General features: G+C 35.3%; 3 protein-coding genes, 1 long non-coding RNA gene, 1 other non-coding gene and 6 pseudogenes across 8 annotated transcripts; 8 read left to right on the top strand and 3 right to left on the bottom strand.

The window, feature by feature from the left end:
* The first annotated feature begins 188,292 nt into the window (after window positions 1-188,292).
* LOC118606672 lies at window positions 188,293-188,409 on the top strand (annotated as a pseudogene).
* Window positions 188,410-191,601: 3,192 nt separating this feature from the next.
* On the top strand, window positions 191,602-191,720 carry LOC118606791 (annotated as a pseudogene).
* A 3,209-nt stretch (window positions 191,721-194,929) lies between these two features.
* Window positions 194,930-195,048, bottom strand: LOC118604878 (annotated as a pseudogene).
* A 19,766-nt stretch (window positions 195,049-214,814) lies between these two features.
* LOC107516522 lies at window positions 214,815-450,276 on the bottom strand. Its single transcript, XR_001598315.2, has 3 exons — window positions 449,958-450,276; window positions 318,918-319,016; window positions 214,815-215,241 (listed from the first exon to the last, which is right to left on the bottom strand). It is a non-coding gene; the product is annotated as an uncharacterized LOC107516522 (long non-coding RNA).
* On the bottom strand, window positions 290,087-290,205 carry LOC118605085 (annotated as a pseudogene).
* LOC118606589 lies at window positions 426,232-426,350 on the top strand (annotated as a pseudogene).
* A 9,064-nt stretch (window positions 450,277-459,340) lies between the features above and the next one.
* On the top strand, window positions 459,341-540,623 carry RGS17 (regulator of G protein signaling 17). Of its 2 annotated transcripts, none has more exons than XM_016156341.2 (6): window positions 459,341-459,408; window positions 459,919-460,062; window positions 514,611-514,754; window positions 529,533-529,610; window positions 531,104-531,338; window positions 539,570-540,623. In XM_016156341.2, the coding sequence occupies exons 3-6, from the start codon at window positions 514,636-514,638 to the stop codon at window positions 539,756-539,758; spliced, it is 621 nt and encodes a 206-aa protein (XP_016011827.1). In that variant the 5' UTR covers window positions 459,341-459,408; window positions 459,919-460,062; window positions 514,611-514,635; the 3' UTR covers window positions 539,759-540,623. The 2 variants fall into 2 exon arrangements, with proteins under 2 accessions (XP_016011827.1, XP_016011826.1); XM_016156340.2 differs by having other exon boundaries at window positions 459,348-459,408; window positions 529,521-529,610.
* Window positions 540,624-546,253: 5,630 nt separating this feature from the next.
* LOC118606751 lies at window positions 546,254-546,372 on the top strand. Its single transcript, XR_004952599.1, has one exon. It is a non-coding gene; the product is annotated as a 5S ribosomal RNA (ribosomal RNA).
* A 1,655-nt stretch (window positions 546,373-548,027) lies between these two features.
* Window positions 548,028-558,822, top strand: MTRF1L (mitochondrial translational release factor 1 like). Of its 3 annotated transcripts, XM_036222874.1 has the most exons (9): window positions 548,184-548,308; window positions 551,213-551,261; window positions 551,843-551,922; window positions 553,763-553,946; window positions 554,411-554,574; window positions 556,028-556,145; window positions 557,524-557,660; window positions 558,401-558,669; window positions 558,703-558,822. In XM_036222874.1, the coding sequence occupies exons 2-8, from the start codon at window positions 551,240-551,242 to the stop codon at window positions 558,599-558,601; spliced, it is 906 nt and encodes a 301-aa protein (XP_036078767.1). In that variant the 5' UTR covers window positions 548,184-548,308; window positions 551,213-551,239; the 3' UTR covers window positions 558,602-558,669; window positions 558,703-558,822. The 3 variants fall into 3 exon arrangements, with proteins under 3 accessions (XP_036078761.1, XP_036078772.1, XP_036078767.1); XM_036222868.1 differs by lacking the exon at window positions 551,213-551,261 and having other exon boundaries at window positions 548,028-548,308; XM_036222879.1 differs by lacking the exon at window positions 551,213-551,261 and having other exon boundaries at window positions 548,056-548,308; window positions 553,788-553,946.
* Window positions 556,436-556,554, top strand: LOC118605304 (annotated as a pseudogene).
* Window positions 558,823-565,462: 6,640 nt separating the features above from the next.
* Window positions 565,463-575,892, top strand: FBXO5 (F-box protein 5). Its single transcript, XM_016156333.2, has 5 exons — window positions 565,463-565,592; window positions 571,018-571,729; window positions 572,769-572,859; window positions 573,742-573,924; window positions 574,980-575,892. Exons 1-5 carry the CDS (start codon window positions 565,490-565,492, stop codon window positions 575,229-575,231), a joined length of 1,341 nt encoding a protein of 446 aa, XP_016011819.2. The 5' UTR covers window positions 565,463-565,489; the 3' UTR covers window positions 575,232-575,892.
* The last annotated feature ends 824 nt before the right edge of the window (window positions 575,893-576,716 follow it).

The raw sequence follows: 576,716 nt of genomic DNA, 5'->3' as shown, positions 1-576,716 counted from the left end.
ACCAAAAATTTTTAAAAATTTATATGTAATGTGTTCATAACAGCCCCAAACTGGAAGCAAGCCAAATGTTCAGTAGAATGGATAGATACATGTGATAATATTTATTCAATGAAGAACCACACAGATACAAAATAAAACTACTTTTACCTGCAGCAACAGGGATGAATCTCGCTGTCACAATGATGAGTGCATAAAAGTAAATAAAAGAGTACATAATGTATGATTCCATTGACATGAATTTGAAGAACAAACAAAACTAATGTCTGGTTGTAGAAGATTGCTATCTGGGTGTGGGTGGTTGGGACGGGGAGTAGATTTTGGCTGGGAAAAAACACAAGGGAAGTTTTTGGGATAAGAGAAACATTCTCATATCTTGATCTGAGTTGTCATTATAAGGATTTACACATATATTCATAAACATTCATCAAACTGTACACTAAAAATTTGTACGCTTTATCCGGGTTTGACCTCAACAGAACATTAAAAAATAAAATGTGCAAAAAAGTACAAAACATAAGGCAAAATCTGAGGAGTTCGAATACAACAAAAACAAATATTTTTGTTATACAAATAGTATTACAGACAAAATTAACAAACAGGCCATAGACTTAAAAATGATTCTGGCATAATATACAGCTAAAACGGATTAAAATCCACAAATACCTAAAAAGTTTTAAAATTTTTCACTCTCAATGAGGAAAAATTTTAAATTAAAAAAAAAACAATGAAATGCCAGTTTTACCATCACAATTAAGGTCAGATATCAGCATGAAATATATATATTTCAATATATATATTGAACAAATTAAACAAATATATATATAAAACAAATTATATATATATACAAATTAAACAAATATATATATATGTTTAATTATTCTGCAGAACAATTTGTAGTGAAGTTGTGTGTGTGTGTGTGTTTGGTGGCACATCAGCTCAATACCTTGAGGTGTATTCTTGAAAAAAAAAAACATTCTACATATACACAAAGAAATTGTCCAGCATTACTAGAAAAATCAAAGTGTCAGACACAATCCAAATGCCCATCAACAGGGACTAGATAGGTAAAACATGGTGTTGCCAGTGATGGACTACTATGCTGCAGTGAAAAGGAAACTGCTATATCTGCAGGGGACAGGATGGACGACTCAAAACAGTATTTTGAATGAAAACTGGGAAGTTAACATACAGAGATGAATAGCCCTAAGCTATTTTGTAAATTGTATTCACATAATTTACGGTGACATGATGAGTTGGAATGAAGATAAAGTGATTAGAGATGATACAAAGGAATAAAATGAAGGGAAATAAAAGCAGATAAATATAAATTTATTGTTGAAGCTCAATCTATGTTTAGTTTATGTAATGTTTTTAGTTTGGGGCCATTTGCTAGACGTTAAAATGTCTTTAAATATAAATCAGTTTGAAAGATAATGCCATGCTGATTTTCTTATTTCTAAAGATGTTAGAAAAATTGACCAGATTTATTTTTACTAATCTAAATCTACTAGTGTAGCTTCTATAATGTAACTATATGCTTTATGGAAACATACAGTAATACTCCTTTATAGAGTTTAAGTAATCAGATTAGTCAAATCTTTTATAAGATAATAAACTGAGAGTATGCTTGAATAATAATCTTCAAAATGGCATTATTTGAAGTGATTTATGATTTCCTTACTGGATATGTGACTTTTTCATTGTTATGAGAGAACAGAGAAGCTGTTACTAAAATAATGTACCTACTCCAGCTCTAATTTAATAAATGATCAATTCTGACAACTAAAATTCTACTTGTTTCACCCTGAAAAAAAACTGTCCAACACAATTTATTAGTTAAATTAATCCCACATTAAAACACTGAAAAAATTTTAAAGTTTATACAAGCTACAACTTATAATCATCACAAGTTTTATCATTTCATTCTAACATATCAAACTTGCAGGCAAACTAGTTCTCCTTAGTTCATTTTGTTATGTAAGGTAGAGCCAGAGTCATGAATAGTTGCTAAAGGCCCATATTTTCTTTTAGTGCAAATCTGCAGATGTTTATGATCTGTACATCAATAGCTCGCACCCTGGAGATAATTAATATCAAGGCAACATATCTATTCTTTTTAACTGTGTCATTTTTGTTTCATTTTGAGAAAATCAATGACTGCCTCTAGAATGTGGAGCTCCAACTATGAAGCCAGATTCCCTGGTTTCAAATCCTAGCTCCCCACTTAGCAGTTTGTGTCACTGTGCATAAGACATTTGATCTTTCTATGCCCCAGTTTCCTCATGTGTTACATTGAGCAAATGTCATTATGACCTCCTACTTTCGGATCTAGTTATTCAGTGCCAAGAATACTCTGAAAAGAGAGTCCAGCAATATGGAGTTTAGCCAAACACATCTTACTTCCAATTGCCTCTGCTTTAGCACTAAACTCCCCCAAGTTCTCTGCAGCTAGTGAGCAAGATAAGTAATGCCTGGCACTGATTACTCCATTGCCACGCACTGGTTAGCACTAACCACCTTGACTTCCGCCCATCAGGATCACGGGGTCTGCGTGTTGCTAGGAAGAGCGGTTTCTCAGGTGCCCAAGGGGTAATGCACGTCGTCCTAGGAGTGATGTATTGAGATAGGCAGGGGCTCTTGATAGGTGCAATAACCCCAGTCTTGGAATTTCTGTTTATCACATACATCACGTACTATTATTCCCTGTGGCTGCCGTTTCCCTTCGATGATATTTACCCTCGCTCTAGAGGATTGCTCTATTAATGCACTCATGTTCCGTAAATTAAAACTTCATCAATAATTCGAAATAATTGTGTTGGTAATGTTGAAATGGATTTCAAAATTCATCCTCATTTGCATAAGTAATTTCAGCATTAGTATGTCAATGGAGAAAAAAGAAAAGCTGTTGGAATCTTCAAATATAATTCCTATTGTAGAAATTTTATTTTCTTTTGCAAACTTATTGTAAACAGTTTTCTTGACTGATGATCACATCAGGAACTTGAAAATATCATCATTTAAAAGCCTCGTCCAGGAGCTGTGCCTTATCATTTCAAGTGCAAGATCTGATATTAAAAAAACATGTTTACAAAAACAAGTTCAAATTTCTCATTTAAATTTTGAAAAGGCTGTAATTTGAATATTTTATTGAAATTCATCATGGAATATATAACTGAACACATGATTTTTGTAATAATTAAGTAATATAAAAATGTCATCAATTTCTTTTCACCAAACACCATATGAATGCCAGTAACATGATTTAATACCCCAGTGTTTATGTCATTTTTCCATAGAAATATTATTTTTCTTACATATTATGGTATAAATAATTTTGGGAAGTACTTGACTAAAGTATGGTGTAAGGCAAAACTAGAATACACTGCAAACATTAGAAATAGAAAGTATATTTATATTATTTGGTAAGGAAAAATATCCAGGTGTTGTAGACATTACTAGTTCTCAACAATACTGCATTCTTTTTTCCTTCCTGGGAATTGAGACTGTACCTCTCATCTTGTTATGTTTAGGTATGGATAAGTGATGTGTTCTAGATAATGTCATCTGAGCAGAAATAACATGTGTCACTGCTAGCACGAGATTTTCTAGTTTTCTTTCTTTTCCTCTACCATGCCTACTAACAACATTCTAAATGGCGGAACAGAACACTGGTCACCCCGAACTCTTGAGGGACTATGTGAAGCAAAGTACCTGTCCCCAAACCCAGTGACCTGAAGCGAACCTTGACATTTATGTGTGAATCCACTGGCCATTGGAGGTTATCTGTTCCCTCAAGCATAAACCTAGCTCATCCAGACAAACTCACCAAAATATTACATCAAAAAATCATTTGAAAAATAGAATGGGGCTCCTGCATACTATCTTAAGAATTATAAGAAGAAAATAAAAATTATAGAAGAAGTAGCAAAATTATGAGCAAGTGTTTTGAACAGAAAAGAGGAGACACAAATGTTCAAAAAATTTTTTAAAGGTGATTAGAGAAGTGTAAATTACAACCTAATGGCGTACCACACATATACCAGAATTGTTAAATTTAACGAACTGACAATACCAAATGTTAGCAAGGTGACGAAGCAATGAGAATTCTGGCAAAAACATAAAGTAGAATAACTACTTCGCAAAACTGTGGCATTATCTACTAACTTTGAATGTACTTAGTCCCAATGACTCAGCTATTCCATCAGTGTGAAAGAGCCAAAACATGAAATTAAAAATATAATAGATAATTAAATAGTGGTATATTAATATAGCGGTACACTATTCATCAATAAAGGTAAACAAATTATAGGAAGAAATAATAACATCGATAAATGTCATAGATGTAATATTGACTAAAAAGAACCACACATGCTGAAGAAGACATGCTGTATTTTTTTTTCATAAATTTCAAAAACTTGCAAAAATAAGCATTATGTTACAAATCAAGATCGTGTAATATGTGAGGAAAGGGTAGTGATTGTCAGATGGTTCAGGGTCCTTTCGGGGTGTTTACAATACTACTATCTTCCAGTGAGTGGTGGTTACCAGGATGTTCATTTTGTGATAATTCACTAAGATGAATATTGGTTCTGTAAGTGTTTTCTGTGAGTTTGTTATACTTAAAAAGAGTTAAAAGGAATATTATTAAGGCAAAATCTCTTTCCGATAAATATGTGTGTAGACAAACAAATCAGTCTGGGGGTATGTATTTCAAACAAATTATACTGTATGGTAAAATTACAGATGATTTTACATTCTTCAATGTTTTTTATTTTATACATTTTGTTACACACTTTTTGTAATTTGAAGGAAAATGAAACTATTTTAGTAAGTACCTCTACCTAATGGCAGACAACAAAAGTTCATAATTTTATTAAAATTTTATACCTCCTTTTATTTATTTTCCTTTTCCAGGGTAAATAAATTTAATATACTATTTTTAAATTATTTATTTAGATTAGTTTCAAGTATACAGTACAGTGGTTAAACATCTATATAGTCCATAAAACGATCCCCACTACTGCTCCCTCCCTCCCCTGGCCCTCCACCTAGCCATCATACTAAGGCTAACTGCATTCCCCATGCCATGCTCCCCTGCCCCATGACCAGCTAGCAACTACTAATTTGTAGTTCTTTAAACCTTCACTCTATTTAAAAAATGGAAGTCTGCATTTTTTAAAATTTAAATATGATTTTAACAATAGCGCATTTTTTAAGGTTGTATTGCATCACCAGTGATTTTATTTCAACTTACACGGATGTGGCTGGGAGCTTAGCCACCATTTTTATTAGTTTTTATTAGAAAGTACATTCTGAGTCATTACGAGTAACATGAACATTTGGAATATGAAATCCCTTTGGTAATTTGAAGGCTTTGCTTTTAGAAAGTGTTTATGTAAATGTCTACCACAATTTCAGCCCCAGGAAGTCAATTCTGTTAAATGCATATGAGCACACACAAATGCATATTTTAAATTGTGTTCCTCTCTCTACATTAATTTGTTTGTGTGTGCCTGGTGATTTTTATTGTTTTAGAACAAATTTTGTCATAGAAGATCGCAACTAAAGGAGTTTTTCCAAAATATGTTTTGTGGAGATGAATCATGAGAGGTTTTACACACATACACACACACACCAGCTCCCTTTGAAAGTTAATAAATCATGCGAAAATATGCAGGACTTTAAATAGTCCTGCAAAATATGAACTTCTTGCATTAACCTTAACACATTCTTTCTCAAATTTGTTTGAAAGTAACTATTTTTCCCACTTACTGAAGTTCTCATCATTCCTGCTCCATGAAATGCTGGTTGTCCTCCAAGGCATCCTCTACTGCCCCATAACACGCAATGCCCTGTCTTGTCCTCTGACTAAAAAACATCTAAGTAAATTCCTTGCCAGAAATCTGAATAAAAATGTTAATGATTCTTGCCTTTCTCCTTTCCTTCCTTCAAATGCCGTTGTTTTACTCAGGTTTAATCTTAGTGGTAAAATCAAGATGGCCAGAGGTAAACTATGAAATACATTTGTTTCATCTCGTTCGCTTCTCTGCCCTGGTGTCCACACTCCCTCCCTGGCCCTGTGTCCCACTCATTGTCTCTCCCCGTGTGCTCAGCACCCCACCCTCACAGCCCACTGTCTGCTCAGTACCCCACCCTCACAGCCCTTGCAGCCTTTCCTAGTAGTGCCCTATTATCTACAAGGGAACTTGCCTTCTCTCTTCTACTGCAATACAACTTCCATTTTCTGAGTATAGTTGTTAGGAGATATCATTTTCACAATTTTCCACAGTGAGAGATAGCGCAGCCTAATGCATTTTTCCCCCTTAGAATTTTAGTATTTTTTGGTAAACAATGAGACTTCTAAGTATAGAATTGGAGCTGATAAAGTCATCAAGTACGTTTCACCCAGAGGGAACATGGGGAGATATTTTTCAGAATTCATGTATCATATCATGTAGGAGTGATAACCTCGTATCCAGGTAAGTTCTGTACCAGGCTTGGACTATGGGATTTGATTCCAGCAGGTGTCTTTCCACTTCCACTGTACTCCCTAGGACAAGAGCTGGGAACTATGATCCAAAGCCTGTTTGGGAGCAGTCCATGAGCTAAGGATTGTTTCTACATTTTAAAATAGTTGAAAAAATATTGAAAGAAGAATAACAGTTGGTGGCACATGAAAATTATATAAAATTTAGATTTCAGTGCCCACGAATAAAGTTTATTCGGACCCAGCCATTGTATACCTGTTCCCTGTGGCTGATTTGTACAGTAGAGTTGAGTAGAGTCGTGATATTCCATGTAGCCTGCCAAGCCTCGGATATTTACAATCTAGCCCTTCACAAAGTTTGCCTGCCCTGACCTAGAACACAGAAAACACTCACGTGGACTATAGAAGTGAATCTGGTTTCTGATCTAAAATAACACTATGTGCTTCTACGTTCACACCAACTAATACTTAGGTCCTTCGGAAAATAGTGGGGTTTTTTAATTTGTTTTTTGAGGTCTGAAATATTTTATACATTGCCAAGGTAATACTTGCTTTTTATAACAGATCAAAGAGTTAAGGGATGCTTAAAAAAAAATTAAAATCTTTTTACCAAACTTGTAAAATCCCTCTACCAGAAATAAACAATATTAAGTTTGATGTATACATTCCACGAGTTGCTCTGATTAATAACTAAACAGAAACAGGCATGCAGAGAATGTGGGTTTTGTGTTGTGTGTGTAAGAACTAGACTTTACACATATCAGGTAGAATTTACATAACCCACTGTTTTTAGTAGTTCCTGGCAGCTTCTAGTTTGGATAAACTGTAATTTATGCAGCCATCGACTGTTGGACACACATGCATTTTGCATTTAGTTGTCTGACCCAGCAGAGGTAAATAATTTTATGTATAAATTCTTATGTAATGGAGATATTATTTTTGTGAGAGTTCCCAGTGAAAGATAGTTATCAAAAGATTTATATAATTTAAAGACATCTGGAGTTCCTTTTACTAATACAAAGAAAGTAAAGACTCTTCTATGAATACTAAAAGAAATTTAAATACCTTTTATAACAGCTTACTTTTTTAAAAGAAAAACTCAATATTGTGGGGCTGCCAAATCTTCCTCTGTATATTAATTCATAAATTTTGTGCCTCTCTTTGATTTACTTAACATTGTCTGCTATAAATTTAACCTTAGTCGACATTATTATTGCAATTTCAATATTCTGTTTGTTATTACTTGCTTGATTTAACATTTTCACTTTTATTTGTAATCTATCTGAGACATTTACATTCAGTTCTGTCATTTGTATGAAATATATAGCTTGTTTAAGTTTATCCAACCAGGTACGACTCTGTACGTTTTAATAAGTGAATTTACCCTCCATTTGAAATTCCTGATAAAACTTATATAATTAGTATAATTTTTAATCCCATTTTATTTTCTGTTTAGAATGTTTGCCATATTTTATTTTTGCTAGTCAGATTTCCTTTTCTCTGTTTTGTTTTATGTACAATAGAGTGTAAATTTCTATGCATCTTTAAGGTTCATAGTCTATTTTTACTTCTATCTTCAAACACAGAACCCTTTATGTAGGCACATCTATTAATGTCCTATTTCGAAAGCCGAGAAAGTCAACAAAATCCTAGCACTTCTGCCTGCTTCCTTTTATAGATATTATTTCTTCTGTCTTAATTTATCTAATTGGTTTACACCGTTCATCCTCAATTTATCTTGTATAAGAAGTAAGTGTTGATTTCCCTTTAAAAAATATGAGGGAATTATGTATATTTTAAAATTTATTTTCTGTCACTATCTCACAGTTTTTACTTGTTAAAATGTTATTTTAGATTCTCCCAGTCTATAGTTTTTGTCTTCTGTGGTCATATATCCTATGGAATCATAAGCCAACAGACTTTTTTTTACTATGACAGGTCCTCCTATGGCTTGGTCACATGGTTCTATTGTTGGTTTCCATTTTTAAGAATGATTCAATACATTCAAAAATGACTCCCTAAGTTTCTTCCATTTTTTTGGATTGTATGTCATCCCTGATATAATGCTCTTATATCGTACCTTCCCGCTGCACTTTATTGTTCTAGCTCCGTGGTTCTGAACCAGGGGGCAATTTGAACCCCACCCTCTACTATGGGGATTGTCTTACTCTGATAGAGTCGTTATAATACAATAAATGGGGTACCTTCGTACCAACCAATATTTCTTACATTTCTGGAGGCTGAGACGTCTAAGACCAAGACATCGACACATTCGATATCTGATGAGGGCCCATTTTCTGGTTCATAGGTGGCACGTTCCCCGCGTGTCTTCACTTATAAGAGCACTAAACCCAATCATGGGGCTCCATCCTCATGACCTGGTCACCTCCCGAAGTCCTCACCTCCTACTACCATCACCTTGGGGGGGTTAGTGTTTCACATCCGGATTTGGGGAGGACATGAACACTCAAGCCATAGTGGGGACATCAGACGCCTGGAGTCACGGAGGACAGGGTGCCTCTGCCATCCCCTGGGTAGAAGCATGAGACAACTCCTTACAAAAAAAATAATTATCTGACCCAAAATAGCAGCACTGCTCAGTTGAGAAATCTTTGCTTCATTATTCCTAGAATTAAATGCAGCCGTGCAGAAATATAAAGCCAGACTCATTTTAATAATCTCTTCGTAATAGTTTTTGAGTTTTTGGAACAGATACCCAAATAATTCATTTTTCAGCATATGGATTCATTACCTTAAGGAGTTTCTATTTTAGTGTTAAATGATCTGCATCAAGTTTTTCTCAAGATTTTTTTTTTTTCCTCTCCACATTAGCCCTACTTCAAGAAGTGACTTTTTTGAAGTCTGAGCTGAAAGTCAGGTATTCGGAGTTTTCCCTCCACCTTGGATGGTCAGGGCTAAAATCTCTGACAGCACTACGTGACCTCTTGAATCTCATTTGGCCTGTAACACCCAGGACCTGTCCTTTTCCTGTCTTGTGGCACTGTCGCCTTTGATATAAGCAGCTTAGTATTCGGCCAGAACTGCAATATAGATAATTCATAACCGAATCCTCTGAGAAGCTCCTACCCCACTAATTCCAGTCACCCCAGCCTTCTTGGAACCTGATTTCTTCTTCCACTACGTGAGGCTGATTTTCCCTGTTTGCCCTGTTTGGACTCTACTTCCCTGGGCCACCCTTTGATAATTGCCACCAAGCAGGAAGCCAAGATGAGCACTGAGATCATTTCATGTGTTTCTCTTCTCTCAAGCATTACAACCCTTTAACGGCTGCTATTCAATGGCTGAGAATAGGTGCTTTATATATTTTGTTTTTCAAGGGTGCTGAGTGAGTTCGATATCAGTTACCCCACCGTGGCTCGAACTGGAAGTAGGTTTCACACTTAAAACTTTGTTCTCCACGTCAGTCCCAGAAATGCATTCTCTTATATTTTATTAATCATTTAGCAGTTTTGAATTTTATATTATTCTTTAATCTTTATCAATAGTATTTTTAATATGGTGTGAAAATGATCTATTTTTAATTTAATTTTTTTTATTTATTAAACTCGTTTTCCAACCCAGTTTAGTAAATCGTCTATCTCCTTTTCACTCATTCGTGGGAAAGACACCATGACAAAATGGTTAAGTCTTCCTGGTTTTGAGTTTTGGCTCTGCAATTTCTTAGTCCTATGACCGTGGGCAAATTAGATCATTTCTCTATTATCTGTTTCCTAATCTGTAAAATGCAGATAAAAATACTACATACATCATAGGTACTTTTTGTCATAATTTACGTAAAAAAAAATCATAATTGTGTCTGTCATATTGAGAGCACTCATATAAATTCCCATAAATATATGTAGAGTTTCTGGTCTTTCTATTTGTTCTACTGGTACCATTTACCTTATTTAGTCAAATGTTATTTTTTTAAATTGCTATAGTTTCTGTTGTTGTTATTTCATATGAAAACAATTCAGCTTTGTATAGACAGATGGTATATTTTTTCAACTACCATATGAAGAATAAAAAATAGCGTGGTTTGCGGGTCAGTTTTAAAGAAAGTCAATTTTTATAGCTTTCTAATATGTCTTAATATCTGTTAATCTGCAAAACCCATTGCTTTCACTTTTTATACAATTTCAACTATTATTGTATCTTTATTATTTGATATATATTTGGAATAAGTTCAAGTTTTCCCTAAGTACTGTTGAAATTGATTATGTAATTAATTTTTTATTCATCTAATGATATTTTAGCTTTTAGTATACATAACAAAAAGACAGAGTCTTTGACTTTATGGAGCATGAGCTCCAAACACAGGGAAAAATAGTTAAATCTCAAAAAGTAGCAGATATGAATAATTTAAATATAATTTATAAAATTGATCTAAAAAATACAGAGAGAAACTGCATCTATGAAAGATAATGTAAATTTATCTTTATCACATACAAAACCCTCACAAGAAAATCAATCGAGGACTAGATCTCAAAAGAAGCCTTAGTAAATTCTAAAGAACTTACACAATACATAGCATTTTCTTTTAGAATGCAGTAAATTTAGAAATCAATAATATCAATTCAGTGTAAGAAATTCCAATTGTCTGAAAACTGGATAGAATTAGTTCTCTATAATATATTCATTTCTTTCTGTTATTTTTGCTCTATATATGAAAATGTTACCTCCTTAGGTTATTATTTAAAGGTTACCTTTTTAATTAAATTTACCTTTGGCATTGGTAAAACAACATCTTTTTCATTAGTTATGATACATGACTTTCAGTTCTGTAAAAGAAATCTTAATAATATAAATTTGCTTCAACCAGTTTTCAAATGTTTTATAATAGCAGTAGGATACAGAGCGACTCTTCATCTGTCCTTTCAGTTAAGTTCAGGAGGAAAAACTATCCTAGGGAATGCATGTGACAAGAGACATGCATGAACACGTATTTTCTAAAGTGCAAAATTTTGTATGTTTACAAAAATAATTAAAAGAAAAGGCATTCATTGCTTTCTACATAAGTAAAAAAATTGATTATTCCAGTGATTAACTTATCCACAATTACTGATCATTTAAACGTATTTTTTATGTGCTGTGAAAACCAGATAATTTATATTGGAAATATGTTTGCTATATAAAAATTGTCATTCAATATCTGTTGACCTTCATCTTTAAAAAGATGAAGATTTGGCAATTACTTTTGTCAACATGTAGTCTTTCCCAATGCTTTAATAGAGTAGCTCGTGATGTCTTTCAACATAGAGATATTTACATATGTTCATTTGTGGGCATATACATCTTAATAGTTAAATCTTTCTGTTTCCTGCATTTGGTTAATAAGACTCAATAGTAATCTCAGATATAAAGGCATGTGTTGATATCCAAGTCTGTTTGGGTCTTGGATTTCAGAGAACAAGTAAGGAGATTTTGAATAGTAAAACATTCATGAAATATTTGTCCAAAATTATTTAGTGTGAAAGTTCGCAAAGCAAGATTTCCAACTGCTAGAGATAACTGCACGCGGCTGTTTTATACAGCGCTGAGCAACATCAGAGGCTGAATATAGTTATGACAAAGGCGGACATGCAGGGAATTAAATTTCAGGGAAATGTCGGTGATTTATTTCATGTACCATTTTCTGCAGTAGGAAAACTCACACCATTTTAGGATTTACAGTGAAATTAAGTTGACAAGGCATTTAAAGAAAGCCAGATCTCAAGGGTAAAGGAGGCACAGTTCTCAAGAATACATGAAATTCTAATTCACAGGTTTTTTTTTTAGTGTTACCAACTTCAAAATGAATAAAAATCTCTGACTGAGAAAACATCTCTACCAGTGTTCAATCACTATTTTTACCCATTTTATGAATTAAGTTAGAGCCTTAAAGTAGTTCAGTCTATTTACCTTCCTATCTATTTATTTTTCTGTCTGTCTGTCTGTCTGTCTGTCTGACTGTCTATTTATCTATCTGTCTATCTATCTATCTATCTATCTATCTATCTATCTATCTATCTATCATCCATTTATCTATCTATCTGTCATCATAATCTATCATCATCTATCTATTTATCTATCAAAGTAATGGACAGTTTGGAATTCATTCCTAGTAGATGCTAAAGGACAGCACAAACTCTTCTGTTGTTCACTCTTAGGTTGTAAATTATTTTAAAGGCCCTCTCCAGTTCTTCTGAAGAACATATATAATATGACAATTTCTAAAGATAGATATTTTTATAGGAATTTGTGGTATAAGATTATTTTGACCCATTTGCCACCCTTAATTTGAGGAGTAATTTATCACTTGCTTATAAAAATGGTAATCCATAAGCTCTTTATATCAGTAAAGCTTCCGAGATGACAGTCAGAAAATCATCTGATATAAATGTAAAGCATTTCTGTATTTGTGGAAATAAGTAAAACTTCTTTAAAAGTAATTAAAATTGGAGAATTATAGAACTCTGGATTACACAAAAATAACCATAATTATATGTAGTTATTTATATATAGTATTAGAACTAGTACCTAATTTGTTTCTGTTAGGTAATGATCTCTTAGAGATAAAGTTAATGAATTTAAAAATCAAAAAACAAATTGAAATGAGTATAGAAAAAATGTATTTATAATATTTGTATCTGTAAGCTTAATGGTTAATGTAGATTTAAGTGCTTTCAAAGAGTTTACCTTTTTAAATTGGTTTGTATTCTTTCCCTCTGCTCATAATCTATTTTATTTTATATTTGGCTTATGGTTTGTTTTTTTCATGGCATAATGCAAAGTGCTCAATAATAGATTCTAAAGTACTACAGTTAAAATTGAGGATGTTTTAAGCTTTAGATATGAAATGGCTTTGAACAAATTGAGGAAATATTGTAAATAGATGCTGGTACTGCTATATTTTGTAGTTTATCTGAGGGAAGCAATATTGTATATTATTAGTATTATAATGTTAACATAAACATATTCATTGATCTACATTAGGTTGATCTAAATATTCTTTGATCTGAATGTTCTTTAAACCTGACCCAGTAATATGCTCAGAAAGAATATTACATAACACAATATAGAACATAATTACGGCTGCCAGATAAAATATAAGAAGTCAAATATTGCATGGGATACACATATACAAAAAATATTATTTGTTCATCTGAAATTCAGGTTTGACTAATTACTTGCATTTTTATTTGCCACATCTTGCAACCCTGTATATAATAGCCACATAGAAGTGGCTTTTCTCAGAACACACTAATTGCTAAACCTGGTTCTAGGGTCACAGTACATATTTAATACATGTTATCAACTATTAATAACAATAATAATGACAAAAGTTAAAGTGATACATTGTAATATGTTGACAAATATGAAAATAACACTCCAATATGCACCACATGTATGAAGTAGAGAACGTTAAAAAAGAAATTCTCAGACATTGTTAAGAATAATATTGACTCTTAAGGACTAATTTCAAGCTTTAGATGTATACTATATTGCTCAGGTATTTGCAAACAAAGGTTATTCAAAAATTGACGGAAGATAAGGATATCTGTAAACAGATGAACATGGCAATAACTAAGGAACCCAGCCAAGCCAATACGTGCAGCCGGGTAACCAAGGTGCTTTAAATTGTGTTATTTCTTCAGGACCATTAGGAGAATGTTCAGGAGTGCTTAAAAAATGTGATTTAAGGATTTTTTGCAGACAAGTTTTGCTCATATACATCTTATAATTTTTAAAGTAATATTTAAATATTGCAAGTGAACTTACTATTATGCTTCCAAGTTGCCCTTTAAAAGTATAAGCACATAAACTTGAAAGAACAAAATACTCCTTTATACAAACATGTTCTCACTTAAAATTATCTCTCATAAATATTACATAACTCAAGCAGTCATACGTCTAGTTAACAAATTAACAGAATTGCTGGGACCCAGACTCAGGATACCTAATCCCAAACCCTGAGCTTTTTCCATTATAGGTGATAAATGGGAGACAGAAGAGGTTGTAATTTCAGGAATAAGTTAGTGTTCAAGAATTTGTTAAAGATTATTCGATGTTTCAGATCCTCCGTCATCACTGCCCACTCTCACCCATGTGAGAAGTCCAACTAAAAGTTGTATTAAGGAACTAGCTTCAGGCAAGTTGGTGCCAATGAGTTTTTCCAGTACATTCTTGAGAGACAGATGGAAAATAGTATTTATTAGGAGTCAGAAAAAACGAGATAGTTGTGTTATTTACAAGTAGCTCGCAGGGGACTACTGAGAAATTAATTTTTATTTAGATTGGTACCTTTCTTTGCTCATTTATTTCATGATCAAATCGATTTTCACTCGCCCCTGGTTTTTAGGACTCAACTTTGATAGGTTCCTCGTTCTTGTGATTGAATAATAACATTTTGGTGTTGTGTTCTGTTGTGGTTTTTTGGACTTTTTGTATGGCATATCTAATTCTTAAGTCTGTTTCTGGCAGCCTGACTCTTACTTCTTGAGGTTTCAATCAACTAAAAATTATTGATAGTTTTCCATTTGCTAGAGATGGCAAAGAAAATCTTATAATATTTCTAAGTAGTAGCTCTCCTGAGTGGGCAAGAGAATTCAAAAGAGAAAGATCTCTAACTTTGGAGAGATCTAATATAGGAGAATGGTGGAGATGGAGCTTTCTTAGTAGCTGTAAGACCTTTAAATAAGAATTTCAGCTTTTGCAAGGAGAGCTGCTTTAAGATTTCCTATTGAAATCATTCATATGATACTCCTGTTCCTGAAGCGTGCACCATGCAGTCCTTCATCAGAATGTGAGCACCTTCACTGACAGAAACCCTAACGCCACCAGGATCAGCCGAGTCAGCTCTGACCATTTACATGCCTGCTTTAATTTAGGCCTTAACCTATCATCCTGTGACTTTCACTCTTTCATGATAATTCACCACACTACGTTTTATGACAGCTCTTCTAATAATTGAAGATAATGAGTCATCATGTCCTCTAACTCTGTTCCCCAGGTTAAATACTCTGAGCTCATCCAAGATTCTGTGTGTCGTGGTTTCCAGGCCTATCACCCACCTGCTTGCTCTCCAGGTTACTGTACCTATTCTACGTGTGGTCCAAGGACTGAACATAATTATTCAGGATATTCTCATCAGTCCCCAGTGAATACGATATCGTCTTCCTGTTCTAGAAATTATACCTTTATTATAGGATTACATCTGATTTTTGGTCCTTCATAGCATATTTCTGGCATATATTCATTTTAATGTAGGCAAAAATCAGCTAAACCTGTTTTATGTAAGCAATACTAAGTTAAAATCAATAAGAACTAGAATTTATATAGTTGTCCTATCTGGATATGAATGTAGTCCTATAAAATTATATCAGTTAAGTTCTAGAATGTTAGATTTTTACCAACTATTACAGCCTAGAAGAAGTTCCTCTTTTGATGTGGATCCTGTTAACCAACTTATTCACATTCCCATCAAGTTTCTCTTTATCCACATCTTTGGTAATATTTTATTTTTACTTCTAAATCACCTGTGACAATGTAGACTAAGATTTTTGGACAAAACTCCAGAAACATACTAGTTATATTTAAAATTTATTTTCAACTTCGATTGACATTGTGTATTAGCTTTTGGTCTATTTTCCTTAGAACTACTTTTTTTTCCCCCTCTGCAGGGATATTTCTTAAGTAAAATTATGGAATAAAACAGTAATCACTCATAGCCTCTCCATTTATAGCCATTCAAAGGGGAGGACTCTACCTAAGAAACAAATTAATAATTTCAGACAGTGTGTTTTAAGTAGACTATGAAAAATACCAACACAATGATATAGATATTTAGAGGCAGGCAAAAATACTTTGGCCCTTTGGCCAGAGGTAAAAGCCATATGGAATTAGCATTTCAAATATTCTTTTATTCATCAAATATATTTTGACCCTTACCATATACCAGGCTTGTTTCATGCACCGGGGAAAAAACAGCAGTGAAGAAAATGGGCTTGAACTTCAAGAAACAGAAAGATTATCTATAGGTGAAATTTGGAGAAGAGTTATTCCTGGAAAAACAAAAAGCAAGAACAAAAGACCTAATACAAGAAACCCTGCTCTATAGTTTGGGAGTGGAGATTTCTGTCATTCTCAAATGAAATAGAAGGTGTTTTATAAAGGGTTCTTATGGAGCACTTTTAAAGACAAATCATCAACAGAAATGGAATTCTGATATTTAACTAGATATTCATTTCTATAACTAAGATAATGTCCTTGTAAAAATACACACACACACACATACACACACACACACACCCCTTGACTTCCATGTATGGTTTATTTTCAAACACACGTTTGGTTAAGGACATAGTATTTCTTTACTCCCACCTTTGGGGAAGATGTACGGGTAGAGAAGCAGGAACTTGCACAGAAGAAAGTCTGCATCTGAAGAGCAACATGAAACAGAAAGCAATGTTGTTCACTCTAAAGTTACGTAAAGAAACCAGTATCATGTTTGTATTCTCCAAACAAGAGTTCATTCCTGAGTCCATCCAAATACTCTTTGCAAAGATTTCTGTCTCTGCCTATCTATGCTCTCCCAATTTCTCCCAGTTATTGCCAAGCCCTCAGTCCATTTAGCACTTGGCAGGGATCATTGAACAATATAAAAGGTGTCTGGTGACAGCTCTACTGCTTCTCTCTATTTCTTCAGGACCTTCTGTCAGTGGTCCAAGAGAAGTTATTGATCCTGCTGATTTTTAAAAGCGCCCGAATAGAGGCAATAGAAAGTAAGATCTGTAGTGATAATTTTAGATCCAGTGGGGTAATCTTAAGAGTCCTCCATACAGCCAGGGAAATTGTGGTGACACTTCACACCAAGAACTGAAGACCTTTGGGAAGCTCAGGGACACTTCCAAAGGGTCATCCCTAACTGATGTGGGGAATTTGGGATTATGCCCAAAATGGACTGGCTCAGCCTCATGTGGACGATAGTGTCTGTTATTCTTGTAACATATTCTTGGTTCCATATTGAATATTTTTTAATTTAAAAAAAAAGAAGAAAAAAAGAGTCAGTTTGCACTTAGTTGTTTTCTCCTATTAATTGCTCTTTCTGAAAAGTGCATTGGCAGAAAATGTTTCTGATGCTAATTAACTTGGCATGGTGTTAATCCCTGGGTCATAGGAATTTCTGCAGTCTAAATGGTTTAGGAAAAGAATGCAGATCTTAAAGGGAAAAAAAAGTTAATATTGTACTGTACTGTTCTCTACATACATGGATGTTAAATGCAGGATGTATTCACTTCAAATAATTTCGTTATAATTAAAGACTTAGATACTGATTTACATATGGACAAGGGATAAGGGTAGCAAGGAAGAAGAGGGATTCTAGATGCATCTGAAGAGTTCATCTATTGCTATGGAAACAGATACATCCTAGCAACAGCTGCTTGGTATGTAGTTGGCATGCAGAGCTTAAGGCCTTAAACACAAGGAAAATAAACCACAAAGAAATCTTTAGTATATGTAGAAACTATATTTTTAAAGGTTTGAAATGAATAGTAGAAAATTCATACATATGTATGTTAAAATAATGGAAAGTTTCAGAGGTCAAACTTTATTTTCTCTTCATCACAGAACCCAGAATATTAATTGATGTACTGTAATAGTTACTATTGTCCTAATTGGAAGACAAAATGCCACTTATCAGATGGCTGATATTACTTGAATATTTTTGCTGAGTATAGAAGATAGATTTCAATCATACATTAATATATATTCATTATTCTCAGCAATTCTTAGACTCTTACCACTAGAAAATATTCTAAAACCCCTCTATAAAAGGAGAAAATCCAGACAATGACTTAGGGTTTTTATTAAAGTTTGAAAGATATTGTAATTGTACCTTCTTTATTTTAGTGACTAGAATAGTTTTCTTATCCTTTAAATTTTCTAGGTATGTACTGTTAAAAAACATACTCAAATAGATATTTATTTATGTAAAATAAAAATAAATATATATTTGTCATAATTTCACATCACTTTGTGTGAGTGGTGTGCGTGCATGTGTGTTCACAGCAAATAGTTTCCAGGAAACAGAGGATAATTTTCTGTAACTTTTGATCACAACATAAAAGATAATAAAATTAACATTAATTAAGGGCCTTTTAAAGCCATTACATCAAATTTTCTGGATCATAGAATGTTACATCTGGAGTGGATCAAACCGTTATTCTGAAGGAAATTAATATTCAGGAGAGGAGAGCTGTAGCAGAGCTAACACTTTTTGTTGTTTCGTTGTTTTGTTCTTTTCCAGGGAAACGTATTTCCTCCCTTCCTAGATGTAGGACTCTGTGTACAAGATCTCTTATGCCTATATCTTATCAAATGTAATTATAAAGCATGAATCCCACTAGGATTATTCATTTGTTAGAGTCAACACCATTGAAAAGAGTGAGAGGATAATAATCTACACATAATAAACTGTAAGAAAACAGAAGCTTTGAAGGCTTTCTCTTAAGACAGCTTTATAGCTTTTAAAACATCTTAATTAAGGGTGAAATAATTGGGAGCATGAGCCACTTTGGGTATCTTGTCTTGAGTCCCAGAGGTTAACGCCTGATTTGTATTGTGTGGTTTATTTAACCAAATTACATTGTCTGCTCTTTGTAGTGTCTATAACAGGGAACCAGTGAAGGCATCAAATATTATTTACTGTGTTCAAAATTCTCCTTTATGTAATAGACACTTATGAAGAGAAGAAAAGTGGAGCTGATTGTAATATACATATGCTTGTAAATTAGTTCATGAAACTAACTTTAAAAATCCAGGTTAACCCAGAACTCCGAATAGCACTGACTCCCCCAAGAAATGGATACAGCTTATTCCTTGGTGAGGTAGGTTCACCTCCCAGAGGCTTGTCGTTACTTCTATTGTAGTGATACACAAACTGTAACATATTAGTTGAAAACGACTTAATGAGAGTGTCAGCTCCCTGCCCTCTCAGACTCAATGAATTGAGGCAAACAGCCTTTTCGAACTTGAAGACCTTTCCTGGTGACCAATAATAGACCCAAACTTCAACTCGGGCTTTAGTTTCCCACAGTTTCCCATCAGCATTTTGTACCGCCACAAATAAACGTCTGTTCAAATGGAAACACTACACGTTATATCTGAAGGTAGGTCCAGAATCCATGCTCTGGAAGCTTCCTTCTCCTATTTCTGGAGACTTTGCTGTAAGCGACCCAGCAGTGGAACTCACATTGCTATAGACCCTTTTAAGAACTCATTCTGCTTTACTGTTTTACCTATTTAACTTTCAGAATCATAATTTTAATATTTAAAACATACTTTTATACTCAACCCAAAGGCACAGACAGGAAGACAGTAATTGAAAACATGACCTTAAATATAGAGTAAGATAGAAAATTGTAGTAAGTTGATGAAGTTCACTTTGCATTTAAATGACAACTATGGAGCATCCATCAGTTGGAAATGTCATTTTTTTTTTAATCCAGAAGAAGTTAAAATTTTTGTATGTCTTTACTAAATGACTGTAAAGCAAATATTCTTATCTGTACTTTCAAGATTGCAAGGCTGTGGCTCAGAACACTTAAATGTCTATTTACCATCACGTAGAGAATCATTTGCATGATCCAAAGAACTGTGTTCTGTGACTGTTGATTTTCACAAAAGTGGGCACTGGTGTCGGAATTACCTCTCCGCTGTGATTTGTAGCCCTTGTTTTATGATACCCAAGCATCTCATTAGCTCAGGATACATCGAGAGTCTCCGAATCCCTGAAAAAAAATTATTATAGTTTAATTTAATTATATCTCTGTCCATACGGAGAATGAAACCAAATATCTGGGGGTCAACCTAGACCTTTCCTTTATTTCTGATCTCTTATATCCAGTCACTAAACCTTGTCAATTTTATTTCCATTAAAAGCTCTTTTTCCCCTTGAATTACTATAACAGCCTGCTCTGCGGCTGTCTGTCCTCGCTTTAATCCATTCTCCTCACAGTCACTATCTGGCTCTCAAATCCGATTCCAGTGACGTTTTTCTCCCACTTAAAAAATGTTGATGGTTTTCTCACACCCCTCACGAGAAAGTACAGCTTTTCTTCATAGGGTACAAAATCCTCCAAGATCTGACCTCTGCCTGACATTCTGGCCCTGTGTCCCTCTGCCCTTTAAACTCTAAGCAGCAACGGTACAAATGAATTCTGTTTCCTGACGTGTGTCTGCTTACAGCTCCACACCTCCACTACTCCCTGAAACCTTTCCCTCAACCTCTAATTTAAGTTCTGTTTGTCCTTCAAGATCACCAGACATCTTGTTCTAACTTTTTTTTTTTAATGGAGAATTGCAAACATATATAAAAGTAGACCAAACAGTATAATGACGTCCCCTATAACCATTTCTCATCTCTCAATATTAACCCAATGGTTAATATTTCTCAGATATTCCCATTCCCTCCTGTATAATTTCGAACCAATCCCATTCATCATACTATTTCTTCTGTAAATATTCCAGTATGCAGCCCTTTAAGATAACTCTTTTTAACCAAATCACAATAACAGTCTCTAAAATAATTACCAATTCCTTAATTCTCTAAAATAATGAGCAATTCCTCACTACCAGTTCTTTGCCATAATATCCAGTAAATGCTTGATTTCCAACTGTCTCACTGTTACCATTTTTAGAAATTTTCTAATTTTTAAAAGTTTGCTATTTGAATCTGAATGAAATAAGGTCCAATTAATGCAGATGGTTTCTGTCTATTATCAATGGTTTTCTCTCCTTGAAACTTGTTTGTGGAAAAAGTTAGGTTATTTATCCAGGGGGATTTCTAACTATCAAAACGTTTCTGATTACATCCCTGTCCTGTGCTATACTTCAATGTTCCTCTGGTCTCTCTCTCTCTCTTTTTTTTTTTTTTTTTGTCTGTATGGATAGTTGGATCTAGAAACTGTATTATTTTCAGGTTTCATTTCTTTGACAAGACTACTTCGGGGTTTTGTTTTTCTGTCAGGAGCACATACTGACTGCTTACTTTTGTTTTCATTGTGCAAGGAACCATTTACAATCTTGATTCATAATTTTATTTGGGGTCCCAAATGGTGGTATTACAACTTTATACCATTCCTTCTTCATTTAACATCTAGATTACTTTGATAAATAAAAACATCTCTTCACCTACTACTCGGCTATCAGTGATAGAGCTTATTTACCTTTATATACCAGTTTTTATTTGTTTACCAGTTTTCAAAATAGCAATTGACACACAATTTAAGAAATTTTATTTAGAATTTTTAGGAACCAATGACTGACACATATGTCATGGTTTTCTATCCATATTAGTTCTTTTTCTTGTTAATTTTCAAATCGTCTCCTTTTTGGTCAATGGGAGATTCTTTATGTGGAGTGCTGTGTCCTTTTGATGACTCTCAAAGTCTTTTCTTTTCTTTACTATCTACCATAACAAAATGTTTCAGGCTCAGCTTTATTTCCTGAAATCAGCCATTTTTCCAAGGAGCTATTTTATTGTTTTTTTTTTTTTAATGAAAGACAGGAAATAGCATGTTTTATATTTATATTTCCAATTAAAATTCATGACTGTGGGGATTTTACTTAGATTTTCCACCTTATTTATGTTTCTTTTTACTTCTATAATGAGAATAACCTGGTTCTAAAGGATACTGGCTATAACAGAATAACACAGTTATTTAATTTTCCACATAATAGATACAATGGTTTCAGAATTACAATGTCACACTACCACCAACAATATGATTTCCAAACATAGCTCAATTTAGTTTTTTAATGATTGTTTCTTCTTGCCCTAAAGGTATTCATATTGATAATAAATCTCTAATGTGCTTTAAAGTCAATTAGCATAGCTCTCTGTGTAGATATATCATCACCAAATACATATATAATTCATTTGTTTCTTTTTCTTAAGATTTCTTAAGATACATTGACAATTTTAAAAACTAAATAATTTATTTTTTAATTACACAAAATACTTTCACAATTTCAAGAAGTCTAGAGTCCATCTCTATTTCCTTGCTTCTCATTCCTCCTCTACTCATACAGGTATCTTTTTTAATGCTTATTTCTTCTTATTTTTTTAATATTAAGTATATATAGCCACATAATAATTGCATTAGTTCTTTTAAAAGAAGAAAAATTGTCAGCATACCGTAGTGACTCTTTTTCATTTTGTTTTTTTCCCCTGAAAAATATTTCTGTGAGATCAATCTCTAATAGTGTATAGAGATATTTCTCATTTGTTTTTACAGCTGCCTAGTAATTTACTGTGTGGCTGTATCATGTAATTCAACTAGCCCCTCCACTGATATACATTTAAATTGCTCCAATAAATATTTCTGCAATACATAGTTTCATACAGAAGCCTTTTATTTTTGCTAGTATGTCTGTGAGTTAGATTCAAGCAAGTGAGATCGCTGGGTCAAAAGATGAAGTCTATGTAATTTTGCTAGATATTTTCAAATTATTTTTCACAGCAATTGCTCCATGCTACCTACTCTCTAAAGATATATGAAAGTGCTTCTTTTCCCACAGTTTTGCTAACACAGTATGCATTCTAATTTTGTACCAAAGTAATAAGTGGAAAACACTCCTTTGGTGTAGTTTTAATTTACATATTCTCTCATTATGAGCAAGGGTTGGATAGCTATTCACATGGTCAAAACCATTTTCATTTTTTATTTCTGTAGTTGGCTAATAATTTCTATAACCTATCTTTATAGGGCCATTGGCTGATTTCTCCTTCAGAAGTACTTGGCATACTAGAAATGTTAAATTATCTCTGTGGTTTAAGTTGAAAATAAGTTATGTATCTTATTACTTGCTTATAGTGTTTTTAAGCATTCAAAACAATTTTTATGTAATCAGATTTTTAAATTTCATTTCTTTTCTCCTTTTGCCTGTGAATTTTGAGTATCAGTTGGGTAAGCTCTTCTTATTTCAGGTTATAGAGTAATTCATCCAATTTATTTTTTCAGTATTTGAGTGATTTCACTTTTGGTTTAAATCTCTGATCCACTTGAAGCTTATCCTATTGCATGGTTTAAGTAATGGGTCCAATTTTGCTATTTAAACAAATGGCTATCCAGTTATCCCAACATCGCTAATTAAAAACAAACAAATTAACAAACGAAAAAACAACCAGTATCTACAAATTTACAGTGGTTCTTTTATTATACATTACTTGTGTAAGTCTTTCAGAGTATTTATCTTTTTCCATTGTTCTGTCTGAACAATGAACCCAGGCCTATGTTGTTTTGAACAGAGGCTTTATAGATTGAAGTATTTTAATATCTGGTGGGGCTAGCCTTCTCTCTCCCTCTTCTTGTTCTTCAGTATTCTCTTGGGTTTTGTAGCTCAGTAGTGGTATTTTCAACCTGACTTACTCACTAGACAGGTATCAGGCATTTACCTCCTGCCAAATTCTAAGAGTGGAGCTATAGAGACGTAGGTCACTCCACAGGTTCTAAGTTTTTTTTTTTTTAATTTAATACCAAAAGATAAATTTGTAAATCAAGACGTCTGATAATTTTTTGTTTTATCCATTGATTATTGAAGTAGAGAGAATGCTCTTTCAAATGTCTTATTTCCTGGAAACATAGCCTGGTATCAAGAAATAGATCTTCTATCATCATCATCATCATCATCATCATCATCATCATCTGCTATGAAAACATATCGACAACTTCTTTTTGTTTTTAATACATTTTTATAGTGACCTCGTATGTTTTAATTTCAAATCTATGCCATCGATTTAATTATTTTCTAGCTCAAGTTATCAATGCACATTTAGGTGCCAGAACTTTGACCTCATAAGCTCAAATACAGTTATATCATAGGAGTAATAAACAAACTCTCGAAATGATGACAGACTACATTCCTGATAGATTATCTGGATAATCAGTCGTTCTCTAGATAAAAATTATTTTCTGAAAAAAAACCATGAAAATTAAGAAAGTATAAAAATTAAACTCTTAAGCTTTTCAAAAGTGTTGATGTAGACATTATCTCTATCCCCTGCATTATGGTAATTTAGAAATTACTTATTTTCTATTAACTATTTGGAATATTTATATATCAATTGATGTTAACATAGATCTTACTTTGCATTTTATACCTATAAAAATTAAATCCCATAGCTATGACAAATTAACTAACTTCTTTTTGCAGTCAAAATAATAACATGAAAAGATAAACTGTGTTGCAGTACGGATTGAGAGATTTTACAATGTCTGTTAATCCAAAAACATCTTCTTTTACTACCTGAAACGAGGGTAAAATTTTTCAGAAGACATATTTCTTTACATGAAGCCCTAAAGTACTCAGTTAAAATTCATTTTTTAATAGAAAAAAATCAAAATTCATTACACTGAATAATAATATTTCAGCTTGGAAATCAAGATATTCTATGCAGTAGGACCCTGAAGGTATAGATCTCAAGAAAAGCGATTTATAATCACAGAATCGGAAAAAGGAGCTATTATGTGTTACATCTTTGTGACTCTCTGACAAATATCCCACTGTGCTTACATGAGGCCACATAAAATCATTAGAAACTTGAGAAAGCAGGTTCTTGCATGAGTCAACTATAAGATGTCAGTGTATAATATATCAAGGTGTAGTGGGTGTTTCCTCTGAACAGTATGATTTCAAAATTTGCATAATAATTTTCAGATACCATTTTGTTATATGGTAACATATATTTGTAAGCATACACATTTTACATGCATGTCTGTATACATGTAATGTTGGAGCATTTATAGTCCTGTGTGATCTTCTGCAGGAGCCCCTTGCATGTCGAAATTTATCTGTCAGTGTGCAGCACAGTGCCTGGAGAAAAATAAGTGCTTAAAAGTTTGTCACATGAATCAAACGTTGCCTGCTGTTTGTGCCTAGGTCTGTTTTTACAAAGGGGTCACCTGTGCTTGGAGACAGGTTGCAAACAGAGCCTATGTTTTAAATTCAAAGAATTCATATATGGCGGCATTTCTCTTCATAGAAGAGATTCAGTATGAGGAAAAAATATTATTGTTGTCTCACCTTTCGCATTCCTGAAATGGTACGTTGGCTTTTACATGGAAAGTTTTACTATATAGGAAGAACTACTGTTACCAGACTTCAGAGTAGAAGCTTAAACTATTACACCTAAATAAAGACAGTCCTATGGCTAATAAGCAGGTCACCATCAAGAGTGCATCTTGAATAATAATACAGTGTGCTCTCTGCTGGAATGACAGGATGTGAAAATGGTCCTTGAGTGACTTGGACTGAAGTGGACATGGCTTCGCTCTAGAGTCATAAAGGTAAATCAGATTCAGAGTCAACAAAACTCTAGAGACAGATTTAATTTTTGCATGTTTCCACTGTGGCACACTCATTTTAAAGGCATTCTTTTTACACAACTACACAGCAGTTGTCAGTCATTTAATGTATTTAATCATTTTTAAATTCTAAATACTCTCCTAGTCTCTTTGTCATATTATGAAAAGAAGTATATTATGCTTCTTTATTTTTGCAGCACCTTGCGGTAACTTCCTTTTTGAGCAAAATAAGAGAGTAATACTTCACTTTTTTATAATCATAGAGTTTATTCTTTCCTTCTAGAGGATACAGAACCATGAAAGAAATAATTATAACAAAAAGAACAGGTGGAATTCTTTATAACTTAAACACAAAATGTCCTAGTTTTCCAGAAATATTTTGATAAAATGAAAAAAGATAACATTTTATTCACATATAAACTATTATTTACAAGTGCAATTTGATTTGCGCTTGATCTAACTACAGTGAAATGCAGTGCCTATATTTTAAATGTTTAGCCATGGTTTTCATCTAAGAAGACAAAAAAGAAAAAGAAAAGAGTAGGGAAAGAAAAAATAGAAAGATGGGGAAAAGCAGTGGATAAAAGACTGAACATGATGTCAGATAAAATTAAAATGCACAAATACAGAAAATGAGTCTGAAACACAAAATTAAAGAAAAACCTGAGGCAAATAGCCCCCCAAAATGAATGTGTCTAAACCATCCGAATAATTGAAGATGTTTAAAAAAAACAAATATATTTCATTCTACACCTTGTGCTTTATGCAGAGCTCCCCTAAACACATTAAGCAGTTGTCATTTAAAACTTTCCAATTTTTTTAGCAGGAGGGTGGTGGTATGGGAAGGTTATAAACGCATGCGTTTGGCACTGGCTAGTCAGAGATTAGAGAGTGTGGCAGCAAACCACTGTCAGATTCTTCAGCAGATTCAGAGGTAAAAATACAGGCCAGACCACATTGGAATTTCTGACTTGCAGTTCCAGCTCGCGACCAGAGATGGCGCTGAGTGTACAGGGAACCTAGGGCCAACCTGAATCAGAACTTGGTAAGAAATAGGGCTAAAGTCTGTAAGCATGAATCCTTATTTAACCTCAGCAGCACATTTAAGATAGCAGATCTGGAGGAAGGAAAAGGAAAGCATAAAGAACAAATAAAAAAGACTTGCGTTAAGGAATTGCACATTAGAAAGGAGGAGGAATGAACATCCTGCTAGATTAATGTAGGGAGAAGCACAAAGACTATGAGGCATCAGGAATACAGATTAAAACGCTCAGAGAAGAGCTGGGGCATTGTTGTAATTTTCTAGGTTAAATATCCCAGTAGGGAAGTTTTTCTAATATTTAATGTCTTTATTTGGCAGAGGAACCAAGGGAGTTTTCATGTTTTGATGTAATATTCTAAAGGCATGTGGGCTGACTGTACTTTTTCTGTCTTTAACAAATAGGAATCCAAAAGTAGTTTGATGTGGTCATAGGGTACTACTACCCCCAAAGTCTCACGAATGCATTTTATGTATTCTGTTGTTTAACAGATATTCATTAAAAGAGAGAGAGAGAGAGTGAGAGCTCTATCTTAAGTGAGAAAGGCACGAACTTCTCAGCACGCAGCAGAAGGCTGTCTCTTCACTTGTATTAAAAAAAAAAAAAAATTGAAGACTCCACATTAAAGGAAAGAGCAAAAGATTTCTCAAAGTTCCTTCAGTAAGTACAGTAGTTCTTTTAACACATTTTCTATTCAGAATAAAGAAGTGCGGCTCACTGCCCAAATTAATTTAAGTTTACAGAAACGGGCTCTTTGAGGCTTAAGAAAATCCAACTGGTTTTCGATATGAAAATAAAATATAAAAACTCTTCTTGGCGTTATTTCTAAACAGGACTTGTCTCTAATGCTAATGTAACAGAAACATGTACATAAATCGGATTCATCAAATGAGTCTTCGGCTAACGACTGTTCGAGAACGATGTTAACATCGCGTGTAGGAATGGTCCATTTTCTAGGATTTGATATTTTCAGCGATCAAGAATTACTATATTTTATAAATGGAAATACCACTACTAAAACCAGAACTCTGTAAACAGAGTGATGTCATTTGTTTCTAAAGACTATCCTTGTACTAGAGTGATGAAAAAATAATAATAAAAGTGAGATATTTTGTGGCCAACCTTGGGGCAAGGTTAGGACTGTAATCCGCGCGTTATCTCGGGGTAAACTGCAGCCACAAGTGCCACTGGTGAGTGTTCTCGGAGCAAAAGGGAAATGGATTAAAAGCATTTTTATGCTTTTGTATTGCGTAAACTTTAAAAAAAAATTAATAAAAGTAAAAGCAAACACTTCCCAATCATACCAAAGGATTTCGAATAGATACAGAAGTGCCCTATCCTTCCTTGCTTATCCACCTCCCTCTTCCTTATTTTCTTGGAATTCATAACTAGAGCACACACAGCTGTGGTCAAAAAGGACTACATATCCTTGCTTTTCAAAGCATGATCTGTGAATCGATAGCATCAGCAACACCTGGGAGCTTGTTAGAGATGCAGACTCTGAGGCTTCAGCCCAGATTTAATTGATAAGGTCTGTATTTTAACAACATTCCCAAGTGATATGTATGCCCATCATAAATTGAGAAGCTCTGCTCTAGATTCCAAAGAGACAAATATTGAGGACAAACCTTCTCCTCCAGCTTAGCCAGAGGCTGTGGAGATGGTCTAAATATAATCAATGTCCCCACCCTTAGACTCTACAGAGAGGGCGCCAGGGAGGGATGTCTACATCAGTCATTATTAGAAACATTGAGAAATAGTATTTACAATGACTTTCTCCTTTCCAAGGAAGTGAGAGGAGTTCCAAGGAAATCAGTAATAGACATAAGAGGTGCTGACAATAAAGGAAGCCGAGCATCTCAATCCAAGGCTGGATATGTGTTGATTCACAGAATCTACACAACCACCTCGGTATTTCTCTCGGATATAAAGGAGTATGAAAGTTCTTGGATGAGCCGGTCAGTGTTTCCCCGGAGTTTAGGGACATAGGCAAACACAGAGACTGTGCCCATTTAAGGCCTTGAAGTTTTTCATGTGGATGGCTTCTTCCAGTGGCCTGTAAACACAGTGTGAGAAGGGACTGCATTGTACTATGGGAAGAAGATGAGGACAACCGGTTCCCCACACAGTCTGTCTCAATTCTCCGTGATCTTGGGAGGGGTACAGAACAGGATCTGTGCAGTTCCTGTACCTCCGCGAGGACGAGACATAGAGATTCCATCACTCCAAGCAACTAAGGTTACAACCTAAGTCTATTCTCAAAAATAGACGTGGAGTAGGAAAGGGAGAGCTGAGATTTAAACTGAGTTTTGGATTGGAGCTTTAAATTAGAATGAACTTTAATAATTAAAGTGGTCAGAGTTCTAGAATCTTCTCAAAATGTAGCGAAGGGACGAGACAGAAGAATTCAACGTAGCAGTGTTGGGAGCAATGATGAGAGAAATGTAAAACTACTGTCCGCCCATTCATCCATTTCTTTTTTTTTTCAAAAAAGAAAGAGTAAATGTAAGAAAAACATATACATGTTGTTTTCATAAATCATCCTTTCCTTACACCATGGTAAACGAGTTGAGGAAAGTGCAATTTTACTGCCTCCCACCTCTCCTAACTTTATATCTCTTGATTAATTAGGGGGAATTATGTTACAGCTGTTTTTACTTCATGACGTGCTTCATAACTTTACTGAAAGTAATGCAATATTTACCCATCGTTTAGGAGGAGGAAGTATAACTGACTCCCTAAAAACAAATTGGAAAAAAAAAATTGTGACTGCCTTTACCCTCTCTCCACAGTTTCTCTTCGCATCGACATATTGGGGTCAATTATTTAGCAGATGCTCGCTCTCCCTGGTCCTAATCTCCTACGCACTCACTTTCCAGTCGCTGTAGGTGGGGTTCTGCTACAAGCACCCTACTCTGCTTGCAGGGAGGGCTGGAATGGCTGGGAGACGATGCTCCAAGCAGCACTCACACAACGGTTGACAAGAACTGGAGGACGAACATCCAACCTCCTTTTCCTTGTCTCTCAAGAAAGAGACAAATCTGATGTATGTTTTCTACCATTTCCCAGAAGTTTCCAGTGAAAAAACTGGTTAAAAATGAAGCTACCGTGACAGAATGTGTTGAATGCGTTTATTACCACACGAAGCTTGATGAACTATGAGTCTAAGAGGCATAATAGTTAATTTACATAATGGACAGAGGGCCTTTTCTCTGTTGTGCAAGATGAGATAAGCAAAACAGAAAATAATTCAGGGAAGTTTACAATGATCATAAAATTGTGTTACAAAATACAGTGCAATAGAATTATTCCAAATCCAGTCAATTTTTAGAGTCTATTTAGGGACATTTGTAGAGATTGTTTTCCCAGTATATGTTTTTAGCATCTTTTATTTTCTTTTTCTCTTCCTTCCTGCCACCTGGCTTTTAAGATATATTATTATGTTTTTTTTTTTTTAAGTTTGAAAGAAGTTGTGACAGGAGATATGAGAGGTAAAACTCAACGCTGTTTTTATTAAAACAATTTTACTGAAAAGGCAAGAAGAAAGGACTTAGAAATGTTTATCTGAAATATCTCTCAGACTACCAATGGATTTCAATTTTTAAGATAGGTTAGTGCTTTAGGTGTGCTGCATGTTGGCTAGGAGAGATCACCCACACATATACAAACATTCACATTTCCCCATCCATCATAAGATTAGATAATGTTTATGATTTAACTCCCCAGGGCTAAAAATGTTCTGAAAGCAATGTGACCATGCAGAAAAGGAACACATGCATCATATCATAATATACCTTTCTTTGGCCGAGGGATCCCAAATGTATGCAGCTGCTCGTGAAACTGCCAGCAATTTCTTCAGAAGGTCAATTCTTTGCGCAACACATTGATTGTGGGGCACACATTGCTAGTCAGCTAGAATTTATACAAATAATCTGTGTGCTTCCACTTAAGGCAGGATTTCTCAACTTCAGAACTACTGGCTTTGGAGTGGATAATTCTCTGATGTAGGGGGCTATCCTGTGGCTTGCAGGATGTATTTAGCAGCATGCCCGGTCTTTTGCCTCCAGACATTGCCAAATATACCCCAGGGAATAAATAGCATGTAGTCGAAAACCACTGAATTCAGGTAATGTTTACAAATAGTTGGCCCTCTAGGTTCTTACTCTATATTCAGCATCGCCAAGGCAACATCATCACGCTGGGGGACGAATGCAGCCAAGGCCCAGGAGCTCCTGAGCTGCAGCTGCCTACGGCTCCCCCATTCCATTCTGCAACCCTCTCCCCTCACCACCAGGACTCGCCAGCCTTTAGTGCTTTGCATCATAAATTGTACAAAATCAAATATTTAAGTACCTGTCAACGATATTTTTAAACCATACATTATAATCCTCTTTACCTCCTCTCTACTTTCCTCTTTTGTATTATTATTTTTCTTCTTTCCATATGTTTCTTATTTCCCACTTTCCTGTTTATCGTCTATGGTGGTGTTTGTAAGTAGAAGGTAGTCACGTCTGAAATGTTGCTATTATAAACGTGAGTTTAATCCGTAGACCGACAACCCAACGAAATCGTTTACGTGTTTACAGTGTTGTTCTGCATTATACTATGGAGTCTTTTGATCGTTTATCTAAACGTGGTGTATGCTTCTCACTGTCGTCCACCTTGCCATCACTCCTGCGTGAATTTCACTCACTCCACTTTTGTTACAGCCTCTCTTAGTAAATACAGGCAATTTTGCTGAGAAATAACATTATACTTACCAACAGAAAGAGAAATGAATGCGACAGTCATCCGAAGAGCCATAACAATACATTTGGTATTCTTCAGGATAATTGAAAATAACGGGTCAAGGATATGATACAAACACACAGTTGCCTCTCTGGTCAAGGATGCGAAAGTTTCAGATGAGAACGATAAGCCTAGCAAGATCTTTCCTCTAGGGAGAGGCAGGGGCAAAGTTCCTCGTACTGAACTAGTTATATTCTTGGATACACACCTTAGTAATACTAGCCCTTTACCATTACAGATGTGACTATTTAAAAATAAATAAATAAGTCACTTCTTATTCACTAAAATGACTGTAATAAAAAAAGGCAGACAATAACAAATGCTGGCAAGAATGTGTGGAAACTGGAACCCTCATACTTGGTTGGAGGGACTGTAAAATGATACCACCATTTTGGAAAACAGCTTACTAGTTTCTTAAAAAGTTAAATATTACCATAAAAGTTGGCACCTAGATACACCTAGATATCTACCCAAGAAAAATGTAAACATATCCACATACAGACTTGTTCATAATTGCAAGAACAGAAAACAATCCAAAGGGCCATCAACTAATGAATGAATAAAAAAATAGTGGTATATCCATACAATGGAATACAATGCAGCAATAAAAAAGAATAAATCAATGATTCGTGCTGCTGCATGAGGGAATCTCAAATATTATGCTAAGAAGTTTAATGCAAAAGACTACATATTATATAATTCTATTTATAACCCCCTGTAAAGTCAAATTTGTGAAGACGGAAAGCAAATCAGGGATTTCCTGGAATTGAGAGTAAGAATAAATGTTGATTACAAATTGGCACAGGGAATCTTCCTGGGTAATAGAAATATCCTAAAATTGGATCGCAGTCATGGTTTCACAGCTTTGAAAGTTTAATAAAGATTATTGAGTTGTACAATTAAAAAGGGTGAATTTTAAGTTATGTAAATAATACCTCAATAAAACTATCTAAACAAAAAAATTGGAACACAAGCTGCAAACAGAAAGACCTCCCTTGTCTGGCTTTCTTAGGTTATCTTGGGTCGTATTTGTACAACTCTGTGTACCTCATAACAATCCTATGTGATTCTGCCCTAGCCACCATTGGTTCTTAACCTCCATGAGGGTCATCTTGTTAGAACTCTGATTGAGTTAAATCCCACTTACTGCACTTGGTTACTTTGTAGTGAAGAATTAATTTTACCCAAGGAGAGACCTGGCTTCGGCCCTCCCCCTGATATTGAAAGGCAGCCTCTATGTCCTTACAATTTCCTGCCTGATATGGATGTCTTTGTTCGCCCAGTGGCTTTGACCACTGGCCGCCCAGTGATGCAGTTTTTGATAGGGGAATTGGGTAACATGGTATTAGTTTTGCCTCTAGAAGTAACTTGAGACTAAAGGTATCTGCCTGCTCTCTGGGAGAGCTTGGAAACTAGAGATCAACCACATAGACAGTATGTGGTCAAACCCTAGTAAAAATCTCTGAACACCAAAGTCCTAGGTGAGCTTCTCTGGCTGGTAATAGTTCATGCAAATTGTCACGCATTGATGCTGAGAAAGTACTGTGTCTAGGACTCATGGAGAGGACAACAAAGCTCTAGGGTTGATACCTACCAAACTCTGCTGTATGTCCTTCTTTCCTTAGATGATTTTAATTTTCATCCTTTCTCTGTGATGTCATAACCATGAGTATAAGCTTTCAGTGAGTTCTGTGAATGCTTCCAGAAAATTATCAAACATGAGGGTGACTTTGAGAATCCCTTAAATTTGCAACTGGTGTCAGAAGTGAAGGCAGTCTTATGTGGGGACTGTACCCTTGGCTGAACTCTAACAAAAAAGAATAGTTTTTTCTTACATTCTAAAGCATTCTAAACTGCATTTTTCCACCTTACAAAGTGGTCAAATCTTGAGGCTAGGGCCTTATTTCATGTCTTCCTGGAAAAGAATAGTTAATAAATGATTATTAAACCCATGGAAAATATTTTCAAGACAAGATTTTAATCCTTTCATGCAAAGGCATTATGTGGTATTCTACTCCTACATACCAGACCAGACTGGGCCGCTAAATGTGGTTCAATCTGTACTGAAGACAACCACAGAAATTTTTGTCTCAACTGATTTAAATTAAGACATTCTAACTCAGACTCTTGATGTGTTTGAGAGAATCTTTACAAGTGCTTTATTCTTGAAAATTGACCATAAGTTATTCAGAGTAATACACAGAACTAAATGACTTAAAAATTAAGTGTATGCATATTTATATCACATATATTACTTTGGAGATTTCAAAGTTCATTCGCATAAATTATCTCATCAAATGATCGCAAAAATCTTGTGCAGTCAGCATGGAGACCTTAAAGATATTGAGTGAGCATGAAAGTTGAAGATGAGAGAAAGAAGGCCATGAGATATGGCAGAGCCTTGTGGGCTACTGGCAATTTGAAATCGTGGGGAAGACAAAGTTATGGGTCAAACAGAAGTCAGGACGTGAAAAGGAGAAAATCATTAGAAGACACTTGGTGACAGGTTAGAAAGAAGCAGATACATGGAGGTAATTGAACCACTCCAATGGTAGACATGGCGTGAAAATCTACATCTTTGTGCCCAAAAGGCCTAGACTGCCCTGGATTCTTCATGAAATATGCTCTGGTTTTCGTGACACATGGATGTTGGACCAAACCTGGGCACTTGAGTCATTTGTATCTTTACAATAACCTCACTATATTATCACCACCATCGTTGATATAAGATCTAGCTTTATTTTCTTAATTACACATATTTTACATTTGAATGTAGAGCTGGATTATTCATAATTTACTTCAGATGTTCTCAATTCTTCTCAGAAAAAAATTAACAAGTTAAGATAAAATATTTCCCATGAATATGTATCTAACCTATTATTCAGATTGGTTCTGAATAAAGTAATAGCATTTTAGCTGCCTGTTGCTTTATTTTGAAAGTTTACTTTACTTGTGCTATCTCTGGGCTCTACTATCGAACCTAATCTCAAAAACGGACATACTAGTTACCTGAGCCTCCAGGAATGCCCACTGGAAACTTTCTGTGCTAAGAGGCGTGTGATCCTATGAACACACCACCTCGACATGTTTATATCCGCATTTCCTGGTCGCTTAGGCTGAGCAATATCTCAACCACACTTTTATTATTATTATTATTACTTCTCTCTGAATATATGGTGACAAAATATCTTGACCCATTTCGATGTCTTTGAAAAATGTCTTTGGTGTAGATAAATTTCTAAAGTTGCTTTTATAGCTTGTCTAGATGTGAGGCTTCTTTTTTTGTGCTGAGCAAAATTCTCGTGTGTATTTAAAACACTTTTTTTTTTTTTTTTAAGAATCTGCGGCAGCCACTGCTATTCTTTTTGAATAGTTTATACCCACCTGTTAAATTTTCTCAGCTCCTTCTGCATTTGAGACTGCCTTATCTTCTTTTTACTTTTGATTGTCTCTTCCCCTTTTGGGGGGTATGTCAGAGATTTAATTATGGCATTGGTAGAGAGCATTATTCTTATTTTTTAAGAGAGGAAACTGAGTCTTAAAGAGAAAGTATCTGCCTAATAAAAAATATTATGAGGAGGCAGAGTCTATACTTGAACCTCTGTCTGTTTGACTATAACTCCATGCTAATAATTTCTATACTATTTATTGCTAGTTCTTGCAACCAAGACTACCAAAATAAATAAGTGGCTATTAAGTACAGAATCTTAGATTGGACCAGGGTCTCCTAACTGTAATGTCTGTGCTATTTGCACTACATCAGGCTGCTTTGCAGAACTAATTGCATTTAACTCTACCTTATCATTACATAGTATTTTCACATTCATTATTTCAGCTTGACCTCTGAGATGGGTAAGCCAGGTACTTATAAGTAAATCCAGGCTAAGATACAGTTAAATAATATACCAAAGGTCAAGAGCTAGTAAAAGCACGCTCTCCAAAATACTCAGTTTTAAGATGTTTTATTCACCTTTCATCATCATACAGTTTTCAAATCAGACCAGGTTCAAACTCCAGATAGAATTTTCATTCATGCTAATTACATTTCAAATCCTCTGCTTACTTAAGTCACATTTTTTTTCAATTCATCGTTTCTGTCTTCACTGCAAACAATAGCAAAAAAAACAAAACAAAACAAACAAACAAACAAAAAAAACAAGAATTCTATTGGGGGGGGTGAACCTCCCTGTGCTTGGTAGTTCTTTCATAGTGATCTCTAGTACAGCTTTTTCTGAGGCTAGACTTCTTGTTTCTTGAGTGTTCAGTGAAAAGGAATTCTTCAAAGGAAACATCAAGTACAATATGCACAAAGGGCAGGTGTAGGATGGATGCTTCAATGGGCGGCATCCCCAGTGGGGTCAGGCAGGTGCATGGTTTACCAGTGGGTAAGATCGTGAAACATCTACTGAAACATTCTGAATCCCGTACTACATCTGGGTCCCATTTTTAAAAAGTAATCAAAATTACATAGGAATGAGATCCTCGAGAAACCATGGGAATAAAACAAACCTGGTTTGTTACATGCAGCCATTCTTATAGTCAAATTTCCACTTACTAAAGCAAAGTAGTTATTTGAGTGTAGATACGTTTGGGCACAGTTTGCACAATTGTCTTTTGCAGCCTCTAAATCTTTTCTCATTGAATTGGCAGAATAGCTCTGCATCCTTCAAGGCATATTGCTTGCCAGCAGAACAGATCCTTAATTCCAGAAAAGGATTCTGTCACAAGAAAGCAGAGCTACTTCCATGATGGATTTCCTACTTAGCGGGACTGTGATAACTTTTTTTCTTTTGAAATAAATTTCTGCTTCATTCTATTGTGCATGTCCTATTCTAACCATGTGAAACTGTGGATAAAAAATTACCAACACTGAGATTGCCTGGGGAAAATGCATGCCTTTTAAACATATTACAATTTCTTAGAGACATTTGTTAAGTGATGTATATATTCATAGATTCTTTGGTTGAAGACAGACAAATAAAGATATAGGGGGTGTAAAAAGAATCAACTGTTTCTACCAAGTCCAAACAACTAAACTACCATTTCGGATAAAGACCTGCAGAACAGCCATAATTCCTACTGTTTTCGTTAGGTCTGACAGCAAGAAGCTGCCAATGTGAGCAAAGGCTCAGACCGTGAAAGTCCCTATTATCAGAAATTTCTCTAGATTTTTTTGAAGATGTGCAGTTTTTGCTTACCCGTCATGCATTTCCTTTTTGTCTGGTTCTGTGTCCTGTTTCCCTTTGGGAAAGGACCTCCCTCTTTAATTGTGACTGGCCTTGTCCAGCATTACAGTCAAGATGCCATGATCTTTCCTGGCCAAGAGCTGGTGAGCATGTGACCCAGGCAGGCCAATTAAGCTCTCTTTCCAGGAGGAGAGAAATGAGGAGAGGATGTAGTTGGTGCAGAATTATCCATTTGTGATGTGGAGACATTCCCTTTTTCTCTGTCTTCTGACTGTCCCAAGTTATGCTTTGGTTACTAGCCTTTAAAAAGCTTCATTTCCCAGGTCTTTCATCAAGTCTATGGCCCGATCACATTTGCTTCTAATTAATTTCTTTTGATTTTGTAGCTTAATTTAGGCAGTTTATTTTTTCTGTTGTATACAATCAAATGACCCTAAGAGATACAGAAATTTTCCTACTGTGTTAGGCTAGGATCAGCTATTGCTGTAGAAAGAGGACATGATTAACCTTGTATTGCAGTTTGAGAGTCCATAAGGCCAACTCCCAAGTATCATCCACTTTGACCTCCCATGACTAATCATTCTCACATTGGATTCATCAATAATTGGAGAATCATAGTTTTTAGAACTATGAGGGCCTAGCAAGCTCATCCCCTCTCCAATTTTTCTAAGGTCAAAAGGCTGCTCGGTGGGAGAGATGGATCTGGTCCCTGAGTCTGATGATTCTTTTATACTAACACACGATTGCCTCTCTGGACTGGTGAGCATTTCCCAAGTAGACACCTGTGTTGGCACAGATTAATTGTGAAATCAGATCTAAGAAGATTTAGGAAATCGTGGAGTGACTTTAAGACCAAATATGTGAGCTCTACCTCCATACCTAGACCTCGTCCCGACACGGGGAGAGGAACTTTTCTTCGGTTCCATTTGCCATTGCTGAATACCTAAGGGGACGATCAGTGCCTTCATCTCCCACAGTCCCCTACCCTTGAGAAAACTCAAACCTGCGCAGAGCATGTGCTTTCTTTACATTGTCGTATCTTACTGCTCTTCTTACCGTTCAGGGAAAATTTTTTGTTGAATTTTATAGAATCAAAATTAGTGGCCAATGCATCATTAGGAAAAAAGCTCATTAGGGCATGTTGTGGGTAATGTTTTTATATAGAATTTTTTTAAACAGTTGCATATACTACCGAGAGAGAGAGAGAGAGAGAGAGAGAGAGAGAGAGAGAGAGAGAGAACAGTTCTGATCATAGAAGTGGGCTTTCCAGATGAGGTTCATGTTCACTGTGTGTCTTTAAACAATTCCATGATCAGATCTTGCAGACGAATTAAATATTTTACACAAAGGTGGGATGCTAAAATGTGAAGGGCATATTCAGAGAAGGGTGAGAAGACCAAACATAATTACTGTGTTACCTAGAGAGGCACAGGTCATGGAAGGTCTTATTGATCTTTAGGTAGTTCTGGGAAGTCGTTAGATATTTGTTCAGTCAAGTTTTCAATTTGTTGAAGTTAGATTTAATCTATCCTTTTTTGGTAGTTAAGTATGTAGCAATGGTGTTAAAATTTGTCGTCTTTAATCAAGTGTTTCTTTGGCTTCCTAAGCCATTTTTTTTTAAGTCTCCCAAATCAACCTCCCATGTTCTCTTTTAAAAACAAATCCTGTCACAACAATAATAGGCAAAAAATCAAATATAAAGATTATTTTTTATTTATAGATAATGTTATCATTAATAATTGGTTATTCGTGTCTCTGATTCATTACCATCCCTTAACAGAGCCAAATAGTTCTGAAGTGTTTTGAAAATGGTCCCATTTCTTAACTCATCCATGGTCTTCTTCAGTTCCCCGTGTCCAGTAATTAATTATCTTGGGGAACTTGATGGCTAACTCTGCTCAAGGGGGGAAAGCTTTTGTTAAAAAACAGGTGCTCTTAGAGATTCTGAAGCATTGATTTCTATGCACAAATATTTTCTGAAGATGCAAAAAGGAGATCTCAGTTTGAAACAATAAATAGATGAAAAACAACCAAAAGTGAGGCCAATTCTAGAAGGTTTTGGTGAGAAGTTTTAACATTTTTAATAGGGAACTGTTGTGTATTATGAACATATTCTTGAATCTCCTTTGTATTCACATATGTTACTTGGTAACACAAGTAAAAATGTCATAAAAATGAAATTTTAAAATATTATTAGTTTATTCATTTACTTTTGTTTTTTGCTCAATAGATGAATTTGATACATATCAATTATGCATATAAAGATAACCAAATATAATTATTAAATAATCATGTAACTTAATAACAACAAGAATAATGGTAATGATAATAATATTAATAAAATTTTTCTTACCAGTATAGCAAATTGGATATTTAAAAAACAAAACAGAAATTCCAATCCTACAAGTTCACAGCTAAAAGCTAGTGAGATTTAGAATGCTCATTATACATTCAGCACATAAAATGGACATGCGATGATTTAAAGAGTACTTATCCTCTTAAGAAAATTTGAATCTGCTGTTGTATCTCTGCATGAGGAAAAAAATAAAGGCATTTGGTTTTGGTTTCTATGGAAACCTGTAGTTTGATTACTGATGGATTTCAAGTGTATCATTTCTAGTCCCACTGGTATAATGTTTGAAGAAAAAAAATGTAAGACAGAGTGAAAGAAGAAAGACTGCAAAATTATCAAGAATATTTCTTCAAACACTAATATCTTCAGAATCATAGATATGAGAGCTACTGGAAGACACTCCAAATTAATTTTTAGCTTTAATCAATAAACAGTTATTGAGTTTCTACTAGGCGCCAAGCACCGTCCCAGTGGCTATAGCAGTGAATAAAAAAGATGAACTTTAATAAAAAGTTTTAGGCATAACTAAAAAACTTTCTTAATAATGTTTGAGTTTTGAGTTACCTGAATGTTTTTTTCTTACCTATATACATGGAATGTCTTAATAAATGGATCCTTGATATAATTTGTTAAAAAATGTGTCCTTTTCTTGAAGAATAATTTTTAAAATGTCATTAACCTTTACTTAAGCAAGCAGAGAATTTCTGTCTGATTTCTTTGCTTTCGTTTTTTGTTATTTTTCATTGATTTCCAGACAAAGGCTTTAAGACAGCAGTGAATCTACAGTGTTTTCAATGGCATATTTACAGTGTGACATGCAAGCCAGTGATTCTACCGCGGCATGATACTTAGTTCAATTGACACTTTCTTGGGAAGTATTCCATAACTTCAATGACTAGGCTAAATGTCCTTTCCTCTGAACAATGCAACTATCTTTGGTAGCAATTTTACTTTTATTTTTAAGCTTTACCTGTTTTCTGCATCATATTAAATGAATGCATGAATGAATGAATGACCAGCCTCTTAGCCGAAAGCAGTCATCTCTCCCTTCCCTCAGCCCTGCTTATTACACAGGGTTATGATGATACCACAGTGTTTATCCTACTTCATGCTGCTCACTTACCCATTCTGTGGTTGAAAAACTTCACTCACGAGATTTCAGAGATCAAGACAATGGCAGCCAAGAGCCTTAAGTGCATATTGGAAAGAGGTCTTAACTAAAAGACAGAATCTATTGCAATGAATTGTTTAAATATATCCTTTTCTCTAGTGCTTCTGAGCTTTTTAAGTACAAACTTACTGCACAAACGTGTGTGCTCTGACTGCTCAACGTACCAGGCCTTCACTAGTCTCCCTCCTTCTCCTTGGGCCTCCTGTTAGGCCAATTACTAACCCTGCCATGGCCTCTGAGAGTTGAAGTGAAAGGAAGAATTGAATGTCTACCCCTGGTGAAGATACTGTGAAGCTTTTTGAAATTGTAACGGAGAATTTAGACTATTACACCAACTTAGTTGATAAAGCAGTCAGTAAGCTTGAAAGGATTGACTTCAATTTTGAAAGTTCTACTGTGAGTAAAATGCTATCAGACAGCATCAGAGAAATAGAGAAAGGAAAAGTCAATTGTACTGAATTTTTGTCTTATTTTAGGAGATTGCCACAGCTACCCCAACCTTTAGCCACTACCACCCTGATCAGTCAGAAGCCATCGGCCTCCAGGCAAGACCCTTCATCAGCAAAGATTATGACTTGCTGTAGGCTCAGATAATGGTTAGCAATTTTTAGCATTAAATTATCTTTGAGTTAAGATACATACATTGTTTTTCAGACAATGCTATTGCACACTTTATAATAGACTATAGCATAGTATAAACATAACTTTAATATGCATTTGAGAAACCAAAATATTTGTATTACTTGCTTTATTGTAATATTTATTTTATTGCAAGAAAATAAATATTGCAACAATAAAATTATTTTATTTTATTGTTTGGTCTGGAACCAAACCTGCAGTAGTTACATGTTTTCATTCTCATGGATATTTGTGGATATTGCTAGGTTGAATACAATTCCTATTTTCTTGCATGTTTCTTGCAAGATTATACACTCATAGGGACTTTAGAAATTCTAGCTCCATTGACTATTATTCTATGAGTAAGTGGAAGTAAATACTACTTTAAGTGATTGTAAGTTATGAAAAGAAACTGAGCTGAAACTATGTATTCCTGCAAAAATTTAGGCAGTGAGTTTAAAGATATGTTTAACAAGTTATGCTTCAATAAGGTGTCATAAATTATTCTATAAAATGATATTTTTAGAAAATAATAATCTTTTCCACATACGTGTTAAGAAGAGTGCTCATAATTATGAGCTCAGAAAAAAAATACACATTTGGGTAATTCGACAAGAGATAAAGGAAACATAACATCCAGGAGTAGGTCAGCAGGAAGTATTTTGTGGAGTCTGAAGTTGGAGAAGGCATATGAGTTTCTGGAAGTGAAAAACTAGAAAAGGCAGGAAGATAAAGAGTCAAAAAAGATTGGAGAAGCTAAAGTTAAAAAGACAAAATTACGCAAATAGTCAGGTCGAACCTGGTCCAGCAATAGTGGAAAATTAGAAGCAGGAAAATAATACAAATTTCTAAGGGAGACCTATAAAAGGAGCCTGAGTTGGAAATAGGGTGATACCACGTGGTTAGACAAAAGGATTCAAATGATGAGGCAAAAAATCTATTCTTCTGTGATCAGTGAGTTCCAAATTGCTTTATAATCTATGCACCTGCACCAGCCAATTGTATGTATTGTGTATTCTCATTTATCCTCATCATCTTTAGTAAAGTGGCTTTGGTTTCAAGAATTGTGCAACTGCTGCTCTAAATGTGGAGATTTATATGGGGAAAAAAAGAAAAGAGGGATGATCTGTTCCTAAAACCTCCGGGCTAAGCCATAACCCCTACAAGTTTGGCAACAAACTTGACTTTACACTAGGAGAGTTAAAAAAGGAAACAATAATTTTTACCTTTAAATTCAATCGCATCTTAAAGGAGACCACCACCAAGTACAAAAGCACAGTGCCAAATGAAATTCTGATAAAGCGTATTCACATGTAGTGGCGTGGACAACAAGGGTCAGAGGCTGCAGTGTGAGCTATGGGAAAACTGGATTCACATCTAAAACACGTTAGGCAGGGTTTGACACCCCCATGCCTCACTTCCTTCAACTGTAATCTTTGGGAAACCAAAATATTTGAGGATAAGGATGCCCCTTGTGAGGGCAGTCCTGAGCTTTAGGTTCAAGTTCACAGTGTCCCTGGCACAAGAGCAAGGGCTTAAACTTTAAGATTACTTTTTTAGTAGTACGAAAGTGGAGACTTAAAAACTCATGAGTTTGGGAAGTCGTGAATTGAGTGGATGGTATTAAAAGAGTTCTATCATTTACTGCAGATTTCAATGGGGAAAAAAATCTTTTCTGTATTTTTATTTTTATTTTTACTTTTTGAGACTTTTAATAAGAGTTTAGTTGAGCCAAACAGATGGCATATGCCAGGGAGCATGCTCTGAAATGTCCCCTAAATCTTTCCTTTTTTTTCATTCTTTATAGTTGTAGTCATTTACTCTTCCTTTCCATAATTAGTTTTCATTATGCAGTTTTAAATATTAATTCCTGAACATAGTTCTGGTGCTACCATTGATTTACTGTATGAAGGAGAGACTTAAAATTTATGCATTTTCCCCTCACTTACAGAATGATGGGTCAGACTAATGATCGCTAAAATCCCTTCCAGCTGAAACATTCTGTTTATCTGTTATTTTTTTCCCGTTACTTTTTCTGATTTCTAAAGAAAGAAAAATAACATAGATATCTAAGGCAAACATATACTATTTTCTCTCTGATAGGTTCCCATTTAAACCAACCTGATGGACTGATTAAAAATTGTTGGCCTGCATTTTATTTCTCTTTAGATCTCAGCTACTACCTCAGGCCTTTGAGCAATCGATTGGAGATTATTTTCATGGCTGACTGAGTGGTTGTAAAGTTACCAGTGATTCCCAGGGTAAATAATTTCCATTCCTATGATTTTAAGATATGTGTCTATGTAAGAAATGGCAAACTCTGTGGTGTCTGTGAATGTCAATGAAATGAATAAATTGTTGTGTGGAAATTTTAGTAAAAATATTTCAGAAAGCCCATGACTTTAGAATGTGGACATCTTGGAGGAGTTGTAAATTATTCTATCTGACACACCTATGTTTTAATCTCACATCAAGAATATGGAGTTGAGATTATTTTCTGTTTTATAATCAATAAAATGGACTCAAAAAGAATGAATAATGAAGTGTAGTAAGTGGCAGCCTTCACACTCAGGTCTGTCCACAAAGCCTGTGCTTTTCCCTACACAGTAATTTCTAAATCTTGTGTGTTTAGGGATTCTCTTTCAGATGACAATATCATCTGCTTTAAGCAAGAAGAAAAGTTTCTCAATGAAACAAGTTTGGGAAAAATGCTTCATGCCATAACCCTATTAGGGGTTTATAATGTTTACGATAATTTTGTAAGCTCTAGAATCTTACTAAACACCCCTGTTAAACCTTGCTTAACTCAGCATTTCCCAAATTATCTGTACAAGAACAATTGTTACATTGCTCACTCTTTCTTTTCTTTTCTTTTCTTTTCTTTTCTTTTCTTTTCTTTTCTTTTCTTTTCTTTTCTTTTCTTTTCTTTTCTTTTCTTTTCTTTCTCTCTCTCTCTCTCTCTCTCTCTCTCTCTCTCTCTCTCTCTCTTTCTTTCTTTCTTTCTTTCTTTCTTTTTTTGAGAGGAGGGGAGTGAGGATGTACTTGGGATGACAACTAAAACCCCTCCCGAAACAGAAACAGTTTATAGTTTTAGAAGTAACATTACATAACTAAGTTCTCTGTTACTAAGTGGCGAGTCAGAACCCCCAAACGAGTTCTTCTGACCTTCAATAAAATATTTGTTCCACTATGTTACTGTTGGAGAGACCCACAAACGTTTAATAAACCACACACATGAAACATTTATTCTAATAAAATGCAGATCGAAAGTTTTTTTCTTTATCCATGAGGCAATAGTTAATGACAGCTTTGGCGTCCCAAAACAAAAGGTGACTTGAAACAACATGAAGGTTTTAGGTTAATTGTGCCAACCTTGCCAAAATACACTGCTTTTTAGGGTGAAGAAAATTTGAGCACAGGAATTATTAGGTAAGAAGCATGTCAAATTACCTTACCACATTCTTCCTCTTTGATAGTAGGGCTGCAAAAGAGTCTTACATTGCAAAGTATTGTTTTAGTTAGTCCAAAGTATCTAATTTATTGTCTATTTCTATGGTAAGTTGTAATTGCAGAGATATTAACCAGTCAGAAAAATACTAAAACATTTGAACATGACAGCAAAGGGATATTTTGCAAAATTAAATAATCTTATAAATTGCCTGAGATCTCAGAGCTCTTCAGCGGCACAAACGACAGTAGAACCGGGCTGGTTGGCATGGGGTGTGTGGCTTGCCCCTGTGTAAAATGACTTTAGAACAGGCCATTAGTGTTCACTGTTACATTTTTCAACTTGAATCTCTGCAGCTCCGTAACAACAACCCTATGAGATTGTCATTATTTCACATAAAGGAAATCTCAGACTCACAGAAGGTGATGACCTAAAGGAAAAGAAACATGTTTGGTGAGAGGGTGTTGAATTTCCTTATTGTGTGGAAGTTATGTGTGTGTGTGTGTGTGTGTGTGTGTGTGTGTGTGTGTGTGTGTGTGTTTTAAGTATTCATTGCAACAAATACTTTTGACTCTCAGAGTAGTTGAACTCTAAACAGCAGCTAGAGTTGATGCCAAAGAATTTCGCATTTTTGCTTAGCGAGGAAAAAACTAGGGGCAATGTTTTCTGCTTTGCAAGCTTACAAGCACTTATAAAAAATAATAAAACTGACCACTCATGTATGTACTCACCATCCAAGCTTGTCAAATATTATTTTTGATTGTTTGCTTTAGATTTTCTGTTTCTTTTCTTATTTTTTTTTATTTTTGAGAAAAATATAAAGTTGAAACTTGTAATTTTTGAATCTGAGGGTTTATGTTTTAATCAATACATGAGAAATTTCATACTGAAGTTTTAATTTCAATGTTCCAGTTAATTCAGAGAAATTGATAGTTTGTGGAGATTTTAATCCTTATTCCCACCTACCTGAGGTAGCCACATCTGTTTTTCTAGAACAGGCATTAAAACTTCTACATTTTAAGGGTGGAAAATTTTCAAATGGTCAACTTCTGCTTCCATTGTTTACTGTTAAACAGGTTGTAGTTCTAGGAGATATTCTGTGCAAAGATATGCTAATGTTAAGGGTGTAGTTATCCTGTGTAAAGTTATGTTAATGGCCAGCCTCTGCTTCTGTAAACCTGCTTGCTTGCTAGAGGGGGTTTGGGGGCTTTTTAAGCTATCCCTTCTAGAGGTTCGGAGCTGATCTCTTTTAACCCTGCATGGTAGAGAGTTAGTTGCTGACCCACTAATAAAGGCTTACAGTTCATCTCAATTGGCTCGGTGGGTCTTAGATTTGATCGCACCACGACACTATCCTTGCTTACTTCCACAGACCAGCGACAGCATGAGCTCCTTGGTTTGCTACTGAGGCTTCTAACTCTATTTATACTTTTGATTCCTGGAAATATTCCTAATTTTTTTGTACTTTAATTTGAATTAAATTTTTTTTGGTTAAATGGGTTTTTTTTTTTTTAGAACTTTCAACTTTTTTTCTCTAATAGCACGAATATTTTCAGATATTTGAGATTTTCAAATTCTCATATGTGTTTTCCAGCAAACTAGTACATGTTTATGTGGATGCGTTTGATGACGAAAACTTTTGTGGCTGTGAATATCTATCCTTACACTAACATTAATGCACTCTGAAAATATAAAAATATTTAGGCATACTGGAAAGCTTCAGATTAAAAAGTGTGAATGTGGATTTTTATGTACTTTTATCTGCGTTTAACTGCAGAATGTTTAATGCAGCCATTCCATCAAAATAAATTACATTCTTGGTTTCTCATCTGAAAGTCATAGTATCTGTTCTAGCCTAAATTCTTTCTTAGCACAGACTCTTGCATTTTACAGGCTGTATGGAAATGCAGAACCACTTGTAGAAAAAGAAAGGCTGATGGATGGTAGGAAGACCAAATAAAAATTGCATGTCATATTCCATCCTATATTCTTCAAGTATAGTATGGATTTGGAGGGAAGTGGCTGGCTTTGTCGGTCCACGTGAACAGGCTTATCAAAAAGTCCCTTCTCTGACCACAAACCATTTTTCCACAAAAATTTCGCAAAATTGCCATTCATCGAATGTCTTTTAAACTTCTGAATTAATTGCTGTAGGTGGAGCAATAGTTAATGAATGAAAGTTTTGTTGTGGGGCCATGCATATTATTTCAACTCAGATTTCTTTCATCTGTAATTTTCTTCCATAATTCTTTTTTTCCTCCTAATTTTATTATATGTGAAGGCTTCCCTGTTACTAAGTCTTTTTGTGTTCTGATCACCAACTTCAGCATGTGGAGGGAGCAGGGGAGGGGCCTTCCCACGCAACACAAAACCATAAGGAGACACCACCTGCATGTCTACAGTTCGACTCAGTTCTGACACTGTTTACCAGGGCATAGCATCAGAGCCCACAGGTTAAGGGCTCAGTCCTACAAGACTGCCTTCCCGCACTTCAGATGCCAATCACAAGCCCAGGTTATCTATATTTCTGACCGAGAGGCTATAATCAAAGATTCCCCCTCCCTAGTTTGATTAAATTTCTGGAGCAGCTCACAGAACTCAGAGAAATATTTTATTTACTAGAGTACTGGTTTATTATAAAGGGGTATAACCCAGGAACAGCCAGATGTAAATGATGCTTGGGACAAGGTTGGGGGCAAGGGGCACAGAGCTTCCATGGCCTCTGGGAGAGCCACTCCCCCAGCTCTTCCACAAGCTGACCAACCTAGAAGCTCTCTGAAACCGTCCCCTTGGGTTTCCGTGCAGGCTTCACTACTTAAGCATGATTGTTTAAATCATTGGCCTTTGGCAATCAATTCAACCCCTCTCTCCTCTCCAGAGGTGGGGAGTGGGCAGAAGATTCCAACCCTCTAGTCACGTTCTCCTGGCAACCAGCCACCGAATGAGGAGTCCAAGAAGCCACCTCTTTCACAGAAGAGCATACACCTCTGTCACTCTCAACACTTAGGAAACTCTAAGAGTTTGGGAAGCTGTGAGTCAGGAACTGGGACTGAGACCTCTCAAGGGTTCAAAAGGTCATGCGCCCAAAGCTTCAAAAGGCCGAAACTCAAAACGCTGGAATGGGGAGTAAGAAACATTTTATTGACGGGGCACTAGCAGTTCCTCAAACCCATCTGAAGAAAGTACAGAGTTCGGGCTTCTTTTAAGTCTAGGGAGGAAAAATGGAGGGGACAACTCGTTATGGACAACTGCAGAGGTCAGCGCATGGGCAGGGACCAGTGAAGACCCTGTGAAATCGCAAAATCTTTTTGTTCCTAGTGCATTACCCAATCATTATTTTTGTACACATTTCCTCAACATCCTCAGGAGAGGCCACTTCCTGCCAGGGTTTGTTCTTTTAAAACACTCAAGCCTCAAGCAGAATTTCATTGATGATTAGCATGTCTATAGCAGGAGCTATTAGCTTGAAGGCCATGGGAACAATGCAGGCTGGAGTAAGATTAGCTCAGAGAGCGGGCTTTCACTTTGTTACAACCCAAATGTGTATTTTCCTTATAAATTACAATATTGCACTAAGAAACATAGAATCCAGTCTAATGGATTCTCCTATTATCATTTTACTTTAACTCAACTAATAAATCTCACATATGTGTGAATATTTGAAAGTGTTTTTGAACAATTAAAATGTTTTCAAAACACAAGAACTATTAAAATATTAATATATGACAGAATATTTTCTCAGACCTTTTTAAAAATTATTTTAATGGTTACATATACTTACTGAAAATAATATAACAAAACAGATAGGTATATTAAAGAAATCATCCCAAATCACATTGTCCAAGGGTAACATTTTAAGTACTTTTTAGTATACTTTCTATTTTTTTGAGAGTGTGTATACACATCCTATTTTACACCCTACATACACAAATTTTAATCGTTTTAATGAAATATTTTTTAAAAGAGATTAAATATTTTCTGGTTGGTTTTATTAATTTTCTGGTATTATGTGCTCCTACTTTGAATCTTGTATTAACTAGGTGTTTACTGAGGACACGTAATGTATCTAGAAAAATGTTAGATGCAAATTGTTGGATTGGGTTAAATGAGATATAATTTCTTACCAAGACCAAGTTTTTTCACATCATTCACTTATGTTGTATCTTTTCTTTTATATATCATATTTTTATAAATTTTTATTTTTCTAATACATTATGATCTTTAATCTATTTCTACTGCATTTGGAATAAAGTATAAGATAAACACTAGAGTTATTTCTGCATAATTATATCTGGTCATCTTAGTGATATTTATTTTTAAATTACTTTTCTATTCATATAAATGCAATTACTATATTCTTAAATTTGTCATTGGACTATTTTATCAAATAAATTTATCAATCTGTTCTTCCACCAGCATCAAATTAAATTCATTACGTAGAAACATAGTAGCTTTTATATCCTATAGAGCAAATAACTCCTTACTCATTTATTTTAGAATTATCCGAGCTGTTTATATCATATGCTTATTATTCTAGATTAATTTTAGAATCATTTTCAAGTTAGAAAATCCATGGGACTTCAGTGGCTTTGTGTTTCATTTACAGATTAGTCTGTGGGTAATTTATAAGATTTAGTCTTTTGGTGCATTATAGTTTTCATTTGCCTCCCCAGATCTAATCTACCTCCTTCTGCATTCTGTTATATGCCCTGGGAGGCTGACTTTTATGAACCGCATCAATTGGTAGACCCCAATCTTTCAAAAGTGTATAGCCAATGAAAAATGCTGGCAGGACATCAAGAGCAAGGAAAAACTGAAGTTTGGTTATCTGTCTGGTTTTTTCTTACTCATATATTAAAGACTACCTCCCATTTCCCTCTCCTGCTACTTAATCCAACTTCCGATAACCGCTTCCTCCTCTTGGTCCTTCAGGCCCGTGAGAAGTGATGACTGCCATCCTTGCTAAACCCATTCGCCTCCCTAATGTGTCCCGCTTAAGGCGACCCTCGTCCTTTCAATCACCTCTTTGAATGTGCCTTCTGCTTCCTGTCAGGACCCTGCCTGATACATTATTCGAACACAGATGTTTTCCTATTTTCATTTCATTGTCTTTTTTTGTTTGTTTGTTTCTCAGTAGTTTTACATGGATTATAAAGTTTCTGCATATTTTTTGTCAAGTTTATTTTCAGATTTTTTTTTTTATATGGGAGCTGCTGCATAAAAGCTGCTGGAACTTATATGTGTCCTATGTGCTTTCAAACTTTATTTCTTATTTTGAAATGTGGTCAGCTACATAAATTCAGGTTCTTAAAGCTATGATGCTCTGGAGCATACATACACAGTCAATAGATAAATAGAGAGATAGACAGATATTCTAGTAATGGAAAGAAGGAAAAATCTATCACTTTTGGTTGTGTGGCTTAAATATTATGTTTTACATTACTTCATCTAAGCAAATAACTAATTGAACACTCTTCTTTTTCTGAGTGTTAGAATAATGATAATCAAATGCCAAACGTTCTGAATTTAAAAATGAGCACAAAGCATGAAGCTATTAAAGCAGAACATAGACCATGCTTGTTATTGTAAGTATCAATTAGTATGTGAATTGACGATAAGACATTTGTTAAAGCATTCCCAATTAAATCAGAAATGCTCTTTGGTACAACATGTTAATCACATCCACCTCTGCTCAAGTAGACATAAGAATTCTGTTTTCAAACATGAGAGTTCTTTTGACCATTTTCAAAAATCTTCATTAACCTGGCCTGGCACAGAGTTTGAAATAATATTTCCCTCTACGACTTTGGCTGATCCTCTGTCTCCTTTCCTATGAACAGAGGCTACTTAAGAGAAGTGACTTTGTTTTATTCACTTCTGCCACCATTGATCAAACCTCCTCTGCCTTGGTAAAAACTTGGTGGGCATCAGATTTCTAATAAATATTTGTTCATGTCACTAACACTCTCGAGAGCTGACTCTGACTTTATAGTTACCAACTTATCAGTATCAATATAAAACTCATAATGGCAGTTATAATAGTATAGTTAAAGTAAGGCATTGTTTATATCTTAGTATGTAGTTGGGACTGTCACAAAGGAAGTGTTGCATTACTCTAAATAAATGAATGAATGAATGAATGAATGAATGGCTAATTAACACACGTTATAGGACTTTGGAGGGTGTAATGAAGGTGTAATAAAACTTAGGTCATAGCCAGAGTGGTTCTTTCCTACAAAAATATTGTACTACAATAATTCTAAGAAAATTTAACTCAGGTGGAGTGTATCAATAATATCTATAGTATCATAGAACAGTCATTTGGTCTCCTCTTTATGTATGTATTTGAATGAATATAAAACATTTTTTATAATGCAGTTAAATTTTTTTATTGTGTAAGAATATCTAAAACTATATTGTGTTAAAATTTCACTATTAGGAGTTCTTCGTCTAATTTAGAAATGCAGATACCTCCATGAGAAACAATAATAAAAATTTAAAACCATGGCTACTTCCCATTTTATAAATTATCAGTCTACTGATTTTGATGTTCCCAAACACTAACTGTGTATGCTTTTACACACACGCAGACTCGCACAATAACAAATATGATTTTATCTTTCCTGTGTTAGAAGCAATGAGGGGAACTTCCCCTTTGGAGTTAATTTTTGCCAGTAATGATGAACTTTTTAGTGAAGTGAAAGTAATGGAAAATGTAGGAAAAGTCATGCTGCCGTGATAGAATTTTTGAAATAAAATATAAGATTTCACATAATTAGATACCCTTGTTTTACATAAGAATTTTTCACAGAATTCAGAAAAAAGATTTTAAAGACTTAAAAGGAATATGGCTTAAGAAGTAAGGAAGGTTTAAAAAACACATTTGATAATACTTAAAAAATATATTTTAATAAGAGTAATAAAGGAAGAATTATAAATGTGTATGTTCCAATGGCCGTTCGAAAAGGACTTGTACCACAATGAACGTATCTGAAAACGTCCTAAAATAACACGTATGAACACGGAAGACGTGAAACTTGCGAAAATCCCTAGGAAAATAAAATACCTGAAAATATATATGTGCTTGGAGTGGGTGACAGTAATAACAGTATTAGACAATTTCATTTAACTTAGATTTTCTTTAATAAACAGTTATCTTCAAAATAGAAAACCATGATTAAAAGAGAATGGTTAAAAAAAAGAGAGAGAGAGAGACAGAGAGAGAATAGAAACCCAAGTTGCTTTCAGTGAGTCCAAGTCGGCAATAAATTCACCAGAGGGAACTAAACAATTTCCTGACTGAATTCTTTAACAGATGAGACATCTGGTTGGCGGGCGTTGTGGCACAGAAAGGCAAGCTGCACCTGACATTCGTCACAGAACCTTGAGCTCTGGGACGATGTAAGAAGAACCTCTTACTCTCGGGACCAGGGCTAATTTTAGTGGTCTAATGAGGCTCCTTTGACCAAACAAAATGTTTGTCTCAGCGTCATGATCACTGTCTCATTGAGCTGAGGGAAAACAGGGACATGTCTGGGAAGCCGATGTGATAGCCCCTGACCGTGTACTCAAGAACTTCTGACGGCTACCCCTGTTCTCTGTAGATCTGTACCTGAGGATAACCCCAGTTTCTCCAGAGCAGAGCAGCCTGGGCTACTTCCTGTTATGGAGAATGATAAGGGCACCCCAGCCGCCAGACTCTAACACTCTAACAACTGGTTTCACATCTGAAAAGTCTTCTTTGCAGTTATCTTTCCCATTTTCGCTTATGTTACTTTCTTATCCTTCCTTTCCTTCCTTCCTTCCTTCCTTCCTTCCTTCCTTCCTTCCTTCCTTCCTTCCTTCCTTCCTTCCTTCCTTCCTTCCTTCCTTCCTTTTCTCCCTCCCTTCCTCCCATTTCTTTGAAATACTTTCAGTTTCAGAGTGACAGAAAATGACATCAATTTCCCCCTTTTTACTGCTGGCTACTTTCTTTTGAGTAAATACATCTCTTTAAGTAAAAGCCTGTTCTATCCTGACCAGGGAAAATATTTGTTCTGCTCAGAAAAAAAAAAAAAAAAAAAGAGTCTAAAAGTGTCTTCTATCTTAGCAGCAGAGTCTTTTTTTTTTTTAATTTAACTTTCTTTTTTTAAATTTCAGCAACAGTGGTTAATAATGTTAAAGTTTGTATATGTGACATTTTTATAAGTGAACACAAAATATAGATGTGATTCAATATTTAAGATTATGTTGTTTGAATTTTACTGGATTCAAAATAATCCTTTTAATAGCTGGGTCATCTGTTAACTTTACATCAATATAGAGGATTCCTTTATACACTAATATCTTCAATGAAGTTGGGCAGAGGAAAAAAATCAAGTCTATTTTTTTAAAAAGGTTTCAAGCACAGGAGAAAGATTGAATTGTCAGGTAGAGAACAAATATTTTGGACTTTGTTTAGGTTTTTGATCTCTCCTCAATACAGATACTTAAATTAATTATATTGCCAAGTTATGGCATATAAATGATATATTTTAGTCTGGAAAGCTAATCATAATTATCCCCTGTGGTATTTTAGTCATGTAACATTTAATTTTTTAATAATCTAATTTTCTTTGCTCAATGACAGTGTTTTGATGTGTTCTATGGAACTATGCTGAGGGCACTATTGCATATAATAAAATTAAAATGGAAATTCGTTACTTTCTCAACATCGTACAGCTGTTCAGTCCTGCTCTGTCTTGGGGATTCAATGTGATACAGGCATTGATTGACGTATTTCAGGGAATGAGCCTTGTGTGTACAAATAAACGCTGGGATGAGACTATTCAAGATACCCTCCCTTTCTGATGACTCATCTTTGGAAGAAATTGTCTTCAAAAGGGAAGATATGGCTTTTTAAAGGGTTTCTAAATGTTGAGGAGTGTAAAATAAATCTGTATGTGATTTTCTCCGGTGCCTCAGTTATACATGTGTGATGGACAATCAAAAGGCTCTGGAATAGGAAGGGATTTCCCATGGATGTGGTCACATTATGTAGTGTTCTGGTTTTAGTTAAGTTTTACTTAAATGACTGGTATAGCTGGGCAGTTGTTTTTGATTATGAAAGGGCTCTGATAATTGGTTGAATTGTTTATATTCATTGCGAACTGTTCCTTTGGCAATTTAGCTCAATTCAATTTACATTATATTTACTGAATACTACTTTATTTCTGACAATATTCTACTCGCTTCACTTCACATATGTATGCATGTGTTGAAAGTCTATTTCCTTTGTCTTGGAATCCATGAAGTTTTATTTTAAGTTTTTCAAGGGTAAGTTTTAAAAGCTTTTATATAAAAGCAGTGTTGCCAATGCTATAGTCCAACCCAGGAGTATTTACAATAAGATTAGATGGTCTTACTATTTTCTGTCTGCCTTTAGTATTTACTATTCTTTGGACTAATCCCGTGACTGTATAAAAATATATGTGTTTTTTTAAGTGTTTAGAAAGAATGTAGCCCAGGACATATTCCTAAAAAGGGCAATTAACATCCTTTACTACTAATGCCATCAAATAATCTGTGATAGTTTGGTTGAGCATTGAACTTCAGGTGTAAAATTAGTTAATCTCAGAATTTTGGAGATATTTTACTGTATTCTACTTCTCATTGTGGTTAATGAACTTTTGATGACTTCTGATTCCGTTGTAGAAATCCATTTTCCCTGGGAATTTTAGACTTTTCTATTATTCCCAGAATTTGTGTCTTCTTTTAGCTGCAGGAAATATCTTTCTATCTTGTCTTTGATGATAATATCCTCTTAAGTCTAAACCGAGGTTTAAGAAGGTCTAAGACCATTTCTTGAGTGTTCTACGTCAAAGCATTGTACTTAGATACTTCTCTCTCTTTTGTTTTTCATTGTTTTTAAACTTGTTGTACACTTATGTACAATTTTCTGTAGTCCCAACGTTCTCTCTAGTAATGCCTTCGAAGCATCTTTTCAAAGATATTAACCTCAGGGCAAAGGTTTCTTCTGCCTGCTGAGAATTCAATTGACCCATTCTAAATTGATTCTTCAATTAATAACCTTTGATCACTGCAAAACTGACTCTGCATCTTTATGGTTGTTTTACTCTGAGTTTCGATTATTTCTGGAATTGCTTATGATTCTACAATGGTCTATGATTTCCTTTACTCTTTTTCTTCTATCGATTCAATCTCATCTATTTTTTTCTTGTCTAGGATTCCTCAAAATTTTAGGTTTCTGGGTGGCACCATTTCTCATATTCTAAGTTGTAATATATTTATCCTTCAAAAATATCTTTTCTTTGTTTAGGAATAACTTCTGCTGAATCTTTGTAAGAGAAGACCTAGTGGGTGTGCTCTATTTGTTATTTTGAACCAATCTCAATTTGATCATATATTACACTGTAATTTAGGTGACATTCTACAAAAGAACTAGTGATAAAGTTTAGACCTAGAACCTTTGCACATTTCATTATAATTTTATCTAAGCAGTCTTTTGGTAGACATTACATCATAAGGGTTTTTGCTTGTGTACAACAGAATAATCTAACTAATTATATGGGGGGAAGGATAAAGAACCAACGTCAGAAAGGAAAAATGGGGAAAGTATGGTCTCTGTGTGTAGAAGCTAATTTATAGTCTTTTTAGGGCATTTTAACTGGGAAGAACACACATCTGGTCTCAGGTTCTATATTATTTTGCCAAAGATGCAAATTCCAAGAATAAAGCTTCTGATTCACTTAGCTTGGTGTAAGAGTACAAAATCCCCACTTACAGGGGATGATTGGGTATTTTTGCCAAGACAGTTCAAACTGTGAGCAAAGCGGAGCACTGAAGCAAAATCAGGATTTTATTAGCAGAGAAAAAGGGAATTGATGCTGGGCAAGCAAAAACAAACAAACAAGCAAACAAACAAACAAAACAAAAAGACCTAAAATACCAAATGTTCACTTCACACACAAACCTGTTGGAGTCATAGGCTTACTTTATTACTTAACATGCATTCTCAGAATTAGAGCTGTGCTTGATGTATACTATGCAAATCAACTGTCACTAAATGAGGCAGCCCTAATTTGTAGAGCGATGCACTATCATTACTAAACTCTGGCATATTCCTGTTTCCTTCTGTTATTGTACTCCTTTATAGAACAGGTCAAAGATTGCTTTCTTGGACTATTAAGTGGAATTGACTATGACTTTATGTTTCCCATTTATCTTTAAAACAGTGACAGAATAAATGATGTAGTAAAATAGCTCATAAAGAAAAATTTTAGTAATTGAAACTATTTTTGGAAAGGCTAATCTAAATTAGAGATGTCTGTCTTATGGACTATTTTTATTCTAAATATCTATTGTAATTAGAAGGACTATTGTTAAGAAACTCTTGCAAAGTAGAATCTTTTAAGGTCAGTTTTAATTAGAGATGCTTTTGTAATTGACACATTCCAAAGAGAGATGTTGCAGTCCCCAAAGCCAGTTAGCCACTTTATTCTTTTAAAGAGTACCAAATACTTTATGATAACACTTTTCATTTGCATTTAGAATGCTTTTTTTTTCAGCTCTCATGCATAAATTTTAGTCTACATTAGTTTGAATAATCATGAATTTTAGTTTATATGTGCTAAATACATGAATTTTTACTATCTTTGAACAGGAATGGTTCACAATATAAACAAATAAAATAATGTAACAAATAAACAATGAACACCTACTATGTGCTAAGCACTCTTTTATGTGCTGGGCATGTAGTGGTTAATATGGTATCATAACCTGACTTCATGAAGCTTTGAGTCCAGGAGGAAACAGTTTCTGTACCTAATCAATTTTCTGCTTGCATGCAGAGTTTGATTATGTTACTGAACAAAATCTTTTCTATACTTTTAGAGACTACTTTATTACATAAAAGAAAATTTACATACTTGCAACAAAACAGTGAAACATGTAGCAATGTTATCCACTAGAACTTATTGTATTGATGCAAATGTTCTTTAAATTTGTTGTTCAATAATTTAGCCACTAACCAAATGTGGTCTTGAACACATGAAACGTACAAGAGTTGAGTAGAAAAGGAGCTGAGTTTTTAATTTTATTTGATTTTAATTTGTTTAAGTTTAAATAGCCACACGTGATTGTGTGCTGCCATATTGGACAAAACAGCTTCATGTATTTACTCGAAACCTGGTCCTTGTCAATGCAGTCCCAAAATCAACTTTATTCACAACTTTGTCATATATGCTTTTAAAGCAACAAATGATATGTACAGTTTTTTTTTTTAAATTTTATAGAGATTTATACTGATGAAAGTTGTCAAGTAAGTATTTTACCTTAAACCCTTTGATTCAAGTTGCTTACTTTGCAAGAGCCAGTGCTGTGATGATGAAAACATATATTTTTAAGTATTAATTCATCCTTCAGATCCTGGAAATTTCATAGTGAATACAATGTTTCATGTGCTAGCTTTGCACTATGAAGAGTTGAACTTCAGTGGGGTCAACATTCACACGTGATTCAGACTGAGATATGTGTGATTATTTTTATTTTAAATTTCTTCTTTAGATGGACAGTATGTTAAGGTGTGTCTTGTGGCTAGAATGAGAATGATAAAGATAACATCTTCCTCATCTGTAACAGTACAACTCATATACATACTCTTTATGATGTGGTGTTTTTTGGATTACTATTTCTTTGAAAAAAAAATATTGAATGGGTTTGAAAGAAAACATCAGCACAATCCAATTTAAATAGAATAATATCTTTAAATGCACTTGGGCTCCATGCTGGATTTCCTAAAAATTCTGGGTCATGCTTGATTGGGTTTGGGAAAATAATATTTTTCTTTTGGAATTCTCCATACCTATGACCTAGGTATGGAATAGTGAAAACTAAATTTTGTTAACTGAAAATAATGACCTTTTAATTTTCTCATCGTTTATGTGTAATCAAAGATAATTCGAGGATTCTCTGTATGTGTTCAAATATATTCATTATTCTACTGCTCTCAATCCTTTTCTTGTATTACAAATATCTTTATCTTCTTTTAGATTAATTTAATGTATTCTTCTACAAATGTTCCCATTTAATTACTTAAAGCTTTTTTCTGTTGAGTTATTTGAAATTTTTAGAATAACACATTGTTACATGCTGTCAAAGCCGCTATATAGTTTTACAATCTGTATCACCTAAATTAATTTGTTTTTGTTTTTTTGTTTTTATCTCTACCTGGAACTTACATTTTAGGATACATACAACACACACACACACACACACACACACACACACACACACACACACTGGTATGATATTTTAACCCTGAAGAATAAGACCTGTCTAAGAATACAGAAATGTTTAGCAATGGTTAACCACTTATTAGCAAACAATTCTAATCTTAGTATTTAAAGTACTAAGTCTAATTCTGTTACTTAAAGTTTAGTAGTATCACATCAGTTGGTTTCCACTGATGTTTCAAAAAAATATGAATCATAATATACAGATGTTACTTGAACTCTATATTGTTTTCCATTTATTATTTCTCCTTTTCTTGGTTAATATATATGTTATAAATATTTATTACAGGATAGGAGATGAAAATTATTTAGTCATACTTTTCTCTCTCCCTGTCTGTCTCTATCTTTCTGTCTCTGCCTCTCTGTCTTGCTTACCCAGGCTTGTACACACGTCCTTGGTGTAAGGCTTTATAGTTCTAAATTTTAGTGAAAGAAAAATGAATTCATGTTCTCTACAACAAAGGGATTTAGGTTCATATAATGAATGTCATAAAATAAATGAAATAATGCAACATAATTTGAGACGTTTAGAATTGTTATGAGATTAAGTGTAAGTAATGTGTAATGCAAATTAATCTTGGTTCTTCAATTTTTAATTTATTTTCAATAAAAAATGTTCTGAAATATAATTTATTTTTATAAGGCCTACTTCTATTCAATGTTTTCAGCTTTATCATTCAATAAAACATGAAACGATGAAATTTCTTGAAATCATGAGCTATAGAGCTGACAAAGCTCTAAACATCATCTCATTATACATGGAAATACTGAGGTATAGGGAGATTAGGTAACTCGCTTGAAATTTTATATCAAGTACAAGACAAGCTTCTAGGTGGTAGGAAAATAGTCTCACTTTTTGTCTCCTTGATAGAAGTAGAGGTTGTAAAGTTTAGTTCCTGATTCTCCACACTAATTTTTTTGCTCCCAATTTAAAAATTGTTTTTATAATTTCCTTTGAATTGATAAGCTAAATATATTTTTTTAGAAATATGCCAGTTGAAGAATTTCTAAAATTATTTTCTAAGTCTGTTGTCACCAATAACCTTGTTTATTTTCTCCCTCACCCAAGAAAATATTAATCTAACCCCTCTATAAACAAATATTGATTAGCAAGCAATAATTATGACTAAGAGAAAAAAAATTTTGATTTTACAAACTTTTTGGATTTTTAAGTCTTAATGGTTTTAGTCGAGATATTTATGGAGTTGAAAAAAAAGTAATACCTGCCGATAATTTTAGACTCCCAAGAGTCACAGATTTTCAACAGCCATTATACTATGTAATTGAAAATTCAGGTAAACCAATCAATTGTCCAGTATAAGAAGACAGATTAAAGAGAGATGCAAAAATAATTTAATTTTGTCGTCAAATACTAAGAATGTTTAGGAGATGTAAATTGCTCACTTATTAATAGATCAGAAAAAAATTTAAAATACTATTATGATATAATTTTTCATTTTCTCTTTAAAAGGTATCACGTAGGTTATTTATAGGACAATACTTGTCCCGTTATGACCATCTGAAAAACCTATGCAACTGGACGAACTGATTCTTAGTTAGTTTTTAGGTTTGTTGCTGCATTTGGCAATTTTACACATTAATAATAATGACATAATTGAAGATTGAGATATTTGGCATTTCCATTGGCTAAATTCTCCTGCTTTGTATACAATCAAATATAACAGAATATTATGTCTTAGAGGCACAATATTTATGCAATCGAAAATATGGGATATTTAGATGGGAATGTGACAGTCACTTGCCCAAAGTCTTGCCTTATTGGTCAGTAGGCGAATAGCTGGGGACAGTCATCTCATTTGGGATGAGAGGATAAACTGCAAGATTTCTAATTTCTTTAAGAACCGTGAATTTTCTTTTTTCTCATTTGCACTTAGTAGCAGGGAATTTGTGCTTTAATTTTATGCTTTGACACTCATCATTTCTAGTGATCAATACATGTAATTGTAGCCACATGGAGAAGGGAGGTTATGGCCTTCTGAACTTTGTTTAGGTTAAATCTCGATTCTTTCACTTTCTGTGTGGCATTGGCAGTTACCTTTCTAAGATTTAGCTTACTTATTGATCAATTGCAATAATAACATACATGCTGGGATTATAGTGAAACATACATATGCAAATATGCGTAAAGCATTCAGAATAGTGCAAGGCATTCCAGAATTGCGGAAATCCTTAGCTGAGTGTGATGCGAAGGACACTATTTCAGATTCTTCTTTACTATCCTGTAAACCTCCCAATATCCAAGTGGAAGTTAATGCCAGACTTTAATGTTTATTAGTTATAGTTTGTGCTATACGATTATATTTTAATTAAATGTTAAATAGATTGAAAAGTTTGTGTCGTTAATCTTCTTAATTATCTCATTTTTCTTATAAAATGCTGAGTTAGAAAATCCTTCTGAATATGTTTAAAGGTAGATATTTGGACTTATTAAACTACTTTACCATTTCAATAAATAAATCATAGTGCCCAGACTATATGGATCATGTAGACAGTGTTCCTTTCACAAAGTCACATAAAAGTAGCTTATTGCTTTTGAGGATTGCCACACGTTGGCAAAATTTTACATTTGCTTTGAAAGCCATCCTGATTTGCTGAATACTCTCACGACTGCTTCCTTATCTAAGGTAGCATTGTGTTGGCCATATTATATAGCTTAGTAATCATGGAGTCAGATAGACTTATTCCACTCCTTCCTGGTTGTGTAAGTCACTTAACATCTCTAAGTTTTGATTTAGTTCAGAGAATTAAATAAGTGTTGTAGAAAAACTTCCTAACATAATATTTGATGCATAGTAAGCACTCAATAAATGATACCCATTTTAATATGTTTGTTGAGATGGAAATGACATACCATAAAATTCACCCATTTGAGCCATAGGCTTTTTAAAAAATATATTTTAACATAGTTTTGCAAATATCACCACAATTAATTTTAGATCATTTTCAGCACCTCATAAAAGAAACTCTCCATAACCATTGGCAGTCAATTCCCACTTTTTCTATTAGGGAATTACTCTCTTCTTCCTTCCTAAACTCTAAGCAACCACCAATCTGTTTTCTGTCACTATGGAGTCCCATATTCTGAACATTGAGTATAAATGGGATCGAACAACATGTGCTATTTCTTTGTGAATGATTTCTTTTACTTAGCAAAATGTCTTCAAGGTTCATCCATGTCGTACCATGTATCAGTACGTCACTTCTTTTTATTCTCAAATAATATTCTATTGTATGGATATGTCCCATTTTATTCATCTGTTCATCGGTTTATGGGCATTTGGGTTGTTTCATTTTATGGCTGTATAAATAGTACTGGGTCATACAGTAACTCTATGCTCGATATTTTGAGGAGCGGCCAAACTACTGTCCAAAATGCTGTCCCGTTGACACCTATTTTTGATATCTTGATGGTTATAATCAATTCTCAGGTGAGAGTGAATCGGGATTTCCCCAGACATGAGGTGCTTTGATGGCTGGAGTGAGAAATGTATCCTCAGACATCACCTGAGAGACCCCAGTCTTCCTAACACACGTGTGTGTGTGTGTGTGTGTGTGTGTGTGTGTGTGTGTGTGTCGGAGGGGACTTGGTGGATTCGATGTGTTACTAAGTTCCTTTACTCTTTTATCTTGAACTTCTAGAAAAAGAAGAACATTTAGCCCTTAGTGAGCCAGTTTTAGAGTCAACAGAAAATTACTGCCTTTTAAGAAAATTAGGTCATTTGTGTCTAATAATAATAATAATTATTATTATTATTAAATTTGTGATATCAGGGAGATATCAGAAAGCTAAAATATATAATTTCCTTTTATTAAAATAAGTACCAATAAGGTGGCAAAGTAATATTTTAGAAATGACTACTTTATTGCCCTAGTACCAAATGAAAGAAAAACAAATTCTGAAAGTTTTTAACAAAACCAGCAGGATGATAGCAGTCCATAGAGACTTAAACACAAAATGATTCTGTGAACAGACAATGCAATGGGGACATGTAATAACCTGCTTACTCTTACTGAAATAATTTAAATAATAATTTAATGACCAGAGCAATCTATACTCAATGTCGTGATTATCAGGTGAAGTACAATACATGTCTTAACACCCTCAGTTCACTCAGATGGGGGTATTCATTGTCAAATCAGTCATTTCCTTGTCAAGGGTCAAGGTTCGTTAATTAAGTGAAAGTAACTCAGACTTAAATGTATGTAGTTAGAGACGTTACTACAGTGGATAATCAGTGCTTTCTAAAACGTGGTGGAGAAATCAGTCACCTTTATTTTTCAGTATGCTGCGTTATTTAAACTCAAAAACAAACACTTTAATCTTGTTCATGGTCTCATATTGACTCTTATAAAACAACTCGGTGAGTGGAATTGCTGTGGAAAAAGATGAAGTTCAAGTCAGAAATTAGACAGGGTAATTGGCTGAAAATCTTCCACTCTGCCTCTGCTCTCTCCATTAGTCTGTATGTAGTGAGTTAAGTGCTCACTATAATCTAAGAGTCATTGGATCGCTTCACTACGGTTTTGCTTTTTATAAAGAAAAATGTACCTGCAAAGTTTCATGCGTTCTACAAAGAACTGCTAATAGAGCCTGAAGCAGAAGAAAGCATGCCGTCTGTTTTTATTTTGGAGTAAACAAGTGGAGCACTGTAAAGTGCAAGTTACTAGGAATAAATGAGTGCACGCTCTCATGCAAGCTTCAGTAAAATCCGCTAGTCCTCTTGGTGTGTCATCCGCCAAAGTAGGGTAGATTCGATTGAAATGGGTATTTGTATTAGATAAGGAAAACGGTTTATAGACCAAGCAATCCACTACTGTCACGGAACAGAAGAAAAGTATGTGCTCTGCACAGAATATTTTTGCCATCTCGTGTTATGGTCGTGACCGTGGCTGCACATCATTCGCAGGTATAGGAGAAACGTTAGTGATACCAAGTACAGAGCTGGAAACATTTTAATATACAAATTCATACCTCAGAAAGGTTACTTATTTAGAAATGTACGAATTTACCACTTATGAGGTCGATGCTGTAATTTAAACTCAACGAGGTGCAGTAATATCTGAGATACAATTATTGGTGAAGGAACAATAATGCAGTATTCAAGACTTTAATAATCAGAACACCAATTCGAAAGTGGGAAAGCAAAAATCATCAAGTTCTTTGGGTGGCAGGGAAAATGAAAAAAACTCGATAATCGATCACATACAGATGGCTAGTGACTCTGCTTTTATTCTGGATTGCCCTATGACATAGAACCTGTGCTTCCAATTTCAGTATCCCAAACCCATCTATTAAATATGTTATTGTCTGTAAAACATGTAGAACAGTGAATAACACAGCTGTACTTAAGTAAAAAAAAAAAAATTGCTTTCAGTTTCATAATTCCCAGCAAATACTAAAAACCTCGTGTTATAACGGTGATCCAAGGGGCAGGACAGTACATGGCCTATAGCTCATTGTTTATCAGACCCTCATGTAAATACAGAGAGGTGTCCACTTGGCAATTCATCATGGATCACAATTTGGAGCACGAGAAGACATGTTACTACAGAGCACTCGGCTGGTCCAGGTAACAACCCCTTTCTTTTAACAATTTGCTTTGGGACAGCCTTAGTATTCTGCACCCATCCTGAAACAGAACCATTTAACTCAAGATAAAAAAGCATGATGCCGGCAGCTCGGATCAATGTTCTATCCACAAATCCCTTATCTGAGATAAACACAGAGACCTTGCTGGAAGCAAAAGTCTCTGGAAATTTATTCTTGCCAAAGAATAGATGCCAAGCCATGTCTCCAGTGGCACAGGTTTAAAATCAAAGTAGGAGCCTTAGGAGGCAAACTGAGTTTAAATCTTTCTCAATTTTGAAGTTCCTCCTCTAAAATGTCTTTAAGGAATAAAGTAGGATTTATAACAAAGCTTCCTGTTTGTATCTCCCGGCAATTCATGGAATATCATTCCAAACAACCTGGAGAGAACAGTCTAGAACAGTGCTGGCATGGTGGGCACATACATGGAGTAGCCCTGGTGGCAGAGATGGTGTCTAAAACCAAATAGGATGAGCTTTGGCACAACAGGGATGATTTTGCTATGGCTGCTGCCAAAAGTCTGTCTTGCAAGTGTCATAAACCAGCATTTAGCCCTTGATCTGACCCATCTGCCCGAGGAATGCCAACTTACTAGAAAGTTGAATGCAGTGATCACTTTCACTCTTGAAGAGGCAGTGATTAACGGTGAATGAGATTGACACGTAGTTTGGGGCTCGGTTTTCTTTTTCGTAACAGGACCTTGTCCAGCATTTCTATCTAAAGTCTTCTAGAGGCTGATCTTGCAAACACAGAATATTGCCTAATTTCTCCTGAGACTGAATGAATCAAATTATAACAAAGAAGGTGCATTCAACACTATGTATATGCAACTGGGAGTCCCACTTGTTTTATACCTCATGCCGTAGACTGAATAGTTCTGTCATCCCCGTCCTCCACCTCCAAATTTATATTTTGAAACATAATCCGCAGTGGTATTAGGAGGTGAGGCCTTTGGGAGGTGATTAGGTCATGGGGTTAGAGCCTTTATGAATGGCAATAGAGACTTACAAAAAAACCCCAAAAAGCTCCCTTGTCCCTTCCACCAGGGGAGGACTTAAAAGAAATAGCAGTTATTTATGTGCCAGGAAACAGCTCTCACCAGACACCGAATCTGCTGACCCCTTGATTTTGGAATTTTCATCCTCCAGAACCGTGAGGAATCATTTTTTTATTGTTTATAAGCCGCTCAGCCTATGGTATTCTAGTATAGTAGCCTGAACGAACTAAGCTATGATTCTGACAGATGAAAAACTGTCAGTCTGATACACTGGTGAAATGGTGTTTTAAACATGCAACTGAGGTGCATCTTTAAGGACATAGTACACACTGAAAACCAGCATCTACTTTATTGCCTTATATCTTCTGTAAGCTAGAGTACATTGGGTCTGAGAATCAAAGAATGGAATTAGAGGTGGTGTCACTTATCGTAACCTCCAGTTTTTTTTTAGGGCATTTGTGATTTTTGTCACAGTCATTTTAGGGTCTGTGGGTCTAAAGATCCCGATACTCAGATAGTTAATGCTTTTACCAGAAGAGACAGTAAAGACCTACTGCATTTTCAGCAATGTCTTCCATCCAGATACTTTGGTCTTCTCATGGCAAAGAACTAGCAGCAAAGGGAAGGAGAGACCGCCAATAGGGGCAATTGGCTCAGATCAGCAGGAGGAAGAAGGGCCGTTGCTGCATGATGGAGACAGGGTGGGATGTGCTTTGAGTTCAGGTGATCTGCTAAAGCATCTTTTGTGCTCTGTTGTCCAATTTAAACACTAAATGAATACATGCAGTCACCATTACCTGAGAGGGACATAGTAACCACTTGGACTCAGACTTCTCAAGAATGAAGGCCTTGGTCACCTCACCACACAAACAGCCACCTAGACCCACAGAGGAGCCAGCTAAGGGTGACAGGACTCTAGAATGAGTAGTGGAGAACAGGATAATAAGTATCATTACAGCCTTGAGAGCAACTGCAACAACGCAGATTGTGTTTCTTTCCATTTACTTTCAAACTCCCCAGGAAGTAAGACCACCAGCACCTGGGATAGCTCTTTTGGCGTGGGCAAACCTGCAAACCACAGGTGAATCTGAGGTGCAAGGGACATTGTGGAACTTCACTCACAATCCTCCTTCAGGACTGATGCACCCAGCTGGTGGAAAAGTCAATTGCTGACATTGCTTTGTCCTTCACTGGGCATTATCCTTGAACATAGCAAGCTGCAGTGATCGTTCCTGCCCTTTGTAGGGGGTAGCTTGTGTCTAGTGACCGGCTGTTCCAAAGACACAAACAACTGGCCCGTTTCTACCACTTGGGGCTCTTCTGAAGGACAATTCTAGATCCAGAGTTACCCTTGGGTGGGCAGACACCGCAGGTGAACCCACATTGCTGGGCAGCTTCTTTGCCCAGCCCCAGCTTCTAAACTTCCTTATAGATGTAACCCCAAGAACACACTTCCTTAAACCTCCAGTAACTGTCCATCTATTATGAACTGTACGCTTGTGTCTCCCTAAAATTTATATGTTGAAGCTATAACCCCCAGTGTGGCTGACGGGGCCTCTGAGGAAGTAATTAAGGATAATGAGGTCATAAGGGCGGGGCTCTGATCAGATAGGATTAGTGTCCATATAAGAAGTGATATCAGAAACCACACGCTCATGCATTGACGAAAAGCCATGTGAGGACATAGCTAGAAGGTAGCTGTCTACAAGCCAGGAAGAGAGCCCTCACGAGAAACTGACTCTTTGGCTGGCATATTGATCATAGACTTTTAACTTCCAAAACTGTGTGAACATAAATTTCTGTTGCTTAAGTGACCCAGTCGGTGGCATTTTGCTATGGCAGCACAAACAGACAAATTTAATACACCATCTCAGTCTGTTTGCAGATGACTCAACCTAAACACGCACTAAACTGTGCCAGATGCTCTTGGCTGTATGAGCCCAGTGTCCAGAAAAGGAGTTTGGGCTGTAGAGGTTTGGAAATGGCTCTGGACTGAAGAGTTCTGGTAATAAGGAGCAGATTTTTAAAGGTGTATTTTTTGACTATTTGAACAAGAAAAAAAGGCCTACAAATTATTTTTAAAATAAACATTTTTTTTCAGCAAAGTTTTTATTTCAATAGCTTTAAAACACCCACAGTATAATGTCCAATGAATGATTTTGACAACACAGCATAGGTGGATTATTATTACCTTTTTAAGCCTGCACAGATACCGGTGACAGGTAAATATAAATATACTTATGTCATTGCATCTATCTTTAGCAATTTGCTTGACATGTGTTTACTTCAATATAATAAATAAAACAAATGTTAAGACATTAACAGGAATTATGCGAAAGGATCACGTTCCCTTTCATGTGACCACGTGTAAACTCTTCCCCCGCCCCCGCCCCAGAACCAACCATCATTAGGGTCTCAAATGCAGAGGAAGAGAAGGAAGTAGGGGAAAAAGGTGAAGAGTATTAAACCTAAAAAAAAGAAAGAAAGAAAAAGAGAGATGATGAATAAAACGAAGATAAGACTTAAAGAGAGATCATGATGAAGATGAAAGAAATATTCTGTTCTGGAGCGTGTGTTCACAGATGAGGGAGAGAAGGTAAGGTGGCAGTGTGCACACGTGCATGCACCTGCACCTCAGATCGTCACTCTTTCCCCTTCTATTTCGACCACTTTGTCCCTTGAGATATTTTAACATCTTCTCTGTTCGAAGCAGAAACAAAGAGAACTACTCTACTTTATTTCCATGATTCGGAACATAGAATCCAATATAATGTGGGGTTTGATGGATGCATATAAACACAGCAAGCCTCTAAGGAAACAGTTCCCCTGACAAAAGTGGTCACCAGCGTCTCTTTCTGCAGTAGGAAATGGCTTGAAGTCCATCCTTCCATCTTACCTTAGTTCATTTTATAATTCAATATTGAGAAGACCATGTAAACATTGATGAAAAAATGAAAATTTTAACCAAGTAAAAAAATGGCCCTTTATGTTTCTTTTTCCCATAATGGAATTCTAATTACGCTGAGTAGGAAACCGATAAAAAGCAAATCCAAGTTTTAAACAATGTTCCACTATGTGCAAAACCTTTCCTCTTCATCTGAAAAACTTTTAAATTCATTCTTCACAGACAAGGTAGTTTAACTCTCCTTTTGGCTACTGCCAAGGACTGGATATTGGGTTTAATCATTTTCTACTTGCTTTGAGATTTAAGAGAGTTATTATATTTAAGAGTTATTATATTTTCTTGTTCTAGGAGTCTTGTTTCACATTACAGGGTGAAGAATGTGTTACATCTACATCTAGTGTTTAAGAGACACTGTGTTGATGAAAATCTGGTTTCAGAGGTACCTGGCTGGGGTTTCTGAAAAGGCACCTCCTTTCAACACCTCTGAGTTTTCTGTATGTTAAGTTGCACCTTACCTAGAGCAATATGCTTTGGCGTAAGATCTTTATTGCACCCTAGAACATAATGCACTTGGCAAGCACACAGTAGCTACTTTTGCAATTAGGACCGATTGCTTTGGTTTCCCTCTAAAATTATTTATTTTCCAATGTCTGATCTAACATGTGACTAGAAAATATTCTGCTCTTGCCATCCTTCTGTTTCTTCTACCTGCTGTGAGCATTGCCCATGCCCCTAACCTTCCCCTCCCTCACCCCAATCTTGAGTTCTGGAATGCTTCCAAAGTTCAACTTCACTCAGCCTCAAGCCATTCTCAACTTTTAAAGTATATTTCATAATTTTTTCTTACTTTCGCAATATTAGTTTGACCTCACTCTATTGCATGCCGATGAATATTAAATATTTATTGAGCAGTGTCTAAATGGATAGCAGCACCCTAGATGACATATTTAAAATGAAACTTTGCTCCATTTTAAGATTGTTGTGCAGGCAGAGATTATATGTAAAATGTGCCGCTTTTTTCTATGGCTGTGTTCTCATCCTGAGTATGGACATGCATTAGTTCCCAAGGCTAGCAGTACTTCAAATCAATTACTTCTCCACTAGGTAATCACAACTTGAGACATTTTTACAGGAAAATGAGTAAATGTATTGAGTTTGTCCTGAAAACCTCACTTCTGAAAGAAAAACTCACATGCATTCAAAATTGTCTTCTCCATTTTACAGATAAAATCCTTCTGAAAACATTTTGTAGATTAAAAATAGAAAAAGTTTTGTTTCTCTGAAGGGTCTTCTGATGCATTGTGGTTGAGGCTGCTGGTAATTTCCTTCGAATTGTCTTTATCTCTAAGCCACCTTCTAATTCACGTGCTGGAAACTTCCACTGGGCATTTAGGTCAACTTCTTTATACAGGGATACAATTTCACTTTTGAAAAAGTAATACATTTTTTTTTATGTTCCCCTCCTGGTAATGAATTTTCCAGGAAACTCAAAATGGGGAGTAAATATAAACACACCCTAGTATAGAGGACTGTGTTGCTCTTGGTGAGCCTGGCACTTAGGAAGAAAGGTTAGCTACTACGTGACACACGGATGTCCCTGATTCCATGGCTGCCACACTAATGTCACCCTTTGCTTATTGGTAAAAATAAATCAAAGCACATTCTTAGCCTTAGAGGAAGAAGGAATAACAATTGGTGAAGGAAATATCGATAACTTAAGGTTTGCAGGAGACCTCATCTTACTGGCAGAAAGAACTTCTGACGAAAGTGAAAGAAAAAAGTACCAAAGCGGGGCTATATTTGAATACTGAGAAGAAAAAATCATGACTGTAGAAGAAATACACAACTTTAACATAGACAATGAAGACATCGAAATCGTTAAAGATGGTGCTTACCTTGGTTCTGTCATCAATTCAGAAAGAAATCAAGAGAAGGCTGAGACTCAGGAGGACAGTAATGGAAGAATTAGGAAAGATCACCAAGAGCAGAGACGTGTCATTAGGGGCCGAGGCTAAGGTCATCCATATTCCCTATTCCCAATTACTGTGTACAGATGCGCAAGTTGGACAGTGAAGAGCCTGATAGGGAAAAAAATCGATTTATTTGAAATATGGTATTTGAGGAGAGCTCTGCAAGATACCCCGGACCACCAGAAACACAAACAAGTGGATCCTTGAGCAAATTAAGTCTTAAACATCATGGAGGCAAAAATGACGAAACTGAAGCTGTCCTACTGCGGGCAGATTATGGGAAGATGAGGTTCCTTGGAAAAGACAATAATGCTGGGAAAAATAAAAGGCAGCAGGAAATGAGGAGTACTAAATATGTGATGGAGTGACTCCATCGAAGCAGCCAGAGGCAAGAGTCCATAGGAGCTGAGCAGGGCTGATGAGGACAGGACATTATGGACATTGCCCATTCATAGGGTCACTCAGAGTTGGAGTCACCTCAATGGCACGGAACACGCACACATATTACATAATGGTCTTGAGTCAATAAGTTATTTTCATAGACATTTGATGTGAAATAATAATAAAATGAGCCATGGAACTGACAGTTCCCAGCTTGGAAAACCTCATCAATACCTCCTCTAGGCAGAGCAATAAGGAGGCCAAAAGAGATGGAATACTGAAATTACAAACACCGAAGTAATTATCCCTGAGTCTCTGCTGTTTCCTACCACACTGACATTACTGGGCAGCACAGCACCCACAGTCAAGCCATATTCTTATCCTAAGGTATGAAGAAATGAGAAAGCAATGCTAAGACCTGCCATGGTTCCCTTAGTGTCTCAGATATCTAAGTTCACTCGGCTAGCGTTTCTTGGTCTCCTGGAAAATTGTTTGCTTTACCTTTATTTTCTCCAAACACACTTTCTCTGTCAAGTGCAATAAAAGTTTTCAGCAGAATTATGAGCAAACTCTCACATAGAAACTTCTTTTAACGCAGCATCCAATCCTTAGTCTCATATTTGAAGTGGATCAAAAGAGGTACTTTATGACTGACAAGATCATGTGTGTAGACTTTCCGAATAACTTATAGTATGCTTAAATTTATTCATTGAAAATTCCTTAAAATATTCTGTTCTGGTGTTAGGAAAAGAATATTCAATAATGTCAATATGCAGTGAAATCTCCTAGGCTGACACCCTTTTGAATTGAAATGGAACAGGAAAACATCAAAGATATTTTGGGGTTACTGAGCCTTAGAGCAGGAGGAATGTATTTGTAGGGAGAATAATAAAGAAGAATTTATACTTTTGGGCAGCATACTTAAAAGATCATATTGGGCGAGACAGCGTAGCCAAAATTTGAATAAATCCTCTGGCCTCTTTTTTAGGCTGCTTTGCCCATCTTTTTGCTCTGTGTGTCCCCAGATTGTGGAACACGTGGATTTAATGGAAGAGAAGCAACAGATAACATCCTGCTCCAAGCAAATTCCATTGCATTCTTGTCAGAGATTTATGCAGAGACACTATACAAATTCAATATATTTTGGGCACCAGCCATGTGCCAATTTCTATGTTAGTCAGTCACATCTATGTTATTTTGTTTAATTTTTCAAAATAACCCTATGAAGAAGGCATCATTAGACAACAACCCTATAAAAAGTATACTTGCAAAAACTAAGCCTCAGAGAGCTTAGGCAACTCATTCAAAGCTATATAACCATTAGGTGGCTGAGCCAGCATTCGAATCTAGGTCTTTCTAAGAAATTCTGTGATATCTCTATTATTATTTGTTATTATTTTCTCAAGTAATTGATAAATCCGCAGACTCCCATTTAGTATTCTTACCTTGGTCTCCATTCATCTTAGGGCCTGTTGCATGCTTACCGGCTGGTATAGCCTTACCAGCGTTGTCCTGTGAGGGCATGCTGAAAAAAATAGATGTCAGATCTTAGCAGAAGGAAATTCCCTTCCAGTATGGCACTTTTGTGACCCCGTCTTTCATGCAGCCACTTTGCCACAGGTTTGTGTGTCCTTGGTCGCAACCCTACTTGTAAAGATCCATTGAAAAAGAATCCAGAATCCTCTGCCACAGAGGCGATCGGTCATGGAGTAGGGCTTTGAAAGGGATTGCTCTGGTGACAAGATGATGCTATAAAAGGAAAAAATGTTGAGTATGAACCAGGCTCTGTTCCTCATAGAGAGAGACCCATATTTCGAGTGGTGAGTGGTGACCTTGTGAAAGAGTATTATTAAAAATTCTGCACAGTGTCTGCCACATATATCTGTTTATAGGTCTGTTTCTACCATTAGTTTTCAAGTTCTTTGAAAAGCAAAAACTGCCTTTTATTAACCTAATGTGGATCTATTTGTTGAAAAATAAGGAAAATGTAGGGAAAATAAGCCTTGGGCAGGAATATGTGGGTGGGGTGGGGCGTGTATATTAGCGCATATCCAAGAGGAAGGGAGGAATCTAGCTTCTTGGAAAGGGGACCAGGATTTCAGATGATTTCTGGAGAACTGAGTAGCAGTTCTCCAGAGAAAGGGAAACTGAGCAAGAAAACGTATACTAACTATGACAGTTATGGAGACTTCGTGCTGGATGTTTCTGTAGTTCCTTCCTGCTCTAAGATTTTATGACTTATCTGCCTTGTTCACTTTGCAGAATCATGAAAATAAAATGAAATATTTTACGGGAAATGCATTGAAACCTATGAAGTATGATGCAATTGTCAGAAACTGTTAGCATTTGTTTTATGATAAAACTAAAATATAACCCATGGCTTCTTGGCTGATAAATCTTTATGGATTTTTGAAAAAAAAAAAACAAAAACAAATGTCTATAGTAATAAAACAACACAGGTACACCCAATGTACAAGATGGGTTGAAATCGCAAAGTTATATTAGGAAAAGCTATTCTTTGACACTAATGAGATAAAATCTTTAATGAGAAGGAAGAGAAATTTCAAGGGAAAAATTCCGTGGAGGATATGACCCTGTAACTAAAAGAATGATGTAGGTGCTCTCAATGGGAAAGGGTTAAAATGAAATAGGGAGATTTAAAGAGTGTGCCAATAAAGGCACCAGAAATTCCATCACCGATGACAAGAAAAAAAGAGAAACTAAACCAAAATATCTTGCACCAAGTACACAGCTGAGCTTTTCCTCTAAGATTATTCTGTCTCGATAGCACCAATTTTTTTTCCTCACAAGTTCAAGTGAACTCTAGAATGATTCTTAGCTATTCATGCCTGGAAAACAAAACCATCTGATGTTTTTAGGTGCCAGGTCAGCCAACATCTCTTGATTTTGCCATCTTCTTGTATTTTCCTTTCTGGTGCAGTAAACACATTTTTTCCTCCCACACTTTCTGGTCTGGAAGTTCACTTCCTCTGACTGCATTTAGTTACCTTACACTTTGCTCACAGTTGTTCCCAGACAGAAAGAGTAATTCGATTTCTATCTTACTCGGTTTTAAAAATTGAAAGAAGTACAGTCACACTTAAAATATTATGTTGACAAGATGCAAAGATGGTTAATAAATGCAAACATACAAATAGTCTGAAATACAGAATGATGAAATGGCAGGGTATTTATTCCCTCACTCTGAGTTGTTAGGCATGGTATTTCAACAATTTGTGATTTAAAAAAAAAAAACCCGTCAACATTGAGTACTTTTCAAGAGTATTTTGTGAAGCTTTACAGATTGAGAATGTACTTTAGAGTCGAATGCTTTATGTGGCCAAACATAGAGTTCATTATGCAGAAAGCACACTTTAGTTACAGTTTGGGGGGAAAAAACCCTATAATGTACTCTGCTGAAGGTCCAGCAGCAACTAACATTTATAGATACCTCTGATTCCAGATGCAGAGTGAGGTACTAATATGTACCGGTTAGCCTCCAGTGGTAGACAGAAACCACACCAAGTATTTTAAGGAATAATTTTATATAAACTATTGTAAAGTAGATATTAAAGAATTAAAAGTAAAAAAATGAAACACTTAGATATCATGGAGGCAGTAGCTGTAGGAAGCAGCTACTCCCAGGACTGAGAGAACAAATGGAAAATGCTTGAAATGATCAAAACATAGACGTTTGGAGCTAGGATGCTGAAGATGACACTTGGACCTCTGAGGTGGGGGTCTTGTTCTGTGGGTAGCATCTGTAATAGGAAGCACTAAGAATTTTGTTCTGTAGGGCTTAGAAAAATTTCAATCTGAAATTGATTGCCATTAATGAAATAAATTGCCATTATCTAGTTGAAAAGAATTTGCTAGGGTAATTCTAAAAGGCCCAGCCAATAATAAAGAGATAGGAAAGAACCAAGAAGGAGTTTGTCCCTTCTCTCCCTTAAGCCTCTCTGTCTCCCTCTGATACTCTCTCTGACCAAAAGCCAAATTGCGAGCCAAGGGTAAAAATGCGTGGTGTGCAGGGGCCCAGCTCCAGCACCACAAGGCAGAGGGGCAAGTGTGGGTTTGAAACTAGGAGGCCACATCTTAGTAACTGATACCTGGAGAAATAAGGAGTAATAAGACATTCACCTTGTCCTCAAGGATCTCTCATTTTAGTAGAAAAGAGAAATACGTAATCTAATACTTGTAATAAGAAGTACTAAAAAATCTACAGAGGAGATATCCATACACGTGCATTTTGCATAATAAATTTGAAAGTATACGCAATTTCGTTAATACTAATATTGATATATTTCCTAATGGGAAAATACATATATCTATTATATAATTATGAGGTCGAAATCTGGGATAGACCTTAACAAATAATTTGACCCTGTTCCAAACGATCATTCAGATGAGATACCTTTGAAATGACTTCACCTCAGATGACCAGCTCAGCTACGATCACTTAGCAGTTACACTGAGACAGGTGAGCTCACCTTTTCCACCTCACAGAAGAATGTTTTAGCTGCCATTCTATGCTATGCCTCTCAAACCATATAGAAAATAACAACCTTATTTCAAATTTTAATTTGAATGTCACTGGTGCCACCAAATATTTCTAATATAGTGCTGTCTCTCACATGAATGACAGTGTTGTGAGCTGGACAGTCAGGGTCGTTTATTTTTAATTCTTCATATCTCTTTGACAAGATAGTTCTGTAAGTGCTAATCTGCCTGGCACTAGATCACCCTGATTATCCATCTTCTCTTTAGTTTAAATTGTCTGTGAAGAAAGAGTATATAGCTAAGACACATTAATGTATTTAATTTTGCCTAAAAGTAAACCTTAGAATATTTTATCATACAACAATTACTGATGAATGTATACATATATATTTATCTCTGTTTATGTACATATATGTACATATATACAGATATGTAGATTAGATATAGATATCTAATTAAATGCTAGTATTCTGTTTTTTCCCTTTCAGAAAGCCTATCACAGCCCCTTAATATCGTATTATGCATTTGAGAGGTGGTGTGACCCATGCTTGAGAGCAAAGATATTGGTTGCACCAGAAATCCAGCAGGCTTATCAGAACTCACCTGCTCTCATAAGATATGTCAACTGCTCAAAGCTGTAAATATCATATAAAGATATTGCTTCATTTATTCAAAACTTTCTTCTATTTAGCTCTCTGTTTAGTTCACTTATACCTGCATATTTACCTAATTTTAATGACAATACAGATTTTTGCTAGTTCTCAAAATCTTTCAGATGAATGAATCTATTTTGTAATAACAATAAAGTTGGTTTCTTACTTTTCCATTACTTCTTTTCTGGGTTTCGAACATGTATTTCGAATTAGAATTCAAACTCCTCATAAAAATAACTGAATGGTAACACACTACGATTTGGAGTTCACCAAATGCCCTATACAAGGAAACAGATTAATCCTCTTAATGACTGGATTCTAATGTCCTCATCTTCAGTTCTATCTATGAAAGCTGGGCAGTGGGAACATTATGGAAACCTGCCTCTGACCTCTAATTTGCAGTTGTTTTCTGGGACTCAAGAAAAGATAGCATGTGTCAGTTATGACACATCAGGGGCTGTACATATTTCTTAGCTGAGAAGAAAAATATTGAGGACTAAAACTGGGAAAATATTCCACGGGAAAGTATTAATCACGCCAAAAGAACGGGAATACAAAAGCCATTGTAGCACTTACCGTGTGCCAGGTGCTATTCTAAGAACTTTATGCTTATTAACTTATTTAATCCTCATAACAATCCTGTGAGGTTCGTATTATTATTACCACCTTCATTTTACACCTGAGGATCTCAGCTCAGAGGTTAACATACACAGCTAGCAACAGCAGAGCCAAAATCAAACCCAAGAAGCTTGGCTCCAGCATTTGTGTGCTTAACCATATTCACTATTACTTTTCAAAGACTAGAAAAAAATATGTAAGCATTTCCTACTTTTCAGCCCCTGTGCCAATTTGCCTAGCGCACTAACTTATTCATTTCCTGACGTTAAAGCTAATATAATCGGACAACATAAGTAACATCATGGTCTTCATTTTAAACGCAGAGGAAGCAAAGTTATATTTCCAAGGTTTATAGGGCTAGTAGATGTGGAGCATCATGACAGACCCCTGTGCCCAAAAATCAATCAGAATCTCTAGTGGTAGATCTTAGGAACTGACATTTTTGTAGACCTTAAAGTTTGAAAATTGCTGCTCTAGTGCCAAGATTCTTCTAATTTAGAATTGGTGCCAATCTTTTTATCTTATGTTCCAATAGCATTATTTACATATGTAGAGCACTTTTAATCAATTTGTTAATTAACTCAACAAACTTTTAATGAGCACCTGCCATCTTTCAAGGACTCACCTAAACTGAGATAGGAAGTCGAATAAGAAATTGTCCTTGCTCCTAAGCTGTTAGAAAATACTAGGAGAGGAAGAAAGAAAGGTATATATTTTTAATATAAAATGAGACACATTATAAAGAAATTTAACTAAAATGCCAGGTATCGCAGAGAGGGGAATACCTAATTCTGCTGGGAGAGTCCAGGAAAATTTTAAAAAGGATCACATTTCAGCTGAATCTTTAAAAATTTGTAAGAGATTAACAAGAAAAGAAGGAGGTTTTCCAGGAAGAGTGTAAATCATATGCAAACGTATGGAAATATGAAAGGAGGTAGTGTGTTTAAGTTGCTTTGGGATAGTCAACAAGAAGAGATAAACAAGTATGTGTTTATGTAGCAGACGGCAAAAGCGAAAGATAGAGAGAAAAAGGTATTGTTGTATGTGTGTGAGACCATTTTTATGCTGTGTACCAGCAAATTTTTGCTGAAAATAATAATTTAAAAAAAGCACACACGCACAACTCAAAATGGCCTAATGACTTGAAGGTAAAGATATTTATTGTTTCACAAATCTGGAAATTCCATATTAAGTGTTGACTGATTCCATGCCATCATGATTCCAGTTTCTCTCTCCTCACTCTCTCATCCAATGCTTGCTTTGGTCTACATCTGGTTTTTTCCTCTCAGGGCTATACCCAACCACAATCAGTGATATATCTCTTATATAATGAAGAAGTAAGTACTTTGATCTTGGCAGACCAGGAAAACAACTACACTTTATATTTCTTAGATTGACGATCAGATACCATATTCATTATCTATTACTGTGCAACAAATAACCTCAAACCTTAGCATCTTAGAACCATAAATATTTATTATGTTGCACAGGTTCTATGAGTCAGGAATAAATGTGTGGCTAAGGCCAGAGATTCTGGCTTGAGGTCTCTCATGAATTCGCACGCAAGATGGCAGCTAGAGGTGCAGACATCTGAAGATCTGACTGGGGCTGGAGGATCAGATTCCAAGATGGCTCACTTCCATGTATGACAAGTTGATGAGGGCCGTTGACAAGAGGCTTCATCTTCTGTTGGGCTGATTGAGTGTCCTCACAACTTGGCAGCTGTCTTCACTAAGAGTGGATGATGCAAAGAGAGCAAGGGAGGAGCTGGAATATCTTTTTATTACATAGCCTTTGAAGTCACTCTGTCATTTCTGCAAATGTCTTATTGGTTGTACAGGTCATGTCTATTCATTGAGGAGGGGACCACGCAGAAACATGGCTACTCAGGGGCATGAATCACTGTGAACCTCCTTAGGAGGCATCGTTTTTTTCTGAATCTTCCTACGTATTTAATTAGGGACCTGGGAGGAGCTGAGTCATGAATTCCAACACAGATGCTTTTCCTAAATGGCAGTTTCAGCCACTTTGAGACAACCAGAAAGCAGTCCTTTTCTTACCCGATGACCAATTTTTCTGCTTACATTCAAAGACTACCACTAACTAAAACTAAGAAAAAAATAAACAGTAAAGAATCACATCCTAGAACATCTAATCTCAAGTGTTAAAAGGTCTTTGTAAAGAGAGATGCAAGAACGGTATTGGTCTAATGTTTGCTAGATTCGACAGATGTAATTTAGTTTATAGATTCATCCTTTTAGAGGAAAGTCAACAGGTAAGAGCAAAGGTAGGAGCAGATTACAGATTGGCTAACACAACTGCTTTAGAAAAATGCCTACAACAAACTGTACACAATGGCCTGTCTCTTTACTATGGAAATATGACAGTTCTTCTCCAACCAAAGAATAAACTTGCCAGGTTTGATCCTGAATACATCCGTTCAAGAAACACAGGCCTTTCTGAAATGGCATTAGCAAGAGTTCCCCGCAACACCTCACTCTCTAGGCCTGAACTATTTATGCTGTGTCAATATGCTTCTTAGCTCTTTGAGCGGGAATCTTAAACTTTGGCTTGATTTTTCGAAATAAAAGACCAGAAGCCTTTTAAATGATAAGAGCGATACAGACTTTTGATAAAAGTTAAGAAAGCAAAAGAAAGTAAAAACCATGGCTAATATGTTGGTTTGTAACACGGCAGTCTGCTTTGCCACATGTGCGTGTGAATGTGTGACTGAAGAGTGTGTCTCTGCTTTCACTTAACTTGCTGTAAATACTTTCCTGTGTCTTAAAACTTATTTTATAAATTATATTAATGATAACATTGTATTAATATCACATAGATATACCACTATTAATTTTATTAAATTTTCTATTATTGGGCATTAAACTTATTGTCATAAATGAGAAATCTGTATAACGCCTTAATTTTTTCCTTATGTAAATTTCTAAGGTTTTTTTTTTTTAAAAAAACAAACTTTGATACATAAGCTTAATTGTCTTTTAAGATGACTTTTTTAAACATCAGTCTTTGATTTGCACATGGCCCTAGGTATTATCATTTACAAATAACACCAATCTTATCAAAGCTAACTTTGTTTTCATTTTAATCTATTTTTTCATTATTGGTGAAGATAAATATTTTTCTTATTGTCAGAGTATAATTGCCTATTCATGTTTACATCCTCAATTCTTTTTCTAGTGGCGTGTTAATTATGTTCTTAGTGCTTATTTATCTGGAAGAGCACTTTTTATTAAAATGCAAGATACTTTTACTATTCATTGGGCAAGTATTTAAAAAAATATATTTAATTTTCCTTGTATTTGTATTTGTGAAATTTTTATTAAAAGAATATTTAATCCTATTTTTTCATTGCATAGATTTAATACTTTCCATTTTGACATTTTTTCCCTTTGTCACATGCATATTTGGCTAGATTTTCAACTACATTTATCTACTTTTTTACATTAAAAAAATACAATTGTAATTTGTTTTGGTGTACAATGTGAGTTAAGGATTTATATATTTTTTAGAAATAGATTGATAATATCTAAAAATAAGTTTGTGTAAATTTTTTTGTATTAGAAGCATTCTGAGTCAGTAATCCTACTTGACTCCTTACTCTTGGGCCTTGTAATCATATCTACATAGTTTTATTTTTAAAAATGTAACAGATGCAACCATGATATACATACCAAAATATTCTGCATAATATAATTTATTAATAGCAAGATTTAGAAAAAACATAAATGTACAGTGATGTCAAATAATTTGTGAATAAAAATATGTAAATACTGAACTTAATTATTTAAATAACATTTAATTATTTTGGAAAACTACTCAAGGTATCTTAAATAGAATTAGACTACAGTATAATCTACCTTCCATTGATTTCATTCAAATTATAATTTACTTGAAATACATTCTGTGATTTTGCTTTTCATCAAAAGTATGTATTGCTATATTAAATTTAAACACAATAATAATTTTTGAAAGATAAATAAGTGATTCTAAAATCAAAGGGAAATAAATTTTTTCCCGTGGACATAATTGTATAATGATTACTTATGAACTTGTTTCTGATATTGGATAGACTCAAGTTACACACTTAGGTTGAATCACCACAATTAGCAAGCAAGCATGAGTGTCTCATAATTGTAATGACAGAAACATTTATTGAGTTATTAATATTTATGATAAAACATAGTCAGTGGTAATTTAGAAAATGATCATGAAGCTCCTTTGAGCCACAAAACAACAGGGATTTTTACATTGGGAACCTCCAAAAAATGGTCAAATTCAGTAGTATGAGAAAGCTAGAGGATTACCTCATGTTCAATACACTCTACAATTGAATTACATTTCAGTTCTGATTTGCTTTTCAATGAAAATTTTTTTTCCTGAAGTTACTTTTAAATATTACTTCAATTGTTTCCTCGTATACTCAACATCTTCTATACTATGTAAAATCACTTATGTGATTACATCAAAAAAAATTTTAATTCTCATATCTATGTGGCACAAAGACCTACATACATTTGATAGAAATTAAATATTACTGTTATATTTTTAACATATATTACTGTATTCAGAGCCAGCTTCAGAGGCTAGTGAGCTGTACAGTTAAAGGGGCCACACCCTTGGTTTCATGTTATGCTGCTGGGGTTTTAAATTTTTTAATAACTTTTAAAAAAGGAGTCTTGCATTTCAATTTTGTATCCGGCAATACCAGATATGTAGCCGATCCTGACAATGTTGGTTGAGAATTTCTTGGAGTGAGCAATGATATCAAAACTGTGGCTACTACTGGCCTGGAATAAAAAAAAAAGAAATTCGAGGAGGGAAATACATACAAGGTTTTCAGTGAATGGATGGCTTTAAGTGAGACTTAATCTCAGGTTCGTACTGTGGGATCAGGTTGTGCTGCTCTGTGCTAGCTTTGTTCTTAGGCCACCGGGGCTCATGGTTTAGAACACAGGTTGCTGCCAGCAGCTTTTTGGGACTGTATGATCTATTATCATTTCCAGGAAGACTACCTTCCTTTTCCAGATATTTAACTGAAGTTCTGGATTTCATTCTGGTTGGCTTCACTGACTCCACCTCTAAAAAAAAAAAATGAGAAATCACTAAGTCAGGGAAAGAGAATGTGATGGTCCGGGCCTGGGCCCCAAGAAGACCTCAAAAACCAGTGTGAGGGTTGTTTGTTTCTAAAGCTGCCTAAGGCAGGAATGAAGGAAGTCGGGGACTTCTACCAAGAAAAGAGGAAATGGGTGCAAGGGGTGGGTAAAATGAGTTTTGATGACTTTACTGAGAAATTAAAACTTTATTAAAAGAAACAAAAACAATGTCAGTAATTTAATTTTTTTTAGAAAAAACTGTTCGAGAGAGTGGGAAAAGGTATATGAATCATTTCTGCTTATGTTTCCCTTATGTTGTCTACTATGTAGTTGACACTCAAATATTTGAAGATTGACCAACGTGGATGTAATAAGCTAGAAAGGAATAATTTTATATATCAAAATATGGTAAGACCAACATGCCTCCATCACCATACTGAGGAAGAAAAAAGCACTCCATTGAGAGAAGTTAGAATAAATAGAAGCATTTGCCAGCAGTAGGGCAAGGTATTTGGGGATTTGGGGTATCTGTAACTTACCATAATTGAAAGCATGTCAGATACTCTATTATTTTGTACAAAGCCATGAGAGGCTACAATGCTGAAGCATTCTTCCTCTTGCAAACTAAAATTAGAGGCAAATTTTCTTCTTTCATGAAACTGAAAGCTATGTAATTTGTAAGTGAGGCTTGTAGCATTCTTCTTACTCTTCCAGGCTTATTAACCTTCTTTTCCAGTGACATTATTTTAGTTAACTATAAGGACACAGTTAGTTAAATGCAGAATGGAAGAAACGTTGTGTGAAGTCACGATTATTTCCAAAACAGAGTCTGACTGTTCTCAATGTAGATTTTTATTGCTATTACATATCCAGTCAATATGTATTATTGAGCAGAAAATGTACCAATACAAACTTACAAGACAATGTTCCAAAGTAGAAAATGGTCACCTCTTTCAGAAAAATGTAAATTTGATATTTCAAAGAGAGGAAGCTCATGTTTTATTTTACTGCCAATTTGGTAATATTACATCAACTTAAGAATGCAAATTTAACCATATGACTGGATGGATACTAGAGAAATGTATTCTTTTTCTAACTGAATGGTCAAAGTGGAGAAAAAGAAACTGATAAGAGGGTGAATGAGAGATGTCAATCATTTATACAAATTCATGTTGGAGAAAAGTTGGGAGCTCTGGCAGCATAAGTCTGTGTCTTAAATGGTGAACAGACTTTAAAAGAGAAAAAACTATCCCTCTCCAAGTACACAATGATGATAAGCTCAAACACTTAATTTTCTCCTTTCAATGCCATGGGATGAACAAATATACCCAGATCTTTCTTTTGCACTCTGCTTTCTTCATTTGAAGTGCACTCAGTTCATGAAAATATTTTCTCTCTGCAGAAGACAGAAGTCCCAAACTTTAGTTCTTATAATCATCTCAAAATTGAACACCTACGTTAACCAGCAGGTGTTTTGCTGTTTGGGATTCACAGCAGAGAACCAAAGCGTGTTCAGCAAATGAGAAAGACCGATGTGAAAGAAATTGTACAGGACGGGAAAGCTTAGTTCATGTGCTCCTTGCCTGTTTGTTCCACAGGCACTTATAGGATGCGTGCTGCATGCTACTTGCCGGGCGTTGCGAGAAGACATAGTAGTGTTCTCATTCCTCAGGAACTTTCAGTCACGCAAACAAGTGCAGGTATAAAGGCGAAAATAATATTGATTTTAGTAGAAAACCAAAGCAGAACTGGTAATTTACATTTGGGGAAAAAAAAAGTTTTTGAAAGAGGTTGCCATGACTTCATTTCAGGGGGCTTGTGTGAGATGATTAGGAGTTTGAAGGAAAGACAAATGCTCTCTGGCCCCTCTCGTTACTATTACACAACTACTATGTTAGGGTCAACCACGGGGAAAAAGATCTCAGCAAAAGGGAATCAGATACCTCCTAAAAATGTATTTTCACCACCTAGCACAACACACAGCACATAGGTGACACTCATGAAATGCTGGATGCACGAAGGAATGAAGGAATAAATGAATACTTTTGAAGAACTTGAAGTCTCTAAACAAAATATCACTCAGGTCACGTAAGACTTTTGAGGAAGTAGAGTTAACTGGAGCAGGTGAGGGGAAGGCTTCCCAGAGGGACGTAGGTCTTGAAGGATGAGTGGGAGTTTATCAGGTGGAGGAGTAAAGGACTTTTTCAGCCAGAGGTGATCCTTGTATAGAGTCTTGGAGGGGAAAGAGAACTTGGTGTAGTGGGGGTCAGAGTGGCAAGGTTCCAAAGTTCAGGAGGGGAGGAGTTTGGTGATATGGTTTGTTAAGTTGAAATAGAGAAGAGGTCTATTAGTATGCAGTACCAAGAATGAAAAGAAGACCAAAGAGGAGTTTTAAAAGAGAGACCTGTTCTTTGAAATTTTTATGGTTCTCACTTGTGAGGCTCCAATTCTGTTCCCCAAACACTCTGCTTTTTGTTTACATGCGTTGTCTCATTGGATTCACTCACAGTGAGCTGATGAAGTAATTCAATTGTCCTCATTTACTAATGGGTAAACCAAAGCTTGAGGAATATAATAGCTACCCACAGGTAACACAAGCAGTAAGAACAGTGGAATGCAAAGCAGGAAAAAGTGACATTTGTCTCTGCAAGCCCTGGCACGTGACTGTGGAGGCTGGGAGTAGGCCAGTGCAAGAGGCTGGTTACTAATTGAACTTATATTCTCTTTCCCTGCACACTTTATTCACCTGTTTCTGCACAGACTTTTCTTTTGACAGTTTATAGTGTACATCTAAAGTGAAACAACTCCTTGCTGTCTCAGGCCGCAGCTCAAATTAGTTTATCAAATTTTAAGCAGCTAGGTGTAAGGCTGCTCTGCTCAGAGAGCAGACATCTTCATCTACACTTTTAATTTTATTTTGTAGGGTCTTACTTGAGTACTGCCTTTTACTTAGCCAACTTATTATTCATTTGTCAGTGTGGAAAAGTGTATCCAATGCTGTCCAATCTCTCTTTTTTCTTATTACTTAAAGACATGAGACAGCTCCAGCTGTCCATGAGGAGATAAGAGTGGTGACGGTTCAATAATTTTTAAATTAATGTGTCTTAGCAATGGCGACCTGGTTGGAGGTCTTAGAGGACAAGAGGATGGTCTTGAAAACTCATCTGCATAGTGTGATGAGTGTGTGTGTATGTGTGTGTAAGATAAGCATGCTTTCAAAACTTCTATCATTATAAAACCTGAATGAATGATACGTTTGTTAAATCTCCTCCCGCCATTTTGAGAGAATGCCTGCTTTCTTGAAATAAATGTTTTATGACTCTTTCCCAAGCGTTAGCAGCAAAGAGCTCTGCAAAGGATATCTTCAGGTGAGAGAGTTGTTCGATTAAGCATCTGACAGACCTCTGTTTCTCCCAGGATCTATCTCCTAAACAGTCAGGCCCGATGCAGGGACACGGAGGATGAAGGACTTGCAGATTCTTACTGAAATGTTGTTTTCTTCTAAAGCTTTGTCTTTATCATTTTCAAAGACATATCACTTACAATGCCTACTTTGTACCAAAAGTAAAATGCCATTTATTCCAGCTCCATTAGTCTGTCAAACCAGACAGCTTCTGGGCTATAGTTAACCTTTGAAATCAATGATGATAAGAAAATGATAGAATGAGCAAGCACATTTCCAAAGCGTTTATTCCACCTTCTTTAGAAGGTTATGTTTTTAAGCACTTCGAAAATTTATCGTCGGCAAAAGGTATGTTGTTTGGAAATCATTATAATATCTGAATGTCACATTATCTGAGATAATCTTTAAAAATATCAAACAAGGAGTTGGAAATCTGAGCTGTGCTATCTATTTGTTGTGTAGCTTTGGATGAATCAATAAATATTCTTAATGTATATTCTTTATTTAAAAAAGATATAGTATTTACCTTCCAGCATTGTGGTAAGAATTAAATAAAATACTATCTTGTGAAGACATTTGAGACTAGATAATACTAATTAAAGTCAGGATAGATATTTTGGAGCTAAGATACAAATATATGACTTTCCAAGAGTCTTCTCAATACTAAGAAGAATTATTAACGAATTTTTGGTCAGAACTTTGAAAACATTGATAAATATTGCTTATTGCCACATTACGGTTCTAGCTTTGTATTCTTCTGGTTCTCCAATTTCACCAGTTGCTTCAGGGCAGGGATTATTATCTTTTTTGTTTTCATTCTCAAAAGCTAATTCGCTTACTAGGTGCTGTTATAATAGGGCCTATTACAACAAATGGAGTTAGGCGTATTTAGGTATTGTGTCAGTCTCTAACTCCTCTTCCCATTTCTCTCTCCTTCTATCTACCTTTGAATAGTCAATCTCTAAAGCAGGTACTGACTCATTCCTAATAAATTGGTATAAAATTTAGGGGATATTTTCATAGCTGCAAACGTTTGAAAGAAGAAAACTATGAAGTCTCCAAAATTAACAAAAGCATAAGTTCAGTCAGCATTTGGGGTAACGTGAAGATGGGTATTTTGGAGCGTAGGAGGCCTGAAAATTATACCGAAAACATGGCTGCCTTCTTCTAAGAGTCCCCCTGATTTTTCAGGCATTCCAGCCATATATTCAAAGCATCAACTCTGTATTTAAATATGTTTTGGTAAATTTGATTATGATAATGTAATTAAAATGACAAAAAAATTAAAGAAAAGATATGAAGCACATGATTCTAATTTTAGGACAAAAGAAAGGAAAAAAGAAGTATACTGTTATTGAGAAATATATGCAGGTGAAAAGTACAGAAAGCAGATTTTAAAAATATAAACTTTATAAAAATATTTCCTAAATACTCTTCTATAATTTTAAACTTTTACCACCGATTAAAATAAGTTTTTGGACCACAGTTTGCAAAAAAGTTTCAGTACGTTTCACAAATTTGTGATATACACTTCACATTTTCATTCTGCTTAACAGACATAATTATTAAGGTGTGTAGATATCAAATTTATGAAATTTTAAATATTTTGTTATTGAGGAAAGCAGACATTTCACTTATATAGATGTGTTTATGCTATGCTTTTCTTGTAAACTGAAGGTTTATAACATTTTAAAATGCCAAGGAACACATGTTAGTCCATTTCAAATATTAGAAAAAGTGTGTGAATGCTTTAGAAAAGTACTCAGTATTTTGACAGACAAGAGATAACTTACACAAAGTACAGAAAATGAAAGCAAAAAAAATCTCTTTAAAAAATAAAGTTAGTAAGTTATTAAGAGTAAAATACAGCTGCTGCAAAATTTTCACTGTGCTTTATTTTGAAAGCCCATACATCCACTTAATAATTTTAATTTGTTTCTCATCATTGTGAACTCAGTAAAAATGAGTCCTGAGGAGTCAGGCTGGTCTATCTGTAATTTGACACATAATCATTGTATTTACAGAATGTCAATCTATGTGGTGATCAGTGTTTCAACATGGCTATTGTCCTAGGTGCCTATTCTCAAAACCAAAATAATTGAATAGAAATCACACCAGCAAAATTGAGACAGAATTACATTTTAAAGATTTGGACATAAAGTTGTTCATAAAGATTTAAATCTTTTAATAACAACATAAATCTCAAAGATTTGTTCTTAAAACTAGAGCAAACACAGCACTCGGAATCATAAAATAATAAAAATTCTAAAGTACCTAATCTTATTCCTTTATTTCATAGAAGTAAGTAAAGTTTCGAGGAGTAAAAAACTTGCTCAAGTTTCCAAAGTTTGTTTGTTTGTATATTTAGAGTAGGGTAAGAACTCTAATATTTATACCAATCTAAAAATCATTCATGTGATGAAACCTTAAAAATAATGCAAAGTACTTCTGGAATATGTATATGATACTTTAGAATTACAATAGGAAAAATGAAGTTAAAATATATCAGTGAAATTCTATAATTTAGAATTTATAAATTCTAAAATAGAATAGTATCAATCAGAAAGAAAAAGAGTGGTAAATCCCAGGTAAGACCTGGCATTTTTGTCTCAAAGATAAGGACAAGATAGGAACAAATGTAAAGGCTAAATTTTTAGCTTTGTCAAAATAATTGTGGATTTACTTAAAGATATTGATTAAGTTGAAGACTGGGAACCACTACTATTACCATTAAAAAAACTTGATATTTTCACTTTGGAAGGTGCAGTAACATGACACTAGATTTACTTTCTCACAAGAAATAATTAAAATTCTGGACAAAATATATGAAGCATATTGTTTACTGTTCGATACATATTTGTTGTTTACTGTTCGATAGCTCTAAAGCTATCGAACAGTAAACAACAAAGAACAGTTATCTTTGACAATGACAAACAAATGAGGTGAGCCCTATTACTGCCCAGATTACTGCCTGGAGAAAGTTACAGGTGATAGCTCTGGGATAGAAATCCAAGGCAGAACCTCAGAGTCCTTTCGATTCGAAAATAGGGAGAAGTCAAGGTGGCTAGCATTTTCAGAGCAGAGAGGAGAGAGCTACACAAAGAGAGAACCTGAGACCAACAGGGCATCCCCTCGAGAGTTCAGCTGAGTACTGATCAGTGTGTAAATATGGGAAATTTGATGCTGAAAAGGATCCATTTGAAAGAATTTGAGAAAATCATCATTAAACAGGCCCGAGGACAGCACCTTTTCCCAACAGTCAAAGTGAAAAACTATAGTTCTCAAAACATTAGTTAGGACACTCAGAAGAGTTTTGTCTTACCAGTGGGACAAAATGATCCTGGACTAAATGCTGCTCTGGTCCCCTGTCTACCAGCATAAAGAAAAGGAGGCCTACCCCTACTCCACCCCACCCCACCAAAATGTTTCCAAGTAACTTAACTGAATCACAAAACAAAGCTCAGGAATTTTTTTAGAAATTCAAAATTATCCAACAAGATAAAATCCAAGATGTTGAGCATCAAATTAGAAATTACCAGGCATGCAAAGACACATTAATATATAATTTATTACAAGGAAATAAATTATTCATTCAAAATCTATTCAGAAATAACATGGATAATTGAAGTAGTAGAGATGGACCAACTGTTACTATAAAATTACTAATTTCATTCAATTAATATGTAATGAGTGATTACTCCAAAGGATTGTGCTCGAAACCATACAGGAGGCAAATCTAATTAGTAGTAGTATTAGTTATGGATAAAACAGTACTTTGTAGTTGAAGAATATATTTTTAAAAATATTTAGAGACATTTGCTATCTCATTTAATCACTACACAACAACCCTGTGAAAAATTCATTGTTATCCTCATTTTCTAAATGAGTCAATGGAGAACTAGGGTAAATGGCTTTTCCAGTGTCACTCAGCACTCAGCTAAAAAAGGCAAAGCCAAGAAATGCACCTCAGTGAGACACATAGAACTCTGATGCTACCTTCATTTCTGTTCTCAAGTAACTTTCATTTGAAATGGGAACAAATGATCAATGTTATGGACCATGTGGAAACAACAGTCCAGCATTCTCAGAAGGGACTAGCTCTGCGGAGAGGTAAAAGAGGAGTTTCAAGTAAGTAATAGTTAAACTTTTAGTTGAATCTTGAATTACTTCAGGTAGAGCTAAAAGAAAGAGACAGTGTAGTTGAAAGGGAATTATAAAAAAGGGTGCATAGAAGTGATAAAATGCAGGACAGGCCTTGCAGAAATTACATCTCACTCATTGATTTTACAGCATAGATCTATATAGAGAAAAGGTTATAACCCCACCTCTGAGATTCTTAAATGCAAATGAGAGTTCTTTGCCTATTTTATTATGTTGAATGGAAAAAAAAGATGTGAGCTCGGAGTTTTGTGCAAATCCAATAGCTGTATTTTATTTAAGAAGCTTACTATGGCAATTGAATACAGGCTGGATTAAAGCATAAATCAGTAAGAGATATGGGGAGGCAGAGTGAGCTATGATGATAACTTTAAAAATAGAGCCATTCTTTGAAAAGATAATGCAGAGTAGTGTGTTTGTATCAGTAGTAAGTGTTCTACTGTACATATGTATTTTGTCCTTTTGAAAGAGAGAGAAAGAGAGAGACATTCTTTTTGGTAACTATTATTCTTTAAGAGTTTCTAAAGTTAAATTCTAATGAGGAACAACTGATTTTCTCTTGCACACAGGTAAAGATATTCTTTCAAAGCAGAGTAATCTAGTGTTTAAAAAAGTATGCCCTTGTAAAAAGATAATGAAATTATTCCTTGATTATCTGTCTATCATCTATCTATCTATCTATCTATCTATCTATCTATCTATTATCTATCATCATCATCTTCATCATCTATCAATAATCTATCATCTTTCATCTATCAATCATCTATCCATCATCCTCATTTATTTGCCTATCAAGCCTGTTTATCATCTGCCTTTAGGTTATTGGTTAAGGGCTGAACTTAGTGTTAGACAGATCTTGTTTTCATGAACAAAATTTCTTCACTGTATTAAATCTAAATTTTCTCATATGTAAGAAGAGACATTAATGATAGCTCCCAAATAAGGTTATTATAATTAAATAAAAGAACATGTATAATATTTTTTATTTATAGGAATTCTTTATTATTCTGGATACAAGACTCTTGTTATTACAGTATTTATCATAATCTTTTGCCATAGCACTAAAATTATATGAGCATACCTATATGTACATATTTAAAAATGTATACGTACATTCGCAGATAGGTTATTGGTTCTGCTAACTGTTTATTTATTTGAGGGACTAATCATAGTACTGATGATGACAGCTTTTTGGAAATATTCTCCTATGGAATGAGTTAATGTTCCATGCTTTGTTAATCCTTTTCTGTTTCCTCTGGGGGTTACTTATACCCCAAAGTCCCTAGGTCCTCCCCAGGATTCTCACTCTGGCACTATCTATTAACTTGCAATTGATACCTGTATTTCTTTTCATTGTACCAGAGTCAGGTCTTATTCTTGGACACCATTCTCAAGTACTTAATATAACTTTATGTATGTATAAGTGAATTGTGAATGAATTATTTAATGAATTACTATTTCTGGATAATGGATTTACATTTAACTTCAGTCACTATTTTAAGCTAATGGTTCCCCCTTACCCTAAACTCATCCCAAAGTCCATAGTTGAGTGTCTGAATATTCTCTCAGCAGTACTTTGGATTCCTTACCATCCTCATCTTTCTGTTGGACACATTCAGCAAAATTCCAGTTATAGACCAATGATGTAATCTAACTTCTCTCTTTTATCTGGACTTCACAATTCTGAGAAAAGAAGCTCACAGCATTAAAAATTTGTACCACACAAAAGCATGGTCATTAACTTTAACTAAGCCCTTAGAACAGACTGTCAACATTTTTTTTTTCAGATGTCTGCCACTCTCTGCAAGCTTTTACTCAAGCCCAAGTCCCATCCTCTTAGCAGACAATTTTGTTTCCTACTTCACTGAGAAAATTATGAGTATCAGAGACGAATTCTCTTGATTTCCCAACCACTCCATTACAAACACATCTGCATCCATACCAACATCTCCTTTTTGTATTTGTTAAATTCAGTATGTAGATATTGTCTTCTACTCAGACAACTTGTTTACTTGAGCTGTTAATACTATTCTCTCCTGTTTCTTCAATGAATTCATCTCATAATATAGTTCCTCTCCTCATCTTCATCCCTTTTCTCTCTAAGTTACTTGTGACTTGGCAAATAATAATCATCTCCTGCCAATATTTATCCCCAAACACTTCTCAAATCACCCTTATCCCTATTTAAGTGACCATTACTTCATCAGTTCTTATATGGATTGTGAAAAGCCTCCTAGCCGATGTCTTTGCCTCCTGGTGAGTTTGTCACACCCCTGCCAGATCTGCTACAGTGAGTGTTTATGCTTTATTCATTTTTATGTAATGAACACACAGAATAATGCCTGGGAGATGCCTGGCACTCAGTATGCCGCTTAAATGGATGCTTGCTACACTGAAGTATGAGAAGCAGACCTGAGAATACAGTCTCTACTGTTACCACTGTTTTGAAAGTTTTGGCACTCTCTTATTGGACTTCCTGGCTTATGATCTCTTCTGATCCTTTGTCTATTCTTCTAAATAGATGGAGCTTCTTGAAATAATTTCTCACACTGATTAGCATTTCCTCAACTTTTAAGGCTTCCCAATACTGCCAGAAAATAAATCTTTAGTAAAGTCGACCTGAACTTTCAAGTTATAACTTGTATCATTCCCAACTACATAATCCATTCACACATTCTTTTTCCAAAAAGCTCTTATACTCTTAGTCTGGTAGTTTTCCCATTGTTTTCTACACTTTGCCATCTCATTAGCTTATCCCACTTGAAAGCGTATCATTTATATTTTTCACTTATTTTCTAAACACTTTAAGGTACAGCTTAACTTCAGGGTCTTTTTTAAACTCTTCCTAGTCATCTCAACTCAACTTGACCACATTTCTTGTAACATCTAAAATCCTTATTGTTTCTATTACTCTTTGGAAATTATTTTATGCCATGAGTGGTCATTTTGTGTGAGTATTTATATTCTATCTCAAAAAAATTAAGTATTTATGGAAGGAATTTACAAAAAAAGGTGTACTACCTTAGGAACTTACAGAAGGTTTTTCATAGTAAATATATAATGTTTGCAATGATGAAGGCAGTAGATACTAAAATAATGGTACCTCTTGAAGAAAGAAGTTAAAACTGGTTTGCTCTCTTAGTGAGCGTTTCTAATCAGTGTTAGTAGAATACCTACTTGAAATCATTGAATTATATACTCTGTTGACAACCAGCCAAAATGATAAGCTTAGTGGACTTTGGAAATAATGATACTCTAAAAGCTCACTAAATTAGTTATTCAATTGATAAAAATTTATTTCAAGTTAAAATATTCATGTTTAAATGTCTGGTGATTTAGAGTAATCTCTCAGTTTATCTTTATTTAAAATAATTTGAAGATGCTTTTTTTTTTTTTACTATAAATAGATATTGTTTCCTGACATATACTAACACACACTGATAGTGATCTGACAGCTTGAAGACTAAATAGACAAAAAAGTGACATGTTTCATTTATTAGAGATAAATAATCGTAAAAAAGAAAAAAACAAAAACAAAAAGAATAAACAAAGTTAGGCTGGCATATCAAAAAGCAAACTTCATGAAAGGATAAGGTTTTACTTAATGTCACACAATCTTTCATTTTTCTGCTAGAAGATAGTTATGACATATTAATATATTTTTATCTACCTTGCTCCTGTACAAAAACTTGCTTGAGATGGCTTCTGATAAAAACACATTGTGCATTTGAGTAGGAAGTAAATGTTAGTTGCATGGACTCTGGAACCAGACTACCTGTATTCAAGTCCCAGTTGACTAATGAATTTGTGGGCGATCATTTAACATCTCTTTAGCTCGGTTCACTCATGTGAAAATTGGGATTCTAAGAGTACCTGCTCATAGAATTTTATGAGGATTACATAATGATTTAACATTTACAAAGTTCTTAGAACAATGCCTAGGACACAATATAACTACTTGTTAAATAACATCACTAAAACTACAAGAAAGGAGACTTATTTACAAAGCGACAACAATTAGATTAAACTGACTGCAAAAGTTGCTAGAAGATAATTATGCAGTACATTCAAGGGTCTAAAAGAAAATGTGGTCAAACTAGAGGTCTCTATATAGCTAAATTATTATTCAGAAGTGTGGTCTGTGGTATAATTTGGAATATTTCTATTCTTTGTCCTCAGTTTTTGTTACAGAGCCTCAATAACCCATGGAATATTCTAATGATAGGAATGTCTTCTGTTACTCTTAGGAGCCCCCTTTCAGTGTAAAATAAGTTTATGTTAATCAGGTGACTCATGATGAGCCCTTAGAAAGTTTCAAGAAAGGGCTTGACCACTCCAGAAAGACTAAGCACTTGATTAGAGAATTGTCACTTTCAGCTCCACACCTTGGTTTATTATTTCAAGTCAGTTGTTTTCTGCTTTCAGAAAATATTGAAAACAAAACCAAAAAGATTGTACATGAAGTGTTAGAAAAATATACATAAGACAAATACATACAGAAATTGAACTTGTATAGCAATGTTAATTTTAGATAAAATTCCACTTGAGGAATTTAATGCAAAAAAAAATGATTAAGAATATCACAGCTTATGGTTAAGAGAAACAATCCAATGAAAATTCTGTCATAAACTTTGCACCAAAACATAAAATTTGTAAAACATGTATGATCCAAATGTGTAAAGCAATTAATGGCTGATTTATAAAGAAGGACAGTCAAATCTACAATCACAGAGCAGGATTATATCTTTTCTCAAGACCTAATAGATAAAGACAGAAAGAAAAATATCAGTAGAGCTGTAAGAGATTTGAAGAAAACCATTTCCAAGTTTCACCTACAGGAGAAGGAGCAAAAGTGAGTGAGTGAGAGAGATCTAATAATAGTTCCAAAACATAGATGTAATAATGTAGAATTCGTAGAATAACACACACACACACACACGCACACACGCACGCACACACATTTACACAACAATGACCATGGACAGAATTACAGAGGAAACCCCAACAAGTTACATAGAATCAAATGATAGATGTGAAAGTCTCTGACTACAATATCATTGAAATTGGAGAATGATATTTGACAGGAGAACAAAAGCACTCATTTACATATGGACAGTTACAAAACAACCAGCCACTCCAAACCGTGGCAGAGTGTTTCAGACTTTCTTCCTTCTCTTTCCATTTCCTCTACATAGTCATGTGCGACAATAATAAACAAGCATCAAGTTATAGGTAAGAAATTCATCCCACAGATATCTTGGATTATGTTTAAAACTCAGTATATAATATCATAAAGTAATATTTTAATGACCACCAGCTCATCATTTTATAAACGTTCTAGAACATAATACATATATACATAAAAAATAAGAAATAATTTCAAAGGATTAAAATTATACTGAAAGCATTAAAGAAAAAAGGATATAACAATTTTATGTTTTCTAATTTTCTCCATCAACGTGTATCAGGCATTGTCATGACGAAGTATAAGGTATATTAATATTTAGCCAATAATGACTATAAAGGTGTGACATATAACTTCAATTTGTCAACAAATTGATGTTCAGTAGTGTTTTCAAGTAAAAGAGAGGCCTTGCACAATATATTTATATTACTGTAAAAATATCTTCTATCATAGTAATAATTATTTCAGACTGAAGGAGAGATTCTCAGCCATAAGAAGAAAAGGAAATTACCTCTGTTTTCTGCTCAGGATTCTTTACTTGTGCTTACACAAGCAACACAGCAGAGATGAGAGCATTTTAGCTCTCACAGTAAAGTAATATTTTTTTCTGAAAATGTTTTCAACAAGCTCCTTTTCAACCCTAGTGTATAGTACATTTTGCCAATGTGTTTGGAGACTAATGAATGCTGCTATAATCAACTCAGAATGCTACTAATACTGGGACTGCGGTTGTTCCTATAACTACAATAGAATATCAAAATAAATTATCTCTAACATTTTTATTTTTAAGAAAAAGGTTTTTCTCAGAGTTTGAAGGCAACAATGATAAGCTTGTTCTGCTAACAGTAGATTGAATTGGGAGGTGAGAATCCATGCAGAGCAATGTTCTCTGGGATTCCAAGTTGGAAAACTGTCGCACTAGCAGGAGCTTTCAGTCACATGTGCTAGTTTGTGGATTGTTTTATTGTACATTTATACAATAGAGTATTTAGGAGAAGAAATTAAGTTGGGTCTCTCTACTCCTGCAAAAGATAGGTATTGCTTCGTATTTATCTGTGTATACCTGGTACATACTGAATGAATACACTTCAAGCTTGATTCTGTGCTTTAGGTTCCATAATTGAAAAAGAGTGTCTTTCCAGTCTGGTGAAGTCCAAACAGCTTACTCCCAGTACCTCTTTAGGTTGTCTGCTGAAGCTAAATATTTGTTAAAAAGCAAATTGAAGAACCAAAATAGGCAGCTTTACACTGTGTCAGCCCCCAGTTCTACAGTAACTTAGGTTTTGTCTTTGTATCTGCAGTGGTAGGTTTAAGCTCTTTATTAATTTAATTTTTGTTTATCAAAGCACTATATGCAAACAGTTTCAAAAGTCCAGTGTTACTATAATGCCACTATGTATATCTGAGATCATGCCATTTTATTCTTTCTATTTCTGGCTTGTCTTAGCTTAATGTCATCCATGTTGTTGCAAATGGCAGAATCTCTTTCTTCAAGACTGAATAGTAGTCCATTGTGTATATAGTATATGTACATAATATTATATATATATATGTACACACATGTATATAATCTCACAGTTTCTTTATCCATTCATTCATGTCAACACTTAGGTTGTTTCCATATCTGAGCTACTGTGACTAATATTGCATCAAATGTAGGAGTACAGATATCTCTTTGAGGTACTGATTTCATTTACTTTTTGATATATATGCAAAAGAAGGATTGCTGAATGATATGTTAGTTCTACTTTTAGTTTTTTGTTTGTTTGTTTGTTTTTAGGTGAGGCAACCCTTGGTTGAGCTCACAGAGTGCAAGGATCTTATCAGCTTACAGTTCCTTATTTTTTAATTTTTTATGCCCACAGAACCTTGTTTCCCTAGATAGTCTCCCATCCAAGTACTGACCAAGCCTGACCCTGCTTGGCTTCCCCGAGATCAGACAGGATCAGGCTTGTTCAGGGTGGCATGGCCATAGACTACTTTCAGTTTTTTGAGGTACCTCTATATTGTTTTCTATAACTGCCGTGTAAATTTTACATTCCCATTGATAGTGTACAAGGCTTTCAATTTCTCCACATCGTGCTAACACTCTATGTGTGAGGTGGTATCCCACTGTGGTTTTAATTCGCATTTCCCTCATTATCATGTTGAGCACCATTTCATATAACTGTTGGCCATTTATTCATCCACTTTGGGAAAATATTCAGGTCCTTTGCTCTTTAGGCAATAAACACCTGTCTTTGGAGATTACTTGCTTCTAAACTTATTTTAATGATGCATGAACCCTCTTGATTATCTCTGCACTTTCTGGATGAAAGTTTATGTTCTTTCTTCTTGTTAGTTAAGAAAAAAAAACACACTATTTTACCTTTGATGGTACATGTTTAGAATATCTAGTTTATGTAGAAATATATATACAATTTAAATAGTACTCAAATGTTATAATATAGAAGTTTTAGAGGAAGTCAGACTAGAAGCAAATATCTCAGAAATATTATTAAATATTTTCTTATAAAGCAAGAGGGTGGCAAAATTAAAAACCCAGAAATATTTTATAGCAAGATCTTTCCTTGAACTGCTCCTTAGGAATAATATTTTTTATTGAATAATTTGGGAGAAAATATTAGGAAGAAAATTACGATCTATATAATGTGCTATGTCATATTAATGTAGAATTACTATATAAACCTAGAACATTATTAAAATTGCCATCAGTCCACAAAACATGTTTAGTAAAACTAAGGTAGTTTTTTTAAATTGTGGAATAACTACAGCTCTAACCAAAATATAATTGATACAGTTTGCAAGAATCTGTTAAGTAGGTTTATAGTATCAAACAGAAACAACCAAAATAGTAGAATCCATAATATAGATTAACTCTAATATTTAATGCAAATACATGATTAGGAAAATTACTTTGTTAGCAATCTTTATTATCATCGTAACGTTTCCCCACCAAAATTAAAAGACAGAAATTTCAAATATAAATAACTGAGAAGTGATATGAAACACAAAAACCCACTTCAAAAATAAAAATCTGTTTTTATCTTCTCGGTTTTAATTCCAGGATTGAATGTTTTCATGTTTTTTTTATTCTAGAGAGTTTAAATACATTTTTAAGTGACCCTACTTATCACTGTATTGACAATGCCTTTAGATTGTTTATCTTCAGAAAAGTGCTTTTTTTTTTTTGAAAGAGATACACATTAGGTGAAATGTCTGCTATTTATTCGTTTAGAAATGAAAGGACTTAAACCTAAGAGCTAGACAGCAATGACAGCTCCCATTAATAGTAACAATTTAGACATCAGGAGTTTCATTAGGTTCACTTTGTTTCACAACTTTTATTTCTGTTACTAATGCTAGACCAAATGTATTATAACACAAAACACATAGGTATGTCTTTTACATAAACCAGCACTTTAAAGAAGCCTGCTGATCTGCAGTTTCTCTCTTTCAAACAAGAGCCAGGGAAGCAGAACATAAGAATTTGAAAAATCCTTTCATCCATTTAGTCATAATTCATATAAGCTATCCTAACTCGGGCTTCACAAACTAGAATTCAGCAGACTGGATTTAGATCTCAAAATCTTAACTCGCAGACTTAAAGGAAACATTAATGTGCTTTGTTTATAAATATCTTGGGACACTTTCAAATTTAAGTGAAAACAAATAATTCATTGTAGTTGCCTTTTCAACAAAATCAGGGCAATTTTCTCTCTAGGGGTTAGTGGTATTTAGCACTGTTACTAATTTGTGTTTATACACACAAAGAAGGAGAATATTTTTGGTGGATTTAGCATGTTCCAACAATACAGATGTCAGACACTTGGCTTTGTTTCTCTATGATTGCCTTTTAATTTTAAAAATCAGAAGTCTTTTTTTGGAAAAACAAAGTCTCCTTTGTGTTCCATTTTTCTACTTATAATAAAACAAAGATTGACATGATTTTCATCAGATTTACACACACAATTAAAGTCAAGAAAGATGTCTATAATTATATTTCTATAGTAGGGTTAGGTTATCTTGATATTTTTGGAAAACCTTTAAATTCAAATGTACATTTTTCTTAAGAGGCATGATAAGTGTGAGGCAAATGTTATGGACTGTTATATTGATTAATTTGGATTTGCTATTAAATATGTAACCCTATTTATATCCGCAATCCTGTAAGATCTTTAAAAGACTCTTTAGCTAAATTTATAATTTTATTATTCCCATGTATAACATTTGCAGAATAGTAGAAGCATTTGTCTGACTCATCAAAACAGTTGTGCTTATGTGGTATTAGTTTAAAATATATCCTATAAACAGAATCTCCCAGTATATCTGGCTTTAACCTATAGGATTTATTTTTAATGTAATTTTTTAAATAATAATCTGCATGTAACCAGTAAAATCTTACTTTTCATTGCAAGAGTTTTTAAAACCATCTCAAATGTACAAAAAAAGTTTCGAGTAAAGAAAGTATGCTGCCGCACAAAAACATAAATTAAGTTTATTAGGTCCTTTGAGAAGCATCACTATTGAAATTCTAAGGAATTTTGTGATATTCTTTTAAAATTAGCAAAACCAACTTAAAATTTTTTTCTCTAGTTTTCTTTTAAGTAATAGTAATCTCTCTTTTTTTCCTTAGCCTTCCTTAAAAGGTCCTTAAGAGACACTAATTTGGAAACGTTTTGCCATTGAAGGTGTTTGCAAAGCAATAAACAAAAGTTGAACATTGGATGCTAGAAATTTGATTTCTTCTTTTTAAAAGCCGTTTTTGATAGAGGAATTAATATCTGTACAAACAAAAGTCATGTAACTAGAGAAGTTCCTACCAATGGTTAGAAAAACAGCAAAAACATTTTAATCCTTGGTTCTCATATGTCAGAAAATATCAGCATTTTAAGACAAACAGATACACAGATTAAATAAAGACTAATAGAGAAACAGACTCCAGATTTCTTGTCAGCTGCCACCTGACAGACACCCAATTTCTGACATCTACCACATGCCAACTGTATAATTCAAATTCATCTTTCATCATTATTGTCACCAGAAACAGACTTGATTATAAAACAGAGATACTGAGCAGAGCCAAAAGCTCAGTTACCATATATGAGATTTGCCAAAGGAGTCAAGTAAAACTGAGCCAAGAGCGTGGCTGGTCCAGGCCCACACGAGGTAAGCCATCGTGTGGCCGACAGCAGAATACAGGGGGACTGTGACTTAATGGAACCTATAAGAACAGACTGTTAAAGAAGACTCAGAGACAAATCCATTTGGAAAAGGATGTACTTGCAGAGTATGCAAAGGAGTCAGATATCAGAAGAAAAGATTTGTCGAATATAAAATACAACAGAGAAAAAAATGTAAAATTAATAAAGTTACTGAGTGTACATCTATCTGCTCATGTTGGAAAACAGTATTTTTTTCAAATTATCATATTTGTAAACAATGTGACATATCTTCAAATATCAAAATATTGAGAATTAACAATAAATTTGTTTTTGTTAGGAAGACTAGTTTAAGCAAAATATTCAAAATTTTATTACTGTGAGGACAAGAATCAATCAGAATGACTCCCTAATTTATAGTTTGTTGTAGAGTAATTTTTTTTTTCTCTGACTATGTTATCTGAAGTGTATTGTTCTGGAAGCATGACAAAGTGTTGGATTTCTCTTCTATAGCATCTATTATCTCTGCTTCTTAGGCAAATTTGTTTACCTTCTTTGTGCTCCAGGTTTCTCATCTGGAAAAATGAATGGCAATAAAGTTATCTTTCTCAGTCAGTTGTTAGAAGTATTAAGTTAGTGTACAGCAGTGTATAGCAATACGGTAAGCAGTATGAAAATGCTCACGATTATTGTTATTATGTCGACTGAAACGATTCAATGGAAAAAAGAAAGAGACGAAGCGGGAGAGAATGTCCACAGTGATGTCCTTAATTCAAAGAAGGTCGGCAGGTGGGATACAGTGCCGCAGTGAAAACTTTGGGCGTGTCCACACAAGCAGGAAGCATAGCAAAAGACATGGTTGCAACATGGGGGCCAAGCATGTGGGAGATGTGATGGAGGCAGCATGGGCGAGCCTTCAGCCTGCTTGTGTTCCCAAGAACTAGGAAAGGATGTCATCACCTGGAAGTGAGGATAAGGGAGAAAATATTGGAGGAGAAAAGAGGAAAAGGCGTGATATCATCATCTTTGAGAGCAATAGAACAAATTAACAAAAGCCATGTGGTTGATTCAGAAGCTGGAATCTGAAATACCGAAGGTCATGACAGAGAATATTACTAACATAGACTGAATATATTCTTTTTATGTTTTTATAGGATTTTAGATTTAGGACTAAATTTCCCTTTACGTTGGATTTAAATCCCGTATACAGCGTTGTAAAGTGGCTATTACAGTTTTATTCTTTTGATGTAGCATTCATTAAAAATTATGTTATTTTTCCACCAGAATATTGTAGTTACATATTTAAAAATTCAAAAAAATTCTTAGTGAATATAAGCACATTATTTTACTTGTATACCTGCTTTATGGATATCTGTGAATTTGCATTTAATGGTAAAACAAAACAGAGAAATTTAGCAACAACTGAGCCCACCTGAGCTTACAGGTTATGAATAATAAACAGAACCAGTCACACAGGTTCTGTAAATACAGAGAAGTTAGAGATTTGAACATAACTAAGATTACTAAGACAGGGAAGGTAAAAGAGAGTTAAGGGATATTTAAGCAGTTTACATAGAGAAAAATTATGTAATTCAGCCGGATAAAGGGGCAGGCAAGAAATGAAGTGGGTAAAGTTCAGGGAAAATATGTTAGAATTAATAAAATATGGAAAAGACTAAGTTATTAGAAATGACATGTTCTGTGAGTAAGTGGCTGAGCTAAGTTAGGGGACAATATTATGGAGTAAAGTAGATCTGGGAGGTTTGTATGTTGGATGGGTTATTCATACATATGCAAAAATAAATCTTTATTTCAAGGTAATAATATTCAGGTGTAGGTGGAATTGCATTTGTATGTATCCTTAAATCTTAGAAAATGTGGTGCATCATCTTTTTTTTTTTTTTTTACCATAAGCTCCAGCATTCTATCTTTTTAAAAGGAAGATTCATAGTGAGGTAGCCTTTACACACTTAAGATCATTGTATGATGTAGAGATATAATTTTTGATGTAATAAAGGTTATAGGTGCCATCAAGACCTGGATATTTTCCTCTTCACACTCAAGTGGCTTATTCTCAATGCATTCCGTTATGTGTGAAAGAAAAATCGGGCATCGTTTTGCCTCTGAGAATAGTAATTTATTAAATTTTCTCTTCTGAAGAATGTATTTTGAAGAGTTTGATATTTTTAGAAATAGAAATTTGAAATTTCCATTCACAGTAGAGTGGTGCTAAAAATAAAATGAGTATATTATAAAAACTAGTAAATCTCATTTGACTTTAAAGTATTAAAATTATACAAAAGATTCCTTTCATCTATGAAAGATGCATAAAGTTCTCCTTTTCTTATATGAAAGAGTATTTAGTAGATCACCGATTATCTAGTTTACAAAATAAAAAGAATGCAAAGCACCTCTAAAATTAACTGATGAAAAGAAATATTGTAGTCTCTTACAAGAAAAACATCAGTGTGAGCAAGGTCATTTGTCATGGTATTTTTAACTACTTCGTAAAAGAATGACAGGTGAGCAACCTGCACTGTTATTAGAGTCTGTATTTTCTTCGAGAGCTTATCCTTTGAAACAGAGTCCAAAATATAAACCACTATTATCCAGAGCATTATTGGCATAGCATAGACATTTTGTTAGTTTTCACATTGGATTAGATTCATACCCAGCCTCCATTGGTGTTGGAAATAAGTCTTGCCAACAGCCTTGAAAAAGTGACTATAGTGGCTTATTATTCTGTGTTTTCTTGTTTGTAGTTAATTAAAAATAAAAGTTACTTATATACTGAGATGTTTATCCAGTGATATTCTACTACAAATTTAAACTCTTTAAAAGTAACCTTTCCTCGAAACACACACACCACTTTTCATATGTGTCTGCCTGATTGATAGGCTTAAATTTTGTGTCATTGTTGAAATAAAGGGTAGAGGCTAAGTATTAGTTGGCTTAACTATGAGAGTTCACTTAGGTCTTTGTAAAAAGTGGCAGTTTAATAGAAGACTGTAACTTCACTATGGATAAACCTATAATGTAATCAAATTTTTATTTTAATTTGAGCTATTTGTAAGCTATCAAGCTCCTCATATAAAATTATAATGTTCCAGGTGTTGAAGCTATTTTATTTTAATAATCATAAAGCCAATCGAGTCATGATTTCAGATCTAACTAATTGGTTTTATTAAGGCAGTATTTTCTGCATCTTCATTTGAGTTTAAAATTGAGTCCATTATTTTAACAAAGAGGCAAAATTAATTCTTGTCTGCATCCTGACATCTCGATGGGCTTGATCTTTTGGATAAGAATTATTCTTGCTTTATTAAGAACTAGCAAATATGTTTTAAGTGTTAAATGGAATTAATTCTCTTAAATAAGTGAAGTAGTTAATAAAATTTCCAAAAAGAATGATGAAACAATCACTTTCATTATTAACATTCACTCTTTCTTTTATCTATAATCAGTCTGCATATACAGAGTGAAAGTGGATGCTACTCTTCTTACCCAAACAGTGAGTCCTTTACAGAGCTGTATAATTTGCAGAAGTTTGCTCTTTTCCTGAAGAAATGTGGCATTTTGCTTCTTGCATCACCTATGAAATATATGCAATTTAACGGATCAGATTTGGCTGGAACTAGAACAAAAGCTAAGAATTTATTTCACCAAATTGTCCTATCTAGACAATAACTTCCTTTTCTGTGCCCATTGTAAGTAAGGAGCCTCTCTCTCTCTTTGTCTCTCTGTCTCTGTCTGTTTCTATCTCTGTCTCTGTCTCTGTGTGTGTCTCTCTCTCTTTGTATTTTATACCTGCTTTTAGCTTCAGCTTTCTTTTTCCATATGAAGCCAGAATTAGCTAGCATGTGTTCACTTTTTTAGACAATGGGACAAACTTCTCAGTAGGTCCTTGAGCTATATCTGGCACTCCCCTTCAGTTTCTTATGGTCCACTCTGAACTGTAAATGGAAAACCATATTTTATAAAGGTATCCAAGGAATCTTAACATAATTTTGAAAGGTAAGTCCCTGTCTTCTGGTAAAAACTTAGACAAAATTCCTCTTTCATCTCTTTCAAAAATGAATATCCACTCTTTTGCCCAAGACAGAAAAACATTCAGGTATCCCTAAGCACAATCAAAATTTGTGAACTCAAATATGCTTAGTTATTTTCTTAATAAAGTTGATAAAATTATTTAATTATTATGTTGGTAATCACTATTTACAACAGGTTGATAAATGGTAGTACTGGAAAGAAAATGTGACTTGTTTCTTAATTTCTTGTGTTAATCATCATTAAAAGATATCCAATTCACAGTGCAATTTTAAATGGTGGCAGATACAGAAATTCAGCATACAACATAGACTTTAAGAAGTTCTTGCATTTTGATATTGCATGTTTATACAAGAGAAATAAATTGTATGTGACTAAATAAATTCCTAGGTTTACTAATTCCTTTTTTTTTTTGTACACCTGTTTCTTACCTACACAAAACAATACTGGTTTAATGGTTCAATTCAACTTATAATTACCTTTTCCATCATTATGTACTTCTATAGGTAGAAGAATAAAGGCGAGAAACAAAAAATACATTTTTACTGTTTTTATTTTTACCTATGTAGTTAGCTCTATTGGTACTCTTTATTTCTGCATGTGCATTTGAGTTACTGTATTGTATAATTTTATTCAACCTAAATGTGAATAACATTGGTGTCATGGGCTGGATCTTATCCCTCCAAAATTCATATGTTGAAGTCCTAACCCTTAGTCCCTCAGAATGTAACTATATTTGGAGATAAAGTCTTTAAAGTGGTAAAAATTTAAAATGACACATTTAATCTGGGCCATAATTTGATATAACTGGTGTCCTTCAAAGAGGAGGATATTTAGACACAGACACTTGGAAGGACCATGTAAAGGCAAAGGCAGAATATAGCCACCTAAGCCAAGGAGAAAGGACTCAAGAAATCATCTCTACTGCCACGTTGATTTCAGACTTCTAGCCTTTGTAACTATGGGAAAATATACTTGTGTCGTTTAAGCTACCCAGTCTGTGGTACTTCGTTGTGGAAGCCCCAGCAAACTAATTCAACTAGCAATGAGGACAACAGTTAGGTGTCTGTAAGAGAAATATAGATGAGGAGTGTTGAATACCAGATCTTAGAAAATACTGTGGGAAACAAAAGAGATAAAAGAACAGATGTGAATGATATTTACAAGTAGAATCTACAGAACAAAGAAGTCATCCACTATCCAGGGGTCCAGTGAGTGCATCAAATTCACAGGGAACATAGATATTAGAATAAGTGAAGAGAGAATAATGCGGAGATTCTGAGTTTGATTTTGAACATGTTGAGTTTAAGATACTTAGAAGACAAATAGAGATATCAGGACTCAGTTATAAACATGTGCACAAAGCTGAGGTCATATCAAAAAAGAAAAGGAGAGTCAAATATTTCATTTTTTAAATGTGATAAATACGAATATATTTATATGCTGGGGGGAAAAAAACAGTAGAAAAGGAGGTGAAAATAAAGGACAGGCTTGGTAAATTTGGTCTCTAAAGAAGTGGGCAGATATGAATTTTAGAGCATGGATAAAGGGATTGGTCTTAGTCATAAAGAAGAATATCTAATCATTTAAGGTTAAGTGACAAACTGTTAAGGCTTAGAGAAAATGCAGCCACCTATGTTCATAGAGAATCAGTAACAAGCTTTGGGAATTTCTGCTGTGCAGTTACCCTTTTCTGGTAGAAATAGAAAATAAGTTTATTTTCCAAGGAGGAAAACTGGAGAGTACTGGACCGAGTTAGAAGCCTTGAAGAGACTAATAAAGATTTGCTGGATATAGAATTCTTGGTTGAAGGGCTTGTTCTCTCAGCACTTTGAGTATGTCATCTCATGGTCTTCTAGCCTCCATGGTTTCTGATGAGAAGTCAGCTGTTAATCTTATGAAGGATACTTTCATGTGGTGAGTCACTTCTCTCTTGCTGCTTTCGAATTTCTACCTTTCTCTTTGTCTTTTGAAAATTTGATACCATATGTCTAGATGTGTGTTTCTTGAATTTATTCTATTTGGAGTTATTCAGCTTCTTGTATGTGTAGATTACTTTTTTTCATCAAATTTGAGAAATTCCTGACCATTATCTACAAATATTCTACCTACTTTTTTCTGTTTTTCCTCTCCATCTGGGACTCCCATTATGAGTATGCTGGCACATTTGATGGTCTCCCACATGTGTCTGAGGCTCTGGTGTTCATTTTTCTTCATTCTTTTTTTTCTCTTTTCCTCAAAATAGATAATCCCATTTGACCTATCTTTAAGGCCACCGATTATTTCTTCTGCCAGATCATACCTACTATTTTTATTTCAGTAGAGTTTTTCATTTAAGTTATTGTATTTTTAACTCCATAAATTGTTTTTGACTCTCTTATTCTTTTGTAATTTGTTCCTTTTATTGATATTTGGTGATAGCAACAAAATATCAGTTTTATATTGATATAGTTCTTATAACTTAAATTCTTTAGACATAATTTCCTTTTTTCTTTGAACATATTTATAATAGCAGACTGAAATTTTTTTCTAGTAGATTCATAGTCTGGCTTTCTCAGGGACAATTTTTATTTCCTTTTTTTTTTTTTAAATCCCTTTGTCCGGGCCCTATCCTGTTTTTTTATGTTCTTTATAAGTTTTTGTTGAAAATTGGACATTTTGAATAATATAATGTGCCAACTCTGGAAATTAAAACACTCTCCTGCCACTCCTCACCCGCCCTAACAGGGTTTGATGTTCTTGATGTTTGGTGCTCTTCAGGGTAATGTTGTCTCATAGTTTGTTGACTTTTCCGGACAAAGTCTTTAAAATCTGTATTCTTTGCTGTGTGCAGCAACTGAAGATTCTGCTAAGTTAGTTTAGTGGTCTGAAATTCAGTCATTTTTCTTAAATAAATTCTTGAATTTTTTTGAAAACTTTGAATTAATTTTCAGGGTTCAAAAAGTTGATTTTGACAATTTTACTCTAATGTTCAGAATATTTTCATAGAGGAGATTTTTATTTGAATGACAGCCTGTGATTTAAATTGTGCCATAAAAGATTTTATTTTGCTTTCTACTCAGCACCAAAGCCAGGAGAGAGAGAGTGTGTGTGTGTGTGTGTGTGTGTGTGCGCGCGCGCGCGTGTAGCTTTTACTTATTCTTTACATTTACTTTTTTAAAAAAGCTGTAACTCTCATGAGGTCCAAATTCATTCAGGTGTATTTTTTTATCTGCATTTCCATGAGGGAACACTAGGTTTTATCATGTATTCTTTTTGTTCTTCAGATCAGAAAAATGGAAGCTCGATGTCATAATAACTTAGAGCCTCAGAGAAAGTTGTCCTTAACTCTTCATTTCTCCCTGGGATTTCTGTCTATTAGATTTTTGCCTTTGTAGATCCTTCAAATTCTTGCCATTTATGCATCTATCTAAAATTCCCTTTATCCCGTTTGAGCTGACATATTGAGAGTTATTCAAATTTTCCCATGCATTAAACTATCGGAAATAGAAATCGGATGTTTGTTTTTAATGAATAATTACCCTAATACTTCTCTTTTCTTGTTTCACCTCCTAGTAGTAATTAAACTTTAAATCGAAGTTCCTAAATTAATTTGGAGTGGGATTTATTTTTTACTCTGGGTCGTATTTACGCCAATACTACCATTTCGGAAATATCAGAAGGGTTTTCCATTACATTTAGTTATTTACTTTAATCTTGTTAAGTAAATAGGTTAAGTAAGAAAGGGAGCTGTCCATGACTTGATCTGTAGGAGAGTGGAATGACTAATGCACCACTTAGCAATCTTGCTCACAGATTAAAATGTTACCACTATTACTTACATATATATTACTATTATTAGACTATCTGAATGTATATTATATTTTTTGCTCACGAGACACAGATAAACTGATAATGTAATATAATACGCATTTAGATATTAGTTTAGTCCAGAGGTATAAAATTTATTTACACATATCTTGCAATATTTGCCTTTTATATACATTGAATTTATGGCTAATCAATCATGACAATTTAACATGGGCAGTCCCTGCTAATTGATCATAATTGGCATAATTTGGGAAACATCTCTATCTATGATTAATGAGTACTATATTAGTATTTAGAGCACAAAACCCAAAAGAGAAATAACCAACTATGCAAAGGTGCCTTAAAAAAAGGCATCTCAAATTGTTAAAACTAGAACTGTTTTATAAATGTATTTATATTCTTATTTATTATAAACATTTAAGCAATTATTTGATATAATCTAGTTTTCTCTTACTTTTAATCAAATATAATGAAAAATGCTCAGTTCAAGTTTTTAAAGAATACATCATGGATTACAGGTGTGAAATGCTTTGGTGGTCAAGGTCAAATGCATATTGTTGCAGTGTCCTGGAAAGCCACACGTTGGCGTGGAGCTGAGTTTAAGAAGAGAAAATCAGTGTTGTAGGAGGCACCTAAGATATATTACCAATAGGTAATGTGAAGAGCCTGTAATTTTGCAAAGAAGGTACTAAATATAGAGTTGTAAAGGTAAAGATGGGTCTGAATTTCACAAAATAGCCAAGGTAAAAAACAAGGAGGTTTTCTTGAGCTGTTTCTCTAGGATAGTTGGACTTCCATAAATTTATGATATAATCTCATATATACTGTGCTCAAACTCCTTGACCATAAAAAATATTATTGTTTTTATTTTACAAATTAATCCAAATAGTTTTGCTACATGAGAAACAAGCACCTCATCATGATGCATATGCTTAAAAGAAACATTTTTGAGAGCTTAATTGCTATTTCTCTCATATATAATAAACCCAAAATCATTTTAAATTTTAGTGCTAGAAGTATTTTTTAATATGTAGCTTTGATTTATCAAAGTTCTATATTATAATACCATTTAATGCATAATCTGTTTTTTCTGATGTTTTAAAATAAATTATTCTTTCTCAAGCCGATTGCTATTCCAAATTGTTATCCTGTATTTCAGAATCAAAAGAGATAACATTAAATTAAAGTATTAGATCTTTGAGGTCAAAGCCAGATAATGTTCAATAATAGATAAATCATTGAGTATTTCCTGTGATGCAGTATTGTGATAGATTCTCATTAAGCAATTGTGAATAAAAGAGACATTGTCCCTGCGCTCACAGAGTTCATAATCTCATAGAGGATACAGACAATAAAACAGATAATTATAATAAATGATGATGTCAAAGAAAAGCAAGTCTGAACTCGTGTAGGAAGAGCCTTTATTTAAAAGGGTTATTGCAATAAAGGGAGGAGATTACTGTTAGAGGGAGAAGGACTATGGGATAGGGAAGGGTTTCTGACCTTGAGCTGAGATCATCTCAAAGGGCAGGCGGAAAAGGGTTTTTCTTGAATTGAGAGGAGTAAACGAAGAGAGAAAGAACCAGATGGCGGGGGGGGGGAGATAAAATGAGGTGGTATGATTGTAAAGTAGAGGTTTTGCCCTAGGGCCAGTGATTCTCTCCAGAGGGGCCCTTCAGGAAAGGAGATTCTGTTGTGATGTTCCAAAAGGACCAGACCTCGGCGGCTTGGGGGAAGGGGAGAAACCCGGTTATAGTTTGGTCAAATCAAGTTAGTGGACATTTTGTTCGGATTAATCAGTGGAGACAAACAGTTGAGTTCATCATTTATGAGACAAAAAAAAAAAAAAATGTAAGCCTGGAAGGTCTGTGTCTGGCTGCGTCCTACGCAGACAAGTGAGTCTACCCATAAATCTTAACTAAGTCCTATGAAGGGTAAGTTTTTTTGCACTAAGTCATTTTCCAGAACACAAAGAGGTATTTCTTTAGTTATGTCCATTTTCCAGGAATGTGGGGCTCAGAAAATTGTAAGTATCATTCTACATTATGTATAATAAAAGTTATGAAGGAAATTTGCAGAATTCTATGAGAACATAAAGGTGTATCAGGGAAGAAGTAAGTCTCAAGCTCTACTTTCAAGAAGGAATTAAAAAGGCAGAGATCACTGAATTAAAAGTCAAGGTATATATCATTTGCAGGCAGAGGAAATAACTTCAGACTTAAAAAAGCCAAAAATATGTCATTCACGGATTCATGGAGTTATACAACTAGATTTTTGGGGGTGTCCTCACAGTGGTAGCTTCACTAAGCAGAAGCGCTTGGGAACCAGGGAGTGGCTGATGTTTATTCAGAAGGTCTAGTCCCTGGCAGGACTCCAGCCCCTAATAATGAGTTTCGACAGGAATTATGTGAGGACCAAGGCCGTAATTCAGAGCACAGCTCAGTGTTAGGCAGAATGACAAGGATAAACATATGGCCAAGACACATGCAGGGAGGAGAGAAAGCAAAGGGATTCAGGTTCTCCGGCATGTTAGAATCTGGGCAGAAAGAGTGTTGGGGGGTGAGAATGGGGGGCGGAAGCAAACAGTTTGGATCAGCAGATTTCAGGCCCAGGGAAAAAGGATTTATTCCAAGACCTCTGTCCTGCGGTTAGTAGTATATCTGCTAAGCTGTTTCCTGCGTCACTCAGATTTAACTCAGCACCTGAGGCAGCACTTCGCCATCAATAATGATTACGCATTGTGCTGAATAATTTGTATATATTAACTCATTTAATCCCCCAACAACCTTTTGAGTTAGGTACTGTCATTATCTTCATGCATTTAGAGGTAAAGAAACAAGACAGAGACATTTAATCACTCGCCCAGGATCAATGGGTAAGTAATGATGGAGCTGGGCTTACAAACTCAGGCCGTCTTGCTCCAGAACCGAAGGTCTTCAGCATCACACGATGCTGCCACTTAACATTGTGGCACCATGGCAACCAACATCACGGGCAGAAGAATTTACCTTGAGGCCTGAAGGGATGTGATCTAGTCTGAAGATTAAATGCAGAGTACACCTTGACTCGGGTCTTTTTGGGTCAAGTTACACAGGGCTCCTTCCAGAGATCTGAGACTCATACCGTTATCAGAGCAGAGGAGAGAAGACATCAAGCCCTTTCTAAATGCAAATGGCTGTGGATGAGTAAATGCATCCTCAAGTCTTCAACACTTGTTTTTCAGCTCTTTTCTGTCACTTAGAAGAAGATAGAAAACATCGAAGATCCCTAAGGAGAGGACAGAGAGCATTGAAATGAGAGGAATGTATCAAGAAAAACCCCCACCTCCCCACATGCCTACCAATGAAGTTGATGTTGGGCTCAAAGGAGGCCTGAATTTAAAGCCTTTTTGCTGTGTGCTACAGCTGCTACTGATAACGTGGACAAGATGGATGATGGTCCTATCTCTGATTACCAGTGTGTCCTGGGTAGTAAATCTGCATTGATATATACGGTTTCAGTAAATCATCATCTTTTTAACAATCCAAAACAGTATTTTGTGTCTGAAGATAAAATGTGCAGGAGACTCGTTCTTGAATTTTCATGGCAGTTGTTAAATTTTAAACAGCTGATTCCTCCAGAATTACAATGAAATGTGTTAATGTTGGTCAATTAACTGAGCTACCGACTCATCAATCTCTCTGTTTTTCTCTTTTCACGAGACTTTTTATTTGAGAATGCCTCAATGTAATCCACAGAGTACTGGCGTATTTACTGTTATTTCATAGTAATTTTGATTTGGAGTAAGAGGAAGAGGATTTCTGTCCCAAACTTTAAGAATTTCATCTAATAACCACTGGATCCCTCTTTCCCACCAAGATTGTTTTAATATTTTTTTCTACTGCACCTATTATTTATTTAGATCTTAGCAGAATTAGATGTTTAATGGCAAAATCGATACAAAAATACAATTTCGCTCGTAAAGTGGTCACAGGATGCTTGATCACAGGAATGCTGTTTGTGCTAGATGACTTTCTTTCATAGTTTGACCATATTTCCTGACCCTCATTCATATACCAAAAATTGTTTACTGTTTCTTTTATGAGCCTTCCTCACTCGGATGGAGCTTGCTGAATGCCTCTGCCGTCAGCGGCCGCTGCTTCTGCTGGTTATCAAAGGGTGCAATTGAGTCTGACAAGGTACACTGTCACTGCCCGAGGAACTCCCCTCAACTATTAGCACCTCAACCGTTTTTTAAAAAAATTAGCATTTATCTGACATCGTAAAAATATAGAAAAATATAAGACAGGCTGTAATACACAATTACCAACCATGTCATAATTAACAATCATTAATATATTTGCTTCATATTTTTAAATAAGACTTTAAATTTACATATACATTATCTTAACATGAAGTGAAAATTTTATTTAGTGTCTATTTCCAGAATTTTTCTTCATTTCCACTTCCGTAATCCCCTGACAACCACTGTCAAAAATATAGCGAGCTTCTTTCAGTTTTCATACTTTCATATATCTGCAGGTGACCATAAATAAGGTAATCCAACGATACATAAATTGCATATATCATTCTATAATGTTCTTTTTCATTCAAGATCTAGATAATACCCCAACCTTTTTATGACTAGTAATATTTCTTATTGGCTCTGCAATTTTATTGTTAAAAATGGGATTAAGCAGGCTGATTTGCTATAGGCAAAAAGTATAAAAGCAATGTAACCAAAAGCATGACCACCAGGAACTCAAGAAGGAGAGTCAGGCACGGTGTTCCATAATAATGCTAATTGTTACTAAAAAGTCTGACTTGTATATTTCAGAGGCCAGCTGCTAAGGAAAACATCTGAATGTTTCCTTTTGGAATGGAGGGAGTGTCCTGGGGCGATGACCCCAGATTGCTATACCCTCAGGCAGGCTCCGCCCAGGTCTATAAATGAAAAAGAGCAAGTCTGCCTGTGAATGGCAGTCCGTGTGCACCACCTATAACTGGGAGTGCTGTGCGCCACCTTCCTGAGACCGCCGACTGGGCACAGAGATAGAAAAGGGCCAGCCTCTGTTTCTTTTCAAAATAATACAATTCCCTAAAAAACCTGTATTGTCCCCTCCCTATTGTTTCTATAAGCCCTATATGCTAGTAAACATCTCCGAAGTTCTTTCCTAGGTACAATTCTCAAGTCTAGAGTATTTCTTGGTTTCCTAGCTCCCATGGAATTTTTCTTTAAACTTGGTGGTGGCCACATCGAGCCCATCTGAGACAGCAGTGTCATTGTTGGGGTTGATCGGAGTCCGCATCGTCACACCGGTAGGGGTCAGAGAGATGGATAATGACGACACAGAAGTGTAATTAGCATTATCCCTTGGTTCTTCCTCAAGTGATGGCACTGAAGAATCACAGGTCATTGAGATTTAATGGTTTTGGTAAAAGCATATTTTAGAAAGACTAAGAATGCCCCAAGGAGGCACACGGTCCCAGAGCTGTAACCAACATAAAAAGGCCCCAAAAAAGAGAACATAGAAGAAGGTCAAAAAGGGCCCAGAGTAGGAATGTCTGTCTTACATTTGGGCCAGGATAGGGTGGTTCCAAAGGCATTCCTAGGTGATGGGCAAGTGAGGTCATTCTGATTGACACCTGGCTGCTATATAGCTTTGCCTGGTGTGCATGTGTGTACCCAGAATACAGTCTGTTATAACTAGGCTCGTGAACTTTCAGGCATAAACATAGTATTATAATGACCTGCACAGGTGCCTGTAGCCAGATTAGGCCAGCTAAGACTATGTCCCCCCTGTCCTTTGTCTCTGGGGATGCAGGAGGGATTCTCTAACTACCAATTGGGTATTTTTTGCACGGTCTCTGGGCCCCTATTCCTTTGTTCCTCCTGTCGCTCATGTCTGACTAGCTACCCAACAGCAGGTGCAAAGTCCTTAAATCTGATTTTTTGCTACACAGTTTTGCCACTTGTTTGATTGAGAAGTTTTTTGTTTGTATGTTTGTTTTTTGTTTTTGTTTTGGAGGGGGGTGGATTTTCTACCTAAAGACCTTTCTGAGTTTTACCTTTTACAATTTGTGGTCCAAAACCAGTTGGCTTTTCTAATCCCATAAAACTCCTAATCTTTGGACATTCTTCGTTTGATTTCATCTTTGCTTAAAAAAATGTGACTTCTTGCCTACACTTGTGAATATTATTTTTTCTTTATATTATTTTATTTTTAATTAATTTATTTTGGGGGAAAGTGACATCGATTAACAAAATCCAATACGTTTCAAGTATACAATTTAACAGTAAGTCATATGGATTGCATTGTGTGTCCACTGCCCACAGGTAGATTTCTTTCCGTTACCATGTATTTATTTGAACCCTCCTGATGCCTTGCTAAGGCAGCCAAGAGCAGCCCACACATACTTACTCTCTACCTTCAGAGTTCAGGCTCAGTGTCTTTCAAGTAGCTGTGAGCATCTGTTTGACCGATTGCATGACTGTCTGGGTAATATGATTATTCAGTGTTCCTGCCTGTGCTATGCTACATTTTGGATCACCGTAATCTTTCACCCCACCCTGGTCCTCAAGACTGGGAATTTCTTAATTAGAAAGGCTTGATCTTGCTCATCTTTGTATCACTATGCCTAGGCAGTGTTTTCATGGTATTTAAGTACTTAATTAATATTTTTTGGCTAAATACATCACCTCGGGTTAAAGAACTAGTCGTTGTACAGCTCATTGAACCATTAAGAGAAATCTTGTTTACACTTACCCATTTTGTGATTTCTTTTTAACTGTAAAATTAAGGGGCTGGTTGAACTGCCTTTCAGATCAGGTGTTCTATATATTCCTAATGATCTAGCTTGTTCTCTTTTCATAGACAACTTCCCCACAGAATAGGAAACAAAAGGTAGAAGTGAAAACAAAGAAGAAAATAATATATATATTTCTCTCTCCTTTTCTTCCTTTCTTCGTTCATTCATTTGAAAGTATGCATTGCTTTCTCTTGCTAAATTCTTCAAAGAACTTTCAGAGAAGGCTAAAACATCATCCATGTCTTCAGTGAGCTCTCGTGAAAGTTGTGAACATAGTCTCATTACCAAATTACTATGTTTTAACATTTTATGTCCTATAATAGTAATGAGTACAAAGTGCTAGGAGAAGAACAATTTTACCTTCCTAATAGAGATCAGATAAAGAAATAAACAGAAACAGAACATCTGAGCTGAAAACACATGAGAATGTATAATATAAAAATGAGTCTACAGAAGGACATTCCAGGCCAAGGGAGAGCTTGCACGAAAAACATGAAGTTATACAAATAATAGACTTGTTTGGTTCAGGAATTGAAAATCCATCTGGAGTACAGAATGACTTTTTCCCTAAGAGTGGTAAGAGATAAGATGGAGAAGAGATAGCATTCGATTTGTTTTAATCCTTGTTGGTCAAGAAAAAATATATATTTGTGACTTTATAATTTCTTCCTCCTAAGTAGTTTTATTGACTTGCTTTTATCCATTTCTATATCTCTTTTTTTAAATTCTTAGTTTAAAAAAAAATGGGGCTTATGGATTTCCTATAGGCAGGTACTTGTTTTTATATAATTCCATTATAGTCTTTGATTAATTTATTTTTATAAAAGGCTCAAGAAATTTTTGCAGGTTGATTCCAAAATTAACATCTTAAGGTACTAATGCATAATATTGCATTTTCAAGGCGGAATTTATAAATTCAACCTTATCGTTTTCACCCAAATGAATATACTAAGCCAGCACTTCTGTAAGAAGGGAAGAAAAAGTGAATGTTACCTGTTCAGCATTTCTGAAGAAAAACAAAGGAATTATTTCCTCCCAGAAGGCTCATCGAATAAGTAGCATGAATATCAGAGAGGTGATTCTAGAACTGAGGAATGATGTTTGGAGATAAGTATTCAGAATAACTGCCACAAAAAGCATTTGCTAGAGGACCAAGGTTCTCAGCTCAGATGTCGACAACCAAGAGTTAAAAGACTGGTGTAATAAATACCTCACAGTACTGATTACACTTTTTTTCCCTATGCTATTTTTAGTGTGTTAGAATCATCTATATTGCAGACCTGCCTCTGACTTCTAATTAATTCCAGACTCTCATCTCAAGAGTCCATTTCTTTCCCACCTACAAGAAGACTGATAAGTATCAGAAAGTGTTTGGCCATCTCAGCCTGTGCCCATTAGAAGGAGAATCTTCTGGGGTGCATTAGTGCTGCTGCCTGGCAGAAACCAGATGGGAAATGAACTGGTTCAGAGGCTCAGGAACAAGCAGTAAAACTATATTCACAGAGGAGAGAGCAAAGAAGGAGGCTAAAATCCAGGCTTTGGCATTTGCTTTGCACTTTTAAGCCATGACATGATGGGAGTTGCTGTAGGGTAGGATGATAAGTGTCTGAAAAGATTAAAAACAAAACAAAACTGAGCTCAATTTTCTCTGCACCAGTAGTCTTCGTTAGACCTCAGGCATTCCCTACACTAATCTGCATTGTTTCTAATTCAATATTCTTACTGGCTTGACATTCAAAGATTTGGGAATTACTTGGTATGAATCTACCTTACATTCCTTATTTCCAAACTAAGGACACTGGGATAGTTGAGCTCTAAGATCGTGTTCACTCTGATGTCTTACAGTTCCATTGGTTGGTGGGATGTGATTATGGATGCTTCTCTAGCTTCTCTAGCAGCCATGTGTTTTGAGCAATCTAATGGGAGAAGGTGATTCTCATCTCTCTCAAAAGTTTTGGTAAATTTGATGTTCAATTTCTTATTTAGTCAATACTGGATGCTATGGTCTAAATATTTGTGTCCCCCAACCAAATTCACATATTGAAAACCTAATGCCCAATGTGATATTATTAAGAGGTAGGGACTTTGGAAGATGATGAGGTCATGAAGGCAGAACCCTCATGAATGGATTTAGTGCTCTTATAAAAGATGTCTAAGAAAGCTCTCTTGTTCCTTCTGCATTGGGAGGACATAGCAAAAAGATGGTCATCTAGGAAGGAGGTCTTTATCAGACATCAAATCTGTCTGCACTTTTATTTTGGGCTCTCCAGTCTCCAGACTGTGCTATATAAACTTCTATTATTTATAAGCCACCCATTCTCTGGCATTTTGTTATAGCAGCCAGAATACACTAAAACATGAGATTAATTTTTCGTAAGTAGTTTGTTGATATTTTACAAATTAGCCTGGAATGCCTAAATCCCATTTTTCCTTTAGTCCTCCTCATCACGGGTTCCCCACAAACTATTTAGAAGAGAAACAATAGCCAAGTGGGAAAGAAAATATCTGGGCGAGTTTCAGGTAACTCCCAATGAATATATTTGGTGAAGAAAATATTAGAAATTGGGAATCAAGTCCATGTGAGACATTCTGCTTATAGCACATTGTTAAATTACTTGGTTTAATACTTGATGTTAACAGAGTAACACTCCAGTTGCAGGCGGAGAAGTGGTGTCAAAGGGGGAGAGGCCGTGACTCTTGTCTTTTATGAAGATAGGTTCTACCTCACTTTCTACTTACAGGCATAGAAAAAAAAAATAGAAGGAATTTTTCATGACTGTTGACCTTTAAAAGCCAGTCATCTAACACACAAGTAAAATGCCACCCTCTCAATTTTTCTAAACTCATAGGGAGTATAAGTGTTTTTTCTCTATGAACTGAGGTTAAGGCACAGGAAGAAGACATTTAGTATTCTTTTACTTACAGTAGATTAGAGAAGAAAGACTGAGCATTTTAAATGAGGAGAAGTAGCATGAACTGAGGCATGAGAACCATCCTCGATCAAAGTCTCCAGAACCATTCTTGATTAAACTTTCTGAAGGGTCTTACCTGAAGACGTAGCAGATGGCCAGCCTTATAGGTAAATACACATTACGTGTGATGAATGCATCTAATCCTTTATTCTCACAATTAGAACTATGATTTCCCTTTCACATATCAGTGGAGAAGTTATTACATTAACCTAAATATAATTTAAAGTCCAAGTTAGCCTTTCTCAAACATTTCGATTTAATGGTCAGGATAAAAATCAGTGACAAAAATATTGGAAGGTAATGACCTAAGTGGTTACCTACATTTTATTTTTCAAAGTAAGTACATGAAAACAAAGAAAAATTTATTTATAAAAATAATATTATTATGGAATGGTTATTTTCTTACAGATAGAATTGGTCCATGAATTCATATTTGAACCAATTGCCAAAGTTCTCCCTAACAGACTTCACATTTTGCTCTGCATACATGATATAAATGTTCATTTTTAAAACCTGAGAAGTAAAATATGATGAACAGGAAATCATAAATACAGTAAGTGTCAACTACAATGAAAATATCTTGGTCAATGCAGGAAAATTTTTTTTAGAAGTTTTAGCCAGATACTTTCCAGACTCTTTAGGACATGAAACAAAATTTCAAAGATTGGTGTTTAAATGCTAATGAGAGATCAAGAAATGGTATCTTGATGGTAGATATCTTGATGGAAGATAATATGGCAGAATGTCTTCTCAAAAATCATAAATGAAATAATACTTGAGAATTAGAAAACAGTTGGTCAATTTTCATGCTTCTGGAACCCAATTTGAGAGCATCTGGAACACCAAATGTTAGTAGCTGTGAACACAGATTTGTTAGAAACGATTCCTCTCAAGCAACTCTAATTTTTGTCTCTAAGTAATTTTCTTTGTGAACAGGGGGGAGTTGGCATAGGTAAATAGCATCCATTTTTATTTTAATAAGATAATTAAAATATATCAAAATAAGTATAGAAAAAACATGGTCACATTGAACAGAATGACACTTATTGCACATTTTCAATCATACTTTACATATATAGAAATAACTAAAAATATGCAAAATACATACAAGAAGTGATTCAGTATCTTTTCTATCCAAATGTAAAATACTACCATAGGGAGAAAGATTATAGGAGGTAAAATTTGGATTGGTTTTAAGATAAGTGGTTATGGAAATAAGTATAATATATACAAGAACTTTGGGGACTGATATAACCAAATAAAGCACTAAATAAAAAATAAATAAAAATTATAATTTGTGGTATTACCCATTTATCTCTTAGTTTTCTATACCTAAGAATAATATCAACATTCTACAACCCAAATCAACCAATACTATTTAGCAATTGATACTAAAATAATAGATATGTGATGTTAAAAGCATTTTGTAAATATGCTATGATTTAAAATTTTTTCCTGAAAAAATGAATCATAAGTGTAAAAAATATTATTTAAAAATTCTTCACACAATTATCAATATTTCTACTAATCTAGCGAAATGAAGTTTTAAAGAAATCTGTAATCTTTGTGCAATATCGTGCACCATTAAATCTAACATTAAAAAGTGCTAAAACCATCACCGTATGTAATCTTCCCAACCTCTCTGCCACTCTCTCTATTTTACAAATTTTAAATAAATGAGACTCAAAGAAGTTGAATTGGCTTGGCCAAATCACACAGTAATAATGAAATAATGGCATTATTCCGGGTCTTCTTACTAGAACCTTGTTGCTCTTCAATTCTATTGCATTGAGCTTTAAGCTCTGGACTTGGAGGTGGAAGATGTCAGAGGAATAGGGTTCCTTCACACTGAAACTTGGGGGTCTGGAGGAAATGACTCAGTCCACAGTTTGTCAGTTCACAGGTGCCATCTAGAGGTAAGGAGACTTTAAAAAATATATTGTTTTCTACTTTTGTCTTTAGAGAAATGCTTGTTTTGGACATAAAAGAAATAACTATACTCCTAATTCTTACTTTCAAAATAAAAGATATCACAACTAACATGAGTATTAATAGAAAGAAAAAATGATTAAATGGATTATTATTAACTGTTAAATTCTCTTTACTAAATGTTTACTTTTGACTTTTCTTTCACTTAAGCATATGCTTCCCTGGTACATTTTTAAAGATCTCTGATCTGTAAGTTTTAATGAATTAATTTTCTCTGAAATTAAAGCTTCTTTCTCTAACTGTCGAAGTGTCTATACTTTACGTCTTTTAACTCTGTTCTCTCTCTCGAAATTTGTTCTGGTGTGACTTTTACCATATACCATTTCTTTACATATGTACCTTGAATTGACTCTTCATAACTCACGACTCCTTTAAACATGTGGCTTCCTCTTGGTGTGAAACTCATATTTTTAACATTCTAAAAGCATGAGTATTATAGAATAAAGAATATAAATTCTAAAAGAAAGTTTTATTACCTGACTTGTATTAGCTGCTCAATGTCAGCCATTTTCATTTTTCACGTGAGTCCTTAGAATATTTATATACCGCCATGAAAATGAAAAACTCTCAATTTTGAAATAAAATCAAAAGTTTAAACTTAAATGAAAATTCTGCATTAAAGTACAGGGATTTGAGCTAAGGACTTTTAAAAATGGTAATCCAACATTTCTTTCTTTTGTTTTTTAAATACAGGTAGAACTTGTGTACAATAAAGAATGTAAAGTACACTAATCATAGTAGAGTTGGGTGAATTTTTTGTTCGTCATGTATCAGCAATACAGATTAAGATGTAGATCACTTCCAGCACCCCAAAAGGCTTCCTATATGCTCTTTCCCGTTTAACATCTTCCACCAGTGGTAACTAATGTTTTGACTTCTGTAGCCATAGATTAGTTTGCCTGTTACTGAACTTCATTAACAGTTAGATCCCGATGGGTGTACTCTGCTGTGTCTGACTCTTTTGGCTTAATATTTTACATGTTAGATTCATCCATATTGTTGCATATGGTTGTGGTCAGTGCATTCTTATAGTGGATGACATTTTGAAAGCAGAAGTAATGATTCAACATTTACATTATTTTTACAAAAACATGAGAAAGATAATATTTGCTAATATTTCCAAAGTTTATGGAATAGAATCTTGCTAATGTTTTTATGAAAGTGTTTTTACTACAATATATTTGTGTTCTATTTTCTCTTTTTTATAATTTTTTGTATTTATTATAATAAAGTACTTTCTGCTTTGTTTACTTTCTCCTGATGACTAAAGTTATTTCCGTTTTATTTTTTCCTCAAGAGTACGCTTAAAAAATTTTTTTTTCTATTTATTTATTTATTTGTTTAATTATTTATTTGTATTTATTTATTTATTTTTATGGTGACATTGATTAATGAAATCCGGTGAGTTTCAACTGTACACTTTACCAGTAAGGCATGTATATATTTACACTGTGTGTTCACCTCCCTTAGTTAGATTTCTTTCTGTCACCACATATTTGACCCCCTTTACCCCATCTACCCCACCCCCCCGCCCTGGTAACCACTAGTCTATTGTCCGTGTCCATGAGTCTCTGTTTTTTCTGTTCATTTATTGCTTTTAGGTTTGTATCCCACACATAAGTTATTTTAATTTTTAGAGGAAAAACTATAAAATAATTTTTATTCCTGCGAGTTCTATTTAAGAAGTACATTCATTTGTAAAATGAGATGTGTCCTTCATTTATAATGTTCATGTATTTACTATACATGAAATGGTCAGAAATTGATTAAAGAATGAAAGAAAATAATTACATTTAGTTTTCATAATTGAATTATGACTGAATTAAAAATAATCAATCTGATATAAAATAATAATGGCCAACTCTGCAAACAATATAACTGATAAAACATCTTTATTGTCAAAAATAAAAACTATAATAATGAACCTAAGAAAATTTAGACTTGTTCTAAATAAAGTAAAAATAGAACATATGCTTAAAACTGCATGCAGTTCAAACTTTAACCTAGGAGAATTAAACTATGCAGAAAATATTCATAACTCACAATGAGACGTTATATATGGTAAAATTAGATGTCATTAAATAAATTGATAAATGTTTTATTGCAAAACATATTTGGAAAAGAATTTTTCCAGAAGAATATAATTTTATAACCTTCAAATGAAAATGAAAAAAGTTTTAAGCTAGCAATCAGAAACTAATTCCATAACAAACAACTAAAAACATGCTTAAAATTAGCGTAACTGATGAAATATTTATTTGTTTTATGCAATGAAAGTCTAAGTTTAGACTAACTTGAGGTTTTTATAGCAGTACTGAAAGGATTCAGTCTCCTTTTTTACTTCCTTTTTCAAGATATCCAATAGTCAGAATATTTCTTCCAGGTGATAAAAAAGCTGCTGCTTCTTCAGTAATCCTCTCCTCAGAAAAAAGAGAAAAAGGAAAAAAATAAATAAAAAAGGCATGAAGGACAAAACCAAAGGAGCATTCCAGCTAAATCTATTTCATGAAAAGAGGTCTTTAGCACTCAGCTGAAGGTCTATAAAAATGCCATTACATATATAAAGAATTATGCTTCTTCCTAAGGTCAATGGATCCAGAACCTAGAGACTATGAATTAACTTGAAAGATTTAACAAAGGCTATTGATGTATACCTTGCCACTTCCAGGATATGTGTATGAGCAGCATTAAATACCAGATGGACTCAATAGATTCAGTAAGAGTGTGACAATGAACAAAAGAAGAGAGAGAGAAAAAAAAAAGAAGCAAAAACTGGAGTTTAGTGTTACAACTTGAACTATGCATTGAATAAAAAATTCCCAAACTTCATGCACATGTGAAGAGTTCTTAGAATGTAAATCAGGAGTGTGTCTATGTTCCTATATGTGTTCGTGCCCACACAGGTGTGTGTTTGCACTTGTATTTGCAAACATGAAGATAGTAGAGACAGAAATTCTATATTCATAAGAGACTTGGGATTCTCAAGAAAAAAAGTATTTGGCTATACTGGGGAAGATGTTCACCTTTTAGTGCCAAGCTATCAAGATGTGTAAATCACCTGTTAAACCCCCAAACAATATCTTGTTGGTTAAGAACCACACTTTAGAATTCACACTGGGAAGAAAGATAATTAGGATACACAGGGGTTCATTTATTCATTTACTAAACAAATAGCTGCAAGGATACAACAAGAAAAAAGCTGACAAAATGCATTCCATCTTGGAGCTTATATTCTAGCAGCGGTACAACTATTAAGACAAAACAATGCAAATATATTGTGTATTAGGTGATGATTAAATCCTATGGAAGAAAACATAGTTAAGAAGCATAGAAAGAGGAAAGTAGGTGTAGTTTCAGTTAGGTTGGTTATAGACGTCTGTAATGAAAAGATGGCATCTGAGTAAAGGCCTAAAAGAGATGAGGGTGCAATAAAATGAAATGGTAAGAGCATATGTTGAATGACAGCTAAGAGGCCACTGTGATAAGGGAGGAAATATGAAAGGCATTGGGTGGTTTTGAGAAAAGGAGCAAAATGATCTGATATAGCAGGTTATCGTAGCTCTTTTGTTGAGCGTATTCTGAAGGGAGGGCGAGGCCATAATCGGGGAGATGGACTGGAGGGGTGATCATTGAAACAATCTCAGCTGGAGATGATGATGGCTCAGGCCAACATGATAGCAGTGAAATGGTGAGAAGTCATTAGTACTCTGAAAACAGAAAGAACAGGATTGCCTAACTGAACAAGTGTGGTATCCAGGAGGACACCAAAGTTTTTGGCCTGAGCAAATGGCAGGATTTTGTCATTTGCCGACATGGATAAAGCTGTAGGAGTCACAGATTGGGGGACAAAGACCAGAGGTTCAATTTTGGATGTATGTTTGAAATGACATTAGACGTTAAAGTACAAATGCCAAATATCAGTCGGTTATGTGGATCTAGAGTTAAGGAACAATAGGGAGGTGTTTACTAGAAATATTTATTTGGACCCAATATAGCAATTATATAGATACTATAGAAAGTCTTGAGGTGGGAGCAGTCATGAAAATAGCTAAAAGTCGAAAGAGAGGAAAATTTGAACACTGAATGATGCTTAGCATTTCTTCAGCCCAGTCCCCAGAGTCTCAGGTTAGAGAGTAATATATAAATAATAAATCAAGTGAAAGATCTCCTTACCACAATGCACTGAATGTTCTTATCACAGTGCTTGGCAAATAGGGATCATTCGGTGGTTATTTTTATTTTTAAAATTATTTTTAGGAGGCAAAATATGTTTTAAGGAGGTTTCTCAAAAAAAATAAAAACAAAAATAAAACTACCATATGATTCACTAACCCCACTTCTGGGTCTACCACCAAAGGAGATGACACAGATGGACCTTGAGAGTATCATACTAAGTAAAATAAGCCAGACAGGGAAACAGGGAAACAGATAAGTGCTTCATGGTGTCACTTATATGTGGAATCTAAAAAAAAAAAATAAATAAGTCAACAAATAGAAACTGTAGAAGAACGTAGTTGCTATGGACTGAGGGGGTGGGAGAAGTTGGGGGAGGCTGGTAAATAGATACAAACTTTCACCTCTAAGGTGAAGAAGGTCTAAGGATCTCATGTTAAAACCTGGTTATTGTGGTTGATAACACCATATTATATAATTCTAATTTTGTGAGAACTAAACTGTTCTCACCAAAAGAGAGAGAGAGAGAGAGAGAGAGAGAGAGAGAGAGAGAGAGAAAGACAGACAGACAGACAGACAGAAAGAAAGAAAGAAAGAAAGAAAGAAAGAAAGAAAGAAAGAAAAAGAAAGAAAGAGAGGGAAGAAAGAAAAAAGAACAGAAGAGAAAAGAAAAGAAAAAAGAAAAGAAAAAAAGAAGAGAAAAGAAAAAAAAAATAGGGTGATGTATGTTGGCTATGTTAATTAACCAAATGGGATGAATCCTGGGTATATCAAATAACCAGAGTGCACACTTTAAATGTCTTACTATTTTGTTTATAAACTATACCTTGGAAAAGTTGAAAAGAAATTTTAAAGCGTAAACAATTCAAATGCCTATTAATTGTGAATAGGCAAATGGAAGTGGTACATCTACACAATGGGATTATACACAGCAATGAAATGAGTGAAGTACTCACACACACTACAACATAGCTGAAAACAAACACGCCGTGTTAAGTAAAGAAGCCAGACACGACAGACCAGATTTTATATCATTCCATTTACATGAAATCTACAGAAAAGGCAAATCTATAGAGACAAAAGGTGATGGGGGTGGAATGAGAAGTGAGTAAGAATGAGCAAGAAGTTTTTATTGGTGGGGAAGATGGAAATGTTCCGAAAACAGTGATGATTTTTACCACTCTACAAATTTCGTAAGTTTTATTAAATTGTGCTTTTAAAACATGGGAATTTTATGGCATGTAAGTTCTACATCAATAAACACATTTTGCAAAAACAAAAAGAAAAAATATTTTAAAATGCTGCTACGTATCATTAAATTCCAGGATTAAGGAAATTATCTAAATGATGTTGTGTTTTCATATAAATGGACTTATCGACATAAAAAGCCTTCTCCAAAGAAAGTAAATTTTGTATTAGATCAATAAGAGGTATGGAGAAAATAGATATCAACAAGGATATTCTAGTCCCCCAAGAAGAGGACACATTTAAATGCCAAATAAACACAGATACATATCACCACTCTATCACTAGGAATCAATCTGAAACAGAAAGCAGAATTAAAAAAAAAAAAGTATCTGAACAAAAAAGATTAACTGATACAAAACTTGCTTTCTTGATTGATATGATTTTAGTTTGTTGCTTTCTCGTATTCTTATCACAACCTTCAGTGCTCGCTGGAAAGAATAAGTTATCAGTTTAATTTCACAGATAAGTATTTTCTTGGCACAATAGCTATAAAATGAGAGAGGTGCGTGTAAGCAGTGGAGTTGGAAATAGAGGAAAATTCTCTCAACTCTCTATTCATTAAGTTCCCAATTAAAATTGCCTACAGGCACGTTTTCCTGTGGAAACTTTAATGAAAGACTTCATTTTTCAATTTAGGCTCAGTAGAGACTAAGATTGTCCAGATTGGTCCATATGGCAAGGTTGTGTGATTGTTTTAAAACTTATCCTTATTTCCAAGATTTGGGCAAGATGAAAATCCTCTGGGAATCTGCTCTCAGAACATGTCCCACAGAGCAATGCTAGCAAATTCCGATGTTAATAGTTAACTCAGATGTAATGATTCCTAAAGATAAAGAAAAATGACCTTTTGAAAAATGGAGAAACATTGGGATAAAAAAAAACTGAAACATTTTTTTTTTTACACTATGACTTCTTCGAGCCTTTGATGTGTAATAGTACATGGTAAATCCTTATGGCAAAAAGTAGTCTGCAGTATTCTCAAAACTCATGACCATGAAAAGTTTTACTTCTAAGGGGATCTCTGTGCTCCTTTCCACATAATTTGCCCGATTCACTTTTCCATCTGACTGTTCCTAAGTTGCATCCTTTTATAATAAAGTGGTGATTTAGTAAGTAAAATGCTTCCCTGAGTTCTGTGAGCCACTCTATCAAATTAATGGGACACAAAGAGGGGATCTTGGGAACCTCTAATTTAAAGCCAGAAGCACAGGTAACAGCCTGGACTTGCTGTTGGCATCTGAATGGGGTCAGAGGGCAGACTTATGGACGTGAACTTTATCCTGTGGGATCTGACTGTCTCCAGGTAGATAGTATCAGAATCAAGTTAAATTGTGTTACAACTGTTGGTGACACACACTCCCAAATTTCTTCCTCTTTAATAACCCTCATTTGGGTGACTAGAATCCCCTTTCACAGAGCAACACAAACATGAAAACTAAAAATTATTGAGAAATCTATTATACGTATTTTTATAACTCCTGCATCTTCTTAATGACACCTGCTTAAACTTGCAACTTCTGCGCTCAGTCTTTATTTCACTGTTCTATGTATTTGTTTTCCAATGCACTGTTATTTTTGTTATTTGTTATTTATAAACTGTAAGCTCCTTAATGATAGGAAAGTTTTGTCTATTTTGGTCACTGAAGTAGCCTAAGCATGTAGAATAGTACCTGGTACATTTTGGTTACTCAATATTTGTAGACTACAGAGTGAATTTGTAGAGTGAATAAATATTTGTAGAGTGTAGCATTTGTGAATAAGTCATTTTCTCAATTTTTCTCACAGTCTACACTATTGTTGGAGAGCATGGACACTTATTATTTGTTGAATGAATTGAACAAATAAATAGCTCAATTTCCAGAAACAAGAAATTGTTCATAAAATCCTCAGTGCCATGAATTTTAAATAAAATAAGCAGAAATAATAGTATTCATGAACTACAGAAACCATACCACAAATTACAGATTTTGTCATTTCCAACTTGAATTTTGTTTTTCTAATTAATAAGCAACAAACAGATACTCTCTTATCAATAACTATCTCATTCATAAGTGATGGTGATAAATATCCCAAATACTTTAATAAAAGATTTAGATATGCAATTCCACTCTAGTTTTTGACTTGGACTATAAAAGAAGTCTCATTTTGTAAAATACACACCGAAACATGGCTTCACAAACTTCATCCGCAAATTAGCCAGATATGTTATACTCTGTGTACTTGGTCAGAGTTTTCGACACAAGAAATTACTTTTATTTGACACATTCTTCATCGTGTTTGGAACAATGGATTTTATCTAAATTATACCATTCATGACCCTTCTAAATCCTGTAAATAATTTTTCACAAGTATTTGTTAACTAGGGAGGCTATATATTCTATCATCCAATTAGAGACATGTTTAAGAACAAAAGGAGGTATAAATAGTTATTCTGGAGTTATGGATTTATTCAGACTGTCTTGAAGAAAGAGGAGTGGTTGATAACCTATTATTAACTCGTAACATTTGGGTTTTGGTTCACGATAAAAATGATACACAGTTCAATTACACAATGGTTTTCATGTAAACCATTATTAGCAAGAAGAGTAATGATGATTTCTATATTTTATTTGAACTAAATGTTGTCAAGCTAGAAAATACTCTTCTCTGAATGTTCTATTCTGTTATTTCAAATTATTAAAATATACTTAAGAATTTTCTTTGCCAACAATTCAATCCAATTTATAAGAGCCAATTTATCCAGTGACCATTATATTCAAGTTGTGATAAATATTTTAGAACTCAGAAACATTAAGAAACCACTAAGGCAGAAGGTTTTGTGAGGTTGGTAACATTTTATTGCCATTATTTAGGTCAGATGGCAGAAATAAAACTCCGATGAAATGAGTGTTTTTAAAGGATAGATACGTTTGAACAGAAATGAGTCCATTCACAACATATGAGCAAGGAACAGTGTGGCAGTGCAGTGTAGGAGAGTAAAGGAGCTTCAGCCACGTGAGGTCCAAAAGGAAGAAGTGACAACTCTGGTTGATTGATTTTCTAGCTAATTTCTAGTTCTTAGCTCTGTCTGCGGGTAATACACTCCTAATCTTTAAGAAAGACATTTGTTATCATTCACTTCTATTTACTTAGACAAACCTTGCTTTTAAGAGCAAAAAGTACTTTTATATATTCTTTAAATTTTAACAATACTAATTTGTATTTTAACAGGCTTCACCGTATTTATCTTCACTTGTCAGTTCTGCAGATAGTCACAGAAACATAAGTGCTATATAACTGAAATATAATGGAATGGCTTCATCGGATCAGTTCATACTTACTGGAATTATATTCGAGGAGCCTTTGAGTAGCTGTCTTTCAAGAACATGTTTGATGGATGATTGAAAAGATGATGAAAATGCGTATTCTTGCCTTTACTTATTATACTTTCTGTGTTAAAAATGGATTTTTCCCCCAAAGAATTTCTGATTTCTGATTTTTTTTTTAATATTACGATGTGCAATAAAAACCTAAAAGGAATTAATTTTCTAGGTTAAAGCTGTAACATATTTTATGTTAAGTTGAAAAAAAAATTACTTTTAGAACAATGTAATTAAAATAGAATATCAATTTGAGCTAAAAGCCTTTAAGTTACAAGTATGTTCAAGACTGATGAAGATCTACTGATTAATTTAAACAGGAAAAAAACATACATAATTTAAAATGTAAATTTCCCATGGCATGTTAATACTAAAATAGCAACCTACAAAGAATAGTATCCAAATGCTCATAAAAAGGGAAAGAAGAAAGAAAATTTGATCATCAGTTGAAGTCAGGAAAGAAGGAAAATTATAATAGAAAAATTGGGATGAATAGAAAGCCATAAAGAGAGTAGAAATGAACTCATTTACATCAATAATAAAATAAATTTAAATAAACCTAAATAATAACAATTGTGATCAGACTTTCTAAATCAAGTGATATGATCTTAAAAATACAAAATTACCAATAGCTTGGAAATAAAATTATAGAAGATATGCCAGGCAAATAATCATCAACAGAAAGCTGATAATGCCACATTAATAACAAATTAGATTTTAAAAGAAAATAAAATTTTTGGCCTAAAGATATTTAGTACATAATAGAAGAAAAGAACAATTTATCAGAAAGATATAATAAAATTATAATATCATTGCCTAAATTATTAAGTGAAAAAGTCTCAATATTATGAGTTATTGACAAGTCATAATCAGGGACTTTTATATTAAAACTTTCTGATGTATCAAGTAAACAAATTTAATCAAAGTATAGAAATTTTGCAAAACATGATAAACTTTATCTCATGACTATATGAAATCTTACATACATACATTAAACACATTCTCCTGAAATACTCAGGAAATATTTACAAAATTGTCTGCTGAGCCAAAAGATGTACTTGGTAACTGGGTATTGTAATCATTCAGAGCTTATTCTTAAAATCAGTTAAGGTAGAAATGAATTACAAAATAACAGAACTTTGGAATTTCTAAAATGTTTATAAATAAGCATTGTTATAAAAAACCAACTGGTCAAGGAGGATATCAAAATGTAAAAAAGAAATGTAGAGCTGCAGGTAAGACTGTGTTTGACTTAAATGCTTACACTTTTTTTAAAATGAAAATTAATGAGCTACATATCTGAATTAAGTAGTTAGAATAAAAATTGAATAAAATTTCATAAGATGAAGAAAATTATAATGTTAATGTGCATGGATTTGAAATAGAAAACCGAGATATATTGGAAAGTATTAATAAGCCTCAAAGCTGATTCTTTTAAAAGACTAATGAAATAAACAAAACTGGAAAATTGATCAAAAACTGTAAATTTAATACTGGCAAGATAATTGATTATAGACATAGTATAGAATTCTATAGAATCCTATAAAATCCTAAAAACATCGTAAGAGAGTCATATGAAAAATGGTATGCCAATACAATTAGAAATGTATATAAAATGGACTTTAGAAACATATAACATATCAAAATTAAATCAGAAAGAAATAAAAAACAAAAATGCACCATTTATCACTAAAAAATTCCATCAGTATTTTAGAAAATTTCCACAAACGCCTAAAAAATTATGCTAGGCTATTACCATAAATAAAAAGAAGAAATCATCTCAGTCTTAAATGAAGTAAGTGTTTCATAGTGAAAATGAAAATTCTCCATAGTTTATTTTCTGAGATTGGTATAAACTCCATACTCAAATCAGTTAGGTACAAAATGAGAAAAATAGTGACTAGCTCATTTTAAACACGGCACACAATTCTACTTAAAGTTTTGTCAAATTAAATAAAATTATATATAAATATACATAATATACCACATACACATATGTATGCAGCATAATTAAGTTGAATTTATCCAAGTAATGAAAGCTAGTCAGTTATCATTATATAATTCACCTCAATAATACAATTATAAAAAGAAATAATATGTGGTCAACCTCGAAAGACTCATAAAACATAAAATGAAATTTATAATTCATTAATGATATAAGAATCAATATCTTAGCAGACTAGCAGTAAAATGGAATTTCCTCAATTTGGGAAAAAAATATTTTTCCAAAATTTTGCTAAAATATCACCACAAATTGTGAAACTGAAAAACATTCCCTTTAAATTTAAAAATAATAAAAACAAAACTGTTTTATGTCTTTTATCTGTTAGAATATTTAGGGGACAAATTAATATCAAATAATTTAAAAGTTAAAAATAGAATAAAAAATAGAATAAATAAAACACTCATTATTTAAAAGTTATATGGTTATTCATAATTTAAGAACTCAAAATAATTAACAGATAAATTATTGGAATCAATGAGAGCTCAGGAAGCTTGCTATATAAACAAAATCAATCTCATACGTGAGTACCAGCAACAGGAATGTGATAGATGCCATTACCAATTGCAATAACAACTCTAAGACACCTAAGAAGAAATTTCACAAAAGATATACATGGGCTTAGTGGGCAAATTTCTAAAACTTTAAAGATTTTGAAGAAGACCGAAGTGATGGAAAGACATGCTATGGTAATGATAGAAAGATTTAAAGGTATAAAGATACAAATCTCTCTCTCTGTTCCTCAATCCTTTCTTTCTCCTTCCCTCTCTCTCTCCTTTCCTTCCTTCCTTCCTTCCTTCCTTCCTTCCTTCCTTCCTTCCTTCCTTCCTTCCTTCCTTCCTTCCTTCCTTCCTCTTTCCTCCCTCCCTTCCTCCCTCTCTCCTTTGTCCCTTTCTTTCTCTTTCTCTCTCTTCTTTTTTCTTTCTCTTTCTTCTACTGGTATTCCAATTACCTGTTGTAAACTGTCCTATAGTTTTTGTTTGTTTGTTTGTTTGTTTTTCCTTTCTTTCCATTTCAATGTAAGAAGTTTCTATTGACATATCTTAAGTTCATTGATTTTTTTTTCTTGGCCATGTCCAGTCTACTGACGAGCCTATAAAAGACATATGCCATTTGTGTTACAATGATTTTGACTTTTACTATTTCCTTCAATTCTCTCTTAGCGAGTTCCTCCTCCCTCTACTTACATTTCCAATCTATTCTTGCATGTTGTCTTTGGTTCCATTAGAGCCCTTAACATATTCATCATAGTTATTTTAGATTTCTAGTCTGCTAAGGAGGGAACACTAGCTGTTTCCAAGGAAATGGGACATTTCTTCGGGCACTCACGGTAAAGCAGAGTTTGAAGGTTTGCTATTTTTAAGTTTATCTACCCTTCTAATCACAAGTCAGACTCTCACTTCTTCCCTATCAAGGGTAGACTTTTCTGTAAGAGATTTATTGAAGCTATAAATTTACCTTTCTCTCAAATTTTGCTGCTCTTACAATTAGGTCCCAAACCTGTTGGCCCTTCACCGCAGCAGATGAGAGTTTTTAAAACCCTGCCAAGGAAGGCATTCTGATTTTCACACTGGATTTCAAGTTGGAAATTAATTGATCTGAGCTTCCCATTTTCCTTTTCATTGCATAAATCACACGTCGCAACAACCAAATAATTCCGCAATCCTGATATCTTTTCCCCCAGTACTTCTCAAGTGCCAGAGAAGTTGCAATGCAAAAGCCAATGAAGCCCCACCCCCCTGTGTCACATCTAATTCATTACAGGAGAAAGTCATTATGTGAGGGATTATCATCTTACCTGCTGCGAGTAATGGGGCTCCTTATTGCTATCTGTATGGTGAGTAATCCGAAGTTACACTGCTATTCATAGAGTGTGTTTCCTATATCACTTGTTACTAATTCTCTTAGGTCCCAGAAATAGACTTTAAGATGAGGATCTTAATACATGTTGACCTATGGAAGGAACACAGAAGCTAGGTGATCTGTATTTGCATATATTCTGTCAGTCTTTTCTGAAATAGCTGATATACTATTTAATATAACAAAAAATATATTAAAATAATGGCATCTTTATATACTGTACTATCGTTTTTGGATGCCTACTGAGCCACATTCTCTTTTTGGTAATACTATACCCATTCCTTTGCAGAACCACCTTCCCAAACACGGATATTAAACAAACATGTAATCCAGGCCTGTCCACATGTATTATTACTCTCATCGCCCTGCTCATAATGGCTGGGTCATGGGTGGCCATGAAACACAGAGTTAATACAACTCTTTCAAGGCATTTACAAAAGAAGAGAGTCTTTACCCGTTACTGACTCCACAGAGCTATAATCTGGGACATCTATGAGCATACTTCCCTTTCATGGCATATTAAGAAAAAAATGTGGCAAAACATGGAATGAATAAAAGCTGAGAGATGGAAAGAAGGCAAGTCTGTATATCAATTGTACCCTGAATTAAGACCTATGTCACTGACTCATAAACAAGTGAAGCAGAACATTCTATTTTTTTAAAGCTCATTTGCATTGGTTTGCATTATTTAAAGGTGCAAGCATGAGATTATTACTCTTAATAAGATGAAAATGTAATGTAACAAATGATAAATGAAAAAATGTAACAAAATTTAGAAGAAAATTGAATGATATACTTAAAATGATTAAAGAAAATGGCTATTAACCTTGTATTATAAAGCTAGCAAAAATGTCCTCGGAAAATAAGGATGAAACTGAAATGTTTTCAGAAAAACAAAAATTGAGAAAATTAGCAATGAGCAGACTTGTATTAAAAGAAATTCTTAAAGGAGTTGTTGAGAAAAAGGAAAATGATCCAGGACATAAAGAGAGGAATACAGAAATGAATGAAGAACAGAATAAAAGGTGAATATGTAGATAAATCTCAATGATTATTGACTGTGCAGAATAATAATAAAAAATCTTTGATGATTTAAAATTAGATTAAAGTATACATCAAAAATAGTGCAAACATGGGAGTTTTTAAAATGTTTAAAAATATTTGAATGTCCGAGAGGAAATAAAAGTACTAATTTATATTAGGAGCAAATAAGTCAAGATTTCATGTTGCAATCTTGGAAAACCACTAAAGAATAATTTAAAATTTACAAATGACAAGCTAACAGAGAAGATTCAGTAATAAAATTTCATTTGATTAGTATTCCAAAAGAAATCTAGACAAGAGAGAAAAAGAAACATAGACTAGATTGGAAAAATAGGAAGACAATCTTGTGTTGGGTCCCAAACTTCTTGGAGGCTTCCCAGGTATAATCTGAAACCTAATCTCATGCAGGTAGGGCAGATCGTTCCAGACTGGCAGGCGGCGGGTATAATAAGCAAAGGAACCTACTTACGAGGCTTGCTTGGGGCTCCCTCAAGACAAAGTTTTCTGCACCCACCCACCAAATCTTAAAAGTGATAGAGAGACCTTAGCTGGGGTGCGCCACATGCCAGCGTAGACAGGGTAAACACATTTCTATCTCAAGGCTGTATCCTTGGAGTAGCTTCGGGGAGCAGGAAGGCAAGTGAGGGCACGCTCCAGGTCCAAAGCTGGGGCGCGTGGGTAAGAGCCTCCTGTAGCCAAGGTCCACATCCAGGGTCAAACTGGCTGTGCTGTCCTCTTAAAGACCTTCCCCAACATATAATATATTTAATTTTAAATGTATCAGTAATATTATTAAATATAATGAACTAAATGCTCCAAGTAAAGGTAAAAAGTTCACATACCTATTGAGAAATACAAAGGCAATTATATGTATAGCCTACAAGAATCACGCCTTAAAATAATGAAAGATAAGAATTTGAGGAAAAAAATTATATTAAACATCAAGTAAACACTATAGCACATAAACCCCCACCATCTGCCCAGGCCCCATACAAGATGTGGTTATATAATATCAGATAAAATTGACTTTACCTCCAAAAGTGTTATTAAAAGTGTATTTTCTAATAATATATAACTTGCAGTCTGTAAATTATGGGCTGTCTCCTGTATTTTTAAATAAAGTTTTATTGAAACACAGATATATCGACTTATTTTAATGTATTGCCTATGGCAGTTTTTATGCTAGATGACCAATTTGAGTAGTTGCAATACAGACCGTATGTTCTACAAACTATAAATATTTACTCTCTTACCCAATCAGAAAAAAGTTTGCAACCTTTACTACAGACTCAAAATAAATAAATTATAAATGTTAAGATTTAAACAGAAAAATAGATAAATCCAGCAATGCTTTGTGTAATTCGAATGTATCATAATTATTTTTAAAATCACTAAGTATAAACAAATTTCATACAAATTATAAAATAGAATATTACATATGTAAATATATAACTAGAACACAACACTCAAAACATATAGAATTTTTAAGTGGACATGTAATACTTACTAAATTTTATTATATTTTTGCTTATAGATTGTCTTAACTAATATTGAAGGATTGAAGCAATTTGGCATAAGTCCTAATCACAATTAAATTAAACTAACAAGGATAAAGTAATTATAAAATCTTTAAGTGTTTGGAAATTAAACAATATACTATAGACCAAAGAAGTTACAAAGAAAATTATAAAATATTATGTATTAAATAATAATGTAAATATTATATATCAAAAGTTGTTGGATTGAGCTCAATCTGAGCACTTCCTGGACATCCCTCAGGACAAGAAATAGTTTATGTTCCCATCAACCTGAACAGAAAGTCCTCATTAATGTAAGAATTTGGGAAACAAATTAAAAGGGTAGTGAGTCTCATTTAGCCTTAGACTAAATTCTGCTATAGGTCTATCATAAAGAAGTTTGAAGGCAAGTCACAAAAAGATCAAACTAATTCCAAGTAACTTAGCTGCATGCCAAGATAAATTCAAAAGAAAACAACAAAACTTAACATTTAACAATGTAAAAATCAGAATGAATGGGATCTCATTTAAAAATCACCAGAGTTGTAAAGAAATTATAAATAACATCAATAACAAGGAAACCATTAATCAGCACAGAGTGACTCATAAAAAAATAGAGATCATATGTACATAGGGCCAAAATTAAAAATAATGATGACAACACCAAATGATGGTGAAAATGTGGAGAAATTGGATCATCGATATATTGCTGGTGGAAGTATAAAATGGTACAGCCAATCTAGAAGAGATTTCGAATTAAAAATGCAATTACCATTCAACCCATCAATTGCATTCTTGGACCTTTATCCCTGAGAAATTAAAATGTATGTACACAAATGTTCATAGCAATTACATAAATAATAATAGCAGTAAAATAATGCCAAAAGTCTACATAAGGTAAAAAAAATAATTAAGATTTGTTATTATATCTAAGTTAAATGTACTTGAGTTATTATCCAAATCAAATTTAGAATAAATTTTATGGTATAAATATCCAAATGCTCCAAGCTTTCTGAAATATATTCATTAATACCGTTGAATAAAAAAAAATTAATAATTAGTTTAAACTTCACCTCTTTTAATGATTTAGTTCGAAATTGATATTTTTCATAGAACACCAATATCAGTAGTTCGTCTTTATACTCTTATGTGATACTCAACATAGTTAATCACCCAAGAGCATGACACCAAACAATCAGAATGATGCAAGGTCCTGGAGGCATCTGGCACTTGGTCAGGGGTAAGCCTCAGATAGGAAGTCCTAGTGCAATTAAAGCGAGGCATATGGTCATTAGGATGTGGACAGCAGTGATGAATAGGATGCTTAGGTTGTGGAAGAGGTCATGTCCTGGTTAACAGCTACTAACCATCATGAAAAATTTTTTAATATTAGTCCAGCGGGTATGGCCATACGCGTTTTTTAATATTAGCCACACAGTAAACTCAAACCCTCTACCCTGATTATAGAAAAGCTAGTTATGTAAATGTTGCACTGAATACATTTTAGTTATGCAGAAAAGTCTAAAAGATAAGAAAAGAAAGCTTTTATTTATATCAATGTCACATAAAGCCGGAATTAGAACTCTAGAAAACTTTATCTAGCACCATATTTTTATAGTTGAGAAAATGCTGACCTTGAAAGCATTTCCCCAAGACATTTAGTTTGGCAGCAGAACTACTAGACTCCATATCTTCAGACATATTGATTAACCTTATTTCTCTGATAACAAATTATAATGAATATTATTCCTCTTATCAATGACTGATGCCTTATGAAAACAGTATTAGTTGTGGAGAACACTACTCTCCTATTATTTGTGTTTGTAACTTCTATAGAAATATTTGTTTTGGAATGCTATATATTCTTTTACAAAAACAAAAGGGGAGGCTTAATAGCTTTCTTCAGGCTTTAGATGCTGAAAAATTATTTATTACTAGATACATGCCAAGTCTCCTACCACAGAAGCCAATAAAAACTAGAGGAAAATATTCATGATTAAAATAAAAAATTCTCATTCCTCCCTTTCCACATTTTGCCAAAAACACATAATTTTTCTTTTTTATTGACGTGGAATTTTGTATAACCCTTGACAAAACACATTTTCTTCAATTGTAATCATTAAAGATTAAAATGTACAAATAGTATTCTTACATAGTATGTATTTTCATTTGAGATGGTGGTCAATAGCCCCTTGAAATTATAATATTATACATAATCAACATCTTCCAATTTTAAAATGTTGTCATCATATGAGTCCAAATTACGAGAATTTTCTTCTTTATTGTTTGTCCCTCTTGCATTCTGGCAAAGGATGTAAACAAAAGGATATTAAGTAATCTTATAATTTAAATGTAATTTAATGAATATTATGACTAACTCTTTTACAAATGACATTTATTGATGCTAGCTGCCTCATCAATAAATTATCTGCTCTGTAACCAAAGCAGTGAACTATAGTGCAGGAAACATTCATAAGTGTCAAGGGATCCACTTTCTTTAGACACAAGGAAAAACATCAAAGTAATAATGTCTTTTCATTATAGCTTCCTCTATCATTAAATCATTTGATTCTCATTTTTTATAATTTAAAGATACTGATTATTCAAAATGTGCTCCAAGTTTCCCAAACATTTAATGACTGAAATAAGAGTAGCCATGAGTATGATTTGGGAGAAATACATTCTACTGGGACATTTCTGAAATTTGTCATGATTTAATACACATTTTTATAGAGAATTATCTTTTTTCTCTTTGAAACAAGACCAGCCTTGAGCATAGGCAGAATCATTCATTATTTCAACTGTACAGGTTGAAGAATTTAAAGGAATAGATTGAAACTTCAGTTTCTATTATCTACTTACAATTTGTCCTTTTAAAATTGTCATTTGTCAAGAGTATTTATACCAACTTTTTTTCCATTTAAGGAATTAGTAATGAAGTAGAGTCAGTGTATGTCTGTGAATTTAAGCCATGAAGAGGATAGGAATAGAATAGTGAGCTTCTATGCAGAATCATTTTTAGAAACAATGATTTAGAATATATGCCTTAGACACGGTGAAGAGAGCCCGCTAAAAAGAGGAGATGAAAATGCAGATTGAACACAGCTGAGTGACCAAAGTGTTAATACTGTGAAGAAGGACAAGTTATGGCAGCAGAGATCGTTGGTGCCACATCCAGATCGTGGCGCACCAGTTCTGTTCACTGTCCCTTAGATTCTGCATTTTTTGCCACTAATGCTTCCCACCTGTGACTTTCGTAAGATGACCTTAGGTTACTGGAACTGAAAACGGACTACTGAAAAAGAAACGTGTTGTTTGGCTCTAGAAGAGCCACATTTTGAGGTATAATTTCGTTCTCTCCCAGAAGACCACATGAGGCTGTGACTGCATCTGCCTTCGTCCTTTTGCTTAGCATCTTTCTTTCTTCTGCCCTGCTTTCTCCAGACCCTTTCTGATTTCTCCTGAGAGCACTTTAAGTCCCACGCACACATTCTTTACCTCAGGGTCTAATTCCGAAAAGTCCAAATTAAGGCAAGTACATTTTATCTTTTGATGCCAAACTGAAACAAATGAGAGACAGTGAAGATGCAGAGTGCTTTGTGTTTGAAGGGACAAAAACTCCATCATGTATACTAAGTGATCTCAATTTTATTAAGACATATAGGAAAAAAATCCATTAAGTTATAGTGAAAGATGGTTTGTAGACAGCCCCTTTCAAGCTTAGTAAAAGATTTCAGGACCACTGTTAGAACCCAGCGGGGAGTTTTGGATTCTTAATAAGGGTCGGGAGGTTTGAGGCAAGAAGGCGAAGTGGTATGAAAAAAAGGAGGAATTCAGAGGATGGGAGGAGCAGAGGGTAGACCGTCGTGCTATGTGGGGTGGCGTGGGGACTATAGAACTTACCATAAGTCAGATAGAACCAGCTGGAAGGTAGAATACGCAGTAATGGTGCATGGGAATGCAGAAACGGAGTGTGGAAGTGCCCAATACATGTTTATCCTACAGTTTGTTTTCTTAAAACTAGATTCGACTTTCCCCCCAAAGTATACAGTAATTTTTTTACCTCACAGCAAAAGAATTAAGTTTAATTCACAAGATATCTTATACCTTATGCATACATGGCCAACAACAAATCAAAATGCATTTCTCCTTTTATTCAACCCTCAACAATACCCATAATTTTGTAAATTTGCTTATTCTGTTTTTGCAATCTGCATTCATGAAAAGATGCTCATCCCTATATGAAAGCACTGCTTTCCTGAGGGAGATAGCCCTGATGATGGATCCAGATGATGAATTCTAAATACATCCAGCAGGATTGGCACTTAATGGAGTATTCTTTAGTACTTCCAATCAGAAAGCGTCTATAATTTTAAAACTATTTTCCAGCAGTATTCTAAGCACCTAGCGGCCCTCTCAGAAAACGTGCACATGAAAAGGCACAAAATGACGCTGAAGTAAAATGGAGAGAAATAGAATTAGGGAGAATAAACCTCAACCACCACATCCTCTCTGTCTCTCTCTTCTCCCTATGCCAAACATCCGTGAACAGACTGTACTTTACTTTGTGAATAATAGTCCCTGATCCCTTAGTCCTAAAGTATTTCTCAGCTAGTACAGTCACTGATTTTGAACAGGTCGTACCAAATACTTTCCCTTTCCTTTTCCATAAAGCTATCAAGCTTGTATTCACAGGATTTTGGCTAATTCATTTATAAAGCAGATTACAAAAGAAACGTGTGATCAAAAATTATCCGTTTTTCTTCGACTCCTTTATAATCAGAATCTGGCATTTGAACACTCAATGCAAGATATTACTGAGAGTGGCAGGTTTTCCATCTTTTATCACAGAAAAGCCCTTTATTTGAGCTATATGGCACAGAGCAAGAGTCCCCAAGTGATCGAAAGTGTCACTATATCCTATATCTGTACCACTAGCTTTATAAAATTTAGATAATATACTAGAGTGAAAAAAGCATTCAACTTAAATGAATAAACTCAGAATGAGAGGCTAAATGCTGCCATTCTTTGGTCCTGGACAAAATACTTAAATACTTAAGCTTCTATTCTTACCAGTAAAATGTGTTTTTTCTTTATGTGAAAAAAAGATGGACTATTTTACTTAACTTGAAGATTTTTCATAAAAATAAATTGCAATAAAATAAAACTATAAACAACATCATCCACAAATAAATGATTGTTACTATACTCCAATAAGATCAGAGGCTTTTATATTTTTTAATCCAAGAGAAGTAATAATAATTATTTGTATCATTTATCTGTTACCATATGTCATCTTCATCTTCATGCTGAGATTGGTAACCACACTTTCGCTTCATATCTCTCATTAATCAAAAACATAGAGAAATATGATCACCTACCCAGGGTCGCTAGACTACAAATTTAATTACTCCGGGAATTCCGTTTAAGAGTAAGTAGCCATACTTTGGGAGAAAAAGCCAGGCCTCGTTTTAAAAAGAAACCCTGGGAAAAGCTCTTACTGGAAATTTCTATTTTATCTTTCTGCAAGGCTCTGAGAGAGACTGAATATTCTCTGTCCAAAACGCCAACGCATTTTCTTTTTTGTTGTTTCACAAGAAAGAGAGCTAGAAATTTACAGTGGTTCCTGGCGCGCACACACACACACAAATACTGTGAACTCATTACTTCAGTAACACAGAAAATTGTTCTTATTTTATACATGGAATTAGTGGACTAATTTAAAAATATTAGCATCTGAAAATTATTTCTGCTGTCTTTTGCCCAGAAATAAATGTCATATCACCTTTTTACAGGAGGTACCTATTTAAATATATCACCAGGATTTCATGTAGGGTACAAAACACACTACAGTCCTTTCTGTTTAAAGAACAATTTTCCTTAATATTTACTAAAAAAAAAAAAAATCCTCTGAGGACTTTGCAACTCAAAAGATAAAGTAATCAACTTAGAGACCAACTGTCTTACTTGGAAACATTTAATGCAATCCATATTTCTAGACTTTTTTATTTTTTATTTTATCATTCTCAGTCTCACAAAGTGCTAAAATATTAAGTATCATCATGGAAATGTGATGTCAATAATAATGTGAAGCTTGATTAGCATGAGTATCTAAAAATATTTCATTTCTCTAGTGCTGATGGTAACTTAGAAATTGTAATGCCTAGAAAACTCTTATTTTCCATATATTAACTAAACACTCTAGTTGGAAGAAAGCAGCTAATGAGAAGATAAATCTTAAAGGACTCAATTTAAAGAATAGCCTCATTATCTACATACTTCATGCTAGTCGATAGTCTAGGGCTGCCTTCAATAGTTTTTGATAATAAAATTGGAAAGAGAATACATTTGAGGTTGAATATGAAATATAAGAAATTAGCATTAGAAAAATTAGTTCTGTCACAATTATTAGGAAGATATTTTTGCATAATTTAATCAGAGCTATTTGATTTATGACATACTAAATGCAGTGAATTTTTCTTTGAAATGGTTTATAAATAAGGTTAGCACACTGTTTCAAAATTACAGTCACATTTATGCTTTTTCCCTTGCAATCTGAAAAGAATTTGAGATCTCTTACAAAATGAAAGATCAGCAGAAAGATCACCATGATCAGAAACTGTGTTGTTCTTTTTTAGCACAGTATCTTGTAGATAATAGGTATTCAATAAATGTTGGCTTTTAATGACTGGACGAAGAAATGAATGAACCAATGAATTCATCAACTCCTGGTTTTTTAAATACTTCTTATGCATTGGGTCATATATTTCTTACATCCATACTAAATTTGGCACGTTAAGTATTAAATTCCTTTAAGAACTAAGAAAACTAAGAATTTGAAAAGAGTAATGACACCAAGTATTGCTGAAAGGACTTCCAAATTTGAAGCAAAAGTGTTTATCAGACCTGGAAGCTATAGAATGCTAGTAATAAAAAAGAGAAAGAAACAAAAGTAACCCAAGCGAAGACATAGGGCCGCTATCTGGATTACAATATTTTACTCTTCACTGAGTCTATCTTTTATAGACTTCATTGGAGAGTCACATTTCCTCCAATCACTATTAAACTCATTTCCATCAAATGGAACTATGTATTACCAATGAATTAATGTTGCTTTGGGAAAGTTTACTTCCCATGTCAATTTTTATTAAGGAATTGTAGTATTTTTATTAGATTAACATAGATTTTTCATTAATTAGATCAGTAGCCTCATGTCACTAGATACCTACATGTCCTGCAGAATAGATGAAACCTTATATATCTAAAGAACTAATTTCAAGCAGTTAAAAATTAATGATGTATTATGTATAGTTACTAGGCCTCTTACTTTTAAGGTAAGGAAACTACATCCCCTGAGAGATTAAATAATTTGTTTAAAGTGATTGACTAGGTTGTGATACATCTGGGAATTGGTCTCCTGACCTGAATACAGGCTCTTGTTTTGTAGCTTGTCCACACATTGTTTTTATGCAAATTGATCAACACAATTTGCATCAATTTTTTTTTCTCATACATCCACAATTATCTCTACTATGAAAAATTCCTAAATTTTTATCCCATTTTAGTCATGTTATCACGGTAAAAGGGTCCACATATTTTTTCCTATCTTCTTTTCACCAAATAGCATGGAAGAATCATCACATATGACTATGGGTGGAGATAGTATTGTTATAAACAAGTGTAAGCTAAAAACAAGTGTGTGTTTTAAAAACATTTTGCAACCTCAACTTGCAAAACATTGTCTTGGTTCTTGAAAAGCTGCTTTCAGCAAATGACAGTTTAAATTTAGTTGTCTAGCCTTGTGATTCCTGTCAAGTTACTTTCCTTGCATTGGCCGTATTGTGGTTTTAGTTCTGGATACTGGTATTTCCTCCATGTTCTGTTGGCCTCGAAGGTTAGATTTCATTTTCTTTCTAATTCAATAGTAGTTATAAACATAGATTTTGGAGATGCATGCGTAGGTTAAAATCTCGTCTCTGATAAGAACTAGCTGTGAAAAATTAGGGAAAAAAAAATCACTGAACTTTTTCATTTTCCATCTAATAAATGTAAATAATATTAGTACTTACCTCATGAGGTGGTTGTCAGCATTATATGATTTATTATATTTTTTAAAATAACAGATTTTATAGTATTTAATAACTCTTTAATAAATGTTAACTATTAATGTGATTATTATCCAAACATCTATGAATATAAAAAATATCAAATGTGACTTCTTCCTAACAAAATCACATCATAAGTGACAATATAATATAGCCATTTTTCTTACATCCCTTGTAAATATACATGTGAAAGTAAATAACACTGAAAACAATCTTCAATCAAAATCACCGTTAAATACTGCCTCTAAAAAATGATTATAAGAAGTCTTCTGAAAGTAAAATTATTTAAAATGTCTCCCTAAATTAGATTCAAAATAAAAATGCAGTGATTGATAATATTCATAAAGGTGACAGTTTCATTTCAACTAGAAAATTTGATACTTCATTATTCTACAGTAATGCAGTCAAATTATTTTCCTTAATAGAAGAAATATACAGGCTAGAAGAGTGATAAATGAATGCTTTTTTAATGCAAGCAGTTCAGAAACTTTAATTTGCACAGTGAAATAAAAACTAAGTATGATTCAGAGTAGTAACTCAGAAGAACTTGAAGATAATTTTTATATGTTTTACCAAATAAAAAAAGTGCTATTTTTTGCAAGGATCACTACTGATTTATTATACCTGCAACTCAAATGCATAATCAAACTATTCCCTATTTACTTATTCAAAACACTATTCCTATTTGAATGTTTTAGTACAACACCTTCTAATTTGTACATAAAAACCCTCTGTTCAGGACTGGGAAGAAGCTTGGCAATGAGTTCAGAGGTGAGAGATCACTGTGAGTCCTTGTCAACTTGGTGTCTTGGCACTCTAACACCAATGCAGAGAAGGTGAACTGCCTCTTCTACTAAGGGAGGGACTTAGGTTGGAACCTGAGAGGTGGGAAGGCTGGCTGTCTCTGGAGCATTTCCCTTGAAATCTTGACTGCCGCTATGGATATCTGCAGCTTGCTTCTCTCCCTGCAAGCAAATCAATTTTCTTCTGCCCTGAATTCTCTCCACACTAGGTCCATGAGACAAGAAGGAATATGAGTTATTTCAAGCTTGGCATTCAGATGCTATTTTTTTCTAACACTCAGATGCTTTTTAAAAATTTTTCATTAATGTTTCCTGCAAGTAGCTTGGAACATTATCATTTAATTATTCAATATTGTGGAATAGCTCAGGTTAAGATGCAATTGAAGAAATATATCTTCGATACATTCAGTACAACAAATGTCTATTAAATCAACTTGAAAATTGAGATAGCCTTATACCTTATAAAGGGAAAACTTGCTAAATTTCAATCTAAAATATCATATACATTACTTAAGTGTTTTGCTATCCAGAAAAATAATGGTGATATTAGAGTGGAGATATCATTCACTGTTATATTCTATTGATGTCACACTGTTATGATACTAGAGCAAAGAGAATTTGATTTTTAACAACCTTTTCTGGGACTATTTTCTTTTAGTCATTAGACAACTCATCAGACTAAGAAGCAGTCAAGCTATAACCAACAATAATAAACAATCGATCAGACATGATATTTTCTGGACTAAGCCAGGTTATTTGCTATAAACATATTGTTGATACGATGTTGATTTTTGGAGAAATGGGCAAACATAAGCCAGAGGCTTATTGGAGGACTAGGAGAGTCATCATTGAGCTGGCCAAATAAATACTCTGCTAATCAAAGAAACACTGTGGTGATGGACATAATTTGCAAGGGTTAGAGAAATTTATAAAAGATGAAGTGATTTTTAATGGAGGAATTTAAGTGGTTGGATGTCACGTAGAACCTTCTGTAAAACTCCTTGCAGAAGAATTTCAGTGTAGAAATTTTATTTCATTTACTCTCTTGGCTCTCAGCTTCAGTCCTACCCTCATATAAAGAAAGTATAATTAATTTTAGGATTTCATAATTTTGCCTCTTTAATTATGATTCTATTTCTGCTTTCCGATATTTTAACTATTCAGTAAATGACAGAGAGATTTTTGTAACTCTAGGATATGATGCCAAGTAGGTTTAAGAGGGCACTGGGGACAACTGCAAGGGAAAAGAAATGCAATATCTATGTTATTTTTCTCATTTTGTGTGTTAATCACAGTCTGTATTAGTGAGTTAAAAAGTACTAGATGTCTGAATACAGCTCAAATGGAAGGGCACTGAAGAAGGTGTAAATAAATTAGTCGATTAGCAATATTTCCACATCCATCTGAAAAGAAAAATGAAACTGATACTGTTTATTCCAGTGTCAAGACAAGAAAGCATTTGTCTATACAAGTTCAGGTTTAAATATTAACAAATGCTTCCCTGTCAAAAAATATATCTGATTACCATCTGCTATGCTTAAATGAACCTCCCATCATAGAGTCAGCATCTGAGATTAAAATACTACTTACAGAAAGCTTAATTTAATACACAAAGAGTGTGTTTAGTAGAGCAGAAATGCTCTCTGACTTGTCATCTCCCAATCTTTGTGTTGCAATGCATTTCTATGCCATGATCAGTTTATATTAAGTTTATTGGTATAACATTGGTTAATACAATTATATAATTTTCAGGTGTACATTATCATTTGACATCTATATATTCTATTGTGTGTTTACCACCCAAAGTCCAGTTTCCTTCAGCTGCCATATTTGATCCCCTTTACCCATTTCACCCTCCCCCTATCACTCTATATTTGACCCCCTTTACCCTGTCCAAATCTCCCTTCTCCCCCACCCCACTACTAACCACTGCTCTATAGTCCTCTGGTAACCACTAGTCTATAGTCCATGTCCATGAATCTCTGTTTGTTTGTCCTGCTCATTTGTTGCTTTGAGGTTTCTATCCCACATATAAGTAATATATGATTTTCAACTTTTTCTGCGTGATCAGTTTTTAGACACAGTAGAAGTCCTAAAATTTAGAAATGATTTCCAGGTTTTATTTTTAGGAGGAGATTTCTGCTTCCTGCCATGATGAAATAACAAAAATTAGATTACTTTCTTGCTATTAAAAAAACAAACAAACAAAGAAACAAAAACATATGAAATGGTATTTGTTGATATCGGGAGATAGGCATTGCAGAACTGTGATCCTTGAAAGAGTGAAAAGAAAGTAGGCAAACTTTATTATAGCCCCTGGTTTTATTCCTGGAAGCACACTGTGCAAAATGGGGCAGGGAAGTGGGGTCCCAGGCAGAGTAGGACAGCCTCATTGAGTCCAGGAGACAGAAGTTGGGGTTAATAACAAGGTCTGCACAGGGTTCTTTGATGAGTTTCCAATCTTTACTAAACACAGAAGTGTGCATATATAGGTTCACACTCAGGGAATTTAAGTAAAGAGTGAGTCTTGAATTTTGCTGAATATAAAATTACTTATGCATAGATCGAATAGCAGCAAGGTCTGGGAAGAAGAGCTACTAGGAAGCTGTGAGTTGACTAGATCTCAGAGCCACTTGATGTTGAGTTCTAACTAGCCTCTATGGAGAGTCTCATCAGACACATGGTGAATTCAGTAAAGATGCCAAAATGACAGGCTGTAATCATGGGGCTACATCATCCCTAGAGTAGGACTGTCTTAACACCTACTCTGACAAAGATGATCACAGCTCCTGACAGAATTAAGCTGAACCACATCATTAACTGACTACCAAAATAAAGCTTCCTTCCACTCATTTAAAAAGAAAGCAAAATCCATATGTTCAATAATAAAATAAAATACAAAAATAAAAATATTTAGTATTTATCAAAATTGACTACATATAAAAATCACAAAGGAAAATTTATAGCCCATAATCATGAGAAAAATCAGTCAAGGGAAAAAAATTGCTTTACATGGGAATCAAACTGACAAATCCCAAGAAGGAAAACCAGAATCTTTTCTAATTAAGCAAATGTCCAGTTCCTTTCACCTGGAGACACCTGTCTTTCTCTAGATTTCAGATTGGTTGTTTGCCCTACAACTGTAGCTTTCTGATGGGGTTAAGAAAAGTTGTGAATTGGCATTTTTTCCAGACTTTTGTAAGTATGCAAGCAATGCTTTCTAGTGCTCCACAGCTCCAAGTTAAATGAAATCTATATATCTTTTTAATAATTAAACTTTATAACATACTTTTATATTTTACAATTTTCTTCCTTTTTTAACAAAGTTGTCTAACCATTTCTTGATTTACTGTTTAACTTAGGGTGAAATGATATCTTTAAATTATTAAACATATCCATCAATGAATATAACTTTTTAGTTATTCAGTCTTTTATTTTTGTTCTTCAGTAAGGTTTTTCAGTTCCGTTTTTATATTACACATATTTCCTGTTAGATACGTACTTTATACCAAGGAGCACCTTTTTTTGCTATTTCAAATATGAATTTCATTTTATTGCATTTTATAATTGGTCATTACTCTCTATAAAATATTTAATCTTTATTTATAATTTGATCCTTCTCTGTTTTGATGAACTCTATTAATCTGGCAATTGATTCTCTTAAATTTTCTAGGTTCACAATCATATTTCTGAAGTACAGTATACCATTGTACTTCCAATGTTAAAATTTACTTTCTTTTTTCCGTGTATTTTTACATTGATTAACATCTCTAACACAATCACTAATGTTTGTGTTGGTTTAGGAATAATTGCATTATTTCTACTTTAATGCAAAGGCTTCTATTTTAATATCAAGTATAATATTTATCATAGGTGTCTGATACCCAAACTTTATTATTTAAGCAAATTTCTTTGTTTCTAGTTTTTAAAATCATGAACAAATGTTACCTTTTATAAAATACCTCTCACCTTCCTTTGAGAAAAACTTATGACATTGGCTTTTACATTTAAATTTTACGCTGCAAAAATTTCTCGTGTTGAACAATTTTTGCAAGCAAGAAAATCTTGGTTGGTCATGAGCTTTTAATGCATAGTGGTCCATGCTATCTGTGTTCTGTTTGGTAGTTGAGTAAACAAAAGTCATAAATGAAGTTGTATTCTGTACTCTACAATGGTTTCCTAGGATGAGAGCTTTCTGTACTCTATTCTCTATAAGCATGCCCCTTCTGCAGCCATCACAACTAAATCAGTTAGAATGAAGACAGAGCTCTAGATTCTGCAGATTCTTGACAAGACTCTCATGCCGTCCATCATATACCCATCCTCTCCCACCTCAACTTAAACAGCCTCACTACCACGATCCTCCTCCATGATCATTAGCATCGACCCGCCATTCTGTTTATTGCTTTGTATATTGGTAATCAAGACGCCTATATCTTCCTGGTCTTCACATACACTTCATTCTCAAATGAGTGTGTATGTCTCACGCGATTCGTCTCCTCGCAGCTCACCAAACCATGCATTTCACCATCTGAAACTCATCATTAACAATAGAATTCCCTCTGCCTTCATATTCCTTTCTGGATTTTTTTTTTAAAACATCTTATTCTAAATAAAACCTAACCTATTCCCTCTAGTAACAAGGCTTCTCCTATAGTTTTCTCAACTGATGACTGATTTGTCTTTTACTAATGTCATGGCATTGGGCCTTGAAAAGATCATTTAAGAACCAAGAATAGTCCTTCTTGTTCCTTATTATCACTACCAGATCATTCTCTCTAAAAAATATCCCACTGCTTTGAAGCCCATTCCCATAGTACAACTATAGACCTTTTTATTCTTCCTCCTCACTTTGTGAAGATCTTAGCTTCTGTATCCAAGTCCATCCAATATTAGCTCATCGTTCTTGATGATTTCAATATCAATTAGATAATACATTTACTGCCATAACAACTCTCCATTTCTTAACAATTTCTGCAGTAACAATTTTATCCTTCATGCACTGTATGTTTGCCACTCCCAAGTTCAAATCGACATCTGTGTTATAACCAATAATTGAACTTGATCTATATTAAGCATCCTAGTCTTTTCTGGTTCTAGTTTGCTCGTTCTAGGATTCTGACTCAAATAAGTTTTTTTAACTTGATTGAGATCGATGCCATCTTTTTACTGAGCTTCACATCCTTTAAGTCTTCACTTTTCATCCTTCTGTTATTTAGACTCCATAGTCTGTAGTTCTAACTATTTTTTTTACCTATTTTTTTAAAGTCCTTTGGCCCTGCCTTTCTTGGTTGACTACACCTAGCATATTACTATTTCTGATTGAATTACAACTTGCCGTTTATTGCAGGGAGAAACACAGTTGAAAAAATGCAAGTATAATGATTGATTCACTTTAAAATGATGACTCTTAACTTCAACTGAGTTCATTAGGCTCTTCAGAAACCAATGCCATTTTAATCTCTCCGTTCATTCACCCTCTCATCTAGATAACTAGCTCACAGGCATGTCGAATAACAACCTCACCTACCTTACCCAATCATACCCTCCATATACTTTTTATCCCCCTTACCCTGCTTTATTTTCCCCCATAACACTTATTTCCATCTGATATTCTAGTATTTACATTTTCTTCCCTGTTTCCCAGCCTGCAAACTACAATATAAGCTTTGCGATAGCAGGCAGCTTGTCTCTTTTGTTCACTATTGAATCCCTACTGTCTGAGATAGTATGTGGCATAAAGCATTGGCATCCAACTATATTTGTGATGGATTTGGAGAATAAATTCTTCCACTGATGGCTTATGAAAATATGCCTGTTTATTTAGGACAGGTGTCTTTGGGAGAGATAGATTTTTTAAATCACAACTGGCAGGATCTAGTAAAGCTGTGTACACAAGGACAAGGATTGTATGTCATAACATTCTCTGTGTGTATGAGTTCACATTTAATGTTTATTTTTTAATATTGACTCAAATTATTAATTTACTGATAGTGTACTCTTGAAAATATTGAGGTATTAATTTCTGGGGTTTGTTTTTCCCTTTAAGGATGCAAAAGGACTGACTATGTCAAAGACAATAATATATATCCATTTCTAAACTGTCTTCTATAAAACCTTCTTGAGAAAATAGAAGGTTCCCACATCAATCCCATTATCTTTCCTTCTTTCTCACCTGCATGAACAATACAATGTACCCACATGCTTGGTTATGGTCCCAGAGAAGGAAGTAATCTTAGAAGTAAGTCGGCTTCTGGTACTTTTTTACTTTGGTGGTGAATAACTGTTTGGTCTGGCACAGGCCTGATCAATGAGAGTCATCCAAAAAATGGTTTAGCCAGTGGATGGCTCCTCCAAGCCTTTTATGAGATTGAATCATTATCTGGGATCAGTTCTGAGGAAATTATCTTACCATCGTAATAACTGTGGCTGGATAATCACCAACTTTTGGACTAGAGGAAGGATGGAGATAAACAGAAGCTGGGAATCATTTCTTTTATGATCCCTTAAAACAACAGGTGCAATTTAACTGTACCACGAACATCAATGGGCAAATTCAAAACCAGCATGCTGCAATACTAAGAATTATAGAAACAGCTCTCTTTGGCCAATTATGCTAGGCTCCCTATTTACACAAGATTTTTTCTGTTTTGAATTGCCTTCTACAGTGAAATTATCTTCTAACCTAACTATTTGCCTTTGTCTAAGTGAGATTTTGAGAAGCTCTTAGAATAATTCCTCCCCTTGAAAATCATTCATTTTCTAATGTCCAGCACAATAGATTAGAGTTTTGTCTATAAATCAGAAAAAAATTAATTTAGTTTTCATCATGTATTGACAAATTAATTTTGTTAACATTAATTTTAGATAAATACATTAATGAGGGTTATGATTTCAATTTAACTGGATTTTGATGCTGCTTTCACTACTTATGAACTAAGATCCTGAGTAACATATTAATCTCCCTGTGCTTTTTTTATTTTTAAAATTTTTTAGCTGTTTTTATTTTTTTTAATTTTTAGCTGTTTGTTTTTGTTTTAAAGTTTATTAGGGGTAACATTGGTTAATACAATTATATAATTTTCAGGCGTACATTATCCTTTGGCATCTGTATATTCGATTCTGTGTTTACCACCCAAAGTCCAGTTTTCTTCAGCTACCATATATTTAATCCCCTTTATCCACTTCACTCTCCCCCTATTCCCCTATATTTGACCCTCTTTACCCTGTCTACCTCTCTCCTCCTCCTCGACCCCACTACTAACCTTTACTCTATAGACTTCTGGTAACCACTAGTCTATAGTCCATGTCCATGAGTCTCTGTTTGTTTGTCCTGCTCATTGGTTGCTTTGAGGTTCCTATCCCACATATAAGTGAAATCATGTGATTTTTGACTTTTTCTGTCTGGCTTATTTCACTTTGCATGATTATCTCGAGGTCCATCCACGTTCTAACAGACGTGAGATGATAGAATTCTCCCTGTGCTTTTGTTTTTCTCACGTATAAAACAGATTTACAGGAAGGGTGTTTTTAAGATTAACCTTGGTTTGCTTCTTTTTTGTCTCAAGCAAATTACCTTATTTTTCTTGATCCCCACTCAACCGAATTTGTTTGTATGATAATTAGATCATTTAATTGACAAGCACAACGATTTCTTCTCAGTCTTCACTCTCTTGAGATCTCTTTACCACTTGGCATTTCGATCTTTCTTTAATGAAGAAATTATTTCTCCTTGTCTTCTTTGGTAATATTATCTTCTATTTCTCTTCTGACTTCGTGATAACTATTTTCCCTCTTAAAATGCAATTATTCTCAAAATTTCTTTCTAGGTCACTTAAAAAATCTTGTATGACACTTATTTTGAGTAATAACTCTAGACATTACCTATTCAATGGTGACCCTAAATTTTTATCTTCAGACTTAATCTCCCCCTGAATTGATCAAGATGCCTTACAGACTTTAAAGTAATTATATCTCCAAAATTCCAGACAACTTTAGTAGCTGTCTGTCACAAAGTACTTTAAGCTGCAAGATTTGATATTTTCTAATCACCATCACTACCACCACCATTATCATCATCATTGTCATCATCGTCATCATCATCACTGTCATAAATGTAATATAAACCTTTTATTGAACACTCACTATGATCCAGGGATCATTAAATGCTTTGGGAACATTATCTCATTTAATAGTCACAAACCACTTTTTTCACAAAACAAGAGAAAGAGTAAAAGTGAGGTTAAACCAATTGTCTATGGTCTAATGGTTGTTAAGTGACAGAGCTGGAATTGTAACCTGACTTTATTTGATACCCAAAGTCTATAATTTTAATTGCCACACTCTACTGTTTTCTGTCACTGGACTTCATTTCCAATAATTTCTTTAGAACAACTATTTCATGTCTAAAATGTGCATCCAACCTGCCTCATCCAGTTGTTATTGCTCTACTTCTGACTTGACAAGATAATTTGAAGCTAATCTTACTTCATATGAAACAAATTTTAAAAAATTAAATTATTTTATCTTCCTTAGTTTTCAGGAAGATAACGTATGTATTAAAATCAATTTTATTTTATGCATGCGATATTACCTTAGGAAAACAAAGAAGTGATAATACGTTTTGTGAAAAATGGCAAATAAACTCAATCCTTATTTGCTACTCTCATGCCAATGGTAAAAATACAGCATAACTATTTTTTAAAAATTAATTTGATCCTATTAGATTAGTAAATCAGGTGAAAATATTTAAATCCAATTGGAATTCAGACATTTATACATAGGGTGAAGAAAAATATGGAGAGTATAATCCAGAATAAACTCTCTTTTACTCTTTATATTATTACATTACAATTATATTTTAAAAATGTAAGAAGAAAGAATGGTTTATTTGGAGTCTTCCAGAAGTTGTATCATCTTACTGTTTCCTGACTCATGTACTTATGAAATCTTTGCTCTTCAAATGTTCTGAGCCTGAAAGATGCTCTTTCTCTTTTCTATTAATTTCTTTCAATAATAGATGCTATTTAAATGTAGAGTTGAGTAGAGAGATGGATAAACATACTTCGCAATATACAGCTAACATTTTTATGTTTTACATACTTTTTATCTTGAGCAGCTTTTGTTTACTTTGTTTAAATTGTTTCAAATTCCTATTTTTGTATTCAGATTTCTACTTCTGGCCATGATAGAGTTACTATCACTGAACATAACCTGCTGATATAAGCAGAAAACTGGAAAACATATATTAAATAACTGCTGTCAGACATTGGACAACCAGAGTACATGCCTGAGATCCTTGAGAAAAGTGAAATACATGGAGTTAGTCAAATGATTGTCCCAGCTTTATACCTGGAAGCAATTTCTGGACCATGGATGCAAGGAGATGGAAGCCAAACAGAGCCTAAGTCTTCTCTGAATAGGATCATAAGAAGAACATTTCAATTTAAAATGAGATTTTATTTTTCATCATCAAAGTGTCCTTGTTCCTTATGTAACTTTTAGAAATTCTGTCTATACTTCACCAGGGTTATTGATATAAAATGAAACTAATTACCTTTTCAATGTTCAAATCTATCTTTACTATAAAAATCCAATGTGAGCTTATTCATTTCGATTTTAATTGTTCTTCAAATGCTATTGCATAAGAGCTACCTCTTTCTCTACATATAAAGCTGGCCTAGATTAGCGAGGCAGCTTTGAGTGACGCAGGCATGCATGAACACTCCAGCAGCTCCAGCCTCTGCTACTCAACTTGAGCCAAGCTGCAGAATTCTTCCCTGTCCTATGTCAAAGACCAAATGCAAAAACAGAGATCACCTACATGGATGCTGCTAGAGGAAAGATTTTTTCCCATCCAGTTAATTTCTAGTACCTTGAATTGGTGCATATAAGTTTTGAAATGCCTATTTCTGTTCAGGCTATAGATATAGCCATACCTTTTATGGAAATAGTGCTGATATCGTCCACATTAAAAATTTCAAAATTGTCCATCAGAATGCAATCTAGTACTTTTAAAAACTACTTTATTATGTATTACTGATATTTAGCGACACTGGCAATCAAAAAGAGAAATCCTCTTACTCTTGGTGGTATATCATTTTTATACTTGTGATGTCAATTAATCATATATTAAAACAAGAACAATGACAATCACCTGTACGGGGTTCACATGTTGTTCATAGACAGCATATCTTTCCCATTCAGAGTAATGCTTTTTAAAGCTATCTTATAAATCATATTTAGAATAACAAGTATTCGTTGAGGGCTGTATTAGTGTCAAACATTGTTCTAAATACTTTATATAAATCAACTTTTAATCCTCACGCCAACTCCAGTTTGCTGATAAGAAAACTTAGGCACAGAATTATTAGCTGATATGCTCACAAAGCCATCATTTAACACCTGGAAGTCTGGCTCCAAAGTCCCACTGCTTTTATCTAGTCCATAAGCACATTTTATAATACAGAAATAATCAAGAAACACAAATGTATCTTTAATGTTCCTAATGTTGATTACTAATGCACATTTTTTTGTATTTACCATTATTGCTCACAGAGTTTAAAGGAAAAAGCGTGTGGCATGCAATTTAACCAGGCCTGTGATGATACCTAATTATGAACTAGCCGTGTTAGTAACAGAGCCTTTGTATGCCGTCAATGTAATGACAATGAAAAAAATGTGTGCCAATTTATGTGCATGTTGAATTCAAAATCCTATAGCATCGATGCAGAGATGCTTTTGACCCTTATTCTAGCAAAAACAGTGAAAGGTCAAGAAACTGCATTTACAATTGTATTTATTTAAAATCGACACTTTTGCAATATCATGATCACTGTACCATACAATAATTTCTCCTTATTTGTGTGAAGATTGTTAATTTTTCACAAGGGGAAAATTGTTCATGAAATGCTCATATTACCAGAAAATATATGAGTTGAAACCGAAGCATTAGTTCTTTTGAAAGTACTAAGCAGGGAGCTTTCAAAAATGATTTCAACTTCCTAGTTCATTGATCAATTTTGTTGTAAAATATGACTTGGAAATGCTAATTACTGTGGTTGGCTTTTTCAGACAAAGACAGGCAAACCAGGAAAAGGGACTAGGAATTCAAACAGGTTATTTCAGTTCGACATTAATTTATTCCATTTAAATAATTTTGTCAAATTTTTTTGCACCTTTTTCCATTTTTCAGTTTCTTTCTTTCTACTTCATAAGAAAAATTAATTTTTTTGAAACCTTCTTACTCTTTCTTGAAATTTGATGAGTATAATTGCTTAGACTTCCCCTCATATCTCTAGTTCTTGATTAAAATTTACTGTTAAAAAGAAGATAGTTTTCGGATGGTCTATATATCTGATTCCTTGAGTGCCTTCTTTATTCTTCACTTTCCTAAAACTTAGTTGTATTATATTATCTCGTGTGTAGTGTATAGTCTTGTTCGCATTCTTTATAATCATCTGCATAAATCACCAAAATAAATCATCCCTAATTTTTTAGCTTGCTTCATAAAATTTCTGCTTCCTTCATAGTGTTTTTAAAGAATACAGAGTTGTAGAAAGATTATTTTTCTTTTTTGAAATCTCATTATATCTGAAGTACTGTGAACTTAAAATTTATCAGGAGGTTTTGGGTTTCAAAATACACGAGAAATGCCTTTTGCTCACATAATTTACTATAGGCTGTCTCATGGCACATCATCCTTAGGTCATCTGAATGACTTCAAAGTGATAGGGAACATTTTGGACATCAAATACCAGATGAAGGAATAAAAAAAGTGATTGTTGAAAGATGAACCACATATGAACATTTTTCTCAGGGAAAATACTGATATGATCATTGTAGAACTGAGGTGGTTTTCTTGATTCACTTGATGTTTTACTAATGAAAATTTTGTAACATAACTTATTAAGACTCTCAAAAAGGATTTGGGAGTGTATTTAACATAATGCAATGAACTTTTCTTTCAAATGTAGTATCAAGATGATCAGACACTAGACTAAGTTTAAAATGGATATGAATTAGAACTTAGATTTTTTTATATACAATCCAGTTAGCATACATGTCTCAAGCTTCAGAACTCAAATCGAGAGTTTTTAAATATTTTAAATAGAATTAAAATAAATTCAGTGTGAGAATATACAATATTAATTATGATGAAACTATAACTAGTAAGGAGAATATGGTCAACAAGATTATACAATATAGCAATTATGAAATTAAAACTGAATTTTATAATTAACATCTTCAAAATGGTGGTATCAATCATTACAAACATTATAATAGAAATTTATGCAATTTAATGCAATATATTATCTGATCATGATGTTTCTGTCACTGCCCTTATGAAAATATCACCTTAAATGGTGTTCCATTGGCATTCCTTGGTTCTTATCTAAATGCCGTAAGTGTTAGCCTTATCTTTCTACCCAGTTGAATCGATAGCCAATGGAGACAGAGTGCAATAGCAGAGCTGTGATCATGGGACGCTGGCAGAGAATCGGTGAATTCAAACAGTGATTAGGGAAAACTGTACATCATGGATAACTATCAGCTTTATATATTTTAGCTGTTTTAATTGTTTTAATTTTTAAGGAAGATAATATAAAGAAAAATGAACTAAGAAACCAAAATTAAGGTTAGAAAAATTCCAAAAAATTAATCATGTAAATCAACTCAAAGTGATCACTAGTAACATTTTCAAATACTTGTTTTCAGTCTTCAGTTTTCCTAATCTTCTTTTTTAAAAATATATTAATCTCGGATTATTTATTATTTTTTATGATGATGATGATGACATACTTTTACTAGTGTTGATCTGTAACACTTCATTCTTGCAATATTTATATAACAGTGTCATTTTTAGATATATTTTATCTTCAGTGTGTGATACGGAAATGAAATCATCTTACGGTTAGCTTTCCATTCCCTATATTAGTAAAGATGCACATCCATCTCATTCAAAGGCAGTGTATAATCTGCTTGGAGATGTTTCTTGCCTACGCTGATCCTCAGTGCTATTATGATTCTGTATCAGATTCAAATGTGAGAAAAGGAACCAATTACTGGAACTGCATATGAAGCGAAATCATGTATTCAGGAACAAGGCAAGATGATCAAGGCCAGAGAAATATTGGTCACAAAAGTGCTTTATTGTTGAGCCCAGATCTGTTAGAGCACTAAAGCTTAAATAAAATTTAGAAATATCAAAATTGCTCTTTTGTTGTAGAATGAGTCATACAAGGGAGCAAAAGGAGGAAATGAGAAAAAAGATGAGGATTTTCATCACAAGCTTTCAAATCTTGTGATTGATTCCAAAGTCCAAATAGAAAGGTTCTACATTCAGTTTTTCCTTAATTCCGGCTTTGAAAACACAAATTGGTCTAAATGTAACAGATATATTATGGAACAATTGGAGCATAACATGAAATTTATATTTGTTTATGCAGGATATCATCTGTGAGAAAAACAATAAGTAACCTAGAAAACATACCTGGCTGAATCCCATAGCACTGAAACACATAAAACACACGTATGCACATACTTCAACATCTACCAGTTACCTCAGTTCATTGTGAATATAAGCCACGCCCATCCACATCTGGTGTTAAAAATGCCATCCTATTTCAGGTAACCCTTGAGTATCACTTCACAAAAGCTTATAAACTGTCACCCTTCTGACACCCACTTCCAGTATTTTTTTTTACAGTGAAAGTCATATTATTATAATATTTATATATTTTTTAAACAATTTAATATGTAAAATTTTGCTGTTTTTATTAGTTCCCTATCTATTTTTTAAATATTTTACAAAGTTTTTGAGCATTGCGCACTTAACTCCATTTTCCTTATACTTCCCCAAGTTTAATTACTGATTTGCATAAGGCAGAAATTTTTATGAATGCATGCTATGTTTTAGCAGAACCGATTGGATTTTATCATGAGGAAATTAATTGATATATAATTTTTTTATTTATTAAATTTTAAGATATTAAAATAAATAAAAATAAAGATATAGATTATTACATGAAAACTTTTCTGTTAAATTTAGAAAGGTATTAAAACAAACTTTAGGCTAAAATAATTGAAAAAATATCACTAGATAGTTCATCCCAATTTTACTTTGGAATGCTTAGGAAAAACAACATTTAGAGTGAACTATTATAAAAACACAATAATGTCTAGAATAAGCATACCTACATTACTGTCCTGAGAATTTACCATTAAAACTAAGTTCTGTAGATGTCATCTAACATGGACTTTTGCTTTAAATTTCAAAAGAAAAGATAAATTTGTCTATTTAAACAGGGACACATGCCAGGAAATTTTATTCTGCTAGTAAAACACTTGATGAGTCACAAAATATGTTGAAGAAAAGACAATAGAAGGCGAATTGAACCTGCAAGCTTCCAGGCACTCCCCAAAATAGTTGACTTGAACTTAATTATGACTGATACCTCTAAAATATTTTTTGCAGTTTTCAAAATGGCAATGTTTTCACATTAGGCCACGAAACCAGTTAATGTTGATAAAATTACCAAGTTCTAAAGCATATTTTAGCATCTCATCAATATTTTTCTTTATGCAAAGACTTTAGATTTAATAGGTAACTTTTTATCAGGAAGTTCAGCTGTCTTAATTCCTATTCATTCTAATTTGCAGTTTCCCTACATTTAATTGTATCCTTCTCTCCAAACTTGCTTATTGTGTTAAACTGCTTAAAAAGATGCAATGGATATGGTCGGCCTTAACTGTTACATTTTGAAAGATATTGTTGATATCCATGACCTAAAACCAGCAGAAGAACACCTAGAGTCAAGTAATGTTGGACTTATTGGCTCATTTCGATAAGAGAGCAAACACACAATTTCTTCATACTGTGTAGGCTCAGTATGAAGGGGATCTGAACTTGTTTTAAGTGATTTGTAGAAGAATTGACGACTCATGATTTTACTCTGGATTGCATGATATAAAGAGTGGGAGGCAGTTCTATGACTGGATTTCTTCTTCTTCTTCTTCTTCTTATTATTTTTATCTAGAAGGCAAGGAGAACGGATTTAAACTAGATACTAATTGGTAAACAAAACAACATTCATCCACATAGCCAGAAGAGTATTTTTCATGAATTTTATGGTTGGTGCATTGTTGTGTTTTGTGCTCAGACATGATTATAAAGTGTTCTAAGCAGAACAAAATCAAAACTGACTACAAAGAATAAGTCAACATCGTCTGACCTATTGCTAACCAAGAGGATATGCCTCAATAGCAGTGAAATGCTAAAATGATTTTTTTTTTTTGTGGTCAGAAATATCTGTTGCAAATCAGAGAGGTAAAAATGATTATCTTTTTGTTTCTCCTGGATAAACAATTATTCCCTATTCATATTCATTTATTGAAAAGTTTCCAACTTTTAAGTTATAAAATCATTGCTAGGCACACATAATTTTTCGCTGATAAAATCAAATGATTTTCATTTTATTTGAGCTTCCTTTAATTTAGAACTGGTCATATAATTATGAAAAGTAATCTTACTTGATATGGAACTGTCAGTTTATAAAGGTTTTTTCACTTTTCAGAAATATAGTCAGATATTATCTTAATTGATTCATTCAATAGCCTTTTGAAGTGAGGTAGCTATTATATTTAAACCTCAGGCATTCCTGTGAAATTAAGTTAAAATGGATTATGTGTTTTGAAGAACAGTAGTTCAAATTCCACTGAGTAAAGTTTTTTTTAATTAAAAAAATCATTTTAAACCAATAACCTTTATTTTTCTATCATCTCTGAAGAGGTCTTTATTAGCATACAAAATCATTTCTCTGCAAAGTTTCTACCTATGTCTAGACTCCTCAGTGATGAAGCCAGCAATGATTTTTCACATTTTCTAATAACATAGGTTTATGACCAAAATCCTTTTGGAGGGTGAAGGCAATGAGAGTAACAATATTTCATAGACCTAAATTTAAAATGCAAAGCTATAAAACAGCATCCTCCAAGATAATATAAAAGAAAACATAGATGACTTTTGCTACAAAGATGACTTTTTAAATAGAACACCAAAAAGCACAATCATGAATGAAATAATTGATAATATGGACTTCATTAAAAATAACAAGTTCTGTATGTAAAAGACAATGCAAAAGAATTTGAAGATAATTCACAGGCTAGGAGGGGAGGGGATTTTTAGGACATTGAATCAACCCACGTGATGCTATACTTGTGGGTACAAGTCATTATACATTTGTTCAAACCCATAGAATATTTGACATCAAGAGTAAGCCATAATGTATACTATAAACAAAGTGACTATGATGTGTAATGTAGATTCATTGATTGTAACAAATACATCACTCTGGTGTGGGGTAGTGATAAGGGGGGAGGCTATGAATCTGTGGGGAAAGAGAGGATATAGGATATAGCTGTGCATTCTTCTCAACTTTGTTGTGAAACTAAAATTAGTCTAAATTAAAAAGCCACAGAAATGTTTTAAATTGATAAGACTAAATGTGTACGGAACACTAACATTATTTTTAATTCAGTTATTTTTTTTTTTTGAATGATTATATTTAAGGAGCCAGCAAGTTGTTGGAACAGGAAGTACTGGAGCTTGTTCTCCCATGGAGATCATCTATTTATCAACATGATCCAATCAGCTTTTATGAGAACTCCAGAAAACAGTTAAGAAAGTGCAATACTATAAACAAGCACAAAGGCAAGAACATTCACACTGAAATGAATATGGAAGTTGTTGCTTTTTTTATGCAATTGAATTTAAGTTGTCATTAGGTTTAAATGGGTTGTTATAAGTATGAGCTGTTTTATTTAATCCCCATAGTAAACATAAATAAAACATCTATAGAAGAAACACAAAAGAAAATAAGATAGGAATCAAAGCAAATATTTATAAAAAATAAATAAAATACGAAGGAAGGTAGCAAGAAAGCAAAAGGACAAAATGGCTACAAGATATACAGAAGAATTAACAATGGCAATAGTAATTTCTTCCCTATTAATAATTACTTTAAATGTAAATGGATTGATATCCTCTATCAAAAGACATAAAGTGGCTGAATGAATAAAAAATAAAAAACAATATCCAACCACATGCTGAATACAGGAGACTCGCTTTATACATAAGGACACATGCAGGCTGAAAGTGAAAGGAAGGAGGACATGTCACGTAAATTGTAATCAAAAGAGATCATGAGTGCCCATACTTAAATTAGACAAAATAGACTTTAAGTCAAAAACTGTCACAAGAGACAAAGATGGACATTATATCACAAAAGGGTCAATTGACCAGGATGATATAATAATTATGGATAGATATATGATTAACATAAAAACATTCAAATATATGAATAAAATATGGACAGAATTGAAGGGAGAAATGGACAGTGACATCATTATAGTAGTAGATTTCACTTCCTCACTTTTAATAATGAATAGAGCAGCCATTCAGAAGTCCACAAGGGAGTAAATGACTAGAACAGCGCTATCGAACAATTTGACCTAAAAGATATATAGAACACTCCAACCAACAACAGCAGAATGCATATTCTTCTCTATCATACACAGGGTTTCCACCAGGATAAATCAATTGTTAGGTTAAAAAAAAGTTTTAGTTTTTTTTTTTCTCTCTAAAAGATCAATAAAATTGACAAATCCTTAGCTAGGCTAAGAACAAAAGAGAGAAACCTCAAATAACAAAAAGCAAAATAAAAGAGAAGATATTTTAACTGAGGCCAAGAAGTAAGAAGAATTATAAAAGTTTACTATGAACTTTGTACCCTAATTTATATGCCAACAAATTGGTAAAATAGAAGACATGGACAGATTCCTGGAAATAAACTTCCAGGACAAAATCATAAAGATATAAACAAATCCGAACAGACATATAACTTATAAGGAGATTGAATCAGTGATAAAGAACTTCACAGTAACAAAAAAGCTAATCCAGGTGGCTTCGCTGGAGAATTCTACCAAACATTTAAAGAAGAATTAATACCAATCCCTCTCAAAGTTTTTCATAAACTGAAGAGAAGATAACATTTTCGAACTTATTTTATAAGGCCAGCATCATCCTAATACCAAAGCCAGACAAAGATACTAAAAGAAAACTACAGACCAATATTTCTGATGGATATTCATGGAAAAATTCTCGACAAAAAACTAGCAAACCAATAAAAAAATAAATAACCAAATTCAATGGCACATTAAAAGGATTATACAACCATGACCAAGTGGAATTTATTCCTTGGATACAAGGATAATTCAACATGAAAATATGAAATATGAAATAAATCAGTATGATATACCACATTAACAAAATGCAGAACAAAAACTACATGATTATTTGATGCAGAAAAATAAAGTTTAACATTCTTTCATAGTAAAAACACTAAACAAGCTAGAAGGAAATTACATAACGTAATAAAAGCCATGTATGAAAAGCCTATAGTTAACATCATACTCAACAGTAAAAAGCTGAAACTTTCCTCTATGAACAGAAACAAGGAAAGGATAACTATTCTCATCACTTCTATTTAACACAGTCCTGAATATCCTGACCAGACAACTGTGCAAGAAAAAGAAATAAAAGACAACAAACTGAGAAAGAAGAAAGAAAAATTGTTTGCAAATGATGTGATTTTTTTAGGTAGAAAACCTTAAATATTTCACAAAAATACCTGTTAGAATTTATAAACAAATCTAGCAAAGTTGCAGGATACAAAATTAAGACAAAAATTAGTTGCATTTCTACACACTAACAATGAACAATTCAAAAAAAAAAATAAAACAATCCCATTTGCAACAGCATCAAAAAGAATAAAATACATAGGAGTGTACTTGACCAAGGAGGTTAAAGACTTGTACATGGAACAGTACAAAACATTGTTGAAAGAAATTAAAGACACAAGTAAATAGAAAGAGCCTATGTTGAGATTGAAAGATTTATTGTTAAAATGTCCATAGTACCCAAAGTGATCTACAGATTCAATACAATCCCTATTGAAATTTCAATGACACTTCTGCAGAAAGAAAAAAAAATTCTAAAATTTATATGCAATCTCAAAGGACTCTAAAGAGCAAAAACAATCTGGAGGAAAAAAAATCCTTAAAGCTTCACATTTCTGATAGTAAAACATGTTACAATGGTACAGTAGCCAAAACATTATGGAACTAGCATGAAAACAGACATATAGACCAATGGAAGAGATTAGAGAGCCCAGAAATAAACTCTCATGTATATGGGCAAATAATCTTTGAAAGGTTGTCAAGACTACACAATGAGGAAAGGATAGTCTTTTTAACAAGTGACATTGGAAAAACTAAATATTCACATGTGAAGGAATGAATTTGAACTGTTACCTATATCATACACACAAAAAAAATAACTCAAAATAGACCAAAAATCTAAAAGTAAGACCTAATACTATAAAAATCCTATAGTAAATTATAGAGGAAAATCTTTTTGACAGTGATCTTGGCAATGATTTCATGAATATGACACCCAAATCATAGGCAACAAAAGCTAATAAAGACAAATAGAGCTGTGAAACATAAATTGTGCACATCAAAAGAAACAATCAACAGAATGAAAAATAACCTACAAAATAAAAGATTTACAAATTATATCTGAGAAAGGGTTAATATTCAGAATATATTAAAAACTCCTATAATTCAACAACAACAAAAAAAAAACAAATAGCCTGATGAAAATGGGCAAAGATTTGAATAGACATCTCTCAAAAAAAAAATACAAATACAAATGACCAACAAGCATATTAAAAGATACTTAAAATCACTAATCATCCGGGAAATGAAAACCACAACAAGATATAAATCCCCCAAAGTGGGATTGCTTCTATCAAAAACAAAACAAAACAAAACAAAGCAACAATAACAACAACAACAAAACCCAGAAAGCTGTTAACAAAGATGTGGAAAATTGGAATCCTTTTGCAGTGTTTGTGGGGCTACAAAATAGTACAGTCACAATGAAAAACAATATGAAGTTTCCTTAAAAAAGTAAAAATTGAATTACTATACAATTCAGCAATCCCACTTCTAACTATATACCCAAAATAATTGCCATCAGGATCTGGAAGAGATATCTATACTCCTAAATTCATTGCAGAATGACTCATAGTCAAGACATGGAAACAATCTAAATGTCCATCAATGATTGACCTGATCAAGAAAATGTAGTACATATACACAGTGAAATTTTATTCAGCCCTAAGAAAGAAGGAAATCCTGTCATAGGCTACAATACAGTCAAAACTTGAGGACATTATGCTATGTATAATAAGTCAGACACAAAAAAGACAAATGCTGCATGATCCTATGTAAATGAGGCATCAAATGTAGCCAAATTCTTAGAGACAGAAAGTAGAATGATGGTTGCCAGAGCCTGGCAGGAGGGAGAAAAGGGGATTTGATTTTTAATGGATAAAGAGTTCAAGTTTTGCAACATGAGAAAGTTCTTAAGATCTGTTTGCACAACAGCTTGCATATTGTTGACACAACTGTACTGTACATGTGAAATGGTAAAATTTATGTCATGTGTTTTACCACAATTGGAAAAAAACCATACTGGACTGTTTCCCAGTATTGAGCCACTTCTAGATTAAGGTACTCAATAAGTAATTTGGTGAGGAGGAGAATTGGGTACCATAATATTTGCCCTTTCTATTATTTTACGGTTTCTATAAGTGTCTTTATAAAGTATAGGATAGATAACACATCCGCAGAGGATCACACGCAATCAGTTTCCTATAGCTGTAAGTAAAAAGGGTAAATTCTCTCTTACTCTATAGAGATTAGTGTTTGGATCTGTTATTTATTTTGTGTGTGGGTTCTTTGTAAAGTATCAAACTATAGTTACTCTGATCCCCAGAGGCACTTTCAAAAATAATTATCATTAACAATGTTTCATATTGGGACCCATTGAATAAATTTAAATATTTATCTGAGCCCGTATCGAATTTTATGTATCATTTGGCTATTTCTATATAACTACCCCAAATCTCAGTGATTAAAACACCATGAATTTTTCATTGGCTCTGAGTGTAGACATCAGTTGAGCAAATATGCTTATATGAAAAAAATCTAGCTAATCTTCTCTGGACTCATCGATGTGTCTATTAATCAGCTGACAGAGTTGGCTAGTAGCTAGCTGGCCTGCTAGGATTGTCACTCTAATATGTCTAGCTGTCACCTTGGGAGATGGAGAGGATTGGGCCACAAGTCTCTTAATATCCACATGTCTTTCTAAGATGTTACCAGTTGAGTTCCAAGAGCAACAGAGGGTGAAAGTCAAAATTTGGAAGCACTTTTTCAAGTTTCTGTTGAGGTCACATTTAGTATCATCCTATTTACCAGAGCAAATTACAAGGATAGTCCAGAATCAAGGAGCTGAAAAGTCATATTGCAAAGAACAGATATATAAGAGAATTGAATCACTGAAGGCATTTGTTTTTGCAATTAATCTGTCATTGACATTAATCAATTTTCATATATTTCAGGCAATCGGTGGCTTTAGGGTCAATCTATAAACATGCTAGAGCTAACAAGTTATTGAAAACTTTTTAAACAATTGCCCAATAAGTCAGGGATTTTGTGCTTAAAAATTGCTCCATCATTTGAAGATTGCTTTTTCCATGCAGATTCGGTACATCAGCTTCTAAATATATATTTGTGGATTAAGCACTGATTGAAATTTGAAAACTCTACTTCTAAAGTGGTTTTAGATACAGAATCGTGTGCTTTCAAATTATATGTAAAGAGAATTTTGATGCCTAGTTATCTATGAAGTGTTTCTAAAAAAGAAATGTATGCTCTCATCAATTATGCTTAAAGTTTTAAGATTTAATGCACTTGGAACGGTAGGGAAGAAAAGAATAATGGATACATCTTGAAAGAAAATTGCTTGAAAACATATATTTTGTGGAGTTTAGAGGAATATGATAGTCAATTTTATGCATCAATTTGGCTAGGCCATGGTGTCCAGATATTCTGTCAAAAATCAGTCTAAATATTGCTGTAAAGGTATTTTTTTAGATGGGATTAACTTTTAAATCAGTAGGTTTTAAGTAAAGCAGATTATCCTCATAATGTGGGTGAGCCTCATCCATCAGTTGAAGGCTTTAAGAAAAAAAACTGAGGTTCCCCTGAGTAAGATGGAATTTGGCCTCCAGACCATCTTCAGACTTGAGACTGCAATATCAACTTTTCTCAGTCTCATTTTGAATTCGGCAGCCCCACAAGTACGGGGGCCAATTCTTCAAAAAGAAATATATATATAAGATTTATATATATATATATAAATCTTATTGGTATGTTTCTCTGAAGAACTTTGGCGAATATAGGGAATTTAGAAGGGATAAGTTTATCTTCCCATTGACATAATTTGTCCAGATTCTAAGAGTTAACGTTTCACAGAAACGATGTTAATTTACATAAGGATTTAAGTACATATTATCATTTAATTAATACAGGTAATCCTAATTTGCATAACCATTTAGTATGTATTGTTTTTCATTCAGTTTTTAAATTAATATTTATTATTTATTCTGACAGCAGAACCATCATGTTCGATTGTACATTTTGCCATATTGTTTTTCGCCATATAAGAAGAGTATCCAGCTGAACAAGACAATGGGAACCAAAATAAAATCTTTGCTCTATAATTTAAATCCTGTACTCTGGCAATAGGATTTAATGGGTGGCATCCACCTAAAAAGAGATTTATCCCATTCGTACAAAATAACTTTCACTTGTTATGATTCCATGGCATTTTGTCAGCTAGAGTAGATAGATGCCTTTTCTGAACTTTACAAAAATGTTGTTTGTGCTAACAGTCTTATATTTAATTAGAGAATTGGATTCCATTTATATACTTACATTCTACGATGACAAGGCTATCTTAAATGTTTCAGTGTAAAAACAATAGACGTGTTTTACACTAAACTTAAAAGCTAACCCTGCATTTTTTGTTGCCCAAATGAATATAGATCCAAATACAACAACTCACCTTCAGTTAAAAAATTAATTTGCATATTTGCACAAAGGCATATGAGATAAAGGCATATGGGATATAACAAAGTTCGAACTAAAACTTAATTTTTTGAACAAAATTTTATGTAGAATTAATAGAAAATTATTTTCTTTTCAGTAAAACAAAATCACATAGTTTTGTAGCCACCAGCCCCCGAAAGACACACGGAGCACCAGAACTCAGTGAGTTATAGGAAACACACTCTTTATTCGGCCAGCTGGGTCTGCCAGGGGTATGCAGACCCCAAATTAAGCAGCCCCGAAATATAGAGGTACAGGGTTTTTAAGCCCCACATCCCATTCTTCATTCTGTCTAAACACAAAGGTCTATTTTTCTTCTATACATTATCTGTCGACCCACAGGTTGGGTGTGTAAGCAGGGGTACAGAAGTGAAAGCTTATTGTTAGAATGTCATGTTCCTATGGGTGACAGCCTATGTTCCCACGGACATAGCCAAGCAGTAATTTTCCAGCCAGCACAATAGTTGTTAAAAGTCAGGTTATTATTTTTCCTCCATTTATTAATAGTAATATTTTTAACTCCAAGTTAAAAAATAAAAGTAGTATATTGTGTTCTAAGACCTAAGCTTTCCTTTAGTTGAAGCGGTCATATTTTTTTAATGATCTGGATACATTATATGTGTCTTATGTCAAGAAAAGTGAAATAATTTGTCAAATCAAATCAAGCCAAGTGTATGGTCAATTGAACATATAATCATTATTTATAAATTATAGGACTTAAGCATTTTTCTTTAATATTTAAATATCTTTTTAATTTATTTTCTTATGATTTTGTAATCATTATTCTAGCATCTCCTATAAGCATATTCAAAAAGGAATAGTCACATTTTCTTATGAACTATGCTCATCTTTTATTACTAATGTTAGAAATATTAATGGCATTGACCCTGTCACAAACTTCCCCACCTCTCTGCGTCCCACACTCATTTGCTCATTATTCCTCCCAATTCTACCTTCTACAGGCCTAATCTTCCCAGAACTGCTCAGTCTATTTCATCAGTTTATCTCAGTTAATTTTCATGAGACTGTTGGAATACTTTCTTCTTTCCAGGACTAAATAATAATTCTGTGAGCAGAGCAAAGGGAAGGGCATGGTATGGTACTTATATGCCAATCTGTGAGCATTAGGTAACTCAGAGGGATAAAACTGGGAGAAATGATAACATTTTACTTCCTAAATTGTTGTAATGTTTCCCTGTTAAAAGAGAGAAAAAACGCATTTTTGAAAATGCCCTATTAACTGGCTTTTCTGTGAAACTTTTTTTTTTTTAATCCTGTATCAAAACCACAGTATGGTGACAATTTCTTAAACATTGTCTGTATGGCAAGGTTGGTAGATAATTGCTAACTGAAAGCTAAGCAAACCCAATTCACAGTAGAGCTTTTTCTCTGGGCAAAAATACATCTTAATGAACTGTGTAGGCTGTCTTTTAATTTAGAAGAATAAATGCATAATCCAAGATAATTATATAATAAGTATGTTAACATGTGTGCATACATTTGTATATATACATATATGTATATGTGTATGCATTTGTACATATGCAAACTATAATATTTACACCTTTGTAATAATCACGTAAATTAGTTTCTTTACATTTTATACCTACAAACACTTTTGTATACCTCTATGGTCAAAACATAGTTTACAATTTTACTATAGTTTGCCTAAAAATTTCTGTAATTATCAAATTATAATGCATATTTGACACTATTCTATTCTATTATTATATAGCTACTATCAGTGGAAGAATTGGGGGTACACATTGGAGGGAAGGGTGGAGCACAGCTTTCTCTATAAGCATATCTCTGGGGTATGCACTAAATTGAATCTGTGGTTTAATTTTAGTGCACTTACACATTTAATTTGTTCAGAAAAATCGCCTTTTTAGTCTAACCTGAAATGTTTAAGATGAACTGACGAAATGTGTATGTTTGCATTTGTCATGAACACACATATGTTTGTGAGTATTTCTAAGGAAAAATTGCCCCAAGTTTCTTTTGTTTTACCCTGAAGAATATTTAGCAATGATTGGTCAGTCTCACAGGTTTCACTGAACCTTCTGTGACTTCTGTAACACTTTCCAACCAACGAAAACACAATTTCTTAAAAAACAAAACAAAAAAACAGTAAGAAGGATAAAAAGCAAATCATGAAATTGCCGAGTTTTGCAGCCTTAAGAAGTCTCCAGTTTATTAGGAAGAAGAAGAATCAATATCAATGTGAAATGTTGCAGGGTGCCAGGATCTTTTCATTGCAAACAGCCAAGAATGCTGTTAGAAGAAGATAATCAGAGATGATGACTATTACCCAACTCTGCCAAAGCAAAAACTTTGAGGTATTGATTACTGACCAAGAAGGACTCAAAACTGGCCAAAGAGAATTTTGCTTTTTGACTCGTTTTCCCTTTGGGACTCCAGTTTAGCCCTGGAGACAACCACTGAGTTCATTTAGAACCATCTCCTTTTTTCACTCCTGAGGAAACCTAGCTTCAGCAAACTGAACTGTCAATTGTAAAGCAAGGTCACTTTGCATCACAGAATAGAACCCAGGTCTCCAGATCGCCAAGTCTATGCTCTCTCCTCTTTCTCTTTGTCTTCTGTGACTCACTTTGGTTGAGTTGGCCGTAACATTTTGATTTCAGAGTGAGAAGGTGAATGAGGAGATGAGGATGACATGAATTGGAGGGCCCAAAACATTCTCTACATCTTGCCTACCAAAAACATGGAGACCGAAACCCTATTTTTGGAAACCACTAACCCACTCACTGAGAGAGACAGGCCACGGCCTGGTTTAGATTTGCCTGCAGTTCCTTCCTCCTGTCAAGTTTCAGCAATATAAAGTGACTCTAGACACGCACTAGGTGATTGCTTTCCCTTAAGAAGAGAGCTGATGAGACCTCCCAACTTCTGCTGATCCGACACTCTTAATTTTATGAACTGCTGTTTTACAGCACCATTTTCAGTTTCCCAAAAAGGATGTTTTAAAAAATGAAGGCTCTGACAAAGACCGCTAGCTGTGCCTTTTCTTCCATAAGACTTAGTTATTTCTGGGAAATGGCTCCCTTCTGAAAACCTCATACCCTAGCTGCCTCAAGTTCAGTTTCAGTGTGTGGCTTAAAGTCAATGAAATGTAAGTAGATTGAGGTGCATCATTTGCAGGGCTGTTTTATAAAAATGTCCCAGGAGACGGTCTAGCTCTTTCCCCCATCTGGCTGCTTATCATGGATATGTTCTCAGCAATCTCAGTATCCCCACATACAAGATCACACAGCCTCACTCAGCCTGAATCTGTGAACTACTGCATAAGGGGGCATCCCAGCTCCTCCCTGCTAACTCATCGGTCCTATTTACTCCATGATCAGGAAATAAATTTATATATTTTTTGAATCATTATATGAGAGATTCCTTTGTTACAATGATTATGCTACCTAAACGAATACTAAGTAAAATTCAAGGAAGGTACAATTGCATCACATCCAAATCTTTTTAAGAATAAAATTTAAAAATTTTACTCATGAAACACCTACCATTCATAGTTACAAATATCTGTAGATATAAGCTAATCTCTTGTATCCGTGATTATTTTATAACTTCTTAGAAACATTTATTAGTGTGCATTTATTCTATCTCCATGATTACAAAACTTAAAAATGTAAAAGCACTAGAGATTGTTTAACTCAGTAATTTTTTAACAATACAGAAATTAAATCTTGAAACTATGAAATAAAGTATGGAAGGTCATGCTAATCAAAGGATAGAATCATAAGTCTTTCCCTGACTTCTACAGAGTATATAGTACAATAAACTGGATTTCTTCTGGAATAATAATTATACCTGAAATGTCCTTTCAACAATGTGCATTGCCCCTAACACAAGGAGTAGTCAAAAAATTTTGACTGGATGATTCAGTGATTTATTTAGGATTAAATAAAAAGCAAATCTAAATTGATATAAATTTATTAGAGTAATGTATTAGGTTAGTAGAATAATTTTTTCTAAGCAAGCAAGACATTTTATCACAAAATGAAAACTAAATTGTAATTGTATAATACATTTTTAAGTAAAACATATTAAATATTGGAAGTTATTCCTTTTAATTAATGTCCAATTTAAATTACGTATCTTCTTCATTGTAATGATAAATCAATTTAAATATGATATATATTCTAAAATGAAATTTGGACTGTCTGGTCTGGACTTGAAATATCTAAACAGCAATAAATTTGAATGTAGGTAAAATGAACATTTTATCATTATTGAATTTTTGAAATTATGTTTCAGCACACATGTTTAGAACTAATTTGCATGTTAAAACTGTAAATTACATAAATATAGACATAATATACTTAATTGTATATCTCTGCATAAATGAACATAGAAAAATAGCAAATTTCCTTTTAAGTCTGGTTTTCACTTGTCCAACTGATAGTTACTGATCTGCTCATGAAAGATAAAATTATGACAAATTTCCAGAAAATTTGAAAAGTGGTTAGGATAAATGCCTAAGAGATAACTGCTTTTTAAAATAAAAACTTACATCTAACTACTTATTAATTTAAAGTTACTATTTTGTTTTAGAGTAGTATTTTCATAGATTTAGCTTCTCGATAGATAAATAGAAAGATAGGTGGATGATATTTTTCTATAGATGTAACTTGGTGAGTAAGAATTCTATCTGCACACTAACAATAGAGCAGATAGGCTTCAAAGAAGTAGCCACACAAATCAAATTTTTTTATAAATAATTAATTTAAATATTATGTATTTAATATGTGAAATTTTATATAGTTGTATCTTCAGTATTAACTTTTTATATATAAGCCATATTTCTGTAATAATCTTATTTGTGGTAGAATATGTATTTTTGAATTTACCCATTTGGCTGTTTTCAAATTAATTATTGTTGCTGTTGTCAGTATTGTTGGTTTACTGTTGTTATTTCAAATATGTAGTGTATCCATATGATGACAATTCAAAATTGCAAAAAGATAAACACCCACCCTCTCACTATGTCCACAAGGATTCTAGTTCTTGGCTTAAAGACAAAGACCATTACAGAGATTCATCCTGTGACTAAAGAAGGGGAGGAGTGACTATCTCATAACTTATTACATAAACTTTGTTTGATGCTTATATATTTGAGGTTAATAATCTTATTTTGCACCCTCATTATTTTCTTTAAACGTGAGGCTAGAGATGATGTTTTTAAACTGAATCATGAGCTATCATTTCCTAAAGTTGATTTAAAGGATGAAGACATATACAGGCTCTGTTGAAAAATAGAATTGTTTATTCTGATTACTATTACTATTTTAAAAAATAATGCTTTCACTTAGCAATTTCTTTTGTATCAGGTATCACATCAAATGTTTTACCTTCTTTCAATCTTACTCAACACCTTGCTTTGTAGCTTCATTATCTTCTCTTTGTAGACAAGCAAATTATGAACCAAGAGAGCTATAGTGTGACACTGCTAAGCGGACTAATCTCTAACAATTCTACTTCTGACACCAAATTAACAAGAATCAAGTCCATATTCTTAACTCTCTGCTATGAACTGAATATTTGTGTCCTCCCAAAAGTCACAGCCTGAAACTTAGCTTCAAAAATGATGGCATTAGAAAATGAACTCTTCGGGGGTGACTAAGTCATGAGGGTGGAGCCCTCATAAATGAGATTGGTGTCCTCATAGAAGAACCTCCAGAGCAATCCCCAGACCCTTCCCCAACCTGAGATTACAGCTGATAGAGTGGTGTCTATGAACCAGAAAGTTTGCTCTCATCAGACACCAAATCTCCCTTCCAGAACCGTGAGACGCAAATTTCTATTATTCATAATCTACTCAGTTTATGATATTTTGTTATAGCAGTCCAAATGGACTAAGATATTATTATTATAAAATAACAGACTATGAAAAAAAAAAAAGAAAAATCAGTCGAAGTTTGGAATGAAATAGAAATAACTAAATACAAGGAAAATAGAGAATTCTTTTTTATTGTGGTAATAACACTTAATGTGAGATCTACTCTCTTAACAAATTTTTAAGTGCACAATACAGTATTGTTAACTATAAGCAAAATATTACTTTAAAGTGCTTAGAAAACTTAGTTACCATATTCATATTATGGTAACTAAGCTCTTCTTTGTGAATTTTCATAGTTATAAACAAAGAGAAAATACCACCTCTGTCTGCCACAAAGGGCCTTATATTTGTACACTGTCATTTAGGCTCCTCTATCACATTGTGTAAAAACTTCCAAATAATAGCAGGTAAAATTTCTATCACCATCCCCCATACACAATGTTTTCCAGTTTTCAAATCACCCCCTGCAGCTGATCTGATTTAGTATTTTCTGTCCAAGAACTTCATATAAAGTGAATCACAGGGTGTGTACTCTTTTGTGTCTGGCTTCTTTCTTTTTTGAAATTAAATTATTGGGGTGAAATTGGTTAATAAAATTATATGGGTTATAATTGTACAATTCAATAATACATAATATGTATATTGTATTGTGTGTTCACCACCCAAAGTAAAATTTCCTTCCAACACCATGTATTTGACCGTTCAGTATAATGTTTGAGGGATGTTACATGTACCATTATTTTTACTGCTGAGTAGTGTCCCACTTTATGGATTAAGTACAATATATACCGCAGCTGTGGATCTTCATTCAGCTGTTGATGGGTATTGGAATTTCAGGTGCAGATTATTTTTAATAAAGTTGCTATGAAAATTATGTACCACTCTTTTCATGGATATATATTTTCATTTCTCTTTGGTATGTACTAGTGGTGGAACTGCTGGATCATATTATTGTGTTATGACTGACTTTATAAGAAAGTTGTAAACAAAGTGGTTGTGTTATTTTATGCTCCGCCCAGAAATGTATGACAATGAAATTGTTCAATACTCCCACTAAGCAGTGTTATTGTCAGCCTTTTAAATATTATTTTTAAGTCAATTTTAATGAAATAGTGGTATCTCATGGGTATTTTAAAAATTAATGCAATATTTAGAAAATTAAGATTAACACCAAAATTCCATGATGAAAAAATATAAAATTGTAACTAATGGTAAGCTCAGTCACAGTACTGGGTAGAGCCATAGTAAAGTCTGAGACAAAAGAAAAAAATCAGAAATATGGATAATCTCTTTATTTAAAATATTGATTTTTTTTCTCATTGGGATTTTAATTTTTATTTCTCTGATGACTAAACAAAATTTCTTCAAATTATCAATGAATGTTAAATTTGATTGATTATTCTCACTTCATTATAGATGATTATATGATTTTCTTCTCTAATAGACTGAATTACCATAGTAAATTTTCTAAAGCTAAATTATTCTTTAAAACCTCATATGATGACATTTGCTGTAGAAGAACATTTTGAGAATTACTGGATTTGGTGTGATAATTTTTAGTTTTTAACGTTTGCATCTATGTGAATGAGAGCAATTTTACTTTCTCAAACTGTGCTTACATGATTGGGGCTTTTTTTTTTTTTTTTCAGTTTTCTGGAGGATGTTTTACAAGGATATAATTATCTATTATTTAAATTTAGTAAAATTTCCTTGTTATGTTCACCTTGGACTAGTGTTTTTTTAGATCTGGTTTTCATACATCTTAAAACTAGTCAGTTTTTTTGGTTACTTTCTATTTAGATTTTCTATATATTATTGAATTTGTTTTAATAAATTAAAGTTTTAGAAAAAGGTGTTCATTTAGTCTGCAGAGCAATTATATTTAAATAAAATAGTTCATAGTATTCTACTATAATTTTTTTCATTTCTATTTTATCTTTAAGTATGTTTCCCTTTTAATAACCTATATAGTTTATTTGTGATTTCTCCCTTTTTTCTTTAACAATACTGTCAGAAAATTTTTTTAATTAACTAGTATGTTCAAAGAAACAAATTTTGACTTTCATGATCCTATATTTAATTTATCCTTCATTACTGTCATACTTTTAAAGTAATGTCATTCTTTCTACTTTCTTGGATGTATTTTATCTAATAAAGTTGAATTCTAATCTCATCACTTTGTCTTTCTTGCTAATGCATAAAGTTTTTTCACTCAACAGCACATGTTATCTTTTCTGTTTTGATACGTTAGCAATCTACTTAATTTTTTTTCATAAGTAGAATCTCAAGATATGGACGTTGAGAGTCATAATTAGTTATTTCTCCTGTGATAGGAATCTAAGTTATACTAAAACTTATTACTACATACAAGACTAAAATAAATATAAAAATGGAAATATTTATCTAGAGGAGAGAGGAATTTTTGAATCATAGAATATGCTCATTTTAAATTTTAGTGAACTTTCATATTACCCACCAGAGTGACTTTGTCTCCTTATATTGAAACCAATGTCAGTTTCCCTGAAGCCTAATCAATAGTCTCAAATTTAAAGATTGTGGCTTATCAAATGGATGAAATATCATGCTACATTTTTTCTTTCAAATTTACCTGACTACTATTAGGTAGTATGCTTGCACATATCTTTTGGCCATATGTTTAAATTACCATTTTCTTATAATTATCTATTTTCATCATTTGTCCATTGTGCTTGTTTGTGATGATTTGACAAACTTATTTATACTTTCTTCATATCAGTGTTCTTTTTGTCATTTGTTGCAAGTGTCCTCTCCCAGTTACAAGTATCCTCTCCCAGTTGTCATATCATTATGTCCATTTAAAAACATGTGATAAAGAACAAAAATTACTTTGTACTGAGTTCACCATGGTTTTCTTATTTCTTTGCCCAATAGTTTTGCTCTGTTGAACTGAAGCTACCTTTACTTTTTCAGAGCAAAGACAAAAGAAAACAAAAACCCGAAGAGAATTTAATGGGTAATGATGAGCATTTCTTTTCTTGTAATTTTGAAAAGCCGTTGGTGCTCCTAGCATTTCTTCAAGCAGTTATGATAACGTCGATATAATTAGGTAGGCTGCTCTGAGAGAAAGATGAGGGCGGGTTTTATTTGTGTGGCTTTTGTTCTTGTTCACCATCCTTTTGTGACAATATTCCACTCTTTTTGTCATTCCACTGCCAGGATTCTGGAGAAAGTTCATACCATAAAAATGACACATTATCCTTTTAACTACAATCTGTTTGTTCACTCTTGACAGTCCACAAGATATTCTTTTGTTTTCTTTTCATTAGAAAAATATTGAATAATCAAAAGCTTGCCTGGAGCTTTCATTCTTTTCAACAAATAATAATAATAATAATAATAATAATAATAATAATAATAATAAATACAGCACTATCATTTCAATTTGTACCTGAAGCTGTAATCTTTAATGTCATACAGAAAGATTTTTCATAGAAATATATGGGTTCTCTATTTAAAATCACATAAAAATTGAGTCCATGATAGACTTTCTTAGCCCCTTTCAAACAGAACTGTAAATAAAAAAGCAATGCTTAGGAAATAAACTCATCTTAACCAATTATATCAATGCTTCTATATCCAAATAAGATTCTATTCTGAAGTATTGGAGATTTGGACTTCAGAGTCTGAATTTGAGAGCTATATATCACATCTTTATGCACTCAGCTATCGATGGACATGTAGGTTGTTTCCATGTCTTGGCTATTGTAAATAATGCTGCAATTAACATATGGTATGTATATCTTTTCAAATTAGTGTTTTTTATTTTTATTTTTTTTTTGAATAAATACCCAGAAGTGGGATTGCTGGGTCATATGGTAGTTCTATTTTTAATTTTTTTGAGCAATCTCCATACTGTTTTTCATAGCTGCTACACCAGTTTACAATCCGACCAATGATACATAAGGGTATTGTGTTTTATTTCAAACTCTATTTGTTCATGCTGTTATATATAGGAAAGTGATTGATCTGTTATTAACCTTGTATTTTGCAAAAGTGATATACATACTTGTTAGTTCCAGGAGTTTTTTGTTGATTATTTTGGGTTTCTGCAATCAAGTATTTGTAAACAAAGTTTTATTTTTCTTTCCCACTCTGTATACATTTTATTTTTTCTTCTTGTCTCATTGCATTTAGATAGAACTTCCAATATGACAATAAAAAGAAGTAGGGAGAGGGTACATTCTCTTGTACTCATGGGAAATCACGTTTCTCACCATTCAATATGATGTTAGCTGTAGGATTTTTTGTAGATAATCTTTATCGAGTTGAGGAAGTTCACCCAAATTTCTGGTTTACTGAGAGCTTTTAGCACAGATGGATGTTGGATTTTCTTAGGATCATGTGATTTTTCTTTCCCAGTCTGCTATATAATGAATTACATTATTTTTGAATGTTGAACTAGCCTTGCACACTTAGAATAAATTCTAAGTGCCTGTGATTTGCAATTCCTTTTGTATAGTGTTGAATTCAATTTGCTAAAAATTTGTTGAGGATTTTGTATCTATGTCCATGATAAAGTTTTTACTTTTGAATTTTCTGAGTCTTAATAATTATAGTTGTCTATATAAAGCATACCATCGAGTTTTCATTCGTTATCAAATTAGATATCTTTACAGCTTATATACAGCTTGCTTTCTAAAATTTCTGATGGAAGTGTGGAGCTCTTAAATGATAACAATAATAAAGGGAAGGACCATAACATTATATAGCTTCGTAGAATTTTTAAATCTTAAAAATTATCTAGCTCACTTCTGCATTTGACTGATGTGGTCACCAAGCCACAGAGATGGTAAAAAAAAAAAAAAAAAAAATGCTTTGCCTGCTTCTCACAGAGGAGCAGGGGACTTAGTTCAGGTCCCCTAACTCTAGACCCTTGCTCTTTTCTGCTCAACCACAACATCAACGGTGAAAATAAAATCTACTTTCACATGACAGTGACAATTCATTGGTATGAAACATCAAAATCGTTACATGATTCCTATTCAAAAGAAATCAGATTTAGTTTTGCTCTGCTTGTGTATGACTAAACTCCATGGCTACAGATGATCTCTGAGAAATTGAAATGGTATAGTAAGGAATTGTTAATATCTGTGGTTTTTAAACTATCTAATCACTTGCAATGATGAAACAGCCAACTGGTCCCCCCAAAAGTGACAGCAACAGAAAAATATAGTTTTATTATAGACTAGTTTTTTAACACTTTGTAAAAATGATTTTAAATACAAAAGGTGAAAGCGGCATTCAAGGGAAAATTGTGTATTTGGAGAAGTGTTTCTTACTTCTGGTGTTTCTTTGGGGAAAGAAAAGAAAAAGAATGGAAAGAGCAAACCAGACTTCTCTGGTGTCAAGATCAATATGAAATTTTGACTAAGATATGTTTGCTATTTTGCTATTTCAGGCCTTCTTTATTCTATTGATAATATCTCACTAAATGGAACAATTTCAAAATTACCTAACCTTCCTTTTTTCCATGTAGTGTCAGGATGTGAAGTCATCGAGCCTTAAGGAATAAGAGAATAACATTGTATTTTGTCTCATTTCAACATGTTTATAGTACTTGTGGTAGGAAAGAGGGCACATTTTATTATTCAGCAAGGAAGATTTTATATTTCAAAAAAAAATGTTTTCCTGTGTTTTTAAGCTGAGCGCTCTTCATTAGAAAAAACAATATTCCTCTTCTAGACATTTCTATCCATTCGAAAGGGTGATCTAGCCAAATCTAAGAAATTTTTAGTGCAGTTGCCACTCAAAGTTCTCATTCGATTCTTTTTCTTTAGAATGACAGAAACAATCAATCCACTATGGTGAAAACATGATTATTATCCATATTTACGTGGAATCCTTGGGCAGCACAAAGAACATTTTTCTTACCCAGCGTAACTTTGAACAGGCAGCAACTTTGTTGGGCAGGAGAAATAATCACATTGACTGATCTGAACTACAGGCTTAGAAAAATCTATCTCCAGGGAGAAGCAGCAGAGTGGCTTCAATTCCAGCTCCTATCTTGGAAGAAATAAATTGAACCGTTTCTTTGAATGGCTTTTCAAAGAGTCTGCACAACCTTTGAAAAGACTTTCGTTTAATCATGTTTTTCAGTGCGTTAGTTACTTGCCTGGTAATGCCGCTGACATTAGCCACACGTGAACAAGGGGCAAAACTATTGTAGAGATACCAATTAGAGCTGGCTAACTCTAAAAGTTTAACTAAATAAAAGCATCCCAAATGAGCCACGACAATAAAAACTTGTCTAGTTTTTCTGTTTATTAGCAAGATGACCTTTCTTCTGTCCTTAGCTTTGAAGAGAGGGACATCAAACTTTGAAAGCCTTTTTATTTCTTTCTTTGTAACCAGAAAAAAATTAAGTCTAGAAAATCGTTCTCCTCAGTTTTCACAAACCTTATCCTGAAAACATAAAGCAAATCTTCAGCTCGTTTTATAGAAGGGCAGCTAGGAAAGTTCCCCCTTATCCATGGGGAATGCATCCCAAGACCTCTCGTGGATGTTTCTCCTATAGGTACATACCCACAATAAAGATTAATTTATAAATTAGGCACAGTAAGATTTTGACAATTACTAATAAAATCAAACAATTATAACAATATACAGTAATGAAAAATTACGTGAATATGGTATTTTTTTCTCTCCCAAAATATCTTTATGGTCCTCACCCTTCTTACATGATGTGAGACGATGTAACATGAGGAGATAAAGAGAGGTGCTCAGAATGGGGCACAATTTAAAACACGATTTGGTTCCTTTCTGGAACGTTCTATCTGATATTTTTGAAACCATGGTTGACTACAGGTAACTGATGATGTGGAGAGCAAATCCGTGGATAAAGAGAAGACTACTGCAATTTATCCAAGTTTCCTGCTTCTGGAATTTTCTCCACTGACCCTGTGCACCCTCGTGTCCTAGTTAACACTTTATCTTCAAAGATCCGATGCAGAGTACAATTCTTATATGACATGTTTGTTAAACACGGCCCCACTTCCCCACCGCCCCATTTACCCTCCTTATATGTGCTTCAATCTCAATTCTTAAACTCTCTTCAGAATTCTCCCTGTTTTGTTGTTGTTGTTGTTGTTGTGGTTGTTGTTTTGTTTTTAGAATGTAAAGTACTTAATGGCAGGGAGCCCGCATCATTTGTACTTGATTCCCATTCCCTCAGGTATTGTCTGCTACGTTATTGCTGATCAACTCATATTTGTTGCCTGAATATATAAGTTAATGGACAAAAAAAAAAAAACAATTGTCTCCATATATATGTATCTTATGTATGTGTGTACACACACAACACACACACATACTTAGATACACAAGCACAAACATGTGTATCCTCTATATTGTCATAATCACTTATAAAATTATAAAGGGTATTTAGTAAGATTCTACCATGAACAAATAATACAATTTGGCTAGGTTGTTATTTCTGTAATAATCTGTTCTGTATTTCTCTTCTTGCTTCATCCAAATTTTGCTGGCTCTCTTTGGTATATCTTACAATGATTTTGCCCCCGGCCGATTATATCATCTTCCTGACACAGAGACCTCATCTTCGGTCTTTCACAGTGAGCTCACACAAAGTCACTAAAATCCAGTTCATATCCATTAATCCTGTGGGTGCCTCTGCCAAGTCTGCCTGTTAACCCGGAAATGCCTATGAGTTCTGTTTTTCTTTACATGCTATTGATCTGCTCCTGAAAAATTTAGGAAAATTTCTTCAATTTCGTTAAGCAGACAGGTTTTATTGTAAAAAGAACAGTTAAAATGTTTTTTCCACATGTGTAGAAAACTTCCATGACCTTTTGCTATTTCTTTGCCAAAGGTAAATAATTAGAAAAGCAGGAAAAAAATCAATCAGGTTCAGATGAAATCTTTAATTCCATAAAGAAGAATATTTACTTATGGAATGGTGATTGCGTTATTTAATATATAAAGATTATTATTAAAAACAGATGACTTGGTGTTATTTCATCGCAATGGCATATTTCTTCATGTAAAAACTTAGCGCTTACTATTTAAACACACTCAGATCATTTGTATTAATTTTATTTGTCTAGAATAACTCTCAACACATTGAGGCCAGGGTCTATGTTTTTCTAGGTCTACTGACTTAAGAATAGCATTTTTTTCCTCTGAAATTTAAATTTCATCCTTGCCTATGATTTCCTCAAAGTTAGCTCTAGTTACAGTTTTTAGTAATTGATTTATGTGGCATATTCCTCTGCACAATGTTGCCTGATGCTTTGTCCATTCACCCAGAAATGTCTGTGCTTAGTTGGCTTGGCCCTACTTCATGTTCTGGGAGACTATTCCAGAAAAAGACATTGATAAAGTGGGCAAGCACAAAAACATCGTCCTGTTATAGTTCTTTTAATCCTCTGCTACTCTGAGTTCAACCAGTCTATGACAAATGATGTCTCTTTATAGTCTTATCATTGAAGATCAGAAACCGATGTGAAATTGAATTAGATCAGTGGTCCTGAAATCTTGGACCACTTTTGTATTTCATTTCAACGCCTGTTTATTTTCTAAGAGCAGTTTTAAGTGTACCACAAAAAGGAGAGGAAGCTACAGAGATTTCCCATATACTTTACCCACTCACCCCTCAACATGCATAGCCTCCTCCATTATTTACATCACTCACTAGAATGGTCCATTTTTACTAAGGATGAACTGACATCGACATATAGTCACTCAAAGTCAAGTATGTGTTAGGGTTCATTCTTAGTGTTGTATATTCTACGGGTTTGGACAAGTGTATAATGACGTTATCCATCACCATAATATTACGCGTCTACTTTCACTGCTTTAAAAATTTGCACTTTGCCTGTGCATCTCTCCCTATTCTCCCTCACCCCCTAAACTACTGTTTTTTTTTTTACTGTTTTCATAGTTTTGCCTTTTCCATAATATCACATAGTTGGAATCACGCAGTATGTAGCCTTTTCAGAATGGCTTCTTTCTCTTATTAATATTCATTTAAGGTTTTTTCATGTCTTTCCCTGGCTTGACAGCTCATTTCTTTTTAGTACTGAATGAGATCACACTGTCTGATGTATCACAGCTTAGTTATCCATTCGCCTACTGAAGGACTTCCAAGTTTTGGCAATTACGGATAAAGCTCACTAGTGTGTTTTGAAAAAAAAATGATATAAGACAAAACCAACCAAACAACAACAATAACAACAACAACAAACCCAGCATCCTAGATCACTGCCTCTCAAACTTCCATGAGCATATGAATTGCCTATGGATCTTTTAGAGCAGTTCTGGGGTGGAAGGGGCCTGAGTTTCTGATTTCTTACATGCGTTCAGGAGACACCCACAGTGCATGCCCAGGGCCACTTCTTTCTTGAGTGTCAAGTCCTTCGGATCCACTTATGACTTATGAAAAAATGGTTTCTCATGGTGGGCCCAAGCTCTTCATGTTTTACAAAACTGCCCTGGTGGGGCGTGTTTAACTAGTTAGCTTTCATGGACCATTATTAGGGAACAAATAAAATATATGACCTTACAATGACTTCCAGTTTTCTGTGATTGAATTTTATCTCTTTTGATAGAAGCAGCGTTCTATCAGAATGCTTCTCATACAGCACTTCAGTTGTTATAAGTATTTATTATGCATCAAAATGAAAGTGAATAACTCTTGATTGTATTCTAAGGTAATTTACAAGCAATACACATTTTTAAATTAAAAACATGAATAGTACAAGTTGAAATTCATGTATTCTTAACTGTATGTGCTATACCAATGGGTACATTGAAATGATTAAGTATCTCGTTCCTAGATATAAGTGAAATTTTTAAAAATGATGTAATAAAACATGCTGTCACTAGCATGCGGGTTTATTCTTCTATTTCTAGCATTATTAATATCTCAGAATTGACACGTCACCATTCATCAGCTTTTATTATTTAATTTCAGTTTGAGAAATTTCCCTTTAAATCAGTGTCAGAAATTATGAATGAAAATTTTTGAAAGAAAGATAAGTTATGTAGAGTTGCATAACTCATTGATAAAAGATTACCTGGGACAGTCATAAAAGATCGCCAAACCAATGACTATTATTAAATATTATATGGTAAGTATCTAGAGAAATTAACTAAAATGTGTACCTGATATACACTCAACATATGGCAGGTTTAGATTTATGATATTTTAAGCACTAGGAATTGAGCCTCTCTTGATCTCATAGTGGCTAATTTTATTAGCATGGTCTTTGACAGTCATATATGATTTTAACTTCAGGATGTAAATCCATTAGGGAACACAATAACTCTAAATGTGTACTAATTATGCTATGGATATATGATTTATCCTACTCTTTTGTGGCTGCCACCCCATGTACATACATTTTTCATGGAAGTCACTCTATTCGATTGTATCCATCAGTTCAATATAATTTCTGTATACTCGTGAATTCTTAGGATTCTGCAGGAAACAGAGACAAGAGCCCAGAAGACCCTTTAAACTCCAGGGCCTTTCTTAATAAAAAAAAATTTTTTAGAACACATTTATCTAAATAAGAAGGGCTTTATTTTTAAAATTTTTTTTTTTTTTTGGCATCGATCGATCATATTTCTGAGATCCCTGACTGCTAACAAAATTCAGCATTTTTTTTTACCTTAAATTTTATATCGGAAGTTAAAGCAATTGAGGCACATAAGAAAATGTGATCTCTTGACTTCAGTTATATAAACAAATATTAAAAATTTTGACTATACCTTTCTACCTCTCACTTAAAATTGTAATGATGATTTCTGGAACTATATTATGATGGTATTATTGAGTGCTTTCAAATGATATTAAAGGCGTCCTCTACTTTTAACAGTTGTATTCTCATTGCATATTAACCCTCATCTTATTTGTGGCCATAAGACAAATTAAGCGGAATAACTGGAAATTTGATATTTTAGCATGCTTCAAGAATTATCTCCTCATTCTCCCCAAAAGGCTCCCTATTTCCTCAGCCCATGCTTAAATTAATAATAAACCTTTCACACTTAGGACACACTCTTAGAAACTGCACTAGTTCCCTATCATGCAGAATACAACTCCCTCAAATATCTTTCTCTCCCCCATATCTACTTACTTTCTAGGTTAGTTGGGAGAATCATTGGTTGCATAAGATATGGGTAGTAACTGCAGAACTTGCAGATATGAAGAGAGATTTTGTGACATCTTACGAAAAGAAAATGAAATATGCATGCGCACAGAATTTCGATCTTTAGAGAAGACTCGTGAGATACTAAACAGGTTTAAGCCTAGGATATGCTAAATAATCAGCAGAAGCACTAATGTATATAACCCATGATGACTGGGGGAGGAGAAAGCAGAATGTGACAAGTTTGTGGATAAACACTTGCATTGACACATACAACATTTCTTGAAATAATGCAAAATACCTGCTGTGCCATTTCTAAGCTTCAAATAGCTTCTGAGTTTCACCTAGTTAGTTAGAACAAACTATTCAAGAGAAAGGGCCCCCTGTTACTTACTTCTTATGAATGTTTGCTTCCCTGCTATTTTGAATTTTAATTCATTAACTACTACAAATGTTGTTCTGTCCTCAAAAATGTTTTACAAAATAATGGTGACAGGATTCTATAGCTCCCAGTCTCTCTAAATTGGATGTTATTGATCTGTAACAATCAGCAATTATTCTTCACCCTGGCTGCTGGCAGGCATGTTGTTTTTAAAGCCTTTTTGGCATGAACAAGATTTCCTGGCTTGGAGTCAAAATTAAACAGTAATTATTCATGTGTGCAGTCACCCCACTTGCCAATTCCTTGGCGACACCATTTAACAGCCCTCCACGACAGTGTTGCAGAATGTAGCTCTGTCATGACCTATAAAAATTCTGTGAGGTTCGGAATTGGTGGGAGTTTGGAAAATAATTAAAATCGCATACACACTTTAAAAATTCATATGGAAATAGTATAAGTGAACACACTCTTAAAGTATAAAGCACTATAGAAAACCGGGGGGTTATTTCTGGGCTGGCGAAGTAGTATTGTCAGTAACCATTAGGCAATAGAGAAGGAGGGCCAAACTTCGAACAGTAGTCAATATACATTTCAAGAATTTTGGAAATGTTTTAATAAAAAGAGCACAAGACTATGGGAATTGAATGTTAGGCCCAATCACATATAGTTATAAAGTAGTAATGATGAGACAACGATTAGCAATACTATGGGGTGCAATAAATGGGATATTTGACCCTTATTCCTGCCACCAATGCAAGAGATAGCAGGAGAACCAAATTTTAAAGCACAAAACGCAATGCGAAGGGATTTTAGGGAAAAGAGTGTTCTGACGTAACTAACGTAAACAAACCTGGAAAAGTAGATTAGGCGCCAAAGATTCTTAAAACGAATTTTATTTTTCCTTAAGACAGTGTTTCTTTTGCAAGGTTTTTTGTTTTTTGGTTTTTGTTTTTGTTTTGGTAGGGTAGAGGGGAAAATAATGATGTTACTTAGCTTTACGCAGCTGTTTGTGGTTATTAAATTTGACGAAAGAAAAATATGAAAAATGACTAGCATTAGGACTAGCATTAGTCTTAATATAATCTGCTGCTGTAAAGTGATTTAAGAAAAGAATCCCAGACAATAATGTGTAGCATTTACGTAGCATCATGTTACTGGATGCAAATTATATGTCTGTCAAATTACAAACATCATCTCTGCTCCCTTGAAAATTGTCCTGCTAAGTATGCATGGCATTTTCATTTCACACCTAAAGTAAATAAAGCTCAGATAGGATATGTAACTCACCTGAAGACAGCTCCCTACAGTACTTGAGCAATTTCTAGATCTGGTCTCTCTGACTCCGGATCTTTGCACTGGGCTATGCTATCTCATCATTGAAGAGGAAGGAAGTGGGCTTAGAGAAGCTGTGTCTAAAGATAATGCATTTGATCTAAACGAAAAGTAAATTTAAAATTAAATGCAATCATTCCAAAAGTGCCTAGGATGTGCCAAACGTAATTATTTTAAATATCATGAAATAAAAGAAAAATAATTCATTTCTCCATCATGTTTAAACAGCCCATTTAATAACCATATTTTACACACATAATCTTAAAATTTGAATAACCCATTTAAATTAAGAAATATAATACAGTCAATACCCAATTGCTATAAAGAAACACATGTTTCACACTGTGTAAATTTTATAATCCAATACTTTACGATTTAGTTTTGGAGGCTCTGAGGAATGATAGCTATTGGAATTTCCAAAGAAATTTAGAGATTGAGAACAGACCCCTTGGGATTCCTTAATGAAAATAATCATGTTCATTGTGGGACTGTCTGGGCTTTAAAATAAAAAAAAAAATAATAAAAAGCCTCTGTCTCCCTGATACACAGCAGAATACACATTTACTCCCATGGACCTCAGCTAAAGTCAAGTCTAGATTGCTCAGGGCTTGTCTAATTAGGCTGTAAAATTTCCGATCCCTGTCTGGTCCTAAGAGACAATACATCTTTTAAAGTTCTTGACTCATGTTGGGCTTATAATTTATAATAAAGTTGAAAAAAATCAAAATTTACAATTAAGTTATAGATAAAAAGGCATTTTAAATTATTAGTTTCTTATATTCAAGAATAAGTAAAGGCTGACTTGAAAACTTGGCTCTGCTACTTAATAAATGTATGGCAATTTCTTGTTCTATACTGTCAGAATGATAAAAGCACATCTGTGATTCTCGTTAGAAGAAAATTAGGTAATGCTCATAAAGTATGTAGCACATTACTAGTCGAATGTTGATTTTCCCCCCTAAATTGTTATCCCAAATCTTTACTTCTCCCTTTTCATCATCTCTTTCCAGGTCACATATTTCTTATTAGAAACTATATAACTGTTGAGTAATAGCATATGTTAAAATAATATATTAATGAAGAACAAATGTATAAACACAACTCCCAAACTCTGGACTCTCCTCATTGCAAGGTTGCCCACAAAGACAGTGGAACTGTTGTGTATGGCTCTTTGATTAACTCCTCAGTGCTGGGATCCCTGAGTGCTTAGTGATCACGTAACACTTGCTGATACAGTGATTAAATAATACAGAAAAAAAAAAAAAGGTGCAGCATTTTAGAAATGACTTGTGGTTCTATGTGGACCTGTAAAAATGAGTGAATTTGCCTTGGGTTTTGCACAGATGCTTCGGCATATCCCTGTCTGCACCCACCTAATTAACTGAGCTTATATATTTTCTTAAGGTAAACAGACTAAGAATAAGTAATTCCTCAACCATTACATACTTAAAATAGATCTAGAAGTATACTGCAAACACCTGTTCTTTACCTTCTTCCCAGCTGTTACGAAAGAGGAGAGATTTGGGAAGAATGCATTTCACACCCACGTGACCCACAGGTGAGGCTGTTTCTCCTTTGTCCAATTTTGACAATAAAAGGACAACTGTAGCAGCCATGGTGTCAAGGGCTCAGCTTTCACAGAGTAAGTCACCAAGACCCAAAGAGGGGTTAACAGAGTGTGAGGAAAAGCCAGAGAGGCTAGTAGAGGAGAAAGATGATGTGTAGCCATTTGCGTCCTGGAAGCCTTGCTGTGGTGGGGCCGAAGTTTTCACCCTAACCTTTTTCTTGCACATTTGTCCATGAAAAGAGAACAATCAGAATCTTTGAGGAGCTGTGCAAAACATATTACATGAAGCATTCGGTCCAGGCCGTGCAGGAGATGACCTACAGTATATGCTGTGGTTTGTGACTGAGAGCGCCCCGCTGACTTTGTCTCCCAGCTATGGTCCCTGTGATGAGGCATTCAGCTGAATGGTTCCAAGGCTTCCGCACCTCCCTTAGGTGCATGCATCTCCAATGACCGATCAATATGAGATAATAAGGCCCAATTCATCTCGATTTTGAAGGTCATCCCAGCCCCACAGCTTCTGAGACAATTGTATCACTTCTACCTCTGGGTACAAGTCCCGTGTCCTTCACCTCTCAAAGCTTTGCTCTCCAAAACACTCTCCAACAAATCCCTCCCATTTATGCAAAACTCCTACGCTGAATATTTTCTCAGGGAACAACAACAACAACAAAATGACAGCTGGAATGGGGTTGCAGGTAGTAGTGTTGGCATTTTGTCCCCTTAACTCCTCGCTCTCCCAAGCCCACCCATACCTCTTTCTGGGGAGGGATCGGATTGGGGTATGGACTCAGGTGTAGGTACTTGATTAGGAAGTTCTGTTAAGAACATAAAAATCCTGGAAATCAATCGAATTTCCTATTTGTTTCAAAGTATTTTTGGCCTACAGTCTAGGAATTACTATGGTTATATAAAACAATGGAGAAAATGGTGTTATAGTAATAATCTGTGCACATGACATATAACGTAGATAGATATATAGACAAGGATGAAAACAAGATAATGTTAGACGTTATAAATCAAACTAACTGTGTATGTAAAAGTTACTTTCCTGGGAGAAAATTTACTATATTTTTAATTTTCATTTTGAATTAATTTTGGACTTACAGTTGAGTTGCAAAAGTAATAAAAATTGTTTAGGATACCCTGTGGTCAGTTACCCCTGGTGCTGACATAACCACAGTACAATCATCAAATCCAGGACAAAAAAAAATGTTACAATAATGGAAAGAGTATTATTTTTAATCTGTGGTTGGCTGGAGGTGAATGTTACTGGTAACCTGCCTAGCGCAGGCTTGTATTGGTAAAGATGATGCAAATGTGGTAACTATTTTATCTGTCTCGTACCGAGCAAATGAGTCGTGATGTGGGTGATCAGAGCTGGAATCTCAGAATCTCAGGAAGCTATTTTAAAAATTATCCTAACTTTCTCCTTATGTAATAACTCTAAAGGTATCTGCGTATTTGTGAATTTAATGATCAGCATTTCATTACTTAATAAGCTTCAGTTTCCAAGGAAGTTCTAATTTTGAGAAGTTACTCAATATTGATTGAGTGTTTAAATTTCTCTTAATCTGACCTATTATATTCAGCATCTGGTCTGTTACTCTTTGTTAAATCAATATAGGTATGGTATGGTTTGAAGACCATATACTACCTAGGTCCTTTCTTTGGTCTAAACTATAGTTTATTAATATCATTTTTAATTTGTGGTGCCCAAAACTTACAGTCCTATTATTTCTCCAAACGTTGACAGAATCATGCAATGTAAAGAAGAGGCACCATATCTTTTATTTTGAATACTGTGCTTGCATTGATTCAGTCAGTGTTGCTTTGGTATTTCGGTCACACTCATCATACTGTTGACTTACATTTCACTTGAGGTCACACGTAACTGCTAAATCCTTTTTACACATGATGCTGTTAAGCTAGCTACAGTTAGCCATGCAAAAAATCCTGAAAATCTGTTTGAAACTTGTAAACGTTTTGATCCGAGTCTTTATTTTGGTAATGTAATCAGATATGCAAGATCTCTTTTGTTATGTTACTTAGATGTTTAAAAACGTGACAAAGAAAATATCAGGCTAAACAGACTATTCTACCCATCTACCAAGGATTGTTCAAAATTATAGATATGTTGATTTTCTCTTTCATCACAGAAACTCTAACTGTAGATGATTTTGCATATAGTTCCAGCAAGCTATGTCATTTGATCATTTAATTTTTCCTTAGTGACCATCCAAATAGATTTTTACATTCTAAAGTGACATTCTGCTTTGAGAAAGTTCTGATAATCTTAGATTTATGAGATGAGACACTGAATTATTTGTGTAAAAAAATGCACACTCACTTAGAAGTTATGACAACATAACTATTATTTGAGCTCCTGCTGAGAAATATCGTCTTAAAATTATTGCCAAATTTTAGTTTAGTTGCAATAATAATAATAAATTTAAAGATCTCCATTTGTATAAACAATAATCATATATTTTAGCTTACACTTTTTAAAAAGAGTTCATGGCTATCTAAAAAAAGAAAAACATGTTTGTAAGAAAATTTGCCCACAATTTTGTCAGTACATTTGTGTTATCACATTAGTGGTAACGTAAATTAATATTTATACATTTGCACAATAGACATTGATGATTGTTTGTTTTAAAAGTATTAGAATTATTTATTCTCATAATAGAGTTATGATATAACCAAAAAAACTATTAAATTAAAAATAAAATTATGCCTTTTTTTCCAAATTGCATTTGAATGTTTCATGATCACCTTGTATGCTTTTAAGTACATGATATTAATAACAGATTTAAATTTCAGTGAAGCAGTCTATGGCCATGCCACCCTGAACAACCCCAATCCCATCTGATCTCAGAAGTTAAGCAGGGTTGGGCCTGGTTAGTACTTGGATGGGAGACCATTGGAAGACCAGGTGCTATAGGTGTAAAAAATAAAAAATAAGGGATTGTAAACTGACAAGGTCTTTGCAATCTGTGAAGTCAACTAAGGATTGCCTTGCCTAAAACAATAATAAATAAATAAATACATACATACATACATACATACATACATACATACATATCTAGATAGATAGATAGATAGATAGATAGATAGATAGATAGATAGATAGATAGATAGATAAATTTTAGTGAAGCATATGTGGTGGACTGGCTCACTGTACATGGACTCCAATATCTTTCTAGGAAGTCCGTATGTGTTAGAGGCTATAAAACTAAAAACTACATTTCCCAAAATGCATTGCAAAGATATCAATACTTATTTTAATTTCTGTTGATCTAACACCCTTGCAAAGCCCTTGAAGTAGACATGATAACCTAGTGTGTAGCACAGTAGTTTTTCTGATTTAGTGGATGCCAGTAGTTCTGGTGGCTGCAAATTTACCGTGGGATTCTCAGCTAAAGTGTTGTAATCTGGAGCCGACGAATATAACAGCAGCTTCCTCAGAGTCTAGCTTTCATAGTGTGCCATTCTCTGAGTAGCTCAATCCCCAGGATTGTTCTAGGAATCCTTTCTGGAAATCCAGCCTTTAATCTCTTTCTATGATTCTTCCAATAATTTTATAAACATTGCTTTGTCCTTCAATTTGCTAGAATATTTTCAATCATCTGCCAATGAATTCTTATGAGCCAATTAATAACATGTTAGTAGAATTTGGAAACTTCTATATCATTATTGTTTTTGCAACACTTCTTTGGGCATTACGCGAACTTCAATCCTCTCTATAGAATATGAGACTGCAACAATAGTAAAAATGAGTTTCTCCCATTTATACAAACCCATTAATTACCACTGATTTTTTGCTGGAACTAAATGTAATAAATATGTATCTCTGAAATGTGCTGTTGCAAATAGAATAAAATAAAGGAACAACCAAAATTTTATTTATCATCACATTTTTTCCTTTCTGAGTCAGTCGAACAAAGCCTACAGCTATCTGAAACAGAATTATTTTAAATGTTTTAGTATATGTCAGTCAACATTTCTCTGCCAATAGTCGATAGCATGAGTTTGAAAATCATAAGATCAAAGCGTTTTTGTTTCAGAGGTGTCTGTATTGTAGGTTTTATTTTCCAAGCAATATCAAAATATTTTTAAATAGTATGTTAATTTGGGCCAACGATCACTTTATGTCAACACAGTGGCATAATCAGAGTTTCTCTCCGAACCGTAACTGAATACGGGCTGGGATTTAATACATAGTGTTGTATAACTTCAGTGTAATTTTACAGTTGGAAGAGAATGAAAGACATAACCATCCAGTGTCTAGATCCCAAATTCTCAGATCTGAGCACCGCCTACTGTTCTAGGTGTGGATCCCGAGGATGAGGCACTCACTGTTGTGGGAAGAGATGCTCCCCCCATTCTCAGACTCCTAGCACAGCGTTCCCACAGCCACACTGCACACAGCACATATTTAATGAAGTCACACATTCTTTCTGCTTATAAAAGACATTTTAAAAAGTCTTTACTCACAGTAAAACAGAAAGCAAAATATAATAAAAACTATGCACACTTGCCCACGAAACTTACTCAAAAATACGTAATATACCTTAGCTATTTCTCCTAAGTTATAAGGCCAGACTGAGATTACCGCAAACCTTGGTCTCAATTTTAATTCAGTGAAGTCTATATAGCAAGAGAGAGCTTAAAACAGAAGGTTATTGTCTGAGAATATCATTTTAGAGTAGAAGTTATCATAGTTCATACTTGAAAATGAGGAAAAGCATTAATTTTAATATAATTCATTTTTCATCTAGTCCACTTAGAGAATGATTTAACCTGAAAAAGATCAAACGCATCGATGAAAATGTGTTTCCAAGTACTCAACAGGAGGGTATTGGTAATGAAGAGAACCTTGGCTTTCATCTTATGATGCGCTATGCTTTAACATTTTAATGAAGAGAAATTTATATGGAGTCAAAGACTTGGCATTTGATATTAAGTTCATCCTCTCTAGAAGGTCATGTTTTCTCAAATTATACTGAACTTTAAAGTATCCTTTTTTGGTTTATTTTATTTCTAGTTTACTATGAATTATATATTACAGTAATTGATAGTAGATAAGAAGCAAAAAAAAAAAAATCAGGTTTCCTCTGGATTATTTTTTAATAATTAGAAGCATCTCTTCACACGTACTAAAAATAGAGTCTTCCTTAAACAAGATTACAGATAACCTTCCCTTTGCATCCTTTAACAGATACAAAATAAACCTGAGTATTCAGAGACATGATGTCAAAAGTGGCTGCTGGAAAGCTAAGAGAGGCCTTTGAGGAGTTAGCTAAGTCTGAGAACAATTTCCTAAAGTGATTAATTATAAGGACTTCAATGGATTCTGCGTATTTTCTTGGTTGACAATACAAGCATCTGTAGGAATACCTGGTTTCTCTCCCCCCCTTGCACACATGAATGAAGCACATGCATGAGTGTGGACACGCACACATACAAAGAGTGTTATATTACAAATATATATATTATCAGTTGTATTACTGACTACTGCAATGAAATGAGGGGGAAAAAAAAGAAGCTCTTAATCTGGATATGTGAAATTTAGTCCAAGATTTGCTCTTTGTTTTGCTAATTAGTTCCAGAGAAATAGGTATGGCCTTCTCTTAATGAAAAATAATTTTAAAGAGAAAATAAATCCAATGTTTGTAATTACATATAATTTAAATATGAAAACCACGAATGTCAAAAGCACCACCACAAGAATATTATGGCTCTGGATTTACTATTCAAAAAGAGAACATTTCATTTACATATTAACAATCTAGGTATGCTTTTAGAGTTTAGGAAAATTCTAATTCTGTGACTTGCTGAGCACAAAATAAAAAACATTTTTGTTTTTCGGCTTTCTTTCTGGATGTCCTTTGCCATTCTGTATTTTATCCCCTAGTAATTCTCAGTGACAGATGCATATTAGAATCCACTGTAGATCTTTGAAAAATGATGATACTAAGGTCCTCCTTCAAGGAATTCTGATCTAATTAGTCATTAGAGGACTTGGAATTATATTTTAAAATTTATCCTGGACATGGTTTCTTAGTGTAGTGGTTAGCATGTCTGCTTTACACACAGAAGATCCTGGGTTTGTGCCCCAGTGGAGCTACGGTCCATGGTCTACAGCCATGCCACCCTGAACACACCCAATCCTATCTGATCTTGGAAGCTAGGAAGGGTCAGGCCTGGTTAGTACTTAGATAGGAGACCACCTAGGAAGACCAGGTGCCGTAGGCATAAATATAAATAAATAATAAAAAATATGTATAAAATTATCTTGAACTCACCTATCATGTAGAAAAATTTCCTGGAATGAAGGAAGAAGCAGCTATTAACTCCCATGAAATTGGCCTTTCTTCAATTCTCCTAATTTCTAGTTTCCAAATAGGATCTAAGTCTTAGATGGAAGAGCTGATACCTTTAAAACAGGATATCAAAGAGTCAGTTTTTGGAGCTATTGATGAAAAATGGAAGTATGGAGAAAAAAGATGGAGAAGCAGCCCTCTCTCAACTTATTTTAAAATATCTAAAGTGATGAATATATAATTATTTAATATTGCTTAGTATCATCTTGAATAAATATTTAATTTTCTCACTGCACTTCTACAAACATTGTCCGTTATAATCTTCCTTAGCTATTTCAGTTTCAGGAGAAACTCTTATGTCTATCTTAAAGTTAGGGTAAACTTGTTTCATGGTAATGAGGTAGAAAGTAACATGCAAACTTTTTAAAGTCAAAAGGGAGTTTATCTTGGAATACAAGTCCTTTGAAACTGAAATTAGCCATGCACCACATTCTCTCTATAAAAACAACTATGCATATTTAACCACTATCAGTAGATTGATAGAGCACGTATTCTTAACTAAATTTAGTTATGATGATATAATGACTTTAATGCCATCCAAATATCTTTCACATCCTATCTTGTTAACATTGACATATGTTTGGAATATGGGTTTCCAAGTTTAGGGTACAAGTAATATATACGGTTTCAGCATATGACTCACTAGCCCTCAGAGAAAATCAAACTCAAGATCTCAAGTTTCTTAACAAAAAGCTATAAATAATTCAGAACCTTAAACGTAGTGGACATGAACTCATGTAAAATAACATTTAATGGGCACCATTTCTGCATAAATAAGTTTTCCAGATGATGTAAGCGTGCAATGAAGAAAAGTGTTTGGTGTCCAGAGGAGAAGGGAGATGAGTGCTATAATAAAGGGTGCTGTCGTGAGCACAGAACAATGTGCTAAGAGAATGTGGTACCCTGCCTCCAACATCTCAAAGATCAGTACCTCCTGGTATTCATGTCCTTCTACATCACACTAAAATTGGTCTGTGTGACTAATACCTATGGAAACAGTGATGGTTTCTCACTTCTGAGATTAGGTGATAAAAAGACTATGGCTGTCATCTTAAGTGCTTGTTGTGTCTTCCCACCGGATTACTTCCTCTTGGATCACTGAGTCTGGGGAAATCTGTGTCCCTCAGGAAGGACCCATGTAAGGAAGCATGGAAGCCTCATGCCAACAGCCATGTGAGTTAAACTGGAAGCGGTATCTTCAGCCCCAGTTAAGTCTTGAGGCGATTGTGCCCTGGCCAAATTCTTGACTGTAACTTCAGAAGAGATCTTGAGCTAGAAGTAGACACCTAATGTTGTCCTTTAATCCTTGGCCATCGGAAACTGTGTGAGATAATACACATTTGCTATTTTAAGCTGCTAATTCTTGGATTTATGTTTTATACATCAATAGATAATGAACACAGAGAATACTGGAAGAAAGAGGAAAGGCAAGTTCTGTTATAATTAAAGAACTTGGAGAAAACTTGGAGGAGGGATTTGAAATAGGGCTTAAGAAATGAAAGGCATGCCAAGAAGACTGAATAATCTGAGTTAATGCAGAAAAGGTGGATGTTTGTTGAAAAGTGGGGAGATTGGTTATTGGAACTGCCCATCAACACAAATGCAATACAAATGGCTGGAAATGGTAAAACTGGGATGGGCTTTGAATGCCAGCCAGAGCAGTTTGTATGTTGTCTGATATAAATATAGATTTGTAGAAAAGAATTGGATGAAGAAGACTCACCACCAGGAAGATCTTCCAGCAGCCTGTCAGGGAAATAATGAGGCCTGGAAAAGCTTTGGCTGGAGAGTGGAAAGAATTGGGAAGGAAACGACTTGATAGGTACTGTGTGGGCCTCATCGAAAGGAGTGATGGGTGAATTGATGGAGGGGAGAAGGAGAAGGGGGAGTAACAGCCTGCAGGTCATGGAAGGAGAGTGATGTCTTTAATCTCACAGAGGGAACATAGGAGGAGGGAGAGGGCAGGGGAGGATGATGAGAACTAACCAGGCACATTAACAATAGTAAGTCTTACATTGGTGCAGCCCTCTTGTCATTTACCAAGTCATCTGGAGACATTCTAGTATTTGTTTCTCACAATGATTCTGTAGAAAAAGAGCGAACTTCATCCTCTTCACTTGGGAGATTAAGAAAACAGAGAACATTAACTGTAATTAACCTGGCCAAAGTCACAGAACTGGTAAATAGCAGACCAGGAACTAGAATTCAAGGGTCTTGATTAATAGTTCTGTGTTTTTCATTATATTCAACTAGTAATGCAAATAGTAATATACTTTTTAATAAAAAGTTCTTTAGATACGCACATCAGTGTGTGTTGGGAGGGAGGGACAGTAGAGAAATAGAAGAGCTGTCCTGCAGATTCCTGTGCTATCATAGACCTAGAAAATGAGTGAACCATCTCAGATTAAACTATTTTGGGGATCTACCATCACATTAAGTGTAAGAGAGTCCTTTCTTGGCCTTCCTCGGCTTCTCCTTAACAGCTTTTAGAACCATCCCTCTGAAAATCGTGTCTCCTTTATGTCCATTGAAGGCTATCCAGATCTTTGAAACTATCTATAACTAACAAATGTGCATTTGAAATATATGGATAAATAGCTCATTCAAAGTATCCATATGATTCTTATGCAGGAACTTTTATTTAAGAGGTGTAGATAATTAAAATATCAGCTACTAATTAAAACACAAGCAGTGCCCTGGGAATTCCATCCAGCTCTTAGACTTATTTTAACCCAACAGTAAGTATTATTACATTAAACACGTTCTAAAATAGCAACACAAACTTGTTAACATTTTGTCTATATTTTGAGACAGATAAATCTGGTAATCAGATAACTAGAAAACTATTAAAAAAAAAAAAAAAAAGGATTGCAAATCTCAAGGTCCTTAAGGACTGTCCTAAACATGTATATTCCTAATGGGATATTCCTGCAGGATATTCCTAATAGGAAACTGTTCTTTTTTGTTTGTTTGTTTGTTTGTTTTTTGTTTTTTTTTTTTGTTTTTGGAAGGCAACCTTTGGTTGACCTCACAGATTGCAAGGACCTTGTCAGCTTACAATCACTTATTTTTTAATTTTTTTACCTATAGCACCTGGTCTTCCTAAGTAGTCTCCGATCCAAGTACTAACCAGACCCAACCCTTCTTAGCTTCCGAGATCAAATGGGATCGGGCTTGTTCAAGGTGACATGGTCATAGACAGAAATTGTTCTTTTTAAAACAAAATGTTTTCCAATATCATTTTTAAAAATTGTAGTTTACTCAAATTTAATTTGTGTTTAGGAACGACTGCATTTCCGTACAGCATGGAGAGGCAACTTAGATGAGAAAGTATGTATGTAACTCTTCATGGAGCCTAAAGAGAAAGATCTCACAGAGGAATTATTTTAGGTGGGATTTAAAGGATAAGCAGTAGTGTGAAGAGAAGGGTACAGTACTCCAAGCAGAGAGAAGAGGGTCAGCACGAAGGCCTGAGAGAGCCAATTTATTTCCTGATATTTAAACGATGTGCATTGGAAATTATATGTAAGGAGTAATTAAGGCAGGAACTGGGCAAGTATCCAATTTTAAAGTATGGATGTTACATAGAAGTTGAGATATTTCTTCTAAATACAAAGATTCATTTAATATTTTTAAACAAGAGAATAATGAAATAAGACCAGGCTATTACAAATATCATTCTCAGGTCAGATTGAAAGATTATAAAGAGTTGAAGATGGAAGAAGAGAAATGTTATGTCCAAATGAGAAAAGATGAAAGCTTACACTAAATCTGTGAAAGAAGAGAGAAGTATGGGAATTATTTGGGAAGAAGGAGTAAGTTGGTGGAAGCAGATGGATGGATAATGGTGCCGATCATGAAGATGAGGGAGAGAAGGAGGCCTAGTAATTATTTTTCAACAAAATGTGTATTTTCAACAAAATGTGTCTTTTTCAACAAGATGGGTAAATCTCAGAAGGCCGGGTATCTTGTACTGTGGCTTGTGAAGAAAGTTATCAGTGGAGTTCTTTTTATACTGGAGTTGGAAAGATGAAGAATTTGGTCTAATTCAATTAGAGAATTCAGAGAAACAGGAGCAATTAAGAAAATTGGATGAAAATGAGCTATAAACATTCCAATGTAAAGTAGAGCTATGAGAATTTGGAAGACTAGTATTTAATAAGTAATAATACATACTAAAAGAGTGAAAGCAAAAATAAAATACTAAGAATGAGATAAGGGGAAATGAATAGATATGGAATCCAGTGGCAAATAAAATGTATATTAAATGAAGCAAAACAGATTTCAAAATTCAGAGTTGTTTTGACTAATGTCTTTCACAGTATGCAATTCAACATAGGAAACTCATCAAAGACTGAGGATAATGTGGTTTCTTTCTCTACAGGAGAAATGCATCGTAACTCTCACATAGGGGTCCTACTGGTCTCCCCAGCAGTCTCTTTCTATAACAGAATTGCACCCACTATTACAGTGGTGATATTCTCGTGCAGAGGACCATTGCCCAAAGCATTGTACTGAGTCGTTAGTTTCCAACTACTTATAAAATAAATGGATTGTCGAGTAGAACTGAAGACCGAGGCTTTGATTAATAAAAACAAAACAAAACTGTATTTGGGTTTGCTGTATTTTAGGAGGAGTTGACTTTTGACACAGTCGGACAGTCCAAATCAGATGCTCGCATCTTACAGTGGAGGCAGGGCTCCTCCTGGGGCTTATGGGGATCCCTGACTGTCCTGCTGATTCCCCTCAAAATTGTTCTGCCCTGGGCGTTTAGGAGGAAACAATTTTAAGGAGAGAGATTTGACTGACCCTCACCAGTTCAATTTTTCTTCTTTTCTAAGTATTAAAGTCACATTTTGAAAACACTTTAGAAATAGCTCCTTTTTATCTTTAAGTATAATGGATCTAATGCCTATAGTATATTAATTTTCCCTAAGACATTCATTTGATTGATCTCTGGGCAGGCCACTCTCCTCAGCATGAGAAAAAATAACAAATTATCCCTCAAACAAGCACATAACCCTAGTGAGAGTGGCTTTTCTTTCATTATAACAAGTTGTCCTCTATTAAGGTACTCCAGACTCTCAAAAGTCAACTCCTGCTGTAATACAGAAAACCAAAATACAGTTTGGTTTGTTTTTATTAATTAATGCCAAGGTCTTCAGTTCTACTTGACAATCCATTTATTTCATAAGTAATTGGAAGCTAATGAATCAGTACAATGGTTTGGGCAATGGTCTTTTGTATTAGAATGTCCATCGTAGGTAGCAGATTTTGCAGGACTCACAATACTCCAGAAATTAACAAAAGTGTTTTAATGGAATTTTAGTGAGATGACCTGTAGAGTCATCTTGCTACGTGATTCAACAATTCTGTTTCAGTGGGTGTCGTAAGTTCTCCCACCCGTTAGTAAAGGAAATTTGAAGGAAAGTATTTATTTTTTGTGGTTCTCGTGCCTCTTGAGTTTCTGGAAATGAAAGTCACAAATTTGTCCTCAAGCCTCACTGACAGGTCTTTTCTATTTCTATTTCTATCAGAGTGAAATTTCTTTCTGTATACATAGTGGAAATCTGATCAAAAGAGGAACATAGATGGTTGAGTTGATAAAGTGAAATACAGTCAGCCAAAAAATAATATTCATAGAAGTTCTTATATCAACTAACTTGTTATCATTTCTTAAGGCTAACTTTGACTGAACTGTGAAATTGACTTTAGATTAAAGATTCCACAAAAAAAGGAAATATCAAGATAGTTTAGTTTCAACTAAGTATTCTTTTACATGTAAAGTTTTGTGTTATATTTTTATGAATATTAAGAATAGATGTTGTTATTACTGTCATGTTAATATTCTAAAATATCTACTCAGCTACCATCCTTTTAGAAAATAAAATTAAAGGAAGAAAAAGAAAATATTCCTTAAACAAATATTTTAAAAGTATTTAGAAATGCCAGGCCAATCTTGATGATAGAACTCTTTGATGTTTAATTCAAACAAAAATCTCTGCCTTTGAGGTGCTTACATTATAGAGGTGGAGACATTATAAGTTAATAAATAAAATATATCTGTCACATGATGATTAGAACTATTAGAAAAATAAGGCAGATTACAGGATATAGGAAGTTGTAAGTAGTAAATGGGAAGCAGGTTACTATTTTTTAGGTTCTCTTTGTACTGAGATATAAATTATACAATAAAGGACACTTTTTGAGTGAAAAATTTGATGGATTTGGCCAAATATATACACTTGCATAATCAATCAATATACACTAAATTTTTATGTTCCCAAAAAGTCCCCTTGGTGAAGTCAATCAACCTCGGCAAGCATACCCATCTCTGGTGAATTATTAGTATGACAACTGTCACTAAAAATTAATTTTGCCTTTTGAGTCTGACTTCTTTCATTCGGCATACTGCTTATGATACTCACCCATTTTTCTGAGTGTATAAATAGTATACTTTTTATTAGCAGTGTACTCCAATGTAAGGATCTTTACCATCATGTTTGTTTTTTATCTGCTGACTTACTAAGAAACATTTATATTGTTTCTGGTTTGGGGTTGGTATAAATAAAGGTGCTATGAATATTCATGTACAAGTCTTTGGACATACTTTGTACATATAGTTATTTAAAATGTTTTAGGTTTATTGATATATAGTTGACAAATAAAATTGTTTCTATTTAAATTTTACAATGTATGTATTTAAAGCAATGACCAAAGTCTACTAGGCACTGGGAGATGGGGGGATGGGGAGATGCTGGTCCAAGTGTACAATCAATCCTTCAATTATAAGATGAATAAGTTCTGGAGATCTAATGCACAGCCTGGTGACTGTAGGTGATAATACTGTGCTGTATACTCGAAATTTGCTAAGAGAATAAACCTTAAGTATCCTCACCATAAAGAAAATTTTTTAAAAAACATCTTTAATGATATGATGGATATATTAATTAACCTGATCGTGGTAATCATTTGTTCCATTAATTTTATGATGCCACGAATTAGGTTAAAGAATTTCTGATCCTCCCCCTCCTTAAATTCTCTGCTTTGTTAAAAATTGTTACTGTTTTCATATATATCTAGATTTTACTTGCTTATATCTGTTTATAAAATTTTCACACATTATCATAAGTGACATCAGCTATTTACCTATTTTTTAGAATTCTTTCTTCATTAAGTTTTATATTAGATTTAAACTGGATTGTGACATAAAATAAAAAACTTACTTTTTCAATCTAAGATCTGAAATTGTACACTTGACCTTAACATTATTTTTAACAGCTTTATTGAGATGTAATTCACATACCATATAATTCACCTATCTAAAATGTAAACTTCAATGGCTTTCAGTACATTTACATAGTTATGTAAGATCACTACAACCAATTTTAGAATTTCACATTACCCCCAAAAGAAATACCCACATTTCTTAGCCATCATCACAAACCCTCCATTCTTCTGCCCTCACCTTAGGCAACTACTAATTCACTTACTGTTTCTATGGATTTGCTTATTCTGGTGAGTTCTTGTAAGTAGAATCATACAACATACAGATAGTCTTTTGAGACTGACTTCTTTTACTTGGCATAGTGTTGCCAAGGTTTATCCATGTTGTAGCATGCCACTGAACAATAATATTCTATTGCATGGATAGACTACATTTTATTTATCCATTCATACGTCCCCTCTTCAAATTCTCCACAGAGATGTCTGCCTCACTTATTACCAATACCTGGCAGGTTTCACAGTTTTCTGACTCAAGAGAAGCAAGTACCTTAGAGTTGGAAGTGGAGGAGAAAAAAACAATGTTCAACTGTCTCTATTTCCCATAGTTTCCAAACTCTTCTTAAGGTAAACAAAGTATCCAGGATTAGGCTTGTAGATTTCCATTCACTTGGTAACTATTTACTGCATGCCTCAAAAATGACAGCATATTAATATCCATCATCTAAAATTCCACTCATTATTCTATTCTGCAATATTGTTTCAGAAATTGATGTGGCTCTAATGATATTTAAGAATATTAGTTAGACATTCCATGTTATTTGTGAATATTTGGTATTTTTTTTCTTATTTTATTGTGGAGGATAATATGTGAAAATGGAAGAATTGAAACATATATAAACATTTAGGTTCAACAAAATCTGAATATACTAAATTGTAAATCAATTGATGGCCATCTTCAGAATTAGTCAATATTTAAATCAACAGTCTTGGAATCCATTACATCTAAATTCAGCTTAATTGTATTCAAACTCAATTTAACATATTCTATTTGATTAAGATTCAAATTAGAGGAGACATAATTTATAGCAAAGTCAATTAGAGGCTTCACAGAACCAGTTCAGAACATGTTGTTCCATCAAAATGAGCCCTTACAGTCAACCTGGCAATGTGCCAAAGAGCAATTTAGAATTTGCACAGTTAGGTATTTACTGTTACTGAGTAAAGAATTTAGGAAATACTGAGGATCAGAGAGTATATTTAAATCTCTCAGAGCAAACAGCTAAGATTTCATTTGTACTCTGTTTCACATTATAAAAGCAAAAAGATAGCTCAAAAATTTCTGTTTTGAATTGTTAATTGTGTGTGTCCAGTGTTCACTGCTCTTTAATATTTATAGCAGTAACTTATGTGGGTATCAGACTTTCCAAAATGATACCAACAATACAAAGTTTTTTACATTGCCAGTCGAATGAACACAAATAAACAGAAATATGACAAACCATATTGTCATAGTGTCGTGAGTGCAAAAAGAGGCTGTTGTGTTGGAGTGTGCGTGCACAGGAATTTGTGTATATTCAGGCTGCTGGACAGTCACAGGATGTGAGAGAATGTAGATGTGTTAATAAAATATCTACCAGAATAAAAGCAGCCTTGATCCACATGCCAGATAATCTTCTTTATGAATTTATAGCTGATAGAAGGTTTTGACTACAGCAGCTATTTTATATAGGGAGAAAATGCTAAAAAAAAAAAAAAATCTCTTTTCTAATAGGATAGCTGGTTGACCATTCTTTGTTCCTGGAGAACAAGCCATCACTAAAATTGCTAGCTAGTAATGAAAATGTAATGTATCTTCTTTAACATCACACTTACATTTTGACAGACTAGGAGTAAAATAAGCATGCTAACAATGAATGTATTTACTACCTTATTGGCAAGGAAAATTAGATTGAGAATATGTGTTAAAGGAGAAAGAACTTTTAAATCTGATAGATATTAACATTTCTTTAAAAGTTTTTCAGTAATAGTGAAAGAGATGTCTGAAATTTCAATTTGCAAAATCTGGAGAGCACAAATTATTAAAGCTCATCAGACCGTGCGTATCTCAATCTGTTCTGAGAGCGTTTGCTCTGTGAGATGCTCTTTAAGAGGCTCAGTAGATAAATAATCTTGTGAATCGAGCTTATTCCTCACTCTCTTTTACATGTTCTTGATACACATCTGTATGTTGCAGACTCTAAGAAGGTATAAAGAAAACCATGTGTTTAACTTTCTTTAACTGATCTCTAATCAGTCAGTTTACATTGGATAACGCAAGTGTCATACAGGCTACATTTTTGGAAATACTATGATGATAATATTTTATAGCTTTATTGCTTTTCATGTTCTGATTTTATATGTTAAAAGAGATACTAAAAGACAAATATTTAACCATCTGTAAAATGGTAGATTGAGAGAAACAGACACCAGGGAACCCATTTTGACTGATAATATGTCACATAGGCTACATATATTTTTACATCAACTGATTTAATCCAAACTTTCCTATATTTTAGGAAGAGTCAGTGTTTTAGGAGCTTCTAAAGCAGTTTTTATTATAATATGTAGCACAACTTAATTTAATATTTCAATTGAAAAATAACATGAAGATTTTGAAATATACAGAAACACACACACACTTATTTTTTTAACGGGTATCCATAGACTCATCTACCAGGTTAATTAATACACTTTTTCATAGCAACATCTAACACGTTCTCTGTTAGCCCTCACTGGTTGTAATCCCTTCCACTCCTCCTTTAGAGCTAATCACTACAATGAATTTGGTTTTATCTTTTACTATTGAACATTTCATTGCTGAGTAATATTTTATTATATTTTAATGTAATAAATATTTAATATTCAATATTTTTATTATATATATATCACATCTTCATTATTCATTTATCTACCTTATCTATGGACACTTAGTTTGCTTTCATATCTTGGTTGCCAGAGTGGGAGAAAGGGTGAAAAAGGGGAGTAAGAAGTACAAACTTCCGGTTATAAAATAAATGAATCACAGAAATGTAATGTACAACACAGAAAATGTAGTCAATAATATTATAATTACTTTGCCCAGTGATAGATGGTGATCACATCATAAGGTATATAAATGTTGGATCATAATGTTGCACACCTGAAACTAATATAATATTGTATGTTAACTATAATTTAAAAAAAAAAAAAGAAAAACTGGATTTTGCATCAAAGTGAGTAAAAGATGCAAATAATAAGGCAATGATTTTAGTAGCCAAGTGTCGATGTAGGGGGTATGTGTATGGTGAGACTACGGCATTAAGAAGCGTCAAAGGGAGTAGGGGGGGTGGTCAGAAATTCAATTCCACGGGATTCAAGCATTTATTTCATGACACCAATTCCTTTATGGGAAAGTCATTGCCTGTTCTCTGAGAGGACAATATCGAGTCCTTTTAAACGATGTCAGTTTTGCCCTACTTGATCTAAGTAATTTAACACAGTTTCTATTACAATCTTAATAAATTATTCTGTAGATATTAACTAACTGAGTCAACAGTTTCTATCAAAGAACAAAAGGCAGAAAAGAGTCATCATAATTAACAAACAACAAAATTAGAGAACTGACATTAACCAACTTCAAGATTTTACATAAATCTACAGTTATCGTTAACAGAATCTTATTGGTGAAAGAATGGACTGATGTCTCAATGAAACAGGCTAGAGGGGTAAGAAATGGACCCACATACATAGTCAAGTAATCTTTGACAAAAGAGCAAGGGCAATTCATTGAATAGAATATAGTTCTTTCAACTGATGGTGCTAGAACTGGACATTCACATTTAAAAAATAATTCTAAACACAGACCTTATACATTTCACAATTAAAGACCTAAATGTAAAACACGAACTATAAAACTTAAAACATGCAACATAGGAGAAAATTTAGGTGGCTTGGAGTTTAGTTACAAGTTTTTAGATACAAAGATAAAAGCATGATCATATAAGAACAAAATTGATAAGGTGATCTTCATTAAAATTAAAGACATCTATTCTGAAAATACACTGGTAGGAGTGAAAGACAAGCTATAGACTGGAAGAAAACACATATTTGATCAAAGATTTATATCTAAAATATACAAAGAACTCTGACAACTCAATAATAAGAAAACAAAAATAGCAAAATTCTGAACAGACACCTCATAAATATATATATATATGCATACATACATACTGATGGTAAATAAGCATATGAAAATATGTTTACCATAATGTATCCTTAAGGAATTGCTAATTAAAACAGCAATGAGCTACCACTTATACCTGTTAGAATGGCTAAACTCAGCAAATGATGATAATCTGGATCTGACGGACTGTGTAGAATGGCTAAACTCTAAAACACAATACCAAATGCTAGCAAAGATGTAGAGCAACAATAACTCTCTTTCATTGCTGACAGGAAAAATAATGCAGCCACATTGGAAAATGACTGGAAGTTTCTTACTAAGCTAAGCATAGTTTTATCATATGATCCAGAAATTATATTCCTAGGTATTTATTGAGGTCATGGGTGGGAATTTAAATTGGTACAGCCTCTATAGAAAACAGTATGGAGTTGCCTCAAAAAATTAAGAATAGAATTATTCTATGACCCAGCAATTCCTCTTCTGGGTATCTACTCAAAACATTGAAAATGTTAATCTGTAAAGATATATGTACCCTTATGTTCATTGCAGTGTTGTTTATGGTGGCCAAGACATGGAAACAATTGAAGTGTCTTTTGAAAGATGATTGAATAAGAAAATGTTGTACCGATATGCAATGAAATGTTACTCACCCAAAAGGAAAGATGAAATACTGCCATTTGCAACGTGGATGAATCTTGAGAATATCAAATTAAGTGAAATAAGTCAAATAGAGAAACTCTAGAAACATATGATTTCACTCATAGGTGGGATATAAAACTGAAAGCAACAAACAGACAAGACAAACAAACAACAAAAACTCATAGACACAGACAACGTTCTAGTGATTGCCAGAAAGGAAGGAAGATGGAAGGAGATAAATAAGGGTAAAGGGGGTCAAATATATGGTGACAGAAGGAGAAGTGGCTTTGGGTGGTGAACACACCATGCAATATTCAGATGATGTATTATAGAATTGTATACTTGAAACCCATATAATTTTATTAACCAATGTTGCTCCAATAAATTTAATAAAAAAGAAAACATACACCATGCAAAATGCTGCATATAAAGACTTCTAGAAGTTGTGTTAATACCCCAGATTGAAAGCAACCAAGATGACCTTTAATAAATGAACAGAGAAACTGTAGTACATCCATCAAATGGATTAATATTCAGCAATAAAAAGAAATAAGCAATCAAGCCATGAAAAGCCATGTAGAAACCTAAATGCATATTTTTAAGTAAAAAAGGCCAGTCCGAAAATGCTTTACACTCTATGAGTTCAATTATATGACATTCTGGAAAAGATAGAAAGACCAGTGGTTGTTAGGACATTGGGGAGCAGGGACAAGAGGTGAAAGGTGGAGCACAGTGGCTTTTTAGGGCATCGAAACTATTTTGTAATATAATGGTGGCTATGTGACATTCTGCGTTTGGCAAAACCCATAAAACTGTACCACAAGAATGAACACTACTGTAACTTATGGACTAAAGCTAACAATAATGTATCAATATTGGTTAATTAATTTTAACAAATGGGCTACACTCATTCAAAATATTAAGTGTAGGGAAACTGTGAGACAAGAAAAAATGGTATATGCTCAATTTTTCTGTAAATATAAAACTGCCATTAAAAATAAGCTACCAATTAAAAAAAGGCACACACTGAGACAGGTAGAATTTAGAAGTGTATACATTTGGCCTAAATTTAAAATTGTGTGTTTTTAATTAAAAATAGGTCAGTCATTGTATATGCCAGGCTGAGATATTATCAAAGAATTAAATGAGCAAACCAAATGTATAAATTTCCATTTAATAAAATGAAAAAATTTTTGAATACTGTTACAGACCCTAAAACTGTTTTCCTCAACCACATGACTAATTAATGAATTCTAGAAGAATTAGAATTCCTGTTGATAAAGTTCTGTTTAATAAAACTTAGACAAGCAATAAAGAATTCTTGGCAGATAACAGATAAAACTGAAGGTTTATAAACTTGTATTTGCTATCTCACTTTAATTTGTACCGTGGGACTGAATCCTAAATGTACTTGAAAGATAGAGAAAGAAAAAAAAAATTTCCTGGGCGAATTATTAAAACTATAAATAAACTATGGCAACTATTTTCATCAGGCCATTGAACTAGATATTGAATGAGGTTGCAAGGATTCTGCTGAGGGGTGTTCAATCCTCAGATGAATCTAGAAACAAGGAAACATATGGCTTGGTAAAAGATTGATCCAGTGAAAATGTCTTATCAAATTCACTTCCTTTAATTTTTAGACCAAATGTCATGTTTTCAGTGAAGTATATACTGGTTCCTTCATTAAGATTATGGATCTCTTCGATCATAACATTTTAATAGTCCTTAAAACGCTCTAAGATTTCTTACAGCACTTTTACCCACAAATGCACTGTACAGAATATACTGATTTTAAAAGAACAAATTTGGAGCATAGGAAAGAAGTGGGGAGAAGTAGCTTTAGGTAGGTAAATGTTGTGAAACATCTTGAATAAAGTAGCTGTTTTTTCCAGCATTTAGTTTAGTATGATTTTATTGGTAATTTGATGATAAGTTACTATAAATAGGCATGGCATGGGCGATATGCTCTAAACAATTACAGCAATAGGACTGTGAACTATAGTGCACTTTTAGAATAAAATATAATTCTATCAGCCATCTAAAGAAAATGGGAAGTTTTATATATATATATATAAAACTGAAAAATCCTCTGGATTTATGGTTTCTCTGTACTATTCTTTTTACTTTGGAATTCTCAACCTTATAGTACCTTTTTTAATCCATCCTTCTCTCCAAATTTTATTCTTATCAATAAAGATGAATATAACTTTTAAGGCACAGTGACTTTTGAGCCCACAAAATTCTCAAGTAAATCATTAGAACAAGCAGAAAGAACTCTGGGTAAAAGCATTTTGACGCCTTATTTTTAGTCCCCTTTTCAGTGGGTTTGGTCTTCAAGAACTTGTAATTTTTTTTTCAGAACATCGTCTATCATATTCGTATTTATCAGAAAGTTGAAAGTATGCAAAACCTCATTAATATGCAAAAGCCTCGCCATGTGGCAGTGAAAAAGAGCATTCCTGCCAACCACTGTTGAAAACGGTGAAGGGCAGCAGCTGTTGCTGTGATTACAGTGGAAGTTTGGGGACTGAGCTGGCCCAGTGGTACTTGAGTGTCACCAACAGAATTACCTCAAAGCTAATCCTGCTAGTCCTCTCCTGGCCTATTTGTTCTCTCGGTTGGAAAGGCCACAACAGAGAAGATTATTATCTTTTTTTTAAATAAACAAAAGGAAAAATGACATTATTTCCACCTAGCTATTAGATGATCACTCTTGTGTAACGATCAAGGGGGATTAATCTGTCCAGTAGGTGAGGGTGTTGAAATTATGGACTGGACTGGATACCTTATGTTGGGGATGCTATTATCTACATTCCAAAGCTTTGGATGAAATTGAGAAGTCAATATTTTGCACTAGAATAACCTGTGCTATAATATGTATGTGTATATTATATATATAATCTATCTACATACAGATATAGATTTCATATATATAAATGCAACAGAAAATTAACATTCTCACATGTGCTTCACAGACATATAATGTATCTCCTCTAGGATATCCCTCTGAGGACATTTAATAAATCAACCTATAAACTGCAGCAGAAGCAAGATACAGATTTATGTGAGTTTAAGTTTGTTTAAAGAAGTACTTTACAAATAACATTGGATATCAATTACACTCATGTTTCCTTTGAAGGAAAAACAAATCCTCCCTTCTCTGGGTTTTAATATTCTCCTACCCAAAAACCTCCACCCTCAATGTAACTTAATAGAGACTTGTTTGTAAATAAATGTATATAAGAAAGAACAGATTTTTTTCTCTCTAAGTCAAAAGAGCATAACTACAAGTGTTATTAAGAAAAAAAAATCTAATCTTTGATTATTCTGCAAAGCTCTGAATTATAGAACGATAAAGTAGAAAGAACACTGAATTAGAAAATAGACTATTATAATTGGAATCCGGGTTCTTCCATTAGTTAATTATATGTCTTTGACCAAGTCGCATAATTTCAAAAGCTTTAATTTTTTTCATCAGAAAAAATGAAATGAAAGCAATAGTAAAAAATTCCCATTGATCTACCTATATTATAACTGTGCTGTAAGGACTGAAAGATTATGAATTAGAGAGTGCTTTGTCAATACTTAAACACAATACAAGCCATCATTATTACTAGCATCTGTTTGCATTCTGACAGAGGAAAGAAATATATTAGCTGCAAATCGGCCCACAGTAAAGCGAACTGTAACATATCTCTGAGATGCGATGCCATTGATTGCAAGTGTCTCAATAGAGTCATATTCATGCATAGCCATGGCTAGGGCCCAAAAAGCACTTGATTTAATTCATTTGCTCTTAATTTTTAAAAAATTGCTAAAGGCATAAATTCTTCCTTTAAATATTATTTTAGATTCATTACTAAATGCATATAATTTAAGATAATATTTAAGCCCCCTTTTAAATAATTATTTTATAAAATCCAAACATGTTTTTTCTATTCTTTGGTAAAATAATCTCCTTTTAAAAATAATTGATGATTGTCAAGATAGTTCAGTTAACTACACTTAAATATTTCTCAATCTTCTATAAATTGTTAGTTTCAGATTTGTAGTTTTCCACTGCTGCTTTTTCACTATACATGCAAAGTAGACCAGCAGGCGTAATATGTGACAGTGTTCTCCAGGATATAGATAAATATATGTACTAGCTCGGAGATCACTGATATATCTGTAAATCTAATCTATAATATTTCTATTCCCCAATATCCCAGCCTCTAAGCATTTAAAATAAGACATGCTATTTACATGTGTTTACTTTACTCCCCATGGGAGATGTATTTATTTTTTCTGAAGAGAACTTATGTAATTTTATTAACCAATGTCACTCAAATGAGTTTAATTTTTAAAAGTTTCCTTCTCTGTTCTGCCCTAAACATTATACCCCTTTTTTCCTTTGTCAGGATAATTTTCAGTAGTATAACATTATGTTTTTGTTCCTGGTTGTTCATTAGGAATATAGTCTCATATATTATCAGCGAAGATATATAGATTATTTTATTTTTATTTCCAAAGAAATCTGAATCTCCTTCTCAATTGTTTACATCAAAATTTGCCCCATTAATGTCATTTTTAGAGTATCCAAGACTTGTTTATAGAGATCTTTGATACCTGATCCATAATTGATTTTCTCGGTTTTACTCAAATGAAATATATAATATCACACACCTAGAATTATAAAATTTGAAATATCACTTAGAGTATTATTTTTATTCTCCCAAGAAAATGTTAACTCCCCGATGCAATTTAAATGTGAAATATATTTTTAATCGAAAAGACTCAGAACATGAATACTCATGAATGACAATGACAAGGCTTGAAACTTTATTTCATCTAGCCATTGAACCTTGCCAGGTTCTCATAAAAGTCCTCTAGAGTACCTGGGGAGATAGAACACTTTCAAGTGCTTTATGATAATATTCTTTCTATTTCCATGAATGTGTACTGAGTGATAGCTCCTCTTCCAAATTCTTTAATCCTCAGAGCTGGAACAATAAGTAAACAACTTATGTATACTTCTCCCAGCTACACTCTGGAATGAGACAAACTGACCACTAGAAGCATAAAGAAATGCTGGTTCTTAGACTATCCTTGCCTATACAAGAAACACCTAAAGAAAGTATCTAAGGAAAGGCATCTTTGGGGTATCATAGCATTATGAACAGTACCCCAGAGCATACATGCCCCAAACCTTTCTGAGTAGCCTTAGACAACTGTATGTATTTCCCTGAAGTAGACCCCTGTAGGTGAACCTCAGCAGAAGGGTGATGTTTGTTTCATACAGTGGCCTGTGTTCATATTCATCTGTATTTCAATTGTACGCTTTCTAGAGTATTTTTATAATGCAGGAGTAAACTGTCCTCTAAGAAACTGGATCTCAAATGATATGTTTTAAAGTATACAAATTTCCTTATATTCAAATAATATTTTGGTTAGTTTGGATCAGATTTGCTATGACTATATGTTTGGAAATTACCCCTAAATACTTGCGCACAGAAGTTAGGGGAATCTTAAATGACCCACAATCTGTCACTTTAGTCATAAGACATGATTCAATGAAACAGGATAGTCAAGTTGAAAAAGGAAACACATTAAGAAAGTAGGTATCTTTTGCTGTACAGAAGCTTTTTAGTTTGAAAGTGTAAAACATTTTATTTGGATAAAATAGAAATTTTTAAAATTATGGACAAAGATTTGCGATAAAAAAGAAATTAATAATAGCATGGAAATACTATTGTTTAAATAGCTGATACTGAAGAAGAAATCAAAAGTTATTGAGTACCTTCCACTGAAAGGATGCAGGGCATCATGGGCGATGCATCTGGGTATCTAATCACCCTTGCTCTAAGGAGGTTTTCTTTTTTTCCTGGCACCAACTTCTGTGTCGCCAACTTGGTATTTCTGCTAATTTTCTTTTTTGTCCTAATGATTGAGCTGTTTTTAAAGTTTAATGATTAACAACATAATGTGCTGTTTTTATTGTTTGTGTCAGAAAATGGCTTTAAACTTCTTGAGCGTTCTAATTAATACTAAACTTGGTCAAAAGCAGTCCTTGAAGAATTTAATGTCTTAAATTAGGCATTTAGCTATTAGCAGACAAGAGATAAACAATTTCCTGTCCTTAGAGGAAACCAGGTAGACACAGAGAACTTTGTTACAAAAAAAATAAGACATATAATAGGAGAAAAATGATGATTATAACAGCATATTTTAAAGAATGGTAAACTTAAGTATTCATAGGAATTCTAGGTAATGGGACCTTGGTAATTAATGCATACCATTCATAATATTTATACAATATTTAGAGTAAAATAACCAGTTTGTATTTTATGGAAATGTATAAGAAAAAAATGATAAAAGCGATATGAGGACATATTTTGAAATCCTTAAAATGCCAGTTGAACGTCTTTGTTTATAAGACATAAGCAAATTAAAGTCACCAAAGGGTTAGTAATGAGGAAAAATTCTGACTTATCATGACACCGTAAAACAACTCATTTGACACCAAAGCGAAACTGAACCTGAAGACAGAAGCTGATTAGGGAGATGCCAAGAAGCTTTTACTATATTAACGAAATTATCAGAATTAAAATCTGAAAAGTAGCAGTAAGAGTGAAAAAAAATGTGTTAGAAATGCCGGAAGTTTACATTTAACTGGCTCTAAGGAAAACGGTGGATAAAGCGAGACTGTATGTATACTACAGTGAATCGCCTCGGAGAAAGAGGAAACATTTTACAAATAAAACGGAAAGACAGACAGAAAATCATTTAAGTTATGCTGACTTTGAGTTGTCTGACAAACATAAGCCCAGTTCAAAGGAAGGGAATTCTCTTCTGGTATCAAATAAATAACATGTAAACCGAGTATAAATTTAAACACCAAGATCATCTAAAAATAAAATAGATAAAATTAAAGGAGAATAATGGTCATTTTGGACTAGAACTTGTATAGAGGTAAAGCTACACATAAAATTATTTTCTTCTTTCAGTTTCAGCCAGAGAAAACTCTATAGAGCAAAGGTGTGTGTGTGTGTGAGAGAGAGAGAGACAGAGACAGAGAGAGAGAGAGAGACAGAGAGAGAGAGAGAGACAGAGAGAGAGAGAGAGAGAGAGAGAACTTAGCTTGTAAATATTGGGCCTATAGAAAAGTTACCAGATTTTCTAATAGCATGAGAACCCATTGTACTAGTAAAAGGGACATTAAGATGCATAACCGTACTGAGAATTTAAGTCCTATTAGTATGAAACATTCTTGGTTGCAACCGTGACACGTGCAAATGACATTCTGCTTCATTGTTTTCATTTACTATATAGTTTATGTAGTGCTTTTTGTTTCAAATAGTCATAATTCATAATTAGAAATTCAAGATGGCATATGTCAACATTCTTCCACAAGAAAGATACAAAATTAAAAATTGTCCTGAATTTTTAGAACAGGAGCATATCACTTTTCTTAGCTAAGTGAGAATTCTTGAAAGAATTATAGATAATAAATATTTAAAGAATCACATGCTGTGTAGTTGATTGCAACATATTTTTTATGATTTCCCAGTGCTGCCAACTGAAAATATAAGAGAAATAAAATATATTGGTCCATATCCAGAAGCAAGTTTTAATTAAACTGTAAACAGTAAACTAAAACAACACTTCTGGATCAATATCATTAGAGTACAGATAAAATTCCAATCATCTATTAAAAATAAGCAATTTATTATATTTCTGTGACAATACTTATCCTATTCTATTTATGTTCATTCTATCTATGCTTTATGTCATGGGGCAAAGTATATGTTTTGATATATTATTATTCTCTAATGCTTTCCTTTGTTCAAACATGTCAGGAAAATTCACAGAGCATCGACCACAACAATCACTCCAAAATAACATTGGTATATGTTGTGTGTTGAATTCTGTACCCCGAAAAATATGCTGAAGTCCTCTGGTACCTATGAAAAAAAATTATTTAGTAATAGGGTCTTTGTAGATGCAATTAAGATGTAAATTAAAGTGAGTTTATACCGGCATAGAGGGGGACCTTAATCCAATATGACTGGTGTCCTTATAAGAACAGGGAAGTGACACAAAGACACGCAAGGCGAGTGTCACATAAAAACACAGGCAAAGATTGACACAAAGCATATGTAAGCCAACGATTGTTAGAGACAGGAGGAGGTAGGAGGAGGGAGGCACGAGACAGATTCTCCCCTAGAGCCTTCCGCGAGAGCCTGGCCCTGCTGACACATTGATTTTAGACTTTTGGCCTCCAGAACTGTGAAAAAAAATGTGTTTCTTTTGTTTTAAACCATCAAGTGTAATGCATTTTTCTTCAGCAGTACTAGGAAGCTAATATAGTGCAGTTGGAAAATAAATCATGTTAACAGACATTGGGAGGAAATATATGCCAGTCACTGCTTTCGGGGTTCGCTCATCTTTTTGCCTATTTTTCTTAGATTAGATAAGAAAATGTGATTCCAAGAAATGAAATATGCCTGAAATATAGGACGTTGTAGAGCATAAATCTGAGTGTAAGACTAAATACAGGTTTCATATTCATTTTGTAGACTTTTGGACAAAATAAACTTGAGAAAAAGAATAGGTTATTTTCTTTTGTTTCAGAACAAAATATACCACTAGTGACAACTGGCATGATTTGATGGTAAGCACAGAAAACTCAGAGTAAGGTGACATAGTTTCCAGCTTTAGTCTCAATACCTATTAATTATGTGAGCCTTAAAAAAAAAAAAATCACGTCGATATTCCTAGAAGTATACTTTTCTAAAAGAAGAAATCAAGAGTAAATAATGATTATAAAACGATCTTTACTTAAAAGCAATTTCAAAGTTAAATTGCTATTAAGGAAAAAAACTTATCTGTTTCTATCTGTTCATTTCAATCGGTAACTATTTTAATGGGAGAACATACGGAAATCTCATATAAATTTATAAAACCTTCTAGGAATGGTTTATGATCACGACCTTGAAAAAAATGGCATGTTTTTCTTGTTTTATTTTTTATCCTACTCTCAAGTTCAGTCACCTTTTCCCACATTTTCTAATTCACTAGTTAGAAAGTGGTATGATCTGAACACTAATGTTTGGTATTGAACATTTTTAGTAATGTATCGCTTCATATATAACAAAGAACATTAATATAAATTGACTTATTTAATAATAGAAACTGACTTTTGAAGGTAGATATTATTCCCATGATTCCTGCAGAGAAAGAACAGCTACTGTTTGGTTGAGTAAACCCTTAGCTAGGATGGATTTGAAGAAATTTACTTTCATTTATAAATTCCAAAATGCAATTCATTGGCGGGAGTGTGATATATTTGACCATACTCTCATGTAGGAGTAAACACCTGTAGATTCTAAGTTTCCTTGCATTACCTTTGCTGTGTGTCCTTGAGCAGAATGCTTACTCACATTCCCTTCTCTTGGAGAGGCAAGGTACAAACCTTGAAGTCAATCTGTCTGGATTTGAATCCTGATTCTATTGCCTTTTGCCTGGGCGACTTTATAAAGTTTACTTAACCTCTCTATGAATCAGTTTCTCATCTGTAAAAAGCAGTAAATAAAGTATGAACTCATTAGGACAATATGAAGATTAAAATGGATGAATGTAAAGTACTTAAAACTGCCCGGTACTCCATAATCACTACATTAGCACTTGCTAAAGAAACAGGCCGGCTGCTTTACATAAATACATTCTTTAATTCTTACAACAGTGTTATAGAGGCAGTAGGTTTGCTTTTCCCAAATAAGAAACCAAAGCTTGGAGAGCTTCAAGAATGAACTGAAGGGTGTTGATTTAGAGAGTGGTAGCACTGGGGGTTTAGCTCAGGTCTGTTGTGCTTCGAAGCATAGGTTCTTTCCGTGATACGATCCATAACTTCAAAAAGATCATCTAATGGAAGAACAAAGACAGGTACAACAGGAAAATGTGTATCTGAGTGCACCGTCCCCAATATTGGCAGTACAAAGTGTCATGGGAAATTGAGGAAGAGGTAACAAACAAACAAACAAACATAACAATAGAGTTATTTGCAGGAAAAGTGTTTAATTTTGGAGAAATGGCAGTTAGACCTTGACAGTACAGAATTGCCTGGAATCTATTTTTTTCATTGACTCATAATCTTAGAGGTCACTAGAATCATGGGTCATCTCTTCACGGAGTGCCTGGTGGCTCAGTGTGGAAGAAGTCCGGGTGTGTGAAAAGGGTGGTTTTTCTCTGTTTATCTAAAAATTTCTAAGGGTTATATTACAGACGCTATGTTAAAGTGCTTTCCAGGCTTCAGCTATATAAAATGACATTTTAAATTAGAGAAAACTAGTAGTCTTAGATGCTAAATCAATGTTTTCATTTTTACCAGACTGTGTTTAAAAAGCTAACATTTGGAGCTGCATTTGTGGTAAAACATTAACTGTTGAAAACACATTTGATTAGCATTGTCAGTCTCTTATTCCAAAAATCATATGGCTAAGTAGTAGCGTGAAGCCACAGAAAGTTATGTCCTATTACATTTTTCCAAATCCTAAGAAATCGCACTGGGTAATTGTGTATTCTATGATACCATTCCAGTCCTATTGTAATATGAATAATATGCTTTCCGATGGGAAAGCATAGTGGCTTAACTTCTGGTTTTTCAGCCTTCAAACTTATTTAGGTAGCATTAATACTAAGACTATAATATAAAGCAATCTTGTTGACAGCTAATTCATGCATTTACTTACTCATCGAGTATTAGGTCTGTAGGACTGTTCTGGGGATTAGGATATCAGTAACAAAACCAACAAACTTACTCTTTTCTAGTTTTCAGTACAACAAATGAATAGAAAAAAATATTTATATATATAATAGATAAATGTTAGATGTTAGAAGATGATATAAGCTGTGAAAAAAAATCAGGGTACATGAAAGGAAAGAGAAGTATTGGTTAAGGGAAAAATATGGGTTGTCGTTTGAAATATGGTGATCAAGATAAGATTCACTGAGTGATAGCTGAACTAAAACTTGAGGGGATGTTGGTCATGCGAATATTTGGTAGAAGGCTTCCAGAAAGAGGCAACTAGCAGTAAAAGGTCAACAGTCATGTTGGAAGAACAACTGGAAGCTAAATACAGCTGAAGGAACGTGAGCGTTGGGTACGAGTAGGGGATGATGTTTGAGAAGGAAAAGGGGACCGAATCATGTAGGGATCGACAGGCATTTTCAGATTTTGGCTTTTACCTTGAGATGCGAGGCCATTTTCAGGGCTCATGAGGGAAGTGGCATGATCTGATTTACGTTGTGAAGAGATGATCCTGGCTGCTTTGTTGAGAACGGCCTACAGAGGTGAAGAGCAGAAGCAGAGATGGCATTAAGAAACAACTGGCTTTTAGCTTCTCCAGGCCCTTTCCGTGACTCTTTCTCTGGTTATCAATGTCAACGTGAGCAAATCACCACATTTCTCGGGGCATGCATGTTCTTACTTATACAAAGAGAAATTGGTTCAAAGAGATTTTCACTTTCCTTCCAGCTCTGGCAATATGTGAACCATCAATCGCCACATTTTTATAAAAAGCAATTTTTCCCAGTACTCAATAAAGTACTGATGATTTTAAAGATCATTCTTTAATTTCCTAGTTTTTTTTGGCGGGCAGTCACTGTTTTTCAACCATCGAGGACTTAAGAAATGGCTGAGAATCTAGTTTTAACTTAACATAAATTTGCTAATTTGAAATAATTTATCTGCTAAAAGCTAGTCTTATGTTTGTGGCTATTTGCCAAAGGAAGAGAGACTAGAGAGCATCAAATTTGATGGTTATGAAAAACCTTGTTAGAGCTCAGAAGAAAGTAATAAAATAAACCAAAAGTCGAAATGGTAAATTTAATTATACAAGCAAAAAAATAGAGTGGATTTAAGAAAAGGGACATGTTGAAGATCTATGGTTAAAGAATTTAGGCCTAATATAAATATCTGGATATTAAAAATGATTTTCAAAATATGAGAGGTTACTGTCTTTTTATTATTACATGCTTTACAAGTTTATGGAAGGTGTTACATATGTACTTTATAGTTTCTTAATATTGGAATACTCAGTAAATCTTAGAGTATGTTTTTTTCCAATGGGGCCTATATTAAAATATTTAGGTGATATCTATCTTTGAAATATTAAAAAGCCTTCTATATAAATTAAGTAAAATTTTAAATGTAAAAATACTCATTATTTTAAATATTTTTAAAGAAATATCTTGAAATAAAATGATTTCTTGGGTAAAAATAATATATGTTTTGGAAGAAATAACCTAGATGTTATCTCAAAACCCGGCCAGACAGCTTTGAGCTTAAATTATGATTCTGAAGCTTATTCGCTCTGAGACCTTGAGAAAACTTTTTCCTTTTCATTGAGCCTGAATTTCCCTCTAAGATGATAGAATAAGATTAAATGACATAATGTGTTAAAGGGCTTAACAAAGTATCCAAAAGATACTGGAAAATGCTTCCTATTATACTTATTATTAATGCATTGAGGTTACTTTCATAATTGTCTTTATTTCCATGGAAACTGGATCCTAGAAAAGATCAAAAGAAAGGAACTTTAAAGTTTTTTTTTTCTTAGATAGTCTCAACTATTATGTGTTTTTTTTTCTAAAAGATGGTTGCAAAATGCAAAGAGAAATAAGAGATAGCTATTTTTAAGGCTAACATTTTATTTTACATATTTATTTTCCCAGTTATGGGTAACATTAAAGGAAGAGAGGAGAGATACATAGAAAATGTAGCGGTTTAGCCTCTTTACCATGTGACATTAGTCCTTTGATATGTTTTGATTTCACGACATTTAATATAATCATGTCCATTTTCTTTTCCTCTAGTTTTCTTGATTTTCTGTGTATCTATTTCTCTCCAGCTCTATCACCTCCAGCATCTAAAAAGACAGTATTTAAAAACTATTTCTTGAAAAGATATCTTTAAACACATACAAATATCATAAGTGTGTAATAATTTATTGGTATCATAATAAGTGTGTAACAATATAATACATCATAATATTCAACTAAGGGTCATGGGAATGCATAATAGAAAATGTTGAGTAATTTGAATATAGTTAAAAAACTGGGAGAAAATAATATTACCTGAGAAATGAGACTTACAAAAGGAATCATGTAAAGGAAAATAAAGGAATTCAAAACAAAGGTAGCTTTTATTTATTAATTTGACAAGTGTTTATCAACCATCTGATATCTGCAGAGCAAACTGTTAAACACTAGGATTCAGTAATGAATAGAAATGATGAAAGTGAAAATCCCTTTTTTATGAAGCTTATTCTAAGGGGAAAGAAAGACAATAAACAAGAATTTATTTATTCCTATATCTGTTATTTATTATTATTGTTATGGTATTTATTCAAGAAATAAATAGCATAAAATATGTGTTACATAATAAACGATGCCAAGAATGAGGGAATAAAACAGCTAAAGCAGCTGTAAAAATAATCATTAGAGGAGGGGGACAATGAACTTGAGAGTGGGTGACCAGGCTACAGCTCACAGAGAAGAGGATCGCTGAGCAAAGACGAGGAAGAAGAGAGTTAGCCATGTAGTTATGTGCGAGCGGGGTGTCTAAGGGGAGGGCACAGCGAGTCCTGTGCCCTGTGTCCCTGATGTGCCTGGCACAATGTTCAGGAACAGTGTAGCTTTAGCGGGACACCACAAAAAAAGCAGAAGGAAGAGGAGCGAGAGATGCACTGGATGGGTATCCACGAACACAGGTCGAGGCTTTGGGTGCGAGCATTGGATTGGCCTTTCCCATTCAGCCATTCCTGGCTCCCTGTGTGGTTACCATTGTGGCCTTGAGAAAATCTTAAAATCTCCTGGACCTAATTTCTTTATTTGTTAAATAAGTAAATTGAGTCAGAGACTTAAATTAATTCCAGCTCTGGTGATTTATGATTCCATGAGTCTGAACAAATTAAAAATGTATTTTTTTCTAAATATTCAGGCTGAAGGTGACCAGGGGCAAAAGGAGTAAGACTGGTTAAATTAATGCAATAAATTTTTTGGTAAGCATGTAAATGTTACAATGTAAAACTGGTAACCTCTCAAACTCCAGACATCTTCTTCTAATACCCAAATATTTAAACTGGACCTAAATCCTTTAAAATGCAGGGTTCATAAGATAGTGCTTGACTGAAGATATAAATTCGTAAGTCATTTGAATAAAGGTGACAGTTTTAAAAATGAGATTGGATGAGATCACCTTGGTCCACAAAGTGAAGGTGTACAAAGAAGAGAAAATATTTAAGGACTGAGACTTGGGCACATAGATATTTAAATAGATAAAATTAATGTGATGCCTCAAAATTATTTCTTCTTTTGTTTGCTACTGGCTTATAGATATGACATTTTCCAAATGTAAAGAGCAGATATACGGTTTGAAATGGAATGTATTGTTGAATTGCTATTTTTAAAATTTAGATATTATGTTTATAACACTCGTGGATACTTTTCATACCACTTTTTTAAACTTTTCACCTAGATTTTTATTGTATTGATGTAGCCATGATTTCACATTAGTTTTCTGTCAATATTAACCATAAAGGGACATAGCAATTAGTATGACTCTGATAAAATTTAAACAAAAGCTTTTCTTCTCAGTCTCGAAAATCAGCAACAGTCATTTGGAATATTGAATCATTATTATTCAACAGAAAAAAAACATAAACAATGATTTCAGTGGCAACATGAATATAAACTCTTCCTACAAAACTCTCAAAGAATCTAAATGGACTCTTGGAAACTGATGAGAATTTAGCAGATTTACATTTGCAAGACAATATTCTCTTTTTGACACATCATGAAGGATCGATGAATTCTGTTAGTGAGAGTTTCAACTAAAATGGCCCATCATCATCCTTCTCTTTGGTGGATTTGACCCTGTATTTTACTTTTGGAGTTTTCATTATTGTTTCAAACATCGTTTTAATTGAATTTTATGAACATTTGCCATCCAAGTTGAGTATCTTCATACCAGATGTTAAGGCATGTATCAGTCATTGACTTAACAAGGAGATAAAAACTACATATTAATTCGGACAAAGTTAAATGAAAAAAGAATTATCGGCTATAAAGAATTATAGGAGATTGAACTCTTATGTTCACACAATCATCTCTGTGATACTATGTCCAGACGTTTCTGTAACCTGAAACTATTTGTAGAGAGTACTATTGCTGCAAATTTCTCATGGGTTGAGACCTATAAACTAAAATGATCATTGTGACAATAATTTTTTTTTTTACTTCTGGGAGAAAGTGATGACACTTTAAAAAATATTTTACAGCATTCTAAAATACACTTCTGTGAACATTTACGATTGTCCCATTCTTCACAGAACTTTCATGACCCTCAGTGTAAAGAGTAGTGGAAAGCACCTAACATTCATTTAGTAGCTACCTGCACAGACACAATGTGATCATGCCACAGCAACCACCCTGAGACCATGAAAACAACGAGTTCGAAAGATAGCCTAAAGCGCACGGGAGTGGCACTTCCAGTAAGTGCCGAGCAGAGTTCTGAGCTCAGACCCATCACATTCCACGCGACATCCACTTTGCCTGTGGTGCTCTAGGTATGACCCACAAACAGCAGTACTGGCACCACCTGAAAGCTTGGGAGACATGCAGACTCTCAAGTATTATCTGAGACCTATTGAATCATAATTTGTATTTTAACAAGATCCCTGATGATTCCTGTACTTATTAAATTTTGAAAATCACTATGCTATGAGGTATGTTTCATGGCCTTTTATCATTACTGATAGATAGCGTTGTACATTTCAAGGTTCTATGCCTGGCACTGCTGAGATCTCCTGAAATTTGCAGTAAGCTCCAAAATCAAGCTGATAAAATTCACTAGAAGATTTGATTAAGGTTTTCAGAGAGAGAGAGAGAGAGAGAGAGAGAGACAGAAAGAAAGAGATCACAGAGAGAGACAGGGAAGACCTACTGAAAAATGTAACAAAAAATATGTATAGATACTAATATATAAATTTTATTCAATAATTTTTACAGAATTAAAACGTAATTCACTGTGATCAGCAGATGGACCTGCAAACCACTTCCTAACACTCTTTCATGTGAGAAACCTGAGACCCACATGCCGTGAGAAGAGAAAATACAATAAATTGTGCATATAGATGCCTCAATTATTCTCAGATTAGTGGTTGCCAGACTCTTTGTTATTAAAACAAAAAATATTGAAAGGCCTCCAGGCATCATTTACTCTGCATCTGGAAAGAGCCTCCAGCGCCAGAGTATTAAACATATTTATCACTTCAAAGTCATTTCTCTGTGATGTTTGCATGTTTTCAATAAAGCAATGAGCACTGGAGAAACCAGAAGTTTCTGTGCAGGATGCAGGGCACATTATGCCCCAGGACTTGTGCCTAAAAGAGTGTGTGGATCATAGAAATGACTGGAGCCTGACACGGCTGCAGTATGCTTTATTTTGCTTTCAATTTCTCTTTCTTTCCTATTTTATTTCTAAAATATTTTATAACTTTGAGATTTTAAAAAATATATTCTTGTGTATCACCTTTGGGAAATGTACAGAAGTTTGAGTCCATAATTCTGACACTCTGTATTCTGGTGCCAGGCACTGGGCATGAAGCCATTGATGCCATGATTCTCCATCAGCTTACTTTCAAGCCCTGAGGGATGATTAGCTGAGGTGAAGCTGACATTCAGGTGCTATAATTGAAATTGGCTAGGTTACTAGCGCTGGTGGTCCAGGAGGACCTCCTGAAAAAAAGTCACGTTTGATTTTGTTTACATTTTGAAATACATGTTGATTCACAGGTTGGCCTGTAGAGTCAACCCTCTTAATTCTAGCTGTGTGACTGAGCCAGCTAGTTGACTTTTCTGTGGCTCGATTGCTTTATCTTTAGAATTTGCTACTTTAAAAAAACATTTTCCTTATCAACTCTGTTGATATCTTTGTCTGATAATCTAACAGATTATCAATCCTGCTTATCAATTGATTGATTTTTCTACTCATTATAGGTCACATTTCCCAGCTTTTCCCCATGTCTTTTGATTAGATGCTACACATTTTGAATTTTACCTCGTTGGGAGCTATAGATATTTGTATTCCTATGAATATTCTTGAGTTTTGTTTTGAGGTGCACCAGAGTTGATAGGAAATATATTGAACCTTCTGATCTTATGTTTAGATTTGTTGGAGGAGACCAGATACATGTGTAGTCTAGGGCTCAATTAGATTCCACTACTGAGGTAAGACCCTTTCAAGTACTTTACCCAATTACATATAACAGAGGTACATTTCCATAGGTAAATGGAAGTGACATAGACCTAATTCTGCTTGGAAGGGGATCTGTTTAAGAGGAATCACTGAAAACAAATGGTAACTCAGATGGCGACTGGACAGAATGGGCTGCCAGAATTCAAAAGCTTAAAAAGAGGCTTCCTAGAGCATTGCTTTTCCCATGGCACTACGATTGGTCATTGTGAAAGCTGTCCTCATGAGGAGTCGGCCAGGATTTCAATATCCAGTTCCTGTTTACAGCCTCAAAAACTTCTTAAGATTTTCCTCTTTTCTTCTAACTCCTCCTGTAGCTTTCCACAACCTAACTGTGGAGTTTCCTAAGAATAGTAAGAGCGGAGGAGGCCATGAAGAATGGAAGAGAGGAGACACAGTTCCCAGCATGCCTCAGCCCTCCACCTCTCTTTGGTATGATTGTTTGCCTGAGTCAGTTCTGAGCTAGGGCAGGAGATAAACCTTACGCCAAATATTTTTTATAGTTTACACTAGAATTTTTTATGCTTTAGAATTACCAGAAAATATATGAAATCAACCTGAGATTTCAGTCAAGGGTGAGAAAGATGTTTTCCACAAAGAGACTTTATGTGCATAAAGACAAATGTTAAAGTCATTTCAGCTTGCCCCTGCTAGGTACAGCCCATTCGATAAACTGATTAAACTTTTGGTGGGTCACTAAATGAACATATTTGTTGTAAAAATAAATAGCATATGTGTCAATGAAAAATAAAGCCCAAATCAAATTAAAATGGAAATTAGAAGAAATATTTATAACAGATATAACAGCAAAAATTGGTATTCACAATGTCAGTCATTTGCAAAGTAATATTAAAAATGTAGGCAATACAATAAAAAAATGGGCAAAGAATTTGCATAAACACTTCGTACACACAGAAAGAAAACTAAAAAGTAAATATATAAAAATACTTGACCTCCTTAGTAATCAGTGAAATGCTAAAATATCAATGATATACAGTTACTTCAATCAAAGTAGCAAAATTAAATTCTTGACATTTAATTTTAAATTTAAATGGTAGATTCCTGTAAGCTCATACATTTTACTAAAAGGTGTACAGCTACTTGGAAGACCAATTTGCTATTATGTAATAAATTGAAGATGTTCAATTTCACTTTATATTATTTAAATTAGAATAAATCTCACTACCGTGCAGAAGAATACTTGTTATTACACTATTGTTGATCAATAAAGAACTTTTTTAAAAAATCATAATATTTTCATCCATCTAAATATTATACAATCGTGTCAGTCTGGGTCTAATGAGGCGATTGAAACTGCACAATGGGTTAAACAAGGGAAATTTAACTTATAGAATTATTAAACTATGATTTAAAAAGTAATTGTACGATATAAGGAAACTCTCAGTGGTACCCTGCGGTTGAAGGAGAGGACCCGAGGAAGGACAAGGTTGGATCATAGAGTTCACTGGGTTGCTCTAGCTGGAACTGGTCTGCAGTCACTAAGCAAGTAAGCAAGCAGCAACTCTCCAGAATGCAGGCAAGGAGCAGGTTAGTAGCACGTGTGGCAGAGACAGGGGGGAGCCCTCTGGGCTACAACCGAGAAGCACGGGGTGTAGAGAGGGAATCACAATGCCAGAGCAGATGGGATTTCAGGTACCTATGCAGGCAGGAATCTCTCAGGGCACCAGTTCGTGTGTTGCGGGCCACAGAGAGGTTAGCATCAGGCTACAGCTGCAAAATCACCGGAGACCACACATTCTGCATACATGAATGGGGTAAGGATCCATCAGATGTCCTTCCATACACACGGCTAACCTACCGTGCAGCAGCCAAAATTACGGAAGTACCCTTTCTTCCTGAAATGCCCTTCCAGCGCCCTCTACTGAGAAAGCGTACTATCAGGCTCACTTTAAAGGAGAAATGCTTAGAGTCTATTATTATAGCTTATATTAAATAAAACATCCGTGAAAAGCACTGCCGTGAACATAGGGATGCATAGGTCTTTACAAATTAGTGTTTTGGTTTTCTTTGGATAAATACCCAGAAGTGCAATTACCGAATCAAAAGGTAGATCCATTTTTAATTTTTTTGAGAAACCTCCAGACTGTTTTCTATACCAGCTGTACCAATTTGCAATCCCACCAGCAGTGAATGAGGGTTCCCTTTTCTCCACATCCATATTGACGATAGCCATTCTGACAGATATTAGGTGATATTTCATTGTGGTTTTAATTCGCATTTCTCTGATGATGATTGACCTTGAGCATATTTTCATATGTCTATTGGCTATCTGTAATTCCTCTTTGGTGAAATATCTGTTCAAGTCTTCTGCCCATTTTTTAATTGAATTGTGTGTTTTTTTGTTGTTGAGTTGTGCGAGTTCTTTATATATTTTTGATAATAACCCTTTATCAGATGTATCAAAAGTGAATATCTTCTCCCATTCGGTAGGTTGTCTCTTTGTTTTGTTGATGGTTTCCTTTGCTGTGCAAAAACTTTTTAGTTGATGTAGTCCCATTTGTTTATTTTTTCTTTTGCTTACTTACCCAAGGAGATACATTCAAAAAGAAATTACTAGTAGCAATATCGAAGAGATTACTGCCTATGCTTTCTTCTAGAAGTTTTATGGTTGCAGGTCTTATGTTTAAATCTTTTATCCATTTTGAGTCTCTTCTTGTATATAAGGAGGTCCAGTTTAATTTTTTTTTGCATGTATCTATTCAATTTTCCCAACACCATTTTTTAAATTTTACTATTAGTTTCAAGTGTACAGTACATTGGTTAGACATTTATGTAGCTTATAAAACAATCTCCCTAACTGCTCTTTCTCTCCTCTGGCTCTCCACCTAGCTGATACATTAATGCTAATTGCATTTCCTATGCTGCGCTCCTCACCCCCATGACCATCTGGCAATAGACAATTGGATAAAGAAGTTATGGTTCATATACACAATGGAATATTACTCAGCCATTAAAAAAATGAAATCCTACCATACACAACAACATGGATGTACCTAGAGGTTATTATACTGAGTGAAATAAGTCAGACAGAGAAAGATAAATACCATATGATTTCACTTATATAAGGAATCTCAAGGGGAAAAAAAACTAATGAAAACACAAATATAGAGGACACTCTGGTGACTACAAGAGGGATGGGGGTGGGGGGTGGAGGATTGGGGGGCTGTCTGCAGAGAGGGTGAAGGGTTAAAGAAGTACAAATTAGTAGTTGGTGGTCATGGGGATGGGGAGCATGGCGTAGGGAACACAGTCAGCAGTAATGTAATGGCTAGGCGGAGAGCCAGAAGGGTGATACAGTAATTGAGGGATTGTTTCATAAACTATATAAATGTCTACTCAATGTACTACAAATAAAATAAAACTAATAGTAAAACAAAATACCATGCTTTAAAAAAGAAAATAACACTATGAATGAAAAAAGAAACATTTAGAGCAGAGAGGTAATAAATTGGAAACTGGAGCAAAGTAGTGAAATAAATCAACACGACTGAATCCTCAATAACCTGAACTTTGCTGCACATTAGTGTGTCATCGTGGTTCATGATCTTCGGAAGCTCAAAGCCTGGTTAAGAAGACAACAAACAAACAATAAACAAAATTCAAAATTGAAATTGTGTTGTGGGATTGACTAAAGAAATATTTTCTTTCCCTACGAGAGAATAACAGGGTTCCTGTTTCGGATGGGATAAGAAATAAAGGCTTTCTATCTGAAATGATAACATTGAAAGTAGAGACAAGAAAATAAAAAAAAAAAAAAAAGGGAGGGGGGGGTCTTCTAGGAAATAGAAAATGACCAGTGGTGTCCGATCTGCTGAAAATATTAGCGAAATGAAGACAGTCTAGTGTTCATTCACTTTGACAAGATGGCAGTTATTAGTATTCTTGGCAAGATCAGTTTCAGTGGGAAGAAGTTAGACTGGAAATCCTTTTTTCTCTATTCACACTATCGCGTTATAGACACCTGCAAATCAGATCTGATGTCTATAGCTCAGCCCTGTTGTGCTTCTCATCAGAATTAGACCAACCAGTTCTATTGGTCGCTTGCTTTCACTTCAATGCAATGAAGTTTGCTTTTTCTTTTTTTTTTTAAGTCTAAAGGAAAGCTCGAGAAGAAAATGGGACTTTCGCTTAAATCTAGAGGAGCTAACTCTATTTTCATTTTATATAACAGTAAAATTAATATTGATTTCAAAGTATGATTTTAAAACTTCTCCAATATATTTCACACATATGAATTTTGAGCAGATTTGTTTGGCTGCAAAAATGAGAAAAACATTTTACCAACCCTAACCGTATTTCATCAAAACTAATTAAAGAGTTTGCCGTGTGGAGTGCTCCTCTTAATTTCTTTTAAAAAATGACACTTTTATTCTTGCTGTCATGCTTAACCTTTTAATAGGGAAGAAAGAAGCCATGGTTTTAAAAAGGAAAAAGTTATTTTAATAATATTATGAATTTAGGTGCTACCATTTTCAGCTCTTCATCGTTTATAAAATTAAATGTATCCTTTAAGATTCCATAAAGGCAAAGTTTCACCATAAAATGTCCTGAGCAGCGAAATGGCAAAAAGGTATTTCCCCAATATATCCACAGACACTATTTAACTGACATTTAATTAATATCGCTTGTAAATGCAATGAGGTGAGGAAGAAATATTCACTTTTTCATTGATGTTAAAGCCTTCAGCACTGTCACAAGCATGTTAATTACTTGGGTGTATGGCAGCTTATGTACTGGCTGAGAACTATGATCTGATAAACAGGTGAAGCATATTTTGGTTGTTGTAAATGACAATGCAAGAATTTGGATAAAGAAAGTTGAGGTCATTTTGTGCAGAACAGTTATATAAAATCAACATTGGTATGGTAAATATATTCTCTCCCTCGCTGAACACTCATAAAACTCTATTTAAAAAAGGAAGGTTTTTAAAAATTGCTACCAAATATGCTTTCATCTGGAACTATTCCTCTCAATCTCTGGCTCAAACAATAAATGTATGTACATTGTGATACTTCTGCTCATTTAAAAAAAATAAAATGTATTATAGTATAATATTATAATACGAGTATAAAGAACATACAAGTAGAGTTTATAAAATAAAAATAATGTGTATATATTCACCTAAGGGCTTAAGAAACAGTAGAGTTTATACTATTGAATCCCTGCGTTCAAACTAATGAAATACACCTATCTTGCCCATACTGGAAAGTACTACCTTGAAAATTATGTTAATCATTCTCTGCTTTATAGTTTTATCATCATTTGGATATTGGTAAAAAATAAAATATTTATTATTGGCTATATTTTTCCATGCTTTTAGCTTTATGCTCTGCATTATGTTTTCCAGAATTATCTATATTAGTACTATATACATAGTTCATTTGTTTTCAAGGTAGTATAGTGTTTCATTATTTACACAATCACAATTAACTTATCCATTCTTCTGTTAACGGACATTTGGGCCATTATTAGTTTTCTGTTCTTACAAACAACATTGTTTTGAACATTTTTATACATGAACCCTGATGTATATACATGCACAAAGAGGTTCAAAGTCACTTGTACCTGAGAGTTCCAGGATATAGATCCAGGATTGAAACTGCTGGTGCATAAAGTTTACCTACATAAGTTTACTAGATTCACCAGTTCTCCCAAGCAGTTATACCAATTTTCACTATGACTAATAGTGGATGAGAATTTCCACTGCCTCCCATCAAATTTGCCAACAGAATTTAGGCAGTCTGATGGATCAATGGTATATTTCATTCTGGTTATTATATGCATTTTCCTGATTAATAATAAAGTTGTACATATTTTTATTTATTGGTAAGCCATTAATATTTCCTCCCTGGACATGCCAATTCATATCTTTAGTCCATTTTCCACTGGGTCATTTATTTTCTTCATACAGACTAGTAGAATAGATTATGTATTGAAGATACTAACCTTTGTCATTTCAAGTATCCCCTGCATATCTGTGCCATATTTTTACACCCTCTAAAGTCGCTTGTGATAAAAGTTCTTACTTTTAATAAAATGAAAATGATCAATTATTTAATTTGTTTTAAAAATATTTGAGTCTTGTTTAAGTATCTTTGCCACTCTAGAGTTTATAAAGATATTCTCCTAACTTGGCTACTGAAAACTTACAGAGATCTGTCTTTCGTATTTGTAGACCTTGATTTCCCTTATTCCTTTAGAATAGTGCCTCAAAAAGAAATCCAGCTTCATTTTTTTTTCTTACATGGATAACTTTTTGTCCCAGCCCATCATTTTACCACTGATCTGCAGAGTTTGCACTCAGATTTCTTATATTTATGTTTTAGTTTCTCACTCCTATTATGTTCTAGTATTTTATGTGTCTGTCCTGGATTCTTTCTAAAATGCATTGCTTTATATGTATTGATAACCAAAATTACAAGTTCTTTTATCTGCTTCTTCTATTTCAAGAATCTTGCTATTTTTGACTATTTACCCTTGTTGCATATTTTTTTTTAATCAACTTCGTCAGGTTCCATTAAGAGATTCTGTTCAAATTTTAATTGTAATTTAATTGACTCTACAGAGTAATTTATGATGAATTGGCATCTATACATTAGACTTTCTTTAAGGAAATAATGTATTTCATTTTATAGGGCATTTTCATATTTTTTAAATAAGTTTTATAACTTCTAATTATAATATTTTTGCATATTCCTAATTAGATCATTTTCAGGTGTTCTATGTATAAATTATGCTTCGAATTGCATTTTCTCTCTGGTTGTTTTTAACTTACAAATTTGATAAACTAATTAATTCTAAATCCAATTTTCATAGATTTGGAGAAGTTTAAACCTGATAATTGCACTATCTATTATAACAGTTTTATATATTCTTTTCAGAATATTTTAAAAAATTAAACCTTTATTGATATATAATTCACACACCATAACATGTACTCTTTTAAAATACATAATTTAGTATTTTCAGTATACTTCCACAATTGTGTAACCATTGCCATTGCCTAATTTTAGAACCTTTTTATTATTCCTAGAAGAATGTTCCATTAGCGGTCAATCCCATTCCTCTCAACTCCCAGCCCTAGGTACTTTTTATCCCATGGATTACCTAATCTGAATATTTCCTTTAGGTGGAATCATACAATATGTTTTTTGTTTGTTTGTTTGTTTTGCGCCTGCCTCCTTTCACTTAGCGTAACAGTTTCAAGATCACTCCATGTTGAAGCATATTTTGGTGCTGAATGATTCCATTTCATGGAAACACCACATTTTGTTTATTCATTCATCAGTCCATAGCTTTGGGTTGTTTTCACTTTTTGTTTCTTATGAATAATGCTACACTGAACATTCGTATGTAAATGTTTGTGTAGACATATATTATCATTTCTTTTGGGTATACTTCAAGAAGTGATATTGCTCAGTCATGTGGTTATTCTATGTTTAGCATTTTGAGAAACTGCCAGGATGTTTTCAAAAGTGGCTGTGCCATTTCAACAAGTTTTTGGCCATGATAACCTCAAATATGCCTCCTGTCCCATTCTCTCTTCTCCTCTGGTATTCCTGGTACACATAGGTTACATCTTTTGAAACTGTCCCACAATTCTTTTGATGTTCCTTTTTGTTTTTTTTTTTTCCTTCTATTTTCTCTTTGTATTTTATTGTGGAAAGTTCTCGTTGACAAATCTTTGAGCTCACTGATTCTTTTCTTGCTTGTGCATAGTCCATCGAGGGCATTTTTCATTTCTATTAGAGTATTTTTGATTGATGTCTTATATTTCCTTTTTACTCTTCCTTAGAGTTCTTGTCTTTCTGCTTCTGTTACCCATCTCTTCTTGTATGATCTCTGCTTTCTCCATTAACACCCTTAACATACTAATCCTACTTATTTTAAATTCTCTGCCTGAAGATTCTAAAATCTGTGTTATATCTGAGTCTGGTTCTGATGCTTGCTTTGTTTTTTTCATACTTTTTCTTCTTCTTCTTTCCTCTTTCATGGCTTCTAATTTTTGTTGAGAGCTGAACATGTTGTATCCAGTAGTGGGAAGTGAGATAAACAAACCCTTGTGTGAAGATTCATGTTGATCTGTCTAGGAATCAGGCTACATTTAATATTTTTTGTAACTGTATGTACACAGACCTAAAATTCATCTAGTGTTTTTACTTTTGTCTCCTCTCTTAGTTTTAAGATTCCCTAGGTGCTCTTCCTCAGAGAGAGTTTGTGTCTTTTAACTCTTTCCGCTATAATCCACTCTGAGGCTGGATCCTTGTTGATATGGTGGTAAAGGATGTGAGACAGGGAAAGTATTCCATAATCTTCCAATTGAATCGTTAGTCTTTTGTGTCTTTGGGCTGTGATCTTTACAAGTCTTTTCTCAATGAATAGTGTTTTCCGCCTGGCCCCCTCTCCCCTGAATACAAACTTTTAAATAATTTCCTTGAAGCCCTGATCCTTATATACTCTTTTTATTTCTTCTTTATGTGAGAAACAAAGTCCAGAGAGAGCTAGAGTATTAGGAATTCTCTTCCCCTAGCTGGGGTAAGGCTCTGGTGTCACTTTGGACAGTAGGCCTGTGTTATGGAGGAGGCTCTGGGCATACTTCATAAAGATCGCTCTTTACTTCCTCTGCCTGAGCCACCAGTGGTCTTTGTCCAGTCTTCACCATAAAAACCCGGTGAGCTTCCTAAAGGTGAAGCATGCTGAAATATGGAGGGCTTCACTAAGACCACAGCCTCCCAAGAGTTCCTCAATCTCATACTAGTTTATACTTGGTCTCCAGAAATCTATAAAAAAACCATTTATTAACATAAAATGTCAAATACTCCAATTAAAAATGGGCAAAGGACTTAGACATTTCTCCAAAGAAAAAATATAGATGACCAGTAAGCAATGAAAAAACGCTCAGCATCACTAATCATCAGGGAAATGCAGATTAAAACCACAATGCAATATCACTTTACGCCTGTTGACTATTATAAAACAAATTTAAAAAGAAAAAAAGAAAAAGAAAATAATGAGTGTTAGAGAGGATGTGGAGAAATTTTAGAACCTTTGTGCCTTGCTAGTGAAAATGTAAAATGGTGCATCCACTGTGGAAAACAGTATGGCAGGTCTTCGAAAAATTATACATGGCATTGCCATAATTCAGCAATTCTTCTTTTGCTCATATACCATGATGAATTAAGTGCAAGGATTCAAGCAGGTATTTGTACACCAGTGGGCCTACCAGCATTATTCACAGTAGTCAAAAGATGACAGCAACTCAGTGCTCATCAATATGAGTAAACAAATGTGGTGTATACACAGTAGAACTTATGCAGCCTTAAAAAGGAAGGAAATTCTGACACATGCTACACTATGAATGAACCTTAATATATGCTAAGTGATACAAGCCAAAAACAAAAAAGGACAAATATTGTATAATTCCACCTAGAGATACCTAGAGTTCTCAAATTCATAGAGACAAAAAGTAGAATGGTGATTGCCAGGGGCTGGGATGAGGGGCAAACAGGAACTTGTTGTTTAATGGGCAGAGAGTTTTAATTTGAGAAGAAGAAAATGTCCTGGAGATGGATGGTGGTGGTTGCACAACAGTGCGAATGTACCAATAACAGTACACTTAAAAGGGTTAAAATGGTAAATTTTATGTGATTTGTATTATATCACAATTTTTAAAAATTACCATGTAAGTGTTCCTACTAGTTTATGGCTATGGTGGCTTTTGTTCCAAGTTAGCATATGTCAGCTGTTTCTCTCTAAATTTACTTTTCTCTCCGAATTTATTTTTCTCTCCAGGTCGTTTGCCCTGGGACCTCAGTTCTTGATGGGTCCTCAAAACATTGTTGATTTTCAGTTTGTCCAGATTTTTCCTTGTACACACAGGAATGGTGACTTCCATGTACTTTACATGTCAGAGTTAAGATTTTGTATTTGCACCAGAAATGGAGGAGAATTCCAATTTCTCTACATTTTTGTTCTTTCAGAACCTTACACCATTTTTCTCTTCCATGTCTTGCCACAACGACTGGGATCTCCACTGTAAGATCAGTATAAACAGTGTAGCAACATTGACTTATCAGTGAACTAAAGAGAATGTGTTCGACATTTCACCATTATGTATAATATTTCCTGTAGGTACTTTTAAGAAAGTATCACACTTAATGTAATAGCTTTAGAATGATAACTTCATGGAAAGATTTATCTCTCGTCATACACAACTAACTTATCCAAACTTTAGTCATTCTATGATTTAAAAATGAGAATTTGAATTTAACACTAAGATTTTATGAAATTGGGAAAGTTTAATTAAATTACATTCAATTGCTCCATTTCCTCCAAAAAAGGATAGAATGGCTTTAAAGTACTTTCTGCTCTAATGCTTTTAAGTAATCCTTACTAACAGTAGAGAAATTTTAAGACATGACACTCTTCTCTCATTTAACTAATTCATCAATAACTACTGAAGAATGCATAAAAAAGGTCTTTTTACCATTATTTAAAATATTCCAGTAGAGAATAAAATGGAAAAGTGCTTTCATTGTTTTAGAAAAAAATAAATCCATTCCCAAAATAGAAGAGCATATATGGAAAGATTAAAATAATGATTGACTATAACTATGTCTTAATTTATTGTGGCATTTGAATGAATGCCTTTATAACCATGGCCATTACCAAGGTAGCTCTAATAACAACTTTAGTATCAAAAATTTTAATTTATAAAAATGTAGTTCCATTACTAAAACTCTTTATTAAAAAAAAGATGATTGTAAAACTACACAAGTAGTCTAGAAGCAATATAAACCAAATTGTGTTTATTAAATTTTCTTTCTAGCTCATAATAATGTGGCAAATTACTACTTTATTAGATCATTTTGTTGTAGTGCACAATTCACCTCTCTAATTTACTGTTTTGACTTCCTGTGCTCTAGAGCACTTTCATCTTTTCAGCTTTATGGGTTTAGCTTTAAGGTAAATTGAACTCCTAATCAAATCTTTTTAAAGCAGTTTTCTCAACTGACAACATTTTACAGCCTTTCACACCCTACACTGACTGTTTGCATTTTATATTTGCGGGCAGAGATCTCTACAGGTACCCTAGACTGCCAGAAAGACCAACAAGTGGGTCTTAAAGCAAATTAAGCCCCCCAAAATTGCTGGAGGCAAAAATGACAAAACTGAAGCTGGCCTACTTCAGGCACATTGTGAGAAGGCAAAACTCTTTGGAAAATGCTGAGGAAAAAACAGAAAGCAGCTGGAAAAGAGGAAGACCAAAAAGAGGACTGAGTCCATAAAAGAGACCATAGACGTGAGTCTACATTGCGGAGCAGGGCTACTGAGAACAAGACAAGACACTGTAGATATCACTCATTCATAAGGTCACCAGGGGTCAGACTGAGTTCAATAGCAGGCGGAATATATGATTAATAATGTCAATAATCACATCCGTAGATTTTTTTCTTTTTTTCTATGGATAGTTAAATAACAAAAGATTCTAATTCATACTATGCCCTTTTAATAACAGTGGCTGAGCAGAGAGAGAGAAAAAATTCAAGCAGAGTGGCAGAGTTTTATTCAGTCAATAAATAGGTATTGGGTACATACTATGTTCCAAAATATATTGGCTCTAAAAATTTAATAGTAGGTAAGACAGTCACATTTTACAACTTTAATAATGATTTATATGCTATCGTCATATTGATTTATATTTGTTCTATATGATTGTGTTAGATATTCAATTTTAATGTAATATTTGAAGTGAAAGAATTTTGTGTTACCAGTAGAAAAAATGCCTTTTTCTCCTAGGGAGTGATAATATTTAAAATGGGAAAATTAAATAAAATATACTTAAACAAAAGATTTTGCTGTGCTTTGAGTTTCCCTAAGATTTTTATTTTAGTTTTGTTCTAGCTAGGTCCAGAAATATAGAGGAAAAATATATGGAAAAAAATAAGCATTTGAAAATAAAGACTATCAAGGAAAATGTTATATACATATAACATGCCAAATACATATTAGATATTTAATACATAATACTGAATTATTGATTATATTTAAACATGTAATACCTGTAATTACATGTAATGTAATACCTACATACTTAAAAAGAGTTTGGTAACATGAATAAACAAGTAAGCCTTTTGAATGAAAGACAGAACATAGAAATAGACATATAGAACATAGAAATAGAGCATATAGAAATTTAGTATATAATAAAGGTAGCACATCACATCATTGGGGCAATGGTAAAATTTTAATAAAATGGTAGGACAACTGGAAAACCATTTGGAAAAAAGATAATTTAAACCATTTTTGAAGAATAAACTCTGAATGAATTATAGATCTAAAAAAAAGAAAGAAATACAAGTACTACAGGAAAGTGTGAGTGAAAAACTGTAACAATTATTGAGAGACTTCATAGTGCTTAAAATCCAGACTCAATAAAATAAGAGCTTAATTAAGCCCTTCATCTTAATAAAGTTTGTATAGAATAAGAACGAAAGCACCAAGAAAAAATTTGAAAGGCAAATGCCAAAATCAGAGAAAATAAAATTGCAACGTATCACAATGAAAGAAAGGGCTTTAGCGCTCAGGGTTGATTCTGAATTCCATACACCATTAAAAGGAGCCAGGGACCATTGAAACAATGGCATTATCTAGACTGGAGCAAAATAAAATATATACCTTAAACCTTCAACATCTTGTTGTGCCAGAGTTAGGAAGTTCCCCCAAAATGATAAGCAAAAGTCAAAATGACATAGGAGTCAGCTTAAAGAGATTTCTATAGCTAAATCTGTGACAACTGAGCATTAACGTAAATAAAGACATTAATGATTACAACCTAATAAATGTCAAATACACACATGTGCGTGCATAATTATATTGCGCACATACACACAGACATGTACACATAGACATGTACACATGTAAACACAAGAGAAGGGAAATCTCATCCACACAGACACATGCCAGATAATAAACATAAATAAGATGACAGAGTGCAAAAACCATTATTTTCAGCACTGAGGTAATAAATAATTCAGGCAAGGATCACTGATGAATGTTAAAACGATGTGGTGCAGTGACTCTAAGTATCTCTCCACAGGTTCGTTATTAATCGTCGAGGAAAAAGGGGTGAATTGACAGTGGAGAAGCCAGGCAGATGCCACCTAATCGAGAGAGGCAAAATTAACAAAATTAATAGTGGGATAAACTGACATCGCGTGCTTCCCAATATGATGCACAGATCAATTCTACTGCTGTAGCTGGCCTAAAAACATGTATTAGGAAATACTCTGTATGATATTATAATGATAGATCTATGTCGTCAATACATTTATCCAAACCGATAGAATGTACAGCATCAAGAGTGAGCCTTAAACTATAGCCTTTGGGTGATTGTGATGTGTCAATGTGGTTCATGTTTGGTTTAAAAAATGTACCATTCTGGTGAGTGACATTAATAAAGGAGCAGGCTATGAATGTGTGGGAACAGGGAATATTGGGAAATCTCAGTACCTCCCTCATAATTTTGTTGTAAACCTCAAATTCCTCTAGAAAAATAAAGATAAGAATTCTATCAGTTTATTGACACGCCATATTAAATAATTTTTTGGTGAAAGCCTATGCCGTTGGAATACCATGCTGGCACATAAGGCCGCCTGCATAGCCATGGACGGAGGCTTCGCAGATGCCTTCTGCTGGTGTCTCCTGAGCTTTCTATGGGTCACACTCGGACATTTTGTATCCACCTCCTGAAACTGATGAACTTGGGACTGTTTATCTGTCCAGAAGCAATGACAGGTGGTCGGGGCACCAGCCCCCTTGAAGGCGACTATCAGGGTAGGCCACCGGAGTTTCTTCAGACAGAAGCCCAACTTCCTCAGGTGACTGCTTCTGACAAAGGAAGTTGAGTAGAATTTAGGGGTCTGAGGTCTCTGCTGTTCTCTATTCGTGTATCTCCATCTCGGTTTTCAGGATCTCCTGTCTTCTTGGTCAATGCCCTAACTGTAACATACGGGATCCTCTGCAAATGTGGATTTGCATTGTGTTTAGTTTCAGCGATTTCAGCCCTCTAGCTACGAGACATGAGTGTCTTTCAAAGTAGCTATTTAAGCTTTCTGATAGTTTCCTTTTAACTTGGGCCTTGAGGTGAGATGATAAAATCTAAAACTCAATGTTTTCTTCCATATGTTTTTCAGACACTTAGAAACATTCGATCAGCTTCATTGATGTAGTTTCAATTAAAACAAAACGAAACAAAAAAAACATTCTTTGGCAGCAATTACTTGATTAACCAAAGCACTGACATCTACAGGCATTTGTTACAGTATCTATGGATCATGATTTGAGCAACGCTTCTACCAAGCCATGCCATGGACTATCAGTGTCCCCTTTCTAACTGGGAAAGAGTCATTAAGGCATTTATATTAAATCAGATTAGAGGTCCAATTCCAGGTAACCCAGACTTAAATCAAAGAAATGTTCTTGAAGATTTTGTCCTCCGGAGCCACTTCTGGTACTAAAGTCTGTAGCAGAGGGAGGCCTCATGGCTATGAGTAGTATGGGATAATGGATGTATAACAGGACGAGACCTTCCAGGTGTGCAAGCGGGGAAGAAGCCACAGGAGGCTCTTGCTTCCATGTCTGGTGAAGGAATAAAGTCTCCAAGGAGGGTGAGCTGGCAGCTGGGAAAAAGTGCTAGGTGTGAAACAGGAGGAGAGTGAGGGCACCCAGGAATCCATCAGTTCACACTAGATCTCATGTGGACAAAGCGAAACCCACGTGGGACTCTCGTGGCCTCCAAACTTCACAGTGCAGATGACCAGGAGACAGTCCTAGGACCCTTGGTCATGGAGTCACACGCACACAGTGCAGGCCTGGAAGCACTGGCGGACTTCCACAGTCACTAGGCTTGCTGTGGACTTGTCTGCTGCCTCCACCAAAAGCTACAACAGCCGATTAGCAACAACTCGCGTGAGCTGCGGCACTACGCGGCCACCCACACTGGCCTCACAGCCAGAGTTGCTGCTAAACTTCTACCCTCCAGATCTCATGCAGAATTTGTTGTGGCCAATTTAACTCAGAATCACGCAGGGAAAGGAATTCTGGGGGAACACAAACAAAAACAGTTCCAGTATAAATAAGGTGATTGGTATAATATCATCACTGCATTGTCCCCAGGAAATAAATGGGTCAGAGGCAGGGAAAAAGTGGAACTTTTAGATTATTCGTCCTTGAAGGCACTACTTCATTAAGTGTAATCCACAATGAATGAGTAAAATTACATGGCGTGCACAAATAAACTATGGCTGTATTTCATTTTATTCGCTTTCTTTACAGTATTAGTGAGTTGGTTGATTCTTCTGCAGTACTCACAGACAAGAACAGTTAGTTCTTCAAGAACCTTTCCTTGATGCCTGAAATTAAATGATAATTCCATTCTTTAAAGAATTCAGTAATGCATGGTGGGAAAGAGCAAAATCCTTGCAGCCAACTTGTCTTAGAATAAAAACTCAGCTGCCCTATTTATTAGCTGTATGATCTTGGACAAGTTATTTAATCTGTTTATGCTCCAACTTTCTCTTTTGTAAAATAGAGATAATACACTCACCTGCCTCGGAGCTGTTGTGAGGATTGAATGTATATGTATATGTCTATATTGGTGTATGTGTATTCAAATATATGTATGATCCTAAGTGTTTTATTACTAATAATTACAAATTAAAGCATTATCCTTTTTAAGCATATCTCAATATTCAAAAATAAAGTAAATAAGAGTAAATTTTTCTTATTGCCATATTTCATAATAAAGTGAAACTTGTCTGCATGATTCATGTGGAAAGGCTTTTAGTTATTGATGTACATGCAGTAAATGATCGTTCTCTTTAGTGGCTTTGCACTTTTTGACAACACATATTATTAATATTGTCGAGACGGCAATTTTAGCATCACATTAAAACACGCAAATATATTGGTTATAAAGTCATCAAAAATTATTATCTATTATATTGAACATTGGGAAATAAAGAAATTAATATTTTACAGTGTCTCTTCTATTCACATAAAAGTGTTTATACGTGCAAACTTCAATTTCAATATCGATCAGTTATTTTTTAAATTTACATTCAGATCAAACTTGTGGTTTTATTTTATTATTTGGTATGTTTTCATACAGTTTGAAAGCTCAGATAAGGTAATCGCCGAGTTGGAGGGCTGTCTTCAAGGATACGGCATGTGAACTGAACTAAAGAACAATACATGGATGGTCCTGTGTCTCCACGAACTCAAATATGTAGACAAGGATGGGAGCAAGGACAACGGTGGCGGCCGTTCTCACTCATATTCTGTTATTTATTTTCAGGGTTAAGTGCTTCCTATTCCTGCAAACTGCATTCGTTGGATTCTTGTGATCTGTGGTTCTTTCCAGGTGGTGAACCTTTCTTTCAGCGGATGAAGTAAAGATAATGATGAACTGAAAGCTGTGACTAGTAGCTGAGTCTTTGGGTTCCTTTTGCCAAATCAGTGCGGCATTGCAGGAAATGACATTCATTAAAGTGCTTTTGAATCCAGTTCACAAGATGAGAGCGTAGGTAGAGCCTAGGATCAGATAGTTTCTCACCCTAATTGCTTCTATGGCATTTAACCAAACGAGTATGAGTTGGCCTGAGGTTAACAAGTTTTGTGATTTACTGCTTTGATTCTGGCCTCCTGAGGCACCTGGACCCCTCCTGAGTCAGGGCAGAGTGCAGATGTGAGGACAGAGACTACAGCAGTGCCCGCTATAGCAAGACGACTGAGATATGGAGCTGTAGGAAATCTTCCTAACACGATGTTATGTGTCAGGACTTCATGGAATCGACCGAGTCCTCAAATATCTACTCTGCGTAAGGCCACAACGAAGAGAAATGAGCTGTCTTAAGATGTCTTCAGAGAATGTTATTTCACTACCGAGTTAATCTATAGCTACAGTATTTCTGGAAGAAAACGTGGACCCAGAAAATTGAATGCACGCCCAGGTCCATAATAAAATAATCTGAAGTTATAGCTTCTACTGGTTTATAAATGAGTCATTTCCAGAAGAAAGAAAAAGAATAGTTACGTGAACAGGGAGATGGATTTTTTCCATAAGTTGTGCCCATAACTATTGCATTAGTAGAAGAAATTCTTGGTACTAGTAGATGGAGGAAGAGGAGAAAATTAGAGAAGAGAGTAAGAGTTCAGGGAAACATGGGGAGAATGCCAGGAATTGCAAAGGCTTAAAAAGATGAAAACTCTTATACAAATATACCTCCCAGTTTCTCATAGACTGAAATATTTTCAGGCAAACAGCAGGCTCTTAAACTCTTTCACCAAGAAGAGAATGGTGAAGAAACGCTCTGAACACAACAATCTATTTAGGGAGCTTTAAGGCAAAAAAAGAGATCCTGGCTGGTGTAATGAACCTGCCCCCACTGGCTCCCATCATTGCGGCAGCTGGGGGTGGGAGCACCTGAATAAAATCTACCCTGGAAATCAGAGTAGAAAAAACATTCGCCAGGCAGAATGTATGCCAAAGGTAAAGGAACTGCTTGGATCAACTAGAAAAATAGCTTTAATAATAAACAACTGCAAAAAATAAGAGAAACAAATAAACAAACAAAACACCCAGGGAGCACATAAGGACCCAGACTCCCAGAATGTCTTTGTATCACCTGGACTGTTCCCTTGTATCAAGAGCCTCTGGACAGCTTGGGCCACGGGTGCCAAGGTGTCAAATTGGGCCTGCCCTAAAAGATTCAGACAATATAACTTGCTCATCAGCAGGTCTGTTAGAGTCTCTAAATCAACAGCCTCACCCAACGGTTCATAGCTGGCAGCCCTTAATCAAAAGATTGAAGAGGAGGGAGAAAGGAAAAGGATCGAGGTGGCAGCCGTGCCTAAGACACCCGAAAGAGATGTGAAGAAGGAAACCACATGTGACTAAGAGCCTTAGCGTATTAATAACAGGGCAAGTTAAAGTTAAAATTTCTACTAATACTACTAAAATAACTTCTGCTTTTTTCATTCACTCTCTTTGTAGGAAAAATAAAAATAAACCAACAACTTGTTTCCGATGGGCGCTAAAATTTTAGAGTTTAAAAGTGTGCCACAGAAGGTTTATAGTGTAAAAGGGGTTAAAATTCAATATCTATAAGTTTCGAATCTCGCAAAATAATAAATATCTTATTTTACTTTTGTATGTCTCTCTCAATTGAACATAAGCTTTAGAAGACAAGGGACTGTCTGGTTTCTTCTTCATGATACAGCAGGAGATCATGAAATCAGCATGGAGACCTGGATACATAAAATGGGCCTCATTACCACCCAGTGGGGAGCAAAGTCCTGGCTCCCTACAGGGCCTTCTCTGACATCACTCCTGCAGGTGGCCAAGGGCATCCTTACAGCATGTCCTGGGTATAAGCAACTAAGCCTTTGCTGTTTGGGGTCGATGGGACCTCAGTTTTTTCTACGGGGTTTAGCTGGAGTCGAATTATTATTATCAAAAACTGCCCTTTCTTGATCCTTTCATTAAAAGAACTCACTTTTTAAAAAAATTATTATTAAAAATTATTAGGGTGACAGTGATCAACAAAATTCAATAAGTTTCAAGTGTACAATTCAACACTATGACGTATATATATTGCATTGTGATTCTTCGCCGGGGCTTCTTTAGATCTGTGTCCTTTGTATTACTACTAGGTGACTGACTTTTCATTTCAAGTCTAGGACATAAGAGGCAAATAGAAAACCCATGGACCTCACCACCGTGTCATTCTTTAGGTCTCGAGGCTCTTAGCTGATGTGTCTTCTCTCCACCATTCAGAGACATTTTATATTCATATTTAATAGAATATTCAGGGTTTTAGTTGTATTAAGCAGGAAGAATAGAGAAAAGTACATCTATTTAATCTTCTCAGAGACAGAAGTTTCTCCAGACACCTATATTTTTCTCACTTAGATGTAAAGTTTCCTTATAGTGGAAGGCAAGCTGAACATTTTTATGTTTTTGCTTTGTTTTATTTTCATTATGCTTCAGAGGTGTGATTGAGGAAACAATGCCCTGCTTTGAAATACAAACATAAGTCCTTATAACACTGCGTGACTTTTTCTCTAAATTTATGCAAATACAAAAGTCATCTAGTTTAAAAAGAAGTGGTGATTTTCAAAGGTAAAAAATTTTAAATAAGTATATTTTCCAAAAATTGATGGAAGCTTGTTCTTTACAGTTCCAGACCATTTTCAATTGTTCCCACCACATTAGAGTTTTAGAATGAATTATAAAGGCTGAGAAGCTCTTTGAAGTTACTTGAAAATATTTATTTGCCCTTTAATGTTAAGAGACTTCATGGAAGAAAGAAATAAACACTTTCCATTTCAAGGAAATATATTCCGTCCTAACTTTATGTAGATTACAGGATGTTTCCTATGATGTACCTCATCAGGGAAAATAGTTTGTGGTCTTCCCTCCCTGACTCATATTGTCATTATTTTATTAGAAACAGCTCCACACTGGGTGTTCCTGAAAAATCTTTGAATTTCATAACACAAAATTGGCTTTTTAGTTTGAATAACCTCAAGTGTTCAAATGTTTACATCTTGATCTCAGGCTGTTCATAAAATATGATAGGAGGAAAAACAAAGTCCCAAAGGTAATAGATAAACATTCTAAAGCAGTTTTTTCAAACTTGAGCAATGTAGTAAGTATTTTGCTAAAAAAAATTTGTATGAGTTTAGTGATAAGCAAAAGTTATTGTCAGAATGCTATATAAATAGGTACTTACATAAAGGTACAAAGATATTAAATTTAAAGCGTTGAGATGACTAAACCCAAAATATATTTATGAATTGAATTAAAAATGTTCTAAAGCAATAATGTTAAAATTGATAGTAGTAATACAATGATGCCTTTTATTTTGCTGAAACTAATTTACATATTGGGGGTTAATATTGTATTACTTTTATTTTACTGCTTTTTGATTTTGAAGAGACGGAATATAATTTAAGTCACAGATGCTATCACTGTCTGCTTTCTTTTAAGTCGTATACTCATTTTAAACTGACAATTCATTCTTTCGATTGGCTGTTAATTTCATTGCTAGTGAAAAAGAACATCCCTTCAATGAACTATTCTTCCACTCTAGAGAATTTCAACCACTTAATTGTTGGAAAGGAATATACAAAATCAGCATGTCCAAGCTCACTGGCAATGTGGATATGTCACTGACAGCCACCGTGCAGGTACTTGTATTATTTTCCCCAGTATGTGTATTTGAAGCGACTCACCGGTCTCCACAGAGTATACTCCCATAAAGCTTTCATTAAAAGGCAAAGAATGTGGTGAAGCAAGAGAAGGAGAGCACAGGCAAATGCTGGTAGCAGGAGACATCTCACGGCTGGCACACATGCTCCCCAAGAACCAATGGCACTCTATCCTGTGCTGAATCTTTGGCTTTGGGGGAGGCTAGAGGAGAATCTTTGTTTCAGAGGTTTTAGAGAAGCTGCAAATGGGGATCCTCATAAATCCTCTTGGTCTTGTAATCAAACTGGACTCATCAGACAGTCAGATCAGATGGAAACCTTAAGTGCAGAACTACCCTAGGAGTCACCAGGGTGGGTGATTGGGAGCTTACTCAGCTCACCATAGGTTTCACTGTTCTGCTCTTAGCCAACAGTCAAAGCCAGCCAGGCATGACCTAGTCCAAATGAAGATCAAACCTATCTCCACCTCCTTCTGTATTAACCATGGCTATGCTGCTTTTTGTAACTTAGTAAGGTATTTTAACCTTTGACAGTATCCCCGATATGAAAAATGGTAAACACAAACAAAAATAAATGAGATGCTGTGTATTTCCACTCAGTTATATTGTAGGTATCATAATAGCCTCTCTAAAAAGGTAAATTTTAAGATGGTTTTTATTAAATAAATTGACAATGTTAACATACCGGTGTATTATTTTGTTTTGTTATATTTTTAAATGTGGCTTTTAAAATTTCCTCTCTCTTTTAACTCTCTACTTATTCTTACCTCTCCATATATATCTATATCACAACAATTCATAATAATAAGATAAAGTATTTTGTTTTATTTTATTTTTGCTTTGAAAAAAATAAGCCTTTTATGAGGTTAAGAAAAATTTCTCAAATTTTTAGGTGTTATACTAAACAAGTTATAAATTTTGTTGAACTGTATTTTCTGCATATATGAGATAATTATGTTGTTTTTCCTCTTTAATTTAACAAAGACATGATTTATACCAAACTTATTTAATATTTAAACTAAGCACACATTCTTGGGATAAGCCACAATTTTTCATTATATGTATTCTTTGCATATTATTGAACTTCTGCTAAATTGTATTTAATTTTTCTTATCTACATTATAATCTTTCTTATATTTTACTAATCTTGTTTTGGAGTCAAAGCCATGCTAACCTTGTTACATGAATTAGGTCATCTTCACTTTTTCTCTTTTAAAATATTCTTATATTGAAATTTTCTTTTCCTTCAATGATTGATAGAATTGAGTATAGAGCTTCCTAGGATTTTCTCTGTGAAAATTTTTGTTGAAATCTAGACATGGTGTATTGCATAAAAGAAAGATAGATAGGCCTTTACCGTAAGTTTTTGTGTTTTTCTGGTTAGGAGGTTGACTGTTTATTGCCTACTGTAGCTCTCGTGTCAGAGGCTATAATTTCCTCTAGTGTGCTTGTTTTTGTCTCCCCTGTTGATATTAGAGTTTTCCTGGAGACTCCTTAAATAGGCTCTGAGGCTTAATTTCATTAGCTGTAATCCCTGTAGGGGCCTAATTGATGTGACAGTATGGCGTGGGATGAGGGGAAGCATCTCGTAGTCCTACAATTGGGTCTCAGATTTTTGTTGACCCTGAGTTGGGTATTTTCCTTTCCATACTGAAGTGTAGAGGGGCTGGGGTTCAGTCTTTCCCATCTCCCATGTTGGTTAGTTCTTATTAAAACCAAAGTCAGTTAGGTCTTTTGATGGAAGGACTTGTTAAGGAGGCAGAAAGCTCTGGATATATTTCAAGATAGTTACTTTTTCTTTTCCTCTGCTGGAAGCATGAGGGTTTTTCTTTATTGTTTTTGTTTGTTTGTTTGTTCGTTTTTTCTGAACTTCATTGTGAGATCCTGATAGGGCTCATGGAGGAAAAAGTTCAGAAGACTATGATATCAAAAAAAAAAAAAAAATACAGTCTAAAGAGACAAAACGAACCTTAGAACCAGACTCAGATATGACATGTTTTGGAATTATGAGATCAGAAATTTTTAAATAACTATAATTAATACACTCTTATAGACTCTCATGGAAAAACTGGACAATATATAAGAATAGATATATAATGTTAAGAGGAGAAATGGAAACTCTAAGAAAGCATGGAAAAAGAAATGCTAGAAATATTACAACAGAAATGAAAAACGAATTCTGTGGGCTCATCGATAGACTGGGCACTGCTAAACAAAGAGTCTGTGAGTGCAAGGAAATGTCAATAGAAACTTTCAATGCTGAGATGCAAAATGAAAAAAGAATGCAGAAGGTGGGATGGACTGTCCAAGAACTGTGGAACAATTGTAATAGATGTAACGTATGTGTAATGTAAATACACGAAGGAGAAGAAAAGAACTGAAGAAATATTAGCAGTAATAATGACTGAGAATTTTCCAAAATTAATGACAGACACCAGATCGTACATCTAGTAGCTCAGAGAATACAAAGTAAGATAAATATAGAAAAAAACCTTCACTTAGACATGTCATATTCAAAGAGAAAATCTTGAAAAACGTCATTGGGTGAGGTGGGGTGGAGAAAAACATGTACCTACAGAGGAACAAGAAAAAGAGTTACATCAGAAATCACGTGATTCAGAAATCATGTCAGCAAAAGGAGATGGGAGTGAAATATTTAGAGTTGAAAGAAAAAAAAATCAACTAGAATTCCGTACCCTGGAAATTATCCTTTGAAAAGGACGAAGAAATTAAAAAAAAAAAAATTTCGAACAAAATTTGAGGGGCTATGTCTCCAGTAGACTTGCCTTGTAGGGAATGTTAAAAGATGTTCTTCGGAGACAAAGAAAATGATATGTCAGAAACTTAGACCTATGTAAAGAAAGGAAGAGAATTGGAGAAGGAATAAAAGGTAAAATAAACTATTTTGTTATTCTTAATTGATCTAACAGATAACAATTTGGTCAAAATAATAATAATAATTTGTATTCAGTAATTATAGCTTATGGATAAATGAATGATGGCAATATACCAAGGGACGGAAGGGTAGAATGGGGAATACTCTGCCATGAGGTACTACCTGTGAGGGGGTATAGTGTTATTTAAAATGGATTTCTATTAGTTGTAAATGTATGTTACGAATTGGGCAACCACTAAAATAAAATTGAAACATAAATACAATTGATATGCTTAGAAAGGAAAATCATATAAAGAACTCAATTAAAATCAAAGAAGGCAGAAAAAGGTGGAAGACAAAAATAGAAACGAAGAACAATGCTTAGTGTAAAAGAAATTAATATACTTGTGGTTCATGTACATTATCTGCTCTTAAAAAATCCACAGAGAGAATTCTCTTATGGGGAAAATAAAATGGAAACAAATAGTTCACTTCCTAATAAATGTGTCCAAGGACTGTAAAGAAAACTGGCCATTGGACTATAAAAGAAACTGCTGACGATGCTTTGCATTCCTGGTATTTGATCTCCTTTGGGTAGCACCTCCTTCATTACTTATTTTTATTACAGTTTAACTGAACAATGTCATTCCAGCAGAAACAGTGTTTGAGTGTGTTACTTGTAGCTGGAGAGCCTTTCTGCTCACAGTTGAGAACAGTTTGTTCAATGTGACTGAAAATTTTACCAAAAAAAATCAGAAAATGTGAATTTCTGAAATAGAGTGTGAAAAAAAAAAAAAGAGCGTGCTTTCCAAACAAGAAATCATTTGGATGATTTGTTATTTCCTATAGGCATCTGAGGAAGGATCTATCTAATTACTTTGGCTCACCTGGGAAATAAATGCACCTCATAATTTTTAACTGTTTATCTGTTTGTTGTTTTCTTCAGGGGGATTTAATTTGAATTCATTCCCTTTCAATAATTGTTCCATTCTTAGCCATGGTGAAGAAAGTGTCTCATGATCATTCTGAAGTCGGGTTTAAATAAAGGTTTCAAGTAAATCATAGTTGACATTTATTATTTCCTACTATTAAAACTGCCTCATATTAAGAGGTTTATAACATAATCATTCATTTGCTTTGAGAAAAAAATACTAAATAAACACCTCCTCTCTACTCATTCCTTGATTACAATTTATTTTGTCAATTGGTGGATTTTCCAAATCAGTAACCTTGTAACCTACAGATCACTAAAAGCAATCAGACTAAACATATCAGATATACTTATTATATTCGATAATAATTATGGATAGAAAATTAATTCATTGACTAACCAAGAATTGAGCAGAATTGCTTGATTCTACTGTGATCAAGCTAGAAATAGTTGGCGAATTAGTTATTTAGGAGGAAATCTAAAAGTGTCAACGTGCATAAAACACAGGGTAAAAACAGATAACAGAGAAAATTAGGGTAGTTCTCAAAGGGCGTAGCCAGACCAGTTATCATCTCAAGGACTTGTGTGGCCATTAGCTACTTTTACCAATTTCATAAGAAGAGGCAAAGGATAAGTATTAATTTGCAAAGGTGTTAATATGCTAATCATAACAAATGTATTTATACTTCCTGTGACAAAGGAGTCAGAAAAAATGCAATACAAAAGAGCAAATGGAAGCTGAACTTTGAATAGCAGTTAATTGGAAAAGTTATCAGTTTCCTCACCTGCAAATCAATGTCAAATGATAGTGTTGCGTTGCTTTAATTTGCGCGCCTGACTTCGAATGAGTTTAAGCATCTCTTTACAGGATCATTAGCCTTCAATGTTTTCTCTTTCTTAAATTGCCTGATTTTCTATCAATGTCGCTAACTTTTTCTTGATGATTTGCTAGAGTTCATTGTACATCTGGACCTATACCTATCTGTCATGTCTCTTTTAGCCTCGCCCATGGCATTCTTTATTGAATAGAAATCTTTAATGCTGTGTGCTCAAACTCATCAATCTTTTAAGTTATGTTTTGTGATTTCTTAGTTTTGTTTTATAAGTCCTCTGACATTCCCAGATGATAAAGATAGTCTTTTACATTTTTTTTACGTTGTATGCTTTAATTCTTTTCACATTCAATTCTTCCATCTATCTTGAGTCCAGATTTTGGTTGGAGTCATCTTATTGTTTTACATAAAGTGAGCTAGTTTCTGAGTTTTACAATCTGAATTTTTCCAATTAATTGTGATACTATTTTTTATATATTGTGGGATTGGGTGTTTGTACATGCTCTTATGTGCATATTAGTCTTTTTTTGTGTCTGTGTATTGTGATAATATTTTTCTGCTTACACTACTATGACTTTCTAGAATGTTGTTACTGAGATAAGTTACCCCTATCTCTATTTATTAAAATTTACTTAGCTATTTATGGACGTTTATTCTATCGCTTTACAATTTATTATAGGTTGGCTGAGTCAAAAAACCCAACTGGAATTTTGATTTATAAATTATAGAATTGCATTGTTTTTCTTGATTAAACTAGAGAGCACCTAAGAATCTTAAGATTATTGGAAGGATCTATCTGGGAAAGATCTATAGCCATGCCATTCAATTTTTTTCTTAGGTATTATTTGTCATATAACAACTAAGCCCTCCTTCCTTAAATCTTTCCTTCTTTCCTTCTGTGTCCTGAGTTGTACTATTGAGGACAATACCACTTTAGACTTAGATATGGAGCATCCCTGCCTTAGACCCATGCCTCAGGGGGCCTAACATTTTGGAGTATCTTACTCCAAATACTCTTATACTTCCCCCATCTAGTGCCAAGGATCAGCCAGGACTGCTGTATCAGCTGGACAGGCCTGTATGGGCATTCTAACACCATCCCAGGCAGGGACTCTTGGGGTCCAGGTCTTCATGTCTCCTCTTTGTAGAATTCTCTAAATCTCTACCCACATGTACAGGTTTGACAGTTTGCACCAAGGAGCTTCAGAATTTGTGCCAGTGGGACTATTTTGAGTTCCTTTTACTGGCCTTGGTTCTAGGAGGGCAGCTTGGATCACTCCTACTAGTTGGTTTGATATTCTTTCTCTTAAATGGGAGTTTGGGCCACCAGAATGATGCTGACATACTCACATTGGACACAGGATAATCTGGGTGTCTGGGATACTAGAACCCCACTGCCAAATTCTTAGACTTGAGCCTCCTGTGCAGATCTATGAGTCAGCTCTTGCTCAATTGAGTTTGATTGTAGTAGAGGCTTCAGTCCAAAGAACCTGGGAGCAAATGGGATGGCAGCAGGTATCTCTTATCCTATACATCACCACTTGCTGGCAATCAAGGTAGTCACCTCATTACTTCTGCAAGCTCTACACTGGTCACAACCTCTAGAGGTGGCTGTGCCTATCACTTACAAGAGCTTTAAAGACCTTTGCTCCACAAAGCTAATATCCTTTCTAATCAATGTCCTTTCTTGCCTCTGACTGGCTTGGTGATGCTATACTCTCCCAGGTCAGTATCAAGCAATGCCTAAGAAACAGGTATTTTGTGCATGAATAGGACTGATCTTCCTGCTCTGCCCATGGGTTCCTTACATATCCAAATGGTAGTGGCACATAGGAGGCAAGAGTAAAGACAACAATGAAAAAGACTGCATTCTAGAAATGCAGTGATAATATCTAATAAGTTCAAGACAAGACAGGATTGGGAGATGTTTTGTTGTATGTTTATGCTATGAAATCTATGAAATTCCAAATGGTAAATTCACCATGACCAGAAAATAAATTTCATTCACATTTTTCTCTAGACTTTAATTGAGACTTGGATTTTTGATCATCATCATTGAAACAGAGTTTACCTTTGAGAGACAGTCGTTGGCATTCAACATTTATGGGTTTCATGTGCATGAGGCAGTGAATTAAAGAATAACATACGCAGCATTAGATAAATCGTATTAGGAAACTTCAGAGGCAACAACATCTATGTTGTTTTGATACGAATGGGTACCAAAGAACCATGACATTGCCAGTTATGTCAGCATCATTACCTATTATTCATGATGAAAGATATAGTGAAACTAGCCAAGAATGGTTCATGTCAAGTAAAGAGGGAAGGACTGGTTTCTAAAAATGAACAGGAAGAGGTGAAAGCTGGAGCCTATGAAGAGTCTCCATGTATACTTACTGAAAAATAAACAATTAGGTAAGTACCTCTTCCCCATTTTTCTAATCTTTAAGGATAAACTGTTGAATCTTACATGGAGCCATGAACTTTATATACATTTTTACATCAAATTGTTTATATAAAAAAGCCCCTTCCACAAAATATTTGCCCAATGCCCTGCACATAGAAAGGAAATGGAGATTCTTTTCCTCTGGACTCAAAAAACATGTCATAACTGGAAGCTTTTACTGTATACCTACCCCTCTTAAGTCTAATAATTTCACTAATAAAAATAGAGTTAAAGTTACTTCAAATAATGATTATTGCATTTAGAAAATATTTTTTACTTTAGATTGTTTTTTCTGAAATTCATTTGAATGCATATTTTTAAAAACTATGAATATGTAATCATAATGTTAATATTTATAAAGACTACTTACTTTAAAATTATGAAAAAATATAAAAGAAATATTGTATTTGGTATACTGAAGGTATATGAATATGCAATTATTTACAAGCACTAATTTTATAGTAACATAGCACTCAAATATTATAAGATTTCTTTTCAATTTTAAATACAAATTATTAATTCACATTATGCACCGACATTTATTATTTGTTTTGAAAACATGTTTACTTATTAGTCTTTTAGTAAATACTACCCCTATTTTTTTTTAAGATATCTCTAGAGGTTTCATAATGTTAAAAGAGATGAAAATTTTATTTTTCTTCGATTTTTTTCAAGATAGAATAGCAATAAAAGAGTAATTGACTTTCAAAATTAATAAATTTCAAGTTGCTAAAAATTTCTTTTAGCTATTTAAAAAAAGATAGAAATGTGATTCACTTTGATGGTTTAGATATAAATTTGAAGTAGTTGATGACAAAGATTTCATTTTTGGTGCTGGTTTTTGTTTTGTTTTTCTTGCTTCTAAAGCTTTCTAAAGCTCATCTAAACAGTTTCTAAAGCTAATCACAGACAAATCCATTACAGAATTTATTCAAGAATTTTCAAAATTGCTGTCTTTTTCATCTCAAAAACAAAGTGAAATTATTTTTGTGTGTTTTCCTTACAACTTTTTATCCACTGCCAAAAAAAAAGAAAAAGAAAAAGAAAAAGAAAGAAAAAAAATGAAAGAAAAGAAGGAAGGAAGAAAAAGGAAGAGAAGGAAAGCTTTCAACAGATCAAAAAAGTCCAATAGAATCTTTCTCTTTCATACATACTGACAATTAGGAAGCCATTTTAGGTTTGTGTAATGAATCATGTAAGGCACAGATAAATACAGATGAAATGCAGACTATCCCAGAGAAAAGATTGATAATTTTATCTCTGCTGAATGTCAGAGCAAGGAAATAGATAATAGCAAAAGAGCCATAAATATGAGAATTCAAATCATAGAATGTCAACTTCTTATTTTTACAAGTTTCAGAGTGAGAAATTGTCTAATTCAAAAGAAAAGTTATGTTAAAATATTGCTATCAAAATATAAATAATCTCTTCTCTGATGTTGAAATAATGTAAAGCCTAGTGATAAGTATAGGGCATATAATGTAATTTAGACTAGAAATAGTCATTATATCCAATGTTATAAAATAGTAACTCAATCATTCTTTACCTGAAAATATTAAAACACATCTTCATTTTGATAAGTAGGTCAACAATAGCAGGACAGGAGAAAACTCATCTAAGGAAACCTATTTTGTTTTTATCCTGGTTGAAAGATTGTTAATAAGTAGTTTAAGATGATTCTGATATGTTATGGCCTAAGACTGAAGATTTTAAAACAATGTTTTAAAAATGTTCTACCAATCTCATTTCATTAAATTTTTCTTAATATTCTTAAGAAAGGCCAAATAATTTCCTGTATAACATATGGATAAACTGACTTTCAGAAAGCTTACCGTAATCCTACAATATAATTTAAGAATTGAGATAAGATTTAAAAGCCAGTGCTAATATATTGCCCAATTATGTAGTCACAGCCTACCAAACCAAGTATTTAGGCAAGTTCCATATAAATCTCCGTTTTTTGAATTTAACTATTTATGTTTTAGTGTTAGAACATCTATAAATGCCAAAACTTACACTCTGAAAATTTTGTCTCTCTCTCTCAATTTTTCTCTCTTTCTACATACATATGGACAGATGTATCCTTATATATGTATCACATATACATAGTGGTATATATATTAATTTATATATTTCTGATTGTATTTTATAAATATATGTTCATATCATATGTATGTATATGATACATTGCCTATTTTATATGTATTACACATTTTCTAAGCATGAGAATATGATATATATATTAATTATATGTATATAACATACTTAAATGTATATGCACATAATGTATTGGTTATAGACATACATATATACATTTTCTGATTATATACACACACCCATATGTATTATAAATGTTATATGTAATAAGACACACACATTCACACATATATATACGGCAAATCAGCAATTACGTTATCTCAAATTGTTGATACACCTTATTGTCACTCATTGGTCCTCCTAGAATACAATCAGTAACACTTAAGACATATTTACATAGTTCACATATATGTAAAAATGTATATTTACTAATGTATATAATCATTGGTAGCATTTTGTAATTAAAATGATTTGAAGCAAAAAGCAATATGGACTGGTTAAATAAGGTACATACTTAATTTGAATCATATCTAAGAAATAAGTAGTCACTCTTTCAATTAATGTGAAATGATCTTCAAGTTATTTTATTAAGTGAAAAAGTAACACACAGAGAAGTACACTATCAAAAGGGTATTTCTATCTGTCTCTAGAATGATCTCCCTTAAAAGCAAATTAGTTATTGACTCTAGGGAAAGGAATTGGGGGACTGATATTCATAAGTAGAAAGAAACATTGTTAACTTGCTACTTTTTCAAAATTTTTAAACTGTTACATTTGCATTTTTATCTATTTAAACAGTTGAAAAAAACTAGGTAATTAGGAAGAAGAAAAGCTTCTAAATAACTAAAGTAGAAATCATAATGTTTATCAACTATCATTTTCAAAACTAGCATCCTTAAAATACTTGTCTTGAAAATTGTTCTGAAGAAAAACAACTCAAAAGTGCATAATCAAATCCACATGAAAATGCAAGTGAAATATCCACCTCTTACTCATTATGAGCCCTGCATGTTACAGGTGCCGATTAATCAAAATGATTAATCATTAATCATTTCATAATTTTAAAAATGCATTTGTAATTTTTAATTGAAATATAATTGACACATAATACTGTATTTGTTTTAGGTATATAACAATGATTTGGTATAGGTATATATTGTGAAATGATGATTGCAATAAGTTTAGTAAATTACATTAGATTTAAAGTTTAAAAACATTTGAGTTTTTAATACTTTTTTACACACAGCTTTTAACATTCAAGTAATTCTCAGCCTTTATTAATTTTGGTTTAATTATTTCATTGTAAACATCTGTAGTTCTGAAATATGCATGTTTTTTTCACAAAGAAAGTCATGTTTATTTGCTACTCGAATAGAAATGTAATGGTACAAATGCATTGCTTTACTTGATATAGCTTAAACGCTAATACCAATTGAAATACATCAAAGAAGAAAGCGGCCCTGTTTTAAGCCTCTAAACTTTTGATAAGCAAATTCTAAACCTGTCCTATTTCTTTCTTATTTAAATGATTTTGCCGTCATTGTTTTCGTTTTGCTTTTTACCTCTTAGTAGGTTCCAAGACAGCAAGAGAGGAAAATAAGGTGGTTGGAAAAAAACGCATTTCCTAATTACAGAGTTTGGTAGAGAAGGAAAATAAAAGAAAATTAAGTTTTCTGAGCCAAATGCATTTATCCTTTAATGGAACAAGCATTAAGTTCTTCCTTACCAAGTAATGATTTAAAACCATAAAAATATTGTTTCTCTGAAAATAAAATACGTTATGAAACCCGGCGTGCTCGTCAGAGAACACAGCAACCAAAGAAGCAGCAAAAACACACAGAGTAGACAGGAAAGTGGTAAATTATGCCAGGTTGTGTAATATTCTAGCCAACAGGACACCGAGAAACTTGAACTCTCAGGCGACGACAGCGTATAACGGTCAGAAACGAAGTTCTATTTTCTCTGAAGGACTTTCAGGCATTGTGTAGGCTTTTCAACCTTAAGCCAGCCAAAGATATCCAATTCGATTGGAATCTTCCACTGCCCACCACAGCGGCGTGTGAGGCAGGGAGAATGGAGAGGAAAACTACGGTGGGATCTACGCACACATCAGCAGCAGAGCTAAACGCTCAGGCCTCTCGGACTCCACCTTGTTCGAGCCCGCTTGTTACCTGGGCTGTCAGGCTAACAGCGCCTTCTCTGTCTTGCACATAAACATGCTAATCATTGGAGAATTTCCGGTGCACTGGAGTCGTCCCATTTCCCCTTCTCTTGACATAAAAGACTGAGTTCTGTACTTTGGTGAGGTGGATATAAGGAATCCCTAGGTCTCCCACGTTCTGTTGGCACCTTTTCAATCAATCAACATTTCCTTACTCCAAACTGTGGCATTTTGAGTTTTGGCACAAAGACTTTGTACTGGGAACATATATTTGTACACAGACACACACATATATAACACATATATAACACATGTATATTTATAAGCCTTTAGAATCCACGGCTGAATACTGAGGCATTGACCCATCTTCTGGCTGGATTTTAGGATTGAGATCAAGTTATTCTCAGAGAAAAAGAACTATAGTTTGGTGGAAAGAAGTATTAGTAAGTCAATTCAACGCAGGATTACAATCTCCCCCTGCATATGAGTGGCAGGTTATAAAATATGTATAAAATCAAACCCAGGCTTTGTCTCTCAGTAGCTTTACAACTGAGTTACTAAAGTCCTTGTGAACCTGAGGATTTCTTTTTTAAATAGGCTGAATAGTTATAATGTGAGATTTTTGGAAGAAGCATAAAGGGTCTAACAGGGCACTTGTGTGTTTAGAAAGTAGTTCTCTATTCTTATTTTTTAATACATACATTTATAGGTATATATTTTCTTCTAAATATAACTTTTGTTCCACATCACCTGCTTTTAAACATGATGATTTGACTTAGTTCGGATCTATATATTACATAATTATAATAATTTCTTATCTAACCCTCAATTTAAAATATGATTCTAGTTTCTAAATATATGGGAAACGTGAAGCTAGCTTTGATTGTATTATCTTCCGGTTTTATTTCATTGCATGGCTTGATATTTTGAGTTTACTGAAATTCATTGAGACGTTCTGTGGCTAAGAATATGGTCAGGGGTGTGTGTGTGTGTGTGTGTGTGTGTGCGCGCGCGCACATGCACGTGTGCACGTGTGCATGAGTATTCAGTTTTCATGTTAACCTCGCTCAAGTGGTGGCTGTTTTCTTTCTCAGATTCCTTACATCTCATGCCTAGAGATGGGCAGGTGGGATCTGGAGGTAAGATCGTTGTCCTCTTTGCTACTCATTGCCTCTTATTGATCATTTTCCTTTCACTTCTAAAAACACTGATTTTTCTGTCTTGTGTCAGCAGACTATACCACTTACCACCCGACTTCACTCCTTGAAGATTTTTAACTCTCGGATCACTGTTGCTCTTTCCAGCACAACTATTGTCTTAGTCTTAAAATGGTTTCAATGTCTATTTTTCAGATAACTTCTAATACTCCTGACCTATTGTTTTATGTCTCCACCAATGGACATGTCCTCCATATCACCTCTGTCATTCACTTCTATGGTCATGCCTTTGACCTTGTCATAACAAATAAGTGCAACCCATCTTTAGGATTGTAATAATCTCACAACTGTCTTCTATACACTGATTCTCCCACATCATTAGTAACTAGGGAAATACAAATTAAAATCCTAATGTTATGCAATCACACACATTAGAATAGGTATAATTAAAAATTTTTTAAATTTGATAATAGCAAGTGTTGAAAAAGACATAGATCAATTGGAACTGCCATTCATTGTTGATGTGAATACATGTTATAGTCACTTTGGAACAGTTTGGCAGTGTCTTATAAAGCTAAATAGACACTTATCATAGAACACAGCTGTCATAGTCTTATGTATTCACCTTAGAGAAATGACACATGTTTCACATAAATAGCCATATACAGATTATAGTAGCTTTGTTTATAATCTCCTTGATTGGGAACAACAAAGTTTAAAATATTTGCAAATCAAATATTTGATAAGAGGTTAATATCCCAAATACATAAAGAATTTACATAATTCAATAGCAGGAAAAAATCCAACTAAAAATGGGCATATTTCCAAAGAAGACATACAAAATGCCCAACAGGTACATGAAAAGATGCACATCCCTAATTATAAGGAAAACATAAATAATAACTACAATGAGCTATGACCCTACACATGTTAGAATAGCTATTATCAAAAAGATGGGCTATGGGGATAATGTATCACCTTCCAGTTGATGAGCCTTGTTTTCACACAGATAGCATTCTGAGGTTTCTCAAGACAGCGGCTGTTCAGCAAGAAAGGCCCAGCCAATGGAGGGCAGGGTCAATTCTCAGGATGGAATATCCCTTGTGGCTTGCTCAAACTACAAGGGAACATGCAAGCAAAGGGAATACTGGGGAGAACAGGTCAACCTAGCCAAGTAGGCACCTTTCCAGACCATCCCACCATGGCAGGTACTCAGTGAAGTCTGTCCTGTTGGAGATACACAGTTTGACTACCTGACAGATTCCTTTGCATCCCATTCTGAAACACCCGCAGTCAAATTATTTTACTGCCTCTACATATTTCCAAAATAATGGATAAGTGCGTTTTTACATCTGAATAATTTAAAAAAGTCACCAGAGTGTCATCACCCAGAAGAAACTGAGGACCAATTCTATACATAAATTCTTGTTTCCATCCTAAAACACACAAACTGCTTGCAACACCCAAAATGAGTTTTGCAGCTTCACCAATTTTAGTTTCAAACTTCTCTGAAAAATTCATCACACATATTAATATTTCACCTGGGCTCAAAAAAAAAAAAAATGAAAGTTACGTTTTTAAAGAAATTCTTATTGTAAGTGAACACTAGGATTCCATGGAGTTTGTTAATAAATTTAAGAGTTATGACTCAGCAGTCCAAAGTTGTTTTATTTCTCATTATAAAAGTAGGAACTAAATCCCAGGGGCCAGATGAACCCAAGCCGAATTAACAAACGGCAAAGGCAATGCTAAATCAAACTGCTGAATGCTACAACCCTGTGATTCACACGGATATTGAAGGCAAGGTCAGGAAAAGTATTCCATGAAACTGCTTCTCTAAAGAAAATATCAAAATTAGGGGGTGGGGGTTTAGGGAATGCTAAAAATAAAAAAGAAATTTTGAATCCAAATCAGGAAGAGTGCTGGTGTGTTTCAGAGCATCTCAAAATAATACCTGAGCAAGAACCTATTCCAGTTCCTCCGTTAACATTTATGGGCTCTCGTTGCTGACCCAGCCCCCAGCTGTAGGAGGTAGAGTCTTGTGTACAGGGCAAGGATTCCTGGTGATGACAGGTCAGTGTCTGGGTAGAAAAGAAAGTAGTTGGTTTCTAGAAGATTCTTGAACAGTAAGTCATCACCTTTCCCTTACTCTCTCTGCATCTGGATTGGCGCCTGCTTCCCACGTGGCCCCCCTATGGCATAGCATGTACCCGTTGCTTGGGATGTGTGAGTATAACTCTGTCTTTTCAATGACAGTCATCTCCTGATCTGTCGAACTTGCCAGACCTAAATAGTAATAAAGCCTACTTTTAAAATAAAATCTTTTTTTAAAAAGATAGGCTACAACATGTGTTGGTTAGAATTTGGAGAAAAAGTCTCCCTGGTATATTGTCAGTGGGAATGTACAATTTTGGAAAATTATATAGAGGTTTCTCAAACAATTAAAAATAAAACTACTGCATAATCCAGCAATCCCACTCCTGATTATATATCAGAAGAAAATTAAATCATCATATTGAAGAGATATCTGCACTCCGTGTTCTCTGCAGAATTGTTCAACTGGCCAAGACATGGAAACGACCTAAGTGTGAATTGAAAGATAAATGGATAAAAAATATTATATATATAAATATTATTTAACCATAAAAAAGAAGGAAATTCTGTCATTTGCTACATGTGGATAGCCCTTGAAAGCATTATGCTGGATGAAATACGCCAGATGGAGAAAGACAAATCCTGTATTATCTCACTTATACATGGAATCCCAAAACACCCAAGTCATACAAACAGATAAATAGTATGTTGGTTGCCAGGAGCTGAGGATTGGGAGAAAAGGGAAGATTTTGGTCAAAGAGCACAAAGTTCCAGTTATAAGATTGATAATTTCTAGGGATCTAATGTACAGCATGGTGCCTATAAAAAAATTTTTTTAAATAAGAAAACTGCTTCATACCCTTATGATTTTATTACATTATCTGTGAAAATTTTGGTCTCTAAGTGACCCTTATTGAAATGTAAATAGATCTTTAATTAACTAATATTTTAGCCAGATTTTAATTCTTTTTTATTCTGAAATGAGTATATATAAACTATAAAAATAATATAATGAATATTTATTTCTAACACTGTTTCAGATTTTTAAAAAACAACAAAAGAAAACTTACAGTTCTATTCAAAATTCCATGCTTATTTCAGGCCTGAAATTTATTGGTTGTAAAGAAAGCAAATTACATGATTATAACCAGAACCATCTATGTAAAATAAAATGAGAATTATGTAGGTAAATTATTGTTGTTTTTGGTCAATAAGTTTTAGGATGGTTTGTTACAAAGCAAGAGATAAGTGAAACTGTTTCTATTTTTTTTTTATTTACTTGTTTTTACACTTTATATCAATGATTTCATTGTATTTTTACAATATACTTTTTTTAAATCAAGTGTTCATGAGATTAAATTTAGTTCACTTTTATCTGAGATTTATAGCATTATACTATATGACTATAGTCTAGGTTGTCAATTATTTTCCTCTTTGGGATTTTGCTTTCGTTTTTGTAATACCTCTATGTTTCTTTGTTTGCGTATGCAAGATATTCTCTGAGTGTGTATGTGTATGTGTAGAGAATTGTCATATTCTTAAATTATAAAGTAGTATATTTACTATATGCCATAATATTGATGTCCAAAGTGTTTGTTGTAATGACCTTATGATTTTTAAAGGTCTGGGAATGGGAGGGCAGGGCAACAAAGGATAATCTGTATATCTTCATTTTTGTTTGCATAGGTGGTTTTGTTTTATGGATTGTCATGGGATTGTTTTTATATGAAGCTATATACAAATGGATAAAATTTTGGATTATAAGTTAATTTTTGTAAGTAATATTATAACTTTATACAACAGTATTTTACTTTTGTTGCCAAAACAGCTCTTCTAATATATTTTATGCTTTTTAGAGAATAAAGAATGGCCACTGAGATAACACGAATGGATTTTGGGAATACCGTGCTAAGTGAAGTAAGTCATACAGAAAAAGTGAAGAGCCATGTGCTTTCGCTCATGTGAGATATAAAACTGAAAGCGACAAACGATAAATAAGACAAATAAACAAGAACTACAGACACAGACTACAGTATGGTGGTTACAAGAGAGGGGTGGGGTGAGGCAGACAACGGTAAAGGGCGTCAAACATCTAATGACAGAAGGACACTTGACTGTGCGGTGAACACACGACACAATATAGAGATGATGTATTATAGAATTGCATATATTTTTATTGTTCAATGTCACCCCAATACACTTAATTTAAAAAAAAAGAATGGGGCACCATATATGCCTTTATGTGTTTCCGAAGAGGTTTCCTCTGTATCATCAGACTTCTCGGGCATGTTTTCATATGGAGCTAAATCACATTTTTAAGAGGGTGGAGCATGACAGTTAACATTTATAGCATAAGATATGATAATGTTCTAATTTTATAGATGATATCCTAACTCGAAAGATATATTGAACACAATGTAATATTTTAATGTCATTTTTAATGATAGTATTCTGAATCCTGTTTAACTTGGATTTATTGTGAAAACAAATACTCATCTTCTCACTGTACTACTGCCATGGGAAATTAAAACCAGGAGTTAATTATCATATGTTGGCTGTAAATATAAAGAGCTCATTATAATAGATAACTCTTCAAATTTTTGTTCTGTAGGTGGTGAAACAGGAAAAAATATATATATAAGGCCACAAAATTAAACATAATTGAAAGTTTTTTTAAAAAAAAATCTTTACATATTTCTTCTTTTGTTAGTCGTTCCCTACTTTTCATATACTCAGGGTAGATACATTTTCTTCCTTTGTGAAAAATGACAATTTTTACTAAACATATTTTGAAAAGCCTTATTTCTTTTAGGCTGCATTTGAAGCGAATCCATTTTTTCCAATCTTCAGAGTTTTAAATTGAATGAACACAAAACAACCATCGTTGCTAAGACAGTACACAACCTATAGTATAATGCTTGTCCAGGGTACTTAAGAAATCTGTTATTGGCCTGCTAATGTCTAGGCTGTCATCATGCATTTAAAACAATCTCTGGGCCTAGAATGATTCAAGTACCATTCACTTTGGTTTACAGCTTTGAGATGGAAAATGAGTATGAAATGAAAGGCGTGTAATAACTCGGCTTGGAAACGTGCCAGCAAATATTAAAAAATTTTTTTTACAACGATTGTATGAAGAAGTACAAATTCTAAAACTAAATGTGAATTCTATTTAAATATAGAATCATTTTTTAAAAGTTATAAATATACATCTATATTTATTGGTAAGATACAAACTTACTGAATAAAATAAGAAAATTCTTTCCCAAATAGTAGATGATATAGTATGAATAGTCTAATAAAGAAGCATATCGGATAGCAAACAATCACCAATTTATGCGTTTTTGTAATAGGATACATCACTTTGGAGTAGAGGGTGATGATCACGGAGATAGAATTTTTATAGGAATGACATACTCAGACAAAAGGTAAGCCCTCCTCTTCAATATAATATGTCACTGGCGCTGACCGCTAGCTACCACCCAATATCTCTTCCTCTATTCTTTCAACTTTTTGTTTGGCATATGGTTTCTTAGAATAAACACAAATCTTAATTTCCCTTGCAGCTAGGTACATCAGGAAAATGTCAATGTATGATATCTAAACATTTAACAAGTCTAATATATTGGTATTCCACCATTCTCTATAATTGCTGATTCCCAGTTGAAGATTGTTGTTGACTCCCAATCCCCACCCCGGTTTGCTGAGTTCCTGAATAACTTTGGTGGGTTTTTTTTTTTTGGGGGGGGGGGGGGGGAGTTGTTTATTTGTTTTTGTTTGTTTGTTTGTTTTTTAAAGAAGAATAAGGATTTATGTGAGGACTGCTATAGTATTTCTAGTTATTTGGATTCTAATTTTTTTAAAAAAATTTGATTGTGTTTAAAATACACACATAAAAATTACCAACTTAGTCTACGGCCATGCCACCCTGAACAAGCCCAATCTAGTCTGATCTCAGAAGCTCAGCAGAGTTAGGCCTGGTTAGTACTTGGATTAGAGACCACCTAGGAAGACCAGGTGCTGTAAGCATAAAAAACAAAAAAATAAAATACCAAAAATCATTTTTAAATGTACAGTTCGGTAGTATTAAGTATATTCATATTGTGTACAACCAATCTCCAGAACTTTTGCATCTTACAAAACTGAAACTCTTTATCTATTAAAGCGGGGGTCCCCAACCCCCAGGCCATGGACCAGTCAGGTCTGTGGCCTGTTAGGAACCGGGCCACACAGCAGCAGGAGAGCAAACGAAGCTTCAACTGTACATGCATCGGCTCCTCAGTGGTAGCATCACTGCCTCTGCTCCACCTCAGATCATCATCAGGCATCGGACTGTCATAGGAGCACCAGTCTCTGGTGCCAGAAAGATTGGAGACTCCTCATTTTCCCCATCTCTGCCCACTCCTGAGAACCCATATTTCACTTTCTGTTTCTTTGAGTACGACTACCCTAGGTAATTCTTGTAAGTGGAACCAGACAATGTTTGTCGATTCGTGATTGCCTTCTTTCACATTTGTTTATTCCACATTTTGTTTATTTATTCCTTCATTGATAGACATTTGGGGTGCTTTTACCTTTTGGCTAATAATAGTTCTACAAACATGGGTTTACAGATGTCTTTAAGACTCAGCTTTTTATTTTGGATATATATCCAGAAATGGAATCTTTGAATCATAAAGTAATTCTGTTGTTAATTTTTTTTTTTTTTTTTTTTTTTTTTTTTGATGAACTGCCACACTCTATTTGCTGTGGCTGCACCATTTTGCATTCCTCTCAACAGGGCACAGTGTTATCATTTTTCAATTGTCACCAACCTTTATTATTTTTTGGTTTTATGACTTTTTTTGGTTTTGTTTTGTTTCATTTGTTTTAATAGTAGCTGTCCTAATGGGTGTTATAATTACTTTTTAACAGGGTTACTCTGGATGCTGTGGGGAGGAAGCAAGGAAAAAATGCATTTATATCATAAAACGCATCTAAGAGTCATTATGCCAGTACACAGCAATTGATTAGTCTTGGCGTAGCTATATCATTAATTTAGAACAGCAAATAAATCAGCCTAACAAATGTGTTCTGACACTTAGATATCAACATTTTAATTATATTAATTAAACGCATGGTATGTCCACATTAAAATTAATTTTATGATATGAAATCTCATTAAAATTTAAGACAAATCAGTAATGGAGTGTGTGTGTATGTAGATGTGTATTCATATACTTATATACATATATGTATGTATATACATATATACAATCTTCGCATGTATATATTTACACATACCTATGTTTTAAATGATCTCGGCAGTTGTACTAATTCACATGCAGATATGCGACAGTGCTCCTTTTCTTTGAAAGGCTGCTTATTTTAAAGATATAATTATCAAAATAATACATTACCAGTACAAGAATCAATGCGTGAATGAATGAAAGGGTAATCAATATATAAATGCAAGAAGTGAAAAAGTAGAATTATAAATCAATGGAACTTAAAAGGAAATACAACAAAATATTATTATTTGTATCTGTCAAAAAGATTAAAAACTATAAAATACTGTAATTTTATAACAGGAAAAGAAAAAAGAATGGAAATGAGGAAAAGGTTCTTAATTTTATTATTTTATTATTAAAAAAAAAAATAGTCGTGAAAAACTATCCTCACAGAAAATCTCCTAGGAAACCCATTGGGAATAATAAAGTTCAGCTATTATTGTTGAAGGCAGTTTGTCAGACCTCCAAACCCGCCACCTCCTGGACGGACTCTGAGGGAGACGCCAGGTCCACCTGCTGGTCGTTAAGGACAGCCGGGCAGACAGCGCAGTGACTGCGGGTTAATAAACCTGCGCCGCCTGTCCTTCTTCCCATCAGCACTTTCTCTAGATATTTATATCTGCCAAAGAGTCTTTACCCTGCTGGACAACGTTGAGATATTCATTTGGCTTTCTTTTTCTTTTCCATGATTCTATTTATAGGGTTTAAATAATAATCTCATATTGAGCTCAAATCTCTGAATTTTTTCAAATAATAAACATACCTTCCTTCCCTTGGTTCACAAACCCACCTATTTTTCTTTCCTCAAGAATAACAGAGACCAAGGTGATGGTTTCCAGAGGGGATGAGGGTGAGGGATGGGTGAAAAGGGGGGTGGATACGGTTATGAACATTGTGATAAGTTTGTGTGGTGACAGATGGTCACTAGACTTAGTGTGGTGGTTGCATTGTAAAGTATAAAAATGTACACCTGAAACTAATATTGTATACCAACTATACTTAAACAAAAAATAAATAAATAAAAAGAGGTTCACTGATTGAATGAAGACACATTAAAAGAGTATTCATCAGGTGGAGCTTAGTCAAAACATTCACCAGGGTTCTTAGTGCCAAGCCAAGCCCTGGTGAACAAGATTAAGCTAACATGGACACACGTCAGGCTATTCTGGGAACTGAGTTTTAGTCGGGACATGAGGTCTCTCGTTGTCAGTCATTTCTGCCCTGCATCTTGCCCAGCTGCCCATAAAATGAAGTATCCTGGGCATGCTGCAGAGCACAAGAGGAACAATTGCACATGGGTGGTTTCCAGATAGTTGGTGTCTAAGGACTAGGCTGGAAGAGGTGTGAGACTAGAGAAGGAAAAAACAATAATTTCCCCAAAGGAGAAAATATCCACAGTGGAAACCAGAGGGTTTAAAAAAAATCTACTTCAGTGTAATTCCACCCAGAAAAGCCATGGAAGGCTGCTCACTTCTCTCTGAGGATATACACATTTAAAAATTTTCATTGGTACCTCCATTTCTAATTCCTTCTAAATTTTCTAGAACTTAATTCTCCAATGTATTATTTTCTACTCCATCCTTGTTCTTAATTTAAAAATGTTAATGTGAGGGTTTGAAGGAAATGTGATTTATGAATCTTATAAATATTCATATAATTCACAGTCCAAGATACCACATGACACTGTTTTGAGATGATTAAATACTTCCCATCATTAAATTCTTCAAAGAGCAAACTCCATGGAAATAAAGCTCTTGTACTAAATAGTGAATTAAACAACACAATAATAGTTAAACTCCTTGTATTCAAAATGGTAAGCTGTCGGTACATTGAATAAAAGTATTATTCACCATTATTAATATAAAATTTATAATTATATCATTAGTTTGTTTTTGGATTTTCACAGAAAGGATTTATGGCATAAGATAACAGTTTATCTAACAATCATTTTTATTCTAACATGACATTTCAAAGGCAATTAAGAAAAAATGTTTTTCAATTATTATTGTTATTATATTTTAAAAGAGTTTGAGCTTTATTCAGAAGGTAAAATCTGATGAAGCATGCATTTCTCGCTGGAAAATGCCCTTTTTAAAAAAATGCTAATTTTTAAGAATTTAAGCGCAAAGATCCCGTCTTGTCCTCAGGGTTGGCTCTTTCTTTTGAAAAGTTTCTTCTGAGAAGTACTGTTAAAGTTCAGCACTTAAGATGAATAGCATGGATGGAAAGTTTCGTTCACCTTTCTTTAACAGAATCCCCGTACTTTGTTCTCCAGAATTAAACCGAGTTGCTCACATCTCCATGCCCTCTGCCTCCTGCGTCCGGCAGCCTCTTCCCCGTCCTTCGTGCTGTGGCTCCTGCTCCAGATATTCACTCTATGTGTGAATTTCTAGATCCTTCCTCTCTGGTCTTTTTTTTTTTTTTTTTCAGTATCTGTTGCTGTGCCATTTCCTTGAATGATGCCGACACAAATATCTCCATCTCCTTCTGGCCAAGTCTCTTTCAATGAGTTCAAGGTTCTCTTCATATTGATTCCTAGATCCTGACTCTAGCCCTAATTTTTCTTACATTCTAAATATGTTTTCCCAACTGCAATTTGTTCCACCCTGAAGGGTTTTGGGTCGTTTCAATATTAAGTCAAAGATAAAGGTATTCTTTCCACATGTATGAATTTATAATACATTCTATTCTGTAGCTTTGAGCAAGTTAATTAAGCTTTCCCCCTTGGTTTCCCGTCTCCAGCTGTTTCATTTGAGGAAACATAAAAATCACTCAGAATCTGGCCATTTTTAAAGATTCGTTCACATATTTCTCCCTCAGGCTCATCTGTCCTCAATCTTCCATTCTTTGTTTCATATCAGTTTCTTGCAGAAGGGAACAGGGTTTGGAAAGAGTAAAGACCAGATCTAGAGAGAAATTGATAATATCTACATTTTCACTTGGCTAAGACTTTCAGTTTAAGTATTTTACTACACCTCGTTTTAAATAGGAATATATAACACAGCTAAAGCAGAATCCTGATTTGAAGTTCAAAGACTTCATTTTGACCAGAACTCTCATAAAACAGCTTCAGGTATAATATGCTCCTTTATGTTAAACACATTTTTTCCCCCCAACTTATATGTGATAAGGACTAAGGAAATAGAATAAATAAGAAATGGAGATATTTTTAGCCTGTTCCCAAGAAATTTGCAATAATAGATGTAGGTAAAATACCATAGTTTTCCTGGAAGAAATGACTTGACTGTTAAATAGTCAAAGAAACTTTAAGAAATAAAATGTTTAGTTCATAAGTCAAGTTGAAAACTCATTTACATTTATTTCTTCATTTATTTGAAAACAACATTTGTTAAATAATTGCTATGTTTCAAGAAGACGGATCATCTATAGCTGACAAGTTCAAATTTTAGGGAAACACATTAAATGCTTTATTAAAAGACTAGTATTGAAAACTGCTGTACAGAATGCTAAATTATCCCCCTGTGTGCTCTGTATTTGGGACATAAAGAATATCACAGGCTAAAAAGAATAGATGAATAGAAACTAGGACTGTCCTCCTTAGGGTAGCAGGTACATATAAAGAATTAAACATCACACATTTGACTAGGGATGCGCTGATTATTAACTCATGTTTAGCTTATGATCTGAAAAGAAAGAATTCAGTAGCGGTCATGAGACCATTAGGATGCATCAATAAGAATTTATTCTGGAAAACAAGAAGTCTAAAACTAAAAGTTCGTGTTCTCAGTCCAAAGAAGGGAAAATACAGGTGAGAAATAAAATGTTGGATAACATCTTGAGAAAAGGAAAGAATAAATGTATAAAACAAAATCTACAACTGAGGATTCAAAACTCCATTGAAACTGGCTTAGAGAAAACTGAATGTTGTTAAGGACATACTTAAGAAATCAACTCAGAATTCAGATAAAAGACCAATAGAGACAACAAATAGCAAAGATAGAGAATGAGAATTCAACATAAGTACATTTGAGTTTTCTTAAGAAGAGAACAGAAGTAACAGCTTAGAAATAATAATTGAAGACATAATAGAGGAATGTTTTCCTGAGATGAAGAAAAATCAAGAATCGCATAATGAAAAACCTCACTGTACACCTAGAAACCAAAACTACCCCCGACTTCTGCAGCACACTGCAGTCACCAGCTCTTGCTTCAGACATAGGGCCCTGGAGTGCAGTGGCACATGGCAGTAAGGGCATCTTCCTTACGCCTCTGCAGAGCCACCGGTGCAGCTCTGTCATCTCAACTGGGGCCACTCACGCGTTTGGGAGTCAGCCGGGAGGTGGCTGATCTAGGAGGGGCTTAGCAGGGTGGCTCTGCTTCAGGCCTCAGGCTTGGCCATCACAGCTGTGCTTCACATTTTGTTCTGGGCAGCTTCTGGGACTGCCGATCTCATGGCAGGATCTAAGACACAAAGGCCAAGTCCAAATATACAAATGCACATCAAAGCCTGCTTGGATCACACCTCCTAACCTTCTGCCCTCTGAGACAAATCACATGGCTGAGCTACTTGAAGGAAATTTTGTAAGCAAATTAGGTTTATCTAGTGAAGTCAAAAAAACCGTCATGTCTCGTAGGAGCTTGAATTCTAAAAAAATTAAGCGGTAGCAGCTAGAAGTGAATGACTATGTTCCTCTTCGCTGCCATGAACAACGTGTATTCATCTACTAATGCATTCATTTAATAACTCTATCAAGTTAATTTTTATGCACTTCTAGTATAATCCTGTTTTTAACTTAAATGTAATCTATAAAGTACTTACGAAAAATATAGTTCAAATTTCTCCATCAATAAACAAGAGGAAGACAATTTAGTTTTGATGTCTTTTTTATTTTAATATCATTTCTCTTTTTCTTAGTGATTCATTTATTTCTAAATATAAAAGCATGCAGTTTTACCTTAGTGAAACTTAGAATTATATCACCTCTATGATTCATCACTCATTTCTAGAAGATAGCCAATTTTGGTTAAATTACTCCCAAAGTAATAAGCCTAAAGGCTTCTTTTTTGGCATTCACAAAATCTAAAGAGAGCTGACCTGCTAATGAAATACAATTATATAACAATTCCTGAGGCTCTTATGAGTGTTTCCAATAAATCAAATTCAACAGCATTACAAAATGAAAAGTGCTATTGGAAGAAAGAATGTTAAGAATTCCAAATGTGAGATTGTGTGTGTGTGTATATGTGTGTTGTATTTATTTACGATAATTACTAGGAATGAGTAGATAACTTTACATATTTTTTTAAAGTAATAACTTATGAGAAGTGTGGATCAGAAAAGGAGATGCAGAAAGATAGACTCTTTTGTGCACTGTTCGTGGAAGTTCCTGATGTACAGCTTTCTGTAGAGAAACATGAAGATGTTTAGTAAAATTAAGTATGAATTGTTTTTTCTTTATGGAGTCACAAAATTTGAAAAGACATGCAGGTGAGGAAGGATTGGGTTGTATTGATCAGAAATAAAATGCATATCAAATGAGCAAAAATTATTATAATCTAAAATAAAGATATTATTCTCAATAACTCTAGTTGCTGTAGCCACTCTTTATGTATACAGCAAAAAATGTTTGTAAATGAAATAAATAACATTTAAGACCAAAGAGAAGTCCTCTTATGAATTGAATTGGCAGCAGTATTAAGGGTGATAATAAGATTGCATGCAAGGGGCGTGGATAGTATTTTTTAAATAAATTTAGTTATTTTAATTAGTTTCAAGTATGCAGTACATTTGTTAGACATTTATATAGTTTATAAAATGATTCCCCTAATTGCTCTTTCTCTCCTCTGGCCCTCCACCTGGCCATTACATTAATGCTGACTGCATTCCCTATGCTGTGCTCCCCATCTCTGTGACCATTTATCAACTACTAATTTGTACTTCTTTAACCCTTCACCGCATTCTCCCAGCCCCTCAACCTCCGTCTCCTCTGTCCATCACCAAATTGTCCACTGTATTTGTGAGTCTGATTTTGATTAGTTTGTTCTTTTTGTTCCTTAGATTCCACATCTAAATGAAATCATATGGTATTTATCTTTCTCTGACTTATTTCACTCAGCATAAGCATCTCTAGGTCCATCCATGTCATTGCAAATGGTAGGATTCTATTATATGCATGAATCGTAATTTCTTTATCCAGTCGTCTGTTGATGGGCATTTAAGTTGTTTCCACATCTTGGGTATTGTAAATTGTACTGCCATGAACATAAGGGCGCGTAGATCTTTACGAATTCTTGTTTTAGCTTTCTTTGGATAGATACCCAGAAGTGCAATTGCTGGGTCAAAAGGTAGATCCACTTTTAATTTTTTTTTTTAAATTACTTAACCTGAATGAACAAGAGTAACTTGAACATGATATATTCTGGTCAAGATCAAAATTTTTATTGATCTACATTGCCTCACCTTTTCTACTAGATACCTAGAAATAGAATCACAAGTTCAGATTCTCATGCGGCTCAAACTGATACCAGAGTTAAGTGAAGTCCTGTTGGAGCTACAGCAAGAACACAAGTCCCTTCTCAAAAATGCAGCTACTACTTCATTTACACAAAAAAAAAGGTACCAGTGCATCAGGTTTTGAGTTTCTCGAGAAAAGATAGAAAGAAAAAAGGCTTGCGTGAATCTCCTGATTTTTATATTTATTTGGTTTTATCTCCAGAATTTAGGAGTACAGAGTTAACTTAATAATATCACTCAGTATAAGTTACACAGTTATAATAGATCCTGTAAATCCCAGGTCTTGTTTTATGTTTCATTTTTAGTCTAGTATAATTCTTTAATTTTATTACCCCCTTTGCTCTTACTCTGGGCATATATTCCTTTCCATGTCTTATATACTTCTCTAATGTTTTGATATATGGCCATGCTGTACATTATTATAAAATACATGAATATTTACAAAGCATGTAACATAGTTCTAGTGTATTTTTTAAATTACTTTAAGTGGTATTGAACTATTGATAATTTAGCATTGTAAACTTAATATTATATTTTAAATCCATATTAGTTCTCCTTTGAAGCACTCTCTGTTTTAGTCACTATATTTCTATTGGTAGTGTTACGGGTTAAATTGTGAGCCCCAAACAAAGATATATTAAAGTCCTAACCCTCAGGACCTCAGAATATGACCTCATTTGGAACAAGTTCTTGCAAATTTAACCAAGTTAAGATGAGATCAGTAGGCGAGCTGTAAGTGCAATGCTTCATAACCTTAGAAAAAGGGGAAATTTGGGCAGAGGCAGATAAGCACATGTGAAAAGATTTGAGCGCTGCTTCTAATGAAGACCAAAAAAGCCACTGGTCACCTGCAACCACCCAAGACTGGAAGAGGGGCTTGGAGCCGACCCTGCCGACACTTGATTTCATACTCTGGCCTCCAGAACTGTGAAGACAGTAAATTTCTGTTAATTAAGCCACTCACTTTGTGATCCTTTGTAATGTACTGCAGCTAACGTGCCCTAGCAAACTATTACAGGTAGCCATTTAGATTGTCTACGATTCCACTGTGATGAATCAAGCTTTGATAAATATATTTATGTCTGTCCCTCCAAGTTTTACGTCACAGCGTAGCTGCGTCATATGGTGTAGACACAATTAATTTCACTAATACTGCCAGATTTCCCTCCACTACAGCGCAGTAAATGTGTTCACCACTCAGGTTCTAAAGCAGGTTTCTGTTCGTCAGACTTTGTCATGTGCTCTTAATCTGCACCGCATTTCCCCCTTTCTGGGAATTATCTATTCAGATATTGAGTCTCTTTCTAACTGAAGAGTAGGATGCTTCTTTTCTTTAAATCTTCAGAAACTGCATTGTAAATCCTTTCTCCCACTCTTTTGCTCTTTTAATTTTTTTATGTTGGGTTTGATGAGAGGAAAATTTTATGAATAATTTCCTTTGGAAAAAATGCATTCATCTTTTCCTTTATAACTTAATGCATAAAAATAGATGGTTTAAAGTTTTTCTCTCTTTAAACTTTTCCACTCTAAAATTTATCATAGAGTTAACCTCTTCGAGTTTGCTTCAGAATTTTTAAGGTTTGCTTTACATATTAAGATTCCTAATTCCCATAGGATTGATTTTTCTGGATTGTCGGGAGCCATTAAGAGACACTGAAGAAGTCACGTAGCTGGTAGCCATGAAGCAGCTGCTGAGACTGCTTAACAATGGTTCAAGGAAGCAAAATGTTAACTTAAACATTACTGACCCTGGTGGGGAGACTTGCATCATAAAGAAACCCTTTTAAGATAGTGGAATGTTTTACAGCCCAGAAAAGAATGTTCGCACCCTGAGGGAAGGATATATAGGAACTTATGTAAATGTCAGCATTCCTATGGTAATGTCCTTTGTGCTTTGCCATTGTACTCTGTACTTTGCTATTGTGCTCTGTGCTTTGCTATCGTGCTCTGCTATTGTATCCAAAAAACTTATATAAAAGCTGTGCTAAATAAACTCAGGGCTGCAGCAGTGACTGTATGCCCTCCCGAAGCGTTTTCCTATCTTCTTTTTTCTTAGGCTTCACCCCCCTCTTTCAGGTACTGATCGACTTTAGCTGGCCGGCTCTGGCGCTGGATGGCATGAGATAATGTGAACTTATGGTCCCACGTGTTTCAGAAATATTTATTGCCTGATACATTCTTTCTCACCGGTGTGCAATGCCAGCCCTGCCATGCATCACACTTCCCTGTATTCACGTTTCTATTTCTAGGCTCTTGTGTCTGTTCGTTCATGTTTTTCTATCCATGAACCAATGTCGCATAGCCTCAGGTACATTTGATCTACAGTAGTATATAGTAGAACAACTATTTTTAGTATTCCATATCAGTGTAGAAAGCAAGTTTAAGTTCCTATAGGAATCCTGACTGGAATTGTAGTGAATTATAGATTTATTTTAGAGGAACTGATATCATCGGTTAACCATAAACTTTATTATCCAAACAAGGACATGATGAAGAAAGCCAAAACTTTTATTCTTGCCCCCAAATCTTCATATGGATTTTTAAACTACTTTTCAAAAACTATTTGAAACATAAAAATATTTCTAAAACTCAAAAATAACATATCACTTACTTTAAAACATTTAACAACCATTTTATATTGATAATTTGAGCATTAACCGATAATATAAACAAACTATATTTTTAAAATATTTTGAACAAATAAATATAAAAACTTTTATGTTATTTTTTGAAGAATTTGTGCACAATGTCTTAGAAAGTTGAAAAGTTTTTACAAGATAAACACACTGAGTATTTAGACAAAGTGACACTTATCTTAAGTCATCTTCTGGTAGATGTATACTTTGTAGTCAACAATCACTTATGCATGTGCGATTATGGCTTTTTAAAATTCTTAGTAAAGTCTAAACACTAACACAACTTTCCTACTTCTTACGTGCTAAGAAACTTAAAATTCCATGTTGATACATTTCATGCATCTGTTAAATAACCAGTGAGATGATTTACTGTTTTCATTAGTCCGAGATGCATTTTAGTATCCCTGTTAATGTTCTGTTGGTTATTTTTAATTGAAGAAGTGCTCATGTGGGCAAAAGAAGGGATCAGTTTATATTACATAATCTACCTCATTTTTAAAGCATTTATTTTCTTTATGATAAAAATATTTTTCATACATAGACCAATAATTTTTCTTACCGAAATGGATTCATACACATGGAATAATGACCAAGCCTGCAGCTTTTGGGGGTAGTACCACTCACTATTGAAGATTCTCACAGAGAATCTAGTTTATAAATATGAAATCCCACAGAATTTTACCTCAACCTAAGGAACTCACTTTTATGGTTAAAGAATTGTAACAAAGGACAGAGAGTAAGGGGATCCATTCATATACAATATCAGCCAGAACCTGTTTGCCTGTGTACATAGAAGACTGGTTTCTTAAAATCAGTTATGGTATCAATTTAGGGATAAAATCTGTATTAATCAGCCTTCTTCAGAGAAACAGAACCAATAGGATGTGCGCGCGCGCACACACACACACACACACACACACACACACACACACACATATATATACATACAGATGGTTGGATAGATGATAAATAGATAAATAGATAGATGTTAGATAGATGACAGAGACAGAGATAATAGAGATATAGACGGATGAATAAGAGGGAATTTATTAGAGGAATTGGCTCACACAATTTCGAAGTTTAAGACGTGCCTCAATTTGCCATCTGCAAGTGGAAAGAAAACCAAGAAAGCCGGTGGTGTCATTCCGTCCAGATGCAAAGGCCTGAGAACCAAGGGCTCAGCGGTGGAGTTCTACTGCTTGAGTGCCAGGAGCTCTGATGTCCAGTGTCTGAGAGCAGAAGAGGGATGAGCCAGCTGAAGACGAGGGAGGGAGAACTTGCCTTTCCCCTGCCTTTTCGTTCTACGCAGGCCCTCAGTGAGTTGGATGATGTCTGCTCACACTGGTGAGGGCAATCCACTGATTCAAATGCTAATCTCTCTTAGAAATACCATCACAGACACATCAGGAAATAATGCTTTGCCAGCTCCCTGAGCATTCCTCTTAGCCCACTGAAGTTGATACATAAGAACAAGATTTGTGCGTTATCCTCCAAGATGCATTTTTACACTTTGAATAAATCACCATGATATTGTGCTTTGACCCCATTTACTGGAGTGCATACATGAGTGAAGGGATATATAAATGGACAACGACCGGACCGTTTGTAAAAACAGAACTCTGACCCACTATCTGCAGGAACCAGCCCAGGAAGCCAAATGACAATCTGCATAACAATCAGCCCCAAACAATCAAGATGTAATAACTGTCCAATTCCCTACTTCGTGCTTCCCTTCCAACTTAAGACCAAGCAGAGAAAACCAAGTATGCTCCCCAAACCAACCAACCCCATAGGATTCTAGTTAGCTTGCCTTCCACTACCTCTAATCAGAACATACTTGAAGCATTTTCTTTCTCTACGGGAAAGCTTTTCTTCTCTTTCTGCCTTTCAGTCTTGGCTTATTTATATTTGGAGAGTCTTTGTTTATTTCCACATGGTCTAGGAACCAAAGGATAGAAAGATGAATGGCTTCTTTCCAGTAACTTCTTGTGACCCTCTTCAGGAAATTGTTTCCTGTCCCAACACCTTTAGGCTCTTCAGTATTAGTGGCCTCAGTCCCTAGGGATAAGATATTTGTACTTGGTAGTAGCTATGTTGTTACATGGTTACTTTGGACTCCATTCATCTTGGCTTCTTTGCCAATGAACTGTAGGCAAAGAAAGGAGCTAGTATAGTAGGGGTCGTTCACCCTTATTAGCATGAAAACAGAGGTGCAATATATAGTGGAGAGTAGGGATCTTGTCTAGAACCCATTATTTACCAGCTTCCTCGTGCCAGTTTTCTGTCTGGTGATAGCCAGAATGAACAAATGGAAGCATCTGTAACATGACAGGTATGGTAATCAGTATATTCAGACCCATCTTGAAGGGTTGTCTAAGCTGCTGGACTAGCAGAACTGTTGGGTGGGGGGGGAGGGGCATCTAGTGTGGTGGGGAGTTGTGAATATTAACCATAGCTGCTGAAGTGGAGAAGGTTGCTTGTCCCACTAACCTTTATTGGAAGTCTAGGGAAATGTGAGAAGCCGCCATCTTGAAAAGCAGTTTTAGGAGTTACTGAACTTAGTGAGGGCATCAGTAGTTCTGAGTGATGCACTGGGGGCTCTAATTGAGGGACTCACTCTTGTTCCCTTACATCCTAACGCTGTTTACTGTACAGACCTACATTTCTCAGCCTGTGTGCATGTTACTTAGCTAGGGTGACCGTAAGCAAACATCACAGAGTTGGTGGCTTATGCAGCAGAGATTTGTTTTCTCTCAGTTCTGGAGGCTGAATGTCCAAGATCAAGATGTCAGAAGGATCAGTGTCTGCTGAGGCCTCTCTCCTTGGGTTACAGATGCTGCCTTCTCGCTCTGGCTTCCCATGGTTTTTATGATGCATGCATGTTTCTGGTGTCTCTTCTCCTCTTACAAGGATACCAGTCATGTTGAATTAAGGCCCACTCTTCTGACTTCATTTAACCTCAATTACCTTTTTAAAGGTCCTATGTCCTACTAGTCACCTTGGGGGTAGGGTTTCAGCATACAAATTTTAGGGGACACAGTTTGGTCCATGATAGCATGTTGGGGCCAAACATATGAGGCTGAATGAGCCAATGGGCTGGTGTCTCCAGGAGAAGCCCTCACTCATCCAGTGAGACAGCTTTTTTTCCCTGTTGCGTGAAATATGTGAGATCTATTCCACACACCGTCCTAGAAATCAGCAGGAGGATGAGACCTAGGTCGACTGGAGCAGTAACTTTACCGAGGAACACTGAATTCTCTTCTTTCCCTTCATGTTCATTAACTTCCCACATAAATGCAATAATCTCCCACATAAACTATTTGCATTTAAATTATTTTCTTAGAGTCTGCTTCTCAGATAACCCAACCAAGGACAAAATATAACAAAGATACCCGTGTTAATTAAAGTAGCACTAACTACTATAATGGGCGATGCCCCGTATCTCAGTGACATAACAAGTGAGTTTATTTCTTACTCATGTAAGACTAACTGGCATAAAGGATTGGCATTGACTTAAGCATTTAAAGAAGCTAGGGTGATGGAGGCCAGAAAAATATTCAATGTGTGGCTTTCAAATGTGATTTTTATTATCTAGACACTGAAGTAGTCAGAATTTTGTCACGTTGTCCTACCTAACTGCAAATGCAGCCGGGAAGTGAATTCGAGCTGTGTGCCCAGGGAGAAAGAACTGGGTAAACAATCAACCACATTCTGCCATGGGCAGTCCTAATCACTACATACTTTTTTTTTTCTTAATCTGATCAAATACAGCTACCTACTTCCTAAGAAGAAAGCCTCAGCTCCATCTCCTGAGGTGTATGGGACCAGGGTTCCCACACAAGGCACTATTCTTCCTTTGTATCCAGATATGGCGCATGTTATGGCAGTCTAGAAAAACGAGAACACGGCCCCGCCCCTTCCCTCCCGTACACCCAATAAGAACAAATAAGCAACAGAAACTCACAATCAAAGAAAAGCAATGGAAACACACAATATTCTCAGGACACACTAATTAGAAAATCCTATGGCCAGTTCTGAAGCTTCTGTACTCCGATAGAAGCCAAGTTCATTATCCAATTCTGCTCTCTAAGAGGAATATGACCCCATGTCCACTGTTTTTTAGGAAATCTCATCTCCATTGACCTCTGAATCTACCTTCTACACGTTTCTTTGTTTCCGTTTTCCTCCAATGACACGTCAGTCGGTTGGGCACCTTTTCTCTGCTTGTGAGCTATGCGGCTTTCGTGGCCTACTTCCTACTGCTGCGTATTTGGCAGTTTAGAGCTCATTTTAGAACTTGAATGATTAAAGCCTTTTTAAAATTGGTCTCATGCCTTCAGTTGTTTAACAAGCTTCTTATGTGTATACTTTCAATCAATTTCATTTGCAAAAAGCACACTTAAAGGTGTTTTGTTTTGTTTTCCCTAGAAGTAATTATCAAGCCCCAAATTGGTATTTTCCGCCTTGCCCTATTTCATTCTCTTTAACTTCATAGCTTCAGTCTTAAGAACTTCAAGGTTGAGTGGAAAGATCTTTGTCACTCAAAGCGATTTCAATCTTATTTCCTACTGTTTGTAGTTTTTCCAACTCTTTGAAGCCCCATATTTCTAGAATCACTCTATTCTTATTCTTTTGCCTACACTAGTCATTTGTTACTTTAGCCCACCTTTTCCCTTATATTTCTTGTTACGCTCAGCTAATATCCTCCCAAAACCTGATTTATATTCCATTTCAATCTGTTCCTCTACAATTCTAGATTTAATAGGTATTATGAGTTGAACTGTGTTCACACAAAATTCACATGCTGCAGGATAAACCTCCAGCACCTCGGAATGTGACCTCGCTTGGAAATAGGGTCATTGCACATGTCATTAGTTAAGATGAGGGCTTAACATAATAGGGTGACCCTCTGATCCAATACAATTGATATTCTTATAGAGAGAGGAAACTTAGACATGGATACACGCACACAAGGAGAATGCCATGTGAAGACAGGCAGAGATCTTTTCTAGCTGCTGGTAGTTCGCTGACAATTGCTGCTGTCTTGTGGCCACCAGCAGCTAGAAAAGATGCTTGGAACAGATTCTTCCTCATAGCCCTGAGATTCCGAACAACACCTCAGATCTCGGACCTCCAGCCTTCAGAAATGTGTGACAATAAATTTCTGTTATTTAAGTGATACAATTTGTGGTGCTTTGATATAGCAGTCCTAGCAAAGTAACAGTCACAGTTGGCCTTCCACGTTATCATGTAACAATTTTCGCAGTTGCTACACCGGACATGCTTACCAATGTATTCTTTTCAGGGCAGATCCCTGAAGACATCCAAGTGGCAAATATAATTTTAATATCAAAGAAATGACTAGAAAAGCAAAGCAGGAAATTCATACTTAATTTAATCTAAATTATAAACTAAAGTAGCAAAATTTGTTTTAAAAGATCAGATGTTCTCAAAACAGAAAAGAAATGATAATTATTTGATATGACAGAAGTGTTAGCTAACCCTATTATTATATTGCAATATATAAATATATCAAACTAACACATTGTGTGCCTTAAACTTACACAATGTTATTTGTGTACATTTTTTAAAAAAAATCAAACAAACAAATACACAAAGAAAGCTGGTTCCAAGGTGATCACCAATCTTAAAAATAAACAAACAAAAATCAACAATGAAAAACACAATTCACTCCTAACTTATTTACTTGACTTTTTTATAGCAGAACCATGATGGTCATATATATGAAAATTGATACTACTTGTAAAAATCAAAGGTTAATGATTATATGGATATTTTAGGATAAATATATACATATAATTATTCATAATGTCATTGAATTTTTTCTTTAAATCCACATGGAGATCATTTAAATAATATTGTGCATCTGTAGAATTCGACATGCTGACTCTAAAGTTTATATACAAATGCAAAGCACCTCAAATGGCCAAGATTTTGAAAGTGAAAAAAAAATTGGAAATCTTAAACAGCATGGTTTTGAGATTAACTATGATTAATACAGTATAAATTGTAATAAGTTTTGAAAAATAGAGAAATAAAACAAAATAGTGCCTCCAGATATAGACCTACATGTTTGTAATAAATCATTTTTTTTTATAAAGATGACATAGTAATTCAACAAGAGTGGAAAGACTTTACGATAAATATTACTAGAAAAAGTGAATATTGCAATGAGAAAAAATCTTAACAATTACTTATGTAAATCTATATACATGAAAATTATTGCAAGTTGGATCATAAGCTCAAATGCATAAGTTAAAACAATTAGGTTTTTGGGAAAAAACAGGAGGACAAAAACTTTGTCTCACCTTGTTTTCTCCCCCTTCACTCTCTCTCCTCATTCTCTCTTTCTCTCCTTGTATCAGCCCTGCTTTTAAGACCTCCTAACTCATTCAGTCAGGCCCACTTGACTAAATTGTTTTCCAGAATAATCCTCCTTAATTACATCTGCACAATATCTTCACGGTGATGCTTAGATTAGGGTTTGATTGAAAAACTAAAAACCATCACCTAGGTAAATCAACATATCAAAACACCTATTTAAAAAAAAGAAATTTACAAAACAAATTTCATCAACATTAAATTTTGCTCATTGAAAATCACAGTTTTAAAAAAGGAAAAGTTAATCCACGTTCAGAGAAAATATAATTACTATAATTAAATCTAACTAAGGATTTATATTGAGTATATATAAAGAATTCCTACAAATAAGAAGACAAAATTCAATACAAAGGGGCAAAAACTTTAATAGATAGTTTTTTTTTCTTTTTTTTTTTTCGGTAAGATATAAAAAAATGCCCAATAAACACATCTTTATTCATCAGGTAACTGCAAATGAAAACAAAACAAAATATTCTTTCACACACTAGAATAGCTAACCTTAGACTGACAGTACCAGGAGCGGAGGGTATGGAGCAATCAATATTGCTGCTACAAGTGAAAAATGGTACAATCACTTTGAAATATTCTTTGGTAGTTTCTAGTAAAATGAAAGGTATGCATACCCTGACCCAGCAATTCTATATTGGGTATTTACCCAGGAAAGCAAACATATATATCTACATAAAGTCATAAATGAATGGTACTGGTTTTGTCATTAAATTAATAGCATCATTAATAGCATCAATTTTTAGAAATTGTTTATAAATCTGCTACATTTTCACAATAGAAAAAGTCACTTAAATTGCAATCCCCGGACCTCAGGATTGTCATATTTTGTTTACGCTTCTGCTAAAGACACATACATGATTCTATGAACATGAAGATTTAAAACAAACAAAATAAACTACTACTGATTATAAAGCAAAAAACAACAAAGAAGTTGTATGAATTAAGAAGTGATTGATTTGGTGATAGATAAATCTACATGATTCAGAAAATATTGCACACATTGTAATTTATCATAGAATTATCTAAAGGCTCAAAAGGGTAAACTTTTCATTTTGTCTCCACCAATATCTCCTTGCCCTCCTGCATTTAGGGAGAACACACTTTAGACAAAACATACTGTCATTTTGAGAAAGTTTATCAACTTTGTCCTCACAGAACTAAGAACAAAAGCCAAGAAAGCTAGTGTTTTACCAAGACTGAATGACTCAAATAAAGAGGAACAGAAACTGAATTCAAAACTGAGAAACCTGCATATAGATGGGAATAGAGGAATGAGAGAGTGTGGCATTTTTGCGGAATAATGAGAGGATCACATTACCAAGTTTTAGCACAGGTGGTTATACAGCAGTCAATATAAGATCATCTTCACAGGCAAAACTTCCAAAACTGCCGGAAAAAAATATTTCTCATGTATTTTAAATGCTCTAGACTCAAGAGCATAAACACGGACCTTAAAAAAATGTTACACATACACACACACACACACACACACACACACACACAATCACAGACCAATAAAAAATAATGCAAAATTCTAAATAACATATTGGCAAACAGAATCTAGTGTTTGTTCAAAGTATAATACAAAAAGACCAAATGAGGTTTTTCCCCTGGAGTGTATTAATAGTAAATGTATTTTTGAAAGAACATAAAAATAGACGTCTGAGTGCTATTTATTTAAAATTTAAGATATATTCCCGACGAACAGAAAAGTATAAAAAAGCGATGGTATTACTGAAACCAACAGAAGTACACAATTTTACACACACACACACACACACACACACACACACACACACACAACCATAGGCCAGAAATGATAAAGGCATGAGCATGTAGGCACGATGAAGAGCATCCAGTCCGGAATCAGGATGTTTGGGGGTAATTCCTGCCTCTCGCATTTTGAATGTGACCTTGGACAAACTGTGTAACTCTCTGTGCCTCAAGCTTTCATATACAAAATGGGAGTAAAATAATACATACCTTATAGGGTTGTTATGAACATTAAATGAGTTAATATATGCTAAACAGACAAGTGTCTAGCTCTCAGTAAACCCTATATTAAACTTTATTATTATTGTTATTATCCTTATTATTGTTTATATCAAATTGTGAAAAAAAGTATCAAGAACTCCTCTAGAGTTTGCCATTGACTTTATTAAAAATAAATTGAGGAAACTGGAAGCATTCCGTTGTGTGTGTGTGTATGTGCGTGTGTGTATGACATCTTTTTTATCCATTCATCCATCAATAGGCACTTAGGTTGTTTCCACATCTTATCTTGGCTACTGTAAATCATGATGTAATAAACATGAGTGTGTGTGTGTGTGTGTGTGTGTGTCTATACATATATATATTGAATTAGTGCTTTTGTATTCTTTGGATAAATACCCAGAAGTGGAATAGCTGGGTTATACGCCAGTTCTATTCTTAATTTTTTTAGGAATCTCCATACAGTTCCCATAGTGGCCGCACCAGTTTTTATTCCCACCGACAGTGTACAAGGGTACCCTTTTCTCCACATCCTTGCCAGCTTTTGTTATAGCTTGCTTTTTTGATAACTCAGCCACAAAAAGAAGAAAATCTTGCTGTTTATGGATCTTGAGAATATCATGCTATGTGAATGAAGTCAGAGAAAGAAAGACAAATGCTATATGATGCCATTTATATGTAGAATATAACAAAACAAATGTGCAAACAGAACAAAACAAAAACAAATACATAGAAGCAGAGAACAGACTGGTGGTTACCAGAGGGGAAGTGGGAGGGGCGGAGTTTGAAATGGGAGGAAGAGATCAACTGTATGGTGAAGAATGGTAACTAGACTTTTTATTTTTAACCACAAAAAAAATAAATAAATAAATTGAAGAAACTGACATTGCTCAGATTAACTCCTCTTTCGAATAAACACTGATAGAAACTGACGAAGCCAGCAATCCTTTTTCTGAACCCCGGATTAATCAGCCCCCAAGAAGGTGACTAGAATAGCTTGACAAGTCTGGCTATTTTTCCTAACTGAAAATAAATCTAAGCATTCCATAAACACAGAGTATTCAACAGCAGAGAGAAAAGATGTTAAAATAGTAATACAAAGTCCCCTCTGGAAAAGGGGAAAGAGGGAAACCACATAAAGTACAAAATATTTTGTTTCTTAGCAACAAATCTTAGTTGCTATGCCATTTTTACCTTGTACTCAGAGACCCTGAAACAAAGCTCCGCTTTCCCCAATCCTGGAAATGTCCAAAATTAGGAACTGTTCTCAGTGCCAGAGTTAGCACACTAAAACCAAGAGACAAAAATCTCAGCCTTCAGAAGACATGTTTCGCTCTAGGTGACAAAAAAATTTAAATACAGAGAACGCTCTATGTTTCCTAAGGATAAAAACAGAGGAGGAGTGGTGGCAAGTGTTGGGTTTGGGTGGGCTGCAGTTGTGGAAAGGATCACAAGCGAGGAATCTCTGTCAAACAAGATTTGAATAATGACCAGAAAGAAAGGAAAGGAAAAGGGTATATCAATGGGGAAGAATTTATAGACTGAAAGAACAGCCAGAGTCCCTGAGGCGGTGGATATGCAATGGGTCCAGTCGGGGAGCAGCCTGGCTGGAACAACGTGGGACCCAGAGAAAATGATGGGTGCGAGGTCAGAGGTGAGGTGTGCCAGACTGGGGTGAGCTAGAGGATTGTGAGAAATTCGCAACATTCTATGCTTAAGGCATGATCTTATTTGTTTTGAAAAGGTCGCTCTTGCTGTTTAAGTTCGAGTAAGGTAAAATCAAAATGATTTCTTAATCCCTCAGACAGTGGTGGATATTGTTTTTCAACAGGAGGCATCGATTATTCGTGTGGAGGTGTTTCATTTTGTGGGGTAAAGAGATAGATTTTTAAAAATGTCACGTTACCTAACCCATAGGAGAAGTGTCTGATCCTAAATTAACTACAATTTGTAGGGATAGGCAAAAAAAAAAAAAAAAGTCACTTTTAATTAAAAAACCAGTCCAGTGAACATGTCCCATCAGAAAGGGAATCCGGGCCTCAGTGAGAGCAGGGAGGTGGTAGCTCAAACTCGTGATTACCTGACTTCCAGTTACCTGCCTTCCGTACTCATGAAGAGGAAAATAGAATTCAGCATCCTCACGAGTTAAACCATGTGTAGCTGAGTTTTTGTTACTCATAGTAGTAAACATTCCTAACAGATCTTTGACCACATACACTTACTTGTTTTAACAAAAAGTGTAAATATTAAAGTGAAAAGTATAAACTCAATAATCTGGAAAGCCCTGCTTTTAGAAAGTTTACAGCCTAAAGATGAAGCTCCAAAGCATCGACTTCTGTTACGTAGAGCCAGGAGGGACCACAGACATCTCAGTAGAAAAGCTCGTTTTAAGAATTAGAAATGGTTCACAGAAAATAGAAAGGTTTTTTGGATGGGTTAGGTCTAGTGATACCAGCTTGAGAAAAGCAATTTCACTTAGTAGTATTCACTGCCAAAGAGAGGACGTGCGATTTTGCATGAACAACGTGTGTGAGGTTTGCATTCCTTTTTAGTGTCTTACTTCCCTTATCAGAACACGAGCGGTATGAAAACACACCATGGTACATTAACTCGGAAGAAAAAAAAAAACACACTGCAATTATAGTCTAGACGGAAGAGAGGTAAAAAGAGAAGGTAGCATTACTGTCATTAAAAACAATAAATTAGAGGTGAAGAAGTGATTTCTGGGGAGAAAATGAGTTCTGAATATCTTAGTTTCTTTTGCTCCTGGAGTGTCTCCTTAAAGAGGAGTTGATAATTTAGCACATATTATTTAGATATCATTGAATGTTCATGTTCATATACTCTTCTCCTTGGGACTACTGCTTTGGAACATGTGGAAAATTCTTTTAACTTAAATATACTCTCTAAAAGTGACACTTTTGACATAGAACCTCCAGACCTCATGGGGAAATGTTAAGATTTCACATATTTTCCAGTTTTCTCAAATAATTCCAAAGAGGCGGCTAAATATTCCAACCACATGTAAAAACTGAGCATCAGGGAAAATAGTGGAAGAAGGAACTGAAGGAACTTGCAACTCTTCAGTTCGAAGACACATGTAAAGACGCAGTGTTACTTAAAAAAAAAAAAAAAAAACGAAAAAACAAAAAAAACAAAAAAAACCCCACACAACCAGGAAAGAGAAATCACCCACTTCACATTAAATCTGAAATGCTTTTGGACTCAGAAACCCATTATAGTGCTTGTCAACTTTAATGGAAAGCTTTCCACGTAAACTGAGTTTCTGGCTCCTTAAAATGTTGATAGTCAAGGTTCTGGGGTGGGGGATGGGAAGGTGGGGGGTGGAGGAGGGGGTCTAAGTCAAATCCAACAGCATCATCTGCAACCTTGAACAAAATAAAATATGTCCCCCTCCTTTCTCTTGCTATGATTCTTTTTTCTAAAGTAACTTTTTCCCCCCTATGAATCACTGACTTTTGTACTTGACAAGGTCTAAATGCCTGCTTTCTGCTTTGGGCTTGATATTTGAATTCCCTGTTCACTTGGAACCTGTGAATTGTCTCAGACATACTTCCAGTGTCCTTGTTTCATTGTCTTGCGGAGGGAATGACTCACAGGCAATAACTGATAACAGTTAATTGCACAATATTTGCAGCGCTCTTTATCTCAAAGGGGAGCAGAGCGTTTAGCAAAGAGCAATGCTCAAATAGCTGCCTCATCTTCGAAAAATAGCACCTTCTGCAACCTGGGAAATCACTACCGGTCATATCAGGAAAATAAAAAAATACAGCCTCCTTGTCTTATCACAGGCATGGCTGAAACATGAAAGTTTAAAACTCATAAACTTCTGAAAGCGGAAATTTAAAATTCATATTAAAATTTTCAAGCACTTTATGTAATTAGTGGCCACTCACATTGCTCTACTCATTCATTTTTGTGACTCAAAATTTTAGTAGTTCTCAAAGAATCCTAGCTTCATGCGTGTACATGCGTGAGTATCTAAGCCCTGATTACAGGAAGAGTCAATCAAACAGCACCTTGGGGATTTGCGTGAGGATGGAGGCTGACTGTGCGCTTTAGCTCAAAGGAGTGGCTGGGCCCTGCATACCACCTGCTGTGAAGGGTGCCAGTCTGAGAAGCAGAGATCTAGGCTTTGTCAGGGCCGCTGTGTGGCATCTCAAAGGATGCCCTGCGTGTCCAAAAGTGACCATGGAAATTATGCAATGTGGAGACAGAGGGTCTGGCCCACGAAAGCTAGAAACTCTCACTTGCAAAGTCATTTATCTCTGGGGGCTTCCTGATACCCTTTTTCAAAAGTATAGATGTGCTTTTGATGAACTTTAAAGAAATTTCAAACTATAGAATTCCATGTTTTAAAGAATTTACTCTTAGATGTTTAGTCTCTGAGTCAAAATTTACCTATTTTGAATTATATGGATGTTTATTTAAAAGGCATAACATAGAAACAGGAATTTCAGAAAAAAATAATGTATTGAAAAAGATATCTGCTTTTCCAAAAAAAATTTTAAAAGCAGGAGATTATATGGATGTAACATCCTAAAACAGGATTTAACCAACCATTGCTGCTACTTCCAAAGATTAGGAAAACAAAATAAAAGTTAACAACTTTTTAAATGAAAAAACAAAACAAACAAACAAACAACAAAAAAAGACCAACTGCTTCCCTTAACTGCAGTCTATCCATGAAAGGAACCTAATCTTTTTAGGCCATGAGATCTTGATTGCTTATTCTCCTGCAGATTACCCCTCATTTCTGTCCTAGAAAAAGAAAAATGGGCTCTAACTTTTTGAATATAAAGTGGATTTTTCACCATGTGAGATTAAAACATGACAAGTCATTAGCTTTGTTTATTTTTCTCTTCTCATTCACATGGTTAGAATAGCGTAACATTTTGTCACACTACAGTCAAACTGTTAAATTAGCTACTGGCCTTATTTTGTGCTTAGTCTAAACAAAATGTACCACCTAGATCTTTCCAGGTAATTTCAGAAAAATACCTTTTACTTCTGATTGCCTCAGATGACTGACATTTAGGTTTAATCTCTCTTCTCTCTCTCTCATATTCCAATACTATAGTCAAATTTAGCATTTCTGAGGTTTTCTCTGCTAGATAATTTTTTTTTTTTTTTTCAAAAAGAAAAACTGACTGTGTCATTGCGACTGTCTGCCCCTTTCAATGGAATTCTAGTATTTAGAGTTAGGGTCTCTAGGATATTGAATAGTCTAGAATTTGCATGATGATTATGGCTCAGCCATGAGCTCCAACTGTACTGGTCCTCCAATAAACTATGCTCTGTCACCAGAAGGCCTGCTCCACAGGTCTGGGAGGAAATATCCACTCTCTTTTCATCTTATGGAAACCTACACTGCTTTAAACTTTATTTTTAACACCACACCAGATCCTCAAGAATGTCTTCACTGACCGTGATCCCAACACTATCTGCCCTCTCTATACACAAAAACAAACGAAACAAAAAAGAAACACAAAAAACCCACTATCTTAATTCCAAAGCCTCTTCTGCTGTTCTGCATAGCACTTTTCTTAATTGTCAATTCTCATCATCCATTGTTGTTATATCCTATAAAGTTACCATGAACACAGAATTAGTGAATAATGAACTGCCACTTCTAAGGAAAAAACAGGATTAGGTATTTTGTGAGCCTCTAGTGACAACATTTTTGTCGCCTGATCAACATATACCCTTGGTTTATGTGTGTTTTTGTTTAAAGACACCTTATTTAATAGGTATTGCTTACTCATTAACATCGAATTCCCCAGCCAACAGCACTACAACTCACGCCTGAATGAAGCTCACCTGACACATTCTTTTCTTTGTAAGACTCATCGTAGCTTTCTTGTGCTTAAAAACACTAAATAGCCCCTTCAGCATTATGCTGAATAAATCACAGAAAGGAAGCTTGTTTCCAATAGGAGAGAGGAAACAAGGGCACACAGCGCCCACCTTGTTTGATCTCAGCCTAGGAAGTGGGCGTCGTCAGGAGACTGACATTTTTCACTGCTCTACACGTGTGCATGCCTGCGAATGGCTGCCAAAGTACAGTGAGCATTGATCTCCGGGTTAAAAACAAATTGAGCAACAAGGCAAATTGGTAAATACGGAATCTGTGAATAATAAGCATCCACAGTATTTATATGTTTGTAATTACTGTGTCTTTCTCTCACTATACTGTAAGCTTCATGAAAACAAGAATCATTTCTCACCACCGTGTCACCGGCAACCAGGTCACACGCACACGCGCGCACACACACACACACACACACACACCACTTTATATGCATTTGCATTAATAAATCAGTCCAAGGTCATATGAGCAAAAACAGTGTTTCTCATCTCAGAAACCTTTCACTAAGTTTTCACACAGCACTATTAAAAATTCAAAGAGTTCCTCTTTTTATTCAAATTCGTCAAACAATGTTTGTTCTACGAAAGCATGAAAAGCAAAACCTATAAGACCAATGAGACAGGAAAAGTATAAGAGGACAACAATGAGGCCAGGATCACTTGAAAGAAAAAACTGTTTAGAAAACTTTATTCCATCTGGAGAAATCCTCAGAACACAATGCTATTTTGCTTTTTTTTAAACCTCAAATTAATATAAACAACTTTGAATCCAACATCTCTCCTCCCAAATCATCCCGGCTACCTACATCAAAAACCTACAAGTAAATATTGGCTTTTTTCTACCTTAATTTTGATGATCAGTTGATTTTGTCAAAAAGCAAAATTCTACCAAGTAAATTTGAAGATCTAATTGACTTTATTAAGGGATTCATGAATCAAGCAGCATCCCATCCAACAAATCGGAGGTTGCTCCAAGAGTTTGTAGAAAATTGAAGGTTTTTATGGGAAGAAGGGTGTGCCTGGAGAGTTATTAGCAAAAGAAAAGAAAGGGTTATGTTTAGACTAGGACATCTTTTGGGGGAAAAGATTTATCATGTAGGTTACCTCTTTTTCCTTTGGATGATGGAGAGGGCTCATGTGACAAATTACCTTACTGGTGCTTAACCAGAAAATTCCAGACTGCTTGATTAGGAATATATTTCTGGGAGAGTTTGAAACTGCAATTAAATCAGGTAGTAAATGTAGGTATCATGGGCTTTAACACAAGTGGCACCATTTTGGGTCTCTCTAACCATCTTAAATAACGGTCTAGATTATTTTAAATTTCCATTGCTTCGGATAAAATAAAAATTCTTTGAATACAATTCATATTTGAACCTGGTTTCTCTCATCCATCTTATCTCCTGGCAAAACCCCCTCATTGTATTCCTGAGGTAACACCCACCGTACTCTCTCGTCTGTCCATGCTCTCACAAAACAAGCTGCCTTCCCAGGGAGAGATCCTTCTGGCTTGCATCAGACTAATTTCATACCTGTCCATCAAGACTGCTCAAGCATCATCTCTTACAGCTCTGCTTTCAATATCCCTGGGGTTAATTTTGCCTATACTGCATATACTCCCAAAGCACCATGAACAACTCTCTATCTTTGCTGTTTTAATCACCAGTTCTTTCCCTCTTCTCCAGGGATAATATTCTGTTTAACTTCTCTTCATATCTCTAGTATCTATCATGAGTATTGACATATAGTGAAAGAGATGTGTTAGTATTTGCAAAATAAATGCCTGACACTTTAATGAACTCACTAAGCGAATGAATAAATGAATGCACACTTGGCTAGAGTTACAGTGAATGCTAGGCAAATTTCCAGCATAAAGGATATATGAATAAGGCTAATTAAGCTAGGTTAACTTTTTATTTTTTGTTTGGAAGATCTGCAATAGGAGACATATAAAAAAAGTAAGAAGAAACTAAGGAAACGCTTCATTGTCAAAGATAAAAATCTAATATGTTGAATTAGACCCCAAAATGACAGATGTTGAAATTATAAGACAGTAATTAAAATAATTATGACATTTTTGGTTTACATCCAGTTTCTTAACATGATACTTAAGAGTACCCCCTTCACTTTCAACAGTATTCTGATCTGAACAGGAATTTACAAGATCATTCTACTTGAGAAGATTTCACATGTTTTATCTCCTTTGAATTTTACCAAGGATTGTGAATCAGAAATCATCCCTATTTTACAGATGATAAAACTTACTTTAGTGAGCTTGAAAACTAGCCCAAATCACACATCTAGAAAGAAACTGTGTTTCTGTTCTAATATAGAACATTTGATTCTCAGTCTCAACTTTACCCATGTTAAGCATCCCTACGTCATATAACTCTTAGATTTGCATGCGTCTCTTTTACCTTTGCATGAAGTTTAAATAAGCAAGTGATTGTTCTACTTAATTTTAAAAAGTATCATTTCCAAGGTTTAGCATGGTTTTCTCTGTGAACTTAGATCCGCTGGTGCAGATTACATTCTTCCGACCTGCTTCCCATGTAGAATTTGAGCTGTTTTTCATATCCAGTCATTGATCATTTTTATTTCTTCTGAATTTAATTTCACATGCAAAGAATTTTCATTTGCATGTATCGGATGGTAGTTGCCATCAAAGCAGACATCTCTTACCTAAATCAAAGTCGCTTTCCAACCAAAGCTTTGGAATAAATTAAATTAACTCAAAAGCAACAGATAATTAAACATTCTGCTACTGTAACAACATAAAAAATATTAAAAGTATGTCAGTGGAAACTGGGAGTAAAAAAGAGAAAATGTTCTGCATTTTTTTCCTTTTTTATTCACAATCACAAGAATGAACATTTTTTATTCATTGATATTTATGCAAGTTACATGTCCAGTTTACACTCAAAATTCTAGGATTCAGTATATTGTAATCAGGAATTAGGTAGAGATAAAAATATTATTTAAAAATCACCAGCAGACATGTGTTTGAGGAAGCATTCAATTTGCGGTGATGATGGCAATGAATTCTCTGAGCAATAAGTTGCAATTCATCTCGCTTCTGCTTTTCTACAAAGTTAAACCCTTATAGGAGGCATTAGATGAATAGATTCAACAGGAAATTGACTCTAAACAGCTTTGTAAAAGTTTTATAATTTCTACTGTCAGTATAATTTTGTGATCTATACAAAACAGGGATAAGAAGCTCGCTTATAATGTGAATTGTCCCCGTAACTGAAAATTAATTACCAGCAATGATTTTTAGCAGGATAGAAGTTTTTCTTGCTTGCCTGTTTCCCTAACATAACCATATTTTATTCAAACGTTTCTGAATTTAGCTATGCCTTTTGAACAGAGTATATGGAACAAAATCCTCTGTTTCCTGCTGGCTGTTAAAGTCGAATTTTGTTGTCATTATTTTCAATTGTTTTCCTCTTCGTTTCTTCAGTATCACACTGTAAATTGCCAGGCCTCATCTGGCAAAAGATTTCCTAATCTGGATTTAAGAAACAATCTTATTAGTTATTCTTCCCCTAATTTCTTATAACAAGATTCTCATTTCTCATTAAAATGAATCCTGCACTGGTGTTGTATCTAAAAACTTAATGCCAAAACAAACTCGAGGTCACATAGATTTTCTTCTATATTTTCTTTTCCTAAGATGTGGAACAGGGGAAAGGTGTTGTTTCTCATTTCTTCTATTCAAAATTTCATTGCAAATCCTATTTGGCATTTTAATATTTTACTTTTAGATCTACAGTACATTTTGAGTTAATTTTTGTATATGACGTTTGTGTCAAGATTTTATTTTGTTTTGCATATGGATGTGGGTCAGTACCACTTGAAAAACTATCCTGTCTTCATTGAATTGTATTAACATCTTTGTTAACAATCAGTTGGCTACATTTGTGTGAGTCTATTTCTGATCTCTCTATTCTGATCTACTCATATATGTATTTACTAACTCCAATTTCTCCAATACTGCACTGTGTCAATTAATGCATTATAATAAGTACTTAAATCAGGTAATGTGAGTTCTGCTTGAGTGCTGAAATCAGTTCACATGAGTTCAGAATTATTTTGGCTATTTCTTTTGCCTTTCCAATGTACTTTAGGATTACCATGTCGATATCTACAAAAAAAGATTGCTTGGTTTTTTATTGACATTGCTTTAATTTTATAGATCAAATCAGGGGGAAATAATATATTAACAATGCATGGTCTTAAACTGATAACCCAATATATCCATTTATTTTTATCTTTTTTATATCTTTCATCCATATATTATAGTTTTATGCATACAGATTCTGCATAAACTTGTTAAATTTATAGCTATTTTTTATGTTATTGCAAATGGTATTGATTTTTAAATTTTAGATTTCAATTGTTCATTGTTGATATATAAGAATATAAATAATTGACTTTTCATATTAACACTGTATTTTGGGATCTTGTTCAGCTCATTTGTTAATTCCAAGATTCTTTTTTTTTTTTTTTTGATTACTTTGGATTTTCTACATATACAAATACATTTTCTGTTAATGAGATAGTTTTCTTTTCAATCTGTATATCTTTCATTTATTTTTCTTGCCTTATTGCTCTAGCTAGGATTTACAATGAAATTTTGAACAGGAGAAATGAGAGGCCACACCTTTGCTCTGTTCCACATCTTAGGAAAGCATTCATTTTCTGACCATTAAGTGTGATGTTAGCTACAGATTTTTGATAGATTTCCTGTTAGAAAAAGTTCTTTAAGCAAAATGATTATGATATAGCTCAGAAATTTATTTATCTCAGATAGGGATGTTTTGAAGTCTACTTTGTCTAAAATTAATTATCTACTCCAATTTTTCATCTGGTTAATATTTATATGGTATATCTTTCTCCATTCCTTTACTTCAAATGTATCTAAATCTTTATTTTCAAGTAGGTTCTTATAAGCAGCATGCAATTGGATCTTGCTTTTATATCTGATCTAATAATCTCTGTCTTTCAACTGGTACGTTTGAACCATTTTCATTTAAAATGATTATAAACAGAGTTGAATTGAAATCTACCACCTGGCTATTTTCTTCTCTTTTGTTACTATTGTTTTGATTTTCTAGGCTTTTGAAAATATATTATAACTTTGTGGTGTTATAGATGTTGAGCTTATAATTTTTTTTGTTTGCTTGCTATTTTAATTGCCCTGTTTTTATTTTATTTATTTATTGTTTTGGGCAAGGCAACCCTTGGTTGACCTCACAAATTGCAAGGATCTTGTCAGCTTACAATCCCTTATTTTTTAAATTTTTTTTGCCTATAGCACCTGGTCTTCCTAGGTGGTCTTCCATCCAAGTACTAACCAGGCCCAACCCTGCTTAGCTTCCAAGAACAGATTGGATCAGGCTTGTTCCAGGTAGCACGGCCATAGACTAATTGTCCTGTTTTTTAAATATAGAATATTTAGGGTGATTTCAAATTATGTTGCAGCCAGTTGAGCCAATATATTACAATATGAGAATAGTTCTTTTTATGAATCAAACCAATATGAAAAATAGATGTAATTTATCATTATTATTGAACTATTATTAGGTATTTTAATCTGACTGCTGATATGATTTTATTACAATTTTGTCTCTCTCAAAATCTAAGGTACTTTTCCTTATTTTTCCTCTTCAGAAGATAATTTAAGCATTCAAAGAATACTGTTTTCGGTTTTAAAGACTGCATCCACATTATAGAGCTCAGGGCAAAGCAGAGTGATGGAAAGTACAGACTCTGGAGACTGCTGCATTCACGTTTGGGTTCAGTCAAATTATTCGCAGTATAATCTTGTTCAAATCACTGTATCTTAATGCATTACTTTTGTCATCTGTATAATAGGATGATAATATCAGTACCCTAGAGTTTTCTATCAATCAGGGTTTTTTTTTAATGTAGCTCTTATATAAAACCTAATATGTGCTTGTTATGAAAAACTTTGATCATGTCTGTCATCCTTATATCAATCCCGTAAGACAGAGAGTTGTGCAATTAATTACTTCTTACAAATGAGAATATATTGAGTCAGAGTATACTTAATATTCTTGAGGTTGAACAGCATTTGGTGCCAGAGACATTACCTTAATTCAAACTGCAAAAGAACACATTAAATATTTAAATGGATGTTTCGGTGTTAAAAATAAAAATGCTGTCACATCATTTGCTATCATTAAGGCTTTTACTGAAAAACATTTTAATTTTATAAAAAATAAAATTGAGTGAGCTGCTGGGGGGGAAAAAAAAGAGAGCTCTGAGTTTCTGGCTTAATTTTTACCATTATATTTATGTAACACAGATGCTAACTTTGTTGTGTATAATAAGATGTTTATGGTAAAAAAGAACATCATTAAAATGTGCTTAAGCCCAAATATCTTAATCCTAGTGAATTATAAACATGGCTGAAAAATTCATGGTTGTTTCATGAATAATAACTATAACAATTACTTTGAATCTCCATTATTCATGTTTTGCAAGAAAAGTCTCATGGAATTTCATTATACGAAACTTTTTTTTTAAAGGACAGAAAAGAGTTGAACTTTACCACTTGCATTAAAATCTAGTGAAATAATTTTATTAGACTATGAAATCCAAAGTTTTCATTGCAATTTTTGTCCTTTAATTTTGGAAATTCTAATGGAGCAGGAATCTTTGAAGAGAAATCAGTTTTCTGCTAAGGTATTGTTTACACTTCAGGCAATTTAAATTGTATAAGAAAACATAAAACTAATTTGGTCTTTCATTTTTCCACCCTCCAACTAAAGTTTTAAAAGCTTAATATATTCTTGGGTAGCTTTGTTCTTCTATGTTCAGAAATTCTTTTACTCTTCTCAAAGATGTGACCATCACTGTACAATGGACTCACAAATATTCATTCAGAAAAATATTCATTTTCTACTATCTGCCAGATATGCTTCCTGGTATTAGAGATGTTGTACAGAAAAGCAGATAAAATCCCACCCTCATGAATCTTTATTTTAGCATGTGGGGGTGGGAGCAGAGTAAGCAATTTAACCACTAAATGTAATATAACAGAAGTCTCACTCTGCTTCACAGGAAACAGAAAAGTCATCTGAAAGGAATAGCTCCACCTCTGTTTACATCTATCCATTCTTCTTTCTGTTCTAAAGAATCTGGTGCCCTTCCTATCGTTTAAGGCTTATCTCATCTTCTGTATTCTCATGCAACTCACTCTTCTCCCTGTTCAATCTGTTTTATCACTTTTAAACCCTTTCTCTCTACTGGCTGCTTTCTAGCAGAACGCCAATCTCAACATTTTAGAATCCAAACTCGTGTGTGGGGGTAGGGGTGAGTGACCCACAAATACACTCACTATAAACACTTCCTCACTTTCCACTGATTCAATCTACCATAAATATGGCTTTTGGTCTCTAAAATGTTCTTGGGATGAAAATGCTCTCCCCAAGTCAGCAATTATATATGAATGGGAACATCTAAAGGAGAATTTATAAATTTTGTATTTATTATTTGTTCTGTTAACAGCATTTCACATTGTTGTTTATTCATTCTTTCTCAGGCCACAGTCATTGCCTAGTTTCCATAACATCACACACTCTTCGATTTATCCTGTCTCTGGTTATTTTAATTCAGTATCTGTGCTGTTTCTCTTCACCTGGATGTCTTTCAAGCATCTCAACAACTACAACAAACTGTAAAAATAATGTGTTTCTCCTTGTTCCCACCCTCTATTATTTCCTCTATCACTAAATGGCATAACTAACAAATTTCCAAAACCAAAAATTGAGGAATAACCTTTAAATTCTTTTCTCTTGAAAAAGATCTACAATCAATTGCAAACTCTCATCAATTTTTATACTTAATTGTTTATCAATCCAATCCTCTTCTGCCCATCTTTACTGCTAGAATCATAGCGAAACCCAAAATGATCTTTGATCTACAGCAGTCAATATTCATTATGGTTTAGCATCTTCTATGGCTGAGACATTGTTCTAGGTGCTGGTGACCCAAAGGGAATCAAACCAGACCAAATCCATGCCCTCTTGGCATGCTTAACTTCAATGGCAAAGAGATGATTGCCACTTAGCTAGTTTCTGTTTCTCCAACATTGCATTATTCACATCTATTTTTTACATAGCAGCTAAATCATTTTTTAAAGAGGACTATCATCAAATAATTGCTACACTAATGACCTTTCAAAGAAATTGCAATTTTTAATTCTTAATAAATACTGTAAATATCTTGCCAAACATTTCACTGCTTATCAGTTCAACTTCTTTGGGTACTGTTGTACACTGTGCATTCTAACTATACTGTGCATCTTTACATAAATAATTAGGGAACAGGAAAAGCTTTATAAAGATGAAAAAGGAGCATGCAGCAAATTTAGGCCATGCAGACAAGAGCAAGCTTTCAAAGCTGCCTTCTTTATGCACAACCTAATAATGCCAACAACCATGTAAAAAATTATAACACAAAGCAAAGATTTATTAATTCCATAAAGTAACACAAAACTATTGTTTGGCATTTCAGTGGAGGAAAATGTTCCTTGACCTTGAAATGTTTAAGACAATAATGGAAATAGAAGGGAAATGGCATATGGGCAAATACGAGGGAGAATCTCAATATAACAACAGCTCGCTTAGCAAAGGAAATAAATAGCACAAACAGAAGAACACAGAAAAGGAGTCTGAGAGTTATTGAGGGATCAGGAATGATGTAGTTTAAGCAAAACAATGATAGGTTGGAATAATGGGAGGTAGGGTTTGAAAAAGAAGTCATAATATTAAGTGATTCCAGGACAAAAAAAAAAAAAGAATTTAGAATTAACTCCATATGAAAAGCTGAGTAACTAAAATATTTTAAGTAGGAAAGAAATATTATCTAAGCAGTATTTAATAAGATCATTTGATGTTGACCTACTATTAGACTTCTGAGTCAAGATATATAAACCTCCCTTTCTTTTGCAAACACACACACACACTCACACACACACACACGCACGCACACACTTTACATATCGGTGCTCAAAAACAAGAAACAGAAAATATCTACAGGTAAGAAATGAAAAAGAAAAGAATCACTGTAGAAGTGAAGCAGTTACAAAACAGTCATGGGGACTCAGAGGACAGCATAGGGTCCATAGTCAATATTATTGCAATGGTTGTGTGTGGTGCCAGAGTAACCAGGGAGATCACTTCATGGATTGTATGAATGCCTAACTTTTTTTCAATTTAAAATAAAATTTAAAAAATACACAAATGAAAATATTTGATTTGGGGAAATAAGTTCAAAATGACGGCAAAGACTAGTGCATGGGAGGAGTGTAGTTGCAAAGCAGTTAGCCGTGAGGCACTAATGAACAAGTTGTGTGTTAACACGTATATTATATATTTCTCTATATTTTTATGTTTGAAATATTTCACTGGAAAAATAGGACTGAATGGGGAGTTAGAAAAGTAATGTGGCATAATGTAAACGAATCAATTCAAAAATTTTTTTTATGGTTCAGAGAAGCAAGTGGGAACTGTGCATGAAGCATTTTTGAGCACTGGATACTTATGGGAACGACTTCTCAGAGAGAAGTTGAAGATGTAAGGACAAGTAGGCATAACCAAAGATATGAAGTCTTTTATGATGTGACAGAGAGTGATAGATACAATAAAGGGAGAGATGTGTCTCTTTCAGAAAAGGGGACATGCCTGTCCATCTAAGACGAACACCAAAAAGTGAGAAAACACAGAAGTCGCTGTTTAATTGTACCTAATTTATTCAAAGAAGGATGAGGCAAGATCGTCAGGTGAGAAGTTTGGGAAAGTGAAAAGGGTGATTTCTAGGCAATGATGAGTGCCATTGACAAATGTAGCCAGCTGCATAACTGTCCTTCAGCTTGTACACAGTGTCAGGACTCTATCAGGTCCAGAGGGGCTGCATGAGAGCAAGTCGCTGCCCATCTCCAACCTCCCAACCACCAGGCTGCTGGCTCTGTCCCTTTCTCTCATTCCTGCTAAACCCTTCTCTTGCAGGGCTCTGATTCTGGGAATTCTTCAAAACACCCGCCTTACCCCAGCAAACACTGGGTAAAACCATGTGCACTCACCTAATTTTATGAATTGCGGCTCAGTAATCATTTTTCCTAACTCAGCTGCTTTATAGGGCATATTTAATACTTTCCCAAGAAAATGAAAATTTATTACAATAATGCACATCAATTTTCTTCGAAACCCACTTTTTTCTAGTCATACTTTATCATCAACCAGTTCATTTACATTTTTAAAATTTATAGTCTAACAATTTAAGTCATTTTTAATAAGTAGAAATTTATATCAAACTTTTTGTACAATATGCCAATACTTCCAATTAATTACTTCTATTTTCAGATGCATAAATCAATTATAATTAACTAAATAAGGGCTTTCAAAAAGAGAAGTTAAATAACTAAAAAATATTGAAATATTTTTTTATTGTAGATATACCACTGCATTATCTGGGGGACATAAATAGAATAAAAAAAACATTTATGTACAGGGGTACTGAGGTAATGAATTCTATTTTCTAACTCAGTGACAGAGAGTAAAGGGAATAATAAAATGAAGATGTGTAAGAAAACATTTCATGATGTTAAACACACTACTTTAGCTAAGATTAAGATTCTCAGCTGAGAAACTCTTGAAAAACTCAGTAGTGTGATATAACTGTGTTGTTTTCTTTAAACACAGAGACAAATTTTGCAAATTTAGATAATAAATGAACTATGATTCGGCCTCATTTGTACTTTGCCACAGTTGATTTTGTATTTGGTTCCATAGACAAAATCAATTATATTTTATTCAAGTCATTTTCTGTTACCAGAAGAATATCACTTATATGCTTTTACCTTGTGGTACAAGGCAGTCTCAATATTCGAAAATCAATCAAGATATTTCATCAGAGCAAGTCTAAGTTAGAAAAGCATATACAGTTATGAAAATAGATTCAGATTTCATCTTTGTGGTCTTCACTTAAACAAATATTTCTTAGATAAAACATTAAAATCATGAGCTTTAAAATTAAAAATTTGATGTTAGACTTCATTAAAATTAAAAATATCTGCTCTTTGAAAGATACTGTTAAGAGATATAGAATGGAAGAAATATTTGTGAACCACAAATCTGAAAAAAAGAGCCTTATATTCAGCATATTCAAACCTCAATAACCAGAAAGCTAAACAAAACAATAAAAGCATACCTAGTTAAAAATGGACAAAAGATTTGAGTAGGCTCTTGACCAGAGAAAATGTATGTTTGGCAAATAAAGTGTTCAAAATCATTAATCGTTTGTGAAATGCATATTAAAACTACAATGAGATATCAGCATATATGCATCAGAATGTCTAAAATTAAAAATAATGATCACACCACACGTTAACAAGGATACAGAGCAACTAGGATTCTTTTTACACAAAGGAAGGAAATGTGAAACCAATGGTTAACCATTTTTGAAAAAAGTGTGGTGGTTTCTTATAGAGTTAAGTATGACCCATATGACCCAGCAACCATGATTAACCAAGAGAACATGGCTGTCCATGAATCAGGAAGTAAGCCCTCTCCAGAAACCAAATCTGCTGGTACCTTGATCTTGGATTTTGCAGCCTCTACAACTGTGAGTAATAAATGTTATTGTTTAAGCCACCTAGTCTATGGTATTTTTGTTATAATACCCCAAATTGATTAAGACAGAGTTGAATCGATTTCCCTCAAAATTTTTACATTGAGGCCCTAACCTCCAGTAACCTCAGATTTAGCAGGATGGAGATAGAGTTTTTAAGTTAAAATGACCTCAGTTGTATGGGCCCTAATCAAATCTGACTGTTGTCCTTATAAAACAAAATCTGGATACACAGAGAGAGCCCAGGGATGCACACACACAAAGGAAAGACCACGTGAAGACACAGCAAAAAAAAAAAAAAAAAAAAAAAAAAAGCAGCCATCTGTAAGCCAAAGAGAGAGACCTCCGGAGAAATCAAACCTGCAAGCACCTTTATCTTGCACTTCTAGCCTGAAAAACTGTGGAAAAATACATTCGTGTTGTGTAAATCACCCAGTCAGTAGTATTTTGTTATGGAAGCCTGAGCAAACTAGCACAGCATCTCAGGACAGGATTAGATCTGCCTATTAAAACCATTAAGGAGACTGACACTTTTAACGAGGACGTTAAAAGATAACCACTGAACCAATCTCAGAGAAATATGTGTCATAGTCCACCAATAAATTTATCATTGCATTATCTATGAACTTTTCTCCATAAAAAGGTAGGTTACACAATTCTGATCAAAATGGAATCTCTGAATTTTAGAACTGGAAGTTCCTGTGTCCTTTCTGTAGATTAAAATACTGAAATACAGAGGTCTCAGAGAACTTGTCAAGACTTATAGTTACTTGAGCAAAAATATAGCTAAATAAGCATACAATTTTAGTTGGAAATAGTAAGTCTCTAGACAAACTCTGTTCTCTTAAGAAAAAAAGCAATCTTCCTCTGACATTTTCTCTAGCCAACGAGATTTCACTCCTTGAACATTCTCAGTATTTATCATAATTTTCAGTAGCTCTTTGCTGTCTTAGCCCATTATCAGGAGTATGAATCACTTTTTCAATTTCTATTTTCTGTCTCCTGACAATAGAAAGATCAATATCACTGTTAAGTTTTTTTTACTTAGTTCAAACACACCTTGGCTTTTATGTAATGTATTTTTTAATGTTTGCTAGTTTTTTTCTCCTGTTTTATTGAGGCTAGTAGTTTACTTATTTTGAAAAAGACATTCCTTCTTGTTAGCATTGGTTATTTTCCATTTCCTTCTAGCAAAAACGTTTAGCTCAAATTTGTGTACCCTTAGACTATGGCCAAACACACTAGTCTTTGACCATTAAATATTTTTTAAAAGTTCTGAATTCTTCAGCAATTCACCAATATTCAAATCATATTTGGAATTTTTTACTATGTAGTTTTGCTTCCATTATTTTCTTGAGATTTCCCGAGTAGCTTAAGTAACCTCATATATAAACCATTTGCCTTGATATCTCATTATGTAGTTCTCAATTTTAGCTCCACATAATGAAAATACTCAATTCAATTATTTTGTCTGTCTAAAGGACAATTAAACACAGTTTTAATGCCATAAAAACTGGGCAAAAGCTTAATAAGAGAATTGTCCTATAATAATCATATTTCTTAAAATAGTATACTTTGCAATATCACTATCTACCTATTTTTCTTCAGGGCAGAATTTGAGTCACTGCTGGCAATTAAAATTTTTTTCTTCATTTTTGAATTAGAAAAATGCTTTCTCTGTAAATTAATCAATTTCTCCAAATTAGTTTTCAATGAGCACAATCTTTCCTATTCCAAATGTTCATGCATTGAGTAAAACTTTGAATAAATGCAATAGGTTCTTTTTCTTTTCACCATCTTTATTTGCTCACCTGACTGAATCACAAGACTAAAATTGTGATTAGAAAATTGTATTATATGATAGAAAACTGGTGTTTAAGTCCTAGAAATTTCATTTGATAGCCATTAACAAAATATGTCTATTTCTACCAAATTCACAAGCTTCCTTTTTTCTTAGATAATGTATATAGAAGCCCTTTGTTGAACACTAAAAACTAATGCAGTAACAAATGAAAAGAATAATCTTTAAGTAGGTTTCACCTGCTTCATCATTTGCTCCTATAATAACCCAGTGTTCATTATTCAAGCATCAAAGTTCTTCCTTACATCATTTAATTTCTTACTTCTCACAGCATTAAACCATCTCCATCAGCATCATGGGGAGTGAGATGATTTTATTTAAGTAAGAATTTCTAGACCACATTCCAGAGTTAGAATCATAATATTAAGGGATATGGCTCAGGGATTTGCATTTTAATAAATATTCAAGACAATTCTTTTTTACATTAAAGTTTGAAAAATTGTAACCATTATGTTTTCATCTATTTTCTACTTTTTTCCTTTAATAGAAACTTTATGTGGTAGGTTGACTGTGAAAATAGCCAAATTTTTCATCCTCGTTTATATCCATGCCCTTTGGAATGTGACGTGCAGCCCTACCCATCAATAAGCAGAATCTATTTCCCCATTTCTTGAATTTGGCTTGGTTTGGCTAATCAAATGCTGCGGAAGTGGCAGTGAATCAGTTTCAAGTTAGGTATTAAAATGACTTGGTTACTTCTACTCATTCTCCTGGAATCTTGCCACTACCATCATAAGAATAAATTTAGGCCAACCTATTTGAGAATGAAAGGCCACATGGAGAGACCCAATGGTTCTAGCTGTTCCAATTTAAAACCAGCCGCTCATCGACAGCCTGATTAGCCAACTGCAGACACATAAGTGAAACCAACCAAGACAGAAGTGTCAGTTGATCAATAGACACTTAAGCAATAATACATGCTGTTAAGCCACTGTATTTTGGGTGGTTTCCTATACTGCAATCACTAAGACACTTTGTGCATCAAAAACTAAGTTTAGGTAATTTGGGGGATTTGTCAAGGTCATCATAATCAAAGTCTCTCCCTTTGCCTTTAACTTAAACACACACATTCTACATACACTTTCACAACGTGAAATTCTCCTTCGAATCTTTCTAAGGCTTACAGCTTTTCTTTTGACCTGAGTATTATCATGTTATTATTTTAAATGCATGTGTTAAATAACATTCTTTCTTTAACTCATCTGAAATTATACTTCAATTATGATTTTTCTATATCAATAAATATAGACATACAAGAATTTTAATGTAGTCACAAAGCAAAAACATAGATCCAAGTAAATACATTACTATCTTAAAATTGCCTTAAAGCTTGAAGTCCTTGTTGCACCTTTGCATGATTACATAATCTATGTAATTTTAGATAATTTATTTGTATTACTTCCACACTTCATTTGAAGAAACTGAATAATAATTTGATTAATTGAATATGTTTAAATATGTAATATCTGAAAAGAGAGAAATAACAATGGAATTTTCTCTTTGGCCATAGACTTCATTTTACCTATATTTTTTGCCTTTAAAAATTCAGCCATTTATTTATTTGGTTATTAATTCTATGCAGATAACTCCAAAATCTCCATGTCCAACCTTAGCTTCCTTTTGAAGCATCGGTCGGATACCCTGTACCGACTACCTGTTAGATAATTAGACTTGGTATCCTGCAGGCACTCATCAAAGCATGAACAAAATTCAAGGATGTTTGGCTTAACAAACATTTAGCTTTACTTTTTCAAGGCTTTGTTTAAACTTTTACAAAAATCACGTGTTACGGCTCAATATAATTTTTGTTTCAAACAAAGCAAACATACCTTTGGAAATATTACAGCTCTAAAGGGTAAACTTGTATATCAGAAATAAAGCAATCTGACAGTAAGAGAACGCTCTGAGATTTTTTCTAAACATTGAATTTCCAATATAAACAACCTATTATTCAATCTATCGGGGTTACCAAAACGTTAACTTAACAGATCACTGCAACCTTTTTACTTAACAGTCATACTCTGCCTGGCAATGGGAGCACTTAATGTTTGTCAGTTTTAATCAGTAACATACGTTACTAAAAAAAAATATTTTAGTCATGAGATTCGTTTCAGATTTTCCTTTCAATGAAATCTGTTTCTCTACTTAAAAGCTGACTAAGATTTATGATTATGATATTTTCCTTTTTCAAAGAAGGAATTACTTAAGTCACTTCCACACTCAAAAAAACAGATGTTTAAAACTTAGTTCTTTGTTTTCTCCAGAAAACCTCAGAAAGAACTTTTTTTTTGTTATTTTTATCAATGTAAAATTACCTCTTTTAGAGACTATTAAATTTTTAGGTTTTTCTTTTTCACATATGATATATTTGTAAATATATGCTGAATGAAAAACACTTAGTTTTGCAAGTAAACACATCCTGCTTTCATAATATTCGTATAAATGACCATTAAATGCAAATAATAATAATAATAACAATGAGAGAAAAAGAGGGAGTGAAAACTTTTACATTCCCAGCCATCGATTTCAAGTTGAGAACTTAATAATGCAGCAGAGAATATTTTTATATTGTCTGCATAACAGTTTAATAGTTTACATAATAGTCAATTTTAGCAAGCATAAAGTGCTTCTTTGTAATTGTGGGAGATGATTTTTAGGTAGACAGAAAAACGGTCTGTACAGATGGTTATCGATTGCCAAGGAGGCCAAACCTTCCTTTTCCCACAGCAGCAGTGGAAGAGGAGACATTTAGGACAGCCGGACCAATTGTTCCAAAGATTTGGTAACGTGTAAAAGGTTCCTGCGCTCTAGGTCCTGAATGAATCAGATTTCATGTCATCTGAAAATGCCAAACTGTCCAAACAACCCAAATTTCGAACATCCTAAAACCAACATGAGGGCAAAGGCAGAGGAGCTGTCCTAATTTAAATATCCACCCTGATAAGAAAGCCTCTTTGTTCATGAATTAAAGTGAGATGCAAAAATGGATAGGAGAAAGACACAGGGTTAAAATAGTGATAATAATAAAAAAAAGAATCTATCCATATTGTTTGTTGCAGTAGTTTGTTTTAATAATAACTCTGGATAAATGGTTTGATATTTGTTTACAAATGTTAACTAATATTCAAAGAAACCCAATCAGGAATCCCAATCAGGGATTTAAATAGCATAAAATTCGTTTGCAACTGAAATGAACACCATTGGTCATGATTAGTGTTTACTCATGGATGGAATATAAAGAAGCCAGCAGGGATGGAAGTTGTACCCATCAGAGCAGCTCTTTGCCTTCAGTGTTCAGAGTCCCTGCATCCCACCATTTCATGGAGACCCTGTCATCATCAGATTCAGTCATAAGTCTGGCCAGCCCTGTCATATTGTGGCACCTGCCTTGGTGAGCTTTCTGTTTGAGGTGTTAGTTCAAGTGTCTGGGGCGCGGAGAAGGACTTCCCCGTGCCTCAGTGGATGACTCTGTTTGTACTCACTTCTGTGCACATATAGTTTGAGTTTGGCAGGATTGGTTTAGGCCCGAGGTAACAAGGTTGTAGGGGAAAGGCTGCATAATTACCAAGTGTCTCTAATACTTGAAGACTATCAATATTTAAACGCAAAGAACCTGACATTTGCTAAGTGACTAAACTGACTAAGCCAAATATAGATAAAAACAGTTCTCTTAGTTCTGATGAGATAAAAGCCTTTCCAATGGATTGATAAAAATGATTATTTAACAACAGATCCTTACATTAATAGATCTGTAATAGACATTGGTTATTTGGTATGTGTACAGCTGACTTCACTGTGTGTGTGTGATTACATACGTATACATTTATATGTGTATATGTACATGATCATTGTTAAATCAATTCTAAACTTTATTTCATAGGGTAAAGTCATCAGTGATGACAACCTACTTATCAAACCTGTACTGTATTTCCACTGTATGCTGGTAAGTACCAGAATGTGTATTCACAGTCATGGGCATTTATTAGACAACAAGAAAGACAGACAAAGTAACAGTTAATATGTAAAACAAAAGGAAGACACAGTCAATTATGATGTTTTAAACGAAACAGTATAGGGAAAGAGAGTGTGCTGCACAAAGATCCACATTGGAGAATCAAAAAAATTTTTACTTTGAAGCTATGCGAATGGATAAGGAAAGAGTTTTCCAAGCAAAGAGGGAATAAAGTAAAGGTACTGCATGTAAATGAAACAACATTGCTTCACACCAAGACCTCTGTTCTTCAGGGATGGTAAGAAGCTCAAAGTCACCACAATAGAGGAGAGAAGTGGGCGAGAAGGGGACAGAGATGCCACCAGAAATAGTTAGGTTGGAATCTGATCATGAAAGTCTTTGAATGCCAAAGAAACGAGTGATCGTTTTCTCTTATGAAGATAGTCAATAGAGGTATTTTTGTTTGTGTTTACCAAAAACTGAATGATATAATAAAATTCACGATTATGAATGTTATGAAATTCATAGTTATGAATGTATCACAATGGAGCATGGTTTCAACTGGGGTGAGACTGGTGACAGAGACATAAGTGAGGAGAATATTGTACAATAACAGTCCCATTTGCCTTCTCCATTAAGTACCAGAGACTGATAAACAATAATGACGATTCCTGGAAATCAACTAAAACCAACCAAGAACCTGATTGCATAAAGATGGCGCCATTAAGTTACACTTAAAAAGTAGCTTAGCTTTTTGCACGAATACAAGTGAAGCTCTTTCTGTGCACGTTTGCTATGTGTCCTCTGACAAGAGGTAGCTTCAGAAATCACCGTGTCTTTGATGCGTGTTCACTCAGAATGTCAGAGTCATACATGCTCTTTTTATAACCTCCTTAAGCGTAAAAGCCGCATGAAACACTAACATATAAAGTCCCTCTGTCAAATATTATACAAACATTAAATCCATAATTCATGCCGAGGTTCTAGAGTTCTGGGCCTTGCTGTGACCTACAGTGATTTGCCACTTAATATTAATAATAGTTTGTAGGCCAGGATGTGTTTTAAAGCATGAAAAGCTGACTTTCATGTATTCTTTCTTTGAAGAGCCATGATTTACAGACATATGTGACATTAGCAACTTCCAGTGCTCTGTGACCCTTTAATTTGGATTGGAAACTAAAGCTACGTTTGGCACTTTTTGTCTGCCATACTCTGAAAGGTCATTGTAAATTTTTTATTTGATTTTTTTTTATAGCCCAGTGTCAATTAGAGTATAATTCAGACCTCTCCAGTTTCTAAACTGAGAAGCAAAAAGGCTCAGAGTAGTAATTATTAAGACTTCTTACTTTTACAACAGACCTTAAAAAGACTCTATCTCAGTCCTAAATCTCTAAAATAACAGAAACCCTAGAAGTGTAAATTAGCTTTTGTCGACAGTTTTGAATAGCAGAGCGGTTTTGTTGTAATGTCAGATATAGAAAAATATGTCAGACACAAAATCCAAACAAAATAAATAGGCTCTAAAATTGATCATAGTAGGATAACAAAAAGACACCAAACTAAGTGTAGGAAGAGCAGACATTAATTATACAGCTATCAGTAAGTGACTTGCTATGGGTCTGTGATCTCGTTGCTCTATTTCTTAGTGTTCTGGTATTCTTATTTACGATGTGGGGGTTACAGCTACCCTACTGCTTTTCCTTATGTATTGAAAAATTTTCTACAAGATGATATAGAAAATATAAGTAAAGAACCGTACTTATGGGAAATAATGTTTCATATATTTTACACTTCCTCATTCCACCCAAAAATAAACTTGTCGAAGGATAAAAAAGTAAATCAATAATATACAAATAAAAGGAGAAGAAATAGAGTTCAGTTTCTAGCACTATGAAAGGGAAAGGAAAGGGGGGAGAGAGAGAGAGAGAGGGAGAGAGAGAGGGAGAGGGAGGGAGGGAGGGAGGGAGGGAGGAAGGAAGGAAGGAAGGAAGGAAGGAAGGAAGGAAGGAAGGAAGGAAGGAAGGAAAGGGGAGAAAAGAAAAGTCTAGAGAAGATTCAGTTTACTGTTCTGGTTTCTTGATTGGGACATGAAAACAGTCATAGTTGCCTAGAGTTTGGGCAGAAGAAAAGGCCTAGGATAAGTACAAAGTAGAATCTTTGATCTGGAAACCCCTGTATAAAGAAAGGGAAAGAAACAGTGACAAACTAAGTGAGTGAATTAGGAAAAATCCACTCTCTAGTAGAAGACTGTAAGAATACTGCCCACCATCAGCTTTGGCTTTGAGTGGAGAGTTAAAACCTCATTTTATTCCCCAAGAATCTCTAATGCAAGCCCAATTTTATTTAAATCAATGTTAATAATTCTTACCAGTTTTGTGGCTAAAAACAGAACAAACAACAAAAAGGCCAAAACTCCTAGGCAAAAATGCACACCCAGATATCTAGAGAAAGCAAAGAAAATTTTGAAATGTGATATCTGAACACAAATGAGCTCATAATGAAAAATCAAAAAACAAATAAAGAAAGAATACAGCTTGAGAGAGTTGGAAAAAATAACAAAGTGTGTTCTAACCCACAACAAACAGCAGCTTTTGGAATTATCAGATACATAATATGAAATAATAAAGTTCAACATGTTAAAACATTAAAATACAAAATTAAACAAGAAAAGAACAAAAAACTATACAATTTCACCAAGGATATTTGGGAAAAAATGATATCGAATTTTGTTCAATAAGATATACAACAGTTGAGATTTTGTGCTGATTAAAAGTATTTAATAGCAGATTCGAAGGAATCGAGAGAACTGTAAAATTAATCTAAAGGAATAATCCTGAATGCATCACAAAGAGACAAATAGAAATTATGAAAAGCAAGGTTAAGAAACATAAATAAGAGAGCAAGAAAGTCTAATGCTTAATCAAAGGTTCAGTAAAAGAGAATAGAGAAAATTAGTGTAAGTTTTACTCCGTGATTATTCTAGACTTTTTCTTCTGATAATTTTAATGTCTGAAGAAATAATGACTGAGAATTTTTGAAACCATAAAATACATGAATTCTTAGATACAAGCACAGTACATCCTCCCCAAAATGATTGATGATAGGTAGATGACTGATAGATATATGATAGACAGATAGATAGATAGATAGATAGATAGATAGATAGATAGATAGAAAAAATATACTAGACACATATAATGAATATACAGATCACCAAAATATATTTAAAAGTAGACAGAAAGAAAAGGCAATAATAGGTCAACAATTATGTCACTAGCTGCCTTCTCGAAGCAAACACTAGAAACCAGAAAAGAGAGAATCTGTACAGAAAAATACGGAAAATTAATCAAAATTTAACTGATATAAATTCAATGAAACTAGATGATGGAGAAATCCCACAAACTTTAAAATATATGTGAATTGGAGGAAGACAACAGGATCAGCTGAATCGACATGGGAAACCACAATAGGAAAGCAGGTGAACTGATTCATCCCAAAATATTTGCAATTGTGGAGATAACCTATTGATAGAAAAGCCAAGAAACATCAACAAAAGTCTCTTCCAGAACATGGAGAAGCCCTATCTTAAAGATCTAAAAACAGCGGGGAGAGAGAAACCTAGGCACAGTATGGATGCAGAACACAGAGGAGGCAGCTTGAAGTCCGCGCCAGTTCTAAGAGAGATTACCTTGGGCTCTGGGGCAATATCTGTGAGGAGGTAGTCAAAGAGAAGGAAAGAAATGTCTACTGGTAGAAGCCCTTCGGAAGCAACACAGAATTGTGGAATCCAAAGAAATCTGATCACAAAGGCAGCATGAACTAAAGAAACTTTTCATCATTGAGTCAGCAAAAATAAAGGCATCTTTTGGGCTAAGGAACAAGGTAAGTACTTGAATTCCTTCCTGTCATGCATAGATCGATCCTTCTGCTTACAGGTAATCTAGAAAATTCAATTCATTCAAATTCTTGGTAACACCAAAATAAAACTATATAATTTCATCAAAGACACTACAAGAAATAAATAATAATAACAAAGCAAAGCTTCTTAGGAGCCAAAGAAAACTCACCATACAAATTATAACAGAAGATTGTAATGCAACATTTCAACCTGAATTGAAAAGGAATATACAGATGATGATGTATTATAGAATTTTACACTCAAAAAAAAAAAAGAAAAAGAAAAGAAAACTTGAACAAAGCAATTGCATCAATGAAGAAACATCATAAAGCAAAAGCAAGAAAACAAATAATAAATAGAAAACATGGTCAAAATACTTGGAGTTATCACTGAACAATGGGATAATGCAAAGAGAGCTCACCGACCTCAGGAAAGGATGAAAGGAAAGGACAAAAATGTTTCAGAAATTAAAATGAAATTATTAAGATCGTTAGTAGGTATAGTCACTACAGAAAATCATAATAAGAGACAAAAAAGATAGAACAGAAGAAAATGTAACGACAACAACGAAAAGATAAAAAGGGATTAGAGAGCAAGTGATTTTGGCGAGAATGAACTAGCTTCACTGCCAGTGTGGATTCTTCTGCCTTTTTGCCTGGGCTGGAAGCCGCAGTCCCTCTAAAGAAGTGGCAGCTATGGCCTTTGTTCCTGAGAAAATGCCATTTTCTCTCCTGGAATTGTGACACCTTCTTGACTTCCTTCTGAGAGATGATACTCACTTTTACATCCACATCTTTTTCATCTTCTGTCATTTCATCGTATTTACATTCTGTGGGGAGAAGCCTTTTTTTTTTTGCTTGTGTTCTCTTGCTGCTTGTCTGCCTTCATAAGCTTTACTGTGATGGATGTCCCTGAAGGCTGAGTGTGTGTTGGGCAAGTGATACAGACAAACCAAGAGGAAACCCAGTGATGCTAAGAAGTCCTGGAGAGCCTGGCGAATAACTCTGGGTACCAGTGTTTTAGAGGTGAGTTACATCAATATTCAGGACAAAAATAAAATGAATTCATTTAGGGAAGGGAAAAGAGAAAACAAAGGTAATGTAACATTCATACCAAAGCCAGACAGAGTGCTAAAAATGACAATATCCATTTACATAAAAAAAAAGAAATGCAAAATTGTTAAGAAATGTATAATATTAGCAGATGTACTCTAATGATTTATGCAAATTATACCAAGTTCAATTTATTCCAAGAATGAAAATTTAATTCATCATTTGAAATTCACTGTATTAACATATCAATTATATATTTAAATGTATATGATCATCTTATTGTACACAAAACACATTGACAAAGTTCAAAATGTATTTTAAAATAAAAACTCTTAAACTTAGAATAGAACATGATGTATTTATTACTGCATCCGTACCATACTGCTTTAGTCTCTATAGCTTTAAAATGCATCTAGTATCTATAAAGGCAAGTATTTCTAACTTCCTTTCACCTTCTTAGGCAATCCATCAGTATTCTTTTTCTTTGTTCTTTTAATTAAACTTGTTAATTTTTTAAAAAATATATAGTGTAATTCTTAATGTAAGTGGAGCATCCACTAAGTTTATTATTTAAAGTGAACATGTGTACTCATGTGCATGCCGTATGTTTGACACATTTCATTAATTGAAAAAGCAAAGGTTTTGAGGATAAGAATGGTATGTAATACCATAATCATATGTAATATCTTACCAGTTTAGTCATCTATAGCAAGGTGTCATTTAGAAGTATTTATAGAACATCATTTTTTAATTCATTGTAGCTCAAAAGTTATATATAACAAATTAAAAAGTTTTCTGCAAAATCATTTTGTATTTGTGATTGAGTAAAAAAAGAAAAAAAATGACCTGAGAATCGTAACAGGTCAAAATAAAACCACTAGGGCCCAATAAATTTTTGCTTTTGTATTAATAATCTAGATCTGTGATATGATACATTAATTTATTTACACAATTCAGTGAATTATGAATGATGTAATTATTCTTATATTTCAGATTTTAAAATATGTTTTAAAGCAAATACTTGAAAACTATTATATCCTATTTCTTTTCTTTTTTTTTTTTTAACAGGCCAGAAGCGGTCTCACAGTATTTATCACATAGTCATTAAATGAAGCCTAGGTAAAAGACACAAAGCTTTTTAAAATGGAAAATGTCAAAATATATACAAAAGTCAAATGTATTTTATCCACACTCTAGTTGGATTTCACATATTGTCATGCCAATGGAATCACAGAAATTGAAGACTAAACCTATCCCACATGAGAAGAGCCTCAAGAAATACCAACTAAAAATCTTTAGCATAAATAAAATTTATGAAAATAAGACAGTTTTTAGGAAAAAAAAAAAAGTATACCTATTACTTGCATTTTATTTTAAAATATCCCTGCCTAGGTCAAAGTGAAAACCAAAGGAAAAAATTCAACCGAACACAAAAAAATTTTCCTTGGTTCTGAAATATAACAAATGAAAAAGAAAGGCTTAAATGTTTCCACGACACCAATACAAACTGCCTTATTACTTCAGTACCTTCCACTACGACCAAAACATGAACTACCAGCTTTTGCTTGTTTTGTTTCTTTTTTTATTTTTTAAATATGGTAATCAGAAATAGCTTGACTAATCGAACATATTAACATTTTATTTGTCTAAATATCATTGATTTTAATTCTTTACTCATGTAGAAATAACTATACCAAAAATAAATATTTAAAATTATTGCTTTTTTTAAATTTTCAAGTGTCAAGTACCTCAGGGCACAGAATTGAAAGTGTGAATACACACACACACACACACACACACACACACACACAATTTAAACCATTAACAAGGTATAGCACTAGAAGAACCAAGGAGTCATTAAGTCATGTCTTACACATTGAGAACATCGGTAATAGACTATTCCATGTTTTCTTTAAGGAAACATCTCTCTATCTAAATGTGACTTAATCAGGTGCAACTGTGCCTAAAATTCTGTAGTTATAAACCCAGTCCATTATTTTCATAAAATTGTTTTCCTTCATGTCAAATTTATCCATCACTCTCCTTCTTCATTGCCACCATATATCAACATTCTTCTGGAAAGTTCTGCCCCTTACCATTTGCTTTCCTATCCTTTCACTTTCATTTTCTGTTCCCTTTAAGATACAGGAGGTCACACCATTACTTGCCTAAAACACTTCAGTAGCTTCACAATGTGCTTGAATAAATCTAATTCTTATCAGGCTCTACTAGGCATTACATTATTGAAATTATGTCAACTTCTAAACCTCAACATCTGTCATTGTACTGTTCTCGCCAGGTGACAGTCACACTTCCTCTTCCTAGAATGTGACACTTCCCACTGTAGGTCATTTGCCCTTACTTTTTTGGTCAGTCCCAGATGCTATTTTCTTCAGATCTAATCTGTCACCTCCAGGTTTTACCTCCACTGAAACTGCATTCTCTTCCCACCCGAAATCAAGTGAGTTCTCTCTAGAATTCTTTATCACCAAACATTTTATTTTTTCCACGGTTCTAATCGCAATATATATGTATTTATGCATACACGTTTACCTCTCCTAATTGAATAGAAGTTTCATGAGGGCAGGGACCCTGTCCATATCTCTCCATCATATACCTGTCACCTTAGACTTGTCTACCCCATAGTGGAAAATAAATATTTATTGAGTGAATGACAGAAAAAAAAAAGATTGAGTCATTTAAATTACATATATACATACAAACATGGAGTCCAAAATTTTAATGGAAGAGTATATATATTCTCATAGCTATTTCTATTGTTCATTTCATTTTTCATCTTTTTCTGAAAGGGACTCAAACTAAATGCATTAAGTGTCTGTGATCCATACAAATGCAATGTGTTTTCTCTCTAAATGTATTTCCTTTGAGTGGCAATAAAGCCATCGCCAAAATAAAAGTTCACCCTTTTATTTAGTTGTGCGATGGACATTTTTAGTAGAAATACTGAAAAATAAGTTCCTAAATCCTCAGGCTCCTTTGAGGACAAGCTTCTACGGAGAATAATTTATAAGGTCAAGATGAAGAAACTTGCAAGTAAACATATTCTAACCTCATTTTTCTATATTGAGTTTTACATTCCACAGTCTCTCGGGAGCTGAAAGAAGTAGGAATGAAGAGAAATAAAACATAGAGAAGGAAAATATTCGGTTTACATATACGAGCAGAATATCACTTCTATTACTAAATTTACTGATTATCACAAGTATTTTTATAATTTTTACATGAATATTACTTTAAGAAGTTGTTCCAAAATGTGTATTGAGATGTTGACTCACTGGGACTTTGGTACCGGATAGCGCATGATCAGAATCCCAAATCTAGACTTTTTATGGTATGGACACAAGGAAATCATTTCATTAGTAAGATGTGAGTAAAAAGATCAAACTCAATGGGCCATTGTTGAATTAGATTAAACAAAACATGCAAAATAACAACCACAATTCCTGACGCGGATCATACTCAAAAATCCTGTTGTAATTATGATCGATTTTGATGTAGGTATAGGGATGTGATAGGCTTACTAAACCACACAGACTTTGTTCCTTCCTTTTCTTGCCTATTCTGACCCAAAACCACAGAATCCGAGCAGTTCGTAAAAACTGCTATAACATTAATTTAATCAATATTATGTTTCGTAGAGTCTATCATCTCCTGTTCATTGAAAATACTCTCAAAAAATTGGGGGAGATAGAATTAGCTGTCACACCCTACAATACAGCAGTTTTATAAACAAATATGAACCTGCGTTCACAGAGTTTACAGTTTCAACATAAAGAAATTCACCCAATAATTAATATTGATTGCACTATAGAACATAATTCTTATGGAGATATATGCTGTTGAATAAAAGAAAAGGGTTCTATAAGTTATATACATCACAGTGAACTATGAACTCATGTAATAGAGAGACCTGAACTGGCATTGTGATCTTACATAAAAGAGATCAGTCACATGTTTCATTACTAACAGGTGGTATAGGGGTAAAGAACAGAAGATAATGAACAAGAAACGTCCATAGAAGTCCTAAAAGAGTGATGTAAGAACCGACAAGAATGTGATCAATTATCCAATTGAATATAACAGACAATCAGGCACTAATCTCTTAAGTACTATTGAAAAGAAACCAAATCTAGGGACCATGATACTGGGACTCTGTCCCCAGCTCTGTCATTGTGGTGTGGCTTTGGGCGTATAACTTAACCTCCATTGGTTTCAATTTATTCACTTGAAAATCCTTACCAGTGAGATAGCCAATTTACCACTAGAGTTATCTCTGTTATAAATTATCTCTGTTATAAATAACACTTAACTTTTGAATGACAATTTTCATTATTATTTGTTCTTTCCCTTCAGAGAGGAAATCGAGTAGCTTCATTCTGTCATAAACTCCAACTATGTGGAGGTAACAGGGTGTTCTTTCATTTCTAAATGGTCATTTGACAAAAGATCCTGGGAGAATCATCCCCACTGTTTGTCGGCACAACTGAGAATTGCGCTGGACTAAAATAGGAATGGATAAGAGCCCTCACCTGAAATGAAGGTCCACAGCAACAGAAGACCACAGTATAAGAGCTGCCTTTTTGACAAAATGATAGGCTGCAGCCTAAACCTAAGTGGAATTTTCTCATAATAGGCTTCAGTCCAAGCTCTAAATTATATAGTTCATACTAACTGTATTACTTTAGAGGCAAATTAGAGATGGTAAGGACCTGCTTTCTAAAATATTATTGTGGTGATTCCTTGGGCTTTCTCATTTTTAAATTGAATATGAATATAATAAATATTTCCCCAGGCTACCAGAATAGCTGCGTAGTCAGAATGCAATTAAGTAGCAAAACTGTTCTGTGCGTATTGCTCTGAATCCATTCCTCTACCTAAAAAGAGTGTGTGTGTGTGTGTGTGTGTGTGTGTGTGTGTGTAACAGGTGGGCCATAGGCTAAGAATGAAAGGGCTTCTAGGATATTATGTCATGGCCTGCCTTATTCCTCATGTTTCAGAGTGACAATTCTCTTGTCACTATAACAATTCTCTATGGCTGGAAACCTTAGAAACTAGAAACTACAAATAACTAGGATTCTGCCCAGTGCAGGTCCTGCCCTGCTTGTGTGCCCAAGGTGATGCTGTTTCCCAGACAGGTACCTAGAACTGCACTGAGTAAGTTAAAAGCCGGGACAATACGTGTTAGAAATAAGAACAGGGTGTTCACACTGTCCTGGTCAGGATGCTGTTTCAGATTCAGAGTTAATAAAATCGATGGGATGTGTTTGTTAACTTCTGTTCACTACTCGTGCCTCTGTAAAATTACATTGAAGAGTTTTTTGTCTGCTTGTGTTTTAGGAATAACCCCCCCCCACACACACACACGCAAAAAAGAATGTTAGAAGAGATAAGTATAAACAAAACTTTAAGAAAATAAAACAGTTGGATGAACAGAAAAGTGGTTACTGACTTAGCAGGACAGAAAAAGCTAAAGGCTATGTGTGGCAGACGCTGTGATGTGCCACTCAAATTCTCTTTCTGGAATCAAAGGCACGTTGACCTAACTGCCTGGAGCACTGAGGACAGACAGCCCTCAACTCCCACTGCTTTGGGAATGCCCTCAACTGAAGAAGGCTGTCAAATTCAAAATTATGCCCCCTCCATCCTGTGTCCAATGGCTGACAGATGTTGATATAAATGCCTAGCTCCTCGCTCAATTCCGAAGAGCTTTTCCAACAAGCAGGGGACATCTGCAGTCTTCACTGGAACTATATTGGAACTGAACTTCCTCTACTCCCTCTTACTTCCTTTCCTTCTTCAAGGGATGATCTCAAAAGTATCCCCTAATAAATTTCCTGTGCAGTTCCCAGAGAAACCAACTTGTGGTGGTTGGTCCCAAAAGTTATTTGAGAAAGTAAGTGGTAAATATGGCATTTGGTTTTGGTTCATTTGTCATTGAGAAGACAGTGAAGACTCCATCGCTAGTACTAGCTAGAACACACATAGCCCCTGGCAGAAGGTAGCAATGCATATGCTAAAAGTTTCACGGGCAGTGGACTTGATTGGTATTCTAGTTCAAAGTACAGCATTAGCAGGTACAATGTATCTGGCAAGTAATAAATACAGAGTAAATTTTGACTATAAAGGAATGGAATTGGACAGCTATTGCTAAGTGCAAGTGATGCTTTTGAGGAAAAAGGGTAACTAAAGACAGAGTAACTGGTGGGGGAAACAAAAGGTAAAAGTTAGCAGGCCTTCTTTGGGACACAGAATGACAATCCCAGACATGGTGGGTTTACATGGCAAGGGCAGGGCCCTGTCTGGAAAAGAATGTGAGGCACGGGGTAGGAACACTCAGGTTGATGCTCTTAAGATTGTAAAAAGGTCCTAATATAAAAACAGTCTGATAATGTCCGCTGTGGTATACACGCTTAAGATTCGCTTTGCTGAGGTACGTGCCCCAACACGTCTACTAAATATTGCATATTTGCTCTCTAAACCAGTATCTGCCAGAGTCGGATATTGCTATTGATTTTTAATGGTCATGAGTCTGAGGGGAGCAAACTTGTGTTTCCTGTGATTTGGATTCACATTTCTTCATAACTGATGATAGAACACTTTGTCATATGCTTGCTGACTCCTGACTTTCTCTCCCATTAACTATGTTAGGGATGACAAAGTATTAAATGACATACTACAAAATTAATTTTTTTGATGCACAGTTATCAGAATATAGATTAATTGCATCACATTTTGCTATTCTCTGCCAGTGTGAGTCTGCATTTTCACTTTGCTATTCACCCACGAACACTTCTGCATGTTTTTTGAAAGCATCCTAGTAGTTGAGGCTACGTTTCCAAGGGTCCTTGCAGGAGTGTTAAATCCTATAGTCTTGGAAAATACTCCCACGTTATTAAATTTCCCTTCATCAAAATTTGTTTTGTGCTTCTTGATCCAGTACACTCAGAATCCAGTCTCATGCACATTCTCCTGACTCCTAAATGTTCATGTTGACTAATTCCACTGTCATTAGTAGGCAAAATGAAGGGTAAAAGTCAGAGGGCCTTCTTATAGCACATAGCTACGCTCTCAACTCCTGCTCATGTAATAGGCGAGTACTGTCTAATTTCTCTGTTTGCAGGCACAGGAAATCTCTAAATGGTTATGGTGTGATACAGACACTCGTTATTGACTGAGTGACCAGGAGGAGGGGTGAGGGCAGAACGTTGGGGTGGGGGATACATGCTTTCTTGCAGGGGACGAGGATCTCCATCATGTTCAAGCAAGAGGGGAGCTTAAGCTCCAACACTGAGCTCATTTCTGCTGCAGCAGAACAAGTCTAGGTGAGGCTTGCAGGATGCCATTGCTCCCCCACTGAACCCCCAGGACCGCTGCCTGTGCCTGATTTGCCCCCTTTTTGCTTGGGCCTGGTGTCTCTGCATTGCTTTCCTTTTCTGCCTTCACCTCTTTTTTTCCCCTGCCCCCAGCACATGTGGGGTCTCAGCACCTCCCGCCCCGCTATGAGCTCCTTGGGGACAGGCCCTCAATAAATGTAAAGTGCTCCTGCCAAGAAAAAAAAGAGATAAAATACAAAGTATATGTATGTGTGAGATGGATTAACAAGGAATTCAAAAGAGTTGCCTGTTTTCTCTGGGTATGGTAGAGAAAATGCAGGTTAAGAGGGGCACATAGGTGATTTGTATTTAATCCATGGTTTAATTTCTTAAATTTGATGATTATGTCATGGGTTAACTTAATTTGATTTATTTGTACCTTTTTGCATTTCAAAGTAGTTCTAATTGTACTACCGATAATTATAATAATTACTCTGGTAATGATTAAAAATATGAATGCAAAAGTGAAATAATGAGCATAGATTTTTTTTGAGAAAATATAGCTATAAAAGAGAACAATAATTTATAAGAATTAAACAAATAATATCATATTAAAGAGGTTTCTCTTTTCCTCTAGATGGGGATGATGTAAGCAGAGGAGGGACTTAAGAAGGGGAGAATTAAAGAACAAATAAATTACATAATGGATGGGGCGAAGTGTGTGCATTGATGAAAGACGACAAAATTTATAGCATCAGCTGAAATGCTCCCTATGCTATGGAAGGAAAAACAAATCTTCCAGTGAGACTCTCTCGGCAGTGAAAGAAGGATCAATGTTATTGCAGGTAAGTTTGGTGAGTGGTAGAAAGTTAAAAAGAGTTCACGTTCAATGGGTTCTATTTTTTATTTTTTAATAAAGAATGAAGTTTCTGTGTCAAATGGAGTATGAAGAAGAGGTAGATGGAGCATTATATAAAAAAAAAAGAAGTTGACTTAAAATATTCAACTTGGAAATTAGATATACACGAAGAACGCTGGTTAAAATTGAGGGTTTGTCTACTTACTTTTTTTCCCTGTTGTTACAATAAATGATCTGTCTATCGTCCTCTATAAAGACAGGTCTTCCACTGTACGGTAGGTCTCCAACCCCTGCCACCTACCCTAGTTTATCTTCTTGTTATATTCTATATCCCTAACTTACTGATTTTCCATTTTTCCTATAATAGTCCCGTAATTTCACAAATACAATACATTATCTCAGATCCTTGGAGAAAAAAAATTCTTCCTCAATCTCAAATGTCCTTTCAGTTCTAATTTCTTTCCTGCTCTCTCTTATAGGAAAACTTATACTGAGAACTTAAAAACATCAAACCATGGAACCGGACAGTAGAACAATAGCTTCCAAGCTGGAGGGTGGGGGAAGTGGGGAGCCGTTGGTCAAAGGGTACAAATTTTCAGTTTCAAGACGAAAGTGTTCTGGAGATACAATGTACGGCATAGTCATTTCAGTTAATACTACTGTATTTACACCTGAAATTTGCCAAGAGAGTAGACCTTGAATGCTCTCACCACACACATACACACACACAAATGGTAACTGTATGATATGATGGATGTGCTGACTAACTTGATTGAGATAATCATTTGTACACCTTTAAAAAAATAACATCGTACAAACTAAAACATAAAACAAAACAAAACAAAACAAAACAAAAGACCTTCCCAAAAGTGTTATCCAAATCTCTTCTTGTGTTCTCTTTCATTCACTTCAATCAAACTTTTGCTTCCCAATACTCAATGACACCATTCTTGGAAGGTCATTCATGACCTCTCTCCTTTTACTTATAATCTAAAGCACATTTCTCAGACATTATCCACTCAACCTGTTTGTACCTGATGACAAAGTTCAACACTACCTTCTTTCTGGGCCTCTTCCTGGTATTCACAAACATGCCGCTTGGTTCCGTGACCATTCCTTACCAGCCTCATTTTGGGGTTCCTCCTCATCTTGCCAATAAAACATTTAGATGCCCCAGAGTTTACTCTATGGGTCTATTCTCTTCTCTGTCTAAATTCATTCTCTAAGTAATCACAACCAGTCTCATTGTGACATATCAAATTTTGATATGTTTTCATCATGGATATTTACATTATTATTTTATTTTTAAATTTTGAGTTAAAATGCTATTTATCTTGTTTACTAAGGTTTTGGTGCCATCGTCTTAAATTCTGCATTGCAGGTGGGTGTCTTGCTCACCTTACTCTACCTCAGATTTCTTAAATTTCACCTATTTCTAATGATTCATATATTTCCATCCTCTCTCCCCTGAATCGAGGTTCTCATATTCAATTATCTTGTTGACATTACCACTTCTCTGTCTAATACACATCTCAAGAACTGAACATATCCAAAATTGACTCTTTATCTTCCTACTACCAACTTGTACCAATCTTCTCCATTTCAGTAACTGTCTATGTAGGATACTAATAATATCTGAGTATAGTCATAGTGTGATATTGCATTGTTATTTCTCTGCATCCAATTTTTTTCCCCTCTAATTTAACCAGTTTCTATCAGGAAGTACAGTTATTATAGATCTCTTTATTTCTTTCAACAAGAAGTCTTTAATAACAGCAAAACCTTCCCTATTCTTGTATGCCCATGATTCTATCGTTACATCTCCCCTCATCTCTCAATATTTTTATATCTCAAAATTGGGAGACTTAGAAAGTAACTCTCCCCCAAATTCTAAGAATTCCAGGTCTATATTACAGTATACACAGTATTGCCATAATACTCTCATGTGTCCTTTCCTAAAAACCAAATTGCATTTCATTTTCACTCATTTTGACAAAAGTAACTAATGCCATTGATAACTATATTAACCCATGTAAATATCTAATTATTTAAAATTATTTAGGACCAGATTCAATAAGAAACATATAATTCTAAAAGATTAAAAATCCTCTGGTTATAAAAGATCAATTGATTTTTATAACTTCTTTTATGTGAATTTTAATAATAGCAATAGTGTTCTGGTAATGAATACCTCCCTTCTTCATGTTAACCAATAGAAGTAATTTCACACTGCATTCATACATAAAATAGACTTGTTTAAAAGGAAATGAGACTAAGCAATGTTATCTGACTCACTCCCTGTATACCACATCTGTGACATGTTATTTTTCTTGCAATGCTATCATTTTTCTTGCAAGGCAAAGGCTAGAAAACACCAGATGATTGACTGAGCCTGCCCAAATAAATCTACCATGTGATTACTTCCCCCTATATAATATGGGTGACATGGGGAAAATAAGATCAATCAATATAGTTCTTTTATTTGAGAGTATATTTCTTAGACAAAATATTGTATGTGAGCGAGCAATGTTTGGTTGAACCAATGTTAGTAATTGTCTAACTATTTTTTCTTTCCAAATAGATTTGCTCTTAAAATATCTGCTGTGTGACACAAACATCTTTATCTTCTTTTTGGTTATTTATTCATTCATTTATGTTCTCAACATTTTGTGCTCCCACCCTCAAAATTCCACCAACGATTTCTGTTTTACATTATTTTTCTCTTTCTTTCTCTTCCATTTATACTCATTGGTCATTTTTCTTCTCCCATCTGAGCAGATGTCGTAAGACCAAAGATGATTTGATTAACAAAATAAAAAATGTCAACAGTACCAAGAAAATGTACATACATGTATTAATGTAGGTCAATGAATAAATAGCACTAGCAGAAGATAACTACACAAAGTCATCACTATCAAATAGACAGGCAAGCCATCAGCAGCTCAATAATTCTATCAAAGCACCCAGTTCTCCACCATCTGGCAATATTAGAAATTCCCCCAAGACCCTTTGTGAAACTACTAAATTCTTTCCCATGGGTCAGAGTCCGTCAAAAGAGTAAGTAATCAGTCGGTTCATATTTTCAGCATCTCTGTATCATTCATGCAATTCTATTCCTGTGGGTAGACAAAAGGTAACTTAGATTTTTGCAGACTTACTACCCTTTGTCTAAGCAAAGTTCTAATAAAAATAACTGAAATACTTTAAATATGAGCATGATTGTCACAATCGTGACAGCATCTAATTGAGTGCCTCAAGGGCTTCCTGAAGATGTTATAACCTATTGATTAATAATTATTAAAGTTTTGACTATTGGGAAGAAAAGAATGAACAAAACCCATGAGTTCTCATACCAAATAACCAAGAACCATTAAGTCTAAGGAATTAGTAGTTCCACAAATATTTTCTCCTGGTAATCTAAATTTGGAAAAGAACAAAACAAAACAAAACAAAATGACATACCACTCTGCTTCCACTGAACTCTGCAAGTGGAGATCTGGAGTCTGACTTGGCAAAAATTCTTACCTTTCACTGGTTCATGTTAGAGGTCCCAGGATCTTTCCACCAGAGCAGCTTCAGGGTGAGCGGTGTCGATCCAGTGAGGTGTCTTGCTGACTACGCCAACTGAGGGAGAGGAACAAATTTTTCTTTACCCTTACAGGCTCTTTCAGCTGGTCTGATAATTAAATCAACATGAGATAGAGTAACAAGAGAAAATAACCAAATTTAATTACAAATGTGTGTATGGGAACCCCGCATACATGAGAGCATCAGAGACCCCACATGCATGAGAGGTTCAGAGACAGAAAGGTGAAATGAGGTATATATGACATCTTGAGCTAAGGAATAACGTGTGGCACCTGAAGCTTCACAGGTGAGGAGGGTGACTCGCAGGGTGATAAGAAGACGAGATGTTCAATAATGAGATATTCAGCCTGTCATGTAGATAGGTCAGAAAGAGCAATTTCTGGTAAGAACCGTTATTATGGGCAAGGCCCTTAATTCCAATTTTTTAAGGGTGAGGTAAAAGTTTCTCTTGAGCCCACAGAGTCTCAATCGCTTTCAGCTCAAAATAATCCATGTGTGAAATTAGCACATCTTGGGGAATCCTGTTCTGAACCCATTCAGTCACTATCACTCTATTTTTCCCTCTTCTTTCTTTTGCAGTGAAAATTCTTGAAAGAACTATTTGGGGATTATATTAGGAGGGACCAATAATATCAGTCCTTATAGCCCAGAGTCCATAACATATTTAAAAAACAAAACCAAGCAGACTGAGAATCAAAGCATCACCAGTACCTTTAACCTCTACACACTGCTTCTTTACCCTACTGCTCTGCTATATTTAATAAACACTTTTTGTATATGTTTGCTTTATAAATGCATCACAATATTTAAAAGAAATAAATAATGGCTTCCTGCTAATTCATGTTGAAAATGCATTTAGTGGCTTACATAATTAGGCTATGTTCTCATAATTACTCCCGCAGATTTTCTGAAAGGCAAAGAGTATAATTTTAATCAACTGAAAATGTTCTTTCCCTCTCTGGTTGGAACTAAATACATGCATATGACAGAGTTGCTTTTACTCCCTGCAAAGATGCCATAGAACATTTCTGGATTCAAGGAATAATGAAGTCTCCAACTAAGCACATGTTTAAGCATCACAGAAACATAAAAGAAAAAGAAAACAATTTTGCATGTATGAACCAAAGCTTTTTGATACAATTATAAGGGAATGTTTTCAAATGTAATGACTTGCATAAAGTCTTAGAAATAAAGGCTAATTTTTTTTTTAAGTATTATCTAAGAAAGCTATAAACACAGGAACGTTCAATTTGGGGTTTGCTTATTAACTATCATCCTAATGGGCTTTATAAAGGATGTATACCAAAGTAACATAAATAGAAATCAAAGAACAAACATACAGTTATCTGGAAAAATGTTAGGAACTACAATTTTGGTATGCGCTTTGAACCAGAATTTTAAGTAGGGCCTTTGCTTCCAACTGAAACCCATATATAATTCTTGGGACATTATTAACAGCCTCTGGTTGGCCACATGTAATAAGGAATTCAAGGTAGGAGGAAGGATAGGGGACATTAGCCAATCTTCCTCAAAGCCAGGTCACCTCAGTTGACACGCTAACTAGATACGATAAATAATAAATAACCATCCTTCTGCACTGACCTCTCAACGCACTGGGACCCTAAACAACAGAACATGAAGCACAGGCAGTATTGGTAAATTCTGTGTCAAAGACAATAATTCCTTCTGTATGAAAGAAGAGAAGAAAGGACAATGAAGTAGGTGGCAGGCAGAAATACTCTTATTCCCCTATATAAAAACTACATGATACAAAATTGTCCAGTAAAACAAATACTGCCACCCCCCTTTGTCCTATGCCCGCCATTCCATTAGCCCTACGTCTCAGTCTGTTATTACAGCAAAGATCCTTCAGTTTGTACTCTCGTTCAAGGCTTTCCCAATGCGATTAAACCTATGTTGATAATGCTACCTTTTTTCTTAAACTTTTTCCTCATTGTAAATACTTACATAATCAAGAAATTTCTGACTTGGGCTCAGAGATATCTTTCATCTCTTGCCTCTTCTTTTCCCTGAAAGTCAACCACCTTTTTTTCTCTCCTTCATTAACTAGCCAATGGTGAGTCAGAAATAAGATTCATGGGAGAATAATGAGTAGGGAAGGAAGTGTGGACAAGGTGGCCTTTGGAGCAGGCATCATGGGGAATAGCTCAATGAGTACAGGTTCGAGAAGTTTGTTTCAAAGGGTATTTTCTGAGGAAAGGGCTTATTGAAAAGTTGAAAGAAGACAGAAACTGGAGGAAAATAATAGTAGATTCATTTCAAAGGTTGTTTTCCCTCTAATTATTTCCAAATGTTTATGAATGCAGGTGTCTGGAACAGCTGGTTTACTAGCCTTGAATTTTGCTTCAACAAAACATCGCAAAAAAAGGAGTGGATGTGAATGTCCCAAATGGCCGTTTTTTAGAATTCTGAAATTATATGAGGAGCTGAAGAAAATAGACTGAAATATAATAAAAATAAAAGGCATATTTTAGAAAGCAGAAGAGCAACAAAGAAACCAACACGGTAGTCAGAAAACCAAAAACCCTAAACAAAAGATTCAGACAAACCACAAACAAAAGGAAATCAGAGCTTCGACTGACATTAAGTGCTGCAAACAAGAGGCCAGCCTCAAATCAAAGAGCCGTCCCCAAAGGTTGATGTTTCTATATGAAATTAAAAGAAAAACCACTAGTTTCAATTGCTTTCTCCTACATAAATGAAATCATAAAAGATTGACAGACCAAACATAATAATAGATATATAGTAGATATTGTATACGCAGTAGCCCTTAAAACAAATCCAACAAGTGAAACAAAGAATTTAGAATAATATATTTCCCTGGGTAAAGTAGTATCTTTAAAAATATATCTAAGTCTAGACCTAGTTTTAAATTTGATTTAACAGAAGCATTGAGTCATATTTAGAACTTGCTCAAATCACAGACTATAAACACCATTATTTAGCTCTGTGTGCTATTTCATAGTCAAAAACCTTAGACAACAAAGAATATCTTAACCAGTTTAATATTGCATTCATCTGAGAGACTCTTAGAAAATATATTACTTAAATGTCTTTAAAATAATTGGAATGCTGCAGTTTACAAGTATAAAGATTTAAGAGCTATTTTTCAGTGTGTTAGGCATGATTTGTCTATACTCACAAGATAAATAAAACTAAATGAAGTTTCTAGGAACTTTATCACTACTAATTTTATATCACCTCCCTTTAATGTACACTGAAATTAAACATTTTTCTAAACAGCTTTTAAAATTATTTGAATATCCATGTATTTATCTCAATCTGGTAACAATCTTAAAGACGATAACAATATTCCCTCGCAGAGTAATTACTGTGTCCTGGGCACTATTTTCACAAATTTAATCCAAACACCTACCCATGAAACAGGCATTACTGTTATCCCCTTTCACAGACAAAGAAGCTGAGGCTCTTAGGAGTTAAACGATTTGCCTAGAAGGACACAGCTAGTATTCAAACGCAGGCTGACATGCTACAGAGACTGATCTCTTAATAGTCGCATTATGTAAATAGCCTCTCCAGTGGTACTGAATGAAGAATGATTAGGTGAGTTGTAGGGGACCATCCTTTCTAGAGATATGAAATGTTTCTCTTATTACTGAGTATGGGATCGGAGATAAAATATTTGATAGTCACCATTATTTTGCACATTCTTTGTACCCAAATGACTATTAATAAATTGTCTAACAATCCAGAGCCTGCATACTCTACACAAATGCCTCCCCCCACCCTTCATTAAACATCACTGATGGACTCAAGTGTTTCTAGTGAAGAACATCTTAGGGCATGTGTAGCACACGCACCGATCTTCATTATGAAATGGTAATGTACAGAGAACCTCAGCTAGAACAGTCAGGGGAGGACATTCAATAGATTCATAGAGAGAGTCTGGAATTATTGCTTCTGTTCACTGGGAAGCTGTTTTTAGCTGAGACTCCAATAAGAAAGCCTCTCTTCCCATTAAAACTAGTCAAAAGTTATTCATATATCATGATAACATGAAAAATACAGTCCTTAAAAAAAGAATATTGTCCTGGGGTCGGGGGACTGGTTCAAGATACAGGAGAGAGAGAGAGAGAGAGAGAGAGAGAGAGAGAGAGAGAGAGAGAGAGAGAGAGAGAGAGAGAGAGAGAAATCAAGTGAGCTCTGAAGTTAAACAAGAGAAAAAAGAACAAGACAATCTTTCTCTCTGGAGTAATTTAATATACGTAGCACAGTCAACACATTATCGAACAATATATACAAAAGAGTCACAGAAGAGAACACACAAATGGCCTGTAAGACTATAAAAGTTGCTTTGTCTCAGTGGTAATCAAAGGAGAGGCTGATTAAAACACAGATTACAAGAATACCAATTAGATTCTTTAGCTCCTCTTCTCTTGACCAATTAGCTCTCTTTCCTCAAGGAATAATTACCCTGTTTATTCATTGGTCTTACTTTTTGTGCTGTTTCTCTCCTTTAAAAGTCTGGTAATCTTTGAGTATCAATCACGCTCATGAATGGAGTCCTTGGTTGCTGTATATAGGTGGCTTGGGCCTATTTTGTTTCTGTTATGTAAGCCTGTTTCTTGTTTCCCCAATAGACCTCCTGAATTGGAAAGCTGATGGTGAACTCTGTATGTGGAAAGAGGACAGCTTAGCTGTCACATGGCCAGGCCTTGAACTGGATTCCTTGGAAAAAGACTTTGCGATGGGAAGGCACGTGCAGACAGCCCACAGGGAATGCTCCTGGGAGATACGGCAGGAAGAAAGTGAGCATGGTTGCACGAAGCAGAGATAGAAGTTAATTCGCAGCAAGTGGCAAATGGCACATCAGTTGATCCTACAGGGAGCTGTAGAGCTTCAATGGCCCTTAAGAGGTGTCCCAACTTAAAGCGAAGGAAGAGGAACTTGTATATCTGAAGCCAGTCTTTAGCCACTGACTGGCCCTAGAATGGGGATGTTACCTTGGATGAGGCAGTTCCCTGGAGAAATCTCTAGTGAAGGTTCAGCAGTGAGCCATGAGCCCCAGATATTTTCAGCATTTGGGGGATGGATGTGTCAGTGCTAAGAGAAGATCTGTTTATGACACTGCAGTATCCAATAGGCCAATCGTTTGTGTCTCTCAACCTTACTTGCTTTTTATAGCAAGTTTCTTACATTGGAGAACACCTTCTGAAGGATACTGAGTCTGGTATCCTGGGTGTTGGCTCCAGGTGTAATCTGAAACCAACCGCTCTACACTGAGGGCAAAGAGAGATCAAAGAAAGAGGCAGACTACTCCAGAATGGTAGGTGGAAGGTTTAGTAAGAAAGGGGACTTAAACAAGAGGCTTGCCTAGGGTGGCTGCAAAAATGAGTAAATCTTTGCCAGAATTTTAAAAGTGTATGTAGAGGTCTGAACTAGATTCAGTCATGGATACCATCCAAATGGACTTAATAACAATTTACTGTCTCAAGGCCACGTCCTTGGGGCAGCTTCTAGTGCAGGGAAAGCAAGCAGAGAACACATTCCAAGAACAGGGGGTGGGGTGAGGGCTTTGGACGGCCTGGGTCCATCTCTCAGTTCGACCAGTAGTCATGCTTTCTCCATGACCTCCTCTAACGCTGGGGAACTTACAAGAGAAGCTTTAGTGACATAAGTACAGCCTCTACTGCTGCAGTTAATCTTAAGGTCATAAATGTCGATCATCCTCTTTTCTCATTACCCATGCAATATTTCTATTACTCTTTGCTGGCATCTCTATTGCTATAAAGTTGATTCATAGAGGGAGTGCACAGTCTTGACAGATGCTAGACACATTTGAGGTATCTGTATAATCTTTAAGCAAGCGAGGCCATGATCCTCAAATGAGGGTCTAATGGGTCACCTGTGATGCCTAATGGGTTCAAAGAGATCTACATAAACACAGGTATCCCTATCCAAAGTCATAGTGCCCACTCCTATTAGATGTCATTTTAGCATAGAAGGCCTGACAGTGCTGAGTACTGAACCTTCCCTGAATCTCTGCTTCTCTATGATAAAGCCTGCTCTTTCCATCACTGTCTGCTCATGATGCAGGAGGTTTTCCTTAAGAACTGAAAAAAGAGACTCTATGGCTTTTATATATGGCCTTGGATCAGCAGTGAATCATCACCATTGTTCGATAAATCCATTAATCAAATGTACTCAACAACTGCTTCCCGATTCCATAGTCCTTACAATTATCTTTTCCATCATGCCTCTCGAGCACCAGAAATACTGAGCATCGGCCAGTTTATCCCAGCTCTTACCCCTGATAATATGCCCAGGCTACCCATATTCTATTTTCCACCAATAATTGCCAGTCAGCTGATACAAGACCCAGCACTGAAATTCCATTTAATCTCTGTCTCCTACACCCAACCTGGGACTAAATATTTTGGCTTGGTTTCCATGGTAAGAGACTCTGAGGTGTGGCGCTTCATGCAGAAGGTGTACTGGGAAGTGGTCTCAGCAAGGGGACTATAAGAAAGTGAAGCAGCAAGGATTGGGCCCAGAGGAAAGCTGCCCCTTGGTGTGGTTCCAAATGGGTCCTTAGTTGATCCTATGGGGAGCTGTGGCACTTGGATTGAGCTCCAAAGTAGTCTCAAGTTGAAGCAAGATGGGCGAGACATTCTATTTCTGTATCAGTTAGTATCCCTAGGTCGCCATCTCCCAGGGGGTAGTTTTGAGCGATACATTTCTCTGCCTCTGACAGCAATTCCCTGAGAAGAACACAGAAGTGACCTTTCAGCAACCAGGGATGGATGCAATGTCCCTAATGAGAAAATCCAGAGGGAAATACAATAAACTACACACATACAAGTCAAAATTTGATAACTTTTGACGTATGAATACATCATGAAAACTATTCCCTACCACAATCAAAGTAAAGAGCATACCAAGCAACCTCAGCAGCTTTTACATGCCCCTCTGTAATGCTCTCCTGCCCCACCCCAGCCCCAGGGAATCATTGATTGGCTTCCTGACACTGCGGATTAGTTTTAATTTTATAAAATTTTATGTAAATGTAATCATATAGTTTGTACTTTTTGTTTTGCTTCTTTTATTCAACATAATTGTTGTGAGTTTCACCCATTTCGTTGCATTTACCCATAACCCATTTCTTTTCTGCTGAGTAGTATTCCATTACATGAATATCTCACAATTTCTTTATTTCCACTTTCTCACTGACAAACATTGGGTTACTTAAGGTTTTCTTTTCTTTGAAGTAAAATCATAGGAGTGGAATGACCGGGTCATATAGTGGGTGGAAATTTATTTAAATTTATTTAATTCAAATTAAATAGCCAAGCTACTTTCCAAAGTGGTTGTATATTTCATATTATCACCAGCTATATACGAGAACCTCTCGCTTGACATCTTCACCAAGACTTGGTACACCTCAACAGTAGCCATTCTCTGACTGTGTAAGTAGTACATTAGTGTGGTTTTAATTTGCATTTCTGTTTTGATTAATGATGTTAATCATTTTTTTCAGGTGATTATTTTCCATAAATGATGGATAGCACCTGAAAAAAAAATGTTAACCTATCATCTGAAAAAAAATTTTGACAAGTTTTTCAGACACTGGACATCAGGTAGTGCAGGATCACTGAGAGAGTTTAATGGGGTGAATCATACAATTGCTCGGTTTAACAATGGCAGAGCAGGGAAGTGACCAAACCCAGATTCTTCTGTCTATCGTCTCTTCTCAGAAAGATTACTGGGCTCCCCTGGGTCACTTACCTGATATCCCACAACTGAAAAACTTGTCAAAAATTTTTTTGGATGATAGGTTAACATTTTGGTCAAAATAAGAAATCTATAGGCTTTTAACACATATTAAAGGAAATCGGCCTTTCCGTCAAGTGGTTCAATTTCTTCAGTGTGATGTTTCTCAGAATACAGTGAACTAAAGAAAAATCGCTTGAGAAATTTGTTTCAAATACATTCTCATGTCCTGCTTCAGAATTTCAAATAAGTAGATCTGGAGTGGAATCAGTTATCTGAATTTTAATAAGTCCATCATGCAACTGTGATGGAGGTGGTTAACGGACCATAATTTGAGAAACTTGCTTTTGAGACTATTTTTCCAGTTTAACTTGAGAAAAAAATGCCTGAGCTGCATGCATACATATGTTGGGGAGAGCAGAGCCTTAGGCAGTGTTTCTGTTGTTAATTCTTTGACTAATGACCATAATTATACCTCCATTTTTCACTCCAGCCTTGAGTGCCTTCTTATCCAGGGTTTGACTCTCTCCATAGACTAATAGAATGAAAAAGAGCCTTCATGCGCAATGCAGCCGTTCTCCCGTTCTCCGCATTGCTTGCTGCCTCAGCTCAATGCCGTCATTATGATCCCATCTGTTCTCTGTCTTCCAGAAAATGTTCAAAATCTCCGGGTTGCTAATGACCTTTGTCCCATTCTCAGATTGCTACGAATCTATTTCTTTATAAATATTTCATTTTCATTTCAATAGAATTTGGGAGGAATCGAATAAAAATAGACTCCATTCACTATCTCCAACTGCAAGACACATGATTTTTAAATGACAGTAGAAATAATATTTTAAATGAGTGATCTCACTGTGTGAACTATGATTTCGACATGTTCTCACCAAGGCAATAATATTTGCATAGTCTTAATAATAGTATTTGCATTTTCTATAGTGATGAACTCATTTTATAATATTTTATATTTACCATATAACTTTATACTTAGAGCATCCCATTTACAAAGATCAATGTTTTTGATCTATTTTACTAAGGTATGTTAAATGACTTCCTGAAAGTCATATACAGGCAGGAATAATATTCAAAGTTTTCTGATTTTAGGATCGTTGATGTTTACTCCTGTGTTTTTGTTTTTGCTATTGTTGTTGGCTTTAAAAATCAGATTAATTGTAGAAACATTTACTGCTACTAAAGTCTATATAGGTGCAAAATTTTGAGGGGGGGAATAAAATTAAATAATTCTATTGAGGATTTGGATTCATCCTATTGATATTAATAGCTTAGTTTCCTGTCCTATAGTCATTACCATCTGCTAAGCATTGAGGTTAGTGATATCTATAAAATAACATTTAGTCTGCACAAGAATGCCATGAAGTATGAATTATTACTATTAAAATTTTACTGATGGAGAAAGTGAGGTACAGAATAATTCAGATCACACAGCTAGAAATTATAAGAGCTCAGAACCAAATCTAGGAATTTTCCTCCAAAATCTGTTCTTTTAACTCTGCACTACACTGCCTCTTATGTTGAAGAATCCTCTGTATGTAATCTAAAGAATCACTTTTTGTTTAACAATTCAATGTTATAAATACTGCCAGAGGATGCCTTAAACAGTCTGCTTCACAAGGATACAATTCCATAAAACTCTTGATTTTTGCAGCCATTGTTACTTTTAGTTATCTTCTTCCTATTTAAGTATTAGGTTTAAATATTAATCTCCATTACCAGTCAAGAAGCATTCTATCAGGATCTTAACTTAGCAATAAAACACAGGAAACTATTATTTCAATATCTCATACTTTAAAGCAGTTTTTGCATATTTTAGCAGGATTGCTTACCTTAGTCTTTGATATTGAGTCCGCCTCCCTTTTTAATCCAGTTTTACTTTGTAACCACAAGGTGTCCAATGGAGTAGTTGACAAGTGACCATTGAAGAACTTTAAGAAATTTAAATTTTAAAAGAGACTTAAACCAAAAGATTGGTTAAAGATACATCTAGTCTTAGAACTGGCACAAAAAAAAGTCTTCATGGAGCCTCTAGTTAATAAATTAAATGAGTACCTCCATCACAGTGACTCTTAAAAGAACCTTACAGGAGATAAAAATAGCTATGTTATAGAAGAAATGCCAACTATTAGTACGATTACCAATATCCAGAACTATCTAGAGAAAGCAACCTTTGTAAGTCACTACTATGGCAAAATAACAATAGCTGGCAGTAAGCAAATGTTGCAGAAGGACCTCAAACATGTACTGAAGATCTAGGGATGACCCATTATAGTCAATGAAACAGGGATATATATAGAAGAAAAAGCAGGAAAGAATTCTTACCCAGGATTAGGAGGGATATTTCCATAATCTTAAAATATCAAAGGATCTCCTACGGTCAGCCTAATGCTACATCCCTACATGGTGAGTTTTCTGGGCACTTTTATTTCTGTAATGGCAGCACCTAGCATTGATGGCAAGCATCAATGTGTGATGAAAATTCAAAAACGATTGTGAAATAAATTTATATTGCTGGTTTTGAAATTAAATTCATATGGTATAAAGTAATAAGAATATATGTTTTATAATTATCGACTGAGATAAACATATTACTTTAAAATATATGGTTATTACCTTTTCCATTTTCTTCTGCTAATGTTTATTGCCTCCTAAGATACATATCTTCAAAGAGCATCTGAATGTATTTCCACCAGTCTAGTTACAAGTAAAATCTAGTAAGAGAGATAAATATCTAATTGCATATTTCCAAATTTCCAAGTATCTCATTAACTTGCTCTTTAAACAAAATACAGAAGCATCTGTTTGTCACTTAATGTAACTATAACATGGTTTTCACAATAGCAAGAGACAATTTTTCCAGTCGTTAATGGAGAACTAAACTTGTAATATTCTGGCTTTTGTGACATAAGTCAGGTCTTCGGAACAATGAAAATTTGTTACTAAAAATAATGCTATATTATAAGTGATCTGAAATTCAAAGTATGTGATCTGCTTTCTTTCCTTTTTTTAGTTTTATTGTTTCTCAGAAATCTTTGCATTCTAGATAATCTTTTAATACGACATTTAAGTAGAGGAAAGAGGACTGGACTCTGAGAAAATGTGAATGTGTTCTTGGGTAATTATCATCAGTAAAATGGAAAAGAAAATTGGATTAAAACACCTCTTAAGCCATCCATAAAAAGCTTGTTATATAATATTAGTATAATTAACATAACAGTATATATAATGTAATATAATACCTGATATATGATCAGCTAGCTAACTGTGGAAAATAAGGAATAAAATATAGATGTAGAAGAAAAGTAACTAATTGGGACCTAGATACAGCTCCATTCTACATTCATAATATAATCTTTGAAAGTCATATGAGGTGTCTCTGGACTTTGGTTTTATTATCTGTAACATGGCCAAATAGTTTGGTCCAGATGAGCTCTAAAGTCTCTTTCAGCTCTCAAAATTATGTTCATATGATTTATTTTGAGACATTGGGTTGCTTCCCTCAGATTGAATCACTTTGCTGATTTGGACAATGTTAAATCTTCGAGTAGTTTTGAAATCAGAAATGATTTAGGAAGGTGAATTGTCAATACTATTAGACAACTCAAAGGTTTTTTTCAAGTAGATCACATCTTGAGCCAGAATTGGTATCCAGCAGATGGCACTATGCCATCATCATGGGACCAGCCAGCCCTTAAGTGTAGGCACTCTTCTCTCTCAATCAACAATCTTAATCATTTATGGTAATTAACAGTATCACACTTCTTTCTTCTTTATGATTATAAGATGAGTCCAATACTTTCTAATTTGAATAAGTATGCTCCATTTAATTTTCCTCTCTGCTGTCAGGTGAATAAAAGCTAAAAAGTGAGTTTGCTAGTTTTAAGATCTGAGTAAACGATGAGCAGAGGTAAAAAAGTTATCCGTTCTCTGATGGAAAGATGATTGAATCTCACCTCTCAGAAGACCGCTGGACCCAACAATGAAACTATGAACTCTATGAAGACAAGAACTATGCTCGTTCATGTTCATATGTGTATGCTCTTGCTTACTAGGAGGTGCTTAATAAAGCTGTTGAATGAATTAGAAACCGTACAGGACCATTGAACATAAGATATGGAAGAATGTAAAGTTGGTAATCTGTAGAAATTTTCTACTAATCGTTTCATTTTCTAAGATAAGTAGGAAGCCAAGTGATCATCTGAGAATAAAGATGAGGGAGGAGGTGCTAGAAGTTCACAGGTCAGGGAAGTTGTGAAATGTTTTATAAGAGTGGGGGAACGAATGAACTATACTAGAGTTATATAGTATGATTACTGACCAGTGTTAAGGATAAGCTGAAGTTTTCGGTTCCGATTTAAAATGAGAACAATAAAGTTGTGAATCTATCACCAGCTACATTCATAGGCTTGGTGTAGGCAGCAAGTTTGATATAGTCATGGTCGAGATTCATCAGGCAAGGTTCATGGAGTAGCAGGGAGACAAGGGAATAAACTTATAGGCAAGGGAATGATTATAATGATTGACCAGAGAATTCAAGGTGATTAAAGAGGAGAGAATGTTAAGAGATAAAAATGAGAAAGTATCAATGAATTGGAAGTTCTGGTCAGGTTGAATGATAGTTGAAATAGTGGATGAAATCAGGAAAAGTAAAAGGTGATGGCAGGGAGCAAGAATTGTATAAAATGGAAATTATTGTCAATGTCAAATTCCAGGATATGCCACTCACTCGAGTTAGAGTCAGATGAAGGAGATTATTGAAGGAGAGAAGTCCTAGAAAGTAAGAGGCCAGAGTGTTGGAAGTATCACCTGGATGTATCTTAAAATCAATAGGAAGAAAGTCAGGAGTAATGATCTTGAGCAAAAATATAAATCACCAAAAAATAAAGGAAAATAAGACAAGGGGCTCTTAAGTGATAGCAACAATGTTGATGATACAATTCAATGAGATGGTAGTCAAAGAAAGAAAATTTTAGGAAGGAGGGAAGAGTAGTAGTTTGAAACCAAACACAAAGAATAGTAAGGACATTTCTTCAACCTATGGCCACAGCTAGAATACAAGTCACCACTTGAGAGGAGGGCTACAAGGAAAGCGAGATTATCAGAAGAGATCTGGATTTCTGTTAAAGCAAGAAGTTGAAAGAATCATATAGAGCGAGCAGGTAGCATGTAGGTAGCATGTAAAAAGAGCATACATGTGATTTAGCCAATAATGAGCCATGACAGCCAGGGAATATAGTAAAAAATGTTTCAGAATTGTGAAGAGATGAAGAAAAGAAGCGGAACGGGGCATAGCAGTACTTTCTTGGCATTGGTGTAAGAGATAAGGGACCACCTAAAAGTGAAAAACATAAAAAGGAAAAATTAATTTAACGGTATTTATCACCTCATAAGTTCAAGACAGATAATAGTGGGGAAGGCTCTGGTTTGGGTGCAAGGAGGAAGAGAGTAGATTCTGAAGCTCTCGTTGACTTCTGTTGATGGAGGCAATGAGATCTATGGAAGCTCAGGTTTAGTCCCACTTTATGAAACTCTGCTGACTCATACTGATGGGAGTAGAAGCCCCCCCACTCCTTATGTTGGGGTTCACTCTTGATATCCGTTAGGAGTAAGGTGTCTCAAAACACCTGTGCACAGTTGCTGCCTCGAAGGCTGATAATGGAGTGAGAGTGTTTCAGGAAGTCACTTGTTACTTTCTGCATGGTAGGGGCCCACTCTGCAATGATGATGGTAGAGAAGGCCAAGGTAAGGCACAGTTCCTCCATGGAAAAAAATCCTGTTCTCTTTCCAGAATTCCTATTATTTGGATTTTGGGTCCTCTTGGAATAATCTTCTAATTTTCTTGTTCTTTTTCTGCATTTATTTTGTATATTTTGTGTTTTTCCTGAAAGACTTGCCTTTTTTTTTTCTATATTTGTATGTATTATGGGGGTGATATTTGAGACCTCTTCTCCTCCCTAAATAAAAGAGCATCTAGTGTTTATTTTATGAATTCAAGATTGTCCTTTTTTCTCCCAGAAGATATCATGTCTCTGATGCATTCTTTTTCATGAGTTATCTCTATTTCCTTAGTTTTCTTTTCTTTTTTAGGTCCTAAAAAGCTAATTACAATCTCTGTGTAGTAGGGGGAAAGCATTTCAAGTGGTGGGCTTAACCGAAGGACACTGAGCAAGGACCCAAATATTTTTGCTAGACTTCTGCTCAAAAACAATCTCTGTTGATAATTTTCTTGGGCCATTCAATTTTTCCAGAGAAGAGCATTTCAATATTCTTAGGAAGTGAAAAAGTAAAAGGGATCTAAAGTATATAAACGTCAATCTAATTTCCGCTTCTAATAAGACATGTTAGCCTTCATCTTGCACTGTGTCTTTATTCTCTCTGCTTACAATTACACAGAGTGTTCGGCCGTTGTGGGAGAATGCCGTTATGTTCCGCCGACCCTGGATTTCAGGTTTCTCAGCCCTCTGAAGCCTCTTACTGTTAATAAATCTCCTCTCCAACCTATAAGTGTCTTGATGTTTCTCGTTTGCCATGGTCTCCTCTCCTGTGCTTTTTCACTTGGGGTTCGTTCCTTTTTCATTCCTGTGCTGCTTTTTTTTAGTGGGATGTTTAATAAGGCAGAGGTCCACATGTGTGTTTAAGTTTCCCTGTTACTTATATTCCTTTCCCCCCAATAATAAATAGAATCCATATTGTAATGTGAAGACCCTTGCTAGGGCCCCCATTGGAGTGATCATGGCCTAGAGTAATGTGCTATTCATGTGGTTATATCACTAGTGATGATTTAGTTGTCACTGCTCTAAAATCTACAGATAGAAACAGGAAGACAATCTGTGGGTTTTGCCATTTTCTCAAAGGAGGGGTGATTTACACCCCTGCTCTTTTTAATCCTATGTAATAAATGTCATTATTGACATTTTACAGTTTCCAGCTGAACTATATAGGGTAATACAACAAGGTGGCTAAGTCAAGAAGAACATATTTGTCCTGGGTCCCTTGGAATCCAGAGACCATTTTCTTGACACTATTCCACACATCCTCCTTGATAATCTCAAACTGTAATACATTATAATTTAATACATTTGCATGAAAATATAATTACTATAATTCTGTGTCACAAGTTAGCTAATTACATTTAGCATATTATAATCTTATAAAATATTATAATTATGTAACATAAATATTAAATATTATACAATATTAAATTATTATGTGACATCACACTAATAATGACTCGAACTTTCCAAATGCCTGTACTATAAAATCTCCTCAATTAGTAATTTTTAGATTGCTTTCTCAGATCTCCTTTGGGCAGGTGGTGGTGGTGGTGGTTAGTAGGGGGCGTGGAGCAGAAAGAAGAAAAGTGGAGTAGAAATGTGAGCACATGGACCGCATGATTAATTTATGCCTTTGCATTGGATCCAGGCATGACATCCTCAGTTCACTTCAGAGTGAGACCAAAAATAAACAAAATAGAAAACATCCCTTTGTCTCCAAAAAAAAAAAAAAAATATTATATATATATATATATATATATATATATATATATATATATATATGCTGTCTTAAAACCAATGTAAGTATTTAAAATATTTGCAAATAAATTTCCTAACAGAGGCAAGGCGAATGTGGTGCCATAGTTTAAGAATCCTTGGGGAAGCAGCCATTAGTCCTACAGATTGAATTTACATGCTTCTATATTCCATCAGTGCATTCCATCAAATCTGTCACATCCTAAAGGGCATTACAAAACAAATGTTCTTCTTCTAATGAGTTTTTCATTTTTTTTATCCTCAATGTTTCCCTGCTAACATTCTTTCCTCATCAACAAGGGCAACACATTTGTTCTTTAAAATAAATTTGAATTGAAATTTAAGAAGAGTGGGTGGTAAAGGCCTGGCAAGGTAAATAATTTGATGAGACATAAAAATAATGAAATTTTAGCCACTTTCACTGGAGCTTGAAGGTTTAATTCTACTGAGGAATATAGGAGAAAAAAATTGGCAACAACAAGTAAAAATGGCAAGATTAATCCTTACTAAAGCAAAAAAGTAGAATGATTTACTAGTGGAAACTTTCGTGTGTGAGCCAGTGATTTCGATATTCTTTTTACTATAATAACTAGAATCTGGATTGTGATCTAGTTGTACCATCGTTGTTTAGCTTTTCTTTTCAAACGTACAAAGAATGTGAGGAGGAAATTCACTTCAAATAGGATCATGTACATGATAGAATTCCACGTCTACCAACCCTGTCTCTTACAATAAAGACCCTGGAGCTGCTCAGGAAGAAACGCTCCTGTGTTCCTAGAATGTTCATTTGTTCCTTTGCTTCTCTCCTATTTTCAGAATATTGTAAGATTTGTCTTAGAAAATTACCTAAAAATTAAAAAGGCATTAAACTAAAGATACTTTTTCACCATCATCAATAACACATTGAATATGTATTTTGGCACTGTGCAAAGCACTTTACCTAAATAATTTTACTTGGTTTAATACTAAAAAATTACCATTTTAGGAATACTATTATATTCGCCAATAAATTTTTAAGAAATGTGAGGTTTAAAAGGTTAAACAGCATGCCCAAAGTCGCACAACTGACATGTTAGGCAAGTCCCTCTGAGTATTAATCATTAATAAGAATTTAAATGGAATCTGCAACAATATACTTTTTTAGTACAGTTCATTAACTTAAAATCAACTAATAGTGAACTTAGAAAACTGCCAGTTCAAGCACCTATTAAACTCTGTTTAAGATGTTAGTAATTAAATGAGCTTAATTTGAAACAAATTAGTCATACTTGGAATAAATTATTCCTTTTGGAAAAGGCCAACTTAATAGCCTGAAGGAAATTAATGATTCTTAAAAGTTGGACCACAATTGAGACAACACATTTGTCTTATAGAAAATATTCGCTGCTTTGTTCACATTGAAAGAGTCTAAAGAACTCCAAAAGAAAGACCAAAATGTGTCTCCTGACCCAAATTTGTATTTCTCTTTGCTTAATTAACCTCAGCAGTATAGAGCTGAACTGGCATTAGACATATCGCCAAAGGTACAGATAAGCATGCTGTAAGTACTCAACAAACAGTGGGTTTATTCATTAAGTTGATTGTATAGAAAAATGGTTTTTATTCAGTCAGAAAATGTTACATTCGTTCACGAGCTTTTCCTTTCTAGATTAATCTCATCTTTTGGAAGACTAGACTTTAATGAGGCATGGGTATAGCTAATGAAACAAAGGAAAGCAGGAAAACAAACCAAAAAAACCCTATATGTGTTCATCAAAGTGAAAAGGCAAAAGTCGATTTAATTCCCTGTAAGTCTCTCCTTTACTTCCTCTTTGAAGTTGATTATTTCTGAATTCTTTGTAACAAGAAAGTGTTAGATTACTTGTTTTGTGAGAATAATAAATGTGTCGTTTGCCATTTAAATATTAAAAAGCATCTAAAAACAGTAGCGACCATCATTTTGGAGCATTTCCTGTATGCCATCTACTATAACGGTTTTATTGATATAATTTTACTTTACTTTTACCCTCTCGTAAACTGCTAGAAATATTTATCTATTACGGGTACACTATTCAGTGTTACAGGTTGCACTCCCACTCACACTATGAAAAATATTAGAAAACAAACAGGATAAATATCAAGATTTGGAGAAAACATGCTATGTCTGTCTATAACAAAACATGCCAAATTAAATGAAAATCTGGAATAAAGATGCCAAGACCGCCAGCAGAATGTAGTTCTTGCAGCCTGAACTGTGAAGTTCAGTGGGTCAGAACACAGATGTGTTGAGTTCACTGACATCAGCATTTCCATACAGGCCCAAACAGCTCTTAATTTATAAAGATAATGAAATATATCAAATTGATCCTATTCATGGTTAGAAACAGTTACACTTACAGACAGAGTACTGGCCTTAGTCTTGTCAGACTTGTTCTATTAAAATCAAATCAGAGCAAAATGTGTCTGGATAAATCTTCAAATGTGTTTGCCCCCAGTTTTCTTAATTTTGGATGAGAAATGTGTAGTTTCTGCTACATGGCTTCTAGGATCAGGCGGTGCAGAGATAAATTTATGCACCTTGTGATTAATTAACTAAGCATAATTAACTGAGTTAGGAATATTATTTTGCCCATCTCCACTGCTCCTGTTCCAGAACAGGAACAAAAATAAATGCCTAAAAGACTCAGACTTGATTAGAGTCCTGTCATGTCTCCAGCAAGACGCTTTCCATAAGAAAAAGCAATCAAGAAATAAACACCATTAGCACTAATAACCATTTCTTTTCTTCATTGTTTGTAATGCGATTTAGAGGAGAGGGATTTCTCAATTCCTCTAAGTAAAAAAAACAAAACAAAACAAAACAAAAAAAACAAACCATGAAATACCAGATTACTCGTTTTGTAAAAATAATAAATGCATTGCATTGTTTGTCACTTAAATAGTAAACGCATCTAAAAAGAATAGAGGCTGTCTGTCATTTGGAGACACTTGCTGCATGCTACGTTATGAGAGTTTTATTTGTATATTCTCACTTAACTTTCGCCATCATGGAAGTAGTTAATGCCCCATGAATCAGTGAGGAAAATGAGAGCTTAAGAGGTAGAACACTTTGCCCAAGGTCAACCAGGTAGTAAGTGATGGGCCCTGATACTAAACCACAATTGACTGAGCACAAACTTATTTTCTTAATGGCTTTGCTATACTTGTTCTTATCAAGAATTCGACTCACATAAATCTATTGATTTAGATCTCCTGTAATTCTTATAAACCACTTGATGGTTCTAGAGTCTTGAATAGACTTGAATAATATAATTTCACTAAAAGTTGCATGCCTGGTTGTTTCTCTTTTTAAAAGGTACACTTTTAAATTAACTATAGAAAATTAGAGTAAAAATCACTATGTACTTTTCTTTGTGATTTTAAAAGGTCAGTTTATCTGTTCTAGAATGTTTGGATCATTGTTAGAGCCTGTTCGCAAAGTTGCGTACGTTTGTTTTCAGGTCTAGTCCCAACCCTGTTTTTACCATGAGCTCTAATATTTTAGTGTTTGGTTTTTTTTTTTAAAGTACCTAACATGTTTGAGAAGCATAATATTTTAAATCAAAGCTATGAGCATTGTTCTAGTACTTGGGGGATTTAAAGTACATATGTTTATTTTAATTTATATATTTTTTCTAGTTTCACACTTTTTTTTTAAAGGGGGCTCATTTATTGTCACTGAACCAAATGTACAAAAAAATTAGGAAATGATCCCCTCATGCTGTTTGTTTTAAGCTTTTGTGTTATACATTTGACATGTCTGTAATATACATTTTTAATTTGTCTTACATGCGTTTTGTTTAGAAGACATTACAGTACTTCTATTAATATCAACATTTAAATTCTTATAAATAGTTTATACTTTCATTGTAATCCAATTTAAGAATGGAATTATATCTGTTGATTCCACTTATGTTAGAAAAGTAATTTATGATATATCTACCTTATTCTTCTCACTTGAATTTTTTTTCTTGCTAATACAGTCTGGGAAATTAAAAATAGTATTGAAATAAGTTTTATTTTTAAGCTTAATTTTTGCTAAAATGTGTTTTGTATTCGCAATTTATTTAATAAGAATATTAACAGATATCAAAATATATATTCATAATAATTATTCAGTTTTCATAGTCAATTTATATGCCACATATATTTGGTTCAATAACAAGCAATTTTTTTTCTAAATCTTTGTTAGTCATTATTTCTTAACTTATTTCATCTGTTAGTCAAATTTTAATAATTCTTTTAATAAAGAGACATTTTAAACCCAAATGTACTTTCCTCTCTATAGGACACTTCTCAGTATATTTCAAAAAATATTATGCAACTGATATACAGAAAATGATGTGTCAACACCTCTGGTGTTTATATTAGAGAAAACTTTTAGAAGTTGGATTTTCATAGAAAATTGGACCATGCACAAAATCAATACAAATGTTAAATAAACATACTAAAAAATTACCTGCTTTACTAGCAAAGCTATCAACAAAATATCCAATTTTATGTCTCAAATAGGTAAATATTTTTTAAGTGTTAATACTGAGCATTGACCTGCACTTAATGATAGGAACCTTCTTGCACACTGCTAACAGGTGTCTAGCTGTGATGTATTTTTGGTGGGTTATTGGGCATCATATTTCCAGAGACTTAGCTATCTTTAATCCTTCAATTTAATAATTCCACTTCAAGCAAATTTCCCTAAGAAAACTGTCTTAGATTATTATATTTCTATGCCTATCAGCTGTTTTTTATAATACCAAAAATAGGAGACAGCAAAAGGCCCAGCAATTGGGAAAAGGTTAAATAACAATTCATATAATAAATTAAATGTTATGAATTATTAAAATGTTAGTTTGAAGACTATTTGATGACATTAAAAAGAATAAACAAAATAATGTTGAGTGAAAATACCTAAACAGAGTTCACAATATAATTTGATCCTATGATGAAAAAAATTCAGTGAAGATCAACAAATTGGTCAGATTTAAAGGACAGGTTCAGAGAGCACACTACTCAAAATGTGGTTGAATTTACCTCCACACTATCTTTTTAAATAAAAGTGAAAAAGGCATCATCTCTATTACAAATATTTATGCCTTTCTTTTGAAATACATTTCAGTTTATAAATGTTACAGAAAAATCTTGTCTACTCTTCTTTTCCCCATTTCCTTCAGAGACAATAATTATTCCTTAATATTCGACATTTCTGTATTTCCAAAAACTGGTCCAGTAGTTTGATCCTTTTTTTTCTTTCTTTTCAGAGTCAAAATGCTTAACCTTGTAATTCTATAAAGCTTTTATAATATAGTTTTAGTTTAGATTCTGATTTCTCTGTCTTACGTAATTACGGTTCTACTTTTTCCATATATCCTAACTCTGAACTCCTCTTTCTTTAGTCCTTTTTTTCTTTGTAACTGTGGAAGCCATTACATTCCCATTTTCTTTGGTCCTTTCTGTTTAAATGTCTCTGAATATATATCTCCCTATCTTTCTTATATTTCCTCACAATTTTACATTCTTCCAAAAGCTTCAGATAGATCTGTTATCTTCTGCAGCAATTTATTTTCTTCCAACACTAATCCATACTCTGATTCATTGCTATAGTTTTGTAAAATATTATATACTTTTATCATTTTACTACTTTGGATCTATTTGTTGATTCTTCTCCATCCAATCCTCTTAGCTTATTCTATATAAGTTATTTTCAAGATAGCCCTAGGCAATCATTATGTAATCAACCCTTTCATTTTCTCTCCCTATCTCATCACCATCAGCCTACCTCCCAGATCGTCACCATTTATTGTACAGCAGATGACAATTCTAAAATTTACTTTACCCTCTTCCCAGCACGTTTCTGAACTTTCCACCACCCCCAAAAGGTTGAATATGCTGATCTTCACAGCTAGAATGTTACCATCTATTCCTTAAGTAGCAGCGAGAAAAGGCCTACCAATTCTCCAAGTTCCAATCAATGTTATGCCTTTGATAGACTCTTCTCAATCTACCATAGACAAAAGAGTTAAATTCTCTTTGTTCCCATAGCACTTTTTTTTTTTTACATCTGAGAACTGTATTAAAAGTTATCTCTGTATCTTTTCCTATCTGCAAAATAGACTCAGATAATTTTTTCCCAATGCTCTCTTTTGTGATAATATTTTCCAGTCCCAGTTTCAAACAAACTTCACTGTTTTGCAAGGACTATTTGTACCACAAAAATGTCTTGCTAACTAAGTCACTTTGCCTCCTCTATTCATTGCTTCATTCCTGTTGAGTATAAATTGAATCTTTAACCTTTGCTGTCTGGGTGGAATTAAATTCTCCCAGCAGTCCTTTTCTTTGTTTTTGAATACTTTCTCCATAATAAATGCAATTTCCTGCTGATTAAATTGCATTGAATTCCTCTACATAAGATTTTTAAAATTAAGCTCTGTAAGAAAAAAAATGAAATAAATATCAGTGCAAAATAAAATGATCTGTGGTTACTCTTTTCCTTTTAAATAAATATTTATAGAATTTTATTCTTGCATTGGAATGGAAAAATATTTTTTTTACATAGGGCATCTTCCTTTACAAAATGGGTGGACAATGTACCAAGAAATTTAAATATATGAGCAGTGAACAAAATGCCTTTGGTCAGAACCACAAAAAAACTGTTGATTATTTCAAAACCTGCAGAGTTGCTTAAAATTTTCTTTTAGACCTCCATCATGAGTCCTTTATGGTCCAAGTTTGGCACCTCAACGTGGCTCACTACAGGTCTAGTTAGTGACTTTTCTCTGAATCTCCAATTTCTCAGAAAGACCTAAAAAAGAAAACCCTTATTTTTCCGTATTTCCAATAATCATGTAATAGTCCATTCCTATAATGAATCCCTTATTCTACAATACTCATAGAGGTCCTACTTCTCTGACAGAACACTGACTGATACCATTATCAGAATCAGAAGTGGGTCTGGAAAGCAGAACCTTACAGATAGGAATGTGTAATTAGTTCTCTGATCCAATTGCACTGAAAAGCATCTATGACCCTATTTTTATTGGTAAACCAGACACTGATAGTCCACAATATACAGTGCCAAAAAGAATTATTTTTATCACCTATAATCAGAGGCTAACAGATGGCCGGGCCTTGTGTGGACAATTATTTGCTACCATAAAATAGTTTAGCTAAAAAAAAGGAGAATAACAGAGTTAATGGTTTACTTCTTATGCACAGAGAACTTGGAGAAAGAGAATCATAAGCTCAGGCCTTTAAATTCTAAGCTCAAGTTTGAAGTAGGGGAAAAGAGAACTTCTATGGTTACACTAAAATAAATCTTTTTTTCCCTATCGCTTTAGAATCAAGATTTCTAAAAACTAAACTCTAATTCTAATCTACAGATGCCTGAATATTCAAACTAAATTCCTAATTTCATAGCCTTTCTTTCATTAAAATGTCAGAGATGGGAAATATGTGAGACCTGAAAATTTGGATGGAGATTTATGGATAGATTGTGATGCAGTTGAAGACCTTAAACCTCTAAATTCTACTGAGCTTCATCTACTTGTAAAAGTAATTTTCATATGTCTCTCTGAAGTTAGTCTATCCTTTCCTGAAAACCTGTAATCGCTTCCAACAAAGCAGGTGCTTTGTAGAGGATTGTTGCTCTTCAGGTCCTATGCGTACTTCATCTCATTGTTTCTATTGTTCTTAGTCCTATAGCAAGGATGGAATCCTGGCAGGATTCAGGAAGTCTGGCTAGGTATGACCCAGAGAAGTCAACTTACACACTAAAAGGATTGGATCGCAATTTTGCCAATTTTTAACACAAACCTAGAGAATACGTATGAGAACATAACCAAAGTGATCAAGGTGAAAGAAATATAATGTTGAATAAGATTGAATATATTAATATAAGTACACTATGGAGATATTTTCTGTTTAAGGTATTAGCTTGAATGGCTGGGAAGGGCTACAATAATTTCCTTAATCAGTATATTGAATGCTGGACTCAAAAAAGAACCACACTAAATAAACTTCAGATTTTAGAAGTTCTTTGGTATATTCTAGAGGAAGGTAATTAAAGGTTTAGAAAGATTGAAATGCTGGTTGGAATTTTTCCATAATATTTGCTTATTCACATCCTATCTATCAGTAAGAGTCCTGAAGACAATTCCTTAATCAAGCCTTTGAGAAATACATCGGTGAAGGTGCCCCAGAATCTGTAAAGAGCCCCGTGTTGGTAATTGTCTCTGCAGGTGAGAAACAACAGTGAGGACTTTTACTATTGAAGTGGACTCTCTAATTCAAGGAGGATGAAGCGATCTAAGAGCAACAGGGACCAGGTAGAAGCACTTAACGTCCAGAGAACAGGAAACACAATGGGTGGCAGATCCAAAGTGTTTATCTGAATGTGTCAGAATGGCGGGGCCACAGGAAGCTTTGATGTCATTCAAATAATGTTTCCCTAGGAGTGAAATTGATTGGCAGCTCACTGACGTCTTACTTGATTTGTAAAACTGGAAAGGCTGCAGATATCATGAACATAATTTTGACCATAATCAGCCAAATAGAGGGTTGTAACACATTAACCATTTTTTGGAGCTGCGCCAGTTCACAAAATTGGAGCCCTTAAGATGAAATATGAGCTCTTTTTATGCCAAATGAATAGTGGAAGTGGGATCATGACTTAAGAGATTCATTATTCAATGTTCTCCATCTCTATGAAGCAATTAGCTCCTCTTCCTCCTCCTCCTCCTCCTCCTCCTCCTCTTTTTTTTTTTTAATAAAATGGTATTTGGAATAGCCAGTTACGGCACAAACTGCGTGATAGCACATTGGTCTATGTACACAGGATCTATATAGGGCATGCTCTCCTGAAGGGATCTACATACAATGGTGTTTCTTTCACAGCTGAGATACTGGAAGTCATAATCAGACCAATATGGAAAAAGAAGGAGTAGAGGAAGAAGTGTGCAGATCAGAAAGGAAGAAATAAATTTCTCGCTATATGCAGATGACGTGATGGTCTATGTGGAAAATGCCAAGGATTCCAAAACGTCCAACTTACTGCTGGACCTCCACAAAGTCATGTGATTTCCACTAAAACTAGTTAGAAGGTTGATACCTTCAACCTTCAATCATTTTAGAGGATTCTGAAAAGCTAAATTGTCTGTACCTAGGAATGTCATCTTGTTGGAGAAGAACTTCTGTCTCCTGGATGATGAGTTGTGAAATCTAAGTGACATGGGCCAGCTCCATTAAGGCAATGCGGACCTGCTTGGTATTTAAATTGTCTTTGACCCTTAGTGTATAATGAAGAGAAAGCTGACAACGGTTAGTTAAATATGGGGTAGCGATGCCTAGGGTTAATAATATGTTTAACTTTAGATTTATATAAGCCAGTTTGAAATTTTAGGCTCTACATTTAATATCTCTAATTTTGAACAAGCTCTCTAAACATCGGTTTTATTATATAGAAAATGAGCAGAATAACAGGGTTGAGGTAAAAATTAAATGTATTATACAAATAGCTTAGTTCAATGTCTAACACAGAGTATTCAAAAATACCTTAGTGGCTCCTTTTATTATTATCACTATTATCATATTTTTGCAATAAATCAAAAACTCATAGTAACTACAGGGGACATCATTACATGACTTTATAAGTTAAAATAATTTCTGGCTTATCTTATGTCACATCTTTGAATTTTGTTGTCATCTTATTTTTCTCATATATTTCTGATATATGTTATCTTTCTCTATTTTATCTAGTATTATAAGCTACTTTCAACTGTTTTGAAAAGAGTGGAATTTGAGTAGTTTGTTTTATAAGTTTATTCAGTTTCTGACCACACCGAGGAACTCAGGTTCCTAACTTTGCATATATCTCATAAGCTAGCTGGGTTACTCAGCTTTACTGTCTTTGTATATCCTTGACCTCCCCCAAAAGTTAGTTTCATACTGTTTTTTTTCCTAGTGTAGAGACAGCTTATAAAAAAGAAAATATTGCTAGAAATAAACCAAATCAAGTAAGATCCCAAGAGAACTCACCTAATTATCCATGAACACTGAATATTTTGGATTGAACCATTCGGTCTAATTGTATACTGAAAAAATACCTACAGAACAAATCTAGTATATACTGTGTTAGAAATATCCACCCTCATGAGAAAAACATTTTCCTTCTCAACCAAAGACAAAGTAATTTTCAAACATTATAGAAACCATTTTTACAGAAAATGTTACAGTAACAATGTGGTATTTACTCTTCTGGATCAGAATATACTTGTAGATGGTAATGAACCCAGGCATCTGGAGAAACACTGCCGTATCGAGAGAGGGACAAAAACAGGAGACGGAGCATCAAGGGTTTACGAACAGTGTTTAGTGCTGTGTTACCCATAACTAAGGTTGCTTAGTAATTTCAGACATTTCTGTTGAAATATCATCATACAGAAGTGAATTAATTTTTTTACATGTAATATGAAATTTTGTATTCTTAAAAGCAAAGATATAAAGTTGAATAGTTCAATAGTTCATGTGACTTATAGACCTATTGATGATCACTGACACTACTCAAAGATGTAATATCGAATTTTCAAATAAACAAGATTCTGGATGTTTTAAATGTTTGTTGTAAAAAGTTTTACATACAAATTATTCCCTTTAAATATGTTTATTTGGATAGCTGAGATATAAAAGCACATTTCTCATCCCTGAATTTTTTTCTTTTGATAAAAATCTTTAGATACAGCAGTGCTATGCAGACTAGACCAGGAAAAGCTGTAGGCTTATTCTCCCTGGAATGTGAGAATGCATTAAAATTGACCTGAAAAATGTCACATTTGAAACACATATTTTTTTCTCTATTTATTTTATCTACTGCTATTGTGTCCAATACGGTTGAGTTACAAGATTTGACAATTAGTATTCTACTTTTGAAGAGAACACTTTTAATCTGAAAATGGAAAAGCAGAACAAGCAATAAACAAAAGAGGACATATTTTACAAGCAGACTCTTACTGCTGTTTTGCAGTCTTCAAATATAATTGCTTTGGTGTTTTTTAATCAAGGGGTTACATTATGGAATGCTTACAGGAAAACTGCATCTTACATATATTTTCTTAATAGATGAGACTTGCTTTTCTTAATATTACTCTTACTGAATCAATTCATAGTTCCTATTTTATAAAAAGTAAACCATACATTCTGTAGATAGCATGCATATATAAGTAAAAAAACTAAATTTCTAACTGGAATGTACTTTGATTTAGACTATTACATCTAGGAAGACCAGGTGCTGTAGGCGTAAAAAATAAAAAATAATGGATTGTAAACTGACAAGGTCCTTGCAATCTGTGAGGTCAACCAAGGGTTGCCTCGCCTAAAAAAAAAAAAAAAAAAGATGACGATTTAGACTATTAAATTATCCACATCTATATCTAATTGTGAGGTTGCACAGACGTAAACAGAGCAGTAATATTTACATGCATGATCTTATGGTACCATGACAGATATATGTTTTCCAAAAATACTTGGAATTAAACAGTGCCACTTAGAAATATTTATTTATTTAGACCTTGAAAAAATTTTTGTCATTAACAATTATGTGTAAAAAATGTAAAGTCTCCAAATAAATAAAGGTTCTATCATATATCTTTTATCGATCCACTCACCAATTCATTCTCAAACGATTTCCAAGCACAATTTCCATGTTCTCTGTGCTTGGGATATTCCAGGCAGAGAACGCACTATCAAGTAGCATTAGGAGATAGGGAACTGGGCCAGTGACAAAGCAAACATATCGGTAATTTCAGATCACACGGCTATAAAGTGTTATGTCTCAGAAAGTAATCTGATAAGTGGGGCTTTGCATTGTTTGAATCAGGACAGGCTTTGTCTTATTTTTAGGAGTCTGTCACTATTTTTCCCTTCTTTGCCCATCTAGAAAAAAAAAATGCCCCTGGTTGTAAAGGATCAGAATGAAAGCAAAGAGACTTCTGTAGGAGTCCAGAAAAAATAAGATAAATGACCTAGCACAGGGTGGTAGCAGTAGAAGTGGAGAAAAGTAAATGCATTCAGGATATATTTTGGAGATGGAATTGACAGGTTTGAATGTTGCATTTATTTCTAAAATAAGAAAATGAAGGGAATCAAAATAGCTCTTTAATCTTGACATTATCAACTGAGTGATAAGGTAAGAGCATGATTGTTTTTAAATTTAATCATTTTATAAGAATGCACAGCAATGTAAGAGATCAAGACATATGTTTTAGCCATGTTAGTTTTAAGATAAATACTAGAAACCTGGAGACATAAATTAAGCCAGTTGACATATGTTTGAGATATTATAGACACAAATTTCCGAGGCATCAGCGTGTATGTACTGTTTAAACTACATGAGAAAAATGAGTTGTCTAGGGAGAAAGAATGTAGATGGAGAAGAGAAGTAGGCCCCAGACAAAGACTTGGGATATTCCAAAATATTGATGTCTAGCAGAGGAGAAGGGACAACTCAGACTGAGAAGGAGCCAAGTCGGGGATATCACAGAAACTAAAAGAGGAATGTGCTTTAATAAGGAAAAGTAGTTAGCAGTGCTAAGTGCTATTCAGAGGTCAACTGAAGGAGACACAGAGTTGCCTTTGGATATGGCAATATGGAGGTCCTAGTGACTTATCTCAAGTGTCAATGAAGCAGTGGATCAGAAGGTAGAACCTGATGGGTGAAGGGTCATTGGAACTTTCCAGTTCAACATAGTGGATAGGACACATGCGTTTACCTCAATTTGCTTCTTAAACTATAATAGAATGACAGCAAAGAAATTTAAAGGATAAAAGGTCAATAAATACATTCTTTGACTTAACTAAATATTGGGGTCTGGCTATAGTGGTAGGAGAGTCAGGTGAGTGATGTGTGTTTGATCTGAGAAGAGCTAAAGCATCATAAATACAAGACAGTCTATAGTTATTGTCTTAATATTAAAAAATCAAGACATTAACGCGAACATTTTACTTAGAATTATGCAATTGATAGTAATAACAAAAACAACTACAGTCATACTTGGGTATTATATACGATGTGCTGAACACTGTTCCAATAATTTCATCCTCATAGGAACCCTTTGGGAAGGTAATATTGTTATACCTCTAATGGAGAAGAGGTGACTAATGTACAGAGCCAGGTAGGTGACTTGACTGAGTTTACACAGCCCGCAACCAGCAGAGCTTTGAAGAGGTTAGAGATTAAAGTGTTGTCTCCAGACACCTGGGACCAGGGTGAGTAAACTGAGGAGGGAAATGTTTTTTCACCTCAGTGTCTTTATTCTTTAAAAAAAAAAAAAAAAAGTTTTACTTGATAAAATTATAAATTAAATTGTCTAAAAAGGAAGAGCATACACCAAATTTTAAGCTTGATTTTTTTCTAGGTGTTGGAATTATTGAGTTTTTAGTTTGTTCCTTTTCCTTGTCTGTATTCTGATTTTCTTAAAATTGACTCTTACTAGCTGTGCAATTAAAAGAATGTTGTTTTGTTTTATCATTTTTTTAAAAAATTGAATAAGAATTGAAAAAGTAGAGCCATGTATTTCTTCTAGAAACAATTAGTATGAAGGCAGGAATGATCTAGCAGTGAGGGGAAAAGAGATGAAGTTTTTGAGGAGGTGAGAAGGAATGGATTATAAAAAATAGGTATTCCCAAGAGAATGACATTTCAAATCATTTATTTCTACAGGAGTGAAGCCAGAAAGCATAAGTTCAAATGTAGTTAAGTGGATAAAGTCTGAAGTGGGAAGGTAAGGAATTTCAATTCTGATAGTCTGTATATGTGAAAGGATATTTGAGGCCAGTTCATCAGTTAATAGGCAGTGAGAGAATAAAAGCATATGAAAATTCTGAGAAGTTAAAATTGACTCATTAGTAAAATAGAATTCTTGATCATATTATTCGCCTATCTGAGATTTGTGGCCATTGATTTAAAGTGAGAATAGACTAATGGTGTATGATAAAAGTAACAGCTTAACGGATAGCAGATCGTCACATAATGCTGCATATTATTTCATTATCATGCCGCACTCCCAATCAGAAACCTCAGAAACAGATTAGAGTTCAGAACCTCTGTCACTGGCTTCAGCCTCTCCCGGATATTCTGAGACTTCATTCCTTTTAAGTCATCTTCTAGATGTCCATTGCTCTCCCTGCCTTATGTGACATTCTCTATCCTTTCCACAATATATGAACAAGCAAAGCAGGCTAAACACTTTTTCCATTTAATATCCTCATACCTTTTTTTCTGGGGACAGAGAAATAATTGCAAGGAGTAAAGCCAGGCTACAGATGGGAAGGGTTCTCTAGGAATCATTTTACAGTTGCTTTTTGCCATGGTAAATATCTTGCACACTTATATTTCTTTTTCATCCTCGGGAGGAAAAAAAAAACCATAGGATTTATTTATTTTTTAAATAAGAGCTTCCTTATTGCTTATTCCTGGTAACTATTAGTTGCTCTGTGGTATTACTGATTTACAATCTGCTTTCCTGAATCCTTTTAATAGCTCCATAGTATTTAATCTTCATGATCTTTGATTGTGTATATTGAATTCCACTTTGCTGATCATTGCATGAGTGTTGAAATACTATCACAATATCACTCAAAGGTTTCAATAAGGTAGCAAAAATACTGTCAGGTTGAGTGATTTGTGCAAGGTAATCTGGGTGAAACCCAGCAGAATAGAACTTGTATCTAGTTTAGTTTACTTTCTTTGTAACTTTAGTTCCCTGATTTCATGATGTATCATAATCACCTGAAGTGTTTGTTAAAACATATTTGGGGCTCCAATCCCAATGATGCTTATTCAGTAAGTCTGGGATGGTGCCTGAAAATCTAAATTTCTAACAAAATCCCAGGAGATGTTGATTTTGTTGGTCCTTTTCTGTTGAACAAAACATAAAACTTTTTGAAGTTCTGCCTTCCCAAATCTCACCTTCTGTCTCCAAGTCCAAGAATCTTACTAATTCCCAATATAATAATTTCTTCAGCTGTGCATGCCCTGGTCATGGGCTCAGTAGCTGCTATTTCTGCAAGTTAGCCAGAGTACTGGTAGTCTTTTCTTGCAGTATTATTCTTAAATTCCTAGAAGCTATCCTTGGAAGGGTCTCCTGTCAATACTTCTATATAAATACCTACATAATATGTAGAGTTTCCATTAAAGAATAGCTCTTCTATGAGAAATGGGCTTGTAACCTCTCCAGGTATTAAGATTATAACACCCTTGGCTCTCTCCTTCACGCCCCCATATACAGAGCCAAATCTATTCAATGCAATGTGAATTCTATTTTCTCCAAATGTCTTCTCAGGGCATTGATATTTTAAAGCCAATCACTTATTTCAAGTAGTGTTCAGATTCACATATGCATGAAAACTCAAATTATTTTTCATAGGCCACAAGGGGCATATAATTGAATTATTCCCAAGAAAAGCTCATAGTTCCTCAAGAAAAAGATACAGCCTAAACTAAACATCAAAAACTCAAGCCAAATCTCATATGCATGTTTTATATGTGGAAAAAATGATTCTTTCAATGCAAAATGACATTTTGAATTTAGTTATTTTAATCTTATAGCTTAGAAAATGACAAGATTTTTAGACACCAGTATAATCAATCATCAGGACTATAGTTTTTTGGGTTTTTTTACTTTCCTCTGCCAATCAAAAAAAAAAAAAAGCAGTGGGAAGATACCTTTAGACAAGTGAGACAAGCTGCAGGTAAAACTGACTTTTTGCCAAAGATTTATTTGAATGTGAGCTATGACAATCCCCAAAGAGATCTCACTTGAAAAACAGTAGATTTGAAAGTATACTTTGACATGGAACATTGAGTACAAAAAAAAATTGAAAAGCATTAAAAGAACCTAAGATAGTAAGTATTTTCATTAAATTGTCAAGAAAGATTTCTAAACAATAAAACAAAGTCATATCATAAAAATGCCACATGTCTTATCAACTGAGATATGTATTTTGTGATAGGAGACATGAAATTATGGCATCAAAAAGACATTATTATGTCATTGAAGATACTCCATTTGTTTGATAACAATTATGAATTTATCAAATGAACGATCTGAATTAAAAATAATTTAAATAAAATCTTTACACCTGTGCATATTGTACTCATATCTCAATTTTGAATATATGTCTCTAAACCTGTATAAGAATCTTTACATAGGTTTTGAAAACAATAAAATACCAAAAAAAAATGAAAGTCTTCAGATCATTCAAATGGTCTCTAGCCATGGAGAAACAGTAAAGCTTTTCATCTAAAGACTAAGCTATAAAAACTTGCTTCTTAGATACAACAGTATTTTTTCTGGGCATTTAGGACTATAAGCTTCAAGTTAAAGTCAGGCTATCTTTTATATCTCAATGTCTGACTTAGCAAGTTCATCTGTGCATCTTCTCCTGAATACTTCCTGCCTTTTAAAAGTTCCTTTTTCTTTTGTTATGTGATAATAATGACTCTAGACTAATAAATTTCCTATTAAAAATCCCTCCTACTCAAAAAAGAGAGATGCTGAGCTTTAGATACAAAAAGAATAAAGTTTAACTGCTGCTGAAAAGAAATTAATGACTCATTCATTAACAATTCTCATTCGATGACTATTGTCTTCCTGTCTTCCTAGCTGCCCTCTTCCCAGTCTCTCAAAAACTCGTATTAGCTTTCACCAGTAATTCCATGATGGAGTACATAACACATATCTAATTTTCCCCTAGAAGAAATGCCCTAGTACACAGTCCAGGCACAAAGCACCATTTGGTATAGACCAGATCTAGAGTTTGACTGTTTATGTAACACTCAGTTTACATGGAACATTACAAGAATTTTTTGGAAATGTATTTTTCCTAACTACCTGAAGTTCATGAGGTTATCATAATAATGGGCCTAAATAATAATAATATTTTTTTTTTACAAAGATATATACATAGCAGTGTGTACTTCTGTTGGGATACAAAGGGGCTTTGCTGTTTCTTCTTTTGTTAGCAGTCATTAATTTTACATTAGTTCATAGGGTAAAATTTTAATGTAATAATTTCTTCTTCATTTACCTTCTGCAATAGTTCTTTAAAGAGAAACTTCTTTGATTAGTCAGTCATAAATTTTGTTTTAAAAAAAGAGTGAATATTTGATCTTTTCTCTTGATTTATCAGTGTCCACAATAATAAGTTGGTTTCTTAGCATTCTCTAATAATGGTCAGTTCTTTATTTTTAAGAATCATCATAAAATCATTGATTTAAATATATTTTATATCTTTCTGTTCTTTATGTATTCTTCTACTTGATGTTGAAAATACAACATGTTTGACTAATTGAAGCCTCTTCAAGTTTACTCCCAAGATTTTCTGACATTTCCCAAGAGGTCTCTGACAGCTTTCTTAATATCTGATGTGACAATATGTTCCAGGCTCATCTTGTTTATTTCCAGCCTTAAACCTTAAATCAGTTATTTCTCCCAAAAGACCTGGTTCTGTTGAGTGATAAATGGTGGTCAAACTACAAAACCTGTGGGTATGCACATCCACTTGGATTTTTAATTTCTAGGCTTTTTCAGTGTACTGAACTGATGAGTATTTTAAGATAAAACATTTCATACATTCAGAGAAGCATCAGAAACATCAGAATACATCTGCTTCTCTGATCTTGAAAATTCCCAGAAGTCTACTAACAAAGGACTAGAATTAATAAAGGATTTTTAAAAGCCGGTAGGATACAAATCAATATTGAAAAATCGATTATATTGCTAATAAATTGCAATAGCAACAAAGTAAGACATGCTTTAGGATAAGTTTAGCAATATATTCGTTGAGATCTACAATGAAAACTACAAACATTGCTGAGAGAAGTTTAAAGTGGAAATAAACGGAAAGACATGCCGTGTTCATGAATTGGAAGACAATAGTTTTAAAATGTCAATTCTACCCTAACTGATTTATAAATGCAGTATAATTCTGCTTTTATCTTTTTTCACAGAAATTGAAACGTGTATACTCTAATTAGTATAGAAATACAAACGAATTTGATTAATCAAAACAATTTTGGAAAATGAGAAGAATGGTAGAAAACTGCCACATTTCAGAATTTACTACAAAGTCTAAAATATCAAGAGAGTAAGGTCTTGGTGTAAGAATAATCAGATGCATAAATCAAGCACAAAAGAAATTTCAGAAATAGGTAATTGGAAAGGAAGAGGATAAAATGAAATAAATAGATATCCTACAAAAAAAATAAACCTCAAAACTATTTCGCACTACATACAAAAATTAAGTCCAAATTGGAAAATAGATCAAAATGTAAAAACTAAAAATATAACATCTAAAATATAGATATAGTAAAAAACTCTTCACAACCTTAAAGCAGTAAATGATTCTTAGAGAAGAAATTAATAAATTCATTTTCAACAAAATAAACTTTGCTTTCAAGCACATTTTCAAGAAATAATGAAGCCCAGGCACATTGGCAAAAAAATGTTTGCAATACATATATCGGATAAGGACTGAAATCCAAAATATATAAAGAACTCTTAAACTCAGAAGACGACGACGACAGAAGAGAAGGAGGAGGAAGAGAAGTCAAATAACACAATAAAAAAAAGAGTGGGCAAAAGACTTACAAATGTATTTCACTAAAAAACATATAAAAATGGCCAATGAAAATACTAAAAGATACTTCACATCATTAGATATCAAGAAAATGAAAATTAAAACCATAATGATTTACACCAAACACACGAGAATGCCTAAAACTGAAAAGCATTTCAGTGTCAAAGGATTTCAGTTGTTTGCATGTCTTGGCCACCATGAATGCTTTTGCAATGAACATTGAAGTGCATATATCTTTACTGATAAATGTTTTCAAATTTTTTGGGATAGATACCCAGAAGAGAGATTGCTGGATCATATGGAAATTCTATTCTTAGTTTTTTGAGGAAATTTCCATACCGTTTTCCATAGTGGCTGTGCCAATTTACATTCCCATGAGCAATGTATGAGGGTTCCTTTTTCCCCAGTCTCTCCAACACTTGTTACTCTTTGTCCTGTTGATAATAGCCTTTCTAACAGGTGTGAGGTGGTATTTCATTGTGTTTTTGATTTGTGTATGTCTCTTGGCCTTTTGTACGTCTTCTTGTGAGAAATGTCTGTTCAGGTTCTCTGCCCATTTTTTAATTGGATTATTGCTTTTTTGTTGTTGAGTTGTTTGAGTTCTTTTTATATTTTGGATATTAGCCCCTTATCAGAGATGTTGTTTACAAATATCTTCTTCCATTCAGGTGGTTGCCTCTTTGTCTTGCTGATGGTTGCATTTGCTGTGCAGAAGCTTTTTTATTTTGATGTAGTCCCATTCATCTGTATTTGCTTTTAATTCCCTTGCCTGTGAGGTCAAATTCATAAAATCCTCTCTAAATCCAAGGTCCGTGAGTTTAGTGCCACTGTTTCTCTTATGTGATTTTTTTTTCAGGTGTTATATTTAGGTCTTTGATCCATTTTGAGTTAATTTTGGTGTATGATGACAGATAGCAATATAGTTTCACTCTTTTGCATGTGGCTTTCAATTTTCCCAGTACTACTAATTGAAGAAGCTTCCTTTTCTCTGTTGTATGTTTTTTGGCTGCCTTGTCAAAAATTATTTGCCAAGATATATGTGGATTTATTTCTTGGCTCTCAATTCTGTTCCATTGGTCTGTGGGTCTGTTTTTCTGCCAATACCATGCTGTTTTGATTATTGTCACTTTGTAATAATTTCAAGTCAAGCAGTGTGATACTTCTGGCCTTCTCTTTTTTTCTCAGGATTGCTTTGTGATTCTATACAAATCTGATGATTTTTTTGTTCTGTTTCTTTGTTTACATTTTTAAAATGTTTTCATGCTGTTTGGTTTATGTGATCTTCATGGCAAGGTATATTAAATATACTGCCAAAATATTCCTCATACACCCATGTCATATTTACTTTCCACGTCATGAAACCTTATCATGACAACTGCTAATGTACAACATATTACTTGCTCTTTTAATGAAAAAGAGACAATGTAAAGCATACAGATCCTAATATTCATAAAGAATGGGACTAAAATAATGTCATTTATTTATCCAGTAAATATGGAGAGAGTAACCCTAAGTGGTATTAGGAGCTGGGTTGTGGTTGAGCCTTTCAAAGAACTTAGAAGAGCCAATGAGACAGACAACCAAACACGTAATTAAAATGCAATAGATTAAGTGCATGATAGGGACACCGAAAGAGCTAAAAGAGCACATGGGAGGGACATGTTTTATGGAAAGGCTTTGGGAGGTAAGTAAGAGCAAGTGTCAAGTAAGGCTTCCCAGAGGAAATTTAAGCTAAAAACAAAAGCAAATCAAGAGAAGGAGCAGAAGAATAAGAGTAATCCAGGCAGAAGGAACCGGATAGGGAACACCCAGCAGTGAAAAATCATGGCCTGATGAAAGCAACAAAGGGAAGACCATCAAAAATATATTAAAGAAGAAAATCATTAGGTTCAGGGAGAGCAATTGCCACATTATCATGGAAAGGGTAAGAGAAGATGGTGACTCAGAACCCAGTTGCGGCAGTCACGAGGTACTCTGAACTAACTGGAGAGAGTTTGATGGATTGTCTGGGCCGGAAGCGGAAAAGGGAATGGCTCCCATGGAACTCGAAGTGCCAGTGTCTGCTAATCAGTTGGATAAGTGTCTCAATCAGAAAAGAGATTCTGAAGTACAGCTTCGAGAATAATAAGGATGGTAACTGAAGCCGTGAGAGTGGCCAGGATGGCCTAGAAAGAAGGAAGAGACTAGAAGCAACACGGCAGCAAGTCCACCCAACAGACCAGAATTGTTTTGTTTTGTTTTGTTTTGCCCTGCAGTTTACTTTTGTTATTGTCTTAATTTTTAGTTATTAAATTTGAATATCTTTCCCTGCCAACGTCAGCATCTAAGGGAGGAAAAGGAAAGAGGAATGTGAATAAAGATAGTAAAGAAGTGGTCAGAGAAAGAGATGGAGAACCAGAAAGGTAGGGGTTTCATTTTGGAGGTCAACCATGGCAAATGCTGATGAAGTCAGGCAAGATGAGGACTGAAAGATTTCCTACAGTTTTTGAGACAAGGAAGGCATCGATAACCCTTTGCAGATGGAATTGAATTAAAGGTCTCAAGATGAGATCATTCTGGATTAGATCAGGCCCTAAATCCAATGACAAATATCCTTATGAAGACACAAGCAGATGAGGAAAGACACAGAAGAGAAAGTCCTGTGAAGACAGAGGCAGCCTGAGGCAGCTACCAGCCAAGGGAAACCTGGAAAAGGACAGCATTCCCTCCTCTCCAGCCTTAGGAAAGGGCATGGCTCTTCGGACACCTTGATTTCCGACTTCCGGCATCTGGAACTATGAAAAGAACTTTCTGTTGCTGTCAGCCACTCAGTTCTGGGTGATTTGTTATGGGAACCCTAGGAAAGTGATACAGAGGGTATTCCAAGAATTTAACAGGAGACAGAAAGAGTTAGTTAAATTGGGAAGGTGGGTGGATAAAGACGCAACATAAAAGATGTGTTAAGACAAAGAGAGATTGGCAGAAGGGTAGAATAAAAACTTGTCCGGCCCTCAGTACTTACATCTACCCTTTCTCTTTTTCAAATCCTCCTCTCTGAAACCACATTGTCATTTTAGGAGGTTCTCACCCACTGAGATTCTGAGTGTTATCATTTTCGTAGGTGAAAATAGCATTATCAACATACTATGAGTAAAGGCTTTCAAAATAGTAAAGGATGGTGGACCTGTGATGTGGAGAATGACTTTATTACAGTAGACTAAATAGAGGAATCTATGCTGAAAGCATTGTAAAAAATAAGATAATAATTTTAGAAGCAGATGTGTAAAGAAATATTATACTTAAGCAACAAGGTTACTAGGTCCACGCATCAGTGAAGTCTCCAAAGTATTCCACAGCCCGGTTTTGCGTTGTTTTTTTTTTTTTTTTTTTTTCATTTTAAAAATAAAATAGGAGATTATATGCTTCGCATATTCGGAAGCATAAGTAAAGAAAAGGAGCATAAACCTGGGTAGCGGAGAACTGTTTCAAAGGAATTATAGATCAAAAGTGTTGCTCCAGAAGTACAGGCAGCAGATCGATAACAAAATCCTTTACGGGTGAGAAAGAAGCAGCAGGGAAAAAGGAAATCCATCTCAGCTCTTTATGTATATCTGGGCTCTACAAACAAGACACTGTTAGGTAGATAGTCAGACATGAGCGACAGGGGGAACAAGGAATAGGGGCCCAGCCCAGAGACTGCGCAAAGAACACCTGACTGGTAATTAGAGAATCTCTCCTGCATCCCCAGAGGCAGAGGACAGGAGGGTGATAGTCTTAGCTGGCCCAATCGGGCTACAGAAGCCTGCGCAGAAGGTACTACCTTAATTTACCTACTTAAGTTTAATTATAATACCATGTTTATGCCTGGAAGTTCATGAATATAATTATAACAGACTGTATTCTAGGTTACACACATGCGCACTAGGCAAAGAGTTATATTGCAGCCAGGTGTCCATCAAAATGCTCTCACTTACCAATCACCTAGGAAAGCCTTTGGAACCACCCATCACAGACCAAATATAATGCAGACATTCCCACTTCTGGGTCCTTTTTGTCCTTTTTGCCTTTTTTGGGTTCTTCTTTTGTGGCCTTTTTTATTGGTTACAGCACTGTGACATTATGCCTCCTTGGTGCATACTATGTCTTTCTAAAATATACTTTAATAAAACTATTAAATCTCAATAACCTGCGACTGTTCATTGCTGTCATTTGAGGAGAACCGAGGGAAAATGCTAACTCCACTTCCAAACTGTGTTATTCCTCTCCCACCCCCTGATGTTGGGGCCCCAACAAGTGACATCTGGCTAATTTCCCCCAGGATTGCAAAAGTAAGGAGTAAAGCTTTTGTACCTTAGCAACTTCCCAATTTCACTACAAATTTATGTATATGTGTATATATATATATATATATATGTATATGTGTATATACATATACTTCACAGTATAAATATATATACAAATTAGATAAATGATAGATGATAGATGATAGATAGATAGATAGATAGATAGATAGATATGAATATTCTCGAGGGAATTTGAGTGCACAGTAATGCTAGACCGGAAGAAATGGGTGAAGTATCATGAGCTTTAAAATGCATTTGGTAAAAGGTTATCTGTCAGGAACAGTGTGATGAATATATAACATAGCGATGTTTTTATAAATATAATAAAAGAAGATTAAATAACTATATCATGATTTATTATAAAAGCTTTTGGGGGAATGCGGGGAGGGGATGAACTTCCAGTCTGTATCTAATGAAGCATAATAACTTGGCCTTCAATGAGCAAAGAAAATATCTGGTTTTCATCTAAGTACACATAGGTAGTAAACAAGCAAAAGAAAAAATATCATCTGAAGGGTGGCTATCCAGGCACTTGTTTACACACTAGTACATATTAAATATCCTTAACTTTAGTAGCATCAGAGGACATTTCCCTAGAGGAATGACTGGTGGTCCCCCTGTGACATCAAAATTCCAGTGGATTCCCTCAATCTGCCACCGTCAGTAAAAACCCAATGACCTTTTCTAAGCATTTGGAGTTTTATTTGGTGTATGTTACTAGCATGACATGACTAATTGAAATGTTTTCTAAACGAAATACTTAAAAGTGAATCATGATTAATTGCCACTTGGAAGCGGTTTATGTAGCTTAAATATATACCAATAACCCGAGAGAGGTCCCTCTGTTAAAACATCTTTAAAACATTGTCACCATTCATTTTTAAGACCTCTGCTGTTTGAACTTGTATTAAGAATCAGAAATTGAATTTCTGATTTCATACTACATAACTACTTAGATATTCTCCTGCTACTTTTTTTTTGTTCCCTTTAGAATTGTGTCTCTGTGATAATCTTACTTTTTTCTTAACCTATGGGAGGTTAAGTTTCAGTTAATTCTTGTGAAAGAGCAAGTTCTAAAAATGATTTTAATTAAAATTCTAATATTGAAAACCTGTTAGTTTAGTGTTTAAGACATTGACTTTTTTTCCTTTTAGCAAAAAAAGAATTATTACTGAATAGGACAAATTTCACACCTTTGATACAGAACTCATTATTTTTCCTCTTAAAAACAGTTCTTCTATATTCATATCTAGTCAACAACTTCTATTTGCAAGTAATTCGCTGGTAATTCATCATCAATCCTGTGACTCAAGCAAACATTACACCCTGTAAGTCCTTTCTCTTATCATCCTTCTACTTTCTCTTACAGAGTACAGCACTTTTCATTCTGAAATAAAGTCAGATTTACATAAAAATTGCAAAAGTAGCATGAAAAGCCCTCTATACACTTCACCTAAATTCCTCAATGTTAACATCTTACTATACTTTACCATTAATTCTCTTGATAAATTAATAGATTAAATATATAGCTAGAGACGTTGATGCAATTTTCCTGAAATTTTTGTAAGTTACAAATATGATATGCCTTTATCTCTAAATACCACAGTGTATATTTCCTAAATATTTTTGGATATTTTATATCCAAAAATTCTTATTACCTAATCTATAAATAAGATTCAAATTTTCCTAATTGTTCTAAGTATTAGTTTTTTACCGATGTTCAAATTGCCTCATATTCAAGATGGCCCCTGTGTCTTTTTGACATGTCCTCACTTTTTGAGATTTTCTTTTTTTCTTGTAATAAAAGTTATTCCAGGCTCATCTTACACTTTCCTTACCTGCATTAGTTTGCTAGGGCTGCCATATCAAAGAACCATATACTAGGGGGCTTAAACAACAGAACTGTATTGTTTCATAGTTCTGGAAGGTAGAAATCCAAGATCAAGGTGTTAGCGGGCCAGTTTCCTTCTGAGGACTGAAGGAAGGATCTGTTCCAGGTCTCTTTCTTTGGCTTATAAAAGTCCACCTTCTCCCCTTGTCTTGTCACTTTATCTTTCCTCCGTGTACATACTTATATCTTCACATGACATTATCTCTTTATAATGACACTTGTCATATTGAATTGGAGGCTACCCTAATGACCTTATCTTAACTGATTACCACTACAATGGCCTTATTTCCAAATAAGGTGAGAATCTGGGGGTTAGGACTTAAACAAAGGGATTTTGGAGGACACAATTCAACCAATAGCATTGTCTCGGCACTGGAATAAGCCATTTCTCCAAGGAGTTCTGGCTCCTTTTATTGGAAATTGGTATTGAGAAACCAGTACTCAGGTGCCAGATGGACTCTCTAATTTGGGGATGGTATAGGTACTAGGTCCTCTCAATAGACACAGCTAAGAAATATGTATATAATGCCAACACATCCACTTCTAAATCTATACTTCTATCTATGTCTATATCATCTATGTGTTTGTATATACAGATACTGAGTTCACGCTAAGACCTAATATTCTAATCCAATGCCACAGGATTTATTCTAACCTTTTCCTCTTCCTCATTTTCATCTTCTCCCCAATAGTTAAAAATGCAGGTCTCCTTTTTCCATAGTATGTTTATTTGTTTGCTCAGGCCAGGAATACACATCTAGCAGTTTTGCAATTGATGAGCCATACCACTATGAAAAATAATCATTCAAAGTTCTTAGTCCAGCATGTAAGGAATTTGGAAGTCATCATTCCATCCCAACACGAGCAAACAGCGGAACTGAAAAACTAATAATTCTTCTTAGACCCATCAGACAAGTGAAGTCACAGAACAAACTGCTCCCCTTGAGTTGGGCAGAGACAGGTGAATGCTGAGAATCACAGTTTACCAGAGCAGAAACCCTAAACAGAAACCTTCCTAGAGAACCAGTATCTGGGCAAGACGACTTGCTGAATGAGGCTCAGAGTGGACACGTCTCAGAGGTATAAACTCCAGAAAGGCCACGACAGAGGGAAGAGGGCACACTTGTTTGTGAGTGTGACCCAATCAGGTTATCAGTGAATATTGGAGAATAATTCCCTCATGCATCTGGCAGAAGAAACGTTTTGAAATATTCCAGAGCATTATGTTCTTAACAAGCCCTGCTCTTGGGGGAAACTATTTTATTAGAGCCTACACTATTGGGGTTTCATCAGTGCCTAACTGACCTGGGGGAACCAATTGCAAAGCACTTGGGAAGGTCATAGCTGAGAGATACAGACCCTGTGAAAAGATCTCTAACCGTTGCTTTCATTTTCACTCCTCTCAGAAGTGAACACTTAACGTGAGAAATTCCTGATCTTCGGAAATAAGCTTCCTTTGTCTGGGCAAAGGTTTTAATGTCATTGAAGGCATCGGTTCTCTAATCATGATATAGAAAGTAAAGGAGTACTGAATAAAACAAAGTATCTATTTGCTGGGAAAAATAAATTTTGGACATATTAGGAAAGAAAGTGGTTAGGGTTAGGGTTAAGATTAGGGTTTTAAAAAAGTATATTAGGATAGGTTTTCAGCAGAATAATCAAAACCTATGCAATGATTACTACATAATTAAATCTAATTTTTCTAGCAAGGAAAAAAGCTTTAAAAAATAATCCTCTTACTACTAAATTAAAAAGAAAAAATATAAACCAGAAAGGTATGGTAAGATACACATGTTTAAGTAAAAACAAACAAACAAACAAACAAACAAACAGAAGATGGTTTAAAAAAACACATATAAATGTAAAAATTATACATTATGTGCCCCATCAAAAAGCTCATAAATTCAATCAAAACTCAGCATAGCAAAGTAGCCAAGTAAAAGCAGTCTCCGAATGGAAAAGAAATTATTTTCTTTATTATGTTTTTAAAGACTTTCCGTGAAAGGACTATTCAAGTTGATCAGAAGTAAAAAAACTGCAGAAGGAATTGAATATGCTAAAAAGACTCCGAAATTAAAGAAAATAGGATTTGCTTTCTTTTTCTATAGGAGGGTGGAAATCGAGCCATCAATGAGACTTTAACATGGCACAAAAGAAAACGAGACAAAAATAATGACAATCTAATTATTTGCCTTGGATTCTACTAAGGAATATACGAGAAAAATTTCCACTGTAAAACTGTATTTGAATTTATGTCAAATTTTAAATAGAGCAACTGCTCAAAATGGTGTCAAAGTAGGGTATTTAAAAAATAAATTTTAATAATTATAAAGATTGCATACAATACATGAAAATGTTTTAAAGGCAAAGAGCAATGAAATGACAGAATTGTGTGACATCTCTTTAAGAATTTGAAAACACCCTTGATGAACATGCCTGAGTCTTCTAAATATGACAAGGCTTTAGAACTAAAATGTCACAGGCAGTAAATCCTTAACGAAGCGATTGTTAAAGAAAAATAAAAGCATACTTTCTTAGAAGAAAACATTTAAAAATGGACTTTTGTCACAGACTTGAAGAGTTTGACCAAGTTCCAGACCACTCATTTATTTTGATTATCATGATAAGGAATTAACATCCATTATTCTTCAGCTTTATATGCTATCTATGTTAACTCTACATATTAAAAAAAAAAAAACTTTTGTACAGAAGAGAACCATTTAAAAAGCAGAAATCGGAGCACTCATAATCATATTTAATATTTTCATAAATTATATGGAATAAAGCACAATTCAACAAACTGTGGAACCAGTGTTATTTTTCACAGTCGAGTGCTTATAACATCCCAGACACAGCAAAATGCTGAGGTAATAAAAGTGGGTAAGTCATGGACTTGAACTTAAATAGTTCACACTGTCCGGGAAGAGAGGACTTCAAACCAGTGATGGATTAAGTGAAACAGCAGAGTGTGCAGAAGTTACAGGTGCTCAAGACTCTGATTTGCAGATTTTGCTAAGCTCTTTCCAGCAGAGAGATCCCAAACATACGGGGACAGACAAAAGCCAGAAACCATGAGACTAATTTAGCGCTGAGCGGAAAATAACGTCAACTTTAAAGTAAACAGATTTATGAAAAGCTGGTCCAAACCCAGCTAGATAGTGTGCTTGAGACTCAGTTTTGATCCAGTTACTGCCTCTAAGTTATGCCATCACATACCAGTTGCAAGAATACTTCGTTGCCATCTTCACCAAATATACTTAATGCAGCAATTGTCCTGGAAACTTACGAGACGCACAAGAATGCATAAAGTCCACAGAAACACCATTAAAGAGATTTAAAACATCAGAAGGCTGTTTTATGACTTTCACCAGAACATAACTTCATTCCTTCAGACATCGGGGAGATGGAATTTGCTTTATTCTGCCTTCTTTAGAACAACTGCGGCACCGCAAATATAACAGAGGGAGTTTACAGATGCAACATGATTCTTCATTTTAGAGCACCAAAGTCTTTGGCTAAAAGATTCATTAAAGAAGTGTTAAAACGTTATATAATTCATTCTGAGATTAACCACTGTCTTCTAACTTCTCTTCCCTTTACATATATTTAAAACATTTTCAAACGCATTATCTTTTTTTTTTCCTTCTGGTTATTATAGTCTTTACTGACCCCTTAAAATCTTTATTCTAGACATATTTCTTAATAGCATCTGTTTCTCTAAAGACACTTTAAATGATATTAAGTATATTTCTGAGAATTTTGTCCCTCCTATTAGGACTGTGTAAAAAAATTAATTTCTTTTCAAATTCTCTTTATCTAATGAATCATCTCCTTCTTGGAGAGATTCTATTCTTAATATAGTGACAAATATATTGAAATATGTGTCATCGGTGTCTCATCATTATCACCAAAAAATGGAGTTTATTTTATGAATAAGCTAAGAAATTAATTAATTAATTATGGTGTTAGTGGAATGACCCCTTCTCTCTCATAATAAATGTATCGATCTTATCAACAACCACTTGAGGCTCATTATCTACTCAAAGCCTTTCTAGGTTCTGTGATAAGACCCTAAAACCATCCTCAAGCACCCCTCCAGTTGAATATAAGTATCAGAAAAATCATAGTAATATGTTTTTATGTTCAATGACATAAAGACAGTAAGTTTTAAGATTGAGTTTTAAGATTATTTTGACTAGTGGTTCCCAATCTGGTAGAAATTTTTATTCTCCTTATATCTGGAAAATGTATTTTTATATTATTTTATTTTGCAAAAGGAGCTATTCACAACGATATGCATAAATGTACCAACTGGCAGATAGTTGTGAAATTACAGAAAGTAATGGATCCAGAATTAAATTCGTAAGATAATTAACACATTTTTGTGAGCAAAGAAATTAAATGTAGTTATTCCTATAAAACATCTGTTCTTAATTGTTTGAGGTTTCAGTGCTACCAAAGAAACTATCACACAAAAAAATCTGTTTATTTTAGCCACTGATTTTTTTTTAAAGGGTGGTCATACTATCAATTAGCAGTCACATTATTTCTTATTTATAATGCTTCAAATATTCTAGAATCCGTCCAAATAATAGAAACAGGCAGACATTTAGTCTTTGAGCCCAATGAAGAAATAAGGGAGGCCCTACTGTTTCTGACATAGAAAACACTGCTCTCACCCAGAGCTTCCTCCTGCAAAGTAGCATTCTCTCTTTATGCAAAACCACAGGCTTTGCATTTTTGCTTGCTTTCTTTGCATCCTATGTCCATAGCATGCTGCTGTTAAGTAGGATATGAAAATAAATGTCTGTTCATTCATTCAATCAACTCATATTTTGTGAACCTACACTCTGCCCATAGATAATTATCAACACAACAAAACAAATGGCATTCATACAGTTTACATTTAATATGAGGAAACAAATAATAAAAAATATTGATATATCAAATATTGACATGAAAGAAGTCAAGTGGGACACGAAATATAGTGGTCCAAAATTTGGAAGTGTCCGAAGGGAAATGCAAACTTGGGAATCAACTGCACAAATATTTAAAGGTCCTAAGATTTAATGTAGTTAAAGCCATTAGACTGGATATCAACTTGGGAGTTCATGTCATTAGAAAAAATGTGAGAACTAAAACTGAGCCCAAGGGTATCCTAACGCGTAGAGGCTGGGGAAATGATGAGGAGGCGTCTGAGAAGTAATCGGTGAGATCAGGAGGGAAAAGAGACAACTGTGGTTTGTGAAGACAAAGTTTTTCAAGAAGGTAGCAGTGAACAAACATGTCAAAGTAAGATGAAGACAAAGAATGAACCACAGGATTTCGGAAGGTCATTGAAGGTCATTGTTGACCCTGGCAAGAATGATTTCAGGGAAGCAATGGGAGAAAATAAAAGGAGAATTAGATACAGGAAATGTAGAAAACTCATTTAAATTTACGATGTTACTGTAAAGAGAGCAAAGAAATGGGATACCGGCACAAGGGAGGATGTGGAGTAACGTAAAGGGGTTGTTTGTTTTTGTTTCTTTGTTTTTAAGATGAGATAATTTTCATATGTGTTTGTATGCCAGTGATGACAATCCAGTAAGGACAGAGGGAAACTTTCTGTCCAGATGTCACTGACAGCCAGAGAGGATGGGGTCTAGTGCACATGTAAAATATTTAGCTTTAGTTAGGAGCAAAGCACAGTTCCTCAAGAATAAGGGAAAGGAAGACAATGCATGAGCTCAAATGTGTGGCTGAGTGTTGTGGGTGGATTCTGTGCTCCAAAAAGATATGGAGAAGTCCTAAGCCCCCGGAACCTGCAAATGTGACCTTATTTGGGAATAGTGTTTTGGTGTATATGATCTGGTTAAAATAAATTCATATAGATTAGAGTGGGCCCTAATCTTGTGTCTCAGGGCCTTCTAAGAAGACAGAAATTGGAACACAAATCACAGACACACAGGAAAACCACAGCTTGACAACAGAGACAGAAATGGAAGCTACAAATGCCAGGAATGCAAGGAACAGCAAAAGCAAGGAAAAGGTAAGGAAGGAGCCTCCGCCAGGGCCTTCATAGACCACATGGTCTTACTGACACCTTGATTTCAGACTTCTGGTCTCCAGAACAACAAGAGAATACATTTCTGTTTTTTGTTTTGTTTCGTTTTGTTTTAAAGTCACCAAGTTTGTGGTACCTCTATATAACAGCCCGAAGAAACGAAAACATAAATATATGCATGTAGTGGTAGATTGTCATGGTAGTAGTTCTCCTCCGATTGCTTACTTTGTATGTCATAAACCATGGCAAACTATTTTTATAAACATTTATTAAGGCTTCTGACATTTGTTTTTAAAAGGATTCTCAAATATGTTAAAGTTTTATTTTGCTCATTAATAAGGGAAATGATAGGAAAGACAACAGATCTTGGTAAGGGAATGTCTCAAGAACATAATCAAACAGGAAAGGAAGGAATATCTGAATGAAATACTTAATTATATGTAAAACTGGCTACATTTCTACAGAGCAATAAAGCCATAACACCTTTAGTTTTCTCTGCTAGACTGTAAAATCATAACAATGTGCACATTTCTATGCCTTAATCTCGATCCCTAATGATGTGTCAATCACCCAAATCTCTATCCATTGCATATTATTTTTAAATATTTTCTGCTGAAACTTTAATTTCCTAACATTCTCTGAGGAGGAATGATTTATGAGTAGGAAAAGCTAGTTTTGTTCAAATAGGTTAATCAGAAAATGTTTTAGAATAATATCAAAGTTTCAAGCAATCAGTCTTTTTCTTTCTCCAATTCATGTAATTTTGGATATTCTTAATTGTGATCAAGCCAAGATTTATACCAAACTGTTTGGTGTCAGAGTAGATATTATTTACTTCAAACATTGATAAATGTAAATTATAAAGACACTCAACTGATTATAAATTAGTTCATATTCATATGATAATGAACTGTAACATATTGATTAAAGAAAACAAATTGATTTTCTAAAGACCAGTTAGTTTCTTATCTCTATAAAAATAATCTTTTGATTTTAATGGGAGACTTCCACATTCATACAGAAGGTTAACACATCGGACTTCACTCTGCTACTCATTGCCAGGAGCTGTTAATTTGCATAAACTGCCCTTTCTGTTTCCAATTCCTAACCAGCTTATATAGACTTAACACGAAAACTTCTCCCCAGAAAGGGTCATGTGGTGACTACCTTCTAGAATAGACAAGTTAATATTCTGGCCGCTGACTTTAGGGTCCTTGTATATTGTAACATTTTAGGATATTCTACCCATTTCTAGTGCTTCTAATTAATCTTTCCTAGTTTTCTTGAAAATGATCCTCAAAGTGACCATTTAAATGGGATAATTATTATATTATTTAAGCAATATATATTTAAGAGTTGATTTATTTAACACAGTAATAATTCATAGATATAGTAACACCTGTATAATCAGTATTGTAGATCTAGAGATAAAAATGACTGTTTTATGACCTATGAATAAGCATCTGTTGGTGCTCAATCGTAGTTTATCTTGTGTAAGTACAAACTGCCATTTAGCTGGGAATATTTCTTTACTTTTTCTAAGTAATCTATTGAGGCATTCATTATATTGAGTTGAGAAAAACAGTAATTTAAAAATAAGGAAGTCAATAAAACAATGTCACAATTTTTTAAACTTCGTATTGTCTTAATATCTTGGGTTTCTTTTAACTCATAGTTAAATCGATAAAGAGTTTGATAGTTCGAATCTTTTAAATTCACTTATTTTTTCCAACTCAGCAAAAGTGCATTTTTTTTAGTGAACTTTATTGATTTTAGTGCCTGGAACAAGCTTTAATTCTTTGTCCTTTCTGGCTGCCTGCTGATTTAAAGAATAAATGGATCATTTTACGTGGGCCAGTTAATCCACATGGCCATAGAATAATATCGCTGATCCTCAGAGTGTTTCCAATTCCTAACCAGCTTATATAGACTTAACACAAAAACTTCCCCCCAGAAAGGATCATGTAATAAAATAACCTTATGACTTATCATTAGGTTGTTTACATGCTCTGCATGGACATCAATCATATAAAGCATTGACTTGTTCAGACTCTAGAGCATTAAGGCAGTTCATAATTAAAACTGTTAGGAAGAATAATTCATAATACAATTTCAATTATAAACTAATGCTCAAGGTTGTACTACCTCCCTCAACTCCTGATTGATTCTTACTGTGATAGTTATTTGCAGCCATAACTGCACAAATGGCAAAAAAAAAAAAAAAAAAAAAAAAAAAAGGTTTTGCTAGTTAAACGTATTTTCATCTAAAATTAAAAGGAGTTTAAATAATATCCACATATATTGCAAATTTTTGAATATAGTTAAACTGTGGGTATTATGTACCTTTATATTTCAATTAACAAAATACATGTACCAGCATATTCCATTTTATTTTGTTTTTGTTTTTATTTTTTTAATGGTTCTATAGATCATGGCTTTTATTATCATTATCTCTCCCCCAAGCCCTGTCTGTCTAGACACATATCAGAGAATCAGGCAGTGAGAGGTTTCACTCCTTCTTCAAGAAGATGCATTGCTTGGTTATTTCCACAGGAGCCAATTCTTCACCATTTTTGAGTGAAGAATTCACCCAAAATTTAACGTCCTAGTGGGTAAGAACAATGACTAACAAGATACTAAAGTAATGAAACATTATTTTGCCTATCATACTTTACCACACTGACAAAGATTATTTGTGTACACACACACACACACACACACACACTGGAAAGGGTTCAGAGAAAAGACACTGTTGGTACTAGAGTTAAATTAAAAAACGTGTCCGAAGGACAATATGACTTTATCAAAAGCCTTAAAATTGTCCACAATGATAATCTGCTACGTTTCTTCTAAAAATATATTCTCAGAAACTAATCATTTGTGGACAAAATATATGTACATAAACATCACTGTAACATTATTAGTAATGCTGATAAGTTGAAAACAATCTGAATATCCAGCATGTCTATAGGTACCATTTTTCCAACAGCGTTTGCTCACTTTGTCTGTCACATTGCAGTAATTCTTGGAATATTTCAAACTTTTTAAATTATAATTATATTTGTTATAGTGCTCTGTGATCAATAATATTTGATGTTATTACGGTAATTGTATTTGGGTACCTTGAACCATGTCCACATAAAGCAGTGAACTTATATGTATACGTTCCCACTCGTCTGCCAACAAGCTGTCCTCCCTCCTCGCTCCCTCTCCTTGGGCCTCTGTAACCTTTGAGACACAACAGTATTGAAATCAGGCCAGTCAGTAACCATACGATGATCTCTACATGTTCAAGTGAAAGAAAGGGTCGCAAATCTATCATTTTAAATCAAAATCTAGAAATCATTAAGCTTGGTGAGGAAGAAGTCATGTTGAAAGCCAAATCAGACTAAAAGCTAGGCCTTTGGTGCCTAACAGCCAAGCTGTGAATGTAAAGGAAAAGTTCTTGAAGGAAATTTAAAGTGCGGCTCCTGCGAACAAATAAACAGTAAGAAAGCAACACAGCCTGCTGCTGATCTGAAGAGTGGTAGTGGTCTGGATGGAATGTTAAACGAGCCACAGTGCTCCCTTAAACCACGCCTAATTCAGAGAAAGGCCTTCACTCTTTTCAGTTTGATAAAGGCCGAGAAAGGTGAGGAAGCTGCAGAAGAAAAGTTTGAAGCTAGCTGAGGTCAGCTCCAAATATCGAATTAACAGGAGTTTGAAAGGAAATGATTCCGGCCCTCCTGGATGACTTTAAGACTTCAGAGGAGGCAGTAACTGCAGATGTGGTGGAAACAGTACGAGCGCTAGAGTTAGACGTGGAGCCTGAAGATGTGATCGAAGCGCTGCCATCTCATGATAGAACTTCGATGAGGTGTTGCTTCTTATGGATGAACAGAGAAAGAGGTTTCTTGATGTCGGATCTACTCATGGTGAAGATACCATGAAGACTGTTGAAATGACAAAAAAGGATTTAGAGGATTACATAAGTTTAGTTGATAAAGTAGTGGCAGAGTTTGAGAGCACCGCGTCCAATTTTGAAAAGTTCAACTATGGGTAAAATGCTATCAAACAGCGTCACACACAGCAGAGAAATCATCTGTGGAAAGAAGAGTCAACTGATGCAGCAAAGTTTGTTGTTGTCTTATTTTAAAAAATTGCCGCCCCCATGTCATCCTTCAGCCACTACCATCCTGGTCAGCAGCCATCAATACCAAGACAAGACCCTCCAACTACAAAAGATTACTGCTTGCTAAAGTAAAGATTCAGTGATGGTTAACATCTTTTAGCAATAAAACTTTTAAATTAAGATACGCATATTATTTTTTAGACATGATGCTATTACTTAATAGACTATGGTAGAAACATAACTTTTATATGTACTGGGAAAACAAAAAATTTGTGACCTCATTTATGGCAATATTTGCTTTATTGCAGTAGACTGGAACTGAACCCACAATATCTCTGAGGTATACCTTTCAAAGGGGTGTAACATATCTATACAGATCAATTAAAAACTATTTAATATTTAAGTAAATAGATTTATTTCTTCAAATAATACATTTTGAACACTTGACCCTTTCTTCCCTAGATGGGCAGTCAAATTTAGAGGGTTTGGCACTCAACAAGTGTCTTTACTAGATCCAGAATATTTTAGGCTGCATAAAATTTCATCACCTCCTTGAAACAAGAGTCAAGCAAATAATTATAGCATTGTGGAAAAGTAAAAATCAGAAGAGGAGAGGATGAAAAGAAAAGACAAGGGAAGAGGATAGGAGAGGAAAGGAAAGAAAAGAGCTAATATGTATGGTCCTCCTGTTATACATAATTGAAACTAAGATTTTAAATGAGGATTATCACCATGATACCATTTGAAGGCTTCTTGAATAATATTAAGAAATATGTATTTTCCAATATACTCTCCGGTCATCTTTAGCCTAGAGTAAGTATCAAATGCTGCTTTTAAAATAATTTAAAACAAAATCCTACTTTTTTTACATGAAATCTTTAGTTTTGCTCTACTTGATATAGAATAATAATTTTTAAAGTTAAAGAAAAAAACTTTTCCTGGAATGAATGTGAGAAAAATTTCAGTTTCGACATTCCTTACCCTTGTAGTAAAACGTGGGTTTTTATATTGCATTAATATTGGACACTAATAATCTAATCTAATAAATTATGAACTAGTTTGTTTTTGTACCTGCGACAAAATTTATATGGCTGTGTCATATTACATCAGGCTATCGGGGGATAAGAGTTTGTTAATTTCTGTTAATGGAATTGGAGAAGCACATATAAATCACCTTTAATGTGTTAAATGTTCTAAGGAGTTTTTTAAAATTATTACTTTCGTGTTCAGATTGTAAATTGAAGGTAGATCTCAAAATCGTCACTCTCTTGTCACTAATCACATTTACAACATCTAGTAATAAAAATGAAATTAGATAAAGCAAACTAGCTGCAGCTGAGCAAAGAGAAAATTTTAGGCTTGCAAATAACATGGAAATTTCAAAGCATGCCATGACTTGCTTGGGTGCAATTCTATGCTGTTTCTAATTCTATATTCCCTAGAATCATGATGGGAGAAGAGGAGAGTAAACAAAGTCCTAAAATATCTCTAAAATCATCTACAGCCAAGACATAAATATAAAGCAAAAGGCTTTAGTAAAGTTTCAAGATTTAACAACTAAAAATGCAGGATTTCCAGGTAAATTTAAATTTTAGATAAATGACAAAAAAAAATTTAGCATAAGCCTACCCATACAATATTTGAGATATACTTGGGCTAAAACATTATCCATTTTTTAATGAAATTAAAAATGTACTAGGTGTCTTGAATTTTACGTGGTGACCTTGGAGAGGAGATGAGATGTTTCTAGAGAGTTAACCTTTTATTTGGTCATCACTGTGCGCTACCAAGGCAAAACGGGCATATGTGTGCACAGGGCACATGCTGAGTTTCACTAATTTGTACTCTTTCTAGAAGAAAGCAGGAGAAGAAACACCGAAATCTCAAAACCTACCACCTCACACCCGGACTGAATTTCCTCATAATAAATCAGAAAATAGTCACACGGGAGATAAAACTAGGTCTCTGAGAGACTCTCAGGTGGAGTCATGGGTGGAATTGTCCTTTTAATGCATTTCCTTTGTTCTGATTAGACAGAGTGCATACTGAAAAAAAAGGAAAATGGTTAAGAAGACAACCTCCGGGGGACAGAAGTTCTGACGCTGCCATGCTGAAGCCGAATCTTCAGAGGAACCATCTCTATAATTTATATGTAGCCCTGAACAGAGCACACAAATGCATGGGATCCCAACAAAGTGGGTCTTACTGGGTACAGGACACTCAGAAAATGACAAAAGGAGCCTATTTCTACCCATGCTCATCACTCTACCTCCCTTGTATTGGACCATAGAAAACTCTCAGTCTTCAAACAATTACACAAAACAAACAAACAAACAAACAACGCCAAAAGGTCTTATATGAGATAAGGAATCAAAAGTATTTAAGCATACTATGTCTATAAAAAGATTTAGACAGAGTTAGCTAGCTACATTATCATAAATAAGAGAAAATACAGTATTCTATTCAAACAAATATACATGTGCAATATTGACAAAAGAAAGAAAAGGAAAGGATGGAAGAAAGCAAGAAGAAAATACAAACACAAGGTAAAAAAAAATAGTTTGAAAGAGGGAACAATCAAAGAAAAATGAAAAAGCCCCCATGAGTATTTTGCCATCTACAGAAAATGTTAAAACAAAAGAATATTTTTATATTTAAGAATAAAGAAAAAATAAACACCAAAACAATTTCACTACATAAATGATAAACAAATTAGAAATAGCAAGAGACAAAGCTGAAAATATTGAATAACAGTAATACATGAAGTAATTATAAAGAATGCAGTTGAAAAACAATGAATTAAAGCAACTATAAAGAGGTTTATAGATATGAGGGCAGAATTAAAATGAAAAATATAAGCCCAATATGTTTCATAAAATTTTATGACTACATTTAAAAAATGTGACTCTAAAGAACCTCACCAAAAATGGAAAATATATTCCAAAATATAAAAAGAAATTTTTCTTAAAAAAGAACTAAATATGAAGACTAAAAGAAGCTTCAAGTTTGAGAAAATAATGACATAGAAGGACCGACACCTAGGCAGCTCCTTATTGTTAAATTAAAAAAAAAAATGGGTAGAATTCTTCAAACATATTGGGAGGAAAGAAAGAAGATTCCTTTCAGACAGACTTATGATTTCTTCACAGCAGCCCCAAGGATCAAAAGAAAATGAAGCAACATCCACTAAGCGTCCAGGGAAAGAAAGTTTGACCCTCAATCACAAAACCAGTCATTTAATAGAAAGCTGACAGGCAAACCTTCTTAAGAACAAAAGATCTCGGAAAATGTAGCAAGTGCAACTCAAATCTTAAAGAATCTACAACAGAATTGAGACAACTCAAACAATGAAAGAAGAAACCATGCTAAAAAGATCAGTGTGAAACATTGAACTTTTATGTTTTTTAAAAAACACTATGCTCAAAGAGCTGTGTCAAATATGGATTAATAAGCTAAGCTGTCTTTAAAATATAAAATTAATCACATTTTTAAGGTAAAGAAAGAATAAAAATAAAAATAATTCAAAGTGCTTTTATTTCTTTATTTTCCTTTTTAAGGAGTCTAATAGGCAGCATTAAAGTTGGATAATCAAGAAGCTGAGGGCTGCATACATTACACAAGGCTGTAAATGGGCCGGCATGATGGAATCAATGTAGGAACACACCATTCTAAAATGTAAAAAGCAAATTGCTTTCTTTATGTTTCCCAGCAGGAGTCAGTAGAGTCCCCTCCACAGTAGGTAAAACGACAAGAGTAGCTAAGTAGATTAAATAATAACATAAAGGCAACCACTAGAAGAATGAAAAAAATTATAAGCCTTCTAAATTATCACAGGGAAAATATTCATGCAAGAACAGTGTCACAAATTAAACAATTACGGACAAGGTTCAGAACAGTACACAGAGTTTTCCTAAAAAAAAAAAAAAAAAAAAAAAAAATCACAAGAAGTTATTAATGATTTCCTTGGTAGAGATTCTCATGGAGAAAGAATAGGAGGGAAAAGTGGAAAGTCTTAAAGCTTCTGCTTTGTATTTTCCTGTGTTACTCATATTTTCTAACAGCTTTATATTTTCTGAGTTAACAAAGTCTATTTTATAGGACCATATGTCAGCCATAAAAATAATTATTGTAAGATACATGATTTACACATCTCACAAACCTTTATATGAATACTACATAAACACATTTGCTTCTGCACAATCATTAATTATAATGTTTATGGTCTAGACTGAATTTATTAATTCTGCCCAGATACATGTGTAATTTAGCTTATGTTCACATGTGCAATGAGAGAGAATATTACAAGATTTTACTGTTTTGTTTTCGATGATTTTATTTTTTAAATTACTTTTCTTGCTCTTAGAAAGAAAGAGAATATAGTTAACCAAGACAGGAGAAATTAAAGTCTTTCTTTTCACTACATATATTGGGAAGACTTCCTTCAAAAGTGAGGTTTGAAAGAAACTGAATCCAGAAAATAGAGCGCCACCATGAGGCAGGAGATGGAGGTGGTTTGCAGAGAGAAGGGTAAAATTCTAGAAATAGTGACAGCACTGGAAGTAATTCCTACAGTAAACAACATGACTGGGGATGTTTAGAAGAAAACTTTGTAATAAATTAGGACAGTTCAAGATTCCACTGTAGTTGTGACAAGAGACTATTTCCTGTAGAGAGAGGATACCCAATAAAAAATAAAAAATAAAAAAAACACTCGGTTGATATTTTTAATTGTTAATCAAATATAGATTTACTGTTTATCAAAAGCCCTAAACTGTGTTAGGTATTTAAGAGAAATTGTAAGTTCATATCCACCGTGGTTTTATGCTTAATAATTTACAGTCTGTGAAGAAAAATATTGAAAAAGTTGTTCTCGTAAAGTGATAGATACCCCAAACTTTATAAGTAAAATTGTTACACTCTTCACTCAATATATAATATAAAGAGATATGTGAATTCACCTTAAAAACAATGAATATTTCTAAGGCCTGTAAAACTTGATTGGTAGCTAACTGAATGTGTCTACCTAAGAACACCCAAACCTGTAGAACATTTTTATAAAAATTTATTTGAGTCAAATAGGAGGAGATCCACCTGGAAGTAGGATCTCAACAGACTGAGATAAATGCTTCTGAAAATAAGAGTTTGCAGTTAATTTTTATGCATTTTAGTGTAAAGAGGGAAAGGAAGGAAGTGAAGTTAGGGAGAAGCAATGCAGGAATTGGATTACAAAGTAGTTAAGATTAAATGCTCTCTTGGGGGGGGGGTCTGAAAGGGTGGTCAGGTATTAGAAGGAGGAGGCTTCAAGAGGGCATCTCAAAGGTGTGCTAACCTAGATGCACTGAAACAATGACCAGGGCTTGCTTAAGGCAAAAATAAGCCTTTTAGTAAAGAAGTTATATGTCTAGGGTGTGACTAGCCACCAAGACTTGCCCCGTGAGGAATTTATGATCCTCTGAGGTTACTTTTAATAAAATGTTTTTCATCCACAAATATATTATCTAAAGTAAGATTGTTTCTCTTAGCCCAGATGATATAAAAAATATATATGTTACCAAAGCAAAAAACAAGAATAGTCTTCTAGTTATCCAGAAAAGTGGTAATTTAGGCTCCAAAGCAGGAGCAGCCTGGCCCAGTTGTAAGCTCCTTGTTGTGGAAATGGATGCATTAGACTTCCTTAGCCTAATGCCACAAAAAAATTAAAATTATGTAAATTCACCAAGTCATTTGGAACTCACATCCATCAAGTTTCTGGAAATGAAATTGTTAGTCAGAAAACATAATTGTACAATCTTGGTTTTAATAATTCTTTTTAGAAAGTAATACATAAGTATTTCGGTTCATACGACAGCCTTTAAAATCTTATTTCATTGAAGTCATTCTTGATATATGGATTCATTCTTGCTATATTAATGAAACAAATAGTAAAATAAAGTGAAATCTTCTGATACTGCAAAATGAGAGTCTAGAAGATATTGTGTGTTTAAGGAGAGGAAGCTGAAAGGTATTCAAGCCATCAAAATAATCATGCCATCGAACCAAAGGTCTCTGAGAATCCCATCATCTTTGCTGACCACACTTTGCTATGCTGTATTGTATGCCCACCTCTCTCTTGTACCTCTATATAGTTAAATAATTCAGAAAATATAACAGTGCATCACAGATCACAGTAAGAGCCAAGTTACATAGTTCAAATTAGAATTTTTATAGCAATTAAGGGAAACAAGAAAACTATACACAGAAAATTTAGTGAGACAGCTGAAACAATTTGATGAAGGGGTAATGTTTGATCATATAGAACAATAAACTTGAAAAAAGTTATTCCAAGCATAGTACTTCAGGAACCAAACTCCAAAGGTCGAAGAAAGAAGCTCATGATGCAGGGTAGAGAGAGTCAGGACTACCTCTACCATGCTGGCCATAATGATGATGATAATGAAAGAAATCCAAGATCTAAGTAAAATGGAAACACATACCATCTTCATGGATTGGAAAACTCAACATAGTAATGATGTCAATTCTCCCCATAGAGATATAACGGTTTAGCATAATTCCTGTCAAAATTTCAGCAAAATTTTATAGATTTAGGCAAAAATCTAAAATTTATATGGAAAGGCAATGGGAGTAGACCATCTAGAGCAATTTCCAATTAAGTAGAGACTTTTATTATTAATATGTTTTCAGTATCCACTGTGTATCTGGCATTATTCTAAGTACTGGGAACGTAGCCTTAAACAATATATGGAAAAATATGCGGAGCTTATTTATACTCTATCAAGAGAGATAACTGATAAAACATAAACGTATAAAATACAGTGTTAAGTCAGGTGGCAATAAATTCTAGAGAGAAAAAATTAAGCAGATGAGAGTAATGGGCGGTCTGTCCCTCATAGGATGGTCAGGAAAGGGCGCACCTAGAAAGAGTAATTAGAACAAAGAGCTAATGAACATGAGGAAGCCAGATGCATAGATGTCAGGGGCGAGGGGTTGGGGAGAAGGGTCAGGGGACTGTCTCAGGGATGGGGGACTTCCAGGGCAAGAGACCTGAGGAGTCTAGTGAACATAGGAGCTTGGAAAGGGGACCAGTGTCGGCGGAGTGTAGTGGGTAAGAATGAGGGGAGTAGATGTCTGAGCATCTTCTGGGGCCCTGTCATGGGCCTGTCTTGTAGGTGACTGAAAACTTTGGATTTACTCTGAGTGAGACAGGAAGTTATTTGAGGGTTTCATAATGAGGAGCAATGCGACTCAACTTTAGTATAAAAAGAAGAGGTTGTACTGAAATTAGAATGTAAGCCAATACAGGCAAACACAGGAAAATTCAGAATTCTCTTCTTACAAAATAAACCCTATAATAGATTATTAATCTTAGCTTTCTTAACTATACCTTTTCCTACTTCAGAACCTAAGGCAGATATTATTTTTCTTTTTGTTAATAATAAGAACCCCAAACTCATTATTAGGAGTATTGATTAACCCAGCTCATAAGAATGACTGGTTAAGTATTGCATGGCAAGCAGTGAAATGCACCTGGAGCATGTGTTAAACAAAATGCATTTCAATCAGAATGTTAAAGTTTTCAAATTATTGAAAATTGATAAAGGCGTACATAAAAGTACATTTTAGCATACATGAGTAAAAATTGCAAAATATGATTTAATGTCAGCATATTGCTGAACTCGGTGTATAAATTATGGATTTCTGACTTGTTGCTTTATAATTACAAAACATTTATTAACTTTATGACTTTAAGTCACTCGTGGAAATATCTAACAGGAAGCATGATGGTCCGAGATGACCTCAAGTAGTGTCCATTATGGCCTCGTGCTGTCATAGATTTTAATAAAATTTCTTCACAGAAACAGTTTAATGGAGCTGGTACTGAAAATATAAGCTTTCTATCTGAACTGCAGACTTCATTTTGACCCCGTTCTGGGGATTCTGCTTTTGTGGTTTATCAAAACCCAAAAATGCAAATGACAGTGTAAAACACTGGCAGTGTTGAATATCATGGAATATTTCAGTTTGTGTTTGCTACTTCTGGTTTATAACATTTTTTATTCTGTGGGCAAGATTTACTAAAGGGCATCTTCATAAACGAGAGTTAACTAAAATTAGGTTAAAAGGAATACAACTGTATCATCTCTTTATAAGCGATTATATTAAATATGCTGATATGTTTAGCTTTATTTCTCATTAGATTTTCATCAATACATGTATATGCTTCAGATTTGTTTGCAGGGTTCGCGAAAATGAATCACAGACTAAATAATTCCAGCCCATTTGGAAAGCCCAGTCCCTTAAGATTTCATCGCAAGTCTTAGACTGTCTTTCAAATTTCCAATGTTTGCTATATTATTCATCTTTGCTCAGGAATCCTTTTCTGCTAACATCTATTCTTATAGTTCATAAGGTATTTTCAAATCACTTATTCAAATTTAAAAAGAGTCCTAAAATACAAATATTTAATTTCCTGGGATTAGGTTGTGTTAGCCTTTTATTTAGGAGTTACCATTTTAATTGCTTTCTTTGTAATATCGTATTTTTTGTCTTTTCTTATAACTCACTACTTTCTAGGGGTTTTAACAACCAATCAACTTGATACTTATCAGTGTCTTCCTTATCTTACTACAAAATTTTAAGTAGAGTTCATGCTAATCTATGTTCTGATAAAGGTATAAAATGTCAAGATATTTTAAATCATGAAACCATTATCTGTTACAATAATAAGGAGAAATAAAATATAACAAATGCTTATTTTGGAACATTTTAGCTGATCCCAAATATATTTTCAATAATTCATATGCTCGAAAAACTATTAAACCTATATATAAAGCTACTAGGTATATACATGAAACTATTAAAAGTATATGCAATACAAAAGAATAAGTTGATTCAAACAGAAATTGCAAATCGTGCTAATTTAATTTGGTATTAAAGCTTATTACTTTTATACTTCTGTTTCTATTTTCAATAATACAAGTTGATGAACTTGAAGCCGTTTTTCAAATCTTGATCATTTCAAAGCCTTGTTATTAAAAATCACAGCCCCTCCTCCAAAAAAGTACTAAAAAAAACTGAGAATGCTTTAATCTCTTTATCAGTAGTATAGCAAAGCATAGTTTTATTAAACATTATCTTCTGAAAATTAGCAAATTCTTAATAAGTTGTTAAGTTTTCATTTCCGGGAAAAAGAACTGAGAAAGAAATTTGAATATCTGTATTCACTATCAAATAGCAATTGTGTTCTTTTAACTGTAATAAAAGTAATTGTGGCGCTGTCATCAATTGCCTTTTCCAGAAAATTCACAGAAACATGTATTGTCTAACAATATTTCCTGTTCTTAATTAGTTTGCTTTATTTTTTTCTGTGATGATTAGTAGGAAGACATTGAGACTTCAAAATTTTGAATGTTTTTTTCAGATCTTTGGTGATTAATGTGAATAAATTTATGTGCAATAAATTTAGTAGTAACAGGTATTAGAATCTTACAAAGGTAATCCAAAATTATGTTATATGTAAGTTTTCTTTAAGATTTTCGACTATTATGTCTCTTAAAGTATAACTCACTTCGGTAAATCTGTTGATTTAATTTTAATGTCATGAATTAGTTTTTGCATTTTCTTTTATGTCATAAACAGAAAATATAATAGTAGTACATTTTTGAAGCTTTGTAATTTATTTTGTTCTTTAACAAACTTTTTAGGATAATGTTCAAAACAATATGATTATTAAGAGACACATATATTTCTAGGTGTTCACATCTTAAGACGGTTATAGGAATCAATATTTCTGATGACATGTTCATTACTATTATCAGTGATTTTCATTGTCATAAGATCATGTCATTATAGAACTGTGGATAACCTCAGAGAACAGGAAGGTCACCTGTACCAGGATGTGAGCATCACTTATTGACATTGGTGACAGGTGGTCACTGAGTTCTTGTGATGTATCTCTAATGACAGAGCATTATGTAATGTCAGAAGCAAAAAAAAAAAAAATTTATTCTGCTTATGACTATATATATTTTCATATAATTTAAAACAGAAATACCCTGCTAAGTGTTTATTACATTACTAAAATGCATAAAAAATTTTTAAAAGAAATTATGGAATTATGCCTTTTTTATTGCTTTCCATCAAATATTTTTCATGCATAACACAGCAATGATCCCTCATTCTTTCCATTCTAATTCAAGAAGCAGCATATTAGAACAATGTCTGCTTTTCTTAAAAACTTTTATATTACTCCTAACATGCAATCTCAAAATCCTCCATTTTATCACTTTCAAAGGGAAAAAAATGGCTTCAGGGAAAAATAGGGATAATAGTCCTATATTTGGGGGGGTGTTTTTAAAAATTGAGTTTCCTTCCACCACTGCACCCAGGTGTGCACACTCGTAATTCTTTGTAAATTGTCCCTGAGTTTCTGTCTGAGGATCTTTCCTTCCTGTCACTCTCCTGATGTTTGTGGCCAGTGATTAAGTTAAACAGATACAGTCAGTTATTTATTTCCTTCTATCACGGGCACCCGAACATTAATTTTTTGCCATCAAGAACAAGAAACAAAGGGAAATCAAATGCATTCTTGAGCTCGCTTGTGAACAACTGTCCTGTCTCATATACAGAATGAAAACAGAAAGTATCCCGTATTTAAACATCGGCGAAAATCAAATGTAGTTACAATATACCCCTCCCTGTCAATCCCTCAGTTTAGCAGGAAGTACAGAGCAGGCTGCAAATACCACCTCGACTGGCAGGCCAGCCACTTACTGCAGTGTTTTAGTGCCTTCTGGTGTTGGTGCCTAGAAACGCAGTTGGCATAATTTACACCATGTCTAACATGCAACACGAACTATCTTTCTTATTTTGCAAAGAATGTTCTATAGCAATTGAAAAATACACCTTAATGTAAAAAGCATATTTATTAGTTGTTGTAAGAAAGAAAATAAAATCTCAATAATAACCTTTTTAAATTCTGTCATTTTTTTTTCTATTAGATGTTCTAATAATTTCTATTTTGAACAAAAATAGTATATGTCATATTCTCTCTTAAGATATACTAGTTGAGTAAATACAGACATCAATTTATTTGAGTTTTTTACATTTCAGATTTTTATAGAAAATACTAACTATAAACAATAAAGAGCTAAACATGGCCAGAATTGCTTTACTCATTTTTTAAAAAATTATTTTTCCATAAACAACTCTAGTTTCACAGATAACAAAAAAGACTCTCAGAAGATCAGCTTCGAAAAGAACATACTAAAGTAAAAAACAAACAAATTAGTTTGCCGTGTCTCTTCACAAAATTAAGTCCCCGAATGAACATTTTTTATGCTATGAAAAGAGATTAGTAGAAATGACCAAAATCAAATTAAGACCAGAGCTAAATAGGCAGAACTTACATAAAAGAGCAAAGTAAACATTTCATGGTACAGTGAGGGTCCATTAAGCAAATGAGTTTTTCCAGCATGCTAAGGAGTAGCCTTATAAAACCCTCACATGACTCATTTCTCCGCCCTTCTCTTGTATTGTTATAGCCATACCCATGTAAAAACTGAAGTCCTACGCAGGCAGAAAGATACAAATTACAAGCAAACCAATTTCTCCTGAAAGATATTTCAAACATGTAAAACCCTCCATAATGTAAAAAATGTCCAAGCCAACATGCTGCAGAAAGAAAATAATTAAAGGCAGCAGTATCGTCTAGAGTCCAGTTGCTAAATTTGAGAAACATTAAAATAAATTAATATCCCTAGGCATTTATATCCAATTTCCCAAGTACAATAATTTATCATTACTATGTAAATAGGCATAATAATTATAACATTTCTACCATCATGCTAGGGAAGATCACTTCTTAGCTTTCTGTAATGAGCAGTTTACATTTAAATTGAACTTCTTTTTTTTTTAATTTGAAGTTTAGAGAACAAAGCTTCTTGAATTGGAACCTTAAATGTTACATTCATTTAGCTCTTAATCAAGTCAAACTCAAAGAAATAATTACCAAGTTCTTATTCAAAATGCAAGACGTAGTTGCTTTGAAGATGCAATCATTTTCTCAAAGTAATTAAGCCTTAAATCAGGTTCCAGCTCCAAGACGGCATCTGAATATGTGGCAATACCCGTACATGATCATGGCAGAACGGAGGTGGCCCTTGGGTCCACGTGCAGGAGACTGTCCTGCTCACCCTTGTAACACATAATTCTTTACCTTTCTGGTCACTGGCACCCTGCTGGCGTCCACTCCTGAAGTCAATGCTGATGAATGTAACTGGTTAGCTCCTTCCATAAGCTCAGAGCCTGGTGGCCCTTTCCTGCCTCAACCCGCCACGATTTTGGCCGTATCACCTGTGTGGCTCCTGTGTGGACAGCAGCATACCTCGGTCTCTGCTCTGGGGCCACACTGTCTTTTCTATAGAAGCCCTATAATCAGCCCGCGGGGTTCAATCTCAGCTCCTTCCCCTACTCTACTGGAAATTTCTAAATCCTGCCCAGGCCACATGGGAGGTTAGAAAGTATGCTCAAGGAAGAATACTATTTCTAATCTTGTCTTTGCCTGAACACACTTTCACAACTCCTCAACTACGAGGACTGCCCTGTTACACACTGTGAAGTGATCACTCTCCATTCTTTCTTTGAAAATTTCTACATTCTCTTCCTAAAGACAGTAACTGTTCTTACATTATAATTTCCTCTTACCCCAGGATCATACACACACACACACACTCTCTCTCTCTCTCTTCACTAGGGTTATAAATAGTACAAAAGAAGACTCAGATCACCAAGAAAAAAATAAAGCATCCAAGTTATTTCTAAAGTCGTCTATTCAAGTAGAAATATCACCCCATCACTCCTCCTTATGCTTTAGATGGTGTTATACACATTGAAGGAGCAAAGGAAGACTGAGCTATTCGTTTTCATTATCTGATTATTTTATTGTTTATATTTGTCTCTTATATGATTTCAAAAGCCCTCCTAAGAACATCCCCGGGAGTGCTAAAACAAGACCATTCAAGCAAATAACTCTCTAAACAGTCGCTCAACCTTCAACTTATGTGACATAGAGAATTTAATATATATTAATTAAAATATCTAATTCTCTTTGAGTTTGAAAAAAGGATGTATTATAGTTACCGAGTGTAACGTTGCATTTTTACTTATTTGGAATTATATGTGACTTCAAACCCGTTTTGATTCATCACAGGATAACATTAGTCACTCATCTTTACTAAGGGTCAAGATATCTTACTTAAACATAATGAAAATGTTTTGGGGTTTTTTGTTTATTTTTGGTATATCAATTTTATGAACTAGACCATGTCTAGTACAGGCTTATATTTAGATAATAAAATATATGGCTCGCTTTCATGGACTGTGCTACCCCATGCATTATCTCAGTTTAGAAGGAAACTGGTGGTAACAAAAAACTTCAGACTTCAGAATGCTTCTCGTTAGCTGGTCTCATGGTCAAATATAAGGTCTGCCACTGCGGCTCTCACCGTGCACCTCTATGCTCCAGCCACATCCAGCAATTAGGATACAGGTGAAGAGAAGCAAAGCCTGTGGGGTTGTTTATGCTCAAAGGTATAATCTGCCATCCTTGCCGTGGGATCACTTTACATTTCACCAGTTAATATAAAGTCACAGGTGGAAATCTGGCTTTCCTGACAGCATAATTCAGTGTGTTTCTGTCAAATTTAGTGTCTTTTTATAGATTTGCCCCATGTGGCCCCGAGGCCAGTAGTTCAATATCCCTCCCGTACATACTTTGAACAACTTCTGGAGTGATTTTTCTAAAATCAAAATCTGATCATGATAGATCAGATTCCTATAACTTTCGAGACAGAGTTACAGGTTTTCATATTAGTTCATATTAGTCTCTTTATTTTCAGTTACCTTGATTTTCTTCATCTTTCTGAATCCATTTTTCTCCATCGTTGCTACTCAAGGTCCATGAAATAGCAGTGACGCAGGACAGGGCAAATTTCCCCAAGTTGCTGGGTGGGGAGATGGGTGGGGGAAAGAGGCCAAGCCCGGTACAGAGAGAAGAGGGTCTTTTGGTGGAGAGTGTAGGAAGAATTCAACGCACACGCCAAAATCAGAGTCAAAAGGAAAGTTTATTAGAAAAGGGATAACACTCCACAGGCAGTGTGGTCTCCTCCCAGAGGCAGAGAGTGAGAGGGACAGTGAGAGGGACAGAGTGAGGAGACAGAATAAAGGCACAGAGAGGGACCCTGAGTGTTCAGGGAATTCAGTTACTAAGTCATTCTTCAGTTCTCATTTCCTTTGATATGGACGTACAGTGAGGAAGGGAAGAGTAAATAGCCTGAAAAGGTAAAAATATGTAGAGCGAAAGGCCTACAGGCAGTTCTCAGCCTTTAATCCATGGGTTCCCCATGGTTTTAGCCATAGGGAATGACTCTCTGGTTCCTGTTTCCCCCTCACAGTGTGAGGAAATCCGTCGTTAGCAATCCCAGCAGAAATCTTCCTTTGTTCTGCCTGTGTCCTCCTGGCCAGGCTGCAGGGCTGATCAGCATATTGCAGTCTCTGAATGTGGCTTGATTAACATTTTAATTCTCTTGCCTCCTCCCTACATTAGCAGCATCTACTGAATTACCCAGATCTACTAAACTAGAAATCTATATTTTAACAAATTCCTACAGTAATTCTGAGGCACATTAAGGTTTGAAAAGCACTGGTCTATGTGATGTTAACTGCTCAGTTAAATTTCAGTGACTCAAAAATATTTTTTTTTAATTTACGAGTCAATCTTTATACTTCGTTTTTAATTAATTTTCACTTGGATTTGGGTTAGGGGGAAGATCAATATAGTTTTAGGGAGAGAAATTGCCATGAGAAAAATATTTTGGTAAAACAAATATTTTGGTTACTGGAACAAATGTGTAAGAAGCAAGGTTTTGCTTTTTCCCTTATAATAAGTTATTCCTCCTTGGGGATAAATAGGAATTAGTCTCCCAGAAAAAGCAACGGTGAATTCACCACACCTCTTCTGAGGATCAGCACTATCACGGCCCCTCTGGTGGACTGAGATGATGTAAACTAAAGTCCGTGAGCAGGACCACGGAGAGACTGAAATGGCCTCTGCGGCTGACACTGTCATTTTGGGTTGCTCAACATCAAGACCTGCATCTCACCGGCTTTTACTTCCTTCCACTTGTGGACAGTGTCCTTGAGGGCTGCTTCTTCCTTCTGAGGGTCTCTTTCCTGTCCCAATAAACTCTGGCATATAACCAAAGTTAATCAAATTGGTGCTTTTTCCTGGACTTTAAACTTTGTGTAAGTGACCTAAGGGCCAAGGGACATCCTTTAAGGTCACGCTTTTATAACAGCAAAATCCTAGTAGTGATGGCATTATAACCAGATGGTTTCTGCCCGGAGGGCTGTTCTCCCTGCTCACTGCTTGGCTGCTCTGTCCCAAGCCTGGCCGCCCAGCCTCTGGCCAGTTTCCTTCCAATAAATTCTCTTGTTTTAATTTAGCCAAAAATTAGTTTGGGGTTGCAATAAAAAAAAAAAAAAAATTGATAATAACCTCACCAGGAAGAAATTGGTCAGAGGAACTACAGATGTCAACTAAGGTTTGAGTCTACATGGTCACAAATAAGCAGTTATTTCTAGCCCCCTGTGTGGCTGAGCTTATAATTGTCAGCAATTCTGACATGAATGAACTGCTTTTCAATGACAAAGCAAAGGAGACTTTGGAACCATGCTGGGGTAGCTTGACTAAGCATTTCTTTGAGTTGATGCAAATTTATTATGTATTAGGGAGCTTAATTTAAAAAGTAAACAACAGTATAGTAAAAAGATCTGTTATCTTTGGTCAAGGCGGGACAGATTTCCAAATACATTTTCTTTTATATATATTCAGTTACTTCACAAGTTCACAGTCCTTTGTAAAAATTATATAGCTAGAGAGGTTATACCTTTGATACATTTATAAATATAAAATTTATACAGTTCCCCAATCAAAAAAATAATATCTCTTAGAAATACCTACAAGCAAATTCAGAGTGTCTGTTAAAGGTGCCTTGATTTAATGGTCCATTTATTGATGCAGCAAAATACATAGAAATCTATAAAGTTATTCTTTGTCCATAAAATATTTCAAAATATTAGCAAGACATCTCAGGAAACTAAGTTTTACCAAATCATCATATTTTAGAAAGAAGTTTTATAAGTATACAACAGCCCAAATCTTCACTTCTTTAAAATGACCTCTTCCTCCTTGATTCATATTGGCCTTGGGCTCACTTGTTTCTTTTCTTTCCTCATCCTTTTGCATACTGCATGACCCTCCCTTAATCATTAACCCTGCAGGTCAGCATTAAACAATTTTAGGAACAGAGCCTCTTGCCTGTTGACCACAGAAACAGAGTTTCCCTCAAAGCATAGATAAAATCTTGAAGCTATACACCCAAGAAGGCAGAAGGACCCTAATCAGCATCCCCCTAAAAGCAGACAGAATGCCATTAACTGCCATCAGGACCTGGTGCAACAATCAACTGCTTCCTATCCAGCCCCACCCAATCAGTAGAGCTACATCTCAATTACTTAGCTATTCACGCTTTCCTCTATAGAACCTGTCCCCTAGAGACCAACAGGAGCCAGATCTTTGAGTGCTAACCCACCTGTTTCTCTAGGCTTGGTTCCATTTTCTTAAATAAACCTCTACTTTCTTTGCTACAGACTCCAGACTGTGTCTCTTTTGGCTTTGACACATGCAGGCAAAACCCCTTGAGTTAGGTTACAAGTACATTATCCAAAATCTTTCTTTGTCAAAGAAATCTGCCAGAAGCTGCATTCATGCCTGCAGTTAAAGAACTGCACCATTGAGTTCCAGTCAAGATGGAGGGGTAGGTGAATGCTGTGCCTACCTCCTCCCACAACTGTATTAAAATTGCAATTAAAATGAAATTATGAAACAGTCAACCTGGAGAACGATCTGAAGTCTAACGAAACAGATCTCTGTTACCTGGGGATATAAAGAGGAGACCACATGGAGACTGGTAGGAGGAGCAGAGATGGGGAACAGGCTGGTCTCACACTCACTTGTGGTGGTTGAGCATCGGGAGGGATATACACCCCTGGAGGAATGAAGGGGCCCAGCCCCACACTGAGACTCCCCAGCCCAGGGTTCCAGTGCCAGGGGGAAGAGTCCCCACAAAATCTGGCTGTGGAAATCAGTTTTTATTCAATTGTCTGTCTGAATGAGACAGATGCTGCTGGAAATCCAGAAGTCCCCCTAAAGGGCCTGTGCACAGACTCACTCACTAGCAGACACTCACCCTGGGCTCTGGCAGAGGGACAGCAGCTCAGGACGTGACACGGACATACAGGGAAAGACTAAATTGTGTAGCTTCAGGGTGAGGACTGGAGGGATAGCTGCTGCTGTCCCTTTGTTGAGCCTTCCTCCTGTGCAGACCATAGGTGGATGCCATCTTGCATATGTTGAGCGCTCCACCCACATGGCCAATTCTGAATCTGCATTAGCCTGGTGAATTCCACTGGCTCCATCCTGATGACTCTCTGGGACCCTGCCCCACATAACTCAAATGGTCAGTGGAAATTCCATTACTGGGCAACCAGCACCACCCCATGCTCTTGGCAGGGTCCTCCCTCTGCCTCAGCCTAGGCATCTGGGGAGATACTTTCCATGGTGGACAACCAGCCCCAGCCTGAGCTGCAGTATTTATTCAACAATCTCAAGGGTCTGTGGGTCCAAGTCAGACACAGCTTGCCTGGGTGTGAGCTGAGACTTTTGGGAATGCCCACAGGCTCAGAATGGGCAACAAAGTTAAATCTCCACCAACCCGGGAAACACCATTTGCTCCATCCTGGTGACTCCCTGAGACCCTTCCTCATCCAATTCAAGTGCTGCTCGAGGCTCATTCAACTGCTGAGCCTTATGGGCAGTCAGCAGGCAGCCTCAGGCCTAGGGGTTCCCTGGGCCTTTTGCTGAGCTGCCCAAGGCCTGGTACTGCTGGCGGTCAGTTTCAGTTTCTCATGTGGCCTCTCTCACATGTTTCCAGGTCCAGCACAGGCAGCAACCAACCACAGATAGCTTCGTAGTTTCTCCCAGGTAACTCAAGCCAGTCACAGGCAGAGGCTGACCTTGGGCTCCAGAACCGACACCCCTGGAAGCTGGTGTTAGACTTTATATCATGCATTTTCTCCAACCACAATGGTATGAAACTAGAAATCAATTATAAGAAAAAAATTAAAAATACACAAACATACAGAGGCTACCTAACATGCTACTATACAATAAATGGGTTAAAAAGGAGATCAAGAAGGAAATCAAAAGATACCTTGAGATAATAAAAATGAAAGCACAATGACCCCAAAATCTATAAGACACAGAAAAAGCAGTCCTATGAGGGAAATTCATAGCAATACGGGCCTACCTGAAGAAACAAGAAAAATCTCAAATAAAAAAATCTAAATTCACACCTAAAGCAGAGGTCTCCAACCTTTTTGACACCAGGGACCAGTGCTTCTATGAAAATCTAATGCCTCATAATCTGAGGTGGAGCTCAGGAGGTGATGCTGGAGCTGGGGAATACAGATGAAGCTTCACTAACTCACGTGCTGCTCACCCCCTGCTGTGTGCTCTAGTTCCCAACAGGCCATAGACCAGTACTGGTCCACGGTCCAGGGGTTGGGGACCCCTGACCTAAAGGAACTAGAAAAAGAACAGTAAACAAAGCCAAAAGAAAGGAAAAAATAGATGAATAATAGATGAAAGGAAATAATAAAAATCAGAGAAGGAATAAATAAAAGAGTCTAAAAAAATAATACAGATGGTCAATAAAACAAAGACCTGGTTTTTGAAAAGATAAACAAAACTGATAAACTTTTAATAAGACTCATCAAGAAAAAAAGAGAGAGGACCCAAATAAATAAAACCATAAATGAAAGACTGACGGCACAGAAATACAAAAGATTATAAGAAAATACTACAAGCAATTATGTGCCAATGAATTGGATAATCTAGAAAAAAATGGATACATTCCTAGAAACATACAATATTTCAAGACTGAGTCAAGAAGAAACAGAAAATCTGAATCAACTTATTACTACTAATGAAATTGAATCAGTTATCAGAAAACAAAAGTCCTGGACCAGATGGCTGCACAGATGAACTTTACCAAATATTCAAAGAATTAACACCTATTCTTCTCAAATGATCCCAAAAAATTCAAGAGAAGGGAAACATCCCAAGCTCATTTTACAAGCCACCATTAGCTTGATTCCAAAACCAGACAATTACAAAAAATAAAAATAAAAAAAAAATTATAGGCTGATATCCCTGATGAACATAGATACAAAAGTCCGCAACAAAATATCAGCAAACCAAATTCAGCAATACATTAAAAATATTATACACCATGATCAACTGATCATATCAATAGATGCAGAAAAGGTGTTCAACAAAATCCAGCATCCATTTACAATAAAAGCTGTCAGCAAAGTGGGCATTGAGGGAACACACTGCAACATGATAAAGGATATATATGACAATCCCACAGCCAAGATCACACTCAATGGGGAAAAGCTCAAAGCATTTTCCTTAAGATCAAGAACAAATATGGATGCCTACTTTCACTACTTTTATTCGACATAGGATTGGAAGTCCTAGCGACAGCAATTCAATAAGAAATAAAAGACATCCAAATTGAAAAGGAAGCAGTAAAACTCTCATTTGAAGGTGACATAATACTACATATAGAGAACCCTAAAGATCCCACCAAAAAACTATTAGAACTGATAAATGAATTTGTATAGCAGCAAGATACAAAATTAATATTCAGAAAGTGGTTGCATTTCTATGCACCAATAATGAACTATCAGAAAGAGAAATTAAGAGAACAACCTAATTTACAATTGCATCAAAAAAAAAACAAAAAACAAAAAACCAAAAAAAACAAAAAAACCTAGGAATAAAATTAACCAAAGAAATAAAAGACCTATATTTAGAAAATTATGACACTGAAGAAGATACAAATAAATGAAAGCATATACCATGCTCATGAGTGGGAAGAATCAACATCACTAAAATGGCCATACTACCAAAGCAATCTATAGAGTCAATGCAATCCTTATCAAAATACCAATGGCATTTTTCACAGACCTAGAACGAATAACTCTAAAATTTATATGGAATCATAAAAGACCTCAAATAGCCACAAGAATCCTGAGAAGAAGAACAAAGTTGGAGGTATCACGCTACCTGATATCAAACTACGTTACAAGCCTATAGTAATCAAAACAACATGGTACTGGCATTAAAGCAGTTACAGATCAATAGAACAGAATAGAGAGCCCAGAAATACATCCACACCTATACGGTCACTTAATCTATGACTAAGGAGGCAGGAATATTCAACGGGGTAAAGACAGTTTATTCAATAAATACTGCTGGGAAAACTGGACAGGTACATGTAAAAAAAATGAACCTGGACCACCTTCTTACACCATCTACCAGAATAAATTCAAAATGAATTAAAGACTTAAATGTAAGAACCAAAACCATAAAACTAGAAGAAAACATAGACAGCAAACTCTCTGACATTGCCCTTAATAATACTTTTTCTGATATATCTCCTTTTTGTTCGAAACATAGATAATAACTTAGAAATCTCAAAAATAAAAAAAAATGGTAAGAGATTTCTATAAGAATAAAGGCCAAGTGTAGATGCCTAGCCAGTTATAATTTGCTATTTATAAAATAAGTAAAACACATTATAGATATGTCTAGATAAATCCAGCGCTTGAAAATAGATAGTAAAAATATTAATTTTTACTTGCACTTTTGTTAATTTCTTTATTCTATAAGTTTCTATTATCGAAATCAACACTAAAGGAATGGAAGTCAGATCGTCACATATTTTTGTGCTACATATTTGGTTTTGAGATGTCAAAAATCAGATGAAATCACATTCAATTGGATTATTTTCCTTTCAATTTATGACCATATGTTAACGGCACTGAAAATCATTTTCATATAAGTCCTAAAAATTCATTTTCTAAATAAGCTAGAGTGTAAATAAAATGTCACAGAAAGTCTTGAAACATTAGGAAATGGATTCAATGCCTTAGCAGCACTTGATACATGGCATTCTCTCAGTAAAATGTGAAAAAGGAGATTTCCATATTTATTAGATAAAATATTTGCATTAATTATATTAGCATTTATCATTTGAAAAAGTAAGGTTATATATCGATTTTTATTTTTTAAATGTATCTTAATTTTTTTTTATCTTCTAAAAAACATCTATTTTTTCTTTAAGTGGAACAAATTGAAGCCACATATACAAATAACTGTGCCTTCGATACTGGCTTCCAGTACATTTATATCATTATCTCCCTGTTGCTTAGTAATTTTGACTTTATCTCATGTTTAGTTTAAGTAACTCTTCTGCTAACATCTTTCAGTAATTTCTTTCAACTAAATAACAATAGCAGACACTCAAGAACTAAAAAAATATATACAATGACCATATCCTCATCAGAAAATTTGAAGATAAATTAATTTGGCTATATATGAATATAAACTTCTTCAGCCATCTGAAGTTTACTTTTGTGGGAGAAGTCTGAGACAAGCACATTTGCATTATTCTTCTAATGAAATTTCTTTTCTCATTTTTCCCTGCTCTCATGCCTTTCTGCTTGATTAGAGGTTCTAAACTTTTCTTGGTTTGTGGCATCTTAAATAATTTATTACTTAATAACCATCCTTAAATTATTTAAAAATCACAGTTACATAATAACAGAATGTGGGTGCCTGTTGATCACAGCACATCTCCTCAAACCTTGGAATTAGATTAGCCACCTCCAGCCTCATTTCTTGACCCACATTGATATTCACATGGTACGTGCTTTTTATCACAGCACCCACCAAAAAATCCAGTTTTACATAGATATGATGGCACAATTAAAAATTGAAATTTTGAACTATCTTATGCTAATAATTTACACAGCATCTGACAGAGGTCCAGTATCCCTATTTCCCTCAAAAATAAAAAATCCCATGTGCCCTTGTGAGCTTGTGGTGGTCCCCAAGGCATTGCGGCACAAAGACCGGAAACCACAGGTTTAAAGGATTTTTTCTTTAATCTTGAAATTGTACAATATTATAATACTAAATAAAAGTGTTGGTCTATTGTCATTAAACATTTTTGCTTACGAGAAGCCATCTTTTTTTTTTATCAATAAATGTTACAGTTTAGCTGTATCCTCTTAGTATTTTAAAATTTCTTCCTAGCTTGCAGACAGCTATCTTCTCACTAAGTCCTCACGTGGACTTCCTCTGTATATGATGCATACTCCCGGTATCTCTTCCTCTTCTTATAAGGACATCACTCCTATTGGATCAGGGCCCCACCCACGTGACCCCATTTAACCTTAATTAAATACATAAAGGCCCTGTCTCCAAAACTCAGTCACTTTGGAGGTTAAGATTCAACATAAGTATTCTTAGAAGACACAGTTCAGTCTATAACAAGGTCCATATGTCAACTCTATGAATATAATTGTGTAAACAGAAATATTTTTTCACCTCGCTTTTCTCCTTTTAAATTTATATGTGCCTCTTAGCTCCTTTTGCATCTGTTGCTTCATTATCTTTTCTTGTATTTCTTATTTCATATACTTACGTTTTCCTGAATTAAATTGATAGAGGAAAAAAAGGCACCTTTTAAATTTCACTAAATTTTTTTCCTAAAGAATACCCCCTTCTCAAAAGAGTCAAATATAGTGGGGGAGAGGGAGGGTGAAGTGGGTAAAGGGGATCAAATATATGGTAGCTGAAGGAAACTGGACTTTGGGTGGTAAACACAATAGAATATATACACGTCAAATTATAATGTACACCTGAAAATTATGTAATTATGTTAACCAGCATTATCCCAATACACTTAATTTTTAAAGAGTTTTTTTAAAAAAAGAATACCTCTTCTCTGCTATAACCTTAATCTTTTATTTTGCAGAATCTTTCAGACCCTTTTGGTTGGTTTTACTGCTGCACTTTTCTTAATCTACGACTTATCTTTCAGTAAATGGAGAACTATTAAATATGTTTATTTATTTTAAAAAAAATCATTGCATAAATTATCTGTGGCTCCTTTGACTACACATCGAATTGCTTTCAGAGCCTCCTCTGACCTCTTTGGCCGGAGGCCTGGTTGACGTGCACTGACTTTAATGAATCTTTCATCACTCTGCAGTGTTTTATTGAGTGTGAAACTGTAGGACTAAGAAGGGATCGAGCAGTTTCTAGTGTTTGATCTTCTGATTACGATCCTTGGAGTTTATTCTTGAAGTCAGAAACAGTCTGACTCTCTTTTCTTTCCTAAAAAGTATATAAGGGAAAAAAATATGCACCTCCTCCATTAATTTCCCTGTCCTGTCTCTTTTTATCCACTGATTTTATTTCTGACATAAAGTACTTTATTCTAACCACTCCTGTCAACACCCACATTGTATAAGCGGAAACCGAGTTTCTAGAATCTATTCATCAAACACTGTATTAAAGGAAGAATATGGTAATTCACACCTCCAGCTGTATATCTATAGCCTTGAATCTGGCGTCTTTGTAGGAAAAAAGGGTTGTGTTTTTTTTGTTTTTGTTTTTTTTGTTGTTGTTGTTTTTGGTATATAGAAGCATAGTGTCTATAGTTTAGGTATATAGAAGCATAGTGTCTATAGTTTAGGTAAACCAAGGAATCTACAAGGGCACAGGTTTCAAGATTAATCAAATACATATACTCTCATCTAATGCGAAAAAGGTGGCTATTCAATGGGCTCTGTGTCAGGATAAAAATGATCAACCAATAAGTGTTCCTTGCCTTCTTTTTCCTTATCATCAAAAAAGAATTATCTGCTTTGGCCCATTTTGGTCTTTGCACAAAACCTTCTGTTCTACGGAAGAGACTTTCTTATTAGATCATGTATTTTGGCTCTTGTGAGGGAGAACTGTAGGAAGGCAAGATGGTCTGAGGAAACTCTGACATGCTCAAGGTGACGATTGCAGAAAAACGTTGGAGTGATGCATGCTGTCATTGAAGCAGCTTTGGCGTGAGTAAAGTAGCTGGGAAAGGAGATAAAGGGGGGTGGGGTTAAGTACTGTTGGAGACTGAGTGTTCCCTTTATACATTATTTTGGAATTACTCTTGTTTTCCAGGACATTCTTCTTTCAATACTGGGATTGAGTCACTGAGTCAATGTTTTAAAGTGTTACATTTGGTGGTGGTAATAGCAGTAAAATTGGAGTTTTGAAGCCGAGATGTTATATCCAGCTAGATTTAAGATTTAAATAATCGCCGTCAATCCAAGCCACATGCATTTTCACTATGTGTCCCGAGATTCTGAAGAGAGGAACAGAGGGAAAATCTGGACCTGGCATGTGTATGGGTGGTTTCTTTGGACCACTACCAGAAGGTAAAAAAGATCTTGTGAAGACTACGCTGAGATTGGAATTTCAATTTGGGGGAAAAGTATGGTTTGGTACTGGATGTTTCAGAAAAAACAAACAAACAAACAAACAAAAAACAGATTTGCGCAATGTTATGCCAATTGACTAAATTGAGAAAATGTTTAAAGTTCCTAATGAACACACGCCAGAAACTGGAACCTTCAATGGACAATAAATTTCTTACTCTGTACGCCAAACCTGCTGGTGCAAAGATTCAGCTCCACAGAATTATAGCCTTGTGGACATGGCCTTGACTGGGCCCTCCCGATCTAGACCTCTTGAGATGAGCTACTTGGAACAAGAAGATTGAAACATTGTTGGGAAATAACAGCAGAGTATAGAAAGAAGGACTTTGGTACCAAGTTCAATCCTATCACAGAGACTGTAAGTAGGCGAAAAATCTCACAATCAGATAAAAGATTGTTTCTGGTTTCCAAACCACAGAGGTAGGTAGAGTTAAGGCCTGTCCTAGAAAAAGCGAATTGTGAAAGGGACAACTGCAGTCGAGATACTAAACTCAAAAGTAAGTGTCAGTGATCCAGGGAACAGTAATCTGGCTTGGTGTTCCACCAGGAGGGACTACTATATACTGTCTGCCAGGGCCCTGTACTAGGGTTAGGTTTGATTTCACACAGCAAAAACATCTTTAAACAGAATAGAATTGTATCTTTCACAAGATACAATTTTATTTCTCATGGAAGAAAGCCTAAAATTTGGCAATGCAGTACAGGGGTTGCAGTACCCCTGGAATGGTCTCTTCAGGCTTCTGGTTGTTTAAGTCGGCAGCAGAAGGGAAAAGTGACAAACGCTGTCTCTATCGCATACCCTTTGACTCATCTCTCATTTACCTGAAACTTAAAGGGTTATATCTAACTGCAAGGAAAAGCAAACAAAAATCACGTACCATTTGCTGACACATTTTCACTTCATTACCAGAGTTATATTAATAAAAGAAAGTAAGAAAAGATATTGGGGTAAAAAAAAAAAATCTAGTAGTCTCTGTCTCAGGACTGTTAAAATAGTATTACAGACTCAAAAGAATATAAAATATGAAATAAATCAGATGCGGAAACACAATTCTGATCTTTTTTCACATGTTGAGGAGGAAAAGAAGGTTCTAACGACTAAATGAGGAGAATCAGCTGGGAGTCCCCTCAAGTGTTCGCCTCCTGAGCTAACCGAGGATATCAAATGACTCGCAACTTTCCATGTTCAGATGCATACCCACAAACTTACACGAATGGAACAATTTTAACAAATAACTTAGTTTCTTTAATGATATATGATGGTTCAGCTTTCTATTTTCTCCTGATTCAGTTTTGTTAGTAATTTTTCTGGAAATATGTCCACTTACCCTAAATTTTCAGATTTCGGTTATAAAGTTATTATGATAGTCTGATCTTTTAATATGTGCCACATCTAAACTATGGCCCTTTTATCAATCTTAAAAAAAAAAATCACAATTACTTCTTGATTCTTTCTTGTTATCTTCATCGATCTTGCCCAAGGTTTTCCAAATTTATTTTAAAGATTCTTTTGCTCTTTTTGATTCTCTCAATTATAACTTTATCATTATGTCTTCTGCATTTTCCCTGTCCTTAAAGTTTTTCTAAAATAAATATCTAAGACTAAGTTTCCATGTAAGTGCTACTTTACCTACATTTGTAAATTTCAATACATGAAATTTATGCTATAATTTAGTTCAAAATATTTTCTAAGTTCTGAAATTATTTTTTAGCTATAACTGGTTTTATTTTTTTAACTTCCCAAAGCATGGCAGTTAAAACTAATGTTTCCTAATGATTTACAACTGAATTTCAGTCCTGGACGACCTCTCAGGAGGGTCTCTGTCCTGCTGAGAGTCTCTGTCCTGCACCGCTCCCTGATGTGAGGAGCGGTCCTCTTGTGACTTGCCCCCAGGCTCAAGGCTCTGGTAGTCCATCCTATATACCATTTAGTGCGGGGGGTCCTTTTGTCTCAGCAGGCTGCCCTTTTTGAGGGGTCTCTCAAAGATCATTACTTCCCACGGTACCCATTTGCCCTCTTGGCCAAAGCAGCCTGCTTTACCAGAGTGAGGAAGGAGGTCAGCTATAGGGGGCTGGCCACCCGACCATTTTGTATGGTATGAATTATGAGCTCTAAACACACTCACGATGCAGGTGAAGAAAGATTTAAATGGGCTAATACCAGAACTGTGATATCATAAGAATTATGTAATCACTAACCTAAGCAAAACTCATCTTAAAATGACTAGAAAAGCTACGAGACCTCCTGTTCAAGATTGTACCCATGGTTTAGAAGAGAATTCACAGATCCTTTATAAAAAGGAGAAAAATAACCTCTGTTTAAGCTCTGCAAAACCCAGGAACACACACACACACACACACACACACACACACACACACACACACACACACAACGAGATATAGAAGGAGACTTGTCTTGTTCTTAGAATTTTGGCTAAAACCTCAAAGCAGAGGACAACAGATAAGAACTCTGCTTTCTAAAGAGAACAGCCAGAAGGCTGCCAGACCTCTCTCCAGGGATTGCTCAGAGATAGCAACTAGTTAACATCCTGTCCAGCCCATATCAGCATAGATAGCGGCTTATCTAGAAGAATAAACTTGTGGTAGTAGTAGGTTGCTGGCCTCTCCATGAAGTTAGAGGAGAGTTGTCGCTCTCTCCCCCTACTGAGTTCCCAAACTGTGAAACCCCAAGAGACCCACTCACAGAGACTGAAGTTTACTGCAAGAAGGGGACACTGGCACCTTGCCCCTGGCTTTGATGCCTGCTGAGCGGCCGAAAGGTTTATCGTCAGGCCAGTGCACCACAATCACCTTGGTAAAAGACAGCTCAACTTACATGCCCTGGATTTTGGAAACTGAGGTTACTGAGTAAAGGAGAAATTCAGAAGCATCAAAACAATGAGAAAGGCGAAGGGAAGAGAAAGGAACTGTGGAAGAACAAGCCAGCACTCTCCCCATTCTTCTCCAGTGCAGACCTAGCTAATGGTCACTGGGGCTTCAGCTGGAAAGAGGGAGTTCTACACTGGATATGAGATTCAACTTCTAAATCGGAACTTGGAATCCTTAATACTGGAAAATGGATGGATCTGACTGAGATATTAAAGGATGGGAAAGATGTGAGAGAATATATTTGTTGGAAGGCAAAAAAGAGAAACACATTTCCTATTTGTATCTCTTTGAATTTAGGCCATTCAATAAACTACAAAGCAAATATAAATTTTAATAGGTAGCTAGATATACGATTTGAAATAAAGTATAAATAATCATGTAAATAAGTATTTATTTCTATTTTAATACATTTTTAGTGATCTCTGTTTTCCTATTTTGATTTATTAATATGAAATTCATTATATTGCACTATTATCAGTTTTTTAATAAATATATTTATGCTATGAGTTAACTTTTGATATGTTGATGTATTCTGTTTGTAAATATTTAAGGTTTTTACACTAATATTTATAATTAAACTGAACTATAGTTTTACTTTTTGTTGCCCTTTTATTAGGTTTTAGTATCAATGCTTTTTACTTTTATAGAAAGATTTTGAAATGTTTATTATTTTTCCCATATGCAAACTTTTAAGTACATTGTAATCATTGGCTTTATTGTTCTTTTGTAAAATAATTTTTCTAGAATAATCAGTTTCTTTATGTTTTCAGGCCAAATTTGGTCATTTGTATTGCAAAAATTCAGTCCTAAATCAACAAATCTACATAGTTTAACATAGTTCTCACTAACCAATGAATCCAACAGACTAGTTTAAAAGATAAAGATGTGAACATCACAATTACTTGCCCACTTTCCAGATCTTTTTATTTGTTATCAACACAGCCAAAAAAAAAAAAAAAAAAACTGGTAAAGGGTGGTGTCTACCTCTTGGCTAAAAGCAAGGAATATCAGACAAATGATTCTATAAGGGGATGTTCTATGAACTTGCAAGAATATCCCATGCCAGAGTGACCTGAAAGGGCGCCAACCCCTAGATACAATTCTGCAAATGCTATAAAGACTGTACCATTCTGCCCGCCAAGCCCCGGAAGAGCTCAGTGAAAACAGTAGAGCATACAAGAGCTGAGGCTGAAGAGATGAAAATGGACTTGGAGTGAGGAAACAGAAAACCTCCGTCGCACATCATGTTGATGTGGGCATTACCTCACCTCTGTCTGGCAACTTATGACCACTTCCTCCTGAGCTGGGCTGTCGCGATCTCCAGCCTTCCCTTATGGTCACAGCTCCTCGCCAAGCAGAACTGTTCAGTTAGGTCCCTTTTAAGAGAACCTCATGCTGTTTCCCTTTCACAGGGTCCACATTTGGCCTCCAGACATCCATATCTTTGCACTGTTATCTACAAAAGTTCAAATGTCTCCAAACACAGACCTCTTTACTTCACAGTCAAGCGGAGGCATCTCCAGCCACTGTCTCTCACTATTACTTTTCTCCTAATCAGAGTCAGCCCCAAGTCCTGAAGCTGCCTCATCTCCAGAGAGAATAAACATCTACAGTAGTCTATAAAGCAAAAATTATTTCAAAAATAACATTCTGGCAACTTGGAACATGTTTTTGAAACTATAGAGGAAAATAAGCAAAAATAGAAGGAAAATCTGAAAAAAGAATAAGGGAAAACCAACTGTAGCACATAGTAAAATATATTCTAAGGCGACAATAACAAAATTCCTGATCTTATCTGTCAATGGTGTCAACGGCAGTTCTGGAGCAAAGGCTGCCAGCATCACGGAGTGTGAGCTGGACCCCCCGGGAAGAGGACACAGGTGGAGACACATGCTGGGGCTGGGCCCAGGGAGACTCTATCATGGAACATGCTTCAGATGTGGGACTCTGCCACCCTGCTGCTCGTCACCTGTTACAGGGCTAACGCAGAGGCCGTCCACCCTCAGGGGCTGTGCCACAGTGCTGGCGGCACCCGCAGACCTCGTGGGAGCCTGAAACCACGCTGACCCTTCCCACCTGGAGCATGAGAAGCCATGGGCCCCAACTCGTGTGCCATGAGGCATTGTATAGAGAGTTTTGTATAGAGCGTTATCAGGGATGATAGACGAGAACTCGCAGCAAAGGAACAGACGGAAAGGTCATAAAAAGATCCAAATCCATGTGGTAACTCAGTAAATGATAAAGGTGGAATCTCAAATAATGGAGGAAGGATAGATTATTCAAAAAGCAGTATTGGGACAATGAGATAACTTAGAAATAAATTCCAAGTGTGTTGAAGATGTAAATATTTTTAAAATGATAAAACCATGGCAAAATAATATATATGTATATACCCATATATACATATATGTATTATATTTTTCAAATATAAATGGAAGCACACAATGCATACTGCTCTGCATTCTGCTTGTTTTCACTAAATTTTACACAGACATATGCACACACATGCACACACATAAATACGTATATACATGCAACACATAGAGCCATACATATATACATATAAATATATAAAATATCTTTCTGGAAAAATAAGCAATTAATAACAGCGACTGCTTCTGAGGATGAGCAGAGACCAGATATTTTGTGTTGCATTTACTTATATTGACCATTATCAAAGAATAAGTAAATTCCTGAAGAAGTAAAGAACATTCAAACTAAGTGGACTTTACGAATATGTTACGAGCTGAATTGTGGGTCTGAAAATTCATATGTTGGAATCCTAACCCCCCAGTACCTCAGAATATGACTATATTTGAGAATAGGGTCAAAGGGATAATTGCATTAAAATTAGGTCATTGGTTTGGGCCCTAATAAAGCATGACTGTTGTACTCATGAAAAGAGATTAGGGAGCAGTCACTCCCTGATATGGAGACATGAAGCGAAGGCAATCTATAAGCCTCAGGGACCCCAGAGAAATCTAAAGTGACACCTTGATCTCAGACTTCTAACTTCCAGAACTTCAGAGAAAGTAAATTTCTTTTGTTTAAGCCACCTGGTCTGTAGTACTTTATTATGGCAGCCCTAGCAAACTAATATAATATTATGTATGTATGTGTGTATGTATGTATGTGTGTGTGTATATATATATATAATGTATAAATTATAGATATGCATTAATATATACATATACATACATGCAGAATGCAAAATTGAAAGCTAGGTATAATTGGATTTTGTGGCTTTTCTCTATGGTACATTTACTTTACTATAAGATTTGTGTTAATCCACTTCGTTACTAGAGTTTGTTACTTTTTAAACAAAACTCAGGATATTGTCATTGTTTTCCTCCTCAAACAAATGCCGGGTTTTAAAGGTCAGTCACCCTTAGTTACCTGGACAAAACAGATCAAAGAATATGACAGCCTCTACAGGTCTTAAACAAATTAGTGATCTCCTATTTCTCATGAAAAAGACTTTTATTGATTACGCTCAGAATTCTTCAGTGGAGTAGCAATTAACATTCATTTTTTACTTCTTCTTTTTTAAATCCTAGACTGGGAACCAGCAGCTAATTCCCAGAGCTCAGGTGCACTGAATCCCAGGCAGAACCTCCAATCCTGGGATCATGAACGGGAAACAGCGGGGCATTCCAGCCCTGAGAGGATGTGGGGCAAGGGAACCTGGAGCGAGGTACTAAATATAAAAATTCAATGGAAGTTATTTTAAAAGCACTTTAGTTCTGGTTTTATTTTTTACCCTTGGCTCGTATTCACAGTTTAAAATAAGCAACACATGGTGTCAGTTTCGTAATATGCCGTGAAAACAAACCAAGCGGGATTACACCGCAGTAAATCAGTGAGTTCAGATTAGTAACATCAGATTTTTGGATTGCTTAACAGGAAATAATCTTAAAAGGGGAGAAAAGGCAGGAGCCACATGTTCTCCGATACTCGCCTCTCCCTGTGGAGCATGCCCTCTTCCAGGCTCAGCATGTTTGCAGAAGCAGCTGCACTCTTTGCTAAACACCAGATTCCTTCCTTTATTTTCCTCACTCTGAATCTGCAAAATATTTAAACTTCTTCTAAGCCATGTTGGACATGAAAATGTAATGAAATTCAATTTGAAAAGAAGAAATGCTCCTTCTGCTGCAGTTTATAGCTCCATTCTCTCATCCGGCAGCAAGAGGAAAAATGTGATATTTTTTGTTTTGGTTTTTTTAATGTTTAAACGTTTGTGCTGCCAAAGTTGACATTGAATTTAAACAATTAGGTAAGCATAATCCTTGCTCTCCGGAAGTTTATGATCCTGGCCCATTCGATTCCATTTATAAAGAACAACAGAATAAAAACATGATACTAGAAAAACAATAACATATGAATATCACAGGTAGTTTTTAGTGACACGAAAGGGATTGTTTCATGATCAGATAAAGATCCAGAGAGGGACTAGGGGCCGAGGATTAGCACAGGCGAAGTCTACACACTCACTGTGTTGATTTCCAACAGATCTGGACAGATTTTACAATGAGAGTGATATTTCAGAAGCTTTTGAAATGACGGAATGAAGCCGTGCTTTTCTAGAGCATATGATTTCCTAAGTGTTCTAGCACTGAGCCATATTCCATGCTGTACTCAAGAGTATGATTTACTCTATGAGCTAAGCTTGTTTCTATCCTTTTCCTGAAGGTTATAGTTTATACGGATAGCAGAGACAAGGGCAAACTTCGGGAACTGAAAAGCTAAGTGTATCATCAGGAAGTATTAGTTGTATATGAGTAGGCCGGTTTTGATTTAAATAATTGGTAACCTCATCTCTTTTACATCATAACAACCACCATTCCACCATTTATCTGTTACCTAAATAGCTATCAAAAGTCAGGTATGTGCACAGCACTAACCCACATCCTTTTCCAAGTACATTTAGAGATTTTTTTTCAGGCCTTAATATCTTTTAAATCTAAAAGAATTCTTTCACCTATCTTTGAATGAGTGAAAAGTGGTGAGATAGCTAGAAATAGTATGTACTAAAATAATATCAGTGTAATCCATCTAGAGCTACCATGCTATTCAATGCAACAGCCACTAGCTACATGTGACTAAATCAGTTAAAATTACATAAAATTGAATATTTAATTCCTCAGTCACACCAACCAATAGTAACCAATAACTAGTAGTTCTCATATTGGGCAGTACCTTAAGAAAATATTTTCGTCAGTGCAGAAAGTTATGTCGAACACTGTTGATCTAGACACATTGTAAGGTTGCTGTTGAAAGTGTAACTGGGTGGTCGTGCTTCTTTGGAGTATCTTGAGTTTCTATTCAGTAAAAGACAGAGTAATTCTAGTAGTTTTTTTTTTAAACCTAATATTATATATGCACCAGAAAAGCTTTAAATATCTTGTGATCATTGATTTCTATAAGAACCCCATACTTTATAAAAATTATTTTAAAAGAAACATGATGGACTCTTTGGCAGGAAAAATAGGATAGAAAAGAGCAACTAAACTTTACCAGCAGCATTGGAGGTGGTAGGGGAGGAGGCAAACTACAAGGCTCAGGAAATCTTCCTGCTAAACAAGCAGAAGGAAAAATGAAAAAGTAGAATGGAAGAAAAGATTATTTTGATAGAACTCTATGTAATACAGCCCAAGATAAAACTACATTTCTATAGAATTAGCAAAACTCTAGCTACAGGAATACTTTGATGATTTCCTCCCATTCATTCAAAGAGGCTCTCTTTTAAGAGTGCTCAGCAATACATTTATTCTGACTTCTTTTAATATAAGACAATAGAAGAAAAAAAAAAGTTGGAGAAACAAAATGTCAATTTCTAGTCAAGAGGGCGGAGTAGGTAAATGCTGTGCTCATCTCCTTCACGACCACATCAAAATTACAACTAAACTCCAGACCAACTGTCATTGAAAATCACCTAAAATCTAGCTGAGCAGAAGTCTTACAACTAAGCATAAACAGAAGAAGCCACGTCGAGACCGGCAGGAGAGGTGGACCTGACTGCTCCCACACCTGCATGTGGTGGTTAAAAACCAGGAGGGACATCTCGGCTGCAGAGTTGCCCCCTCCTCCCCTGGAGAAGCAAGGGGAACCGGCCCCATACCTGGCTCTGCAGCCCAGGGTTCTGCTGGATAGTGGCAGAAAGAGAAGTCCTAGCTGTGATAACCAGTAGAGAGTGTGGCTGAGTGAGATGAAGGGTGGCTGAAATTCCTCTTAAGAAGCCCACATGTAGACTTACCCAATGATGGACTCAATTGCTCTGAGCTCCGGTACTGGGGCCACAGCTTAGGAGGTGCCAGGGACACATGGGGAAGAACTGAGTTGTCTGGCTTCAGAGCAAGGGCTAGAGAGGCAGCTTTCTCCCAGAAGAGCTGGCATAGGTCATTGTTCCTGTGTTGAGCCCTGCCCATTTCCAGCATGCAAACTCAGCTGGCTACCATATTTGAGCCTCCATCTACCTGGCTAAAAGACTCACCCCACCTGGTGATTCCCTGAGACCCCACCCCTCCCAACTTGCAGGCCCACCCAAGCTGCTTTCAGAGGCTTTTCCATACAAATGCCTGACTTGGCTCACGGTGAGGACTTTCCGAAACTCTCTCAAAGTTCACAAGACCCAAATGAGATGCATCTAGCCTCAGCGTGCTCCATCGTTCTTGCTGAGCATTGAGCAGCCTCAATCCCAGCACTAGCAGCAGCCAGCGTTTGTTTGTGACTTAGCCTCTCTAGGAACCTCTAAGGCCACTGCAGGTGGTGGTCATCTGCATATTGCTTGGTGGTTCATACCAGGTGGCCCTGGGAATAGCACAGGCTGCGGCTGCATGTGGCCTTGTGGCAGGGCCTCTCCCAGGAGGGCTGGTACACTTGGTGGCTGGCTTCAGACCAAGTCTTGCTAAAGTGAATCCTGCTCTTTAGGACCAGCCCCTCACCGGCCAGTCCTCACGACCAATCAGTCTGAGGGTCAATTCCTCCCACTGAGGTGCAAACAGCAACTAAGGCTCAACTACAACAGGAGAGCACACGCAACCCAAACAAGGGACATACCCGAAGCACCGACTCAGGTGACTAGGGAATTTTGAAGGTTGCCTGATGGAAGGGGAATTGGGGTGGGTGAAAAATGGAAAGGTATTAAGAAGTACAAATTGATAGTTAAAAATGGGGATGTAAAGTATAGCATAAAGAATATTGTCAGTAATATTGTAATAACTATGTATGACGTCAGATGAGTACTAGATTTATTGTAAGTTATATAAATGTCTAATCACCATGTTGTACACCTGAAACGAATATTGTATGCCAACTGTATTTGAAAACTCATATAATAAATAAATAAACAAACAAACAAATAAATAAATAAATAAGAAAAAGAAAAATATTGTCCCAAAAAGCCAAGGTAATCTTTGATAGCCTGGGGAAGAGAAATATTTTCATAAAAAAGAAAGAAGAAAGGAAAAAATGTCCTTTTGATCATTCTGATGGAGGAAAATGAATTAACGTTATTGCTTCATTAATTTTTTTCATCCAGAGAAAACTTAAAAGCCCCCCTTTTAAGCAAGCACTTTATGTAACTTTGCAACCACCATTAGAGACCTTTAGAGTGAAAAGGGATGAGCCATGACCTCCTTTGTAAAAGCACCAGCTTTACCTATTACCTTAAATAATTTGTTTTTATGTTAGTTTGCATTACCATAATTTTTCTTTCAACTTTAACTTTGGCACTTTGGCTTTTCTTCACCTCACAATTAAAGTCCTTCAGTGAAGCCAAATTGTAAGTAAAGCAGCTGTTCGAAGCTGAGATAGAGACAGGAAATTGTGAAGTGGTTTCCTTAGCAATGGGAATGATTTAAATGCTTTGAGAATCTAATTTCTTGGCTTCTATCTGTTCTCCCTGCCACCTTTGTCATCCCTCATAATCTATTCCCAAATTCGTTTTTCCTCTGGCCTTATACACCTTTTTGCTACTTAGGACATGTTTTAAATTTATTTATTCATTTTTATCATATATACCACCTTTTAAAATCATGAGTGTTATATTTACCGAATATAATGCAGTGAACAGTGGCCCTTGGAAACTGTAAATGATGGTGCCATTTGGAAAAGGGGACTTTGTAGATGTGATTAGGTTGAGAATGTTGAGCTGGGGAAGTTATTTCGGATTATCTGAGTGGGCCCCCAATGCCACCTCACATGTTCTTATAAAAGAGGCAGAGGGAGTCTGTGTGCGCATGCACACACACAGGCTACGTGAAATGAAAATAGAGACTGCAGTGGGGTGGCCGCTAGCTAAGGAATGCTAACAGCCACCAGAAGATTCGAAGAAGACACGAAGGGACCCTCCCCCAGAGCCTCTGAGGGGCACACAGCTCTGCTGACACCTTGATTTCAGACTTCTGGCTTCAAAAACTACGAAAGAATGAATTTCTGTTAAGTGCCAAGTCCATGGTAATTTCTTATAACAGCCACCAGAAACTATTACACCAAGAATAATTTTAAAATGAAGAATTTTTACTTTTCAAACAGGCACAAAATATATATTTCATCACATGCTGGAAGTCTGAAGGTAAGAATATGAGCACACCAGACCTGTAGAGAATCTATTTTCATTCGTAGTAACAGACATTGGAAAGGTGTATTGCTAATTGTTAAAACTAGAAATCATCTCACATTTACTCTTAAAAAATAAACGATGATAGTCTCAACAATATCAGTCATATGTTCCCTCTAGAGCAGGGGTCCCCAACACTCGAGGCGCAGTACCAGACCCTGGCCTGTTAGGACCCGGCCACACAGCAGGAGGCTCTATCTGTACCCGCAGCCACTCCCCAGCACCAGCATCACCACCTCAGCTCCGCCTCAGATCATCAGGCATTAGATTCTCATAGGAGCACCTCTCACGGTCTCTGGTGCCAAAAACGTTGGGGACTGCTGCTCTAGAATAACTACTGAAACTAGTAACTACTTCCAAAGCAGGGACGGAAGGATATCAACCTCCCTCATCAACTCTGTAAATTCCCTTCTTTGTTTAAGATGGAGCGAAGCCACTTTTCCCCTTCATCTCTGGTTTGCAGACAAGCAACCCTGTCCAGGGCAAGCAAATGAAAACGACAGCCGCAGTCTCGCGCTTGGTGTTACACAGGGCGATGGTGTCCTAGGGCCAGCTGGCTCGGCTGAGACAGGGAGAGCAGCTGTGCAGGAGAGGCAGATAATATTCAAGGACAACATGCGGGTGTCTCTTTAGGCTTTTGAGTCCTTAGGTTTTCGGAATAGATGAGCCTGCCTGAAGGGAAAGAAGAGAAAATCTGGAATCCTAGGAGTGATTTCTGTGCAGATTTAGATATAAAACATTCTGCAAATGATGCCATGACACAGTCCACTAGAGGAAAATGGAAAGCAGAACTTCCTTCCTTTAAGCAATCTTGCAGATGGTTCTACTCAAGCGAGCATCTTAAAGAAATCCCCTAGTGCTGGCTGGGGCATCAAATGTATTTCCTACCCCACCAGCTTACGGACTGGGATAAAGCTGTAGACTTCATGTATACAGAGCAAAAGTCTGGCTCCTCCCAGGCATCATGTGACTGTATCACACTAGACATGAAAATCAAAGAGGGCAATAAAAAGAGAAGAAGCTAGAAGACTTTTCAATTCCTGTGAATGAAGTCTTACCATAATCCCATAGGAGTCCAGCACTTGTCTTTGCAGATAGACAGCAGAATAAAATGAAAATAGTGTTTATGTAGTAGTTATTATATGACAAACACTATACTAGATATTTTATATCTATTATTTCATATAATCCCTTACAGAAACCCTTATATTGTATAATAATCCCACAATGTGTGATTTACCTATTTCTACAGAGACAGAGATTAGATAACTTTACTCAACTCATATAGGTAATAAGTAGAGAAATCGAATTTCAAACCCAGTTTTGCATGACCCTAAAAGTTATGTTCTATAATTGCACCTCACCAAGATCTTTAGGAGAACTGGATGAGCCCTAAAAAGTACATCGGATTGATGATTCTTCTATTTCTTTGCCACCATTGACAACAGAGAAACCAGCAATGACCATGGTCTTCAAAACTGATGAGATGAGAAACAATTTTTTATGAGGCTGTGAAAGTAGCTTGAATGTTTCAGGAATGGACAGATTCATACCTACTGTTAGGACAAAATAAGATGAGAATTCCCTAACTCTTTTTCCTCACCCAGTCCCCAGGCCCACATAGATACATGTCGCCCTTCCTATTAGGAAAGAAACATGTCCTGGAAGAGAACTTTCCTTTGTTGCAGTAATATTTTCATTGATTAAGGTAATAAGTCATCTCATAAAAATCAAACCAGGAAAAAAACAATGCGTATTTACATAATAGGGTCAGCTTCATCATCTTTACAAGAAATTTACATTAGCAGAAAAATATGTCTCCCTCGAAAAACCGGATCCGGCAGTCTTTGAAACAAAATTAATTCTTGTGTTGGCAGTGTGCTGTCTTTGTGTATGGTGGGAAGAAACACTACTGCATAATAAGGAAAAATGAAAAAACAAACGAGAGAGAAAGCATCTATGAGTTTACACCCCTTTCCCTCATTTCCAAGAGAATGAATTCAAGCTACCCCAGGTCCCAGAATCAGCAAAAGGCTAAGCAGAGGAAGACACTATTATGTCTAGCCCATATCAATTTCATTCCAAAAAAGACAATTCATATTAGGAAAAACAAGACACTGGAGATTATGAAGAAAATAAAACTTGGAGTATTTTGAACATAAGAGATCTTGTTTTCCATGGACCTCAACTCCACCCTATCTACAGCCATGTGAATTTCAGCTTGGAGTTTGTTTTTTAGCTGAGAAACTGGTAAAAAATGAAGAGTCTTCAAGCACCCACTTCTTTATGGTGTAGAAGAACCCTAGGAAAGAGAGAAGTTACCTCCAACATGGCATTTATGGACTCTTGAGATGCCTGAGACTGAGCAGAACTTCTGCTAAGGTTAAGAGGAGACTGAAGGATATTGATGAGTGCATCAGGCATTGTTGATTGATTACCTACATTCATTTCATGCCTCTTCCAATGGCAGCCAACATATGGTTTGAGTGGTCTTAAATCCTGGTCTAAGCTTCAGATATTTAAGACTTAACATATTTTTCATGGAGTTTTGGTGTGAAAGGTAACAAAGAAATATAATATTTTATTAAGGAAGTATAGGATTAAGGGAGGTCTTTTTTTAATTTAGGAAAAACATTGCATGTTCACATGTTGATGGGAATGACCCAATGTATAGGAAAAAATTAATGATGAAGAAAAGAAATGACTGCAGGTAAAGTTCGTGTGTTCTCCAGAGGGATAACTATCAGTTTTTGGAAAGATGGGCAATCACTCGTTGTGACAAGAAGGAAGGTAGGTATGATAGCAGGTCCCTTGGCAGATTAGATGGAGAAAAAAATGTAAGCACTCTCTTCTGGTTGTCTCCACTTTCTCAGTAAAACTTTGGCTGAGTAAGAGGAAGTGGGTATTGAAGAGTTAAGGGAAGAGGAGTAAGTGTCGCATAGTTTCTGAGAAAGCTGACTTTATAACAACTCTCCATATGTATATACCTAAAAACACATCTAAAGCTGATAGAATTTCAATGACAGCTTGACAGCTCCACAGTCATGATCAGGATGTACTGACACTCTTAGAAATTGATAAAGCAAGCAGACAAAAGTAGTGAGAGTAAGAAATATCTGAGCAACACAATGAATAATTCATAATCAATATCTATTGCCCCAATAAATGTAGATCTTCTTGTACCATACTCCCCCTCAAAGAAAGTATTTCAAATCATCTACACTCGAGGCACTAATAATGTCTCAATGGTGCCCCAAAATAATTACCATATAGATTATTTTCTGACCCTATAGAAGATTAAGAAAATTAGAAGTCAACACTAAGCCAATTCCTCCTTCCAAAACATCACAAACTAAAAGAATTTATTCCTAAATAATGTGTAGATTACAGAGAAAATAACAATATATAATCCAAAATATTATGAACGTGGTATATATAAAAAACTAGAGGAATTGGCAAAAAATAAAACACACCTCTCATAAAACAACTCAGAAACACAGAGAGAGCAAAGAAAAATAAATTCTTAATACCAACACTCAGGAGTAATTAGCTAGTCTCTGTTGTATGATCGTCTAGGTTATGTAGACTAATGCAATTAACTTTTCCATCTTCAAGAGCTTGTTTGCTGAATCAGTGTTCAGGCTCAGTGGAGAAAGTACTCCAGAGCAATCTCCAAAACAGAGATAAGTATTTTCAACAAGGAGATTTTTGTGGAGTAAAAGATTTCTCATTTTATTACTTAATAAATTATAATCTTTTTCATTACAGTATTGTATAATTCATCTTTTTTCATTATATTTCTGTAAGGTCATGCTTATAAAGAATAGTCTCTGTATTTCCAACATCTTTGATGCATCTTAAATTAAATGTGGTTTAAAATGTGAGATGCAACTTAAACTTGATTGATTGGCATGCCTGTCTATTTTCAACATCATTAACCAGTTATCACATGCTAAATAATCAGTCTTTCCCCAAAGATCTAAAGCTGTATCTTTTCTAATCTATTTAGCCATGTTTAAAGTCACTCTTGCTATATAAGAAAACACCTCTAAATTCAGTGACCCATAACACTAAGAATTTATCATTGCTTATAAGTCTATGAGTCAGCTAGGTTGCTTTCTGGTTGTGGCTGAGCTTAATCATAAAAGTTAGCTTCAGAGTGGGTAGGAGACTCTGGGATCTTGGTTGGGCACTCCAACATGCTTGAGGCCAGCTAGCTCTAGAATGGACTAGCATGCCCTTTGGTTGGGACAATTGATCTCTCTTCCAATTGTCTCTCACATGTGCTGTGCCAAATATGTGTTCATGATAATCACAGAGAAGCGAGAGAGCAAGAGCAGGGAGGGCTTCAAGAGGGCAAGTCCTAATGTGTTAGAAACTCTCAAGTCTGTGCTTGTATCACATTGTCTAACCTCTTACTGGCTGAAGAAAGACATATGGCCGGGCCAAGAATCAGGGAGAAAGGGGACTACTAAATTATGGTGCAAAAATAGAATGTGGATACAGGATGCTATTAATAGAAGCCATTAATGACATCTGACTACCACAATTTGTGTTCACTAATAAAAGTTCTATAAAGTAGTTTAATATAAGGCAGACAAAATTCAACCAAATACAAACATTTAAAAAATCTTATTCATGGGAAATTTATAAAGTAGATTTTAGTGTGAATGCTATCTCTTTTTTTTGTTTTGCTTTTTAACTATTTATTGTTGACTATTCTCATTTATATATTTCTTTTCCAAGCAAATACTTTTTAGTTTGGACTATTTTATACTTTCCATCTATGTAATTATGTTTTCTGAAAATAATAATACCCATTCTCATTGTTTCTATTACTTTGTTTTGTTTCCTTGTCTAATTCAATGTGCTATAACATAAAATATTTCTTGTTGCAGAATTGAGTGTATATATTCCTAATTTTTCAACATTAAATATAAGGCTACCTACCTATTAATTCGAGATAGCTATTTCTTATAAAGTGGAAAATTTCTCAGTCTAAATGATAAATTTTTTGCTAATCCAGAATCCAGTTGCATTTAATATAGTTTAGTATTTATCAAGATGATCAAAAAACTTTTTTCCCTTGAATATGAGTGTGATTTATTATGTTAATAATTTCTTAGTGAGAATATACAGAAAAAAATCCATTAGAAGTATTGAATTATTCTTATAGCGTTTGCCTTAATTTACTATCAATTAATACTTTTGCCTATACTTATAAGTGGGATTTGTTTGTCACATGGTATATATTTAGGGAAAACTACAGAAGTTTTGGTATTAAATTGAATTGAGATGATTTCTATGTCCCTGAAGAGTTTAAATAGTATAGAAATTATCTATTCCTGTAAAATTCGTCAAATCCTTTCAGCTTGATTTTAATGATCAGAAACACAATCTAAACTAGATTAAAAATAAATGCATAAACAAACAGTGTTGGCTTGTAGAACTGACAAGTCCCCTTCTATTTAAATATTCCTTTTTGTTTCTTAGGCCACTCAGTATTTTTAAGGGTAAAAAATGAACAATTGTAATTAGAAGGAAGCAAAGTACTATAGTGAAGTAATATAGAAAATTAAAGTTAGAATATAAGAATATAATAAACATAGGAGAGCATCAAACATTTTAATCTAATAATTATTAGTTTTCTTATTACTCGCCTAATTTTAATAAGCCCCAAGTCTGTAATGCATTATCTTATATTTTACATTATATTTTATACTATCCTTGATATGTGTTTAAGGAGAGATATATTTCCTCGAAATATATCCAAAATATATTTATATTATCCACAAGAAACAGAACACTAGAATATTTATTTTTACTTCATGATCATTTATACCATGAAAACTCATATGAATGTTTATATGTTTACAACAAAATTAGGTTACAGGCTTAGAATATAATTTTCTGATTTTCTAAAATTTAGTCATTATTTAAGCCCAACAATGATAGAAACAGAAAAACCTAACGATGCTTCTATTTTCTTATGTAAAACTATGTAAATAGTGCATATTTAAATATTCTAAATAAACACACTAACTTCAACGCTATATAGTCTATTAGCTTAGTTTATGTCTTTATCCGAGCAATCAAACTTTAGCATATTTACTTCTGATTTAACAATTTAAATCAAATAAACTTTGGTTGGTGAAAAATTGCTAATTTCCATTTGTTTTTTATAATTATGTTTATTCTCCAATTTTCATACAATGAACATATATTTTAGTAGCATTTGAAAAAATACTAAAAATTACTTTTTAGATCTGTACACTTATTAATAATAAAATGTTCCCTTTCCTTTGTATTCAAATTTAAAACGTTAAGATGTTAAATTATATTTTTATTTTAGAAACAAGAAATATTGAATAGTTATGATTACTTATATAGTATTTCTTAGTACTAAGTTGATCTTAAATTAAATCTCCATTTTCCTATCAGAATTCTCTAATGAATATGCATTTTGGAATAAAGCAATTGTCTTTAGCATAAATTAAGTGATTGAAAAAGTCCCAAGAGAAATTGATTCCATGGCACTAAATTAATTTAAATTGGTCAGGGCTTTAGAATTAAATGCTAGGACTTTTAATTACTTTTGAATTTCCATATTTTGGGGCTTTTTCCTAGTTACATGGTAACTAGCCCAGGTCCTTAAAATGTGTTTCTTTTCATGAAATGTTTTCTTCTGCTCCTATTCATTGCCTAGTTAACACCTTCTTATCTTTCAAGGCTTAGCTTAGAAATCACAGTTCTGGAGATTTTGAACTCTAGTTTAGCTTATGAACCCTAATATATGTTGTCATCGAACTCTATAACTTTTCTTCTAGTACGTTTATCAGTGTTTGTGATTTTATATCAACTAGAAGTCGATCTCTTTGAGCACGAGGATCTTATCATTTTCTTTTTTCACTGTTTTATCACTGACACCTAGAACAGTAATGAATACATAACAAATATTTAATAAATATTTATTGAATTGGTTAAATAAACTAATTTAAGTATTCGATTAACATTTCTACCCACCAAGGTGTGAGTTCAATATGGGTGAGTCAGTGTCTTTCTGGTCACCACCATATTCTCAGTGCTACACAGTATCAGGCACGAAGGAGGCATTCAATACACGTTTGCTTAATGAAGAGTAGGAAAATCAGCAAAAAAGGATTCAGTTCTGAGACAGTGCACTGGAGGAGGTTTCAGCAGCATACCTCATGTGAATGGTGGGTACAGATGACGACAGCTACTCTGTGGCCTGCACCAGAGGTTGGATCAAGCACAGTGAAAAGGAGAAATGACATTTCCACTTGACTGGAGCTTAAATGCACAAGATTTAGGGAGTCTTTGAAAGACAAAGGCCTGAGTATAGGGCAAGTTCATTGTCCATGTCTCTCATTCCAGCACAGGAAAAGAATAAGAATCAGTGGCTACAGATGAGGAAAATACTTGCCCTGAAATGTTCAGTCTATGTGTAAATAACACAATAAGTACTTAATATAAGATTTAGTTTACCATGTTTTATATAAAAGGTACTAGAAAAATATATAAAATTTCTAGTAATAGTCTATATACTTAATTATCTGAAGAAATTTATTTAAAAGTGAATTGATTATGTTTCAATCAATTTCATGGAATTTGACACTGCTATATGGCAGAAAAAAATTATTATGTTTTTAATAACGAATAAAATTATCTCAAGGTTTTATAGCTAGACACTAGCAAAGACTAGAATCTCTTATTGAGCACTCCAAATTTCTGCTGAATAAACTGCCCAATTTGGATCAGGTATTCAACTTTAGTTCAGTTGATCATGGCCAAGAGAGCAGAGTGATGGGCTTCTAAGTGATAAACTTTTGACCTAGTGGATGAGTAAAAGAAATGAGTTCCCAGAGTGAAATGAACTAGGTAGATGTGTACCAACTCTTTAACTTTACTTTATGACATATTTGTTGATTTTCAATGTCAAGAGAGCCCCGTGGTGAAATTTGAAGCTGGCCCCCAAAGGCGAAGGACAAGGAGAAGCTGAAGAAAGAAGTAGACCACTCCAGTGTGGTAGGTGGCGGTTTTAATAAGCAAGGGATCTTATAGGCTTGTCTTGGGTGGCCACAAGATGAAGAAGAGATCTCCGCACTCACCTGCCGGAATTTTAAAAGTTTATACAAAGGCCTATCAGGCAGCGTTCAGTCCAGATGGTCTTAACAGCACATTACTCACTCAAGGCTGTGTCCTTAGAACAGATTCTAGTGTAGGAACAGTGGGCTGAACCTACATTCAGTGAGCAGGGAAAGGAGTGGTGACCTCCAATTCCCAGGGTCCAGCTTGCACGTCCTTTGGATGACCTCCTCCAACAAAAGGAAGCTTCAACTTCATAAAAGAACATTGAAAGCAGTAAATAATGTTCCTTGGCATTTCCCTAGAAAGCATCAAGAAGCTTTATGGACCCCACCAAACTAACCATATGAATATGTGCTCCAAATATTTACTTGTCCAGTTTATTCTAGTCTTCTGTGCCTAAACTCTATAACCAAGCTATTCTTGTGTAGGAGTGAAGAACCATCTAATGGTCCTTTGCTTAATGTCTGACAACTACCTATGTTAACTGTTAGTAAACTTGCCAAATACACCAGATACAGGGATTAATATTATTCACATCGAATCCCATGTTTTGAATTGTAGCATTCTATCCTACTTTGCAGCCAAATGACTCTTCATGAACCTTTCCCTTATTCAGAGGGAATAATCTAGGACAGAAATTCTTCCCCAACAAAGGTGTAGTCAAATATGGTATCAGTGTAGAATAATCAGGTTTATTGAGATAAGGTAGTCTATGAAACTCAGAAGCCAAATAAATATAGAATATAAAAATTGGGCATGACTCTTACAACACTTTGGAACAACTCCATGAATAATATTTTTTTCTTGAAATGTTGCAAGATAGAAACATAAATGATCTCAAGGTTGTGCAACTAGAATTTTTATGGTTAAAAATCATTCACAAGAAACTTTGATTGTAGATATTCCCTCATATCTAATTGCTTAGCTCTAATACAGTCAGCCTGAAACCTAATTTGGGCACAGACAATGGCGAATTTGCCACACCCATATTTACACATTTGTGTCAAAACATCATTTTTGAGTCATGGAGCAAGTGCGCGCGCGCGCGCACACACACACACGTGCATGCACATGTACAAAACAACAGATAACCAATTCTACCTTGACCCCAACTTCCACTAAGAACTTGGACAATTCTTCATCTCTATAGCCCAGTAAGTTATCTCACAGAATGAGTTAAATGCACAGGTCCACAACCAAGTCCTGTTCTAAAGCTACTTATTGTTACAATATATTGTTTAAAATATTGAATTAAAAGATGAAAAATGTTTTAAAAAGATGGAAAACAGGTTTTTATATAAATGTATTATTTATCACAAGTTTTAATTATTTTAAATAAAAAATATTTTATCACAGAAACAATATAAACCTACTGTAGAAAAATTTAAAAATATAGATAGGCAAAATTTAAAAAAAAATTTTATTCTTCCAACCAGAGATAACTACTATTCTCATTTTAGGACATACCCTGATAGGTAGTTTTCTATGTATAAAATACATGTATTTTCTTTTAGAAAAATGAATTATGTATATTTTGTAACCTAATTTTTAGTATATCAGGAATATATATGTCAAAAATTTAATGGCTAATATATTATGATATGAATATGTTATGACTTGAATTGTGTCCCTCCTCTCAAAAAAAGTATTTGTTGCAATTCAAACCCAGAGGACCTCCAAAAGTGACCTTATTTGGAAATAGGTTTGTTGCAGATGTAATTGGTTAAGATGAGGTCATATTGGAAGAGAGTGAGCCCACAATCTGATATGATTAGTGTCCTTATAAAAGACGGCTATGTGAAGACAGAGACACAGAGAGAACATCACATGATGATGAAGGCAGAAATTAGAGTGGTGATGTCACAAGTCAGAAAATGCCAAAGATTTGTGAGAAAACAGCCCAAGCGAGGAAGAGGCAATGAAGGATTCAGAGACCACAACCCTACCAAGACCTTGATTTCAGACTTGTCACCTCCAGAACCGTGATAGAATAAATTTCTGGTTTTCTAGGCCACCCAATTGTGATAAATTGTTAACAGCAATCTTAGAAAATGTGGATATGATATAAAAAGGTCTAAAACAGGAATGATAGTAAAAGTACCACAAAATAAATGTGTATATGTCATAATATTCACAATAGTTCTTCAACTCAACAAAAGAATTACTTGCAAATATGTAAACTCAAAGCACAATGTGAGAATTCCATCTAGTCCTGAACTTTAACTTAATAAATATTATAACAAACTATATAGCCTATTGTGCAAAGTTCTTACCCAAGAAAAAAGATTAAATAATAAAATTATATGCATCAGTTGGGTCCATTCAGAAGACAAAAACACCATCAGAAATTTGACCAGGAGAATTAGAATTCCTAACTAAAGATGTAGTTATGACGGTGAACAGGGGTAGCAGCTGTGGGATAGTTACTCCCCTAGGGTTGAAGGGAAAATGAATAAGGAAGGAGCTCAGAACCTTAAAGAGGGCTGCAAGAGATACTCAGACTTCACAGTCGATGGTGTGGTTGCTACATGCTGCCCACTACAGTGATGATGATGAAGCTTGATAGAAGAGCTCATTGTGAAACTGTGAAACCACAAGAGCATTCTGTCATGGTGGTGATCAAGAAACTTGTCGGAGGATGCTGCTATGGAGTTGCAAAAGAAGTTGGCGGAGATGAAGGAACATGCTAGGAGGTGTCTTCAGTAAATAGCAAAGGGCATTCAGCTGCGGTGCATGCTGCTGTGTCCACTTCACACCGACCTTTCAGAGTCTCATAGAAAACAGAACACGTAAGCCAAAAAACCCCTCTCTGCTCTTTCTGCTCTCCCATGTCCCTCCAGCGTTTTCTCAGGAGAGGATGATATCAAGTCACCTGGCAAAGGACACATGTAATCTATCATCACAAAGCAGGGCAAACAAATGTGAGTTTGGAGCTGAGAAGCAATATATAACTGGCACAATCTACCCCTATGGCTACTCAGTAACCCTACACATATTTCTACATACATCTGAGCTAACACACAACAGTGACGTGACTCTTTCCATCTACTGAGATGGAAATTTCCTTTACACTAGGAAAGATGCTTTTCCCCTGTTCTCCAGATGGAAAGATACACAGTTTCAGCAGCTCTTCTGTCCATCACTAGCTATATTAATCATTCCACAAATTCAGTCACAGTCCCACTGAATATTCTATTACCTAAAGACTAAATTGTAGTTGACTTCCAACAAACTTCTAAAAAATAACAGAAACAAGAAAAAATAGATTTTATATACATACATACATACATACATACATATATATACACATACATACATATATATATATAGAGAGAGAGAGAGAGAGAGATTATATATAAATAGATATATATAAAATATATATATAACTATATACACATAACAAGCCAGAAGAAAATGCAAAGCTCCTATGGTATTTCTTCCTGTTTACTGGTCCCAAGGTTGTGGTGATAGGTATGACTTCCTCATTCCCTTAGCCATTCATCTTTAGCTCTGAGTCAGCAGTCCTAAACTGCTCTAGATCCCTTACCTGGAAGAGTAACCAAAACTTCCACTGCTGAACGGTCTGAGTCCTTAATCATCTTTTCTTCTTTTGGTTGCCATTTTCTTTTTTTTAGATTAACTTTATTAACAGTTATCTTTGTATATTTTCAACGTATATGCTAAAGACTGAATGTTTGCACTCCTCTTTCTCCAATTTATGTGTTGAAACCTAATCCTCAATGTGATGAAATTAGGGGGCGAGGATGATTAGGTTATAAGAGTGGAGCCCTCATGAATGGGATTAGTATCCTTATAAAAGAGACCCCAGACAGTTCTCTTACTCCTGCCCCAGTGTAAGGACAAAACAAGAAGATGGCTATCAATGAGCCAGGAACTGGGTCCTCGACAAACTACAGATCTGCAGGAGCCTTGGTCTTGGACTTCTCAACTGGCAGAACAGAAAATGTTTGTTGTTTAAGCCACACAGTCCATGGTCTTTATCTTAGTCTGAACAGACTAAGACAGTATAAACTTCATATATTATTCAATGTGATATACTATATATACTATTCAAATATGTATCTATGTATATCTATATCTATATTTATTTCACCGCACTTCTACTTCTTGATTCCCAGACCTATGTTTTCTGATTATGGGGGAGAAAACATCACTATAATGCTCTGAACATGAGCTTTTGTTCTCGATCCTACTCTTAATCAACTCTTGGGAGCCCACAGTTACATTTTCAGGAATTCTGCAAGCCAGTTGTTAACATAGCCATTATTAAAAGTTATGTAAACTTTCAATTAAATAAATTATTTTAAAATGTGGGAAATACATATCTAAAAGTCATTTCCTAACTAGTTTCCTACATTTTATTTTGAGCCATGATCTTGAACTTATTAACCGTCCTGTCTGTATCATGAAAGTACTAAGGGTGTTTTGCTACACATCTCTTTCCAACTCTGCTTTCAATAACATCACATTGCTCACCTGAAATGACCATGATGCAAGTAATTATAACATGGAAATGGGCAAACACTACAAATCAATTCCTCCCTTTTGTTTTTTTTTTTCTAAAGAGCCTGTTGTTGAACATTACCAGCACACCACTGGTCCATAGTGACACCTTCGTCCATTTTTCTAAGATAGCACCCAAAGGGTAGACCAGGTAGCCACAATGCTCTGTAATTGCACTCAAATCTCAGATTTGAGAGAGAAATAGATACCCCTTTACTTCTTCCATAGCTGAAAAGAATTGTACTTTTAGTACTAAAACACATAGTGACTCTGAAGAGAGAAAAAGGATACATTTAGGAGTCAAATGAAATTTGCAGTGATGAACATGTGTACAATCTGATTGCTAAGAGTGGCTTAGAACTCAATGTAAATTCTTGAATGGTTATATCATTTCTGCATTTACACCTTAATGAAAACATTATGTGTGTTATTTGTGATAATGTCCTTATCACATTATAAGTCAAAAGGTTCTTGACCTAGCTCTCTGAAATCTTTGGCTCTTTTGCTATACAAAGAAAATAGTTTTTGGTTTAACGGCACTTTTTGAAGTGAATTTTTTTGTGGCTACACGGATTAGAAAGTATACAGGCTTTAGGAATCTATATCTATACTCAGAAAGCTTTGGAGAAAACTGAAATCCTCTCTGTAATGAGACTGTCTTTATTTGCTGGCTTTATTTACACTTTCATTGCACATTTACTCATATATTTACCTTCACAAGGAGTTCTCCAGCTTCTAATTTTGTCTTATAATATTTTTTGCCTTGTAATATGTAGGAATACCTGAGTGAAAACTGATATCTGATAATGTTATAAATACTATATAAAACTTATTCTTTAATCTGCACATAATTCACCCATTTAAGCTCAGTTCAAATATTTCCCTCACCCCATTAATCTCCATTAATCATAAAAGAAATACCCTGTCCCATCTCACCTCTGAATTCCTAGAGTTTTTCCTACGTGGGGAAGAAAATCAATCAGAGGACTATCCAGTTAAGAGTTTATTCAAAACTGCCTACCATGAGAAGGCCTGAAGGAGTGGAGGAGCATTCTAAATTGGGGAAGGCGGTAGAATGTTTTATGGGGCTTTAGCAGGCGGAAGGAGGTTGGTCAAAGTTCAGCTAGTTCCGGAAATGGGAAGAGAGGGATTTTTCGAGTGGATTAGAAGCCATTGTTTGGGCAGCCTGGATTTTATCTAAAGGATGAAGAGAAATAGTCAGGATTATGTCATGTATGAGAGTGGGTGGAAGCAGCTGCCAGGGACAAATACATACGAAGGCCACCGTAGAAAATTCTCAGGACTTAAGTCCTCAAGTTTCTCTTACACACATCACTCATTTGGCATTTGTAATGCACCACGTACTTAGGATGGTGATGAAAACTCTCTTCAACAGTAAGGAGACTGAAAATAAATGCTACTAATAATTACCCTAGGAGAACAGGGATGAACCATATGATCGTCACACACTGTTATTTTCAATCAAATTTTTTTCTCCTCTTACTTTACTTAGACTTTAAACCCCCATGTATCTCAACACAGCACCAAAGAAGCCTTTAAAAAAATCTCTTGACTTTTGGGCTAGTAAAATGCTAAATAAAAAGACTCCTCATATAGAAGATTCACTAATTACAGATGCAAAATATTTTGGATAGTTTTAATCCAGTTTAAGTTTATTGATACTTTTTCTTAGCCATACTTGTTACATGTGCTCCCTAAATCTGTAATGCACACGGTCCTATTATTTTCCTGCTTTTAAAATTCCAAAAGGAGAAAAAAATATATATCAGTTCTTTACATAAAGAAGAAATGCAATCTATATAAAAATTAGTGAAATGTACTGACTCTAGACATTTTAATTTGTGAAAATTCACTACAGTTTCTATCAGAACAGTCTTCAATTCAAGCTTGGTGTTTTTTTTAAATGTTTAATCACAGTATTTTTACAGTGTTATAAATTTATTTTAACCTCTATTATAAATGTGTTATTAAAAGAAAGTTTTCTATAGATTACTTAGAAATGTATCAATGGCTATGAAACATAAAAGAAGATAGAACAAAATCAGACAAAAATCTTTTTAAAATGTGAATATTTATTTAAGTTGTCACATTAAAAATATACAAAATTAAAATGCCCACATTCAAAGCATTTTTTTTTATTATTGGATAATTTTATAAACCACTTACTTTTTCTATAAATTTTTATCTCCATAACTAAACTGGAATACATTCATTTAACTCAACAAATATTTAATAAGCATTATCAATGATGCTTACTGGCTAGGCATTTTGTGTTTCTAATATTAATAAAATTGAGGGGCTTACAATTCAAGAGATAGAGGGAAATATATTAAATAATATTTTTGAAAACATATTTCTTTTTTGGACGACACAATATAAGAATAGACCATTCTATCTGGGGAATCAGGAATAACTTTGAATTAGAAAAATATTGAAATAATTCAAGATAAGCAAATTAAAAAAGCTCAAATTATTTATCTTTCAGCACTGGATATTTTTAAATCCAATTTTATTATAAAATTGATCTACGACTAGTTAATTTTGGATGCATGTAAAACAATAAAATAAAAATCACTCATCTGGTGGGACTGAAAATTGGTACAGCCACTATGGAAAACAGTATGGAGTTTCCTCAAAATACTAAGAATTGATCAACCATAAGATCCAGTAATCCCTCTACTGGGTATTTACCCCAAAGACTTGAAAACCCATATCTGAAAAAATATTTGCACACTGATGTTCATAGCAGCATTATTCACAGTGGCCAGGACATGGAAGCAACGGAAGTGTCCTATGATAGATGATTGGCTAAAGAAGCTGTGGTACATATATACAATGGAATATTACTCAGCCAGAAGAAGAGATGAAATACTGCCATTTGTGACATGGATGGACCTCGAGGTAATCATGCTAAGAGAAATAAGCCAGACTGAAAAAGGTGAAAACAATATGATATTATTTATATGTGGAATATAAACCTAAAAGCAACAAATGAACAGAACAAACAAACAGAGATTCATGGGCATGGACAATAGACTAGCAGTTACCAGAGAGTAGGGGGGAGGGGAGATAGAGGAGGTAGACAGGGTAAAGGGGTCAAATATAAGGAGTAGGAGGAGGGTGAAGCGGGTAAAGGGGATCAAATATATGGTAGCTGAAGGAAACTGCACTTTGGGTGGTAAACACACAATAGAATATATACATATCAAATTATAATGTACACCTGAAAATTATATAATCTTATCAACCAATGTTACCCCAATAAACTTAATTTAAAAAAATCACTCACAATTCTACCATCCCCAAAAAGCATGGCTATTTTTTATATTTCCTTTAATTCATTTTTATAAATATACTTTAAAAATAAAATTTGAATAATTAAAATTTATTAACCTGCTCTTTTCATTTAAGATTATATCATGAGAATTTTCTGTCATTATATGTATTTCGAAAATATAAATTTTAATGACTGCAAAATATTCTACTTCAAGATTTGTCTTTAGTAAAATGTGATAGAAAAAACTCCTTCTTCTAGCATAAATACATCTGTGCTGAACTTTCTTATAACACATTGTTGTGTGAATAAATGACTTTTTTCCCTTGAATAAATTCTTAGAAGTGAAATTACTGAGTCAAAGGAAATGAATATTTTAAGGCTTTTGATACAAGTTACTAAATTGCCTTTAAGAAAATTGCTAATTTATATGCCTGTCAACAATGTATGAGAATTTCCATTTACCTGCAAACTCAAGATGCTATTATTACTTTTAAAACAAAAAGACAAAAAAAAGACCACTCATCAATTTAGCAGGTGAAAACAATCATCTTTTTACTGTGCATTTCTTGGATCTCTAAGTAGGTTAAACTTTTATCATATTTATTTGCTGTTCCAATTTCTCTCTCTCTCTTTTTTTTTTTTGCCTCATTTTGTGATTTACTCATTTATTTCTTGAGTTTTAAAAATTTTATTATTTTAAATGTTTTTTTACATTAAAACTTTAATCATTTGTTTGTCATAAACATTGCAAATATTTCTCCAGATTTGCTATTGCCTTTTAATTGTTGTTGATGTGTCTGCATTTTCAGACATTGTAGAAGGTTGAAATTTTGAAACTTAAAGATCAATATGTTTTTCTCTTCAAGGTTTTTGGCTTTGTGACCAGTTTAGAGAGGCAGTGCTCACTGCACGATTACAGAATAATTGACTAAAAATTATTTCGGTCCTTTACACTTTTATTTTTACATTGAAGTATTTAATTTTTCTTTGCTCTACTTAATGCTTTCTAGCCACTTATCACTTTTTACTTGAAATTCTATATGTCTGATTCTAGTATTATAAACCTTTCATTTGCCTAATAAAACTGTCTTTTTTTAAAATTTAAAACCTTTTTGCACTTTTTAAATATATTTTGTGTCAATTTTTAAAGTCACAAAGATAAAGGAAAAAAACCCTGAGAAACTTATAAAGTAATTCAGAAGAACTATTTTAAAGATGGACCTCCTGTGTGAGGTAAAATAAAAACCAAATTTATTAAAAGAGTGGCATATTAAAAAGTGCAAAAGGGTTGATCTTTAAGGTTCAAATAATACTTTTTCTGTGAGTTGTAGCCTGACTAAGCTATTTAAAATTACAACCTTAAAATCACCCTTACCTTGATTCTTTTCAAAGCATCTTCTAATATTCTACGTAATTTTGTGAATTTATTGTATTCGTTATTTATTGCCTGTCTTTATCAGAAGACAAGCTCCAAGTATGTAGAAATAGATGCCTTTTTGTTCCTGATCTATCTCTAGACCAGTGCCTGGACACAATAGGTGCTGAATAAGTATTTATTAAATTCATTAAGAAGATGAATGCCTTTAAACAATTCGATCCTCAACTCAACTCTCCTGCATAGTTTGTGCCATACTTATAAAATTGAAAAATAAAGAACAAGGTTCAATTTGATGACATATGGCATGTACTAAAGAGTAACAGGTACACCAGTGTTCTGGGGAAACCAGTTAATTATTAGTGCCCTATGACCATGAATAATGGATTTGGTATTTATAATGGTACCACCTTCCTTATCCAGGAAAAGTGCTTTTGTCTACTACCCTCTGCCTAGGAGAGAACAGAGTACTAAGTATCCACAAGACAATCAAGCTGAAGTCTCTCTATATAATTTCCTATTCTTATTTTTTCAAGTTCACATGATCTAAGAAAATCTTATGTATGTATGTATGTATGTATGTATGTATGTATGTATGTATGTATGTATTTCATTAGTTAGTTATTATTTACAATTTCAATTACAGTTGACGTTCAATAATTTCCTAGTTTTAACGAAACTTCTGTACTGGTTCACTGGCTTTTCTCACGAAGCTCCTCACTCTGGCTCCCATTGTATAGTCCCTGACAGCCAAATTCCCCAGTATGAGAATCTATTCAGTCTCCCTATGAATTTCTCAGACTTCTCAGATACAGGGCTCTGTGACACGGAGGTCAAGGGCATGAGATTTGGAACCAAGTAGCCTGGGTTTGAGTTCTCACTCTGTTACTTCCTGGGGCGCTTGACTTGCCTTACCTGCAGCCTCCTCATCTATAAAATGTATCAAATGACAGTGCATATCTTAAAGAATTTGTGAAGATCGAAATAGCATGCAAACTATTTAACAGAGTATTTAAAACACTAAGCACTCAATAAATATTACCAATTGTTATTGCTGTCGTTGTTATCTGGCCTTGGCATCCATTTGAGACCAAGAATAAATGTGCTTAGAAACTCTTGCTGAAGCAATTTTGTTTTACTCTGTTCCCTTTAAATTGGCCACAGTAGATTTCTTTTTCCTATTTCTTTGGAATCTGTATTTGGGATGTGGAAAACAGATTATCTGTAGATAAAACTAATTGTTATCTATCTCTTCCCTCCACTGAATCTCCTTGCTCCCCATTCTTTGGGATTCCTAATATGCTGCATGGCCAAGGATTCAGGGTTATCATGGTTCTCCAATGATGAAGTGTCGGCTACCTGACACTCAGCCTGCCTAGGAGACAATTTTCCTGTTGTATGGGCTGTCATATCTCTAGGACACCAGCAATCTATTTGTATCTGCACTCAACTTTGACTTACTAAATTTCCAATATTTTATTTCTAATATATCTGCTTGTGAACTTGTAGATAGTCATACAAAAGTTCACTGAATTGTATAAATTCTCTCCCACTTAGACAGAAATCATGAATATATATACAGAAATAATATCAAGTCATACAAACTAGTTTTCTCAATCTATCCCAATGTTTGACAGATTTATCCAACAAAATTTTGCTGATCCCCTATTATGTGCCATTCCTGATCAAGATGACCATGGTTCCTGCCTCAGAGTTCTGCAGTATGATAGGGGGAACAGAGCTTAAACAGTAATCCCCAACATTGACAATACAACAGTGCAATAGCCTGAGATATAATACAGTAGCTTACTGGTATCACTTTATCAAAATAAAGTTGCTTTACCGAGTATAGATATTTTTATACCCTAAGAATGCTTAATTGTTCTGAAAAGCATTTCAGTGACTTTAAGTGACTTCTTTATAATTAAAGAAATAAGAGAGAAAAAATATAAAAACATGCCTGTAACTTTTCTTCAGAATTCCTGGTGAGAAATTCTTGAACATGATTGACATTTGACAAATCTATTTTACATGAATACATGTCTCTATATCTATTCTTTCATTAGAAAGAAAGAAACTTCATGAACAATGGCTCAACTCTGAAGATCAGCAAGAGACCGATTTTGATGTAGCCTCACAATTTACTACAAAAAAATTTCACATTTTACCTTAGATTTATGAAGTGTTTGATCCAGAAACAATTCAGTATGTTTAGGAGTCTCCATCCAGTACCTTTGGCTTTTTGCCCAGTTTCAATCAAAGCAACATTTTTATTATCAAGTGGTTTCTTTCTGCCCCTTTGATGTAGTTTTAGCTCGTTAAATGGGTACTTGGTTCATTCCTTTCCATGATACTTTTTCTCAGGTTGATTTCTAAAGGTAGACAGTGCGACTCTACACAAACTCTTCCACTTGCCTTATCGAATTCCATATTTCCAAGCAGACATTCAGATAATGAGAACGAGGCAGAAGGGGACTGCGAGTGTGGACCGAAATCCAGCACATTGACTCTGGAATCTGACCAGAGTGAACCACTTGACACCTTTCTATTTTCTCAGCTGGAAATGAGGTGAAGTTTATTTGCCCCATCCAAACTCCTTGGAGAAACCATATTATTTATATCTAAATATTTTGCTGAGAACAGTATGCTACAGAGGAATTTTTCAGCTGATGATTAAGATTGTCCAGACTCTCATTAATGTATTTACTTTATTAATGCCAATATTTGTATTTGAAAAATCTCATAAATAACTGTAATTGGCATAGAAGAACACATTAGTCATGGCAAAACCTGTTGATTTACCTTGATGTGCTTTGGCTCTAGCTAGGTCTTGGGAAAGACTATCTAGCTTTTTTAGTTGTTGGGATCCATATAAGATCTTAGTAGAAAATAAGTCTGAGTTTCCCCCACTGGATCCCCAAAATTCTCATAGTAAACAGCTTAATATTTGCTCAATAAATATTTAAGGAATGAATAAATGAATTATTAAGTGAACTAACAAATTAACTCTTCAGGGATAATTTTCAGTTTTTGATTTGAACTTCCCCTTTACTGGAAACATGAAATCTGCACTTAGATTATTCAGTAATGCTTACATACCTAAGGCTCCATCTTTTTTTGCACCTAAGAGTCCTTCCCTCATTTCTACTTTTTAGAAGTCTTTGATCTCATGCTTCTTAAATTTTTTTTTTTGCTGCTGAAGCCTGACTCTCTGGCTCCTTCACCCTTCCCATGTAAGCCGAAATAATAGCCTTGGCATCGTTCTCAGTTCAAGGTCACGTTCCCCTCTGAGGCACGTTGACATCTCAAAACCAGCCAGCAGCAAATCAGAAGAAGCTGACTCTTAATGATTTCCAGTGAAATGTTTTCTTTGAGCTTTTCTTTAAAATTTTGAATTTTTTCTTCAAGGTTTTCTCCATCGTTTCTTTCCCCCCATAAATAAACACTATGAAGCCAACAAAAACGATCTTGGATTTGCCCCATGAGGAATATCAGAATTTATTATAGGATCTAAATGGGTGGTGAACACACAATGCAATTGAAGTGTGCACTTGAAACCGATATAATTTTATTAACCAATGTCCTCCCAATAAATTTAATAAAAAAACAATCTATGGCCATGCCATCCTGAACACACCCAATCCCATCTGATCTTGGAAACTAAGCAGGGTCAAGTCTGGTTAGTACTTGGATGGGAGACCGCCTAGGAAGACCAGGTGCTGTAGGGCTAAAAAATAAAAAAAATAAAAAATTAAAAAATAAATTTAATAAAAAGACAAAATTGCAAAAAATACATAAAATAAATGTCTCTTACTCTTATCTTCCAGGAAACATTCAGGAATTCACTCAACAGAGAAAAACTGATGTCTCCGTTATGTCAGATTAAGACCTCTCTCTATGTCCTGATGAATAATATTACAAATGTAAGTAGTTCTATGCATATTTAGGAGCATTATAAACACAGTAACTCAATTTATTATTTTTTTTAATGTGAAGGGAGTTTGTGAGATCTTTCCAAAGAGGTATCAAAAGGTCATCGTTGGTTTTCTGACTCCAGAATGTACTCAGAGCGAGTGTTTATCTCCATCCCTTCCGACATCCCCAATGAAACGATATTACATAAATAAACCCATTACATCAGAGAAGATGGTCCACACATAGAGAAGGGATTTTTAACACATTTCTGAAAGACAGAAATAGCGTTGGAAGCCTGTCGACATTAAAAACAATAGGGCAAAATAAGAGGCAGGCGACTGCAAAGGGGTCGGATTCCAGAGAGTTCCAGACTCAGATTGGTGAGGACAAGAAAGAGAAAGGAGTATGATAAGGAAATACCGTCAGAACTAATGTCACTTTCCCTGTTTTATTGAGGTCTCATTGACAAATAAAATCTTAAGATCTTTCAATGTACAAGATGATTTCACATACATATACATTGTGAAAGGATGCCCCGCCCCCCATTGAGTTAATGAACATGTTCATCGCCTCACATATTGACCTTTCCTTTTGATTTTTTGGTGAGAACATTTAAGTTCTACTCTCCTAGTAGATTTCAATTATACTATACAATGTTATCAACTATAGTCACCAGACATTTGGTCCGCAGAACTCATTAAGCCTATAACTGAAAGTTTGTACTCTTTCGTAAACCTCTCCCTATTTCCCTTACCACCCTCATCCTGGCAAACATCTCTTTATTCTCTGTTTATAGGAAGACCTAATATCTTAAATGTGAACTTCTCTTTGTTCTCCACTCCCAAGGTGGCCCAAATCTTACCCTGACAAACACCTAAGAACTCCACATAAATTTACCAAACTGCTACGGAAATATAGGGTGATAGGTTGACTTTTGGAACTCCAGAAGAAACCACTTCCCATTTGGGAGTTTTGGGGACCCTACCCTGACAACTAACTTCTCTCCTTTTCCTCCTCTCTTTGGTGAGGGAAGGTGATAAGCCCTTTACCACACACAGAGCTCAGAGTAATATTTCCTCTTTATCAAAAAGACCTAATGGGGAAAAGATAACACAACAGGAGAGAAACTCAGACTATTTTCCTTCAAATTTAACCGTACCCTCAAATTCTTAAACATGAATAAACAACTAAAGATCACCAGGCATATAAAGAAAAACAACAGCATTAAAGAAAATCTCCAAAGGAACAAACAGAACAGACTCGCTAGTATATTTTTAACTTTTTGGAATCAACCTGTGTACACATACAAAATCTTTCTTGTGGCTGTAGAATACAGTATAAACGTTGTGTCTTCGAGAACGTAAAAGGAAAGGTGGAACAGACATCAGATGGGAAAGGGGGGAGAAGTAGAGGCAAATACAGGGTGGAGGCACCAGCAGCATCTTTCACGGTGGTAGAGGCTGTCAAGAGATATTGCTTAAATTTGATGGAATAAGAAAAAACATTACTTAAAGGCATAAACGTAGCTGATAGAACTATATCAAAAACTATGAAAGAGGATGAGAAAAGAGAGCATAGTGTCAACTAAATCTTATTCTTTTAAATATTTAAATAAGTAGATACATCAATAAATCCAGTGATATATGAGTAATTGCTAGAACAAAAAAATATAGAGAGTATTAATATCCCTTTCCTCTGGAAAATGAAACAGGATGTGGAGGGATGCGGGGCACTGTTGATTTTCACGATAAGCCTTCTGTTCTGCTTCATTTTATATCTTGTACATAAATTACTTTAATTGAAAAAATTAAAGCCAAGGATCAGTGCAATAGAGAATTTTTTACTCTCATTTGTGGCTCGACTTCCACTGTTGAGACGTCATGTGCCATAGCATACTAAATTATTCTCTCAATTAGTGCAGGTGTCATTGGATTGACTAAGTGGTCCTTATGCACGAGAAAAGGTCAGATTCATCTACCCAAAAACTCCCTGTCGAAATCTCACAGGTATTGTCACAAAGTAATTAATATGTGACCCAAGATGGGGAAACACCATCCTGGGCATCCAGGCATTGAGAAAGCCAAGACACACAGCCCGCTGCCCCTAATCCTGGCTCTGTCCACTATTCTGTCTCTCTCAAATCCTCCTCTGTTTGATCTTCCACATTTCTCATTTTTTCTTAAATAAGTCTGTGGCTTCCTTTATTCCTAAATTCACATTCAATCGTGGCCTGTCTCAAGATCTATCTCTGGCTTAATAGCTCAATTCTAATTCCTCCTTATTCTCCGAATTTATGGTTTAATTTGGCATTGTTCATCCCCAACTGCTTTGATGACCCATTCATCATCATCAAAGCCTATATATCACAGCATGAAACTAGCATAGGCCAAATCATTTCTACAAAACACCACACAATTCTGAGTAAATTATAATGGCACTCCCTGAGGTCCATAAATTGACATAATAACTTTGGTACTTAAGATTAAAGAAGTATCACATAGCCAGGAGTCTGGGCAATCAAATTCATAGCATTCATCCTACTCTGGAGGCTGTTTCAAGAGTTTGCTTCTGTTCATATCATATTCTACAAATAATTTTCTCTAGAACATACTGTTAAATATTTAAATCATAGTTCATTTTTATTAGTTAACTAAACCAATACCCTAAGATACAATATACACTTCACTACTTATTCCTAATTGCACACATTATAATGTGGTTTGATATTTATTCATTTTACACTCAGCTTGTACACAGCAATTACTCCAGATGAACAATGAGAAACATCAAGATCATATCGATATTAGGCACAGCAGTTACCACTGAAGAGTGACAAAAAATAAAGTGTCATTAAATATCTTAGGATTTAACTGGTAATTGCCTTATAGTGTTCAAAAATTTTAAAAACCTTCCTTTTGAATACCAGAAAAACAAAACATAACATATAACCATTTAGTAAATAAATGTATTGATCACTTAATAGGAAACTTAAAAAAATCTTAGAGTGAGGGCAGTATATGTCGAATTTCTTCTCTACTATTCACTGACTTTAAGAACTTGAGCAAGATTCATAATCCTCTGAACCTTTTTCCTAAACATCCAGATGTGGATATACAAGTCAAGGCTTTTGTTTACAAACAACAGAGACCAATGCAGACTAACTTAAACAGAAAAAGAATGCATTAAAAGATATTAGATTGCTCAAAGCCTGAGAAGTATCCTATTACAGACTCATGAAATGATAAAAAAAAAAAAAATTAGGGGAGAGGGTGAAATAATATACAGGAACATTCTGCTTAAGACATCACTGAGACTTACACTATGGATATCCCAGATTCAGGGAACCACTTCCGATAAATCCCCCGCATTTTTGAATCCCTACCCAGGAAGGGATATCTGATCGACTGTGCTCCTCCACTTACCTTGGAAATCCTTGAAAATAAAAATAATAGCTAATATTTTATAGCACTTCCCTCTGGTACAATTCTGAACCCCATGTACATAATAACTCATTTAATCCTCACAGCAACTACATGGGGTTGTTGTGTTTTTTCTTTAATCAATAAACTAATGAGGTCGATCATTTTTATTAATTAACCAATTGACGTGCGTGTGATGATCATTCCACATTTCACGAATTAGGAAACTGAGGCACAGAGATGTTAAGAAACTTGCCAAAGGCCACATAGTTGGTAAGTGGTAATGCCAGAACTCAAACCTGCTCTTTACACTAATTCATGTGTTCTTCGTGGTGATCAATATGCCAGCTCCGGATGTTATCAGGGTGCCCGGATGCTCAGTAATTATGTAATAATTATGTGATTATGTGATTATGTGATCATTCCTCTCAAGTCTTCATGAAACAGGGATCACTAATAATCAAATATCATATAATGGTTTGCTAAAGTACTTATGCTTTAGAAGTACAGGCTGGCTTCCTATACTGAGTGATTCAGCCTCTCTTTGGTAGAAGACATATTGGTGTCCGATGATCAAAATCGAACAGACAACAGGAAAACACACTGACAATAAAATCGAGAATAGTATCTTGGCATAGTGCTGCCCATCCATTTCACACTCAGAGAACACGATAGAGTGCGCACAGCACAGTAGTCCAACGGACCAGGATGTTTGCCATTGGAGCTGCCTCATGCCCTGCCTAGCCTCTCCTGAAAGCAGACGAAATGGGTCCCTCAGGGTACTTAGGGTCTCTCAGGGTCCATTCATAGCACATAAGTATGAGCAGTGAGCAGTGCCCGTCTGCCGCAGGGAATGTTCTCAGATATCCATCATTAATATTTGCGATCACACTTTAATAAAATATTGTTTCTTTAAGAAAAAAAAAAAAAACACCAAAAGATGACTGATGAAACTCAAATCTACTTATCTCATTTGCAGAGACCTTCGAATGTATGCTTATAGTGTTTTTTAATGATCTTATTTAATAGGAGTAACCTATTAACACAGCAGTGAAAAAACCTGTTTAGCTACTGCTAATGTGTTGGGGCGTTGATCTCTCATGGGGCATCTCCTTCTGTCTCCCGTGGAAGGGCACAGCATTTCACAAAAAGCCGTGTGGGCAGTGCTGATTTACACACAACAGGCTTCTCTCTTCCTCTCGTTGCCGCTGCACGCCACTCACCTGTCACTTCCTCAAGGGTGCCATGCTCCCTCCCCCTCTGACCTTTGCATACGGTATTCACACAACCGGAATGAAGGCCCTTCCTTCCTTTTCCCCAGCACTTTATCTCGTCAGCATCCGCTTTCGGCAGGAAGTTACTGCTCCGACTTCCCGGGACAGCCACAGGTGTTCTTCCTGGTCACATACTGGTGTCCCCTCCCCCGTCAGGGCACTCTCCCTTCCACAGTATAATGGTTACGTGGCAGCCATTCCGTAAGCACTTCGGAGCAGAACTAGGTCTTGTTCACCGCCAGCTGGACCCCTAGCGCCAAGCTTAGTTAGTATTCAGTGCTGAATGCTCATATCTTTTATTCCTTCCTAAATGGTTCATCATTAATTTCATTTTTTAAATCTATATAACCCTGTATTCCCAGAATTAGCCATTTTCTCCTTTTCTGAAAAAAAAATCAACCATTTTCTTTTTTCAATTAATATTAATGTTAATTAATCTCCAATATGAATATGGAAAATAAGTGAGCCCATCGACACTACTCCTTTAACTAATGAGAGTAGAAAAATCTTTCAATAATGTTGAACTTCTCTCAAGAGGTAGCCATAACCCATGGACAAGGGAACATGACGATATCTTTCACTGGCCCCTCTGGAAACGTGACTTGTATATCCAACATTCTACTTGACATCTCCCCTTGAATGACCAATAAAGGTCTCAATACAACACATCTCGAATCAAACTCCTGACATTTTCACAGCAAATCTCCCATAGTCTCCTTCACGTCAATAAGAGGCAAAACCTTTACATTGTTCTTGACTTCTTTCTCCCTTTCACACCCAATATCCAATTTGTTACCAAATTCCGTGTGGTCTACTTTGAAAATGTATACAAAATCCAACCAGTTCTTACCATCTCTGCTACTTCTGTGGAGCAAGCTAACAGTTCTCACTGGGAATTCTGCAATCACCCTCTTCCTCACATTCTTCCTTTCGCCTAGCCTTCTTACAATCTTCTGTCGCCCAGAAGCCTCATGGCATCCTCTGCTCAAAACCCTCTGTGCTTTTACGACTTATTCAAAGTAAATGCCATGGTATTTTTAATTGCCTGCATGATCTGCCCTTCCATTGTCTTGCTTCTATCGTCAATCTAAATTATAATTCATTCTCTCTCTCTTGCCAAACAACTTTTACCATCTCTTTAGATATTCCAGGTAGCCCCTGCTCCACAGCATTTGCCTTACTATTCCCTGTGCCCAGCATCCTCTTCCCCTACATACCATACCTGTATGGCACATTCTTGCTTTATATTTTTACTCAAAGGTCACCTTCCTGGTGAGGCCTTCTATAAACACCATATTTAAAACTGGACCTCCCACAAGAATATTCCTTACTTCTTTTTCTCCATAGCACTAACTACCACCCAAAACACCATACGTCTTATATAGTAATGTATTTATTATCCATCTATGCCTACTGGAATACAAGTCCCACAAGGGCAATGATTTTTGTGTGTTTTGTTCATTGCTGTGTCCCAGAACTTAGACCAATACTTGTTTCATAGTAGATGCTCAGGAAATATTTGTTGACTATATGAAAATTGAGCAAGCAGAAATTTAGGATCGACCCTATATTATTTATTTGAGTACTCAGCTGGCACTGTAAATGGGCATTTGCCTAGATTTCTGTAAAATAAACAGGTTCTATAGAGCACAGCACTGAACAAAGAATACAGACTTCCAAGTCACATGGAATTGTCTCTGAACCCCAGTTCTACACCCAACCGTTGTGTGGTTAAAAAATTGCTCAACCCATTGAGTGTCAGATTCCTCTTCGGTGAAATGGAATAACGATAACAATAATAATAGCAGTAGTAATAATATCTACTTTCCAAACTCGGTGTAGAGTAGAGACAATCCAGAGCGAGCACCCAGCACAGAGCCCAGTATAAACTCATGCTCATGAAATGACTGTCATTGTGATTGTTATTATCACTATTATTATTTGGGGGGGGAGGGGCAGTGAGGTGGAGCAAAACTTCTGGATAGTGGCATCTTCTTGGAAAATTGTTCTAAACCACTGCAAACAGAATGATTTGTTTCTACGTACTTTGTGTGAATTGGGAAAGTGTGTTCTCTAAAAGAATTTTTAATGTTCTGTGACCCAACAACAATGTCAAAGGCATAGAGCCAGAAGAAGTCCATTTCTGTCCTAGGTCCTGGAATCTGAACAGTGAGGGCAATAAGGCAGGATTATTGACAATTTACACCTCTCTTTGGTCAACTGGGCAAGCAAAGCTGCAGAGAAAATTGTCACACCTGACAACCTAACTCCACTGAGATTCTGGCATGATCCTGCTCACATGTCCCTGCTGGATATTTGAGGGATCTTTACAACAGCAGAGCCCTACCCACAGCTGAATTAAGTGGAGGCCAGAAAAATTAGGCCACAAATTAAGAGAATAAACTGCTCTTAATGAGGCTATTGTGTGCCAAAATCAAATTGTTTTATAGCAATGTAAAATATTGCAACAAAATAAATAATAAATAAGCCCAATGGCTTAAAAAATTCTCTTTCATTAGTTTGGATATTTTGGGCAACACATTTAACGGACCTCTTTCAGAAGCTTCTCTTCATGAAAAACAGTGTGAAAACCACTGGGACAAATAATTATTTTCTAATCTTGAGTGCTTTATAACAGTAAAGGACAAGGAAGACAGATCTATAATATGAAGTCAGCCATGTCCTTAGACTCCTAAAGTCTCTTAAACATGTCAATTGAAGTGCAACTGTACTAACAAAACTCCCTTCCCAATTAGAGCCTCCAATGACTTGAGCACAATACTGATTAAAGTAAGACATTTCTTTCCCAAAATAAGAGATTGTCCTAATTAATCATGCATCAGGAAACATACTCTAGACACTGGGGTTTTGAGATAAAGTCTCTATTTCTTGGTTGTGCCTGGCACTCCGGATTTAGATTTTAGAACGTGAGCAACTTCAGGCCTCTCAAAAGCTCATGGGTGTTTATCCAGAGTCCCTCACCTGCTGTCATAGGCAATTCCACCAGTGGAATGAGACTCAGCAAGCACAGCCATCTGAGGCATCTGTGGGAGAAATTCATTCTCCACCCATGAGTGTCAAGAGGCGGAGCCTTGGGCTGAGTATAAGAGAAGATGTTAATACACGGTATTAATTTTGTGCATTGTTATTATTATTCATTGTTACATCATTTTTTTTTTCAGTAGGTGCTTTCGATGATTCCACCCTGATAAAAAACAATTACTATAGGAGAATTATTATAGCAATGGCAAAACAGTCTCAGTTCTCAGAACACTCTCCGTTCTGGGGCACCCCTGTCAGAATCGCTGAGTCTTCTGCCCCAAGTTCGCCAGCAGTGTTTAAAATCTCACCCGCTGCAGCCACAGCCTCTGCCCCCCTCTCCCAGCCTCACTGCCGTGGGACTCCTCTCTCCTGGAGTGACCACCAGGCCTTAATATTCTCACCCACCCTCCGAGCCAGGCATGGTGCTGCTCCGGGCCAAGGCCTCTGTCCTGAGGTGGGTGTGAATGCCTCCCCAGAAAACTAGATTTATGATCCAGTCATATTTTCTAAGGTGATTAGTTTTTTTCCCCACATCCCTCCTGCCCTCTGAACGCTGCATTCAAAAGTCAGTGATCTAGTTGAAGTTTGTTGTCATATGAAGTTATGAACTTTTCGGTTCTGTAGGAACCAGGGGGTGCCCATCAACAGGTTACCTGAGTTTATAGGACAAGCCATATTGCATTTGAAACAGAGACAGAGATAGAGATAGAGATAGAGATAGAGATAGAGAGATAGAGACATATAGTGAGTGACAGTGTATATGACCAGGACATAATGACAGCATTTTCAACCTTCCTTAAAACTCATTCTAATGTCCATGTTTCTGTAGATGTCTATGTTCACATACCTCCTCTGTATATATGTGTACGTATGTATCATGTGTGTGTGTGTATGTGTGTAAACGCACTGTACTATTCTCACCAAAAATTCTCTCTCTGGCAATGCCATCCATACTCATGGCTTCCGTTTATCACCTATAAAAGGGGACTCACTGGTATATACCTGCGGCCCGGACATCTCCCCTGAGCGTAGTCCTGTCTTATCTGATACCTTCTCAAGCTGAACACATGTCATTTTATCGTCTTGCTTCCTCTTCCCATGGAGCACAGTGGAATTAAGCGGACCCTCCTCAAATGTCCTCTCTTGTGCCACCAGCCGCTGAGCAGTATAAAACTGAAACATGAGTCACCCTTTTCCCTTCTTTCTCATTCACCCTCGATGTCCAGTCTATCACCAAATACTGTGTATGTTATCATGCCTTTCTCTGGCTTAGCACATCGCCTCCATCTCCTCTAACACTGTTATAGTCCAAGCCACACGGGAGTCCAAATATGATGCTTTTCATTGCAGTGGATCAAAGCAGGATCTAAAGTTAGGAACATAAAGTCAAAATGACCCATATTCTAAAGACACCAGAAAAGATGCGGGGGTCAGATACCTCCTCAGGGTTTACTAAGAAGCATCTAAAAACAGTTGAACCCTCCAGCCATGATCCCCCTGCCTTCCTCCAGTCTATAAAAGCAAATGCCTATGAGGGGGAAGAGGATTCAAGGAGAACAGAAGTTATAATTAGAGAAGAGTTCTGTAGTTTTGTGAACCACCGATCACCCACGAACACCATCCTTATCGCCAGAGTGTCAGGTAAAGAGTCTGAAAGGTGGCTTCTCATTGGCTTTCTCTCTCTCTCTCTTTTTGTTTTGTTTGTTTATATGCTAATTACGATCATTTGGGTGAAGAGAAAAAGAACTGGGAAGAGATGTCAAATCAGAGATGTGGCCATTTTCTTTTGAATCTCCACGTTTGTTTTGAGTAAGGATGAATAAGTGTTCCATGGGTCCGGCAAACTCCACGGAAGCTACTTGCACGTGAGTCGTGTAGCCAGCACCTCAGGCAGGAAGCCTGGCTGGCTGCCGGAAACGGAAAAGCCCGCAGCAAGAAGGTATGGGTGGGATATGAGAGATGGGAGTGAGAGCAGCCAAGCAATTAGGCAGTGAGAAGGCCCTGAGAATACTACGTAAAGAACTCGCACGTGTATTCCATCAAATAAAATGGCACTTAGACGTCTGCCCCTCAGGGAATGTCTTCAACCCATTAGAATTCACCAGAGAAACAATAACGGGCAAGAGAGGAAACCACCAGCATTTGAAAAGGCATTTGACTCCTTTTCTCCTAATCCCATCTCCATATTCTCAACATGCCAAGGGAGGAAAGGGTAACAAAAAGGGGAGGTGTGAAAGTGGGGCACCGCCCCGTCATTTCTGCAGGTTTCTCCGTGCCAGAGCCTGGATGCCGCTGAGAGGCAGAGGGGAGGAAAGGATTAAAGTCACATGAGACCGAAGTTTTAAATAGGCCAATGTGAACTGAACCAAATGACTGACAGTGCCCAATAGGTATGGGTTTGTCAGAGGTCTCTAAGAGATAGTAAAACAAGATCTAACGGGGTTTATTTGAAGAAAGAAAGACGAGAAAACAAAACTTATGTTTCACAATTATACTTAGTTAATCATAGACCTTTTAATACACTAGATGTAAAAGCTACTAGCACCTTTCAACTCGGCCACTATATTAAATTACTAGTAAGTCTAACAGCAAGCATGCCAGTCGCCCTTAGTTGTGTGGTCTCGTAAGAAAAGTAAATCTAACCACGGTACTCTCCCATGTCTAATTAAAACCCTTCATTTTAATACCTATTATTATTAAAAACAAGATATAATGTTTTACCTTGAACCATGAAGATCTACAATCTTTTGATGCCACTTAAAATCTCAGCATCATGTTGTTCCAAGCTCTCTTTTGTAGCTATTTATTCCAGCTTTCTTTCAATTCTTCCTACTTGTCATGCTCCCTTATACCACAGTACCTTTGCAATGTTCTTCTCCCTGAATTTGTCCCACATTTTGCCCAGTTAACTCCTAATCTTCCTTCATATCCCAGCTCAAATATCCTCTCCTCAAAGCATCCTTTCCAGCTGGCTAGGTTATGTCCAATGATTAAAACTTTCATAGTGCTACTGATAACTCCTGTTATTTCTCAAAGGTGCACTTTTATATTTGTTTATGTGGTTATTTAAATTAGGTTTCCCTCTGTAATCTCTTCCTCCCTACCCCGCAACATTATATTCTATGATGGCAGAGACCATGTGTATTCATACTCACTTTTATATCCCAACTCTCTAATGCAGTGTTGGACACATAGTATAAAATAAGTCAACGTTTGACTAATTAAAGAATTATAAAAACAATAGCTACTAAATAAAAGATTCTGTAGTTCATCAGCAACTTTTCTTTTAATTAATCTTAATTAATTATTGAACGTGCTAGTATTCGTCAATATTTTGTTCAGTTGGTCAAAAGCTATAACGGCTTGAAAAGTTGACACTGAACCTCAAGATGCAGATAAGATCTCAAGTTTTAAGACTTCGATCCAAGTGTCTCGGGTCATCGAGATGCTGCTCCCTCAGCATCCTCGGGTTAAAACTAAGAAGCACTCGGATAAACCCATTAGGGAACAAACAGCGAAAAACAGAAGACAAAAAACACGCAGACCCACTGACAGGATCCATTTCCCAATACTAAATGGAAAGAAAGGAGACCAGTAAAGGCACTCCAACAGTGAGTGTATGGTAAGTCCCCAGTAAACGTTAGAAAATTACTATAATTTTCATATGTGCAAAACATTTTTGTTTGCAATAAAGTATATGATGATGTGCAAAATTCAATTGCTATTTCTTTCATGTTTAATTTTCTATTATTACTAATTTAAATATTACTAATTAAAAATATGACTCATTTAAAAATTCTGATAAACCTAATTTTTTATATCTTGAATGGCAGACTTATCAAAAGGTCAAACTATTTTTTTGCATTTTTCTTTTTCTTTTTCTTACATTTTAAAGAAATTAATGATATGCTGCTTTATTAGAATTCAGAGACAACATTAGATTGGCTTAATTCATCTTCTATTTCAATCAGAAACAGTTGAATTTTATGGACACAAAGCAGCCAACCTTCCCAGCACTAGGCAACACATGGAAAACCACTTAGATTTTTCCAAAATCATTGGTTGATAGAAACTATCATGGCTCATCAGTATCAGTGCTTCTGATACTGAAGCAAAGGCAATCCTAAATGAAGTTATTCTTAGTGTGAAATTAGCTGCTCACCTTTGGGAATATCATTTGGAAAATTACCTAATGTTTTTAAGGTTATTCTTACAGTGATTAAATAATTTTCAAATGGCTGCTCCAGGCTGATTTTTTTTTTTTTAAGAAAGAACTTCACTATTTTTCAACCCCAGAATGTCATCCTTAATCTATAAAATAGATCATAAACTAAGACATTAAAGTAAAAGCCAAACCTTATATGTACATCAAAGGTTCAGTCTGTGCCAAATAGTGACAAACTTTAAAAAGGAAAAGAAAAAAGCCAGCACTCTGGGATATAAGTGCTTTAATCCTTTACTAAAAACTCTTTGATTTAAACATGTGGTCTGAGCACTGCAGGCCCAGGAATACCACATAATTAAAAACACATTTAAGGCAGGAGTTTCTAAAAGACGTATTTATGCAATCCTCTATTTTACTTAATCCAAAAGAATGTATATAATCTTATTTTAAATATTAACAATCATTATGGAAACTATAGGTTGGATATGGAAGTGATAGTTTTTTATTAATTTTTGTTGACACTAGCAAGGTTAATAATTAGGATTTAGTTTAATTGAAAATGGCTGATTGCTTATCAGGATTTTTTTTCTTGATTTCTGAAGTAAGCAATAATCCAAAATGACCACCCCATGTTATATTAGTCATGATTTTTCTATTTCATGATTGTATCAATATATTTTATGAAAAGAAAAATATATTTTTGTGATTACTACTATATAAGGTCATTAAACCTAATACGACTGTTAAAACATAATAAGAATGGCATGTTTTCTTTCTACAAGAGAAGCCTGCAAATCCATCCAAATAATATAGAGTGGGTTGGCATGCAGGGGTTGGTTAAGAAGGCAGAGAAGTGGTTGAGACCCCTGTACGAAAATATGATGTTCATGACTCATTGTCAGGAAACCATGCTCTTTAAATTTCAATAATGGTGATGAGTTTGTCCTGAGTCATCCACACTCTTGCCCAGATGTTTCTGTGACTAAGTGCTTAATTTTCAACAAGTGCTTTCAGCAAAGCAAACACATAGCATAAGATATTTATATCAATTTATAATGTTTATAAAAATCAACAATGTATCAAATTACTATAATTTCTAAACCATCACTTATAAATATGTACAGCTTTGCTCCAAAGAACAATTGAGGCCACCAACATTTTTCAGCATTAGTGACTAACGACTCTTCCTCTCTGCCTTCCAGCAGCTCAACAGGGACTCTAAGTCACCAGTAGCTTTAAAGGACAATTTCATATTACTAGTTACTGGGGTTATTTTCTGCTATTCCCAATCCATTTAGGGCCACATATATTTTTCTCCTTCATTCCACAAGATAGAAAGCTAAAAGGATTTTCCAATTTGGCTGCATGCTTGTAGGCAGTAAAGATGTATGATAAGACATTCATTTCACATTAGGTTGTATGGTTTCCTCTTAAAGGGAAATTGTTCAAGGATTGGGTCATGATAATGACTACTTTGTCTCTACTTATCAGTATGTTCTAATCAATGAAGACAAAGAAAGTGGATTAATTTTACAAATAACCCGAAAATTATAATTCATATCTATATAAGTCATAAGTACTTGTATAAATACAAACTTTATGATTAAAATACTTTTTTGAGAACAGAGGCCAACTCTGTCTCCTTAGGGTGGTATGCAAAGAAATATAAACTGAGGCAAAAGAATTCTTTTAGGGAGACTAGGCTTAAGAACAGAGAACACAGTCAGCACCATGTAATTACGGGATTCTGAAATATTAGGCAAGGCCAAGTCACATGTTTTTTAAAGGATTGTTACAACCAAACAGAGCTGGCTCTTTTCCATAAAGTACACTGGGGAAACCTTAGCCCTAGTCAGTCTCTCTACAGACCTCACAGTCAGTGAGGAAACCAGCTGAAACTCTGAAAGGAGAAAATAAAAGACAACAGACACCGGAAACCGAGTGGATCTTTTCAGAAATCATTATGTCGCAAGACCAGTATAAATTTCAGTAGCCTTATTAAAGACTCTCCTCTAAAAGGCATACAGGGATGTATAAGTTGACTGACTTTTATCAAAAATGAGTTTGGCATTATAACATGAAGTCCTCAAGGCCTTCTTTCTTGCCCTTTCTTGCCCTGCTCTATTTATATTGATTGTCCAATAAATGGAGCTCATATAAGAAAAACATCAAGATATGTTTAGCATAGTTGATACTAGTAGTGGATTTATAGTAACCTGCATGTCTACCTGATTTGTCAATGTAATGTCTTAAAACTAGAAAGTTTAATTTTGGAAAGAAAGAGGCTCTGTTTAGAATGGTAGATGCATCGCGGAAAGCTAATTCTTATCCCATTGTCTTTTCTATTGTAGTAAATAAAATGCATAAAGAAAATTTGCCATCATATAGACTTATAAAAATATTTTTAAACAGATGGCATTATCACATCTGCATTTTGAAAAACCCTTCAAGGGAGTAATATTGATAGTGGCTCTAAGTGCAAAGAGGACGAGATCAATTAAAAGGCTATTTGAATTAACTTAGGTTAACAAGAGCCTAAGACTAGAGGTCAACTGTTTCATTTGTGCCCTACGCCATTACAACTCCTTACTCTTTCACTGATCTTGGTAAAAATTAAAATAAAAGGCAAGAAAGTAATCATTCAAAGTGACCGGGTAGAGGCAATATTCGTGAACACTGCAAGGAGTTGGGTGGAGCAAAGACCAGCCCAAAGCAGTGTTTTAGAAAACACGGTAGAGAAACGAATCTCTGAACCTTAACACTTTTAATGAGGGCCATGAGAATATCCTGATTTTGCCTCTGGGTGGAGAAGCAGCTGTCGAAAAGAGAAGAATGGAAAGAAAAGAGCTCGGAAAGCAACAGTAGAGACAAGCAGTGATGTGGACTCAAAGAATCACTGCAAATCATTGCAAATTTGAGTAATCGATGTACTCCTGTTCACCAAAAAGTGAATCGTGAGATGATTCTTCATAGAGGTGTGTAATGGGAAAGCTGGGCACCATACTTCTACTTGGCTCCATTGTTTTATTTGAAAGATTGAACATTCCCAGACCACCAGACACACTCATACTCAAAGAGAAATTAAAAAACACAACGACTATCCAAGATAATTGATTGCTATATTATCATCCTCTTAGGATTGTCAGTTCTAAGACCTACTCCCATTATTTCTACTCTTTTCTGTTTTTATATTTCATTAACTTTCAAGTACTCACAAAGATTGAACATTTAGGATTTCATTACCACACAAATATTCTAATCTTTATTTTTAAAGTTACTAAAACTGGATTTTATTGATGCAAGTTTTCACTATGATTTCTCCTCTATGTTGTAAGAATATTTGGAAGGGACAGGGGTCAAGAACATAATGAGCGCAGCTTTAGAGACAGATCTTTTTAGTTTCCTGTGTAGACTGTATTCAAGTAGAATCCAGTTAAACAACTCAAAGAAACTTTAGCATTACATGCAAGAATAGCACAGGAAAACAATCATAAAAAAGGAGAATAGCATCTTCACAGAAATTAAACCTCAACTGGGCCAACCATTATTTTTTCTCCCTACAAGACCAGTATAAATTTCAGTAGCCTTATTAAAGACTCTCCTCTAAAAGGAGTCTCCTAATTTTTAAAGTTGTTTCCTTCTTTAAAAATTAACATTACAAAATCAATATTCTAATTTAAACATAAAAGTATCCAATTCATTTTTGAATATTTTTATTGTGGTAAAGTATACATATAACATAATATTTGACATTTTAACCATTTCTAAAATGTATGATTCAGTGGCATTAATTACATTCACATTGTTATGCAACCATCACCATTTCCAAAACATTTTCATCACCCCAAATAGTACTCATTAAACACTAACTCCTCATTCCTCCCCATTCTATCTCCTGACAACCTCTAATCTACTTTCTCTCTCTGTGAAATTGCCTAATCTAGATATTTCATACGAGCAGAATCATACAATATTTTGTCATTTTACATCTGGTTTATTTCCCTTAGCAGAATGTTTCCAAGGTTAATGTATGTTTTAGCATGTGTCAAAATTACATTAATTTTTACAGCTAAATAAAATTCTATTGCATGTGTGTACCATATTTTGTTCGTGGTAGATGTAAAGTAACATCTTATTATGATTTTGATGTGCATTTCCCTAATGACTAATGTCCATTTATTTGTGAAAACTACATTTAATAAAGTAATTAATATTTATGTTTCTAAATATTTATTTCTGGTCTTTTATTTTCTAAGGTGAACTTTAATACGTATCCTTAGAGCAATATTTTAAAAATGTATTTTAAAGGGAAGAATAAACTTATTGGCATTTTTTCTCCATTTGTACTATATTCTAGAGCCAAATCCAGCAATGTTTTGATGAAAAAATATGGTTTTAACTTTTTAAGTACAAATATTCATGGAGCATTTCAAACAAAACCGATAACAGCAGAGAACACATTATGTCCAGATATTGTTAAACTCTTTAGTAAAAACTTCTTATTCACCTGATTTAAATATTATATAACACAGTTTTGGTTCTATGATAGACCCTTCAAAGATTATATGTATAAATATATCTGTATGCCTTTTTCCTTGTATTATCTTCTTGATCAAACTGCATTACTACTTTTTGAAAATCTAGCTGTATTTTTAAATACTTTAAGAATATTGTCTGATACACACAATTTTGTAAGATATGAATAAAAACATTTGCCTATTTTCATACTTAGCTCTATTTCTAATTCATGCTTGTTTTCATAGTCTTATTTTATTTTTCTCAAAGTATAAAAATTAAAATTTATTTTTAAGAGCTGTTGGACATGACACACAAGAATTATCATACTTTAAACATAAGCTGAGTGATTCTAAAATTATGATGTGTCTATTACTTGGTAATTAGCCTGTAATTTCAAATCCAGTGGTTTTAAAGCATTAAATTCTGTACTCTGTGTAGACTTGCACATTACTTGTTTTTAATATGAAGATAAATTTTGTTTCCAAATAATTTTTTATTTTCACAATTTATTCTCCATGAAAGTATATATTAATTTGGTATTTTTTCTTAATTTCCTAATTCATACTAGTATAGAAAGAAAAATTAGTAGTGGATAAATATGCTATGACTGAGTTATATTCAACCATGTGATGACTATTAAATTAATATTTCTCATTTCTTAGCAGCATTCCATTAAAAGTTCTAAAATAAGAAGTAATGGAAGCTTTTCTGTTTTCTCTTTTTAAAATGAGAGTCACTTAGGAAAGGGATTGCCGATTTATCTTTAAGCTTTTTCTCTTATCTTTTTCCAACAGTCATGCTCACCAACAAACCTCTCCCACTCAAAAGCATTGAAATAGACATGCTGAAATGTGAAAAGGATATATGTCCCTGGTATGAAAACAGAAGTGGGTTGCTTCACTTCCATCTCCTTCTGGAGGATTAAACTGATACTAATCCTGAAAAATACACAGAGAAAAATCTCCTTTCCCAAAACATACACTCACACTCAGCTTGTTTTAGTAGTAGGGGAAGGGATTATTGAGCAGCTCTAACTATGAAAAAAGGGAAAGAAATTTTTAATTGCTAAGATAATAGTTTAAAACATAAATTATTATTGGTTAGTTGGGAACATTTATTGTCCAGAAGACCCTAATAATTCCCTTTACTAACAATTCTTCAAGTAATAGAGGGAATTAATTGACAGAATAATCACTAAGACAGCAAATCGGCTGAAATAGCTGGCCTAAAAATTAAAAACTGCCAAGCCCTGTACTCTGGTCTTGACTAGACTTACTTCTACCAATGAGGAGAAAAATATATCTCAATAACATGTAAACTTTTGAGTTCCTGAATAGCATGTGCAGTCATATTAACAACAATAAAAATAAACATGAATGAAAACATAAACATAGAGTAATATTTGCCTTTAATCTTAAAAAAATGAAAGTTGTGTCTGAGTCTGAGAAACTTAACGCACAAAATGGGATGATGGAACACCACACCACCCTACAATCACTACGCGGAGTTCTCTTAAGGTCCGAGGAGAACACACCTGACGATGTCCTAGAGACCCACACCACCTAACTGACTCCCAACACGAAAGGGTGTTATCCCTCAGGAAGCTCCATTTCTATTAAGCAAGACCACAAGCCCTGTGGACCAAAAGCAGGAAACTCTCCAGCAAGAGCTAGCTCTTCACTAAACTTACTCAGTTGCAAAGAAGAGGTCTTCTAAGTGATACAAAGGTTCTGCTCTCAGCTAAATGTGGTGGGCATCTGAGAAATCTTAAGGAATATGTGGGTACACATACATACATATCCTTCAAAGAATATTGGAGAGCAAGTGGCTGCCATAAAAAGTCAGGTCACTATGAAATATCTAAACCATTCTCTAGCAAAGAGGAGTGTTGGAGTTTTTAAAAAAGCAATCATAATACATCACTTGGAGTTCTCATTTATCATAAAGCAAGCTAAAATAACATTTCTAACTGTCAATCATACAAAAACACTTCTATCTGATCTTGATGAATTGTCATAGATATCTTGAACGGAAATGTATCTCAATGTATTTTTGTGTTTTTAGATACAAGATAGATGTATGATAATAAATGTGCTAAACGATATCTTTTGCTATACCCTATTTAATTTCATTTTTTGATGGTTTATAGAAATACCCCTGGACCTTAAAGGATTTATTTCATTTATCTCCTCTAGCTTCCAGAAAATAAAAAGAACCTCCTCTTTAATATATAAATTATAAAATGTGTAGACTCTTTTTTTCACATCAGGACAGAAAAAAAAATGATATTTTCACTAGGAATCCACAACTTTACTGTGAAGAACTATCTCATGTCTCTCCTGGGGTCAGTTTTCACCTAAAATGGCTGCTTAATCACTGCTCCAGTTTTCTCAATTCTTCACCAGCTACCTCAAAATAACTTTGTCCAGACTCCTGCATCTCAGCTGAGTGTAAATACCTCTCTTAATTCTTCACTGCAGTTAAGATGAGGCTGTGATTTTCAACAAAACTCGATTAATCTGATTCTCTAGCAAAGTCAGAGATACCAAAACTTAGAGGATGGCCCAGGAAACACACACACACACACACACACACACACACACACACACACACGTGCAAAATAACCATTCAAAATGAATTAAGAGTTGGGCTTCCCCAGTCTTCTGCCTGTATTTAGATCAGAAAAGGGAATTGTCCTAGACCTCTGTCCTTATTGAAGGTTGAATAAATATTAAATAACAACATAATCACCATGGTTCACTATATTTATGACATTGTGCTGATGGAGCCCAGTGAGGAGGAAGTAGCATATACCAATACTTTAGGAAAAATATGCATGCCAGAGGATGGATAATAAAGTCTAGGAAAATTCAGGGACCTGCCACTACAACAAGTTTCTAGGTATTCAATGTTTGTCATTTTCTTTTCACATCCCAAATAAAATACATGTTGCTTTATAGCTATACATCCTTCCTGTAGGAGAAAGTCACAACACGTGGTGGCCCTCTTAGACTCTGGAAGTAACATATATACACTGCATATAGATGCCTTGCTCTGACATGTGGTTGACAATTTTGAGTGGGGTCAGTGCAAGAGAAAACTCTAGAACTGGACTCATCTGGGTCAGTGCCAACTGGTCTTTATGAGACATTGTCCATTAATCCATCATGGCATAACAAACAACCTCAAGTCATAATTCCTTAAAATTACAACAATCTATTTAGTAAAATTTGGGTAGGGCTTCATCGAGAAAACTCCTCTTTCTTCTACAAGAGGCCTCACCTGAGAGAAGTCAAATGGCTGAGGGGCTGGAACTACTGAGAGCTGGCTAGGGCATCTCTCCATGTGGCCTCTTCATATGGTCATTCCTCATAGCTTGAGCTTCCCCACAGCGTTGGAGTGATTGAATTTCTTACGCGCTACTTAGGGTTCGAAGTAGGAAAAATGGAATCTGCCAGTTCTTTAAGAGTCTAGACTCAGAGTTGGCTGTGAATCACCTCTGCCATCCTTTATTAATCAAGCAAGATAATAAGCCATCTAAGACTCTAGGGTAGAGGATTAGAATCCTTTTCAATAAGTGTAGTAAAGAATCTGCAACCATCTTTAACCTATGACAGTCAATAGATCCAACAGTGCTCAAATTATCTGTGACTGAACGGATTGCTCTAACAATCCTGTGGAAGGACCTAAATATAAAATCACAGCAGAAGCTATGGACAAAGCCATGCCCTCCTTAGTAAGTAACTGTTTTCTTTTTAAGAAATAGTTTTTGGCTTGCTGTTAAGTTATGATATAGACTTAACACACGTATGTGGAATACCAGGTAATCAAATGACCTGAGAAGCATGTCATCAAGTGGGTGTCATCTGATCTGAAAAACTAAAGTATGGCATGCCTGTCTAACTTTCATTTCCAAGTGGAAGAGGTATATACTTTATCAAGCTTAGGCAGATCTTGAATACAAAATGACAAGGGTGGAGAATTCACATACCCAGGGTGCCTACTCCCGCTGCCTGTCACTTAGCCCTCAGCAAGCACCTGGGCCTCATTCAGAATTCCCTCTGACTGCCAGAGAAGGAAAAACCGTAAGCCTGGTTGACAGATGGTTCTTCATAATATCCCGATATCACACACAAGTGGATTGCTATGGCTCTCCATTTTCCATGTAGAATGGTCCTGAGGGACAACGGGAATGAGAACCCCTCTGACGGGAAGACAGTCAAGCTCCACACTCATTGTTTGTTGTGTTGTCTTGGGTGAATGAGTCTTGCTCTCAAGGTGAGGCAGGAGTGCTGATGTGTGGTTGGTTGGGGACAAGGAGAAGTATGTCTGTTAAGAGAATCTTACTGCGTTCCTCCCACTTCACCCACATGCATTTGTACAAGAGAAGGAAATAATTCAGCAAGCTAGTACGGGCAGGATCATCAAGAGTTCAAATGTCTCAGGAATAAATTTCAAGTCATCTGTCACCTAGAGAAACTGTCCAGTGAAGATATTGGCTAAAAGCAAGGACTATGTCAAATGAGAAGTTAAGAAATTATTATATATAAATATGACCTTAAAATCAGCTTTATAAATGAGGACTATAACAATGAGCCATATTTTTCATTGTTTGTTTATGTTCTTATTTGTATATGATTCCTTTTCCTTTCCTCTCTCATTTTTATCTTTGATATATACAGGATGTGCAAGTAATGATATCTTAGTGCAAAGACTACAGGATGCCAAGATGCTGTTGAATTATGAACTAAAAGAATAATCATAGAGCAGAAATTGATGCAGGAACTGATGAGACTATGCTACTGCTTGCAGAGAGGTTTGTTTTGATTTGTACAAAAATGGATGCATTATGTTAGGCAGTAGCACTTTGAAGTTACTCCGAGGTTATTTGGAATTTTAAATGTTGGAAGATGAGTAGAGGTGACTGTTGAAAAGCCAGAGGGGTTTACCAGGCAGAGAACGTAAATTGGCTCACTCAACACCAACTCCAGCCCTCTTTGAGCTTATCTTCCCGTGTTACAGTGACTAGAAGGAGAATTTGTATATTAACATGCCAAAGGAGAAAAAACATTATTTCAATGATGAAAAAGTAGCATTCTGTAAATATCAACTTGTAGTTACGATTGTTTCAAAGCTCTGAGTCAACAAGAAATAGAAGTTGACTTTCCTAACTTGATAAAAGAATTTACCAACCATGACAGCAAAAAAAAATCACCTTCTGTTGAAATACAGGTACGTGCCTACTGTCACTATGATATTCCAAATTAACCCAATAAAACAGAAAAAAACAAGGTGTAAATATAAAATAAAACAGAAAACTGTGTCACTATTTACAGGTGCTATGTTCATGCACCAAAAAAATAATAGTAATGAAAACGGTTACACCACTATTTAACATTTATCAAGCTCTTACTATATCAGGCACTCTTCTAAGCTGTTTATTTATGTAAAGCAACTCAATAAAAGATATTATAAATAACTACATTCTTTGCCAAAAATAGATTATTTGAATGAAATATTGTAATTTTTTAAAGTCTAGCAAGTAGTTAGATAACATGCATGAAATACACTATGAAATAATGTTCCTGTAAATATGAAATATAAAAAGAAAATATGAAGTAAGAAAGGTCTAATCCCAATATAAGTAAATGTGTAAGTAGCCTAGGAGTAACCAAATAAGTAATGAATAACACTTATATGAAGAAAATTGGAAAATATTATTAAAAGACATAAAAGTACAAATAGAAAGATACACAAATGTTCTACAAGTGGATTAAATATACTCTATATTTAATTTCTCTTCAAATTTATCTATAAATCGATGTAATTCAAATTGACATATTAATAGGATTTTTGCTAAAAATTGGCAAGGTAATTTTAAAATGCATATGAAAAAGTAAATGTATGAGACTAACCAAAAATTAAAGGATAACTAATACAGTGAAGAAAAGGGACTTAGTTTGAAACTATGGTAACTAAATATTTATTTTTAAAGGAATGGACAAATATATCAATGAAAACAACTTTGGAAACAATAGAAATAAACAACACATACACCATCAACAAAAGACGAACCTGCATATAAATGAAAACTTCATATAATACAGAGGCAGCATCACAAATTAGGTCAGATGGAAAAATAAAATAAAATATGCCCAAAGAAATTTATATAAGCAAGTTTAAAAACCAGTTTAAAACTCTCTGAAGAAAATACAGAATATCTCTTTACATCAAGACAAAAAGAAATTTCTTAAACAAGATGTAGGAAGCTCAAATCACAAAGAAAAATGTACTACAAAATTAGCCCATCCCACATGACAAAAGTAACTATAAACATGGTTAAAAAATAAGCAATAGACTGGGGAGATATTTGAAACATATATAACATACAAAAAATTATTTTTCAGAGTATGTAAATAATTTATATACCGAAAAATTTGAGAAAAGACTAAAGCGCACAAATAGGAATTCACTGAAGAAGAAACTCAAAGGGGCAGCAAGTGGATTTTCCGGCTCCTCTGCATTTAGGTTGCATCCATGTAACTGAGTTTTGGCAAAAGAGATGTGGGCAGAAGTGATGACTGCCACCGTGGTTCTGGGAAAAGAAGAAAATGGAATGGAGGAAGAGTGAGAGGGAGGGAAGGAGAAGGAAAAAAGATGGGGGGAAGGAGCAGAAGCAGCTGCCGCCCCCCTCTGTGATTCCCCCAGCTGTCTTCCCCCTGCTGTAACAAGAATAGAAGTGGACATTCAAGATGGCAGGGCTGCAAGATGCTTGTCACCGTCTTACTCATCATTCAAGAAATTGAGAGGTGTGTGTATAATTACCTTTAAAGACAAAAGCGCTAGCCTGGGGGTGCATGCTGCAAGAGGAAGATCCTCTTCAGTCCCCCGAATGGGCACCTGCTCAGGTTGTGGATTCGCTCATCAGCCCCACGACTAGGTGGGTGGCAACACAGCAAGGGCAGGTGACAAGATGCCTTTCTGCTTGCTCAGGAAACTTACCTACGTTTGAGCCAACTTGCTGGTGTCCCAGCCAAGAGGGGGCTGCCCACTTGGTGGGGAGGCTCCAACCACGAGAGTCTGTGGGGAGGCCACCAGTGGCAGGAACTGGTCTGAGAGGGGCTGTGGAAGTGCTGGAGCGGAGGCTGGATCTCAGAGAGAAGGGCACTGTAAGGGGGAGTCCCTGTCCAGCCCTCTTAGCAACCCACGCATGTGCTCACGGACAGCCCGCCCCTGGACGTGTGCCATATAAATGAAAGTGACAGCCCATTAGGGTCTGTCTCCAAAGCACATATAGCCAAGGCGAGAGCAGTGGCCAAGACTAGTGAAGAAAGGGATGTTTGCTCTTTTCCCCACATCTCTCCTCCCTGACTCTCTGACCCAGTGGAGCTGGCGTCCAGCTAGCGAAGGTGGGGGAGGGAGTGACGGAGCAGACTGTGCCCAATCTTCATTCCAAGTCCAATGTGCCAAGAGCCTCTCCTTCAGTGGGAAGTAAAAGAATTTTGAAAAGAATAATTAAAATTTTTAAACAGGGCTGGAGTGAGTTTAATAATGGAAAGTGACCAGATAATTATGGAATCTGCCCAAGATATCATCAAGAAATGGGAAAAAGGAATTTGATAAAGTTTTGCGAGCATTAACTGAAAAAAGAAGACTGCATCAACTTAATATTCCACTTAATTGATACTGCTAAAAAATAAAAAAGTTACGTAGATAGGGAAGTGTCCCATGACCATGTCTAAGCAGGAAAGTGTAAAGTTCAAGATCGAAGATGGTGGGGATTAAAGTCCCTACATCAAGGGCCATGGCGCAGCCATTCTACAACCCTAATTTATCTAAACTTCGGTTTGCTCATGTACAAAACGTAGAGTAAATCTTTAAAAAAAAAAAAAATGTATATTTGTTTGCTCAATTTAAAAAGGGATGAAAATAGTAGCTATTTTATTGGGTTGTAAGGATTAATCAAAAAGGCCCAAAGTAAACACTAGAATGCTTGACACATAGTGAGCACTCATTGCATGTGAACTTTGATGACTGGCTGGGAGTTAAGGAACTCCGGAAGACTTTCTGGAGGTGGTGGCACTTGACCTACAGGATGGATAACAGCATGGAGACAGGCCCAGCCTGAGTGTTGATGTTAAGGGGTTTGGGGACATTCCAGGCAGTGAGAGCAACATAAGCAAAGGAACAAAGTGAGAAACGGGCAGCATCATGATGTTTGAGCTCGCCCATCCCTCCGACGTCACAGTGGTGTACGAACCGTTTGTACAGCGTTGGGGATGGTGTGCAAACATTTTGGTATTGCTGAAGCATAAACTGTTCAGAGGAAAAGGTCTGGAAAAGGGAAGTAAGTGCCAGATCATGAAAAGCCTGGTGAACACTACTCATATCCATGCTCTGCATTCCAGAAAAGGTCCAGACTCTTATGATACATATAAGGTCCTTGTAATCTGGCTCCTGACTACCTTCCAAAATTCAAAAACTCAAGCATGCACAGACAGGTGGATGATTCCAACGCCACCTGCGCGTTCCTGCACACATGAAAGGTCTCACGTCACAGTGCTCTGCTCACACTTTCTTTACTGCTTCAAACGGCCTTACTCTTCATTTATGTGATGAGTTCCTTCTTTCAAATTTAATTTAATTGGTCCCACCAATGGGAAGCCTCATTATTATTTTTATTCGACAAATAAATATTTATTGGGCACTTCTTTACAGATGGCACTGTGCCAGATGCCGAGGCTGCAAATGTGAGCGTGCAAAGTCCCTGCCCACAAAGGGGAAAAGTCTCATGAGGAAGATGGTCAAATAAATAGGCAATTACTAAGCAACGTGATGACTCAGATCAGTACGCGGTGCTCTGAGAGCCCTCGACTCCTAACACAGGCCCTGGGGAGGGTTTCCTTCGTGCCAAGAATTCTCCGATGTTCCTATCACACCCACTTAGATTGCTAGGAGAGGAAGGAGGAGGAAGAGAAGAAAATGGAGATGTGCTGAAACTTATTGTGCTTTAGTACGTGTCAGAAGCAACGATAAAGCTCTTTACATGACTATCTTATGTAATCCTCACAATGGCCCTAAAAGATATCTAATTATTGCTCCCATTTCAAAGATGAAGAAACTAAAGTAACTTGCCAACGCCGCTCAGCTAGTGAGCCGGAGAGCCACAACTCCAGCCCATCAGCTTAACTCCAGTCCCAAGCCGTAAGACACTGCACGACACTCTGTATAGCAGCAAAATGTCTCTATCTTAAAAAGATGATTATAGATTGAGGGCGATTATCACAACTCACTGTAAATATTGCTTACATGTCTGTCTCCTTCGTTAGCCCACGTCCTTCTAGATCCTAGATCATTTAAGCAGAGAGAATAGAGCTTACATATTATTCACCTTCTCTCACAATCTCCAGTAGATAGATGACTCAAAGTTAGCACTCAGTAAATGCTAATTTGACTGCATAAATGCAGATATCAATGAATGAACCCTTAAATGAATGAATTATCTTAGGAACAGGAAAGAACAGAAAACATGGGAAAAGTCACAGAGCTTTAAAGGATGGTGACAGCAGGTAACGGGCAAAGGTCCAGGCCAGGATGGCAAGTTGTCAGCATCCAAGAGGTCCAACGGTCGGCAACAGGCAGATGTCCTGGAAGCTCAGCGGGTCTATGTCAGCAGATTTGGCAGTAGGACGTGGAGGGACAACCAGGAAGGCGGGGGGGGGCTGGCATCAAGGATTTTGGAAGCAGGCAGCTCACAGTGCAGCACTAACGCAGGACCTCATCTCATTTAAGTACTGGAGCAATACAACGGCACTCCAATCCCAGACAACCAAAGTAGGAATTCAAAGGCAAAGCAAACAAACAAAAGGACACGATCTGAAGCCTGGATTCAAGGTCAACGCTGCACCAGCGTGAGAGGCTGATAGATGTAGAGCCAGCAGGCGATGCGTACAGGTATGCATTGCATTCTTTCTGGAATCCCTCTTGCTCTTTGGACGAAGAGGCCCTGCAAGGGCTGTTGGTTAAGCCTGTTTATAGTAATTTATTGGTCTCAGCTGTGGGGACAGGCAGGCTCTGGAAGCAGGAAGTCAAGCACATCATTACTAAAGGAAAGTTTCTGCGATCAGGCCAAAACCAGTGGAGTCATCCTTGATTCCTCAAATTCTTTTATGCCACACTTCCAAACAGTCAGCAAATCCTGTAAATCCTACTTTGAAAATGTATCGAGCATCTGACTACTCCTTAATAATTCCACTGCCATGACTCTGGGCCACGCCCCTGTCATCCGTCCTCACCAACTTAACTGCGGCGGCAGCTCCAGCCCACACTCCTGGCTCCTGCTCTCGCCCCCTCAGTCTATCTAGCCTCAGCCCAGTGGCCAGAGTGATCCTATTCTCATGTCGCTCCATTTTCTATTTGGTTGTTCTTTTCTTATTGATAGTTAACAGTTCTTTACAGAGTCGTGTCACATACACATTGCAAACAATCTAGAGGAAGGCTGTGGCTTTTCTTTCAGGTCACTCCATTCGAAACCCTCCAAGCGCTCTCGAATTCACCCGGCGTGTAAGCTCACATCCTGGGCTACGAGGCAGTGCATCGTTGCCTTCTCTTTCTCTCTCTAACCTCATCTCTTACAACGCTCCCATTTGTTCATTGCTGTTTTATGACTATGACTGACCTCAGGGCCTTTGGACTGGCTATTCCCTCTGCTGGAATGTTCTCTCTCCAGATAGCCACTAAATCAATCACTTGTTTCCTTCTCATCTTGACTCAAATATCATCTTCTCATTGAGGTCTTCTTTGCTATCCTGTGTTTAATTTCTGGACCCCCTTGCAAATTATGTGCACACATATTATCCCTTTTTTCTGGAATAAGTGTGAGAGTTCTTCAAGAACTACTGTCATGAATATATACAACTTCCCGTTTTTCAAAATCACTTGCCTCCCAATTTACTAGAACAGAGATCTCACATACTAGACAAAGGTACCAAGAGCATATCAGACATTGATAATAATCACAGTAATATTGCCTAATCTCACATTTACCCTCTGAATCCTATTCAACATGCTAGTAGCAAGCAGGTGATTAGAGTTGGTACAAAGATGAAATAAGCTAGCCATGCCAGAGGTTTTAACTGCCCCCACCTCCAACCACAATGCAGTCTCATGCTGCATTTAAAACGTAATCAGTTTATATAACTAAACCATAGTAATCAAATTTTCCTATACATATCCTGTAATTCTCACAACATCAGCTCAGAATCATGATACTGCAGTGTGATTTCCACCCCAAACAGCTCAGCATATACAAATGGTCCCCATTCTTTGCCGATGACTCAAATGGCCACTGTCATCTGTAAACACTGAGATAAGTAAGATCTCTCTAGCCTCTATGCTACTCATCACTTTATTCCTTAGGTTCTGATTCATCTATGCAACCATCACAGAGCCCTGCACACACTTTGCATGTTGAAGGTGATTAATATCTTCTACGGAGCTGTCAACTAAAAGTATAACAATAACTTCCTATTTGAATGTTATATTCTAAATCTCTCCTTTCTTGAATTCCTATTACAAATCTGCAAAGCCATTCAAAGCTAGCTCCACATAATACAAAGAAAGTTCTCAGTCTGTTCTTCAATTGGCCACTTTGATCATTTGTAATTTTTATGCAGTGTAGTTGAGAGTCCTGGTTACAAAACACACAATTTTTTCTTTTATCATTCTCTGGCCTACCCCCTAGAAAGAAAAGATGATACCACATTAGCTCAAGTGTTCTCATTGATTTCTTCAGGTTACCCCATGTATGTAAAGCCTATCTCGCTTGGTTTATAAATTCTCAAAGATAGGAACAATATTTTCCACTATATTTCTATTCCCCACAATGCCACTGACAGACACTTTCTAAGAGGTTTTTTTTAAGGGAGTGAGTGAATGACTAAATGGATGAAACTTAAATAGTCTCTCATATGATATTAGGTAAATTCTACTCAAATTCAAATGTGAAGACACGTGAGTCTATAAAGAACTTTCGTAAAGTACTTTAACATATCCATGATGTGAAACTGGTTCACAGAAAATCAAGACACCAGAAAGCTTTTAACAAAACTTTCCAATGTGAATACAGATCTTTTGATTTGCGACTTAAGAGTATTTCATATGGAACTTAAGAATTAGTGACCTCGGCTCTTCTAGATGCTAGACATCTTTAGCAAGCTCTGTCTTCACACACATAGACAAAGAGCTGTGTTAATGTTACACCTCTCTGAACTTGCTCTTCCAAGAACTGAAATATAGTAAATATGTGAGAAATCACTGTGAAATCAAACCACTGCCTCTCTCCTCCCTTCTTGCCATCAAACCTTGGAAAAGCAGAAGCCTGTTCTCCAATCTGGCTACTATCACTCAAGAACCCTCATAAATCTCAAGATAATATAACATGAACCCTTACATTCTGGAATTTGTCTCCATCACAAAGAATCTGAATATAATAACTGAACATCATCACGTTTACTAGGTGAGATAAGCCTTCTGCTATTTTCCCACTGAGGAGCAGAGGGTTGTCGTCCGACATTATACGACAGATCTGCTGAACCAGACAGAATGTGAATGTGCGGTTTTCATCTGATGAGCACTTTTATGAGGTACTTAGACTGACTCAATACTAACTCTTTACTGTCGAGCCATTACAGGAATGTATGAGACACAAAATCGGGCTTAACTGGTAAAAATCACATGAAGGCGTTTATAACTACTTCTATAGACTCATCCAAATGCATTGAACTATAAATGGACTAACATTATTCTAAAAGAATAATATTGACCCTTTTAAGTTCAATGTGGGTAAGTTAAACAATTAGAAGAACTAATAACTAATATTAAAAATAAAGTATTTATAAAATATGAAAGTCTAATTACACCTTATTTATATATTTGGGAGGCAAACTACCTTTTCTTTCTTTCCTTTCTCATCACCTTCAAATATTGATGAAGAAACACAAGTATTTTCCACTTAAGTAAGTTCCCTGAGAAGAGCGTGTCTCTAAGGTTTGAGTAAAACCAGTTGAAGAAACATGATAAACTCTGTTTACTAACAGTTAAAAAAAAAAAAAGTATCTTTAAGTAGTCATATTTTAACTATCTCTCCACCTTTACTCTGGAGATGTTTGCCTGGATGGAGCAGTCGGGGGTTTCCAGATTCAAGCAAATTTTTTCCGTTGCCCTCTGCTTTTGGAAGGGAAAACAGTTGCTTTTTAACAAAATGAGCATGTGAGAAAAGAGAGAATGAAATGTAAATATGCTAGCTACATAATTACTTCCTCACATAAACTTTCAAGGCTACTCAACTCACTGAGGTTGATTCCAGGTCTCCTAATGATGACAAATACCTCAAATTATGAGTAAATGTACTGTAAATATTTTGATGTTCCATTCTTCCCCAATATCTTGTCTGCAAGTATCTTGCTGCAAATCTCCTGTGTGCCTTACTATGAAGTCATTATACCAAAATCTGCTGCTGTACCCAGATTCTCTCCACTTGCAAACACATTCAAAACAGCATGGAAATGATCATCATGATCAATGCTGCTTTTCATAGTTACCACACAGCTGTTCAAGGACGACAAGCCCACTGAGCTCCGAAATTCTGTACAAAAGGAAGGCATTCCCATGACTAAAATGAAATAAATCCACTTCAGAGTCATATACAATTTTATATAACATTTACATTTTTTGCAAAAAACTTGAAGACATAACAGCAGGCCTCTAGCAGACATTAATGAAGTTTATTAAACTGAATTTTGACCCCAGTCATTATTTGATGTTACTGGTGTTGCAGATATTTTCTAAGACCCAGATAGACACATGGACTGCAAGTGATCAAACTCCATGAGGTGAAGGTCATTCACCTCAGGTGGTAGGTCTGCCCAACTGTTCAACACTCAGTCACAGGCAACATGTCCAGTTCCTGAAACCGCCATCACTGAGGATTCTAACACATAAAGGATCACACAACATACTACAACCATGAAAGGAAGTCACCAAGAGTTACATTTGACTTTGGCGGGTAAATTATTGGCAGAATAGCCGATAGGTGCAAAAATTTGCCTAAACGGCTTTTACGGAAGTACGGATCTCTTTATTTATCGAGTACGCTCGCTTTAAAGTTGGTTCCAGGAACACTGCTCCAGCACGTGCCAGTGCCTGGAGCCCTCCTGGACAGGTGGACAGAGGAAACAATGCATCCTATCTGCGCACTTCTGAGAAATAACAGATTCATACAGGCAGCAATGAGGATCCAAGATGAAGAGTCAGACGAAATAAAGAATATTTTTTCGAAGTGTGTTAATCATTCAATCATGTATTCATTCCCTAAACTCTTACTGAGTATGTACTATGTGCGGACGCCAAATCTTGTTTTAGGCACTAGAAATAAAACAATGAAAAAAAAGTACAGGCAAAGCTCTTGAGACACGTTGTTCTAGAGAAGATAATAAACAAGTAAACAAAAGCTGGCTGATTCTGATAGTGAGAAGTATCTGGAAGGAAATAAAGCAAGGGGACCCAACAGAGAACTCTGGGACAGAGCAGCTTGGGTAGTTAGATAATGCCTGAGTATATGATATCTCAGCAGAGACCTGTAGGGTATTAAGAAGCCTGCTATGAAAAGAACTGGGCCCAGAGGATTCCAGGCAGAAAGAACAGCAAGTATAAGCCAGACTTATTCAAGGATGCTAAAGAAATAGGCCGATATGGCTACAGCACACACAGCTATGGTCTATGGGAGCATAGTATAAAGAACTGGGGTGGGACAAGATTTCCTAGAACCTCCTAGGCTATGGTAAGGATTAGGGTTGTAGTTAAATGAAAACTCACTGGGGAGTTTTAAGCAGAAGCAGGACATGATCTGGTTATTTTTAAAAGTCATTCCACCATTGTTTGGAGAATGTGTTGTTGAGGGGCTGTGGAGGAGAAACCAGCTGGAGGCTTGTAGTTCAGGTGAGATATGATAGAGGCTTGGACCAAGGTAATAGCAATGGCGAGAGACAGGTGGATGAATCGTGGATGTATTGTGGAGGTAGCGACAACATGACTTGCTAATTTACTGGATGTGGGAGCAAAAGAAAGAGACAAACTTAAGAATCGCTATGTCGTACACCTGGAACTAATATAATATTGCATGTCAACTGTAATTGGAAAATAAATTAATTTTTTAAAAAAGAAAGAGACAAAACAAAGATGACTTCTAAATTTTTAACTTGAGTAATGGGATAGAACAATTTGAAGAGGAACAGGTTGGAAGGGGTGGATATCTGGGGTTCTGCTTCTGAGATGTCCGTTAAACATAAGCATAGAATGTATCTTGTAGAAAAAATAAGAAACATAAGCAAAACATTTATACTAGTACCTAGCAAGCAGACAGTAATTGTTCACTAAATATTAACTATTATAATTGTTCTTCGAGTGGAGTTGCAAAAAGTATTGAGGCCATAAAAGTTGAGAGATCGAGACAGATGATGTAAATCGAGGAGTTATGTAGAATTCAGTGCTGCTCAAGCCATTTTTGGTGAAGGACTTATTTTTAATGCATCATGGACCAATACCTTTGTAAAAATCCAACAAAAACGAAACACTTTACAAACAAAATAAAACACAAAGTACAACTGACAAATGCGCCTGGATGCCAAGACAATGTCAAATTGCTGTAGACGTTTCTAAATCTTACTCTCAATTTCTGTACTTATCTCTCATTACAGACCAATAAGGAACGATTTGCAGACAGACAGCACCAGTCCAGAAAATACACTTTGAAGAGCACTAGAACCCACAGCCATGATGTAACTAGAGAAAGGAGGCCCGTGGAGAAAACCTGGGGACCTATTTGAATCAAGTGGGGGAGGGCGGGAGGGTGTTCAGGAAAGGAGCATGAAGTAATGCCAACACCGTACGGACTAACAAAGGGAAATCACATACATTTACGAGCAATCGGTTTTAAATAGGTATAAGAAAAAAGCCTAATCATTCCTGCCAGGAACTTATTCCTCTTCCCACAGATGACACATCTGAAGAGAGACACCCGCTTCCCTAATTCACCCTCACAAACACTTCAATCTAATCATCAGAGATGCAATCTAGCGCTCATGATGCATTAAGTATCCAAAGCGCCTTCACACCAAGCTGGGCTCCGCTTGTGAACAGAACAATTATCAGACCCGAGAGCTACTGGGCATCTCTGTCCTGGAAGGATGCTTAAGGCCCCAGGCATTAACACCTCTGTCAATAATTTACACTCTAGCCTCCTCTCGCTCAAAACTCTGACTCCAGTCGTCCCGACGCCTGAGACGGAACAAACGCCCCAGACCACTGAGCATCCGAAATAATTCTTAGGGGAAGAGGTCAGATATCTGAGTGAGGACGTCAATAAAGCAAAGTACTCCAGAAACTCGATCCTTGGGTAAGCAAAACTTGCTTCTCTTCTCACTTTCTAGGACCCCCCACCCAGGGACCGTTTCCACCGGGACCCCGCTGCCGCCGCGCCGTTTTGTCCCTGAAAGACACGCTTCTGGGTTCCAGCATTCCCCGAAAGCGCTGGATAAAATAGCTCGGGCTGCGGGCGAACGTGAAGTTGGAGGAGTCTGGGCGCCCAAGCCGCACAGCTCCAGAAGACTCCCCGGTCTCCGGGCTCCCGCGAAGCTCTGGACCGGAGTCGCCCGCGCCCGGAGCCCCGCGGGAGACCCTCGGCACCGCGGGCGCCAGTCCCGGGCGAGCGCGCGGGGGCCGGGCGGCCGGGGGCTGCGGGCGGGGGCGGGGCGGTGACTCACGCGGCCGCGCGGCGGGGACCGAAGCGGCCCCTCCGGCCGCGCGGGGCGAGGGGCTGCGCCGCGCGCGGGGCGCATGCGCGGTGCCGAGCGGCGCCCGCTCCCTCCCCGCCCACCGCTCCCTCCTCCCCCTCGCGCCTCCCCAGCATCCTCGCCTCTCTCGCCTCTCCTCGCCCGCTGGGTGCTGAAGTTGGACGGATGGCAGCGAAGCGGCTCCGCTAGAGGACCCAGCAGCCCAGCCTCGCGCCCCCGGACCCATCGCCGAGCCGCCCACACCTCCAGGCTCCTGGGTAAGATGTTGCCACCGAAACCGAGCGGTGCTAAGTAAATGACAGCAAAATGTCTGCTTTGCACCAATGGATGAATTTTTTTTTTTTTTTTAAAGGTGGTGGGGGAGGGAGGTGAAGGCAAGAGGGGGCGGAGAGTGCAGCCGCCAATGCCCTGCGTGGGGAGGCTGCCGCGCTGGGGTCTCGGCGCTGCCCGCGGCGCCGCGGGTTTGGGAAGTTGGAGCCCGCGTTGCGGCCGCCTCGGCGCGGTGTGCTCGCCGCCCCCCGGGTGCTGCGGGGCGGCCGGGCGACAGTCCCGTCCGCCCTGGGAACCCTCGGCTCGGTCCCCGGCGGGGAGCTGGGCGCCTCCGGGGACCGGCTTGAGAGGGCTGGGCGGAGGGCGACCGAGACCCTGCGGGGGCGCGAGGTCCTGCGGGATTTTTCTGGTCGGTTGTTAGAAAATCGAATGTGAAATTAACAGTGTCCAGTCATCCGATCGATCACCTCGGGTGCTCGCTTTTCTTTCTCTACCTTTGGGAAAATGCACAATTCAGGTGGGGACGGTGTGAAAACGGGACTGCCAAAAACGCGTGCCTTGGGCATCTGAGGTGTCTGTGCGTCAGGGGGGTGGTGGGGGGCTCTTTTGTTCCTTCCCCTCTTAGTCGAAGGAAAAGGAGTTCGTTTGTGCAGGGCTTGGGGTAGAGTCACAGCCACCGAGGGGGCGAGGAGCAGGAACGCCCACCCAACCCCTAGCCGCCGCTGGGGTGGGTGTACCCGAGACTCCCTTCCTGTGGGTGATGATGATTCTTTTTTATTATCGATGGAATCACAGTTTAATAGCTGCCTCCTCGGTAGCCTCCCGCTTCCTCTCCTCTCCTTGTGCTGCGGCAGAGGCTGGGTGCAGGCAACTCGGCGGTTGCCTCCCCTTGCTACCTTCCTGTCTCCGTGAAAAATGTCGGAGGACTGGAGGATGGCGGAGGGACAGAGCTGGCCTCGGAAGCCGCGGATGCGGAGATGCTCCTCGCGAGCTGGCCGCGCGTCCCGGGCAGCCCGCGCCATCCTCAAGAGTCACCCAGCTGGCGGAAACAGCAGGGGTCTCCTGGCCAAAAAGATGCCCGCCATGCGGGGACCCGCCCTGCGCCCTCCGCCTCCATCCGGAGCCGGGACACTGGCTCACCTGGAACAATCTTATTCTCCCTGGCAAGGCTGCCCTCGGCTCTTGGCATAGTTTTCCTAACCTCCCTGACCCTTCGAGAAATGTTTCCTTCGTTAAGAGTCACTGGAAGGTTTGTCTAGAGAACTTTGCAAGCTTCCCATAGCTGTTTCACTTTTTAAAAATTGTCTTACAGCGAGGTTATTTCCGTCATGGGATGGCTATCGCAAATAATAAAGAGAAATCTTATAGTTTGGTTCCCATCTAGAATAAGCATTTCTGAGACTGGCTGTCATGTGCATTTCCGGCGTTCATACATACTGGTGTTCCGGGTGATGAACCCTTCAGAAAAATCATATAATTGGAGAAATGAGAAACAGTTTTTACTCTTGTAATGGAAAATAAGGTTTTCCTCTTGGTTTCATAGCTACTAGGCACTATGTGTATTAAATAATTTCGAAAACCGTGAAACACTATAATTAAATTGTATTTGTTTCTAAAGCCCTTTGTAGCAATAGTAGCAGGTATCCATGAAATATACATTATAGCACTAATATCTAATGAGAAGGTGGTTTGGTCTCCTCCAGTTAAGTTACTGTTATCAAGCGATTTTTTCTGTTAGCATTAACTAAAACAGTAATTAGTACACCCAGGGGAGAGTAGACTTATTCAACTATTTTTATAGTCTTAAAAACTGTGTTTAGAGAAACCATGGGGAGTAGTTTATTTCCACATTTTGGAGATGAGAAAACACGTGTTTATTACTATAAGAACATTGGATGGTATCATTAAATAAGATGAATCTCTATGGCAGCGACACCTGATCTCGGAACCATGGGCTCTCATCCTTCATCCCGAACTTGTAGTCTGAAAGATTATGAAAACCACTTGATTTACAGAACAAACAACATAAGGCGTTGTGCCAGTTTCTACCCTTTTTGATCTGGTTCCTTAGCTATTCTTTGGTATTTTGTCGCCAAGAAGGAAATTAACGAGGAGAGGTCATTTGCTGCTCCTGTTGCATTCTTAAGGCATTCAGCTTTTCCTTCTCAAAATAAATAGCTCTTTGCTTTGAGGGTCCTAATTTATTTAATAATGTTGAAAGTCTATGTCATTATCATTTGTATAAATAAATAATAATAATAATTGAATAATAATAATAATAATATAACATTCCTTAACATTTCCTACCACTAGGGCCAAGGGTTTTGTAGAAAAGGGAACTCTCTCTCTCTCTCTCTCTCTCTCTCTCTCTCTCTCTCTCTCTCTGCTTATCCATTTGATCTTATTGTGACAGCCAAATCTAAATCTGAATTAATAACAATTCTGGTTAACACATAGACTAGAGGGTAAGAAGGCATTTACCTGGTAATCTACAGTCGTAGAAATAATGGCCTTCATGTTAGAAGTCAGTTTGCTGAAAGATATGGGCTCTTCTGGAAGAGTGGAAGGTGGGCATGGACAAAGAGAGATGGAGCCAAGAGGGATGGAAATCCATCCAGTTGTATTTCTGCTGAGAGTTCTTTTTCCTATAGACCAGCTCTGCTTACTTACCAGTGAAGATATTCCACCACCCAGAAGTGCAGATGCAAAGACCACTGAGCACCCAGCGGATGCGAATAACACTATGTGACATCGAAAAGCATTTATTTCATGATTACTACAGTTAGCATTTAAGTGTGAATGCATCGTAGAGGCTTAAAATTGCATGACATTTCCTGAGGGGTGTCTGGGATACTCAGAAATATAAGTTCTTATGGAAAGCCTAAAAATTAAAGCATTCCTTTGATGTAGGTGGCCAGGACTTTCAGTGTGAGACGAATACGTACTCTTACTTTCCCTGTCTCTTCCCATCTCCTCTTACCGCTCAAAGACTTTCCTAATACCCAAAGAAAATCATTTAGACTCCCGCCATTGTGCCAACACCTAACACAATACATAGCAAAAGGCAGGGGTTAAATATTTCTTAAATGAATAAATTTTGCACAGTGGACATGGCTCACAAACGTCTCCCAAGATTTAGGATTACATTTTTTAAGAGTGCTCATACTTTTACTGAATACACTGGTTTAATAGACTAAAGGTCGCGTTCGTGGTCCTACGTCTTTTGAGGCAGCAGTTTTTAGAAATGTCAGTTTGTGAATATGCATATTTGTAGTATAACATTTATACTATTGATTTGTTAGAAAAATAAATTGTTTTAACAAATTTATATTTGTTATAAATTGTAAAAGCACTACATGCTCATTTTAGTTCTCCTAGAACTGATAAAAATGTATAAAACAGAAAGCGTAAATTACCTGTGGGAAGGCCTGGGTCTGAGGAACATGAGCTTTGGGTCAAGCTGACCTTTGCTTGTGCCCTGGCTCCCCGCATTTCACCACAACCAGGTTACTTATCTGCTCAGAGCCTCAGTTTCTTCGGATATACAACAGGGATAAAGAGCCACCTCCTAAGATGTCTGAAAGCAGAAATGTAATACAATGTCTATAAAGTGCTGAACATTTGCCTAGCACAGGCTGAGCACTTATAATTTTCCCACTGCCTAAAGAACTGCTTTTGAAAATACTGGGGAGTTTATCACCAGTTCATTTTCTATGCATAAATGGACTTTTTTTTTTTTTTTTTTTAAGAATTAGAACTTCAAACTTGCTTTTTAAAATATTGATATTACTTTGCTGGTTTTCCCCAAGAAATTAAAATTGGTATTTTAATATAATTCGGTGACTGCAAAACAATTCACCTTATTTAGCTATTCTTTTATTTTTGGATGCTTATTTTATTTCCACTATTTCACTGTGTCAACCAATGTACATCCTTATGCCTGGCTTTTGACTGCACACCTGTATTTGAAAGGAAATATGGAAGTTGATGAAGGTCTTAAAAGGCATTGACTGAAATTTTTTCATCATAATGAAATAATTATGATGAATTCAAAAAACATGGTGGATAAAGGTCATATCTAAGCTTTAGGTAAAATAAATATTTAAAATGTGAGAATCTAACTTGGTCCCTTAGTGACTTCTGTATCCGTAGTGCTTCGCATGATTTAGTGCTCTTGTTAACTCCTGATTTTGACTTTCTGAGTTTATGACTTTTGATGGTTTTGGTTTCAAAAGCTTAAATACTTAGCTTGAAAATGCTATTAAAGTACCTTAGAGATTGAACTCCTAGAAAGTGTAAAATTTTATAATTATTGCTGGTTCCAGTTTATCAAACATGTAAAACTCTCCATTCTTCAGAATCAGTGAATCTGGAATTTATAATGGTGGGAGGCCCCGACAGGAGAAGCCGTGAGTTGTGGTGGAACATAAAATCTCATTCAAATAGAACTGGACTTGAATTCTTGCTCTTTGATTCACTGTATGTGTAGGCCTTTTCATTAAATTATATAAATGCTTCATATTTAACATTCTAGCAAAAGTAATAAACACCTAAGATCTCTCAATTTCTTCAGCTTTGTATCTGAGATTTTAAAAAAAACATCTCTATCAACAAACATAATTTTATTATAGACAATGAATGTGTTTCACAAAGCAAATATTTACTTCCTTGTATTAGGTCACAGGCTTTTCACCGTACTGCTGATTGGCTATTGAAATACAAAGGTTATAATTCAAGAGCTATGGCATAACTATAAAACAGATACAGCCCAAGAGAAAATATGACATAAATGAAATGAGCAGGTAAATGTTTATCTCATTTCCTCAATTAACTTGGGTCTTCCCAATGGCACAGTGAATTAAATCTAATGAAAACTTTTTTGTGAAAGTTGACAGTACTGTCTCTATATATTTCTACTCGCAATGAAAGGCATGGGCTCGTTTTGGCATAGTATGAAAGGCTTTCTAATCTAAAGATTTTATGAGTTAAAGTTTGGTTCTAGGAATACCACCCCAACCCTCCATTTGTTTCCTGCAATTCTCCTACTTTTTCAGACTTCAATTAATCAAAATCAGCAACTATTTGAAAGTCTCCTCTATGCAAACTATGATTTAATATAGAGGATGTGAAAAAGCATGTGGAAAATTGCCTTTGAAAGAAAGGGACTTGAGAAGCAAAGAATGTAATTTGGCAGGAAGAGCCCAATTTGGGGTTTCAAATAACCAGGGATTTAACCTTATTATTGTTGAACCTTGGTATTATTATCTGTAAAATTGAAGACTGATTGTACATACTTCAAAACTGTTGAAGGATTCAGCGAAATTTTGTATATAAAAATACTTTATATATCATCAGTAACTGTGCAAGTGTTAGGTACTGTACTCGATATAAATAATTTCAATAAATCCAAGAAGCACTGTGTAGATAGATGATAAGTGTTGGACGGGGTTTTAAATTCTTGCCAATATTTGTCCTAACTAATGGTTTTTATTGATGTTGAAGTTGCCCTCTTGTGTGTTTGGCGTGTTTCCCTTTCCTACCCAGCTTATTAACCAACCTGTTACAGAAACGTTCGTTCATCCATAAACATTTCTGACCATCTATCTGCCAGGCTCTGTGATAGGATTTTTGGGTGCGAACAATTAAATATGGCCTCCTTCCACAAGGAGTGCATGTATAAGCTTCTTCGACTTATTATTTTGCTTTTATCCGGTGAGCACTGGTCACTTTAAGTTTACAAGTCATAACTAAATATCATGTGGAAGTAGCATGCAGGGATCTCCTTAGCATTCAGCATTTTCAGGCTAATTGATCTCAAAAAAAGGTCTCTACCCCTAACAAGAGCTGCTGAGGAGAAACGCATATTAGGAGAAGGGAAAGTGGGAAGTGGCCATGCTGGTGGATGACTTAACAACCATCATCGCATCCAGAACAACAAAACAGAAGAGACTCAACCATCTTGGTGAACCCAGCCCAACTCCCCATTCTCCCTCATTGCAGTAAAAAATGTATATACATTCATTTGTACTGTGCCTTTTCTCCTCTCCCTTACTTAAAGGGTACCTTGGGTCATCGTTGTAATATAATTTAAGGTATGTTAAAATGTTGGGTCAGGAAGTGAACAAAGGGAGACAGAGATTGATACTCCCACCCTTCCTCAGGACCCACATTTTCATGCAATAAAAATATTACAAAGTTTTCTCCCAATACTATTGCAGTTCCTTCTTTGATAACAACCTTTTTGTAATATGGCAAATTGACCAGAAATTCAGAATACTCTTTTCAGATAATTTTTATTTTTTATTTCAGAGAAAGAAAACCATTTTCAACACCTACTTGTTGAAATCACTTGGGTCATCTCTAAATCTAGCAGCTACTAGGTTTATCCTAATGTAGGAAGATTTGATATCATTTGTAAGATCAGGGTAAAGTCTTCAGTTCTTTCTAACAAAATGGTGTAAATACACAGTTACTTTTGCCTTATACAATAATGAAAGGCACTGACTTTATGAATGAATTAACTCGAAAGTAAGCTGAACTCTCATTTCAGCCACTAAATTTAACTTGTGTGTCATTAAACCTTTAGCTGGGCTGTTAATAAGTAACTGTACCTGCTAATTGGAGGTTTGAACCTATTTCTTTCTCAATTTATTTCTACTTGGAACCACCATACAGCATTTTACCTGTGACCTGTGAGTTTACTATGATCAAGACTCTGTAGATAAAAGCAAAGGAAAAACGAATATCTTTTACGAGGGCGCTAAACCATAGACATGCTATAAAGCAAAATAATGACCTAAATAATTTATAAACTGTAAATTTATAAACTATAAATTTATAAACTAACCGAATGCTATATTTTGAATCAGAGCATTAAATACTATAAATCGGAGTATTAGATATTCCACTGTGAGTTGGAGTATTATATTTTCCCTACCTGATGTGCTTGTGAAGCTTGACTTTTCCCTTTCTCTCTTTTTATTATTAGTATAAGTATTATTTCTAAATAGATAAACTGAGGAGGAAAGAGTATCAGTTCTTTTGTATATCTAACACTTTATGGAAAATAGATGTTCATGTTATTTTATGTAATTTTAAGATAGTTACTTTTTTTTTTTTTGCCTATAATTTAAGACATCAGAAACTCAAATGTTAAATCTGACAGAAAAAAAACCCCTACTGTTTTATTCTCTTCTAGTAGTTGGTAATAAACTGGCCTGATTGTCGTATCTCTGCTAAATTATGAGTAAATAATGTTGAAAGTTTTTATTCACATTCGTAGAGCCCATGTTTTCTTTATCTGCCCATGTCTAGTAATCTGAATTTTTGCTGTTGAAGAAATATTTAAACTACATTACCTTCAATAAATCCAATGTCTAATGACCCAGCTATATTTAAATAAATGATGGATGTAGTTGAAGAATGTATTTATATATCATTTGTAATGTTGAAAACCAAGAGATAGAGAAATCCTTGTACCCTGGAATTGTCTCTGAAATTTAATAGTGAACAGTGTCTGAGTGTATGTGTGTCTTTTCCCTTTCTGGTCATGGTCAATAGCAAGAATCAACTAACCTGGTGCTTGTGTAATCATAGCCAAGCGTTCAGAAGGAAGAGACATGTACTGTAGAACACAAGGGAAGCTACCACGGAGGTAGGAAGGGAAGTCAGGTAAAACGCAGGCAGGCCGGACTCGAGACACGAGACTGTTAGCTTCAAACTCATTCTACCTTAAAGCAGAATATCATTCAATACGTTATATAACTGCGGTATTATGTAACCACTTCCAGTTTTCATGAATTCATGTGACCTAATCTTAAGAAGATAATTTTTTCCCAGTAATTCAGTAATTTCATTGACTGAACATCTGAGTAATGCAAATGGTGTTTCGTGAGGTAGAATTTCCTTAAATAAATGTTAATTCCAGGAAGGAAAAGGTGTGAAGCACTTTTCTCGTTCGAAGAGAGATTATGGTAAATAGTTAAAAATTCTTATAGGCAATCCCGAGATTCAGTCACATTGATAAAAAAAAATTGCTCCAAATTTTTAAAAAAAATATATAACTACTCCTAAGTTAATCTAATGTAAAATCTATTTTATTTTCATGATTTAAAGAGAGGTCTACATTTTGCTTTAACGCACCAGCAATGAATAAGTTCACATGCCAGGCTTTGCAGTATTGAGGGAAGTTCAGTGACTTCACGTCTAAGCTATTTATTAAGACTTTGGGGAGGGACATGTACGTATGCTTGGAGAAGCTTGTCTGCTCATTGTCACTGAGATTATTTTTTAAGGGCATGTGGATTTATGGCTTCGTAGGATCACTAAAAGTAGTTACTCAGTGAAGCTGCTGATTGTAACCAAAATCAGCGTTGGCACTCACTGCGCTGGCCTCTCTCTCACCACGGGCCCCAGGAGAGTTCGTCTGGCCAGACCTCAGGGAGGAAGAAGGTCATGTGCTTGAGAGCAGAGCTCAGAGGGTATGATCCAAAAAAAAAAAAAATTAAATGAGGTGCAGACAGAAATAATGGAAAGGGAGAGTGGTGTATCTGTGAATACGGCCTGAATGAGTTCGATTTTCCAAGCGTTCGCATTAGATTTCCCAGTTTTCTTCAGGTTCGTCATCAGTTTTACCTCTTTCATTTCCTGCCTTCTTATTCATAATTAATGCAACTAATTGGAATCCTACTCTGTAACTGGGAAAAGTAAAATTAAGTGAGATGCAGCTAAGGCTTTAAGAAACCTAAAGTCCTAATTGAAGAAAGAAACTATGTTTGTAATTTGCTATTACTAATATATCCTAGGAGAGAAGTAAAAGGCTGTGAGAACTCAGGATCTTCAGATAAATTTCAGATGGCCAGATCTGGCAAAAGTTTCATAGAGCTTGTGACATTTTCCGAATTATTGAAAGAAAGGCCTTCTGGCCTCAAAGACAATGTAAATAAAGAAGGGCACGCACAGCACTGGGAAAATTCAAAAAGTACTTTGCGGCACTGTTTTCCAGAAGTATATAATACGTACAGGAAGTCACGGGAAGATGAGGCCAGAAAGGAGACAGATACTGGCATTAATATCAAAATGAAAAGCTAGAATTGTCCTTCATAGTCGCAGAGCAGCATGGTGCTGTGTAAGGAGGGCTTCCTCAGGTCTGTGTGGTAGGAAGGAAAAGGGAAGCAGGAACAGGATTTCAGCGGTCCAGGTGAGAGAAGATACCGCCTGAACTGGGAACCCGCAAAAGGCCCAGCCTAAGGCAGTGGGAAGATGGCATCATGAGAACACGTTCAACTCGGAGCCTTCGGGACTTGGTCACTAATGAGATCGAGAAGATGTAAAACGAGGCCTTCAAGCTCATAAGGAGAATTTGAGCCTGTGTGTCCGGGTAATACAGATGCTATTAAGACCTGAGAAAACAAACTGATGAAGAGGTTAGGGAGGAAATAGGCTGAGTTCAGTTTTGGGAAGTAGTTTGACCTGTCCATCAGAGTTCCAGCAGATGTTCAGCAGGCCGTGGATTAAAAGCCCGGTCGATTCAGTAGGGAGCAGCAGATATGGTCTTAGGCTAACTCACTGTAGGCACTTCATATCCAGAAAGAAGTTGATGACAGTTCTGTTCTATTCTGCGTATTCAAATAACGACTGGAATGTTATTTGCATTTCTTTCCTTCTGGACATCATGGTTAGAAGTTTGCCATGCAGATGGTAAAGTTAACAAAAAATGGTAATTCGTTTGAAAAGTGACTGGAGAAAATTGTACTTCCTTCACCTTGAATCGAGTGGTTCCCCCTAGAGAATATAAACGTTTGATCATTTGGAGAAGAGTCATGTATAATGATTAGACTGATTTTAAATGGCGGCGATGATATAATGGGCATAATAAAACCCTCGGCAGCCTCGTAAGGCGATAGTATAGCACGCAAGGCGACGTGTGTGCTTCTGGCACACGTTTGGCATTTAGTGAACCTTGGCTCTTACTGTTTCTCTTAAGAACAGCATTAGAAGTGGTGGACACCTGTCACAGAGATGGATTTTGCCATTCTGTTGGGCATAACTTTTAAACAGTCAACGCTGGCTAGTTAGGTGGGCTGCCCTGAAAGGTTTCCGCCTTTCAGGTAAGTTTGCCGTCAAATGCTCGGTGGACGAACACTTGACAGAGATGTTTTGCAGGATCTTTAAGGGTTAGGAGGGTAAAGAACTTCAGGCCTCATTCTAACTCTTAGGTGCGAAGGCTTCCAGGGAATTTGGAATGCAAACTCAGGAGAGAGGCTGGGGCTAGAAATAAAATTTGAAAATCTTTTACTGAGAGGTGACAGTAATGGGTAATTGCCAAAGGAAAAAGTGTAGATTGCAGTGAAGCTTGGAAAAGAATCCTAGACTAGAACTGCATTGAATGGGCATGTGGGAAAAGAAGGAAACTAAAATACATATATACATACTTATGAGATGGTCAAAATGAAAAAAGTGTCGAGAGGAGACTGAAGATATTGTAGTATGCAGTAAAACCAAGGAAAAGTTGTTTTTAACCAATTTTATTCATATATACATTAATTTTCTAAAATATGCTGGAGAAGAGAGACAGGTTTAAGGAAGAAGAGCGGCTGAGTTTTGTTTGTGGCAGAGAGAGTAAGAATAGGTCCAAGGCGACATGTTACTTTTTTGCAATGAGGAAGTTATTTGTGATTGTCTGGAAAACACTTGTGATTAATGATTTATACATCATCTATTTCCCAAAGGTTTGAGGCAGCTTAAATAAAAGCACTTTTCACACAGGGCAATGAAAATGAAATAAAATAAAGATAAGAAACCATAAAGAGAAATAAATGGGGGGAGGGGCGAAGGGGCCACAAAACATGTTGTAAAAGTAGCACTTTATTTTAGCTCTGAGGTCCCAGCAGCCAAAATAAAAAGTTTACACAACAAGTTGCCTGTAACTCATTGATTAATGAAAGAAACCAGGTTTTCGGAAGAATTTTTATTTCTCGGCACTGAATCCTATGGAATATATACCTTGATTTTTAGATAAGAAACAGTGACATGTTAGACAATGGGGCCAACAGTTTTCCCGCTGAAGATGTAGGCTTGCTTCGAATTGCTTTTTTTTTTTTTTAAAGCATTTGAAGGTCAAGTATGTAGTGTTAAAATGAAGTCTGTAAAAGCCAGTAAGGCAGTGATAATTTCAGACTAGTTGAACACCTGAGTACTCCTGAGCTTGAAAAATCAGTATAGAAGGCAGCCCAGAAGAGAGGATGACATCCTAGGTGGGAGATACTGTTCTGTAAAATGATTTTATTTGGCATGCCTCCCTCTTCCCACAAGGTAGAATGGACACTAACTAGTACACCGGACAAGGCCGGGAACAGAGCAGGTGCTCAGTATGTTGAAGGGATGAATGTTTTGTGTACGAGGAGGAACTCAGCTCCTTATCGATGTGATAACTGAATGCATGGTAGTAGGGAGAATGGAGTAAGTTCTCCCTAAAATGTTAGCCGAGAAGCAGCTGATGATTCTGATAATGACAGATTTCATACTGAGAATTTTAAGAACATCAGGGTTTGGAAGAAGAGTGTAGATGCTCTGTACATTTTCCCTTCCACTCACAAGAAGCAGGGGTACTAATATGAATGGTAAATTTATGAATATTCATTGAGCAGGTTTCTAAAGGGTGGAGCCAAAGTGGGAAGAGAGCAGAGGACCTTACATTGTGACAAATTCCCTTTCCTCTCCCTTTGGATGAGATCGTTTACTATTACCCCTTTAAATTTTGGAGAATAGTTTTCAAAAATATCTTATGAATATCTTGCAGTACTCTTTCGAAAAGTAATTAGCTATTAAGTGCAGCTCCTTTTATGATCCCTCCTGGCACCTGACAATAAAACTCCTACTATGTTAAAGAGCGTGTGTGTGCGTGTGTGTGTGTGTGTGTGCGCGCGCGTGTGCGCGCGCGCATGTGTTGGCAGTAAGAAATGCATCAAAATTGTCTAAAATACAAATCAAATTGCTGACAAATAGAAATGCAGAGGAGACAGTTGGGAGAAGACCTTTAGTCCTGGACCGTAAACTTGGACCTGGCTGGTGTGAGGCTGGCGCCAGAAGAATAGGTGAGCCAGAGAACACCTGGATGTAGACTAGTTGTTTGAAAGAACTATGCAGAGGTGAGAAGTAAATAGAGAGGTAATGGCAGTCTCAGGTGGCTAGCAGAACAAAGAAAAAATGTTGTAAACGTTTATTTTTGGTAGAGAGAACTAAGTTTGTTGGCAGTGAATAGCAAAATTATCAATATAGAAGATTCAGGAAAAATGCCATGGAGTTTCCTGGAGCATCAATTTATTCATTCTTGAGAAATTTAAAATGTCAAAATGAAAACAAAGATTAGGGAAAAGCATGTTATGTTTATCATTCATTCATTCATTCATTCACTTACTTAAGCTTAGAACTGGTACCCGGGAGAGATGTTAATTAATTAGGCCTTATTTGGGCTTTGCCTCCAGGGTTCCAGGGTACAAATGAGCAGTTCAGAGATCGTGGAATTTCCCCAAGGCAATGAGGGCAAGGTGTTTTAGAATCATGTAACATAATAAGCACAAAGGGCACCTTGAGATTATCTTAGAATCCACAAAAATGATGAGTTCTTTTTCTTCTACCTTTTCATCACTAGTATTTTAACTCATAGCCAGAAAAAAGACATTGTGGGACAAATATTACAAATTGGTTTTTCTCGAATGACTTTACTGGAAGCATCCAAAATGACAAAAAGTATTTTCAGCTGAGAAGAAAATAATCTATTTTGCCTTGTATGCTGATTGAGAAGTTTTGATCGTAATATTAACTGTATGACTTAGCCAACAGACCAAATGTTTGTCTGGTGAAAGAAACAAGTAAAGAAAAAATCTCCTAAATATAATTTGAAAAATTGTTCTGCAGGAGAACGTCCACTCTCGTAAGTGCTGCCTTTGTGTAATGAACAAAAGCAAATGTTCATAGTCCCAAACAGGTCAGCATGCAAGTTTAAAAAATAGAAATGAGCATCAAAAGGAGAAATAATCACCTCACAACTCACTGGGAAAGCAGTCTTTGGAACGCAACATGAAATAAGGTAGATTTTCATGTAGGCTCATTTTCTCATTTGAAGACAGAACAGTGAACTGTCATTCAAAATAAGGGGCTAAACAGGAAATTGAAGTTCACATAATAAAAATGAAAGAAAGAGATCAGCGTTTAACTGCAGATCTTTCGGACCACAAAGCGAAAACTAAATTCACAATCTGTGATGTTTTGTTGTTGTTCGTTTGTTTCTAAGGTTCTACTACATTTGGTTTTTATAGAAATAATCTGCGAATGATGAATAAAGGATTTGGGGAAACACTGTTAAGTGAAAGGGATTTTTTGCTGAATGTCTGAGACAGAATTTCTGCGTATGGCTCATCCTGTGAAATTTCTCTTTTAACAAATACTTATTGAGCACCTATTATGTGCCATGCACTATTCTGGAAGATTCAGATTTATAAGAGTTAGAAACAGACAAAAATGGCCTGCTTCCACGAGGCATACATGTTTGACCCTTGATTTTGTAAATTGATTCATAGAGGGAATCCTTTATAAAGCATGCGGGGTCCTTCTTAAAGCAGGCTATTAAATATATATATAGCATCTGAAGTCCTGGGCACAAGGGGGAGAAATTAGCTCATTTTTCTCAGGCCAGAAATCTGACTTCCTTCCAGGAATTTCCCAGAACGAGAGCCCGTTTTAACTTCATCCCTTAGCCGTTGCATGCACTTGCCTGCCAGACTTTCTTCCTGGTGTTCTAGGCTCTGAAGTACATTTCTGAGAATTTAGAGCAGAATTAACTGAAGTAGGAGAATACCAAGATACATCAGAAAATTGGGATCACATTTAACAGAGGTAGAAAACCAAAAGGAATGTGTTCCTGAAATACATATTTGGGCAATAAGGTAGGAATGCAATTTCATTTTCTCTGAGCTCTTGGAAAAATTATGCATGGAAGCCGTATAATGTGCAGAGCTGGAACGGGAGTGAAATGAATAAAAATGAATAAAGCTGTAAAAGAGAAGAGGCAGAGGCAGCTTAAAATTACAAGAGAAGAAGGCAGGACGTGGTGCTTTTTTTTTACAGGTGTTCAGCAGCTTGCCCTATAACTGACATGTGCTCGAAGTTTCCAATTATATTATAGGAGAAGCAGTATTTCCCGAAAGAACTCATTTGGAGCCATCCGAGCTCCCCTTTTTACCTGGGATTTGTCTTGGTTCATAATGACACACACAGAATCGCAGGATGGCTTTGTTTTCAAGGATAGCACTGAAGCAAGAAATGATGAATTACCAAGAGCTGTTAGGGATTCGACTGTTGCCAAGGGGAAATGAAGGGGAGACATCTGAGTGTGTTTCAGGAAAATAAGTACTTGTGGATAATGCTCTAGTTTGTTTGTGTGTTTGTTTTCGCCGTGATAGACTTGAGAAGACATTACAGGTCTTCCACCATCGCTTGTAATAATTTCAAGCTGAAGAAGGAGAGTGATATTTTTACAGCCGAGACTTTTAACTATTAGTTTTTAAAGATTATTATTTGGATGGAGTTAAAATTTGGTTATCATAGTGCCTGATATGATAGAAAATACAGTATAGACAGTTTACTTTGTACTTACAATTGTTTTATACAAACGATATGAAAACCCCATTATGGAGTTAATTAGTTTAATTAAAGGCTTAATGGTGAAATGAAATAAGTTTAAATAAAGTGCTAAGCTTGTGTCGATCTTGTTTTTTGACACTTCAAATATACTATTAGGTGTTTGGAGAGAGCGTGGCACAGTAGGTATAAATACCAAGCTACTAAAATGTCTCTTTAATCTTGATGTAGGATTGAGGAGAACTGAGTTCTAGCTATAGCTATAAAGCTGCTTAGTGCATCCTGAATCCTAGCATGACAAAGGATGATAATATGCATATAAGATCACCATCAGCATCATCAGGACGTTTATGGTGACTACCACCAGTCATCTAGGGTTGCCGATCAACAGTGGACCTGGATGCCTTACAAAATGGTGAATTCTCGCTTTCTGAAATGAAGATTTCGGGTACAGACTCCATATCATTCAAGGACCAACCTCTTTGTCCCCTTTCTTCCACCACGCTCCTACTCGCAAAGACCAATATACATACCCCCAGAAAATGGTTTTCATTCTGGCTCTTCTCTGCCTTTACTCGGGCTGTTTTCTGCCTGGGATGCTGTATTTGTTTCCCTTCCCTTTGTTTTCTAAATCCTGACCTTCTTGTAGCTCTAAGATTAAAGTCCTAAGGCCTTCAGGAATCTTTATCTGGCTACCTCCTCCTGACCCCTCCCTTCTCTGAAATTGCCTGCCTCATAACATTGACACTTGTGTTGTGTCTTCTTCATGAGCAAACTCTTCCCCCCACCCCCCTTATTCTTATTAGAGGGTGGCATCTACACAGTCACCCATGCAGGCAACCTTGACCCCCTGTCACTCACACCCTGCTCATATCTAATCTATCCCTAACCTAGGCTTAGTCTACTTCTGGGGTGCTTCTTATCTCTGCCCCATTTTTCTCTTTCTGCTCTGCCAGTTCACCATCGTCTTCTTGCCTGGACTATTACGACAGCCTCCATTCTCACTTCACCCCACCTGTCCTTCACACCGACACCAGAATGACCAAACATGTGACTCTGGATGCTGCCTTATACTTAGAAAGCTTGCACTGTCTCCCCATCGCCCACAGATAAAATCTAAACACTTACCATGGCTCTTTCCCTGATTCCTCCTGCCCGTCCGTCTCCTAGTGCTGTTCTCAGGCACCTTATGCCAAAGCCACATTGAGTGAATGTGAATTTATCCTTTAAAAAAATGGCCAATAAATCTCCATGATTTTGATCATGCCGCTCCCTCTGGGTGGAACGTTTTACCTGCCTTTATCCACTTGGAACACCTCACCTTACATAGTGCTGTTAATAAAATCATCTCTGGCTACCCGTGGCATAATTCCACTCCTCAAGTGAACACTTGGTACAGACTTTAATGATCTCACAAACAATTTAGAAGCTTATTGAGAACTGGCGGTAATTTGGGTGGTGGGGGTATTGGGGAGGACAAATCAGGAGGACTTTTCTTAAAATGCCTAGCACAGATAATCGGTCTCCAATACATGTCTATTTATTGTCTGTGAAGCTGGAAGATGAACCGTCAGCATTCTCTAGGTAGGCCATGTTTTATAGCATAGTAACAAGGTAGACACAGAGCAATGTCTGTCTGTCAGCCTAACCCGAATTAAATTGGACCGATGGCGCAGACATACTTGGAATGTCCAGGACAGGTTTATTGAAGTTGACCAGATTCCAAATTCCATGAGGCTGCTCTGCCCAAAGTTATCACTTGGCTCTGAGTAAATCCGAAAGTCTTTACTTTGGCCTACAAGGCCCTACGTGACCTGTCCACGCCCCACCCCTCGCCCCCTGCCCCCAGTAGCTCCCTGAACTCATCACCTTCCACTCTGCCCCTTGTGATCATGTCCCACCAGATGGCCTCGTAGCTGCTCATGCAATGGGCCAGGACTTTCCCAACTCAGACCTTTTGTTCCTTTTGACTGGAATGTTCTTCCCACAGATATCTACGTGGCTTACTTCCCTATCGCCTTTATCTTTGCTCAAATGTCACACCTTTGCAGGGACACCTTCCTTAACCATAATTTAAAATATAAGCTCCCCCTCCCTTCCCATCCTCAACCTTGTTTCTCTCTCTAGCACTTAGAAGTTCCATGTGCTTTTTATGTCTTTTATCCACTACAGTATCCCAGATACTCAAACAGAGCCTAGCTCAAAGTAGCCATTCAATAAATATTTGTTGAATAAATCAATGAATCCTTCTGATGTGTAACATCTCTCCTTATATATCCAACGAATATATTTCTCTTTGGATAATCTTTATGTCCATGATCTAATTTCAAGCCTGGTAGTTGGTTAATGTCTGACTTTGGTCAAACATTGTTTGGATTAAGAGTCATTTATCTTGGGTTTCACTCTCGGCTCTGCCACGTTCTAATTATGTGACCTCGAGTGAGTCATTACATCTTCCTGGGTCTAGTTTTTCTCATTAGTAAAACAGGGCTGATGATACCTAGTGAATTACTAGGAATATGGTAAACACTTCAACTATAAAGTTCCGTAAGCATGTTAGTTGGTAAGTATTTTTTTGTGTTATCTGTATAAGTGGCTGAAGAAGCAACATGACATAATGAAGTGTTAAACACAGTAGTCAAACAGATATGGATTTGAGTTCTGTCTCTACTGCTTGTTAGCCGTAAGACTCTGAGAGGATTAATTTACCTCTTTTACTATAAAGAAGGAAGAAATTTTATCTCAGAATTGATTGAAATACTGGGTGAGGTAATACAGTATGCCATGTTTCAACACTTCTAAGATACGCATTTTACCATTTCAGAAATCACTATGCGCTTTATAATTAATGATATTTCGGTTCAGTGAAATGTGGTATCTACTTCAAAACTTTTATATGTAAAACAGGATGGTAATTACAGTTCAGCATCTTTCAGGTCACTCTGACAATTTAAAAATATTTTCTTCCCTTCCTCTATTGGGGAAAAGTAGCTTTCAGTGAATAATGATAAAGCGGTGAACATCGTCTTAAAATGTTTTAGAGCCATTATTTTGTTTTTCTGATTTTACCCAAAAGAAAAATTACACATTTTGTTAAAGCATTAACCATGAAGTAATTTTCTCCATGTATTTCCTCATTAAAGAGGAGGGTACTTTGTTTTTCTCGGTCCCTCTCCCTGTGTCTTCAATCTGGTTTAGTTGAAACTTTCTCTTCTCTTTGGTTTGGTCATGGAGGACAAGAATAGAAGAATATCCTGGCAACCACAGCAACCACACTTTAGCAGAGTATGGTTGCTAGGAGAAAGGGGTAGTAGCTGCACTCCAGAGGTCACGTGGCTCTCATCTCGGAGGAGCCAGTGGGCTGTGGCAGAAACCAGCAGCTCGAAGAAGCGTTCCTTACCCTGCATTTTGTAGAAGGCACGGAAACATTTCTATCACCCCCTCCATCAATGGGGGGGGGGGGTGGATTTTATGGCCCATTTAAAATAAAATATGAACACGAAGGGAATAAAAAAGTTACTACTAAAGAAGTCATCATAAGGAAATGGAACATTTCAGCCTATTATTCCTTAAACACTTTTGAATGAAAATGAAACTATTAATGCAGTGTTATAACCTAGCAGTAGGTCATTATTCAAACGTTATAGTCGCCTATATGTCCTGTAGTGTGTTGTAGTTTCCTGGTTCGGTTAGAAGATTTGGAAGAAAAAATAACTGAACAGTGCTCTATGGGTTATTGTAAAAAATTCTATGCACATTAGCCCTATTCTTTGTTCATTGAACTATAAAAATTCTGAAATGGATGTAGTTAGCTTCCATAATGAATTTCAATAGAGAAAGCTCATTGCACGATTCATTTTATTCATTTGGCAATTATGGTTGAGATTCTACCAAGAGCCAGCTACTGAGTAGCAGGGCCACGGCTAAAATTAAATATTTTAAGATAGAATGCATGAAACAAGACACGCATACAATGAAAATAGAAGGCCTAATGTTTGCCTTGTATTTTTCTTTTATTTGAGGAAGACACCAAAATGTTTTGGGCTTAACCCATATTAGCATTTAAAAGAAAGTAATTTCAGAAAAATAAATGTTTTTGGATCCATTCACATAGGCCAGCCCTCAGTTGGCAACTGTGATTGGATTCCTCGAGATGCACAGAGGGCCTGAGGAACTCTGAGGACTACCACTGTCTGTGACAATGTCTCTTTTACAGCCACAGGAGTGGGACAGGCTAAAGAGGCTCAATGAACCATCCCTGAACCTCGGATAGTTGTCTGTCCTCCCTGTTTTTATGTGCTTAGTGGGTTCTGGACAGTCTATGACTCAAGTATATATTGCATTCTATATCTACATTTCTTAGACTAAGGGGGATGTGATTCAGTTCATCTAGCTGCAAGGCTTATATAATTCAGCTACCCTCATTTTCCCCTTCTCTGAAGAATTTATTAACCAGATTGACACGCAGGAAACCCTTTTAACTCATGAGCATATGCCAACCGATTCTTTGATTCTTTTTCCCCTTTGATCTGAACATTAAAAAAATAAGAACTTTAGCTTCCATTTGGGTATGCTTCCATCCAAAATAAAATATGGAAATAGGTTACAGAGTAATGTGTATGTGACTTCAGTATGGAACTTAAAAACATTTTTTCTTTGACTAGGAAAGACTAAAAATTTATATCAAATAAAGAGTTCCAGTTAATTATCCTACTCCTTCATAGCCTGAATCAAATCTCTAGGAATGTAACAACTATAGAACTAGTCTTTCTGTGTGTTCGCATATTTGTGTGTGTGTGTGTGTGTGTGTGTGTGTGTGTTTCTAATTTTACTTAACTTGGAAGATGTGTGAGTTTTGCCAATTTTTCCCCGTAGAGAAAACCAGAGACAAAGTGTGTCTCTGGCATGTTACATTTCCTATTCTCCCTCCTGGTGCCCCATCGGATTTTCAAAGCATCACTTGGTGACCACTTTTAGGACTTACTGAAGGAGTCGAGTGACAAAGCCTATCCCTTCCCTTAGTAAAAGGCTGTGAAGGAGCAGACTGCCTTCCAACTACAAAGGCAGGTCACAGCATTGATGAAATGCCAGACAGTGAGTTCGTCATCTTGTTGGTAGTTACCACTTCATAACCACCCACCGTAAATATTCACCAATGGTTTGTGTATATTGTTAACTAAGGTCAATCCTACCCATCTCCATTTTCATTTTCTGCTATATATAGAAATTACATCTGCTGGTACTTTTCAATCAATAGTCTACAGTATTGTCACTGATAAGTGTCTATCATAGAATGGGCATGGATTTTGAAATCCGTAAGACTAGATTCAAATCTTAATTCCAGTGTTAGAATATGGGCAAAGTGCTTAAAGGTTTTGAAGCTCAAGTTTTCATTTGTAAAGTCGAAGGGATATTTATTTACCTGATAGAAGTCTAAGGAATAAAATCAGTAAATTAAAACATCTAGCAATAATGTCTGGTATATATCAGTACTTAAACTATTATTTCCATTCCTTTTGCTATCTGAATTCTAATTCCAGTATTCTAGTGCAAGATTGACCGTCCTCTCACGAAGAATTACATCTGAATATAAACGAGTATGTAGGAGAACTAACAAATTTTCGAAAGAAAGAACAGATAAACTGTGACATATAGGAGCTTATTATTGCCTCTTACACAAAAAATATATAATGTCTACGAGAAAAATGTTGCCATGTTTGACACATAAACAAAAGCATTTCATCTTTGAATACATAAATTGTCTCATATTACTCTCAAATAACATTTTGATTAATCAGAACACCCAAGGAATGGAGCTGCTAGGTAAATGATCTGCCAGGTTAATTAAGGCTCGACAAGTCTTAATTTCTTGGGGCAAATTCCTGTCAAATTGACAATGTATTGATTTACTTTTTTTTTTTTTTTTTTTTTTTTTTTTTGCCACATCAGGGAGAATGAGCTGAATACAGTCTCTGATTTGGGAACTTGTAGCAGCTTGAAAATATTATTAAAACTAGTTTCTCACTTAAACAACGATAGAGAAAAAGCTGAAAGTGAAGCAGCAAGGTTGTGTCTGAGGAACCATCAAGCACTATAACTCCTTTTATACATATTTTCTCATTTAATTCTCACCACCACTCTAAGAAGTGTGATTGCCTTTGTGGAGTAGTAATTGTATAGATAAGGATGCTGAAGTGTAGAGAACTTGAGTAATATGCTTACGGTTATTGAAGTAATGAATGGTGCAACCCAATCAGTATAGAATTCAGTCAGTACAGAACTACTGATTGAAAAGCCCAACCTCTTTTTTTCCTCTCAAACTCTTTTTTATTGTTCTTCACAAAGCCATTCACGATATACAAAGTCACGTGGATTCCAGCTAGAGAGGAACTCGGTAGAGGCAGGGTGCCTACTTCCTCTAGTCTGGATACAGCTATCCTTTTTAATTTATGAATAAATTCTAGAAAAGAGCTTTTTCTCATAGTTATGCTTTCCTAACAATAGCAGTGTGGAAAAAATAATTCAAATTAAGTCAAGGTTGTACTTTATCCAAATTCTTTTTTTTCCCCCCCAGAGGTATTCAAAATTTAGTCCAAATCTTCTCCATTCAATCACTTTTTTAAAAGATTAATGATAAGTTCTGGAAGTACCTAAATTTAAAATCAACAAATATTATATATTAAAAATAAAGAGACAAAGTCACTTTTCACTAAACTCTGCTAGAAGAAAAGGAGAAGGAAAAGTATGACGTCGTTGCTTCCTTTAAGAAGTGCGTACAAGGGAGCAAGTGGGTTAAACTTTCATTTCGCCTAAATGCCACGTGTGCGTGTTTATTACGCCTGTGTTCATTTTCATTCTGCAATCCCGACGTCAAGCGTGATCATACAATTTATCATCCAAGTCAGTGTCACTGTAGAAAGTGAAAGGGACACGGGAAACATTTGCCTTGAGCTAAGAGACGTGAAGATGGACAACGCCACGCCAATCGGAATGGTCACCTAACAGTGACCCCAAGAATCTCCCCCTCTGATATTTTGGCCTCTTCTTTCTCTTACGCTTCCTCCGTGCACCTCCTGATAATTATTCCTAGGGACATTAGTTCGAGGTACTTCATCTTGCCTACCATTGACGCTTCCGGACCAATCTCTCTCCCTCCTCTGTAAAAATCTCCAAATTGGAACATCGTACCGCTACTTACCTCCTGTGTCACTCTCTGTCATTTCTCACCAGTGTTTGCTCTCGGCATATTGTTTCTCTCACAACCTTATTCCTATTCTTAATAATTTTAGAGATTCATCTTCGCGTCCCTTGACCAACCCTTTCCCAGGGATCTTGTCCTCCATCCTGTGCTAGACGCTCACTCTCATGACCGGCCTCCTTACATCCTGCGGCGCGTCTCTAATCTCAGTATTGGGCATCCCGTTCCCTGACCTCTCTGCCAGTATCGTTAGCTCATCCTCCTCCCAGACTTTGGCCACACAGGGACCTAAACTCCATTACTTCGCTGTCCTTCATCCATTTGATGTCTTTTCACTCCTGGGTGCTGAAGCTTTTTAAAAAATCCATCTCTGGATTGCTACCATCTAAACTTTACTAAGTACCTAATAGATGTTCAGTAAACATTTGTTAAAGAAGAAAAAATATTTGAAATGAACAGGTCATTTGTCCTTGCCTCTCTTTGCTCTTAAGAAATATTTGACCATTCTCTCATGTAGCTACAATACATATTTTATCAAAAGCCATGAATAACAACTGACTAGTTCATTGCTTTTTCCATGATTTGTCAAGGAACAAATAAGTCAAAGTGCCCATTAAGCTATTACATTTTATTCTTAAGTTACAATCCAACAAGATACTAAGTTGAAGCAGCAACAAAACAAACAGGTTCTAGATGATTCCCCTATTGCCAATGTTATATTTAGAGGAAGAGGCCCTGTTATGAAGAAGGGGCAGTCTCTTCCTTTGGCCATGTTTTTCAGATGTTTTCTATCATCTTTCAGAAATCCTGCAAAAAAGTTAATTTATCTGACATAAACATGAAAGTCAGGGCTTTTCAGTTTTAAATGAATCATTCGACCTGAAGACATGAAGGTGTGTTCTATAACTTTTATTCATCAGATTCAACATGTCACAATTTTGTAATTTTCCTATAAGGACATTTTCCTTATAGGAGAAAAATATTCCTAAATTTTAGGAACTAATATTAATTAGTAGCTGTATAGCTACAATAATCTGGGAGCTGGAAGAGACTTGATATCATCGTCTAGTTCGATCCTCCTGTTATATGAAAGAGGAAACCAAATGAGATTAAATGGCTGACTTAATGTGATAAGGAAATGAACTCAAGTTGCCACGCAGGATCTCCAGTTAGCAGCGGCCCAGGCTTATTGAGCGTTTAAGTGTGCGTGCGTGCATGTGTGCGTGTGTGTGTGGTGGTGGTGGGGGGGTGCAAACACTTTGCCAAGCATTTTACATGCATCACAAAATCCTCACAGTAAGATAGTGAGGTAAGTCTTATCATCCACATTTTTTTTTTTCCAAATAAAGAAACAGCCCAGAGAGGCTAATAGAATTTCTATATCACACAGCAGGTAAGGGACAGAGCCAGACTTCAGCCTCATTGAAGTCACTCCTCCCTAACGCTATATGGCCTTTCCTAACCTGATGCTGTGTTCCAGATGATGTTTCTCCCCCTGGCAGGCCTGTTAGTCAGTCTTCTTTCCCTTATGATTAACATGCAAATGAAAGGCCACTCCTTTTGAAAGCCACTCCAGCATTCTCTTCTGTGTTTCAATAAAACTGTGCACACCTCGATCACATCCCTTGTCTCATAGCATTACGAAGTATCTATCCACAGGACTTAGCTCTTTGAAGGCTCTGTGCTATTTTCCCTCACATATCTTAGATAGCATTTGTTTAGGACATAGACAGATGTCTAAAAAGTATTAGGTGGATGACTATAAGACAAATCATATGCTTTAGAGCAGTAGTCCCCAACCTTTTTGGCATCAGGGACCAGTGCTCCTATGAGAATCTAATGTCTGATGATCTGAGGTGGAGCTGAGGCGGTGATGCTGGTGCTGGGGAGCGGCTGTGAATACAGATGAAGCTTCGCAGGCTGGCCTGCCACTCACTTCCTGGTGTGTGGCCCGGTTCCTAACAGGCCACAGACCGGTACTGGTCTGCAGCCCAGGGGTTTGGGACCCCTGTTTTAGAGAACCGAAGCTGATATATTCAAATTTTGAAAACAGTTTGTATCCTAAATATTGATTGTAGTTATTTGCAAACCAACGTATCAATATTTCTTATAGAATCTAAAAAATCAAATGCCTTCCCATTTGAAGAGTTATGCATCCATTTCACAACTCAACAAATATGAATAATATATATAATTAGATCATTTTTCATAATCTATCAGTAAAGTTGGAGGAATGGTATTCTGGTAACCAGTTTGATATTCTTCCTCTTAAAATACTTATTTCAGAGAATCATTTGGAGTAGTTTTAAATTCAATTCTGTATCTCTATAAAATAGTGTGCATAATTCAAAAGTCTGTTGTACTACAAATTCAATTAAGTGGATAGATTTTCTTAGAGTAAATACATGTTATTCAATGTCAAAATCATTTATTAAATTATAGCATTTTCCAGAACACAAAGTAGAAATATTTTAAATTGTCAATGTAATACTATTTCAGAAACATTTCTCCTGTTTTATTCATGCTGTATTCTTTTTGCTACTTCTCTTTTTTTAAATTTAAATATCTATCACATGGTGGCCAAGTTATATCCCTTTAAATTTCTTTTAACAGACTCTTTCATATCAAAAATTATTTCATTATGAAACATAATGATTTTCTCTGTCTGCTACTCAGGACTTCTTCATAATTTGCTGGTGATTGAACAAAATGGAATTTCATAAATATTGTCTACCCTCAGAAAATAAGTCACTTGAATTTCTGTTTTCCCCAAATTCTTTAAGTTATTTTTCTAAAAAGTATGACGATTGTTAGTAGTCAAATTCATGTAAGCAGAAAGTAGAATGGTCGTTGCCAAGGGCCGGAAGGAGGGGGCGGGGGGAGAGTTACTTGATGGGCACAGAAGTGTGGGTTTCCGAGATGACAAGAGTTCTGGAGATGGCATGTGGTGAGAGTGACTCCACGTAAATGAAATGAACACTACTGAACTGTGCACGGAAAAATGATTAAAACGGCAAATTTCAAATTTGTTTCCCCCACATTAAAAATGATGGGAAAAAAAAGTTCTAATAGGATGATAGTGTAATTTAAAAGATGATATTTTTCTCATTGATTTTCTACTCCATTGCAGATATATTAAGGAGAACATAGGAATCCAAACCCCCGAATAAACAGCATATCCATGAGGTATTAATAACCATGATATGCATCATCTTAACAAATATGATGACTCTTTTCGAAATTCCTGCAAAAACACACCCAATATTAAACTCTTAATGGACACATCTGAGATTTTGCACTGTTATTAAAACTGTTATTTTAAGGAGATAAATGTTTATCTCATTTCATTTTTTTTATGAAGATTATGTAACTACAAAATGATACTTATTTTTGAATGTGGTAACGATTAAAAAGATTAAAAATTAAAAATGCGAACATCCTGATTCAAAAATGTGTTATAGAGGTTAAATTGATAACAAAATTGAATGATCTACCTCAGGGAAGCTATTTACCTTTGCTGAAGATATAAGCCCGTGTGTAGGTGAAGGCAAAAGAAGGGACGAGAACCAGAGAATTATTCTGAGACCTCTGTCCGTCACCCATTGACTGCTTATGTGATTTCTAAGTTCTCGATATACTAAAAATATCTCAAAGAGCTACAAGAAAAAAATGCAACAAAAGATTAAAATTATTAAATCGAAACTCATCTACTTCCTACTGTATGGAACCAGCCTTCCTAAAAGTGTTTGGTACTCTGAATTTTCTACCTTTGATCTTCAAAAAGTGCTATGCTGATAACATCAAAATTAGGTAGAGAGAAGCAGGGGGACTAGAAGTTGTTCCCAATCTGATGTGGATGTTTTTTTTTAATCATCAGCTTATCTTTATTGCATAACACTTAGATAGTTCAGCATATACCTACTTTAAGTCATGGATGTACACACAGAAAACCTCAGATCCCCTGATGATACCACATATAATGTAATCATACCATAAGATGCATTTTCATACACATCGTGAGATTTGGGCCCGAGAACAGCTATGTAGGTGCTAGAGGATTTTCTCCGTATTTCACAAATGGGGAAACCAAGGCTCAGTAAATTCAAGTGACTTGTCAAAAGTTACCCAGTGATTTTGTATAGGTTAGGGCTGAAGTCCAAGGCTTCTGGCTCAAGACAGTTGATCTTTTCACTAGATCGTTGTGAGTCTCCAGAAAGCTATAGGAGGAAATTTGTTGTATATGTATCCCCTTATCTACCAAATCAAGACTGTTGAGTAGGTGCCTTTTGGGGTGCCTCTCTGTTCTCCCTATCTCTGTGGGAGATTCTGTAAAGTACACGCACCATTTATCCTGCCCGTAATTTATCCTTTGGTAAGTGTGTTCCAGAGTCCCTACCCTGTGTCCCTTTGTTGGCTCCTCCTTCTTGGAGAAAGGCAAGGAATGATCATAATCAGGAGTTGGGTCCCTTTCCTGGTAGCTAAGGAATTTATGGAAGATAAAGTGAGCTTTCCTCATGGAAAGAGAAAGATGAATGAAACTAATACTAGAGGCATAAATGCTGCATTGACTTTGTAAAAGGATCACTATCCTGGTACTAGTGAGAAGACACCCCTGAAAAACAGTGAGTTTCAGAAGTATAGGAAGAATCAGATCACATCAGCATAACCTAAAGTGCAGTTATCCACCTGTAGATAGCATGAACTTACCATAAAAATATTCACTGTTGAATGACACCAACCCAAAATTTGTACTCAAATAAGACATTACATGTGTAATATTTTAAAAACTTTAAAAATATTTTAAGTACATAGTATTTGGTTATGGCTAATTAATTACTATTGATTAAACAATAACATTTCCTAAGCAACATCTTCATGCTTCTTGGTTTCTTCAAGTTATTTGTAGTCATAGGGAGGACTCCCTTCCCTGATACAAGGAGAGTGGATATTTAGTATCCTGAAGCCCTGATAATGTCAGGAGTTGCTCAGTCCATTTTCCCTCCTTTAGCTGGTTTTCAAATGAAAGCAAATTATAGAGGGAAATTGAAACCATAACTGCCTCTGTAACACTTTGTTCCCCAGGGGGTACTTGGACTAAAAGGATTGTACAACAGCAAAACACATCTATGGTACAAGTTACATGAGTCATCAGACACTTTGTATAATTTCAAAAAAAACATAAGCTAAATTGTACTGGGATAATTTGTTAGCAATGTTTTGACCTACAGCAGTTCCAAGTTTCACTTGACTTTGCAGCTTAGAGATATTTTTTAAGTGGACTGTGTCACTTAATTCTGTGATGTACCAAGCCCATTCTTCTGCTCCAAGCCATGTATAAATTGTACATTCTTTATTAAAAAGCAGAATGAGTAAAGATGGAGTCGGAGGTCAGTAAAGACAAGAAGCACTCCGACGAAACAAGCAAATTAATGAGGTGTTACTTTAGATTACTGATACCAAATTACTGTAGTTTTGAGAGAGATCTCTTTTTTTGCATTATTTAATTTTTATTTTTATTAAATTTACTGGGGTGACATCGGTTAATAAAATCTTATAGGTTTCAAGTATACAATTCAATGATACATCATTTGCATATTGCATTATATGTTCACCACCCCAAGTTAAATTTCCTTCTGTCACCATATATTTGACTCCTTTTTATAAAAACATATATAAAAGCTTCAGTATCAAAAAACAACCAGCAAGAACGCTTTTGACCATTCTAAGGAAATATTACCTAAGTCTTCAACTGCTGCCATGAAAATCATAAAGTTAAAATTGCCCCTTAATATCGAGACATATCAACAAGATAGCATTTTCTTCAGGCAAGGAAGATTATCCAAAATGGACAATCATGTACCTTGTAAAATTCTGACATAGCACTTACCTAGGTAAACTAAAAGAAGATCAATTATATCTAGATTTTTTAAAAGAAAAACAAGTAAAAAATAAATCCAGTAATCTGAAAAAATTTTTTATTAGCTTAAATTAAGATTTTCGTGTAGTAGTGAACACCAGTCTTAGGGTATTTCCCGATGGATCTGGACATTGTATTTACATCAGTTGCTCTGATACAGTCTTTTTCATCTAAAACACTCAAGGCTTAATCTAAAAATGTGTCCTGTCAAATACTGATTGAAAATTTATATTCGTTTTTTAAATTTCCCATCATATGATATATAGTTCATCATCATTGTTCATATCTGTTTTCTAAATGTTCTGCAAAAAAACATTTTCAACTTTTGTAACACTCACACACAAAAGTAACTTTTTTTAAGAATGGTGGAGAGCGCATTCAATCCTGTTAGGGTGTGTGTGACGATTAAACGATTTAATATATTCAGTGTGCTTAGAATCTTGGCTGCTACCAATAATGCTCAAGCATTCTGAACGGAAAGAAGATAACCAATCTGGAGGGGATGTTGACGGAGTTAGGGTTTCCTTTAGGGTGCCTGCAAATAGGTTACCTGTCCCAGCGACTGCGGCATCACCTCTTCCTCTAGAGACCTTTAAGACAGAGTTCATAATTTCTTTCAGCATAACTGATGTACAGGCTGATTTATAAAGTGAGAAATGAAGTCAGTTGGTGACCGCTGGTGTTATGTTTAACCCTGTTGATTTGATGGTAATTTTTCTCGTGGTTAGAATTAACTATCAGATAAGACTGTGAATTACAGAATATGTTTTTCGAAGGACCATATCCAAATTTGTCATTTGTTCTGAAAATCAATTCACATTGAGTATGATGAATCATGGCATCATGCTGTCCTGCATCTTTTTATTTCTAGTATTGTCATTTTCTCCAGTTTGGGGGAAAAAAAACAACAAAAACAGGATATGATTACCATGGTGCATTCAGTGATTAAACCCATAAACGAATTCTTGAACCAATTATCTTAGTAGTGGCCAGGAATAACTGAAACCCATGAATGAGTAGGGATGTAATTATCCTTTAAGGGTGTGATTCTCGCAGACAGAGATGAACATAGATCCTACCAACTCTCCTGAATTATTAAACAAAAAGACTCACCAGGTTGAAAGGACACCTCTTCTGCACTCTCTCCCAACAAAGTCATGTAAACCTGCAGAGTAAGTATATCACGCTCATACTTGCAGACTGGGTATATGTGCTTTATTTTCAAAGGGCCAATCTCTTGGGTACTTATTTTGTTAAGAAAAAAAATGGAAGAGCAGTGAAGTAAATTTGGCTGTGAAAGTCACAGCACAATATTTACTAATGCCATTCATAGGTACAGAGAAAACCAAACATTTGGGGAGTAATTCTTCTTTCAGTTAGAGCTGTACTACTCAAAGCATAATTCACAGACTAAAACTGGCATGTGAGCTGATAGTCATTAATCAGTCACAGAGTGTAAATCAGTGCATTGCTTCCCTTATTTTTTGCAATCCCCTTATCTCAGTGTGGACCAGTCATAGACATTTTACAAACTAGAACTTCGAGGAGCCCTGAGCTAGACTATTGTAGGTCCAATCAGTTCTGCTAGCCTGTCCTTTCTCCATATGATGGCACAGGGGTCTGGTCATGACTCTGTAGCTAATTTCATGTATGATCCTGATGGAATTCAGTTAGCTGTTTTATATGTTGGTCTTCTCCTTGGTATGAAGAGAATATAGCACCTGAAAATCCCCGAGGTCTTTTTCAAAGCTATACTTCAAATTTGTGCGATGATTGAATTTAGGTGTAGCCATGGCTAGCGATAGAGAAAAGGCTAAGTAAATTATGGCAATTAAATATTATACTATTAAAACAATGACTGTGAATACTGTAGGAGATAGAATACTGTATAAGATGATTATGATAAGTGAAACAAACAGTAGATCCTGTACTATTTGCATATATAACCTATTACAACTATGTAAAAATACATACACAGAAAACATAAAATTAAAAAAATAATTAAAAGCACTGTGAATATATTAGGCCTTTGCATTGACTCTTTAACTTTTCTGCTATCTAAATTTTGGAACATGGTTATATTGTTCACAAATATAAATGAAGAAATGATGTACAAATGCATTCCATTAAATAATACACCTACAATTGTTAGTCTTTTTCTCTATATCTTAATGGATCTAACTGCTCTGTTTTCACCATTTGGAATTTCCTACAGCATTGCTCAGCTCCTTCTTGCACCGGTTAAAGCTCTTCCAGAGCAAATATTGGTGTGCTTCCACTTTGGATCCCAGAAGCCGTTCATCGGACTGTGCCTGGATAACCTCCTATTACATTCAAGGAGGCATAGTTTCTCCTAGCTAAGGCAGTCTCCATCTATCCTTTATATTATAGCCCAGTCTTCTCAGAAACCTTAAGTCACTTCCATCTTTATAACTAGATATTGCCTCCCTTGGCACAATATCGTTTTCTAGCCTTTCTCCGTCCTTCCTCTCCCCTTCACGACCAAACTTTTTGATGGAGTCGTTGGCTCCCCTTCCTGACCTCTCCTTTGTACCTCATGCCCCTCTGATTAGTCCAGTATCCCGTGACTATATTAAAACAGCCCATCCTCTAGTTGCTATTGACCCCCATCTAGTTTTCTTGAGTCCTGTGTCAGTCAGATATAGAACCCACTTTTGTATAAAACAGAAAACAAAATCATTAAGGACGTTTAGAGAGCTCACAGATTTCTAAGAGGGCCAGGGAGTCAGGCCCTATAGCTGAATGTCCAGGAGCAAGGCCCAACTAGGGCAGCCATAGAAAAACACCGCTACTGTTTCCGTACAGCAGTGATAAAGCTCCAGGCTGGATGACAGAAGCTTTGCCACTCCCAACCCTACCGCCTCGCATGCCAGGAGACCAGTTCTCTCCAACGTGGCTATCCCCTCCCTCTGCTAAATAAATGAATTCTAACAAGTTATTGATCACTACAGTCTCGCAACTCAGGATCATACATCATATCTCAATTTTGTGTATCAACACTATCAGCATTTCTGTTTCATGATGACGTTTACAATGATATTGTCAGTGTGTATGTGATATGTGTGTGTATCTTTAAAAATAAGCCCCTTATCTGGAAAGCTGTATTTCAGTTTTTAATATGATAAAACTAATATTGTCTCCTCAAGATAAGGATGCTGTTTTATAGTTTTCAGCATCAACAAATTTAAGTACTTTTAGCTTACATTCTTGGATTTCCTTTGTTAAAATGTGGTTCTTTGTGTTTAAATTTAATTCATGTTGTAGCAGTCCTTATGTTTTTGATTTCAAGATCTTGCCATGGAGTAATATTTACTGGTTCTGTTTCTTCTTTGTTTCTCCTTCTCTCCTCTCCCACCAATATTGTCCAAGAATTAATGAATTGTATCCATCGAAGATTAGTACTAATGACCTTATTTCCATAAAAACATTCACCATTCTGCCCGCTTTTCCTTCTGCAAGTTTGCCTGTAGGAAATGGTCCATTTGTTAAAATTTTAAAAGAAATTAGAAAATGTTTATCTCCCATAAATCTGACAATGGCATAGACCTTAATTTGTTTCAATATTTTCCCAAAAGATAATTTAAAAAATAAAACCTATGATGGCAGCTGTAATAACTATTTTTTAATCTATTCCCTAAAAACTAATGAAGAAAACAAGCTTTCTTAGCCTCATGAGATATTCATTGTAAATGAGACACAAATGTTTTCTCACCATCGAAATTAAGATAAACATTTCACTAGAGATACAAACTTATCTTGGAAGAGACAGAGGTGGGAATTAGTGGGGAAGAGTTCTCAAGAGGACGTTGCTTTTCAGATGAAGAACTGCAGAAATTTGCTTAGGGTTTCCTTGAGTCTTTGCTGAGTACTAGGCTATGAATGCATAGGTGAAATTCCAGAGTCAATCAAAGAAGAAAAGAATTATAAGTCAAAGAGTCCCAAGACTTACAGCTAGGAAGGTAGCCACTCGGCCTACAACAAGCTAGATAGAGTAAATGGATAGTCCACAATAATCATCCGGAGCATTCTCCAGAAACCCTGCTGGGGTCAGGCCCTCATAGGAGCGCTGAACTACCCCTGGAGTGGTGGCTGCTAGGAAAGCTTAAAAAGGGTCGTGGATGGATCATACTGATCTGCGAGTAGCTTCCTAGCCTTCCAGAACAAAGTCCAACGTATAATAAAAGTAGAAAACAAAATTTAGATGTCCAACAATATAAATTCACTATGTCCAGTATCCAATAAAACATTCCTAGACATGCAAAGACAGTAAAATGTGACTCATAACCAGGGAAATATCAGCCAATAGAAATAGAATTTTTAAGGATGTACACGATGGAACTAGTAGAAAGAGTATTAATAGAGCTCTGCTAATAATATCCAGGAATTAGGAGAAAGTATGAACCAAAGGAAAGAGAAAAGGAAGATATTTTAAAAATCACAAAATGGAACTCTTATAGATGAAAATGCAATGCCTATAATACAATAAAGTTACTAGATGGGTTTAACAGATTAGATAGTGAAAAAAAATCAGTGAACTTGAAGAGATAGTTATAGAATCTATCCAAACTGAAACACAGAGAGAAAAAAAATACTGAAATAAAAATGAACAGAGCCTCTGTCCCAAGCTGTGTAATATATATATATAGCTGGAGTTCCAGCGTTTGGAAGGGTGCAGTGCACACATGCATGCATGCACACATACACACACACACGCGCACGCACACACACATACACACACACCACACATACGCATGCACACACACACACAAATTGAAAAAAAAAATTGACAAAATAATGGCTGACAGTTTTCCAAATTTAATGATTCTGTAAACTTAACAGTTCCAAGAAGTTCAGTGAACCTCAAACAGGATAAACTCTACCTATGAACATTATAATAAAATACAAACCAGTGAGAAAGAGAAATCTTCACAGCAGCTGGAACACACACACACACACACACACAGATACGATATACAGAAAAACAAACAAGTATGATTACAAACTTCTTTAAAGCATTATTCAAAGTAGATAATGGAATGACATTTTAAAGCGTTTAAACAGTTAACCTAGAAATGTCGCCCCCTCCACTTATCTTTCAAGATAGACACCTAAACCAGAATTTCATTTAGTCATCAATAACTGAGAAAATGTGTGACTGCACAACATGGAATATTAAAGAAAGTTTTTCAGCCAGAAAGAAAATTATACAATGTGGGAAAAGATCTGCATGAAGAAGTGAAGTCTGCCAGACATGGTAAAATAACGTGGATAAGTACGAAATAACCTTTTTTCTTGTTTTTCATTTTCTTTAAATATTTGTTGATTGTTTAATCAAAAAACAATCAGGTACATGGGGTTTATAACATGTAAAAATAAAATATTTAAAAATGATAGCATAAAGAACTAGAAGCATGTGAAGTATATTCAAGAGAGGAAAGGAGAAAGACGGGATGAGACAAATGGAAAACAATAGCAATATGGTAGACTTAAAACTGATTATATCGATAATCACTTAAGTGGTCTAAACCTTCTACTTTGAAGGCTGATATCTTTGGATTGCATTTTTGTAAAAAAAAAAAAAGATCCAACTATACATATACACAGAAAAAAACTCATTTTAGATATAAAGGTACAAGTAGATAAAGAGTAAAATGACAAAAAAAGGATGGATATACTGTCAAAACAGGAATCATAAGAAATCTGGAAGAGCTATATTACTAACAAAGACCTAGACTTAAGGATGAAGACTATAACCAGGAATAAAAAGGTAAATTTCATCAAGAAGAGTAACAATGATGTGTATGTACACAATAAGATGGTTTCAAAATACCCAGAACGGAAACTAATAAAACTGACTGAATAAAGAGAGAAAAATTGACAATAATAATTCAAGGTATTAACATTCTGTTGTGAGTAATTGACAGAACAAATAGAAAATTGGAAAGGGTATAGAAGACTTGAATAACACAGTGAATCAACTGAATTTACAAATACTGTACCCAAGTACAGCAAAATACACATTTTTCAAGTGCCCATGAAATATTTAATAAGAAAGACCGTTGCCGAGCCATATATCAATTTTTATTAAATTAAAAAAATCAAAGTTATATTAAAAAATATATGCAATATGTCCTCAGTCCAAAATGGAATTCGATTAGAAATTAATAAGAGATCTAAAAAATATACAAATATTCAACATTTAAATAACATACTTTAAGTAAACCATGGGGATGAAGATATTTGGAGAACTAAAAAAATAAAAATAAAAAAGAAACAAACCATGGGTCAGAGAAAAAAAGTACTAGAATTTTAGAAAATAGTTTGGGCTGAATGAAAATAAAAACACAACATATTATAATTTTTACAGTGCAACTAAAGCAATGCGTAGGTGAAGTTTCGCAGCATTTAGTGCTTATGTTAGTAAGGAAGAAAGGTCTCAACCCAAAATTACCTAGAATTTCAGAAAAATAAGCTAATAAAAGAGAATCTTTAATCCAAAATTGATAACATAGATATGAACAGAAATAATTAAAATAGAAAACAGGAAAACAATATAGAATTCATGAAACCAAACCTGGTTAATTGCAATAACAATAAAATTGATAAACCTCTAGTGAGTCCAGTCAAGGAAGAGAGAAAGAAATTAAGCAGTATCAGGAATGAACAAAGAGGCATCCTGAGAGATGCTATAGAAATTAAAAAGAATAAGGGAACTCTATCAGCAACGTTATGCCAGTGATGGATGGATAACTTAGGTAAAATGGACTAATCTCTTGAAAGACATAAGAACAAGAAACAGAAAATCTATATGTTCCTATAATTATTAAAGTTTTGAATTTGTAACTTTAAAACTTTTCCTCCAAAAGAAGCTCGAGTAGCCGCTTCATTCTCTCACATACTTAAAGAAGAAATAATACTAATCCTCTAAAAGTCTTTCAGAAAATATAGACAGAAATACTTCCCAACTCACTTTTTGAGACTATTACTACCCTTATATGAAAACTAAATAGACATATTAAAGAAAACTACAGCTCAAAAGCCCTCATAAATAGATGCACAAATCCTTTAAAATACTTTAGCAATTTAATCCAGCAATATATAAAAAAGGATAATGAAAAGAAAAAAAGAAAAAGAAACAAGGACAATGCATCTTGACAAAGTGGCTTTGTTCCAGGAATACAAGTTTGGTTTGACTTTTTAGTTAATGTAATTTATCATATTAGATAAAAAGGAAAACCATATGATCACATCAGTATCTGTTTTTAAAATGACAAAATGCAATTCCCATTTGTGATAAAAACTTGACAATGTAGAAATAGAAGGGAATTTCCTCAATCTGATAAAGACCATCAGTGAAAAATCAACAGCTAACACACGATGATTAAACCAGAATGTTTTCCTTTAAGATCAGGAACAAACTAAGGGTGTACAGTCTTACCACTTGTTTTTAACATTGTATTAGATGTCCTAGCCAGTACAATAAAGCAAGAAAAGAAAGTACAGATTAAAATAAAGAAGAAAAGCTATCTTTATATGTGGAAGACAATGTTTGTAGAATATCCTAAGGAATTTGCACCCACACACATTACTACAACTAAGATGTGAATTTAGCATGTCAAGATACTAAGTTAATATGCAAAAATCTATTGTATTTGCATATGCTAGCAATGAATAACTAGATATTCAAATGAATTATGCCATTTATAATAATTGTTTAAAACTTGAATTATTAGAGATAAATCTTTAAAAACTATGCAAGGCCTAAACCCTGAAAAACTATAATATAACACTGAGAGAAATTTAAGAAACCTGAGAGAGATACCATGTTCATGGATCAGTAGAGTCAATAATTTTAGAATATTATTTTTCCCCAAGTTAATTAATTCTCAATAAAAATCCTAAAAGCCTTTTTGTAGAAATTGAGAAAGTGATTCCTAATTATATAGAAATGCAAAGCATCTAAAAGCCTTTTTGTAGAAATTGAGAAAGTGATTCCTAATTATATAGAAATGCAAAGCATCTAGAATAGCCAAAACAATTTTGAAATAGAAATACAAAGTATAAGAACTTGCATTAACTCATTATTGACTTCCTGTAAAGACATCATAATCATTTGCAAACATTAGAGAGCCCAGAAATAGTTAGTTGGGTTTTTTTCAAAAAAAACAAAGAAAATTTAAAAGGTAAAGGATAGAATTTTCAAAAAATGTTGCGGAAACAATAGGAAACCTATACCGAAGAACGAAAAAGAACCTTAACTTCCAGCTCATTCTATGCACAAACATTAACTCAAAATGTATCAGAGACTTACATGTAAATTTTTAAATTATAAAAGTCATAGAAAAAACATAGGAGAAAATTTTGATAAATGTGTAAGCAAAGATTTTGGGGAGACAAAAAGCATAAACCATAAGATAAAAAATTGATAAATTCTATTTTATCACAATTAAATCTTTTGCTCTTTAAAAGAAAGCAAAACAAAATGAAGAGGCAAGTCACTGACTGGAAGAAAATATTCACAATACATATGTCTGTCAAAGGAATTTAATCTAGAATAAAAAACCATCTTACGATGTAATAAAAAGACGACGTGATTTAAGAAATGAGCTAAAAACTGAAACAGACTTCATAAAATAAGACTATCATAAATAAACATATGAGAAGGTGCTCAACATCATTTGTCATCAGAGAAATGCAAATAAATGATTCATTTAACCCTAACATTTACTTAGTGAAATAAGAACTGATATTATCCCTGTTTTACAGACGATAAGCAACTTAATCAAAGTCGTAGCAATCCAACTGCGAAGTCAATGCCCCTTAGACTGTATACTGTATTAGATGATAATTAATAGTTTTTCCATGAAATGTGTTTCTAGGAACTTAAATTCCCAGAAACTTTTATATTTTTCTATGGTTTCTAAATTTTTAAAAATAAACATGTATTAAATAAGAAAACATAGATGTCAAATTATAATGTACACCTGAAAATTATATAATTGTATTAACCAATGTTACCCCAATAAACTTAATAAAAAAATAAGAAAACAATATAATTACCTTTTCTGGTTAAAAAAAAAATAGTTAATAGCATTGCTTCATCTAGTATACCCTGGAAAGAAAGAAAAAGCCAGTGTATATGGCCTATATTGTTGGTATTAAAAAAAAAAAAAAAAAACAACCGGTAAATTTGTATAAACTAGTAGTGGAGATTATATATTTTACTGCACAATCTCCTCCTAAACAGTATGTAGCTCACTAAGTACTTACTAAACAACACAGATGGTACTGGTCCTTATCAAACTATGCAGATGAGATACATAGCATTTCTCCAAAGATTAAGGCAAAGAGGTTCTAAAAGCATAGTCGAATATATTTGTCATGAGCCCCACCTTTCTTATTAACACACTGTTTCATGTAAAATAATAATGAAAGTGTTTTAACATTCTGAACACTGAATACGTTAATTCATACCCTTTCTAATGTTAATTAATGGTTATTTTAGATAATGGAAAATGTACAGGTCACCCCAAAACAACTCCATCAAATATTTTTCTTCTCTCTTCCAAAGTGGTACTTTGACATAACTTGGTAGAAAAAAACTCCCCAATCATTGTTCCTGTTTCTCATTTGAGGAATACTTTTAGTTGTAAATAGCCACAATTTAGTTTTTGTCGTTAATGATAATTTTCTTTAATTTGCCCCGATTCTTTAATTACAAAATTTTAAAACATACAGAAAGAGGCTGCAGATGTCATGAAACTTTCCTCTGAGATGCTTAAGCATTTGTCACCAAAGAATAAATGCAGTCTTAATCCCAATACCATTATTGCACCTAGGCAGATTAGCAATAATTCTAGAAAATTATCTAATATCCAAAGCATGTTGAAGTTTCCCAAATTGTCTCAATTATTTACGGCCATTTTTTTTCAAACGGGATCTAATCCAAACTCATGCATCATATTTGGTACTGTTTTTTAAATCCTTTTTAATCTAAAACAATCCACCTACATTTTCCCCCCAGTCCACATACAAGTTACCAGTCAAGGTCATTTCTATCAGAGGCGGTATTGCTGGGGTATAGTTGACATGCTACTTTTAAGTCGCTGGAAGTACAGTGTTGAACAGTGAGCTAAAAGTTAAATCCTCATGCAGAAGGGAAAAGGGTTTGAGTGGCATGTTATGCACAGAATGTGTCATGGTTTATTCATCCAGCCCTCATATTCATGGGCGTTTCCAATCTTTTATTACTCTAACTTTTGTTGTATAACCACGTGCATGTGCTGTTCATATTTATAGAGGTGAATCTTTGTGGAAATGGGATTGGCCAGGTCAAAGGATAAATGCATATGTACTTTTGTTGGATATTGCCAAATTACCCTCTGTAAGGACTGAAGATTTTGTTTCCCTTCCAGTAGTAAGTGTATGGAAGGTAGCTCTTTCTTCAGAGCTTTTCTGACAGGATGTATTGGCTAGCTTTTGATTCATAATTCTGGTATTTGAAAAGTGGCATAGCAACGTAATATAATCTGTATTTATTTTGTCATGCATAAGGCTAACCTTTGTTTTCTTATGTTCAAGTGCGATTATATATATTTTTTCGATATACATCTTTTGTCCATTTTTATTAGGTTTTTGGTCTTTTTCTTCTTTTTAATAGTGTTCTTTATTTATATAGAAATTAACACTTTAAGCTATAAATTTAAAATATTTTCTTCCAGTTTGTCATTTGTCTATTGATCACACTTTTGGTGGTGGTGTCTTTGTTTGGTTATTTTTGTCGTGCAGACTCTTCTTATTTTTTCTAGAATTTGGTCATGGTTTGCAAGACTTTCCCTTCTCCTAGGTTATTTTCTTGTAGTACTTGTATATTTTCAATTTTTGCATCTATGTCTAGAATATATTTAGAGTTTATTCTGGTATACAGTGGGAGGATTCTGTTAATTTTTAACCTCTTTCTAAATGGTTACTCATTTCTCCTAACACTACTTAAAGGAATCCTTTTCACTTTTATTCTATACTATTTCCTTTTTTTCTCTGTAAATAGTGTCAATATTGAACTAGGTTTACCTACGATTGACAAAAAAGAGTGAAATTTTATAAAATAAATCAAATTGTTTTCAGTTTATTTAAGGCTAGGTTACTTAATTTGGTGTATGTAAATAATCTTTAAATACAGTACTGAATAAAATGTATGAACTCATTTATTTATATTGTTACTTACTCATCGTTTTGTAAATTCATCTAGTTGATATAATCAGCACGATTTTACTCTCTCTTCTGATAAGCATCTAGGCAGGGCAGATCATGATTTCAGGGTGAATTTCACAATCAGGCGGAGGCAGGCGATGGTCCCTGCCTCACCAGACTTCTCTTAATAGTGTACTTCAAGAAAAGCACCAAGAATGGGTTTTAGTTTCTTTCCCAAACTGAGGTTTCCATATGAAATGTTACTAACCAATTAATGATGAGATTAAAGACTGTTGATGACATCCAATTTACTGAGGCTAAGGAGGAATTTCTAATAAGCTGGAGAGACAGCCTTTTCCTGCCAATTACAGAATTAAGGAAACCTTTCTTTCTTTCTTTCTTCTTTCTTTCTTTCTTTCTTCTTTCTTTCTTTCTTTCTTTCTTTCTTTCTTTCTTTCTTGTCTTTCTTTCCACTAAACTCCCTCCCTCCCTCCCTCCCTCCCTCCCTTCCTTCCTTCCTTCCTTTCTTTCTTTTCTTTCTCTCTATAGTTATTCCAATATGGTAAGTAGACAGTTCCACATATTTCTGACATCCATTCTCCTTTAACGAGTTCGTTATGAGGAAGCCATTGAAAATGAACAGTGTTCTTAATAACAGATTTTATGTGACTAGTTTAAACAAAGGTTGCAGAGCCAAACAGAATGAAAGGGATATATTATGAGGAGAAATGCTACTCATGTTGAATCAATTTTGTCTGCCTTTTAAAACAGAAACATTGACTTGGGATCAACAGAACGCTGCTGACTTTTAGCTGTGCTGACTGTGTGTAAATGAACAGTCAGAAGTAAGTTGTTATGCAGAGAGGCTCTGAAAACTGTCAGCTTTGGAAATGTAAGAGATTGTGTAAATTTGTCTCACAAGTGGAGGCAGCTCTTTTCTTGGAGATAGTGGGGCTCATTTCCTCAAGAATGTTTTTATATGCTGATACAACTCCTCTTTACATTTCAAAAATGACCTGAAACACTCATCTTAATAATCCTAAAATGCATCTGAATTCTAACACACCTCTTGAGTTTTGTTTTATTTTAAGTCAGGATAGCAGTCTTAGCTACATCCAGGAAGGATAATTAAACCCATTTCAGTACATTTTGTCATCAATCAATCACTACACAGAACACCCATGAAAATGGGCCCACAGCAGCCCTCACTGCCGGATAGCCACCATTCATACTCGAGTATTCTTCTGTCTTCTCTAGCTTCCTCTGTCCTAGGAGACTGACTGATCTGCATGGGTCACGTTGATGGGCTTGGCCAGTGTGGAACACTGGCAGGAGATCAAAGGCGGGGGCCGGGGAAGGGGGGGCAGGCAGAGGGAGTGGCTGGGGTATTTACTTCCTGCAGAGTCACCTGAGCTGACTGCTTCTTTTGACCTATTTCAGGTCACAACTTTGGTCAGAGGCCTCTTCCCACAGCCCTTTCTGTCTCGAGGCTCTGATAACTACTTTCTCTCCTTGCGCCTACATCACTAGGAGTGGTCAGGTCACCTGTCTACTACCTATACCTATTCCCAGGGTACTACTGCCTTATCCCTTGAGGTTTCCCCCCACACCTTTTTAAAACAACCTGTTGTGAAACACTCCTTGAATTTGACTGTCATTGGTTACCTCCCGGGAACCTGACTGCTAACCCCTCTTTGAAAACTGCACAGACCATCCTCCCCGGCTATCAAAGGCAGGCATGCCTGTGGCACCTCAAGCTGAGTCTGCAAAAGCAGAAGGTACTAATAAGACTTTCTCAAGTGGAGCAAGCCCCTGTGGATGAAAACACAGTAACTGCATCTCCCAGGCTGGGTTTGAGGAGGGACAGGAAGGGAGTGTGGGGCAGATGAGTGATATGTTTCCTTATGGTAATTCTAATGAAATAACATTTACACTGTTTTCTAAGCTATTTCAGAAGCCCCTTGGGGAGTGTATTGGTAATGAAGGAGATGTCCTTTTATGCAAACCAGTATCCAAATTTTATTGCAAACCAGCTTAATGAAAAGTGATGGGTTATTAAGATGAAAAATAAGACACTATCGTTGTGAGCTGTGCCTAGTACGAGCTGCACCTAGTAGGAACTTAATATATGTATGTACATTGATTTTTCTGGATTTTTAAACTTTCAATTGTGTCATAATTTATGTATTTTTAATTTAAGATCAAATTGTTCACAGATCATATGAAATAGAAACAAAGCACTGTAAATTTATTTGTATAATGAACCACCAACAGGTATTTAAATAAATACTCTTTTATAGTCTACCTGCTGATAGAACAATTTAACTGTATTGATTCCAAGTTACTCTGGAAAAGTGTAGAAGCCTGGACCGTTAAGGAAGATTGACAAACTCATACATCACAGATGGACACAGCTATTTCCGAAGCACCTGGGATATAAAGATTTGTATGAGAGCTCTTACTTCATGTTATGATCATTTCTTGGGCCATATTAAGGCTTTGCCCTAGATACCTGTACTAGATCACATTGCTTAGGAGTTATGCTTAGGAGTTATTCACTGAGAAGGAAGGAGCAAAGACTCTGGAGGAAGACAATCTTAATTTTAAACCCGTACTGGGCACCCATTGGATACCCAGTGATTAATCTCTCTGGCTTAAGTTTCCCTATATATAAAATAGCCGTATCTACCAGATAGGCTCATTCTGAGGGTTGCATGAGAATGCATATAGGAACAACTCAATAAAATAATTATTGAGGTGGGGAGGTCGATAGGGTAAAGGGAGTCAAATATAAAGTGACGGAAGGAACCAACTTCGGGTGGTGAACACACAATGCAATATACATATGACGTATTATTGGCCTATACACTTGACACCTATATAATTCTATTAACCAGTGTCACCCCAATACATTTTTAAAAGTATCTAATTGAGTGTCAAATGGCATAGCCACTTTGAAAGACAGTTTGGCAGCTTGTAACAAAACTAAACTTCTAACAAAACTAAAACTTCTTACCGTATAATCCAGCAATCACACTCCTTGGTATTTACTCAAAGAAGTTGAAAACTGACGTCCACATAAGAACCTGCACACAAGGTTTATTGTAGCCTTATTTATGATTGCCAAAACCTGGAAGCAACCAAGACGTCCTTCTTTCGGTAAATGGATAAACCAACTGTGGTACTTCCAGGCGATGGAATATTATTCAGCTTTAAAAAAAATAAATAAATTAGCTATCGAGTCATGAAAAGACATAGAGGTATGTTACGTGCACGTTACTAAGTGAAGGGAGCCAGTCTGCAAAGGCTACACGCTGTGTCATTCCAACCACATGGCATTCTGGGAAAGGCAAAACCGAAGACGAAAGATCAATGGTTGCCAGTGGTGGGGGCTCCAGGGTGATGAGCACACAGGGTTTTTAGGGTAATGAATGTACTCTTATGATATTATAGTGATGGACATATGTCCTTACTCATTTGTTTAAACCTGCAGGATGTACAACGCCAAGAATAAACATTAAGGTAAACTATAAACTTTAGGTAATTATGTGTCAGTGTAGATTCATCCTCGGTAAAACAAAACAAAACAAAACAAAACAAAACAAAACAAAACATAACACCATTCCGGTGAATGATGTCGATACTGGAGGAGGCTAAGCATGTGTGAGGAGGTATATGGGAAATCTCTGTATCTCCCTCTCAGTTCTCAAACCAAAACTGCTTTAAAAAATAGCTTTTTACAAAAAAATTTTTAGAAGAATTATCTGCATCCCACTTCTATCTAATTATATAATCTGTTTCTTCCTAACTCAGTAACACAGTGTCAGAAGCCTTTGCTTTGAGGCTGACTTTTGCTGAGACCTACAGTAATTACAGTTTGTTTTCTATTTTTAATATTTTAATGGCTTATGAATTATGTGGAATAGAGCAATTCAAGGCCTTCTTCCAACAGTATGTGCACTTACACTTTTTCACACTCCTGCATTTACTAATATTCTTACATCTACATGACAAATTATTATCGTCAGCATTAACTGAGCAACTAGTTACACTCACTACCTTAGATGTTAGAGATACAAATAGTAATTAAGTTCCCTTACCTTCCAAACACTTGTACAGAAAGGACAAATGCATAAACATAAGTGTAACTAACATAAAATGTGTCCAGCACTGTACTTATTACAAGGATCTTTTCTTTCATCCTCACACATCCTAGAGAATTAGGTAATGTTGTTATCTTGATTTTATAATTGCATGACCTAGGGCTCAGAATGGTTAGGGACCTTCCCTTGAGAGTGAGAGGAAGAGCTATAATTTGAATTCTCAGCTACTACAATAGGGGTATATTCTCCCTAACAATGCTAGTTCTGACATTTGTTACAGACAATAAGTACTAGATCATTGCTACTCAGTGTGCGATCACATATGATCCACTTGCTAATTTGTGAAACATTTATTATTGGTCCACGATGAAATAAGTAATGAACCTGAGAGCAAGCATTTAGAAGTGTTTACAGCAATATGACCTTAATTTTATGTTAAATCTAATACTAAAAACTAATTGGGTCTTCTATATTGCATGGATTCTTTTCATTTTATTATCTATTTTTATTATATCTGACCAACGTTTTGTTCCATGGCTGATTGGAAATTTAAAAGCAACAAAACAAACCAAAACAAAACAAACCCTGGTCCTTCAACACCGCCAATGTGGTGAATCCAGAGGATTAGTCAGGTGAGGAAGTGTCGTAGATGAAGTAGGAATTATGATGACAATGTGAATAACTAATGATAATTGAGTCCTTACTATGTGCCCATCTTGGTGCTTAGTTTCTCTCTCTCCCTCCCCCTGTATGTATGTATGTATATATCTATGTATCTATCATCTATCTCATATATACCATGTATATACATGTATACCATGTGTACACAGAACCATATATGCACATATGTACATATATATATATATATATATATATATATATATATATCTGTGTCTGGAGAGAGTTATCATTTAATATCTCACAACAACTCTGTAACTTGCAGGTATTTTTCATGCCCGTTTTACTTGATTATGTTCTAGATATTACTGCCAGCATCTACTCCCTCCATGGTGACTCTTTGCTAAAGACCAAACCAACGGGGTTCCTTATTTTACCAATACTATTCCATGAATACATGAGAGCGGAGAATAAGTGTGCTCCGCTTTCCCTCCAAATAAAAACCTGTCATTTTACTTATCTCTTTTCCATGTTCCAGAAGGTGCTTAGTGAGAGGTTGAGAATAACTGTGCCGGGGGCTTCTGGGTAGAGCCTTTTTCCATCGCCATGTGTAGCCTCTAATAGGTACTGCCCACTTTTCCTGGAATGAGTCAAAATATTTTGCTGTGTGAGTGAGGAGTGCTGATTGAATTGATTGCATCGCTTGTGTGCTTCCTGGAGCTTGGTGTGTTTATTAAAAAAAAAAAAAAAGATCGAGCTGCTATGAACTTTATAACATGGGACCAGTTTTGCTGAAAATCTTTATGTTAAAGGCAGAGTGGAGGGAAATAATTCATTTGATTAAATGGACATAATAAAGTGCTATAGGGAAATAGGACCCAAAATCCTCTTTGATTGATTTTTAGCTTGAGTAGAACAGAGGCTTTTGAAAAAGTTTACTGGTTACTTGAGTGTACCATTAAATGCTCTTTTTAAAAGATGTCTACCAATGTCAAACAAAATATACAGAAGGTAGCTTTGGAAAGAATAGATCGTTTACTTCCTCAGATGCTGAATGTTGGTCTTCAGCACAGAAAGGGTTGTGGAGGACCAGAGGAGTCCGAGTGAGCTGCGTCGGCCTTGTGTTAGAAAAAGGCTGGAAGACCATACCGGGATAGCACACTAAACACAAACGTTTGTAAATAGGATATAGTCTGTGTGTTTTAGCTCCTTCCGGAGATGCTTCCCCATAGTATTAATCTCCTTATCCCTTTTTTAAATGTTTGTCTAAACACACTGTTCTGTATTAAATTTCCACAGCAATTATCCCGGTTTGTGTAACTATCTTAAATACTTATGTGAATAATTACTTTAAGGAAGAACAGTGTCTGACACACCCTTTTTCGAATGCTGCGGTTTTGTTTTCTTTACTAATTTTTTCCCCCTTTTTAAGTCTTTCCCCCCCCCCTTATGTTAACTTGCTTATCTTTATGTGAATTGAAATCATGAGCATGTCTGCTCTCTGAAAACCAGTTTGATGAATCCAAAAATGAATATGTCACGTAGACGCAAGTGCTGGCAATACTTTCCTAAGTAAACACGTATGATTCCGTATTAATCACTGGCATTTCCTAGAGTGGCACATTGAAAGTAAGAGGGCCACGCTAAGAATTCTCATTGTCACCATGCAGTGTTTATGACAAAGATTGCGCTTACATTGTTGGCCCAATTTCTAAAACATTTACCCTAAGCTAATGCTGCTGTTCCAAACTAAAGCAGAGCCTGGATAATTCAGGTAAAAATTGGATGCTCAAAAGCTTTACTGTGTCTATATTCGTCTTCTCGACTTTCTGAAATTGGTAAGGAATTGAGTGACTTTCTCCTTCACTTTAAATGTGCACTTCTGGTCTTTTAGAGACCTGTGCTAGAGAAGAGGCTTCTAGTTTTCGTTTCACTTCCTTAACACATATCAGCCGAGCTCACTGGTCCTCAAGCTTACTCATATGATGAAGTTCCCGGAAAATTTGGTGCTTTTTAACCGCATATCATCTCGATGACATCAACATCAAAATAACTAATTTTTAATGTACGTGTAAAATGAAATAAATACTGGTTCATATTAGATTCCAAAATGCAAAAAAAAGTGAGTAGATACCAAACATGTTAAGAAGGAGCAAAAGGGATAAATTTTACGAGCCAAAGTCTTCCTGTGAGCAAAACAGAGGGGTGGTTCTGTGTGGAGTGGAATCCTTACTTGCTCCAGCTCACCAGACAGCATTCTTGGTGGGAACTTAATTGAGATGCGTGTCATTTTTTCGTGTGACCAAGAGTACCGAGATGAACGGCTCAGCCTCTGCACTCAAAGAGCTCAGGGTCTTGTAGGGAAAACTCACACATGGCGTGGCTATAAAACAGTATAGAATTACAGGTCAGAGAAGGTTGAGAGGTGCCAGGGAGGCCCTCACCACCTGGGAGGGAGCTGGGAGGGGGCTGGGAGGGTCCTCAGAGACTGTCTGGAGGGGACGTGTGAACCTGGTGCTGGGAATACCAAAGAGGGTACGACTCTTGGATGTCGGAGTCCCGTGGTTTTAGCAGGCTCCTACCCAAACTGCAGCTCGAAGTGGCAGGGGCAAATGCCGTGTAGACGCTGAGAGGAATGCGCCTATTTCTGTCCCAATGGGAAGAAAGAAGACGGAGAGGGTTTAAGTAGGATGAGCAGGGACAACGTGGTACAGCAGACCCCTTACCCACGGGAGACCCCCAGTGGGAACCCAAACTGCGACAGTAGAAAACCGTATATATACTATGCTTTTTTTTTTTTTTTAATCGTGCACACAATAAAGTTTAATTTATAAATCAGGCACAGTCAGAGATAACAACAGCAATAATAAAATAGAACAATTGTAACAATATACTATAATAAATGCTATGTGAATGTGGTCTCTCAAAATATTTATCACACTTCTTATGATGATGTGAGATGATACAATGCCTACATGATGAGATGAAGTGAGGTACTCAGAACGGTACATGATTTACAGCTAATGAATTGTTTATTTCTGGAATTTCCTATTTAATATTTTCAAGCCACGGTTCTGCACAGGTAAACTGTGAAAAGCGAAAATGCAAGTGAGAGGGGACTACTGTATCACAGTTTTGAAAATACCCCACCCCCTCCAAAAAAAAGAAAAAAACCTGCTTTGGATACGACTCTTTTTAGATAAATATACCATGAGACTACACTGAAAGCTTGCTCCGTTACATAGATACAGGCCAGCTTAGCCTAAGCATGGGAGGTTATCAGAAATTTTAAGCTGAGGAGTGACTTCTTTCACAGGGAAAATACTTCACGACTAGGAATAAATATCTGCACATTTACCTGATGCTGACCTCACAGGTAAATTAAGGTCTTCTTTGGGTATCGGACGACCTTTCCATACGTGGAGAAGAGTCTCTCAGTTGGGTCTATGCATCAACCCATCTTCTAATATTTGGGTTCTTACAAAGCAGATCTACATTCTCTTCCAAATGGTGTCACTTCAAATATTTTAAAAAATATCATTTGGATTATCTGAGTCTTCTCTTAAGAGCAAACATCTTTGTTCTAAAAGTACTATTCTTAGATGACTTTTTATTTAAAAAACTCAATTCTCCTCCTTTTGTCTTCTGAACATATTTCTTTTTTTTTCTTAAGTTGTGGTGACCAGAATTGAATATAACTATTTAACCAGCTCAGAGAAGACGTTTTAGCAAACATGCCTCTAGTAATGCATTCTAAACTTCCATTAACTACTTGGTTTGCATTATACTGTTGATTAATACTGAATTATTGTCCAGTAAATTACCTAGAATTTTTCACATGCTCCTGTTAAGCCATGTTTCTCCCATCCTAGTCTTATGCAGTATTCTTTTAGATCCAAGTTCATTTCCTTATATGTTTAAATTTTGTCTCGTTTCATTTTGCTCATCGCTCCAATTGTAAAGATTTTTTAAACTGAGATTTAATCGGCATATGATAGTCTTAGTTTAAGATGTACGATAAGTTGGTTTAATACATTTATATACTGCAATATGATTATCACCGTAGCATTAGCTAACACCTCCATCATATCACATAATTACCATCTTTGTGGTGAGAATATTTCAGTTCTGGTCTCTAGGAGACTTTGAAGTGTATAGCACAGTATTGTTACCTGTAATCACGATGCCGTGCTTAGCTTTCCAGAACTTACTCATCTTCTAACGTCGAGTTCGTACCCTTTGCCTGGTGTCTCCTCAGTTCCTGCCCGCTCCCTCCCACCACCCCACACCATGGAAATCTTCATTCTGCTGTCTGTTTCTACAAGTGTTTTAAGATTTCACATGTAAGTGGTAACATACAGTATTTGTCTTTCTACGTGAGCTTTATCTCACTTAGCATAACACTTTCAAGGGCCATCCATGTTGCCACAATCGGCAGGATTTCCTTTTCATGGCTGAATACTATTCCATTGTATATATATCCACCACATCTTCTTTATCCATTCATTCATTAACAGACACAGGTTGCTTCCATATCTCAGCTGTTTTGAATAATGCGACAATAAGCGTGTCGCAGATATCTTTTCTCTATCGTGTTTTCATTTCCTTTGGACATCTACCAAGAAGTGGGATTTCTGGAGCGTATGTAGTTCTATTTTAAATTTTTTTGAGGAATCTCCATACTGTTTTCCATAGTGGCGGCACCAATTTACATTCCCACCAACAGTGCACAAGGGTTCTCTTTGCTCCACATCCTCAACAACACTTTTATTTCTTGTCCTTTTAATAGCTAATCTAACAGGTGTGAAATGATACCTCCCTGTGGTTTAAATGTGCATTTCCTTGATGAATAGTGATACCGAGGGTCTTTCCATGTGCCTGGAAGTACATGAATGATTTGTCAGTCATTCGAATGTCTTCTCTGGAAAAATGTCTGTTCAGTTCCTCTGCCCGTTTTTTAATTGGATTTTTTTTTTGATATTGACTTCTATGAGTTCATTATATATTTTGGAACTTAACCTCTTATTAGATATATGGTTTGCAAATATTTTCTCCTGTTCTATAGGTTATCTTTTTATTTTGTTGATTTTTTTTTTTTGCTGTGCCAAAGCTTTTTAGATGGATATAGCCCCACTTATTTATTTCTTATTTTTTTCTATAAAGATAGTTTTGATTATTGTATCTGATCCTGGAAAAGGGGAAGAAGCAACATGGAGTAAAATTGTGTACAGCAGGAAGTGAGATCGGAATTTTCGCATTTCTCGTAAGATACAGTAATGCTCAACACAGGAAAAGCCCTCTCTGATCACTACCTTAGATTTACGGGTTTTTCTTGTTAAGGCATTAACCTAAGCTTCGAGGGGAAATGAGGGTGATGGAGGATTAACTTTTAGTCCATTAAATTTTCCGAGCACCTCACTGTGAGAACTATCTGGGTTATTTTGCTTAGCATGATTATCTCGAGGTCCATCCATGTTGTCACAAATGGCAGTATTTCATCTCTGCTTATGGCTGAGTAATGTTCCATTGTATATATGTACCACAGCTTCTTTATCCAATCAACTATCATAGGACACTTAAGTTGCTTCCATGTCCCGGCCACCATGGATAATGCTGCTATGAATATGGGTGTGCAAATATCTTTTTGGATATGGGTCTTCAAGTCTTTGGGGTGAATGCCTTATAGAGGGGTTGCTGGATCATATAAAATGCATAGAAGAAAACATAGGAACTAAACTCAAGGACTTTGGACTTAAAGAGGATTTTATGAATTTGACCTCAAAAGCAAGAGCAGTAAAAGCTAAAATAAATCAATGGGATTGTGAGAACTAAATGGAAGAGTTTTCAGAGGTGGCCAGTGTGTGTGAGAGATGCTACTGCACATGCTCCCTGCCCTGTCCCACCCCTGGATCATGGGCCCCACCAGGGCTGTGTAGCTCAAAAAGTCTGAAGTCCCGATTTTGTGCACAGGTATGTATTTTTTTTGCAAAGAAGTAACCAGTTTCCCCTGCTTCATTCTCTCCTACTGTGTGAAATTAAATGGTTTGTTGAAAGCCTTTCTCCCTAGTGAGTTAGTAGAAAAAAAAAAATTGGCCTCTGCATATTCAAATATGTTCGAGAGTTTCAGTCCTTGGTTATGCACCATTTTGCAGACTTTTTTTTTTCTTTCCATTTATGACATTAAGAATCTAGTTTTGCTTAAAACTAGATTCAGTGAACTCTAGGGATAAAAAATTAAGTTTTACAGATTTTCCCTTCCGTATTTACAGATAAATCCCAGCGAATTACCTTCAGCACCGCCCATGACAGTGGCACACAGGAAGCAGATGTCAATAAGGGTTTTAGGATGTGATCACCCAGTACCCGAGAGCACACCACTATTTGCCATGCTTAGTCACCCGAACACAGATTTAGGAAGGCATTTTATCAGCACTGTCACTAAGTAGCTCTCTCGGATGGCTTTCTTCCCCAGCTCTGTGTGCCTGATTGTCTGGACGGTGCATCTATGTGGCAAAATATGAGAGCAGACTGTCTTTCTTATACATAGTTGTATGCCAGGCAGCCCAGAAGTTTCAACTCCAAACACAGTCGAGACACTGAATTGCTGGTGTTCTGCGACGTCTAGATCAGTCAGAAAAATAAGCGACCTGCTCCATCCAAATGGTAATGAGAACCTACATAAAAGAAATCAGTGAGTAGTAACTTTTTTTCCAGAAGGAAGATGTTTATGACACGCACACACACACACACACACACACACAATCACATCAGAAAAGCACAAAGAAGGCATTCTCCTGTGATTTTTTTTTTCTTTAGCTAGCCAAAAGACTTAGCAGCCAGCAAAAGATCTTGCAAATCTAACGAATGGTATTTGGACCTCTTTACGGTGATTCAACATCTCTAGAGATTGCCTGAATAAATGGACACCCACGATGGCATTTCCCTCTGCATTTTTCAGAATTGAATATTTAACAGTGAGGAAATTAAGGCATTCGGTTCTCAAGGAAGTTATTGAAACTTTCCGCAAATTTTTGGGATAGAGATTAGGACCTCCGTCCGACATAAAGCTACTTTGTATTTGTATGTATGCATGTGTGTGTGTGTGATGTTTCTGAAGAAAAAAAAAATCTTTACCTTCATGGAACTTATTTTCTAGTTGGTTAGACAAACAAATGTGTATAACTTACAGTATGACTGATAAGGATATGTAATATAGAGACAAATTAAATGAGAAAGGGTGATAGGTCATGCTGGGAGTGAGGGAGTCGAGATGCTAAATAAGGTAGCAGGGGAGATTTCAGCGAGGTTGCAACACGTGCGTAAAGACCCGAAGGGGTCAAGCCCTGAGTGTGGAACAGCAGTGTAAACGCCCTGACACGTGACTGTCCCGGGAGTGGTTGAGGAGCAGCAAAGAGGCCATCCTGGTTACACAGAGCAAACAAAACAAAAGAAGATGCTTCACGGAAGACCACATTGCAAAAACGTTGGCTTTTACTCTGAGTAAAATGGGAAGGCACTGGAAGAGTTAGAGTGAAGCTGGGTGGAAGGTCCTCTGCTGAAATCATCTACTTAACGTTTTCGAAGACTCACTTTGGCTGTCATGCTAACGACAGAATGGACTGGGACGAGCAAGAAACGAGGACTAGCAGACGCAGAGGGGAAGGAGGAGATCAGTCACGGGGTCTCACATTTGCTGGGCTGCTGAACCTGAATGAAACAGGAGTCGAGGATGACCCCGAAAGTCGTTTTGGTGTGGATAATTAGAAAGATGAGGCTTTTCATTTACGGAAAGTGGGAAAACTGGGAGGAACAGGTTTTTTAGGGGAAAATAAGAGGGTCGGATCAGAACATGTTATGGTTAAGATGTCAAGTTGAGAAAGCCAAGCGTAGATGTCAAGTAGGTAGTTAGACCTATGAGTCTAGAGTTCAGAAAAAAGTCACTTCTACTGGACGTGTAAATTTGGAAACCAGACAATCCAGTAAAAATCTCGATGAGTCCAATAAATGATAGAGAAAAGAATCCTAAGGTTGGAGTACTATGGCTGTCCAATATTTGGAGGTGAGGGAGATTAAAAGGAAATATCAGAATCGCCTGAGAAGTGGCTCGTGAGATTAAAAGCAAACAGGTGAGTGTGGTGCTCAGAAGCAAGAGAAGAAAGTGTGTCAAAGAAGATGGAGTGATCACTGTGTCAAAAGCTGATAGGCCCAGAAAACTATGGTGTAATGACTCAGATCTAACATGGGGACATTATGATGTACACCAAAAAAAAAAAAAAAAAGTCCGTGGAAGGAGAGGGCAACTGCCTTATTTTCCTAATTTATGTAGTCAAATTAACTTATTTAGAAACATTTTTTTTCCCCCAGCTAGTCGTTAATTAAGCTCAGGATCACATTTTAGCAGTTTCAAAGCAATTGCTTCTTACATTCCACTCCTTTCCTCTGATTTTGTTTTCTTCTGACTAAAGTAGATTCCAGCAAGGCTTTGAGTAATAAACTCAGTTTATAGGTCATAAATCAGCTTCACTCTTGAATTCTTGCTTAGCTAAATGTAAATTGGTGGGTGACAGCTTTCCTCCCTCTGCACCCGGAAAACATGACTGCATGGCCCATCGTCATTCCTCGTGAAGGCTACTGTCATTCCATGGTACTCCTCTGTAGGTAATTCAGCTTATTTCTTTATCTTGGAGTTCTGCAGTTTTATTATAATGCATGTAGGTGTGGCTCTACTTTTCTTTTTTTTTTTTATTAATTTCGTTCAGTACGTCATGTGTTCTTTCAACGTGAGACTTCGTTTCATTTTGTTGTCTTCCAATTCTGGAAAGTTTTCAGCCAACTTCCCTGAAAATAAATAATACTTCCCTGACAATCAGTTAATTCTTTCCTTATGATGAAAATCTCACTGGACACACATGGAGCCTTTCAGTGTTACTGCCATACTTGTCTCTTTTATGTTTCATCTTTTTATCTTTTTTTTTGCCGAATTCTAGGGCCAGTCCTCTGGCACTATAATTCTTTGGGATTCCTTTGGGAAGATATTATTCTATCTGAATCTTTTTAATGGCTATATGTTTTTGTTTTTACATTTCTTTTGTTTCATATTTGCCTATATTTATGTATACAGTTTCTTGTTCTCTTATATGACTAAGATAAATGTTCTCTTACAGTCTTTCCTTTATTACATTGTTTACCTTAAACATATACTTATTAAATTAATTTTAGATGATTCTGTTTAGATGATTTGCATTTATTTGGTCAGGGGTGTATTCATCTCTTGATTGCTGAGTTGGCTCTTTGTTTTTTAGTGTTAAGTTGGATTTTTTTTTTTTTTCGCTTTCAGGCAACACACTGAGTGAGAGGTATATTTCTCACTCTACCACACTCTTTGTAATGCAATGCTTTTCACCTGTCTCCACCTGTCTCTGAGCCCCTGAGTCCCATAGTAGCTCTTTGACTGGCATCTTAGGATTCCCTCCCATCCAGCAGTAGTCTGGAGATGTCCCTGACTCAGGCACTGAATCTGTGGGCCGCCTGGCCTAGGTAACAGCTGAATGGCTTTCTCTGCAACCTCTCCCTCCTGAAGCTAAAGCAGCATTGAATGGTACAGTTTCTTCAGCATCATGTCATGAGTAGTGGAACCGCGACCCCTGATTTTCCGCAGGCAGCCTGGACTCTGGCCTCCCCTCACTCACAGTGCGGCACTTCATAACCGCCTGGAGTACGAAACCCTTGCTTGCATTTTTCTGTTTCTATCTGAATTACAAAACGACTATGGCTTTAGCCCAATTTACTGACTGTTGTGGTTTTCTGGTCTGTTTCTGATCTAAAAAGATATTTATCTTATTTTCAAGAATACAGTATCTTTTGAAAAATATCTATTGTATTTAGAACTAAAAATGTAATTTTTAAAGTGTGATCTCACAATGCCAAAATAACCTAAAATACTTTATATTTTTAATATGTTATTGCTCAGAGTCACATATCTGGTCGTACATGTGTATGATTTACATATATTGCATAGTTACAAAAATAATAATTCAGGAGAATTCACTCCTTTATCAAAGATACATTTTTTCAAAAATATGACCTTTCTATACTAAAATGAAACTTTATTTTTTATCCTCAACTAAATCCTAGAACAGGGTTGTGCTTCTAAATAGGAAGCAGCCCATTTGGCCTGATTTGCAAGGTCACAAGTAGGGCATCCTATATCTCAATTTTTTCTTATCTGCCGTGATATATAAATTCCACCAAAGCAATTCTCCTGGATTGGATGACATTTTATCTTTTCACAATTCTCTACTACATAAAAATAAGTTTGGGTGGTAAAGGAAAAGGAAGGCACTGCCTTTGCAAAAAGGTTTAACAGAGAACAAGGCATTTTGCCAATGTTTCTGAGATTAGGCCCCTGAAGCATGAGGCAGAAATGTCAAAAAGAAGATTGAGTGTTTTAGAAGGAGTTGAGAGAGCACTGAAAACAAACTTGATCTTCCTCACAATGTTATTTAGTTAGAAACCTTGCAACAATGATTTATAAAGCTCAATTAAACTGACTGTAAACATCAGTGGAGAAACAAGAAATACCCACTATAATCATTTAAAGGTGTTCATACAGGGAAGCGGTGTAATCATTCTTGGGTAAAGAAGGAAGTTAAAAGTTTTCAAAGCTTATCATATTGACCTTACCAACCGATTTTGATTACGTGGTAATACGGTTACTACAATTTTGTGTCGCAGATAATGATAGAAGTTGGTCCCCAGAGTTTTTAGGATATTCTCCTAAATGCGCAGGCAACTTATCCTTATTGTACTTTTTCATACCTTATCTTTTCTGTCTTTTTTTTTTTTCAGCCAGTCGGGTACCACAGTAGCTGAAATGCGAAAAAGGCAGCAGTCACAGAATGAAGGAACACCTGCTGTGTCTCAAGCACCTGGAAGCCAGAGGCCCAACAACACATGTTGCTTTTGCTGGTGCTGTTGCTGCAGCTGCTCCTGGTACGTGTCCTGTTATCTGTGTGACGCCACACCCGAGCTACGTAAACACTAGTGGGAATGTGCGTGTCGGTTCTTGGGGTCGTTGCAAACTTCTCAATCTGTCTTTTTTTGTTTTTTTTCTTCACACGTAGGAATTATTGGGGACCATTATCGGCTTAATGCAATCATTTCCATATGCAAAATGTCTCCTCATAATCTGCATTTAAATTGATAGTAAAGAATGAAAACATTATTTTATATCATGTTTTCCTTCCTCCATGCAACTTAAAGATATGGGTAAAAATTAGATTATGGTTATATGTTTATTAAGCATGAACAGTATACTCCAGTGTTACCAGCGGTGATAGAACATTAACGTCGGAGAACCATATGCAGTATTCAGTGCTGTGTTTCGTTATATGGTGTTTCGTAAGGTGTTGATCATCTAGTCACAGGGATAAGTCAGGGGGCCAACCTCAGTCAGAGAGCCTGACAAAGGCACAAAAAGAGGTGCCAAACTCATGTCGACAGATCCAACGGCCAGGGGTTATGATGGGTATGGAGGCCAACTCGGTTAATTAAAAACTCTGACCTTAAAGCCAGAGGATCTACTTTCCATTGGGATTTTATCACTCACAGCCTCTGTGACATCAAACTTGTGATCTGTTTATTCGGCTTCCTCACTGGCAAAACGATAAAGAGTTAAAATTGATTCCTAAGGTCTTGTCCATGATTCAGGCACTTCGGAAAACCTGCTCCAGTTTCAAATTCCCAAAATGCCCTAAAACAAGAAAATCAGTAAGACCCAGAGGAGTCCTAAGATACATGCAGGTGCGATTCCTCAGGGGGATCCTAGAACTTTCCATAGACCCATGTTTCAGGGTCCTTTAAAACCCAGTTCGCAAGTAGATATTCTGGATTGGGGTAGTCTTCTGGATCTCCACGAACCATTTCAAAACCCTAAAGAAAGGCCCAAATGCTTGAGTCAGCTTCCCATATATGATCTCTGCAATTTCCCGCATCCATCAAGGTTATTGTTGGGACACGGTAGCTTGATGTTCTATCATTGTGGCCAAAACAGAAAATGAGATGTGTCATACTACAGTGGTAGCCTTGGTTTCAATGAACTCTGACTCCTCTAGAAAACTTCGTTCCCAGAAAACATCAGATATTGTAGTAATTTAGAAGGCTTAAAGTGGTGTTTATCACAATTGCTTCTCAGCTGATGATTCTTTGTTAGGGGAAATCGACTTTATTTGATCCTTTTCGTTCATTCTTAACTATTTCAGATGGAGGAAATAGAGTTTTAGGGGGAGAATATATTTTAATAAAATTATGTAATTTTTTTTTTCTGTATCACTCCTAAGGAAATCATCGGGATTTTGTCTTAATTCATGAAATATAGTGTAGCGACTTAATATGGTGGTTCTAAAGTCAGACTTCCTGGGTTCGAATCTTGTCCTCATCCATCACTGTCTGTGTGACCTTCAGCAAGTTACTTAATGTCCTCAGATTCCTCATCTGTCAAATGACAGCAATAAGAATCCCTACCTCATAGGGTTGTTGTGAACATTAGATGAGACAAAACACAAATGAGCTAAAAAAAAAAAAAAAAAAAACCCACTGCCTGGACATAGTATGCGTTTAATAAAGAATTCACTGGGCTAGAGAACACTTCATATTGGAAAAATAAAATCTCTTTAAAGAGGAGCCGGGTTGAAATAATGTTTATGTAAAGAAAACAGCTCGTGGATATAATAAAAGTATGTTGGAAAGGAAAGCCATTTTATTTAAATTCTGTATGAAACATCACAAATGCATTGTTACACAGTACTGAGAATTATACTTCTGTTTCTCATTTGCACCGTGCCATGTTCCGGCAATCAGTATATGATTTTATTTACTCACCAAGATTCATTTTTGAATTGCTTCAGGATTAAAACACCCAAACAAATAGAGTACTGAAGTTTTGTTGCACTGGACTTCTTTGCTGTCAGACAGATATTTAGCAAGAACTTGTTTTTATTAATTTGTAAAGCGCACATTAAAAAACAAAATATTCGGCATGAACTCATGACCATCAGATTGTCCCAGAACACAGACTGTGGATCTAGAACAGCTTTGGGAAGTTGTGTTAGCTTTCCACACCTTTAGGGTGATGTGTGGTGCTTGGATGAGTGTTCTCTTAGTTCTGGTCTAGATTATCATTGTTGAGAACTGTGTTAGCAGCAGTGAGTCACGGGTGCCTGGGACTAGGCCATAAAATGCACGATCTGTACATTTACACGTCTGCTATAAATGGTAAATTAGAAGTAATTTCTAATGTAAACAGCCTGACGGAAACAATGAAAGTTAACTGTTCTGAACTAAGGATATTAATTGTGACTATGTTATCTCATTGCAAATGGCCTTAACACATGCATTTTTAAAATATCATTACTTTTGTATTTTTGAGTTTAGGGGAAAAAAAACTTGTAAAGGTTTATTAGTGTAGAAAAAAGAAGAAAGAAAGAAACGTTTTTCAAATTTGCCAGGCGAGGTCAAAGGGGCAGAACAAAAAGAAACACTAAAAAATGTAATTTAGAGGGGGAAAAAGTTAGAAATCAAAATATGAAATAACTGTCATTTTGTAAATAGGAGAAGTTGTCATGTAGCTGATTTTACCTCCTTTTAAGGAAACAGAGTGCTAGGAAAGTAAATTTATCTGGTGATAAATATAAATGCCTCACAGGTTATGGGTTTTTTAAACAATACAGTGCTTCCCTTGAATTTACATTTCTCATTCATATTCCATTATCAGCTCCTCTTCTAGTTTTAAATTTATCTTTATAAAATTATCGCTATGCTTTCTTTGGGGGAGATGATACAGAAAGTAAGTACATAACTGCTGAATATTTCCACAGTTTCCTTCATAAGTCTAAAAAGTTTGGGCTTCACAACACGCGACAACATGGATGGGCCTTGATATCTCATGCTGAGCAGAGTAAGTCAGACGGAAGAAGTTAAGGACTATATTATTTCACTCCTATGTGGGATATAAAACTGAAAGCAACAAAACAAAAAACTCACAGACGTAGACAGCAGAATGGTGACTATTATTTATTAACTAATGTCGCTCCAGTAATTTTGGTGAAATTTAAAAAAAGGAAACTTTTTTTTTTTTAAGGGAATGACTAATTAAGCTGATCTGTTCTCTGTCTCTGTCAAGGAACCACTTCTTTCCTCAGATCCGTCTCTTTCTGTGTCCAACTTCTCCCCCACAGCCCTCCATTTCAAGTAGACAAAACAAGGGAGTTTAGACCATTTAACCTGTGTTATATAAATGAGTCACGGAAGTCTTGAGTCTTGGCCATAGAATGAATAGTCTATACTTTTGCACGTTCTGTACATAGGACGGAGCAGTTCCCCACCAGGAGGAGAGACAGCCATGTCAAGACTGCTCGTCTGAAGGTTCAAGGTTGCCATGCTCAAAATGTAGTGTTCCTCTTGTATCGGGATTCAAGCGGAACGACCCGACTCTTCACATAGTTAACTCTCTTTCCTCTTCTATGTGAGAAGAAAACCTTTGAAAGATATGTGGGTTCCTCACAAAACTGCCTTCACCGGGACAATATGAATCACTGAGGTCATTCAGACACTTGCACGTGAGATGGCGTGTGTGAAAGTGTGTCGCAAATTAGAAACCGTCGTTTGCGCACTAAAAACGAGGTGCCTCAGAAAGGAGGTAGAAAGGCGGCGCTATCGAAAGTTATTTCGAGTTTGAAGCTAATATCCAAGTATTCTTACGATCCTCATCTTAAGCTCAGAGGTTATATTAAAATAACGTGGGCTATTTTTTTTTTTTCAAATAAACTCTCTGGGTGCTAATCCATCCCTGTTTTAATTCCTCATTGCTCTTGGTGGTGTCCTATAAAGCAAGACAGATTTCCATGTTAAGTCACAAAAAATTAGAACTCATGAGACTTCTGCTGCCATCTCTCTAAATGTCACCACTGGCTTCTCATGCCACTTTGTGGTGGTGGGGAGATGATCCTGGGGGGCGACGGGGGGCAAGTTTTGTGGGCCACAGCCCTGGGCTCCCCACTTTCTATTTCTAAGGGAGTGGTTCTGTGCTTAGCCATTTTACATATTAGACCTACGTATAAGCTTTTGTTTGGAAGAAAAAATGGCCTCGCTGAAAAACTAATGTTTGGAAAATGCTGTGTCTGATTTTACAGATAAGGAAACTGAAGGCTTGCCTACTGTCACTAAGCTCATTTGTGGTAGAGGTGGGACTAACATCCAACTCTCCTAATATCCAGTCCATTGCTTTATCCGCTTTGAGATGACACTTCCAAGCTTTCCCTTTCTAGATTTGAAGGGAACGATTTCCAAAGTTTCTCGCTTTGCAAACTCATGCACTAGTGTGTACTGCCTATAAGATTTGGCCCACATCAAATAGCCTTCATTCTTCTCAGGAGAAATTGGTCACAGTGAATTTAGTAAATTATCCCTGTGAAAGCTAAAATTGTCTCCCTTTTGAACACATCGGTTCCCAGAGTTCCCAGACCATGGGACAAATTTAAGTAAATGTTAAGCACTTCATAAACATGCTTTTGGTTGCCTTTTCCTCCATTTTTAAGAGTTACCACAGCCTCTATAATTCAAAAGTGCAAAAATAATGTCCTATTTTATCCTCTGACGCTGTCACATTTTAGCCTTCTGCCAATGGAAATACTAAGACGCATGCTTTAAAAGCCAGAGGATATTTTTTGAAAGGAAAAACAAATCCATGTCTGCTCCATGGTAAAGAAAGCACCCCTGGAAATAAATCTGCTCACACAGGCGAGGTGGGCCATTTCATCTGAGGCGCCAGTGAGCAGAGTCTCCTCTGTACCTAGATTTGATTCCTCACACGTGGGAACGTAGGTTAGCTGCACAGAACTTCCAAAGTACTAGTAACCAGATCGTCACTTACAAATAATTCTACAGTTCTGAGACTCCATCTTGCCATAGCAAAGGTAAATTTCCTTAATAGTTTCTATAACTTACACGAATTTTAAAATCACGAAACCAAAAGATACCTACCTAAATGAACCCAGGTTTCCCAGGCTATATACACAAAACCAAAAAGTGGAGACCAGGACTGCAGACCTAATGAATGAATGTCATGTATTTTTTAATTCACACATTGTAATTTATTATCACCGGGTACTGTTGTACTTCCTTAGCTTTCTCCAGGTTCTCCCTGTCTCTACAGGGAACAGATTCTCAATAAGCAATCGAACCTAGACCTGAATATTTGGTGTAACTCCCCAGGTTACCCTCTAGACAAGCTTAGTGTTCAGGCTTCTTCTGCCAAGTCTGTGTTACATGTGACCAGAGTGCTATCTGTTGGAAAACTGCCCGAATTAGAACGCCTTGACCCTTTTCCATCGAAGGCATACCATTGAAGTCTTTTTGACTGTGTGTGCTGTAAAGGCGTATTTTTCTGAGTGTCATATTGCAGTGTTTTTAGCTCATCAGTGGAAAGAAGGATATGAAGAGAAGAGATGAAAATATTATGTCAATTCAGATACATAGGTTGATAGCCAAAATAAAGAGGCGATAAAAGGAACGGCAAGAAGAACTTAGGGTGCACTGTCAAGAATTTGCAATGATGAAAAAGAGGAGGGGAAATTGCCTGCTTGGGTGGTGGGTTGATGGCGATCCCGTCAAATGAGAGAACACCAGAATAGGCAGCTGTTTGGGCCAGGGTACGAGGATGAGCTGGACTTGCTCTGCTGGAGGCACCTAAGAGTTAGTTGTGGAAATGAATTTGAAGCGCAAAGGGCAATTCTCTCTTAGATATAACAATCTGGGAGTCATCAGTATGTAGCACACGGGAGATGAGAATGATGGCCTAGCGTGAAGAGCTGGACTGAAACTTCGGGAAATGCCAATGCTTAGGCGAAAAGCGGGGGAGTTCTGCAAACAGGGAGCACAGAGAAGAACATACCGACACGGCATCGGGGTGGCACAGAAGCCAGGGGAGTCCAGAGTTTCCCAAAGATGGGAATGACCGATGTCGCAAATACACCAGGGAGGTCCAATGCAACGAGAATTGTAAAGCACCTTGTCCCCTAGCCAGCTGGAAGGCTATCGGTGAACTCGGTGAGAATCAAGCTTTTCCTTAAGATGCACCAAGAGGAAGAATTTACAGAAAAAAAGCAGCCGATGGAGAAAATGAGTGTGCCCCTCTTCAAGGGTTCTGAGGCACCATGGTCTTTTGGGGTCAAGATTCAATTTGAGGGACGTTAGGGTTCTTTTCTTGACTTAATCAAAACAAATTATTCAATTTCTAAAGCAATATAAAATTCAGCTCTTCCAAATTCAGGCCAAATTTCTTAGCTATCCAGACGATATTTAAGAACTCCCCTCCCCCCCACCCCGCCCGCCAGCCTCTCCGAATCAATAATAATACAAAAAAATGAGATTATGACATTTTGCTGCCCATACCTTGTCTATAAAATGTTGTAGCTGTGCTACATCTGATTGAAATAATTACTGATTCTTCATGTGTGTCCCTCTCATTAAAACTCTTCATTATTTGTTTTAGCCCTAGCTAACTTCCTTCCACAGTCTAAGAGTGGTAGACCGATTAAAATCTGCCTGTTATTTTAGGACATTACTCAATAATTGCTTATTCTTTGTCAGCTAAGACAATAAAATCTACTTCTTGTGAATATGGAAGTGATTGTGTAGAAATTCTGCTTAATCGTGTTATGTAAATATTGCAATTTCTGGTGCTATAAAGATTCATGTCTTTTTAAGCTATCAATATACTATATGCTACTGTGTATCTCATGGCTGGGGGCATGGGTTCCTAAGTAGGGAGCAAGTTTCTGCCATGGCTACTTTTTGTATAAAGTAACATAGATTATATAAAGGTACAGAATTACCTTAATTGACCAAATCCATAAGTAATTGGAATAATAACTCCATGCAACTCATTTTAAATAAATGCAATCTTGCCATATTTAAAAAATTACACACAAATCCTAATCACACGTCTTCCTCATATAAAGCCTACTGTCCAGAGCAGCATGGGGTAGGGAGGAAACGATGGCATTGGACTTAGGCAGACCTGGATGCATCCCAGTTTCGTGACATATCACTGTGACACCTTCGACAAGTTACTTAATCTCTCTGAGCCTCAGTTTCTTCACCTCCAAGATGTGATTAATAACATGTAAGTCATTCTGGGGTGCAGTACATTCTAGGGCCTCCTGAATAATCCTTTATTGAGAGGCATTATTTCTGACCCTCTCATAAGTCTCAGGTTGAAGGGAAATTACTGGACTTTGTGAGATTTGACCACAGCATGCTTAGCATGTTCCAGTAACATGTTGTTGTTAATGCAACAGAACCTGTGTCTGCATTCTGTACCCCTGGCCATTTCTGCCCAGCTCGCATGTTAACTAACACAGGTATAACCCAGCATTATTGGAGCATGCACCACACAGTCTTAGGATCACCAGGGTATTGTAAGTTCATTATATACCAGGGTTACGTTTCCCACACATCAAGGTCATTGCCTTCCATCGTAAGTGTTCTCGGGCATGCTCCTTGCCTCATCCCAGACATATTCACATACACTATAACTGGAAAATACCAAGGGAGGAATGAATGGGTTGATAGATAAGTGATCCTGGCATCTGTCAGCGGGTCTTCTAAGTATCAACTACTAGAGTTCTAACTTTTTCATTCTGCTTTTTATGGTAGGGACATATGTTAACAAAAACCAGAGCTCCAACTTAACTGATGCATTTAAAGACTTGGATGATTACATGCAATTTTAATAATAGTGTCTACTAACTCAGCAGAAGTCCATTTGGCCTTTTCACATCCAAGATATCCGCTTTCCCACAAAAGCATCTACTAACTTAATTATGACTTACAGGGAAAATAACAGTGCTTCAAAGGAAGAGCTTAAAATAGGATTCCACTCAACCTGAGAACTGAAGTAAGAAATTCTGATACTCGGTGTATATTATATAAAGTGCATCTAAATATTCAGTCCTGTGATTTTCTTGATTAAGAAAAAAAAAAAACCCTGATTATTCCAAAAATGAAGCTTTAGTTATTTAACTAAACATAAGCTTACATTGTGGACCCAGATTTCAACCTTGTAATAATTTGATGCAGTTGGCAGTCTAAATCAAATCAGTGTGTCGATAAACTTTAAATATATGGCTTGGACTCTTGAAGTAAAAATTTAATACCAATAAATTATATAAATGTCTAACTGTGTTGTACACCTGTAACTATTGGAACATAATATCGACTGCCACTCACTGAAAAATAAAAATAAAAATAATTTAATACCAATATAAGAAGGGAATTCTTGAAACCCATCTTTTCACATAGAAGCACGTACGGTGGGAAATTGGTAGCGCAGAGAGAGAATATAAGAAGACGAAGAGATTAGTCTTTGGTTTACATGCATCAAAAACAATAGTAATAAATGAAAGAAAGCAAGAAATTAACGTTTACATACCACCCAACTAGAATTGAAATAGTTTGGAGAATCTACTCTCACAAGGCTCTTCTAAAACACACACACACACACACACACACACACACACACACACACACACTCTCTCTCTCTCTCTCTCTCTCTCTCTCTCTCTCTCTCTCTCACACACACACACACACACACACACACACACACACACACACACTTCCTGCCTGTTGGTAGTTAAAAATCTTTTCTAATTAATCTGTTCTAAGGATGCGTGACCTAAGTTCCATATTACCCCAGGCAAGAGACATTAGGGTTCAAAACAATTTATTATTGAAAAAGATCACTACAGTGTTAAAATAGGATTATGCCTGCCTTTTTTAAACTGAAGTGTTCCTAAATCAAATGATTTGGGGCAGGGGAGTATCCAAAACACTTTCTAAATACCAAAAAGGAAAACTGGGTGTAATTATGCACACCACTCATGATTAAAATGATACCCGTTGAGTTTGATCATTTCACTCACAGAAAAATTGAATGAGTTTTTTCAAATTCCTTAGAATATACATTTATCAAAACTACACACACACATTAGAATAGGGTTTTTTTTTTTCCAAAATAAGGGTAATTACTCCAGAAACTTCAGTTTTACTGATTTAATTAAGACATTATATTTATAAAGGCAACATGGCCATCTAGTGGGCAGATTTTTAATAGATGATTTTACTTTTGAGAGATTCACGTTTATGAAATAAAAGCTTAAGCCAAATGAAACACGTTTATGACGTATGATAAAGAATTTCTTTAACCAATGTCACCGAAAAAAAAAAATTAACGTTTTTAAAAAGGTAGGGGGAGTATGCCTAGGGGCAATGTTTAATTTCGACAAGTGTTGTATAACATTTCCACCATTCCCGTCCTCACACACTCCATTCAAAAATGAAGTTGTTTTACCAAAAATGTATACGTGAAAAGGACAAGGCTCAAGTCATAGGTTTGACCATCACTGAGTTGTTGTATCTGGAATTGCGGGTGGTGTCGGGTTACGGCCCTGCTTCTGGTGTCTTTTCCTTCCCTTTGTAATCTTTTCCTCAGCACGCATCCATCAGTGCCATTCTCCTTCCCGTTTCCCCAGTTTCCCCAAAGCCACGTTTGCTGATGGGAGCAAGTTGTCCTTCCCAGGGAGGCTCTTTGCAATTGCAAAACCCGGTCTGCTGGAGTCGCTGCTTCTCTTCCTCTCCCAGACGTTGCTGTCAGAACCTTGTGTCACAACTCCTTCCTGGTAATCACAACTCCAGGGAACTGAGAAGTTGCTCCTCTCCAGTATCTATTGTATATTCAGTCCTCTGGGCAGTAACTTACCACAGACTGATAGCCATGGGACGATGCCCACGGGGTGGGGGAAATTTGGACTCAATACACTAGTTCGAGATAGGTTGACCCTTTCCAAACATCTAAGAGCAATCAACTTTTGTAAATAACTTAAAGGGTAAAATACCACGATTAATTCTTTTATATAAGGAGAAGCAGCGTTGCATAGCAAAAATGAGCATGAGACTGGACGTCAAAAGACTCAAGTTCCAATGCTAGTTCTGGTGTGTGTTAGGCGTGGGCGTTGTGTAAGACAACCACGGTGACTGTCTCCTCTTCAGTAAAACGGGGGCGATTCATAGCAAATCCCCTGCCCAACTCACAGAACTGCCGTGAGGAAGTAGTAAGGTAATATGAGAAAGTGTTTTATAATAATGGCAAGGTGTGAGTCTTTATTCCTTTGGTTTGAAATAAAAAGCTTTTTGGTAAAATCGGAATGATCATTGTAATATGCAACCAACTGGCCCTTACATTTGATTAAGCATGTGCAATAATTTCCCTTTTTTGTCATAAGTTTTTAGTCTTTGCTTCATAACCTTGTGTATTTAAGTAGGTTGCTACCATTATCCCCATTATGAATGAGGAAAATAAAGCATGGAAAGCCAAAATCATCTTTAAAAAGGCGTAGCCTAGATTTGGATCCCCTCATGGTTTTACTGAAACCGCTCTATCACCAAACCTCACTGCCTAATCTAATTTATTGATCCCACCCCGAAATATCTGATTTGCCCATTTTGTCGTACATTTATATCAGGCCTTTCTACAACTCCCAGCTTCAACACACTTCCCCCCTCTACTTGGAATGCCCCTGTGTCCAAGTCTCCATCTGGCAAACACCTGCTCATTGTTCAACCCAGTTTAATCATTACCTCCTCTGTGAAAGCCCTTCTCAATTGTTTTATGCAAATTTATGGATACTGCATCTGTGTCTAAGAAACACCATATGCAACCTCTATTTTAACTCTCATTGCAACACTATGAGGTGATTATTTACCTGTCAGGACTCCTCAGTCTCAGAGCCTCTTTCTTACTGATCTTGAATTTCCAGCCCAGGCAGTGCTGCATAAACAAGGTGTTTCAGACCTAATTGTAAATTATTGACTACTAAATAAAACTGTATTATTTTACCATGGTATTTTGACTGAGGGAAATGAAATATTTAAAGAATAACCTACCAGTTCTTTTTCAGAACCTGAAGGATGTTGATTCCCTTTTTGCACTGGGAATTTTGAGGTAGAAGCTGTTAAAATAAAAAGGAAAACCTGATATCATAATGTGAGAATGTTAAAATATTTAATAGTATCTGCCTTCCCAATGGCAGTAGTTCTTTCTGGAGCCTTGTTACCATGTTGTATTAAATTTAAGCATCTCGTTGATTCCTCAGTTGAGTTTTTGTGTAAATGTATGTAATTTTATAATTGGCCTCTATCCCAGAGTTGCCATGGCTACTGCAAAGTTTTCATCTTATTCACAACCATTTCAAGGGTTCTCCCTAAGAACCAATTGTTTCTTTTATAAAAGTGGACTGTCTTCCAAAATAGGCCCCACATGTATCCATGATGACAGATCAGTAGATAAACCCTATAATGGGCAGTCAGTAATGTTTTCCCCACCCCACTGTTTAGACTCCATTGTAAACAGACCAACAACAACAAAAAATCTGTCCACACACACAGAGTATATTTGCTTATTTTTTGAAATACCAAATGTATTTCTCCCTTCTCAAAGTCACCATCCTAAAACATTTCTAAGGGGATTTTAAATGCTTATTTTCATATACTTAGCCTAGCATTTTCTTCTATAAAATACTTAAGCTTTGATCAAGACTCCCACAGTAATCATTGTATACGCATTCTGTTCTCTTCAAAGCTTTGTTTAAAAAGTAGAAACGTTTGTATAAAATGTTACAAACATTGTAAAAGTAGAAAATATGTGATGTCTACATGACCTCTCACTACTGTTCAACTTTTCAGAGCACCTAGAATATGTATATGTTGATCTAAAGCAAATATTTCCTGCAATTTATTACCTTAAAAAAAACTTCTTTGTTACTTACAGCAGGACCACGTGAAACAGGGGGCGAATTCTAGTCATTACAAAAACATAGATGGCAAACTATCTAGTACCAACTCTCCTGTCATTTTCTCCATTTAATCTTAAATGGCATTATCAGTGGTTCTTAATAATTGAAACTTTGAAACCAGTTTTTTAAGAACAGTACTAAAGGACAGTTGATTAAAAGGACACTGGTTGATAACTAAAGGTTAATTCCTTCCTGCAGAATGATATTGGGTCCAATATTAGATCAAGAAATGAAGTTAAGCACTTACTGGATGTCTGTTATAAGTCATTTTAGCACAAATGTGTGTCCATATTTTACCATCTGTAGAAATGAAAGATAGAAACACAACCCAATATTTCATAATGATCACTCTAATATGGTGGCGTTTGGGATGTTTGCAAATATCATAGAAACAGACAGAAGAGCCAGAATTCATGTGCAGAAACTTGTCACTCATGCGTGTGGACTCCAGATTTGTTGCTCTACAGCAAAGATACAATGGAGGAAAAAATTTTTTTCAGAGACGCGTAAAATGAAGAATACTTGTGTTTGTGTGTCACACTGCATTTGTGTAGAAATATAACAAAAATACATTTCCAAATATTATTTAATCAGCGAAAGCGAACTCTTTTTCTAGTCTCTTTCTAGTACCTTACTGTGTGTACACACACACACACACACAAGCTCAGTAAAGCTTGGCAGAAGGACTTTTGATTTCCTATTTAAATATGATCTTTCTAGAATTTACCCAAAATTTGCATATTTTATACATTTGGCATCATTACTTTCTCCTAGGAAGTTTTAGAGAACATTGTCAACCTTCTCCCACCTACTTTCTCATGATTACTGGAAATACATCAAATTCCAGAGAAGCTCTCCGGTCAGACACTTTGAGAGGGTAGTGACTCTCCTACCAACACACACCTAACCTCCATGTGCAGTGACCCCAGGAACAGAGTGTCTTAGGCCACTTCAAGCTGTAGACAACCCTCACATACAGAGACTTCACCACTTTGCTAGTCACCATGGCAACCCCGCCCTGAAGGCTCTGAGGGGTCTTGCCTTGGAGCCTCCCTGCAGAGCACTGGTCAGGTCGCTGGGCGTTTGGGTGACAATCAGCTATGGTTTCTGCTTTCCAGAATTCTTTGGGCCACACCCCTTTCGTGAGAGGTTTGCCCTTTTCTACACCAATAAATCTACTACTCTCCTTAGAAATTGGTAGAGAAGAACTTAATTTTATTTCATTATTAAATCGTATTTATTTTTTCATTGAGGTGTCCTTTTTCTGACTAAAAATCTTTTCCAATCCCTACTGGCTTCGCTCTTCTCCAGGTGGTCAACGTTCTCAACTAAATTGTCCTATCTAGTCTCACTTTCAGTCATAGATTGGCCCCTCTTCCTTAAATTCTTCCCTTTGCTACATTCTCTCCATCTTCACCTTTGTACCTGAAAACAAAATGAATTAATGATACATTGTCTCAGCTTTCCTTGCCAAACTTTCCAGATTAAGAATAACTATTGTTAGAAATCTTCTCCCACTAAAATCCTTCTCTCTACCACAACCATATTTAGTGACCCTTTTCTGCATTCACATAAGTAGCTTATTGTTTCAATGCTTATCAGAGAGCGTGTTTTGTCATAGGCACTCAATAAGAACAACAGTGTCCTTTAACAGATTTGGGTTTAAATTTCAAGCATTATTGTGCATTTACTGCCTGACTTTGGGCTGATCTACCACGCAGCTCTGTGCTTCACTTGCCTGTCTATAAAATGGGGATAATAAAAATAAAAGTGAAAGGATAGTGCCTGGCACATAATAGGCACTAAAAAGATAATGGTTTTCATTTCTCTTTGTTGAAAACAGATGAATGAGTGAGCAAATGAAAAAGCTGTTATCTGACCACCTTTTGTTCTCTGACAGGCTTGCAGGAAGCTCCTCAGTCTCTAAACAGAGGCTTCAGTTTGCTAATTCAGTAGCTTGATCTTTCCAAGGCCGTGGGTCGTCCTCCCCATCTGCTTTTTATTTCCCCAAAACCTCCCTCGTTATGTCTAGTCTACATCTGGAACCTCGAGTCTTCCACCCTAAGATGCTGCTCAGCTACAGTTTACCTGAACCAGACAATTCTTCTTCTTCTTCTTCTGAGTTACTAAAGCCCATGAGATTGTCCCAGTTCCTCTAATCCTGTAGAATTCCCAAATATATGTCCCAGAGACCCCTCTCACCCAAAGCTCTCCTATTCAAACCCTCAGAGTGGCTGGCCTTTCCCTCTCGAGACATTGAAGATTGACTAAATGGAATGCAAGGGCAAAGACAAAGTCAAATCTAAATCCAGTGGTTCGAACTTGAGTGGGGGGAGAATGATGGTATTGGTGGCAGAAAACCAGGTCTGCAAAGAAGGATGATGTAAATTTTGCAAATGCTGTTGTAGATTCTGATGCGTTTTATCTTTTTAGCTATCAATGGAGGAAAATAAATGGAAAACAAACGATGAATAGAGCTAACCAAAAGTAAAAACAGCATTAGTTTAAAGAGTAGCATAATAATGTGTATCAAATATTAAGCATATAATCATGTAAGTATCTCATAGATTTTAAGTAATTTTAATTATGTAAGGATAAAGCCAGAATGTGTAACAGTATCCATTTCGGAGTTCTTATTTACTTCATGATTTTATTTAATAGTGATTCTCTTTCTTTCAGTTGACATGGGCTTACCTACCATTTTAAAATGGCATTGCTTTTTCTGTACACTACATATCCTCACAGAGTTGAAAATAAAATTCTTCTGTGAAATTATTTTCCTGCATTTTTTTATTTTTCTTTAAGTGATTGGTTTTCCCTTGACAAAATAAAGTGTTATGCTACATTACAGCCTCACTGTTAGGAACGAAGAAAGAGGTGAAACTGCAGAAAGACCCACACATACCACAAAAATGGAGAGTATCCAGGTCCTAGAGGAAAGGTGAGTGTGATTCACATTGTAATTATGTCTTGCATTTATATCCTGTTTACATCTACTCAGTGCTTAAGTATCAGCTCTTGCCTCCTGTTACCCCTCAGAATGGTTTTGTGAAATGAATGCATACTCACTCTGAGAGACCTTATTGTGTGATTGCAATCGCTTTTCACCACTTTTTCTATTAGCTATGTTAAGCTGATGGCTAAAACACTGCCTGACTTTCTCTTTCAAAGAATAATGATTGTTGCATGAATTAGCCCCCACCCCAATTGTCTTAATTCTTGACTTCTCTTTTCTGAAAATATTTCTTTAAGTCTTTCCCTTTATAGAGGAAGAGTCTAAAACAGGAAAAAAAAAAAAAAAAGGAATTACCTAAGTCAGCTAGAAAGGGTATCCAGCTGGGCCCTGGGCCCATTTCCATCAGAACAGACTCTATCCGAGTATTTCTCCAAAATGAGAAGTTGAAATGCAATACTATATTTACAGAATAATCAAAATACAGGTAGATTATTTTTATAATTATAGGTGCTTTCTTTTTCTGCTTGCAAGAAGGTTTTAATGTTGATGCTTCATAGTAATTTTTTCTCCTTTAAATTTTTTTTTTAAGTGAATAAGGAAGTTCCAACATTTTGGAATAGGTAAAAATCTATTTAAAATACTTGGTCAGAAAGCTGTACACACACACACACACACACACACACATTATTTGACCAAATGTATTTTAGGCTAGAAAATTTTTAATAAACCAATGAAGAAGAAAGCTAGATTAGAATCATAAGAATTTCCAATTTATTTCATCCACTTTGATATATAAGCAAAGGGAGTAAGTAATAACTGGTGGCTTCTGCAGGAAAAGTCACTGCAACCCTGAATATAAATACCTAAAATGTCCTCAGTGTCATTATAAAGGCCCTGTGCTTTGCAACTGCAATAACTCCATTCATGGGTAACAATTCACACATAATATTTAATAGAATAATTATTCAAGTTTAGGAAAATATGTGAGAAGGACACACAATGTATTCTTATTTTAACTCCAGTGATAAGTGAAAAAAAATAGCTACCAGAGATTAAAAGAAAAAATGTATCTTATAGTTTGAAGATAGAAATCTTCGTCATATACATACAAAGGATTCAGTTTGCCTTTCAAACAATGTATAGGCTATTTCTATGACCTTGGACTATATTAATGTTTACACATTTCCAAGCTTCATTAGTTTATGATGACCGTATACAGAGTGTGTATAGCCCCTTGCTATTTGAACATCCGGCTCCCTAACGTGCAGCTTGCACTTAACACAAATTTTTGTCAACACCCCAAAATAACTAATCTAGTTCTGGCAGATATTAGCCACATCAGGCTGGAATGAGTGACAATGACCACTAGATGGCAGCAACTGACTGAATAGCATTTCTTATCTGCTCCTTCTACCTGGGCTAGTAGTATTCACAGGTCAAAGTCGTCTTTGATAAATGGCCCCGTTCTGTCTCTACAGCCAAAACCCCACTTCAGATGAAGTCTTGTCCTGGTCTCAAAATTTTGACAAGATGATGAAGGCCCCAGCAGGAAGAAACCTTTTCAGAGAGTTCCTCCGAACAGAATATAGTGAAGAGAACCTGCTTTTCTGGCTTGCCTGTGAAGACTTAAAGAAAGAACAGAACAAAAAAGTAATTGAAGAAAAGGCCAGAATGATATATGACGATTACATTTCTATACTATCACCAAAAGAGGTAAAAATCTGGAAAACATTGATGTGGGCTTCCTAAGACAGAGGATGAACCAAAAGGGACTTCTGTCCAAACTGGGTAATGCATGGAGTGTGGACAGGCGCAAAGGCTTTTCTGGGTAGATAATTTAGATTCCTTTCTGGGGATCTACCAGAACATGTGTTTGAAAACTAGGTTTCCTACTATGCTTTGATCATTTATCTCTGGCTGACTCTGTGGTAATCTACTTGCTTTTCAGAACTAACATTAGGAAGTCTGTTAAATACAATTTGCTACCACTTAAAAAGTGAAAAAGAAGAATTTATGATGGGGCAGTGTTTCCCAAAGTGTGATCCTCAGATCACCAGGGGCACTTGTTTGAAAAGCAAATTCTTGAGGCCTTCTGAATCTGAATTTTTGGAAATAGAGCTCAGGAGTCTGCACTTGAAACAAGTTTTCCATATACATATGAATTTGAGAACCTCTGATTATAGGGGCTCCAAAAAATGCCATGTTCGTTGATGCATATGAGACAACTTTTACAGAACCGAAGCATGAGCCTTTGTGACCCATTAATATTCTTGGGGAGAGATAGGTAATGGCAATTATCTTACTTATTCTACTTTTCCTGTTATTGAAAGTGCAAGCTATTTTTCCCATTGTCAGAATATACCTAAGAAATAAGGAACATTTCAAGTAACCAAATTAATACTTTTCCATCAACTTTTTCAAAATGGCTTTGCTCCTGAGAAATGTTCCAGCCACGAGTTAGAAGCGTTGGGTGAGGGAGGGGTCAACAGTGTGCCCAGGCCTCAGGAGTGCTGAGTGACAGTGTCCAGAGGAGCTTTCAACTTCAAGCGTTTGACTTTAGAGGTTCCTAGCATGCCTCCTCTTCTCCACGCCACCCTTTGTCTTTTCTTGTCTCCCCTAAACCACTATGATTTTACCCGTGCATCTAAACATCCTGACCTGGTACCTTCTGCTCCCAGAGATGAGCCTATACACCCATCTCTTACATGTGAGGCCATTTATGAACTCCCCTGTGAACAGGCTGTTCTCATCAGTGCTTCATCCAGCACTGATGTGGCCCTGACTGCAAAGCAACCCTGGAATCTGTAAAATGGATTCACGTCTACTTTAGCAATCTCTATATTTCACCTCTAATGAGACAGACCTAAAGAATTAAACACTTTTTTGATTAGGTTGTAAGTGCCATTGGTATTCAAGAGTATTCCAATCACATTGTGTCTACAAAGTGAGAAAGCTTGAATTGGATACACAAGAGATCATTTTTATTTTGTATTTGCTGCATTAACATTAAAAAAGTATTCATAGAGAATTTTTCTGTGGCCACAATACATTTATTACTGATGCCACTTTATATTTCTAAACCATTATAATTCTACATCCTAAAAATACATTTTTAGGTTTCTGGTCTATCCAGAGGCTCAGCATTTAACCAGTTCTACTTGAATTTTATTAGCACATTAATTTCTTTCCAATTTTTGTTTTAATATTACGTTACATGGCAAATATATAAAATGATTGAAATGGGCCCAAAGACGTGTTCCACTTGCCCATAATTCTACATAATTAGAGTCCTTGGGAAGCTTATCTAGTCTGTTTCTCTCCCCAAAATATGTAATAGGTATCATCTTAAAATGATCATTGTTCCATTTTAAAATAATAGTACTAGAAAAGGAATTCTCCATGTTAAATACACATAATTCCTTTGTTTGACAGTTTTCATGTTCTAATTTTTAGTTTTTTTATGGGAATCACTTCTCAATTGTCCTCGCCGTCCCTGATTTTCAGGTGTCACTGACTGATGGAGCTTTGTAAAATACTTAATTTTTATGAAATTTCTTCCCTTTGGGCCATAGATTAGAGCTTATCATAGTTATGGATTACGGAAATATAAACTATTGAATTTTCATTCTTTTGCAAAAGTAATGGAGTTTCGTTTTCACCTAATTTCTTGACTTTGAAAATGAGTTGCACCCAACAGTCATTAAAATATTATTTCCTGAACAAGAACACAACTTTTGCTAAATTAAATAGACTAATATTTAATATAATAGCCATATTTATTCTCTCTGTTATTTTCTTAACATCTACAATTAGGCCATTACTCACTCTTTAATATTCTCACAATACTACAGAGGAGAGAGAGAGAGACAGAGATGAAATGCAATTTTTATCAATATGCTACTTTCGTGCTCACTTGACAGAAAATCTAAATTACTGGACTGTATGAAGTGCCTTTGTTTAGCCACATGATTGCTTTCCTATCAATATAGTAATTATAGTTAATTACCATTTAGCAGCAAAAACAAACCAAAAGTAGATATTTGCAATTATAAAAGACAGTTGTTAAAAAGTCATTTTAAGCCAGGGTATAGATACATGTACTCTTGGACTACATCAAATGACTCACTGATACACTCACAATATGGTGTGTACCTCATAGCTATCCCAGAGTCCTTTCCCAGCTCATATCTTATTGACCTTTCTATGCAAAAACTTGTCGATTTCTAATCATTTACGATACGTTACAAAATGTCTCATAATACTGAGTTCTCACCCTTCCAATTTTGTTTGCCAACACTGGAGAGAATCATCGTCACATCACGAGAGCCCTGACTATACGGCGGTCAGAACACTGCACTAATGTCAAGGTACACAGGATTCTAGTCCTGGCTGTCCTTCAGCCTAATTGTGTGACCTGGGAGACATTAGTTCACTTGTCCTCGGGATTCAGCTGATTTTACAAAAATCAAAAGGAGCACAGAGAACAGTAAACCAAATGCAGCAGCGTTAAGGACCTTGCACTACTGCTCCATTCTCCTCATCGGATGACAGGGCTAATCAATCACGGTCCTTATTGCTGTGCCCAATTTTAGCTTCGGAGTCTCTCTCAACACAGTATGCTGAGCCGTCATTACAAACCAGCCGGAGCTGGGATCGTTTCCCATTTTGGGGCCAGGTAATCTGGCCTTTCTACCTCTGAAATTGTGTAACTGTTTCTATCTACTCCAAATATTTGTAAAGAACATGAACATTTGAATAACTTATAAAATGGTAATAACTAAATAGCTAAAAATTATCAGGATTTGATTCTTAACCAGAACCTCCATTTTCTTCACTGGACTTTCATTTTACCTTAATTAGTTACCATATTTCTCTTTGTTAAATTTAGAGAAAGTCTACATTCTTTAAATTATATGTACATATTGATTTCCTTCTTGAAGCCAGTGTGCTGAAAGTTACATTTCATTGTTTAAGAACATGTTTTAAGCATTTTTAATAATTTGAGTATTATGTTACAAAATAGATGTTTGCAATCAGGAGGCAATATAACTTCCATTTCTTGGTATAGCATACATTTTAAGAGGGAAAAGGGCCACATTAAAAAAAATTTTTTTTAATCTAAAAATAAAAATAGCGTTTCTTTAAAAAGCAAATTTTCTTTTATGTGATGTCCTCAAAGAGAAAACAAATGGAGGTAACTAAGAGGAATTTAAGACTAATAGTAGCCTTGCTGAACATTGCAGATGCTGGTGGCAGCTTATAATTTATTAAGTATTGAAAAGACAAACCCAACGGAAAAGAACTTTAATAATAATAAAAAAAAAAAGTTTAAAAGCTATTACCAACTATAAACAGCATTGAGCTGTTGAACAAAGAAATAATTATAAGTCTGCACTCAATATAAGACTTTCAGCTGAACTGCTAAAAGCTGTGTGCGTTCAGTCATCTGCAAAGTCCAGTGGTGGCGCGGCGTCTCCCGGGGCTGCAGCCCAGCTCTGCCACTTACGGTCCATGTGACTGACGCCGAGCGACTCAGTTCAGCGCTCTGCAGCTCAGCTTCCTTGCTTCACAGAAGGATGGCATGGAAGAAGCTCTCAAACTCACTCAATCTATGACTTTCAGGCTCTGCCATATTGCGATTCTAAGAATAGTAGGAATTGTTTGCTTTTCCCGGTTTCATCCTGAATTTCCAGTTGCGAGCTGGGAGAAAATAGCAATAAACCTATTTAAACACCAAAACTATCTAAGAATAATGCAAATGCGATAGGCACGTAGATTCTCTCTCTCTCTGTGTATGTGCCTTTTCAAAAAAAAAATGTGAATTTAGCATTTTCAGTGATTTAAATCAGTTTTTTATAAATAGGACACATTTGATTATATTTTCCTAGATTCGTTTATTTGTGCATGCATATTATCATTCAAAATAGGCTTAATGAGTATTTTCTATTAGCCAGGTTCTGGGCTAGATGTTGGGGATATGATGGGGTCAACCATGACGACAAAAAAGACATCGGCTTATTCCTTTTGGAACTTAAATTTTAGGAAGACAGACAAATTAGGTCAAAAATGAGTGACTACAAATCGTGAACGTTATGAGGTTGAACGATGTAGTTTAGAATAGGGCTAGCCGTGTAAGGTCACTCTGAAAAGGTAAAATTCAAATTGATACAGTCAAAAGACATTGGTTTTGATCAAAAAGGTGTCATCATCATTATGATCAATTATTATGACTATTATTACCTTGCATTGGGCTTAAACTCTGTTGATGAAATGGTCTTACATGTATTGAGTCTCACAATGATCCTTTAGCCACTAAGAAAGATGACACCATTTTATAGCAAAGGAAACTTATTCTCAAAGAGGACATTAGAATTATATCTGGTAGAGCGAGAACACAAGCCCGAGATCTTCTGATTCCAAACTTTGTGCTCTTCTAACTATAGTATGTTAATACTTATTCCATTGTCTAGTGTTTTCTTCATGACACCACTACAGATTTCTGTGAACTCCACCTTAGAACATGAGGCAAAATGAGAAATAGCCACATCAACCACCTGCCCGGACTCTCCCTCAGACAAGCAAGATAAATTTTCCTTACCCTACGAAAAATATGGTTACTGCCCTTGATCCTACCACTGATCTTTGCTCCAAGAAATAAACTCCAACAATCAGTCTTATTTGCAACTTGTAATTATTTTCAGTAGAAATAATCTACTCAAAATATTATGACTTAAAGTATACATGGTAAACGTTTATTAAAACCGATAGGAGAATCAGATATCCTGTAGATCTATAAAAGTTAACATAAGAAAACCAAATTTAGTTAAAATTAAAAATATGGCAGAAGCTATAACTGCTAAAATTCAATATAAACTTACAAAGAAAAAAATATTAATCAGAATTTTACTTGAAAAAGAACCTGATTTAAACAACTTTAGTAACATTAAAAATAAAATGGAAAAAAATGGGGAAATAATCATGATACATAAAAAAAATTAGTCTAAGAATTAATTGACTTAAAGGAAGGTCTCTGAGAGAAGAAAAAAAAAAGGCTCTCAATGGAAATTCATCATTTTCAGTATAATTCTGCCAAAAATGTCCACAGAGTCAAAATTTCCATTACGTCTTGATGGCTAGAACAGGATGCCAGGGTCAAAACTTGGTGCGCTCTCTTTCAGCATCAATCACCTGTCTTGATGTTCTCCTCCGCTGGGTAGGAAATCTGGTAAGATTAAGCACGGCTTACAGCTGGTTTGACCTGGGCTCTCCCTAGATCTCCCTTCCTTCTCTCTTTACCTCTGCACCCTTGAAACTTTAGCTCTCATTACATTTTCCTCCCAATGAGTTTGCGGAGTTGCCAGTGGATCTTTTTATGTTTGCAAGCCACTTGCTTTTCTTCTTCCCTGTCTGCTACCTTCTGTGGGAATGAAAGCTTCCAAAGTCACTTAAGCTTTTTTAAAGCTTCGGTTGCCACCTCTCAACACCGCCACTGTTCCGAGCACTGCTCAAACTGCCAGTTAAATGCCAACAAATCTATCAGCGCTGTCTTGTGTCCTGTCCCATAGTAATTTTTTTTTTTTAAACTCTTATTGCCGTGCTGCACCCTCCCTTCCTTCCCCCACCTAAATGTGAGACTGAGGACTAAGAAAGGAATGTCCATTGCCCAAGGACAGCTCTTGTCTGTGCTACTCAACTTTCTCTTCCCTTAGGATGAGTTGTTTTCAGGAACCTCCTCAGTCCCTCCTGCACTGGACCCAGATAAGATGGCGTTATAAGCCACCTAGTCGTGCCCGAGTCCTAGGGCGTGGGCTCGGGCCCACGCTGGCATCCACCCCCACTAACTTGTATTATAGATGTTCCACAGTCTGAAGCACAAAGATGCCACAGGATGAAACTATAGATTGTTAGCTCCATGGGGTTTGCCTTTGTTATTTGAGCTCCCTACACTTCTTTTGACTGACCGGCAACCTTTTCAAACAAATCACCAGATATGAAGGTAAATATTTCCTTTTTAAAATGGAAATAGCGAATGCCTTTTTGTTATAGATTACTAAATGTTGAACGGTACTATTTTCTCCATGCTATTTCACTACTGTTTTTAATTTGAAAAAAAGAAAAAGAAAATTTTACAATGAGGACTCAAGATATTTAACAATTCAACTTTTTTTTTATTTGTCTTAGATAACTAATATGATTCCAACTACTGACAAAGTGTTATACTATATTTAATTACGCTATTATTTAAAAAATAAGTGACATTTCTTTACCACTAATTTAATATTTCATTCTCCACTGAAACGAAAAGGTCTCAAGTTTGAAAGTAAAGTGCCGTTTATAAAAACAGTGGAGTGTGCTCGGTAAGCCTTCTCATGACACAGTAAGATGAACCAGTTTAAACTCCAATGCCAACATTTTCCTGATGAGTAGAAACACAAGTCATTTTTAAATAAAAAGCTTAGGAAAAAATTTTATACTTTTTATTTTATACTTGATGATGATTTCATATGGCAATAACACAGAGAATAAAACTTAAATGATCTAATTCTAGAACATCTTTTTCCCCCCATTTCCTGACAAAGAACATATAGTTCTGCCAAGAGATGCTTAATTTTTTTTTTTTTTTCTGTATTAAGTTGGTCTAGCTAAACCACAGAAAATTAATCTGGACCACTGTTTCCTGACACATCCTCCCATAGCAGCCTCCCCCTGGGTGTATTGACCTAATTCCACACGGACCACAAAACTCAGGAACGTGGAGACACCGGATAGAATATGAGTGGCTTCCATCACTGGGACCGTTTCAGATCCCAGGCTTAATTTAAACAGTGGGTGGGAAAAGAAGCCAGAACCCAAAAGCCTTTTGCAAAATGCTTATGATGAAACGTTTGGATATAAATATGAAAGGTTTGTATAAACTTGAGTACATAATGGAATAGCTAACTATGGATCAAGATGCCCGAGTCCTTGTTCAACAGTGAGAACTGAGGAAGCCAATCAGGACTCAGTGGTAATTTGCCCCTTGAAGGGTTTCGCTAACATGTCATTTTCAGAGCAGAGCTTAGTTCTGTCCCCCAAGCATATCCTTATTGCTATTTATTTTCCTCCGCTTCCCTTACCAACATACTCTTACCAGGTCCAATAGGATTAGCATTTAGTGAGGACAAAAAAATGATAATAATAATAATAACTGAATCACTTACAGAATTTAATTTCTGTACTCTTTTCAAATAACATTGTATTGATTAATGGGTATCGTGGATCCCTATTTACATTTCTCCTTTGAAAGATTCCACTCTAAGCAATTGTTCCGCTTAATCTTTAGTACAGAGATCTTTAAATGTATTCCTGCAGAAGGACTATGCAGTTCCCTATGCCTCGTCAGGCAGACATAAGACATGAAAAATGCCTGCTGTGGTTCTGCGCCACAAAGCCCTCTTCATTCCAGGTTTCCTGCTTTTGACACAGTGAGATTTGAAACTGTCCAGAATCGGCATTTGATAAGCATGTCACTTTTTGCTGTAGAGCTATTTACTCTCTGCCAGATTATTACCTTGCCACATCAAGACAGTCACCCCGGCAGTCACATAATAGTAGGAGGTAAATTTGTACTCCGGCTAGGGATTTCTCTGGTACCTCAACAATGAATAGAAATCGTCAAAAAGCCGGGGAGTGAATGCATAGAAAAAATAAACCCAAGGAAGGCCAAGATGTCTGTGAACTATAATTCTGGTTTAAAACACTAGTTGTTTTTTGTTTGTTTGTTTAATTCAACGTTTGAAGGAAGAAAAGAATGCAAGGTTATGTAGCCTTTGAAAAAATAACCTCAAGATTTCAGGTACTTGAATTTATTCTTTGGGATTTCTCTGAAATGTCATGAACCTGTAGTTAATAGAGGTATTTTGAAAAAAATATTATTTAATGTATCTGCTCTTATTTCTTTTTAGGTCAGTCTCGATTCTCGAGTTAGAGAGGTGATCAATAGAAATCTGTTGGATCCTAATCCTCACATGTATGAAGATGCCCAACTCCAGATTTATACCTTAATGCACAGAGATTCTTTTCCAAGGTTTTTGAACTCTCAAATTTATAAGTCATTTGTTGAAAGTACTGCCAGCTCTACTTCTGAATCTTAATTTTCATTAAACAACAACAAAAAAATCATTTTAGAGGGCTGGGATAGGAAATAAAAGTAGTTAAACAACACCAGAAACTGAGTTCCTGGAGAACTACAGTTTAGCATTCCTCAGGCTACTGTGAAAATACAACCATATGGTCTTTGTCTCCATTTTTATCAAGGTTACCCATGGGTAAGTTTGGGGAAAATACCACATAAAACAATGAATTGCCAAATTACGTTCGTTTTATTCAACACTCATTCTACTTGCAAGCAAACTGTATTTGTAGTCCTGTGAAGAGTCTACTAGTGTACCTCCAGAGGCTGCATGTGCGAAGTAAAACTGCTTCATTTGCCACGTAGTTGTTGTAATATTTAATCCAATGGCATAACTTATATCTGTATTTAAAGACTTTTGTGCAATATGGTCTTATAGAAATAACTGCCAAAAAGTTGGCTACGGTTCACATTTTTAAATATGATCTAAGACAGAAAAAGCCAATTTTTAAATTGTAACAATGGTATTCAACATGCTATATGCTATGTCTAGTATACTAATTTTGAAGCCGATATTTCTGTACATGAAAAAAAAGAGCTATTTATCTCTATTTGTTGGAAGATCCTAATGGGTGGGGAGGGGGGGTTCTCTGGTTGTTCACTGCCAAAACTGTGGCATTTTCATTACAGAAGAGTTTGTTGTGTAAAAAACAGTAAAGCAAAAAGAGTAAAAAAAGCACAAAATAATTTGAAGATATTCTATATCAATGACAAATCAAAGAGTAATAGTGTTTTTAATTGTAATTGAAGAAAATGAATTTATGTATATATCACATGTCCAATACTGTAATTAATTTATTAAAGACTGGCTCTCCAGTTCTAAAACAGTTGTGTAAAGTATGTACTTTAGCAAGAAAAAAATAATAATAATAAGCTTGAAAACTTAGTTTTGGAATATGAAGAAAGGATTTAATAAAGGAACGCCTACATGTAGCATCATAAAACATTTTTATGAAAAGCATCTGTCCTGTGGCATATTTTCCTTGAAAGTGACATCCAATGAAAAGCTAAGTTTTTAACTAAGAAAAGTTTTGTAACAGTTATGAAGAAGATAATTCTCTACTTCAGACCTTAACTGTTTTCACATAGTATCTTAAGAATTACTTATTTTAAAAATGTTAAAACCAAACTATTAATTCTCATCCATAATTGAAAGGCAGTTCAGTGCTCATATCTTCTAGCTGCCATATTATTTTTATAAGTACCACTAAATCTTTAAGACAAAATGCTTGCGTGACATTGGCATGTACTTTTGACCTTCGAGAAAACAGTATCCTATCATGCACACATACAAAACAGTCAGTGTCATATTTATATCATGGTGTTACATTTGAATATTAATATATCCCCTGGAGATATTTTTTTAATCTTAAACTTATTAAATATAATACTGAGTAACCTAAAAAGAAAGTTTTAAAAATATTTATATCCACTGAGAATACTGGCCTTATATTAAGGATGATATTAAAAATTACAGTTTTTCTTTGTCATTTTTAACTACCTCTCATTTTTTAATTTATTAAACATTAAAAAAAACAAGTTTGGGGGTTTCTTTTTTAAAATTTATTTTACTTGAAAGGTTGGCATCTTAAGTTTCTTTTTCCATAAACGTAATACATTTTAAGAATTGTTTTTTAACTGAATTTGATTTTCTAATTTATACAGAATTCAGGAGATATGATTAAAAGGGCTATTATCTATTCCCTATGCAAATATTTTAACTGTTGCATTGTTTGACAAAATGGGATTTTAAAAAAAGTTTGCATAGTAGAAAACAAAATGTTCTGTTTACACTGGCGTTGCTGACTATCCTACCATATTCAGCACTTTTAAATACATTATTTATGAAAATGTACTTAAAATACAAGATAGAAAATATTTATAATTTCTTTTAACAAATACTTGTATTTGTCTGAAAGTGTTAGTGTGTTAAGACATATTATATCCATGTCAATTAGATATTTACTATTTGAATAATAGTTTCCAGTAATATGTTGAAAAAGATAGTTATGAAGATGTTTACAAAAAGTCATATTTTTTTCCTAAAGAGTAAAGAAAAAACTAAAAGAATCATCATTTCTATTGTGAAGTTATACTGTTCCTGAATTATTTAATTTTTTTCTTGATTAGAATTGAGTTTATTATGCTACTATGATATATACACATATATGTTGTAATATCATACTTGTTACTGTATTTGAAGCACAATAAATTGGTGCACATGACTAGAAAATATGTAATATACTATGATACACTGCATGCATCAATCTTTTTAAGTGTAGACTTTATATTCTTGTTGTTACTATATATGATGGTGACCTGTTAGTCGTAAGTTATCTTTATAAGATACTTTGGACTATTAGATGAATTGTCTGTTTGACAATACTTTTAATCTTTTACCAAATGTAAAAGATAAGGGCCTTATAAAGAGTCCTAATCTCTAAACTGGGCATTTGTAGATTACAGATTTTGAAGTTAGTATATCCTTTTGAAAACTTAATTAGGAAGTTGTGTTGAGAATGATTCTAGAGTAGATATACACATCAGATGTTGGTAACCATGCTATGTGAGCGTTTCTGTGCTAAATTCCTATTTTGGAGGGACGGGGGGTTTCTCATTTAATTTCAAAAGGTTTAAACTTTTAAAGAGTATGTATATTTGCAACTCTACCGCTTTTTAAAGTATGATATGAGCAATTCTGTTTTAATTATAGAGCTATAATAAACAAACAAACAAACAAACCCTCAAATGGTGTCTATGCTACGATTCCAAGAGCACAATATTTGTTTGTGTAGAATTAGATTTTTCCTAGTGAGTGAATTCCTCACTGAGGAAAAGTTAGCACTTTAGAAGGTATACTTTGTGTTTCAGATGGCCAAGATATCATTGGTATACTGTTAGAATCTGCCAATGCACACAGAAAGAGGTTAATGCTTTTTCTACAGTGCCTAATTTCAGATGTGTCTATAAAGGAAAGAAAAGTAGAGGATGTAGATTATATATAAACATACATAAATAAATTAGAGAGCCAGATTTCTTCACAGATGGATATTGTACATAGGTCACACTAATAACGGATGGAGGACACTTCTTTACTCTGGAGAATTGCTATTATGTTACCCAAGGTAATATACATGAGCCCAGCGTTACAGGGCAGCTCTAAGCACAGTAGGTGCACTGGCATATGAACAACAATAGCAAAACACAATTTTGATATCAATGTTATGAAGTGTAAAAATCAAGACCATAATGTGGTCTTTTTTTTTAATCTTAAAATATGTACATAGGATGACCAGTTCTGATATTTGGTCATGGTGCATGGAGTGTTTATAGTATCCTTTAATGCTGCCTAGGTTATTTACAGAATGAAATGTGTATCATATTTCTACCTGATAGTTCAGTTTTACAAAAGGACTCTAGACATAGGTAAATAATGTGCAAAAGTACATTTTCAACCCATTAAGCTGATTTAAAATAATACATAATTCTTAATTTAGAGTTTATCTATTTTTTCTATATTCTTTTAACTATATTGAAAAAAATAAGTCACATTGTAATTGTGACATATTACACTTGCAAAAAATACAATGTATCAGATGCATCGAGGAAGAAATACACAAAGAAAATATTTTAAATACAATCAGAAAATAAGAACTTTTGAAAGCCACCTAAAAAATCTTAGATCTAAAATGCCTACATATAGAACCCTATCAAAAATGAATTTTGAAAACTGTGCTGAATACGTTGACAAATTATCTTGCAAGGTGGTAAAGACATTTCCAGAAAATTTTCTTGCCTATGTATTTATATTGACAGTTACAATGTTAATTTTCGAAGTATACTTTTGCAAATACTTATATTTGCATGCTCTTCAGTTCTTTATTTCTGACCAATATAAAATATATGTTCTAAGAAAACAGTGTTCGACCTGTAAAAATTTAAGCTATTCCTCATTTGCTATAACTGCAAATATTTATCAGTAAAACTGTCAAAAACTTGATGCAGATCTTCCCTGCAACACTCTTAATGGTATCCTTGCAACACACAACAGTGCACAGATTAAGTTTTATTCCCAAATATGAGGCTTTAAGTATAAATTTGATTTCAAGTTACATTTCTGCATTATGTGACTTTGGCATTTCTAATTATTGATCTCAAGAATGTTTCCTCCTCTTCAAATGAGGAATATACTTAATTTGCAGGATGGCCATGAGAAAAAAATGAAATAAACATGGAAAGAGTAAAGTGTTACCTATAATATTGTTACTTTTCAAAGTTCTCCAGCTCAATAATAATTCTCTCATTTTTCAAGAATGTATGTATTAAATGCCAGTTTCATGCTGTTTTCCTGTGTTCTTTTTAAACCATACTTTTAAAATCTGATTTAGTTATTCACCCAAAAATATATAACCAACCTTATTTTAAGATGGAGGACTATACGAATATTATTGCTTTGTTCAATAATGTGATTCAAAATCACTGTTTTCAGTTCACCAATGTCACCCTGAATCTATAATCAAGAGATAATCACACACATAGATAGAGATATATATAGATAGATGTGTGTATGTGTTTGCGTTTGCGTGTATAATGTTGTAAGTTTAAATAAATCATTTGAAATCATTTGAAAATTTTATTTCCAAAAGAAATAAAAAAAACATTCCCAATAATAGGAAGACTATAAATATTAAGTAATTTTCCAAATAAATATGTGAGGAGTAGAACTAAAAATAAGTTATAAGAAATTGGCCATTAGAAAAAATTGATATTGACATGGAATAGAAAGCATTCTTTTTAATATTAGGGTAGAATGATTTCTAAAATAACTTTACCATGAAAATGAAAATAAAATAAAAGGTACTTGTATGTTCATAAAATTTTCATTAAACTTTTCATTTTTGAATAGTTTTAGATTTATAGAAAAATTGCAAAATTAGTATAGAGAGGTCATATATACAGCACACTCATGAGATATTTATCACAATTAATGAAACATTTGATTCAGATTCCCTTAGCTTTTACCTAATGTCCGTTTTCTGTTCCAAGATCTCATTATATTTAGTCATCATGTCTCTTTAGGCTCCTCTCACTTTGACAATTTCTCAAACTTTTCTTGTTTTTGATGACTTTGACAGATTTGAGGAATACTAGTCTTGTTATTTTGTAAAATGTCCCTTAACTGGAATTTGTTTGATGTTTTTCCCATGATTAGACAGACATTGGTTTTTGGAAGCAAGACTACAGGTAAAGTGCCATTGATATCACATAATATCAAATGTACATACCGTCATTATGACTTACAACTGTTTATGTTGACCTTGATCCTCTGGCTGAGGTAGTGTTTGTTGGGTTTCTTCACTGTAAAGTATTAGAGGTTACATTGGAGGTAAATTTATTGGACATTGATACAGAGCTAAAAAAAATTATGAGCAAATTCATCAGCAGTACAATTAGGTTCTATTAAATGATTACTAACAAATACTATGAAGAAAATACAATGAACTGGAAAGCGAAATGGGAAAATGAAACTCCAAAAGTGTTGGCTTGAATATTCACTTAATGGAGGTGAAAGTGAATTTTTTTCTTTGAACTACCTGTATAATTACTATAATCCTCTACATCTCTTGGGTAGTAAAGATTTTAGGCTAATGTCATAATAGGTAAATTAAATTTATCATTTTACCGAGTGCTTCTCTATATTGCCCATGGAATAATAAACACTGAATATTGAAATAATATAAAAGACTTGATTTTTTTCCCTCTTGCTTTAACTTATCATAGTGTTTCTCATATATGATTTTAAGATGTTTGCTAAATATTAAAAATAATTTCTATATGTCTGGTTCTGTAAAATTTATCATATTGAACATGTGTAATTTTTTACCACCATGTTCATCATGCTTAATAATCTATATCCTCATTTTGGACTCCACCAATATTAGTGGACCATAAAGAAATTTTGAATGCATGACTACAACTTAAGGGATACCATCTTGGTTATTTTGTAATGCCAGAATAACTGTAGGTATCTATAAATTGAATAGACAGTCCAAATTATTTTTCCTCAAATTTAAGTTGTTTGGGTTTTTATTCCCCTTTCCTTGGGTCTATGTTATCATTTTACCTGTGTACAATAATAACTTCCTGAAAATGCTAGAATTTTCAACATGTAATAAAATTTGAGCATGACAACAATGTAACAAAACTCAAGTCTCAAACTATGTATATTTCTTTGAGTTTTCAAAGTAAATCAAATTACAGCTGTTTTCATTTAACTATATTGTGTAAACTTATGGATATTATTGTAAAATGCACATGCATTACACTGACTTTTTAAACATGTTTTGAATTAATAAAGAATCCACCAATATATCCTTAGACAAATTACTGTTTCCTCATTAGTGTAACACTATAGGAGTAAAAGGTACCCTTATTTATATTACTTAAAATGCTTTTAGTCTACAGCCATACCACCCTGAACAAGCCTGATCCTGTCTGATCTCAGAAGCTAAGCAGGGTAGGGCCTGGTTAGTACTTGGATGGGAGACCACCTAGAAGGACCAGGTGCTGCAGGCTTAAAAAATAAGCGATTGTAAACTGACATGGTCCTTGCAATCTGTGAGGTCAACCAAGGGTTGCCTCGTCTAAAAAAATAAAAATAAAAAAATTTAAAATGCTTATGCATCTGAGGGAAAATAATTCCAGGGTGGATTCTTTTACAATGTTCTATAAGGTATTGCTTATTACATTTTTGCACCTTTTATAAATAATAAAGTATATTGTTGAAATGACTTGTTTTGAAAACTCAACTGAGATTTATCATGTCAAGTTCAAATGAAAAGTTTAGTTTAGATTTGGGAAATAACTTCCTGATGGAGGTATAAACAACTTGATTAGTCCTTTTTTTTTTTTTTATAACGGATCAAAATTAAAATGGTTTCTACCAGTACTTAAAGCAAAACAATATTATAAAGTATTGTGACTTGAGTACACATTCAAAGTGGAACGAAGAACTGAAGTAATTATTACTTGGAGCTTTTCAGTAGCAAAACTTATTTTTGCTTTGTGTTTGAAGAGTCATTTCATTCTTCCACTTTGCATTTGTAAGCAGAGCTAAGAAATGAATAGAGGAATACAAGTTCACTTTCTAAGAATTTTATATTTAACTTCAATAGTTTTGATTAGGTGACTTAAGGATAACTTGACCTCGTCGAGAACTCCCATATTGTACCATTCCATTTTTTTACACCGCTTTCTAGACCCTGCTCAAATCAGCGTGGGAGTTCCGATTGAGTGTTCAGCCCTGGCACCCCAGGTCTGTCTTGGTTGCGTTTAGTCCCTCATACCCACTCCTTTGGTGGGCTGCGAAACGTCGTCTGAATAATGCAAAAGCATCATACCAATATATTTGAGTTCCTGATACCAATTCACTATTCGTATCTAGTTTTGGGAGAAGGGACGGGTTGGTCTATTGGGGGCGGGGCTCCGAAGGCTTCGCTCCGCTTTGGTTTAACGGAACGTGGAGTCCCTCGATCTGTTTAGAAAGCAGCTATCAAAAACTCAGAGTAAGTGAGAATGGACGGGCAAAAAGACTTGGTGAGGAAGTCTTGAGAGCAAGTACGTGGTAGATAAAGGGCAGGGAAGCAGACACTGCTTCCCTGTGGTTGCCGTCGACTTCAGTTGTCACGACCTAATTAACATGAGCCTTACCCACTGTCGAAAAAAGAAACGAGAGGGAAAAAAGGCAGAGTAAACACGCACACACGCACGCATGCACACGCGCGCCGATCCTACAAATAATTCTTGAAGACGAAAAGCCAGGCTGGGACTGCCGTGGCTGGGACCTTAGCCCATGTAGCGGACACTAGGTTGCCCTTTACTGCGGGACTTGAAAAGCCTCATTCAGTGCTTGGGAAACAAATTCTGGAGGTCAGAACGCACGGCGGGAACCTGCAGCTTTCTCCTTCCGGCCCAACACACCAATCCGGCAGGTTCGAGGAGGTGCCAGAGGTCCAGCGGACAGACCCCTGCCGCTTTCCGACCAGCTCGCTAAACTTCCGGCCTCAGGCGACCGCGGCGTTTAAATGCTTGGCCGGAAGTCCCTCCCCCAAGCTTCCGGTAGGCCCTTTAAACCCGGCGCGTGCGGTGGGCGGGCCGCGCTCCGCTCTTGCCCCTCTTTGCAAACTCCGCGCGGTGTCGCGAGACTCGCTCTGCCCAAAACTTCCGGCTTGGGTCCGCCTGCGCAGTGGCGGCTTAGCGATGCGCTCCCGTCTGCTGCTGAGCGCTGCTCGCTGTCTTTGGGCCCGCGGGGCTGTTGCTCCGGCCCGCCGACACATAAGCTGCGACAGGCTGCAGCTGGAGGAGCTTTTCGCTCGCGGGGGGCCCTTGCGGACCTTCCTGGATCGACAGGCCGGGTCTGAATCCCAGGTCCGGGGACCGGAGCTGGTGGCGATAGCCAAACTGCTAAGCGAGAGGGAGCGGGAGCTGCGGGAGACCGAGCACTTGTTACATGGTAAGCGGGGTTCAAAGCAGATTCGTGACTCTTCGTTCGCCTTTTCCACCAAACTGCTGGTCAGGTGTCTGTCTATACTGTTACTGAGTTTGAAGCTCTTTACTCAGTTCCAGCCCTTTTTTGGTTTGGAACAGATCAGGGCATTATTATATGCATTTTGAGTCAATGGCCTGTTTGAGCCCTTGTATTCCCTTGAAACAGTACCCCGCCCCCTTTTACAGAACTTAAGTTGACATTCGTTGCGTACGCTGTGGCAGAAGATCTTTAGCTCACCAAGAACAAATAAGGCACTATCCATCTTAGGGGCTGGAGAGCAATGTTTCTCAAAGTATGGTAAAAGGACCACCTGCAGTAGTTTCAGAAGAGGTGCGTGCTAAAACCAGACATGTGCCTCAACATCTGAGACCTAGAAATATATTTTTAAAGCAGGTTTCTCAAGTGATTAGTGTGCATTCAAAAAAAAAAACAAAACCTGGATAGGGTCTAAGTTTCTGCATTTCTGTAAGCTCCCATGGATGCAGAGCTGCTGGTCCATAAGCCATACATTGAGTAGCTCGGCTCTAGAGAGGGTCACAGCCTATTTGGGGAGCGATAATTATAATACAGTTGAAAAATGAAAACAGAGCTGAATAAAAACCTAGGAGAGCAAGGAGAACTTGTTGGGAAGGCCTTGTGCAAGGATAAAGGCCCATCCTTAGAGGATATATTTTAACCTTTATATCCATCCTTCACCACACTTCAAGCTTTGCTTAGTTTTCGTTAGTTGTTATCCAGTTCACATAAACTGTGAAGTAGCAGAGACGAGGAATCTGAAGAATAGAGGTAAAATAACTCTTGCATTAGTAAGAGTTTTTAACCCATTTCCCGTTTGCCTCAAGAATACTCACCAACAGGGCTTGTGGCTGCAGTGTTAACCCTGAGATAACTCATGTATTATAGTCTTAGTTACCCACAGTTTGCCATGAAATATCTCTTATTATTTTTGCATCGCTCTAGTACATCGGTAGTCTTTGCAAACAATTGACATCACTCTATTTTGTAGTATTTTTATTAATGGTATCTCCATTTACAAAATGTTGTAATTCTCGATCGCTAACAATGTCAAATCCTAGAAAACGTAGTATTCCTACACGTGATGTGAAATTAACACTGGCAGAGAGCTGCACTTTTTATTTTCTAAATGGGAAATGGGTTCAGGAATGGAGTTTGTATCTGAATGCCGCCACATCTCATGATTTTAATCACTGTACTTTTTATTAACCAAGGGAGAGGGGAGATTACGAGGAGTGGTAGATTGGAACATTTTCTAAGGGGGTGAGGGTCAAATACTGATCTAAAAAGGTTGATTCCATCCTGTTGGCAGAAGGGAGCCAGCAAAAGCTTTTAGATCTAGGAGTGAATGTTCAAAATAGATTTGTTGCTTAGGAAGCTGGATTTGTGGTAGTTTAGAAGTCAACCTGTAATAAGAATGAAAAACAGAAGGCTGCAGTAGTCTAGGTGAGCATTAAGGAGAGTCTAAATTAAGTGATTTAATAGAAAAGGCAGCTGTCTAGAGTGTAAAAAAAAAGGATTAAGGATGTTGGGGAAAATATGTTTTAGAGAAAAATTAAATTGGTTTCATAGCTTAAGCCAGAATTAAAATCCCAAGTGAATTTAACAGTTAAATATTTTAAAAATCAAACTACATAGGATTTAAAAGAATGTTACCAAATTGTTGCTGGCAGAATGCAACTCAGCATAAAAACAATACAAAGTATCCTTCAGCAACTCCTGAGTTACTAAAAGGCAGATACCACTGGTTACCAAAAAGAGTGTGGAACTACTTCTTAGGAGCTTACAGCCTAGTAAAGAAACGTTTAGTGAAAATATAAGTGTATGAGTGGTTATTTTAATTTCTTCAGTAAAGAGCAGAGTGTTATAAAAAACACAAAGACTGGCATTTAAATGGATCTTGAGGTGTAAGAGAAGGGGACTGAAAGCACAGGTGATCAGTAAGGATAAAGTACCAAACTGGGAAATATAACATGGCAGGTGCATTGAGTAGGGGCAGGAATTCATAATGGAATAAAAACTGGAAACCAGAAGGACAGTCAAGAACCTTGCATGACACAGAACCTGGATTTGTTCCTACAGAACATGGGAAGTTAGCACATGTTTTTAAGTAGGAAAATGACACCTTTTTTAAAGGTTAATGTTGGCATCAGTGTTGAGGATGAATTGGAGTATTCTTCAGGGACCCTGGTGGCTGAAATTTAATTATTTGTTTAAATTAAATTACTTTTAGACTTTACTTCCAATTCTTTAGCCTTACAGAACACTGCATTTCAGAACAGAAAGGCACTTTAGAGATCATGCGGCTCAGAGCTTTCATTTTCTCCTTGAGATAACTGAGACTCAGAAGTTGGGCATGTTCTCCTAAGAGAACCGTAATGGTTGAACTAGGACTAGAAATCAGTTTTCCATTTTTCTGATTCAACACATTTTCCAGTTCCCCAAATTTTTTCCATACCAAATACTTGCTAAAATAATTTCCTGCCTTTCCATCAACACTTTCTATACTTGCTTATCTCAATTTTGCTGTTGTCATTATCTCTCCTTGAATTAATCCTTTTTTTCTGCCCATCCCCAAAAATAAACAACAAAAATCATTTGGTGTGCTGTTTTTAATCCCATCACGTAGTATTTTAGGTTGTTACTCTTTGTAAATTTTTCTCCCCTAGAAAAATATAAAGAAACCAAAATGATCTACAAATCCTGCTGTCCCTATTATCCCCATTTCCCAGATAATTAGTTCGTAATAAATGAACACACATACAAACTGGTACTTTTTAAAGAGTATGGTCTCTCAAGAGAGAGCACAATTAATAACACCTAAAAAAAAGTCCCCTTCTCTCCTTTCTATAGGTTGCATGTGGACCATAGGAAAGAGGAATGAGAAAGTATATTTTGCAAGGTAAAAATTAAAACTTAAAATAAGAATTAGGGTAAAGCCTGAGAGAGAGAGTACTTCCAAGTAAACATTCTGTAAACATTAGGTAGGTTCTAAATGTTTGAGTAGATACTTAATTTATATTAATGAAATATTTACTAATAACAATAAATAATTGTACTTAATTCAGTTTTGATTTAACTGATGGAAACTTCTTTTCCTCTCTGGTCTGACTAGCTCAATGTATTCATTTGTCGTTGTACAGTCTAAGTTGGAAAACTAAAAGCATATTAATATGACTGTTTCATAGAGGTACAATTATAGAAAAGTTTAATAGCTTTAAATTTTTGTATTGGGATTCTTTTTAATTTTTTAATTTGTTTTCTGTCATTGGGGAAAAGTTTTTTTTTTTTTTTTTGAAAGCTATATGCTTATGAAAACTAAGACATCAAATACTATTTTTACTTAATGGGAGTTATTAAAAGGATAAGAAAGGCATTTTATTTTTCCATTCAGCTACAATAACAATAAAACCATTACCTTAAATTCTGTCGGCAATTTAACACTAATTAAGGAAAACTTAACCTATTGCCTCTATTTCTTAGATGAAAATGAAGACTTAAGGAAACTTGCAGAGGATGAAATAGCTTCGTGTCAAAAAGAAATAGCTCAGTTGAAACATCAGGTATAACATTTGTGCAATGACTCATTAGTACTCATTAGAAGTTGGCAAAAACAATTCAAGACTTAACCAGCTTGTTAGTATTTAGAATTAGGAACTGTTTTTTTTACAGCATACTCCCTGTGGTCCTATTTTTATCCTACTAAAAGGATTGTAGAGCTCTGATACAGGGATGAATGTCACATTAACGGGATTTGCTGGAAAGGCAATGAAATACTGGTATTCCTTTCTTTTCTTGTAGAGAGAGGAGGGTGGGGTAGACAGTGAGTAGAAGAGGCTATGAAGTGCTGGTAGATTGTGAGCAGGGATATTCCTTCATTTTTGTGTGTCTGTCAATATTAGAGTGCTAGACCTAGAGCCAGCCCTCAGGATTTTTAGAACTGAATTGTACTGCTTTGGTTGTGTATCTATGAGAATTTCAGAACATATAGGAATTAAAGAAGAGTAATCATTACATAAAATTAGAACCAATCTTTGTTAATTCTGTAAAGCAGAGTTTAAAGCTTTCCAGTAGTGAACGAACATGGTAAGGTGACGAAGGATCGCAGAAAGGGGGTGGCTTAATTTAGAGATTCTGTGTCTTCTCTAGCAAATGTGGAAGTCATCAAAGGTGACCGTCCACACCCCCTACTCTAGGAGGAAAGTTCCACTACAGAGACCCGTGTAACTTGCCTTCTACCCATTTTCTAATTGTGTGTGTGTGTGTGTGTGAAATAAAAGGACATGTGTAGTAAAGGTTTCAGTTCATTGGTTAGTAATTTACAAACAGGTGTGAATCCTATCATTTGTTAATTCAGGGTTTGAATGATCATGAGGTATCGGCATAAGCTGGAGAGATGGAAAAGCAGGCAGGAACAACTATAGCTCCCAACCAACATAAAGTGTGATATTTTAGAATTCAGGTAGACTCAGGTTCAAATTCTAGCTCTTCCACTTTCTAGCGGTATGATATCGGGCAGCTAGATTACTCAGTTAAACTAAACTAATCTCAGTTTTCACATCTTAAGGTGGAACTGTTAATAGTACCTACTCAAGATTGTTTTAAGAATTAAAGTAGGTAAATTACTTAGCAGAATGCCTAGCATATATTAAAAAAAATAAAATAAATGTTGGTAACTTTTCTTAACTCACCTAATTTAAGAAGCTTCTATTCTATATCCCCTTAATTAGTACATACTAAGGTGTGAAGATATTACTGTAATGGAAGGAAGAATGATCTAGGCACAAGGCTTTGAGTTCTTATGCCTGCTCTGCCAGTAACTAACACTTTGCCCTTGGACAAGTCATTTAACCTGTTAACCTCATTTTCCTTTACATGTAAAATGAGGGAATTGAACCAGATCCTCCTCTACAGACTTGTTGGGTTCCAATATTGCAAGTTTCTCTTGCACATTAAAGAAGCTTAAAAAAAAAAAAAAAAAAAAAAAAAAAGCAATTTGGGGGCTTTTTAAAGTGTTTTTTTTTCCTGCCATACTAGGCCATAGATTTCAAAAGGATAGAATCTTCTTTCACATTCTACACACAACATAGTGTCCTACTCACAGCAAGTACTTATTAACTGAGTAGAGAACTGATGTGAAGTATACACATGAACACACAAGAAAATCTGTAAGTTTTTGCTGAACCTTATAACATATGACATAGATGTAACAATATTTTTTAGAAATTATGCTTTTATGGTTCTAAATTGGCAGGATGGTTGAATAGTAATTACAATATTAAATCTGCTTAGAGAAACTTTAAGTAAATCAAATATTTAAAATCCTGCATCTAATCATTTAGCTCTTTTTTAAAGTTTCAAATAATTCTTAATTATAGGAAGGGTGCTATTTTTTATTTACAGATTATCTTACTTTTGGTTCCCTCAGAAGAAACAGATGAAAATGATTTGATCCTGGAGGTAACTGCAGGAGTTGGGGGTCAGGAGGCAATGTTGTTTACTGCAGAGATATTTGATATGTATCAGCAATATGCTGCATTTAAAAGATGGCATTTTGAAACCCTGGAATATTTTCCAAGTGAAATAGGTCAGTAAACTGTTTTGGGAAAAATGTAGATTTCTCTATATGTGTCCTCGGAAGGGGGGTGGAAAGACCATGACAGGGCTTTAGAATTTATTTGTAAGGATGCTTAAGAAGATTTTTGCTTATCATTTACTTAATCATTTTGAATGCAAATGTACCCATTTTGAAATGGCCTATAAAACATTATCCATTCAGTACTAACCAATGAATGACTTATGGTCTTTTAAAAGTGGCCTTTTACATATGTTATTCAATCAATTCATTAACACTATAAATGTGTTATTATGTTTAATAACTATAAAAATATAGTATTAAAACACTGGATATCAGACTTGCTGAAGTTTTTCAATATATTTTATATCTATAGATTGTATTGTAGTCTTGAATATATTTCAAGATGGTAGAAGTGATGGTCAACTGCTTATAAATGACAAGGGTAATAAAAGAATTTTCCCAATATTTTCAAGGTGGCCTTAGACATGCATCTGCCAGCATTGGGGGTTCAGAAGCCTACAAGCACATGAAATTTGAAGGAGGCGTGCACAGAGTGCAAAGAGTGCCAAAGACAGAGAAGCAGGGCCGCATCCACACTAGCACCATGACTGTGGCCATATTACCCCAACCTACTGAGGTGAGGTATCACAGTCTCCTCTCCTTGGAATCCTGGGCGTAGCACAGTGCCTTGCCCCTAGAGTAACACTTTACTGATCTGGCCTTCACCACATATTTTGAATTAATTTTGAGAAACTAGTATTTCAGTCCAAAAAGTACTTTATAATAGATTTTAAGAATCAAGGATGTATAAGTGATGTAATCTTGCTATTTATTAATTTTCCCCACCACTAAATTTAAAGTAGTTACTTTGAGATCATCTCTACAGTAGAAACAATATTACCCTATATAAATAGGTTCTTAAACCTTTGAAATGACCTTGGTTTTGTGTGACTGGCTCCCAGAGTATTAATAGGAAGAATCCTGTTCTAACAAGGTTACTACTTAACACAATTACAACTTCATAACCAATCACACTACAATGGAGATATATTGTTACAGTTCATAATGAGTGTACCTTCATTCTCACAAAGTAAATTCTCAGTCTAAATATTTGTAAAATAACTTAGTTGGTAAGTTCAGTTTTGCTTACATCCCTTCTGTTGAAAAGTGATAGGAAATATTTGGCTTTTCTTTCAGGATGAAATATGAATGATTTGAGGAGAAAGAAGTTTAATTAGAAGAGAAGTTCTCTTCTAATTTGGGGGAAAGTGCTACTTCACTCTGTAGCAGGAGGCACACCTAGATACCAGTCACTTTGGTTTGAGCATCTTGGAGGTGGAAGGGAGTTTTCAGGGAAAGATGGAGACTGAGGTCCAGATACCATCTCATTTAATTCTAGTAACAGTAAAAAGGAGCCATATAGGGAGACATGGAGGGTCTGTGAATGGTAGGATTCCTACTGCCCAGGTTGTGGACATGTCACAGAGTGGTCCATAGTTCATGAAACAAAGCTTTTTAAATCTAGTGCTTTCAGTGGTGACTCCCAGGACAGCATTATCCTGATATCAGATCCTTGGTGTACTTATGAATTGGGCCTTACCTTTGACTTCTTGGCTTTTCCATTTCCATTTGAAAGGATAGCCTTTGCCTCCAAATATATTTAAGTCCTCTTCTAATTAAAATTAAAATAAGCCTTTCCTATAATTCTTAAGCTAGTGGTTTTTTTCCTTTGCTAGTCTTTTTGGACTCAGAAATATTCTGTAAATCTCATTTTATTTTATATATTTACATTTCTAATAAGAACCAAGTTCTATTCATGTGGTAGAAGGTAATTTACAGAGAAATCCAATTTTTGAGGATTAGAGTTTGTTTTTGTTCTAGTGTATTTTAACCTGCTACTCTTCCAAAAAGAAAAAAAAAAATTTAATGGTATCTTTCTAACTACTTTCTATTCTTAACATTAAACCATCTAAATCTTAACAAAAATACTATACATACCATGTATTTGTAGTTATAAGTGGATAGCTCTTGCCTTTGAATAGTCCATACATGTAATATTTTTAAATCCCAACTTTTCCTCTTATGTATAGATTAATCTGGTAATTAATCCTAAAGACTTGAGAATCGACACTAAGCGAGCCAGTGGAGCTGGGGGGCAGCATGTAAATACTACGGACAGTGCTGTGAGGATAGTTCATCTTCCAACAGGTATGCACTTACTCAACCTAAAACACTGAAGAAATCCAATTCTGAATGACTTGAATTTTCCACTGAAATAGCTCTTTAATTACCAAAGGAATGTATGCTACTAAGGATTGCTGTTAAATACTTGATGTATTTAGAATCCTTAGCTGACACTACCGCAGGGTAACTACAAAGCCAGGAAGATAGAGGGATCTAAACCCGGAGAATCGTTACATCAGCGACAATGAAGAGAAGGTGTGGGTAGCCCTTCTAGGTAGCTTGTGATAGATATCACTGTTTAAAAATATCCTTATGTCTACGGCCATGCCGCCCTGGACAAGCCCGATCCTGTCTGATCTCAGAAGCTAAACAGGGTCGGGCCTGGTTAGTACTTGGATGGGAGACCACCTAGGAAGACCAGGTGCTGTAGGTGTTAAAAATAAAAAAATAAGGGATTATACGATGACAAGGTCCTTACAATCTGTGAGGTCAATTAAGGGTTGCCTCACCTAAAAAAATTTTAAAATCCTCATGATGAAATGATTACCATGGCCTCTTCTCTATCAGCAAACACTCTAAATCACTAGCCGTTAGTCTTTTTTGAAGGGAGGACATGGACTCAATGACAGTTTAGACCTACTACCCAGAAGCATAAAAGTTTTGCATATAATTTCAGGGGCTTCTTTCCATTAAATTTATCCGCAAACCTCCAGGGGCTCTGATTCTAGATAATCAGGCACTGGAACTGTATCTAAATATTTCTTAAGCTTTCATTATACTCTTAGGTAGAACTATAAATGTGTTTTACAAGTATTACTGCAGTGATTTACATGTGAAAGAAAGAATGCAAGAATCTCTTACAATGATCCATCTCAAATAGGCATAATTCCCGTTGATCAGTAGTGGTTCATGGGAATGATGGCTTGGTATGTTTTTATTTTTTTAAAATATGAGGAAATCCTCATGTTAAACTTAAGATGATGTTGTATGTAACAGTCTATAAACAATAGAAAAAAATGGATGGAAACCCTCAAAAACAATAGTGATTATCTCTGGAGATAGGATTAACTTTTTTATATTTTCATTTCTATGATAAGCTATTATGTTAAAGAAATTATGGGGCTAGCTGAGGGTATGGAAAGCAATCCATATTAAGTAATTAATGCTATTATTTAGTATGTATCCCTTCAATATGGAAATACTTTGTACAGTAGCTCAAACATTTATAGAGTTATCAGAAAAATCAAAATTTATTTGTTCAAGTTAGTCTTCCTTTTATATTAGAGTCCTATTTTCTTCTCATAAAGGAAGAAGAAAAAGGATGAAAAGGAAAAGGAAATTCCTTGGTAATAAATGAAGATTTTTTAAATTAAAACTCTTTAATTCTCATAATACTATTCAGGTGTTGTTTCTGAATGTCAGCAAGAGAGATCTCAACTGAAAAACAGAGAGATGGCTATGAAAAAGTTACGTGCAAGACTATATAGCATGTATCTAGAAGAAGAAACAAGCAAAAGATACAGTGCTAGGAAGATTCAGGTAAAACCGAATTGAAAAAAGTGCTTCTAAAGGGTAAACATGTTTTTAAATAACTTGGTTTTTATTTATTTTTTGATTGTTCCAGTGTATTTGTCAAAATAAGAAAAACAATTCAGGTAGCTCAACCAAGGGCTATACTTGTTTTGTAGAATCTTACCTCTGTTCAGTTTTCAAGGGTGTTTTTCTCAGACTTTTAAGGAGTTACTAAAAAAAGTATATGGAGCCTCCATTACGAAAATTATGGAGGATGGAAAGCAAACTGAACTTTCTTCCTGTTTGATATTTAATTTTATAACTACAGAGCTTTTTTATTAGTTCCATATTATGGGAAATGCAATACTTTGTCATCACTGAAGATGACTAAATTAATTCAGAGCTGACATATGTTTAGTTACCGTTTGAATAACCCCTCTGTGCCAGGGTGTAGGTGTACATCACTGCCGTGTAACAGGTATTATATGTCTGTATCTTACAGATGAGAAAACTGAAGTTCAGTTGAATTGCCTGAAGTCATAGAGCTCTGAAAAGGCAGAGAGGATTCGAATACTACTAATCTGTCTGACTTTAAAGTCCATATTCTTTTCTCTGTCCTAACCTCATGTTATTTGATTATTCACAATGTTTAAAACTTGGTGCTTACATCATTGTTTCAAATTATATAAAGCAAGAGCTTAATTTCCAGTTAAGTAGGTTTAGTTGCCAAGTCTAACTTTTCCTCATATCTTCTTTTGCATATATAGATTGGAACTAAAGGAAGGTCAGAGAAAATAAGAACGTATAATTTTCCACAGAACCGGGTCACAGATCACAGAATAAACAAGTCACTTCATGATCTTGAAACTTTTATGCAAGGAGAATGTCTACTGGATGAACTTGTACAGTCATTGAAAGACTATGCTGATTATGAATCTTTAGTAGAAATTATTTCCAGAAAACTTTAAATCAATCTGTCATTAAAGATTTTTGAAGCTTATGAAAATTCTACAACAGCAAATCACATTGTATGTGATTTGCTGTTGTAGAATTTAATACAAATCACATTGTATTAATCGGTATTCTGAAAAACATGAGCTAACACAGTTGGAAGAAATATGCATATTTTTAAGATATAACTTGTATAAGTCTTTCATTGTACTAATAAAAAAACACAATGTAACTATGACTCTGGTTGTAAATTTTGTACTCTTCCTTACAAGAGGTAGGAAAATTATCCTTTGTTTTATATAAAATATATAATGACTGATCAGAAATTTAACTCTATAATGAAACACTTCAAACAGAAAACAGTAGAAATGACATTAATACTGCATTAAGCAGGGTCTAGTCAAGAGACAGAAACCATACCAACAATTTGGGGATAATGCTGATGTAAAGAATTTTTAACTGACAATGGGATTAGCTATTGAGAACTCTAATACACTAGGACAGAGAGAGCATCCAAGGAAAGAACCACCTTGAATGGGCTTCCCTTCTCCCAAGGTGAGGAGTCAGGCCTGTTGGAGAGGGTGTGGTACAGCGCATGTGGTGACAGCAAAGTTCCCTGGGTTGCCCTGGGCCAGAGCTGTCTACAGGGGGTGGATCACGCCTTAAAAACAGAGAACCTCAAACCCTCAGAGACAGGTAAGCAAGAAACTTCCCACCAGGCATCAGAGTTGTTGGAGGATAAGCATCAGTAGGTGTCTGCATTAGGGTTCTCCAGAGAAATAGAATCAATAGTATTATATAAAGAGAGGGAGAGTTTGCTTAGCAAGTCTAAAATCTGCAGTGTGCGCCAGCAGGCCGGAGAGCCAGGAGAGTTGATGCTGCAGTTCCAGTCTGAAAGCAGTCTGCCGGTGAATTCTCCTACTCTGCGGAGGCCAGTCTTTGCTCATTTCAGGCCTTCGACTGATTAGATGCAGCCCATCCACATGGAGAGCATTCTCCTTTACTCAAAGGTCACTGATTTAAGTGTTAATCTCATCCAAAAACACCTTCAAGGGAACATGCTGACTACCTAAGCACCTTGTGGCCCAGCCAAGTTGACATAAAATTAACCATCCCAGTGGTGTCCAAGAGCATCCCAGGCAGCTTGTTACACATAGATAAAGCACATTAAAAACAAGAGAAGCCCCTTCCAATTGCATCGTTCTTCCACCACACCCAGGACAAAGCTTCGCAGGGTACCAGTTGACGAAGGAGAAATGTTTACAGGTCCAGCTCCAGTATCATGAAGTAAGGCAATAAGTAACTGGCACAAACGCCCATACTCTACATAGTTTCAGTAACTGATATGTTTTTGTATTTGCTTGGTGTTAAAAGTTACAAATATTGTTACACTTCACTCTTAAATATTTCAGCTTGCATAAAAAAAAATAAGGACATTATTCTACTCCATTTACTATTACCACACCTAACAAAATTCACAATTCCCCAATTCCCTATTCTCTTCAAATAACCAATTCAGATTTCCCTAATTCTCCCCAAAATGTCTTATTAAGCTTCTTTAAACCAGGATTCAATTAAGGATGATACATGGAAACTGGTGGTTATATCGCTAAGGAGTCCCTTAATCTAGAACAGCCCTGCCAACCTCTGCCCCTTTTTTTCATTATAATGCATTGAGTTTTCATTTAAGATCAGCATTTTTGTCCTTTAAATATACACTTAAATAAGTCCGGTGTTAATACTCTGATATGCTGAGATGCTTTAGATTCTCTAAAATATAGTGACACATAAAACAATTCACCTTTGTAGATTGAGAATTTGCTGTTGAAACTGAGTATAAATCTGAGCCAGTATAATCTTATATCAATATTTTTGTCATATTTAAAAAATTAGTTATTTTTTTCCATAGAAGCCCAGTTATGACTGGCTCTTTTCTGAGAAGACTGACTCCACAGAATTGGACCTGAGAGGGAAGCCCATACATGTTTGCTTGAGGCTGCATAGTTTGTTGTAAAAGACCTCTCGATTTGAGGGCCACAGTGAATAAAAGATATGTGTTTTGATTAATGAATAAGAGACCCATGTTTCTCCTGTGGTGTGTGTGCTCCTTCACTGCACATAGTACTAAATTCGACCTGTTTAACTACAAAAAGAAAACTATGTAGGACCCGTCAGTTATTCCCTAAAGAAATGAGAAAAGCTGGAAATGCAGCTCAAGAATTTTTTTAAAACATGAGGTAAACTAAGGACTACAATTATGAGAAGAGCTCTCTCTACCTGGCAAATTATGGAGAAATGTTAAAATTATAGTAGTCATGACAAGGTAAGATTTCCAAGGAAAACACTTTCATATGATTAAAATGTTAAAGAATTAGGGAGCTATTTCGTTAACGCCCCACATTGCATACTTTTCCATATTTGTTAGAAATCAACAGCAGACTGTCACTCGTTCCTACCTTTGCTTACGCTGCCCTCTGCCTAGAAAACACACTCCATTTACCTCTGCAAATTTCAAGGTTCAACCTAAAGGGTACCTTGGCCCTGGGCAGAATTAACTGCCCTTCCTTGTATTTCATAGCACTTTACGATGCCTGTGTGACAACATTTATGACAAGGCAATAAACTCACTGGTTTACTCCTGTCTCAGGATTGTGTACTTAATAAGGAAGTGGAAAAGGATGGGTCAGAAAACAGAATAAACTTATTGCTAGACCTTTCGCATTGTCTCATTAACAGACTAAATTGTGTTCTCTTCATTATGTCTCTTCGGGACGTAACATGCTACAAAAGGCACTAAACAGATGTCTAAAAGGCAGTTATAGCTGCAGTTTTTGTCTAGAAATCTGGTGTATTGTTTAGAAAGAACCAAAACTAAATTTCAAAATGGCCTACAACACCCGTTAATCAACTCATTCAGACAGAACGGCAATTTTGAAGACGTATAAACAGATAATCACTATGTTTAAAATGAAACTTGTCATATTCCTCTATAACCCATTTCTCATTGTAGAGCTCAATTTCTTTAACGATGCTACCATTATTCTCCCTCTCAAATTTAAATGTCACCTTTGATTCCTCTTCCTCACATGCAGTTTATTGCTAAATCCTACTTTCCTACTAAACACTTACTTTATCCTCTCTGATTCCATTAGTACTCTTGTCCAGCATTACTTCTCTCATGAACTACTTTCGTCCTCTGACTTCTCGCTGTGTCCCCTCTACCTGCTAATTTAGGTTACATGCATGTAACCGCCAGATTCATCTTCCTAAAAAGGCTCTGATCTTGTCACTCTTTTGCGTAATAGTTTCCCACTGCCTCCCAAATAACACTCCAGCTCTTAAGTGTGCATAGGATACATCCATATCTGTATCCAGCATCAGTTCATATCAGCTCATTTTACATAGTGCCCACCCTTATGTCCTATCAAATCAAATAATGTTTCCTGATAAAGCACCTGCATTTTATGTTCCTCCCATTTTATTCTTTATGCCTTGGAAAGCCTCCCTCCTCTCCATTCCCTCAAAAGATATCCCCTGTAGTAGTGGTTCTCGTCTACAAGAAACCTTGCCCTTGCAAAGGACATCCTGACCAATGTCTGGGGACAGTTATCACAACTAGAAGGGGAGGAGAGTCAGGCTAAGAATGCTGCTAAATACCCTACAATGCACAGGCGAGCTCTCCACAACAAGGAATCTGGCCCAAGATGTCAACAGTGCAGAGGCTGAGAAACTGCGTCCTACAGATTCACGTATCCTGGCATACAGAAGTTAACTCTTCTGTTCTATAAAAAGTCCCACTGTAACCAGATGTTATATGACTACCTCGTGTTCCATTATAGCTATATTTTATATACCTTATCTCCTCCCCTTTAGAACCTATGATGCTTTTACTCAAAGACTATTTACTGAGTATCTTATGTCTGGCCCAGATGGTAAACACAAGGACAGGTACCATGTGCCAATTATATGCACACACTCCCAAATGTCTCAAAAGTTGTAGGCAATAAGAATTTGCCAAAAGAATGAGGCTAATTCTCTCTGTAGTTCATTTTGCTACTAAAAAATTCAACAATTTCAACTGATACTGATTTACTGGAAGAGGAGTGTATGTGCACACATATGTACACATACATGTATTCATATATATGTGTATCTGTTGACATCTAGTAAAATTCAGAATGGTTCTTTCTAAATTTCTCAGTAAAAAATGAAATTAAGAGGTGCTGATGAACCTACTGAACATGTTGTCAGTCAAATTACCATTTCGTCATAATTAAAGCTTTAACCATTAAAAATATTAAGCAATTTAAGCTGAAAAAGAGCCTGACAAACTATTCTAGCATGCAATGAAACATGCTTGGCTTTTTCCAATACCATACGTTAGGCTTTTTCTGAAATGAATGAATGAATAAATAAATAACTGCCGGAGAATACTTTTTAAGCTGTGGTTAAGATCCAAAGGTTATAGTCCAGGTGCTCAATTAACAAGAACCTCTCTTTGCCTCAAATTTCATATATTTGCATCTGAAAATAGAAAAGATGAATAAAGATAACCTCTCAGGTCAAACGGGAATGTAAAAATGTACTAAAACAATCGGATCTCCAGCAATTATTATTAATCTTCAGTATAACATAGAAGTACATAGTCTCTTGCAGCTGAGTTGGAACCTTTGTTTCCTAGCTGTGTGGTTCTGTAGGAATTATATTTCTAAGCACAATCATAAAATTAAAATAATGCTAGGGTAATTGTGAGGATTAAAGGATAACATTTCTAAAGTGCTTAGTAGATAAAAAGCTACTATAGTTTTAATATTTATTCAACAAATCACTCCCTTGCTAAAAATCCTTCCAAAAGCTGCCCGTTGCAATCAAAAGAAATGCTAAACTCTACATATAAACCTACAAAGTCCTGCAAGATCTGGCCTCTACCTCTTTCGACCTCTCTCCTACTGTCTTCCTTGCTCAGTACACTCTAGACAGACACATCAGGCCTTGAATTCAAGATAAGCACCTTCAGGCCTGTCCTCTGCCTATTATGCAGATCTCTGCATTGCCAGCTCAACATTCAGATCTTCATCCAAAACCTCAAAAACTAAGCCATTAATTGATGCCCCTTACTGCTTATTCTCTACCTCATTATGTTTTACGTCCTCTTTCATTTACTGAAATTAATTGCCAATTTCTTTCCTATTAGTATGTAAGTTCCCTGAAGGACAGAACTTTAGTCTTTTCAACCCTGTATCTCCAGGACCTGCATCAGAGCTTGCATCAGGGCCAGGATAAGTAAGGTGAGGCACTTGACTAAAGTGCAAAATTTAAAGGGATGCTCAAAGTTTCAGAAATCAAGAAAATTACTAATTTAATGCAACGTTCTAAAAGACCAAAATTAATGCAAAAAAGTAAACTAATCATAAACGTTTAACATAAACATGGGATCCACGCAGCACTTGCAAGGCTCATCCCGATCCAGGCCCTGCCTCACCCCCGGACCTGCCACTAATTTAACTGAGCAATTACCATAGGCAAGTTTCAACTCTCCCTGAGGCTGCAGAAAAGCAAAAATAAAATTTAAAAAGTAAAACTGCGAAACACAAGGATTCAGACTTTTGGAATTTAGACGCTGTAGCGTCACTGAGCTATGACTAAAAGCCGAGTCCACGGAATGCACTGTCGCCACTCAGGTGCACATTCAAAAAGTGAAAAGCTCACCGCGACTAACTAATACGGTGCAATGTGTCATCGAAGCCTTTAACAACTGATACTTCCACCTATTCTTCCACTACTAGGAAATCAATCCCTTGGCCAAAGGCCGCCAGCCCCAGTGTGTGGGGAATGAAAACTCCCCAAGTAGGGAGTTTTATTTATTTTGGAGCGGGATTACTGTCTCTTGCACCTGACCCTTGAAGGAAAGAAACGCACAACCAGGACAGGGGAGATAAAAATTTAATAAGCTTAAGGCCCATACAAGGCAAAGGTGGCAGAACTGTGGTTGGAATTAACTAACAAATAAGCTTACAAGAAAGATGTCCCACCTTCACCCCAACCGGAAGGACCTGGGAAGTCGCGGCTCCAGGTCTCCCGCCACCGCATCGACGAGACCTGCTAAGCGCGCGAGGATGAAGGCAGATCCACCCACCGCGCCCAGCTCCTGTCCCCTCCCTCAGAGAACCGCGGGGTACCCCAGGGCGCAAGCGCCAACCCGCCAACTCTGCAGCCACGGGCCGCCAAAAGCGCCTGCGCAAAAGCACTGGGCAGGGGAGGGGCGAAACCGGGAGGTAGAGAGGAGCGCGCCTAAATCCTAGAGAGGCGGGCTATGCTGGGCTGGGGGGAGGGTTCGTCTTCCGGAAAGTCCGCATTCCCGGACGACCGGAGTCGCCGCTCACCAATCTCACGCTATGAGACGATCGGAGAAAGTCAGCTACCCTTTGTGCCCATCGGAGATCTTCAGACGGAAGCCGGAGCTGCCTTCGGGATGAAGTCAGGACTTGCAGGAGGCCGGTTCCCACAGCGGATGGCAGCGTGGCGGGCGGGCGCATGCGTGGTAGGCCCCCTCCACGTGCGGCCCGGCCGCAGCCTCGGTCGCGCTCCGAGGCCCCGCCCCCGACCGCAGCATCCTTCCGGACGCGCCGCCGGGGTGGGAGGAAGGAGGCTGGGCCTCGCGGCCGGCCCCGCCTCGGCAGCCTCCAATTGGGCTTGGGTGAGGGCCTCTCCTCCCACCGCCTTCCCATTGGAGCGCGTGTGCGAGCGGCGTGCCCCCATTGGGCCGTGCGGTTTGAGCACGAAATTCAAAGATTTTAAAAGTACCAGCTGGCGCCTTTTAGGGGAGAGAGCTCTGTGAAGCGGGTGTCCAGCATCTTCTTGCGGTAGCTGCCCCATCACCTGGGGAGGACCCCACTTGTACTGGCATGAGCCAGCGCCCCTGCAGCTGCTCCCCACGCTCCCCATCCAGCTCCTGCCGCTGCAGCTCCAGCACCGTGACAGCCGCCGGGCGCCCTCATCACCCGCACAGTGAGTGAGAGGAGAGGGCGCGAGGGGCGCGCGGGTTCCCGGAGGGGTGCCAGTGAGGGATGGGGGGCCTGCGACACGAACCCGACACCCTCCCGAGTTCGGGCGTGCAGCTCTATTCTGGGCCGCGGGCGGGCACCGGCGGCGGTTTCTGGCACCGGGAGAAAGAGGCTGGGGTTCTGGGACGGGAAGCCAGATGTGCTGAGGCGGGATGGCGGGCCGGGGTCCTGCCTGCCACGCCGAACCTGGACGCCTGCTCCGCTGGAGGTGTGCGGGCTGAGGCCTCCTAGGGCGCCTTTTGGAAGACCAACCTCTCCCTACTCGCCTGGAATGGGCGCCAAATGCCCCTCCCCTCCCCCACCCCACCCTGGGGCTCCGACTCTGCAGGGCTCACTAGCCGGCGGCCCCCAGGGCCCGGCCAGGTGCCTAACCCCTACTCTCTGCACCCCTTTTCCATATCTGTCCCGCACCCTCAGATCTGAAGTCAGTTTCCCCGGTTTTTCGCCAGCTCACTCTTGCTGGCGGGCGCGGGAGATCAGGCTCGCTCTTATCTCCCGCCTCCTCCGCAAGGCCCGCGCCCTGAGGGGCCACCCTTCCGACCCCACAGGATTTCCAGGGTCTTCCCCCCACCCACTCCCGCCAAATGGAGGGACCCCCCTCATCGGACCAGTGTCTGTTGGGACCTCCAAACAAAAACGTTCAGTTCTCCTTTTTGCCCTTTATCCAGTATTTCAGTCTCAAGGCCTGGAATCAGAGGGAGGGAAAATGCAGTTTTTAGTACAGAACCGTGAATGTGGCTGTATTTAGGAGCTGATTTTGTGGGAATTGAAGAATTGGTTATTCTTTTTGCCTGTGTTTCTAAAACACTAGTTTTTTATTCCAAACTTGGATAGAGTGAAAGGCACTCAAATAAACGTTTATTTTTATCCTCTTTGTCGTTGTGTCTAAGGGGTCTAAATGCATTTATTATAACTCAGAAATTACCAAAATTTTAAAAATGAGCAATTTGGTATTGTAATGTTTGGTAGTCTCTGGAAGACATCTATTTCTTTAGAAAAGACTCTAGAAGACTGGAGGAAAAAGCACTTAATTTTAACAGGTTTTATCTATTTCTAGAATATCCTGGATCATAAGTCTCCCTGTGAAATTCTGAAGCTTGATGGCTCTAAGAAGGGGTCTTTTGATTGTTTAATTTCAATTGTCTCTTTATGACTTTGCCTCTCAAGAGAATATTTGAAATCTTGATTTTTTTTTTTTTGCTGTTTACAGAGTTGAGAAAATGAAATTTAAAAATTTATTGCATTCGAATATTTTTGAAATGCTTAAAAAATTTTGTTTTCCTCTTAGGGATTATGGCTGATTTGTAGTTTATGGCGGCAAGCCTTCATGTTCTTTTAAATTGTTAAAGAAATAGCCAAATGCTTAATGTTGGCACATGGTGGTTCTCTTGAGGTATTAGAGATTATAGAACTTAATAACATTGGAATAGCTGTAAGGATTTTTAAGCATTGTAGTCTATTTAACTCATATGGAGTATCAGGTCTATATTCAAATGTTAAATAGGTTACATTTTGTACGGTTAACTATAATAGCTCTTTCATGATTGGACTGTAAGGTTTGAAAAGCACAGTATGTTGAATCTACCAACTTTATAAAGTAATTATTAATATCAGCATTTTAGAGAAAATTAAAGTGAATGTTCTAGGTCACAAAGTTAGTCAAAAGACTGAACAAGGATTTTCATTTGAAGTTGGATCTGATTCCTAAGAAATGTATATGATCTGAAATGCATATATCTGCCTGGAGTATATTTTGCTGCTTTTAAAATGTTCATGATATACAGTGTAAGGAATATGAAGGGGTTTTGCTTATGAATAATGTGGAGAAAATACTCTAGATTCTATCGATGAGGCCATATGCTCCAGGGACTCTGCCATGAGTTTAGTCCAGTTTTATTTTCTCACCCCCATTTTATAGATGAAAGAGGTAACTCTCTCACTTTTCCTCAATTCAGCAAATGACCCCTTTATTCCTTAGATGCTCAAAACTTAAACCCCCGGGGTATTTTTTACTCCACTTACTTTCATCACCCACATCCAATACATCAGCAAGCTCTGTTGACTTTTACTTTACCTTCCTAAGTAGATCTCACATCTATTCAATTATCTTTGTTTCTGCTATGGTCATCAAATCTCAAGTACCCAACTCATTGGACTTTTGTGATACTCACTTCTAACTAACTAGCCTCCCTGCTTCCACTTGTACTTTCCTAGAATCCATTTTCCACAGCTACCAATGATTTTTATTTTAAAGTGTAAACCAAATACCAGTACTCAGAACCCTTCAAAGGCTCTTCATTACACAATAAGATCTATCCTACCCTAAAAATCTTATAGACCATTCTGCCTCTCCAACCTTATTTTTCAATCATTCTCCTTCTAGCTCGCTAATTTGCGGGTTTTAGGAGTTTCTCTTCCTCAACATTTGTCCTTGCTTCCGGTGTCCCTCTGTCTGGAACTTCCCCATCAAGTCTTCACAAGGCTTTCAGATTTCAGATTGTCACCTCCAACAAAGATCATCCCTAATTTCTTCCTCTCTACACCATCACCAAATAGGCATTGAATAAATGAATGAAGCGGCAGAACTAGATTCTGAATCCCCATTGGTCTGATTTGAGAGGTCATGAAACCACATAATATTTTTTCCCCTTTCAGATCAAATATATAAAACATATATTTCTCAAATACTTGGCTTGATCACTGGAATGCATTAAGCTAGTTGAAAGACCTGAAATTAGTCTTTTACTGTCCGATTTCAGCTTCCTTTTGTATAAAAGTGATATTTTTTGCAGCATTTTTATGGAGATTTAAAAATGTGCATTGTTTCACATTTTAAAACTAAATCTATAACCAGCATCCAAATTTTGGGACCAATAAAAGGAACCAGAGTTCTTTGGAAAGATAACCGATTCTAGGGCTGGAACAGGGGAAATACAAGATGATCCTGGAGCATCTTACAGTGCCAGAAAGTAAGGAATGCTCCAGAAGCAAAACAATGGATGTATGTCAAATGCACATGAACTTAACAGTGGCAAAGCTGGAACAATTTGAGCAACAACGTAAATAATGTAGTATTGGATTTTAAACCAAAGTTCATGTGTCTACACTTCTGTATTTTACATATATGTATGTATGTATGTATGTATGTATGTACTTTTATCTCACTTCTCAGATGACATATTAGAAAGAATACTTAATTTACATTCAAGAAGAGTAATCCATCTCTTAACTACCAGTAAAACCTTGGGCAAGTTACTTAGCTGAGTTTCATGCCCTCATTTATAAAAATAAGTTAATACCTCTCCATCTCCTCAAAAGGTTATGAAAACCAAGTGTTTGGAACCAAGTTGGAAATCATAAACTTCTAAATTATTAGCTATTGGAATCATTATTAGTTTTAAGTTTGAAGAACTGCCCACATTCAAGTGAAATTGAATGAAAGGGGTTCTGTAGGATAGTCTCCCAGTAACTGGGTTCTAAAGATGAGCAGAAGAGTGCCTTTGTGAAGAGTTTCAGAAGTACAGTTTCAGGCCTCTTTAGGCAGCTAAACAATGGACAGGTGTGTCTGAGTGGAAGGGAACCACTCGGAATAATTTGTTTAAGTCAGGGTTAATCAGAGGATTAGAATTTGTATATTCTTTACTTGCTTTTTACGTCCCAAACTCTTAGGTTAAACTTAAATTTTAGGGTTAGTTCAAATGGGGTTCTGAAGCACATACTTTCTCTCTCACCATGTTAATGACTGGGGATCTAAAGAGGGTCTCTACTAGGTTACTTTCTACCAAGGTGTCCTTTAGTATTTAGACTTAAAGATTTTGCTCTAAATAAAAATGGTAAAATTAATATGAAAAGATTACCAATATTTAGTACAGACTAAACACACTAACTGGTACATATACTCATTATAGGATAAATTGTTAGCTACCTATGACTGGCTTCGCTTGCAGGGGGGAGAGTAAGTGGGGAGTACATTTGAAGCACATATTGTTCACATACTGCCTTCAATAATGCTAAGTAGTTTTTCTCAACCCATTATTTTCCTTCCCAGAGTAGTGCTTTTGCTTACACTATCCTTCAGTGAATGTCCTTCCCAGCCTCTACTGCCTGACAAAATCCTAATCATTCTTGAAGGCAGTGGTTCTCACCTGACTAATGTGGGAGATTCTGCTGCCACTGCCTTCCCCCCACTGCTAATATTTGGCAGTAACTGGTGGCTAGAGACATTTTTTATTGTCCTGCGTGGGGGACAGGGGCTGCTAATGGCATCAGGCGAATAAAGGCTGCTGAACATCCTATGGCGCACAGGATGGTGCCAACAACAATGAATCCTCCAGTCTAAAATGTCAGTAGTCCAGAGATTGAGAAAACCTGTTTTAAAGATATTTTAACCAGTTTCTAAAGCTGCGGGAGTGGTGACGCAACCCTAAACAAGCCTTTGGCTTTTTTGAAGTTTAAATTTGCATCAGTGTCTATGAATTCCAATGAATAACATCCAGAAACAATTGCAACCGGACAGGAATTAACACTCACTGCCCTACCACCCTCCCATTCTTACATCTGGTCTTGTACTGATCAGAGCGTCGTAATTATTTTCCAAATCTTTTTCTCGTTCTTCCGTTAATCATGAGGAATCTTTGTCAGTAACGATAGCAGAGTTTCTAGCACATACTATGCAAGATATGGGGAGATGTTTCAGTGCTCGAGTTTACTATCCAGTTGGGTAACCAGCACTTTAAATACGTCAGCCTGTCTGTCACCCAGAGCATCAGTCAGAATGAAACTTGGAGATGAGAGCTCTGAGTTCAAGTAAACTTTATGGATAAAATTATTGTGGCCCTTACACATTCCCCTCCCCCGTTGGTCTTAACCATATTTACTATCAGTGGTTTGAGTTATGCTTAAGTCAAAGCGGACTATAATACCATTTCAAGTCCAGGGTACAAACACCGATTCTAGAAGTATTTGATTATTATAGGGATCCTCTAACCTGATACCCCACTCTTGAGGCCTCAGGAGTTTCATAAGCCCAGGTTTTTATTAAATATTGCCTTTCCACTATGTTTTAATCAGTATAGTCTCTAAAAGTCAAATGTCATTGTTTTACAGATCAAAAAGCAATATGTTCTGAAGTACTCTTTCAAGAATAAGATATACATATGTATACACACACATACACACACATAAGATTTAAGTAATATTTCCTCATGTTGTCAACTCTCAGTAATTAAACTTCAATAGTTTCATAGTTACATAGGCAATACACAATTCTGAGAGAATACAAATTAAATCTTCGTAAATCCCAATTTAAGATGTAAGGATATGTGGAAATTTTGCTATTCAGAAGTAAATGTGTTTTGTTCTTTTTGTAGGTCGCAAAGAAGAAAGTTCTACTCTTTCTATCAAAATGAAGTGTGACTTTAACTATAATTGTGTTCATTCTGGACTTAAACTGGTAAAACCCGATGACAGTGAAAGGCTAGGTTCCTATACTTCTGCATGTTTGAAAGGCTCTTATAAAGATTGCATTAAAGACTACGAAAGCTTATCGGATATTGGGTCACCGATTGGGAGCCCCAGGATTGTAGAACTTGAAACTGAGAGCAAGCCCTTGCATAATAAGGAAAATCAGCATGTGCAACCCACACTTAGTAGTTCAGATGAAACAGAAGAACTAGACACAAATGGACCTTATGAAGACAGTGGCTATTCTTCATTTTCCCAACAAAGTAGCATCAATGAACATGAAGAAGCTAGCTTTCCCCTGGAGGAAAATTCCAGTGACAGTCCACAGTCTTGCCTGCTACAAACACAAAGCCCAGACCAATATCCCAATAAAAACTTGCTGCCAGCTCTTCATTTTGCAAAAGTGGTTTGTTCAACATTAAAAAAGAATCCCAAACGGAATTTTAAAATAGACTGGGAGAAGCTGAAGAAGTATAATGTAAATTTTGGACTACAGAATATAATTGGCAGGAAAATGGGCCTAGAATGTGTAGATGTTCTTAGTGAACTCTTTGGACGGGGACTCAGACATCTCTTAGCAAATATTTTAACACAGCTCAGTGATATGGACTTAATCAAGTAAGTATCGTTGCTTTGAGTGTATTAGTATGTTACACTGAATGTGTTCATTAAGTGGCTCAACACCACCAGCTCATGAAAAACAGTAGGGTAGTCTTTTCTGCATAGTTTAATTGACTTTTACCTGATTGCTAACTTAACTGTAAACAACATCTAGTTCTAGTATACAGGTCCAATAGACATGGTGACTTTTGTCACACTTGAATATATAATTTCTGTTATTTTTTAGGTTTTTTAATGTAGGGCACTCCTAGATATGACAGTAAGGAAAATATGGCAATCTACGAATGGGTCTGATTGTAACTATTTCTTAGAAATCTAATACTAACTAACCTCATTCTACCAAAGAAAACCAGTTAGAATTTAGATTGAGGTAATTATGAGAATTAAAATGATTTTATAGACAATGACCCTCAACTGGGATCATTTTTTGCTTTTTGAAAAAAGTTTTAGAGGTACTCCCCGCGTTACTTTACACTGGTCTTTATGAACTATGTAGTTAAAGCAAAACAGGAATAAGTGTGATTTTTATTGTTGGATAGCTTGAATGCAAGTCAACATCACAGTTTCTACTTTTTCTGTTCACAAAAAGGATTTTTTAAGTTGACTTCTACTAATAGCAATGTGTCCTAGAGCACTTTGAAATTTGTCTGCATTATTTACCAAAAAGTCAGCATGGTGCCTTATACACAGTGGTGGCTACTTACTTGATGTTTGCAAATATTATGAAAAAATGCAGTACAAATATGTGAGTCTTAAGCTTGGATCCACTTAGAATTGATGGGATCTTTTAAATACAGAACCCTGGACCCCATTTTAGACCAGTTAAATCCAAATAACTAGGCATGAGACATCTTTAAATCTGAAGTGTCCTAGGCACTTCTAATAAATAGCCATGTTCGAGAAGCACTACTAATAGAAATTTCTTTTTTGCACTATTAATGTTTCTGTAATATATTTATCTTAGATCTTTGTGATGCTTTAGTTATTTCCATTAATTTATTTATTAATTAATTTATTTATTAATTTATTTTTCTAGTGTGTCTAAAGTGAGCACAACTTGGAAGAAGATTCTAGAAGACGATAAAAGGGCATTGCAGTTATACAATGAAGCAATACGAAGAGTTACTGTAAGTCTTGCAGTTGATGTTTTTTTTTTAAATTATAGTAGTTGGTCTAGTGCCCTCTTTACCTTCAGAAATAGGAGGGGAAAATTGGTAACAGGTAATCTGGAAATCCTCTACATTCAAAAACCATTCCAGCATTTTACCGGAACTCATTATGGAAATTCAAAGATCAAGGGAAAGGAATCCCACATCAGTCATTTATTCTTAGCAATGGAATTTCCAAAAGTAAAAACGTGAAAATTAGTTCTGATAGTGTGAGTTGATCATACAGCTAATTTGTTGCCATTTGTGTGCATTTTTTCAGTCACCCAGATAAACAGTAAATTATAACATTGAAGATTCTTAATATACAAGGGAATTCATTTACTTTCAAAACTGCTTCAAGATCGATATGTTTTTTAAATTTTAGGCCTGGGAGTTGGCAGACTTTGGTCCAAATTTTGGTGCTGCTACTTTTAGAGAATTGCTTTATTTCTCTAAGTTTAATTTCTTGAAAATTTTCTAATCTAAAGGGTTGTTTTGAATCTATTCATGACATTGAGGTGACACTTAAACAGGACTGTTGCCATCTACTGGTGGTAGGAGGAATGAACTTTTTTCTGTTGGTACTTTATAAATCATGTGGTAAATGTGATATAGACTAAGCATATAAAGTGAGTCACAATTTCCGGTTTATAATTCCTGTCAATAACTCAGTTAGGCTTTACATATGTATGTGAATAGTTTTGTGTGGCTGCATTTAAATGTGTATGTAGGTAATTGGATATAGGGATGAATCCTTTACATTCGCCTTTGCCCTTTTTTACATACATAGACATAATAAAATGCCTGACATTTGAGAATATGGGAGAATATTTTAAAGTCCTATTAAAACATTTCTTTTAGGAGAAGAACATAAAGTTCTCACCACATGCTTCGACCAGAGAAAATGTTATGGTCAGAACCGCACTGTCTTCTGTTCAAAAAGCAGCAGCTCAGCCTCCTCCCAGAAAAGATGCTCGAACCAAATTATCCAATCCAGGTGATCAGGAAGGTTCTACCTATAGTCGGCACAATGAATTCTCGGAGGTAACTTTTTGTTTATCAATAAATTAGAAGCATGGGGCCCTTCTTAAAAGGATTTAGAGTAAGAAATGGAGGGCTTTAGCTTTAATCAGCATAATTAGAACTCTTAGGGAATTGTTAATGGAGACCTTATCTTTTGCCTCTTCTCTCAGAAAGGTTGGAAATTAAGAAACCATTTATAACTCAACTGATAAATTGAGAAAGTACAGAGATGTCTTTATGATGAAAATTATAGATACCACTTGGCATTATGACAGTTCAGTGATGTCGAAGTCTAATTTGGAAACATTAAGAAAATAATGAAAAACCTTGATTTTAAAATTTAAGACTTCCTATTCTACCTTCAGATCTTTGGGTAATGTGTATTACAAGTTCTACTCACAGGTGGATAATTTTGCAAGCTTAATTTAAAAACCATAACCTTGTTTAAGAGTGCATGTTATGACAAAGTGCTGATTGCCTCATGTTGGTCAATAAATATAAACAATGTATATTAACATTTAGTTTGCTCTGAATTATTTATTAATGTAATGACTAAGACTAATACAACATGTAAGTTTGTTCAAAAAGCATTTATTGAGCATCTGCCAGCTTATCGGGTACTGCATAGATAAGAAAACATGGCAGCCTTTATAACCTTCATCTAGAATGGAAGATGGCTTACATTTAAAAATGCCATGTAATGTGGCAGGTGCTTTAAAAAAAAAAAAAAAGATGAAACTAGAGGTAAAACAGCAGCCAGTTCTAGCATGGCACTAGAAAGACTGCACAGAAAAGGTGACCATTTAAGTTAGGCATTGATGTGTGAGTAGTTCAAAAGTAAAGGGGAATGTATATAAAAGCAGTGTTAAGACATTGCGACCGGACCAGTTGATAAGTGGTGTAATCTCTCACCCATCGTACAAATAGTAAGCTCCTGAAGGGAGCCAGTTGGCTTACGTGTGACATGGTGCTTTGTGCACATATTGGAGAAGGTGCCATGGTGCCACTCTTGTTTTTCCTAACTAAATTACGTTCAGCACTTCCTGAAATTTGTTAATGGATTTCCTTCCTTCTAGGTTGCCAAGACTTTGAAAAAGAATGAAAGCCTGAAAGCCTGTATTCGCTGTAATTCACCTGCTAAATATGATGGCTATTTACAGCGGGCAACCTGCAAACGAGAAGGCTGTGGGTTTGATTATTGTACACGGTGTCTGTGTAATTATCATACCAGCAAAGACTGCTCGAATGGCAAGCCCCTAAAAGCCAGTTATAAAATGGGTCCTTTGCCTGGTACTAAGAAAAGCAAGAAGAATTTACGACGATTGTGATCTCTTATTAAATCTATTATAACCGATCATGAAGGTTAGTCAGAAAAAGTTATGTTTTAATTTGAAAAATAGGAATGTATTGTTAATTCAATTTTACATGAAAATCAATGTACTAGATGCGTTTTTCCCACTGGTAAGTAGAGGATGCACAACCTCTTAAGATATTTTATGATTTAATGTGAAAAAGTTCAAAATTCTCAGTGTAAATCAGAAAATTTAAATATTTTAAGAAAAAAGGAAAACTTCATCTGATACTTGATTCAGAGGTAAAATAAAATTGTTTTCCATTTTATGGTAAAGGAAGGCCATGTAATTTTACCTAGACAATCCTAAATATAAATTGTTTACCATCTGTTAGCATTTGAGACATTTTACTTGCCTCAACAAATTAATATCTATTGAAATATCAACTGGAGTCTTAATTTAAATGTTTTGTCGCCTTTCGTTCTTGACCTTGTTTTCAGTGTGTGTTTCCAAATATCCTTTGTGAAATCTTGCTTGTTTTTCTGATGTGTAAAGTCTGTTTTAATATTTTTATACATATGTAAATATATCTGTATTTTATGTGTCTAAAAGTAAATATGACTTGTATATATATGTAAAAATAAATTTTGTTATGAATAAAATTATTACAAGCTTAATAAATAATGTGAACCTTTTATTTTGATGGACATTTTAATCCTAGAAACAGCTGGATTAGGAAATTGTAGGAGACTGTGTTTGTGTGTGTGGAGGCACTGAGTGTATCTTGTACATCTACTCATCTGGAGAGCTTGTTTGATTGACATACTCTGATCTCAATTTTCTTCCCACTCATAATATTGTAATTGCGGAGTAAGGTCTTGAAATAAGCATTTCAAGATGATTTAATATAAGAAAACATAACATTTTGAGAAATACTGATATATTAATTGATCTTATCACTAAACCAGTTAAACTAGGTTCAGTTGCCACAAAATATAAAAATCATACCTAAAAATATGTAGAACAAAATATTAAGATAACAGCCTGAAGATCTAAGGTGTGGACCTCACAGATCCTCAATCAATAGACCCTCTGAGAAGTTTAAGAGCTTTGCCCTTCATCTCAGCAGAAGACTGAGGTATATCTCAAATGGGTTTATGGGTATGTCTTATCTACTAGAGTAATACCAATAAAACTGACTTTTTAAGCAGCGTTATTGGGGCAAGATTGGCAAAATGATGTTAAAATGTGTAATTTGACATTTTGAAGTATACAAGCGTGAATCCTTCGCAAGGTAATGAACATAACCATGATCCTGCAAGTTTTTCCTGTCTGTGATCCCTTCTGCCCGCTCCCCAGGCAGTCACTGGTCTTGCTGTCACTATAGATTAGCTTCTCTTTTCTAAGAAATGTGTATAAATGGGATTGTAAAGTGTATAATCTGCTTTTGCTGAACATTTTGAAATTCATCCATTTTATTTGCACCAGTACTTCCTTTTTTGTTACTAAGTGTACTGTTGA

The sequence above is a fragment of the Rousettus aegyptiacus genome, unplaced genomic scaffold, assembly GCF_014176215.1.
Source record: "Rousettus aegyptiacus isolate mRouAeg1 unplaced genomic scaffold, mRouAeg1.p scaffold_m13_p_1, whole genome shotgun sequence".
Lineage (NCBI taxonomy): Eukaryota > Metazoa > Chordata > Mammalia > Chiroptera > Pteropodidae > Rousettus > Rousettus aegyptiacus.
Note: the sequence above shows the minus strand (reverse complement) of the source record. Positions and strands in the feature narration are given on the sequence as shown.

What these genes read in the sequence shown, in the direction of transcription:
- RGS17 (XM_016156340.2), top strand. Translation starts at nt 514,636, where the DNA reads ATGCGAAAAAGGCAGCAGTCACAGAATGAAGGAACACCTGCTGTGTCT. An exon ending in TGTTGCTGCAGCTGCTCCTG is followed by an intron (nt 514,755 to 529,520) that starts GTACGTGTCCTG and finishes GCTACATTACAG; the next exon opens with CCTCACTGTTAGGAACGAAG. An exon ending in CTATACTATCACCAAAAGAG is followed by an intron (nt 531,339 to 539,569) that starts GTAAAAATCTGG and finishes ATTTCTTTTTAG; the next exon opens with GTCAGTCTCGATTCTCGAGT.
- MTRF1L (XM_036222868.1), top strand. Translation starts at nt 548,056, where the DNA reads ATGCGCTCCCGTCTGCTGCTGAGCGCTGCTCGCTGTCTTTGGGCCCGC. An exon ending in TAGCTCAGTTGAAACATCAG is followed by an intron (nt 551,923 to 553,762) that starts GTATAACATTTG and finishes TTTTATTTACAG; the next exon opens with ATTATCTTACTTTTGGTTCC. An exon ending in GATAGTTCATCTTCCAACAG is followed by an intron (nt 556,146 to 557,523) that starts GTATGCACTTAC and finishes AATACTATTCAG; the next exon opens with GTGTTGTTTCTGAATGTCAG.
- FBXO5 (XM_016156333.2), top strand. Translation starts at nt 565,490, where the DNA reads ATGAGCCAGCGCCCCTGCAGCTGCTCCCCACGCTCCCCATCCAGCTCC. An exon ending in GCGCCCTCATCACCCGCACA is followed by an intron (nt 565,593 to 571,017) that starts GTGAGTGAGAGG and finishes TTCTTTTTGTAG; the next exon opens with GTCGCAAAGAAGAAAGTTCT. An exon ending in GGCACAATGAATTCTCGGAG is followed by an intron (nt 573,925 to 574,979) that starts GTAACTTTTTGT and finishes CCTTCCTTCTAG; the next exon opens with GTTGCCAAGACTTTGAAAAA.